Source organism: Triturus cristatus, chromosome 9, assembly GCF_964204655.1.
Source record: "Triturus cristatus chromosome 9, aTriCri1.1, whole genome shotgun sequence".
NCBI classification, from domain to species: domain Eukaryota; kingdom Metazoa; phylum Chordata; class Amphibia; order Caudata; family Salamandridae; genus Triturus; species Triturus cristatus.
In genome coordinates, this window is record NC_140592.1 from 242,503,745 (window position 1) to 243,022,305 (window position 518,561).

Here is a 518,561-nt window from a genome sequence, read left to right on the forward strand (position 1 = left end):
CAGAGAGCTCTTTATCTGCGCCAAATAAGTCACCTCCATTAAGTTCGGGTGCATTCATTTAGCACACTTCGGTGCATAGACGTTTGGTGCATGTGCAATGCACAGGAAAACATAGCACACGTAGATGAGGAAGTAACATCGGATTTTGGAGAAGACCATGTGCCAGGGTCCTTTCTCATCTGCCATGTCCTGCCCACTGGTTCTTGACTCTGCCCTGGCCCCTGCTTCCTTTCCTCCCAGCCCGCACACCCCCTCAGTTTTTAGACACAAAATCAAAGTGGGCTGGCCGGGGTATTAATTTAGGGCAAACTTAGCTACATTCAGGCAGGATAAGGCTGCATAAAGGAAGGACTGACTACAGGGAGCTTGCAATAAGGGCAACAGTCACGAATGTTGTTCAGGTACAATGGCTGGAGATCAGTGGTGGCCAGGGAATGAAGCCAGTTTTCAGATTCTGCTCAGCAAAAGACTGGGAGAGGGACTGTAGTAGTTTGAGTGGTTGAGGAGGTGGGTGGCATTTAGTGGTGACGTAGGTCTTCCAGGAAGAGTAGGTCGTTGTGGGACTGCAGCAACAAAAGGCTAATATTATGTATGTTGAAGTTATTAACCACTCTTGCGCCCGAAAGGGAGATGGCTTGCTCCGATTTGTTTTTAGTTGTTCAGAACAGAGAAGTTTTAAGGCATGGGCAAAGTGGGCTCTGGCCCAGGGCCCCAGCCTTTCAGGGGCCCTCATGATACAGCCAGCTCTGTTTCGCAGAGCGTCTTGCCCTGATGACCATTAATAATTCTTAAATAAGTTGTTTTAAATACCATTTTCTTATCGTTAATTTGAATGTGGGTGATGTGTGAGAGTCTGATACAGACATTTTGCAGAGAAATGTGTTTATGTTTCATGCAGCATCCATAAAAAAGTTTGTTTTAGATCAAAACGGGACTTCACATATGAGAAATGGGAAGGTGTCACAGAGATTATTTGCAGTAATGTTAGTGAGCTGCTGCTGTGTTAATATATTGAGAATACACGTCACTATCCCTGAAGGTTAGATGACAACACATTTAGAATTTGGACGAGTGTGTCTGTGCACTGTTAGTGACTTGGCCAAAGAGGGCATGAAAGAGCGGAAATTAGATGATAAATTCAAAGCTGTTCCGAACAGGGGACCCCAAATACGTTAGGCCCAGGACCCCCAACATCCTTAAGATGTCCCTGGTTCAGAACTAGTCTTCTTATATGCGTTAACCCTCAGTAATGTTACGTTTTTCAGCAAGATCTATAGATGGGTGGGCAATGGTGTTTTTACGTACTGCCTTGCATGTGCTGCAAAATGCCTGCAACGTGATGCAGGCTTGGGAGGGACCCAAGGTAGGTTTTTCGGAGTGGGCAAAATGCGTCTGAAGTTAACAAAAGTAACAGTTACCCAGCGCAGAGTGTTAGTAAATCTGGGCCCAGTTGTGTTGCGAGGATTTGGGTGAGTACCTTGTGGTCAACTATGTTGAAGACAGCGGAGATGACGAGTAGGATGAGGAGCAAGGGACGCCGTAGCCCCTGAGGGGTAGGACATCACCAGCAACTTGGATGGTGGCTGTCTCTGTGCTGCAGTGTGGCCTAATGACCCGCGGGTGTCATTTGAGACCGTACTTCCCCTCAGTTTGTGAGATCATGGAGCAGTCTCTTTTTTACTTATGATTCCTCCTTCATATGTGAGAAACACGCTCTCCAATAGCAACATCTGCAGGAGGAACTGGAATGGGGTGTCTGCAGAATCTCTTGCTACTGCTCTAAGCAGCAAGCCCTTTAAGGTTCAGGACGATGTGGACAAGGGGACTGAGGATCTCGCAGCTTGGTTGTGTGCGGCCGCTGATATGGTAAGTTAATGGGAAGTCAAGCTGAGGAGGAATTTTCCTTCGGCCCCTTGGTTCACTTATGGGTTGAGGGCTCTTAGGCAGGCTTGTCACCACCAAGAGCGAGCTTGGAGGAAAAATTGCGAGGAGCATGAAAAAACTGCTCACAAGCTCAGGCTCAGAGAATATAAACTGGCCCTTAAAGAAGAAAAATCCATATTTTGTACCGACAAAATTGAAGCAGCCGATTCTTCTTTAGAGCTCTTTAAAGTTGTGCAGCAGCTATCCACTCTCCTACCGTCTGCTGAACTTGAAGAGCAAGAGCTATACAATCAGTTAGCTGATTTCATCCAACTTAAAATCCCTAACATCTATAATGAGCTTAAAGCATCAAAATTAAAAAGCAATAAGCTGCGCTCTCTAAGTAGTGAGCCTTAGTTAGAACTTCTTTATACTCTGGAACTTAAGGAACAAATGCTAATCTGCTCACGGTCTTTCCTTTCCTTACCCCTGAAAATGTTGAGCAGCACCTCCCCAACACCAAGTTGGGGTCTCCCCTTGAACCATGTGAGCCCAATACTCTGCACATGTTGGCCTGTGTAGTAGAGCATCTGCGTTAATCTTTGATGAATAAAGCAATTTCTTCTGGGTGCTACCTGCGGTTGCGGAAGGAAGCAGTAGTGAAGCCACTTCTTAAGAAACCAAACCTCATCTTCAAGGACCTTAAAAACTATTGTCCAATCTCGTAACTTCCATTACCTGCTAAGATCTTGGAGAGACATCTTCACTGCCATTTGATGGAGTTTGTGGAAGTACAGGGATGGTTGGACATGTCGCAGTTCTGTTTCCGGAAACATCATGGAACTGAAATTGCACTGCTGTCGGCCACAGACTGTATTAGGCGACTAGTGGATGAAGGGCAGGGCGTGGCTCTGATCCTGTTGAAGCTGTCTGCGTCCTTCGATACCATGTCCCCTTCCCTACTGATTTAATGCCTAAAGGAAATGAGGATCACAGATAAGGCATTGAAACTACTCCCTTCCTTCCATAAGGATAGATCCCAGAGGGTGATGCTGAACCAATTCCAGTCAGACTTGTTTTCTTTGCCATGTGGACTACCGCAGGGCTCATCCTTGAGCTCTACAGTATTTCATCTTCATGTTTCTCCACTTGCCAGCATCATCCGCTCCTATGGGCTACAAGCAGTGTCATATGGCGACGACAGCCATATTTTTGTGTCAATTCCCAAAGACACAGCAGCTACAGCAGTCAATTTCTTCCACTGTATGACAGCTGTAACAGGATAGATGGAAATAAACTTCCTGAAGCTGAATGGGGGGAAAACCGAGGTGCTGTTCTTTGGAACACAAGCCTCCATTTGAAATAGCAACTGGTGGCCGGATACACTAGGCACCTTGTCTCTTCCAACAGAGAAAGCCAAGAATCTTGGGGTGATCCTCAACAGTGAGCTCTCTCTGAATGGACAGGCCAATCATAGAGTTGCAACTTGTTTTTTTGGCTTATAAGAAGGTTGAAGAACATCTTCCCATTTATACCCTTCTTGGCTCATAAACAGGTGGCCCTGGCTCTGGTTATGTCCAGATTTGATTATTGTAATGCACTTTATCTAGACACTAATAACAGCACCCAGGCCAACTGGCAGGTAGCACAAAATGTCTTGGCTAGGGTCATCTTGGACATTCCCAAACAACAGTCGGTCTCTACAGGACTACGCATTCTGCACTGATTTCCTATAAAAAAAAAACGCATCATGTTTAAGGCCCTCTGTACAGTACACAAGGCTGTTCGTCAGGCTGACCTGGTGGGAATCTAGGAGATGTTCACTATAATACATTCAAGGGAGACATTTTCATTCAGCTCATCTTAAATTAGTAACTCTGCCCAGAGTCTGGAAGAAGAGATGGGGAGGCAGAGCTTTCTCAGTCTTGGCAGCCAGCCTGTGGAATCCGCTTCCTCAATATCTGACTGTGATTACAGTGCATTAGCCCTTTAGTAAAGCCCTAAAGACTTGGTTCTTTATAGGGAGACTCCTTAGCATGTTTTGTAAACTGTAGACACCGCTTTCAGGCTGAATTGGTCTGGCTTGACTAGATTGCCTTTACGCCTTCATGCATTTGTTGCGCTCTACAAATCTTGGTTGAATCAAATCAAATCATTGACTAGCTCATCAAGGACGAGTTTTAATGTCTTAAGTAGTGGGAGGATTTGCCATGTTTAAGTGCTTTGAGTGCACTGATTTTGTTGAGTAGAGGTAGGAATACTTTTCCAGTGGTGGATTTCAGTATAGTTGAGGGGAGGATGTCATGTTTGTAGGTGGTGGCATTGAGGTTGCATTGAGGTTGATGAAGATCGCTGTGAGGTAAATGATGTTTCTGGCAGTTTGCATGCCCTGGTAAACGTAGGGCAATAGGTATTCACTTATAAGGTATATTTTCAAAAGGCATTGGTGCCATTGATTGAATGTGCCGGCCACAGTGTAGAAAATAGTTTGCTAGCTTTCAAAGGAGAAACCAGGAGTGGCACAATCTGTGCAGGCAAAGAGTGTAGGCTTACAATTGCCTCAAAGTGCCTGGGACCAAATGCAACAAGCATTGGCATAGCCAATAGGTCTCCCCTTTGGTACCTTATAAGTGTTTAGCCATGCAACAGTTGCATAACTAAACACTTATAAGGTCCAAAAAGCGAGACCTATTGGCTATGCCAAGCGGCCGCAAAAGTGAAAGTGATCGCGATAGCGATCAAACATCAAAGCGGCTGTGCGGCCGGGAAAGTGAAAGTAATCGCGGGAAAGTGCGGCGCGCGCGCCCGCGCACATGCACTGTAGCTCTAGGCTGGCCTGGTAGCACTTTTTGGAGCCCTCTCAATAAGTCTCGCCAGACCAGCACATGCGCTGGGTCAGGCGAGACCTAAAAACAACAAGGTGATGTATGGAATGCTTGAATTGATCTCAGCCACTGGCCATCGCTCATGCAGTTCGGGCTGAACTGTTCCCAAGAGGAACAGGGTCAAGACTGTTTTGCATATGGCTGGGTCCATACTGAGGGGGCATGGTGGACGGGAAATGATGGATTGGGATGTGGCCTGAGCGATTTTGTGCAGCTTAGATTAATTCAAGCATTCCATCCGTCAACTTGTTGTTTTTGCATTTAATGCCCTAAGTGTGCCTAGTATGCCCAGATGTGGGTCACTGGCTCACCGTGCCACTGGAACCAAGCTGTACTCAGCTGAAGATCCCATAACAAGGGTAAAACCGGTCCTAGGTTGCTTTTGTTCCGGTTCTGGGAGAACTTGGCCTGGCAGTTCGGCCTGGACTGCTCCCATGGGGAACAGTGTCAAGACTGATTTGCATATGGCTGGTGGACGAAAAATGATGGATTGGGATGCTGCCCAGGTGATTGCCAGTGGCTGAGATTAATTGAAGCATTCCATCCATCACCTTATTGTTATTGTATTGACGCCCTAATTGGTGGGGGGCGTTAGTGTGCTGCATGTGAAGTGTTTCCAGACCCTCCAAATTATGGGAAGAATGAACATGGAAAACCTGTCCCCTTTTTGTTTTTAAATGTAACAAAGCAATTTGTGTGCCTGATAATAAACACTAGCTCCTTGTCTGAGTATTAAGGCTCTGCATTGGTGGGATGCATATCCAGTGGTTGATAGGATCAACATTATCAATATCCACTTAGACCACAAAGCATCAGCGCCACTCCGGTCCTTCTGGGGCGATAACGTGACCCAGTCTGCCCAGAGGACCATCAACCAACAGTTCAGGATGACCTAGAGTACAGCCCTCGGACTTCTCTTCCCGGAGGCTGCCCCAGCCCCGTGAGCCTTCACAGATATAGATCCCACGAGGAGCATCAGAGGAGGGTGCTACAACGGCACCTGGCAGCTCATCACTCTGAAAGATCACAATCTTCAACTTGAATCGACTCATCTGTAGAGACTACTTATAGCATCTCCACACATCACACATGCTGAAGAGAGACACTCCCGGGCAGTCTCTTCCAAAGTCCTGTTGCAAGAAGTAGTCTACAGTTACAGAGCATCTGGAATGAAAGAGATACAGCACAGTGGAACAAAGGACCGGTTCTTTGCCATAAGTGGATGATGGGACAGGATGATGGGACATAAAGAGAGTGCGGTGTGATTTTCATTTTTTTAGTTTCCTTTTTCAAATTTCTGTCTCTGTACAGAGTTTCTGATAAATTGCCTTGTCATTAGCCAGCGACACAGTCCTTCGACCCCTCTCACTCTGCTGTTTGGGCTCTCTGCAGCCAGGTTCCGGGAACCATATGATTCCCTAGCTGAGTTTGCCGTAGTTGTGTTTCACGCGGCCTCCCATGTTCTCTAGTTCTGCCTCAGGGTAATTGGTAATAATGGTGTTGCTTCTGTTTTTTATGGGCCTCATGATTTTCTAGCATTGACATTTTGGTTTCTAAGATTTTCACACTGGTCTCTCACTCATGGGCTCAGGAAATACTCTGGTGTCACACCACTCAAGGGCTTGGCACGTCTTTTTTACGTCCAGCTACAGACTTTATCTGTCTATCAGCTTTTCGTTACAGCTGTGCCCAGAGCAGTTTTCCTCTCTCATCACATGCTATTGGCTGTTTAGTGTATCATTTCGCCTCTTATGGAGTGCATGTACTGTAAGGCACGCAAGGGTATTTTACATCTTTAAAAGTGCAATGAACCATTACACATTTTGTTTGAATTATTTATCCCACGCATGCAATTGCACCCTCACCTTCACCACCATTACCTCCACAAACATTACTAATACAAATACAATCAAGACTGATACCACCATCAATACCAACACCATCACCCATGAGCAAGACCAAGACAATAGCACCAATACCACTGTGATGACCACCAATAACACTACCATCATTGCCAATACCGCACTTCACTAATGATAGCAGTAATACCACCCGCACCACCAATACGAGCGCTGCCAATAACTCACCCCCAGCAATAGCACCACAGTTACCACACAATCAACCATAACACCTGTAGCACCAATACCAGCACCACCATTATCCTCTCACCCATCCAATCCAACTATCACAATGCCAATACCTCCACTACAGATGCTACTGCCAGTAGCATCAATACTACAACCAACCACACTACCTTCAATACCACATCACCTTCAATATCACACCACCACCACCATCAAACTACCACACAACTGCCAGTATCACTAATACTACCATCACCAACACTATCACCATAACAATACCACAGCCAGTACCAAACCACCAGCAATAACAATATCAGCGTTACAATACAACCACATTAGCAAAACCACCAATACCAGAACCACCATCACCACTACCATGCATTGAAAAATCCACTAGATCTGTATTAACTATGCTGACATGGAAATACAACTGTGCATTCTTATGTGTGCATGTGTAGTCACATTAAACCAGACCAGTTGGCTTTTTCAGTGCTTGGCTTGTTTTAATTGAAAAGAGTTGTGGGCTGAGTTTTGAAAAAAGATTTTTCAGACAATCAACAATTTTTCCCCAAACATGGGGGCAGGTGGATGGTGGAGTCATGTGGGAACGGAAGCCATTGTTTTTTTGTTTCCTGTGGAATGATTAAGGACTGCCAGTATAGAGAGACTCCTCATCGCATTTGCTTTTGGGGGTATTGTTTTCCCGTTTCAAATATCCAAAACCTCTCCTGGAACCATGCAGTCTTCTATTTCTATTCTTCAGTTATTCAGCAGCTCATGTGTGCCATTTCATCTGGGGGGTTTGCGTCAGTGCTCCCTGATTTCTTGGCTACTTTTAGGCACAGTGTACATGCATGCAGTATTATAAAGACTAAGGAAGGTTCCAGATGAAAGCTTTATTGAAAAATACACTCCACACAGGGAGTAAAATCCTCCCCGGCACCCTCTTACACTGCCAAGTTTCACCATTCACGCTATGATGTCACTCACCTTCTGGCCAGCTCTCTGGTGGCTCTTTGACTCAAGGGCAGACAACTAATCCTCGGTACAGATATTGCTTCTGTCCTTGGAAATGCACAAACCAGGTGCTACTGCAGCTTAATGCATTGCCACTCCCCTTTAGGTACTGACTTTCAGAGGGTATTGAAGTCAAACAGTAAGTTTTACTCTTGTAAGGTCATGTATAACACCTAGTTTAGGTAGCACAATAAATAAGATGCCCAAGCAGCGGTATTATTTAAAAATAAATATAGCCCCAGAAGGCTCGCCATCACTGACCTCGTTACAGCAAAGAGGATGACCAAAGAACGCTGAAAAGGGCCGGCTTTAGGGCAGTGCAACTGGTGAGGCCACACTGGGGAGGGGGCGGTCACCTGGGCGGTGGGGGGAGGGGGCGGTAGGGCATGCTTAGTAATAATTTACGATTTAAAAACACCTTCAGCAGAGTTCCTTGTGCCTCCAGTTTTCAGCCAGCATTTCAAATGTCAAGATAACTCTTGTGATTTATGTCCCTGCTGGAGAGAGCTGAGTTTTGTCTGGGGGCATTTATAATCACCCTAAAGTAGCACAGCCGGTTAATTATGCCTGTTGCAAAGAAGGAGCACTGTGCAGACCACAGATCTGTATTTTATGTGGATAGCTGAGTGGATTACTACTTTTGTCACAGAGATGCTTTTGTTACTGCAGTTCATAAGATACAACCCTAAAATAGAACAATGACCGTTACCAACGGTCTTCAAAGAAATGCATGCAAACTGCAAAAAATAGGTTAAGACGACTTTTAACTCTGGCCGAATCTTAGTCTACCCCTCTGGTACTGGGTTTGATCAAGGCTCAGGCATGGTGCATCAAAAAGTAATTCTTCATTCTCTGAGATGATGATTCAAGCCAGACAGTTGCATCTGGGTTCACAAAGAATTCTACATAGAGTCTCTGGAGCTGTGAAGAGGGACCAGGAGGAAGTAAGGGAGACAGTAGCCCTCAGTGCCATTAAACACAATGAACCACCCTACAGCCTTAGGTCTACATCGAACTAAGAAGCTGTGGGGCTTGGGGATTAAATGAGTGCTTGACCTCACACGCATATAATCCCTGTTATGCACACTCCACGTGCAATCAGGGGAATGAGTGGTTTAGTCATTACATGCCAATCATATTTAGCAGGCTTCTATGCAGCCTATTTACCCTACTTCAAATTCAACTTCCACCAACTGTTGGCAGTGTTATGACCTGGTCATGGGTGCGGTAGCCACCAATGTTAAAACGAGTAGCACTTGGGGGGAAACCACACGGGCTAGAACTTTGCTAGTGAGCAACATTACAACATCATGGAAACCCCTTGTGTGGAGACTTGTGACATGGTTTTCTACACAAGTAAATATACTAGATCTAGCCAAATGATAAAATAAGGAGCATTCCATAGGTCCATGGCCTGGGCATAGGCCTTATAAAACTTTAACAGCACAAATATATGGGGTGACTCCTTAACACCGAATGCAGAATATTGTGGGGCACTAATGTCAGAGACAAAATACAGAGGGAACAATTATTGAAAGGTAAGTATGTATAGATTGTCAATAACTAACTGCACCTTGACAATATATATATCTTCAAGGTACATAGATGTGGAGTTAAGAATAGTAAATCCATGCCTCCTTTATATGTACTTATCTTTTGATATTTTGCCCCTCGATATTTTGTATACAATATTAGTGTGCCACAATAGTCTTGCACTCGAAATTCCAGAGTACAATCATATATACGTATCACATATACGTATCATATACGTACCCTTGTCTAATAACTGTTACTCATACCTACGATAATACATTCGTGGAGAAAGAGTGGGAGCTTCTTCCATGTATCCAGACCAGCCCATGGTATGTCCACAGACAATCAACACTGCCTGTGCTCCTTCATCCCCTGCAGCATTAGGGTACCGGCCTGCCTTGTTGAAAATGTAGAAAACATGTGGATGGTATTTTATTGTTAAGGAGATGGCAATCCTTTGCAGCAATTTTGAAACTTTCCCTCCAGCTCAGCAGCACCCACAGCACATGGCAGAAGAAGCAGGAACTATTTTTGCAGGACTAACCTTGCTAAATGAGGTTTTAAAAGCTAATCAGCAGTGCCTATGCACTTTCAGTCCACGCAAAAAAGCAGCAGGTGGTAGCAGTGCAGTGCACTGTCCAGAGAGCAATAACTAACAATAGGTCCAGCAGTGCTGTCATTATAAATTCAAGAGCTGTATTTGCCAAAGAAAGCTGAATGGGTCAGACCCTTCACCCAGCTGATCCTTGTGAATCGGGGAAGAAGGTATCATGTCATTGTAACATTTTTATAGACAAAAGAGAAATCTTCAAGGGTTGAATTGTGTTCAAGATTCCTTATTTATTTCTTCCTGGGACACATTAGTCACAGCTGACATGTTTTGCTCAGCAATTTTTGCTGTTGGCCTTTCTCAAAGCATACATGAACGCTGTGGTATCCGTCCTATCGAAGATAGTGCACCTATTGGTGTATTCCTAAGTCCCTTGGCAGTGGAGCAGCCCACATGCACTGACTTCAGAAATGCACCTCACCTTTCAACTTTATGCAGCTCCAGGCCTGATAGCCACATTCCTCCTCATCCATAGACCCTGAGAATGGAGCTCAACTTTACGCACTAAATTATCCATCCTCATCACATCGAGTGTGTCAGTACTATTGAACTCAAATCTAGACATGGCCTGTATTATTTTATAGTTATCAATGTATTATTCAAAAGGGTGCGCACAAATGTCGTCTGGGTAGGAGATGAGAGGGAAATCAAGTTGGCTGGGCAGGTAGGATTAGGAGGAGGCCCTTTCCGTAAGGCTCTGCAGACTTGGCTTTTCCGTGGCTGATTCCCTTGCAGCCTTATCATCTTATGGTGTCAGTTGCAGCGCTGGGAGGCCTCCGGGTAGCCATGCACTATACAAAAACACTAGACTAGAATAGATTCAAACAGGGTGGTGGCAGAGGAGGTAGGCAGGAGCACCAGAGCATGAAGTACAGACCTTGAAGGATGAACATGTGTCAGAAAGAGGCCCCCTGATCCAGCCACACAAGCCCCTTCACAACCCTTCCAGGTGTTGACTTTTTATTTTTTTACTTTTATTGAGAACAATTATGACAATGCACAAAACAAAAACAACAATACACAAACCTTTCAATTCAATAATCCAAAAATACAATATTGACGTAAAAAACTAAAAATGACACATACATAATTAACCTATGACAATCAAAACAACCACTAAAAGGACAATAAACTACTATCAAAAATTAAATGAGAGAGGGAGGACAACAAAGACGGATTCCTTTGCATGGGGCGATTACTAAATATGGCAAACTTGGTACACAATACATAAGTGGACTGTACTAAAACATTACTGTGCTTTTTTTGGGGTATAGAAGATCAGTACAGGGACTTGGGGGAAAGCCGTGACTGTCAACCCAGAACTCAATCAACATTCAGGGAACCTACTGGAGTAGGAGCAGCCTGACAGACGAGGAGCGTTCGCTGCAGGTGTGTACGATAAACGCACCAAATGTCCTGGGGCCGGGAGGTGGGGGGCTGAAGGGTAGCATATATATCTCGGATTGTAAGCTGCAGTAAGGCAGGATCCGTAGCCAAGCGGATTTGGTTGGAAGAGATCTTGCCCCCCAGAGATCAGCGATCTCGCTTTTGGCCAAGAGTAACGCTATCGCTACAAAGCGCCTATAGCAAAGTTTGATGCGGTTCACCAGACCCAACAGACCTAGTTTCAAAGAAGGCAAGAGGGGAGTATCTATTATTTGTGCAAGTATTGTAAAAACTTCCTGCCAGTATGCCGAAATGTGGGGGCAGGCCCAGGCCATATGCACGAAATTGGCGTCTACTGCGTTACATTTAGGGCAATTTGCGGATTTGGAGGGGTCACATTTGTCCAACTGTCGAGGGGTTATGTACGTTCCATGGACAAATTTCAAATTAAGCAATTTATGTCTGTGGTTGGGGGATACTCTGTGAGTTTGGTCGAGGTAGTAAGACCATTCTTTGTCGGTCAGTGGTTGTCCCTAGTCGTCTTCCCATCGTTGTCGGGTCCCTCTGTCCCACCCCACCCTAAGTGCCAAACATGCTTTATATAGTTTTGTGACCAGGTGTGACCCTGAATCGTCAGTGATGAGTAGGGTGAGCGGGGTGAATTCCACGTACGGGGAGGGAAAGGTGGTGAAAGTGGCTCGTAGTGTCCCCTGGAGCCGAGCCACATTAAGAGAGTCCTTGCCCGTCAGCCCTGGAAGCTGCGTCAAATCAGACAATTTACGCGCCTGCCCACCTGGGAATAGGGAGCCAAAGGTGTCCAGGCCCAATTTGGAAAGAGTGGCAAGAACCCCCTTTTCAGTGGTAAGGGGTAGAAACGGATTATGGGCGAGTGGGAGGGCAGGTGAATAAAGAGGGCCGGACCCGAGTAACAGGTTGAGCTTACGCCAAGCCCAGCACGTAGTAGACAAGGGCTGAATATCTTGCGAGTCAAGGGGGATTCCCCTGGAGAGCAGCGACGCATGAGGAGTAGGGGCGGCCAGTTCCTTGTCCTGTTTCATATACAGTATGCCATCATCTGGTGAAACCAATGGTACGCAAATTGGGCTTGCGCTACCAAGAAGTATAGTTGAGGATCTGGGACTGCAAACTCCCCGTGCATATGGAAGCGTGAGAGTGTCCCAGGCAACCCGGGGCCTGCCGCCAGCCCATATCAGCCGGATAAGGAGGCCGCGTAATTGAGCAAAAAAAGCATTGATGAGAGGGATGGGTATGGTGCGGAAAAAATAAAGAAAACAGGGTAACACCTTCATTTTTACAAGCGCGATGCGACCAGCCGAGGAAGTTGTATCCATCTTTCTACCTGCAAGGTCTATGGCAGGACCGTAATTTAGCTGTATAACCTGGCCTTTGTCCCTGTGAAACTGCACCCCAAGGTATTTAGTGGTCTCCCTAGCTACCGTAAGGGGGTATTCAGACTCATCTGCCACAGCCGCGTCCGTGATGGGAAACAACACCGATTTCCCTCAGTTAATCTTAAGACCTGACATGGAGCCGAACCGTTCAATTTCGTCTATTAGCGGCTGCAGATTATTTTCGGGTTGGCAGACGAACAGCAGAACGCCCTCTGCATACAAGGACATAAGCAATGGACCGTTAGGGAATTGCAGGCCACGAAACAAGTGTTTTTTCCTGAAGGTGTCAGACCAAAGGGTCCGTTGCTATAATAAATAATAGCCGGGACAAAGGGCACCCTTGATATGTGCCGCGTGTAATTGAGATGGGAGGGGACAAGGATGGCCAGGAGGCGGGCCATAGGAGAGGAATATAACAAGGCGATGAGTGCTATAAAATCAAAAGGAAGGCCGAGCTTGCGTAATGTCGCCATGAGGATAGGCCATTTGAGGGAGTCGTAGGCCTTCCCCGCATTTAATAACGCGACTGCCGCGGGGGTAGTGGGCTCGATGCGGTTAATAACCGAGAAGACCGTTCGAAGATTGAGGGCTGTGGAGCGATGAGGTATAAAATCAGACTGCACTGGGGACAGTATTTGATCCAATAATAAAGAGAGACGCATGGAGAGTGTCTTGGCAAGGATTTTATTATCGAAATTAATAAGGGAAATGGGGCGATAGGAAGAACAATGCGTGGGGTCTTTCCCTGGTTTAAGTATCAAGGAGATAGCAGCATCTCGCATAGATGATGAGTACAGGCCCCAGCTAGGCCCGCAAGTACAAGGGGTTCGCCCTTCTGTGTACAAAGTACTAGAGGGAAGTTGGCACGGAAACTGCAAATACAAAGACAAAGTTTATTAACCTTCAAAGGTGGTCCTACAACCTATACAGTATTGCACAGAGTAGCACAAAGAACTTGTGCACATGGTCCCCTTTTATACACAATAGGGGGGCTCATAAGTAGGTGGATACAACATGATGCAAGATTTATGGCCTTATATGGACATGTTCAGTGCATGATCAATACATGTGTGGAGTTAACAGTTCCTGAGACCCGCGAAAACACATTCAAGCAAAGCCTAATCAGTGACGGATGTGGTCAGTTCTGAACATGCACTAAACCCACAAAGGAGTTATTCATAGACTGTTGCTAGGCAGATCTCGGGAGTGACTAATGAAGAGGTAAGACTCTTCTCGTCCAGAGCACGTGGTTTCATGGCCATACAAAATGGCGGATGGCGAAGCAAAAATGGAGTCTGAACATTAGTCAACATAAAGCAGAAAACGTAATTCAGACATGTAGAGCACATGTCTTCAGAAAATGCTTAATCATATCGCTGTTTTATTTACAACAGACGACCCTTTCAGCATTTGCTGAAGACATTCGGCTTGCTAGGATAATCGAGATAATCATCATTTATATCGATTCTCATCATCTCAGTTATTTCTTTGTTTATGCTCTTTTGATAGGTGACATCGGCAACAGCTTTCTTATTGGGGATACAGAATGAAACACATAGGGAACATATCATAGGACCACATTGGATACACATACAACATGTGAACAAAATTGCTACAATAATACATAGACCAGTAAGAACTTTCCATCCCCATGTAGTAATTAAGGTCCAAAACCATCCAGAAGAGGTCCAAGTGCCATTTTCTGTATGAATGTCAGCAGCAATTTTATGCAATTTATTAATAGCTTTATAAACTGATGGTGTGTGATCAGGAATGAACACACAACAACTACTTCCTATAATTCTACATGCTCCACCTCTATCTGCTAACATAACGTCTAATACCATACGATTCTGTAATGCAACAATTCTGGTGATCTGCAATTCTTCCGTAATGTTCCCGAGAGCAGCAGCAGTTTGATTTGTCACAGCCTCTACAACCCTAGTTAATCGTCGAACCTTCCTACTATTCAGGGCAGCTCCAACAAAGAAAAACAGTCCTAGATTAAAATCAATATACTGTTGCAAACTGGTATCCGTCTGGTCAACGTCATCAACAGATAGAGTGCGTTTATACCTATTTACGGTTACATTGTTTAATAACTTCAAGTCTTTATGATAAGACGCAGGTGCTAAGAATACAGGGGGTAATAAAAATGCCACATAACATACCCCGGACCATCCGGCAGGCAAACGATAGTAACCTTTATTACCACACACAAAATAGGTATTGTGGGAGGCCAGAAATGTACTGTTATTTAATCCGTCTATATTTAGTACAACAATACAATCACTGACAACAACAGGAATATGACCAACGCTTTGGATACACATGTCCGCTTGGGCTTGTGCCACTGAAATTACAAATTTCTCGTTTCCATTAGTGTCTCTAGTATTCGTAAAGATGTAGGGAATCGATTCAGTGTCTGGTCGATATTCTTCCCATTCCCATATTGTTCCATTGGCTTGTGGGTAGCCTTCTTTATCCTGATGACACTCTTTGTTAAGTCTGAAGTGTAATCGTCCCACTGTAGGTTTTCGTGTGGCAAAAAGCAAAGTGTACCATGCTCTACAAGACCAATTATGGGAGAAAGGGAGAGGTATAAATGATGTTCCCCCTTTCTTCTGATGGGCTGGCATCATACCACATATCCAACAGTTTGTAGCATTTGTAGCAACGTGGGTATGATGCAGCATCTGGATGAAAGTATTATTCAGATAGGGCTGGCGATGCTTCAATTCTTGGTATGGAAGGGTGTAGAAGTAGTGCTCCTCAGGCACTGGAGTAGACACAACAAGCAACTCACGGGCAGGAATTACATCCTCAACAAACCACGTGGTTGTAGCAGCAATTGCTATAGCAACAACGAAACCTGTCGCACAAAAAAATTTCTTCTTCTCCATTTTCAAACAAATATCAATATCTTCCTGAAACTAGAAAGGTTGTCAGAACTCTACCCCCTAGGCAGCGGTTGATTTCTTCACCATCGGGCCAAGACGAGTGTCGCTACACTAATGCAGGGCTGATCCCCCCCCTTGCCTCATCGGCTCTCCGTTTCACTAACCCAGGGGCTGCTCTGACAACGTATTTTGATACTCAGAAATTCACTTCCTCGGTCTGAGGTGATATCTTCTTACTCCAGGGGTCGCTTGGTCCGGGAAGAGCTCCTCAATGTCGTCCGGTTCCACAGCATGGCCTTTCTTCGCAGTCAGGATTTCTCGATGGTCGGTCAATACAGCAGGCTCCACCAATCCGGGTGGCACTCTACGACAGTGTATAGAGTGGATCCAATTTTTGCGGTTGGAGACCCGGACAGCCGTTCTTGTGGCAAGCAAGACCTGCTCGGGACCGCACCACCTCGGCTCTAGACTGCTCGCTCTCTCAAACGATTTCACCAAAACAAAATCTCCGGGCCGGAGATCGTGGCCTTCACCTGTGGACCGGTCAGGGAGCGCTTCTCGAACCTGTCGATGAATAGAGACCAACTTATCAGTTAACTGTGCCAGATAATCACTCATCATTACACAAGGTACATCATACACTGACTTTGGTTTCAGTGGGCCCCAAATGTTCATTGGACGTCCAAACACGATCTCATATGGCGTGAGACCGGTTCGAGAATGCGGTACTGATCTGATTGACAATAATGCCAGAGGTAAAGCATCCGGCCAAGTCAGAGAAGTGGAAGCTTGTATTTTCGCGATCTTAAGCTTCAGAGTGCCGTTGTACTTCTCAACCAATCCCGCAGACTGAGGGTGAAACACTGCGTGGAATTTCTGTGTGATTCCCAATCCTTTCAGGACATACTTGATAACGTCTGCTATAAAATGAGGTCCGTTATTACTCCATAACAATCTACAAACCCCATATCGAGGGAAGAACTCCTTCAATAACACCTTGGCTGTAGTAATTGCAGTGTTGTCTTTCGTAGGGTATGCCTCAATCCATTTGCTGAAGGCACAAACCACTACCAGGACATGCTTCAGATTATTACAGCGTTCAAGCTGAATATAATCCATTTGCAAAACTTCAAAAGGTGCAGTGGGTGTTGCAAATCCTCCTGCTGGAGTTCGTGTCCCTCTTCCTGGATTGTACTTTAGGCAAATCATGCAAGTCTGCACCACTCTCTTTGCCGTGCTAGCAATCTCTGGATGCTCCCAAACTCGTGTGAGCAATTTTACAATTGCGGAAGCTCCAACATGAGCTAGCCCATGTGCCATCTGAACCATACGTTGTACAAAAGCTATGGGTAACTTCCATTTATCCATCTGCTTATTTCTCCAACAACCTTCATCGTCCAATTCTCCGTCATTAGACCATTGCTCCCGTTCTTTATCAGAAGCTGTCCTCTGTATCTCTAACACTTCTCTCCTAGCATCGTGCCATCTTTCTGCCTGCGACTTCACAACATACATTGCAGTGGAGTCAGGCTGCATCGCAGTATCTCGTGCTACTCGATCTGCCAGAGCATTCCCTTCTCCCACTTTATCTATCACTTTTTTATGTGCATTGCATTTAACTATGGCAATCTTCTTTGGATATGTTAATGCAGTCAAGAGGTTGTGAACTAACTCTCCGTTCATTATCTGTGCTCCATGTGACGTTAGAAACCCTCTCTCCTTCCAGAGTAGGCCAAAATCGTGCGCTACCCCGAAGGTATAGCGGCTATCTGTATAGACATTCACACACAATCCTGCACTAAGCTCACATGCTCGTGTTAATGCTATCAGTTCCGCTGCTTGAGCTGATTTCTGTGGTATGCGTGCTGTCTCCACTACTGTTTGTAACGTGGTGATTGCATACGCCGCTGAAGTCGTACCATCTGGTAGCTTCAGGCACGACCCATCCACCCACAGTTCTCCATCTACATCTGTAAAGGGCGTATCCTGGAGATCAATACGACTCTTTGTCTGTTCCTCAGTTACAAAGATGCAATCATGTGCTTCTTGTTCCTCTGGCCGAGTCTCCGGAAATGGCAACAATGTGGCTGGGTTTAGTGTTGCGCATCTCTTCAATGTGATATGAGGAGCCAACAACGTCAGCTCATATCCTGTTAGACGAGCACTAGTTAAGTGCTGCGTCTTTGAATGATTCAACAGGGCATCAACAGCATGGGGGACCAGCACCAATAGCTTATGAGATAACACAATTCCTTCGCTTTGGCGTATTGACACAGCTGTCGCCGCAACCGAGCGAAAACAACCAGGCAACGCTCGGGCAACAGGATCAAGTACTGCCGAGAAATATGCACAAGGGCGCTGCTTGTCGCCGTGCATCTGCACTAAAACTGATAACGCACATCCATCTCTTTCATGTACATACAATGTAAAGGGCTTCGTATAATCAGAGGTGCCTAACACTGGTGCTGAACAAAGGGCTTGTCGTAATTGTTGAAAAGCATTTCCACACTCGTCTGACCAGGGAAGGGGAATTGGAGTGTCTTTTGTCAAAAGTGCCAACAGCGGTTTAACTATGTGTGAAAAACCCAGTATCCATTGCCTAAAAAAAGAAGTGAGTCCCAAAAATGCACGCACGTCCTTCTGTGTGGAAGGTACTGGTGTGTCCAAAATTGCTTGAATGCGATCTAATGTGAGTGCACGCCCCTCCTTAGACAAAAGGTGACCTAGGTAGGTTACCTTTGGTCTACAGAATTGTAATTTTTTCTTTGATACTTTGTGATTGTGCGATGCCAAAAAGGAAAGCAAGGATAACGTGCACTTCTCACATTGCTCAGGAGTATCGGCCGCCAACAAAATGTCATCGACATATTGTATGAGGGCCACCCCTTCAGGTAAAACAAAGGAATCCAACTGTCGTTTTAATGCTTGACTGTAAATGCTAGGACTTTCTGTGTAGCCTTGAGGAACTCTACAAAATCGATATGAACGATTGTTCAAAGTGAAGCCGAAAAGGTATCGGCTATCAGGATGAATAGGAATCGAAAAGAAAGCATTTTTCAAGTCGATAACAGAGAACGTGGTCGCCGTTGGCGGGACCAGAGTAAGCAATGTCGTGATGTCAGAAACCACTGGGTATTGAGGGATCACTATCTTATTCACCTCCCTCAAATCAATAATAAAACGATAAATCCTAGTATCAGTGTCTTTCTTCAAAATCGGAAGGATAGGACTATTGCAGACATTATATGGAACTTCCTCCACCACCCCCACCTTAATGAGATCCTGCACTATCTGCGTGAGTGCCTCCTCCCCCTCCTGTGAAATGCGATATTGAGGTAGGCGTGGTAACACAGCTCCCTCCTTCACCCTAATGTGTACCGGTGGGAGAACCATCTGTCCCACATCAGTGTCCGAGGTGGCCCACAGAGTATGGGGTAGAGAAGCCAATGCGGTATCCTCTGCCACCACACACAACCTTCCTGTCATGGGATAGTTATCGCTTAAAATCACACGCACTCCTTCAGGGGAGCAACGGATTGTGGCTCTGAAATGTTTGAGCATATCCAGACCCACAATGTTATCAGGCGTGTTCGGGGAAAGCAAAAACGGACACAGTGTAGAAAACTTATTAACATGAAAGGCAAGGGGTTGTGATAATGGGCTAAGTGAAGGTGTGCCATCGAACCCTATCGATGTAACCGTTAAGCCAGACAGGGGAGCCCTCGGAACCAATTGTTTGAACAGAGCGCTACGGGTAGCTCCTGTATCAACCAAAAACCGATCAGTAGAACCCAAAACATGTGCTGTAACATAAGGACCCCTCTGATCTACTGGCACTTCAACTGATTCCTCCCCCATCCTACGCAATCCTATGCATGTTGCGAATCGTGATACCCAGGGCGTTCATAATCGGACATTTGATACTGGTTTCGTTGATCAAACACATTAGACCCATCACGTGGCCGCATATTAGAATCAAATCGAGCACGATCATTTGAATGTCCTCTAGGGCCCGAAAAACCCCCTCTACCTCTCACCGGCCCCTGGCCACGCCACTGGCGCTGTGCGTGTAATACCGGACAATCCCTAGCCCAATGACCCAACTGTTTGCAATACGCACATTGATCCTTAGTTACATCTGGGCGACCAAAAGGGGGACCCAAAAATCCTCTTCCACCTCTCTCAGAACCCCGGCGAGGCGGACCATACACTTGCGCCAACATCACCTTTGTTTTTAAATCTTTTGACTTCTTCTCTTCGTTACCCTTCGCTTCTTGTTCCTGACGCTCGTAATACTGAGCCATCGTCAGGAGGGATGCCGGAGACGATGTTGTCCAAGAGCTTTCACTCGCTTTTAATCGAGCTGCTACTCCTGGCAATAAATTCGACACATATTTATCAACAAAAAGATGTCGACCCGTATCATCCGTAAGTGACTGACCGCTAAAATTATGAAATGTTTCCTCAAACCGCGTAAAGAAATCAGAAACTGATTCATCAACCTTCTGTTTGCATGAGGCTAGTATATTCCAATCGATCTTTTTAGGGGGGATTATCGTTTTTAACTTAGTCAAAATAGCAGCTGGGAGATCTAAAATAACCTGGGGCGGCTTTTGCGCGGGTTTTCTCTCTCTATCCTCATCTTCAATGTCAGACCATTTCGCTTTAAAAACAGCTAGATAATCTACTTTTCGTACGGATCTCCACATATCCGAGTGGTAAAATAAGCCCAAAGAACAAATCTATATCTGCTAAGGTCATAGTACAAGAATTTAAAGCCCCTTCTACTTCCTCATAAAAGGCCGCAGGATTCTTTCGGGGATCGGGTAGTGCATTCTTCAATGCCATAACATCAGCCCTATGCCAAGGAGTATCAACCCAATTGTACACAAAATATCCTCTATCATTGGGGGAAGACATATCCAAACTAGTTCCCGCTCCCTTAGGAGGAACGTACAGAGGCGCTGCCTCTCGCATCGGCTTAGCATGCACTAGTTCAATCTTATCTGAATGAATGATAGACGACTGCTTTCCGCCTGCATTTGGATTCGATTGCTCCTCCTCCTCTTTCTTTTGGCGCGCTTTTTCTTTGAGTTGAAACATCGCGTCCCGTAACGCAAACAGCCTTCGAACCGCATCGGGTACCTTAGAGGGAGAAAGGACACCGTTACGTAATGCTTTAGAATCTAATACTATATCATCAGGCTCAAAAACATCAGAGTATTTCCGAAAAGCAGTAACCACTTCATCAGAAAAGGTTTCAGCAAAGTATAACTTTTCCCTATCCTGCCATCTTTCCAAAGACGACAATAATTCAGCGAGAGATAGCTTATTTTTAAGCGCACGAAAAGAAACTTTCCGAAGCTCACCCATGCGATCAGTTGATAACATGGACCGCGTGTCTACCTTCTCCTTGAGCAATCCAGAATCCTTGACTCCCGGAGCGGACGGGCCAACATAAGGTGGCGGAGAACGATCTAATAGAGAAAAATCATCTTCAAGATTAGTAAGGACAGGATAAAGAGGCTGCTGAACAGCATATTGACCCGATATTTGCAACCTGTGCTCTTTCTCCTGTTTTTCCGCCCGTTCTTTTTCCTCACGCTTTTTCGCTTCCTGTGCTTTCACATGGTCCTTTTTCCGTTGTTCTTTGTCACTCAGCGCTTTTTCACGTTTCTCGCGCTCACGCACTTCTGTCACCCACAATCGTATACATTCAAACATGTCTTGTCTTGCACGCCGCTTACATATACACTGTTCCACATACTCAATCTTACGCATATCAAACGATCCATACAAAGGCCATCGCAACTCAGGATCCTTCTTGGTATATTTCCTCCACAATGTGCTGTACATTATAGGGGAAAGACCGTGCTTCACGTACATGTCCCTATTAGGAGTCCCCTCTGGGGGGGCTGGTTCAGATTCCTCAAGACTTAACCGGTTTCCAAAACAGCAGCACCACTTACGGAGTGCGCTCAAAGCAGGCATGTTCAAGAATAGTGCAAAATATGCAATATTATCAAAAAAATGGCACTTAAACGTTGCGCCGTTCAAATTCAAACAACCCTGGAGAAATATCTCCACATTACCTGCCTATATGTGTTGCAACGCATATATTTTCACATTACTTATTTCAAAATATGACCGGTCATCACAAATCAAATCAAATCCTTGCCAACCCTGGCTTCACAAAAGCTTGCAGCAAATACCGTACAGCGGTTCTTACCAATCAAGAGCGTCCAGATTCCAACCGCCAAGTTCCAAATTCGCCCAAAACGGCCATTGCACGGCAAAACCGACAGAAGGGGTTTCAGTCGAGGACCAGCGCCACCCAGATGGTCAGCTCGGAAGGGAAGGAAGAAAGCCTCGGGATGCCAGGACTAAAGACGCCGCTGGCAGTGATCACGTCCCCGGCAAGGTTCCACTCCTTCGTCACGACCAGTCCTTCGAGCATCCGAGTCGCCGATAAGCCCCACGTGACGGGCGCCAATTGATGAGTACAGGCCCCAGCTAGGCCCGCAAGTACAAGGGGTTCGCCCTTCTGTGTACAAAGTACTAGAGGGAAGTTGGCACGGAAACTGCAAATACAAAGACAAAGTTTATTAACCTTCAAAGGTGGTCCTACAACCTATACAACACTTTACAGTATTGCACAGAGTAGCACAAAGAACTTGTGCACATGGTCCCCTTTTATACACAATAGGGGGGCTCATAAGTAGGCGGATACAACATGTAGCAAGATTTATGGCCTTATATGGACATGTTCAGTGCATGATCAATACATGGGTGGAGTTAACAGTTCCTGAGACCCGCGAAAACACATTCAAGCAAAGCCTAATCAGTGACAGATGTGGTCAGTTCTGAACATGCACTAAACGCACAAAGGAGTTATTCATAGACTGTTGCTAGGCAGATCTCGCGAGTGACTAATGAAGAGGTAAGACTCTTCTCGTGCAGAGCACGTGGTTTCATGGCCATACAAAATGGCGGATGGCTAAGCAAAAATGGAGTCTGAACATTAGTCAACATAAAGCAGAAAACGTAATTCAGACATGAAGAGCACATGTCTTCAGAAAATGCTTAATCATATCGCTGTTTTATTTACAACATAGAGTGGGGGAGAACACCCGACTCCAGTGCCTCGGCATACACCTCCAGGAGTTTAGGCGCCAGACTGTCCTTAAAAGGCTTTGTAAAACACTCCTGTAAGCCCGTCAAGGCCCGGCGCTTTCGAACCCGAGAGAGCATCAATAGCGAGGGAAAACTCCCCCGACCGTGATGGGGTTCGCCAAAAAGTCGCTTGGCCTTTTGTGAGCCAGACCATAGCCACTTCCTGTAGATATGGCAAGTGCTGTGTGAATGTTTCTGGAAGCGTAGTTGAATAAAGGGAGCGGTAGTAGGCCACCAGCTCTGCCACAATATCAGCATCGGAAGTAGCAGATGTACCATCAGCACGCTCAATGGACGTTATATGCCCAGCCCCTTTCGGGGGGCTCACCAGGCGGGCCAACGTCCTGCCAGGGCGTTTCGTCCTCGCTATATCGCCGAGCCTGTTGGTACTTCCTGAGCAGGGACGCCTCCCTGTCGGCATGCTCGTTGAAGTCTAGCAAGAGTGAACTTGCGCGTCTGGGGACGATTCGTCTAGCGACGCCAGCTCGGCCTCCACTTTAGCCAGGATACCGCGGATCGCTCGGAACACGCCAGCCTGTTTAGAAATGACCACTACCCGAATAAATGCCTTAAAGGCATCCCACAGAGTGGAGTAATAAGCCACTGAGCCGGTGTTGAGGTCGAAGTATTCTGTAATAGCCTCTTGGACCTCCGAGCGATAAACCTCGTCCAGCAAAGCCGAGGCTGGGAAGGACCATCTACGCTCCCACCCAGTCGAATGCGGGGCGCTCAAGTGCACCACTATGGGGGAATGATCTGACAATGTACGGGGTTGTAGGTCCACTCAGTCAACCCAGTGGCACCAAGCAGCGGTGGCAATGACATAATCTGTGCGCGTCTGTGTGGAGTGGGGTGCTGAATAGAACATGCACCCGGGAGTTTGTGGATGATGCCTATGCCAGATGTCACGCAAGTCCAGAGAGCTGATCAGTTTGCCTAACGCTGCGCCAGAACGGATCTTGGGGGTCACCTGCGGGTTAGAAGAGTTAAGGGCATTATTGAGCCAAAGGTTGAGTTCACCTCCTAAAAAGAAAATATCATAATAGTAATGGCTCAACAGGGTATGTAAGCTGGCAAAAAAAAAACAGGTTGTCTGTGTTTGGTGCGTAGACATTGAGGAGAAGGACCGTTTGCCCTAGGAGTGTACCCTTAATCAGTAAATAGCACCCTTGTCCCGAAGTGTAAAAGGGAGGGAGCTGTGAATTAAAGTACCAACCCCCCCGGGAATACATACTATAACTGGCAAAGAACCGGTTGGATCCCCAGGAGGAGGCAAGGGGGGGGAACCCTGAGGAGGGAGGTGGGTCTCTTGTAGAAAGGCTATTTTCACATCATGCCTTTTTAAATACCATGCCTTTTTAAATACGTCAGGACTAATTTACACTTTCTCGGGTTGTTAAGCCCTCGGACATTCCACGTAAGCAAATTGACTTTCACCACAGGGGCTACCGCCATATCCAATGGGAACACAACTTATATGCGCACAGCCAGTATACCTTTCTCCATGCGAAGGCAATCACAATGAGGAACACATACAGAGATACATAAAAGGAATATAATACACAAAAACTATCAATAAAAAACAACACATCCCTTGACATATACCACAACTCCAAGACGCCCACGCGCCACCCACACCTGAGCCCGAGGGCCCCGAGAATTGAATCCCTCCCTAAACATCCCAAAAACACAAAAACAACAATAAACCCCAGAAAAGGTAAATTCGGAGTCATCCTAAGGGGGCAGGCAATGCCCCAGACAGCCTATGTCCACAGCTGGAAAACATAACCTTGAAACAGTAATACTAAGAAAGACCGCGAAATGGCCCTTACAATGGGGTCATGAATATGTAGAAAAAACAGTGAGTCCACCATTAAACGATAACAATTTCACCACTTTAAATGAGAGATACTAACCAGACCCGAGGCGGGTACTAAAATGGGACTGAATGAAGCTGCCCTTTCATTTTGCTTTTTTTTTTTATAGGCATATAATCAACCTGAAAAGGCATTACGCAAACGTCCAGCACAAACACAAGAAACCAACAGCACATGTGGGGCCAAAACCGCTGAGGAACAGGGCTCAGTCCGCAGTGAAGAGTTCAGCATTGGGAGCCAGTTGATGTTCTGGGGTGGAATGCCCCGAGAAGCATACAGGACTGCAACGGGCCTCCCCCCACGCGCTGTTTGCAGAAAGCCAGGACATCCGGGGCGTTGTCGAAGAAACGGGGCTTACCGTCCACCATCACCCTAAGTCTTGCAGGATAGAGCATGGTGTATTTCAACTAAAGAGTGTGGAGTTGACGCTTCGCTTCCACAAATTTACGGGGCGCCTCTTGGACCATCAGCGTGTGGTGAGGATAGAATGAGAGGACCGACCCTTGATAGTGCACTGGAGAGTTTTCCCGTGCGAGGTGGAGTACTGTGTCCCTGTCCCTGTAATTGAACAATTGCACCACAATAGGACGCGGGGAGCTACCTGGTGGTGGACGTGTGCCCAAAGACCGGTGTGCCCTCTCCACAACAAAAGTGCCAGAGAAGTTATTGGCGCTGAACAGTTCCTTCAACAGGCCCTCGATGAAAGGTTCAGGACGGCCCATGTTGGTGGTCTCCGCCAGCCCCGCTATGCAACCGTTGTTCCTGCGGGACCTGACCTCCAAATCCTCGCTCTTTATAGCGACTGATTTCAGCAGGTGCTCCATTCGCTCAAGGCGACGCGTCATGTCTCGGGTCCGATCCTCCTGATCCGATAAACGTTGTTCCTCCTCACCGAGTCGAGTATGGTGGCCATCTATCCACTCCCCCATTCTGTCCAGCCAGGAGGTGAGGGTGTCGAGGTGATCGTCTAGGCCGCAGAACCCTGCGCGGAGCTCCGCCAGAATGGCCGACATCCCATCTCCCGCCGATGGAAGGTCCGCTTGGCTTGAGACGCTGCCACGATCCAAGGAATGGGAATATCGATCCGATGTGGCCGGTTTGTTGAAAGTGAACCGCCGCTGCCTGGGGTCCCCGTGGCCCATCGCTTCCACCATTGATAGTGGTTGTATTGGTCTGTAAGGGGGTACTCAGGGACCAAGTGATCAGCTGACGAGCCGAGCATAGCCACAACCCAACACTTCGCGTCTCACAAGTGGAGCCTACTTATCTGGGGGGGGTCAGGACGAATACTACCATCTCACTGCAGGTTTCCACTCTCCCCAAAGCGTATGGGCGAGTGAGGAATGGTAGGCACAGGAAAAAATGGCAGTCGGGGGCCTATTGAGGCCCAATATATGAGTGTTCAGGCCTGCGCTGGAGAAAACAAAATGGTAGTGGTGCAGGGAGACCCCTGAGGCATAGATTGAGGCGGGGGAGATCCCGTCCACCCCCCAGGACTTCAGGTGCGATGTCGGGTGGTTGAAGCAACAAGCAGAGCCCAGGGAAATGTCTACCGGCCTCATGGTTACAGCGCCTCACAGGCATGTGCCCCCAAACTGGAGGTGCCAGTCTGGACGATCGCACCCCAGGCCATCAGCAGGGGCCTGGAGTACGCTGGCAGGCAGTGTGGAAGGGAGCTGGGGGGTGGGCGGCTGGTTTGTCCCCACAGGACCGTTAACCGAACTTGGCCCCAGGTCAAGGAAGGACCATGCCGGGCTATAAGTGGGTGGAGAAAGGCTCGACTCGCGGTCCCCCCCAACCCCCACTCACCGGGCGTTCCTGCAGGGCATCTGTCCCAGATTCCCATAGCAGCAGGCCCCGTTGGGTAGAAGACGGAGGGCACCCAGCACCAAGGCAGGGCGGCGGGACACAGCGGAGTCGGGTGACTCCAGCCTCAGGCTCACCCGTAGAACCTGTCACTATGAGGCCTCTGAGGTGGGCTGGGCCGTGCAGCACACCCTCTGTAACGTCCCCCCGGAGCCAAGTTTGCCAAATGTAGCGCTCTGAGCCTCGATCCTCAGCGCCATCCAGGGGCCGACAGTTTCAGGCAGTGGGTGGACGGGGTCTGGTGCGTTATGGTGGGCTCAACATGCCATTAGGCAGCGGGTGTAGGCATCAGCGGCCGGAGCTTCAGCGGCTGGAGCTGGCCATGCTGGTCGACGGTGTTGGCACACCCCCCCAGGTGTTGACATAAGGTTCGTGAACGCAAGCGGATCTTTGTGTGTGAGTGCACAATACATTTTCCCCCCACCCTCCATGAGATCAGTTAGGAGGAAATATAATATATCATTTCTTTTCTCCTTTTGTATCTCCCTCCACAGTATGAGCTGTGGGCACAAGACTGGCAGTGACCCCTTCTTTCTACCCATATGAAAGTGAACAATAAGGAGCAGAGATGTGGACCAAAAAATCTAATAGTAGCCAGCCCCCACTGAAAGGAACTCCTGTCCATACTGTGTGCAAACAATATGCTTAAGACACATGCATGTATTCACTACGAAGATCAGAGGAAGTCCTTTCCTGATGATAGCACCTTTGAAATAGAAAGATTAGCAAACTTGCAGAAATACAGCATCTATGCTGAGCAATGGCCTCTCTTCCTACAAGAGCATGAGGAGGCACACAAAAGTAAGCATAAATCCCAAGTGCAAGGTATGGGACAGAGTTAGGATTTATGCTCTAACTGCTCTTCCTCCTCCATATCTATTCCTTCAGATTGATGGCAAAGAGAAAGAAAAGCTGGCTCCAAGGGAGAAGTGTAGGGTGCTGGCTCTCTATATGGTGTACCATCTGTCCAGGTATCCCTTAGTAGTCTACAGGGACTTGCTCTAACAATCCCAAGATGCTCTATTTGTGGTAGTGTGGTCGAGCCGCCTTAGGCTTATCAGAGGGGAGGCATTTGTTGCACACAGAGTCAATAAATGAGACACACACTCAATAAGAAAAATCCCAGACCAATTTAGAAAATACCATAGATTTATATATTCATTTAGACACCAAGATCTATGATATTAGGTAAGTAGTTTTCAAGTTAGCGATAATCAGAAACACAGAAAATCAGCGGTCAGATTTTAGGCATGAGCCTCAAACGCGGTAATGTTATCCAATGGGAGAAACATACACTTGAAAACGACTTACAGGACTGATCTTCTGCACTTACGGTAAGTAGGGACCTAGGTCCTTAGAACCACCCGCAGTTTTGGGTTACCTGCCCCGGTGTGTCCGAGGAGAGGAGTTGGCCTAACTGCTAGGGCGGTCGACATCAAATCTAGGGAACTGGGTTCGAGTCTTGGCAAGGACCCCACATTCTATGATTCTGGGCAAATCACTTAATCTCCCTTTGCCTAACAAAAATGAATGTGTCCTCATGTAGCGCAATTGGTGCTCATGTAAAGCACTCTGATACCCAATGCCTTTGGGTCAAGTTTGCGCTAAATAAAACTCAGTTTAAAAAAAAAGAAAAGAAGTGCTGTTTGCAAGGGTAGCCTCGAACACTACCACTGAAGTCTATGGTAGGCTCAGACTCAGCCTGTGTTGCTCAGGTGCAGAGGTGTTTTTTCATCAGTTGCTTGCGTTGGAGACTCTCACTTTGTTTCAGGTGGACCTGAAGATGGGGACAAAACAGGACAGCAGGGCCACTCTCGAAGATGGCCTCTCTAAAGCTGATGTCCCACATCAGTAGGCCAGTCTTGGTGGTGTTGGTGTCTGGACTGGACACCTAACAAAGCTTGGCTGCTGCAAGGTGTCCTGTACCCCAGGTATTGGTGCAAGACACCTCTTTGGGGTTTTGGTTCCTCCAAACTTAGTGGGGAGGTGGATTTTGCCTCCTGAAGCATGGTGACCTCATCCTGGATGGCTGTTGCGTCGGTGGACCTCGTGGTCAGTGGATCGGTGTACCAGACTTTGCGGTCAGTGCCTGCAGGCTGCAGAGAAGTGGCTCTTAAGCTTCAAGGGAGATGCTGGATGGTTTGTGAAGTGCTGGCAGACCTCTGAAGCTTTTGTAGGATGCACAGCTGCAGGTTTAGTCGGGTCTTTACAATTCTCTTGACAGGAGTAGACAGGCAGGTTTTGGTGCCAAATCCACAGCTAGTCGTCAGTTCTTGTGTTCTTCAGCTCTTCTTTGTCCTTCTTCTTTAGTCTGGTGAATCTGAATGCCTGCTGTCAGGTGGCACATAATACTGAACGTAGGGTTCGTTAAGGGGAGTGAAGGATAGTAGCCAATGGGGTACTTACCCTTGGGTGCCCCTACAGCCACTATATGAAATGAAATGAAAATTACTTTTATTTGATTTAGTTTGAATCATAAAAGAGCGGCACAACCGCTAATGCACATAAAATCCGATTTGTTGGTAGACTTTCATTTTCATTAAAATTTGTAATAAAAACAAGTTAAAACAGTGTGCAATTGATTGCTACAGTCTTATTGGTTGCGAGTCATGCTATGAAAGACGTACTTCTTGAAAGGTTATACTTGGGCTGTGCACAGCCGGGCTGGGTTTGTGGTCTCTCAGAATAGTCCTCGGGCGATTAGCAAATGTAGTGACGATGTTCATTTAAAAAGAAATATATGATTCTAAGAAACTGTGTCTTTGTGTTTATGTTTCCTTTATGAACTCTTTTAAGTTCAACTTAGTGATCTGAGATAAGGTGCTGATACCATTGATGATTTCCTGTTATAGTAGACTGTGGAGTGATTGATTGCGCTTTGTCACCTTGCGTGCCTAACCGGTTCATGTTCTGTGTCGCTCTTTTCTAGTTTATTTGCCGCTAAGCTCAGAAACGTTATTGCCTTACATGCCAGTTGTACTGTCGAGCCTCCTAAGCATTTTATCACGGCGGATCTACAAGTCCATATTTGTTCTCTTTTCATTGTTGGCCGTAGAAGTTCTTTCTGTATGGATAATAGTGCCGGACAAATGCATAGTAGGTCGAGCAATGATTCATCTCCTTGTCCACAAAGGCCCGATATGACCACTTCCAGTGGAGAGAGCGCATAACCATGTCCCAGAGTTCCTTATTTCACCAAAAACAAAGTGGTAGAGCCCTTCATTTGTGAGCACATGAGGCAGCCCATCTAAGGGGTGTAACTAGCCTGGGGGTGCAACATGCCTTCTTGCTTAGCCAATTTTCCGCCTGTCCTGCTGCCTTATGGGCCTCAAGGCAGGGGGTAGCATCTTCGAGGTCTGGGGGAAGTTGGGGTCACACATTAAAGGAGGCAGGTGCTGTGAAGTCTCTGACCTTGGTATGCAGATTAACAAGCCATCCTACTGGAGGAGGTGTGAACACCTTCCTCCAGAGCAGGCATTGTTTCTGACCTAAGAGAGCATGGGCTCTCACCTCCAGTGGGGGTCAGAAATTAGTCTGTGGTGGCAGGCTGGTCGATACCAGACAGCCAGCACAGTAGAGGACTAGCAGGTTTTTCAGAGGGTACCTGAAAGGTGTCCTCTGGGTGCATGTCATAATATATTTTGTACAGATTTATTAAGACAAGGTGTTTGATACCAAACACCATAGGTTTCAGTAAAGCCATCATGTAGCTGGGGAACTCGTAATGGCCAGTGTCCAGTAAATATACTTAAGATAGCTTTCCTGCTCACTTGTACCATCTAGTAATTGAACTAGACAGCACAGGGGCATATCTGCTCTTGCAGAAATGCCCTCACATGCAATATAATACACCCTGCCTTAGGACTACAAGGCCTGCTGTAAGGGTGACTTTCTTATTTTACATGCAGTGACTTTGGCATGGCACACAGTGAGTGTGCCATGTCGTGTTTGCGCTCATGGTTTGCACCATGACACACAGTCTGCAATGTCAGGCTGCATACAATTTGTATGGCCGTCCCTTAGGATTCAATAATATATTCTGCAGCCCTTAGGGACCCTCTTTGGTACCAATGCCCTAGGTACCACGGGTACCATTATTAGGGACTTGCATGGGTGTCAAAATGTGTGCCGATTGGGTTACATTTAGACATTTTTACCTCATTTTTGAGACTGGCACTGGGGCCTGGTTAGCAGGGACCCAGTGCACATCAGTCTAAAAACATCAGTACCAGTGGCCAAAAATGGTGGTGACCATGACGGATCACTGACGAAATATCGAGAAGAAGAATATCGAATTGCCAAAATATAGAAGGAAAAATAAAGAATGCCAAAATATCGAAGCCCTATCTCCAAACAGGTAAGTACAAAAACATAGAATCCAAAATATGGTTGTAAAAAATATAGTTAGTCACAATATCGAATTATTTTAAATATCTTAAAATTAATGTAAAATTAATTAAATAAAACATATAATTAACTGAAACATACTTAAAAATACTTAAATTACTTTAAAATTAATAAATATTAATGTAAGTAAAAAAAATAATAATACATATATATTAACGTAATATTTATTTAAAAAATGCAATATTTTTTGCGTAGGATAGCAGGCGGGTAAAATTTACTATTACCACTCCAGTAAGTGCAATAGTAGGGAAAACGTTGGATAGCGGGAGGGTAAAAATTACTATTCCCACTCCAGAGAGTGCAACAGTAGGGAAAGCGTTGGATAGCGGGAGGGTAAAAATTAGTATTCCCACTCCAGACAGTGTAATAATAGGGAAAGCATTGGATAGCGTAGGGGTAAAAATTAATATTCACACTCCAGAGAGTGCAACAGTAGGGAAAGCATTGGATAGCGTAGGGGTAAAAATTACTATTCCCACTCCAAAGAGTGCAACAGTAGGGAAAGCGTTGGATAGAGTAGGGCTAAAAATTACTATTCCCACTCCAGAGAGTGCAACAGTAGGGAAAGCGTTGGATAGCGTAGGGGGAAAAAATTACTATTCCCACTTCAGAGAGTGCAACAGTAGGGAAAGCGTTGGATAGCGGGAGGGCAAAATTTACTATTCCCACGCCAGTGAGTGCAACTGTAGGGTAAGCGTTGGATAGCGTAGGCGTAAAAATTACTATTCCCACTCCAGAGAGTGCAACAGTAGGGAAAGCGTTGGATAGCGGGAGGGTAAAAATTACTATTCCCACTCCAAAGAGTGCAACAGTAGGGAAAGCGTTGGATAGCGTAGGGGTAAAAATTACTATTCCCACTCCAAAGAGTGCAACAGTAGGGAAAGCGTTGGATAGCGTAGGGGTAAAAATTACTATTCCCACTCCAGAGAGTGCAACAGTAGGGAAAGCGTTGGAGACCGTAGGGGTAAAAATGATTATTCCCACTCCAGTGAGTGCAATAGTAGGGAAAGCGTTGGATAGCGTAGGGGTAAAAATTACTATTCCCACTCCAGTGAGTGCAATAGTAGAGAAAATAATAATTTAATATTTTATTAAAAATAAATAAATTATTAATACCAAATCAAAATATTACAATTAATTACCAACCACACAATATTTAATAATTAATTTATTATAATTAGCAAAGTTTTCTTATTAATAACCTATTAATAATTAATTAACAACCAATTAATTTTCAATATCAAAAATTAATATATAAAATTACTACCAATTAATAATTAATTGAGAATAAATTAATTAGCAATATACAAAAATTATTTCAATAATTAATTATTTACAATTAAATTAATTCCCACCATATTCCCCTATAAACCTACAACCCGCTACAAATAATAAATTAATCCAATTAACATAATTATCAATTAAACAATTAAAACTAATTAATTACCAATTAATACAAATTATTTACCAATTATTAATTAATCAACAACCAATTAATTTTCAATACCAATTAATAATTATCTAATAACAATTAAATTACTTCCCACCCTATTCCCCTATAAACCCACAACCCGCTACAGAAGTAAAACGCAAAATTAAATTAAAAATAATTAATAATTCCTAAAAATTATTATTTAATGTACTATAATTAAATTACTTCCCACCCTAATCCCCTATAAACCCACAACCCGCTACGGAATTAAATTACACAAAAATTAAATAACATGTAATTCATTACTTTAAAAATATTCAAACATACATTCCAAAATTTATACATACTTTTAACACATATACTAACACTTAAAACACAATAATAAAATTCGATATTTTTAACAACTATATTATGACTGTCGATATTACTTACTTCTATATTATTTAAATCGATATTTTATTTCTTACCTGATTTTCGATATTCTTCACCACTATATTTTGGCAATTCGATATTCTGTCCATTCTATATTAAAAACTCGATATTCTGTCCCGTCGATATTTTGAATTCGATATTATGTCTGTTTACCGACCATGACAAAAAGGGAACAAATCCAATTGGCCGCACTCTGCTCGTCTACCAGCAAGTTGCCCCAAGGAACTATGGTCCATGTAGTGGCGACGGCGAGTACGCCTGTGCCACAGTGTTAGAAAAAAGTAAGTGTCGCATTAGCCATCCCTGGACACGTGTTTCGAGGTAGTTGCCTCTCGTCAGCAGGGAGTAGGTGAGTGTAAGGGGGTGCCGCGTAGACTGCCAAAAACGTATTAACAGGTGACGTACCACTCATGGTGCGCAGGTGCTGGTCCCAGGCCCGTCGGCCCAATGGCTCAAGGGAGCCTTAAATACAACAAATCCAATTGGCCGCACTCTGCTCGTCTACCAGCAAGTTGCCCCAAGGAACTATGGTCCATGTAGTGGCGACGGCGAGTATGCCTGTGCCACAGTGTTAGAAAAAAGTAAGTGTCGCATTAGCCATCCCTGGACACGTGTTTCGAGGTAGTTGCCTCTCGTCAGCAGGGAGTACGTGAGTGTAAGGGGGTGCCGCGTAGACTGCCAAAAACGTATTAACAGGTGACGTACCACTCATGGCGCGCAGGTGCTGGTCCAAGGCCCGTCGGCCCAATTGCTCAAGGAAGCCTTAAATACAACAAATCCAATTGGCCGCACTCTGCTCGTCTACCAGCAAGTTGCCCCAAGAAACTATGGTCCGTGTAGCGGCGACGGCGAGTACGCCTGTGCCACAGTGTTAGAAAAAAGTAAGTGTCGCATTAGCCATCCCTGGACACGTGTTTCGAGGTAGTTGCCTCTCATCAGCAGGGAGTAGGTGAGTGTAAGGGGGTGCCGCGTAGACTGCCAAAAACGTATTAACAGGTGACGTACCACTCATGGCGCGCAGGTGCTGGTCCAAGGCCCGTTGGCCCAATGGCTCAAGGGAGCCTTAAATACAACAAATCCAATTGGCTGCACTCTGCTCGTCTACCAGCAAGTTGCCCCAAGGAACTATGGTCCATGTTGTGGCGACGGCGAGTATGCCTGTGCCACAGTGTTAGAAAAAAGTAAGTGTCGCATTAGCCATCCCTGGACACGTGTTTCGAGGTAGTTGCCTCTCGTCAGCAGGGAATAGGTGAGTGTAAGAGGGTGCCGCGTAGACTGCCAAAAACGTATTAACAGGTGACGTACCACTCATGGCGCGCAGGTGCTGGTCCAAGGCCCGTCGGCCCAATGGCTCAAGGGAGCCTTAAATACAACAAATTCAATTGGCCGCACTCTGCTCGTCTACCAGCAAGTTGCCCCAAGGAACTATGGTCCATGTAGTGGCGACGGCGAGTACGCCTGTGCCACAGTGTTAGAAAAAAGTAAGTGTCGCATTAGCCATCCCTGGACACGTGTTTCGAGGTAGTTGCCTCTCGTCAGCAGGGAGTAGGTGAGTGTAAGGGGGTGCCGCGTAGACTGCCAAAAACGTATTAACAGGTGACGTACCACTCATGGCGCGCAGGTGCTGGTCCAAGGCCCGCCGGCCCAATGGCTCAAGGGAGCCTTAAATACAACAAATCCAATTGGCCGCACTCTGCTCGTCTACCAGCAAGTTGCCCCAAGAAACTATGGTCCATATAGTGGCGACGGCGAGTACGCCTGTGCCACAGTGTTAGAAAAAAGTAAGTGTCGCATTAGCCATCCCTGGACACGTGTTTCGAGGTAGTTGCCTCTCGTCAGCAGGGAGTAGGTGAGTGTAAGGGGGTGCCGCGTAGACTGCCAAAAATGTATTAACAGGTGACGTACCACTCATGGCGCGCAGGTGCTGGTCCAAGGCCCGTCGGCCCAATGGCTCAAGGGAGCCTTAAATACAACAAATCCAATTGGCCGCACTCTGCTCGTCTACCAGCAAGTTGCCCCAAGGAACTATGGTCCATGTAGTGGCGACGGCGAGTACGCCTGTGCCACAGTGTTAGAAAAAAGTAAGTGTCGCATTAGCCATCCCTGGACACGTGTTTCGAGGTAGTTGCCTCTCGTCAGCAGGGAGTAGGTGAGTGTAAGGGGGTGCCGCGTAGACTGCAAAAAACGTATTAACAGTTGATGTACCACTCATGGCGCGCAGGTGCTGGTCCAAGGCCCGTCGGCCCAATGGCTCAAAGGAGCCTTAAATACAACAAATCCAATTGGCCGCACTCTGCTCGTCTACCAGCAAGTTGCCCCAAGGAACTATGGTCCATGTAGTGGCGACGGCGAGTACGCCTGTGCCACAGTGATAGAAAAAAGTAAGTGTCGCATTAGCCATCCCTGGACACGTGTTTTGAGGTAGTTGCCTTTCGTCAGCAGGGAGTAGGTGAGTGTAAGGGGGTGCCGCGTAGACTGCCAAAAACTTATTAACAGGTGACGTACCACTCATGGCGCGCAGGTGCTGGTCCAAGGCCCGTCGGCCCAATGGCTCAAGGGAGCCTTAAATACAACAAATCCAATTGGCCGCACTCTGCTCGTCTACCAGCAAGTTGCCCCAAGGAACTATGGTCCATGTAGTGGCGACGGCGAGTACGCCTGTGCCACAGTGTTAGAAAAAAGTAGGTGTCGCATTAGCCATCCCTGGACACGTGTTTCGAGGTAGTTGCCTCTCGTCAGAAGGGAGTAGGTGAGTGTAAGGGGGTGCCGCGTAGACTGCCAAAAACATATTAACAGGTGATGTACCACTCATGGCGCGCAGGTGCTGGTCCATGGCCCGTCGGCCCAATGGCTCAAGGGAGCCTTAAATACAACAAATCCAATTGGCCGCACTCTGCTCGTCTACCAGCAAGTTGCCCCAAGGAACTATGGTCCATGTAGTGGCGACGGCGAGTACGCCTGTGCCACAGTGTTAGAAAAAAGTAAGTGTCGCATTAGCCATCCCTGGACACGTGTCTCGAGGTAGTTGCCTCTCGTCAGCAGGGAGTAGGTGAGTGTAAGGGGGTGCCGCGTAGACTGCCAAAAACGTATTAACAGGTGACGTACCACTCATGGCGCGCAGGTGCTGGTCCAAGGCCCGTCGGCTCAATGGCTCAAGGGAGCCTTAAATACAACAAATCCAATTGGCCGCACTCTGCTCGTCTACCAGCAAGTTGCCCCAAGGAACTATGGTCCATGTAGTGGCGACGGCGAGTACGCCTGTGCCACAGTGTTAGAAAAAAGTAAGTGTCGCATTAGCCATCCCTGGACTCGTGTTTCGAGGTAGTTGCCTCTCGTCAGCAGGGAGTAGGTGAGTGTAAGGGGGTGCCGCGTAGACTGCAAAAAACGTATTAACAGGTGACGTACCACTCATGGCGCGCAGGTGCTGGTCCAAGGCCCGTCGGCCCAATGGCTCAAAGGAGCCTTAAATACAACAAATCCAATTGGCCGCACTCTGCTCGTCTACCAGCAAGTTGCCCCAAGGAACTATGGTCCATGTAGTGGCGGCGGCGAGTACGCCTGTGCCACAGTGATAGAAAAAAGTAAGTGTCGCATTAGCCATCCCTGGACACGTGTTTCGAGGTAGTTGCCTTTCGTCAGCAGGGAGTAGGTGAGTGTAAGGGGGTGCCGCGTAGACTGCCAAAAACTTATTAACAGGTGACGTACCACTCATGGCGCGCAGGTGCTGGTCCAAGGCCCGTCGGCCCAATGGCTCAAGGGAGCCTTAAATACAACAAATCCAATTGGCCGCACTCTGCTCGTCTACCAGCAAGTTGCCCCAAGGAACTATGGTCCATGTAGTGGCGACGGCGAGTACGCCTGTGCCACAGTGTTAGAAAAAAGTAGGTGTCGCATTAGCCATCCCTGGACACGTGTTTCGAGGTAGTTGCCTCTCGTCAGCAGGGAGTAGGTGAGTGTAAGGGGGTGCCGCGTAGACTGCCAAAAACATATTAACAGGTGACGTACCACTCATGGCGCGCAGGTGCTGGTCCATGGCCCGTCGGCCCAATGGCTCAAGGGAGCCTTAAATACAACAAATCCAATTGGCCGCACTCTGCTCGTCTACCAGCAAGTTGCCCCAAGGAACTATGGTCCATGTAGTGGCGACGGCGAGTACGCCTGTGCCACAGTGTTAGAAAAAAGTAAGTGTCGCATTAGCCATCCCTGGACACGTGTCTCGAGGTAGTTGCCTCTCGTCAGCAGGGAGTAGGTGAGTGTAAGGGGGTGCCGCGTAGACTGCCAAAAACGTATTAACAGGTGACGTACCACTCATGGCGCGCAGGTGCTGGTCCAAGGCCCGTCGGCCCAATGGCTCAAGGGAGCCTTAAATACAACAAATCCAATTGGCCGCACTCTGCTCGTCTACCAGCAAGTTGCCCCAAGGAACTATGGTCCATGTAGTGGCGACGGCGAGTACGCCTGTGCCACAGTGTTAGAAAAAAGTAAGTGTCGCATTAGCCATCCCTGGACACGTGTTTCGAGGTAGTTGCCTCTCGTCAGCAGGGAGTAGGTGAGTGTAAGGGGGTGCCGCGTAGACTGCCAAAAACGTATTAACAGGTGAAGTACCCCTCATGGCGCGCAGGTGCTGGTCCAAGGCCCATCGGCCCAATGGCTCAAGGGAGCCTTAAATACAACAAATCCAATTGGCCGCACTCTGCTCGTCTACCAGCAAGTTGCCCCAAGGAACTATGGTCCATGTAGTGGCGACGGCGAGTACGCCTGTGCCACAGTGATAGAAAAAAGTAAGTGTCGCATTAGCCATCCCTGGACACGTGTTTCGAGGTAGTTGCCTTTCGTCAGCAGGGAGTAGGTGAGTGTAAGGGGGTGCCGCGTAGACTGCCAAAAACTTATTAACAGGTGACGTACCACTCATGGCGCGCAGGTGCTGGTCCAAGGCCCGTCGGCCCAATGGCTCAAGGGAGCCTTAAATACAACAAATCCAATTGGCCGCACTCTGCTCGTCTACCAGCAAGTTGCCCCAAGGAACTATGGTCCGTGTAGTGGCGACGGCGAGTACGCCTGTGCCACAGTGTTAGAAAAAAGTAGGTGTCGCATTAGCCATCCCTGGACACGTGTTTCGAGGTAGTTGCCTCTCGTCAGCAGGGAGTAGGTGAGTGTAAGGGGGTGCCGCGTAGACTGCCAAAAACATATTAACAGGTGACGTACCACTCATGGCGCGCAGGTGCTGGTCCATGGCCCGTCGGCCCAATGGCTCAAGGGAGCCTTAAATACAACAAATCCAATAGGCCGCACTCTGCTCGTCTACCAGCAAGTTGCCCCAAGGAACTATGGTCCATGTAGTGGCGACGGCGAGTACGCCTGTGCCACAGTGTTAGAAAAAAGTAAGTGTCGCATTAGCCATCCCTGGACACGTGTCTCGAGGTAGTTGCCTCTCGTCAGCAGGGAGTAGGTGAGTGTAAGGGGGTGCCGCGTAGACTGCCAAAAACGTATTAACAGGTGACGTACCACTCATGGCGCGCAGGTGCTGGTCCAAGGCCCGTCGGCCCAATGGCTCAAGGGAGCATTAAATACAACAAATCCAATTGGCCGCACTCTGCTCGTCTACCAGCAAGTTGCCCCAAGGAACTATGGTCCGTGTAGTGGCGACGGCGAGTACGCCTGTGCCACAGTGTTAGAAAAAAGTAGGTGTCGCATTAGCCATCCCTGGACACGTGTTTCGAGGTAGTTGCCTCTCGTCAGCAGGGAGTAGGTGAGTGTAAGGGGGTGCCGCGTAGACTGCCAAAAACGTATTAACAGGTGACGTACCACTCATGGCGCGCAGGTGCTGGTCCAAGGCCCGTCGGCCCAATGGCTCAAGGGAGCCTTAAATACAACAAATCCAATTGGCCGCACTCTGCTCGTCTACCAGCAAGTTGCCCCAAGGAACTATGGTCCATGTAGTGGCGACGGCGAGTACGCCTGTGCCACAGTGTTAGAAAAAAGTAAGTGTCGCATTAGCCATCCCTGGACACGTGTTTCGAGGTAGTTGCCTCTCGTCAGCAGGGAGTAGGTGAGTGTAAGGGGGTGCCGCGTAGACTGCCAAAAACGTATTAACGGGTGACGTACCACTCATGGCGCGCAGGTGCTGGTCCAAGGCCTGTCGGCCCAATGGCTCAAGGGAGCCTTAAATACAACAAATCCAATTGGCCGCACTCTGCTCGTCTACCAGCAAGTTGCCCCAAGGAACTATGGTCCATGTAGTGGCGACGGCGAGTACGCCTGTGCCACAGTGTTAGAAAAAAGTAAGTGTCGCATTAGCCATCTCTGGACACGTGTTTCGAGGTAGTTGCCTCTCGTCAGCAGGGAGTAGGTGAGTGTAAGGGGGTGCCGCGTAGACTGCCAAAAACGTATTAACAGGTGACGTACCACTCATGGCGCGCAGGTGCTGGTCCAAGGCCCGTCGGCCCAATGGCTCAAGGGAGCCTTAAATCAACAAATCCAATTGGCCACACTCTGCTCGTCTACCAGCAAGTTGCCCCAAGGAACTATGGTCCATGTAGTGGCGACGGCGAGTACGCCTGTGCCACAGTGTTAGAAAAAAGTAAGTGTCGCATTAGCCATCCCTGGACACGTGTTTCGAGGTAGTCGCCTCTCGTCAGCAGGGAGTAGGTGAGTGTAAGGGGGTGCCGTGTAGACTGCCAAAAACGTATTAACAGGTGACGTACCACTCATGGCGCGCAGGTGCTGGTCCAAGGCCCGTCGGCCCAATGGCTCAAGGGAGCCTTAAATACAACAAATCCAATTGGCCGCACTCTGCTCGTCTACAGCAAGTTGCCCCAAGGAACTATGGTCCATGTAGTGGCGACGGCGAGTACGCCTGTGCCACAGTGTTATAAAAAAGTAGGTGTCGCATTAGCCATCCCTGGACACGTGTTTCGAGGTAGTTGCCTCTCGTCAGCAGGGAGTAGGTGAGTGTAAGGGGGTGCCGCTTAGACTGCCAAAAACGTATTAACAGGTGACGTACCTCTCATGGTGCGCAGGTGCTGGTCCAAGGCCCGTCGGCCCAATGGCTCAAGGGAGCCTTAAATACAACAAATCCAATTGGCCGCACTCTGCTCGTCTACAAGAAGGATCTGCTGAATGTGTTCCCCCTGCCAGCTGACAGCACGGAGGGTGCAGCCGCAGATGCAACCAACAATGAAGCAGCGCCAGCGGGTCTGCTGACGATTGGAGCACAAGGAGGTAACATGCAAGTGAGTGTTGCAATATGCCCGATTAACATTAAAGTGCCCGGAGGAGGGATGTAAACGACTAGACTGGAGGCTGTTTCCATTAGTGTGACTCAGTTCAGGGCCCTTTATGATCCATTCTGGGGGACATAATGTTTAAGGCAGACTGCAGAATGATTGTCTAGAAGGCGTTTCCATTCTCCGTGCTTTGGTGACGCTCATGATAAGAGCCCTTGCTCTTCTGCTTTTCTTCCCTTGTGGGACTACAAAGCTTCCAGTGGTAGAGTTATAGTCCACGCCCTTTGGATACTCTCTGTTTTAATGAATATTAAGAAACAGTTCCATAATATCAGAGAAAACCTTACTCAGTTTCAAAATCAACTGCAGTGTGTGTCTGAAGTATACAGACCAACTTGGGCGCCTTAAATACAACAAATCCAATTGGCCGCACTCTGCTCGTCTACCAGCAAGTTGCCCCAAGGAACTATGGTCCATGTAGTGGCGACGGCGAGTACGCCTGTGCCACAGTGATAGAAAAAAGTAAGTGTCGCATTAGCCATCCCTGGACACGTGTTTCGAGGTAGTTGCCTTTCGTCAGCAGGGAGTAGGTGAGTGTAAGGGGGTGCCGCGTAGACTGCCAAAAACGTATTAACAGGTGACGTACCACTCATGGCGCGCAGGTGCTGGTCCAAGGCCCGTCGGCCCGTCGGCCCAATGGCTCAAGGGAGCCTTAAATACAACAAATCCAATTGGCCGCACTCTGCTCGTCTACCAGCAAGTTGCCCCAAGGAACTATGGTCCATGTAGTGGCGACGGCGAGTACGCCTGTGCCACAGTGTTAGAAAAAAGTAAGTGTCGCATTAGCCATCCCTGGACACGTGTTTCGAGGTAGTTGCCTCTCGTCAGCAGGGAGTAGGTGAGTGTAAGGGGGTGCCGCGTAGACTGCCAAAAACGTATTAACAGGTGACGTACCACTCATAGCGCGCAGGTGCTGGTCCAAGGCCTGTCGGCCCAATGGCTCAAGGGAGCCTTAAATACAACAAATCCAATTGGCCGTACTCTGCTCGTCTACCAGCAAGTTGCCCCAAGGAACTATGGTCCATGTAGTGGCGACGGCGAGTACGCCTGTGCCACAGTGTTAGAAAAAAGTAAGTGTCGCATTAGCCATCCCTGGACACGTGTTTCGAGGTAGTTGCCTCTCGTCAGCAGGGAGTAGGTGAGTGTAAGGGGGTGCCGCGTAGACTGCCAAAAACGTATTAACAGGTGACGTACCACTCATGGCGCGCAGGTGCTGGTCCAAGGCCCGTCGGCCCAATGGCTCAAGGGAGCCTTAAATCAACAAATCCAATTGGCCACACTCTGCTCGTCTACCAGCAAGTTGCCCCAAGGAACTATGGTCCATGTAGTGGCGACGGCGAGTACGCCTGTGCCACAGTGTTAGAAAAAAGTAAGTGTCGCATTAGCCATCCCTGGACACGTGTTTCGAGGTAGTCGCCTCTCGTCAGCAGGGAGTAGGTGAGTGTAAGGGGGTGCCGTGTAGACTGCCAAAAACGTATTAACAGGTGACGTACCACTCATGGCGCGCAGGTGCTGGTCCAAGGCCCGTCGGCCCAATGGCTCAAGGGAGCCTTAAATACAACAAATCCAATTGGCCGCACTCTGCTCGTCTACAGCAAGTTGCCCCAAGGAACTATGGTCCATGTAGTGGCGACGGCGAGTACGCCTGTGCCACAGTGTTATAAAAAAGTAGGTGTCGCATTAGCCATCCCTGGACACGTGTTTCGAGGTAGTTGCCTCTCGTCAGCAGGGAGTAGGTGAGTGTAAGGGGGTGCCGCTTAGACTGCCAAAAACGTATTAACAGGTGACGTACCTCTCATGGTGCGCAGGTGCTGGTCCAAGGCCCGTTGGCCCAATGGCTCAAGGGAGCCTTAAATACAACAAATCCAATTGGCCGCACTCTGCTCGTCTACAAGAAGGATCTGCTGAATGTGTTCCCCCTGCCAGCTGACAGCACGGAGGGTGCAGCCGCAGATGCAACCAACAATGAAGCAGCGCCAGCGGGTCTGCTGACGATTGGAGCACAAGGAGGTAACATGCAAGTGAGTGTTGCAATATGCCCGATTAACATTAAAGTGCCCGGAGGAGGGATGTAAACGACTAGACTGGAGGCTGTTTCCATTAGTGTGACTCAGTTCAGGGCCCTTTACGATCCATTCTGGGGGACATAATGTTTAAGGCAGACTGCAGAATGATTGTCTAGATGGCGTTTCCATTCTCCGTGCTTTGGTGACGCTCATGATAAGAGCCCTTGCTCTTCTGCTTTTCTTCCCTTGTGGGACTACAAAGCTTCCAGTGGTAGAGTTATAGTCCACGCCCTTTGGATACTCTCTGTTTTAATGAATATTAAGAAACAGTTCCATAATATCAGAGAAAACCTTACTCAGTTTCAAAATCAACTGCAGTGTGTGTCTGAAGTATACAGACCAACTTGGGCGGATGTGAATCTGGTATTGCAACTTGTGTTGCAGAGTAAATGGAGAGAAAGATTGGAGGAGAAATCAACAAGGCAGAGGCTTGCCCTTGGCAAGGCTGGAGATTTGAGATCAGCAAAGAATGGGTTATTAAATGCAGTCATGGATGTGTGTCTGGTGGAAACATAGGGGACTAAGATCACAAAATGCAAAAATAATAAGGGTGAAGCATCAACTGATTTTTTGGACAGACCCAAAGATGTGTTTAAAAGTTACTCAGGTATAGCCCATCCAACAGAGATGGCTCAGAAAGATGTAGGTACTGCTTTTGTAAAGGGATTGTGTTTCAGAATGTTAGAAGTTAGTTAAAAAACATCTGTATCGGATGGCAGACTAAGAAACTGTCTGACTGGTGATAGTCACTACGATTGCATAGCTTCAAAATGCAAAAAAAAAGAGAATGCAGAATTGAAACTGATTTAGCTGAAAATGCAGAATACGCAGAGAACAGACAAGGCTGTGGGATCAGGAGCCCCACAAAAGGAGAAGATATTGGGCTAGGGAGAGCTGGTAGAGGTAATGAAAGGGGAACAGGAGAGGCCCTGAGACAGGGAAATCATGCTTTGCTTGTGGACAGGTGGGGCATTGGAAATTGAACTGTCGCAGCATTACGTCTAATACACCAGTTGTCCCTAATCAGTCTGAATTTCACCAGATTACTTAAAACTCTTGAATTTTAGGCCAGCCTGAGAAGTTCCATTGTGCCATGTATACCTGGAGATCAAAAGGCCCTCTATGTAGATTGTGCCATTTATGGTAAACATTCTACCCGTCTTAATAATATGGGCTCTAGTTGCTCAGCTCTAAAAACCTCCAAATTACCAACTTTACCTCTCTTTGGCATGTACATAGTCACAGAGGGCATTTGTAGCCAACAAGTTTCTTATCATATTTCGGATCCAGTGTCCTCCAGGATTTTAAGAGTTTTGTACAATCTTTCCCCAAGAAGGAGGTCTTGTAACGTTGATTTACACTTGGGGTTCCACTTTAGACAAATAGTTGCTCATTTGTTTTTGACTTCTGTTACTCTGGGTCACTTAAAGGTGATCGCCCTCTTTCTGCTCACTGAATTGGCTAATAAAGGGCATAAGGCATCAAAGCATGCATTTCCCGAGTGCAATACCTTAGAAATAAAATCTCTGCTGGTAAGCACCACCTGTCCCCTGAACGAGTTGAAGTCATACATAAGTTGCCACCCCTTAAAACTGGTCTCTGAGGTACGCACAAGTAAGAAATTGAGTTTTTGGGTGCTGGGGTGCGAGCCCTGGTCAAGCAGCAACCACAATCCTTGTAAGGGTGAGCCACAGATCAACCCTATATTAACCTGTGCTCAACCCTATGTCAGCTTGGCACAGTGCAATCAGGCTTAATTTAGAGGCAATGTGTAATGTATTTGTGCAAACAGTAATAAAGTGAGAAACACTACACAAAAAGCATCCTACACCAGATTTAAAAAATTGAGTAATTTCTAACAAATAAAACACGAACAAAATGACAAAAATCCAATCAGTAGAAACAGAGATAAGCAATTAATTTTTTTGTGTGAAAATAGCACCAAAAAGCAAAAACCTTCAACTTTGGATATCTAGTTGTGCCAGACCGGGACAAAGTCCAACTTCAGGCCACCGCAATGGAGCACGGACCGTCTACAGGGACCCAGGAGTACCTTAAATCTTGGTTTGCGGAGCGTTGCGAAGATCCGCATCGAAGATGTCTCACACAGCCGAAATGATGTGTCGGTTCTGAGAAGAGGCAAGACTGCAGTGCTAAATCCTGTGTTGCCATTGCCATTGGGATGCAGGAGCCTGCGCCGAGGATGTGTTTTGCAGCAGCGGTTCCAAAAAGGCTGAGAAGGCAAACAATCTATGCATAATCAGCAATGAGTCAGTTCTACTCAGGGTTCGCCGCACAGCAGAGAAGATGGGGCTTTCCATACATCTTAAGCCCACTTCCAAAGGTACAGGACTGGGGTGACACCACTTGGCAGGGTAGACTTACAGATGGCAGAGTCCAGGTGCAGGGTTGTTGGAAAACTGTTATGTCCTTGAGACTTCAGATCAGGAGGCCAGCCAACTAGTATCCACAATCAAAAACGTATCCAACCCAACGAAAAGGAAAATAAGTGAAATTAAATGATCCAGATCTCAATATGAGGAGTGATGACTTGCTACACGCACTATTGGGAGCTAAACCTCTTTGTTAAATGCCCCTCACACACTCTAATAGTATCATGCTTCATCATCGGGGCACCCCGACTCCTAATGGCCAGGGTGGGCTCAACCGTTTTCCAGGGAGCTCTTGTGAGAAAAAGGCAGGTTTTTTTGGGGGGAGAATTAACAGACCACCATCTACTCCAGGTATCCCTTTAATGTGGAGAGATAGTGGTTATTAAAAACAGAAAGAAGGGTGTCCCCAGGATACAATGTTCCTATGACCCTATGCATGTCAACATGTTCCAGCCAGTGTAAGGCCCTATGTTTCCACGGCTTTCATCAGGGCACAAACAAAGGTAGTATCCTTCCCTGCAGTAGTAAACATAGAAAGGTAATTTAAAAAGTATTCACAATGCCATGCAGACGCAGTGTGGATAAACTTATCCTAGGTAAGGTGTTCTCAATATCGGATTGTCCAACCTACATAGGAGACAAAACAAGTGCATTATGCTAATATCATAGCTGACATCATACAAATAGAACCACAACATTAAACTTCTAAACAGCGCAACATCTGATAATTAAGGTGCGCAATGATTGTTAATAAACCAAGATCAACTGTCCAAAAATATGCAACAAAATTGCTGTGCATTATTTTATATAAACCGAATCAAAAGTGAGTCCGGAAAGTGCAGTTCGTGCTGATCTCCATATCCCATGGAAATATGGCCCCATTCGTAGGTCCCATGTGGGAATGAAAAAGTAGCATCCTTAGAGACATACATGTACCACTACATTACTGACGTGTACAGAAACATTAAACTCATAAAAACACAACCGGAAGAAAATTGGACATCCCTTGTCCATGTGTATCAATTTCTGGTGCCAAGGAGTGCTCTAAAAAGACCCATCAGTATCGCCCCCGTGATTACGCACACAGCTCTGAAGGTGCTACATCTTACCGAGGTACGATGGACTACACGCCTCTCACGAGAGGAGAGAGGAGGGGTGGTCTTCTAGTCAAACACTACAATAAACAACATCAACCACACATTCTGGGTGTCAAGATTCTCTCAAATTAAGAAATGTAAAAGGCATAGAATTGAAACATAACCCTGATAATCCTTGCATAATAGCATAAGGTATCATGGTATTGAAAAAGCAGACTTATGTCGTTTTTAAATTACCTTTCTGTGTTTACTTCTGCAGGGAGGGATACTACCTTCGTTTGTGCCCTGATGAAAGCTGTGGACCTGGCTGAAACATGTTGGCATGCCTAGGGTCATAGGACCATTGTATCCTGGGGACACCCTTCTTTTTGTTTTTAATAACCGCTATCTCTCCACATTAAAGGGATACCTGGCGTAGATGTCGGTCTTTTCATTCTCAAAAAAAAAAAACTGCCTTTTTCTCACAAGAGCTCCCTGGAAAACGGTTGATCCCACCCTGGCCTTTGGGAGCCGGGGTGTCCCGATGATGAAGCATGACACTATTAGAGTGTGTGAGGGGAGTTTAACAAAGATGTTTTGCTCCCAATAGTGGGTGTTGCAAGTCATCACTGCTCATATTGAGATCTGGATCATTTCATTTCACTTCTTTTCCTTTCGGATGGGTTGGATACTTTTTTGATTTTGGATACTACTTGGGACGACATATCCATCCCCACTTCCCCGATGTGGAAATACCTCTCCACCCTTGAGGCCTGAGGGCCAGTGTTGCATGGCCAGCCAACAAGCCCTTGGAGTCACTCTGGGGTTCTAGGTTTATTTTTGCAAGGTTGATATGACATTTTAAAACTGCACACACACAGGCTGTAATGGCAGGCCTGAGACATGTTTAACGTGCTGATTGAGTGGATGGCACAATCAGTGCTGCAGGCCCTCTAGTAGCAGATTTAATTTACAGGCACTGGGCATCAGTAGTGCCACATCACTAGGGACTTACAAGTAGATTAAATAAGCTAATCGTACTATGTTTTAAAGAGAGAACACAAGCACTTTGACACTGGTGAGCAGTGGTAAAGGGTGGAGAGTCCTGAAGCCAGCAAAAACAAAGTCATCAAAACAGGAGGTCAGATTGCAAAACGTTAGGGGGGAAAACACGCCAAGGATTCCAGGTCTAACAGTGTCCTTCTGGAAAATGCTGGCTAATGCAGAAGGTGGATCATAAGATACACCAAAAAGGTAAAGCCTTTCTAATATTATATTAAAAAGCCACCCCTGAACCCTAGCAGAGATCTGGGGAAACTGGAAATGCATTGGTGAATATTAAGCAGGCATTGATTTCTGCATCTGGCTTATGACTCTCTAATTATGCCGTGCCTTTTACTCTGTACTAACATAATCATAATGGATTTGCATTTGGTATGTTGGTAAAGAGTCATAGGGATCATAAAGAGCCCATAACTTATTATTTTTCTATCCTGGACTCGGTTTCTGCTGGACCCCATGCTACATGGCTACTTCTGAAATCTTGTTGAAGCATATGAAAATATTATATTGAGTTCTGCTTTAATTGTTGCTGTGCCTCACTCTATGATGGGGCTCCTCCTCACTATAAGACCCAGCACTACTCTACAGCCAGATTGTCTCTTTCGATATTGTATTGTTATTTGCTAATTGTTTAACCATAACCCAATATCCAGTGCAGAGCCCTGCCTCTTAAATGCCCACTCATGAGGAAGGGAACCCCATGGTTGCATCCTCATCACTGGCCATGTGACCAAACCCCATTTTTATTTAACTGATGTTAACTATGAGTTAACATAGTTTGTTGATGAATTATGTCTCACAAATAAAGATGGTGTGCCGGTTGTTGGTTATGCTGCATGCACCGTGTATCTAATTGTGAAAAGTTTTCATTTGCCAAATGAGAGATCTTGCAATGTAACACTTTGTGAAAGAGACAGAAGATTATATGGCTAAACTCTGTTCTAGCAATGGAGGGGTATCAGTACAAACCTGAGGGACAGAAACCACATTTTTATACATTGTTTGGATGTTGAAATTGAGTTCACTGTCAAACACACCCTGGTTTTGATCTTAGCCTTTGGGGATGGTCAGTGCCCATTTACTCAGGATAGCACATGGGGAACTTAGTTTGGTTAACAGGCAGAGCATCTACGTCTGAACCATCGAAACCACCCCCATTAGAACTGTAAAGGAACATAAAGCTGAAAAAGCATCCTTCAAACTCAGCCAATGGGCTCCAGGACCTATGTGAAATCATTTTTTTTCTTTTTGTCCTTATTTATAAATTTTAGTTTTTTGGGTGTCAGCAAATCTAACCAACCGTGACAAAGTGCCCGGACTCTCCACACGGGAGGGGTGTTAAAAAACATCCCGAGCTTGGAGTATCACAGTCGAGAAGGAAGCTGACTCCTTTCTACAGGTGCAAGAGGATTCTGGACCTTTTGTTTCCCCAAATAAAACTGACAAAATCCCCTTGTACTTTTTTAAACCACTTCCTTTTAAATTCTAGGGGAATGCTATTAAATAGGAAAGTAAATTTAGGGAGGATAGACATTTTCAAAAGGTTAGATCTACCTAAGAGGGACAGTGGGAGGGCTCCCCAGGCCATTAGTTATTTTCTAATGCTGGTAGCTAGGTTATCAAAGTTTACTTGCACTCATTTGTCCAAATTGTGCACTACCTGGATACCGAAATATCTTATCTCTTGTCTAGTTAGAACGCTCACATGTGTATTCCACTGCATCAACTCCGTTTTTTGTTGGTTAATAGCATAGCTTGATACCTTACCGAAGTCCTCAAGAGTCTCCTGTATTGCTGAAAGTGGCTTTGGTAAATCTCCTGAGAAACTCATCAGGTCATCTGCATTTAACCCAATTTTCTTTTCCAGCTGTTACATACAAAGGGGTGGATATTCCAAAACACCCTAAGTGTACTCACTAGTGGTTCAATATAGAGATTAAAGAGAAGCAGAGAAAGGGGGCATACCTGTCTAATCCCTCTACCAATGTTGATTGCCTTAGTGAGGTTTCCATTTACCAAAACCCTGGATGAAGGATTTTTATATAGGGCCTTGACTGCTGCTAAAAAGGCTTCTCCAAAATTAAAATGATGGCTCACTTCACACAGAAAATGCCAACTGACCCTATCAAACAACTTTGCAGCTTCAAAGGTGTTTATTGTTAGGGGACTCCCATGTTCCCTGGACAGGTCGATTGCCCCTGCTAACTCATGAGTCAACTCATGGAGCTGTCTTTCTTTTATAAAACCTTTCTGATCGTTATGAATCAAAGACCCCGCTACCTTATCCAGCCGTTTAGTTAATATCTGGGAGTATATTTTATAGTCGCTATTGAGAAGGAAAAGGGGTCTATAAGACTCACAAACCCTCGGATTCTTGTTGGGTTTAAGAAGTATAGGTATTGTTGCAACATCCCAAGAAGACGGGAGGTCTTGATTATTTATAAAGGCCAAGTTGAAAAGTTGGAGCATAATGGGTACAAGCCCATCTTTTAAGATCATAAATATCTCATGGGGCAGGGAATCAGGCCCGGCAGCTTTACCCCTTTTTAAACCACTGACAGCCTTAAAGATTTCTTCCTGGGTAATAGGAGTGTTCAGTCTGTCTCTTGCAGCACGCCGAAGGGAAGGAAGCTCTACATCCTGAAGAACGTGATCAATTTGGTCCCCTCCCACGGACAAATCTTCTGTATAGAGATCTTGAAAGAACTGTTAAAGGCATTTTCGATCTCAACGTCATCTGAGATTATTTCGCCTGAATTTTGGCGTCTGAGATCCTTGATCGGATTCCTTGTCTGATCAGCCTTGGTCTTCCAAGCAAGCAGTTTGCCTCATCCCTCCCCATACTTGTGATGCGACATCCTACTAGCTTCCCAACTCAGATCTAGACCGTTGAAATTCCTGCTCCTGTTGCACTGTACTGGAGCCATTGGGGGCCTGTTCTAGGGCTCGTTGAAGAGTATATACTGAGGCTTCTAAATTCTTAATGTCATCCCTGACCTTCCTACTTTGTGTTGAACTCAAACTAATTAAGACACCTCCTGATTGAGAAAGCCTTATGGGTATCCCATACAAAAACTTGGGGCGCACCGCCCCCTCGCCCTGCTACGCCACTGCTCCAACGAGAGTGAGGTATTCTGCATGAATCTTCAAGTAGATTAGAGCCATGAAAACAAAGACTTGCCATCCTGCCCAGACGAGATTCAGTACATCTCCTGGGAACCCTAACCTAAATAAATTCATTTAACCAAAATAAAGTGATTCAGGTCAATTCAGTGGCATACATTTTCAGTGCCAAAAGTTCAGTGCAACCTGCTTCAGTTCCAGAACCGGTGCAGGGAGGAATTGAGGAAACATACAGAGTTAATAATAAGTGGCACTGGAGATAAAATTTAAAATAGGAGTAATGTGTGGGGGAGAAAATTCAATCAGGATTTGACTCAGGAGCTCAACTAAAAATCAGTTAAGATAATGACTACGGAGTGGACAATGAAAATAAAGGAAGGTGCAAGGTGGGCAATAACAACATAACATAACATTTATTTTGAAAAGTACAAGTTCTCTTATGGGCATATTGAAGCTGATTAACATGTTTACTGAAGAAATCAACAAATGTTGTGTTTTGGAATGCGTGTCAAACAAATCTCAGCTAACATACGGCTCACAATAAATTTTCCAGCAGCCATCTCAGCCATGCGCCGTTGCCTTGAAAAACAAGAATTGGCAAATCCAATAGGTCTCGCCTTTGGGAGCTATTGTCTTTGCCAATTGGTTTTGGCTGTGCTCTACAGTGCCACGAAATTGTGCAACACTGTCAAAATAAAAAAGAAACAAAAGGGAGCGATAGCACTCGCATCATTTGTTTGATATTTTTATGTTCTAAGATGTTGAACACCACATGGATTGGTAAATAAGAAAATTTACTTTTTTTTTAGCGTAAATGTACTAATTAAAAAAAAAACTGTGGGTTTTGGGGCAGGAGAGTAACAAATGACTGCAAGGGAGAGTAGGAGGGAAAGCAGCACACAGAGGGCGAGGTGAAGCATAACTGGGAGAGGGCACGCACGTATGCGAGAGAGAGAGGGCAACACGGATCTTGTGATAGGGTAGAGAAACACATGGACCAGAGAGAGCAGTGAGGGGTGGAGGGTGGGAGAGAAGCACTCAGTAGAGAGAGTGCAACAGAGAAGCAGGAGAGAAGTAAGCAAGAGAGACAACTGTAATATCTTTAGTGTGTTAGTAAGGGTCGGTGTGTATAAGTTCTTTATTAGAATGTGCATGAATAATCACAGATGACTCCTTTAAGGGTCGGTGTGTATAAGTTCTTTATTAGAATGTGCATGAATCCGCTGTATGATTGCGGAACTCGCGGTCTTTCAGGCTCGGGGGTGCCCAGTGAACCATGGGAAAATATGGTCCAGATGGGCTACGTATAGAGGTATAGACCTGGCGTTGTTGGAACAGCCCGATATGGGGGATCCCATTGAAAGATTGCTTAGCACCACGTAGCACGACTCGCTTGCAGTGTCATGGAGGTGTCTGAACCCTACAGTACGGTGGCAATGGTCAGGTTGCGCGATGGAACGACGTGGGTGTGGGCATAGGTTGGGATGGGAGGGGGGGGGCGGTTGGGGTCTGATGTTTGCAGACCAGGGTAGTGGGAGGAAATTGCAGTAAAGGTGCTTATGTGTTTCATATTAGTACGAAGTCGCCTTTCTTGATTGACCCTTGTACTGTACAAAACAATAAAGTTTGTTGTTAAAAAAAAAGAATGTGCATGAATAATCACAGATGGCTCCTTTAAGGGTAGGTGTGTATAAGTTCTTTATTAGAATGCGCATGAATAACCATATGTGGTGACGAGTGGCTGGTCACCCCAGAAAATACGAACCACACAGGACCTGGTTCTCTGACAATCGGCCGAAGTATCTGTTTTACTGTTGTTGAGCCATCTGTGATTACTAACACTCTAAAGCTATTACAACAACTTAAAAAAACAAAAAAAGAACATAGAGCAGGGCAGGGTGGGAGAGACAATCACATAGAGAAATAATGGAAGAGTGGTTCCTTGATATTCAATGCTTGGCACCTTTATAATAAATCAATTTGTGATAGTGATAGCACTTCTGTATTAATTAACTCAATCAATCCATTTAAGTTAGTCATTGTTTGAGTTATGATCAGGGAGAGGATGTTAGAAAAGGCAGTTTCAATCTTTTTAAAAACATCTTTTCCAAACAAACTGGCACATGCATCAACGATGCCATTTGCGATTCCTTAATAGCGAAAAATAAGGATTCGCTAATAAGGAATAGCAAAAGGCTATGCATGTAGAAATCGCTTACAAAATAGCGATTTCTAAACATTCCTTAATTGCTACTCTCAAATTGCGAGTCGCAATTAAGGAATACCTCCCCATTGATTCCTATGGCCCTAGAGGCCCATAGGAATGAATGGGAAGACTTTCTCAATTTCCTAATCTCAATTAGAGAATCGCAAATTGCTCATGCTATTTCAAGGGTGCCAGGGCGTCAAAAAGACACCCTGTTGCACCCCTGAAATCTGCATATGAATACATCTTGCACACACACATGCCCCAAGGGCATGTGTGTGTGTAAAATGGAACTTTGAAAAATGCACTTTAGTGCATTTTTCAAAGTTTTTGCAAATTACCATGAAGTTCAACTTCATGGTAATTTGCTCCCCCTATTAGCGAAATCGCTAATTTTTAAACTTTCATGCATTGCATTTAAGGAATCTCAATTTGGGATTCCTTAAATGCAATAGCAATTTAAGGAATCGCAATTTAGAGATTCCTTAAATTGCGATTTTTGCATTTGGGATGATGCATCCCAAATGCAAAAATCCCAGTCGCAAAGGGGCAGATTCTGAGAATCTGCCCGTTTGCGACTGGCTTTTGCTTTGATGCATGTGGGCCAAAATGTTTTTTTTAAATTACATGTAAAATACATGGACAGTTAGCAAATTCAAACTAAATGTATATGACTAATTGTGACGCTAGTAGCTAAACCTGTTTTTTTTGGGGCAGTAGCATATTGGATGTAGCATATATGCATTGTGAGAAGTTGGCCTGATGTATGATGTCACTAGTTATAGTGTACACCTTATATCAGTCCAAATACCCTTATGGTGATTGGTTGTAAAGTCAACCTTATAGACCAGCTATCCTAGTGGTAGCATGGACAAGAGCAGTCTTAGGCTAAACTCTGAATGGCATGTGAAGCCAGCTGTGATACCATATATAATCCCTTGAATACCAAATGAAAGGACACCACAACAGATATATATATAAAATAAAGTGTATTTATTCTAAGCAAACCCTCAGCACTCTTTATGAGTTTAGAGGTAAGTACAACACAGTCTTATTAATGCATACAGTAAGTCACACAGGTAAGTAATACAGTTAGGCCCTAGGGGCCACGCAAACCATATACTAAATAAGTGGTATAAGAACCACTGTCACGGAAATAGAATAGGCCTAGACCTAGGGAATCGCTGGGGCTACACTACACTAGCGTTAGTTAGGGAGTGGGAGGCCCACGGGATTCGTGTGCAGAGTGGAAACACTCACGCGTAATGCGTAAAAGTCAATAGCAATGTTACAGTTTAGAAATAGATAGATTTAGGACACTTCCGGAGTAGCTAGGAAGTTGAGACTTGAAAACTAGACACTAGGATAGTCACTATCCTGATGAGCACCGGAGTACCCAAGTTACCTAGCCCACAGGCTGCGGGTGCATAGGGGTGAAGATGCGTCGTTTTCGTCGTCGACTCCTATGGATGCCTGAAGAAAGATGCTGACAGGCAGTCAGGGGAGAGTGTCCGGTGGATCCCAAGGCTGGGATCACGAAGAGAAGAAACCTGCAAGCAGAAGGGACAGAGTCAAGGTCACTAGCCAGTGACCACGTGGAACCAGGAAGGAACCAGGCGATGTCGTGAAGAGTTGCAGGTGAAGGTGAAGCTTGTCGCTGGAGCCAGGAGGACCAGGAAGCGTCGAGGACGACCAGGACCAGGAGGCGAGCTGTCCCACGAAGGCTCTTGCTGTCGGCGGCGTCGAAGTTGGACTAGGACTCACCAAGCCTTGGCAAGCGGAACCCACGAAGAACAAGGGACTTGCTTCTGGTGCAGACCAGGAAGGTCTGGGGTGCTTCTTCTTTGCAGAGAAGCGGGAGCCAGTCTGGAGGAGCCAAACCAGCGCAGAAGATTTTAGGGAGCGTCGTCACAAAGGCCACTAGCCAGCGGGCAAGCAACCGGACAGACGCGGCAAGCAGGAAAATGCTGAAGGGCCCCACGCAGGACTCGTGGAGTGTGGGGGGCTGGTCTTCGGTGCAGATGGTGCTTGGGGTTGGGGCTTCTCAATCCCCGGTGCACAACTTCGAGGGTACCTCAGAAGCTGCGCTGTAAGTTACTAGCCACTTTTCCCAGGTAGCCGGTCCCACGTCGCTCGTCGCCTCCACGGATCTCAGCTCTGCTGCAGATGTGGATGAGGGTCGGAGAAGTCTGGAAATCAAGGCTCTGGTCGGGCTCTGCAGTCGGTTCCTCGTCGAACGTTTCACAAAGCAAAGGGTAGTCACTTGATGGTGCCTGTTTGCACAGGGTAGCCACTCCTTGGCTACAAGGGAGATTCTTCAGTCTTCTTCTTTCGTCGAATGTCGAAGGTCCAGAGTTTCTGTTCAGTTTTGCAGGTTCAGGATAATCTAAAGTCTTGAGGCCCAACTCCCACTCTTATACTAATCTGGGGGGCTGGGATACCTGCTAGGTCACGCCTTATGGGTGGGACCTGGGAGGGGGTGGTTACACCCACTTCCCTTTGTCCAGTTTCGCGCCAGAGCTGGGGCTGGAGTGCCCCAGCGCCGGTTTGAACTGGACTATGCAAGGAACACCTTGTGTGCCCCAGGCATGTCTCATTCCTTTCAGCCCACCCTGCCCCAATACACTAAAGGCTGTCTGGGGAGGTGCTAGCACCTCCCCAAGCAGGAAACCTATTGTCCAGGCCTCCCTGGCTGGGATCCCTCCCAGCAGCAGGAGGTCAGACTTGTGTCGTGGCAGCAGCATCCATTTTGTGATGCTGAGGCTTTGGTCAGAGGCTAACAGTTGAAGTATGATTTTAACATGTCTTTCCCTCTAGAAGGGGGGAATAATATTCTCATGTCCAGAAATGGCATGGGGGTATTATTCCCGAGTGTTAGACACCTTACACGACATGCTTTGATAAAGCCAAACCATAGTTACCATAACCGTCTAAGATTATAAGGCACTTTAAGAGTATATGGTAGGCTATATCATAGAACAGCTATAAGGACATGGTTCCGAAAGCTGCAGACAGGCTCAGCTCATGCTAGAGCACCATCTCACATGGTACCAAGCACTCTGCCTCCAGGATTGTCAAGGCCTGCCATAGGAGTGACTGATAGGTACACATGTGTCTATATGTAAGTTAGGTATAGGAATACTACACCTAAGCAAGGGGTGATTACACGACCTTGCCCCAGCTGAGTGATCAGCCAGTTGTGTCAAAATGGAAGGCCAGGCCAGGGGTGGCACAATACATGCTGCAGCCCCTGGTAGGCCTAGGGTACACCTATGCCCTGGGTACCTAGGGTACACTGTACAGGGGCCAATAAGGTGATCCTATCCAAATGGGTTATGCACCTAAAGTACATAGTAGTAATTTAGAGAGAGAACAGCAGGGCTGTGGGTCTGATTAGCAGGCCCACAGCCACATCTAAGTCGTAAACCAGTAAAGCAAAAGCAAAAAGTGGGGGTGAACATAGAAAGCAGACCCTACTCTCCTACACAACCCCCCCCCAAACTTAGGGACATTAAACTAACCTTGACCAGTTGAGTCTTCATGTTCTAAGTGGAAATATCTGGAGAGTCCATCTGCATTGGCATGGTCAGTCCCAGGTCTATGTTCCACTGTGAAGTCCATCCCCTGTAGGGAAATGGACCACCTAAGAAGTTTGGGATTTTCACCCTTCATCTGATTTAGCCACAAGAGGGGCTTATGGTCTGTCTGAATCTTGAAGTGAGTGCCAAACAAGTATGGCCTCAGCTTCTTCAGGGCCCAAACCACAGCAAAGGCCTCCCTCTCAATAGCTGACCAACGTTTCTCTCTAGGGGTCAGCCTTCTACTTATAAAAGCAATGGGCTGGTCTTGACCATCTACATTCAGTTGTGAAAGAACAGCTCCCACACCTAACTCAGAAGCATCTGTCTGGACAATGAACTCTTTGGAGTAGTCTGGACTTTTCAGAATAGGTGCACTGCACATGGCCTGCTTCAGGTCATCAAATGCTTTTTGACAGCTTGCTGTCCACTGAACTTTCTTTGGCATCTTCTTGGAGGTCAAGTCATTAAGTGGTGTCACTATGGACCCATAGTTCTTAACAAACTTTCTGTAGTACCCAGACAGGCCCAAGAAAGCTCTGACCTGAGTCTGGGTAGTTGGAGGAGCCCAGTCCTTTATGGTCTGGATCTTGCTCTCCAGTGGTTGAACCTGACCCCCACCAACTAGGTGGCCCAGGTATACAACCTTGCTCTGCCCTATCTGGCACTTAGTGGCCTTGATAGTGAGGCCTGCCTTTTGCAGGGCCTCTAAAACATTCCTCAGGTGGACCAGGTGATCCTCCCAGGTGGAGCTAAAGACAGCAATATCATCAAGATAAGCTGCACAATAATCATCCAACCCAGTAAGGACTTGATTCACCAGCCTTTGGAAAGTGGCAGGTGCATTCTTCAAACCAAAGGGCATTACCACAAATTGATAATGTCCTCCTGGGGTCGAGAAAGCAGTTTTGGCCTTTGCACTCTCAGCTAGTCTGATTTGCCAGTAGCCTGCTGTTAGGTCAAATGTGCTCAAAAACTTAGCAGCTGCCAGTCTGTCAATGAGCTCATCTGCCCTAGGTATTGGGTGGGCATCTGTCCTAGTGACAGCATTGAGACCTCTGTAATCCACGCAAAACCTCATCTCTCTCTTACCATCTTGGGTGTGAGGTTTTGGCACAAGGACTACAGGACTAGCCCAAGGGCTCTCTGAAGGTTCAATGACTCCCAGCTCCAACATCTTTTGTACCTCAACTTTTATGCAGTCCCTGACATGGTCAGGTTGCCTGTAGATTTTACTCTTCACAGGCAGACTGTCACCAGTGTCCACCTCATGGGTGCACCAGTTTGTCTGACTTGGGGTCAGAGAGAACATATGTCTGTAGGCCTGCAGAACTTGTCTGCAGTCCTGTTGCTGATGGACAGTGAGGCTGTCAGAAAAGACCACACCATCAACTGAGCCATCATCAGGGTTCTGAGTCAACAGGTCTGGGAGAGGGTCACTCTCTTCCTCCTGCCCCTCATCTGTAGCCATGAGTAGCCCCATGTCTGCCCTGTCAACATATGCCTTCAATCTGTTGACATGAAGCACCCTGTGGGGGCTTCTGGGAGTCCCAAGGTCCACCAAGTAGGTGACTTCTCCCTTTTTCTCAACAATAGTGTGGGGTCCAGACCATTTGTCTTGGAGTGCTGCTGGGGCCACTGGCTCCAACACCCACACTTTCTGTCCTGGCTGGTAAACAGTCAGTACAGCCTTTTGGTCATGCCAAGCTTTTTGGAGTTCTTGGCTTGCCTCAAGGTTTTTAGAAGCCTTCTTCATATACTCTGCCATCCTGGAGCGGAGACCAAGTACATAATCCACTATGTCTAGTTTGGGTTGTCTGAGAGGTCTCTCCCATCCTTCCTTCACCAAACACAGGGGTCCTCTTACAGGATGCCCAAACAAAAGCTCAAAAGGGCTGTAGCCAACCCCCTTTTGTGGGACCTCTCTGTAAGCAAACAGAAGGCAGGGTAAAAGGATGTCCCATCTTCGCCTAAGCTTGTCTGGTAATCCTTTTATCATTCCCTTTAGGGTCTTGTTGAATCTCTCAACAAGCCCATTGCACTGTGGGTGATAGGGTGTGGTGAACTTATAGTTAACACCACACTCCTTCCACATTGCAGTCAAGTATCCTGACATAAAGTTGGCACCTCTGTCAGAAATGACCTCCTTTGGAAAGCCCACTCTGGAGAATACTCCAAGCAGGGCCCTTGCCACAACAGGAGCTGTTGTGGTCCTCAGGGGAATTGCTTCTGGGTACCTGGTGGCATGGTCCACTATCACCAGTATGAATCTGTGCCCAGATGCTGTTTGTGGGTCCATTGGTCCTACAATATCTATGCCCACTCTTTCAAAGGGGACCCCCACCACAGGTAGTGGTATGAGGGGGGCCTTTGTGGTGCCACCTGATTTGCCACTGGCTTGGCAGGTGACACAGGAGCGACAAAACTCCTTAGTATCTTCTGACATATGGGGCCAGTGAAAGTGAGGGACAAGCCTGTCCCAAGTCTTGTTCTGGCCTAAATGTCCTGCAAGGGGAATATCATGGGCCAAGGTTAGAAGGAAGCCCCTGAACTTCAGTGGTATGACCAACCTCCTGGATGCACCAGGCTTGGGGTCTCTAGCCTCTGAGTACAGTAGCCCTTCATCCCAATACACTCTATGGGTACCTTGAGCATTCCCTGCAGCCTCAGCAGCAGCCAGCTGTCTGAGGGGTTCAAGAGAGGGGCAGTCTAATTGAGCCTGCCTCAGATCTGCCCTGGAAGGTCCCCCTGTCCCAAGAAACTCAACCTGATCAGGTTCAAGTTCTTCTAGGACAGTTCCTTCAGGGCTCTCAGAATCATCCTCCTGGGAGGGCTGATCCACCACCTGAGGCAGGGGGGAAGGCACAGCCTTAACCCTACTGCTCTTTCTCTTGGAGTGTGACTGGTCCATAGTTTCAGGATCCAGCACTTGTTCAGTGTTGCACTTTTTGGCCTGTGACCTGGTCACAGCAAGGACATGTGCATCTATCCCCAGCATTTCTGCATGGGTCCTATACTCCACTTCAGACCAAACTGAAGTTTCAAGATCATTGCCCAGTAAACACTCTACAGGAAGGTCTGAACTAACAACAACTTTCTTGAGGCCAGTTACCCCTCCCCAGGAGAAGTTAACAATAGCCACACTATGGGAGGTAGTGGCATTGCTAGCGTTGGTCACTAGGTAATTCTCACCTAGTATGATCTGTCCAGGGTCCACAAAAGCAGGTGTCACCATTGTGACACTAGCCCCAGTGTCCCTGTAGGCCTGAGCCATTCTTTGGTTGATAAAAGGTGTCTGTCTGTACTTGCCCAGGTTACTGGGGCCTACAGTAGAGGACAAAGCTAAGTCCCCATCACAGATCAGGACAGCCTGAGTAGGCACTCTGACTAGGCCAGAATCCTCCTCAGTTCCCAGGGTTAACCCTACTACACCCTTTTGCTGGGAACCACCACTTACAGCTGAACTAGGGGGTACAGTTGCCTTAGGGGCAATGGTGGCTGGGGGCTTATCCTTTTTGGTGCACTCACTAAACCAATGTGAGGTAGACTTACAATAGTTGCACCATGGTTTCTTTTGGCCTTCTTTCTTCTTATCCTTTTTGGAACCACCCTCCCCCTGAGCTTTTTGGGGGCCTGGTGAAGACTTCTGGTCTTTTTGTTTCTGCTCATTACCCTTCTGGTCTGCCTTTTTCTGATCACCGCCCTGGTTCTGGTTTTTCTGCTTAACTCTAGTCCTGACCCATCTATCTGCCTTCTTTCCCAATTCTTGGGGAGAAGTCAGATCAGAATCAATCAGGTGTTGATGCAATAGCTGGTTTTGACAGTTGTTAAGTATTTGTTCTCTCATGATCAAATTATACAATCCTGTATAGTCCTTAACCTTACTTCCCAATAGCCAGCCTTCCAGAGCCTTAGTGGCACAATCTACAAAGTCAGTCCAGTCCTGAGTCTGTGTCTTCTGGGTATCCCTGAACAACAACCTGTATTGTTCAGTGGTTAGGCCAAACCCATCAATCAGAGCACTCTTCAGGACAGTGTAATTATCTGCATCCTCATCACTAACTGTGAGGAGCTTGTCTCTTCCTTTCTCAGAGAAGGAGAGCCACAAGATAGCTGCCCACTGACTTTGGGGTACCTGCTGTACTTTGCAAGCTCTCTCCAAAGCAGTTATCCATTTGTGGATGTCATCCCCACACTTGTAGGGAGGGACAATCTTGCTCAGGTTTCTATTATCATAGTGCCTGTCTCTATCTCTAGGAATGTTGCTGCCACCAGTGGGTTCTAACCCACTTAACTTTTGTTCTCTAGCCAGAGCAAGCTTCTCTTTGGCAAGGGCAAGTTCTTCCCTCTGAATCCTCAGATTAGCCTCCCTCATTCTGGCTGCATGCTCCTTTCTCTCAGGTGAAGTCATTCCCCTGTGAGAGGAAGCATTAGAGGTGTTAGAGACATGGGAGTGGATGGATTCCCTTGAAGGGGATCTGTCCCTCCTGCTTCTCTGTGAATGTCTACTTGTGGGTCTGTATGGGGGGACCCCATGCAAACTCCCATGTAAACTTAAGTTAGCCTGGCTAAGTCTCCTTACTTGGCTCTGGCTGTCTACCTCCCCATCTGAAGGCCCATCTGACTCCTCTGTGGTGGGTAGACCCTCCTCTGCGCCTAGGGCACCTTCCTGTGATGCCCTCTGAGCATCATACTCCTCTAGGAGTTGTCTTAACTGAAGGAGGGTAGGGTTTGCACCCTGTTTTATTCCTCTGGAGGTACACAATTGTCTCATCTCCTGGAATGTTAAGGTATCATACCTAGAGGGGGTCTTCTGCAGACCTGCCCCTCCTGAGAGAGCATCTACTTGATCTCCTCCCAGAGGCATGATCTAGTGAGGGTGTGGTGTGTGCACCTACCTACACTAGTTGTATCTACTAAACCTTTCTAGTAGTTGTAGTCAGGGTGTGTTATTCCCTTCAACCTACAACTACAAAGTCCAGTAGGACTTAAGTATAATAATCTATGTTATATGTACCTAGACAATATCTGTGTGATCTTTCAATTTAGTATCTCAAGATTACAATGGTATTACAACAGCAAGCTCAGATCCCAACCGCTGCTCACCAATGTGAGAAGTTGGCCTGATGTATGATGTCACTAGTTATAGTGTACACCTTATATCAGTCCAAATACCCTTATGGTGATTGGTTGTAAAGTCAACCTTATAGACCAGCTATCCTAGTGGTAGCATGGACAAGAGCAGTCTTAGGCTAAACTCTGAATGGCATGTGAAGCCAGCTGTGATACCATATATAATCCCTTGAATACCAAATGAAAGGACACCACAACAGATATATATATAAAATAAAGTGTATTTATTCTAAGCAAACCCTCAGCACTCTTTATGAGTTTAGAGGTAAGTACAACACAGTCTTATTAATGCATACAGTAAGTCACACAGGTAAGTAATACAGTTAGGCCCTAGGGGCCACGCAAACCATATACTAAATAAGTGGTATAAGAACCACTGTCACGGAAATAGAATAGGCCTAGACCTAGGGAATCGCTGGGGCTACACTACACTAGCGTTAGTTAGGGAGTGGGAGGCCCACGGGATTCGTGTGCAGAGTGGAAACACTCACGCGTAATGCGTAAAAGTCAATAGCAATGTTACAGTTTAGAAATAGATAGATTTAGGACACTTCCGGAGTAGCTAGGAAGTTGAGACTTGAAAACTAGACACTAGGATAGTCACTATCCTGATGAGCACCGGAGTACCCAAGTTACCTAGCCCACAGGCTGCGGGTGCATAGGGGTGAAGATGCGTCGTTTTCGTCGTCGACTCCTATGGATGCCTGAAGAAAGATGCTGACAGGCAGTCAGGGGAGAGTGTCCGGTGGATCCCAAGGCTGGGATCACGAAGAGAAGAAACCTGCAAGCAGAAGGGACAGAGTCAAGGTCACTAGCCAGTGACCACGTGGAACCAGGAAGGAACCAGGCGATGTCGTGAAGAGTTGCAGGTGAAGGTGAAGCTTGTCGCTGGAGCCAGGAGGACCAGGAAGCGTCGAGGACGACCAGGACCAGGAGGCGAGCTGTCCCACGAAGGCTCTTGCTGTCGGCGGCGTCGAAGTTGGACTAGGACTCACCAAGCCTTGGCAAGCGGAACCCACGAAGAACAAGGGACTTGCTTCTGGTGCAGACCAGGAAGGTCTGGGGTGCTTCTTCTTTGCAGAGAAGCGGGAGCCAGTCTGGAGGAGCCAAACCAGCGCAGAAGATTTTAGGGAGCGTCGTCACAAAGGCCACTAGCCAGCGGGCAAGCAACCGGACAGACGCGGCAAGCAGGAAAATGCTGAAGGGCCCCACGCAGGACTCGTGGAGTGTGGGGGGCTGGTCTTCGGTGCAGATGGTGCTTGGGGTTGGGGCTTCTCAATCCCCGGTGCACAACTTCGAGGGTACCTCAGAAGCTGCGCTGTAAGTTACTAGCCACTTTTCCCAGGTAGCCGGTCCCACGTCGCTCGTCGCCTCCACGGATCTCAGCTCTGCTGCAGATGTGGATGAGGGTCGGAGAAGTCTGGAAATCAAGGCTCTGGTCGGGCTCTGCAGTCGGTTCCTCGTCGAACGTTTCACAAAGCAAAGGGTAGTCACTTGATGGTGCCTGTTTGCACAGGGTAGCCACTCCTTGGCTACAAGGGAGATTCTTCAGTCTTCTTCTTTCGTCGAATGTCGAAGGTCCAGAGTTTCTGTTCAGTTTTGCAGGTTCAGGATAATCTAAAGTCTTGAGGCCCAACTCCCACTCTTATACTAATCTGGGGGGCTGGGATACCTGCTAGGTCACGCCTTATGGGTGGGACCTGGGAGGGGGTGGTTACACCCACTTCCCTTTGTCCAGTTTCGCGCCAGAGCTGGGGCTGGAGTGCCCCAGCGCCGGTTTGAACTGGACTATGCAAGGAACACCTTGTGTGCCCCAGGCATGTCTCATTCCTTTCAGCCCACCCTGCCCCAATACACTAAAGGCTGTCTGGGGAGGTGCTAGCACCTCCCCAAGCAGGAAACCTATTGTCCAGGCCTCCCTGGCTGGGATCCCTCCCAGCAGCAGGAGGTCAGACTTGTGTCGTGGCAGCAGCATCCATTTTGTGATGCTGAGGCTTTGGTCAGAGGCTAACAGTTGAAGTATGATTTTAACATGTCTTTCCCTCTAGAAGGGGGGAATAATATTCTCATGTCCAGAAATGGCATGGGGGTATTATTCCCGAGTGTTAGACACCTTACACGACATGCTTTGATAAAGCCAAACCATAGTTACCATAACCGTCTAAGATTATAAGGCACTTTAAGAGTATATGGTAGGCTATATCATAGAACAGCTATAAGGACATGGTTCCGAAAGCTGCAGACAGGCTCAGCTCATGCTAGAGCACCATCTCACATGGTACCAAGCACTCTGCCTCCAGGATTGTCAAGGCCTGCCATAGGAGTGACTGATAGGTACACATGTGTCTATATGTAAGTTAGGTATAGGAATACTACACCTAAGCAAGGGGTGATTACACGACCTTGCCCCAGCTGAGTGATCAGCCAGTTGTGTCAAAATGGAAGGCCAGGCCAGGGGTGGCACAATACATGCTGCAGCCCCTGGTAGGCCTAGGGTACACCTATGCCCTGGGTACCTAGGGTACACTGTACAGGGGCCAATAAGGTGATCCTATCCAAATGGGTTATGCACCTAAAGTACATAGTAGTAATTTAGAGAGAGAACAGCAGGGCTGTGGGTCTGATTAGCAGGCCCACAGCCACATCTAAGTCGTAAACCAGTAAAGCAAAAGCAAAAAGTGGGGGTGAACATAGAAAGCAGACCCTACTCTCCTACATGCATAATATATGAATTCAAAACTACTAGATCCACAATGCAACGGTCCTTTGGCTGAACAAACAGAAGTGGCTGAATGCGATATACTTAGCATGAGCCGCCTGGAAACTATGCACAATAAGTATATAGGAAAAAAAAGAAAACATACATTTCCTTTTCCTCTTTAAACTGACATTATTTATTGTGTTTCCTGCTGTTTCTATGTCACCAATTCCGAACAAAAATGTGTCTTAATTAGCAATTTCAAGCATTTCACTAACATTCTCATAAGTAGTCCTTACCTTTCACTGAAGACATAAAGGATCACACACAATAATTGGTGGTGCTAAATCTAAGAGACTCGCTGAACCTTGATCCCATCAGGCAATTTGCAGCTTCTCTTGAACTCCTTGAAGACACCATGGGCCACATGTACAAACAATTGTGATCACCAAATTGAGAATATTTGCGATTCGCTATTTGGTTGTTGCAAGCAGCAATATACAAATGTGCAGTTACACATTTTGTGAATCCCAGTGGGTAGGAAATAGACCTACCACAAGAATATTAATGAGGTAAGTCTCGGTTTGTGACCGATTGGGAATCAAACAAATCAGAGAGATGGTGGCCAGCTTGGGTCAGCAGACAACCATGTCTGTGATTGCTTTTCAATAAATAATAATAATTAAATGCAGCAAGTTTTCCTTAAAGAAAAAATGGATGTGCTTCAAAAAGAAAAATGAAAAATTTTCTTTTAATTTATTAAGTGTAGGCAGTGGTCCATTGGACCATCGGCTGCTTTTAAAAATATTTTTACAACCATTCTCAAAGAGGAAACGGTCCCCTTCTAATTTGCAAATGGGTTACCACCTACGTGTAGTTGGTGGTAAAATGCGAATGTTTTGCAATTGCATTCTGGTCACAAAACAGTTATACATACTACTACTATTCGGTATTAGGATGGGGCGCCCTAAACTCGTCCCTTCGTATAGTCGAATCACACACCCAAATTATGATTCTGTAATAGGTTACCAAATCGCAAATAGCACTTTGTACATTTTAAGAGGCCTTTTTGCTTTCGCAAATGGGCCTATTCTCAGAATGAAACGCGTTACTTACCTGTAACAGCAGTTATCCAGTATTGGTGTCTTTCATAGATTCACATGCCTGAATCATTCCCCGTCGTCGAGACGGGAGCCTCCGGTACATAAAAAAGTAATGTCCTATAGACATACATAGAGAAAAATAGGCCTAAGGGCCTCCCCTTAGCCGCCTATCCTAGTCCTTATGTAAAAAGGACCAAACTCTTAGAGTCAGCCAATCAGCTATCACCTCCCTCTAGAACCTTCCTGGCAGGAGCCTCAGTCCCTCAGATTTTCGTACGCACCAAGCTAGGTAGGCGTAATACAGTTAGAGAGAGAAGTGAGTCCTTCCAGGGGAGGCGGGAGGGTTGCATGTGACTCTATGAAAGACACCAATACTGGAAAACTGCTGTTACAGGTAAGTAACGCGTTTCTTATCCAGTATTAGGGGTGTCTTTCATAGATTCACATGCCTGAATCAGAGTAGTTAGCAATACATTATGCACATTTCTGATGTAACATGCCATAGAGTTATTTTAGATAATACACATATTACCATAACAGTTTGAAACATTGGCATACAACCAACAGCAAAACAGTAAAGAATGTGCATACCAGGAAGGCGGGTTGTTGGAAGGCTCACCTCACTGGAACAGATGGCGGAGCACCGCCTGGCCCACTGCCGCATCCTTTGTAAGTTCGGCATCCAGGCAGTAGTGTCTGGAGAAGGTATGCGGTGACTTCCACGTCGCCGCTCTACAGATGTCCAAAATCGGCACTCCAGCGAACAGTGCTGCTGATGTGGACATCGCTCTGGTGGAGTGTGCTTCCACCCTGTTTCGCAACGGCCGTCCGGCCCCTTCATGGCAGAACGTTATTGCAGAAGAGATCCACCTTGAAATGCTCTGTTTTGTTAGTGGCATACCCAGCCTTGGTCTGCTGTAGGCCACAAATAACTGCGAAGACTTTCTGAAGGTTTTTGTCTTGTCTATATAAAACTTAAGACACCGTTTGAGATCCAGAGAATGGAGCGTCCTTTCTGCTGCCGTGGTAGGGTTTGCAAAGAAGGAGCGTAGGACCACCGGCTCGTTGAGGTGAAAGTATGAAGGCACTTTCGGTATAAACTTGGGATTTGTCCTCAGCACCACCCTGTCCTGTTTGAACTGCATGAAGGGCTCCTGAATGGAGAGAGCTTGCAACTCGCTGACTCTCCTGGCAGATGTTAGAGCGAGTAATAGAGCCGTTTTCCATGAGATGTACTTGATGGAAGCTCGGTGGATGGGCTCAAAGGGGTGCTTCATGAGTTGGTTAAGGACCAAGTTGAGGTGCCATGTCGGTGGAACCCTTCGAGGTCTTGGAAAGGACCTATAAAGACCCTTAAGGAACTGTTTAACAAGTCTACTGGACCAGAGAGACGGGCCTTTGAAAGTCCTGGTAAAACGTGAAATTGCCGCCAGATGCACCTTTATGGATGCATGCGCTAATCCGGACTGTGCCAAGAGCAAGAGATATGGCAATATCTGTTCGGGCGTGATATGAAGTGGTCTCAGGCCCTTCTCCGAGCACCAAACGCAGAAGCGTTTCCATTTGAGAGAGTAGGTTTTGTTGGTACTGTCCGCCCTCGCTTTCGCTAGCACGTCCCTGCATTCCTGCGGGATGTTCAAATGGCAGAACTCTCTGTGCTCAGGAGCCAGGCCGATAACCTGAGCGATTGGAGGTTCGGGTATTGCACCTGCCCGTTGGACATCGTCAGTAGGTTCGGGTGCTGTGTTAGACGAATCGGTGTCCTGATGGAGAGGCGATGAAGGTCCGAGAACCAGTGCTGCCTCGGCCAGTACGGGGCGATCAGAATTAGAGTACAGGGCTCCACCTTCATCTTCCTGAGGACCCTGGGAATCATCGGGAACGGTGGAAAAGCGTACGCAAATACGCTGAACCAGCCTATGGAAAAGGCATTTCCGAGCGACTCCGGTTGGGGATGCCAACTTGCGTAGCTTGGGCATTTGGCGTTCTCCCTGGTGGCGAACAGGTCGATTCCTGGAACCCCCCACTCCGAGAATACGTGTGTTAGTGCACTCTCGTTGAGCTCCCATTCGTGGGAGAGGGATTTCTGCCTGCTTAGGGCGTCCGCAATGGTGTTGTCCTTTCCCGGGACGTAGTCCGCCCTGAGGGTGATCCCATGGAGAACAAGCCAGTTCCAGATCTTCTGCGATTCGCGCGATAGAGTGAGCGAACGCGTTCCTCCCTGCTTGTTCAGATAATGCATCGTCGTGGTGTTGTCCGTTCTGACGAGCACCTGGGAGTTCTGGATGCGTGGTAAAAAGGCCTGCAGCGCTAGATACACAGCCCTCAACTCCAGCAGATTGATATGGAGGCGTTGTTCCCGATCCGACCATTTGCCACTTACTCTGAGGTCCTGAAGGACAGCTCCCCAGCCCGCTAGGGATGCATCTGTGGTGATCACCAGTGGCGCTGCTGGGAGCAGGAACGGTAGTCCTCTCGAGAGGTTTGTGGAGTCCTTCCACCACTCGAGACTCTTGGATATTTGCGGTGTTATGCTTATAATGTCTTCGAACGAACCTGTACTCTGAGTCCACTGGTTCGAGAGAGCCTCCTGCAGTGGACGCATCCGGAGCCTGCAGTGAGGGATCAGTAGTATACATGAAGACATCATTCCCAGGAGTGACTTGAAGGTGCGAACCCTCAGGGATTTCCTTGATGCCACCGTCTTGGCCAGCGATATGATCCTGTGTTTTCTTTCGTCTGAAGGAAATGCTCTCGCACATTCCGTATTTAAGGTAGCCCCGAGAAAGGTGATGCTTCTCGTTGGGGACATATGTGATTTCTGAAGATTGAGTGTCAGTCCTAGATGTTGGAAAAGATTGGTACAAGCGTTGGAGGATTTGGTTGCGCCTACGGCCGTGGGCGCCTTGACCAGCCAGTCGTCTAGGTAGGGGAAAACTTGGTGACCCATTTGACGTAGGAAAGCTGCCACAGGAGAAAGGCACTTGGTGAAAATCCGCGGAGCGGATTTGAGGCCAAACGGGAGGACCTTGAACTGGTAGTGCTGTCCTGCCACTTCGAAACGTAGAAACTTTCTGTGCCCCCTGAGAATCGGGATGTGATAGTAAGCATCCTGAAGATCCAAGGATGTCATGAAATCTCCTTCCTCCAGAATGCCTAGGATTTCTTGGAGCGTCACCATCCTGAACGACTGACTCTTCAGGAAAGAGTTGAGTGCTCTGAGATCCAAGATAGGCCTCCACTTCTTTTCTTTCTTTCGTATCAGAAAGAAACGGGAGTAGAATCCTTTCTCCTTCTGAGCTGATGGAACTCGCTCGATTGCTCCCTTGCGTAACATCTCTGATATTTCCCGGAGCAGCAGCCGCAGATGTCTGTGTGGAAACTTGCGGGGAGGGGTTGTAGGCGGGATGGCGGTAAATTCTAGGGAATGGCCGAATCTGAGGAGTTGGAGCACCCAACGATCTGAGGTGATGATGCGCCAATTTTTTAGGAAATGGGTCAATTTTCCTCCAATTTGTGAAGAAGAAGATGGTAGCTGGACTGGCTGGAGTAAGCGGTCACTGGCGTCCGCCGGTGCCCCTCTTCTGGTTCTTACCCTTGAAATTAGATCTTCCGTAAGATGACTGTCGACCCTGTTGATGCTTTTGCTGGTACTGGGTCTTATTCTGGAAAGAATATGAGGACTTATTCTGGAAGGATCCTCTGTAGGAGGACTGACCTCTAGATTTGTTGCCTCGAAAGGACTGGTTCCTTGCCTGCAGGGTTCCAAGCGCTCTAGCCGTGTCCGTGTCCTTTTTAATGGTTTGTAGCGCCTCGTCTATTTTATCTCCAAATAGATGCTGTCCGTCGAAGGGCATATCTAGCACCTTCGTCTGTACTTCCTGCCTGAACGATGTCGCCTTGAGCCATCCTTGACGTCGCAGGACTGCAGCCCCAGCCAGTTGGCGAAAGCCTGTCATGGCTACATCTATGGCGCAGTCGATAATCTCGGCCGCAGAAGTCTGGCCTTCGGACAGTAGTGCCTTCACCTCATCATGAACCGCACTCGGAAGTTCTTCTAAATATGGGGCAATATCCTCCCAAAGTTGGCGGTTATAACGCCCTAAAAGGGCTATGGAATTGGCCACCTTGATGGTCATTGCCGAAGTGGTCGAAAACCTTTTGCCTATAGTGTCTAATTTTCTGCCCTCCTTGTCCGGTGGTGCTGACAGAGGCGAGGAGGGATTTCGAGAATTTTTCTGGGCTGCTTGAGTCACGACAGAATCCGGCTTCGGGTGGCCAGTCAGGCAAGCTGGTGCCGTGGACGGTGCCTTATACTTCTTATCCAGGCGCGGAACAACCGCAGGAACTGAGGCTGGCGTCAGCATCAACTTCTTTCCCTGGTCCCAGAGGAAGTCGATGATAGGGATTGATTTGGTCGTCTTCTTTGTCTGCTCTTTAAAGTCATGGAGGAAGCATTCCGTCTTCGCCGACTCCATGACCATATGGAAGCGCGTTGCAGCCCGTTCAACGAGCTTATGAAAACCACCAATGTCCACAGGTGGTGAATCCGCCTGGCGCGGTTGTGGGGAAGGTGGTGAAGATGCTACATACTCCTCCTCCTCATCCTGGTCTGTTTGGTCTCCCTGGACCTCTCCCTCTTCCATCTCCTCAGCCTCCTCATCCGATGACTCTATCACCTGAGGTGGCGGCTCGTGGCAGACCTTCGTAACCGGCCGTGATTGCCTTGGGGCTGTCGATGGGGGGTTTGTAGTTGGCATTGGGACCCCTGTATCCATCCTTGGTGGTTCTGGGAAACGTTGTTTGTAATCCCTGATAAGGAACTTGAGGTCCTTAACTATTGCCAGAGGGAGGCAGACCATTGGAGTGACCTCCGTGCGGACCTGTTCCTGGACGGGGCGCTCCTGCGCGCTTGAATCTTCCTGCTCCTCGTCCGTGCTTTGGTATTTGACAAACAGCTCAGAAGGGGAAGTAGCTTGCTGAAAGAGCTCCTCCTCGGACTCCTCGCTCTGCAGAATCTCCAGAGGTAAATTGGTTTGGACCTTGCTTGGAGATGTTGTTTCCGGGGTAATCTGTGGTCTGGAAAGTTTGCCAGCAGATCCTTGCACAGAAACCTCCGTGGTTTTCTGTCCCATGGACGACGACGACATTCCCGTCGATGGCTCCGTTGTCGACGGTATGGCTGTCACCAACGGGGTCCCCATCGACGATAATTTCCTCGTCGACGAAGACTTCGTCGACGATGCGGTCGTAGACGATTCAGTCGTCGTCGATGCCTTCGTCGTCGACGCTTTCGCCGACGATGCCTTGGTCGTCGACGATGCCTTGGTCGTCGACATCTTCGTCGACATCTTCGTCGACGATGCCTTCGTCGTCGACGCGCTCGTAATTGATATCCTCGTCGTCGACTCTTCCGTCGACGGAGGGCTCCTCATCGACGAGGTCCTCGACGGGACTATCTTCGTCGTCGACGATGATTTAGACGACGGTTTTAAGAGTATAATAGACGAGATAGGGGTACCTGCAGACGATGATGAAGGGGTTGTCGTCGTCGACGAGCGGACTGACGCCGCTGTGGATGTGGACACGGTCGTCGTTGCTGTGGAGACATGTCCTGATGGCCTTTTTTGCGCAGAGGATGGTGTCGCAATTTTTGTGGCCGACAGAGTAGGCTTCTTGAAAGTGAGAGAGACCTTGCCAGACGCTGAAGATTTCGAAGATCTTGCCTCTGAAGACGTCTTGTGTGTCTTCTTAGGAGGAGCGTCTGAGGGGCAAGGAGATGTCACTCTCGGCCTCTTCAGGGAGACTTCAGAGGTTCCGGAAAAGCTCGCCTCTGAGGACACCACACTATCTTTGTCCTTGAGCCTGTCCAGCCAGATAAGCAGGCGGCCCTCCCTGTCTCTCAAGGTCTTATGTGGAAAAGACCTACATATTTTACAGTCCTTAGGGACGTGGTCCGGATAAAGGCAATACAAGCATAGGTCATGCTTGTCGTCCACATGCAGCCTCTTCTTCCCACATGAAGAACAAGCCCTGAAAAGGGCTTTCTTCTGGGATTCAGACATGCCAGGAGTTGTAGATGAAATAAACACTCACTGCAGCAATAAGAGGCCTGAAGTAGTCAGCGTTGAAATCCTGAAGGAAAAAGTCACCAAAAAACGTGAATAATCTGGCTTGAAAGAGATCCTGAGGAGAACTCAGGCTGGAGACTCCCTAGCACAACGTGCGGTAGAAAATCTGAGGGACTGAGGCTCCTGCCAGGAAGGTTCTAGAGGGAGGTGATAGCTGATTGGCTGACTCTAAGAGTTTGGTCCTTTTTACATAAGGACTAGGATAGGCGGCTAAGGGGAGGCCCTTAGGCCTATTTTTCTCTATGTATGTCTATAGGACATTACTTTTTTATGTACCGGAGGCTCCCGTCTCGACGACGGGGAATGATTCAGGCATGTGAATCTATGAAAGACACCCCTAATACTGGATAACGGCCTGTTTGCGATCACAAAAATGCTTTGTACATGTGGCCCCTAATGCCTGGTGAAAGAGCTAAAACATCCCTAAAACATATGAATTGAGCTCCTCTCTCACTCAACCAATTGCAAAATCATCGGGCCCGATTCACAGAACTAACTTAAGACAAAATCCTAAACTTACTACCATTTTGGTATTCACAGAAGGCACTTACTCATTTTGGTATTCACAGAAGGCACTTACTCATTTCGGTATTCACAGAAGTTAGGAGTCCTAACTTTAGGACTCCTAAATGCCTTCTGTGAATACCGAAAGTCTTAAAATTAGGATTTTTCTCAGTTTAGTAGTAGTATAGTTAGGACTCCTAACTTTAGGACTCCTAAATGCCTTCTGTGAATACCGAAAGTCTTAAAATTAGGATTTTTCTCAATTTAGTAGTCCTAAATTTAGGACTCCTAACTTTAGGACTCCTAAATGCCTTCTGTGAATACCGAAAGCCTTAAAATTAGGATTTTTCTCAGTTTCGTAGTAGTATAGTTAAGACTCCTAACTTTAGGACTCCTAAATGCCTTCTGTGAATACCGAAAGTCTTAAAATTAGGATTTTTCTCAATTTAGTAGTCCTAAATTTAGACTTAGGACTACTAAATTGAGAAAAATACCGAAATGAGTAAGTGCCTTCTGTGAATACCAAAATGGTAGTAAGTTTAGGATTTTGTCTTAAGTTAGTTCTGTGAATCGGGCCCATCAATTGCACATAGAACACCCAGGTATCTTAGGACTTTATTTAGGTTTGGTGAACGGAATACATTGTCACAAGCGTGGTGGACGTCATGTTCACCATCCTGCAACTACCGTATATCACATTTTGACAGAGTAACCCATCCACCAAACTATAAATAAGACCCTCAGTCTTATATCTCCCGACCAAAAAATGGGCCTGTGATGGAGACATTGCATTTAGGTTCAGAAACACTTCCTCAAAATGCAGGCAGTGAGGGACATGGAAAACATTTACTCTGGTATCCCATTAATTAATTGCATTAGAAATAGGGCAGTCATATAGGGCAGTCATGAAGGGCAATGTCATTAAGGGCAATGTCACAAGGGGCGTAGCCAATGACAGTCAGCCTATGGGTTGTATTTGACAAACTCTGTTCATAAAGGAATTGGCAACTAGAAAACTATGATAGTAAAGCTGTTTTGTTTTACTTAATTGGTCGCAAATAGACTGCATTTCAAAAGAGTTGAGGTGACTAAGGAGTGCTTTCAGTGGACTGAAAAAGAAGGGGTCTATAAAGGGGCTTAAGTTTAATTAGAGGAACTAAGAATCATATATAAGAGGTGTGCCATCATAAATGTGATCTATAATTGCACTGGCTTTCTCCTTCTTGTCCTTTAACTCATCATAATCATCATCTTCCTGGTCCCCCTCTTGTTGGTCCTTCTCCTCCTTCTAGTCCTGTCCTCCGTCTGTACGTCATCCTCCTCTTGACTTTCTTCCTCGTACTCCTGCTGCTCCTGGCCTTGTCATAGTCCTCCTTGTCCTGTTCATCTCTGGTCCTAGTTATATTGGTCTTTGTCCTTCTGAAACTACTACACAATTCTTTATTCTCCTGGTCCTTTTGGTATTTCTGATTCCTTCTGATTTTGGTTCTAGTCCTCTTGATTCCCCTGGTCTCCTACCTGCTTACCGTCCTAGCCCTTGCCATCTTGGTACTAGTCCTCTTCTTTCCTGTGGCACTGGTGCAAGTTTCCCTGGTCACAGTCCTCCTCTAGGTCTTGGACTTGTTCACAGTCCTCCAGACCCTTGTCCGGCACCACTTGCTCTTCCTGTTCCTTTTAGCACTAATCCTTCTGGTGATACTCCTGATGCTGGCCTCATATCATCAGTCCCCCTAATCAGGATTCTCCTGGACATGTTCCTCCTAGTTTTTCATTGCCCTTGTTCTCCAGGTCCTTTTGGTCTTCCTTACTCTGATCCTTTTGATCCTCCTGAACCACCTGTTCTTGATGCTGCTGGTCCTCCCCTGATTCACCTGTTCTTGATGCTGCTGGTCCTCCAGGTGCTCTTTTACTTTGTCCTTCTCCTCCACTCCTGGATCCTTCTCCTGGTTCTCAAATGGTCCCACTGGTCTTGGATGCTGTTTGTGTCGTCCCCGACCCTCCAGGTTCTAGTCCTTCCTGTCTTCTTGGACATTAGCCTTAAGATTTTGGTCCTCCTCCTTTGGTCCTCCTCCATGTTCTGGTCCAGTACTTGCCCCTTATAGTTCAGCTCCTCTTTCCCTTGAACACAGCTCTCTTAGTCCTCCTTGCCCTCCGGTTCTTTTTGTACGGTCACCTATCTCTGGACCAATTGTTTTTCAGTGTTCTTCTCAACCCGGTTCCTGGACTTGGTCCCTCTAGCCCACTGATCCTTATTCTCCTGGCTCTGGTCTTTAGGATCTTTCTGGTCTTGGGCCTCGTGATCTTGGTCCTCCTGGAGCCGTATTACAGATGGTGCACCTAGGGCGCAACGGGCGTTTGCGCCCACTTTGCGCGCCCCGGGGCTCTTTGGTATTATAGAAATGGACGCAGATGCTTGTGCGTCCCCTTCAATAATAACGATAGCGCTGGCGCACTTAAAGCGCCAGTGCTATCAACAACGGGTGTTTCCTCATTTGCATAGGGGTGTGCCTATGCAAATGGGGGAATTCCTTTGACTCTGCGCCCACGCCATACCACAGACGCAGGCGCAGAGTCAAAGAAGCCCTCTGGAGGCACACTGACAATGTGCCATTTAAATTAAAGGTGGCACACTGTCAGTGCGCCTCCTGACAGCAGCCGTCTGCAGGGGGTAAAGGGGGTCCCATGGACCCCCCATACATCCCCTTGCAGGCAGGTGCAGTCATTGACTGCACCAGCCTGCAAGGGAATCTCGAATCCCCTTTTCACATGAATGCGCTGCCCCCAGGGCAGCGCGAGTACGCGGCGGCCTTGGGGGCAGCGCATACACCATAATGGAGCTCATTTTAATTGTTTGCGCCTGGCGCACCTTTTGAAAGGTACACAGGGCGCAAACAGTGATAATGTGTAATATGGCCCCTGGTCTTCTTAATGCTCCTATTCGTATTCTTACTTGTCCTCTTGGTCCTAGTTCTCCTAATTCCTCCGGTCTTGATCCAGTCCAGATCATGGTCCTCTACCAGTTCCTGGTCCTGTTTGTGGTTTTCCTGATCCTGCTCGTCTTACTGTCCTTGGTCCTCTTAGCCTTAACCTCCTAATGATGCTACTTACAGTGCTTGTCCCTCTAGTCCTGGCTCCTCTGGATCTGGTTCACCTCACCTTCATTATCCTTGTCCTGGCTGCCTGATTCTTGTCCTCTGGACTCTAGTTTTTGGCTTCTGTGGTCTGTATATCTGTTCACACTCTAGGCAGCATTAGGTTACAACTGTGCTCATTATGAGCGGAGCTCCAATAGCTCCCGGCTAGACTCAACTCTGGCACAAGAAGGTGATGGTCCATAAAGGGAGCTATTTAAATCTTCTGGGCCCTGCAGGCGCTGTGAAGCACATAGTGCATATGCGCTGGCACCAATTGTGTCTCCCGTCGTCTTCACTCTGCACCGGCACACTCACTAATGCAATGAATTGCTGGGAGCTGACTAGATCCGGTGTTGGGTTCTTCTGTTGTGGAGTTGCCATGGGTATGGAATGTGGTGACAGTGTCGGTTGGGAGTTGGGGGTTTGTTTTCATGGGAGTCGGATGTACTGACTTGTCCTGTTATCCATAAACTCAATAAAGCACCTTCTACTTACCTTACCAAGTCCTTGCAGTGGCGACGAGTTGACCGGGACAGGGCGAGTTCCCCACACTTCAAAATGTACTTGTGGGGTTCTCATTTCACTGTTCGTGTTGATCACAAGCCCTTGGTGCAGTTATTTACTACTAAAGGCATAGAACGAGCCACACCCAGGATTGCCAAATGGCAACATAGACTTCAAGAATATGATTACACTGTTGAATATGTTCCGGGTGCCAAAAATATCTTGGCAGATTGTATGTTTCTTCTTCCTAGTTGCAATGTGGTTGATGAGGGGGAAACATCAGAGAATATGTACACTGATTTAGTGTGTGCTGTTGAACAGAGATCTGATGGTGCCCCACTGGAAATGCTGTGGCTCACTGCTTGTGATGCTGATGTACAGATAGCTGAGGTGAAAAATGGTATTCGTCAAGGTTGGTCTGAATGGAAGTCTGATGGCGGAAAATGCGATGTTGACAAACATGTTTTTGGGGAGTTGTCTATTATCAACGGCCTCCTTTACCGGTCCGGTGTGTTGGTCGTTCCTGAGAGTAGGAGGAACAGAGTACTTATTCAGAGAATGCTTTTGGTGGCAGGGTTGGACAGGAGTATTGAGCATTTTGTTAGAAATTGTATCAATTGTGCTGGCAGCGACAAGTTTCAAGTTACCGTTCCCAAACCTGTTGAAGCCATTGAGGTTTCCGATAAGCCATGGGGGAAATTAGCTATTGACATCATTGGTCCCATGGTTATCTATGGAGGTTTGCTGGAATATGGCATTGTTGTTGTGGATTTTTATAGCCGTTGGCCGGAAATTACGTTTGTTAAGTCTCCCAATAATTCCAACGTCATCACATTTTTGGAATCCATTTTTCTTAGGGAAGGCATTCCTGATGAAATTTTGTCAGATAATGGTTGTCAATTCACATACACTCAATTTTCAGATTTTTCTACCTTTTTGGGTATTAAACACACCATGACCTCCTTGTACCATCCAAGAAGCAATGGCCTGGTAGAACGCTTTAACAGAGTTATCAAAGATAACATACAGTTAGCCAGGTCTAGTGGTCTAAATTGTAGGGAGGAGTTACGCAAGTCTTTGTGGGTGGTACGCACTGAACGGTTCGCACCACCCCCAATGCAGACACTGATTTATCCCATTTTGACTTACTAAGAGGCAGGTTACCTGCATCTAAGTTGACAAGACAGTGGATGGGGCCTTCCACCATTTCCAAGCAGAAATTGGAAGATGGGGCAGGAAAAGACAGCATGCTCAGAATAAGTATGTGAGTGTTCAGGGAAGAGAGTCCAAAGTAGTTGTTGGTGATTTTGTCAGTGTCAAAATACCTAGGATCATCTCTATGAAGGATCCTAAGTTTTTCTCTCCACAACAAGTTGTGGATGTGAGGAAGAATGTGGTAAGATTACAAAATGGAGAATGGTGGACCAAAGATAAAGTTTCCATTGCACATGATGTTCTCAGGAGGCAGGCTGATTCTTGTGTTGGGAATGGTGTTTTGGTTGATGGTGGGGGGAGGAGAGTGCCTACCAGGGCAAGGTTCCCATCTTCCAAGCTTTATGATTGTGAGCCTTAAATGATTGATGGTCATTGTTCTTCATACGTATATTTTTACATACACATCTTGCAATGCATTGTAAAGTGTTCCTTTGTTTTTCTTCTGTTCCTTTTATCCATTATTTATCTTTTGTTGGTTTGTTGAATATGTTAGTGGGGAAGATGTGTTGGGTTCTTCTGTTGTGGAACCTTGGAGTTGCCATGGGTATGGAATGTGGTGACAGTGGTGGTTGGGAGTTGGGGGTTTGTTTTCGTAGGAGTCGGATGTTCTGGCTCGTCCTGTTATCCATAAACTCAATAAAGGACCTTCTACTTACATTACCGAGTCCTTGCCTCTGGCTAAAGAATAGCTGCCGGATCCGGAATCCAGTTGGATACCACTCTTTTCCAGCAGTGCCTGCAGGGAAAGAGGGGCCAAAACCTACCAAAGGAAAAGCCACAGAAGTGGAAAAACGTTTTACAGAGCAAAAAATGTGTCTGCGTGTTAAAGCTTCGCCGCTTTTCCATCATATAAGCCAACACGGCAACTCGCAGGAGGCTCCTAACTGATTTCTGAAGCCCTGCCCTTAGCTTCAAATGATGGGCACATTATTCCAGGATCCAGTTTGAAGAACTTACTTTCAAATGATGACAAACAATTTGAAGCTGGTTTTCGATCAGGGCCCTCATTACAAGTTAGTGGAATAAAGTGGGGTATTTACCAGATGTGGTAAATACCACTACCCCAGGGTGAGATGTACACCATGGCTCTAATTACAAGTTTGTCAAAATATGGTGGTCTATGTACCACAGGGGGTAAATACCATTACTCTTTCTGCCCCCTCCTCTCCTGACCCCACACCGTTGGTTATTCGACTGGAAGGACAATGGGCCACACTAAATTTTGGGGATTGGGCAGTTATTTTGGAGGCAACTAGACCCGAGTAATCCGACCAAGTTATGTCATCCACCTGGAATTTTAATGAGTGGATTACCAACTCATTAGATATGGACAACCCTGCAAGGTGGCAACAGATCTACCAGCAAAGTAAAAAAAATCCCTATGGTTTAACAACCACTTACTGGCCTTAAAAAAGGTCTGCAAGCGCCTGTAGAGAATCTGGAGGCAATCTTAAGATGAAGCCAGCAAACTGTTGTATAGGAACGCCACTAGGTTCTATCATGCTGAAATAAAGAGCGCTCAATCAGCCTACTTTTTCTCTAAAATTGAGATCTCTGCCAATTCTCCCGAAGGGATCTTTTAGATTCTGAAATATATTACACAGCCAAAGCACTCTGGCCCTGCCTCAGAAGCCTTGACAGAGCATAGTAATAATTTGCCCCTCTTTCAGAGAAAGATTTTGGCTATTTTCTCCTCCTCCCCTGAAAGCTCAAACCTTGAGGATTCCTCGGGTGGCCTTTCTATACAGCCTAAATAGACACTCTTGTTTTTTCCTGCACTTACTGTAAGCCTTCTTATGGATTTCTGGAGGGTAATAAAGTCAAGCTCTCCTCTTGGCCCTGCCCCACTTCACATTCTTAGGCAAGGGGCTGATAGCACAGCTCCCACTTTGGTGAATAAGCTTATTCTTTCCCTCCTCAATAGGCAGGTTCCCTCGACAATGGAAGCACGCAGTGGTTAAAGCACTCTTGAAAAAAAACTAGTCTTGACTCCCTTTGTTTGAGTAACTACAGGCTGATCTCTCTACTACCAGGAGCCTCGAAGCTCCTGGAGAAAGCTGTCAACAATCACCTCTCTGCCTTTCCGGACTGCAATGAAATCATCTACCCCACGCGAATGAGGGTCAGACCCCAGCTCAGACCAGAAACAGCTTTGCTGGCAGTGGTCAAGGAATTAAGATACTTGCTGGATCAAGGAAGATCGGCAGCCATTATACTCTTAGACCTCAGTGCAGCTTTCGATACGGTAGATCATGCTATACTTATCCATTGGACATCAAAAGTAGGCATTGACGGCCGTGCACTGAAATGGCTATCCTCCTTCCTGGAGAATAGAACATTCCAGATGTTAGCTCACCTATGTTACTCTGACACGCTTCCTGATCTGTGGGGTGCCTCTGAGGTCCTCCCTGATTCTTACCGCTTTTTAACCTTTATATGTACCCCTTGGCAGAGTATGTTTGTTCCAATGGTCTAACACTGATCTCCTATGCTGATGATACTCAGCTGGTGATCTCAAGCTCAACTCATCTCAGTCTGACCACCTGTTTTCAAGAAGTGGCCAAATGACTGGCTAATTGTAAACTGAAACTTAATGAAGACGAGACAGAGGGTATTCTTGAGGCCAATATTCTCAGCAAAATAACTCCTGCTCCTGTCACAGAATGTCTGGAGAGACTTCCCAACCCCAAATGTGAGATAAAGAGTCTTGGTGTGTGGCTGGATTCCAGCCTTACAATGGACTACCAGGTTAAGCAGCTTGTGGCTAACTGCTTTGGTGCCCTGAGACTATTAAGAAAGGTTCTCAATCTCCTTCCTTTCTCAGCCAGAAGACTATTCATCCAGGCTCTCATTATTTAATGCATTGAATATGGTAATGCCCTGTACCTTCGTTCCCCCAATACTTGAATAAGATGCTGCAGATCACCCAGAAAGCCTCGACCCATCTTCTTATGAATCTTCCAAATCACTAATCTGCAACAAAGGCCTTGAAAGACCTAAACTCACTTCCAGTGAAACAGCGAGTACAATTTAAGGACCTCTGTATCTCGCATAGGTAACTTCACAAGAAAGGCACTTCTCTGCTAAGGTCACTAGCCACTCCTGCGAGGTCGCTTAGATCCTCCTCAGCCCATTTGCTCCGGGTTCCCGGGATTAAGAGATCTGGTTGGAAAGGCCGTTCATTCTCCCATCTGGCACCCAAACTTTGGAATGCACTTCCAATTGAACTGTGTCAATTGACCAACAAACTCTCCTTTCGTAAAGTCTTGAAAACCTGGCTCTTCAGCAACTAATCTTTCGCCTTAGCGGCACCTTGGTTACTATGATGACTGTTCCTAGCGCTGGGTGGCTTACAGGTAGCCATGCGCTCAACAAGAATCATAGAATAAAATAAAATTAGTTAATAGCATACCAAAGTCCAAATGTTTTGACTTTTTCCTGGTCTTTTACCCTGATAAATTTGGGTAGGGTTGACCTGCTTAAATTTATCAGGGGATAAAACACGAGGGTGTGATAATTATCACACATCTTATCATTCTGATCTTTGTGCAAACTCATGTTTGCACAGGGATCGGGATGTAGCCCTCAACTCATAATGAGGGCCTAAGTGTGGTAAATGCCTCCTGTTTCAACAGGAAAATGAGACATAGCATGCAGAATAGGCTTCTTAGTACACAGAATTCCGTATGTATAGCTTTTTTTCTGGGGTCTTTTTCCCCCAGATACTTTTTGGCAGGTTTGACCTGTCAGAATCTGTAGGGACCTGTTGCAAGACCGCCGGAACCTTCTGAGACCACTATTTAACAAAAAAAGAACTAGGTCATGCAGGCAAGCTGTCCTGGCATGCTTTTCAGGTGACATAGTTCAACTGAGCTGCCGATTAGTAAAATATATTGAAGCTGCAGAAGTCCGCCTTAATAAAAAGAAAGAATAAACCGAAACATCTAAATTGATGGAACCCAGTGCATCATTTGCATCCTCAGGGCTAAAAAACAAAAACAAAAAAAAAAAACTCGGATAATAATGGGGGCCCATCTGGCATCTAGGAGCCCACCGGAACTTAATGCTACAAAGAACAAGCATATGGGGATGAGAATGTCTTGCTACCCATCTGGATTATGAATTGCAACAACTAAATGCATCTTGAAGAGGAAAGCAGGTCAGCTCAATTACTTAAACCTCCACAATGGTAAAGATAGAACTGACTTAGCAGCGGGCCAATCTCCCTTCTCGCTATGGTTTTATAGTTTTAGACTTAGTAAATTTTTTTTTTTCCTTTAATTTTTTTAATTGCAGCTTTTTATATCTTACCACAGTATTAATATATTCTTCTATGTTGCTACAGACACACGAAACCGTTTTTATTGATGTTGGATTGTAATGGTTTTTATTAACTGTACAATAAAGTATTACCTTACCTTAACTGTCAGAATCTGTCAGCAGAAAACTGCAAAGGTGTGATAATTATCACACACATTTTAATTCCAATCACTGTGCACAGGGATCTGAATGTGGCCTTTAACTAATGGAGCCAAAGGAAAGACTGAAACAAAATAGCCAAAAAGCAATCATTGAAACATGCTCTTTATTACAAGGGTTATAGATCTTGTTTTTGTTACTTTTTCTTACTCAGTGTTGGATCCTGGATCCAGCACTGGTGCATCTCCTGTAAACAGTTGAAAGAATACGTTTTTGTTATACAGGTGATTTTTAACGAATATTTGTAAATTCGAAAAATCGACAGAAGAATTTCTGGCAGAAGCCAGGCAATGTTATCCTATGGAGGAAAATCAAGTTATAGGTAAGTACGGTTGTAATTACTTTTCAGGGTCAGGGCTGGGCACCAAGATCCAGCACTGGGATCTCTCCTGGTAACAGGTGAGTAAATTCATTTTCGTAATTCGGCTTATTTTAGGTGAATATTTTAAGTCGCAAAACTCGACACTTAGAAGAATTTTCAAGTGAAACCAGTCAATGTTACCCTATGGAAGAAAAGTGAGTTATCGGCTTTTGGGTAAGTACTCGACTGGCAGAGTTAAGGTTCTGGGCATAGACTCAGGGGTCTCCCAGGGTCAGGTAGGTACAGTTGTTACACCCTCAGCGGCACAGGGGCAGCCGGGTGCAGAGTGAGTTAGGCCCAATGTTATCCTAAGGGAGGCAGGGGGCCCTTGGTTGGTGGCTGCTGGCTGGCAGGCCACGCAGCTGTGGGAGCTGGGCTCCTGGTCACTTACTCAGGGCAAGTGGGGAAGTAGATTAGGATAGAGGTTGCACTGCCAGGGACACTCGGGCGGCTGGGTGCAGGGTGCTTTTGAGCCGTCGGGCGCTCAATGGATTTCAATGGAGAAGTTCAGTGACGAACAAAGGCTGCAAGCTCGGGGACGAAGATTCTTCAGGTGCGACCACCACTTCGAGAGGTAAGTTGGGAAGCTGTGGGTTAGGTTGGCACCCAGGAGCTGGGCACAGGGGGCCGCAGGGTGCCGGGTGCAGGGGTGTCTTTTCGCGTCAGAAAATCTTACCCTCAGCTGGTCGTGGTTGGGGGGGTCTCTGGTGTTGAGGCTGCAGACGTCATCAGGAGCGTCGAGGAGGGTCCTTGGGTGCCGGATTCGGGGTCACAGTCGCCGGGAGGACGTCCTCGTGGTCTTTGTCCACTCCGGCACAGGCCAGGCTTGGCAGGTGGAGAGGGTGCAGGAGTCGCGGAGCCTGGCTGATGCCAGGGGATTGTTACTTGCTTTGAGCAGTACCACTGCTCGTGGGAGTCCCAGTTAGTTAGAGTCACAAGGCAGACAGGTCCTCCGGGGTTTTTGAGGTTGCTGACCACTGGAGACGCCGGGGTTTAGCAGGAGCAGGTTCGAGGGTCAACAGGCCTGTAGGGCTGGGGTCAAATCAGTTGGTGTCTTCCTCTTGTTAGCAGCTGCACGGCAGGTTTCTTGATCTTCTTGCTTGTTTTAGAATCTGGATCTGAGGAAGTAAGGTTCAGGGTGCCCCTAAATACTAAATTTAGGGGCATTTACAGGTAGGTAAAGGGAAGGGACCAATGGGTCCCTTCCTTGGGGTGGGTACACCCCTATCCTGCCACTCTCCTGTGGGAGGGGGACAGTAGCCTAATTCTGATTGGGCAGGGCTACCCATCTTCAAGATGGCGAGAGCCGGGAGATGTGCTTCACCTCGCCTCCCCCACCTGAGGGGTAGGGTTGGCAGAGGCTGGCACACCCCCTTTCCTTCCTTGGGGTTTCCCGCCAGTCTTCCCGCCAGAGTGGGGGTCAGAACCAGTGGGGGCCAGTTGCTGAGTACAGCAAGTGGCCTGGAGAAGCTCACAAAGGCGGCATGCCTTTGAAGCTTCCCCTGCCCATCCTGGGGGAGGAGACCTAGCACCTCGCCCAGGATGTGCATTGTTGCAGGCCCAGGAGAGCAGATGGCTCTCTACCCAGGGGTCCAGCAATATGTCTGCTGTTTGGCAGCCTAGGCAGCCCCTCAGACAAGACGTGGATTGTAGGTTAGGATCAGGGGGCAACTCTAAGTTGCCCTCTGTCGTGCATTGTACATTAAATCCCACACTGGCATCAGTGCGGGTTTAATGTGCTGAGAAGTTTGATACCGAACTTCTCCGTCTTCAGTGTTGCCATCATGGTGCTGTGGAGATCGTGTTGACGACCTCCCAGCACCATATACTCTTAATGGCAGCACTGCACTTACAGTGCCCAGGAATGGACCTGGGTACTGTAGGGGCACAGGGCTCATGCACCTGTACCCACACCACTGGCATGGGGCACCCAGCTAGAGGGGTGACTGAGGTATGCCAGGGCAGTCTGTGTTGTGTTGTCGACTCTCTGTTTTGTTCTGCACCCACACACTCAGCCTGCAAAGGCAGTGTGTGTGTGTCAGGGTACAGGGCCTCTAAGGGTGGCACAATAAGTGCTGCAGCCTTTAGGGGCCTTCTCTGGTCACAGGGCCCTGGGTACCTAGTGTACCATTTACCAGGGGCTGACATGTGGCCAGAGATGCCAATTGGGTTTAAGCTTCAACACAGTTTTAGGGAAGGAACATAGGCCCTGGGTATCTGATTGGCAGGAGCCCAGGGCACACTCAGTCAAAGTACATCAGCAATTCAGCAAAAAGTGGGGGCATACCATGCAAGAAAGATGGCACTTTCTCACAGAGGCGGACAGCAAAGGTCTACAAGTGGAGGAGGAACTACCCAACAGCACACCAACAGCATGAGCTGCTGCAAGAACTTCTGCTTAAAAAAACAGAAATGATGCTAAAAATCAGTAATGGGCAGCCAACTGGTCTGCAGTACATTGCTGGTTAAAGTGATTATGTTATATGCATTTGCCTGATAAGCAAAATTAGTGTTCGAGGGATAAAAGGGTCCGCCTACATCAGACGATGTTGGATCCACTAAATAAACCATCGTACATTCCCTCAAACGGTTATTTTTAGCCTTTATGTATAAACAGATATAGAACACCCACCTGCAGAGTTTGTTAAAATGTTCCTTGGTTGTATATGACATCAGTATGTCATTAGGCTAACAGTTCAATGAAATTACTATGAAGTGACTCACTATTCATTCAAATCTCCAGACAGGATACCTATGGACGTCAATTCACCGAAATGCCTGGGGTAGCAGAAGTCCCATCACAGCCCCTTTGACCTCCACTTTCTCTCACACACACATACATCTGCTGGAGCAGAATTTTCTGATGAAAATCTATTGGGTTTTTAAGCTCTGGTTTGTCTATTTGTCATAATTAAAATTATTAATTATTAATCACTAATTATTTGTTTTGTGTATATGTTTAAACTTACCAACATGTACTAATGAGAAGAAAACCGACACGAGGGAATGCTTTTGTATTGCTATTTAATAAATGTGCATGTTTTATTAAATAAACGTTGCTGAGTGCTGTTTATTTTAAAGCACGAAACGCTTTTGAATTAATGCTTTTCTGTGTTGCAAAGGCTAGATAATTACATACACATAAGGGTATTAGTGGGGTTAACACTGTTTAATCACTATGCTGTGGTAACGTTGTTTTTGTCTCTTTTAATTAAGATGGTCTATTTTGGCCTAGAATAAAATGGCCGCCGTTTGCAGCCTGGCCTCGAGTGAGAGATTTGTGATGAGAGGGCCTTGCTGAATATGGTCGAAGTCATCTGACCACAGTCTTCGCCTGGTTAAAATTTTCCGTGAGGACAGTAGCAGTGCTGGGCAAGTTACCAAGAAACATCCGAATAACCTTGGAGGACAAAGGAGCCATAAAGAATGAACTGAATGGACTCTGAAGTCATCATGTTAGTTCCGAGGAAATGTGGATGTCGAAAGATACATTTTTTTAGTTCCTGTTCTGTCTTTTTATTTTTGTGATTTTTTCTGAGCGGAGATTTTCCAAATGTAGCGATGCTACATCCTTTCCTGCTCGCTCTGCTCAGCGGTTCGGCGGACGTGTAGAACATTTTATGTTTCTATAATATTGCAAGTTTCTTTATAAATATTGTTAGCCTAGAGAGGGTTTGAGGCCACTTTGCCATTTCTTCCCAAACCTGCGTTGGTGAGGATCGATGCTGTGAGGACGGTGACTCGGGAGATTTCTACTGAGAGACTTGTCCTGATGACCCATTCTGACATTTAGCTAGAATAGGTAATTATGAGAAAATGATTTACTTTGATTAATTTCTTTTGACTAATTTTAGATAAAGAATCATAATTTTAAATACGGTGTTGGTGGTTATTTCTTGTCAATTATTGAGTACTCTATTTGATTATTGTTGTTTAGATTATGACTCAGGACAATTACAATAACTAGGTCTTATCGACCTCAGTGTAGATGTGGGGTGTTTAGGAGTTTTACTTTCCACAGGTTCAGTGCTGGTAAAGTATTTGAGTGTATGTTAGTGAAATGGGCCCTAGTGTATGGTGAGTGTATGTGCGTGTAACTGTGAAATTACTCTATCCGTGGAAGTAGGGAGATTTTGTACACCCCAATCTGCATCACTTCCACATATACACAAATTCACTCATATACATTCTTTCTCACATAAACACACTCTCATCCGCAAGCACGCACACAACATACATTTAGAAGCATTTTTTACTTGCCGCAGCTGCCATGGAAAGGCACATTCCAGTTTATTATACTAAATTTGGATTACACTATCAGTGAATAATATATTTTATTTATTCACTATTAGTGTACTAAAAAATTGAGAGAAAATAAAGAGAGTGGCGCCCCAGCTGCTCCAGTGTTCCTGGCACTGAATTGGACACCAGCGCCGCAGGCCTTCCGGCAGCACTGCCCTACGTCAAAAGAAAAGGGCAGGAATATGCAAATGAGGCCCAGGCTTCTCAGGATGTTAGTTTAAAGTGATTATGATGTAATGAGAACATTTGCTACGCGCTAATAATGAAACTATTGCTTGATGTCACTTTTTTTTAACATTGTCTTGTAAAATTAATAAAGAATATTTTAAAAAGAAAGCATATTTCCCCAAAGGTTAAACGTGCTTTAAGGTTGGATCGCTTTAAAAAATCTGGAATTATAGCATAAAAGTTAAAAGAATCTATTTGAAAATTTCTATCTCCAAATTTTTGAAAACGGAGTTGAGTGGGGAGGGCACCTGTTTTGCGCAATGTGAGTGAAACTGTCAGTCAGAGATTGAAATCCAGTACGGTTGATTCGTTTTTCTTCCTCCTAGGGTTGATAAAATAAGTCATATCGACTTAGAAATTAACATCTGGCAAGGAAAAGCTTTGAATGATTTTTACATGATTAGGGTAACAATAAGCAAAGACTGATAGTAATAATAATTAGCGTGACAACACTGCCTTCGCACAAAATGCAATCTCAAATTTGGTTTGCATAACCCAAATGGATTTGGAACTACAAACATCCCTCAAGTGAATGGAAACAAGTGCCTAATTGGTATTTACAAGGCAATACCTTGAGTGAGGCAATGGCAGATTTCGCTACTTGTCTTACACCGCTTCCCTGGGGCTGGTGACGTCGTAAATTATTGCAGTGCACAGCTGTCAATTAAAAGCAGGATCCGACCAGGAAACAGTCCCCTCCCATGTACTCAATAATTAAGTCACTGGTGTTTTTTGTTTGCTCATGCAACACCTAATTATAAACAGGTGTTATGACCATAGCATCTGAATTCCTGCTCCTGGAAACGAGTGTGTGAACGTTTGAGAGGCTTTTTGAAGCAGGAAACTGCTAGACTTTATCTTTACAAATACCAGAGGTAGTGTGGATGCATGTCAGGTTAATTAGGTAGAGTTTAGGCATGCGCTCTGTATGAATGCCGTCTTGTCGCGTGCACTCAGCACAGTTGCAGCCTTGGCTACTGTGTCATGGTGCCTTCATGGTAATGCCCTTGGATGGTGTGGCTGTGTTCTGCATGATGATAGCCTTGGCTGGTCTTGGTTGTGGTGGTGGTGGTATCTGCTCTTCACAGTGAAAGCCTTTTCTGTGGTGGCATGTGCACTTTGTGGTGAAAGCCTCATCTGCGGTGCCGTGCTCTTCATGGTGAAAGCCTTGGCTGTGGTGGCATGTGCTCTTCATGGTGAAAGCCTTGGCTGTGGTGGCATGTGGACTTCATGGTGAAAGCGTCGTCCGTGGTTCCGTGCTCTTCATGGTGAAAGCATTGGATGTGGTGGCATGTGCTCTTCATGGTGAAAGCCTCATCCGTGGTGCCATGTGCTCTTCATGGTGAAAGCCTTGGCTGTGGTGGCATGTGCTCATCATGGTGAAAGCCTTGGATGTGGTGGCATGTGCTCACCATGGTCAAATCCTTGGCTGTGGTGGCATGTGCACTTCATGGTAAAAGCCTTGTCCGTGGTGACATGTGCTCTTCATGGTGACAGCCTCGTCCGTGGTGGCATGTGCTCTTCATGGTGAAAGCCTTGGCTGTGATGGCACATGCTCTTCATGATGAAAGCCTCGTCCGTGGTGCCATGTTCACTGTATGGTGAAAGTCTTGGCTGTGGTGGCATGTGCTCATCATGGCGAAAGCCTTGGCTGTGGTGGCTTGTGCTCTTCAAGCCATGTCCATGGTGGCATGTGCTCGTCATGGTGAAAGGCTTGGCTGTGGTGGCATGTGCACTTCATGGTGAAAGCCTCGTCCGTGGTGACATGTGTTCTTCATGGTGAAAGCCTGATCTTTGGTGGCATATGCTGGCATGTGCTCTTCATGGTGAAAGCCTTGACTGTGGTGGCATGTGCACTTCATGGTGAAAGCCCCATCATGGTGGCATGTGCTCTTCATGGTGAAAGCCTTATCTGTGATGGCATGTGCTCTTCATGGTGAAAGTATTGGCTGTGGTGGCACGTGCTCTTCATGGTCAAATTCTTGGCTGTGGTGGCATGTGCACTTCATGGTAAAAGCCTTGTCCGTGGTGACATGTGCTCTTCATGGTGAAAGCCTTGTCTATGATGGCATGTGCTCTTCATGGTGAAAGCCTTGACTGTGGTGGCATGTGCTCTTCATGGTGAAATCATTGGCCGTGGTGGCATGTGCTCTTCATGGTGAAAGCCTCGTCTGTGGTGGCATGTGCTCTTCATGGTGAAAACCTCATCTGTGGTGGCATGTGCTCTTCATGGTGAAAGCCTTGACTGTGGTGGCATGTGCTCTTCATGGTGAAAGCATTGGCTGTGGTGGCATGTGCTCTTCATGGTGAAAGCCTCGTCTGTGGTGGCATGTGCTCTTCATGGTGAAAACCTCATCTGTGGTGGCATGTGCTCTTCATGGTGAAAGCCTTGACTGTGGTGGCATGTGCACTTCATGGTAAAAGCCTTGTCCGTGGTGACATGTGCTCTTCATGGTGAAAGCCTTGTCTATGATGGCATGTGCTCTTCATGGTGAAAGCCTTGACTGTGGTGGCATGTGCTCTTCATGGTGAAAGCATTGGCTGTGGTGGCATGTGCTCTTCATGGTGAAAGCCTCGTCTGTGGTGGCATGTGCTCTTCATGGTGAAAACCTCATCTGTGGTGGCATGTGCTCTTCATGGTGAAAGCCTTGACTCTGGTGGCATGTGCTCTTCATGGTGAAAGCATTGGCTGTGGTGGCATGTGCTCTTCATGGTGAAAGCCTCGTCTGTGGTGGCATGTGCTCTTCATGGTGAAAACCTCATCTGTGGTGGCATGTGCACTTCATGGTAAAAGCCTTGTCCGTGGTGACATGCGCTCTTCATGGTGAAAGCCTTGGCTGTGAATGCATGTGCTCTTTATGGTGAAAGCCTCGTTCGTGGTGGCATGTGCTCTTCATGGTGAAAGCCTCGTTCGTGGTGGCATGTGCTCTTCATGGTGAAAGCCTTGGCTGTGGTGGCATGTGCTCTGCAGGGTGATACCCTTAGCTGATGATGCATTGTGCCTGCAGGTCGACAGAGTTGGGGGCGTGCCTCATGCACTCTTCAGGGCACTAGTTGGTGTGACGTGGCACATGCAACAGGACAGCTTTGGCTGCTGTGGGGTGTTCTTGTCATTGTGACAGCCTTGCTAATGTTGCATGTACCCTCTACAGTGACAGGCCTGACTTGAGTAGCATCTTCTCTCTACAGTGATGGCCTTGAGTAGTGTTCCATTTACACTTCCTGGTGTGATATACTCTTTATGGGAAAAGCTTTGGCTCATGTTGCATGTGCTGTACAGGTTTCTAGCCATGGCTGCTGTGGCATGTGCCTGTACTATGACAGCCTTGGCTGACGTGGGATTTTCTCTTATTGATGTCAGCCGTGCTGGTGTGGCGTGTGCTCCCTGAAGTGTCCGCCATGGCCCAAGTGGCCTGTGCTCTCCACAGTGATATCTTTGGCTGGTGTGGTATGTGCTCTCAACAGTGGCAGCCTTTGGAGGTACAGCATGTGCTGTCCACAGTGACAGCTTTGGCTGGTGTGGCATGCACTATGCATGGTGGCAGCCTTAGTGGGTATGTCACTGCCCACCTGCAAAGGCTCCAGTGTGGATCAACAACACAATTGCTTTTTGCTAAGGCCACATTCATTTTTGCTGCATGCTCATACTTTACATGGTGTACGTCCAATAGTGAACCCTATGCTAACGGAAGGCTAAGTAAGTTCAATAAATAGTTGCCAGTGATAATCTTGTTGCGCGTTCTTGAAAGCTGAAAATGTAAGTATCTTGGGAGGGCAAGATAACAACAAGATTAAGCCAAATGGTAATCTCTATGTAAGTCGAGAACATGTAAGTGGCCTAGGGTTTTTCATTCAAAACAGAGGCCCAACTTTGCACTGGAACAGGTGTTTGACTCGGAGAGCAAGGTGCCTGCTCTGGCGCATGGCAGGCAATTGTGCACCAGCGTAGGGGAATACACACGGATGCATTGTATTGTTAATATGACACATCCCTTTGCTTTTAAACTGACGCAGCTCGGTGCAGCAAAATGGCTAGCGGTGTCGCACTGCATCATTTTTTTGTAAATGAAGCCCTCAGAGCTTTGAAGCATGCCTATGAAGCCAGTGTTTTTGTAGCACAGATATTTGAGTCTCAGACTATTGACTCCAGGGTGCTGGCTATATGGTGAAAGCCATCTCCAGAGTCTCATTCTGTCACTGTCAGCTTTTGCCAGATGACTGAAGACGAAGGGGTCGATGAAGGACTCTTTATGGGCATAATAAGGGGTGTCGCGTCAGGTCCAATTGGTTACCTTCTTCAAGTTTTTCTTACTAGTTTTTGCTCCTGGTCTGCCCACCTATGATAGAATCAGAAGAGGTTGGTCTGAGGATGAATGCAGAGCGAAGGGTGGGTCACAGGACCCAACCAGGTCCGAAAGAGAATTAGGAGAGAAACACCAGAGTCAAAACGAGGAGCTACATTAGCCACATCTAATGTAATTATATAACCTTTGTAGCCCCTTGGCCAGGCATTTCTGACAGGAGGATTTTCATCGTGGCACTCGCAGTGCCTTCAGCACCCCCAAGACGTAGGGCAATGGAAGATGAAAACTTTCTTATTCCAAAAGCCTCTTTCAAGCCTCACCAGCATAGCAACCTACAAATCACAGGTGCGTAGTCATATTCCAGGCATACCCACAATATGTAAAATAGAAACAGACACCATGCACGCATTTCCCTATCTAAGGTTATGGGCATTCACAGAAAACAGGAAGAGCATGATGGAGGCAAAAATAGAGAAAATCTAAGTAGGGAAGGTAGATTTGAGTTTGTTTCCAATAAAAAGTAAGAGAATATAAATACCCCAAGTCGATTCTTTCTAGATTTCTTTCAGAAATGTTGTAAATGAGCGTAAAGAGTATCCAAATAATGAATGAGGACAGCAACAGAAAAGGAATTCCACATATGTGGATGGACACAGCAGCAACCATCTATAACTCTCTGGCCTTTCCAAGGAGCATAGAGTGATGCTTTCTCGGCCTGCTAGAGAAACTATTGCAATAACTCATAGTGGACTGGATGGAGGTCCAACTGTGGTTATTGTACAAAGTCTAGTGACAGAACAGGTGGAGGAGGACAAAAGAGAAATGGCCGTGACCTTCCTGGTGCAATAGTACATAGTCTCTCGAATACATTCAAAAAGGAAACAATTACTCAGCTAAAAGGAGTTCAGCGGGCTCTTCAATCTGTGCTCATGCTTGCAACCAGCTATATAGCTGAATTGTTTTTACACTATTGTGAGCCCTGAAGAGCTTTGCACCAAATTGTGGGAAACTGGGTTTTTGTTGCAGTTGTCCTCCAAATCTTGCCCCCATTTTAGCTATTAAGTGCTGGATTTCGACTATGACAGTGCACTGAGGCCTGCTAACCAGACCTCATTGACAGTGTTATTATTTCCTTAAAACAAGGTGATATCTAACTGCAACCCAATTGTCATTGGCGTTAGTACCCCTGTAAGTCCCTAGTAAATGGTACCCAGGGTACCTAGAGTATGGGTACTAAAGAGGGTCCCTAAGGGCTGCACATTATCTTTTGCCACCCTAAGGGACCCACACACAAATTCCACACAGACTGCCATTGCAGGCTGTGTGACATGGTGCAAACCACGAGTGAAAACATGACATTACACATTACTGTGTGCAATGTCAAAGTCACTGCATTTGATATATAAGTAAGTCACCCCTACAGCAGGCCTTTGGGCCCTAAGGCATGGTGAAATATATTTTATGTGAGGAGATATCTGCATGAGCAGATATGCCCCTGTGATGTCTAGTTCTATTGCTGGATATTACAGGTGGGCAGGGAAGCCATCTTATGGTATGTACTGGGCACTGGTCAAAACGAGTTCCCCAGTTACATAATGGTTATCACTGAAACCTATGGTGTTTGGTATCAAACATCATTTATTAATAAACCCACACTGATTCCAGTGATGGATTAATTAATACATGCACCCAGAGGGTACCTTAGAGATACTTCCCGAACTCTACTAGCCCTCTAGTGTGCTGGCTGACTGGTCCTGTCCAGCCTGCCGCCACAGACGGGTTTCTGTACCCTAGGAGATGAGAGCCCTGCTCTCAGAGGCCAGAAACAATGCCTGTTCTGGCAGAAGGTGTTTACACCTTGTGCAGCAGGATGGCTAGTAAATTAGCATGTCAAGGCAGGAAGCTTCAAAGAGCACATCCCCTTTGGTATGTGAGCCTTATCTCCCTACAGAACTGGGAGATGCCACCCCATACCTTGAGGCCCATTTGGCACCAGGACAGATAGGAAATTAGCTATGCAAGGAGGCGTCTTGCACCTCCAGGCTAGTCACACCCTTAAGGTGTGCTAACTAATGTGAACACGAAAATTAGGATTTCACTATCTAGGTTATGGTGAAATTAAGAATTCTGGGAGAGGGTGATGCCCATTCACCACAAGAAGTGGTCATCTATGGGGTGTAGTGACCACAGGGCTAAGTAGCCCATTGGCTACTACCCTTCACTTCACTAAATGGCCCCCTGACACCAGGAAATCAGATTTGTCTGCCTGGAGGAGAAAGGACAAAGAAGAGCCTGCGACGCAAGAACTGAGGAGCAAAGACTGACTTGGCACCAACCCTGCCAGCCTGCCTTCTGTCCCCGACAATTGCACAGATCCAGCTCATCCAGAAAGCGGTGTCACCTCCAAAAGCTGGGGAAGAGTGACCAACGACTTCTCATGGCCAGGAGCTGCTTCCCTGCACATTTGCAGGCACCATAGGACCGACACGAAAGCCTCTGCTAGCATGACCCTGCTGGACCAAAAAGCACTGAACATGGGCCTCTCGGCCCGAGTTACCGTGAACCGACAGTGACCCTGAGGGACAGAGACCCTCAAGAGCTGAGCCTCCCTCTTGGGTTTAGATGGACTGGTCTCTCAGTCCCCACCTACAGCCTCTGTCTGCAGAAATTCAGGAACTGTGAGAGCCTCCTGATCACCGTGACCCAAGGCCTGGAATCACCACTGCATCTGAGCCCCACAGTCTGAGGAAAAGTGGACCAATGGTGCCCACGGGCTCCTGGGACCCTCCAGAGGTGAGCCCACCTTTGGATTTGGCTGAACTGGTCCCTCAGTCCCCACCTGCAGCTTGTTTTTGCAGGCCCCACAACAACTGCATGTGCCTCCCGTAGTGTGACCCCACTGTAGAAACCACCTCTGCAGGTGAGACCACCAGCCTGAGTTCCAGTGGACAAGCAGTGTCCCTAGGTCCCCAAGCAGCTCAAGGATTGAGCCCCCCTGTGGGTTCGCCTGGACTGGTCTCCAAGTCCCTGCTTGAAGCCTCATTGTGACCGGACTGTTCCCCGTTGATTTAAACAGGGCACCCAACGCTAGATTGCACCTTTGCACCCGGATGCCCCTGAGCCGACCAAGGTGAGTTGTTGGTGCTGCCTTGGACCTTGCCCCATACTTTCAGAAGAACAGTCCTGTAAGTCGTTGCTAAGTACCCATATACAGTATATGTTTCTTTCCTATAAGATAACATTATGGCTTTAAAGATACAAATGCCAGTGTACTTCTGTATACTGAAAAACTGTGATATCTCACAAGTATATTTCTGCATACTTCTAAAACAGTGCTATCTCAAAACTAAGTATTTACCCTGCTACAAAGTTCTTGGTGTTAAACATATATATAACAAGCATTGGCATAGCCAATAGGTCTCGCCTTTGGGACCTTATAAGTGTTTAGTCATGCAACACTTGATGTTGTTGCACCAAGGATATTGTACTGGACAACTAAACACTTATAAGGTCCCAAAGGGGAGACCTATTGGCTATGCCAATGCTTGTTTTTTTTTAAAGGACAAGCAGTGCTATCAGGCTCTGGCTGCCACGTAGTCCACCGCATCCCACGTAAACGCTGCAGCCATCTTTGAGAGGTAGAGAGTGGTAGAGAGAGAGTGAGAGGTAGAGAGAGAGAGAGGTAGAGAGGTAGAGAGAGAGGTAGAGAGAGGTAAAGAGAGGTAGAGAGAGGTAGAGAGGTGTAGAGAGGTAGAGAGAGGCGTAGAGAGGTAGAGAGAGAGGCAGAGAGACAAAGGTAGAGAGAGAGGTAGAGCGGTAGAGAGAGGTAGAGAGGCAGAGGTAGAGAGGCAGAGGTAGAGAGGTAGAGGTAGAGAGAGAGGTAGAGAGAGAGAGAGAGAGAGGTAGAGAGAGAGAGGTAAAGAGAGGTAGATAGAGAGGTAGAGAGAGAGAGGGAGGTAGAGAGGTAGAGAGAGGGAGGTAGAGAGGTAGTGTGGTAGAGGTAGAGAGAGAGAGAGGTAGAGGGAGAGGTAGAGAGAGGTAGAGGTAGAGAGGTAGAGAGAGAGGTAGAGGTAGAGAGAGAGAGAGAGAGAGAGAGGGGGGTAGAGAGAGGGGTAGAGAGAGAGAGGTAGAGAGAGGTAAGAGAGAGAGAGAGGTGGAGAGGTAGAGAGGGGTAGAGAGAGGTAGAGAGAGATATAGAGAGGTAGAGAGGTAAAGGTAGAGAGGTAGAGGTAGAGAGGTAGAGAGAGGTAGAGAGAGAGAGAGAGAGAGAGAGAGAGAGGTAGAGAGAGGTAGAGAGAGAGAGGTAGAGAGGTACAGGGAGAGGTAGAGAGGTAGAGCAGTTAATCAAAATGCATAATTAAAACACATACGCTATACTCAGTAATGCAGGCAAGCTGACCCTTTCTATGTAAACAAGGAGGCACTGCTCGCTCCTGCAGGCAAAACACCGTGGGATGCGAGGAATGCAGCTGAGGGGGAGGGGTGGGGGGAGTGCAGCCGAGAGCACAAAAAGCGTTTCCCTTGCGGGAGCAAGCAGTGGCACCATCTGGTTGCAAGTTAATTACAAACAGATGGTTTCAAAACACTCCCGCAAGGGAATCGCCAAATGTGCTTGCATTGCCATTGAAAGCAATGCAAAGCGTGCACGTTTTTGGCCCAAAAAGTGAATCGATTCCTAAAGGTCTCCACCTACGCAGCGCATGTGCGCTGCGTAGGCGCATGCGAGCTACGTAGGCGAGACCTAAAAAGAGTGTTATCTTTCTAAATCAGCTTTTTTTGAGTGTGTGCATCATTTACTGACTCTGTGTGTGTAACAAATGTCTAACATTCCTCCTTGATAAGCCTAAGACTTCTCGACCCCACTACCACCAAAAGAGCACCTTCGGATTGTTAAAGCAAGCCCTGTCCACTCATCAAGGATACTTGGATTCTCTACACAATATACCTCTTTTTTGTATATAGTATAAAGACCCAGCTTCTTACACAAATCACAATAGCTTCTGGAACACAGTGTGAGTTATCAAACTTCTTATAAGCACCCGATGAAAAAAACATTCATATGTTGATAGGTGAAGCACTGTCCCATACACTGCATTATGCCAGCACATCCGCTAGTAAACATTCACTCAATGCAAGGGCTCCTGTATTTTGCCCTGCTTTTGTGTATATAGTGTGCCATACCTACAATATCATTGTCAAAGTGAAAGTCAAAATCTTGGCTCTAACTCATCAACAGAACATTATTATCACACAATGTTATGTCCCTAAATTAACAAGAAGTGAAGACCGGTTGCCTTCGAAGCTGGGGAACCGGGTTCAAGTCTTAATAAGGGACTCTCAACATTCTATGATTCTAGGCAAATCACTTAATCTCCCCTTGCCTAACAAAAATGAATGTGTCCCTCTATAATGCAACTGGTGCTCATGTAAAGCGCTCTGATACTTTCGGGTCAAGTTCGCGCTATATAAAACTCTGAGAAAAAAAAAGTGAACCTTGGATACGAGACTCTACTGTGGGAAAAGACATATGTGGTTACAATGTTCATGAGGTCACTGTGAGGTCTTAAAATAGGTTGATATCAAGGTATCAGCACTGTTATCAACCGTGGGAAGTGCACCCTACTCAAAAGATTTATGTCTTCAGTTGGGTGAGGCCCTCTACAGGAATGCATTGAACCGTAAACTCCCATTGGATTGACACCAGGGTCAGATACTAGAATGATCATAAAAGAGAATAAACTTGCTCTAATACTCTTTCATATCAAGTCCTCAGCTATCTCAACTTCTACCAGTTTTATCTGTATGATCATAAAAAGGGCGCCCACAGTGAGCCACTAAACAACTCTAATCCAATACCATGTTTTTAATTCTTCACTTTCAAATGTCAATCTACCTCTTTTTCTCTTCTTCAATTTTTCTTGAACATTTTGCCTTCTGTCCTTCTCACGTAGCTTGTCTGCATATTGTTGTTTGAATTATTTCTGAATAATATGTTTGATGATATTTTTAGTGACAAACGGAAATCAGCAGAATTGTTGTTTAATTATAAAAGCTTAAATATCTGTTTTTACTATTTTTAACAGCAGCCATTTTTTATCAGACTTTAATACTCTCCCACATACCCCATACGTATTTCGTTCGACTGCTTGATCCTGCACATTTAAAGGCAGACTTCACTTACACAGAATATTTCAACTTTATAACAAATCCATCAATACAAAGTGGCAAAATATGAACACTCTTTCAAGTGCACTTTGAACTCTGTTGATTCATGTCTTATTTGAATACAAGCATGTCTATCAAACTTCCAACCTCCTACTGGATTGAGGCTTTTAACTGTTGTGCACTATTTAATTTCCCAGTAATGCTTGGGAATGAATCTTGGGTTGCTTCTCAAATGGCACGGACTGCACATGAATAAGATTTTCTAGGATTTGAAATTTCAAGAATGAACCAAGCTTCAAACAAAGAAGGTAGAATGGCAAACATTGACAACCCCACATTTTTTTATTCCTCAGGCAAAATATTTTGACCCAAAAAGGAATGCGTGCTGAGGCTTCTGACTTCTAAGTCTTCTCAAGATCTTAGCAACCCATCCACCTTAATGTTTAGTTTCCCTTTTCTCGTGAGCTGCTCAATTTCTTTGTCCGGCTGGTCACTCCCATCAACCAAGGAGTTGGTCTAACTCCAGGACAGACTATTTTATTGACTCTTCCTTAGTTCACATAGTAGGGAAATTGACAGCCTGATAGAGGCGAGTTAAGAAACTCACCTCTATCAGTCGGTCAATATTATGGCACAACACGGAGGCTATAATATGCAAATCTCCTTTATTGCCACAGCTCAGCAGCAACAATTGAAGAACATAGAACTTCAATGAACATTCTGAACAAGTATAAAGTCCCTTCGTGACCAGCCATCTTTCTTCTTTGTTGCTGCTGCTCAGAAAGATAAGTACCACTCTCAGCTTGTTTTAATCTGTTTTACTTATATTTATATTTGTATGTATGTAAGTATTATATTTCTAACATTAATACACATGTATATCTATTCTGTCTGACTTTTGTCAAACTAATTTCCATATTACTCCAAGGTTTACACTCTTCTTAATAATGCACCGGATTTGATGTTGCTTCTGTATTATGCCTTGGGTTTATCCTTAGAGATCCCCTTTCCCCCCTCCGGTTTTATTTTGAACCGGATTAGGCCTCTTATTCTTATTGTATATCTTTCAATACTGTCAAGCACTCTCACGCGCACATACCGTTTTTCTTCGCTTCCCCTCGCAGATCGCTGTAATCCTCCTTTTCGGAGCTTGTTTTCTGCTCTCCCAGTCTGTTTTGGAGACCGCGGAGACGCTTCGACCAGCGGAGACGCTTAGACCAGCGACCCGCTTTTGGACAGCTTTCCCCTCGGCGCATTTTCTTGCGCTCGAGGCGAGCTGGATTAAAATTAGAGGAATTTACCTAAAGGCCGGCCACGCACGCTATTATGTGTGTGGCGGCCATTTTGAGAGCTTGGGCTTTCCCCTATGTGCTTCATTACGCCACCATTTTGAGCTATTAGGATGAAATATCGTCCTGTGCGCTATATTTGACAGTTTCTTCATTTTTCCTCAGGATACCTTCCGACCAGCTGCTCACTCGCTACGCCAGTACCAGACAGTTATCTCTACATTTTAGACAGTTATTAGACTTTTGAAGCACTCAATACACTATTTTGAGTGAGTTTATTCTATATTTGACCTGAATTTATTCTATATTTGACCCTAATTATTTCCTAATTATTACCCAAATAAATTAACCATTTAAAGATGTCAACACCCCAGATTAATATTGAAAGACATCTGGAAGAACTAGTTAATAAGGCTTTCGAGAAAGTTCTTGGGTCAATTGATGACACTATTAATAAAAGATTGGAATCTTTGACCTCCCCACGCCCTTCCACTAGCAATCATCAATCAGGAGCAGTTAAGGCTCCGAAGAAACGGGCACTTGGAGGCAAAGACCACAAAGACACTAAAAAAGCTAAGACCTCCTTTGCCCCTTCTCGCTCTCAAGGTGGTGACAATATTGGTGCCTCTGGCACCCCATATGGGCAAGATCAAGGCCCTGAGCCCCCTATTGACATTGCTAGTGATGATAGCTTTGACCCTGAAATTGATCTATCCTGATCCTCTGATTTTAATACAGACGAAGAAGAGGCACAACCAAGGGGAACAGGGAGCTCAGAAGAGGCATCCAAGGCCTCGGAATCAAATATGGGACTCTTGGACCCATTTGGAAATCTTATGTTCAACCCTCTATTAATCAAGCATCCTTTGTCCACAGAATGGACCCCCTCCCAACACTTAGCAGATTACCCCTCCTTCTGGTTGAGAAGAGAAATACCAAAGGATGTTAGATCTAGACTCCGTTCTGAATGCCCGTGACCCTCTCTCCCTAACAAAGTGGCTGCAACACCTGAGTTGGACCCCAAAGGAGTAGCCTTCATAGCCAAAACCTCAAGAGACCCAAGAAAAGGCATGGATAAAGGCCTAAAATCCTGTCAGGACCACTTCTTTGACAACATAGGCCCCCTTACCAAAAAACTTTAAATGGCTGAATCAGCCTATCTGGGAGACTGCCCTGTTGACCCTAAAGAACTCAGGGAGCAGGTCCAAAGGGCTATATGCCTTATTGGTAATGCTAACACGGCTATCTCTATAGAGAGGAGAAAAGGGGTGCTGTTTAAAATCGATCCCAAACTGATTGAACTAGCCAAGAATGATGGTGGTCCAAATTCTCAGGGTTTCCTCTTTGGTGAGGACTTTATCAAAGACATGGCCAAATACGTTGGCGCATTTAGCTCAATACAAAAATCCCAAAAAGAAACTAAAAAAGTTTTTCAAGATCAGGTTTTTACCCGGGCCGGGAGAATACGGGGTCGTTTCCCCGGCCGAGGAAATTCGAATTCAAGACCCTTAATGGCCCGTGGAGGCGGGAGATTCAACAACAATTTCAGCGGGTTCCATCAATTCTACCCTCAGAGACAGAGGACACGTGGTCGTCCCTTCAGAGACAACGCTCCTTTTCATCAGGTAGGAACTTGGAGAGACCTTTCAGGTATCCCTCCAAAGGTGGGAGGGAGACTACTTCGATTTGCAGGGAATTGGAACTTGGTATCCAAAGATATTTGGGTTCTGGATACAGTGAGAGGATACAAAATAGATTTAATTGGTACCCCCTTCCGAACAAAACATCCCCGAGAGATTGTGTTCTCTACCAGAGACAAACTCCTAGTCTCTCAAGAGGTACTAGACTTATTAAAAAAAGGTGCGGTTGTCAAAGGCACTCACTTAGGCTTTCTCAGCAATATTTTCCTTGTGGAAAAGAAAAACAAGGAACAGAGACCAGCCATAAACTTAAAGGAGTTAAATCAGTGGGTAGTTTACCAACACTTCAAAATGGAAGGGATACATCTTCTAAGGGACATTCTAGGAAAAGGAGACTGGTTAACGAGACTGGACCTAAAAGACGCCTATCTGACAATTCCTATCTGGGAACCCCACCAAAAGTTCCTCCAATTCATTTGGGAGGGACAACTATACCAATTTTGCAGCCTCCCCTTCGGCCTATCATCCGCCCTTTGGTGCTTCACCAAGGTACTCAGACCAGTCACCGCTTGGCTCAGACAAAGGGGAGTGAGGCTAATCATATACCTCGACGATATACTTATAATGGCTCAATCAAAAGAGACCGTTTCACTCCATACGGATCTTACAATACATCTTTTAGAACACCTAGGCTTCATTATAAACACAAAGACCTTTCCCTTAAGGAGCCTAGCAAGGATCCTGGGCCTACTTTCATCCACGATTCAGGCAATTTTCCCAGGTTCATTACATTATCGAGCACTTCAGAGATTGAAAGCAGTATCTCTGAGATCAAACCAATCCTACTCCCATTTGATTTCCCTAGATCAGGAATCAAGAACCAAACTCCTTTGGTGGTTAAAGAATGTAGAAGCATGGAATGGCAGAGCCATTTTTGGGGAGGAACCGGATCTAATAATAGAATCAGACGCGAGTTTGGAAGGATGGGGAGCGAGATGTGGGAACTCGTCAACAGGGGGTCGCTGGACTCCTCAAGAAAAGAAGTTGCATATCAACTGCTTAGAATTACTAGCAGGTTCATTTGCGATTCGTTGTTTCACACAGAAATCGATGAAATGCTGTGTAACGTTACGAATGGTCAATGTGTCCGCAGTACGTTATGTCAACAAACTAGGGGGTTCTCATTCCAAGGGCCTGACAGACCTACCGAAAGGCTTATGGAACTATTGCTTGAACAAAGGAATTTCAGTCATAGCAGAACACATTCCCGGGTTGAGCAATGGGGTGCCAGAATGGTACTCAAGGAATTTCAAGGACTCCAGCAACTGGAGACTGGACAGACTGGTGTTCTTAACCATTAAATCCAGATGGGGTCGCTTCAAGATAGATCTTTTTGCAGACCGTCTGAATACTCAATTGAAGAATTTCTTCAGTTGGAGACCGGACCCTCAAGCTCAAAAGGTAGATGCTTTCTTTCAAGATTGGAGAGGTTTAGCACCTTATGCTGTCCCGCCACTTGCAATGCTTGCCTGCCTGTTGCTTCATGCTCGATGTTACCGACAGAGCATGGTCATAATAACTCCTCTTTGGAGATCTCCGGCATGGTTTCCAATCATCTTAGAAATGAGAGTAGATATCCCTATTTTGATTTCTTCTTTCAAGGAAATACTCTTAGGTCCAGAGGGAGACATCCATCCCCTTGTAGAGCAGGGTCTTCTGGTGCTGACGGCATGGAAGATTTCAGGAGACAATGGCGAATCCCAGGGCTTTCGTCAAATGCTTTCAGACTCATTTCTGAGTCGTGGGCATCTGGTACAAGAAAAGCTTATCGATTGGCATGGAACAAATGGGTTAGCTGGTGCATTCAATGACATTATGATCCAGTTTCAACTGATCTAGTCCACGTTGTTAACTATCTTTCAGAATTATTTACATCAGGATTATCTTATTGAACCGTTAACATCTATAGATCTGCTATTTCAGCTGGCCATTCTTTAATTAACGGTGTCTCCATTGGCCAAACTCTATTGACTAAAAAGATAATGAGAAGCATGAGAGTTCTGAACCCTCCTTCTGCTAAATATACTTCCCTCTGGGATGTTACCCTCGTTCTCCGGACTCTTTCTTCTTGGGAACATAATGCTTCTCTTTCCCTTAAACGCAGCTCATATAAACTTACTGTTTTATTATGTCTAGTTTCTTTTAGAAGAACTTCAGATGTTAAGGCTTCAGATGTCTCTAGCAGGGCATTCCAACCCAAAGGTGTATGCTTTTATCTCAAGAAAAGAACCAAAACAATGTCTTCTTCTATGTTTTACCCCTTTTTTCCCTCAGAATAAGAGACTGTGCGTGTTTGAAAGTGTACGAGAAAAGAACTAAAAATCTAAGAATTAATGAATGTCAATTATTGATTTCGTACAGATCTCCTCATAAAGGAGTCTCTTCCCCAACCTTAGCTCGTTGGGTTAAAGATCTCATGCATGAGAGCGATGTAGACATATCTGTTTTTGGAGCTCACTCCCTCAGAGGTGCTTCAGCTTTTAAGGCCTTTTTTCTAGGAGATGGATTATAAGATATCCTTAGGACAGCAGACTTGTCGAACGATAGTATGTTAAAGACTCGTTACTTCAGACCAATCTCTAATGTGATTGATTATGTTCTAAATGCACTTTAAACTTGCATAATATGGCCTCCGTGTTGTGCCATAACATTTAGATTTTTCACAGCCTGCTGAGCAGAAAATCTGGATTTTATTAAGGACACGGATGCTAATATTATCCCTCCACTTTGTGATTTAGCCCTCCCTTTGTGTATTTTTTAGATACATACATTTATGTTATGTAAAGATTTTATAATTTGGTATTCTTTTTCTTTCAGAATAAGAATCTCTTTTTCCTTCAGACCGTATTTGGAAAGCTATCTTCAGTTTATTCCTGTTTTTCTTATGCGTATTGATCTTTCCTTGCATTCTAACAAAGAAGGAAGATGTTCACTGAAGTTCTATGTTCTTCAATTGTTGCTGCTGAGCTGTGGCAATAAAGGAGATTTGCATAATATAAGCCTCCGTGTCCTTAATAAAATCCAGATTTTCTGCCCAGCAGGCTGTGAAAAATCTACATTTTTCTATTTCAGCAGACTGTGGTTGGCTGCTGCCCACTGGTGAGAATAGGTGGCTCTCTTTTGTATTTCCATAAAGCCTAATCAGTCTTATGACATCCTTTTATTTAATGGATCTATTTGTCAAAATATTTACAAAACAATTATCATATTTGATGACTGCATCTCCATATTTTATTTCCCCTGTTTCTAAAGATCAAAATGTGAAAGTTCAATGATATAATAAAGTGTCGGCTTCCAGGGTAGCTTTAGCGACTCCTATGCTTCCCTTAAAACGCACTGTCTAGACTTGATATGTAAATGTCTACAATATTCTGAACGTACTGCAGCACCAGGCAAATTTCACAGGCAATCAACTGAAAGAATAAGTTATAATTCATCTATGTATCACTTCCAACATAGATGTTTTGCAGCAGTCTTGCTAATGTAACAGAATATCTAAGGCAAGAAATGCTACAGGTCCATAGCATGAAGTAGCAACAATGTTAACAGCTCTCACTTTATCTGATTGATCCCATATACATCTTCGCCTGTTATTCATCTCACTCATTTTAGGGTTTCATGGTTTCATCCTTTGCCCACTTCAATCACCTAATTCTACTTTTGCCTACATTTGGACGAATAAATTGGAACTCTTACCCACTTTTAGTTTGCACTTCCCATTCCAAGAGGGACTTCAGCAGTTAATGTCCCTCTGCAAGCAAAGAGGATATGATTTAGCCATGGGCATGTTTTGCTGCTGCAGTCTTGAATTGCGTCTACTTTCTTTCTTCTTGCATCTCCGATGGGAGTCAGCAGCAGGATCTCCTTGCACCCTGCATCACGCGTACTTGAGCAGGTTCTCAAACAAATTATTCATCGGCCCACCATCACCACCTGGTATAAGATCAGCTGAAAAGTCTTGTTTATTTCTGGCAGAGCCTTAGAGCCACCAGTTCTATAATCCAGATGAGGATTACAGAATAGATAAAGACTAAGGTTAATTTACAAGAGTTACACTCCAGGCAAATAAAATGCTCCAGTACTGATTTTATACTGTTACCAACCACACTATGGTAGGAGGAATGTGAGGTCAACATGTCAGCACTCAGCACTCATTGCAACTCATTGAATGCACCAGTGGAAGACTGGTGGTCCACTATCCCCGTTTATGTGATGGTTCTGTCGATCTACTGACATTTTGTCTTTCCACGGTCAATTAAATAGCATATTAAAAAGTGCTGTAGTCCTGTGCCTACTAAAACATCTCTTGTTTCTATCCAGTCCAATTTTCAACAAACATTTTTAGGGACTGGGCATTGATAAATATACAACTGAAAACTACAATAATCTGGTGAATTAATGAGTCCTATTATTGAAGCCGAGAGACTCCATGGAAAAGATAATCATGGTTATTTATTAGCCCAATGGACTGTTGACCAATACCTTTGGGTCGAGTTCGCGCTATATAAATATGCAAAAAAAAAAAAAACTCAACTTGGCCATCTTCCTTTATGCAGTGTCCAACCATGGTTAACCAAGTTCAAGAAATGGAAGCTATTCTCAACTTTTGCCTTTTCATGTCAAAAGTGGTTAACATTGTGGTCCAGGCGCAATTTCTTTTCAAAATCACCTGCTTTGGTCTCTTTCTTGACTTTGCCAGTTTCTTTTCTAAAAGAACATATTAGCCATTATTAGAGGTGGCCTGGACAACTGAAAATCTAATAACAATATCTTGCAAATAAGCTTTAATTTAAGTTGAAATTCATAAGCTATTCTGAAAGTCTAGTTGAAGCTGGTCAGAGCAATCACGACCCTGTTAAACCAGAGTGAAAATTGACAGCACATTTTCTCCAAACTCACCTATAAGTGATAGAGCAGTTTGGAACACGGAGTCATCGTACTTCAAAAACTTTAAATATATTGTGCTTTGCAATTTTTGCACTGTACTAGTATTTAACTCTAAAGACCCCTTCTACATTGCTTTAAATTGAAAGGAAACAGGTTGGTATACTATATTTGGCAACAGTGAACAACCCATTGGTACATCTTCACTCAGACTTATTTTTCTGCCATTTAGAAAATATTTGAGACTGTCTAATTCTATTTATGCTGCAATCCCTGGTCTTCATGTGGCAACTATTTTCTATATCTAAGCCATTCATCCTGTTTTTGAAATCTATTGGTGGAAATGATTTGATTATTAGAAATTAAATAACCAGTTAATGGATTTGGTGAAGAGTGAGTGAATTGGTCACTTTTTGAATGACAGGGCATGTGGACCCCAGTTCACTCTGGACAGGCTCAGGGTTTATATGTGAAGGGTTGTTCAAAGCAACACTAGGGAGCTGATTCACAAAGGTAAACTTACACCAAAAATCTAAGTTTACTGCTTTCGGTATTCACAAAGGTGAGTTACGAGTAGTATCTTTACATCCGCACATGTGTCGGAGCTCCGCCCAAGTGCGGAGAATCCCCTCTGGGAGCGGAGTTTATACTCCGCACCCAGAGGGGTATCTCTGCACTCAGGGCGGAGCTCCGCCACCAGTGCAGGGATTCCGCCACAAGTGTAGATGTAAAAAACTACTCGTAACTCACCTTTGTGAATATCGAAAGTCGTAAATTTAGAATTTTGGTCTAAGTTCACATTTGTGAATCGGGCCCTAGGTATTTTGAAAAGACATATGAGTGAGATATTCAGCATTCAGGGAACATTATACCCTTAACAAATATACAACATGTTTGGATGCTAATCTGACAACCTAACGCACATTGGCATTGAAGGCTGGATAAAGCCTAAAAAGCAAAAGGAATAGACCAGCATCATTTGTATCTATAACAGGTTTCCAACAATGCCAAGACCCTGTACATTCCTCACTGGTTTCCAGTGAAGACTAGTAACAATCACAGGCACTAAATAATATACTTCAAATAGCTCACCTTCCTTGAGACCTGCAAGGATACATATTTCAAGTTGTTCCTGCTTGATGTCTTCTTGCCCCAAAATGATTTAAAGTGCAAGGGAATAAACCTTTACCAAGCTTCAATCATGCACACTTCTGGATTGGCAACCTGAAGTAAGTCCTGACCAGATGTTTGCTAATGTTTCGTTTTCAGCTGGCCTTCCTCATAGTGCCTTTCAGCATTTCTTCTTCAACAAGACAATTTTCCTTCTTCCATAATGCCTGATTTTCTTGTTTGATGTTTTCTATCTTGTTTTACAGCTGCAAGACACTGGATTATTAGTTGTGAGGCGTGGAAGCCCAGCTCTAAGAATAAACACAATCCTAGTCAGAATGAAACACAAAAGTCACTAAATAACCCTGTGCTTAGCCCTCTGGCAGCTTGGCACAAAAACAGTTAGACTTAACTTATAGGCAATGTGTAAAGTATTTATGCAACACTCAAACAGTAGTAAACTGAAAACACAACAACAATAAAATCCCAAACTAATTTAGAAAAATATAGTAAGTTTTAATAAAGAAACGGACAACAAAATGACAAAAATCGAATGAGTACAACTGGAGATTTGAGATATGAGCTTAAAGTGCCGGTCCCGCTAGAGCTTCACGTTGGTGGTTGTCACAGGTGGTTGTTTCTCGGTGTGAAGGAGCCCAAAACCTCTTTATCTTCCACTTGAGTTCAGGGGGAGATCACTCTTATGCCAGTCAAGACTCCACGACAATGGAGTGCACCTCTTGGGGATCAGGACTCACTCCAGCAGAGGCCAGCAGCAGAGCTGATAGACGATCCAGTCGGTGCTGATCAGCTGGGCAGTTGCAACAAGGCCTGTGGAAGCTTGCTGTGTCCACATAGCTCAGACAAGAGGTCAGCCAACTGACCCTTGGAGTCACTTCTGAAAGTTCTGGGTTCAAGGCAAGCAGGTGCAGTCTTGTCCTTTTTCTGAATCTTCGACAAGTTCAAGAGTGTTCTGATGAGAGGTTCTGAAGGTGCCACTTTTATACCTGGTCCCAGCATTTGTGTAGGGGGATTTCCTTCCCTACCTTAAAACTGGTTGTGGTCAGTTTGTTCCTTAATCCTTGGTTTCGATCCGAAGAGTCTAGGGTGATAAAGGCAAGGACGGGCCAGGTGTCAGGTTCCTTTATGTGTGCAGCAGGCAGGGTCCTTTAGGGTCTAATCAGAGCAGGGCACAACTCCTCCCCAGCCTTCCTGTGAGAAAGACCCTTTCACCTCACACCTAGGCCTCTTTTGTCCCCTTGTCTGGAAACAATACACAAGCCACAACAGGAGAGCCATTCACATTCATGTGACCCAGGGCACTGGCAGAAAGGCATAGTTGATTTAGGCAAAACAATGCCAGTGGCAGTTTCAGAATATCTATTTGAGTGAAAACAGCATTTCTCTATCTGGTCCCAAACTGAAATGGATATGTATAATTTAAAAAAAACATTACATTTTAAATACCATGGACCCTGCCCTAGGAGGTTTTTGGGCCTACTTTAGGGGTGACTTCTAAGTATTAAAAAGGAAGTTTTAAACCTAGAAAAAGGTTTATTTTACCAGGTTGAAATGGCACGTTAAAACAGCACTACTGGCTGCCGTGGCAGGTGTGAGATATGTTTTACAAGGCTACTTTAGTGGGTGGCACAATCAGTGGTTCAGTCCACTAGAAACAATTAATTTACAGGCCCTGGGCGCATGCAGTACCATATACTAAGGAAGGGCCATGTTCAACAAAAGCATATTTCTCTTTTTACACAAACATGTTGTGTGGCCCTTTGAGTCATTTGTTCACTATGTGTACTGTTGTTATGTTGGTTTGTTACCATCTGCACGTTTTCCCTGATGACTGATTTGCTACTTAGGCCATGCTGCCCAAAGTGAGTAAACGTTATCTTGAAGGGCACTGCTTTACTTGTGCGGGATCTTCTTTCTGAACACTCTGTGCACGCTACCACTGCTCAGATCAAAACTTTGTTTTACCTCTTTTAAAGCTTGTGTGTACCTTTCTCTGCAACTGGAATGTGGAGTGATCTTTAAATCAAAATCAAGCGAGATATTAACCTAGAGAACAGAACTTGACATATGGCTGTACTCATATGTATTGTAAACAACCTCTTATAAACGGTTATGTAAGAAGACGGTGTATTGACAATACTTCATATCCGAGAGTTAGTAGCAATACTGACCCTTATTACCCATTCATGAATTGCATGGTGAAGCAGAGCCAAAACTGCCAAATTGGCAAACAATGATTCCAGCCAGAAATTGTACTCCTGCGTGGTACAGTTATGAGGTACGTCCACTGTGCATGTGGTAAGTGAGAAGAGAATGTGTGAGTGGACCAGTGACATCTTAAGGACATTGAGGGCCTGGGCCATACCTATTTTGGGGGCCCCTGTTCAGAGCTGCTTTAGATTTATGATCCAGTTTCAGCTCTTTCATGCCCTCTTTGGCCAGGTCACTGACAGTGCACAGGCACACTGGTCCAAATTCTGACATTGTTTACATCTAATATTCAGGGATTGTGACATGTTTTCAATGTTGTAACACAGCAGCAGCTCACTAATATTACTGCAAAGAATCTCAGTGACACCCTCCCATTTCTCATATGTAAGGTCCTGTTTTGATCTGAAAGAAACATTTTTAATGGATGTTTCATGAAACATGAACACAACATTTCTGTACAAAAGTCTGTCATAGACTCTCACACATCACCCGCATTAAATATAAATTAAAGGCAAACCATATTTGAAACAAACTGTTTACGAATTCATCAATGTAATCAGGCCAAGACTCACTGAAAAACAAAGCTGGCTCTACCAGCCCCCCCGAAAGGCTGTGGCCCTGGGCCAGAGCCCACATTGTCAATGCCTTAAAACACCTCTGGAGTGGACATGGCAGTTTTTGAGGCAGTTTGTGAGGCGGCAGGGAGTTGAAGGTGTGGTAACTAATCACTCTCTGTGTTCCACCAGGGGTTGCGTGAGTGCCAGACTGCAATTGCGCTCTCAGCTCCTGTCCGGACCTGCACACTATATTAATGGTTGGCCTTTCCACCAGTCAAAATTGGGGCTGGCATTCCTGCACCCAGAGCTGGCCTTTGCACAAATAACGCTCTGGGCGAAGACAAATTTGGCGTCCCTACCACCTGCCATCATTAATTGTCCTTGTGTTGGAAAGTTGGGGGTTTAGGACGAAGTGAGAGGGACAAGAGTTAGGACAGACAGGAGAAGAAACATACAATAAATGCAGACATTGTTGACAGTAGCCTTCCGAAACAGTGGTTAACTTTCTTTTCTTGAGAGCCAGGTCAGCGAGAGACTGCTGCAGACAGCTCCTGCGCCCCTCTGAAGGTCGGCGCCCGGGGCATGGGCCCAGCTCGCCTGCACCTGCTAATGCTGGGCAGACAACACCAGGACAGTTGTGGTAGGTCTTGGTGGTATTAAACCCAGGGAAACCCCTCTGGCTGACTTGTTATCCACCCTTTAGAAATACATTGCTGCACCATAAGTACAAATAGCAGAAAATGGAACCAGTCATTAAAGCAAATCCCCTTTTTGTGTACTGCACTTGTGATGGGTTCCTTTCTGCAACCAATAGTGGTCTCTGAAAAGAGGAAATGGACATCTGAGTCTGGAAAAGCCATTCTAAATGTATCTTGTATCTGGAAAACCCGGGCCTTTCTGGCATACAGAAAGTCTTGCAGATGACTGTCTTCTTCTGTTTTTATCAACTTTGAATGCAGAAGATTCTTGCTAAAAATCAATGTACATTCAGCTTGTAGAGAGGTGTTGGTGAGGGGAGAACAATGTTCCTGAATTCTGTACATGCCATTAATTCATGACTTTGTCTGTAGACCTCAAAATGTTTGCTTTCTTTAAACCTTAATGAGAACTCAAAGATGGCTAGTAAAAAATACTCTCTACCCGATACCTGTTCTGAAAGAGATGTCAAATTGTGTTTCACAAGAATCTAAACAGCAGTAACCCTAATTTAAAACTGACAATGTGGCTTTCTATGTATTTGCAGTGCACAGTCACACTCGGAGATCTCAATCACCTGTAGACCCAGCAAGAGTCCAGATTTTTTCATGGTCTGCTTCAGTTAGCAGGCCCAGGGGAAAGGATGCATGCCCGAGGCTCTACAGAAGAAGAGGAAGTTATCAGCTTTTCTCATCAGTTCTGGGCACAAGAGAGTACCAGACCTTTTTCCCCTGAGGTAAAAGCAGGCCATGACTGGCCATTCTTCAGCTCTGGCATTTTTTCAAAGGACAGTAGTCAAAGGGGCTGCTTTCAAAGCAAGATGAGTTGCCAAGACCCAACCAAGCCTCCTTGTCCCAGGTCTAGTGGGGGCCTCCTGCAGTGTGGGACTGGCTTGAACATATTTGTCATTGATGATTATGATTTCCAGTTCAGTCCTGGGTAAAAGAAAAGGCCTGGTCACCATAAGTGGCCTGTGATATGGTTGTAAGCTGGACTGCGGAAAGCTGACATGTCAGGGCTAAACAAACTGCCATCAGGTGAGACTGAGAGCCTTTCTTCAAACACTAAAGGACATCTAAGCATTAATGCTACAGATGCACCGTAAATCCTGGAACCTCGACTTACGTGGTTAAAGTGCACCATAATAATGGAGGCTTCATATCCTAGGCAATAGAGTTGAAATACATACTAAAAACTCAAAGAGAAACAATACGTGGCGAAAGAGCTCAAACAGGGTCTGGCGGCCACTCTGCGGGCGCGAGAATGGCGGTTTTCCATAAGAAATTATTTCCTTCTCTTAGGATTTAACTTATCTAGAGTCAAGGAAACAATCATGGATGGTTCGTAGCTTATATAGATTTAGTGAAAGACAACTGTTCCCGAATCTCCATTTTACATTATATCAAAAGCGTGAGATAGTTAAATTTAGATTTTTCTTGATTCCCCTTAAAGATTATGGTGAATTAAATCGTAATATGACTCTCAGCTGTCATTCGTGTGGCCAAGCCATAGAGTCTTTGATACACAGTAGGACAAATTTACTAGAAACTGGCAAAGCGCGGTGTTATGCCAAAATTGGTAACGCCGCGCCCCCTCAGTTTCAAAACTCAGGGATGCGCTTTATTTACAAGAAGGCAGCAATCCCTTGCGTTTCCCCTAGCGCTAAAGAAGCTGCCTAGCACCAGCTCAGGCACCATTGCACCATGTTGCAAGGGTGCCTGTGCTGCAGGGGTGATTGTTTATGTGCAGGAAGGGACACCTTCTTTACAGGCAATTTGAAGAGCAAAATGGGATTAGAAATAAAACATTTCTCCTCGTATCGCTTGCTTAAAGCCAGGAATTCCATGTCGGTATTTTTGGTGCTGCCCTATACCTTCTAAATATGGGACAACATCAAAAAGAAATGGGTTTTATGACGGAATGCCCACTGCAACACAAATTGCATGCCCCTTTCACGCCAAGTGCTGCTTGAATTGGGGCATTATTTACAAGGCAGCGTTAAGCCACGTTAAGGGGCTTAACGCCAAATCGTAAATAAGGCGAAGGACTTAATGCCACCAGAACGCCAGAAAACGTGACATTCTGGTGGCGTTAGCTAAATATGCCCCAGAATGTGTATATGAAATATATGCTCTCAGAAAGAAGGGCTCTGCGAAGACTAAGGTTCCTATTTTTAAACATTCATCATCGATTAGGGCAAGCTCAGACCTTGGATTGAGAGCAGAATATTTTAAAGTTTATGCCAAAAAGGATATGGATTGGTGCATGCACCGTGATAAGTATGTATATGTGGCTAAGGGATGCCCCCAAAAATGGTCCCGCATCTGGTCTGACTGGAATGAATATGAGGGAACATCTGCACTCTGCCGCTATTTCCAGCTCACGAGGAAACAAGCTAGAGAAGTAACATGTTACCGACTGCTGTAAAATATGCACTTTCGCTGGTTTCAACTATATCGTGAAGAGATATGTGAATGTACTGTGATTGCCTTGCAATGTTGATTCCTATTGTTAATAAAAAGAATTATAAAAAAAAAAAAAGTTTATGCCAATTGTCAGCACCAAAATTCAGACGGGCCACATTAGCTCTGTTTAACCTATGTTGGTTTGGATCTTTTTTATATTATTTTTTTAGTGAACACTACATATGAATCCTCAGAAGAATCTTATTGTGTCTCTTGTATGTTTTTTTTCAATACTTGCTAAAGATATTTTATCTCTGAATTATTAGTGTTTTAATTCATTCTAAAATAAAATATTGACATTTACAAATAGTCTTAGGCACTCTTGTTTGCGAAAGGTCTATTCACAGAGGATGCAAGCACAACATTGTTATGTCTGGCATGCTCTGCCAGGGTTTCAGTCAAATGACGTGGATGAATATGTACCTAGTACCAAAGAACATTTTGTTAAAAGAGAAACACAATCTCGTAAAGCTTGGCATTTCCAGGTGAAAGGCAAATCAGTCGATACTGTGACCTAGTCCGTTTGTAAACAAAGGCAGGAACTTTTCACTGCCGAGAGGCCTGCAAAATGCTTTCTCTTCCGAGCTCTATTGGCTGGTGCTACAGATGCAGTTTGAAGAAGAAAAACTGCCACACAGGCCTATTGTTTGACTTTTCACGTCATGGTGCTGAATCAACCTGGCAATCACACATCATAGGTTGCTGTGCCAAGTGGCAGACTTTGTAAAGAAAAAAAAAGATCTCAATATGCCAAATGACAGCGAGATTCTCAAATGATGATGAAACCAATTGCGACCCTTTGGGAATCGCAATGAAAACGGAGAAGCAACTGGATGTTCTTCTCCCGGTCGCCCTCGAAGCAGGAGAACCGGGTTCGAGTCTCGGCAGGGACGCTCAACATCCGGTTATTCTGGACAAATCACTTATTCTTCCCGTGCCTAACAAAAATTCAATGTTTCCTTTTGTAACGCAAATGGTGCTTATGTAAAGCGGTCTGATGCCTTCACCTTGAGTTCGCGCCATATTAAATTAAAAACTCTGGTTTTCGACCACTCCAGCAGACTCAATGCAATGAAAGTTCATCGACTGACTGCTAAAAACTTACAAAGTAGAATCCTTCCGTTGGGCACCGCCTCCACCTGAGGTCTACTCTTCATGGGCATCAGACAGAAGACCGTTAGACATGCTCCTCTCCATATAATGTCCACAAAAAGGCACTTTTGTTTTTATGTCTCGCCTGAGGCAGGGGGCATGTGCTGTCACTTCGAGGTCTATTGTATACTAAAAAAACACAAACAAGCTTTTGCAATGCAATAGGTCTCGCATTTACGCGAGTTTGAGCTATTGGCATTGAAAATTACAATGCCTTTTATTTTATTTTTAAAAACCAAATAAAAGTAATTGTTATTTACAATGCCAATAGCTTAAACTCGTGTAACTGCCCCACAATGCAGTCGAGTCCAACTGTTTGATAGATTGGTCTAAACATTTATGGTAGGAGGACTGCCAACCACTTTTTAGGGCCACCCATAAGGCGCTGTTTAGTGGGGCATGCTGGGTTTGCCGTATCTTGAACCAGCATTTAATTGGGGATGAGCTCCTCTCCAGTTCTTGCTTTATGAGTCCGAACTCAAGGCGGATTTGTGCTGGAGATTATGCTTTAGGCAAAGAAAATGCTCTCTTGTAAGCGTTGATCTTTAAATTACCCAGAGAACAGCGTCTTCTCCCTTCATGGCTGCACTCCTGTATGTGATTGTTGGGAGTTTCTTGTCAGAGATGACCGAAAGTGGCGGCTAAAATGAGGGGTCATCCAGTTGTTTTGGTAACAGGCTAAATGGGTGGATTCATGCGTTTCCTTATTTTTCATGTATTGTTTCTGGCGGATGAAATTTCCCATTGAGTCCAGCTACAAACCTAAGTTTTTAAAAATTATTTGCCAACTCTGGGGGCTGTACTTATTTAGAAAAATAGTGACTGCCTACCCTAGTTGATTGGACATGGACATTACTCTTGTTTTTGTTGTATTTACCTCTAAATAGTTGATTTTGACATAGGTGGCCAATGTGTTTGTTAATCTTTGTAGGCCCACTTTTGTCATGCACTATGTCATCTGCATAAGGCAGGTGAAAGAGGCGGAGAGGACCCAGCCGGGTAGATGGAAGTGTACTCAGTCTAGGACACAGCTATTACTCATTTGACCCATTTGCTGTGGTTATTCAAGATAGTTCTTTCAGTGTAAAGTTGTCTGAGAGTTTGTTTGTATTAGAGTTAGCTGGAGAGAGCATGCTATGTGCTAGTGACTGTGATGCATTATAACAACAAAAGGAAACAAAATCTGTACCCCACATGAAATGTAGTGCTCAAATCCATTGAAGTCACTTGGTACTGATAGCCATGATTCAGTAAAGCCTCATTACTGCCAGTTAGCTGACTTCAAAGGTCTGCGTCCTCCTTACTGAACATGGCAGACTGAAGGAGTCAATAAAGTACATTCTAAATGAATGACGGCATGGCGTACCAGATATGTGTGTGGAGCTGTAAAGCACACTTGACAGACTCGTGAGGAGCTAGTGTAAACTTAAATCTTAAATCTAATCAAAAGAAATTATTAAAGGCACCTAGTTTATCAATTTTCTACTGTAAGTTAAAAAGTCCCATAGGACTCACGTTAAAAAGGTTAAAAACACAATATCTATGGGAGTTTACATTTTCTTAGTCCTTCATAAACGTGTATTTATTCAGTTAGCAACATTTTTAAGAGTTTGCAAAATAAGCCTATGATTTGAAAAAGGTCTGTAAGTGAAGCAGGGCATTTATTTTCTAAAGTAGTTCTGACCCTCCCCCTCACGCCAAAGCATCATGTTTCTACTAATCTCCAAATTGGTGTGAATACCAAGCATAAAATTGAGCATAAATTGACACATGCACATGGACAATCTCAGGAGTAAATTCGTGGTTTACATTTATTTTCATAAGGAAAGTGCAATCAGCAAACAGAGGTGGGTTGGCACATTTCTAACTGACAGTACCATAGTAGCAAAAAAAAACAAAAGGTCGTAAAACATGAACTTTCATGACTAAACTTTTTCCGTTTGCTACGAAGACCCCCTTATTTTAAAGATCAGATTTGAATTTTTAGGTCTCTGCCTACCAGACAGTCCAGCTGTCTGTTATACGTAAGACATCATGTGGTGTTTCAGTAATTTGACCTTGGAATGCATTCTTCCCATTGCTTGCCATTGACTTTGTGGTTTCTTACTCATGTTTCCTTCTTTATTTGCTTTAGGCTGTCCAGCTTGAGGTCGTACCTCCCCATGCGAAAGCCGTGTTTAGAGTATTCTTCCCCTAACTCGTTTTCTGTAATAAACAGGCCTGCAAATCTTGTTCTTATCTCGTCACATTTGCTGGGCATTCAAGACTGAGGCCAATTGTCAAGTGCTGTCTTCGGAGGCTGCTTGTTTTTCTTGTTACTGAAACCTCCCCTCCTCCCCTTGTTGCTAAGGTACCTCTGTGTCAGTCGGAAAGGCCGTGATTTTTTGGTACATTGTACGCCTCTTTGTGGCTTCATTTTGCCACAGAAGCATGGGAAATTTGACAGCTTTTGTTCATGCTACATTCGCTTCATTAGATGTTTTGAAAACATTTTTTGTCATTGTTAAATTTAAATTGTGCGTTCATATTTGATTGTATGTAAGATTGCGGTATTTTTTTTGTTCATTTGGTGCTTGGCAAGAGCATAAAATACAGATTTAATTATTTGCGGTACATTCAAAGACATGGTAGCATAATGGCAAACTAGTCAGTTTATCAACCAGACTGGTGCCTCTGAAAGGCCTATAGGTGTCGGTGTCAGACTCATTACATATGAATAATTCACTCCAGCCTGTTTGGCCTATCCAAATCACAGATCAGTTTATGTGCCAGTGTGGCCTTGAATACATCTATGCAGACTGCTGCTGGGTTTATAGAATAATAATAATAATAAATCTTCTTTATTCGGTTTTTGAAGAAGAAAAAACCATAAAAGAATTTCAACAATAACATACAATTTGATAAAAATAATCCATAAAATAGATTTGATTAAAATGTTCAAGAAAATAATTATTATTAATACAAATACAATTTAAAAGTATATTATACCATATAACCTCAAATAACCGGCTATACATCCTCAAAGATTTTTCCTATGATAAAAAATGCATTTAAGAAAAGTACTAACACTTTTGGAGACAAATTCAGAGTCCAGGAATTGCAACCGTAACATAGCTGGCGGGCACCTTCTAAAACCTAACCGTCTCAACACAGGAACTAACCAGAGTTTGCGGTGTGAAGTATAATATTTGCAGAACAAAATAGTGTGCATTGTAGATTGCTCTGCTATTTCGTCACATGGGCACACCGGCAAATGTTCCTCCCAAGTGTTTTTAAAAGGGAAGGCAACTATCCTGTGGAAGATGTTTAACCTAAATCTGGTCAATAAAAACCGCTCAAACTGTGACTGGACATACGTCAGATATGGTTCGATATCCAGAGTTGTCATCACTACCATGGAATGGCGAACCGATGGTTTCCGTACCTCTGCGCACATACGTAATTGTTCGACATGGGACAATGCCCTTATTTTTAGTTCCTTCTTGGGTATTTCAGAAATAAGTTCTGGTGTCAGATAGTATTTACCCAGTCCTAGGTCAGATAAAAAATGTTTTATGTACATCAGCCACTCGATCTTCCACACGTGGTCCAATGACATACAATCTGCCAGTAGCTTCTTTGTGAAGGTATTTTTGGTCAAAGTCCAGACGCGGCGCCAAAGTAGGAGTGGTTCAATTTTTGCGAGGTCCTCAATATGGGGAGTCCCCAATTCAGTATGGCATGCGAAGGTGGAGACATGTTTTGGGACCGCCAGGAGAAATCTCAAGAAGTTGTTTTCTGCCACCTGGAGGGAGTTAATATTTTTGTATCCCCAAAGGCCTGCTCCGTAGAGTGCTGTCGAAAGGCATTTCGCTTTGTAGATACGGAGAAGCTCTACAGGTGGCCTCTTACCCAGTTTTTGTGAAAATTTTATTAGGGCGGCATTTGCCCTCAGAAGGTGAAGTTTGCGGGCTTCTATGGCTGGCTTCCAATTTAGCTTCGCATCTATCATTACACCAAGATATGGGTATTGGTCCGTTGGTTCTAGCCTTTCCTTGTCTAGATAGATACTCTTCCCCCTTTTTCTGCCATGCCCCACCACCATAACAAACGTTTTTTTTATATTTATGCGAAGGTCTAATTTGCCCATGAAACTTGTGTACCGTTCCGTTGCCTTTTGTAATTCTCGTGGGGTATGTGCAAGTATCACGGCATCATCCGCGTATAAGAGCGCTGGTATCAAGCGTTCTCCAACTCGAGGGAGGTCCTGGGCCCCCTGTAACATCTCCATCTCAAGACCATTTGTATATAATGAAAAGAGAAAGGGGGCCAGGACACAACCCTGCCTGACACCACGCTCTACTGCAAATGAATTCGAGAGTTCTCCCCGGACTCCAGAGCGTACCCTGGCAGAGGCATTCCTATATAATTCACGAAGGAGGGTTACTAGGACCGGGTCTACACCCATTTTGCTAAGAATTATCCATAGTTTCGAGTGAGAGACGCAGTCAAAAGCCGCGGACAGGTCAACATAGACCATATATAATCTGCCCCGCTTTGCAGAGACATATTTCCCCATAATTAGGGACAAATTTAGGGCCTGCTCAATTGTCCCAAAGCCCTCCCTGAAGCCAAACTGGATATCAGAGAGGACCTTGTCATCGTCCACCCACTCCTGGAGTCGCTGGAGAACCACTCTGCCCAGTACCTTCCCCAGAGAGTCCAGGAGCGAGATTGGACGATAGCAGGAAACATCCTCCCTATCTCCCTTCTTGAAAATAGGGACCATGGTTGATTGTGTCCAGGATTTAATCAAACCGCACTTCATTACTGCGTCGAATACCCTTTTTAGGATGGGGGCCCACAGTTCTAGATTAGATTTAAAAAAGTCCACTGGCACACCATCCGGGCCAGGGGCTTTCCCACTTTTGCTTGATTTACTGCATTGATGATTTCAATTAGTGTGACATCTATTGAAATTGGGAAGGAGTTGGGCTGGGTACTCCTGACATTATCTTCTATTAGGTCAGTTTCTGAAGGTTTGGCAAAGATTTTTGAGAAATGGTTTACCCACGTCGGGCCATCAATTGCCACATCTACTGATGGCTGATTGCTATTATCTTGCAGAAATGGAGCCTTGACCAGTTTCCAGAAGGCATCGCTGTTTCTAGTCAGGGAACTCTCATGGAGTTGATCCCATAATGCTTGTTTCAATTCTTGTTTCCTGCCCTTACATACTAAAGTATAAGTTCTTCTTAGCCTCCTAATCTCGTCCTGGTCTCCAGTGACTTTTGACAGGGCTTGCTTTAATTTTTTATGTGCCATAGAACAATTGTGGTCAAACCACCCTCTTTCCCCCCCCCCCCCCCCCCCCCATTTCCTTTTCACTTTTTGGTTAGCAACTCCTTTACCTTGTCTAAGATTTCCCCGAAGTTATCCAAAACCTCCTGCTCCCCCGTGTTAATATCTAAGCATTTTACTATTGCCTCGTATGTCGTACGCACCACCCTTTTTGTTAAATCTACGGGGTCTATCTTACCCCACCCTAAGGTATAGCCGTTTATTCTTTTAAGATATATTTTGTGTTGGGCAAGGATGGAATTTATATGCGAGGGCGGGAGCTGACCTTGGTCCAGGAATAAAACTATGGACAGGGCAGCATGGTCACTTAGGGTATTTATGAGAATACTAAAATTTCCAACCTTGTTTCCTAATGTGGCTGTGGCCAATACGTAATCGATTGTCGACTCACAGCCCCTTCCCAGATAAGTTGGTTCCAGCTGACCATTAAAAGGTTTTGGCGTATTTAATATTACAAGGCCTAATTCAGACATGGTTTCGTTTAAGAGGTTTCCCACCTCTGAGTGGCTGAAATGAGTTGTTTGACCATCTGTTTCATCCACCACCCCGCAGGGGTTAGTGTTACTTCTGATACAGGGGTGATGGTTGAAATCACCTCCCCATATGATGCTTGGGGGATCCTGAGTTTTTTTCTGTTTAGACCAGGTTACAAGTTTCTTACGGAGAGCCCCTAATATGTGCAATCTGTCAATTTCTGTCAAATTATCGTATAAGTTTACGACAAGAATGATCTTTTTCTCCTCAAATGTTAGTTTTAGTACCTGATAGTTTGGTTCTAGTGCAAGGGGTGTAATCTCTAGGCCCAATAGAGTGTTCGCTATGTTGTTTACCAACCCACCTTTGGGTCTACCATGCGGGACGGCTTTTGCTGAAGTAAAAAAGGTTTTATACCCTATTAAATGCAGCTCAGTTGTTGCCCATGTCTCCTGTAAGCAAATCACATGGTGTTCCTGTACATAATTTAAAATACTCCAGTTTATGATTTTTCTCTTGAGCCCCGCAATGTTCCAGTATAGAAATTGTATTTTTAGACTTTTCTGGGTTACATCAGTCCTTTCAGTCGAGTGTACTTCCTCTTGTGAGGAACTCTTTACGGTCGGTTGACCTTCCTCTCTTAATAAACTAGATATGCCGTTTAGTGTGTTTTCCAACATGGGGGGGGGGGGTCGTCTTCATTGGGTAATCTATGTACTGAGTCGTCTATGACTTCCTGCAGAAGGGGAATGTCTTCCTCATTTGCAGATGGTAGATCACCCAATGCATCTTGCTCTCTGTCTTCTAATGCTCTACCAATGACATCCCCTTCCGCAGTTACAGAGTCCAGCACTATGCAAGGCTCTGAAGGAGGCGTCCTTTGCGGGACTCTCCACTGCCGTCTAAGTCAATCAACTTCATCTAGTCCAAAGAGCATTGAATAACGATTATAGGTGGGCACGTTACACCCATAATGTGGAGGAAAATTATTATTGTTGTTGTGGAACCCCCTATATGACTGGGGATAAGGGCGATAATTATCCACGTTTTGACGCAGAAATCGGGGACCCACTTCCTTCCAATCCAAATAAGGATTTTTTACTAGGATAGATTTTGAATATAAGGTTGGGTCTCTTGGATAAAAATAACTGACGTAATGGGTGGAAATAATGTCCCCCCCTCTTGTTTCGTACCAGTCTCCGATGCACCTTACTGCTCTATGATCTTTAAAGTTTATAATTATCACATCCCCAGTTCTATCTTTGGGTCTTGATCCCACCCAGATTGCTCGTCTCACGGTCAAAATTTCTCCACTGACATGGGCAGGTAATGGTCTATTCTGCTCCAGCCAATGGATAGTTTTATTTTTTAAAGCATGATGATCCTCTCTGGCCCCCTTTACAAGCTCTGGTACACCAGCCATAATAATCGTATAAGGGGCCGATTGTGGTGGTAAATCTACTATTCTTTTTGTTTCTCTAGGTAGCTGTGTGAGTGGCAACTTTCCCTTTTCGTTCCCAACTACTTCATTTACTGGTTGGGAGATTTTATCTGCTGGAAGATTTTTAGTAGGTCCTTTCTTATCCCCTTCCCTTTTATTGCTAGACTGGACGGTCTCCCTGTTTCCCTGACTATTGGCTAGAGAGGAGAATTTCTCCTTACTAGTTGTTGGTTTATTTGTTTTGAACAGAGCTTTTTTCCCCTGTATGCTAACTGTTGTTACAGGCACGGCGCTTGTCGAAGATTGTGATGTTCACAAAATAGGAGGCATTATATGGTTACTATCAATGTTTTTGGCATAAACGCTTTGCAATTCTATCAGGGTGGCAGTATTCCCTTCTATTTGGCTACCCAAGCTATCTAGATGTGCACTTATCATTCGTGTTCTCTCTAACAAGGGGAGTAGAAGGGATTTCATCAAAACCTCTAATTTGTTGATGAAATCTGTTTCTAAGTGTAAGGTATTTAAGGATCCTGAAGGATTAGAAATAGCGGGCGGATTGTTTATCTCTAAGAAGAGAGAGGGTCCTACCGATTCAGAGGATCTAGTAGAGTGGGGAGCAGAGGGACTGATTTTTTGTATTTTTGTTTGGGTTGTCACAGATGGAGATCCCCTTCTTTTCCTATTTTTTGTGTCACCACGATGCTGGTCTATGGTCGATGGAGAAACTGAGAATAATTTGGGGGAATTTGATAATCCAGATGTATTTGAGCAAGGTGAGGAGGAATTTGTAAGAAGGACAGCGTTAGCGGTGGAAGGTATATCATCATCGTCCTCCACCCTTACCGCTATTGGGGTACCCTGTGCTAAGTCCAAGTGTGTCCTCCTTGGGGAAGCAACTTGGGCTAATAACCCCAGAGAAGAGCGTTTCCCAGTTAGTAAATCTAGTGAAAGACGCTTCTCTGTATCAGCTATTTCTTTTTCAAGTACATTTGTTACCCTCTTAAAAAATTGATCGATTGTCCCAGTTGCAGTTCCATGTGATGTATTGACAGTTATGGTGCGGGATTTTCCCATTTGTGTAGACATGGTAGAATACTAGTCAACAGAGATTGTACTGAGGGTTTCCAGGCACGAAGAAATATAGTTACAGAAAACAAATAATTCCTGTAAAATCTTTGAGAGGTCCAAACAGTGGTCGCAACAAATCCGGAGGACAGTCTTACCATGTAGTAGATGTCAGGGGAGTGGCTCGTCCCGTCCCTCGTCGGCCTTAAACGGCCCGCCCTTTGCCCGGGGTCAGCCCGGCGCCGCCCGCGCGCGTCCCGCGACGCGGAGGAAGCGCCGGACTTTTAAGCGCCTCCTGGCGCGGGAAACGGTGTCAGCGGGTCTCCTGCCGCAAAGGATGATGGGATTTGTGGTCCGTCCCCGCTCGGCGGCCGCTGGTGGAAATGGCGGCGGCGGAGGACGAAGGGCAGCAACGAGGCAGTGGGCACAAGGTGAGTGGCAGCCCAGGCACTGAGAGCACGTCCACAGGTCAGCAAAGAGAAGCCCGCTCGGCCGAGGAAGCGCCGGACTTTTAAGCGCCTCCTGGCGCGGGAAACGGTGTCAGCGGGTCTCCTGCCGCAAAGGATGATGGAATTTGTGGTCCGTCCCCGCTCGGTGGCCGCTGGTGGAAATGGCGGCAGCGGAGGACGAAGGGCAGCAGCGAGGCAGTGGGCACAAGGTGAGTGGCAGCACAGGCACTGAGAGCACGTCCACAGGTCAGCAAAGAGAAGCTGTTTAGAGTTCAGTCAGTGCTTCCACCTGTGGGGCTGTCCCTGCCCCGACACCCAGGGAGGTGTCTACCAATGTGCCAGTCCTTGTCCCAGCGCGCATCCCACTGTGCACAGCTTCGCTGTGTGGTCGCAGCACTTGCTCTGTGTAGCACTCAGGGCACTCCGGTCACTCGGGATGCTCCCGACGCCTCCGGTAGGTTGAGCTCCAGGCTTATGGCAGGTGCAAGCTCCCCAGTGATCCTAAACAGGCAGGCAGGCAGGCAGGCAAGCAGTCTAACCTCTTCCCGCCTGCAAGTCGCGGGCCCTTCTGTCCGGGCCGGGACACTCCTCCTTAGCGTTCAGAGCAAACCCGGCAAGCCCAGCATCTGTGCTATCCCAGCCTTGGAGCGGCCGTGCTCACCTTCCTTGTAGCCGTGTAGCCGTGGGCTCAGGTATCTCTCTGGTGCTCCGAGTTTCTGCCCTGTTGCACCATTCATCACTGTTGCGCCATTCGCCACTTTGTTCACTTGTTTGCGTACACCGTCGTACCTTGCACTCGATACCACATCCGGGACAGTTCTGTCAAACGCCAGTCCCTGATCGGAGGGTCGTCGGTCTCCGTGTGCTCTCTGTCCGCCGACTGCCGTGAATCCCGGGCGCAGCACACCCCCCTCAGGCAGAGTTGGAGCCGGGGGGGCTAACAGTTGGAAGCCACAGGGCGCGAGACAGGCGTCCTTCAGCGTCGCCCCTCACAGCCTCACAGTATCTTGTTATTGGTTCCTGCAGTCCGCATGCTCACGAAGCCTTGAAGTGGGGAGAGACCCTTGGGTTTATAGCATGACGACAGAGCATACCACAGAAAGCTGTCTTAAAGTAAAACATCAGTGTCTCCACAAAAGGTGTTCCTTGCTATAAAGGAGTTTGTCAAGAGACCATGATTTGTTTGAGGGCTCTTCCCAAAAAACCTTAATTCACCCATTTCCTTCTAGCCTCCTTGCAGTGACGAAGCTACATTGCTCTTTCCAACCGCCATCGCTTATGCCCCAGAGCTTTCACATTTCTGCTAAGGGGTGGAGGACTCATACAGATTAACAGATCGTTTTTTAGATCAATGCAGACCTACAGGAACACCAATAAAAGGAATCCTTCAGAGTTGTGCACAGTGTGCTGTGAATGATAATGTAAAATATATACCTTTATTCATTTATCAGGAACAGGGCTTTGCATTCTGAATGTAAGTGTCAGCCTGCCAATACGTATCACGTAAGGACAGCTCTTTCTATAGTATGTATAAAACCAACCAGTAACACTCAAAACATTTATTAGAATTTAGAGATCCATCTCTAATGCTGTTTTGAGCAAAGCACTGAGCAAAAACCTCACCAATGCCTGCACATCGAAAATCCGATTTGTTTACATGTTGGTAGCCTGTTCAATGGTGTAGATGTGCTCGATCAATAAAAACAAGCATTGGCACAGCCAATAGGTTTCCCCAATGCAAGATCTAATGGCATTATCAATGTATTTTGCCATATTGTACAGCAGTGGTGGCTTTAGTGCAGCATGACAGTACATTTTTTTTTTAAAGTGCTAAGAAGCGGTCCACGCTGGCTGTGTCATACAGTTTTTTAGGTCTCGCCTACGCAGCGTGTATGCGCTGCATAGGAGGACCGTTAGCCGTCGTTCAGCTCTTTTTTGAAGCACATACTCGTGCTTGTGGTGGCATACACCTTGCGGGAGCGTGCAGCAGCGCGCCACAAGCACGAGTATGTGCTTTGAAAAAGAGCAGACTGCTCTCTCAAGCGCGCGCCTCTTTCCTTGTCCACACGTCCCATCGCGCAGCTCGCCGAACTCTGTTTCCACATCTTCAATACCGCTCCTAATCGGCAACAATGGCGGCTGCACTTTTCTTCTTGTTTCTTTCTTAATCTTTGCTCATCAAACGACTACAACGCATCCAAAACGCCTCAGCACGACTGATCCTCAACGTACCACGACACGGCTACATCACCCCCCACTTGAGAAACCGGCACTGGCTCCCCGTCAACAAGAGGATATCCTTCAAGCTCCTCATCCACGCACACAAAGCACTCCACAAGATCGGCCCAGCCTACCTCAACAGACGGCTCTCCTTCTACATCCCCAACCGCCAGCTACGCTCCTCCGACCTCTGACTCGCCACCGTCCGCGCATTCGAAGAACAACCACCGGCGGGAGATCCTTCTCCCACCTCGCCGCCAAGACATGGAACACCCTCCCACTGAGCCTACGACAGACCCAAGACCTGCTGACTTTCAGGAGGATACTCAAGACCTGGCTGTTCGATCAGTAGCGCACCCCCCCCTCCCCCCCCAGTGCCTTGAGACCCCCACGGGTATGTAGTGCACTTTACAAATGATTGATTGATTGATCCTTATTTATCTTCGAATTTTCTTTCCTCGTTCTCTCATTTCTGTGTTCCTTACTCTTTCTTATGTTGCTTTCTTGGAGGGTTGTTTCCTTTCTTTCCACCTGGTCCTTCATACCCCTTCGTGCTTACTACTTCTTATATTCTCCCCCAACTCCCTCTTTTCAGTTATTTTTGCATTTTACTTTATTTGGTTCTCCAGTTCCTCGTTTCTTCTAGACTCTTGCTTTCACCTTTGTCTCTTTGTCGTCTTTTCTCTCCCAAAACATTTTCATTAATTTTCTTTTATCGTTTTCTACTTTTTCTAATGACTTCCACATTCATCTTTCATTTTGCTTCCCTTCATTTTCCTATCCACTGCTGTCCATGCATTTAATTTTTTTCTTTCTCTTTTTTTCCTAAAATCCTTTTCACCCTCCTATCTGCCCTTTCTCCTTTTCATCCACCCTCATCTTTCACTCCTTACCTTCGACCCTCCGCCTGGATGTCAACAGATGTCTGACTGTACAATAGCCGGCACCTTCTGCTCCTGCCGGCCAGAGCGCCTGTACGTTCGCCCCCTCCCTCTCCCATTGCGCTGAATATGTATTGCACGTCTGTTTCTCGTCCCCGCTGTACATACCTGCATGTCGTCTGTGTGCTGTCCTCTGCACTCCTCAGACCCCAAAGCGTCTCTTATTTATATCATCCAGCTTTTTTCTCCGCTGTTCCTTCTCGTGTCATCGTTCTGTCACACATATTTTTTTTCTCTTTTTTTTAGACCACCCCATGCCTTTTTTCCTCTCTCCTCTCTCTTTTCTCTTCTCTCTCTTTTCTCTTCTCTCCCTTTTCTCTCCCTCCTCCCCTGTGCTGTGGCTTCTGTCCTCTACCTGTTCTGTCTCCTTTATGTATTCTTTCCGCCGTGAATGTCCCCTCCCCCTTTCTCTCAACTCTCGCCTACTTTCTTCTTCCCCGTTTAACTTCTCTCTCTATTTTCTCTACTTTCCCTCGCCAGATGATTCATTGAGTCACCCCCTCTCTCTATATTCTTTGTTACGTCTTTTCGGACTCTTTCTGTCTTACACCTTCTCCTTCTTATCTTCCCTTCTGTCTTGACCTTTCACCTTACCGCGCGTTCTCCTTTCTTAGTTGCGCCTGCTTCTCCAGGTCGTTGGCGCTCATAATTTCCAACTCCTCTAATCTACGCGCCCCCATTAGCTCTTGTCCTCTCACCTGTCTCATCTACTCCACGCTCCCTTTTCATAGCGCATCGTTTTACTCTACAGCCGCCATTTGCTGGCATGCTCAGCCCCATCACTCTCCCCTCTGGTTTTGCTCTTGTCCATTTTCTCCTCTTTCCTCCCTCTCCCCAGCCCCTTCCGCTACCTCACATTACTCTTGCTATAAATTATTCTCGTGCCCGATCCCTTCCACTGCATTCTGCTCCTGAAGCTCTGTTTTGAGTACTATTCATTGTAACACCCATTATTTACAGCGCTTAGAAACAACTGCAGTATAGTCCGAGACACTATATAATATCAAGTTCTTTCTGCCTGTCCTTCCCTCAATCCACCTCTTTCCTCACCCCATCTCCTGCTTTTCAGTACGTCTCTCTGCCGCGCCCACCCTCTTCTTCTCTTCATCTCTTCTTTTCGTACTATCATCTGGCGAAACCCAGTCTGACTCATAACAAATGGTTTACAAACGGTGAACAACATTCTGCTGTGAATGTGAATAAGTTCAACTACATGAAACCAAAATGTGCATCCTTTTGAATGTACTTCTTGTAAATGTGTTGCCAGCAGATAGCTCGAAGTTACCATTTTTAATCAATCTGTGCTGTTACTGGATGTATTGTTTGAGTGGTCTCACACTATTTCCAATGTATACCAATTAATGCAGCTTCACCCCAGTGCGCAACAAGGTTTCACCAGCATTTAAATAAGCATTGGCATAACCAATAGGTCTCGCCTTTGGGACCTTATAAGTATTTAATTCTGCAGCACAATATCCTTGGTGCATGGCTAAACACTTATAATGTCCCAAAAGCGAGACCTATTGGCTATGCCAATGCTTGTTTTTCTTTACTTCCAGCCGTGTTTCAACATGAATAAGACAAATTGGCAAAGCCAATAGATCTCACACAGGCGAGACTTCTTGGCTTTGCCGACGCTTGTTTACATAAAGTGCTTCTTGTCATCTCTACAACTGGGCGCTTTACACATTCTGATATGCACAGAAAGTTAGGATGCTTTCATTAATGACCCGCAATCCTCTGTGCCCTGTATAAACTCTTATTCCAAAAAGTATGTTTGGCGCTGTTGGATTTAACACCTCAAGCAACCATCTCTGTAACCCCTTTCTGTACAGGGTAAAGTACACATTTCAGAGAAAAAGAGTGCATTTCTTCTTTCAGGCCGCACATATTTGTACAGATTCCATAAACATGTTTGTAGCTAAGATCACCCACAGTTTGGATTGCTCCTTTCAATATAATGTTTTGATTTATATCTGAAAAGCCCTGGGAAACGTAATGATCATCGCACAAAGGCATATGTAAACGAGTGGTTCTTCCTACAGTCGGATCAGAAAGATGCCCAGGTACCCCAAGTTTGCATGCAAATAATAAAGAGTAAGGAATGACAAAGTCTATGCCTCTATACGTTTCGGCTTTCATGATATTATCTAACTAAACTTCTCACTTTTTCTAACCAAAATGAACTCATTTAAATACGCTTAAATCTGACTAATAAATGTAGTCGGGTAACGTACCAATAAAAGTCTGACAAAGGAAAATTACATGTGGAAGCACCACGATCATCATCAAATGCACGCCTCCAATCATTGAAAAGTAGTTTCTGTCCGCAGGTTTGAAATCGTACCTTATATGATCAAAACATTCTGTAAGAGTGGCTTGGTGTGATTTCTTCAACCTTTTTGCAATTTACTACCAGTAACATCAATTTTCCATGACATTATTTTCATTTTATGACATTATTTTCATTTTATTATCACTGATTTTCTATGTGGTTAATCTTTGTTTTAGTTTAATTCTCTATCCTAAATTGTTCTTTCCTCTTGAGTTCCCATGGCTAGATCAATATTTTATACACATGGACGGCTATATATACCTTTAGTCTAGTGCACGAAAAGTCATAAGGGTTTGATTGCTTTGAATCTCTGTCATTAGAAACACAATATAGCAGATAGAGAAGAGAGATGAACACACAGTGGAAGGTCTCTGATAATTGACAGATATTTTAGCCACTGGATTAGCAAACATGGTTTCGGTCACCTAAAAACTGCTGTTTTCAAAACCAAAGTCTGTCATAAATGAACAAGTTACTTACCTTCGGTAACGATATATCTGTAAGAAACATTAGTTAGTTATAGATTCCTTACCTTAGAATTACCCCCCAGGCTTCAGACTGGTTCCGGAAAGTTTTTTGGTCAGCAGTACCTCTGCGCGTCGGATGGTGGTGTTGGTCGGCTTCGCGTCTGTCGTTGGCGTCGTGGTCACCGGTATGACGTCGCGGCAGCTACTTAGACGATGTCCTCGTGCGCTAACGTCAGTTCTGTACACGACTTTCCACGCCAGAAACGCAGAGCCATGCAAGACACTGACCACTGGTGCACAAAACTAGGGCCCTGAAGGGATCTCCTTAACCCTAGAAATCAGTTCGCAAAACGGGGAGGATGGGTGGGGCGGTAAGTAATCTATAACTAACTAACGTTTCTTACAGATATATCGTTACCGATGGTAAGTTACTTGTTCATCTGAAAGAAACACAGTAGTTATAGATTCCTTACCTTAGAACAGATACCCCAGAAAGACTAACCCCAGTGGTGGTTCTGCGAACCAAGATCACACCAGAAAGTGCTGGAGAACAGAACGGCCAAAGAAGCAGTCTCTCCGGACTTGGCTGTCCAGACAGTAGTGTTTCGTAAATGTGTGCAGTGATGCCCACGTAGCTGCCTGACAGATGTCATGTAGAGGAACTCCTCTTCCCAAGGCAGTAGTGGTCGCCGTCTCCCTGGTGGAATGGGCGCATAGTCCCACTAGAGGCTCCTTTTTAGCCAGAGAATAGCATGCTTTAATACACAAAATGACCCATCGAGAAATGGTTCGCTTGTAAAAGGCCTGACCTTTCTTGGCGCACACGTAGCCAACAAAGAGTTGGTCATCCACCCAGAACTGTTTGGTGCGATCCAAATAAAAGGAAAGCGCACGTTTTGGGTCCAGACAGTGGAGACTCTCTTCCTCATTCGAAGGATGCGGAGACGGAAAGAAGGTGGGCAAAGTGATGGTCTGCCCGATGTAGAAGGCAGTGACTACTTTGGGCAGGAAGGATGGACGAGTCCGGAGGACAACTTTGTCTAGTTGCACAGATAGAAAAGGAGGCTTAGAAAAAAGCCTGGAGCTCACTCACCCTTCTGGCAGAGGTGATGGCCACCAGGAATGCAGTTTTGAGAGATAAGAGCCTCATAGACAGTTGTGAAACAGCTCAAAGGGAGCGCACATTAAATAAGTTAAAACTAGGTTCAAGTCCCACTGAGGCATAACGAAAGGAATAGGAGGAAAGAGATGAGTTATGCCTTTCAAGAAACGATTTACCACCGGGGACTTGAAAAGGGAAGGCTGACCTGGAAGCCCGAAGGAAGGCAAAGATGGCCGAGAGGTAGCCCTTGATAGTGCTGGGCCAAAGAAAGAAGGAACAAAAGAACCTTAGAAAAAGGGGCAGAGAGGGGATCCACAGCACCATGCCACAAATTTGTTCCACCGGCAGGCATATACCGTCTTACTGGAGGGAAGCCTGGTTTCCAGAATTGCATCACTGACCTCGGGAGGCAGGTCGAATGACATCAACTGCCGCCGCTCAATCTCCACACAAGGAGGTGGAGGCTGGACAGGTTCGGGTGGAGGACCGTCCCCTGTTTCTGCGACAGAAGATCCTCCCGAAGAGGCAGACGGGTCGGAGGATCGATGGCCATGTTGAGCAGCTCAGGATACCAGACTCTCCATGCCCAATCCGGAGCCACAAGGATGACTTGGGCCCGGTTGCGCCTGATCTTCTTCAGCACTCTGGGCAGAAGTGTATAGGCGGAAAGGTGTACAACAGACGGCAACTCCACTCGCGACGAAAAGCGTTGCCTAGCGAGTGACGCCTTGGAAATTCCAACGCGCAGAATTGCTGACATTGCACGTTCTCTTTGGTGGCGAATAGATTTCAGCAAGGCTCTCCCCACTGTTGAAAGAGACCTTGCACACCTCCGAGGTGCCCTGATGTTCCAGCCATATCCAGAGGCGGAGGGCCTCCTGACATAGGGTCCACGACCCCACCCGGCCCTGTTTGTTGGAGTAGCACTTGGCGGTGGTGTTGCCCGTGAACACCTGCACTACTCTCCCCCGGACAGAGGGAAGGAATGCTTTGATTGCAAGACGAATCGCCCGAAGCTCCAGAAGGTTGATGTGGAGCCCTGACTCTGCTGGAGACCAGAGGCCTCTGATCTCCACCTCTCCCATGTGGCCGCCGCATCCCAGAAGGTACCCGTCCATCACCTGGATGGGGAAGGGAGAGGTGTCTGTCGTTGACCTAATCCTGGTTTGTGAACCACCACTGCAATTGAGGTGCAGTGCCCTCCGAGATCTGGATGCAATCGGACAGATTTCCCTGATGATGCGCCCACTGGAACTTCAGGTCCCACTGCAAAGCCTTCATATGCCACCTGGCATGATCGACCAGCAGGATGCAGGAGGCCATGAGGCCCAGCAGCTTCAGGGTCATTCTGACAGAAACCCGGGACAGAGGCTGAAAGATCGGAATCATAGCCTGAATATCCCGGACTCGTTGTTCGGGAGGATAAATCCGAAACCGGGTCGTGTTCAGAACTGCTCCAATGAAGAGGAGCTTCTGTGAGGGAATCAGGTGTGACTTAGGCACATTGATGGATAACCCCAGCAAATGCAGGAGGTTGGCCGTAGTCTGGAGGTGGGATACGACCGCCTGGGGCGAACAAGCCTTCAACAGCCAGTCGTCGAGATAGGGGGAAGACTGAAACCCCTGATCTGCGCAGATGAGCTGCGACCACGCCATCACTTTTGTGAACACCCGAGGGGCGCTGGTAAGGCTAAAGGGGAGCACGGTAAACTGAAAATGCACGGGCTACCGTGAACCGCAGGTAACGCTGGTGGGCCGGCAGGACAGGGATGTGAAAATAAGCATCCTGCAAGTCCAACGCTACCATCCAGTCTTCCGGGTCGAGGGCAGACAAGACCTGAGCAAGCGTCAACATCTTGAACTTCTCCTTCCAGAGGAAGAAGTTGACGTTCCTGAGATCCAAGATAGGACGCAGGCCCTTGTCCTTCTTGGGGTCCATAAAGTAGTGGGAATAACAACCACGACCTACTTCTGGGACAAAAACATGCTTGATGGCTTCCTTGGCCAAAAGAGCCATAACTTCCTGCTGGAAAAGGGCCAGGTGATCCTCGGACATGCATTGGTATTGCGGTGGCATGGCTGGAGGGGTAGCCTCACAGGGGAGGGAGTAGCCCCTTTGGACTATCTGCAAAACCACCTGTCCGATGTGCAGGTGCGCCAGTGGGGGAGGTGATGGCGAATCCTGCCGCCCACTGGCGTTTGATGGGCCTGAAATGTCGGACTAGGAATGTTTGCAGGCTGCTGCAGAGGGAGGGTTTGTGGACTGGCCTGCCCGCTGGCCCCCGGAGCCACGACGGTTGTTCCCACATCCCCGGACGAACGACGGTTGGGTAACTTGCTGCGGACTATGGCTCTGGGCGGGACGTAGCGGGGCTCCTATTCTGTAGCCACGAAAGGGGCGAAAAGCAGACTGTGCAGGGCGGGTGGAGAGGCCCAAGGATTTGGCCGTAGCCCGTGAGTCCTTGAAACGCTCTAAAGTGTTGTCTGCTTTGTCACCAAAGAGGAGACGGCCATCAAAGGGCATGTCCATCAAGGTGTTCTGGACATCTCCTGAAAAGCCAGTCGATCTCATCCAGGCATATCAACGAAGTGCTACTGACGTTGAAATGGTCCTGCCTAGAGATTCGGCGGTGTCCAGCCCACAACGGATTGTAAACTTCGCCGCATCCCTCCTGGTGGCGACAGCCTGGGAGAGCACAGCCCGGGCCTCCTCCGGACACTGAGGCAGCACCTCCACAATCGTATCCCACACAGAGTGGGAATAACGGCCCAAGAGACATGCGGTATTTACCAAAGCAGTCCTAAGTTGGCGGAAGAGAACATTTTCTTTCTAAGATGGTCCAGCTTCTTGAATTCCCTTTCTGGTGGAGCGGTAGGAAATGCCCTCTTTGAAGTGGAGGCATGGACAACCAAGCTCTCCAAGGTGGGCTGTTGGGAGAGGAAAGTGGGGTCACCCGGAGCCGGGCGGTGGCATCGGGCAAGCATCTTGTCCACGGGAGCCCCCGTGTTGGGCCTGGACCACGTGCCCAAAAGGACATCGGTGAGGGCCTCATTAAACGTCAGTAAGGGCTCCGGAGAGCTTGTAGCCGGTTGAAGCACCTCTGTCAGGTGGTTATTCCTGACTTCCACCGTAGGAAGCCCGAGGTTGAGAGCCTCGGCCGCCCTACGCAGCACCACTGCGTATGACGCTCCTTCCTCCGTAGCCACAGTAGGAGGAGACAACATGCCAAGGTCAGAGGAGGTGTCCAAAGCACTGGCATCCCCCACTTCCTCTCTCCAGTCCTGTTCACTGTCCAACTGGTCAGTCACAGGGTCACCTGACCCCTCCCAGTCCTCCTCCTCTGGGTGCCACTCTGGACGAAAAGGGACCCCAGGAGTGAACAGGGGCACAAAAACTCCACTCTGCGCCGGATCCAGCGTTGGGAGCGATGCCGGTCCGGCTCCAGGTCCACATCAGGATGGAGGCCGGAGCTGGCCGCCATTGAGGTTGGTAGTGGTGCCGGAGGAAGCGGCGCCGGTGGAGGCATAATCAAGTCAACCAGTGCCGATCGGATCCCGGCCTAGATCCAGAGGGGGCCTGCGGAGCCGGGGCCATCGGCAGAGAAGGCCTAGGCCCCCCCAACCGAGTCTGCGGGGCCCAGAGGTGCGCCCGGGGGTTCGGGTCGCCCAAAGATGGCATGCATCGCCTCTTAGAACGTACGAACCTGGGCGGGAGTCGCTCCTGGTCCTGGAAAGGGAGGGAAACGTGGAGTCGACTCTTTGGGCTCCGCGCAGAGCCGTGGGTCCCTCGTCTGGTCGGCCGACCGAAGAGGAGAAGTCAAAGAGCGACGATGCTTCTTCGACTTCTTCTTATGCTTCGACTTTCCCGACTCCGAGTGGGAAGACTTTGAAGACTTGGACGAATGGTGGTGGCTCCGCGACCGGTCCCTCGACCTCCCTCGCAACCGGTCCCTCGAACAGCGTGGAGCAGACTACCGGTGCTCAAGCAGCTTTTTGGACCGCTCCCGCAGAGACTTCGGCGCCATCGACTGGCAGTCGGAGCACGACTTGGGGTCGTGGTGGTGTTCCATGCAAAGGAGGCACACGTGGTGCGGATCCGTCACCGACATCATTCGATGACAGGAACCGTATGGCTTGAAGCCGGGCATCTCTCATGCACCAGTAGTCGAGGACTCAAAAAAGGAGTCGACAAAAGTTGAGAAAAAAGTCAGTCAAAAAGTGACTGGAGGTCCAGCTCTTCCCAGATCTGCGCTGGCTGGTGCGGAAAAATAAAGAACTGACATCAGCACGCAAGGGCGACGTCTAAGTAGATGCCGCAACGTCATCCCGGCGACCACGATGGACACAGAGCTGACCGATGCCACCTTCCAACGCGCAGATGTACTGCTGACGAAAAAACTTTCCGGATCCAGTCTGACGCCTGGGGGGTAATTCTAAGGTAAAGAATCTAAAACTAACGTGTTTCTTTCAGATACATCTAGCACACACACTATTAAGTGCTTTCTCTCCACCCACTCCAATAACTCAAAGCAACCCAATCATGACTTGCCCCTTAACAGCAGTGATCAGGATGAGCATCTGTAATGCAAAATCCTGACCAAACGTGAAAGCGGTGACAGCAGGTGATGTACATATTCTAATCCCTGTTCAAACTACAATTTGTGTAGGGTCAGAATTCTGAGATTTATGGTGGTCACTGCCTCCCAGCAATACTCTCCTGTAATTGAGGTTGGTCCAAGTTGCAGAAATCAATCAGCAACAATATAAAGTAAAGTTGAGTACATGTAGAATTGTCACTGCTGTATTTACCAGGTGTAATAAATACCTCACCTTTTCCCGGTCTCCTAGTGATCAGGATCTAAGCCTTGCAATCCATCTCCTACAAGTTTTGGGACTTAGGCAGGTCATTTGTTGGTAGACTCACTTTAGTACAGTTTCAAACAAAGGAATTATTCGATACAATCCATACATCTATGGGTCATTCCCTTCCTTACAGAAGGGAGTTTAATGACTGTACAATAACCTAGCTAATACACTAAGTAATATCTTGGAAATTAGTACTCGCTCTGATTTTTAAAATGCTTTAAAGAAATCTGGTGGTAAATCATCCAAGTTCAGACCCTGCTTATTTTAAATCTTACAACTTTATTACTTTCTTTAAGTTGTCTCTTAAACACTTGTGGGAATGTTTAAGATTATAAACATTGCTGAATTTGTTTTTTGCCCTCTGTTTTGTGAAAACATCTTGATAGAAAATATGTAAAATATCAATACCCTGGCCAATGTTTATCCTCATTCTTTTGACTGGGATCTGTCTGCTCTGTCTGATTTCACATACCATATTACAGGCTTTTCTTTTCCTGATCTGCAGATTATTTTCCATTTATTAATAAATACCTCATGATTTAATAAATATTTTTGTTTATTGGATATGTGTTGTAAATGTTATATAAAACACTGGCAGGCAATACAGAGAACTGTTTCACATTGAGTTTCCCATTCTTTGCCCACAAATGTGTGCTCATAAAAACCCACATTAACTTTGATCTTATCTTGGAGAAGGTTAATCTCATGCTCTTTCAAACTCTGCTTATTAAAGTAAAGAGCTGTACTCTGACCCAAAATAAAAGCCTTTAGGACACCATGCTTATCACTAGGTCCTCACATTCATGTCATTTCTGACATACTCCTTTATTTTATTTGTCCTGCAGGAAGGTTGCGGAGGCCAATAGGAGGTGCAAATGCCAGTTTTTCCTTAGTTTCTTGGCTTAGTGGTATTTGCCAATATCCCTTAGTTAGATTTAGAGTGGACATCACCTGTGCCCTCCCTAGCAATCTATCAATTCATCCACTCACGGCATAGGGTATGTATTAAGATGAGAAATGGCGTTTAATTGCCGGACATCTACACAGAATCTGGGACTGCCATTTGGTTTAGGAACCAAGACCACCAGAGAGCACTACTCACTAAGAGAGGGTTCTATGATCTCAATATCTAACATCGCCTGACCCTTTTGTTCCATTGCCCATCGTCTTCCCTCTGGAATACTGTAAGGTTTCAGTCCAACTACTCGGGTATCATCAGTGACAATATTATGGGTAACTAGAGTGGTACATCCCGCACGACCTGACAAGAGGCCTGCGAATTTCTGTAGGAGCTCATATGGCTGTTTCCTCTGGAGTTTTGACAAGTTTTCCCCATGTTTACAGTTCTCCCCTCTGATTCTGCAGGGAGATGTCCCGGAATTTCTAAAGGAGGATATATGGAAATTAAATTAACTGAGGTAGTGTGTACCTGAGGGTGGGGAGCAGGTTCCTCCCATTTCCTTAACAGGTTTAGAGGATAAACTTGTCCTGCTCCTCTCCCATGTGAAAAATCCACTCGATGCGTTACCGGGGTTACCCTTTCTGTAATGGAATAGGGACCTTGCTAGGTAGCCAGGAGTTTTTTTCAGAGGTAGGGAGCAATATTAGGGTTTTCTCGCTTACTTTGAATTCACATAATTTAGCACCTTGGTCATATGACTGCTTTTGCTTAGTCTGAGCTTGGAACAGGATGGTATGAACCTCCTCCTATAGGGCGGCTAGAGTCACCTTTCAGTCTTGAGCAGTAACTTAATAGTGGTAGACTTTTCTCTTCTTCCTCTGTGCTCTGTTCTGCCAGCATGTCCAGAAGTGTACGAGGCCCCCTCTCAAACAATAGCTCAACGGGTGAAACCCCCGTAGACCTCTGGTCATGCTTTAGACATGAATAATGGAAGTTTCTTGTCCCAATTTCTTCCAGTCTCATCAATGCTTTTCCATTACATGGTCTTAATGGATCTATTATAACATTCTACCAGCCAGTCTGTCTGAGGATGACATACAGCTGTATGGTTTGTTGTATTCCTAGAGTTTTGCTTACTTGGGACATTAGGTGGGTCATAAATGGAGTACTTTGGTATGTAAACATTTCCTGGGAAAACCCTACTCTAGAAAAGAATGTAATCATTGCTTAAACCACTGCCTGAGTGATCATACTGGTTAGGGGAATCTCCTTGCGGTAGAGAGTCACGTTGTCTACAAGAACCAAAATGTATTTGTGGCCTCAGAAAAATGTAGTGAGAGGTCCTACAAGATCCATCCCTACCCTCTTGAAAGGAATTTCAATAATGGGGAGAGGTCATAAAGGAGCTGTAGCAACCCCAGTAGAATTCACCAAATGACACAGGGGACAGGACTTCTTTGTACACTCCAGGCCAGTATAACTTGTCAAGTATATATTACGGGAAGTGTTCCTGTCTATAATGTCCCCCTTCTCCCTGACTAAGGGCCAGATGTAAAACCTGCTCCCTAAAAGCTTGCGGTACCACCAGTTGTGACATGACTTTGTCCCCGTTTTTAGTGTATCTATACAACAGTCCCTTGTCTGTACAAAAGTACGGGCCTACCTGATCAGGCTTCTGTTTGGTGGCTTGCTCCGAAGCATGTACCAGTGAGCCATCCTGTTCCTGAGCTGACTGGAAAAATCTGCAAGGGTGCCTGCAGGTCTTCTGATGAAGAAAGGAGACAGATATTTACAGGAGATGATTTTTCATGAAAACATTTTTCTCCACCTTTTTTCCCTCTTAGATTTTTGCGGTCGGGGTTCAGGGCTATCAAGTTCACATCACAGAATAGGGCTTTCTGTATCCAATTGACAGGAACTGGCTGTTGGGTCATATGATACAAGTACTGGTCAAAGAGGAGTAAGTCCTGCCCCAAAAGTGCTCCCTCAGACTGTGCAGGTACCACCCCTACCGTCCTCAATTGTGGGTCCTCTTCCAGTTCCAACAAGACCTCAGCTATGTGATAAGTTCTTATCACTCCATGAATACAGATCACCTGCACACACACTTCAGATCTCATCTGTGTTGGCGAGACAAGCCCGGCATTGACAACAGTATAGTGGCATCCAGTATCTAATAAGGCATCAACAGGTTTACCATTCACATGCCATTTTTTCTGTTACTTCTCTGCCTTAACCTCAGTACACAAAACCCTTTGACAGCTGTACCCTATTTCCATAGGTTCTCTGGAAGTTTCTTTCTGCAGACAAAGTTGGACAATGTGTCTCCATTTGCCACAGTGGAAGCATTGGGTTGCCTGTATCAACCCAGTCTCTTCCCCATGCGTTATGACTGGAAATTTCTCTTGTGAACCTAACCCACTACTCTCAATCGGGGTACTACTACCTCTACCCTGAACTTTTGAGCTTCCCCCGGTGGAACAAGGAGCTGCTAATCTGAATTTGGCTGAACGCACAGGCTAAATACACAGCTGATGCTACCCTAAGATTGGGATGTTGTTTCACCCAAGATATAGTTTGTATAGGTAAGGCCTCAAGGTTCTGCTCCATATATACTCTTTCCAGGACTTCCTCCATCGTGGCGGTAGTAGGTTGCAACCACCTATTCCCCAGGTCCCTTATCCTGTAACACAACTTCCTTGGATTATCCCCAGTTCCTCATTTCTCCTTGCAAAACCTTCCCCTCTAATGTTCGGGATCACTGCCTAAACATTCAAGGATGGCCTCCTAATCTCTGTGTAGGAAGCAGTTCAGTGAGGATTTCTCATCCGATATGCAGTTTGTAGTTCCCCAGAAAGTAATGGGGTTATGTACTTACCCCAGCGCTCCTGTGGCCAGGTAGCAGTTATGGCCACCCTTTCAAAATTGACAGAAAAGTAGTCTGGATAATCTCCATCCTGAAATTAAGCCAAACTAAACCCCGCACATTAGGCTGTACCTGGGTACTGGCAATGACGTCTGTTAACCTCAGTATTGCAGTATCCTGGACCTTTTGATTTGTGGTTAACTTATAGCTAACTTATAGTAGCGTATTCCATTAGGGCTGTCTGAAATGCACCTCTCTCTCTTTCTCTGGGCTTTCGGTGCCTATTTTTCCATAACCAGCTGGAGGTGCCTCTGTCCCTCCGCTAGTTGGGCGCCATCGCCTCCATTGTAATGGGTTGTGTCATGATGGTAGACAAGGTCTGATCCTACTTCTAACACCACTGTAGTCTGGTTGGGGTTCCTGCCTGCCTTGTTTAGCCTGTTTCCTAAAGTCAAGAGACAGATACAGAGTCTTAATGGATGGGAAGTAGTGTGTTTTGGTTTATTACATATTGTTATACAGGTGATATGATGGGCCTTGTTCCTCTTCCTTCAATTCTCTCCGGGTCTGAAGTTTTCCTTTTATATGTAGCAGTGTAGGAATAAGCAGCTCTCTCTTTAAAGGTTTCATCTGAGGAGTAACGTGGCTCTCGGAAAGCAAACAAAAGCACTGATCAGTTTATAGGACAGAAACAAGTCATCCTATATTCTAAATAGCCCATCACCACCGTGCTCAGTGTTTGGAGGGTAACAAAAAACTAGGCAAACAAGTTCTGGCATTTTGTTACACAATCTCGGGGCTTGACCAGAGCTCTGCCCACCACCTCCTTATGCCCTGTCCCTCAGGGGCCATGGCGTCTGGGTACGCACCCTCCTCCCATAGCTTGGGGACCGATGGGGGGGACAGCAGTAGCCCTTTTCTCTACTGTACCCTCAAACATCAAAAAATTCATCATCTCAGGAAGGGTTTGTCCTACTTAGACCTAATCCTGCTAACCTAAGAGACCAGGGAAGAGATGGAATGCTGGTTGCATCACATGGAGGCATGGAACAGCAGGGCAATCTTCGGCTCCCAGCTGGACTTCATCAATCAGATGCGAGCAGATGGGCTGGGGAGCCTGCTGAGGTACAGTCTCCATGGGGGCCATTGGCCAAAGGACAAACTTCAACTCCACATCAATCGCCTGGAACTGTTGGCAGAGTCCTTTATCATCAGAGGTCTGTCCCCTCAGAAATCCTCATGTTGTATTCTCCTGCCACTAGACAATATGCCAAATGTCCATTATGGAAACAAGCCAGGGATCATTAAACAATAGGACCGTGTTAGCGTTCCTTACATCGGCGCACTGCGTTGAGATTCAATTAATACTGATTTCCAGATTTACACAAACTTAATCAATGTACTCCAAAATGTTATTTTAACTTGATTTATTTTTCAACTGCTGAATCACACGTGAGATGGTAAGTCTTAAACTGCTTCTCATGCCTCAGATATGCTAATCCAAGCATTGAATGGGTGGATGTTTAAGCTTGTTTGAACATCAGTATTGTCGAGCAGAGAGGGCAATGTGACTGACTCAGAGTAAGGGATTCCTAGGACATTGTTTGGGTAACTTCAATGTTACGGTTGCAGAGGGAGAACGCTGTTTTTTGGCTAGCTGTAATTCACGTTATAGATTTAAAAACTCTCTAATGTATTGTTTTTTTTTTGTTTAACAAAAATGAAGCGTACTGTGCATGTTTTAATGATTTTAGAGTTGCAAGTCATTGACACATGTTCTTTCACTTGTAGTGAAACCCCAGAAGAAGAGCTTTTTAGAGCTCGAAATGCATCGGGTAATATACGATTCACTTCTGAAGATGTGTGTTGTCTAGTGGCGTGCCCAGAAAAAGGCTTGGATTAGCATATCTGAGGCATGAGAAGCAGTTTAAGACTTACCATCTCACGTGTGATTCAGCAGTTGAAAAATAAATCAAGTTAAAATAACATTTTGGAGTACATTGATTAAGTTTGTGGAAATCTGGAAATCAGTATTAATTGAATCGCAACGCAGTGCGCCCATGTAAGGAACGCTAACACGGTCCTATTGTTTAATATTTTCAACACAAGTGTGAAACGGGGTGGATCACGCACATGGGCTGCACGCTCAGCATTGGTGAACTAAGCCACTACGTTCAACAAAAATAAGGAATACCAAGGTGTGCTCAGTATCTCTGTAATGATACTTAACAAGCCAGGGATCACCAGGTCCCACATGTTGACAAAAAAATGCCTAGGACTTTTGGCTTTTTCAGCTGAATATTTCATTAATTGCGGTACATCTTTCAGGTCGCTCCAGAATCTTGAAGGATGCCAGTGATTGGAGCCTTCATACACCGCTCAGTGGCTTCAACATCTGTGGGACACTTGTCAGATCAATCTTTTTGCATCTTGGCTCAACAGTTAGCTTCCACTGTTCTTCAGTTGATGGCAGAATCCTCTGGCCTTGGAAACAGACGCTTTCTTGCAGGACTGGAGTCGGGGCCTAATATATACCTTTCCTCCTCTTCTGATGATTCCTCGAGTGGTGACTCAGGTGAGATTTCAGAGAGAGAACTTGCTCCATGTGACCCCTTTTAGAGAGTTCAGTCCTAGTTCTGGACTCTGATGGATCTCTTGTGCGACTTCTGACAGATCTGGCAGGGGGTCTTCATCCTCTAGTGATAAAGTATTCTCTTCATCTCATAGTGTGTCGTCTTTCAGGGGTTGCTGGTGATTGCCTGGGCCTCTGAAGTGAGCTATATTCTCTGTCTCCCAATCCTGGTCTTCAAATACCCACAAGCGATACTCATCTGCGTGGCGTCGATGGGTCAGTTGGTGTTTTTCCCAATCTATTGATCCTGTGGGCATGAGACTTCTAACATCTAGTGAATTTTCATTCATCTTTGGCCGCAGATGGACTGGCTTATAGATTGGGTAATAATTTTCAATCAGCCATCTCCACTGGTCATCGCCCTCTTCATGGTAAACATTCTTTGGTCTGTAAGATTATGCAGGGCATTCACTATTCCCATCTGTGGAATGCAGATGTGGTACTTAGTTTTCTCCACAATTGGGCAGATACATTTTTTTTGGCTCAGAAGCAATTGTCGGCAAAATTGACCCGGCTCCTACGACTTACTTCTTGCGGCAGGATTTCACATGTGAAGGTTCTCAGCGTTGCAGGTAGAGTTTTCACTCTGAAAGGATTTTCTTTCCGAATTATCAGACATATACATCTTATCCCAGTTTTCCAGGCAACCCTCAACTTTGTGTCAGTGTCTTCAAGCTTACAAACTTGTTACTTATCCTATTAGGAGTGACCCTACTGGACAATTGTTGATTGTGCTACATAAGCCCTTTGATCCAGTAGCTTCTGTCACCATAACACTTTGGGTCAGATGGCTGAGGCTGGAGAGAATATAAATATGTTTGGGGCCCACTCCAGTCAGGGGTGCTATGGCTTCCAAGTCTTTTGCCTTGGGTTCTCGCATTGAGGACATAATGAGAGCTGTGGACTGGTCCTCGGATTCCAATTTTAAACACTGCTATTATAAACCTATTGCGAATGTAGCACCTGTGTAGTGGATCAGCTTTGAACAATCAGAATCTGAGCCTTCGGTCCTGACATAGACTGAAAACTTTTCAAGCTTTAACATCAATTTTCAATTTTATTAAGGACATGGAGCCGAGGACTATCCCATCCCAATGGTGATTATTGCAATGTATTGAATTGCCCTGTTTGTTTAGGATTGTTCCCTTTCCGTGAGAATGACTTGTGGGTATGTGGTAGAGGTCCTCCCCCCTTTTTTTTTTACTTTGTCATGGAGGTGCGGAGCAGAAGAAGATCTGAGCGATTCCCAGGTTGAGATCCAGAGTTACGAGTTCTACTTGCTGGTGACGTCACCCACGAGTTGTTATGACAATCCTATTGTTTCGTTCTGGTGGATCAAGTTCCAATTCTTGTGGAGCAATTGGCACAGGTCGGTATAAGGATCAGTTCATGAATGGGTGATGTTAAAGAAATCTTGTATTTTTGCAAACAAAGTAGCGTCAATCTGGGTTGCCTATGATATAGGTAGTAGTGTCTGTGTTGGCTCTGATATTAGGAGTAGTGTTCCCTGATTGGTTGATGAGCCTATAGGAAATGTAGTTTGGTATTTTTACTGTTTTAATTAGCTGCTGAAAAAATATCAATAAAGTTAGAGAAGCATAATCCTCACGCCAGTGTCCTTCATAGAATTGAAAATGCTTGATATGCATGCTTGAAAACTTTTAATCTGCCACTTGGCTATTTGTGGCATTCTGGGACGGACTTCCTCTAGATGCACTGAGCATGTGAAGTTTGCGGGACCATTCTACGCAAGCTCAGTATGGTGACACAACAAAAGGACGCTCTGCCAGGCATCGGGTACCTTTTTAAAAAAGAATCCAGATTCCAGAAGGCGTTTCCTTTCTTTTGGGGGTATTGTTTAATGCTAGGAGCTTATTTGTTATTCCTAGTTGGCTCCTCCGACTCCTGGTTTCCTATTTAGAGAATATTCTGGAAATCTCTTAAACCACCTTAGATTAGAGAGTTTGTCTCTCCTACTTGTCTTGCCTTGTTTGCTGCAGTATGTGGGGGAATAGTTGCCAGGGAGTCCTGGACTCTCCATGGAATACAATGTTAACTCACTTCGAGCCACTAAAAGCACATTAAGGTACTATGTAGCAACGTCTCTAATTTCTACTTTCCCGTTTCTTTCATCCCTTGCTTTGGACCTTAATTACTGTGGCTTACAACTGCGGTGCACTGTATGGTGCAGGATATATGTCAATTCTATGGCAAGCTCCCATCACCCTGTTGTTTCCCTTTGCGCCGCACCTTGATGCTGCATTTTAGGTAGATTTGGCGAACAGTACTTTGTGGGGGAAGAGGAGATACTAACTCAATGCGTTACAACAACCTGTGGGATCACCGAACCACAAGCTTCATCTTTTATCCTCTCTACCTGCTTCTCGCCCTTGGTGTAAAGGTGGATGCCAGAGGTCAGTCTTCTTCTCCGACCTCCATTTTATTACTCTAACGAAAAGTCCTTCAGGGTCTCTGGTCATAGACCAGTTTACAGATGCGACGTTGTTCTTGTATGGATATATTGCAACAGAATCAGTAGCTTAACACTCCATAATAGCGGAGAACCTTTTAAACAATGGAATGTTTTCCGAAAGGGTAAAGCTATCCCCCCTCCAAAGAAATATAAATGTTGAAATTCCAATTCAAATTTAAGGAACTTGCATACATTTGAAAAGCAATTCAATAATTTAAATGGGTGACTTGCTCATTAAAGAGGGTAGTGTTGGTTCAGTGGAAAGGGTGAAAAGCATGAAAACAATAACAAAGAAAATTTGTGTTAGATATTTTCTATGTTAATGAAAGTTAAGAAAACGCATTTAAAACAAATGAGAAAAGCAGGAGTCCAACGGGACAAGGTATCCATTAGAACTTTATGGGAACTTTAGTAGGACAGTTATCCGACATGGATCCATGTCAAATTTTCAGCATCATCATGACTATATAAATAAGTTCCACTTAAACTATATGTATGTAATGTACGGAAGTCTGGCATTGTCCTGGCCTATGCTGGCCACCCTTACATTGGAAAGAGGCCTGCACATATACGAGGTACTTACCATCTTCCCAAAATCATTTTTTTTCCATGACAACTTATGGCACTGCACAGTGTCCAGTAGATGTACTCTACAACAATAGCAGGACACTTCCCCAAAGGCATTTCCTTATTAAATTATCTTGCAATATTTTACTATCTCTTTAAAAGGTAGTTGAACTTGTTATTCAGTACACGCCAAACAAAGATAGTCTTTTAAAGCAGATAAACAATACTCTGCCAAAGTCATAAATGTTAATACAAGGACTTAGACTTAAGCAACCTTTCAACAGTACATGTTTACGACTTCTTGTTGGGTACGGAACGTTGCAGTGTTTTCGATTTCGGAAGATAGTGTGTCAAAACATGGATTTTGTCCAGCTGGCAATTTATGTTAGCTTGCAAGTTTTAGCTTGTGCAGGTCATTTTTAGGTTTCTTGAGAGACATTTTTATCTTACAGCGAGACCAGAGACTGCCCATTCCTTATCATTAGTTGGCATCATTGTCACTCATTAGATGTGTGGGCTTTCCTTCCTCATGATGCATTATTATGTCCTTCCACTGCTTGCCTTTTCAGGCACTATTTTTTATTTAAGTACCCTAAAGGAGTGCATGTGTTTTCCAGCTGTCTCCCCTGCGTGCTTCTCTCACTCCTGATGCCTCACTCCATGTCCCTCTCACTGGTTTGTGCGCTTCTCCCACACTCCTCCCCACACATTGCCTTCTCGTCACTCTGCTTTCTCCCCACCAGCTCCACATTGCTCTCTATCGTCCATCCCTCCCATCCACGCCATCCATATTGCTTCCCCCCACCCATTACCCCTTGTATGAAATTCTGGGTGAAATTCCAGAAAGCCACTAGTTCACATCAGACCAGCACAAGCTTCCAAAGCAAAAAGAATAATGAAAAAAACTTGTCTAAGAAATCATGAAGGACAAAATTCTGCCGAGTACAAACATGAATTTCACCAAAATCCTACTATCTTAATCCCGGCCCCACACACAGTCCTTTGACACTAGCCTCTATAGCCATGTGTTTATGCTGAACATGACCCAGACTGTTGTAATGACAATATTTAAATTATCATATTCACATTTGTCGCAACAAAATAACAAGAAAGATAGGGCCAGAAGTACTAAGTAATTTCAAAATTGCAAACCCTGCTATTTGAAAGATTGGAGGGTTTGCAATCACAAATTGGCTTTTTGGTAATCACTAAACTCATTTTGCAAGTCCGTAAAGTCTTACCAAATCACAAAATGAGTTTAGAAATGCAATTTAGATGGGGCAAGTTTAGGGTATCCTGTTTGAACGAGATCAATTTTAATGATGCATTCAGTCCTAAATACGAAATTCTCAATTCAAAATGGCGACGCCTTCGGGTCCTGTGACAGCCTCCAGTCCTATGCGTGCCCCTAGGAAACCGTATTGTTAAACTAGGTGAGAAAGGACATGGTCTTGATAGGCGCTGTCACTAGCGTTCCTTAAAGCCCAAACAATCTGGCCCTATTAGTACAACTGTTTCTCTGAATTCCTGCCTTACCCGTGGGTAGTTGGCACAACCAGCAAGGATTCCCTTCGTGAAATACACGTAATACCTGTGTGACAATTGACAAACAGAAAAGGAAACATAGAACTTAAAAGGTCCAAAACAACCTAGTTGAATATATAATAATTTAATAAATGCATGATGCCACACAAATTAAAGAAATAGGATATACCGTCTGATGTCATAGCAAAAACAAACTGAAATGCTTCTAAAATACTTTAGGTTTCGGAAAAACCAAACAGGGAAATGTGATCTATGCAGTCCTAAAAATAGCCAGCAGTTTATTCGTTTTTTGGCACTGAAAGAAATTGGTGTCCCCAAGGAAACGTGTTTAGGAAAGGACAACTTTTAAAAGTGTTTGAGTGCTTTTAAAACAATTTAAAAATAGGTAAGTCACCAGGAATAGATGCTTTTGCTGTAGAGGTTTGTAGTAATGAAGGTCCACACAGGAAGTTTGTAATCCAAGATGTTTTATTCAGGTAGTTAACAGGTAGTAAGGTTCAGAACATCAAGTAGTTAAGTTGTAAATCAGAGCCCCACCAGGAGCTGCCTGTCAGCTGCTCAGCCCATGACAAACTATGACTTAACCTCTCAGAGTCCCAACATTCCGAGGCATCATCAGACTCCAACATTCTAAAGAGTCAAAGCACAGGCACTGGCTGAGCAGGGGTGGTAAAATACCTTACAATATAAATGAAGGATACTACATATATCCCTTTTCCTTCCAACAGAAGAACAAATGAAAAATATGTTAAAAGATAATGAGAGGGACAAAGGACAGATAGCAAGGAAGGAACAACGGAGTGACAGAGAGAACAACAAGGAAAAGAGCAAGCAAAGTTGAGCGAGGAAAAAGAAGGGAGAAGACAAGAAGGTAAAGGTAAAGTGTAAGTAAGAAAATGGAAAACCCATCCTAAACAACAACGAAATAGAAAGAAGGAGACAGAGAGAAGAAAGGGAGGAAATACGAAATAGAGAAAGAACAGACATGCCAAAGACAACCCCCAAACATACCCACTGGCCAGGCAGGCAAGAAAGGAAGGAAGAATAAGGCATGACACAAAGCATACACCAGCCTACATACAGACACAAAGAAGAGGGAATAACAGATCTCCTCCTGAACAGGGAATGAAAAGAATGAAAATGCGAACGAGGGAAGGCTGGAGACACAGGACGACAACAAGCAATGTAAATCCAGAAACCAAGGATGAAAATTATGTAGGACATCACGAGGAAAGGTGGACAAAGAGGAAAACAGAGAAGAGGCAAAGTAGATACATACAGTATAACTAATACTTCCCCCCCATTTTCAATTAGACAATAACAATACGCTATAAGTGAAACATTTCGTTATACAAAACAGCAAAGTAACTGAATGTAGAAAGACAATAACAGCCAATAGGAATGAAACCCATGACCGTCCTCTACTCCTATGAAAGAGTGTGAGGAGCACTGTAAATGGGACTGTGAACCATAGTGTGAAAGCCCATGACGGGACAACCCCCATGCCGAGGTCAGATGTAGTGCAGAGAAGAAATGGGTCTAATACCCATAAGACGCACTCTGTGTGAGGGTAGCAAAGTAAATGTAAATGGGAATGTAACCCATAGGACGGTGCCCTGTGTAAAGGTACCTGTGTAAAAGTAGATGGGAACGTGACCCATGCTACGGTGCCCTGTGTAAGGATGAGAACCGTGTGTAGCCCATGTAGGCAAGAATATGTGGGCAAATGGGGCTAGTACCCATTCCCAGACAAGAGTATATGGGCAAATGGAGCTAGTACCCATTCCCATCCTTGTGTAGGGAAATATAAAGTGTAAATAAGTACACAAGAGACAAAACTGCACAATGAGCCCCTGTAGGTGAATGCTCTTTTCCAAGAACGAAAAATAATGGACTGAATAAATCCCCCCGAACAATACCATGCAGGATATGAAGGGAAAAAGTAATGCCATAATGTAAAACACTACAATCCAAAACATGCATGTGGGGATAAAAGCACATAAAACTATAATTTGTGGACAGTAAGCGTTAATAATGTGCATGTCACCGTAATGAAATTCAAAGTGAGCAAAATTTGCCTGTAGGGAATGTGCCACAGATATGACAAACTGAATGAAATCACCTCACGTCACATGTTAGTAATATTTAAATGTTCCTCAGATGAGCCAGGTCCCACAGTAAACATGGTGACAACAATGTGGTTTAATTATAAAGAAGACGCAATGCGGCTGATACATGGCACTATATCCAGATTGGAAATGCGGGAGAAACCAAGTCCACCGTAATCCCTGTAGATGCCAATCCAAAAATAGCGGAACGCACGGCATGCCGTGCAGGATGGCTCCCGTCGCACTTGTGCGCCCAACTGTGTCACCATGAGCATTCAGGCGTAGAGATGAGGCTGACGTAATAGAGGATCTACGAAGAGACGCGCGCGGCAGCCAGCTTGAGGTAAAGTGAGTGCGCACATTATTTAAAATGTCAAACGAATGGTTATAACAGCACAACAGTAGTAGAAGTGCCGTCATAACTTACCACACAGTGAGGATTACCAAACAACACGCTGCAGCTGGCAATAAAGAGACCACTGAGCACGTAGAAAATGTAGGAAATGTCCAGTGAGAGAAAGGCACTCTATGAAGAGAAACTGATGCCTGAGCTAGATGGGATACACCACGAAAGTCAGTCACAGAAAACCTTCGGTGACAGGAACACTTTCTGTAAGCATGACACACAACTCACCAACACTGCTCCCTCAGAATAACGTAAGCATGGAATAAGGTGCCCGAAAATTTCTTGCAATGCCAAGTTAGAAAGTCAGTCACGTATTTGCCCAGAGAGACAGGCATGATCAAAACCGCTCGTAGAAAGTATATTTCTGGCAATACGTAGAATTGATGAAACTCAGAGGTGGTGTAGCGACGTGAAAACACCCAAACTCGTGTTACCTCAGCATTGTAGATGACATCCATCTCAGTAAGAGGCAGCAGCTGTGGAGAACCGCAGAGGCTAAGCAGTAAATAAGCAGCAAACACTGTTGTAGACAGGAAACATTTGCGCTGGGTCACATGGTGTAGAAGCTTGATGGGAAAAAACATACTTCTCAACAATGTTGATAAGCAGAAGGAGAGTGGGCTATTAGTTGAATCACTGGAATCAAGAGTAGTAAGATTCAAAGTCCAAAATGGGTAGCGTAGATGTGCACAAGGTCACACAGCGTAGGCAGAAGAATGACTCCAGTACATGCCGCTTGTAGTGGTAAAAATTATGGTCGTGGAGTGTGTGCCACAGAGTGCATCAGCGTGATAGAGATTAATGTTCTGCCATTAAAGTAGAAGTGGAAAAAGGCACAAAGTGTAGTTGTTTCACCTTAGTCCAAAAAGCGTAAAGCAGATGAGCACAGCACGCCTGAGCTAGGGCTGGCCGATGGTGAGGCCACTGGTGGGGTTGTAAGGCATAGTGCTTCATCCTACCTGTGTAGTCTTCTTTTCTTTTGATGGTAGTTTCTTGAGAGAGACTTGTTTCTTCTTTGATGATGTCAAAATTGTTCTGAGACAAACACATGTTTCTTGCTCGCAGTAGTTCCTTTCCTGTGGATACCTCCTCGTGTACTTTTTGTTGTAGTTGCTGCTGTAGTCTCAGTAGATTTTGCCATCTCCAGGTCCGCTTGTTTGTCAGGTACCTAAGATCTGCTTGTAGCTGTAGGTTCGTCACCTCATCGCCAAAATATGTAGTAATGAAGGTCCATGCAGGAAGGTTGTAATCCAAGATGTTTTATTCAGGTAGTTAACAGGTAGTAAGGTTCAGAATATCAAGTAGTTAAGTTGTAAATCAGAGCCCCACCAGAAGCTGCCTGTCAGCTGCTCAGCCCATGACCAACTGTCACTTAACCGCTCAGAGTCCCAACATTCCGAGGCATCATCAGACTCCAACATTCTAAAGAGTCAAAGCACAGGCACTGGCTGAGTAGGGGTGGTAAAATACCTTTCAATATAACTGCAGGATACTACAAGGTTGATCAGTATTTCGACGATGTAGTTTCCCCATTTTTCTGTATTTTCTTCTTTTTTTAAGTTTTTCAAAAACCTTTATTGAACGTTAAGGCATGATACATTGGTACAGTTAAATAGAATAGCATGACAACCAGATAGAACATGAATAATTGACCACATCCAAGGGATAATAAACAGTTAGCATAACATCATATTACATGGAAAGAGGCATGACTGAATTGAAGGACTGTATGAAAGTGATATGTAGGGTATTAAGAAACTGGTCTGTCCGGGTCAGCAGTAGCAGTGTGAGATTCAGGCGTGGGTATCACTTTAGGGGTCTCCCCAGAGCTGGCTGCTCGGTGTAGATAAGCAATGAGGGTACCCAATGTCTGTTAGCTGCAGGCAATAAGTCCCAATATTCAACAAAATGTGTGACAGTGGGCAGCGTCTGCCAGCCAGTGTTGGATTGCGGCACCGGCCTGTGGCCCCAGTGGATTGCCACGTGTCTCCTGGCCAGGACTAGTAGCATCACAGTCAGTTTTCGATTAGCGTCAGTAACGTCCTTGACGTGGCCTAGCAGGCAGGGGAGTGCATCGGGAGTGATGTGTTCTAACGTGATTTCACTGATAATTGTGCACACTTCCTGCCAGAAATCCAAAACCTTGGGGCACGACAAAACCAGATGCGGGAAAGTCATCTTAGGGGACACACAGCGTGTACAGTTATCACTGTCAGTCAGTCCCATCTTGTGTAGTGCAGTTGGAGTACGGTAGAGCCGATGTAGGAATTTAAAGTGAATGAGCCATAGTCGGCAATTAGGGGAAAGTCGCTTACTTTGATTACAACAATACTGCCACTGCACTTGTGAGAGGCCATCCGCCACGTCGGACCCCCATGTGCTGCGGGCGCGCTCGGTGTTAAAGGGGGAGGCCGCCAGTGCATATAATCGAGTGACCAGCTTACGTGGGTATGTGGCAGAATGGACATACTCCAGAGCGGCGTTAGGCTGGGGGGCAATTGGAAATGCAGGGTTGGCATTTTTGCAAGTAGCTCTTGTCTGATAGTAAAGCAATTTTTCGAGTGGTGTTGCGTTCTCGGGGAGTGGAAGAAAACTATTGCCGGGGTAGAGGTCAGCGTTGGTGCGGATACCCAAACTGGCAGCGTTGCGAGGCATGCCGGTGGTCTGCAGGAGAGGTTATTAGTAAGTTGCATTGAAGGCGCAAATAGATCCCTGTCCCTAGTATATGTGCGAAGCCCATCCCACGCCTAGCGCACGCACTCCACCGTGTCTATTTCGCCAGGGGGGCCTTGTGAGGAATGAACAGTGCCATTTGTAGCGGCTAGAGGAGAGCAAGGTCCATTTCAACCCCTACACAAGGCTGAAAGGGCGTTGGGTGCAACCAGAAGTGGAGGAAGCTAGCTTGGGTACAGAGGTCATATAACTTAAGGTCAGGGGCCCCCATGCAATCGCATGCCAAAGGAAGTGTCAGGATACCATAGGCGATGTGAGATGGTCGCCCGGCCCAAATCAATGTAATGATTTTGGAACATAATCTTTTAAAAATTGTGAGGTGAGTGGGATGGGGATATTTAGGAATAGGTATAAAAATTTGGGGAGCACAACCATTTTGGTGATCACGATTCAGCCAGCGAGAGGGGGAGCTCGTGCCAAGTAAGTATTTTAGTTTCGAGCCATTCATTAACTTTACCAAAATTGGATTTCCATAGCTCGTCTAGGTCTCTGCTTAGTCAGATATATAGTAGGGGCGGTAGCCCAGATGAGCGGGTAGTCCGGGCAAAGGGTTTAGTTGCTTCAATAAGGGGAAAAAGGACGGATTTGCTCCGACAAACTTGCACCCCGGAGTAGTAACCAAAGCGTATTACCTCCCTAGTAAAAGGGGCTAAATTCTCCTGCGGTTCCTGAATGTATAGCGTGAAATCATCTGCGTACATGGAGGTCACAAGGGCGTGGAATGAAAAGCTTATACCCCGTAAAGTATGATGTTGACGTAGGCGTGCTGCAAGGGGCTCCATGGCGATGGCGCAGAGCATGGGAGACAGGGGACTGCCCTGCCTAGGACCCCTGGTGATGCTGATGGGGTCAGTGACCTGTCCATTAATACTGATGCGCACAGAGAGGAGTGAATATAGGAGCTGGATCTTCTGAATGAAGCCCTGGCTGAAGCCCAACCGGGTCTATAGATAAAAAAGGAAAGGCCACTCCAGCGTATCAAAGACCTTGGTGGCATGCAGCAGGGCCGCCACCGCGGGTTTAATCTGGTGCATCACAGAAAAAATGGTCCGCAGATTGTGCGATGTGGCATGGCAGGGAATAAACCCGGCTTGATCAGGGGGGGGGCTATCAGGGGCATGAGGGGGAGAAGGCGGTTGGCCAACAATTTAGCATTTATCTTATTGTCAGTATTAATGAGAGATAGTGGGCGGTAGGAGTCACAGCTCTCGGGTGATTTCGTCAGATTTGAGGAGGAGTGTGATCATTGCCTCGCAAAGTGAGGGGGGAAATCTGCCGAGGGTAAGGGACTCATTATACATCTCGGCAAGATGTGGGACAAGGAGAGGTGCATATTCTTTATAAAAAGCGGATGTAAGCCCGTCGGAGCAGGGCTTTATCGCCCGGGAACCCTGCAATTACCTTGAGTAGCTCTTCAGACGTGAATGACTCATCCAGGTACTCACGGTGCCCGCTGCCGAGCCATAAAAGCTCAATCGAAATACTGGTCTAGGAGTTCACGAGGGGTCGCCTCGCTGGCAGTATAGAGTTGGGCGTAGAAAGCAGAGACCCTAGCAATGATGTCATCGGGGGAAGTGGTCCATCTGGCAGTCTCATCGCTGAGCGCCGTAATTTAAGAGGAGACATGAGGTTTCCTCAATACATTTTCAAGGGTTTTACCAGGGCGGTCGCCCTCCCCATATCGCGGGCACGGGACTCCCTACCCAAGAAAGCAACCTCTCGGTCGGCTTCTGTTTGGTATTCAGACAGTTCAGTTCGAATGGCAGCAAGGGTGGTGGAACTGGGGTCCAGGAATTGTTGTTGATCTAGTGCTTTAATATCGCTATTCAAGCGCTCAAGGGTTCCTCTAATGGATTTGAGCACCCCAGATTGTCTGGCAATACATTCTCCCCGAATTACAACCATAAAGGCCTCCCAAAGCATCGAGGGCAACTCTACTGAGCCGGTATTATGTTCGAAATATGCAGTGATGTCCCGGATTTCTTCGCAAAAAGCTGCGTCATGCTATGCATTAGGAGGCAGGCGCCATGAAAACATGCATTGGAGGGAGAGTGGGAAACGCAGGCGCATTGGGGTATGGTCCTACAAGGTGCTGGCCAGATGGTCTACAGAGGAGGTCCAGGATGCAACGTCACGGGTTATGAGCCATAGGTCAATGCGTGACCACGAGCCTTGCATGTTGGACACGCAGGAGCCCTCAAGCGAGTCTGGGTGGGAGTGGCGCCAGGCATCTAGCTGGGAGTTGTCATCAAATATGGTTCACAGAGTGGCTGTGGCCTGTGGATGATGCAGGCGCACCCCTGAGCGATCCAGTGCCATCGAGGGTGTGATATTAAAATCACCTCCCCATATGAAAGGGAGGGGCCCAAGGAAAGAGATAATGTTCCATACCTGGGTAAAGAAGCTAGGATCATCAGTGTTTGAGCCGTAAAGCGCCGCAAGGATCACAGGTTGGGTGTAAAGGGTACTGACAAGAGTACGGTGCCAGAGGAGGTCTTGCCTAAATAAAATAGTAAGACCGCATGCGTAGTTAGAATAGAATGCAGAGTGGGTTTCCCCCCAGTGCCGGGAGCGCAGTCTGGTAGCAGTAAGAAGGTGTGTCTCCTGGAGGAAACACGTCTACTTTATGTCTAATGAGGTGAGCGTGCGTGAGACGTGCCTTGTGGTATTCATTCATGCCTCTATTATTCCATGTCAGAAAAGTGGTGTCAGTCATGTAACGGACAAATAGAAGACAATGATGTGGCGTCTAGGATCGGTGGTCAAGTTGGGATGTCCTGCATCTCGCAGGGCACAATATTGATCAATAGAGGTGGATAGTGTCAATAAAACCTAGCCTCTGAGGCAGGGTACCAGATAAGGACCCCAGAGACACAATCCCTCGTCCCACCCCCCTCCCACTCCAGCCCCCAATAAAGATGAGCTATGTATCCCCCTCCACCCAAGGAACCCAAACTTGGAGAGTAGAACTAGTGGGAATTATCCCTTCGGGGTGCGAGGGCTCAGCCAGTTACCCCCATGCCATTACGGCAGGGCGGCTGAGCGTTGTTGACCACAGGGGGAGGCAGAGGTAAATAAACACGATAGCAGTATGCATAAACAAGAGGCAGTGAGGCAGTTGAACAGGATTGAAGTTGAGAACCAAGTGACATTATAAAATGAGATTGGGCGAGAAGAAATCAGTCATTGTCGCTTGTCCGGCCACCTTCGGATACTGTGCGGCGGCTACGCTGGAGAGATTTATGAAGTTGTTTGGCAAAAATGAGGGCAGCCTTTGGATCTGTAAAAAAAATTGGGTTTGTCACCAGAGTCAATACGGAGCTTGGCAGGGTACATGAGGGCATAGGTGAAGTGGAGTTGTTGTAAAAATACGTTTGACGGGAAGAAAGTCCCTGTGAGCCGCTTGGACAGATAAGGTGAAATCAGGGTAAAAGGACAGGGCATTTCCCTGGTGACTGACCTCCCCCAACTCCCTGGCCCTTCGTAGTATGGAGTCACGGTCCCGGTAGTTCAATAGGCGGGTGATTATGGTTCTCGCCGGGGCCCCAGGAGGAGGGCGGGGACCAAGAGACCTGTGTGCCCGTTCAATGATGAAGTGTTCGGACAAGACTGGGCCAAATAGTTCATGTAACAGAGATTCGAGGTATTCCTCCATGCTCCCGGTCACGGTGGATTTCGGTAGGCCAAGGGTGCTTATGTTGTTTCTCCGGGAGCGCGTCTCGGGGTCTTCGTTCTTGGTGCGTAAAATTTTAAGGACTTTGTCCATTTTGAGGAGTTTCTGACTGTGTTCAGCACCTACTTCATCAGCCTCAGAGACCCTGGCTTCAAGCTGACCGATGCGGTTGTCGTGAGAGTCGACCCGCTGCTTTACCTGGTCGAGGCGTGATGTGAGATGGTCGATTTTGGCATCTATGGAACTTAGGCTAGATTGGACATCAAGTAGTATGGTTACGGAGGATGTCGTCCTGTTCGCCTGGGGGATCTGTCTGGGTGGATTACTCGCCGGCATCAAAGGGCTGATCACCACCCCAGCCCGCCCCCCCCCGCCGGTGAATGTAAGTTTGGGCTGCCTAGTGTCTGTTTTCCCCATCGCAATCAGGGATGGCGGTCAAGTGAGCTTAATATGCAGGCAGAGCCCTGGGGGGTCCAGGGACGTCAGGATAGGCCAGGCCCGTGCGTGACTGTAGGGCCGGCCCAGACACCAAAGCAGGCCCGGAAGGGCATGGGCAGGCTGCTGAAAGGCAATAAAAGCGCACTTTGACCTCCACTTTCACACACATACAAACAAATTCACACATACACTCTCACACGCAAGCATGCACACAACAAACATGCAAAAGCATTTCTACTTACCTGAGCTGCAATGGAAGGGGATATTCTAGCTAATTGTACTTCATTTTTATTACACTATTAGTGAATAATATATTTTATTTATTCACTATTCGTGTAATACAAAATCGACCGAAAATAAAGAATGGAGCCCCAGCTGCCCCAGTGTTCCTGGCACTGAATTTGCCAACTCTGGGGACCCGGGTCACAAAGGCAGTGCTAGGGAGTAGGAAAGGGGAAGCCAGGGGTCGCAGTTGCAACCCCTAAATGACTTCCATGTATTCACTCCGTTGTTCCACATGTGTACTCTTCATATTATCATTTGCATAACATTTCTCATATAATTCGATCAATGCTCAATGCATTTCGTACTCCGTAGTCTTTCTTCAGGGGCGTAAATACTGATCGACAACAAAAACAATCCTGATTGTTACTTACCCTGTTAGCAGCTATTTGTAGCGTGTAGTGCTGCAGATTCACATGCTATTCACACTCCTGCCATCTATAGTGTTGGGCTCAAACTTTACAACTTGTTTTTCTCCTAGAAGTCTTTTTTTATTGCTGACGTGACGTTGAGTCTCCTCTTTGAGAGAATGCGCAAGTTCAATGGCTCCATTGTTAGATTCTTGATTCCCCCCCGCCATTGTGGGGAGTGAGGATGGAGCTAATGAAGATACTAATTACCGCAGAAAATGTGTGTGTACACATGTGTGTGTGTATATAGGTATATGTATATGTATATATATATATATATATATATATATATATATATATATATATATATATATATATATTACCTACTGGCGGTCGCCAGTAGGTAGTTATAGTTAGGACCACGTTTCCATAGGAAATCCGCAACATTCTATTTTGAATAACTTTGGCGCCGGTCGACGAATCCTCGCGAATTGTTCAAAATAGGTGGGGCGCTACGCTCCGCTCCTTCCCTGAAAGTCTCGGGGGGATTCGTCAAGCGGGGGCTGAGATAAAAGGGGGGTCCCAAAACGCGTTTTTCCTATGCATTTTTCCATGGGACCTTTAGACAGGGCTACAGCCCGAACGGCTGAACAGAATTACTAGAAATTTGGCAGAGATGTAGTCCTCAGGTCAAGGAAGTGCCTTTTGTAGGTTTGGTGTAAATCTGTTCAGTAGATTCTGAGAAAATAGCCTTTAAATCAATATATATATCTGAGCCAGCTTACGGTGCGCTTACGGTACGCTTACCGTACGCGTACGGTGGCGTGCGCGAGCACAATTCTGATTGGCTCTTAGATCTTAGTAAACATTCGAATCGGCCGAAACCAGGAAGCGGCGGCCGCCATTTCGTGTGTTTCACTCAGAAAAAAAAGAGTGATAACAAGAAAAGGGGGCAAGGAGGAGAGTTACAGACCCCTAACATTTGTAAGGGGGTCAAAGAAGGACAGAAAAGTACAAAGAAAACATTTATTGATTTTAAAAAAAATCGCGGGGTACGCGTACGGTAAGCGTACGGTAAAAAAAAAAATTTAAAAAAAAATGAAATGCAGATTTAAGTGTTTAGATATTAGGGGGCTCTAAAAAGAGCCGTTGTGTTTATGAAGTGATTTTTAAGTGGTACCTACAAGTAAGTACCGATGTAGAGTCTAAGGTTCAAGAGGAAGACTCTGTTCCCTTCATCATTGAAGTGCACACCATCTCCTCTATAAATGTCTTGCATGTCGTAACGCAAGTTGTTGTGGTAAATGGAACCCATACCATAGTCACGGAGGAAAGCAGAAACAGATTTGTTGACGTGCTTTCTTGCTTTGTCAATCTGTGGACAGAAATGATTGGACCAGTTCCATTTTTGCCTTTGGCATATGTTAGAAAACACAAAGGCAGTTTTAGGGAAAAGTGAAAACAGTTGTGCAAAGGTGTCCTTCATAAGCATTTCCAGACCTACCCCAGTCAAAGTGCCTAGGTCATTGCCACCACAGTGCACTATTATGAGGTCAGGGTGTTGGTTTTGCATGAAGGATTTCACCAATGGCATCAATTGGTGCCACTTTAACCCTCTCTGACCAATCCATTTAATGTCTACATTTGGCAAAGCAAGGTCTCTCACCATACCTGTTTTCTCTGCAAACTTTTCACTCCAGAAGACATAGCTGTGTCCTACAATCCACACTGTGAACATCTTCAAAGGAGATCTGGATGCACTCAGGAGGTGTATTTCAGTAGAATGGTAAAAAGAAATGAAAGACAGTTTGGAAATGGAGGCATACATATTTTTTTTTAAAAAAAGAACTGATTGGCTGTTTCATACCATTCTACACTAAAAACTAGGCTGTATGTGTAAATTTATAGAAGCATGTTTTGTATTGGTACAGAAAAATGTGTTACCAAAGAACAGTACTATGGATTTGCTGTTAGGTTAGAAAAGTCAAGCACTCTTGCTCTGTGGAATTGAAACATTGTTTGGCGAACTTCTGACCTAACTCCACACAGCAGTGTTCCATGAGCTGTTGCTATGGTAGCAGGCAGAAGTCAAGTTGGGGGAAGGGTACTAGGCAGAAGTCAAGTTGGGGGAAGGGTACTTTTGGAAAAGGGTTGGTTTTCAACCAATAGAAATGTGTGATTACATTTGAAAAAAAGGGGGAAGCACTGAGATTTGAAATTAACATGTATATATGTGGAAAAAGAGAGGGAAAGTTTGCCATTATCTGGTTCTGCTGAGAGGAGAGAGGTGTAAAGAACAGAGATCCTGGCTCTGATAATCTGCTGTTTGAGTGCCACATTTCTTTCACAACTAACTAATTTTTAAGGTGAGTTTAGAGTTTGAGAGGGGATGTATATGGTAAATTAAGAAATGAATAATAGAAATGCAATTCTTTTTGTTGAAGTTGTGTTTATTACTTTCTGTTTTGGGAGAAATTTAAATGTGAGGAACATGTAAAATAATATGGACTATGTTTTCACGATAAATTAAGGTGTACTGGTATAAAAAAAGAATAGTTTAAGGGTTTGAGGTTGGACTCAGTAATGCAAATACATTCAGCATCACTAAGGCTGGTTGCCCTTGCTGGAGTGTAGGCAGTCACCCAGGTTACAAATGGTGCTGGTCTGAAAAAGCAGTTTGGACATGTGCTTTTTTAAAAATCTGAAAAGTGGATTCATAATGTGTCAGTCTGTAAAAGTGATTATCACTTGCCAAAAAAAAGAGCAGTAAGTGTGCTTTCAAATTGGCAAAGAAATTTCGTTTTGTGACTAATGTGAAAACATGACTGTGTGCAAAGAGGAATTATAGACAGAGATTTATTGCGTATTACTCTGGTGATTTCACAGTTGCATTAGATGGAAAGGGGGAGCCATTTTTTGGTGCAGAAGCAGACTCTTAGCACATACCCAGCTGCTTACCATGTGGAATCATGCACAGTATTCACAAGCGAGTGGGGTTTGAGGTTTCAGTCAGTAATGCAAATACATTCAGCATCACTAAGGCTGGTTGCCCTTGCTGGAGTGTAGGCAGTCATCCAGGTTACAAATGGTGCTGGTCTGAAAAAGCAGTTTGGACATGTGCTTTTTTAAGAATCTGAAAAGTGGATTCATAATGTGTCAGTCTGTAAAAGTGTTTATCACTTGCCAAAAAAAAGAGTAGTATGTGTGCTTTCAAATTGGCAAAGAAATTTCGTTTAAGGGCCTAATGTGATAACATGACTCTGTGTGCAAATAGGAATTACAGGCAGAGATTTATTGCGTATTGCTCTGGTGATTTCACAGTTGCATTAGATGGAAAGGGGGAGCCATTTTTTGGTGCAGAAGCAGACTCTTAGCACACACCCAGCTGCTTACCATGTGGAATCATGCACAGTATTCACAAGCGAGTGGGGTTTGAGGTTTCAGTCAGTAATGCAAATACATTCAGCATCACTAAGGCTGGTTGCCCTTGCTGGAGTGTAGGCAGTCATCCAGGTTACAAATGGTGCTGGTCTGAAAAAGCAGTTTGGACATGTGCTTTTTTAAGAATCTGAAAAGTGGATTCATAATGTGTCAGTCTGTAAAAGTGTTTATCACTTGCCAAAAAAAAGAGTAGTATGTGTGCTTTCAAATTGGCAAAGAAATTTCGTTTAAGGGCCTAATGTGATAACATGACTCTGTGTGCAAATAGGAATTACAGGCAGAGATTTATTGCGTATTGCTCTGGTGATTTCACAGTTGCATTAGATGGAAAGGGGGAGCCATTTTTTGGTGCAGAAGCAGACTCTTAGCACATACCCAGCTGCTTACCATGTGGAATCATGCACAGTATTCACAAGCGAGTGGGGTTTGAGGTTTCAGTCAGTAATGCAAATACATTCAGCATCACTAAGGCTGGTTGCCCTTGCTGGAGTGTAGGCAGTCATCCAGGTTACAAATGGTGCTGGTCTGAAAAAGCAGTTTGGACATGTGCTTTTTAAAAAATCTGAAAAGTGGATTCATAATGTGTCAGTCTGTAAAAGTGATTATCACTTGCCAAAAAAAAGAGTAGTAAGTGTGCTTTCAAATTGGCAAAGAAATTTCGTTTTGTGACTAATGTGAAAACATGACTCTGTGTGCAAAGAGGAATTATAGACAGAGATTTATTGCGTATTGCTCTGGTGATTTCACAGTTGCATTAGATGGAAAGGGGGAGCCATTTTTTGGTGCAGAAGCAGACTCTTAGCACACACCCAGCTGCTTACCATGTGGAATCATGCACAGTATTCACAAGCGAGTGGGGTTTGAGGTTTCAGTCAGTAATGCAAATACATTCAGCATCACTAAGGCTGGTTGCCCTTGCTGGAGTGTAGGCAGTCACACAGGTTACAAATGGTGCTGGTCTGAAAAAGCAGTTTGGACATGTGCTTTTTAAAAAATCTGAAAAGTGGATTCATAATGTGTCAGTCTGTAAAAGTGATTATCACTTGCCAAAAAAAAGAGTAGTAAGTGTGCTTTCAAATTGGCAAAGAAATTTCGTTTAAGGGCCTAATGTGAAAACATGACTCTGTGTGCAAATAGGAATTACAGGCAGAGATTTATTGTGTATTGCTCTGGTGATTTCACAGTTGCATTAGAAGGAAAGGGGGAGCCATTTTTTGGTGCAGAAGCAGAGTCTTAGCACACACCCAGCTGCTTACCATGTGGAATCATGCACAGTATTCACAAGCGAGTGGGGTTTGAGGTTTCAGTCAGTAATGCAAATACATTCAGCATCACTAAGGCTGGTTGCCCTTGCTGGAGTGTAGGCAGTCACCCAGGTTACAAATGGTGCTGGTCTGAAAAAGCAGTTTGGACATGTGCTTTTTAAAAAATCTGAAAAGTGGATTCATAATGTGTCAGTCTGTAAAAGTGATTATCACTTGCCAAAAAAAGAGTAGTAAGTGTGCTTTCAAATTGGCAAAGAAATTTCGTTTTGTGACTAATGTGAAAACATGACTCTGTGTGCAAAGAGGAATTACAGGCAGAGATTTATTGCGTATTGCTCTGGTGATTTCACAGTTGCATTAGATGGAAAGGGGGAGCCATTTTTTGGTGCAGAAGCAGACTCTTAGTACACACCCAGATGCTTACCATGTGGAATCATGCACAGTATTCACAAGCGAGTGGGGTTTGAGGTTTCAGTCAGTAATGCAAATACATTCAGCATCACTAAGGCTGGTTGCCCTTGCTGGAGTGTAGGCAGTCACCCAGGTTACAAATGGTGCTGGTCTGAAAAAGCAGTTTGGACATGTGCTTTTTAAAAAATCTGAAAAGTGGATTCATAATGTGTCAGTCTGTAAAAGTGATTATCACTTGCCAAAAAAAAGAGTAGTAAGTGTGCTTTCAAATTGGCAAAGAAATTTCGTTTTGTGACTAATGTGAAAACATGACTCTGTGTGCAAATAGGAATTACAGGCAGAGATTTATTGCGTATTGCTCTGGTGATTTCACAGTTGCATTAGATGGAAAGGGGGAGCCATTTTTTGGTGCAGAAGCAGACTCTTAGCACACACCCAGCTGCTTACCATGTGGAATCATGCACAGTATTCACAAGCGAGTGGGGTTTGAGGTTTCAGTCAGTAATGCAAATACATTCAGCATCACTAAGGCTGGTTGCCCTTGCTGGAGTGTAGGCAGTCACCCAGGTTACAAATGGTGCTGGTCTGAAAAAGCAGTTTGGACATGTGCTTTTTAAAAAATCTGAAAAGTGGATTCATAATGTGTCAGTCTGTAAAAGTGATTATCACTTGCCAAAAAAAAGAGTAGTAAGTGTGCTTTCAAATTGGCAAAGAAATTTCGTTTTGTGACTAATGTGAAAACAAATGTAGTAATATATTTAAATAAAATAAAGGAATTTTTTTTTAGTTTTTTTCAGGTATTGCTGAAGAGCAGTGAACAAAATTTAAGATGCCTACAAAATCCAGAGTAAAAAAAGACCACAAAAAAAACCTATATTTGAAGACAACTGGAGGACCTAAGTTAGTTGAAGATGCTCATGTTGGGAAAAAGAAAAAATCTTCTGGTAAGCAGACAAAAAATTTTCTAAAGAACATATTCAAAAAAAGGAAAAATGTACAAAATGTCTGTACTGGAAAGAATGTTTTCAATAGAAAAGGACAGGAAAAAATTGAGAATTTAGTTAATGCAAATATACCTTCTGCAACTAAAAAGATTAACTTAAACAGAAAAACAGCGTTTAAAGAGATACGTAGAAAAATGTTTCAGAGAAGAGTTATGTCCAATTTGATAAAGGATGTGAAGAAATATAAGCAAAAGGCTAAGTTTTATAAGAGAAAAAAAGAAATTGAAGCCATTGCAGCAAAGGCATTAGAATTAAAAAGGAAACTATTCATTTTAATTTTGAATAGGATGCGTACATTAGACAAAATGGTTAATGTACTGAAATCACATAGCAAAAGGAAAAGAGTAGTGAACAGAACAAACTTTTCTAAAGTGTTTTTAGGAAAATGGATGCATAGTTCAAGTAGTGAACCTTTTTTTAATGAAGAGAGTTATTTTCAAAGTAATAGTTTGCTGCATGCAGTTGACACCAGAGGTCGTGCTTATGAAGTGAAAAATGGTTGCATAATGGAGAAGGAGATAATGGTTCCAAGAGATGAGGTACAAGTGATGGCGGATGAGGCTATGGGGAGACGTCCTAAAGCCCCAGTGTACACTTGGAATTGTAGTAGTATTTGCACTGTGCGTCAGGAATCTATTGATAAATTTCGTGAGTTTCTAAGAGAATATAGTAAAAAAAGTGTAAAACAGAAGATTAAGGTGCTTCAAAGTCTGGATCCATGCAGAGTGAGAGAGAATACTGGTTTGCAGGGTCATTCTCTGGCTTGTCTATCTAGAAAAGTGTGTAATAGTGTTTTCCATCATTTTAGGATGCTGGCTGTTCATCATACTGAAATGAGAAAGTTTGTGAGACGGTTGTATTTTGCTAAAAGTCCAGCAATAAAGTTAGATGAATTGAATAGGGCTCTGTTCCGTGGAACGGTATCAGATGTAGAGAAGGTTGTTGATGAAATTCAGTTTTGTTACTTTGGTCCTGAACAAAACAGTGCAGAGAAGGACACAGTAAATGAGGAAGAAGTGGAAGTGAATGTAGAACCCTCTGTAAGTAAGACATTTAATGATCACATAACAAAATTTGCAATAATCTCTAATGAAAGACCAAATATTACTTGTATTTGTTGCCGCAGAACTCATTATAGAAAACAAACTAGGAATGTTGATCTCTACAGAAAGAGTGAAAATGAAGATAATTATAAGTGGAAGGATTTTGCCACATATATATTTCTTGAAAATTGTTTTGAATTGGGTGAAGATCAGCGTATTTGTAAATACTGTTACAACAAGTTAGAGGAAAATAGAATGCCGACCAGAGCTGTACATAATAATTTAGAATTGGATGCTATTCCTGCTGAACTTTCTGAATTAAATACATATGAGTCTATACTCATTCAATGTGTTCATCCGTTCCAGACCATAGTACGTATGGAGCCCAAAACTGGTAAATTACCTCCTTCAGATTTACTGAGAGGTTTAAAAGGTAGAGTGGTGTATTTGCCCTTGGATTTGAAAAAAAATATGGAAACTATTGATGCGGATACTTTGGAAACTGAACCATTAATTATTCTGGTTAATGGTGTACCTACAAAGAATAAGAAGATTTGGCAGGAGCTGGTAGATGTACGGAAAGTACAAAGAGCAAATTTGTATTTGAAAAGGAATAACAAATGGTATAAATCAATTTATATAGAAGAAGAAGAAGAAGAAGAAGATTTACAAGAAGACACAGAAACACCAACTGGACAAATTGAAAAAGTGGACAAGTCAAAGGAAGAAGAAATTTATGAACATTTTAGCATACATCCTCTTCATTCAAAAGAAGTTATGGGAGACAATATTGATCTATTTCAGATGAAGAAAGCAAAAGGAACTCCCGTGAGTGTATGGGAGGAGAGCTTGGAAGCTCGATGTTTTCCCCAGCTGTTTCCTAAAGGAAAAGGAGGACGATACGATGAACGTCCGGAACAGATTCCAGCTTCTGAGTATCGGACTACAAGACTATATGCTGAAGATCCCAGATTTCGACAAAGTATTCCTTATTTGTTCCATCTTTTATTTGAAAGCGACTTGTCTGCATTGTCTTATGCAGTAAATCACATTTTAAAAAGTGGAGTACATTTACAAAATGTGTCTGCTAAGGATTTTATGGAGAAAGTGCAGCACCGAGATGATCATTTGGAAACACAACTGATCAATCTGATGGCTTGTCAGCGTGGGACTAATGAATATTGGTACCGACGCCATGGTGAATTAAAATGCATGTTACGGAATTTAGGAACACCAACATGGTTCGTTACCCTAAGCTGTGCCGAGTACGCTTGGGATGATTTACTGGATTTTCTACGAGAGGCAAATTCAAACATTAAAAACATCGAATACAAGACAGCAGGAGAACTGTGCTCATTGGATCCGGTTAATGTTTGCAGATATTTCAATCATAGATTTGAGGCTATGATGTCCTTCATCTGCAATAAAAAAAATCCACCTCTAGGAGAAGTAGTGGATTTCTTTTGGAGAAAAGAGTACCAGGCAAGAGGTGCTCCTCATATTCATATGCTGTTGTGGATCAAGGATGCCCCAAAGTTTGGAACAGATACTGATGAAGCAGTGTTATCTTACATTGAAGAATATGTAACATGTGCTATACCAAAAAGCACAGAAGAGAAAAAGTTAAAGGAGCAAGTTTTACGTTTCCAAAGTCATCGGTGTGGAAAATACTGTCGACGGAAATACAAGAGCAAAGATAAATACTACACTAAATGTCGATTTGGATTTCCTAGACCTGTTCTTTCAAATGGAAGAGTTAACAGTTTTATGTCATCTGTGAGACATACTATCACAAGAAAATCACCTAAGAATACCTACAACCTTAAAAGAAAAGAAGAATCAAAAAATATAAATGACTACAACCCAGTGATTTTATCCATGTGGAACGCTAACATGGATATACAGTATGTAGCTGACAATTCCATTGCTGTTGCTCGATATGTAACGTCTTACATTACGAAATCAGAAAAAACAGAATTGAAGGAAATGTGGGAAGAGATTTCTCACGAGAAAACTGTCAGTAAGAAGCTGTACAGTTTCAGTTTGAAGATGTTGTCGCATCGAGAAATTGGATCCTACGAATGTTCAGATAGGTTATCTTCTGCAAGTCTCTACTCGAAATCAAGAAGAATAATTTGGGCAAGTTTAGGCCTTGCAGCAATGAGAAATCGGGTACTGAAATCTGTTGGAGAAATTGAATATTTGGCCGAGAATGACCCAGAAAGTACAGATATTTTGAAATCAAACATGTTGGACACATATTATCCCAAGAGAAGTCATCATCTGGAGAACATGTGTCTCTATGAAGTGCTGCAGAACTACATTTATTCACGGAAAGCCACAGAAGACATCAACAATGGAAAATATAAAGTCATTGGTGAAGAAGGATGTTTGGTGAAGCAAACAAAAGGAAGTTTGATAAATCACAGGAAGCTGAGATGCGACACTACTGACAAAAAGGAATTTTACTACTTGGCTCTTTTACAGCTGTTTAAACCATGGCGTACAGAGGATGAACTACTGGGAGAATTTCAAAGCTATGAAGATTCTTTTAATGCTTGCAAAGACAGCATACAATGCAGTACATTCTCAAGTTATCTGCAAATGTTAAATGAAGAAACTGAACAGGAAACTACAATTGCAGCAGAAATAGCTAGAGACAGTTCTCAGGACAGCCAAAGTTCAAGAACACTCAGTCAACATCCCCTAGGACAACCAATCGTTGAAAATGAAGCATCAATAGCCATGAATGAAGTGGAAACGGCTATGAATCAAGCTCAATAAGAATTTATAGACTTACAAAATTTGGAAAGACAACTGAACGAAGAGCAGCAACAAATTTATGAAGAGATCAGAAACAAAATTGATCACGGATTTCTACATGAAAAAAAAGAGTGCTCATGCACATCATTTCATCCAATCAGGATGTATGTAAGCGGACAATCTGGAACTGGAAAAAGTTTCCTAATAAAAGTCATCAGAAGCTACCTACAGCAAAAAACGGATTCTACTTTGTCTTGTGTGGTTACTGCTCCAACTGGGTTAGCAGCATATAACATAAAAGGAATCACTTTACATCGTTTGCTAATGTTACCAGTGGAGCATGAGAACAAAATACAATACAACAAGCTAACTGGAGAAGCATGCTTGGAAGTTTCAAGAGTATTGAAGAAGATGCAAGTTCTCATTATTGATGAGGTGAGCATGGTATCAAACTTAATGCTTGCCTTTGTGCATTTAAGAATGCAGCAAATTCTGAAGACAGACTATGACGTGTTATTTGGAGGAAAACACGTCATAGTTTTTGGAGATCTTTTGCAACTTACTCCAGTTAAAGGACAACCAGTGTTTAATACTGTGACACATGAAGACACGAAGAAGTCATTGAGAAGCATCGGTAATACAAATATTTGGTCCTTCTTTGAGTACAAGGAACTTACTACTAATATGAGGCAAGCAAACGATGAAGAATATGGAAGTATTCTGAAAGATATCAGAATTGGACTACTCACTGAAGCTGGCAAAAAAGCATTACAGAGTCGGCTGCTACATAATTTATTTCCAAAGGAAGAAATAGTTGCAGAGAAGATATACAAGAACATTGCAGAAAAGAAAAGTGTAATCTGCTTAATGCCAACTCTACGTGAATGCTCAATATTCAATGAGGAGCTTTTGAAATTGGAAAAGGAAGATATCAGGAAATTGGAAGCAGTGGACAAAATTGAGGATGGAAGAATTACTGTCACATTAACAGGCACACTGAAAAATAAATTGGATTCACTAGAGAAGAACATTTCCAAAACAGCTGGATTAGAAAAAAATCTATATGTTTGCATGAACTGTAGAGTATTTTTAAGGAGAAATTTGGATGTTGAAAAAGGTTTAGTTAATGGAGCTATGGGAAGAGTTGTGGGTTTTATTAATTATCAGAAAAAAGATGGAATTGAATGTTTAAAAATAAAATTTGATCAGATAGAAGAAGTTAAAGACATTTGTCGTTGTTCAGTTCGTTTCATGCTTGTGAAAGACTTATATGTACGTAGGAAGCAGTTTCCGTTTTCGCTAGCATATGCTGTAACTATTCACAAGTCTCAAGGATTGACTGTAGATTGTGCATTTGTGAACATTGGTTCAACTGTGTTCAAAGAAGGTATGGCATATGTTGCTTTGTCACGAGTGAAAACATTATCAGGTTTATTCATGATAGACTTTGATGATTCAAAAGTTAGTGCTGATACAAATTGTGTCAAGGAGTATAATAGATTAAGAAGAAGCTATGCTCCTCATTTAGGTCAGTATCCTGTGTTGGAGAAACGTGTAGTTTCTCGTAAAAGGAGAAATTAGAATATCTGTAATGAAGATGTAGAGAGGAGGAAAAAAAAGAGGAGTGATGTAATTGCAAGCAAAAAGAATAAGGAAAATGAAGAACAGGTTGTAGGATGTCATTTTGAAAATAGCTCTGGTGTCAACTGCTACGCTAATGTAGTGCTGAATGTTGCATTTTATCTGGAAAGTTTGCAAGAGCAGATAATAGTAAATCAGGGAAAAAGATTCTGTTCTGTGCTGAGTCTCCTTTTTGAAAAGCTGAGTAATGATAAAACTCAAATAGAAAGTGCTACTGAAATTAGAAAAGTTTTAGATGTATGTTCAGGACGAACACAGTTTTCTCAAAATGTACAGCAAGACGCACAGGAATTCTTGATGTATTTTCTTCAGGTACTGGAAGAAGAAGGGGTTCCCATTGAAAATGTATTTGGTCTCTCTTATAAACGGGAACATAGTTGTGAAAACTGTTATAATATATGTGGCTCTAATGTTGATAATGAAAGGTTTATTTATTTAACATTGCCAGAGAGTAAAACAGTCACTTTTGCTAAATTAGTTAAAGATGCTAATCATAGCATGCAATGCGGTGAGTGTAAATCTGACATGTTTTCAACGTTAATTTTAAAGGAATACGGACAGTATGTAATTTTAATGATGCAACGATGTAGAGCTGATGGTTCAAAATTGGATACTTTAATAAAGAAGTTTACAGGACAGCAATTATCAATTTCAGGAAAAACTTTTGTAACAGTTGCAATAATTTTCCATGATGGACCTACTGTAACTTCTGGTCATTACACAGTTTATCTTAAATGTGAAAAAGGCTGGACACTGTGTAATGATTCCCAATTGATTTTTAAGCAACGTTTGCCTTTTGATTTAGCAAATTCCTATCTAATCTTCCTGAAACCTAAATTTTAGAGAGATTTGGCAACATCTGGACAAAACAATTTTACCATTTTATTGGATTACCATTTGGAATTTACAAATAAAAAGATTTAACAAATTATCATTTGGCCTAATGGAAAGGTAACCAATTGTAATGTGGAATTTTTCCATTTTTTAAGGAAACTTTGGAAAACCAAAAATGTAGAAAAAATCTGTAACATCTGCACAATTTAAATTTTGGAATGTTATTGGATTGCCATTGGAAATTTTTTCAAAAAAGATTTTTAAAATTACTATTTGGCCATGCGGAAAGGTAAACAATTCTATTGTGGACTTATTTAATTATTAATAAATCTTTCGGTAACCAAAATATTACAGAGAATCGGTGAGATCTGTACAATTTAAACTTTAGATTTTTATTGGATTACCATTGGAAATTTAACCAAAAAAGAATTTTAAAATTACTATTTGGCCTAAAGGAAATGGAACCAGATGTATTGTGGAGTTATTTGAGATATATTATTGTGATTATACTTCTGAAACAAAAATATCAGACGGTATTTTAAAGAAATAAGTATTGATATTAGATGATATTTTTTAAGAATATTATGCATTTCTATAAAGTTATGTTTATGCAAAAAGAGATTGTGGGCTTTTTTAAAACAATCTTTAAGATTGTTAATTTTTTTTTTGCCCGCTGTTAAATGATGAATGCAATTGCTTTCACAATTTATAGTGAAATGCAATATATTCTGAAAACAGCAAAAAAAGGCAAAAATATTTTTTGAAAAATATGTAAATATGTGTACTGTATTATAAAATGTTTTATTAAATATTAAAACTTTTTTCTTTTTTTTCAGATTGAGATAGAAAATTTTCGAAAACTAGAACCATTTTTAAAGCAATTAAAAAAAAATTTAAATGAATAAATATTTTTTTGAGTGGGTATGGTAAGTCAATAATATCATGGTCCCTTTTTTCCACTTCTCTACAATCACATTTTCAGTTTTTAATTGTAGTCTCTCAAGGACCTTGTAATGTGATAATTGATTTTTAGTGTTTTTAAAAAAAAAATAATAATAATTACGCGTACCGTACGCGTACGGTAAAAAAAAAATAAAAAAAGTTTTTAAAAACATATATAAAAAAAAGATGAAAGGTAAGGTTGGCTCTTAAAAGAGCCGTTGTGTTCATGCAGGGACAGAGGAAAGAAAGATTGGGAATATTAGATGGTACGACAAGTGTGCTGATCTATTTTATTGTTCACTAGGGAAATACTGGTCTCCCTATAACTAATTAGATCATGACAAGTGGCGCACCGTACTTCAACCCTCGCAAACCGAGGGTTAATTTCCAGAGGACCAGAAAAAGGAGATGCTCCCCCCACAGATGAAGGGCTCACCTGACCTGCAGAAGAAGGACTCAGCACTGCAGATGATGGTCCAGGCTGAGCTGCTGTGGATGTGCTTGGTTGATTTACTGAAGGGTTACCTTCAGTAAGTCGAGCATGTGTCCTTCTGTGTACATCCTTAAGGTGTCTCATCATGGTGTGATTCCCCAAGGAATACTTCCTGTCGGGATTCCCTCTTGAAAGTACACGCTTACACAGCTTACAAGTCACTAAGGGTGCATTTACCTTTTGCTGGCCTTCTGGAAAAGAAAAATACTCCCATATGTAAGAGGTCTTTTGTTTCCTCGCTCTCTGCCTCAAGGTAGTGCTGCTAGCCTCACTCTCAGAAGAGCTCTGCTGTTCTGCCATCGTATCACAAAGACAACCCAGCTCCTTCTCCTAAGGGATCACAAGCAGAAATGAGGGGAATGGGTGTGGTGTAGGAGAGTTCTAGAACTGAAAGTAGTTTCAACCAATCAAAAGTTGTGTTTCATGATCACATGACCTACCGTACGCTTACGGTACGCTTACGGTGCGCTTACGGCAAAAGTACGCATGCGCGTAAAAAAGACACGCGCACGCGCGCATGCGCAAAACAGGCACGCCCCTTCACTTCCGCGTAACGTGCGCGTGCAGCGTACGCGTTACGCGCTATGCGTGCATCTACGCAAATTGCGTAAATGAACGCAAACAGCGTAGAAATCTAACGTAATTACAGCAAGACGTGCGCTTACCGTACGCGGTAAAAAAAAAAAAAAAAAAAAAAAAATGTATTGCTAATAAATTTTACCTGTTTATTTTAAAAAAATTGTAAAATAAAAACATATTGTAGAATTTTTAAAATTTAACCATAGTCTTTAAAAAAGGATAGACAATTAAAATAAAAATATGTAAAAAAAAAAAAGAAGAAAAAAAAAAAGAAAAATTAGCATTTAAAAAACCTTGCAAATTCACTGAAAAAAACATGGGTTTCACTCACGTTATAGTTAGGAATTAGCATTTAAAAAACCTTGCAAATTCACTGAAAAAACCATGGGTTTCACACACGTTATAGTTAGGAATTAGCATTTAAAAAACCTTAGAAATTCAATGAAAAAACCAAAGGTTTCACACATGTTATAGTTAGCTGGACATTTCACTCGTAAAAAACCATTGAAATTCCCCCGTTATAGTTAGTTCAGCTAACTATAACTCGCGCGCCCGCAATGCACTACTGATGACGTCACATATTACATCACTCATGACATGGTCAGTGACATCACTCATGACATCACTGATGACATCTCAAATGACATCACTGATGACATTATCCTTGTGACAGAGTGGTAGACCTCCTCTCACCCTAATATAACCTTTGATACACACATTTAAAAATAGAGACTGAAATTTTCAAAAAAATGGACATACCAATAACAGTTACAACAACCTATTCAGTAATTCTAAGATCCACATACACATCCACTCATCCACCAACAATCCTATACAGTCACTCATACATGTACTCACACATCATATGTACTCATACACCTAAACATCCTGTAACACAATGCCACTCATTCATAGAGTTACTCACACATAGTCACTCATGCTAATAAAGAATCAAACATCCATTTACTTGCATATACAGTTATACACACACCACCACACTTACTTTTACAGAAACTTACACATACTTAGTCTTTTAAACAATCACTTATAGAAACACATACTTATTCATACAGGAAGTCTACCAATCTCTCACTCTCACATATACTCACTTATAAACACCAATACTCACATATACTAGTTTAAAACATATGTAGTTACTCATAAAGACACTATTGAGACAGTCATTCACTCACTAACACACCCATACACACACTCATCCACCCATACGGTCCTGCACACATGCTGTCTTCAACACATACAAACAGTGAGTCACTCATTCATGCACCTATGCACTACGTAATAACCCCCACCGAACCATGAAGACACTCAGACACTCATACTGATACTCAAAAAACCAACTAATAACCTATATAGACACTCATGTAGCTATTCACCAACCCATGCAGCCACTTATATACAAAGTGAGAGACTGATACAGGTATTTACACATTTAAACATTACTCACTTAGCCATGTATTCATAAAGATACACTTAATCAGTCAGTAATACAATCAATTTTTCAAAAACAAATCATCAATTTAGACACTTATATACTCATTTATTCTTCCATCGACCTTGAGATATACATATATTAAACATATTTAATTTTCAGAAAAACACACATTCACTGGATGATGTCATCAGTGATGTCATTTGAGATGTCATCAGTGATGTCATGAGTGATGTCACTGACCATGTCATGAGTGATGTAATATGTGACGTCATCAGTAGTGCATTGCGGGCGCGCGAGTTATAGTTAGCTGAACTAACTATAACGGGGGAATTTCAATGGTTTTTTACGAGTGAAATGTCCAGCTAACTATAACATGTGTGAAACCTTTGGTTTTTTCATTGAATATATATATATATATATATATATATATATATATATATATATATATATATATATATATATATATATATATATATATATCCAACATCCTAGTTTTCCCACTTAGGAGAGCCACACACAGGTAGGTGAAACTTGCGTTTTATTCATAGAAGCTGCAGCAGAGTGGAGACAATTCTTGCCAGTTATTTCAGCAGCCTGACGCGTTTCATGCTATGCAGCATTTCTTCAGAGGCAGTCCATTATAACAGCGTGTCGCACCTGGCAGTACTTTTAACATCGATGACCCGCCCCAGTGGGCGTCAGCTCCCGCTAAGCCTGATGGTCTCTGTAGTGCCAAAGTAATACTCAAGTGAGCTGCTCCACGTTGCTAAATGTTCAAAAATAAAACCACAGTGGGCCTGGAAAGAGCCGTACTCGCAGCTCGCTGCACCTTAGAACTTCTAAAAACAACCTCCTGCCTTTCGCGCTGGGAGACATGTGACTCCAACGCAGTCCGCTTCCTCTCGCGGCAGGGCTTCTCCCCCGACCGGGACCAGCCGTAACTATATCCAACATCCAAGTTTTCCCACTTAGGAGAGCCACACACAGGTAGGTGAAACTTGCGTTTTATTCATAGAAGCTGCAGCAGAGTGGAGACAATTCTTGCCAGTTATTTCAGCAGCCTGACGCGTTTCATGCTATGCAGCATTTCTTCAGAGGCAGTCCATTATAACAGCGTGTCGCACCTGGCAGTACTTTTAACATCGATGACCCGCCCCAGTGGGCGTCAGCTCCCGCTAAGCCTGATGGTCTCTGTAGTGCCAAAGTAATACTCAAGTGAGCTGCTCCACGTTGCTAAATGTTCAAAAATAAAACCACAGTGGGCCTGGAAAGAGCCGTACTCGCAGCTCGCTGCACCTTAGAACTTCTAAAAACAACCTCCTGCCTTTCGCGCTGGGAGACATGTGACTCCAACGCAGTCCGCTTCCTCTCGCGGCAGGGCTTCTCCCCCGACCGGGACCAGCCGTAACTATATCCAACATCCAAGTTTTCCCACTTAGGAGAGCCACACACAGGTAGGTGAAACTTGCGTTTTATTCATAGAAGCTGCAGCAGAGTGGAGACAATTCTTGCCAGTTATTTCAGCAGCCTGACGCGTTTCATGCTATGCAGCATTTCTTCAGAGGCAGTCCATTATAACAGCGTGTCGCACCTGGCAGTACTTTTAACATCGATGACCCGCCCCAGTGGGCGTCAGCTCCCGCTAAGCCTGATGGTCTCTGTAGTGCCAAAGTAATACTCAAGTGAGCTGCTCCACGTTGCTAAATGTTCAAAAATAAAACCACAGTGGGCCTGGAAAGAGCCGTACTCGCAGCTCGCTGCACCTTAGAACTTCTAAAAACAACCTCCTGCCTTTCGCGCTGGGAGACATGTGACTCCAACGCAGTCCGCTTCCTCTCGCGGCAGGGCTTCTCCCCCGACCGGGACCAGCCGTAACTATATCCAAGTTTTCCCACTTAGGAGAGCCACACACAGGTAGGTGAAACTTGCGTTTTATTCATAGAAGCTGCAGCAGAGTGGAGACAATTCTTGCCAGTTATTTCAGCAGCCTGACGCGTTTCATGCTATGCAGCATTTCTTCAGAGGCAGTCCATTATAACAGCGTGTCGCACCTGGCAGTACTTTTAACATCGATGACCCGCCCCAGTGGGCGTCAGCTCCCGCTAAGCCTGATGGTCTCTGTAGTGCCAAAGTAATACTCAAGTGAGCTGCTCCACGTTGCTAAATGTTCAAAAATAAAACCACAGTGGGCCTGGAAAGAGCCGTACTCGCAGCTCGCTGCACCTTAGAACTTCTAAAAACAACCTCCTGCCTTTCGCGCTGGGAGACATGTGACTCCAACGCAGTCTGCTTCCTCTCGCGGCAGGGCTTCTCCCCCGACCGGGACCAGCCGTAACTATATCCAACATCCAAGTTTTCCCACTTAGGAGAGCCACACACAGGTAGGTGAAACTTGCGTTTTATTCATAGAAGCTGCAGCAGAGTGGAGACAATTCTTGCCAGTTATTTCAGCAGCCTGACGCGTTTCATGCTATGCAGCATTTCTTCAGAGGCAGTCCATTATAACAGCGTGTCGCACCTGGCAGTACTTTTAACATCGATGACCCGCCCCAGTGGGCGTCAGCTCCCGCTAAGCCTGATGGTCTCTGTAGTGCCAAAGTAATACTCAAGTGAGCTGCTCCACGTTGCTAAATGTTCAAAAATAAAACCACAGTGGGCCTGGAAAGAGCCGTACTCGCAGCTCGCTGCACCTTAGAACTTCTAAAAACAACCTCCTGCCTTTCGCGCTGGGAGACATGTGACTCCAACGCAGTCCGCTTCCTCTCGCGGCAGGGCTTCTCCCCCGACCGGGACCAGCCGTAACTATATCCAACATCCAAGTTTTCCCACTTAGGAGAGCCACACACAGGTAGGTGAAACTTGCGTTTTATTCATAGAAGCTGCAGCAGAGTGGAGACAATTCTTGCCAGTTATTTCAGCAGCCTGACGCGTTTCATGCTATGCAGCATTTCTTCAGAGGCAGTCCATTATAACAGCGTGTCGCACCTGGCAGTACTTTTAACATCGATGACCCGCCCCAGTGGGGCTCTCCTAAGTGGGAAAACTTGGATGTTGGATATAGTTACGGCTGGTCCCGGTCGGGGGAGAAGCCCTGCCGCGAGAGGAAGCGGACTGCGTTGGAGTCACATGTCTCCCAGCGCGAAAGGCAGGAGGTTGTTTTTAGAAGTTCTAAGGTGCAGCGAGCTGCGAGTACGGCTCTTTCCAGGCCCACTGTGGTTTTATTTTTGAACATTTAGCAACGTGGAGCAGCTCACTTGAGTATTACTTTGGCACTACAGAGACCATCAGGCTTAGCGGGAGCTGACGCCCACTGGGGCGGGTCATCGATGTTAAAAGTACTGCCAGGTGCGACACGCTGTTATAATGGACTGCCTCTGAAGAAATGCTGCATAGCATGAAACGCGTCAGGCTGCTGAAATAACTGGCAAGAATTGTCTCCACTCTGCTGCAGCTTCTATGAATAAAACGCAAGTTTCACCTACCTGTGTGTGGCTCTCCTAAGTGGGAAAACTTGGATGTTGGATATATATATATATATATATTATCTACTGGCGGTCGCCAGTAGATAGTTATAGTTACAACCTAGTTTCCATAGGAAATCTCAAAATTCTATTTTGAATAACTTTGGCGCCGGTTGACGAATCCTCGCGAAATTTTCAAAACAAATGTGGCGCTCCGTTCAGCTCCTACCCTGAAAGTCTCGGGGTGATTCGTCAAGCGGGGGCCGAGAAAAAGGGGGGGTCCCAAAACGCGTTTTCCCCATGCATTTTTCAATAGGACCTTTAGTCGCAGCTACAGCCCGAACGGCTGAACAGAATTACGTGAAATTTGGCAGAGAGGTAGCCATAAGGTCAAGGAAGTGCCTTTTGCAGGTCTGGTGTAAATCTGTTCAGTATTTCCTGAGAAAATAGCATTTAAAAGCATATCAATATCTATACGCGCGCACTGTGCGCGCACTGTGCGCGCACCTTGCCGTGCGCGAGCGCAATTCTGATTGGTTGTTAGATTTCGGTAAACATTCGAATCGGTCGAAACCAGGAAGTGTCGGCCGCCATTTTGTCTCTCGCAGTCTGAGGGGGTGAAGTGAAAAAAAAGGTGGAGAACGTGAAAAGGGGGCAGAGTGGACAGTTCATGACCCCCTAGCCTTGGTCAGGAGATCACAGAAGGACCCCCAAGGGAGAAAAAAACAATTGTTTTTTTGTTTTTAAATCGCGAGGTGCGCGCACCGCGCGCGCACGGCACGCACTGCGAACCGTGGGTGCTCGGTGCGCGAAATAAAATTCATATATAGATAACTTAGCATTTAAAAAAAACGTACAAATTCACTGAAAAAACCATAGGTTTCACACACGTTATAGTTACGAATTAGCATTTAAAAAACCTTGCAAATTCACTTAAAAAAACATAGGTTTCACACATGTTATAGTTAGCTGGACATTTCACTCGTAAAAAACCAATGAAATTCCCTCGTTATAGTTAGTGCAGGCAACTATAACTCACGCGACCGCAATCCTCTGCTGATGACGTCAGATATTACATCACTGATGACATATGTGTCTTTCTGAAAAATAAATATTTGTAAGATATGTATAGCTAAAGATTAATGGAAGAAGACATGGGTAAATAAGTGTCTAAATACAGTGATGTAATATCTGACGTCATCAGCAGAGGATTGCGGTCGCGTGAGTTATAGTTGCCTGCACTAACTATAACGGGGGAATTTCATTGGTTTTTTACGAGTGAAATGTCCAGCCAACTATAACATGTGTGAAACCTATGGTTTTTTAAGTGAATATATATATATTCACTTAAACAACCATAGGTTTCACACAAATTATAGTTAGCTGTACATTTCACTCGTAAAAAACCAATGAAATTCCACGTTATAGTTAGATCAGGTAACTATAACTTGCGCGCCAACAATAAACTGCTGATGACGTCACATATTACATCACTCATGACATGGTCAGTGACATCACTCTTCACATCAATGATGACATCTGAAATGACACATTGTGGATTGCGGTCGCGCAAGTTATAGTTACCTGATCTAACTATAACGTGGAATTTCATTGGTTTTTTACGAGTGAAATGTACAGCTAACTATAACTTGTGTGAAACCTATGGTTTTTTAAGTGAATATATATATGTACATATATGGCATCTATTCATGTAAATCTGACACCATTTCATACCTGTCACGGAGGCGGGAGGGCATGTTGATCTGCAGCACTACACGCTACAAATAGATGTTTACAGGGTAAGTAACATACTCCATTCGTAGCATGTGTTGGCTGCAGATACACATGCTATACATAGACTGTAAAGAAGTACGCCTATTGCGGTGGCTCTAGGCATTAGATGATGCAGATGTTTGAAATAGCATCCGTATACCTGTCCAACAAGGGACTGCTGCCTGGCCAGAACATCCATGCAGTAGTTTCTTGTGAACGTGTGTTGATTAGACCAAGTAGCTGCCTTACAAATGTCAGCGAAGGGGATGTTTCCCAAGAAAGCCATTGAAGCACCATTCTTCCTTGTAGAGTGCGATTGTGGAATGGTTGGTAAAGTTCTTCTGGCCTTTACTAAACAAATCCGAATACATTTTACACTCCATTCCGCTATACCAGCTTTAAAAAGGGTTTATCCTTTCTTGGATTTGAGAAAAACGGAAAAAGTTGTTGTGCTTTCCTAAAAGGTCTAGTTCTCTCAATGCAATACATCAGTCCTCTTTTAACATCAAGCGTATGGAGTACCTTTTCTGCCACAATGTCTGGCTTAGAGAAGAAAACTGGTAAATCAAGTGGAAAAGAAGTCGAGGTTCTTCCAAAAGAAGAGCCTCGACAGTTACAGCGAGTGTGAGAAATACAGGTGACCAACAAATGAAAATCAACACTGCTAAAAATGATAAAAATGAAAATTCAATGTAACATTATCTTTTTATGCGACATGCAAACTATTCTCCGTGACTTGCTTACCCAGTGTCAGCTAATACAAGTAAACTAAACTTGATGGCTGCTGCGCCACCATCGTGATTACGAATGCCAAAGCAATCTTGCGCTGAAAGGTCATAAGAAACCTCAGCTGTTCTAGGTGAAATGTTAAATGGGTATGTAGAAGGGAGTCTAACTGTATACATAAATTGTGATGGGTGTAATTGAATTATTATTATTTTTTTGGGTGGTTATGTCTACTTACTTCCAGCTTCGGTTTCTTTATTGTGTATGATATTGTACTGTACTTTCATCCTTCTGTGGGGTGGAGGGAGGAGGGGGGGACTGGGTTCAGGGAATAAAAGTGTAAAAAGTTTAAAAAAAGGAACCTCAGCTTTTCACGCATAGGTCATATGATAAAAGTCAGTACAAGGCAGCCAATTTGAACTATTAAACAGAGTGCGAAAACCAAATAAAAAACTAAAGTTAAAAACCCAACCAAAAACTTGACTTAACCAAATTAAACATGTGTTGATGTGTTAAAAAATATCCAATACATTTAAAAGTAAACATGATGGACATCAAAACACACTTGAAGATTCATTCCATTGCGCACATTATCAATATATATTAACACATCTGTTAAATGCAGTGAAGTCACACAAACCAACAATTTGTCTCAAACCTCATGTATTCCTATAAGAAACACCGTATTTCTAGACCCATAGATTGCTCAGTGTCAAGGCTTCGTATCCAGTATAATTATCTTTGCAGGAGTCTTCTGTCTGTGTTTATTCCAGGATTTTGTATAACCGGTTCTAGCACCTGGAATCTCAATTGTGCAATGTTGTGCCTAGCTACTTTAAAGTGTATAGATACTGTAAATGTAGTGGAATCTTGTCTGATATTACTTTTATGTTCTGCTATACACAGTTTCATTTTCTGTTTTGCGAGTATACAACAAACCATAGGCATTTAATCGAGTAAATTCAATAGTGTGTGTTACAATCACTCCGAAAACTCATTACTGCAGTACCGTTATGTAGGTGATCAATAGTTGCCCCTTTTATCAGGTTATTCTAGTGGACAAAAGTGAGAGTAGGAAAAGTACCATGGGTGGTGGTGGCCCCTAAGCTAGGGGTAGAATATGATACAAGTTCTTTCACATTATTTGATCTTTTATAAGCAAAAATAGGAGGATCTTTGAACAGCGTGCCAAAATTAGATTGCATTTGTCGGATCTCCCATCTTCTGAAGATGCGTTTCAATTCATAGATACTGGTGGAATATGTAGATACGAGGGTCATCCTCGTCTTTTTCAGTCTTGTTTGCTCAATAAGTAGTTGTTCTCTAGATGCAGGATTGCCTTTTTAAAGAGATTCCTTTAGGATTTGCTCATGATACGCTCTACCTTTGAATCTACGAAATTGCTCTTCTGTGGTTTTCAGTGATTCAGCAGGTCGTGATCTAATTCTTTTAAATCTTATAAATTGTGGAAAAATGTAGAATATTTTAAAACTATTCGGAGGAAAACAGTCATAGTGCAATATCTTATTTTTATCTGTGCTTTTTTTGTAAATGTTTGTTGTGGATAGGTTACCCAGCAATTAATGATCACATTCAAGTATGGTATTTTCTTCTTGCTGATGTCATAGCTAAAACAAACGTATTTGTTTGTTTGATTCAAAGATAGAATTATTGACTCCAGTTTCTCAACTGACGTATCTTACATATATTACTGTGAATAATTAGACCATTCTATAACTTTTTCTAAATGTTGGTCCTCAAATGAAAACATGAAGGTATTAGCATATGATGGTGCTCCTGAGAATGCAATCAAAGTGCCACTAATTTGTCAAAATAAATTATCTTGTAACTGTGGAAAAGTGCAAAATGAAGCAGTTGAAGGAACACTTTATTCACTGACACGTCTTCTGTTTTTAAAAGTAGCCGCACCACTGCATCCAAGCCTTGTTTGTGTGGAACAGATGTGAATAACAAATTCACATCAAGGGTACATAATACAATTTCTGTGTAAGATGGCATTGTGAGATGTCTTAACCTGTTGAAAAATTCAGTGGTATTTACGATTTAAGATGGAGTCATCTGAATCAATGGTTGTAAGAATTCATCTATGTATTTAGTAATTGGTTCATGAATCAAACCACATCCAGATACAATTGGCCAGAAAGGAGGACCTTCGGATTTTTAATGAACTTTTAGTAGCATATACTGGCGGGGAAAAGTAGTTGTTAGAAATTTCTTAGTGTTATCATTTATCCATTCCATTTCTTTGGCGCAATCCAAGATTGATGACAATATTTTTTGGAACGCTACAGTAGGATAATTTTCTAATATCGGGTATGATTGAAGATCTTGTACATGTGTGTTCACTTTCATTATGTAGTATCCATATCCATCACCGCTAGAGCTCCACCTTTGTCTGCTTTTTGAATCACAATATTCCTGCTGTTAGCAATAGCCCTGAGGGTGTCTCAATCATTGGGGTGAGGTTGGATTGCTTTTGCTGTTTTGTGTGCATTCTTCTTACATCCTTATTTACCAAAATTACAAAATTATCAATTGTCTTGTGGGAAACCACTGTCAACAATGCACTCTTTGATTTGAACTCCTTATATTCATCCTGTGGTCTTTCGCCTTTCACTTGAGGCTGTAAATGAAAGAACACTTTCCAGCGTAGCAGTCTCATGAATTTGAAAATAGCCATTTTGTTTTCAAGACGATTTGTAGGAACAAAAGATTTGCTCTTGGCCAACATACTGTTTTTGATGATGGCTTAAATTAAAAAAAGACAAATTAATGATGACATCTTTGTTTGACTCAAATTTTGATGAACCATTTCTGTACTTTTTTCCTTTTCCCCTCCTGGTTTTTCTCAGTGTTCTTGTGATTCGTTGCTAACCATAGGGTTGTCCTCTAAAAAATCTTGTGCTGCTGATAATGACGTTGAAGCACCCATCCGAGATGTCTATTTTGTTGATCGTTGTATTATTTAGCTACCTGATATCTTCTTCAGAAGGGCTACTTCTGATGCAACATTTGTAGGCTTCTTATTGCTTCTTTGTTTTGCATATTCTTCTGCTCTTTGGGTATCCTTCCTATAATGTATAGTCAAGTGTATCTCTTTTGAATTTTCTGATATTCCTTTTGTTTATTTGTTTGGTGTGATTAGAAATTTTAATTTCCAACTATTCTAGAGTAGTTAACAATTAAATATACAAGGAGTTGAGGCAATAAACTACCGCACCTGCCATCACAGTGGGGACAATTTGTTAAATACTTAGTGTGGTGCACAGAACCAGAAGTTCAACCCCTTTAAACTTCTAGTAGAGAAAACTCCAAAACTTTGAATCAATCTATAACGATTATGGATTTTAAGCATGCTCAATCATCATGCCTCTGAGAAAATTGTGCAGAGTCTCTGCCCAGGTCTGTTGCCAGCTGGGTCATAGTTTCTGACACACTGTGCACCCAATCCTCAACACCACCAAACCCTGGCATTGTCCTCACTGCCGGAAGCTAATTGGGATACCTGCAATCTTCGGCTGGTAATCCTCACCAATAATTCATCTATAGGTCCAATGCTAATCGCACCTCAAAAATGGAGTTTAGCTGAAATTTCTCGACACTTCTTGAATGCACAGACTGATGTCGGTCCAAGAACAGGGCTGCTCAAAAAAATCCATATTAAAAATTGTTAACATAGAATTGCTCCACCAAAAGAGCATTTAATATCTTTGGACACTGCAGAAAAGTATTCATTTCAGTGTTCTACCTTAACACTTAAAAAATAGGACCTACTATTAAACTGAGAAACTTATTGTTGCTGAATTAAGTGTTAAAGGTATAGCCATTGAAATGCTGCGAAATCACTAAAATTTAGAAAACAAGAAATTGGCCAGAAAGGTTGTTAAGCAATTATTTAGCAACGCCTAGCCATTAAATACTAAGCATGGGTGATTTATTTTACATTATTTTTCAGTTTCAAATTATTATGCATAGGAACATTTTGTCATGTCTTAAAAAGAAACACAAATTTTACACATTTAACAACAAAAGTACGTATAAATGCAAACACAAGATACTCAATACACACATATACAAAACATAGACACCATGTGAAATGCCGATTGCCTCCTAAAAGTCTTTAGAGGACACCAGTCCATGTATAACACATAAAGAAGCAGGCGGACGTATCTTGATTCAAACGTTCTGCCTGTTTGCTGGGCTGAAGGCTACTCTATGTACAAGGGGTCATTGCCCCGTAAGGGGGTACATCTCTTTTAAAACTCCCTGGGGTGCCCCATAAATGTCTTGGCTTCAGCTCAGAGTCAACGCGTTCCAAACCCAGAGTTGTTCTAGGGTTCTCCTCAGGACGGGGACTGGAAATGGCCTTAACTGCAATAGTTTGGTGCTCCAAGATATTGTGGAATTTTCAAGATAAAAAGACTTTGGAGTTCTCTAAAGGAAGTCTAATTCTTCCGAGGTCACCATCTGATACTGGATACTTAACATAATGTAATTTCCACGGTTTGTGTATGAAAAGAGGCCCTCACAGTCGCCTGTTGCATTCTTACGACTTCTAATTGCTTCTCAGGAATGCCCTGCGTAACATTAGAGGCAGTTTTATCTCGTTTGGGGCTCTGCATCTACTCGAACTCCCATCGTTTGACCGCCATCACGTATCTCGGCACTCACAATCGGCATTTCACATGGTGTCTATTGTTTTGTATATGTGTGTATTGAGTATCTTGTATTTGCATTTATATGTACTTTTGTTGTTAAATGTGTAAAATTTGTGTTTCTTTTTAAGACATGACGAAATGTTCCTATGCATAATAATTTGAAACTAAAAAATAATGTAAAATAAATCACGCATGCTTAGGATTTAATGGCTAGGTGGTGCTAAATAATTGCTTAACAACCTTTCTGGCCAATTTCTTGTTTTCTAAATTACAGTGGTCTAGACCAGTAAGTGATAGGACCCAATCCTTTCTTGTTTCACATGCGAGACCACTAAAAGCATAAAAACCAACCCAATAATTTCTGAAGCGCACAGTATCATTTTCTTTAAAAAAAAAAAAAAAAAAAACTGTAAATACTAAATAGACTGTTTCCAAAATTATTTTTTTCTGCTGTGTTCCATGAAATAGATGATGCACCCTCTGCACTAAAACAGGGGCTCTATGAAACAATATGATTAATAAGGAACCAACATATCAGCGTTTTCATACATGATTTACGATGTATGCCCTTCTTTGACACAGAACCCACAAAACTGTTTACCACATTCCTGTGGGGCCAGGGGAGATTCTGAATATAACTAAACAAAAAGTCATATCTCATTTTACAAATTTAAGAAAACATAATATGGTTTATTAAAATGATATTCAACAGTATATCACATCGCATAGCTCAAAAGCATATATTTACAGTATAAGTCGCTGAAATATTCAGCATCTGATAATCAATTCCAAGCACACATGAGAGCACTGGACTTGCACTGGAATATGTATAACAGCTGAATAACACAGATGGACCATATTCAATTTGCTTCAGTTGCACAGAAGATCTAGTTAGATGGGATCCAGTCATTTTCACTTTTTTCACATCTGTTAGATTTGTCTAACATCATTACTTAAATATCACCAGATGGAGCAGTATGTTAAACTGGACTGATGGGGACATCTCTGGATAAGGAAATAATTACAATAGTCACATCAATTGAGGAAGAGCCCTTATTTACTGTGACATCACTACACACACCTGGCAGGGATCATAGAAAAGAACAAATATGAGGTGAGGTAAATATTAATACGGTCAGCGGTTACCAACAACTAAGGGTCTTAACGATTCACACTATTTCTATATAACCTGCTGGGCTTCAATGTAACACTGAATAGAGATCTAGTTTAGTTTCAAATAAAAGTTAGAAAAACAAAGAGAAAAAACGTATATCATACCATTCCTACGCGGCAACCATACAAATGGACCTAACCATATATTACTAGAAGGTTAAAGAGTCACCAGCCCTGGAGCCAGTCTGGGGATACATACACATTTGAAAGTGTACAATATGTGGAGAATCAATAAATGTTTTAGAAAACAGTATTGGTTCTCCTTGTGAACACACACTGTGTAGAGCCTCAATTTGTTCTGAAGGATTGTCATGCTGATGCAGATTAAGGGGAAGTAGTTAACAGGGTATAAATAGCTAGTGTTATAGCGTGTTGAGAGCAGGAATCCAGCCTTTTTAGTAGAACTGATGATTCCACAAAGGAGAGGTGCTTTAGGGGAGCCAAGATAAGGACCATATTAACGCAGCCTAATATCCTAAGCTAACAATTCTGCCTTCATTTTTAAGAAACTAATATACCGAAATAAAATCCAATGTGACATGGTGATCACCATTTTTAGTACCTAAGGTTACAGGAAAGTTAATAAGTTCTCTTCTCCCCTGATGCCATACATAGGCCTAAATCTCAATATTCAGAATGAAAAGTCTTTCAGCTCAATGGACAGGAAGCAGAAGTAGGTCACCTGCCACAGAGTTTCAGAGACTGTAACCCTTTTAATAAAACATTATCTTGGGAAAGGTCGTTTAGTATTGTAATTCACATGCTCTTTAAGTGGAAAATATTGTTTTCAGTTTAGGAGAATTAAGAACCACGCCGCATCTTGTAAACCATGATGACGCTGGGCAAGATTTTGTGCATAGCAAGCAGCTGCTGGGAGTGCAAATTTATCAGGGGGTTTTAAACTACTTTTTCTTCTCCCTGCACCCTGGGGCAATGCAATAAAAGGTTCACAGTTTGTGCTTATTCACATATGATAACTTAAAATGAAGGCTGGGAGGGCTCCCACCAGCAAGACAAGCACGGCCTCTCGCTGAGTGTGTTGCGCACTTTTTAAAGTTCTTTTTCTCCTCATTGGAATCTCTGGCAAACAAAGGAGCTGAAGCACAGGAAGAGAACACTATTTTTTCTGGGTTTCACAATTTCATCAAGTGGGGAAGTCCAGATTAAAAATTGGGGTCTCCCAGTTACACATGCAAGAGATCATCAAATCCAACTCATCAAGCATATAGACCGCCCCGACAGCTAGACCACGTGGGCAAAGAAAATGACCTACCAAGGTACTCCTCTTTGGTTTGTTCTAAATAAGCGAGCGCCAAAAGAGAAATGTACAATACTTTAACCTGAATTAAGGCCCAATCAGTTTCAGCCAAGAAGTGCAAGCTGAAGTCTTAGTCGCAACAACTTTTCAGACAAAAAAAACAAACAGTGTAAACACGCCATCTAAGGTGAGTGTGTATATATGGGGGAAAATAGCAGCAATACTGGAATAAGGAAAGGAAAAAAAAAAAGTAGTTCCAACATCATGCTTCATCAGTGTAAAGCCACCAAGATCGCAACGAAGGCTTAACTGCCAAATTTAGAGTTTGGCAGACAGAGTCTAATCTGTTGAGATAGTGGAAGACAATGCCTCTGCCCGCTGGCCCAGAGGACAACACAGATTCAATAAAGGCTCTTTCACAAGATATATATTTACGCCCAGATGCTCCTTAAGTGGTGGTGTTTCTCCTTGTCATATAAAAACAAAAAAATATTTGGGTTTCTCAAGTTGAGGGACTGTTACATTCCAAGCAAGCGTTTTGCTTCTTCACTTTGTGCCATGAGAGCTTCGCTGGCATACTTCTGTAAAAGTTCCATTTTCTTCCTCCTTATCAGAGCTTCTTCAATCTGTGGGAACAAAGAGTGAAAAGTGTTAAGGTGTCATCGCAAATCTCTACAGGTCTGTACACTTGAGGTGAAAGATTATGGACTGTTCAGGAATTTCCCAAATAATCTGTAGTATTCGAAAACACGGGTCAACAAGTACGGACTCAAAAAAACTTAGTGACCGCTGCCTGTAGATATTAGCATCATTATAAAAAATACTTATAACCCTCATCATCATATCAGATCTTGGAAGAATCATCCATAATCAAAAACAACAAAACACAACGATCAAACCAATACCAGTCACTTGCAACATTATACGAAATGGCAACAGCAAGGATAATACTTATGAACAGACAGCAGAGGCCACCAAGAGATTATAGAGCAGCAGCTTCCTTCTCTAAAGTTACTTTGTGTGCAAAATAAGGCTCGCCGTCTTTCACACATTGTTATCCCGGGAAACCTCTGGTGACCTCAACACTTCTGGATAAAACCCAACAACTCTTAACCCAATCTTAAGGTCTAATTGCGGGTTCGCTTTGCATAAGGGGAACATTGAGTCCATTCAATTTAATATTCATAATGTAATATTTATAACTTATCTGTCCGAACCCATTTCAGAGGGTCAAGGGACAAGCAGGAGTTAGTGGGCCCAACAGTGGTATTTTACGCCTTTTATTCTGATGACCTGAGGCCTGACCTACTATGGGTTGTGAACAACTGGACCACGTCACCCTTCAGCACTTGACTCTCAGTGGTAGCGAGGATGTAGCAGTCCAAGGCATCTAAGGGAGGAGGCAGGTGTAAGGCTGGCACAGGCTCACAACACAAAAGACAGCCATCAACTCCAACTGTAGTCAAATTCTAGGTTTTATGCAAAAAAGAGTATTTATTTACTAACACAAAGAAAAATACAACACACTGCAAACAATATACACAGCATTCTTTAAGGAAGGCCACTAGCATTGCATGGGTCAGCTTTCCAGTCTCACTTCTCCGCTGAGGTTTTTTCAATGTTCACGTGTGACAACATCCAAGCTTGGCCCTGCTAACACATCCAGGTCTCCAACGTTTCATGTGGGTTTTGCTGCAAAGATCTTTGAGTCTCTGCGCCGGAGTGCGTCAATCAGAGCAAGTTCCCCAGGGCTGGCAGCCCAATTGTCAATCTTATCCACTCTCTCGGAGTAGTGGTTCAGAATCACCGGCCACACCTCTGCAGTTCAGCTGTGCCCACACAGCAGGAAGCTGCGGTTGCGGCAGCCACTGTCCTCGATGCTGCTACGATGTGTTACGTTTTCCCTGGGATTTGGGGCCATGTCTTCAATGCTCCCAGACGTTGTAGTTGAAGTTGTTGCTCTAACTCTCCATGGGTCAAAGCCCGTGGTGTCTTCTCAACTGCACTTGGATATAGGGTGATGACCTTCTTCCTCCTTCATTGCCCCTTCCTTCTGAGACGCAAGTAAGGTGACAGCAGCACACACAAGGAGATGGCCCTCTCTCTTCACCTTGGCCCCCACCTGGCATAAACAGGTCACAGGTGGCACAAATATAGTAGCTACCCTATTTGGGTCACAGAGCTGTATTGGGTGACAGCCCACATTCTCTCACAGCGCAGTGCCAAGAGTGGTAATCTTTATTCTTCACCTTGACCCCCACCTGGCAACGGGGCGCAGACTTTGTCACAGGTGCCAGCAGCCTAATTGGTGAGGCACTCTCAATAGAGAAGAATTTTATATTCTGTTCACGGGAACCATGCAACGAGATCCCCACTGGACCTCGCTCCCTCCAAGTGATCTCCTTCCCCTTACAGGGCCCACTGGTCTTAGATCAGGCAGAAGCTGTTGGTCAAGGCAAGTGTTCTTGAATCCTCATGGGTGATATCCCCTCACCCAGCCTGGGAGACTGGCAGATCCATGGTACCCAGGCAGGCAGAACCCAAGCTCAGCTTCTCCACACTGATGTAAAGCTTCAGTTTGACAATTTAAGAGTCTCAAGCTACCCTCTTTATAATCCATTTCAGAAACACTTGCAAATTGACATCTCTGTCTTTGAAGTTCATGTTCTGGGGTTTGCCCACTTTGAAGTGACCAATCCTTTGTTGTGCTCTTCCTCAAGAGAGCAGTCTATCACAGCAGGACAGTCTGCAATACCCTCAAACACAGGCCAAGAGAGTGACTATAGGTTCGCACCTGGATGTCAGCCTCAGTGATATGTGCATCAAAATGTTACCAAAGGGCCCTCCTCTTAGTGATTCTCTTATCAGCTCCTTGTCTACCTCATGTGTGTCGAGGCCCCTTTGACCAATGACCTCTCAGAATCAAAGAGCCCTTATTAATGTGCCTCGAAGAGCTTGGCTTCTTCTTTCTTCGATGTGTGTTCCTCCTAGCTCACAGGAATGCAGCAATCCACAAATCTGGATGAAATCTCTACCTCTACCTGTTCCTTCAGCAAGCCCTGGGTCTCCCAAAATGTAACCAAGTGTCTTCCGTGTTTTGGATCTATTGCAAGCACACCAGCACTTCTCTGCACACATATGCACGCAGGCAACCTCCAATATACTGAACCCTCGCACGGGCATCAGCACTTCTCAGCGAGCTCATACAATACTATGTGCTATCTCCTACATGCGGTACCAGCTCGCACGCCTAAATGTATCCCGGCATGTACATGTAACAACCATGTGCTTTTCTCTGATGCTATGTACCTTTTCAGAAGCACACATGTATCCCAACTCATACATGTATGCTATTTCCTGATGCACTGTACCTTTTGAAAGGCACACATGTATCTCAGCAGGTACACACAACTATGTACACTATTTTCTGATGCACTGTACCTTCTTAAAAGGCACATACACACCCCAGCGCTGCAGACAGTCCAATGCAGGACAAGGGTGAGTTAGTCACACAGCAGCAGAATTTTAATAGAGTGGACAAGGAGGCGCCACTCCAGTGATACATGAAAAGAACTGTTCACTCTACTGATCACTAAAAACTTAAAACACAGTATGTTGTCTCCACAGCGCTCGTGCAACTTAACTCGCGGAAAAAACAGTAGCCTTCCACCAGCGCTTTGGGAACCCCTGCTGGAGCAGAGTTTTCTGTTGAAAATCTATTGGGTTTTTTAAGCTCTGGTTTGTCTACTGTCGAAAGAAATTAAAATTATTAATTTATAATTACTAATTATTTGTTTTGTGTAAATGTTCTAATTAACCAATACGAACTAACAAGAGAAAACTACACGTGGGGATGCATTTGTGTTGTTTACTAATAATGTGCATGTTTTATTAATAAATGTTGCTGAGTGCTGTTTATTTTAAAGCACAAAAACGCTTTTTAAATGTCGTGTACTAATGCTTTTCTTGTGTTGCAAAGGCTAGATAATTACATATACATAAAGGTATTAGTGGGGTTAACACTGTTTAATCACTATGCTGTGGTAACGTTGTTTTTGTCTCTTTTAATTAAGATGGTACGTTTTGGCCTAGTGAAAAATGGCTACCGTTTAAAGCCTACATTCGAGTGCTGAGATTTTGATGAGAAGGCCTTGCTGAACATGGTCGAGAGTCATCTGACCACAGTCTTCGCCTGGTTAAAAAGTTTTCCGTGAGGACAGCAGCTCTGGGCGGACATCCAAATGTCCTTGGAAGACAAAGGAGCCACAATGAAATTGTGATCACCATGCTGGTTCCGAGGAAATATGAACATGAAAAAGAAACATTTTCAAGATTTAGTTCCGTCTTCCGTCTTTTTATTTTTGTGATTTTTCTGAGCGGAGATTTTCCAAATGTAGCGATGCTACATCCTTTCCTGCTCGCTTTGCTCAGCGGTTCAGCGGATATCTAAAACATTTTATGTTGCGTTCTTTTGTTAAATCTATTATAAATATACTAGACTAGAGAGGGTCTGTGGTCATTGCATTTTGGATTCCTGAGGCCACTTCTTTCCGAACTTGCATTGGTGAGGATCGATGCTGTGAGGACGGTGACCTAAGAGACTTCTATCGAGAGACCTGTCCTGACCCATTTATGACATTTAGCTAGAATAGGTAACTATGAGAATAATGATTTTATTTTGATTGCCTTTCCATTTGAACTAATTTTAGATAAAGAATCATAATTTAAAATACAGTGTTGGTTATTATTTCTTGTCAATTATTGAGTACTCTATTTTGATTATTGTTGATTATTATTGGTTAAATCATGACTCAAGACAGTGTCAATTAGGTCTTATCGACCATAGTGTGGATGTAGGGTGATTAGAAGGTTTTCTTTCCACAGGTTCAGTGCTGATAGAGTAATCTGAGTGTATGTTAGTGAAATGGGCCCAAGCGTATGATGAGTGTATGTGCGTGTATCTGTGAATTTACTCTGTCCGTGGAAGTAGGGAGAATTTGTACACCCCAATCTGCACCAATTTCCTGGTACCAGAATTTGATGGTTATTGATGATTGTCTTGATCTGATTAGATTGCTTGTACATTGGCTTTTGATTTATTGATTATTGATTGATGTTGGTATATGTACTAATACTATATGTTGGAGTTGTTGTGTTGAGTTTTATGTAGTGCTTCTGGAATTTGGGAGCTGGTAGCAGTTCCGTAGTAGGGCAGAGGGAAGTATATGCTGCTCTCGGGAAAGACGGGATTGTTGGTCCTGTACGTAGGCAGGAAAAACGTGTGACAATTGAAGTTGCGAGTCACATTGTCTGTGTTCGGAATTAGTGACATCATTGTGTGTTACTATTAGAAATATTTCTGGTATAAAAGGAGTGTGTATGGTAGCGAAGGTTATCTGTAAAACTCTGGTCTTAAGTCCCAGGGATCCGTAAGGTTCACCGTTAAAGCTTATCGCGGGAGGAGTAATAGGTATTCTCTGAGCTTGTCTGAAGGACTGGGCAGAAGAAAACACTGCTTGGTTAACGTATGTTATAATTCTGTAGTGGGGCAGATTGTTCGCTGTTCTCGGGAAAAGCAGGATTCTGTGTGTATGTACTACATTTTCTTGTATGAATGTGCGTGAATGCTCATACATTTAGTTGATTGTAAAACTCTTTGGAGCAGTCCTAGAGGAAACAGTTAATGAATGCATGTTAGAAGGGTAGAGTAGAGGGATGTGCCACTGTGTCAACGGCATTCTTGTGAAATAGATTTTCTTTACTATTCTTTGGTTAGCGAAGCAGACAATGGAGATGTTTATATGTTGTAACTAATAGATTTTGTAGAATCTGACACGAAGTCTACTGAGAAGTTTTGTAAAGGAGGGGTAGACGACTGACAGGAGCAGGAGAAACTGCAGCGACTGCGGACGTCAAACAGACCGCGCTCTGATTGTATATTAGATCAGAACAGAGCTCGCGCTGAGATTGGTGCGTTGGTGTGAGCCGCGCAAGGATTGGAAAGAATACAGGGTGACGTAGACGCTCCAGGATTGGTGCGTTAGTGTGAGTCGCGCTGTTATTGGATAAAACATCGTACTATTCAGTTGTATTACGGAAGGGATTAGAAAGTTTGGTAAAAGCTAAAATGTATTACCAAGAAGAGAAAAAGAAAAAATCTTTATTCAGAAAGATTAAAAATTGGTTCGACAAGGATAAAGATGTTAAAACAAGAGAAGGTGAATTGTTACCTCCATCGAAAACGCCTGCATCCTTTATGGCTGCGAGATATGGGTATCATACCTGTATATGGTTGGAGAATTGGGTTAGGTATACTAAAGAAGATGGTGTTCTAGCATTCCCAGAACATGGTTCATTTAATCTGGCCGTGTTGAAAAATTTGCGGGAAAAGATGTTGTGTCTTGACCCAAGACCAAGGCCGACACAGTTTGAGGCTTTAGTGGAATGGGAAGAGGAAGTACATGAGCGAGAAAAACAGAGGTCTGGGGGAAATTACAGATACATGTTTGGGAGGAGACATGATCGTGAAACTCATCATGATCGAATGAAGAGATGGCGAGATGCTAGTATGTCAGAGGGATTATACCCTATGAGAACAGTTGAAGAGAAGGGTACAGAAAGGGTTCCTGAGGCAGAAGTGAGAAGAAATGGAGTTAATGAGTATGAGGATGAAGTCTTGAATGACATGATTTACAAAAGACCACCTCCATATAGACCAGAACCAGAAGAGAGCACACCAGTTGTTTCTCCGATAAGAGATACATTGCGTATCATTGAGACAGAAAATGTGACACCTGAGTTAAGAAGTGGTAATCCTTTCAGGGAAAGAGAGAATAGAAGCGGTGGCGAGAATACGAGAGAATTAGCCAGAACTACATCGGAGTTGACTGAAAAGATTAGAGAGCTGACAAAGAATCTAGAAGCTGTTACGGTGCCTGTAACCATAGGTCCAGTTATGCCTGTTTTTGATAAGCAGAGGACGGGTGAAAATAGTTTGGTGATTCCATATGTTGGGAATAGATTGACAAGTTTGGCTGGTCCTTCAGGAGATTCAGGAAAAAGGACAGAAAATGATGATTTGAGACAATCCAGACATGAGACATGTAGTGAAGGATTAGAGATACAGTCTAATTCAAGATTGGATGCTAGTGAAGCTAGTTGTTCAGGGATGCCGATTTTAGAACCGCAGAAGAAAGTGGTTCCAGTGAGAAAATCTACTGAAATAACAGCTGAAGATTTGAATGAATGGATGAAAGTTCTTCAAAAGAGGGATAAAGATTCACAGGCAATTGATGTGGCTAGGTTACGTGTAGAATTAGAAGAGCTTGTTGCAGGGACAGTTCCTACAGAAATTCTGAAAAATCATCATGATGGTGAATTGTTATTTATGTGTAAAAATATCACCTGGAGAGCTAAAAATACATATGACAGATTAAGAGCAATAGCGAATGAGCACGGAGTTGACATTGATAAAGTGAAAGCTTTGCAGAAGTCTTACAGGATGGATTTCACAGACAAAGACATTGAAAATCTGAATGGTGCTGGTAGAACAGGACAGATTAAAGAGATGATCGCTTTATTGCGAAAATGGGGTGATGTTGAGAAGTGGAAGGATAGGTGGTACAAGAAAAGAGAAGAATCAGGAGATAGGACTTATTCAGCATTTCCTGTGAGAGAAAAAGAGAAAACAGTGGATGCTTATCCTATGAGAGAAATACCTGGAGGAGGATATGTACATGTTCCATGGACCAGACAGGATATTTTATCATTTACGAATGATTTCCCTCGACTGAGAGAAAAGCCCGTCGAGTGGTATAGGCAGGTAGACAGGTTTGTGAAATTGTCAAAAGTGCTGTGGATTGACCTGAATAGTCTGTTTGATATAATTGTTCCAGCAGACTTGTGGGCTGAGTGTAAAATAGTTGTAAGTTGGCCTACTGAGGAATATCCAAGAGATCAGAGAACAGGAGCACCAGATCCAGAGGTAATGAGAAAGTATGACCAGGTGATCGTATATCTGAAAAATAAAGTACCTCCAAAAGAGACAGACTGGGTTAAAATAGATCGAACACATCAGGAAGCAAAATAATCGGTTCATGCTTTTTATGAGAGGCTGATACTGGCTTTTAAACAATTCAGTGGCGATGAACACCTGGGTGACAAGGATTTGAGTCATTTTGTATACAGATTTGTATATGGCCTGAGACCTGAGATTAGTGAGAGAATTCGTGAGCATACAGTGGACTGGCAGAGTAAGAAAATAGATGAGATTTTGAGACATGCAAAATACTTCAGTGATGAAATTGAAGCAAAACAGAGAAAGCTGAAAGAGAAAGCAATGTGGGCACAAGTGAAAGTTGCGGAAAGACAGGAAGCACAGTTGGTGGAACAGGCGAATAATGCAGGAAATAATCCAGGGAATAGGCCCAGATATGCAGGGAAAGGAAAGGGGAATCTTGAGGAAGCCAAAAAGAAGTTCCCGTGTCACAACTGTGGCCAACTGGGACATTGGAGATCTGAATGTACCAATCCACCATTAGCGAATAATGAGAGTAAACCCTTAAATCAACAGGTGCAGAACGAAGGGAATAATCGACAGCAGCAACAACCTTCTGTTGTGAAACAGCAGAGTCAAGAGCCAAAACCGCCCTTGCCGCAGAATAGAGGATTACAAAAGTACAATCAGGATTCGGGATTCTACAATGATGAGCAGGTAAACAAACCAAGGCGTTCTAACCAGGTACAGCAGTACTTGTTAAAGAATGAAGGGAGTGAGTCTGAAGGTGATTATTGACGGTGCCGAAGAGAGGAGGAAGAGTGCATACTTGGTGCAACTCTAGAAATAGACCAGGCAGGACCATTTGTGGATGGGAAAATAAATGAAGAAGGTGTTACTTTTTTAGTAGACACAGGTGCGACAAGATCAACTGTCAGGTCAACAGATATTAGAAATCTTCCTCTCTCGGATGAAGCAATCCAAGTAGTTGGTGTAGCCAATACACAAATCAAGACACGTCTTACTGAACCAGTAAGAGTACAAATAGGGAAATTTTCAGACATGCACAGATTTATTGTCTGTGACACTAGTCCAGTGAACTTGTTAGGCAGGGATCTGCTTTGTAAAATGAACTGTACAATTTTTTGTACACCGGATGGAATAGCTTTTGAAACACCAGATGAGGATGTTTTGTACCGAGTGACTCTAGAAAATAGAGAGAGTGAGTTAATTGGTGCATATGCTGTGTTTGATCCGGAGGATTTGCCTCAAGAGCTGAGAGACACAGTGAAAAGGACAGTTTGGGATTTTACTGGAGAGGATGTGGGATTGATGAATAATGTAGATCCTGTGAAAATTTCAGTGAAAGAGGGAATTACTTATCCTAACATTCCTCAGTACAAAATGACACCAGAAATAATTGAGGGAATAACTCCTATTATTGAGAAAATGATTCAGCAAGGAGTTTTAAGAGAACTATTGAGTAGCCCGTGTAACTCACCGATAATGGGGCTAAAGAAACCTAATGGGAAGTTCAGGATTGTACAGGATTTGAGAAAAGTTAATCAAATTGTGGTGGCATGTTGTCCTATTGTGCCAAATCCGTCAGTGATTTTGTATCAGATTCCACATGATGCTGAGTGGTACACAGTGATTGATTTGTGTCATGCTTTCTTTTCAATTCCATTGCATCATGACAGCCAGCCGATTTTTGGTCTTATGTGGCACTGTCTGAAGGAGGAGAAGAAGAAGAAACAGTGAATCGAGACAAACCGGAGGGGATCTTGAGAAAAGTGGTTGAGGAAAAGGAAAAATCTGTTGGAATCTTAAAAGTTATCCTGACTGACATTGGAGAAGAGTCGGATGCACAGGATGTTGTTGATGATCTGATACAATTTGATGTTGCTGAAGAAGAAGGAGTGAAAAGTGATGAATATCCAAATTGAGTGAACTGAAGAAATCACTTGGAGAAAAGTGAAAAGGAGAAAGTCTGAAATTCAGCTGTCTGAAGTAATCCAGAAATAAAGAGTAATACAGTAGTGGAGTAGTAGAGGCTAGGTCAAAAGACACGGTCAAAGTAGTAAAATGGCTAACATAGAGAATAATCAAAGTAGATGTGCCTTCTTGAAAAGATGGTGTAGAATGTGCTGTTGCTGTACTGGATTATTGATGCTACTATGGGGTGTTTTAGCTTTATTAGTTACATTTAGAGTTACAATAGGTACATTTGAAATACATACTGAGAATGAGACTAATGTAGAGAAAAGTTCACAAAAAGTAGTTCCAACTAGAATTAGTAATACTTACATGCATAAAGATAGGTCAATTAATGATTTTTCTAGCAATGTTTTTTCGAAATTGTTGTATGAATATGTGAAGACAATGGAAGTGAGGGATTGCTACGTTTGTATGCAATTACCTGCATCCGTTTCAGAGGGTGTTACTTATCACCATTTACCAGCTACGTATGGAATTTCTTGTAGTGTGTTGAGTAGTGTTTTTTATTTGCTAGGGAAAATAGATTATGAGATGTCTAACAAAGATAGTATTTTTGGGCAATTGCCTATGAACAAAAAGCTGAATCCAGCTTAAGAAGCTAACATTTTTGGTGAGATTTTTATTGAAAAAGAAGAATTAACATTAGATTATATTTTTAAGAATAATTTAACTTGCAGTTTGAAAGAAGAGGAGAAAGCTTTCCTAAACATGGTGGAGGAAAGGAGATTGAGCATGCATGAAAAGGCAGGGAAATACAAAGTGAGTGAGACAATTTGGGACATTGAGATGGGAAAAGAATTGAGAAATGGAGCTAGTCCAACTTTAGCTTTAGATGCACCACAGAAGGGTAAGCTGTGCATTACAAGAAGGAAATCCCAATATGATACATACTTTGTTGGGACTAGTGAGTGTCATGATACATACTTCATTGCGACAGGATGGGGTTTTAGAGGAGGAGAGGATCCAGTTTTCCCAGGAGTGTATTATGTTTGTGGGAACAAGGCTTATTACAAGTTGCCTGACCATTGGTATGGCACGTGTTATGTGGGCCTGGTCTTTCCAAAGATTTTTCATATAGATAGAATAGAAGATGTAGAACATATTAATTTACTAACACGTTTTAAGAGAGAAACTTGGTCAGAAATAGTGGGTGACATTTTTGGAGCTTTAATTCCAGCAGTGGGAATTTCTTTGAATGCATATGGAATTCGGAAACTGTCAACAGTGGTGGATCGCTTATCGACAAATACCGCTGGAGGGTTTGTTTTGGTGAATACGGAATTGATTGCCGTACGTGCCATGTCTATGCAAAATCGACTTGCCCTTGATATTCTATTAGCTAAGGAGGGTGGGGTCTGTGGAATATTGAAAGTTCAACATTGTTGCACTTACATTCCAGACGAAAGCAAAGACCTGAAGGTCTATATCAAAAATATTACTGATTTGCATGAAGAATTAGTACCACTGGAAGCTGAGAGTATTTGGACTAAAATAGCTAATAAAATAGTTGCTGTTAAGAGTTTTATTGCAAAAATAGGTAGTACTATTATAGGTAAGATATTGTTTCCTTTGACTTGTATAATTGTTGCTTTATTGATACTAAGATTGGTGTGTTTGTGTTGTAAAAACAGGGGAGGGAAAAAGAAATTAATTAAAAGAAATATTGAAAGGAGAAATAAAAGAAAAAGAGATCCACAAGAAATAGAATTAGAAGAATTGAGGGAGAGTGTTTATTTGGAGACAAAGAGGGATGATGAAAGGGAGTCTGGTGTCTAGTGTTGTGAAAAAGAAAAAGACATTTCCAGTTTCTCCTAAAAATTGGGATTAAATTTTACTAATTTTTTTTTTTTGGGTTGTTTATTTGGTGATAATATCACCAAAGGGGGGATTGCTGGAGCAGAGTTTTCTGTTGAAAATCTATTGGGTTTTTGAAGCTCTGGTTTGTCTATTGTCGAAAGAAATTAAAATTATTAATTTATAATTACTAATTATTTGTTTTGTGTAAATGTTCTAATTAACCAATACGAACTAACAAGAGAAAACTACACGTGGGGATGCATTTGTGTTGTTTACTAATAATGTGCATGTTTTATTAATAAATGTTGCTGAGTGCTGTTTATTTTAAAGCACAAAAACGCTTTTTAAATGTCGTGTACTAATGCTTTTCTTGTGTTGCAAAGGCTAGATAATTACATACACATAAGGGTATTAGTGGGGTTAACACTGTTTAATCACTATGCTGTGGTAACGTTGTTTTTGTCTCTTTTAATTAAGATGGTACGTTTTGGCCTAGTGAAAAATGGCTACCGTTTAAAGCCTACATTCGAGTGCTGAGATTTTGATGAGAAGGCCTTGCTGAACATGGTCGAGAGTCATCTGACCACAGTCTTCGCCTGGTTAAAAAGTTTTCCGTGAGGACAGCAGCTCTGGGCGGACATCCAAATGTCCTTGGAAGACAAAGGAGCCACAATGAAATTGTGATCACCATGCTGGTTCCGAAGAAATATGAACATGAAAAAGAAACATTTTCAAGATTTAGTTCCGTCTTCCGTCTTTTTATTTTTGTGATTTTTCTGAGCGGAGATTTTCCAAATGTAGCGATGCTACATCCTTTCCTGCTCGCTTTGCTCAGCGGTTCAGCGGATATCTAAAACATTTTATGTTGCCTTCTTTTGTTAAATTTATTATAAATATACTAGACTAGAGAGGGTCTGTGGTCATTGCATTTTGGATTCCTGAGGCCACTTCTTTCCGAACTTGCATTGGTGAGGATCGATGCTGTGAGGACGGTGACCTAAGAGACTTCTATCGAGAGACCTGTCCTGACCCATTTATGACATTTAGCTAGAATAGGTAACTATGAGAATAATGATTTTATTTTGATTGCCTTTCCATTTGAACTAATTTTAGATAAAGAATCATAATTTTAAATACAGTGTTGGTTATTATTTCTTGTCAATTATTGAGTACTCTATTTTGATTATTGTTGATTATTATTGGTTAAATCATGACTCAAGACAGTGTCAATTAGGTCTTATCGACCATAGTGTGGATGTAGGGTGATTAGAAGGTTTTCTTTCCACAGGTTCAGTGCTGATAGAGTAATCTGAGTGTATGTTAGTGAAATGGGCCCAAGCGTATGATGAGTGTATGTGCGTGTATCTGTGAATTTACTCTGTCCGTGGAAGTAGGGAGAATTTGTACACCCCAATCTGCACCACCCCTCCCAGTGCTACAGGACCACAGTCCATGAGACAGGCCTAGGATGTAGCGCACATGCATGAATCTTGTTCGCTCATGACCAAAATTCGTTAACAAGGATCCACATACCCCTGCAACTGGGGCACTCAGGCAGGGATATATGTCTATTACCGTGAGAGGGACTTTTCAGTCCCACCAGTACCAAATATGCTGTCTTGATTCCTCTTTAAACTACTGCAAATAAAAGGTAGTATTAACAGTTTCATTTGGAAGAGGAACACAGAGTCAGAGTGGCCATGTATAACGAAGTGTAAATTGGCAGAGTTTGAACTTGTGCATGCACATGGGATACGAGAGGTTACTATTCAGAGGCCGACACCCAGTTGAAGAGGATAATGTACAAAACCATCTGCCTGAGTTAAAAAAAAAAAAAAAAAAACACTTCAGCTGTCTCAAACCTTCCTTATTTGTTTAGAACAAGCCCTTTGTAGTTATCAGCAGGCCCGTTCTAGTTGGTGCCTGAATCTTTCTCTTAATACTTCACAGAAATGCCTCTTCCATAAATAGTGTTACAACATGTTCTTAATATTCAGAGTGATAATACCCCCAACTACAAGGATATCCAATCCACTGGCTTGTCACAGGGTTAAAATAGCTGGCATTGCTGTTTGTTGAAACCGTACATTTGGCCAATTTAATTGAACTGATGATTCTACAAGGTAGAAGTGCTTTAGGGGAGCACAAAACAGAGACTTGACAAAATAGGCCTAACATTCTAAGCCAGAAGTCTCCACCTCCCTCAGGTTCAATCTCCTACTGTCCTGCAATCCCTTCCACTAATTAAAAAAAATATGTCCTGCCAACTATCTCTCACTTACCCCCCTCATCAGCAACCATACCCTATCCTTAGCCCAAATAGTAAAAAAGAAAAATGTAAATAGAAGCCACCCTGCCTCCATCCTGTCCAAATATGAACATGTGCTACATAGGCGGTGACAGCGTCTGTGTAGTAATGGCCTGACCTGACATTGAAAAGCTGTATTTTTGTCTTAACTGGCATATTGCAATGGATCTGCATAAAATGTTCCAAAAAAGGGCATCCAATTTGGGGCCAGCATGGCAAGTTTCATGCAGCTCACTTAAGCGGGTGGCGAAACAAAGAGGATGGGAGATGTCAATAAAGAGGCATTTCCCTTTAACTGACATAGAAATGTTTTATTTTCACTAAAGAAATACGACTGAAGTCAATTACATGAAACCTACCATGAAAATAGATTTCACTAAAAGAAGTGTCATTGCTTGGTTTGGTATTAACACTTCAGTAGGTTTCGAGAAATTAGTGTTAGAAAGGTGTTTTTGGTAGCCATCAAACTGAGCCAAGCTGTCAATTAAGTAAGAGATATGTGGACAATAATCTGCATAGGGTCCACAAAGCCAGGAAAGCAGACCATTCGCGGACCCAAATTTGAGAAAATACTCAAACACCCAACTTCTCTCCTTTTGTCCATTTCGGGTCTGTGGAGCTGAAGCTCTCTTATTGGCTGGATGCAACTGGAAGAAAAAGTCTGCTGCACATTTTGCTGTGGGGTTCACGGCCCCAGTACAGCCTAAGGTCCGAACACCAAGATCAAGGATCGGAAAACCTATGCACAAGTGACCTGGCAACCTGTGGTGGGTTGGACCACGGCCCAGCTGGGAGCTAGACCAAGGGCGAAATCCGTAGCACATAGCGCAAGGCCATATTGCCTCAGGGGTCGGCCATCCACAGCAGGGTGGGTGCAGGACCTGGCCAAAGGACAGAGCCTTCAGCCATCCTCTACATGGTCAAAGGCCCTGCATGGAAGGGGGTAGCCAGACAATGAGGCCCTATGACCAATCCGTGTTGCACATGGCCAAAGGCTGTGTGCAGCAGTTGGCGACTGCCCATGGTAAGTTTGGGGCAGTGCAGGATCAGGCAAAATTTAGATGCAGTATATGATAAAAAACACATGCACTGAAAAAATAACGTTTATGAAGTTATGGTTAGGATTGGTCTAACATCTTCAGGTATATTTGTTTTTAAAAACTCAGAAAATCACTTTAAAAACCACAGTTAATGAAGAGTAATGAATGTGATTAAATGCTTTTTTAAAACAACACTAAAATGTGCAAGTTAAAGAGCACTTAACAATCTACAACTATCACAACAGGCGTGCAAACCATAACTTGCACATCATGCTCAATGATTAGTACCTCACAATATTAATATCAATAGGCAACAACATCTAAAAGCACAACGTAATTAAATAGCAACACATATTCAAATCAACAAATAATGCTACATTCATAGTCATTTTTCCATAGTGTTCATGGTAATATGATAATTTCATCTTTAAGATTCACAACATTGCATTTGGCACTGGTGTAACGAAACTTGGGGGGGCCACCCTGCAAGGTACTTGGAGGGGTCCTCTCTGGACTAAATCAGGAGCTCGCCGGCCAGAGTCCTGAGCGGAGGGCCCCCCCCTGGAGCTTGTGGGCGGGGGCACCGATCCGCGGGGGCTGTGTTACGCCGCTGGCATTTGGGATGCGTGTTACAGTTTGCGCAGGTTGACTGGATATGGCCTTTCCCTGCACACCATGCAAGAGGGCCTAGTTATCCCCTAGTAGGGGTGTGAGCACTTGGACGTGCATGCATCCTGGCAGGCCTGGATACTTCTGATTTGAATTTGGAATCGGTTTCTTAAGCCAACATGAAATCATCCAGTTCATTTTGCGCGGTGCGTTTTTAAAGCATTTTTGATAGATGCTTATTTGCAAGGTAGATATATAACTTGATACATGTGTAACATTATATCTGGCAACTTTGCTGTTCACATCCTATAATTATAAAAAAAACACATTTCAAGGACTTCCCAAGATTACGGAGACATGCGATCTCCAGCTGCAGGACAATCTTGCCATGTAGGCTCCCTTGGTATTCTAAACTTACTGCCTTACCTCGGCCCAATACAACTGTTTACGGTGGTATGTCTGCGCACAAGCTGTTAAGACCTTCGTTTGGGGCTGTGCTTAATTTTAACTACCATACTTTACCTAAATGAAAATAAATACCTATTCTTATTGGGCCTGGCTTGACCACACAGCTGTCAACAGAACGTATGTGATCAGCAGAAAAAGACCTTCAAGAAATACAATTGAGGGAGAGGCTTTGGCTTCATTCACTTATTGTTCTACCTTGCCACATCATTTGATTGGGCAGATGTAATTTGCTTCTGCTGAAAAGAGTTCTTGCACTGCACTTTATGCCTTGTTGGAAAGCTCAATGCAGTAGGCTATAGCTGGTAATGATGACAAGCTAATGATGCAATACGTCAAATGACAGATTTGATCTGTTTATGATGAAAGGGAGTTGGCTTAACATATTTATTGTGAAAAGCATACAATCCTTTATAGAAGGTCTGTTATTACACTGCATTAAAGCCTTGAGACAGATATTGTGTTACACTGAATCTTAAAGATTACAGTAGTAGGCAAGTATATATTGTTTTGTCAGCTGTACCTTTGCAATTATTTGGAATTTTATACTGGTTTGTCTGATGGATACATTGAGAACAAGCATTTGCAATGCAAAGGTCTCGCATTTACGCAAGACCTATTGCATTGCAAATGGTAGGCATCACGACAACGGGAGGGAGGGCGGGGGGGCGGAGAAGGTATGGACAACGGAGATGGAGGGCCGGGGTAGAAGGCATGGACAACAGGAGGGCGGGGGGAGAAGGCACGGACAACGGGAGGGCAAGGGGGGAGAAGGCACGGACAACGGGAGGGCGGGGGAGGGGGGAAAAGGCACGGACAACGGGAGGGCGGGGGGGAGAAGGCAAGGACAACAGGAGGGCAGGGGGGAGAAGGCACGGACAACTTGACGGCAGGTGGGGGGGAATGCACGGACAACGGGAGGGACGGAGGGCGGGGGTTTGGGGGAGAAGGCAAGATAACGGTAGGGAGGGGAGGGAGTAAAGAAGACACCAAAGCATGTTGTGCCTGCAATTGGAGAACTTCATTAAAGAAAATAGTGCTTACAGACTAAATAACAGTACCATGTAACAAACGCAGTAAAGGGGCCAGTCGCCATGGGAGGTGACAAATAAAGGAGGAGGTACTAAGGAGAGACTAACAAGCCTATCGACGAATCAGAAGCCAAAATTTAGGACAGACGATGACGCAAGCCAATAGCAAATATAGGCGGGGAGTGGGCGGAGCTTCTATTCACCTACTCCTCTACAATAAGCCTTGCAGAGCAGCGCATGCGCGCTGGCTCTAGGCTTGGCCTAAAAATCCTGGGCTCAATACAGCAAGTATGAGTTGGTTATGTTGACAAGCCAATGATAAAGGCAATGCGTCTCACTGGCTTATGTGAACAATTCTATTAGATGCCATTTTATTATGATAAGTTATGACAAAAGCAGTGCTGCGGACCTATTCATAGTAAACAACAGAAGTTAACACCAATATACCTTTAAGAGTGGATCATTATTAAACTGTGGTAAAGCCTATTAACAGATATTGTGTCACATGGGATCTCACAGATTCCGATAGCAGGTAAGTGTTTTGGTGTTGGCTTTCCCTTCTGACTCGGGGGTTGCTTTTGCAACAGCATACAAAATACCAAAAATCAGTAAACTCACTATAAAGTATAAGTATGCCTTTGAGAATCAGGTTGATCGCTTGTTAAAGCATTAATACCACCAGAAAACATGTATTATAGGCATCCCTGTAAAAAATTATATAGATTTGTCTTATGGGCTCACCTCTTGTTGTGAAGGCACTGGAACATGAGCGATGAATTTCTGCTGGCCTTCCTCTCCATCCTTCTCTTCACCACTTTCATTATCAGACTGCAGAAGACAAACCGCTTGCAATTAATATTACTACTGCTAAAAAGCTGCCAAGTGTGTAGATAAAAAGGAGCCGGATGCAACTCCAACTATTCAAACTCAAATATAACACAATATGAACCACAGTGCGAGTAGCAGCATGGGCCAATAAACTATTTGAAACACATCTAAGACAGAAAACTATTTTTGACAGTAGCTATGATTTGGAGAACAGCTAAAATATCATACTGTAATAGCTTCACTTGGAAACAATTGTAAAAAACAATCAATTGTGCAGTTGGTGTCGTTTAAAGTATCCATTTTTACTGGTAAAATATAAAAACGTTTTGTTCTTTTGAGCGGATAGTTATCGTTGAAATAGAAGATTGGTGATTTAACAATATGTGTTCCTCCGTGGGCCCCAAACACTAACTACTTAGAACAGAGGTAACAGTTCCATTTCAAATGAAGGAGTTTGTATTTTTTTTTTTATCTGATAGCCAACACCAAAACAATTGCTGAAAGCATGGGTGTTTCTGTTAAGACCATGGGGCAGAGAACTTCGACTTTTACAGACATTTTACCATTTTTTTCCTCAGATGAAACCGTTGGAAATCTAGGACAATGTTTTTTGACACAGAATTACAGTAACACTGCCTTCAGATTGGCATTATTCTCGTTTTCTGTATGGCACAAAAAAGGTCCAGAATAGATGAAAAATGAACATTTTCCACAACATCTGGTTGTGGCTTTATTCTGGGATAAATGCTCTTTTGCGGGCTGCACGGTAAAGTATGGAGGTGCAACTGTTCATGCAAATACATCTATTAGAGGTAGAACTAAGATGTTTAGCCCCTTGGGTTTCCGCATATGCAGCTCTTGTATTTGTATAACTGATTCATCATGCATTTTCCAGTATTTTAAGCACATTCTATCATAGTTGCTCTTTCATTTCAAAAGAAGATGGTGTTAGATGTTTCGAGGGGTCATTGCTTACGATAACATTTTTCAAAATATAATAAATAAGTTAGTACACTAGAAGATAATTTTGTCTTTAAGATCAATAAGCAAACAAGATACAAAACAACTGGATGAACCATCCACCAAGATACAGAGGTGTCCAGTGACGAAGATTCTCTTGAACTGGATAGAATGGGTTTAGGGTGAATGTTGGGGTCGTCAGTTTGCGCCATCATGAAACAGAAGCCTCAAAAAGGTGGGTGGAGGAAATGCACACTGGAGACAGCTAAAATGTTATGGTACATTAAAATGAAATTGTTTCTGGTTTTAGGGAATGATCTAGGGAGGAAGTATCTTATTTTTCCCTGGGATCAGAAGCTTAACGAGGAGACCCAGGAGATGTCAAGTTAGATTTCCTAAAGGGTTACAAAGTGTAATGATAAGGCTGTGGATGAGTGTTCATTGGAATAAACCTGAACTAAGAATTTACTTTGTGCTTTTCCAAACTACTTACTCAACATATCCCATCAAATAAACATGCAATTTAATCATCTCAGAATTCGTGTCCTTAATCTTGTCCATCCGTTTCCAATAGGATATGAATTACTAATTGCAAGTAGTAGTAATGTAGTGAAGATTGTTGAGTACATAACTAAAAAAAGTTCAAAAAAACTATTTGCCTTTTAAATAGTAAATGGAACAAGACTGGATTGAAACGGGCTGAACGGTGATCATTGAATTCTGTAATAAGTATTTTACTGTCTTCAACTGAAAATGCTGTGTCTATCATTAGTGCATTCCTATAAAATGTTACAATTCTGAACTTTGATGAAAAGCTCTCATTGTTAAATCAGATGGAAGACTTGCTTCTGTGCACGTGAAAAGTTAAAAGAGAAGTTGAAACAGCATGTTCAGAGTTACGTTACAGTGTGATCAGACCCTCATGCCAGCAATAATGCATGGTAGCGCTTCTCAACGTTAGCTGTAAGACCATCCCGTAATTAGATTTCGCATCAGTTCATAAGAATGTTGTAATAATTTCCTGTTAACAAGGAACACGTTCTTAAGTACTGAAAACATTTAGAATCTCCACAGCAAAGCAAATGCTAAAACCACAAAAAGGCCATCACTATCTTAGCTTACTTTGTTTCACTATCAATTGGCCTTGAAACTGTCCTGCCATTTACAGCAGTGTATTTTGTACCCTTTTAATAATCTTCAAGTGATATCTGAAAAACATATTTTCTCTTTAGCTATGGAATATTCGAGCATTTTTAAATCGTTTTTTCACTTTATGTTACCCGAACGTATTCAGTGCAATACTTCTTGCATATTTGTTTTTGTTTCTTCAATTCAAGCCATGCACATGCTCGATAAAAATGGCGACAGAAGGAATCCTAATGCATATGAGTTTTATCTGACAACTGAACGAAATTCCATAATATGTGAAGCATATAAACATGCTAAAATCCTAGGACTGCGAGTTGTAAGAAATTGTATATTTTGGGGTGAGTGACTACCTACCTCAATGAATAAGCACAACTCTTATCAACGTGAACTTAAGTCACTAAATTAATCTGAGCTCAACTACCTGGTAGCTCTGGCGCAGACCAGACAGGCTCAACCTAGTGCATTGTGTAAAGTATTTATCCAGTACCAAAACAGGAATAAAGTCAAAACGCAAAACAATAAATACTAAATCGAATTAGAAAAGTCAAATTTACTAAACAAAATGACAAAACACCAATAAGGGGAGCTGGAGTTATAAATGTTTAGAGTTTTAAGAAGAAATTGCGCCAAAAAGCACAATGTGCCAATGATAGCCATTGACTGTGCTGGTCCAGGACCTAGGTACAATTTAAAGCTGACAGCGATGAAGTGCACGTCCGATACATCAACAAGGTTCGCCCTGGTCAAATATTTTACCTTCTGACTTAGTCTTTTAAGTCCCAATCCAACAGAGAAGTACACTTCTAAAGCTCCCAGGACGCCAGTGGAGGCACTTAAGAGACTCACAGGGTGTTAGGTAGAGGCCAACAGAAGGATCCAGTCCAGGTCCAGTTGCCACAGGTGAACTAGGTATTTCTAGGAAAAGGTTTCTTGCAGCTTGCTACATCCCTGTAGCCACAGGAGTCATCCAAATGACCCTTGGAGTGCACTTTGTCCTGGGTACAGGAGGGAGCAGGTCGAGTCTTTCAGGGCTCTTCTCGGGTCACAAAAAGCAGGCCAAGTCAAGTTCTCTTCTGATCCATGACAGGTTCACTAAGTGTTCTGATGTGGGTGCCTGGAGATGTAAATGTAACACTTAATGCCTGGCACGAGCAGTGGGTACAGTGACTACTAGCCCCAGTCTAACCAATGGGGTGAAAGTTTCATCAGTAGTCACCCCTACCCACTTTTTCAATATTTCCTGTTTGCCCTACTACAAACAGGCCACAAATGCAATGTGTATGGGCATTTTCAAGGTTGCAAAAGCGTTTGGCCACACTAAACAGCTGTGTGTGTGTGTGTGCGTATTGGAAGTGTACTATGAAACTCCTAGAGTCCTCCCACATCCAACACTAAAATCCAGTTTGGAGCAGATACTGTACCCACAATAAACCTGGAGACATTAGTTTGGTGGACAAAAGCAACGTCTTCAGTGACCAGACAGTGGATGCACCAAAAATTGTCTTGACATCCTGCTCTCTCCCTTTAAAGTGCCCCCCAAGTGTTATATGTGGACCCAGCTGACCCGTCAAGCAGGATTTGACACTGTAGTGTCAAAAAGGATGCCCACAGCCCCCAATCAACATATTCTGTGGCATTGTTAGATCTACCATCCTTAGGGTGGTCTTTCCCCCAACCTTTTGCCGTTCATTTGTGCAGATTCTTTTGTTGACCTTAGGACTCGGAGCACCTTATCGCTAACCAGTGCTAAAGTGCATGTGCCTCTCCCCTAATCATGATGACATTGGTGTATACACGATTGGCATATTTGTTGTATTGGTATGGCCCTTTTAGAGTGGTATACTGTACTTCAAATGCTACTAGTGGGCTGCAGCACTGATTGTGCCACCCACACAAGCAGCCTTTTAAACTGGTCTCAAGCCTGCCACTGCAGGGCCTATGTGTGCAGTTTACTGCCACTTCAAAAAGGCATTTAAAACTACTTGCCAAGCTTTAAACTCGCCTTTTATTGCATATAAGTCACTCCTAAGGTAGGACCTAAGTTGCCCTAAAGACAGGGCGCTATGTAAGTAAAAGGTAGGACATGTACTTTTTTGTTTTGCATGTCCTGGTAGTGACAAACAGCCTATTTTGTTTTTCACTACTGTGAGGCCTACCCTCTCAGAGGCCAGCATTGGGGATTCCTTAATATACTTTTAAGCTGTAATTACTGATCAGAGAGCAGCAGCTTTTCCATGTTTGATATGTTTGGAATGGTAATGATAAATCCTCTTTACTGGTTAAGTTGGATTTAACATTACTGTTTTAGAAATGAAACGTTTAGAAAGTGGACATGTCTTTGTCCTTACTGCTCTTTGTGCCTGACAGCCTGTCTTCAATATACATCTGAGCTGGGTGACAGCTACACTTTGTGTATTCCCTCTAGACAGCCACAAAGACAGGAAAGGCTGGGTGTGACAGAAGGCTCATCTGTATTCTGATATGCTTCCTGGGCAGGAAGAGTAAGAGTTGGCTCAACTTACATCTGAATAGGCTGTGTTGTGTTATCATACAAAAACACTGATTTCAAACCCCGGAGGTGGCCTGCACATAGGACTGAGTTGAAAGGGATCTTTGAGCACTTCAGAGAGCTACTTTGAAGTCACCACCTACAACAAAGGCATTTTACTTGTATCTCTGACCCCCTGAAATCAACACTTCTGGATCTTGAACTGAGCCGCTGTCAGAGGGACTGCTGTGCTGCTTAAAGGACTCAACTGGACTGCTCTTCTGGAAGGACTGCTTTTCTGCTTGTTGCCCTGCCTGCTGCTCCCTGACTCTGCTGGACGGACTCTTCCTTCCCTTCAAATGATCTCCAAGGACTTGCTGCCTTGCCTCCTGTTTTCTGAAGTCTGAGGGATAACAAAAGAGTTCCTGCAATTCTGCTGGACTTTGCTTTCTGTGAGTTCTACCCTTGCCGGAGGGGCCTCCTCCAAGCCACAGAAGTGGGTACTGCAGCTGCTTTCATCAATAGACGAAGCATTGCATCGACTGCGTGAGAAATTCTGCTGCATCGCCCTTCGACGCAGAGGCAGCCCGGCGAAAGTGATTTCACAGCTTGCGCGGCTCGATGCCGATGCTCTGCACAGCTCAATGATGATGCATTGCCTTCATTTCAATGATGCTCTACGACGATGCAGCAACCAGACTGCATGGAAAAGATCGACACATTTAGCCCTCAGCATCAGCACTTTGCTCCATCCAAGGGACTTTCTCAGCCGGCCCAGTGTGGACCCTGAAGCTGGCCTGCCCTTCATTACGGTCAACCTGAACTTTGGATGTGCACTGGTTCCCCGCTACCTCAAGTAACCTTTTGACCACTAGTGACCTCTAAGCACAATTTTTGATTTAATCTTTAAAAAATCATATCTCGACTTCAACTGGTTGAAGTTTTCTTGTCATTTTGTTCAGATAAATATTCTCTATTTTTCAAAACCTGTATGGAGTCTTTCTATGGTGTATTCATTGTGTTACTGTGTGTGTGTGTTGCACAAATACTTTACACATTGCCCCTTTAGATAAGCTTAACTGCTCTGTGCCAAGCTACCAGAGGGTGAGCACAGGTTATCTTATTGCGTATCTAGCTTAACCTGACTAGAGTGGTGGTTTTTGCCTGGCTTGGATGCATACCTCAGCCAAGCAGGACTCTCATTTCTAACAGACGTTCAGAGGAGTCCTCTTTGCTCATTCAGGTCCGCTTACTATTTGCTCCTTGAAGGCATGTCACACATTTTGCACACCTATTCAAGGCTAATCACTGTCTGTGAGAAGCTGGAGAGCCACTGCAAATTAGCCCCAGGAACTCCAGGCAGGAACAAGGTACTTTTATAAAAGTTACTTTTACTTAATAATTATTAAAAATCCGACTTCTCCATTGAAAAGGATTAATAACTATTCAAAATAATTTAAAACTATTTTATGCCTGGTCCCATGCCGGAGATACAGTATTAATATTTTAATCTGTATTCTGGTTTTCTACATAGGGCAGCTAGGCCAGCCACAGTAAAATAGCTTTTAGGGCACTGTCAATGAAGGGGCAAGGTAATACCCCACTTTTAAATTCCATGACTTAAACCTTTTGACAGGCACAAATCTCCTTTATAAATAGTATGATTTTGACAGGTAGTGGTGCATGTTTTACGCTGCTACGGTCTATCAACAGTGGAAGGCCCGAAGTCATACTTGCATTGCCACCATAGTGGATGGCACAATAAGTGCTGCAGTCCACTACTGGTATTTAACTTCCAGGCCCTGGGTGCACCTTTTACACCATATACTAGGTACGTACAGGCAAATGGTAAAAGGGGAAGCTCAGGCACTTTACTACTGGTTAGCAAGTGGAAAGGGCACATATTTCAAAAGCCAGCAAAAATATAGGGTCCTGTGAAAGGCGAAAAATCCAGGTTGTCTATGCAGAAAAGGCGGATTTCCAACACGAGTAAATTATGAAGGTTTTGCCAAACCAAGAAACATTACTAGTTCCACTTTTTACCTTTTGAAGATTCCTGTTGGTTGTGCTTCATTCACTCTGCTCCCCATGAAGAGCAGAGGTTTGAGCAAAGGTAGACTTCTACGGCACCTTGTAAGCCACAAGTGCTCTAGAAGAGTGTTTCCATTAAAAAATAAAATCCTACAAAGAATGTATCTAAACCATCAAACTCACCTGCTAAAATTGTCCTTCTACAAGTACTCACCTCTGGTCTAATTTGATCTTCAGAGTCACTTTACATCCCTGACCCACTAAGGCACAGATATATATATATTCTTTTAAATCAGAACAGGTCACATTTGACAGTCCATATACATATGTGTTGCCAAGAATTTCTCAATGACATTCAATTTTCAACAGTGCAAATGCTGAATAAGTACATAGGGAATATGTGGATCTAGTAAATGTGACATATTATTATGGGAAGGGGATGCAAGCAATCTGTTTGAGCGTTGGATAGAACAAACGTAAACAACAAGAACCTCCTTTTGCATGCTATACTGTCAAAGAGCATTCCTGCCCTTTCTGGTTTGGTGCAGAGAGCAACCAAAGAGAAATATTTTCCTCTAAAGAGAAAATATGAGCCAGTATTGTAATTTTTCCCAAACTGCATGCAGCAAACTGACTCTTTTTGTAATAGACACTTCTGACTGTTTTTCAGACCAAGGTTTTCTGTTCTACTTCCCCTCCCCCCTCTATACTTGTCTCATCTATTCTGCTGCTCACTCTTGGAATCATGAAACTCCTGTCCAAATAAGCAAACCTAAAGCAAGTTCTTCCAGTTTTTTTTCATTCGAATTTGTCAAGTCACTGCCAAAAAAGGTCGCACTGTGTCGTGATTAGATCTGGCTTGACAATACAGCTGTCTATTGGACATATTGTCAAATATTCTTTAAGATATGCATAGGTTCGGCCCTTGGCTCAAACACATGAGTTATACTATCTCACATCATGCTAATGGCTATTACAGGAAATGCTTCCATTGGAATTTATGAGGGGCTATTTAACATCTGAAAAGTTCACTCGCTCATCCTGCTGTTTGTCACATTCAAATCCTCATCATATATATGCATTCTCTAGAGTAGGCAATCATATTTTGCTACTTTCTTCCAGATTTCGCAAAGCCAATAGGGCAATCTTTAATGTGCTAACCACATGTAAGCAGCATTTGTGAATGCTCGTGTTTACACACAATGACAGACTTTGCCAATCCTTGTTTGTTACGGTTATTCCTCAAGACAAAAAAAAACGATAACGTTGGCTATCAGAGAAAAGAGAAGGCAAAGTCTGGCCCCTTCGGTACCAATTCAACTGGCAATGCTGGAATTGTGACTAGGTAAGAACTGTACAAGTTTAGTTAGATGTAAATTGTTTGGCTTTTTTCCCCATGAAGACCAGTTGTTTGTGGAAAACACTCTCTCAAGCAAATGGACATTAGCAACTAATTCTGAAAACACATTTCCCCAGCGCTTTCACTTTAGTCCTGCTTCCTGAAATCTCCCTTGTATCACTAATCTCTTTAAAGCATTTCTTTGGGCCGTTCTCTTTGTCCAGTAAGTGGACATGAACTTGAGAAGATTTTTTAAAACTAAAAGATTTGTGGAGGTGCTTGATTCTTGTGTGCGTTGCCAATATTGCACCTTTGCCACACTTAGTCCCGGATATTGGTTATCACTAACTGCTATTATTTACCACACTTGAAAATGGTAGAAGTGCTGAATGAAGCTCTCCCGATATAGAAAAAGAAGTTACTCATAATAGTTAACTCTTAGGGATATGGCTTGTCGCTGCATTGGTTGGGGACGATCATCTTCTGTTAGTGGACCTTCCACTCCATACTACAAGCTTTCCACTGACTGTTACTGCAGGATCAGGTACTGCCACATTACCTGTGCTGAATTCCTGTCCTCACTTTGCCCTAGGCGATGGAAGAGCAAGTAAATGGCCCCTGCTCCTTTAATCAATCAGTTAGATGTATGTTCTTCAATCTTGTTTAACCTGAGACACAATGAGTTATTCTTTTATTCTGGGCCTCTCCTAATTTTGGTATATTTCCTTCTTACACTTCAACTCTCATATCCTGAAAGAAGTGGTTGGTCCGAGCCCTGTGGTGCCTTACCTGCGCTACTAATTCCCATAATGGCTTTCCCCAGGGGACCTTCTGCAACAGTTCTGTATTGCTTGTCTTTTGGAGTGTAGCCTGTGTGCTTTGAATGTGGATGAAATCTGCATGTCGAACATTATCAGGAGGACTGGGGTGGTCTTTTAGTTTTTGACCCCTGCCTACCAAGCTTTCTTGTAATTACCTTCTCTTCATTAATGTCTGACATCCTAGACTTAATATTGTGACTATGATTGTTGTCAGTTCTTCTAAGATGATCAACGCTCCCCCTTGAAAGGGTGTGTTTATTTCCCCATCGGTCACCATATCATCATGAATGACCAATGCATCTTGTGTGTGCTAGCTCAACAGACTTGGTTCTATCGTACATGCTAATGGAGCGATACTGCAGACTGATGGCTTGAAAGCACCCCAAACAAACCTTTCTACATTCTTCCCTCTGACTCTTCCCCTCCAAAATCCTTTTACTCATCCAAAAGCCTCCTCCTACTGCTATGACCTCCAAAAAAAAAAAAATTTCTAATCCTTCACTCTTCTATCCCTCCACTATCCTTTTCAATCAAAATAACGGAATAACAGGTTCTCTTCTCAAATTCCATATTCCACTATACTAATTCATCACTAATCCTTTATGGGTTCCAAAGTAGTGTGCTACTTGTTAATAAAGCGTTTCAACACCCCATGAGGGTTACAAGCGCTATATAAGTGCAAATCTTTTTCCCTTTTGCTACCCCCTCCCCAACCCTTCTCAATCCAAATAACTGACTAACATATCCACCACACAAAATGCTTTCATAATTCACCATACTTATTCAACACTAATCCTTATGGGTTCCAGAGTAGCGTGCTACTCGCCAAAAAAGCGCTTCAAAACCCCATCAGGGGTAGCAAGCGCTATATAAATACAAACCTCTTTCTCTCTTCTATCCCGCCGCCTACCCTTCTCTATCCAAATACCTGAATAACAAATCCCCCACTTAAATGATTTCATATTTCACTATACTAATTTTCAATACTAATCCTTTATGGGTTCCGGCGTAGCGTGCTACTCGCCAGAAAAGCGCTTCAACACCCATCTGAGGTAACAGGTGGTATATGAATGCAAACCTTTCTTCCCCTTCTATCCCTCCGCTATCCTTCTCACTCCAAATAACTGACTAATATCCACCACTCAAATTACTTTCATATTTCACCATACTAATTCACCACTAATCCTTTATGGGTTTCCGGAGTAGCGTGCTACTCGCCCCCCCAAAAAAAGCGCTTCAATACCCCATCAGGGGTAACAAGCACTATATAAATACAAACCTTTTTTCCTCTTCTATCCTTCTGCTATCCTTCCGAATCCAAATAACCGACTAACCTATCCACCACTTAAAATTACTTTCATATTTCACTATACTAATTCAACACTAATCCTGTATGGGTCCCGGAGTAGCGTGCTACTCGCCGAAAAAGCGCTTTGACGCCTCGTCAGGGGTAGTAAGCGCTATATAAATGCAATTACAATACAATACACTTGAGGTTTTCTACAATGTGTTTAAATATATTGTGGACTGCTCGATGCTCCCAGAGCCAACTCTGTGCAAACTGTCCTACTGTTAAATCACTAGAAGTGCTGCAGTCCAGTAGTGGCATTTAACTTTCTGGCCCTGGGTGCACTTTATACACCATATACCAGGGACTTACAGGCAAGTTAAATCACGAATAGGTCAATTAACCAAGAACAGGAACTTTACAGCTGGTTAGCAGGAAAAATCCAGGAACAAATATAGGATCTAGGAAAAGGTGGAAAATCCAGGGTGACCACGCAGAAAATGTAGATTTCCTATACAAGTAAATTAAGGTAAGACTGCAAAACACAGGAACATGGCGAGTTCTACTTTTCACCATTCTTGCTGTTTCCTCGGTGTTCTGCTTCCCAAGTGGAGCAGTTTTCAATCCTCCATGTGTGTAGCAAGATTCCATCCTTAAAGTCTGCATACAAGGATATGGCTATTTGACTCTTACCCTTCTGTTGGTATCCAAAGAGGTTGGTAGAAGGAATGCTTGTAAATCTTACTTTCTTAGAGAGGATAAGAATCAAAATCTGAATGACAGAGGCCATCACATCAGCCCATTCATTTTATTTCATTATAACCTCCTTGCTAATAACAAAACCTCAAAATGTAAAAGACGCATTTTCATTCCCAGAAACAGAAGAGTGGTTTAGGAAGTAACAACCGAGGGGAGTTCCTCTTCAGAACAATGGGAAAGGGGTTACAGAACCAGGACAGAGCTGCTCAAGGCAGCAGAACCTGTGCACATGAAGGCTGATCCATTTCAGGATTAGTAAGCAAAGTCTGACCAACACAGCCTTTCCCATGGTTCTTTCTTCAGGATCTTTCGGCCCACAGTAACATGAGAACAGTAGTATCTATCACATATCAATTGAAGGCAGTCCTCTTCCCTTTCCATTTTCTGTTAGAATTAAAGAAGGACTACTCCACATGCATTCGGACTAGTCACAAGCAGTGCCTCCTTATCGCGGACATCTTAAAATTAACCATCTTCATTCTTTCAGATCACCTGCTCCACCCACTGTCGAAAACATCTCCCTAGTGATTGCAATACATATCCCCTGAGTCACCCATTCTAAAACACATCTCCACTTGCTTAAAGTTACACTATTTACTTCTCAATACTTTATCTCATACCTTTTTTAAGGTCTCGCCTGGCGTTAGCAGTGCGCATGAGCTGCACTCGCCATGCGAGGGCTTCTTGGAATCAATACGGTTCCAGAAGTTCGCTTTCTGCTCCGCCCCTAATGTCTATTGGTGAACGCCATTTTGCATCACCAATTATGGTAAACAGGGTGTTATGATTGTCCCTGAGGCTTTTTTTGTCCCTCCTGGTTACCACCCTGTCCACTTTTTCCCCCGCCAACCCAGACTGGATCGTTTACTTGCGGCTTCACATACTCTTCTTTAAAAGGCCGTAAGCACTCTTTTATTTTCATTTTGAGCGTGGTCCGCTTTGGCTGCGCTTGTTTCTTTAAGCGCGGTCAGGTTTGGCTGGGCTTGTTTCTTTAAGCGCAGTGCAGGACACGCTGATTTCAATGGCCGCAGCGCTCCGCTCACCCAACATCACTTATCCAGCGCACCAGTATCGACACAGGCAGTCTCCCATTTAATTTTTGAACAGCGTGGTACGCCGCGTTTTATCTTTAACAATAGCCCTCGTCATCCATGCGTGTCTCTAAGAGCCAGGAATGCAGGCTCTAAATATGTCTCGCTTTAAGCCTGCACAGTAGCCGCCGCCCTTCATTTTCCCAAGAACCCGAACGAGCCATTGTTATGAGGCTTTTAGAGATGTCACTGGAATGTTGACTTCACCACCTGGCTGGCCCTTCAACATGCTCCGGGTCACAGCTAAATGGTATCATGCCTCAGATTGCATTGTAACTTTCCTGTTGCGAGCTCTTCTGCTATCTGTCCCTGTTTACTTTGCTCCCTCCCGTTCTCTGTGTTATATTTACTCCCGTTTTCCTGGTGTAAAAATGCTTGTCCTCTCAACTTACATCGTTTGTAAAGCTCTTTAACACCCTGGGCATATACTGGAATTGCAAGTCGGCCTCGGCTGCTTGGGAGTGGGTGAACTCGGGTAGAATCTGGAGCCTGCCTTTGTCCGACTAGGGATGCCGACATAACCGATTGATTATTTTTTTCACTGTGGAGGGTCGAATTCCTCCGTCCAAAGGGAAGGAAGTCTATCTGACTCCCCATACGAAGCCTGGGTCCGGGGTGCTCCCCTGGGGCGGCCTGCAGCTGGCTGGCATACTGGCTACAGAACTGGGTGCCGTACATTTTTCAAATTCAAAATGTCTTGAAATCAAGATTTCAAGACAAGCTGTGCCTCGCGCCACTCTGCTACCCGGAAGCAAACCCGTTCATTCCTTGGAGCCTCCCACACGGTCAACTCGCTGCCCCCGCGCAATACCCAAACAAATACATTCATATATCTGCTATGCCAATACAGCTCCCACGCCAGCACTGGCTGCAGCCAGGTAATATGTTGCCAGTGTTTCTGTCCAGACCCAGGCTGGTCGTATGTTGGTATTGTTGCTCTTAACAGTATGTATGACCACAACATTCTTCCTTGTATTTTGATAATGTGTTTTTGGCTTTACCACTCACCACACTGCGAACAGTGACACGTTGGTAAGGTTTTCTCGGCAGTATGTTTCCAAACACACAGGACTGATTTTATGAGGGTGGTCTCTCGTTGCGGGGCTCATGGTTGCAGCTGAACTGATTACATGAGTTTGGAGCTTTGACTACTTCCGTATGGACATACTTTCATGGCCATACCTCTATCCATGCCTAGACCGCTTGCATGTTTGTAACTTGGTGTGCATAGTGCCTATGCATTTCCTTCCTGGCTGCTAGTTACTGATAGAACCGCACCCTTATTTGTTTGCATATTTTGATCAAACTACGCTTGCCGTCAGCTTGCAGTCACCTAGATCTTTTGCTGTTGTTTTTCAATGGCCGTACTTATGCCATTATGTATATTGAATACAAAACAACACAAAAATGTATCCTATGCCAGTCTACCACCTGCGCTTCTGACTTTGAGGCTTTAGTGTTTCATAAAAAATAAAATACCTCCGGGACACCACAGTTTCCTTTTATATTGCATGTAAGAACACAGCGGTGCCTAATAGGTAGAACGACAACATGCTACACTTGGAGTAAGTGTGACGACAGGGACACATGTTCCCCATGCTTTCCTAAGAGACAGGACCCTGAGACAAGCATTAAAAATGCAATAGGTCTCGCCTTTCATTAAGTTAAAGCCATTTGCTTTGCTATACAATACCATTAGCAAAGCAAACGGCTTTAACTTAATCAAAGGCGAGACCTATTGCATTTTCAATGCTTATTATCACTCTACTATTACACTTACCATGAACTGAATGGACATCGCTCCATTAATCTGCATATTCTTACCCTTACCACTTCTCCTCACTCTATCTTACAGGTCCCTCTGCTCACACTACATTCACCTCTTCCCGTATAATCAGCCCATCCCTGTTCAAGACACTGTCAAACGACCTCACACAATACTTGCCACCTTCAGCTAATTAGTCGACTTAATCTTGCCTCAACAGAAATCTTTACGTCCCATTAAAAGAGCAGCTAAACGTATCTCATATAGCTCCTTAACTCAAGCAATATCACTGGACACATTATTGGAGATTCTATGCAAAAACTATTCCCTCATTCTTCTTTCTGTAAAATAGATTAAACAGAGCAAAGTGACTAACCACACCCAGTAATCTAAAGCAACTGTGGGCCGCTCTTTGCTTTTTAAATCAGGTATGGGTGTATGCCATGAATTAGTAAAAAAAATCACATGTCCTTTAATTGAGACAATTAATAACAGTCTGTGTGTAAAACACAACCTTTCCTTTACCCCCTACTCCTAAGTACAACCTTTTGCATACCAAGTATGTGTAGTGATTTAACCAACTCAAACCAAACCCAAGACACCATTACAATGTTCCCAGGAGATCTCTCACAATTCTGAAAAGGACAGCATAAACGTGTTCTACATATGACAATGTGTGGCACATGGCAGGGATGTCCCTTATGTCCAATTGTGTTTGCCCTTACATTACAGCCTCTGGCATGCAGATTACGAAAATACAATGCAAACCGTGCTCTTGGATTTACTGACCGGAAATTACTTATATCATTTTATGTAGATAAGATGGTTTTCTATTTCCGTGATCCAAAATGCAACTTTTCTTCTATTATTATACAATATACAAATAGTGTACTAAGTTTTACATACCTCTGTCTTAAATATACATTGGAACAAGTCCCTTGTTTTTCCAATTATTCCCATTACTCAGAAACGTCCCCTTGAGTGGAATACAGGCTCAGTAAATTGTCTTGGAATATGGAACAATCAGGACTCTGATGCCATCATCAAAGAAAACTATGGTGTTGCACTTCCCAGTCTCTAAACCCAGATAGAGCATTTGTCCAATCTGCCTCTCTCCATGGCAGGTAGGACAAAGCCGATGAAGAGATTATCCTTCCTCTTGTATCTGTTTAATAATATCCTGCAGCCTAGACATGTACTAGGAGCTTTATTGATTAAGCTTGCTTGGGCAGGCCATCATACTAGGCTGAAATGGGTAATTCTCACCTTGCCATTTGGTCAGGGTGGCTTTGAAGCACTGGATCTGGAGCTAAACTACCTATGTGCAGAAGCACACTATGCTCAATACTGGTACTATCTGCCCCCATTCTCACCCCATTTAGTGATTTAGGGAGACAGGGTTATCACCAACCCCTCTTAAAGTCATGTTCTATCACAAAAATGGCAAGCAGAAGATCTGAAATTGATACTGGCAACTGCTTTGTATTGGCATGGGAAAAATGTTCTCAAAGGCGTGCTTAAACCCCTTATACTTAAATGACCATCTGCTCCTGTATAACCCCAAGACTTACCCAGACATGTGACGAGAATACATTGCAGCTGTTGTACAAAGTTGAACTGGTCAAATTCTGTAAGATTCTTTAAGGGTACATTTTTTAGCTACAAGACATGGGCAGCTCTGAGGACCATATCCCACTTGTGCCATTTCCTTATTACAGAGCACGCGCTGCCTATAAAGCCGCCTTTATGTCATTTTCACTCAGACCCACTCATTTTAACACATTAACATTCTTTCTCAATGTAAAACTCCTAAGGGTCTTATTACATGTTTATATAACTCAATGCAGACTAAAGCACCAATAATTTACTTCAAGCGAAAAATGGAATTGTGTATTAGATAACCCATTATCTGAAGGGGTCTGGGTTTACTGTTGTTCACAAACCAGTACCCTGTCACCCAGTAGCAGGCTTCATACTATAGATTTTGTTTCTCCACAGAATTTATCGCTACCCACTCAATCTGATGAAAAGCAGCATTAGCCAATATGCTTTATAATATGATAAGGAATATTAGCAATATAAGCACTCTTTCATAATGTTCCTTCAAAGAGCCCAATAAATCAGCAAACATTACACATGCTTAAATCCTTGGAGAGTGACTCTTTAAATCATATCAAATTCTTGACCACAAAACAAGACAACAGCCAACATGTGCTGCTCCCAAATCCAAAGGAGGTTCTTCAGGGCTAGTAAGCACAGAGCTTAAATATATTCAGTAGGTGAGCTCGAACTGGATTCCATGTCTGGGTCTAAAGTTTATTTCTAGTAATACACTTATGCCACAAAACATTTTGCTGACTCCTTACTTGGCAATGCAGCTAGCCTCACAACATAATGTATGGCAGCACTTGTAACAACGACCTTTTCTTAGTGTGCTATGGTTTCATGGCCAACTTTTATTGAACCTTGAACTACTATTCCATTACTGTGTTCCCAAAATCAACGAATACTGGCAAACAATTACAAAATGCTAGACTGTCCCATGACACCAGACCCCAGAGCTTGTCTACTAGGGTTTGCCAAAAATGTTCCAGTGGGTTTGAGGAAGTTCATGGCTCTAGCACTACTGCTCACACAAAGAAAGACTGCTATGCATTCAGGATGTGGTCAAACACAGACCTAAAATAAATAGCTTAACCCCTTCCATGCTCATGACGGAACGGTTCCGTCATGAGCGTCGGTTGAGCTGTACTCATGACGGAACCGTTCCGTCATGAGCCCGCCCGCGCAAGAAACGGTCAGCACCGCGGCGGAATTTGCGCCGCATGGAAGGGGTTAAAGATCTCAAACTGCAACGAGGAGCTCGAAATATACGCAGTTTTACTAACCTCTTGTTCGTGCTGCAGAGGCAATTGTGATCCACTAAAAGGTTATCTACTCTGTCAAGTCGCTGATTCAGAGTAGAGTATAAATGCAATAAATGAGTGAAGTATCTTCTCATCCTGAAAGCCCATCAGCCTTAAATGCAGGCTATTAGATGTGTGTAATGCAAACACAGGATACCTCTACTGCATGTAATTACTGAATTTACCGCTTACACAATTTCTGCTTTTGTCCTATAGAGTGCATATGTTAATGATGTATTTTATTAAAGTATAATACTACAACATTTAAAAAACACACTGTCATGCATTACCCTAAATGCTTATTTGGGCAGAGCAGGAGAGTACATATGTATTTATTATTTTACGGATCGATTTTGTTTTGCGATTAATGGTACCAAAGCCTACCTGAAGATCCAAGAGAATCAGGGCACTGATAATGCCTCCTGGCACCATTAATCTACAGCAGTTACAAAAGCAGATTCATAGCTCTTCAATGTCACAAGACCACTTGGAACTGGTGTGATATGCATCTAACACCATGTAGACATTACAGGATGAACACAACATGAGGATGAAAAGCATACCTGAAGAAACATTGAGCAAAATGAAAAATATACATTGGCCCAATTTGTTTACCATGGACAAAAAATGTAAATCTTGGTATCACGGCAAGTAGGAGAAGAAGGATGTCTCTTGATGAAAGCAAGTTCAAACATTCAAGAGTTAGGCAATCATTTTGGCTGGGTTGTCTTTATGACAAAGAGGCAGTAGAATACCCCCCTCCCCCTATTTTTATTCCGCTGCACTGGTGAAAAATGCATGCTCAATCCTTCCCCAGATGTGGATTGCCTGTTAGGAAATATACCAGACAACAATAATTCTTCTGAGGAACACAGACCTTCGAGCAAGAAGAGCGACAACAGCATACGTAAAAGAACCCATGAAACCTAAGGCAAGGGCAGCTGTTAAGCACACAGAAAAGCAGACAAACCTTGGGGAGCTCCAAAAAGATGAAACAAGGCTGAAAGTTCCCTGGAACTAATTTAAGGCACCATCAGTCAAAATTATACTAAAAGGAAAGCCCCTGAAGCTAAACTACAGGAATAGCAACCATAGCTGCACAAGGACTGTAGGGGACAATTCAAAAGAGAACCATAAATTGCGCTAAAATGTGTTTATAGTTTTAGTTTTAAGAACAGCTCACACCAGGGACCACACATCCTTCATAAACAGACTACTGGAGACATACCACTTCAAATGACCTCACAACACCTCGATCCAATCGCACAATTGATAAGAATATAAAGGAGGAAAGACAAAAAAAGTGTTCTTCCTCCAACACCCAATGCGTTATGAACACACTCTGCCCGCGACATCCAGTCCACTAAAAGGGCTTTGCAAATACATTTTGTTTGCTTCCTTAGATGTCTTTGGGGAACACATACCCGTGTTCGTCCTACTTGCCATCAATGCTGTGGATTTAAATATTTTTTTACGGTAATTCGTTTGGAATCCTTGTACACGAAATTTCAGTAAGTGACACGTCACCTCACACTCCATGCGTTGGTTCTGTGTTTATTTTGGATATTCTTTTAGCACCTGGGTCCTCATACTGCGTTTCTTACACTTGTTTTAGGTACTATTTGTGAAACCACTTCTCGTCCTACTTGCGGTATAATCACTTAAGAACCTCTATTTAGGTGAGCTTTGACGTTGTGTTCACTATCTTTGTGAGTTTTGACCTTGTATCGTACATACTTGTTCCAGGTGACTTGTTGATAGACACCCCCCCTCTTTTACTTTCCATCTCAGATTCGCTTTGCTGCCCCATTATCCTTCCATTGCAACCTTGTACCCAGCCGGGTTGGAATTATCACCGGTTTTGGGGTAAGAACTTGGTTTGGGCTCTCTGCATGTTAATGTACTTGGAGCCATTTTTGTAGGTTTTTTCTAGTTACTTACTTCGATACTTTCTTGTGTTTTTTTAATTTTCTCTAGAATATATTCCGCTCAAGCAACTGTACAAAAGGTACCTTGATTTTAGTTTCAACCTTTCCTCGAATTCTTGCCCCCCAATTTTTTTGCTCTCCTTTTGATCTTCTTTTCCTTTTGCTCTTTTCACTCTCCCTCCCCCTTTTTTTTTCGTCTTTTTCTGCCTTTCTCTATCTTCACTCGACGTCAGCACTCTACAGTACTTGTCACTAATTCTTCCATTTTGTCCTCACGGTTTCACTTGGATTTCACTTGCCGTGTTGTCCTGACATCTTTCTCACCAAGCGGTTATATTCTGTCTTACTTGTATGGTTACTGGATGAATGTATCCAGGATAACACATTATGATGTATTGTCAACCCTGTACACCTGTATCAGGGTTTGTCCGTTTGGGTTTCTATTTAATGTTGGGTTTCCTTGAATGTTGGGGTGATCTCCTTTTGACATTAGAATTGATTTACGCTCATCACCAACAGTCACCCCGTGCTATATGCTTATATAATTTGTTTGTATCATTCCCAGCCCTGAAGAGTCGTGGGATTTCTTTCCCCGACGAAACACGTGTCGGTTGGTTGCGTTTTTCTCAAAGAATAAAGAATTTCTAGTGTCACCGACGCAATCTGAACGTATCACTTGTGTATAACGTTGCATCTATGCATTTTAAATTGTATGTGTGCACAAGACCATGTTGTACTATTTTGTTGTAGGTTCTTTCCTACACACATTGAGGGGTTATACAGGGTCTCCCCTTCCTGTTTAGCACCATACTTACCTATCCACCAAAACTTACTATACGCATATTTGCTGAGCGCCATCACTTCCTACTTACTAAAACCCTCAACTCAGTTTTTTTATCCATTGTTTTAGGAAGGGCTGCCGCAGCGTTTGAACTACCAATTACTTTTTCTTTAAACTTCCGTTATGGATAGGGATAGAGAAGCCAATGAACTGTTCGGTAATTTGGCGAAGAGTACCAACACCAGTACTCCGTCCACCAGTGGAAACCCTATACGAAATGAGTGTCTCAGAGACAAATTTCTCAGACTAGAAAGGCTCAAGAAAATGGAGAATGCAAGATGGTGGGATGCGGCCACCCTTAAACAATACTTAAGGCTCAATAGAGTTGCGAGAGGCTTACGTCCTCAAATCTTCCCCACATAGGACGATCTTGATGTAGATCTTCTAGCGAAATGGGAAGAGGCACTTAACATTAACTCCAATACACTCATGCAGATATTAATTGAAAGCGCAGAAAGGAAGATGAAGAAATTACAAGTAGAAATCGATACTCTAGAACAGGAGATTAATGACCTTAACCTCAAAGAGGCTACTGACAAGAACTACGCTATTCTCAAAGACATTTTACTCAGTCATCAAAACGAAATCCTAGGACAGAAAAGCCAGACAGCTAAAACGGGATGAGATGGACTACAAGGTGGGCAGGGTTTTTACGTATGCACGTAAATATGACTCCTTGGTCCCACCAGGTGCACAACAAGAGAGATCAACTAGAGCAGATATAGCATCCATGTCTTCTAGTACCTCTTCACTTCAATGCGCCATAGTGAGGTAGATAACAACCCAGAAATCAGACGTACTGAATCATCTTTTTTACGGGAGGTCAGAACTATACAAAGAGGGAACAGAACCCAGGGCACACGTGTAGCACAAGACACAAAACCCGCAGAGGCAAGAGAGGCAGACAAAGAGGAATACAAAAAGAAATTACGGTCCGGCAACGAGCGGAACAAGTAGAAGAGACAGGAATGAATGTACAAGTGGTTAACCTCTCCTCTAAAGATCTTACTCATGACATGATTTCTTTATTGAGCAAAGGTTTAAGTTTCAACCCACGCGAATCGGGTGACATCTGCAAATTAAAGGTAGACCTTTTTAAATTTATTTTTCACAAACGTGTGTTGGAAGATTTAAACATACATGAATCCAAAAGAACTAGAACTAGATTCAAATATCAAGATAACCTCAATAAGGGTGAACGACTGGCACTTAGAACACTGGCTAGTAATCATGACATCCTTATCAGAGAAGCAGACAAGGGTGGTAACGTTGTGATCATGAACCGCACTGATTACAACAATGAGATCATGTCCCAACTCAACGACAACACATGCTATGAACTTATTACTCACAACCCGATGGGGCCCTTGTCCATTCGGATCAATAAACATCTCTCAGAGTGCCATACCCAGGGCCTTCTTGATGATGATGAGTTCACTTACATGAAGGTATTCAGACCCACCTTCCCCTGTCTTTACACGTTACCTAAGATCCACAAACATCAGCCTTTTCCCCATGGCAGACCTATTGTTTCAGGGATTGGTGGCCCTACAGAGAAACTTGCTGAATACGTGGACCTTTTTTTGGGTCCTTTGGTTCGGAATTTAGCCTCATATATTCAGGACACTAAACACATTCTCAGCATACTCTCAGATGTACAATGGTAACCTGATATGATTCTAGTTACCTTTGATGTGGTTTCTCTTTATACCAGTATCCAACCCGAACTAGGTCTACAAGCAGTATTGAGATTACTCAATAAAGGACCGGCAACACATTGGCTACACAATGAAATGCTGACTACCATGATGCACCTTATTTTGCATAATAACTTCTTTATCTTTGACAACAAATGGTATAAACAGATCAGAGGCGTGGCAATGGGGTCTAAATTTTCACCCTCTTTTGCAAATCTTTTTATGGGTTGTCTAGAGAACAATTGGATCTGGGGCACCAGTGGTGCACCATGGATAGACTCTATTATTTTTTGGGGTCGCTACATTGACGATTGTCTTTTATTATGGTCAGGTACCCAAACAGAATTGGAACTGTTTAGTGCTCATCTCTACACAAATACCTTTGGTATGCAATTCACTATGGAACATAGTCGCACTAACATCACTTTTTTGGACTTAGAATTGTATATAAAAGATGAAAAACTCAATAATCGACTTTTTCGCAAGAGTACTGCTTGCAACTCTATATTACATGCAGACAGTCACCATCCTACACACCAAATTAATGCAATCCCCTATGGTGAGTTTACAAGGGCCAGGAGAAATTGCAGTGAGGAAGCTGAATTCAAAAATTGCATCAGAGACATGAAACAGAGATTCAAAAGGAGGGGTTACTCATCACGGACTCTTAACCCCTTCAGCGCTGCGGGAATTCCCCCGCGGTGCTGAAGGGTTCGAGCGCGGGCGGGGCCATGACGGAACGGTTCCGTCATGAGCACAGCGCAACCGATGCTCATGACGGAACCGTTCCGTCATGGGCATGGAAGGGGTTAAACAATCTGAAAATAGAATCTCTCAAGTGAAACAAGACGATACCTTATTACCCAAGAATAAAATACCCAATGAGAACCAAAAGGTTTGCATGATTTCAGACTTTAATGATCTTAGCCATATCCTTAGGAGAAGTCTCAATAAACATTGGAGTATCTTACAGAGTGACAATTCCCTAACGAGTATTATAACCAATCGCCCCCAAATTACTTTCAGACGGGGTAATACACTACGCACCAGATTAAGTCCCACTGTACCAAAGTCTTCCAGCACACTATCATGGTTAACCCCACACACCATTGGTTTCCACAAATGTGGGTGCTGTGGTATCTGTAAATGGGCCAAACATAAAACTAAATAATTCCATGGCTACAACAACCGCACCTATGAGATTAGATCCAACATTAATTGTACCACCAGATTTGTTATCTACATCGAGTGTACTTGTGGTAAACAATTTATTGGCAGCACTATCAGGGCACTGAAAGACAGAATTGGTGAACACGTTAGGGCACTACACCAACAAGATGTGAGATATCCGGTAGCTATCCATGCAGCCACATGCCCTACGCAGAGTTTACGCAAAGTCTTCCAATTTTTTGGAATAGAAACTATCGAGCCTAGTCCACGTGGTGGCAACAGGGAACTACGACTAAGAAGGACTGAGGCTACTTGGATCATGCGTCTCCAGACAGTTGAGCATGGACTTAATTTTGATTCTGAGATGCAATATTTCCTAGGATAAGGTTGTCTTAGATACCTACTTTATACAGACGCTTTTCGTCTTTTTTCAGGTTGTTCAACATTATTAGATGACTGCACATGGGATATTAATTCTTTATTTGAATTTCTTTTTACTGTCAGTAACCTCTTTTTTCATGTTTGGTCAACATTATTAGATGACTGCACATGTGATATTAATTCTTTATTTGAATTTCTTTTTACTGTTAGTAACTTTTTTCTTTACATATTAATAATGTGTGCAATTTTCAATTTTATAAAATGACTGTCAACATCATATTGATGATATTCTTCACCCCATTACTTCCAATATATGACATTATTTTGGCGTCTTCCGTATACCGAGTTTTGGACGCAGATGATTGGATTCAAAACATTATGATCTAAGTACATGCAACTTATATTTAGCTCTCACAAAACGTGTTTAGGCATCAATGCTATTTAATGATTGTTTTGCTCTTCTTATCTCAATAATTGTCCTCTATCAGCTTAAGGTTGGTACTTTTCACTGGTTCTATAACAATGTGTGGTTATCAAATTCTACAAGAGTTATGGCTGATTTTGTACTACGTTTTTTGTATATTGCCCTTATCATCTGAATCATACTCTGTCATTCCTCTACTTTTTTTGGCACATATAGCGTGTCATTTCTTCTGGTTGTTTCCACTCTTTTCCTCATTTTACTTTCCTTCCATTTATATTCTAGTTTTCCTGCCGCTGGTTTTCTTGTTTCATATGTCACCGTGGTTGTAATACTATTGCCCTGCCTAGTGATTCTTACTCTTTCAACTCCGTTTGGCAATACTCTTTCTATTCCTTTTATATGAATCTGTCTTTTAGGAAGCTACTCGCTTTTTTCCTACTTCCGGTTAGCGTATTCCTTTTTGATACGCGCTCTAGTTGTTGCCGGTTCAGTGATTACTTAATCACTTCCGTTTTTTCTGGCATTCAGTCTTACACGCGATTGAATTTTGCCGCCAGGACGCGCCATCGTTTCTTATCCGGAGTAAGTACTATTATGCTATACTTCTGTAGCACTTCCCCCAGCCCTTTGAATTTACATTGCGGTCCTATAACGGGATGTTTATCTTTGGCTATTTCCCTGACAGGGTTTCCCTTTTGTTTTTGTTTGCTTCCTTAGATGTCTTTGGGGAACACATACCCGTGTTCGTCCTACTTGCCATCAATGCTATGGATTTAAATATTTTTTTTACCGTAATTCGTTTGGAATCCTTGTACACAAAATTTCAGTAAGTGACACGTCACCTCACACTCCGTGCGTTGGTTCTGTGTTTATTTTGGATATTCTTTTAGCACCTGGGTCCTCAAACTGCGTTTCTTACACTTGTTTTAGGTACTATTTGTGAAACCACTTCCCGTCCTACTTGCGGTATAATCACTTAAGAACCTCTATTTAGGTGAGCTTTGACGTTGTGTTCACTATCTTTGTGAGTTTTGACCTTGTGTCGTACATACTTGTTCCAGGTGACTTGTTGATAGACACCCCCCCTCTTTTACTTTCCATCTCAGATTCGCTTTGCTGCCCCATTATCCTTCCATTGCAACCTTGTACCCAGCCGGGTTGGAATTATCACCGGTTTTGGGGTAAGAACTTGGTTTGGCCTCTCTTCATGTTTATGTACTTGGAGCCATTTTTGTAGGTTTTTTCTAGTTACTTACTTCGATACTTTCTTGTGTTTTTTTGTTTTTTTAATTTTCTCTAGAATATATTCCGCTCAAGCAACTGTACAAAGGTACCTTGATTTTAGTTTCAACCTTACCTCGAATTCTTGCCCCCCAATTTATTTGCTCTCCTTTTGCTCTTCTTTTCCTTTTGCTCTTTTCACTCTCCCTCCCCCTTTTTTTCCGTCTTTTTCTGCCTTTCTCTATCTTCACTCGACGTCAGCACTTTACAGTACTTGTCACTGATTCTTCCATTTTGTCTTCACTGTTTCACTTGGATTTCACTTGCCACGTTGTCCTGACATCTTTTTCACCAAGCGGTTATATTCGGTCTTACTTGTATGGTTACTGGATGAATGTATCCAGGATAACACATTATGATGTATTGTCAACCCTGTACACCTGTATAAGGGTTTGTCCGTTTGGGTTTCTATTTAATGTTGGGTTTCCATGATTGTTGGGGTGACCTCCTTTTGACATTAGAATTGATTTACGCTCATCACCAACAGTCACCCCGTGCTATATGCTTATATAATTTGTTTGTATCATTCCCAGCCCTGAAGAGTCGTGGGATTTCTTTTCCCCGACGAAACACGTGTCGGCTGGTTGCGTTTTTCTCAAAGAATAAAGAATTTCCAGTGTCACCGACGCAATCTGAACGTATCACTTTTGTATAACGTTGCATCTATGCATTTTAAATTGTATGTGTGCACAGGACCATGTTGTACTATTTTGTTGTAGGTTCTTTCTTACACACATTGAGGGGTTATACAGGGTCTCCCCTTCCTGTTTAGCACCATACTTACCTATCCACCAAAACTTACTATACGCATATTTGCTGAGCGCCATCACTTCCTTCTTGCTAAAACCCTCAACTCAGTTTTTTTTATGCAAGACAGTCAAAAGTGTCTGAAAAAGCAACAAATACAGATGTGAAGCTGTAAAGCACTAACTTGCTCCTAAGACCTGAGCTTGGCTGGATATTTCTTAGGTCACTAGTACCTAATGCATTATTTTTCATTATGGGGCTAACAAAAACAACATCTGATTTTTGGCAACACAGTCATATTCAAGCGACTAATGAGAGTTATAGCACCAGGTAAATTAGGACCATAGTGGGCCTTTCTGGGAAACCAGTCACAACTTTTAGAAATCCCAGCGAAAGATTTTTTCTAGGGTAGCAAACTCAAAATGTGGCAACCACGGGTCAGACTTGTCCTGATGAGGTCCTGTTACCAGGTTCAGAGTCAGGTTTAAGAATAAATGATGAATGTGGTTGGTGAGACCAGTTTATAATTCTAGAGGTTTTCAATGTATGAAAGATCTCACTGACTCACTCCAGAAATAGATTGCAAGCTTTGTCAAATAACTCCAAATTGTCTACAAAATGTATTGCTATGTGAAAAGGCCGAAAAAACAGACTGACAACAGTACCAACACCAACAATAAAGAGAAAAAGTTTAACATAAATCTAGAGCACGTTTAAATAAAATAAATCAGAGAAACCCTAAAAGTTGCTGATGGAATAGGAACTAATGACGTTATCACATGAAGCGAACAGAAGCCACCAAGCAACTGCTGGAATATTCAAAGCTGAATTAGGGAAAGGGATCATCTGAAACGTGTGTACTTAGCATGAGCGCAAAGAATACATCTATCCAATACAGCAATAAGTGAATTAGTCAAAACAATGTCTTGCTCCCAACTCTCTCAAATACCTCATCATCTTGTACTGCATAAATGTTTACTTCCTCCTCTTCCTCTTCAACTTCAGCTTTGTCACCTCTTGCGAGCTTGGCCTCTTTATCAGCTTTCCATTTTTCCAGTGCTTCAGAAATAACTGAGTAGGACGAAATGCAATGTGTGTCACAGTAAAGATACAGCACAGTTTAAAAAGAAAATAGAATCACAACTGATGCAAGATAATGACATTGTCAAGGAATGCATAACGATTACAAGAAACGTGTACAAAATCAGGTTAGAAGTGGCTTTAAGAAATCAGTTTAAATGTGGTGAACACAGGACAAATTAATACATACGTTTTTGAAGATAGCAATATGGTCAAATGTAATGTCACTTTACGGGCCTTCGTTACATCATCGCAGTTGCCCATTCTGCGAAAAGCCTGGCAGACAGTGATATGATGAGGGTACATTTGAGTTTTTCACAATCAAACAGGAAACCCACAATAATGTATCCAGTTTCTAGCAGTAGTGTTGCTACAACTCTGTTCTTTCGAAATATTTTTGAAGACCTACATCCATTAGTTTATCTCTCTAGAAGTAAAATATGTTGCAACTAAGCACCCAAAATATTTTTGCATACAATGACAATTCCAATAGTTTCTGAAGAACATACAACATTTACTTATTATAGTGTCCTTTAATGTCAATCTTACATTCAATTTGTTTATATCGCCCCTGGTGCTTTTGGAATATGGCACAAATCAAAAATTATGGGATGGAGTTAAAGTGGTCTGTGGACATTGTATTTGTTGTGTTTCATGTTGTTTAAGGGTGCATCCTATTGGACACTGTTAAACGTGTTGTTTAGTAATGTATTATATATATTTAATTGTGACTGCTTGATCTTATAATGGGTATGCATTAACTAGTATGTTTATAAAACTGATCTGTTCTGCTTAGGGGACACATTTATCCACTGCTTGTAGCACGAATTTTTGCCACCTACTTTTACGTTAAAACAATTTTTTTTAAAAATGTGAGCAGTGCACAAGTACCAGGCTGACAACCCTACGATGCGACTGCCTTGTATATCCTCAGTCTCTTTAATGTCTTTCAAGACAGTGGCTGGGACAATGCAGATAAGGATGAGGTTTGGTGAGGTGAACAGGAAGATTGGAGACAAGGGTCTAGCAGACACTACATTTTCACTTTATATTGATTAGTTTGGACAGTTCTTCCTTCCTGCAAACGCAGGGTAGGCTCATAAGGGATACATTGTGTTGGATATAGGTATTGCTCAACTCAAATGAAATATCTCTTCTAAAGCACGAAGGAAAAAAACTTCAGTCAGGAAGAAAGCACTAGATTAGGAATAGACAACACCAATGAGGAAAGAGCAGATGTAGTCTCGGCAAAAACAGAGAAGCCATCCAAGGGAAAATGCTCAAAACTCCCACCCGGTGGGCTACAACGGGGATGAGAGGCACAAGGGTGGCACTGTGAGGGATTCTGGACTGGAGCCATGGAAAATTAAAGTAGTTCTCTCGGCATATACAAGAACATTAAATGAGGACTGAAAACAAAAACCTCTTCACTCTAGAAGGGCTGCAATACCAAAGAGTTTGAACAGAAACTGTAATAGAGTGAAAAGATGCAAGGCCAGTGTCCACGATACCACTTTACAGCTGAAACTGAAGTCCCCAACCATGGACCTAAATAAAGAGTGCTAGTAGCCCCAGAGACAACATTTAGCTCAAGGAAGTGACTTGTTAATGCAACAACTAAGGAAACTCAAAAGGAGTGACACAGTGATGGGAAAATTTGAGTTAGTTGCTGAAGTTTTAGTTTAGTTTAATACATTTATAGAGCGCATGGTTACACCACACCGGTGTGTCCCCGCGCTATGACACAATTGAGAAAGAAATGATGCATGAAAAACAAGATGGGCGCTAGTTCTGAGTCTGTGAGGGTTCCGTCTTGCTGTACAGCCATGTTTTAACTGCTTGCGGAAGTGTCTTTCGGACGTGTCTGTTCTAGGGTTAGTGGCAGAGTATTCCAGGTCCTAGCAGCTATATATCTGAATGAGCGAGCTCCCATTCTGGCTTTATGTATCCTCGGTGTTTTTACCAAGGCCATATCCGAGGATCGTAGGGTCCGACCAGGTATGTATTCAGTAAGGAGAGAGTGTAGGTATTTGGGGCCGGACTTCATAAGGATGCGATGTCCGTAGCACAGAGCCTTAAAAATAACCCTCTTTCCTACTGGCAACCAGTGGAGTTTTTCCAGGGCGTTCTGTGAGTTCGCCCTTCTGGGAAGGCCAAGCACTAGTCGGGCAGCGGCATTTTGTACTCTCTGTAGTTTTGCTATTCCACCCTTCGCAGTTCCCAGATATAGAACATTGCCATAGTCCAATTGTGATGTTATTGTCGTTTGTACAATGGTTTTTCTGGCGCTAGAAGGCAAGAGATTGAGAATTTTCCTCAAAACATTGATAGCTCCATAGCATTTGCCTGCAACCCTATGTATCTGGTTGATAAAGCTCAATTTAGAGTCAAAGTAGATTCCTAGATTTTTTACTTCATTTTTAGGGTTAGGCAGTTGACCTAAAGAGACTGGCCACCAAGCAGATGACCAAATAGTTGGTGATCTACCCACAATCATTACCTCCGTTTTATTCCCATTTAGTTTGAGGCAATGGTTGGACATCCAATTTGCCACCTCTGATAGGCATTGTGAAAAACGAGTGGCTGCTTGTTCCTCCTTTTGAGATAGTAGGACAATTTGCTGTGTATCGTCAGCATATGAGACGATTGACACATTATATTGTTCCACATGCTCAGCCAGAGGGCCTACATATAGGTTAAAGAGGGTCGGACTCAAAATAGAGCCTTGAGGGACCCCCTGCTCCAGAGACATGCTCTTTGATAGATAGGGCTTCTGAGCCACTCTGAAGCTACGTTCAGAGAGAAATGATCTCAACCAGCACAGGGCTTTGTTCCTAATGCCACATGCTTCCAATCTCAGTAGAAGCAGTTGATGGGAAACAGTGTCAAAAGCTGCACTGAGATCGAGAAGGATCAGAGCAGCAGTTTCTCCTTCATCAGCAAGTTTCCTTAGTGCTTCCGTGGGATAGAGTAATGCCGACTCGGTTGAGTGTGAGCTTCTGAAACCTGATTGTGAAGGGTGCAGTAGACTGTATTTATTAATATGATCAGTTAGTTGTTTATTTGTAATTTTCTCCGCAACCTTTGCTACAAACGGCAGCAGCGATATTGGGCGTAGGTTTTCAAATACAGTGTGTTTGATAAGGGGGTTCTTTTTCAAGGGTTTGACAATAGCTTGTTTCCATTTTGTGGGGACCAGACCTTCTTGGAAGGAGCGCGAGATAATGTCTAGAATATGCGGCATAATGTGGTTGGCTCCTTCCATTATTACATCCGGTCTTGCAGCATCTAGGGGTCAGTTAATACAGCAAGACTCTGTATAGTGAATTCATTCAGTGTTCCTCCTTCGTATGATTCCATACTGGAGTCTATGGTGCTGGTTCCTAATCTGGCCTCTATAGGGAAGGTGTCATATATGTTCTTGACCTTGGTGGCAAAGAACTCTGCAATGTTATCACAATTCTCCCTGGAGATAGGATAGTCCTCCGTCTCTTTATAGGTTTTAAGTGATTTCAATATAGTGAATAATTCTTTAGGGGCGTTCTTTGCTCTGTTTATTTTTTCTGTGTAGTATGTGCCTCTGGTTCTCTTAATTTGTGCGTGATATTGTTTAAGCTCATGTTTGTAATCATCTCTAGTCCTATTGCAGTAGTTACTCCTCCATTTTCGTTCTAACTTTTTACATTTCTTCTTGGCTTCAGCCAATTCATTATTGAACCAAGGTGCGGTAGCACCCATCCTTTTCGGGATTCTAGTACTCCATGGCGCTATTTCATTAAGTGTCTCGGAGATCCCTAAATCTAGTTGGTCATTAGCACGATTCGTGTCCTTATCAAATCTGGGTACCCTTTCTGTTAGTGCCTGGGAGAAGGAGGTGGAGTTGAAATTACTCCAGTTCCTTGTAGTTATTTCATGACTGGGCTGTTTAGGGATTTTTCTGTGTAAGGGTATAGAAAAAGGAACTAGGTAATGGTCTGACCACGGGATGGGACATGGGGGTCCGACCGTTAGGTCTTTGCAATTAGTGAAAATTGGATCTAATATGTGCCCCCTTTGGTGAGTGGGTGTTGTGACATTTTGTGTCAGATTTAATGTTAGTAAGTCCTTACATAGCAGATTTACTTCCTCGTCTTGTTTATTGTCAAAGTGAATGTTTAAGTCACCAAGCACCACGAAGTTGTTGTGTCTGAGGGCTGGTTGCACTACTGTGTCTACCAAGCTTGTTATGAAATTAGAGGCTGGGCCAGGCGGTCTGTAGATTAAAGATCCGGCTAATTTAGTGCCCTCTATGGTTGATAGAGTAAAAAAGAAAGCCTCACATTTGTCTATATCAGCTTGTTTGACCTCACATGTCATATTGCTATTATGTATTATGGCAATACCTCCTCCAGTTCGACCTACACGGTCCTGCCTCATCATCCTGTATTTGTCATTTATGGTATCCAGAACATCTGGAGTGGAGCTCTCATTAAGCCAAGTTTCAGTCAGGAATAGGGCGTCTAACTGTTGTTCGTCGAGCAGGTCTTTAATTTCATATTTATGTTTGGCTAGCGATCTGCAATTAAGCAGAGCCAAGCGTAATGTAGAGTCATTAGTGATTTGGCTCTGACCTAAACTCGGTTTGACAGTGTCGGCACTTAAGAGTCTGGTTATCTACATTTAGCCTGTGTTTGCATGTAGAATTCAGAGGTTTGGATAGTGTAAGTAACTCCCTTCTGGTGTATACTATCCTGTCTCTGGGAGGATTGGGCGCAGGGGAACTGGCCCCTGGGCCAGGACCGGCGCGGACGGGCGCAGACGGGCTTGCCTTTGGCGCGCCTTCGGCACGCCGGCGGCGCGCGTCTGCTGCGCGGTCGCTTGTACATCGATTTAAATAGAGGAGTCGGTTGTCTCCTCCCCCTCTCCCTCCCGGAAATGCGTCTGTCTGCCCGGCCGCGCCCTCCACACAATCGGCACAAGCCGTGATGGACCGGGGCGGGCGGAGCAGCAGCGCTCAGGCAGGTGAGAGTCAATAAAGTATTCCACAGTGTAAAAAACATGACAGTTTCTTTAAAAACGCGCTAAACTCGTTAAAATCCGAGTCACTCCGCACTGATTTTAAAATAGTCTATTTACAGTCTGTGATAAAAGCGTGGCTCATAAAAGTTAAAAGCACATACTCGTTGCGTATCCTTCTCTCTCTGTGTCATGTGGATCGCTTGCACATGGATTTAAATAGAGGAGTCGGTTGTCTCCTTCCCCTCTCCCTCCCGGAAATGCGTCTGTCTGCCCGGCCGCGCCCTCCACACAATCAGCACAAGCCGTGATGGACCAGGGCGGGTGGAGCAGCAGCGCTCAGGCAGGTGAGAGTCAATAAAGTATTCCACAGTGTAAAAAACAAGACAGTTTCTTTAAAAACTCGCTAAACTCGTTAAAATCCGAGTCACTCCGCACTGATTTTAAAATAGTCTATTTACAGTCTGTGATAAAAGCGTGGCTCATAAAAGTTAAAAGCACATACTCGTTGCGTATCCTTCTCTCTCTGTGTCATGTGGATCGCTTGCACATGGATTTAAATAGAGGAGTCGGTTGTCTCCTCCCCATCTCCCTCCCGGAAATGCGTCTGTCTGCCCGGCCGCGCCCTCCACACAATCGGCACAAGCCGTGATGGACCGGGGCGGGCGGAGCAGCAGCGCTCAGGCAGGTGAGAGTCAAAGTATTCCACAGTGTAAAAAACAAGACAGTTTCTTTAAAAACGCGCTAAACTCGTTAAAATCCGAGTCACTCCGCACTGATTTTAAAATAGTCTATTTACAGTCTGTGATAAAAGCGTGGCTCATAAAAGTTAAAAGCACATACTCGTTGCGTATCCTTCTCTCTCTGTGTCACGTGGATCGCTTGCACATGGATTTAAATAGAGGAGTCGGTTGTCTCCTCCCCCTCTCTCTCCCGGAAATGCGCCTGTCTGCCCGGCCGCGCCCTCCACACAATCGGCACAAGCCGTGAAAGACAGGTCAAACAAAAAACACCATCCTAAGTTCTCCCGGTGTGGGCCTCTTGAGAAAGAACAGTAGATGCTAAGGATTAGTTACTTACCTGTAATCCTAGTTCTCTTCCAGGGGTATCCTCATCAAAGTCATAAGCATTAGAATATTCCCGCCCATGCGCGGGAATATTCTAATGCTTAGGACTTTGATGAGGATACTCCTGGAAGAGAACCAAGCATTCCTGACCATGCTTCTCATGGCATTGTTCATCTGGTCATAGGAAATTCAGAATTGGACGAGGCCAGTAGTAGCTGAATATAACGCCATCCTTAAAAAATAAAGTGCCAAGAATCTCTCAGAGAGCAGCAACATGACTTGCGATAAATAAGCAGTACCAGACCACAGTTCTCCACCGTTTTCCTGAAATTAGCAAGAAGAGCTTTTGCAGAACTTTCCGACAATATCTTTCAGTGAAACAAGAGTGTGGTGAGAGGTCACCAGTCAATTTAATGCAAACCTTTGACATGATAGTAAGAACTGATGAGCCAGAGAGAAATTATTGCAGTTGTACTTAACTATATAAAAGTCTGTTCGATGGACAACAGAGTTTTTTTCAATCCTCAAGAACCTTCTTAATTACGATTCTGGAGCTCTGTTAGCCTATCAGATACGTTTCAAATAAGGCTATCTAGTAGGCTGAATACTACTAAACTCAAACAGATCAGTGTTCTGAAGGGGCTGCACCAACCCTATCCACTTGAAGAGCTCCTCCAAAACCAGCCAAAAAGTAAAGGGAGATTGTATCCCAAAACAAATCACCCAGTTTGAGAACCCTGATCAAGTTACCAACTTGGAAATCAATAGGTGTTCAACTGAAGGTGCGCACAGGGCAGTCAGTGGTGCTTTTACTGGTTACGAACTTTGCTCCCCAAAAGAAAAGAAAAAAAACGAAAATCAGCATTATTCTGTTATTTCAATTGTAACTTTAGGTTTTGGAAGGGAGTGGGAAACAGACACCATACACAAAAAAGTGGTTGAAAGGTAAGTATCCACAGACAGAGATATGCGCCCAAATGGTACTGTCCTGGAAGATCTGAAGCAAGGGCATATATCTCCTTTAGGACAAGGAATCGTTGTCTCTTGACCACATCATGGAAGCTGGCAAACTGTGGCTACAAGAAATGCTGCTATAGTCAAGAAGGGCTCAAGCAAAAACATAAAACCCGAATAGGAACTGTTTGTGGTTCAGGGCACACCAACATAAACTGTGATGCCCTGTTTCGCCAGTAGGATGGCTAGTGATGCGAACCGTGTCTGAGTTTTATAGTGTTTCCGGCACCGGAATATGCAGAGCGCTCAGGCTTCCCATGTAGCTATGTCGGGGAGCCCCGTGAGATCCCGTAGCGTGTTGTGGACTGTGTCCCAATAGGATTGTATGGTGGGGCAGCTCCAGAACATATGCTGAAATGTGGCGCTGGAGGTCTGGCAGCGTGGACAGAGAAATTGTGTCTGGGAAGAACTGTTGGAGCCACTCTGGTGTGAGGTATGCCCGGTGTAGGATGTGAAATTTGATGTTTTTAAATCGCACGTTTCGGGATATTTTCTTGGGATACTCTAGAGCACATTCCCACTCTGTGTCGTGTAGCGGGCGCTCAAATTCCTCCTCCCACATTTGTCGCAGGCAGGTAAGCGGTGTGGTCAGGAGTTTTCAAATGGCTTTATACAGCCAGGTAATTAGGTGTCGTCCCAGGCCATGTCTAAGATTGTTTGTCGGACTGGATGCGTCAACGGTTCCCCTTCGGACAGGTCCCATAGCTGTCGACAGTCTGAGACTGTCCATGCAGGAGAAACTGTCTTCGCAGAAGCCCGTTGTCTTCTGCTAGGCGGTCAAATGTGAGGAGCTGATCGTCCTCAAACAAGGACTTGCATCTTGAGGATCGAATGGTCTGTCCATACCAGCATGGATTGGGCCATATAGTAACTGTTTCCCTGGGCAGCAAAGGGGTGTATAGCTGTGTACCGCAGGATAGGCAGTGGATTTGTTGCATGCAGGACCAAGCTACTACTACCTGCAATGGGTGCATTAAGTCTGTTCGAGCACTGTGCAGGAGTTGACGACGTAGTGCTGGGGTGGTCATGGGTCCTGTCTTCGAGCTTGTCTCCCCAGGCCATGTCCAGCATGACAGCCACAATAGTTGTGCTGGCAGGAAATATGCCTTAAATATTGGGGCCTCTAGTCCTCCCGGATTTATCTGTAGCTGCATCTAGTTTAGGGACACTCTACGACAGCCCATACTCCATATGAAGGAGATAAGCAGGGAGTCTAGTTCGCGAAAGAAGGAGTCTGTTGGGATAATCAGTAGGTTTGCAAAGTGGTAGAGGAGGCGGGTACAATGACCATCTTCCCCAGTGCTATTCTTCCGACTGAGGCCATGGGGTGGAGTCTTCCAAAAACTTACTTTGGCTCGTATCCCTGCTAGTGCCTACGGAGGTTGCCCTCAGAGATCTTTGGGAGAGTGGTGGAACCGACCTTGCGCCCAGTCCTGGACATGGAACAGCCTGCAGATATTATGGGATGTGTTTCTGCCTGGCACAAACCCACATTGGTCCGGGTGCACCAATGTTGGGAGGATTTGGCTGTAACGATCCAAAAGGTTCTGACCAAGGGTCTTACAGTCCGTCGAGAAAGTTGACAAGATAACATTCATTATTAACTTTATAATGAGGTTCACATTAAACTTCAAATGTATCAAAGTTCATTATCTTATTTTTGTTTTTGAAAGGGAACAACCTTAAAAAAGTACAGCGTAATTCCAAAACATCAGTATCATGTAACTAACAAACATAAATCTCTGTGGTTGATAAAAAATGGGCTGAGACAATAATATGCATAGTAAATACCCAGACAAACTATTCCTAATTTGATAATTTCAAAGACAAGGAAGACAGCATTAATCCAAAAAATAATTTGCACCAAAGTGAGTCAATCTTGTAGACGTTTTGTACTTCAGTTTAATACTAGTCTCCTCATCAAGAAGATTAATCACATACTTTAACCATTGTAATTGCAGAATTTGTGCCTTTCATAGTCTTAATTGAGCTCATCATTCTTTTCACTACACAATTCTTCATGAATCTGCTTCTAAAATGCAGAATAGAACTGTTTAATGAAAGGTCATTATTTCAACTTCCTATTAGAAATGGGGTCTCTATTATAGGATGCTCTTTTCAGGGCTTTTAAATAGATGTATGTTCAGCTGCAAAATATGGAAATAAGGCATGTACCCTTGCATGGCTTATAGTAGTTGAGGCCTAAAAAAGATTTAAAAGGGGGCAGAGATTACATGAAGATGGCAAAAGGCGTCTAATTAAAAGATCTAACAGGAGTGAGGGACTGGTGGACCCTCCTCTGACATCATGAACGCCTCTCCCCAAACCGCAGAATGAACCCCCAACTCACTCAGTGTAGTGGTGAGAAGACTGGAGCATTCTTGAGCACAGGCAGATCAAAGGGGAGGATAAGCGACAGAGGCTAGACTGAAACACTACGATGGGGATTCCCAGTAAGACATTCTGCTGGAACAGTTCGGAGGGGGCACAAACTCATACTAGGGGGATCAACCCTCTAGAGAATGAAAACTGAAGGGTGAGAGAACAGCCCACTAATGAACTGTGATGCAGACATAGCAACCACAGTCATCTGACCTGGTGTTGGAACTTGAGGGTCTAGAGGGCTCCTAAACCACAGAGACAATTGGATCCTGGAGTGGCTTTTCCCATTCCCTGCTAATTGTCACCTGGGCTCTTGTATGATGGTCTGGCATCACTTATGTTGAGAACTGCTACGACAGAGGAGTAGAAGCTGTGAGCTGACTTTACCCATCCCCTGTCCAGGTGGTGGTGGGACTTTGAGGCGTCTCATCTCCATGGCTATCAGCAGGAACAAATGAGAATACATTATTAAGTCAGACACTAATGAGCGCCAGGATAAATCGGAGGTGGAAGGGGATCCACTGAAGTAGCAAATTAGACAAGGAGCAAGACCAAATGCTTACAAAGACATTCACAAAGAAATTCTTCAATGAGTTCAAAAACTGAGATCGGGGCTGTCCAGTCTCACCAGAAGCAAGGCCTAAAAGAAGTACCAAATTATGTATATAATCTGGGAAAGAGGGTCAATGAGCTCGAACAGGCACACGACGAAAGGTATCAAACAGAAAAGCTAAAGGACACGACTGATCCTACATGACGAACAGATAATCCTACAAGAAAAACAGGATAATCTGGAAAATCAATGCCAAAGATGCAACACACGCATGCCTAAAGGACCTGAAGGGAAGAATGTGAAGGTCTATATGCAGGGTTTACTTGATGCCATTCTGAAAAACTATAAGACTCAATCCAAATAGACATCGCCCATAAAGCAGCAGCAGGGAGGTAGACAATGCTTTCCGGGCCCACCCAACATTAAGACCTGTCTCCACTACTTTGTGGAAAAGGAGAAAATTAGAGATGTAAGCAAAGGGAGACAACTATCCTACAGTGGTGCTGAACTGCAAACATTCCAATATCTCTCCTCAATCATGTTACATTAAAAGGAGTGGTAACATCTTTCCTCAGGAGCAAAGGGGTTGGATACAAATAGGCCACCCGTTTCCCATTATCTTTGAGTAGGGGATTGGAATACCAAGCCCTGAAGGCCTTGTTGGAGACTTGTGTGGCGCAGCGGCCAGGGCGGCTGACTCTGGAACCCGGGGGCTCACTGTTCGATCCCCGGCGTCGGCGGCAGATCAGCCCAGCGCCATGTGACTCTGGTCAATAGCTCGCTTTATCTTCCCGACAGCCCCCAGCGCCTTGACACCATCAGGTAATTGTTCGCGCTTTACAAATACTGGACATTTACATGTGATTTTGGGCGAGAGTCCATACGATGACGCCTGCGAGGAGGACCGCTAGGTGTAAATCCCCCCTAGCTGAAGAGCAGTGAATGGCAGATGGTTCCAGCAAGACACTTCCTGAGAAGATACAAAATACTGGAGGGGTGTAGGGCAGCAACATAGAACCACCAAAAGACCAGCGAACAGAAGACGTCTGCTCCATGAATTGGCTATGCTGCACGCAGACGTGGGACTCTTACAAAGAGCCTCCTCCTACACCCTGATCAGAGCTGTCTTCGATCTAGAGCATTTTCCCCTCCAAATGTTACTCCTCTTCTGGAAGAAAAGGAACAAGAGTAGAAAGCCTTATTGGCAGCACCTGTTAGTTTAAGGTGAAAGAATCCCGAAAGGACAAAAATGGTAGATGGGCGGCTATTAGGGGCAGCCTTAGAGGGAAACCAATCACCTTGACTTTGTCCCACTGTTCCAACTAGTGATATGATCAATTCCTTTCTAAGAACTGCTTACTCTAAAACGACTGGGCAGTGGGGCCACGTAGGGATTGTAGGTGACCTAAATATGGTTATGAATGGAGAGCTCGAAAAAACAAACAACAAATATGAGGGAAAGGCTGCGATCTCTACCCGGGGAAGGGTTATTTGGAAGAACTAGGTTTAGTTGATGGATGGTGACACAGATATCCTTTGAGGATAGAATACACTCATTACTCAGCAGTACAAATGTTCTGTGCATGTATTGAACACATCGTCCTGAACAAAGAATAACAAAATTGTAAATCCAAGAGGTGAATCAAGAGTCCGTAACATTGTCAGACCACAGACAATTATCCTGTATTCTGCAACTGCTGTCTACCCCTTCCGAGGAAGAAGCAGGTGACATTTCAACGAGGCCATGCTTAGAGACCTAGTGATACTAACCAACATTATCAAACAGCACAAACTACTTTATTAGTGACAATGATAATGGGGAGGTCGGTGACAGTAAAAACGTATGGAATTATAAAAAAATATATAGAAAAAGGTGGAGACTCTGCAGGGCCAGATAAGGCTGCTGAATATGGATAGGGCTAACTGCCTACTGGCTAAATTGGGTAAGCACTTCTACAGGTTAGGTTACAAAACTGGTAAGCTGCATCACAACTTGCTTCGAGTGAAGCAGGCAAAAAGCCGCACACTAGAAGCGAAAAACAAGCAAGGGCGTGTATGCACTACTGAGGCAGAGAATGCCAACTGAGTTGGTACTGTATGATAAATTAGAAACGAATGACCCATGTCCTTGGGACTGGGAACAGTATAGGGAGTACCTAACTGGGGCTAACCTACCCAAAATATACTTGGATGAGCAGACAAAGCTAGGAAGCTTTATCATTGGATCTCATCCTGGTTCCTATAAACCAGGATGGGCTCAATCATTTTCTAGGGAACACTTAAGATGTTGATCTCAATGGGGTCTATTGGAGATGCAGATAAAATATCTAAAGGATACCTGGTATCTCTTTATTTGAGTGCCGTTGGTATGGTTAAAAGTGGGGGTTTTGGGTGCTTGTAGAGAATTAAGTGTTTTTTCACGCTAGTGTTCAGTCAACAAGGGCAGGCCACTCAGGGCCCGGGGCTTGTCAGGTCTTACTTGTAGATACCCCATAATTTGAGTTCTGAGCATCGTGTCCCAATTGGTCAGAATCTTGGTGATCCAAAAAGCCAACATAAAACATGGAACCAGGTCTACTTGTCGGAGTTCTTATTGTAGGCACCTAGTAATGGTATGTCATAATACCCCACTAGGACAGGCAGAGGCGGCCCCTATATTTAAAGTCATTCTGAGTGTCCAGTGCCACTGGCAGCAACTATTTCATCCTCTGCTCTGTCCCCTTAATCAAAAAGAGGGTTGGGTGAGGGGCATGCTGGACATCATACAGGCCAATTGCCTTACTCAATGTTGATGCGAAAATTATGGCTAAAATAGCAATTTCCTGTCTGAGGGGCATCGTTAAGAAGCGGATACATCTAGATCATTCCAGCGTCCTACTAGGACGGCAAACTAGTGACAATATCAAAAACAAGCATTGGCATAGCCAATAGGTCTCGCCTTTGGGACCTTATAAGCGTTTAGGTATGCAGCACATTATCCCATGTAGTGTGTTGCTAGGTATTGAATAGCTGTACAATTACTATATATTGGGTTATGCAGTCTGATTTATGACAAAATGCCTGCCTCTTCTATGTAATTCTTAATGCGGCGCTAAATGCTCCCTTTCACATTTGCATGCATGTAAACTGTAAAAGTATGTGGATGCTGGGGGTGCGAGCAGAGTAACCAGAGTGCTTTGGTTGATTGTATTCCTCCCGTTCCGCCACCTTCACTACTTTCCCACAGTCACTTGGCCTCTGCAGTCTCAAAGAGCTTGGCCCACACGTCCGACGAGTTGAATAACTCTGTGGTGAGGCCGGGTGCAAAGTCATCATAAGTTTCCCCTGGGGCACAGCATTGTTTCATAAAGTGTATGTACCCTGGCTTGTGCTCGTCTGGCCAGTTCCACCAAAACCATTTGTAGACGAAGTAAGGTACTGAGAAGACTCAGTACAGGAATATCCCGAACTTGGCCTCATCGAACCAGGCTGCCACCAGGCGCACATCCAGGGATCGCCAGTTAGGGTGTTGTGAGCCCAAACTGTTGGAATGGCAAGCAAGAAGAACACACGAAAAAGCAGTGACAACTTGAGCACGACTGATAAGCAGGGCAATTGGCAGTGGTACATGGCAAGGGTGAGGATGTGGCATAACAGCCAGAGCTGCCGACTGGGATCCGGGGAACCAGGTTTGATGCAAATGGAGTGACGATGGGAGTAAGAAATTGCATAAAATGTGGAAATTAGAAGGTGTTTGTGCTGATGTGGACAGTAGAGCAAAACGTGACCAGATGTGAGCTATTGAGGATAGAGTGAGCAGAAGTGAGTAGTGAAGAGATGAGTTGTGTTCAGGGGATGAGACTATGATAGGCAGTAAGATGGAGTCAGTTGAGAGAAGCTACTGAGATCATGTGGATTGGGCAGCCTTCTCTTCAGCTGAGAAAACTGCACGAGTGCATCAAAGTTGTTTGTACTTTTCTGTGGAGGGCTGCTGTCTGGCTGTGAGGAGAGAGGTCACATGTTGAGAGGCAGAGACACAAAGGGCTGCCCGAGAATCCAAGGAGGGAGGGAGAGGGGCTGGCAAAGGTGCAGGTAGAAAGCACGCTTCTCTCTGCTGCTTGCTTAGAAGTTATGAACACCGCAGCACGTGACCAGCTCAATATTTGAATATATCTTCAGCACCAGACAGGTGTCTGAGAGTTCACCTGTAGAAATAGACAAAACATAGGTGAACGCTCCACCGGGCGAGTTGGCAGTGAAATGGCTCAGAACTTCATGCGTTTGTTAACTGACTGCACTGACGGGTAGTTTGTGCGGCGGAAGCACAAAGGTGTAAGTGTTCACCGAAAGTGGAAATTTCGCACTTAAGTAGGAAGACTACATTTATAAACATGGAGGAAAGTTGTTAGCAAACTCAAAGATGCATACTTGCCTCCATCCGTTACAATACACGAGGCAAAGAGAAACTAAAACAGTGACCATTGAATTCAGTGCAGTGTGAGTAACAAGAGGGGAAAAGGCACTCTTTTATTAAGAATCAGTCCCCACAACAATTTCTGTCTAACACTACGGGAACACGCTGCACAAATCCGGTCTCTCTGAAGCAGGATTCGCAGCCCCTTCCTCCCCCTCACTGACAGCAACCAGCACCTTATCCATCAAGCACCAGACCCAGTGAGCACCCCAGACCCAAAACTCCCTTACCTTTAGCCTTCATACGATGACCCGCTTCTGATGTGTTGGAAAACCAAAACTCCAAGCTGGCGAGTGAGTGTTTACAGGTGGCTACAAAAACTGTGGACCCAGAGCATGATGTGGACACAATATTTACTGCACTGGTGTAACGAAAAGTGAGGGGGGCCTCCCTGCATGGTACGTAGAGAGGCCCCCTCCGGGCTCAATCAGGAGCTCTCCCGGAAGAGTGCAGTGCCGAGGGGGCCGCTTGGGGCCCCACCGCACCACATGGGCCTGTGTTACACCCCTGATCTACTGCCACAACCTGTCTCCACATTCAAAACACACGGAACAGTGGGCGGTGCGCAAATCCCGGGACTGGAATCCCGGAACGGAGCCAGGACGACACAGATGGCTGATAGCGGCCTGCTGCATGACTCCCCGTCCCCTGCCCTTCCTTAACCAAGAGCGCCCCCCGCAATGCTGATCAAGGGCAGCTCGACGGGCATTTGGAAAATCCTCACACTCTGTAAAACTGGTGCACGATTTATGGCTATTTATGGCTATTTGTCTGCTAATACTTTTTATTTTATTACCAACAAGGAGTCTGTTGCTGAAGCTAGCTTTTGCAAATTGAGGTGCGTAAATCTTTTTTTTCACAGTTACATGAGAAATAAACCCAGGCTGAATTTAGCCTTTCCTGTTAAACCTGAAACAGACAAATGTTTACATTCACAGTGCATTGCCAATTAGGCTCCACGTGGACCTAAGGATCCCAGCCTCACACTCTGGCGGCGGCGGGCGGTGAAACATGGAAACAAAATGAAAGTTTAATTTGCCCGACACTAGTGCAAGATGGCTGTGTCTGTCCGCCTAAGGGACAAACAGTATTGCGGCTGTGAATGGAGCGCCTTTAACACAGCCCTAGCGCCTGTTTCATGAGCGCCCTGCTGATTAAAGCGAGCTGCAACGCACACAACAAAACCAAGACCGGCCACTATATTTAAGCGATACAACGCAGAGAGCAGCGATGAGAGCTGGGCAAGCCGCAGCTATTTTACGATGGCATGAAGTGTTGTTGGGGGAAGGCACGGGAGACAAAATGAAGTGGATGGAAAGTGAAAGCAGGCATGGCGAGGAAAACACGTCGTGCCTGCAGTAGGAACAAGCTGTCGCCATTGCGAAAAATATAGTGCTTCCCGGCTAATGAAGGAGACGTCTCACGCCGTGAGTAAAGCATCCAGTCCCGGTGGGTGGGGCAAAAAGCGGACAGAGCGGCAACAAGGAGGGATTAAAAAGCCTCCTCCACAATAGAAAGGCTGCGTTTAGCATAAGCTATGACGCAAGCCAATGGAAAGAAGGGGCAGGGCTTCAAGTCCCCTTCGGAATCTGTACTGATTCCAAGAGGTCCTTGCATGGCGAGAGCAGCGCATGCACGCTGCTAACGCCAGGCGAGACCAAAAAAAATAACACTCCAGCTGCTAGTTTGGGTGGAGGGGCTCAGGAATATGACCCTAATTTCCCTTGATGCTAAAAAGGCGTATGACATGGTAAATATGGATTTAATGGACAACACCCTATGTGAGATAGGCTGGGAGAGAATATGCAGGGATGGATAATGGCGGGATACCATGCTCCAAAAGCATGGATCCGCTTTAATGGCAGGCTGTGCCAATGGCTGCACATTAAACAGGGAACCAGGAAGTGATGTCCCCTCTCTACCATTCTTATTTGCCATATCATTAGCAATACTAGCAAAAAGAATTAGAGCCAATATACCAATTAAAGGGAAACAGCTGTCTGGAGACAAGTTCAAGCTAATTATGTTCAACAACGATATTTTCTCTTTCACAAACACTGTGTAGTCCTTGCCTCTGCTCATGTAAAAATTTGCAAATTACCACAGGATGTAAGGGTTTAAAATATACTGGCATACGTCAGAGTCTAAACAGAAAAATATCATGATGGTACAGTCAATGGCCCCACTACGATGGTCTGACTTCACGATCACTTACTTGGGACTAGAGCTGGGGAAGAACCTGGTGGTACCCAGGGATGTTAACTGGCAGTCACTGAAAAGGACCGTGCAGTTGGAAATAAGAGGGAGGGGAAACAAACCACCTTCCTGGCTAGGCAACATAGCCACTGTAAAGATTAAGTTATTGCCCAAAAACCCTATATATTTCGGACAATGACCCTACACATCTGAAAGGAACTAGACGTATGGAGTTCATTTGGTAAAACAAAAAATAATTAGCTGGCATAAATGCATGTGATACAGGAAGTCTGGGAGTGCCTAACCTCCTTAATTATTACCATGTGGCACAACCTACGTACTTAGCAGAATGGACATGGTAGGAAATTGACAAAGCCTGGTGAGGGGAAGTTCACACACTAATGCAGTGGCATTCTTTATATCGTCTCTTGAACTCCCCGGAAGCACAGAAACCCTAATATGCCTCTTTCCCCAGTCACGGGTCCAAGGTTACGAGTCTGGGATAGCTTAGGAATATGGAGAGATTGTTTCCTTCCACTTCCCCTTCGCTAGGTATAGCTAGGCAGATCTTCACTTGTGTGAGGGGGATGTAGACTGTTGGGTGGCATGCGTGAGGCATGGGAGATAAAGCACCTTGAACAAATAAGAGAAGAATACGGACTGAAAGAGAGAGAAAGGTTCTCCAATACAGAGAATTGCCGTAGTCCAGCTGTGAGGTAATAAGGGTGTGCGTTATCATCTTCTGGCATTGTGCAGGTTGTAAGAACAAAAACGTTTTTGCAGAGTGGCCGAAGTTATTTTTCTCAGAGCTCTGTTGGAGAAAATATACATAGTAAAAAAAGGAAAATTATACTCCACTTGCTCCATGCCGCAAATAACTTATCCTAGCAAACAGGGGAACAATACCTTTAGATCTCATGTGGCGAGGGAGGATTTGGTGGCTCCTGAGTTTGGAAAAAGGTCAAGGATAGGCCAGGGAAAGGAACAAAAGTTTTGCAAACAATGGGGACTATTGCTAAATTATCTAGTTAAGGGCTTCAATGAGCTTCGGGGCCCCAGGAGATTGAGGGGCTGAACAGAATAGAGGACACTTAGCTGAACTACTATTACCAACACAAGCAAGTCCCCTCAAGCTAAGGAATTCATGGTTGCGAGGGAGGGGTGTGCAGCTGCTGGATGGAAAATTGTTAAGATTTAGGAATAATACAAAACATTGTTAAGATTTAGCAATAATTTTAAAACTTATCAGCTTCTATGCTAAAGCTTCCGGCTAAACACTGAACAAAGAGAAGACTGAGGTGGTAAACCCTCTATGCACCCCCTCTATTTTCAACAATAGATATCTCAAATGGCAAAATCTGTCTTAAATACTTGGGTATGCATTTTTGTAGGACCCTATGGGAATCGAGGTCTTACACTGAAAACATTCTTCTAAAAATAAATAAATAAAATGTAGAGAACATCCTTGACATGTGATTGCCTAAACTCATTCTAGCCTCCTCCACCATCATGTGACAGGGGTAGGCTAGAAGGCACTAAAATGATGATACACCCCTCCGTAAACTTCATTATAAGCATGTTCCCTCAACTCCTCACTCTACAAACTTTATACACAATTCATTTGGCTGGGGAAAAAACACAAGATCTTAACTCAAAAAATTAACGCTAAATAAAGAGAAGGGTGGGGTTGGACTCCCTGACTTCAGCAGATACCAACCAGAATACTTAATCAAATACCAATTAGCATACTTAATCAAACAGCACATGCACTGGATAAAGCCCAACCCGAAATCGCCACCTCCCATATGAGGCAGACACACAAAACGATCTAATTCTCCCTTCACGCCACTTGTTATTATCTCTATGAAAAAGTTTAAAGCTATACACTCCTCGGATATTATTAAAGATCCGATAGAGGCCATAAAACAATTAACTAATAAAAGTACAGTTAAATTAAGGACCTCCTCATATGCTTCATTAGGGCACAATCCTCTAATCAAAATTAATGGCAAAACACTAGACTGGCAAACATGGACGCCCAACAACATTCTCAAAATAAAAGCTCTCATAACAGAGACAACCCTTTCCCCCTAGTGTCAATAAAGCAAAAATTCAATATTCTGAGCGGTTAATTCTATAACTTCCTCAAACTTAGAGCAGCCATTATCAGAAATCAAGTCTTCTTGAAACCCCCCCCCCCCAAGCGTTGTAGACACACTGAAAACTAATATCTTCTCATGACCATCAAACCTCAAACTATACGAACTTCTACAAAGAGATGATCCACGTTCCACGCCACAGCCACATCACCCCCCACCTGAGAAACCTGCACTGGCTGCCCGTCAATAAGAGGATCACCTTCAAGCTCCTCACCCACGCACACAAGGCACTTCACAAGACCGGCCCACCCTAACTCAACAAACGAATCCTTCTACACCCCCAAACGCCAGCTCCGCTCCGCCGACCTAGCACTCGCCACCGTCCCGCGCATCCGAAGAACAACCACCGGCGAGAGGTCCTTCTCCCACATCGCTGCCAAGACCTGGAACACCCTCCCACTGAACCTACGACAGACCCAAGACCTGCTGACCTTCAGGAGGCTACTCAAGACCTGGCTGTTCGATCAGTAGCGCCCCCCCCCAGCGCCTTGAGACACTCACGGATATGTAGTGCGCTCTACAAATGTTGTTTGATTGATGATCCTAAAACAAACCTCAAAATTCAGGAAAAGTGGGACGCCTGTTGCCTCAAATTAGCCATTGAGGCTCCTACCGACCACAGCTGGGCTCTCATCTGGAAATATGTTACCACGGTTAAATTTCACCCATCACTGCACAATGCAAATATTGGTTAATACCGATCTTTAAAGATCGCTGAAAAACTCTTTAAATCAGGCCTATCAGAATCAGATAAATGTTTATTATTATTGAGATGCTACTGGAGATCTAGATCACAAGCTTTTCACCTGAAAAAAAACCCAGCACTCATAGCACGGGTCCTTTGATTATTACTCCTCCTCTTCCAATAAGCTGCATAGAGCTCCTTTTACTGGACTTACTACTCACACTAGGTGCCAAAACAATACTTTGCGGCTGGAAGAATCACAATGCCATACCTTACCGCACCTTGTGGGCTTAGGTAGATTTCCGTAGAAGCTCAGACAACATCATCCTCAACAGAGAACACCATAATCAGGCCTCCAGACAACTAAGGGCCCCCTTAGGCATTTACCTACATAAACTAAAACCACCATGAATCTCAACTATGCAGCACAAACACAACACTTTACCCCCTGCACATGCACTTCCCCCATCTGCACATCCCCACCCCCAGGGAACATATTCACAGTGGAAAACAAAGAAAGAAAAAAAGAGTGGGGGAAAGGGAGCATGGAGGAAAAATTAGAGTAGGCACGAAGAAGAAAGCAGTGGAAAATGGAGAGAGTAGAGGTGTTGGGAGCAAGCAAGGAAAGGTGAAAGCAGGGGAAACCAGAGAATAATGGAAAAGGAGAGTGCAGTGAATAGGGAAGAGAGTACTGGAAACAGGGAAAGTAAAGTGGGAATGGACAGGCAGGGGAAAGGGAGAGTGCACTGAAAAAAGAGAGCTGGCTGAAAGGCAGAGAGCAGGAGAAGGAAAAGGGCAAGGGAAAAGGGGAAAGGAAAATGAGTGGAAGGGAGAAAGCTGGAGAAAAGAACAGCACAGTGGAAAAGGAGCTAATGAGAGAAAGGCAGAAAGCAAGGTGGGTGTAAGGGGAGAGGGAGAGAGCAGACGAAAAAGAGAGCGGTGGAAATGAAGTAAGCAAGAAGAGGAAAAGAGGTACATGTGAAAGGAAGAGAGGGGGAAATAGGTGTTGAGAGGGGTCTTATGCACCCCACAGTCAGTTGAGGTCAGAATGGGGTGGGCTGTGCATTGGGGGGGGGGGGGGGTATTATTTATTGTTTAAGTTACTCCAAAAGTTTAAGTTAGGGCTAAAGTGCAGTTTGTGAATACAAAAAGTATTAAATTTACTCAAAAGTTTAAGTTACCTTTGTGAATCAGCCTACATTATCTAAATATGTCAAAGAGTAATAATGACAAGTTGCTGAGTAATAATCACCAACTGTATGACCCGAAGTAAATACCAGTGTCTTAATACACAATACAGACAACTGTGTTTCAAGAGAAGATCCACAAAGCATCACTTTATGCCTTTGGGCATCTGACAAGAGCTTCTTTAGAACGCATATGCTACCCATGCAGCTGTGTTCACTTGATCTGTTACATTCTTAGCATGGTGATCATAGCTTTTACAAGTAGTGGGTTTTACATGAGGCTTTTACACAAGGTGTCAGAAATTGAGTTAATCATTTTGGGGTGGGGGGGGGGGGGGAATTGGGAGAAGTGCCCCCAACCAACTTAAACACAATTTGATTAGGTTAAAACAAAGTTCTGAGAGAATGTCTGCTCAGCCCCAGTTAGCTATCACACAAGCAGAAGGCAATCCCTAGAAAAGTGAGTGTTAAGTTCAAGCAGTACAGACAATTTTAAAGTAAGCACACAACTTAATAAAAATAGAGAAAAATATTAATGAGCAAGACGCCACCAAGATCATTAAAGTAAGGGAAACTGGCGATATGAATATTTTAAGGCAAAAAGAACATTGGAAAAGGAAAGCGATACGGAAAACAGAACCTAGGCACAATGTCAGGCCGACTGCGATGGAGCAGACATTGGATACATCAATCTGGTCATCCAGGTCAACGTTTCTATCTTCAGATTTCATCTTTGAAAAAGAGGTCAAAATCTTCCAGCAGGGCAAGGTCCAAGCCTTTGGCTAGTGAGGTTCCAATGAAGTCTGATATGACATCGTCAAGCTCCGGCTGAAGTCACTGGTATTGGTAACAAAAGTCCTGTGCAGGATAAAGCTCAGGATGCTTCATTGCTCAGATACATTTGTCACCTCTCCATAGTGCAAGGCTTTACTGTTAAACTTAGTCACTTTTTTTGGAAGTCAAAATCCTCTAGCAGGGCATGGCTGGAAGCTCCAGCCAGGCACAGCTCCACAACACCAGATATCTTCACTGCAAGTTTCTTTTGAACATGTTTTCAGGACAGCAAAAATCTCCAATTGAGACAGCCAGGTTTTCTTGCCCACTTACACTTCAACCTTCTAGCGCAGGACTCAAGACCACGTCTGCTCCTCTGACTGTGGACAAAATGAGAAAGTCTCTTTTTTCCAACTGCTAGGAAAGTTCCTTCTGGTCAGTCCTGTAGACCCTATCTCCTTAGGATAGGCTTCTAGGCATCAGATGCCTCTCAAGGCAGGCCTGAAGCAGGGTCCAGTCCTCTGTGGTAAGCTAGTGTTAGAAATCATTTTGCTTTTTGAGTCTCTGTAAACAGCAGGCCAACTACCAGACAGCAGTTGCAGTCACAGAGTGCCAGGAGTGGTCATGAGTCATTGCGTGAGTTATCTTCTTCCAGCAGAAGTCAGGGGTCTTCTTCCAACACAGCCATAGTGTTTTCCTAGGTCCAGAAATGCTCTGAGGTGGGGGTGGTGGTTGAAATGCCAGATTTATCCAGCGCACTAACCAGTGATCGGAGAATTCCTGCCACCCAAACAGAATTATTTTATTACTGTCCCACCCCAACCTCCTTTTGCAACACTTCCTCTTTGTCTTGCTGGAAATGTATCCAGTAGCCCCTGTTTCAATGTGACAGAACCCTTTAGCCACCAGGCAATCCTTTCTTCAGCCCCTTGGCCACTCCCTTATTTGCAATGTTATCGCAGAGATGGTCTTGGAGCACATTCTTTCAACCGTGTTTCTTTTATATAGAGAAGAGCTAGTTCCATCTCTGGATAACATCGATTATGGCTAATTTATTTTTCCCCAAACAGCAGGCACATATTAGAATCACTTTTATCTTATAGAGATCAACAAAGTTCGGGTGTTTGATTACTACGTGTTAGTGTGCTACAAACAGTGGCCTTACAGCCTATCTCCTGGCTATGTTGACTCGCTGCATGTTTGGACAGCAGTGTGGCTACTGTATCTTCATTCACGGCAGATCTTGCCTGCATCTTCTTGTCAGGGCAAAAGCTAATAAAGCAGCTTTGCTATCACTGATTCCCGGAAACAAGGTGTGGTCGACTTAAGACTCAGATTTCTACCTTATTAAGCTCACTTTTGTATCTTGTGAACCACAATCTGTTTGTGCTACCTTCTTCATCACCAGCACGGTGGTATGGTAATAGGGGAACGGGCAAGGAGGAAACAAGAACCAATCAGTTCACTTAGCATTACACCCCTCCTCTCTCAAGTCTACCATGGTGATCATCTACATACATTATTGAGAAATAACTGCAAATGGCTTAATAACATTTTCTTGCCACATTTTGACTTAAAGCATCATCACACAGACCCAAGGACTAAAAATAAAACAATAATCCTTCAGATACAGTAATTACAGCAGCACTATTGGGGAAATAAAACACATTTTCCCATTGCAAATAGAGGCCTATCATCACTATATCATTGTTATCCAGTATATTAGACAAGAATGTGCTTATTGAAAATCAAAGTCAAAGAGAATTTCAAGGGAAACACATTACTACATTATGATCAGGGCTACCAGTTTTATGGTATTTACTTTTTTACATTAACATCTGCATTTATCCAGATTTATTTTGTGCTTCTTTCATCTGCATTTATCAATTTTTACATGGTTTTTTTCTGGTAAAATTCTGCATATACTGAACCAATACATATATGATATATCTTGAATGCCTAATGTGTTTTGGTGATATATATATATAGATTAAAGATTTTGATAGTAAAACAGACATTTGAGGTGAGCAGATCTAGAGTGTCGCTGGTGTTGAGAGTGCTCCATACAGGAGCTGCTTTCCACCTAAACTTGAGAACTACCCAGAGTTCTCTGCTTCTTTTTTGCATAATTTATTCGTCACTCTATGCCTGAAAGGGTATTTCTTTGACTTATACTGGGTGCTCCCTTGTGTCTGGACAAAGCTATACCTCTCTGAAGAGCTCTAATTAGAGCGAAACACTGTGTCAGGGGTTGCTTTTACTCATTTCAGGTTGGCTTGATTGGTATTTTACCAATTCAAAGCTGTAATACTGTGCCTGGAGTGGTAATTGGCTTTTGTCATTTTACAGCTCGGCAAGGGCAGCACTGTGCTAGTCCTATGCTTAAAGACTTTGCTGTACAAATGGCAAAAGACTTTGTCCTTTTCTATCTCGGCATGGATGGCACTGTGCTAATCCTATGCTTAAAGATTTTGCTAGAAAAACAGACATTTGAGGTGAGCAGATCTAGAGTGTCGCTGGTGTTGAGAGTGCTCCATACAGGAGCTGCTTTCCACCTAAACTTGAGAACTACCCAGAGTTCTCTGCTTCTTTTTTGCATAATTTATTTGTCACTCTATGCCTGAAAGGGTATTTCTTTGACTTATACTGGGTGCTCCCTTGTGTCTGGACAAAGCTATACCTCTCTGAAGAGCTCTAATTAGAGCGAAACACTGTGTCAGGGGTTGCTTTTACTCATTTCAGGTTGGCTTGATTGGTATTTTACCAATTCAAAGCTGTAATACTGTGCCTGGAGTGGTAATTGGCTTTTGTCATTTTACAGCTCGGCAAGGGCAGCACTGTGCTAGTCCTATGCTTAAAGACTTTGCTGTATAAATGGCAAAAGACTTTGTCCTTTTCTATCTCGGCGTGGATGGCACTGTGCTAATCCTATGCTTAAAGATTTCGATAGAAAAACAGACATTTGAGGTGAGCAGATCTAGAGTGTCGCTGGTGTTGAGAGTGCTCCATACAGGAGCTGCTTTCCACCTAAACTTGAGAACTACCCAGAGTGTGTGTATGTGTGTATGTGTGTATGTGTGTATATATATATATATATATATATATATATATATATATATATATATATATATTCACTGAAAAAACCATAGGTTTCACACACGTTATAGTTAGGAATTAGCATTTAAAAAACCTTGCAAATTCACTGAAAAAACCATAGGTTTCACGCATGTTATAGTTAGCTGGACATTTCACTCGTAAAAAAACAATGAAATTCCCCCGTTATAGTTAGTGCAGGCAACTATAACTCACGCGACCGCAATCCTCTGCTGATGACGTCAGATATTACATCACTGTATTTAGACACTTATTTACCCATGTCTTCTTCCATTAATTTTTAGCTATACATATATTACAAATATTTTTTTTTCAGAAAGACACATATGTCATCAGTGATGTAATATCTGACGTCATCAGCAGAGGATTGCGGTCGCGCGAGTTATAGTTGCCTGCACTAACTATAACGGGGGAATTTCATTGGTTTTTTACGAGTGAAATGTCCAGCTAACTATAACATGTGTGAAACCTATGGTTTTTTCAGTGAATTTGCAAGGTTTTTTAAATGCTAATTCCTAACTATAACGTGTGTGAAACCTATGGTTTTTTCAGTGAATTTGTACGGTTTTTTTAAATGCAATTTTTTTTGGAGATTTTTGGTAAACCTATGTATAAAATAATATATGTACTATATCCTGCATTATGGAATGGTTAATTTTTTTTTTAATGCATTTTTTTCCGTGCGCGTACGGTAAGCTGACGCTACGCGCTCCGTACGTCATAAGTACAGTGTGCTTACGTGATACGTACGTGACGTACGCGTACACGCATGCGCGTTGCGCGGAAGCAATGTCGCGGTTACGCAGGGGCGTGTAAAGCGCATGCGCGAGTGCGTCTTACGTACGCGCTCCGTAAGCGCTCCGTAAGCGTCACGTTTGCGCATGCGTACTTGTTTACGAGCGCGTACCGTAAGCTTACGGAGCGCGCACGGTAGGTCATGTGATCCACAAAGAACACTTTTCATTGGTTGAAACTACTTTCAGTTCCAGAAACTTCCCACACCACACCCATTCCCCTCATTACTGCTTGAGATCCCCTAGGAGAAGGAGCTGAATTGACATTGAGATACAATGGCAGAGCAGCAGACCTCTTCTGAGAGTGAGCCTAGCAGCACCATCATCAGACAGAGAAGGAGGAAACAAAAGGATTCTTTTGTGTGGGAGTATTTTACTTTTCCAGAGGGGCAGAAAAAGGTCAATGCTCCATTGGTCACTTGCACACTTTGTGACCGTGTTTTATCTAGAGGAGATCCAAGGAAGAAGTATTGCTTTGGAAATCACTCTATGAAGAGACACCTTAGGGATAAACATCCCAGGACCTTTGCTCGACATACTGAAGAAAACTCTTCAGTAAGTCACCGGAGCCCAACCTCAGAAGCTCAGCCGAGTACATCATCGGCAGCTCAGCTGAGCCCTTCCTCTGAGGTGAGAGCATCACCTTCTTCTGCTCCTCTGGACATTAACCCTCGATTTCGGAGGGTTTCAATGAGGTGTACAACGTGTTGTGGTCTTATTGTTTTTGGGGAGACCAGTGTTTCCTTTATTAACAATAAGATAGACCAGCACGTTTGTAGACGCTCATAATATTCCCATTCTTTCTTTCCTCCATCCCTGTATTAACCCAACGGCTCTTTTAAGAGCCAACCTTACCTCACATTTAAAAAAAAAAAAATTTTAAGCTTTCCTTTTTGATAAATTTTTTTAGCCGTGCGCGTACGGTACGCGTAATCGCGGAATAGTTACGCGAAGTTCGGGGAATTTCTCCGTTTACGCCGTGCGCGTACGCTACGCGCATTCGGCGATTTTTTGAAAAAAAAATAAAATTAATTTTTGCCCTTGGGGGTCCTTCTGGGACCCCCTGACAAAGGCTAGGGGGTCAGGAACTGTCCACCCTGCCCCCTTTTCACGTTCTCCACCTTTGTTTTTCACCCCCTCAGACTGCGAGAGACAAAATGGCGGCCGACACTTCCTGGTTTCGACCGATTCGAATGTTTACTGAGATCTAACAACCAATCAGAATCGCGCTCGTGCACGGCGGCGTGCGCGTACGGTAAGCTTACGGTACGCGCTCGGAGCGCGCCCATAGATATATATATTGATTTAAATGCTATTTTCGCAGGAAATACTGAACAGATTTACACGAGACCTTCAAAAGGCACATCCCTGACCTGAGGGCTACCTCTCTGCCAAATTTCAAGTAATTCTGTTCAGCCTTTCGGGCTGTAGCTCGGACTAAAGGTCCTATGGAAAAATGCGTTTTGGGACCCCCCTTTTTTCTCAGCCCCTGAGACTTTCAGGGTAGGAGCGGAGCGCCCCACCTATTTTGAGAATTTCGCGAGGATTCGTCAACCGGCGCCAAAGTTATTCCAAATAGAATGTTGCGGATTTCCTAAGGAAACACGGTCCTAACTATAACTATCTACTGGCGACCGCCAGTAGAATATATATATATATATATATATATATATATATATATATATATATATATATATATATATATTCACTGAAAAAACCATAGGTTTCACACATGTTATAGTTAGCGGAAATTTTACTGATAAAAAAAACAATGAAATTCCCCCGTTATAGTTAGTGCAGGCAACTATAACTCACGCGACCGCAATCCTCTGCTGATGCTAATACTGTATTTAGACACTTATTTGCCCATGTCTTCTTCCATACATTTTTAGCTATACATATATTACAAATATTTTTTTTTCATAAAGACACATATGTCATCAGCAGAAGATTGCGGTCGCGTGAGTTATAGTTGCCTGCACTAACTATAACGGGGGAATTTCATTGGTTTTTTATAACTATAACATGTGTGAAACCTATGGTTTTTTCAGTGAATTTGCAAGGTTTTTTAAATGCTAATTCCTAACTATAACGTGTGTGAAACCTATGGTTTTTTCAGTGAATTTGTACGTTTTTTTAAATGCTAAGTTACTTTACGCCATTCGTGGCGTGCGCGCCCACTTAACGCAGTTCGTTCCGTGCGCGCACGGTGCGCTTCACGCACCGGGCGCGCACAGCGCCCACTTTACGCAGTTAGTGCCGTGCACGCACGGTGGGCACGCGGTGCGCTACGCGCACCGCATGCCCACGTTACGCTAGATGGGCCATGTACGCACGATGCGCTTCGCGCACCGTGCGCACATGGAGGACATATGATGCACTTCGTTTTGAAAGGTAATATTTTAATTTTTCGTATATTTTATAAGCCATGCACAAATGGTGCCCTTCGGGCACCATTTGCACACGGGGTGGAGAGAGTGTGGATAATTTTTTTTTTTTTTTTTTTAAATATTTTAGTTTATCTCATCTCTATTAAGCCATGCACAATTGATGCCCTGCGGGCACCAATTGCACACGGGGTGGAGAGAGTGTGGATAATTTTTTTTTTTACGCGTACGGTAAGCGTAATCGGCGAAATTACCGAAAAAATTAAAATTCCGTTTTTGGCCTTGGGGGATCTTTGGGGACTCCCTCAACATGGCTATGTGTGTGGGAGCTGTCTAAACAGCCCCTTTACATGTTTTTGGGCTTTATATTTTAGAAATCACTCTCAGTGCGAGAGAGAAAATGGCGGCCGCCGCTTCCTGGTTTCGGCCGATTCGAATGTTTACTAAGATCTAAGAGCCAATCAGAATCGCGCTCGCGCACGCCACCGTAAGCGTACGGTAAGCGTACCGTAAGCGCACCGTAAGCTGGCTCAGATATATATATTGATTTAAAGGCTATTTTCTCAGAATCTACTGAACAGATTTACACCAAACCTACAAAAGGCACTTCCTTGACCTGAGGACTACCTCTCTGCCACATTTCTAGTAATTCTGTTCAGCCGTTCGGGCTATAGCCCTGTCTAAAGGTCCTATGGAAAAATGCATGGGAAAAACGCGTTTTGGAACCCCCCTTTTATCTCAGCCCCCGCTTGACGAATCCCCCCCGAGACTTTCAGGGTAGGAGCGGAGCGTAGCGCCCCACCTATTTTGAAAAATTCGCGAGGATTCGTCGACCGGCGCCAAAGTTATTCAAAATAGAATGTTGCGGATTTCCTATGGAAACGTGGTCCTAACTATAACTACCTACTGGCGACCGCCAGTAGGATATATATATATATATATATATATATCTATATATATCTATATATATCTATATATATATATATATATATATATTCAGTGATAAAACCATAGGTTTCACACACGTTATAGTTAGCTGGACATTTTACTCGTAAAAAACTATTGAAATTCCCCCGTTATAGTTAGTGCAGGCAACTATAACTCACGCGACCGCAATCCTCTGCTGATGCTAATCCTGTATTTAGACACTTATTTGCCCATGTCTTCTTCCATTAAATTTTAGCTATACATATATTGCAAATATTTTTTTTTCATAAAGACACATATGTCATCAGCAGAGGATTGCGGTCGCGTGAGTTATAGTTGCCTGCACTAACTATAAAGGGGGAATTTCAATGGTTTTTTACGAGTAAAATGTCCAGCTAACTATAACGTGTGTGAAACCTATGTTTTTTTCACTGAATTTGCAAGGTTTTTTAAATGCTAATTCCTAACTATAACGTGTGTGAAACCTATGGTTTTTTCAGTGAATTTGTACGGTTTTTTAAATGCTAAGTTACTTTACGCCGTTCGTGGCGTGCGTGCGCGCCCACTTAACGCAGTTCGTTCCGTGCGCGCACGGTGCGCTTCGCGCACCGTGCGCGCACAGTGTGCCGGCGGTGCGCTTCGCGCACCCGCGCGCCCACTTTACGCAGTTAGTGCCGTGCACGCACGGTGGGCACGCGGTGCGCTACGCGCACCACGTGCCCACGTTACGCTGGATGGGCCATGTACGCACGTTGCGCTTCGCGCACCGTCCGCACACGGAGGACATATTATGCGCTTCGTTGAGAAACTTAATCTATTAATTGTTCCTTTACATGATTTGGCATGCACAAAAGGTGCCCTGCGGGCACCTATTGCGCACGGGGTGGGGGACATTGGGGATAATTTTTTTTTTATAATTAATTTTTACCGTACGCGTACGGTAAGCGTAATCGGCGTTTTTTCGAGAAAAAAAACAAACGATTTTTTAGCCTTGGGGGATCTTGTGGGGCGCCTTAATCAATGCTAGGTGGTTAGGAGCTGTCTAACATGCCCCTTTACAAGTTTTCCACCTTTGTTTTTCCTACCCCCCTCAGAGTGCGAGAGAGAAAATGGCGGCCGCCGCTTCCTGGTTTCGACCGATTCGAATGTTTACTAAGATCTAACAGCCAATCAGAATCGCGCTCGCGCACGTCACCGTACGCGTACGGTAAGCTTACGGTAAGCGTACGGTAAGCGCACGGTAAGCTGCCATAGATATATGTATTGATTTAAAGGCTATTTTCTCAGGAACTACTGAACAGATTTACACCAGACCTACAAAAGGCACTTCCTTGACCTGTAGGCTACCTCTCTGCCAAATTTCAAGTAACTCTGTTCAGCCGTTCGGGCTGTAGCTGTGTCTAAAGGTCTTATGGAAAAATGCATGGGAAAAACGCGTTTTGGGACCCCCTTTTTTCTCAGCCCCCACTTGACGAATCCCCCCGAGACTTTCAGGGTAGGAGCGTAGCGTAGCGCCCCATTAGTTTTGTAAATTTCGCGAGGATTCGTCGACCGGCGCCAAAGTTATTCCAAATAGAATGTTGCGGTTTTCCTATGGAAACAGGGTCCTAACTATAACTACCTACTGGCGACCGCCAGTAGGTAATCTATCTATCTATCTATCTATCTATCTATCTATCTATCTATATATATATATTCACTGAAAAAAACCATAGGTTTCACACATGTTATAGTTAGTGGAAATTTTACTGATAAAAAACCAATGAAATTGCCCCGTTATAGTTAGCGCAGGCAACTATAACTCACGCGACCACAATCCTCTGCTGATGCTAATACTGTATTTAGACACTTATTTGCCCATGTCTTCTTCCATACATTTTTAGCTATACATATATTACAAATATTTTTTTTTCATAAAGACACATATGTCATCAGCAGAGGATTGCGGTCGCGTGAGTTATAGTTGCCTGCGCTAACTATAACGGGGCAATTTCATTGGTTTTTTATCAGTAAAATTTCCACTAACTATAACATGTGTGAAACCTATGGTTTTTTTCAGTGAATTTGCAAGGTTTTTTAAATGCTAATTCCTAACTATAACGTGTGTGAAACCTATGGTTTTTTCAGTGAATTAGTACGGTTTTTTAAATGCTAAGTTTTTTTCCCTTATAATAAGCCCTGTACATTTGGTGGCCTACGGCCACCAAAAGCACAGGGGGTGGGGTAAGTGTGGATAGTGTTTTTTTTATTTTTATTTTTTTACCGTACGCTTACCGTAAGCGTACGGTAAGCGTACCCCGCGAAATTGCCGAAAAAAAAATAAAACCGTTTTTGCACTTGGGGGATGTTTGGGGACTCCCTCAACATGACTATGTGGGAGGGAGTTGTCAAAACAGCCCCTTTACATGTTTTTGGGCTTCCGATTTTAAAAATCTCTCTCAGTGCGAGAGACAAAATGGCGGCCGCCGCTTCCTGGTTTCGGCCGATTCGAATGTTTACTAAGATCTAAGAGCCAATCAAAATCGCGCTCGCGCACGCCACCGTACGCTTACCGTAAGCGTACGGTAAGCGTACCGTAAGCTGGCTCAGATATATATATTGATTTAAAGGCTATTTTCTCAGAATCTACTGAACAGATTTACACCAAACCTACAAAAGGCACTTCCTTGACCTAGGGACTACCTCTCTGCTAAATTTTGAGTAATTCTGTTCAGCCATTCGGGCTGTAGCTCGTTCTAAAGGTCCTATGGAAAAATGCATGGGAAAAACGCGTTTTGGGACCCCCCTTTTATCTCAGCCCCCGCTTGACGAATCCCCCCGAGACTTTCAGGGTAGGAGCGGAGCGTAGCGCCCCACCTATTTTGAGAAATTCGCGAGGATTCGTCGACCGGCGCCAAAGTTATTCAAAATAGAATGTTGAGGTTTTCCTATGGAAACGTGGTCCTAACTATAACTACCTACTGGCTATCGCCAGTAGGTAATATATATATATATATATCTATATATATCTATATATCTATATATATATATCTATATATATATATATATATATCTCAGACCAAAACATGAGATTGTAGCTCACACACACAGTTAGAAATTGGGTCTCTAGTTGGCAGAAGTATGCACGCTGCCCAGGTAGGGACCACAATCCTCGTCTGGGTAAGCTAGATACACACTAAAAGGTGACCTGTGCTCACCCCTGGTAGCTTGGCACACTGCAGTAAGGCTTATCTGAAGAGGTAATGTGTGCCCCAGCTGGTGAAGATGGCCGCTAGTTATATGTTCCCAGAGGCGGCTGGGAAACGCATCGGGTTTCCGGAATGTACACGGAGCCGATGGGAGCGGCTGGTGCGGCCTGATGCAGCGTGTCTGCTGCGGATTTGCGTAGACCCGACAGCCAGCTTCGAGAAGGTGGTTGCGGTCTGATGATCTGTGGGCGTGTCGCTGCCGACGACGGGCGTGACCCTCTGCAGCGGGAGAGGCCCACCCGCAACACCTATGGACATCACTCGGCCTGGCACTGACGAGCGGACCGGCTTTTGGACAAGGTGAGCAGATCTCCAGAGGGGCCCTTTGGCGGGACAACCCCCCGGCCGGCAAAACACGCATCATCCCCCCCTACGCCAGGGGGTGTAGGGGGAATGAGCAGTGTTGACCGAACTGCTGCCCCGACTGGACAACTTGGGCTGGACCGGCCTGTACCCCCCCCCCCCACCCATTGGAATCCTGTTCTCCCTCCCCCCTCATTGGAATCCTAAACAACAGCCGCAATACGGAGGGCAGTCACTTTGCTGACATGTGGGGGTTCATACCCCATCCTGGGCGTTCCGAACGTGCCTGCGGCGCGTGGTATGGCTGAGTATCCCAAGCTGGTGGAGGGGACAGCACAAGAGCCAAACTTTGCCACAACGGCCTTATGAGCCCCGCATAGGGCTGCTGAGGTGCGGAGGTTTTTGCTGGGCGCTACATTGGACCCGCGAGTCGGAGGTGTCATACTGAGGACCGAAATCTATATGTGTGAGGCCGTGGACCTGAAGTTGCTGCCCCTAATTGCCCAGAGACACTGCCCTTTCGCTGCACCTACAGAGACGCCTTAACTTGCCAGACTAGAGCATCGGAGAGGGTACTGTGAGCGGCTGTGGTTCTGCGAACGAAAACGGTGACAATTAAGGGCAACCGTACTGGACACCAACAAACAATTTACACATTTGCTCTGCAAAAGACAGGATGGGGGACAGCTGGCTCTAGGGGCGAAACACGATCCCCAGCAGAAAACTAACGAACAAGAAACACCCACACTTCAAGATGTCTTGGCGGCTATCAGTGGAGTTCGCACATCACTCGAGGGTCGTATTGATTCGGTTTCTACGGACATCTCCCTCCTTAGAGAAGACCTACGTAAAACGGATTTGCGGATAAAAGAAGTGGAAGATGCCACACAAGAAATGGGAGTGGACGTGGTGGCGCTGAAATAACAAGTCTCTGCTCTTCAACAAAAGACCGAGTACATGGAGATTCAGTTCGACTATTACGAAGGGAGGTTGGGACGCAAGGAGTAGTTTCTTTTCTGTAGCTCCAGTTCTGTAGTAGGGGTATCTCTGTTATAGTCATAATCTAGTGAATAGTCCCGCCCATGTGCGTGGACCCCGGAGCAATAAAAAATAATCTCTAAAGGTGACAAATCATGCAGACCTGCATACACCTTTAAGAGAGAATTTAATTTAAAGACAGATAATGCAGCCTATACCCACAGGCTACACCGTCCAGTACTTCAACTAGAATTCCACCAACATCCACAAACAGCACTGCCTGTCTAGTTTTTCTCCACATAGGAAAAAACCCTGCCTCTACCAGCAAAAGCCTCTGGAATGATAGAGAGGAAGGAGTGGACAGACAAGCCCCATAGGCTGCCATTATGTGGCTTAGAACAGGATACTGTGCCTTTAAGAAAACTTTCCAGATTTCCAGAACTTTCCCCAGTATCCCAGAATGCCCAGCAGGTCCCATTTACTTTCAGTTCTTTTTGAAGGCGTAGCACGCCAGACCTGTAGCATTCTTCATACAAATAAATCTCTCCACCGGGGAGGAGGGCGGGCGCTTATGACTATAACAGAGATACCCCTACTACAGAACTGGAGCTACAGAAAAGAAACTACTCCTTCTGTAGTAGGGGATCTCTGTGTATAGTCATAATCTAGTGAATAGGATGGCAAGCCCATCCCCACACAACAACAGCGGTGGAGAACAAACAAGACAAACCCACTACTGTGCGAACAAATTTCGCAGCGAAGCCTGCCCAACCTGAGCATCTGCCTTGGCATCCGAGTCCAGACAGTAATGCGCAGCAAAGGTATGGACCGACTTCCAAGTGGCCGCCTTGCAGATTTCCGCAATCGGAACATTACGCAGCAAAGCCGTCGTGGCAGCCTTGCCCCTGGTGGAATGAGCCTTAGGTTTACCCCCTAAGGTCTTATTAGCCTTTTGATAACACAATTGTATGCAGGACACAATCCACCGAGAAATGGACTGCTTAGAGGTCACAAGACCAGTCCTGACTGAGCCATAATTAACAAACAATTGGTCAGACCTACGAATATCCTTGGTCTTATCCAGATACAATTTCAACACCCTCCGAACATCCAGGGAATGGAGAGACCTTTCCGCTGGCGAAGAGTGATTCTGAAAGAACGTAGGTAAAGTTATAGTCTGGTTGACATGAAAGTCAGAGATAACCTTAGGAAGAAATTTAGGGTGAGTACGCATCACAACCTTAGCAGCATGAAACACAGTATAAGGTTCTTGACAACATAATGCCTGAAGTTCACTCACCCTGCGGGCCGATGTGATGGCCACTAGGAACGCCGCCCAGGATAGGTGCTGCAATGAAGCCTTGTGAATGGGTTCAAAAGGCTCCTTCATCAGTCTGGACAGCACCACATTTAAGTCCCAGGAAGGCGAGGGAAGTCTGACGGGAGGAAACACTTTCTTCAAGCCTTCCAAAAAATCCTTGACCACAGGGATCTGAAAGAAGGAAGTCTGTGAAGGGCATTTCCTGTAAGCAGTCAAAGCAGCCAGATGAACCTTAATGGAATGGAAATTAAGGCCGGACTGCGCCAGATGTAAAAGGTATGGAAGGATGACATCTTCCTTACATGTCGTCGGATCAAAGTTCTTGGACTTACACCAGATACAGAACCTCTTCCACTTGTAAGCATAAGATGTCCTAGTGGAAGGTCGTTTAGACTCCTTCAGTATGTCCATACAATCATCTGGTAGATTCAGATGGCCATATTGCACTATTTCAGGAGCCATGCCGCCAAACTCAAAGACGAGAGGTTGGGGTGCACCATCCGCCCCCCGAACTTTGTGAGAAGGTCCGGCCTGCACGGCAACCGCATGTGAGGAAGGAGAGACCGGTGAAGAAGGTCCGTGAACCACCACTGCCTGGGCCACTCCGGGGCGATCAGGATCATCCGCGCCCTGGACTGGGACAGCTTGATGAGCACCGCCGGAATCAGGGGAATGGGTGGAAAAGCGTACAGAAAGCTGTTCGACCAATCGATCCATAGCGCATTCCCCAGCGTCCCCCGCTGGTAGTACCTGGATGCGAAGTCTCGGCATTTGCTGTTTTCGGCGGTGGCGAACAGATCTACGTCTGGAGTCCCCCACTTTGCGAAGACTTCTCCTAGTACTTCGTCGTTTATGACCCATTCGTGGTTTTCCTGAATCAGCCTGCTCAAGGCGTCCGCCTGAGCATTCTGCACCCCTGGCAGATGCGTGGCCGTAATCGTCAGTCCTCTGGCCAGCAGCCAGCGCCAGATCGCCTGCGCCTCCTGCGACAGAGTGCGCGATCTCGACCCCCCCTGCTTGTTGAGGTAATACATCGTAGTTGTATTGTCCGTCTGTATCAGCAGCGAGTTGGCCTGGAAGGACGGAAGGAAGGCCTTCAGCGCCAGGAAGACAGCTCTGAGTTCCAGGAAATTGATGTGGTATGTCGATTCCAACGCAGACCACTTTCCTTGAATCTGCAAGTCCCCGGAATGCGCTCCCCAGCCCTGGAGAGACGCATCCGTCACGACACTCGTCGTGGGAATGTCCTTGTGGAAGGGAACCCCCTTGAGGAGGTTTTCCGCCGAACACCACCACTTCAGGGACTGAAGAGCATGCAGCGACAGTCGTATCTTGTCGTCCCAAGAGCCTGTCCTCTGATCCCACTGATCCTCCAAACACTCCTGCAGTGGTCTCATGTGTAGCCAAGCGTGAGGAAGATACAGGAGGCCATCGATCCCAGCAGCGAAGACACCTTCATCACTGTCGTCGATGGAGCAGTCCTGAGGTCCTGAGCCTTCCGAAGGAGTGATAACCGTCTCTCCTCCGAAGGAGACATGCTTGCTGACCGCGTATCGATGGAGGCCCCCAGGTACTGTATGCACTGGACCGGAGTCGTAACCGATTTGGACATGTTGGCGTGTAACCCCAGCTTCTGCAAGAGCTCGCACGTCCATCGGAAGTGTTCTTGCGCTTCCGCAAAGGATGATGCCTTGATCAGCCAATCGTCCAGATACGGGTAGACAAACACCTTATTCCTCCGCAGGTGTGCCGCCACCACCGCCATGCACTTCGAAAAGGTCCTGGGCGCAGACTTTAGCCCGAATGGCAGTACTGTGTATTGATGGTGATTGGCGCCGACTTGGAATCGCAGGAACTTCCTGTGCTTCCGTGCTATGGGCACGTGGAAGTACGCATCCTGTAGATCTATGGCACAGAGCCAGTCTCCCCGTTGCAGCTGAGGGTAAATCTGGTGCAACGATAGCATGCGAAACTTCTCTCTGCGAATCCATTTGTTTGCCTGTCGCAAATCCAGAATGGGCCTGAACTCGTTCTTGTCCTTCTTGCGAACGAGGAAGAACCGAGAGTACAGACCTCTTCCCCTTTGAGACAGAGGTACCTCTTCTACCGCCTTTTTTCTCAACAAGATGTCTGCCTCCGCCTGGAGCTCTCTCAGCTGGAATCGAGAGCTGCCCGGAGGAATCGCTGGAGGCGGGCTGATAAACCGAAGACTGTATCCATTGCAAACAATATTCAGCACCCACTTGTCCTGAGTAATTTTTCTCCACTCTGCCGGAAAAAATTTAATGCTTCCCCCCACTGGAGTGGGTAACGGTTGAGGGGGAAGTAGCCGCTCAGGGCCGAGACCCGGCCGGGCCCTTGGTCGTGGTAGTAGCCTGCTGGCCTCCTCTACCCCTCTGGCGCTTCTGGAAGGGCTTGCGGAACTGCTGCTGTTGTGGCTGCTGCTGTCCCGAGCCCTGCCCACGCCTTCTGCCCGAAGACCCGAACCTCCTCTGGAACGGGCGCTTCTTTTTCTCTGCCTTCTCCAACCCGACGGCCGTCAGGGTTTCCGCCTCAGCCTTCATGCGGGCCATCTCATCGTCCGCATGCTTCCCGAACAGGGTTTCCCCCGAGAAGGGCAGGTTGGCCTCTCTTTGCTGCGCCTCTGGCTTGAGGGACGTCAGGCGCAACCACGAATGGCGCCGCTGGTGGACGCCATGACAGTAGGCGTGGGCGGCCAATAAAGATACATCCGCCGCTGCGCTGATCGTTTGGTTCGAAACCAGCATGCCTTCTCGCACCGTCTCCAAGAAGTCCTCCTTCTTGTCCCGTGGCAGGAGGTCTGCATATTGCTGCAGGGACTCCCACAGGGCCCGGTCGTAACGGCCCAACAAAGCCCCTGCACTCGCCGCCTTCATGGTGGTGGCGGCGGTACCACACACCTTCCTGCCCGCAGAATCCAGCCAGCGGCTTTCTTTGTCAGGTGGAACCGTGGAGGACGGGGCGGTCGCATGTTGTTTTCTTGCCGCCGTCACAATCACCGAATCCGGCTTCGGGTCCACTCTCAAAAAGGACGGATCCGACTCCGGGGCCCTATACTTTTTCATGAGCCTGGACGGAGCGGCCTTCGTCGTCGCGGGAGTGAGGAACAGCTCCAAGGCGGGTTCCACCAGTCCTGGTACAAGAGGCAGTAGGGGGCGAGACAGGTGTTTTTTATGAAGCGTCTCGAATATCACGGACGTCGTGGGTGTTGGAACCGTCACCGTGATACCCAACTTTGCAGCCCCTCGCAACAGCACCTCTTGGAACGAGACCAAGTCGTCCACCGGAGACACCCTAGTCCCCGGGGAGCCCGACAGCGTCGGGGAAAGGTCTCTGTCCGAGGAGCGCGTGCGCGACCTGGACCTATACCTCCTACGGCGTCGTCTTGAGTCTGACGAGGACCGTCCCGGCTCCGTGACCTTCTCCTCCTGTGAGAGCGGGAGCGCGACCTCTTCGGCTTCGGCCTGTCCGCCAGTCTCGCCGGTCCAGGCGACCGTGGGCGTCGTGGCTTCGGGGTCCCCTGCGGCGGAGTCGGGTACCGTGGCAGGGAAACCGACCGCGGGGGAACCGGCGGCGGTCCCACAGGAGTGCGTGGCAGCGACAGAGGCTGGGGCGGCGGAGGCAGCGTCCGCGGCCGAGGTGGCGGTGGTGGAGGTGACGGAGGTGGAGGTGTTGGTGGAGGTGGTGGTGGAGGTGGTGGTGGAGGCGGAGGTGGCGGAGGCGGGAGAGGAGGCGGCGACGGAGGCATCCGAGGAGGTGTATACACCACCGAGTACACCGATCCCGGTGACTCTCTCTTCCTCGACGTCGATCTTCTCCTCGACGTCGATCTTCTCCTCGACGTCGATCTTCTCCTCGACGTCGATCGCCGCCTCGACGGCGACCTGTGCCTCGACGGCGACCTGTGCCTCGAGGGCGACCTGTGCCTCGGCGTCGACCTTCTCCTTGGCGTTGATCTTCTCCTCGGCGTCGATCTTCTCCTCGGCGTCGATCTTCGCCTCGACGGCGACCTGTGCCTCGACGGCGACCTGTGCCTCGACGGCGACCTGTGCCTCGACGGCGACCTGTGCCTCGACGGCGACCTTCGCCTCGACGGCGACCTTCGCCTCGACGGCGACCTTCGCCTTGACGGCGACCTCAAGCGTCTCGACGTCGATCTCAGTCTCCTCTTCATCGACGGCGAGCTGCGATCCCTCGACGGCGAATGCCGACGTCGGGTCCCATCTCGACGACGACCGCTGGACGGGGCCGACGACGGCGTCGTCGCCGACAACGCCGATGTAGTCGACGGCGGCCTATTCAGGTCCCTCGACGGCGATCGTCGACGCCGCTTCTCCCCAGAGCCCTGGGGAGACGGCGAACAGACGGTGGTCATCCTCGTCGCCGTCGACGCCCTCGACGTCGACGGGGAGTGGGAGCGCTTACTGGTCTTCCTGCCCCTGGGGAGCCCCCCAGGGGCCTCAGTATGGGCCAAATCAGCCCCTCCAGACCCACCTGGTGCCTTCAGTCTTCGCTCCTCCAGAACTTGAAGCCTGATTTTCATTCTGTCCCTCAGGGTCCTGGCTGAGAACGAGTGGCAGATGGTACAGCTTTCAGGCACGTGGGACTGGGGAAGGCAACCTATGCACACCTCGTGTGGATCAGTTTTAGCCTTCTTTCGACCACATTCCGGGCACTTGTCGAACAAGCCAGGCATGTTGACAGTACCAGCTACTAAACACAAGAAAAAGTGACAAAAATTGCCAAAATCTCAAATAAACCCTTGAAAAGGGGAGAGCTCAATGCTCCAGGGTCCTGCTAGCAGGAGCCGGAAAAAAGAACTGAAAGTAAATGGGACCTGCTGGGCATTCTGGGATACTGGGGAAAGTTCTGGAAATCTGTAAAGTTTTCTTAAAGGCACAGTATCCTGTTCTAAGCCACATAATGGCAGCCTATGGGGCTTGTCTGTCCACTCCTTCCTCTCTATCATTCCAGAGGCTTTTGCTGGTAGAGGCAGGGTTTTTTCCTATGTGGAGAAAAACTAGACAGGCAGTGCTGTTTGTGGATGTTGGTGGAATTCTAGTTGAAGTACTGGACAGTGTAGCCTGTGGGTATAGGCTGCATTATCTGTCTTTAAATTAAATTCTCTCTTAAAGGTGTATGCAGGTCTGCATGATTTGTCACCTTTAGAGATTATTTTTTATTGCTCCGGGGTCCACGCACATGGGCGGGACTATTCACTAGATTATGACTATACACAGAGATCCCCTACTACAGAACTATGTTTGCATCCTTGGGGTGCCGGATAGGGCAAAGGGCCCAGCAGCTGACCTCTTCGTTGATGATCTTGTGACCAACCATCTGCGGCCTAAAAACCTCTCCAACTACTACTACATTGAGAGAGCAGATCTCATTCCAGAGGGTAGGCCCAAACCAGGGGCGCCCCCGTGGCCCATACTGGCGAGGGTGTTTAATTTCAGCAAACAAGACAGTTTCCTCCAGATAGCTCGAAGTGCCCCACCTCTGAAATTCGAAAACAGAATTATCATCTTTTTCCCAGACTTTACTGCTAAAGTACAGAAATAGAGACAGAGATGTTCATTTCTGGAAGTTCAGAAAGCTCTCAGGGAAAGGTAATTCAAATATACCATGCTGTTCCCAGCGCAGTTACGAGTGGAAGCTGAGGGTAAAAACCTGTTCTTCACGGATCCTGCACAGGCGAGGGAGTGGCTAGATGGCTGGTGACGAGTAGGAGAAGGAGGACGGCAGGAGCGGAAAGAACGATGAACATTGATGAACACTGTTAATCGATATGTCGGTCGGGAGTGTGATGGCCTTCGGGGAGCGGGATCCCCGGAATATCCGTGTATGACCCACACTCAGTTCCGCCTCATGGATAATTCTAGTGACACTTCCACAGGTCTATATCATAGGAGGTGGGCTGAGCCCGCTATGGACCATCGGACATAGTGATGGACTATGTGGCCCCCCCCCGGCTGGCCGTGATGGAGATGTACCGACCTATTGCCTGCGGTCGCTCTCGGAGACAGTGATGAGTATATTCTATTATACAGCAGAAATTAACCACGGCACTCTTATTCAATTTTTTGTTGATTCATAAAGTTATTTGAATAAATCAGTTCAAAATACCAGCAGGACATCAATATCGTTCTTGTTGTATCAATTTTAATATAAACAATTGTCAAAGTATTTGATTACAAAGGTAAAACATAATAACAATATGAACAGGATTAAGCAGCTTGATGTGACAATCGGTAAAATGGACATGTCCAAATCTTGTCATGGGGATTCGTTTGTCCCTACGGCTGTATGTCGATTGCGGAACGACTGCACCGCGAGGGATTCTCGACTTTAAAAGGGGCATATCATAGCCCAAGACTATGCAACTACAAAAACGAACAAATACCGAGAGAACGTATATCAAATAAGTTGACGCGGTCTGCTGTTTTTACAAAGAGAGACAAAATATACCTAGGGACAAACTAATCCCCATGACAAGATTTGGACATGTCTATTTTACTGTTTGGTCGTCCTTGTAAACAATGATCAAAGCCTTGAAAAAGTTTGTATGAAACGAAACGCGTGTCGGCTGCCGGTTCAACGCTTGAAAGGAGGATTGTTCACATCAAGCTGCTTAATCCTGTTCATATTGTTATCATCTTTTAACTTTGTAATCAAATACTTTGACAATTGTTTATATTAACATTGATACGGCAAGAACGATATTGATGTCCTGCTGGTATTTCGAACTGATTTATTCAAATAACTTTATGAATCAACACAAAATTGAATAAGAGTGCCGAGGTTAATTTCTGCTTTATGTTTTCATTGGGTCCAATTGGGCTTTGGTGGTTGTGCGCCTTAGGCAGTGGGGTGCGGTTCTCTTAACCTCGAGGGGCACCAATACTTGTTTGGTCATATTGAATGCACAAGGGGAATTGATGTGCTACCAAGTATTCCACCACTGCCATTTGTAAATATTGTTATATTCTATTATACCTAAGTGAGCTCCTGTGGCTTAGAAGTTTACATATACCGAGCGAGATGGGAGGGACGGGTTGAGTCCACGGTTCCAGTTATTGCAGGGGTGGGAGGGCGATGGGCACTCTGCACTGTTGGGGAAACTGATTACTCACTTCTGTTATGCAGGGAGGGGGTGGGGGGAGTTTTGGGTGGGAGGGATTGTTGGTTAGTTGGTTATTCTAGTTTTTCACAGCAAGGTAAATGTACAACTATTGTTACGAATGATGCTTGAATCAGATACACCCCTATTTTATGGTCATGCATTAAATTCCCGGGAATGTTTCTCCTTTTCAAGGCCAGCGGATGTCCACCTGCTGACATATTCGATATTGTGCGGTATAAATACCCGTATATTACGGTACCACCACAGTTTCGGCGAAATGGGTACCCAGTCACTGATATGCATAGTTTGCTAATATGCCTCTGCCCATGGGTCCCGAAAATGATCTTAGGTTCCTGACGTGGAATGTGAATGGATTGGGGGATAAATTAAAACAAGGCATAGTCCTTCAGTATCTAAAGAGACAGGCTCCAGACTTTGCCCTCTTGCAAGAAGCCCACTTAATTGGCAATACTTGTAAGGCCCTCAGCAGATGGGGGAATTAACTAATCGCACACTCGGGTTTCACGTCGGGTTCCCGCGGGGCGGGGGAGCTCCTGCGTAGGAACTGCCCCTACATGGTGAAGAACAAATGGGTAAATGAGCACGGCAGGTTTGTGGCGGTGTCCGGCTCATGGGAGGGAAAGACACTTAATATACTCTTGGTATATGTCCCCCCCGCGTTCCAACAGTCCACTCTCCGAGACCTTAGTAAACTTATTCTTGATCTCCCAATTGGCACGCTGGTGATCGGGGAGACTTTAATCTTGTGGCGGACGGTCTGATGAATCGTTCCTGCCCACGTAGCGATCCTCTGACAGGGTCCAAATTAGCCACCTTTTTATCAGCCCTCGGCCTAGTTGACGTCTGGTGACATTTTCACCCTATCACTTTGCAATTTACTTTTCACTCTGGGGCCCACAATAGCCAGTCGGGAATCGACTATATGCACACACATACGCATTACCTTCCCGAATTTAGCGAGGCGCGCTACTTGGCTCGAGGCATCTTCAACCATTCCCCTATTTTCACTAAAATAACGTTGGGCCCCCAAACTAGATATACGACTCAGACCATAAACCCATGGGCTCTTAAGATAGCACATATCAAGGCGGCACTGATTAAGGACACCGAGTTGTATTTCAAAGAAAACGTCGGCTCGGTCGCCTCGGCCCATGTTCTCTGAGGGAAGGTAAGAGCCCTTGCCCTTATGACAGGTCATAAACGAGAATTGACTTACCGACCTATGGGCCTCATAATTTTCATGCCATGTCAATCAGGATATTATTATATTATTCGTATCGAAGGACTCTTATTTAGGAGATTAACCAACATTTATTTATGGTTTCTTTCTAAGGTTTTCGGACTTTTCGGTGCAGGAAATCTTGTGCACACAAAACACCGGTGTCCTTCTCTTGGTCAAATTCTCATCTAACTTATCTCCGTAATGTGGGTGGCTCTTCTTTTCTTCACTACCACCAGTGCTTTAAATGGGCCGGTACAGAGTACCAGCACTTTTATTTTGAGAGGAAGAGTACCAACACTTTTCAAGAGTGATGTAACACTTTTAATTTGAGACTACCAGCACAATCAGGCCCCTCTTCTGGGGCTGGCGCCCGGCCACGGCGAGCTGCAGCTGGGCCTTGCTGTCTGTTATTCAGGATGGGTTGGCACTCACGCCCTATTATGGACTGTTGCCTGTACCCAATTTCCCCTCGTTCCTCGCCTCTACCCTGGCCCTATCTTCTGCCACTGGCTGTGGAGTTCTCTTTGTTTCTACCTCGTCTCGCACCCCCCCCTCCCCCACAACCAGCGGCCGCACCGGGTACCCCCTCCAACCTCACCTCCTTTCCCCTTCATGTCTAATGAACTGTGTTTCCGTCACTGCTCTCTCTCCCTGCCAATGTCGCCTTTCTCTACCAGTACCCTCTGTTTCTGGCCCTTTCCCAATGGCTGTCTCTCTATTCTTCTCTCCCTGTCACCTTTGCAAGCGTCTCCTTTCTTCATGCCCTCCCGTCCTTTGTTGACATTGTCACTCTCTGCTCTCCTCACGCGCCCTCTCTCCTGAAGTGTCAGTAATCGCGGCCATTCCGCCCTCCCGTCACTCTCTCTTCCTCCTTCCCTCACTCTGTCCGTAACAGCGTCACTGCTTCTCCTGCTCCTGTCCGCCGGTGCCTCCTCACACTCCCTCGCTGTCTGTCTGACACCCTCTCCCATCCTGACATCTCCCTCACCCCATCTCCCTTCCTCCCATCTCTCACCCTCTCTCTCCCATCCTGCTATCTCTCTCACCCTCTCTCTTCCACCCTGCCATCTCTCACACTCTCTCTCCCATCCTGCTATCTCTCTCACCCATCCTGTCATCTCTCTCACCCTCTCTCTCCCATCCTATCATCTCCCTCACCCTCTCTCTCCCATCCTGCCGTCCCTCTCACCCTCTCTCCCAGCTCGTCTGCCAGGCTCCCTCTGACAGACCCCCTCGCCTTCACTCACTGCCCTCTTCTCTTTCTCTCTGTCCACTGTCTCCCCCTCCGCTAGCCCGTCTGTCCTTCCTTCCTTCCTTTGACAGTAACAGTCTGCATTTCTTTTTCTCCGCTCCCCTCTTTCTCTGTCCTCCTTTGTGCCCTCACTTTAGTCTCTGTCCTCGTTCTCTTGCGGCTCCTGCCATCCACCATCAATGCCTCTCTCTCCCATCCCATCTACCCCTCTCCGCTCACTCTATCTCTCATTGTCTCTCTCTCTCCATCCTCTCTGCTATCCCTTTCTCCCTCTTTCTATCACATCGACTTTATAATGTTCTCCCTCTCACCCTCTCATTCTATCTAATCTAACCCTTTTGTTTCTTTTGTCTCTCTATTACTAATTATCCCTTTCTCAAATCCTCCCTCTCGCTCTAACATCCCATCTACTACCCCACGCTCCTGCTCTCCATGTCACAGTGGGAGAGTACTGTTCTCTCTCCTCGCCCGTCTACTAGCCCTCTCTCTGACACCCAGACGCTGCTACTCCTCCTTTCTCTCTCCCTCATTTCCCCTGCGTTCTCTCTCTGCACCCCTCTTTCACGTCGGGGCCTTTCTCTCCCCTCCTCCCCAGCTTTGCCTCCTTAACTCTGCCCTTGAAAAGGATGGTAGTGGGTAAGGTCAGGGCCACTGGAATTATGCGATTCTGCTGCCATGGCGAATTTCGCATAATTTTGTATTTGCCGCATTTGCCACGTCGTCCATCATCTGCAGATTGTAATAAAAACACATTTTTATGTTTCAAACTGATGAAGTTACAAAACCTATAGCGACTCGGATTCCTGCGCATGCACCGGAATGCTTTTCGCTAGATTTGACTGGCCTTTTTAAGTTCCTTATTGCTGTATTTGGGTGTTAAATTGTAACTAATAACGTGCACCCTATTCCCAGTCACTATTGCCAGGTGTACAAGTATTGAAGTAAAACTATGATAAAATGTGCCGAATTATGCTGCATAATTTGCCTTTTCTTGCTGCATAATTTGTACAACCCGGCCACATAATGTGGTCCTCTTCCGTCACACAATTGCAGTGGCCCTGGATAAGGTGTAAAGCCAATGGTAGGTGCAGTAGGCTTCATGGGTTCACCGAAAAAGTCATGCCAGGTTTCATAAGTTTAAAATACATAAATTAAATAAATAAACAATGAGGGCGACTAAAAATATGTGCACTGGCTGCAGAATTGGATGAGTTGGGCAAGAACAGCCACAATCCAATGTAATGGAGCGCTTCAACAGACAATATTTAATTTTGCTGTTGCCCCACCAATTTTTACACTAATGTACACCAGTAAACTGTAACATAAGCAGAAGCCAGAAGGACAATGTCAGGCTCTCCATTTATGAAGTGAACCAGAGGAACCAACACATTTTATTGTTTTTATTTATTACAATTTTTCGATATGCTAGACAGCAGCCACACTTTTCTACAAGTTAACTTTAACACATTGGCATTGCCAATAGCTCTTGCTAAACACTTAAAAGGTCCCAAAGGCAAGACCTATTGGCTATGCCAATGCTTGTTTTTAATGCACTTCGACCGCTGTGGACACTGGGTGTGCGTGAGTCAAGTGTGCACGCTAATAAATAACGTCACTGTCGAGAAGATACGATTGAAGAGCGCGCACGGCGCGTGCTGCCACCGTCCAGCTGCACGCCACGCAGCTGCTGCCTGCCGTGTACTCGTATCTCAAGACCAGGGAAGTCCGTTTAGATAGGAAGTGAGGAGGGCGGAGGGAGGAGGCAGCCACCTGACAACTAAGCTCTATTCTCTCCCAGAGAAATGTCAGATAAGCTTGCCGCCTCAGCAGACCGATCCATATGGTGTCCACACTCCACAGTCACTAGCTTTTAGGTAAAGGAACAATAGTGTTTATCTCACTAGCTTATTCGCTCTAGCTCTACGACAGGTGGCGCAGGTGTTATATTGTCAGAAGGAGGAAGGTGAGGAGGTTTGCTTTTGATTAGATAAACAACCCCCCCTCCCCACCCCCAAAAGGCTCTAGCTTTAGGGAATTGTAATGGTTTCTCCGTGGTTAAATAACAGAACCACACTGTCCTAGTCAAACACAGCATGCATAACAACAACTACAGCAGAACTCGCATGCCCTGCAACGCGTGGGGTGTTGCAAATTCAGGTTTCCCAAGGCAATAGTAGGTCGATGCGGCTGCTAGATGTATGTAAACGTAAACATGCAGCCGAGACGGTACAACAACCCTGGAAAACGACTGTCACATTTGGGTAATTTATTAGATCTATGAGAAAAACTAGCCTTGCAGTGCTCAAAATGAAACATGTCTAGGCGTGAGGTGCTGGGATTCCATGAAGCAATAACATCACATTAAAACTGGCCCTAATAGCAGGCAGAGGAAAAGCAGACTAAAAAGACCGAAAGCATGACTGAATAAGATGTCCTATACCGAGACCTTGCAAAGGGACCTGCCTCAAAGTGCTTCCTGGTTACCATCGAGAGGACGCAGTATTCTTGAAAGAAAAGTTTGTGTTTCTTCCTCGAGGCGTGGTGCTGGTCTCTAGGTGAATGGTGATAAGCAGTACTTTCCATAATCGGCGAGGAGTGTCTCTTTCCGAACGGGGGACAATTCGCAACATGAAACAGGGTTGAGTCAGGCGAGCGCATCAAGTAACAAGAAATATAGTGGAGTGTTTTGCTGTGAAACGGTGTCGTAATTAGGGCTTGGGTGCCTCGATAAAATGGGATATGCTGACTCTGGGTGCAATCCAGATGTCCAGAGTCATATTTGAGTCGAGTGGACTCCCCACACTGTTTTCAGGGTGAGATGACTTAATGGCTGCAACCTTTCTTGACTAATCTATACCTAGCCTATCAACATTTGCATATGTGCATCTGATCTTTATGATCTCACCCCCGACGTCCCACAAGGTTCAATTTTATCTCCTTTCTTACTATGTATGTCTGCCCCTTCCTCACTTCTTACACACAGAAGCTTACTTTTAAAAATTAGCTGATTTTCAGCCTCCCTAACGATTTTAAGAGACATTCACTTACTAGAAAAAAAAACTGACAGATAATATATTTTGCAGATGGTGGACTACAGATAATTTTCAGGAATTACACCCTGCAAAAATGGAAGTCCCGCTTACATCTAAAGTGTCTGTAACCTGAAATTGCACCTTCTAGCCAGCAGTGTTGGGCCAATCCCACCTTGCTAAATTGGTTTGTAATCTGGGCAGCAATATTGATTCAAGTCTTATATCGGAAGTTGAAGTCTCTAGTGAAATAAGTACATGATTTTCCCAGTTGAAACTCCTAAAGATAATTTTACATTTTATTGTGCTCAATCTACATAAAGCTCTCATCCAGTCTAGGGCAGACAAGACCTGAGCAAGTGTTAGCATCTTGAACATCTTGAACTTCTCCTTCCGGAGGACGCGACTGACGTTCCGAAGGTCTAAGATAGGACGCAGACCCTTGTCCGTCTTGGGGACCTGAAAGTAGTGGGAATAACAACCACGACCTGCCCCTGGAACGCGCTCGATGGCCCCCTTGGTCAAGAGGGCCGTGACTTCCTGCTGAAGAAGTGCAAGATGGTCCCCCGAAATGCGGTGGTATTGAGGTGGCATGGCTGGAGGGCAAGTCTCGAAGGGGAGGGAGTAGCCCCTTCAGACAATTTGCAGCACCCACTTGTCCGAAGTGATGTTGCGCCACTGGGAGAGATGATGGCGAATTTTGCCGCCCACTGGGGTTTGATGGGCCCGAAAGGTCGGACTAGGAAGGCTTTGCAGTGGATGCTGCGGGGTGGAGGTGGGCTGACCCGCCCGCTGGCCCCCTGAACCAGCTCGACGGTTCCAAAGCCCGCGCTGTTGCTGTGCCGGCCTGTGGCCCTGCAAACGTAGTGGGGCACCCCTTCCGTGGCCACGAAAGGAGCGAAAGGCAGAAGGCGGAGGAGGCAGAGTGGCCGACAGGCCCAAGGACTTGGCCGTAGCCCATGAGTCCTTAAAGCGCTCCAAAGCACTATCTGCCTTATTGCCAAAAAGGCGAATGCCATCAAAGGACATGTCCATCAGAGTATTCTGGTCATCCCCCGAGAAGCCAGTTGTTCTCAACCAAGCGTGGCCCCTAAGCGCCAGAGTCGTGGAAATCGCCCTACCCCGCGAGTCGGCGGTGTCAAGCCCACAACGGATGGTGAACTTAGCTGCGTCGCTCCCAGAAGCAATAGCTTGGGCGAGTACTGTCTGGTCCTCCTCCAGACTGCTAGGCAGCACCTGCGCAACCACGTCCCACACAGAGTGGGAATAACGGCCCAAGAGGCATGCGGTGTTCACCGACCGCAGCCCTAAGCTGGCAGATGAAAACAGCTTCTTGCCAAGCTGCTTCAGCTTCTTGGATTCCCTATACGGAGGTGCGGAAGGGAACGCGCCCTGGGACGCAGAGGCTTGGACAACCAAGCTCTCAGGAGTAGGGTGTTGGGAGAGAAAGAGGGGGGGGGGGGGGGTCGCCCGGAGCCGGGCGATGGCGTCAGGCCACGTTCCTGTCCACAGGAGCCCCTGTGTTGGGTCTGGACCAGGTGCTCAAAAGAACGCCAGACAGTGCTTCATTAAAGGGCAGCAAGGGCTCCGAAGAGGTCGCCGCCGGTTGGAGCACTTCTGTCAGGAGGTTAGTCCTGACGGCCACTGTAAGGAGTGCGAGGTGGAGGGCCTCGGCCGCCCTACGCAACACCACTCTGTAACTGGCTCCCTCCTCTGTGGGCACGGTAGGAGGAGACAGCATGCCAAGGTCAGGTGAGGTGTCAAGACCACTAGCATCCCCCAAATCCTCTGCCCAGTCCGGGTCATAAGCAGAGTCCTGTGCAAGAGGGTCCTCAGACCCCTCCCAATCCTCCGAAGTCTGTGGAACAGGCTGAAAATACAGTGGACGGACATAGGGGAAAAAATGGCCCCATCGGCGTCCGAATCAGCGCCGATCCGGCACTGTGTCCGGTTCAGGGCTGAAACTGGGGACGACGTTGTCCTGAGGAGCCGGAGCCGCCGGCGATGGAAGGACAGGACCCACAGTCAGGCCTGCAGGCCCGAAGGCGCACCGGTGGGGCCAGACGGCCCAGAGAGTCGGGCCATGGCAGCAAGAAACTCTTGCACCTGGGCAGGCGTCGACAAAAGACCCAGGAAGGGCGGGTAGACCGGCGGCAACATCGCATTCTCCGCTGGAGCCGCGGGGGTGGCACCACCCGAACCCTCAGCCGCGATGGGTGAGGGGAAGTCGAGGAGCGACAACGCTTCTTTGACTTACCTGACCCCGAGTGCGAAGACTTGGATCCAGAAGAATGATGGTGACGGCTCCGCGACCGGTCCCTCGACCTCCCACGGGACCTTGAGCGGCGCGGAGCGACTGACGGACTTCCAGCAACTTTCGGGACCGCTCCTGCAAAGTCTTCGGCGCCATGGCCTGGCAGTCGGGGCATGACTTGGAGTCGTGGTCGCGCTCCAGGCAGTAGAGACACAAGCTGTGTGGGTCCGTCACCGACATCATGCGTTGACAGTCCCCACAGTTCTTAAACCCGAGCATCCCTACGACAACAGGAGTCGATTGACTCGAGAAAAAAAGGCCTAAGAAAAACTCAGTCAAACAATGACTGGGGGTACTAGCTCTTCCCGGATCTGCGCTTACTGGCACGGAAAAAGAAAGAACGGACGTCAGCGCACGTGGGCGCATCTAAGTAGCTCCAGCGATGTCATCCCGGCACCAACGACGCACGCGGAGCCGCACAACGACGCCTACAGACGCGCAGGGGTACTGCTGACGAAAGCTTTCCGGATCCAGTCTGACGCCTGGGGGTAATTCTAAGGTAAGGAATCTATCACTACGTGTTTCTTTCAGATCCTAGAGTACTAAGATGCCTAGGTCAGGGCCGCGCTCAATGAATGTATTTAAAAAAAACATTAGCAAACCTATGATTTGAAGACTTTACACAGATGGAAGGTTGCTGGTCATTTTAGAGATAGGACCATAGTTATATTTAGCTTCTGCAACAACTTTGTTGCTATCCAGACATGTAGGCGATCTTCAAGGGACTGGTTATAATTTTTTGCTTAGTTACGATTACTTAATAGTGAGTAGTCACAGAAGTGATGATAGAATGATTGAGTAGGTTGCTTCTATTTATGATCTGTAAAGAGTGCAGAAGTTGACTGAGATGCAGAGAGAGCAGATGCTGAGGTTGACAGGTGGACATTCATTAATATGTCACCCAAGCCCTGAAAGAAGTTGGAAAGTGACAAGAACAATAAACTATTGAGAGCAGCCAAAGAAATGCAAAACAGTGGTGGAAAGAATGTAATACTTCTCTATCTTTTGAGAGGCGACAGAGCAGATATTGTCGCTTTAGTGCTGAACACTGGGACAAGCTCTAACAAGCATTAAAAATGCAAAAGGTCTCGCATTTACAAGAGTTTGAGCTATTAACATTGCAAATGGCAATGCCTTTTATTTTTGTTTTTAAAGGAGAAATAAAAGGCATTGTTATTTACAATGCCAATAGTTTAAACTTGTGTAAATGCGAGGCCCATTGCATTGCAAATGCTTGTCTCGTGCTGGAACTGTAATCCTGCCTTCCTGTCCCTGCCTAGATGGCAGCTAAGGAATGAGTTTCCCGGAGATAAGACCTGATATATTATGAGGTCTTTGAGCTTGAAATGAAGGCCCCTTGATGTTTACAATCCCCAGGAGTCATTTTTAAAACATAAATAAAAGTCCTAGTCATTTACAATGCCAATAGTTGAAAGTCTCGTAAATGCCAGACCTATTGCATTGCAAATGCAAAACACGATAAACCAGTAAGTAGCGCCATTTAAAAACAAATAAAGGATAGAAGCGGTCTATGAGAGACACAAAAACAAAACCAACTTTTGACACAGAAAACAAACAATCTATAGGGAGAAGATGTGGTCTAAGGGTCAGAGCAGCCTTTGGAGCTGGGAACCAGGTTGGAGTCTCGGCATCCCCACAACATCCTGTGATTCTGGGCAAATCACTTAATCTCCCTGTGCCTACCAAAACCAAGACCTATTGGCTATGCCAATGCTTGTTGTTTAAGGTTTTCTCAACAGGGTGCTAACTGCACTGAGTTGGGTGATAGCAGCCTTAACAGAAATGCTTCTGTGATAAGCAGCCAATTAGAATGTGGCAGATTTGCAAATGGAGCCGGATATGCGAATCCGCAGTGGTCAATGTGAGAACAAGCAATTACAATGCAATGGTCTCGGCAATATTATAGGTAGAGCTATTGGTATTGCTCATTATTCTTTTAATCATTTTTGTATCCCTAAATAAATGGCATTGTCATTTCTATTGGCATTAGCTTTTTTTTGCATATGTGATACCTATTGCATTAGCAGAGAGAGAGTGAGGTAGTGAGAGAGAGAGAGAGTGAGGTATTGAAATAGAGAGTGAGGTAGTGAGAGAGTGAGGTAGTGAGATAGAGAGTGAGGTAGTGAGATAGAGAGTGAGGTAGATAGAGAGTGAGGTAGTGAGATAGAGTGAGGTACTGAAAGAGTGAGGTAGAGAGGGATATTGTGAGGTAGTGATATATAAGCATAGAGTGATGTTGTGATGTAGTGAGATAGAGAGAGAGGTAGTGAAAGAGAGTAAAAGTGAGTTAGTGAGATAGAAAGAGTGAGGTAGTGAGATAGAGAGTGATTGAGGTAGAGCCAGGTCATTCAGGAGCTCAGATGGGAAGACTCCTCGGACAGGCCACTGCAGGGGAATCTCACCCCAGAGACATCTCAGGCGTCATTATTGGAAGTAATTCATCAAGAAATTATAGCTCACCGCGAGGAGACCCGCCAGGACAGTAAGAAATCACAAGCAGCTATGAGGAAAATGCAAGGGGCCGTGAGGAAGTTATCTAAGGCATGCACAACATTGGGCGATAGAGTCTCCAATCTGGAAGAAAGGGTTGTAGCCACAGAGGCTCAGGCCACCGAGGCAGTGGCCAAAGCTGATGCTCATAACTCACAGCTATCAGACATACAGTGGAAACTTGAGGACATGGAGAACAGATTGAGGCGGAACAATCTCACGGTCTTGGGGATCCCCGAGGGGGCCGAAGGCCTAGATATTAGAGCTTATGTTATTAAATTGTTTGGACAAGCCTTTCCTGAGCTATTCAGCTGGAATTGGCCCTGTGAAATTCAGAGGGTTCATCGAACTCCGTTCAGAATACGCAGAAATGCGAAAGAGGGTGACAAGCCCAGAGCTATTCTGATTTTTTTTGGCAACTTTGTTTTAAGGCAACTTATTGCTGAGAAGGCGAGGCCGGATATGAGGAGGTCTAGTGAGGGGGTGACCTTCTTCGTTCGCCCAGATTTCTGTCATGTCACGGTAGAAAGGAGATGGAGACTGCGGCAGCTTATCAAACCTTTCCAGGACAAGAATCTGCAAGCTTATCTGATTAATCCAGCCCAGTTGAAAGTCATTAAGGAAGGGAAGATTAATTATTTCTCCTCTGAGATTAAGGCATAAGAGTTCCTCGATGCCTTGGGCTAACTGGATTAATCGGGAGTATTGAAATAAGGAAAAATAATTTGATCTTTGTATTCGTTAGGCTCTGCTGCTAAGCATAAGTTTTTTTTTTTTCCTTCTCCCTCTCTCCTTTCGTAATTTGAAGGCTCTAATGATTTGATGGGTCGCTGAGTTTCATTTGGCTTAATTATCTCTCTCTTGCGACCATGCTCGCATCACATGCTCAGACAAGCTCCGAGCGCCTCGATTGTGGGGAAGGTATGGGGGTGTAGGGGGGTGTGGGGGGGGGTTTGGAGGTGGGAGAGGGTGGGGGGAGGGGGTGGGGGTTCTGGGAGTGGGGGGAAAAAACTAAAAAATAGTTTTTCTGGTGTGGTAGGGAGGTAGGTCAAACTGAAAGATGTCGATGCAGATGCAGTGAAGGTCTTATGTGTTGGGGCTCTTGTTTCTTCTTCTTTGGTTCGCCGCACAAATTTTTGCTGAATTCAGCTGGGTGCTTTGTGGTAAAGAAGGTTTGGAATTATGAGAATGGTTATTATTAATATTTGTACTGTCAACGTTAACGGGCTGAACAACTGGAAAAAGCGTAAAAATTTGTCTCATTTTGCTACATTTAATAGGTTAGATATAATCTGTATACAAGAGACTCACTTGCCTTGGGCCAGCCGCAATCTACTTTGTATGAAAGGGTTTGATATTATAGCCTGTACCACACAGACCTCCATCGTAAGGGGGGGTCGCAATCCTGGGTAGAACTTCTTTGGGGGGCGAATAGGGTTAAATGCGACAGAATGGGTAGGTGGGTGATCGCAGAAATGAATTTTGGATACACAATCTGTTCAATATATGGTTCAAACTGTGATGACCCTGACATATTTGATTTTCTGGAGGAAGAATTAGCGGACTGGCCATCCCCATTGATAGTATGTGGCGACTTAAATATCTCCATTGATAGGCATAATTCACAGAAATATTCTGGGCGGAAGCCAAGGGTTTTTCGGGCTCTTTCCTCTCTTATTAGGTCGCACGGGCTGGAGGATGTTTGGGGATTCAGGAAATCACAGAACCCGGGCTACACTTATTTCTCAAACCCGTTTCAAAAATACATTAGACTTGATTATTTTTTTATTTCATCGTCAGAATTGAGTAAGGTTTGTATTAAGAAGCTTCCCAGAACAATATCCGATCACAATCCTCTAATCCTATCTTGTAGTGTAGATATGGTGGGGCGAACTCGCACTAATTGGACCTTCGAAAGAAGACTATTATCTGATTATAGATTTATAGAACATATTTTAAAATGGACTAAGGAGTTCTTTGATGCCAATCGATATAGTACTTCAAGGAATGTTGTGTTGGAAACTTTCAAGGCTGCTTTTAGAGGGGAATCTATTAGCTGCTCAGTGAATTTAAAGAAAGCAGATAAGCTGGAGCTGGATAGCTTAATGATGGATTTAGTCAAGGCAGAGGAGCTCCACGTTAGGGATATCGGCAATGGAATTGATGGTACAGAAAGTTTAAAAAGTTTGGCTATTATTAAAGCTAATATACAGAAATTAATTACACAGAAGGAGGTAGGCGAGTATCAGGCCTCTAAGGCCAAGCGTTATGAGACAGGTGAGCAAGCAGGTAGGATTCTTGCCCTACGCATAAGACAGGATAGAACGAGGAATTTTATTACAAATATTCAAGAGGACGGTAAAAATTACTCAGAGGCACAAGATATCCTTAGAGTCTTTAAAAACTTTTATCAAAAATTGTATGATTGTGAAAATTTTCATATCGATCAGCAAGATCATCAAAGATGGGAGTTCGATAATGGTGGACGAGTTCTAGATGGGCCACTCAGAGAAAAACTAGATAGAGACATCACTGAAAGCGAAATTAAGGATGCCTTGCATGAGCTTGCTGCCGGGAAGGCTGCAGGCCCCTATGGAATTCCCTTAGAAGTCTATAAGAGCATCGAATCTGAGATTGTTCCTATTCTTTTGGATCTGTTTAATGGTATTCTGTGTACAGGTAATATCCCTGATTCGTGGAAAGAGACAAATGTAATTATTTTTCACAAAAAAGGCAAACCCAAAGAAAACCCAGGCTCGTATAGGCCTATATCACTTATTAATGCAGATACTAAACTGTATTCCAAAATTTGGGCCAAAAGGTTGGGGGGGGTTATTGGCGGTCTTGTATCCCCTTGGCAGCATGGGTTTGTGCCTGGGCGGGGCACCACAGATCATATACGTAGAGCAATCGCTCTGTTTGACACTCATGCTGCCGGGGGGGGGGCGCGATGGCCATGATCCTCCTCGACGCAGAGAAGGCATTTGACCGTGTAGCCTGGGATTATCTCTGGGGTATTCTCGAAGACAGGGGATTTGGTTTAAAAGCTATTAGAGCCATGTATAAAGATCCGGTAGCCAGGGTATCAGTAATGGGAGAGAGTTCCGAGAAAATTATGATTAGGAGAGGTACTCGTCAGGGTTGCCCCTGCTCCCCGATACTTTTTGCGCTATATATAGATCCCTTGATCCACAGAATCTTGAACTGTCCATCGATCAGCCCAGTGATTGTCAATGGGTATAGTAATAAGTTGTTGGCCTACGCCGATGATCTGGCGATTCTTACGACCCATCCACAGCAGGCGATGATGGCACTCGTAGAGCTGGCAAAAGAATTTGGTAGAAGATCCGGGTATATGTTAACCCCTTCCCTGCTCATGACGGAACCGTTCCGTCATGAGCCACGGTTGGCGTGTGCTCATGACGGAACGGTTCCGTCATGACACTCCCGTTGGCGGCCGCTCCGCCTGCGCGGCGCTGTTTCCCCGCCTGTGCGGGGGGACAACGCAAATGGGCGGAGTCATGACGGAACCGTTCCGTCATGAGCACAGCTCAACTGTGGCTCATGACGGAGCGGCTCCGTCATGAGCACAGGACCACCGCGCTGCCCCCCCTGCCCCCCCAGCGCTGCAGCGGAATGTCCGCAGCAGCGAAGGGGTTAAATGAGGGGAAGACTCAGATCATCGGCACTAAGAATATCATTAAGACAGATGATAGATATGTTGATTCTGCAGTTTATCTAGGGGTGAGGATTAACGCAGCAGTAGACAAGATCAATACAGAAAATTACTGTCCTCTTATAGGCTCGATAGAAGCGGAGTTAAAAAGACTAGACGTTTTACACCTCTCCTTGGTTGGGAGGGTGAACGTTCTCAAAATGGCAATGTTTCCCAAGGTTCTTTATATGTTTCGTGCCATCCCCCTCCTGTTGGAGGAAAAACTATTGAAGAAGTTGGAATCAATCTTCAATAGGTTTATATGGCAATATGGGAAAACAAGACGATCTATGATGCTTATGTCACTCCCGCACGATAGAGGCGGAATGGCCCTCCCAAACCTTCGACTATACCATTATTCTTCCCAGTTAGCCCAAATGTCAATCTTAATTCAACTAAATGATAATCTACCAAGGATTCAGGGAGACAGTCAGGACCCCCCATCTATATTCGAGCTTCTATTGGGGAAGAAGGCTGTAGGGCTACTTCTGAGGTGAGTCGACCGCAGATATTATAAAAAGGTTAGGCTCAAGATTGTGAGCGGGGTATGGGGGATGTGGAAAGCTATCCAAAAGTTGCTAGAGATTCCCAAAATTAATACATATCTGTCTTTATGGAATTCTAATCTGATCCCATATTTGGATATAGGTACGCACTGTCAATTTTGGAAAGAGCAGGGAATCAGGACCATCGGGGATGTATGGGAAAGTGGGGCGGTTATTGGGTTTGATGTAATTCAGCTCAAATACGGGGTCCCACCAACTCACTGGCTTCTCTATAGTCAGCTATTTCAGTCGTTAAGGGCAATTAGACCGAGAATCACGGCAATAACACGCTGTCCGTTGTTGGACTATTTAGGGAATGGGGGAAATAAAATTAAACACACTTATAATCATCTTATGGTAGGTATACAGGATGACTTGGAAAAAACCGAACATTCATTATCCAGTAAGTTAGACGATCCGGATGTGGATCTTGATTTAGCTCTTATATTAAACAAAAAATTGCTACGTTCATCTAATTTAAGGGCCCAGCATTTTAAAACATGGTTTAATTTGTATTTTACTCCAGCTAAATTGTTTTCGTGGGGATTGGTGGAGAATGATAAGTGTCCTAGGTGTCAGACTGGTCCTGCAGATTTATTACATATGTTTTTTGAGTGCGACAAGCTATCCTTGATACTTAGGGAAATTTGAGATTTTTTGGCTGATTTGTTAAAATGCAGAATTGTTTTATCCTCTACACAGGTGGTGGTAGGTGTAGATAGCAAAGCCGAATTGTCCAACACTGCTGAAGCATTGGTATTTGTTTCGGCTGCTGTGTTGCGCATCCTTATCTCAACAGGATGGAAAGATCCTTCCCCACCCACCTTTCAAATGTGGATAGCAAGGCTCCTTGCGATACATAATATCGAGTCTTGCCTATATGATCTAAAAGGGGAAAGGGTAAGGGATATGGGTAGGAATATGTGGGCTCCTCTCGATAGTTGGAGAAGATCAAACTGATGATTCCTGGAGCGGTTATTCTCTGATTTTGTATTATGTAATTTGTTTTACTTTGTTTGGTTGTAGAAGAATGTGTATATATTCTATTGTGTATATTGGAGTGCATATAGATTAATGTCGACACCAATAAAAAAATGTTTTTAAAAAAGAGGTAGTGAGTGAGAGAGTGAAGTTGTGAGGTTGTGAGCTAGAGAGTGAGGTAGTGATGTTTTGAGAGAGAGAAGTTGTGAGATAGGGAGGTAGTGAGATAGAGTGGAGTAGTGAGGTGTGATTTATATTTGCATAATGGCATGTTCACATTGTGCATGGTGTTACTGTGCTGCTTCCCATCCCCAGAAACGCACACACCTGCAGTGACGTGATGCAGGGTCCTTGCCTAGTTCCAACCAAGGCTTCAGGAGTGGATGGGAGGGTGGCCTCACACAAGGGAGGCGCAGGCTCGCCTGGGAGAGAGGGGTTAATGACCCGCCCGTGCCTTCAGTGCGACGCTGTGCTGACGGCGCGGGCTCTGAAGTCCAGGGCGCTCCCAGCTGTAAAAGGGAGTCTGCAGGGGGGGCGCAGAGCTGAGGGCGCTCCTGGAGCAGAGAGCCAGTTCTGTAGTGGCCTTCCGTGGGGCTGTGGTGTGCCCCCATCCCTCGATCTGACCGGTTCCTTGTTTGTGCGAAGGCACCTTCGGGCCGTGTCCCTGCACTGCATGCGGTGTGAGTGCACAGCTCTACATGAACCTCCAGTGTAGAGGAAGGGGGTTCTTTCCACCCAGACCTACGGCTCTAACAGCCCCCACCAATAAACACTCAATACGTGGCTATGTTTGATGATAGTAATCGTTTGTAGACTGGCAAGCTGCGGACGACCTCTCACCCCAAAAAGATACGCACAACCCCAATAATCATTTTTGGGGAAAGTATGGGTCATAGTCATTTACAGTAACATTTGTCAACTTTCACAGCCACTATATGGGACACAACCGGGAGCACACGGGGCTCCCGTTTGTGCACGATCCCAGAGCTGTTTGCTGCTGGTGCCGCGGCGCGGACGGCACTGTAAGATAGCGGCCGGGCTGAGGGTGGAGCGCAGCCACCCGGATCCTCGGGAGGAGGCTGTCGGTCTGTGATGCGCACAGGGCAGCTAGGCATGGAGCAGGCTGCACCTGGGAGCTGTGCACAGGATTCCCGAGCCCGGCGCCGCCTGCAACGCCCTCGGAGCTTCGCGTGATTGCTAAAAAATGGCAGATGGAAGCTTCGAAACTTTTTCGGATTCGAAGGCGTGTTCCTGCTGTTCGAAAAAGGGCGTGGCTAAAAAGTGGAAAGAACAGCACGGAACACGCCCCCGAATCTGAAAAAGACGGAGCCTATTTGGAGGGACGGCTCTCTCCTCCAATGGCTGGCCTCCGTTTAGGAAGCCAGCCAATGGAGGAGAGGCAAAAAGAGAGGCGGGCTAAATAGCCACTCTCAGAGCGTATTAAATATGCTGAAAAATCAATTACAAACCTATTTAAAATCTTGATCAATTTTCGCCAAACTTCTGGCGCAGGCGTATTATTTGCAGAATGCTATTGGAATTTGGTTTACTTTGTCCAAAAACTGCTTAAGTTATGCGGAGCATGCTATTTTCAAAATTGCTCACAGAAACTGAAACACACGCGCCTACGAATGTGAGTGACACACACACACACAAAACAGATGAAAATCTAAAAATCGGCAGAACAAGGTTCCAGTCTCGCATCCTGTGATTCTGAGCACACAGCCCAACCTCCAGGTGCCTAAAAGATGATTGTGACCATATGTAATTGCAACTTGTGCTCGTGTAAAGCGCTCCAATACCTTCGGACCGAGTTCGCCCTATATAAAATGGGAAAAAACACATTTTATTTTGGTGTTGACTTTCGAAAACCGAGGGTGGGAACTCCCCGTGTCCACCCTTACACTCACGGTTTCCATGTATACTTCGTGCCACACAAACTGCTGCCTCGGCACTAACACGCTTGCACGTCTGAACCTCAATCGTTCACGTATTGTGAAACGAGAGACATGTCCTAATACAGCGAGGCACTTCATAATACTGACTACTTACGCTACGCACCAGTCACTAAGCGCGCCCATGTTGTGAGTGTAACTCATTTCATCAACATCGGAATGCTGATAGGCTGTGCAGGCCCCTCGAGACCAGAATCGTGATCTACAGGTTGCTCTCGGCATTTCACTCCAATGACCTGTCGGGTGACACATTAGCTCATACCAGCGCACCTGTCTAACTTTCCCGTTGATACTTTCTCCTTCTGAGGTGATCCGTATAGGTTGCAGCGCGCTGATGCATTGTCGATGTCAGCGTCACATACAAAAGTGCTGCGCAAGGGGCCTCTCTGCGCTAGAAAAGGCCCAGATTTTCACTTCCTGGGATGAGACTGTGGGTCTAAGTTAACAGCACGTTTACTGCCGCAATGAAGAGAGCTCCCAGGTCTGGAAACCGAACATACAAATAGAAAGTTCTGCCGACGACCCACTGAGGAACAAAGGCTCACTGACGTAGAACGAACACTCCTTTCACCCTGCAGTGTTACTTCCGAGTCAGACACGTTTCCTCTTTTCCTTGAACTGTTATATTTCGTACCTATAACTTTGTTTCCCGTTTTGATCCTGAAGTTAATATGACCGCGTCTATTGAACCCCCGACCATGTAAACCGCGGTTTGTGAGCGCAGGTGGGTGTTTTAAAAATGCTTATCAATTTATAATATCTCAGTTTAGAATAAAACATGCGGGTGTCACGCGGACTGATTATAAGCAAAATTAATGATCGATGCACTTCAAAAGTATCTAATGTGAATTAATGAACTTTCGGCGAAATTCGTTGTAATTATCCGAAAACGCTTCCTTTGTATAACCAGTTAACTACTACGGCCATTAAATGTTGCCAAACTGCAAGCACAAGCATGTACATTTTAACAAGCCGAGGGCACCGGAAGACACCACCGCCTTTCTCCGAGGCGAAGCAGAAATGCCTCGGAGAAAGGCAGCGGCGTTTTCGGATTCGGGGGCGTGTTTTTCTTTTTCTCTCCTCTTGCCATTGGCTGGAGGAGATAATTAGAAAAGTAACGAAAAAACACGCCCCCGAATCCGAAAAGGACGGGGCCTGTTCGGAGTGATAAAGCCTCTTCTCCAATGGCTGGCCAGCATTCAAGAGGCCAGCCAATGGAGAAGAGGGGAGCAGAGGGGCGGGTTCAAGCCCCTCTTCTCCAAACATTAAATCTCCGACTTCCGGTTCTGCCTTCGGCAGACCGGACGGTCCTCGACCTAAAAAGCATCCTAGTCTACTGGGGTGATTTAGGTTTTGAACTGGATTCACAAATCCACAGAGGATCCATGAATTAACAGTCAGATATTGCTAAAATGCAGCCTCTTCATACCCAACCGACCACCCTTTAAACGCTAATTTCTGTAACACTATTGAACGGATTTACATAAAACCAACCAAAGGCAGTTCCTTGAGTAAAGTTCAGCCTTCATGGCAAATTTGGTGTAATTAGTTTACTGTATAGAGGAATAAAGAGCCCCATAGAATTAAAAAGGCTGTGGCACTTTTGTGACCCCTTTCCCCTATTTATTGGCCCTGCTTGACAGATCTGCACTAAACTTACCTTGAAAAACCCCAAATCAATGTACCTTTATTGGAATGTTTTGACCCTATTCGTCGATCAGCATCATAGTTATTATGAAAAAAATGGCTTTTCTATGGAAAATCTATGCAGGTGTATATCTCACTGAGCTATCCTACTGGTTGTCAGCTACTCCCTCGCCTCTAGATCCATCTGACTCACCGGCTCTCTGCACCCTCAAGACCAGTAATCAGCTACTCCCCGTCCTCAGCCCACTACCCAAAAGCCGGGTTCCTGCCCACAGCTCCCTGCATGCCTCTCCCTCCTGGGCCGGGCTGCTCAGAATCGCCCTGCTCTCCCTTCCTACTGCTCCTTAAATGCCCCTCCTGCCCTGCTTCTTATCTAATGTATGTTACCCAGCGGGATTGTTGGTTAGTCTGAAGCCCAGACCCTCCCTACCCAACTATGCTGCAGTGACGGAAAACAAAATGATGGGCCTCTCTGCTGAATGCGAGGATGGGCCCCGAGCGTCACTGACCTCCGAGACATTACGCCCCCGTCTCCCTCTGTGGTTCATGCACCACTTATTCATCGACTTTGTTTAAAGTGCCTTTCTCCAAGGGTGTACGTAGAGGCGATGAACAGACCAGCATCGCTGGGAACAAACCCTTTAGCTTTGAATAGGACGCCAGCTTAAGGCAGAGATTGCAAATGTAACATCATGACTTTTTAAGAAGTCGATGAAAGCTCGAAAGAAGGACGGGATGGTCTTGTGGAAGAATCTTGTAATGGGAGAGGACAGAACTGTTTTCCTCTTCCGCCTCGTGAGTCCCACTTCTTCACCCCCTCCCAGCCCCGCCCCCTTACTTTTCCCAACCCCTTCCTCCTCCGTACAGGCGGCTCCGGTCTCCAGGGTGCCGGTTTATTGGGCTGTCTGGAGGAAGAACGGGGGGTGCCAGCGCTCTTTTCCATCCCGCGAGGCGGAGGAGCTTCTAGGCGCCCCTTTCCTCTCTCGAGTCCTGCTGCTGCAAGTTGTTCCCAGTGCTTCGGAACAGGATCGAGCAGGCAGCAATCACACTGAAGGAGTGATGTGGCCTTGAAGCCCTCGTCCAGACACTGGCGCAGAGCCAAGTGGGAAATCCGGAGCTTGAATAAAAACAAGCGCACGCCATCACGTATTTGCTCGGCTTTTTCAGCCGAGCCACTTGGACGGCCTTGCCTGTTAAAGGGTTTCTTAAGAAACCTTTTGCGACGAATGAACGCAAAGCAGGCGAGGCCGTCCACGTGGGACGGTTCAGAAAGCCAAGCACATACGTCACCAACACCTCTTTTCCAATGGCTGGCCACCGTTTACCATAAATGGTGACGCCAGCCAATGGAAAAGAGGGGCGGGGCTTAATGCCCCTTACAGAAAATACCTGTTAACACTAAATCTCGCCAGCGAGAGAGCGCATGTCTGCGCAGTCTTACGCCAGGCAAGACCTAAAAAGTTTTATTTCCAGACTATCAAGGAAGGCAGTTTTATTGCCATGATATGGGAGTTTAGTGCAATCGAGGGCAATTGCGTGGGAGGAGGAATGCGGAGAGGTAAGAGACAAAATACAGTGGGGCGGAGCTTAGATTGGTGAGAGGAGTCTGTAACTAGGCAACAATGGTTTTCTCAGAGGCCATAGGGATGTAGTATAGAAGCTGTTGATGGGTCTTGTAGGTGTTTCAGAGGCAACTTTGCTTTTCCATTGAATGTCTTTCTAAATTATGGTAGTTTTTCAATCACCAAGGTTTGTAGTTTCAAATGGGTTTTAGTGTCTGACATTCAACTGAATACATCGGAACCAACAGTTGGCTACTTTTGTGAGTTTTGATCCAAAGTGGCCTTTTTGTGGCAAATATGGCTTTATCTTTTATTGTTCGATTTTAGATGAGGTTGACTGTATCCATAGTGCCAACAAGGAATGGGATGCGTTTAAGGCGGTCGTTAGGGGGGTTTGCATATCGTCCACCGCCGGGGTGCGGAAGATGCTGCTGAAGGACATAGAGGGAGTGGAGGCCCAACTGCGTACGGCCGAACGTGCGCATCAAGCGGGGGGGGACATGCTGGCTGCGGTTGTTGAGGCACGTGAGGGAGTGGCAGTGCGAGTGGAGAAGCTCCGCTGCTTTGATCATAAGGACTACCTCACCCAGGCGCATGCGGAGAGAGATAAGGTGGGATCCCTCCTGGCCTGTCTGGCGACCCCGACGGCCCGCGGTGCCCCCATACTTTCCCTGGTCGAGCTGGGGGGGGGGGGGGACCCCGGTCTACTCTCAGACAGAGATCAATAAGCAGTTCTCCAGTAATTATGCGGGATTGTATGATAGCACCATGCAGGAGGCACCTGAAGGCTTGGATGACTTCCTATTGGCGGCTCGGCTACCCCGGTTGGACCCGGAACACGGGAAAGATTTAGGGGACGCCATATCACTGTGCGAGATCCGCCGCAATTAAGCATATGGCTTGTCGAAAGACCCCAAGGGCGGATGGATTGCCCGTCGTGTTTTATGCGGCGTACACGGAGTTGCTGGCCCCGCAGCTGCACGCCCTTTACGGTGAGGCATGGCGGGTTGGGCGCTTGCCCGCCTCCGCCCGGGAGGGAGGCGATTGTGGTACCCCTGCTGAAAACCGGAGGAGATGCTAGTGCTCGCGCGGCATACCGCCCGCTCTCCATGCTGACGGTGGACTACAAAATCCTGAGTAAAATATTAGCATCGCGCCTGTTGACCCACATGACTGCCCTGATTCATCCAGATCAGGCGGGCTTTATTCCCCGGCGTAACACGGCCACCTCAGTTCGACGTTTAATGCGGGTGATGGAGGTGGATCGGGACGAATACCCAGAGGCCCTAGCGCTTTCGGTCGACATAGAAAAGGCCTTTGACAGTGTAGAGTGGCCATACCTATATCGAGTGTTGCAAGCATTTGGCCTGGGGGATGGCTTTGTACGCTGGACCACCTTGCTCTATAATGATGCCACGGCCCGCGTGAGGACGGGGGCGACCATCTCAGCCCCCTACCGGGTGCGGCGGAGGACGAGGCAGGGCTGCTCGCTATCCCCATTGTTGTTCGCATTGGCCATTGAACCATTGGCGGTGCATGCCCGACTGGGGCGCTCTTACGCTGGAGTGCAGCTGAGGGGGGAAGCCCACTATATATCCCTTTATGCGGATGACTTGCTGATGTTTTTGGCAGACGCTGATGGCGCACTGCGCGGAGCGACCGCCTTATTGGAGGGCTTTGGTCACCTGTCGGGGCTCAAAGTCAACTGGGGCAAGACATGCTTGTTCCCGTTGTTGCCTAATGGACAAGCCCCTCCCTCGCTGGGAGCGATACGATGGGAGGGTCACTGTCTGCGTTATTTGGGGGTTAATATCTATCACACCCAGCCTGATCTGCTGGAAGGGAATGTCGGCAGAGCCATTCGGGGCCTGCGTGGCAGCATAGGTTTTTGGAGTACGCTCCCACTTTCGTGTGCAGGGAGGGTGGCGCTGCTGAAGATGGTGGCGCTACCACGCCTCCTATACTTTTTTCGCACATTGCCCATATGGATACCGGCATCGTATTTTGAGCGGCTTCGTGCACTGTCTACGGGCTTCATATGGGGCTCGGGACGGCGGCGGGTGGCTTTGACCACACTGCGGCGGTCAAGAGCGGAGGGGGTCCTGGCGGTCCCGGACTTTGAATGGTACTATCTAGCAGCACAGCTCCAATGGCTCACACAGGCGGTGGCTAGGGAGTATAGAGGCCCAGAGGGCCCTCAGGGCAGGTTGATTCCTCGTCATGTGATCGCTTTCATAGTCCTCCAGCAGCAGATGGACCTTGCTCGCCTCACTCTGGAGGAGCGCACCCTCAGGTTGTGCTGGAACCGGTGTCAGAAGAGGGCCGCCATAGCCCACCATTATGCCCCGGAGATCCCCCTGGGTATGTGTACGACGCTCCCACACGGGGGCGATTGGTCGGGACTAGCCGTTTGGGAGGAGCTGGGCATACAAGTGGTGGGTGATTTGTTTAGGGAGGGGGTGCTGTTGCCCTTCCAGGACTTGCAGGACTCTTATGGGCTCCCGCGGGGAGACTATCTACTTCACGCAGCCCTCGTAGCGGGCCTCCAGAGGCATTGGAATATGGGGCTCTCGGAGCCGCCGGTCGCCGCGGGCTGCCAATACGGCGGGCCTGGAAGGGAACGCGTAATGCCCGGTTTCAGCTGGTTCAGTTTTTTACACTGCACAGGGCTTATCTGACGCCGGTTAAGATACTGCAATATTTTGGGGGTGCACATTCTCAGTGCCCGCGTTGTGGGGGAGATGGGGCTGATTTTCGACATATGTTTTGGTCATGCGCGAAGTTGGGTGACTACTGGGAAGATGTTATGGACTGCCTGAATCAGGTGACAGACCGTAATATTGCCCCAGAACTGGGGGCCTGCCTGCTGCTTTGGTTTCCCCACACCCGCCGAACGAAGATTACCAGTAAGTTCTATGACTTAGGGTTGATTATGGCCAAGAGGGAACTAACCATGCATTGGAAATCGCGGGTGGGACCTAGCTTTCTGAGGTGGAGGACGGCGTTTGCGAAATGGGCAGGCGCGGAGGGCACACTCCGATTGCAATTAGCACTTAGGAGGGATGATGAAAAGGCATTAGCGACGGCCCGTGCCTGGGAGGCATTGGTGGTGGAACTTCAGGGGCTGATGTCTGACACGGGAGGGGACGGGAGCACATCCGATTGACAGGAGGCAGCGGCAAGTGGGGAGTAGGAGGGGAGCCATGGGGAGAAGTGGACACATGAGGCGTGGCTAGAAATGGGGGAAAGCCCGAGTTGCCAGGGAATGGTTTGAGTACCCGTACATGATTCATAGTAATAGGGGGGTCTCATCAGGAGGAGGACAGGCAGAGGGGGGCACACTGACATGAGTTGAGGGAGGGAGAGGGTGGGGGGAGCCCACGCGGGAAGGGTGACTTTTCTTATGCTCAACGGATTGTAATGTTAGGTGTAACACTCTCCGGTGGAGGGCTGAGGCTGTTTTGGATTTGTATTGCGATGTTGGCCCGAAAATAATAAAAAATGTTTCACAAAAAAAATCCATAGTGCCAACATTCTCCCACTTATGTTTGTGATATCTAAGCGACCAATCATTGATAGAATCATTTGCTCGATACCTGTTACACATTAGGTCTCTCACTTTGAGAATGTTTACCCTTCCAAACCCCTTGCTAGGACTGACTTTCATGGCCCTTTCCCATCAGTCTTGAAATCCTCCTTCCATCTTGTCTTCTGCCTCACATGGAGTAATTCTGAACACTGGTCAAAATTAGCTGCCAATGACTTCTCCCCACTATTTACCAATATATTCTTAGCCATCTACATCTTCACTGGCAAGCAGTTATATGAACTAGCTCCACCTATATCCTCACCGATCATTTGAGTCCCTGCACCAGTTCCATGATATCCTCAAGCTCTAGCTTCTTTCAAGTATTTTTGTAAAAAATTGGATTGGGATTGGCACACACATTCTCGCCCCAAAGCCAGAACCAGCTAAACTCCAGCTCATAATTCATTAAAAAAACACAAAGAAAAAATCCAGAGCCACCCACTCCATATTGAAAAAATTCCAACTACAACTGTGAAGCTTATAGCATCAATAATGTCATCCTACATTTTCTGACACATCTATGATCACTCCTATGGATAAACTTTGAAAACGTTTCCTTTCATACAACAAATTAAGGTCGTCAGAACCTTTTTTGGGCTGCGTCTACTTCTGTTCTTCTAGCCACCCCCTAACATTGATTTGTTCCACTGTATCAGTGATTTCCTTACCCTCACTCCTGAAATCACCTTCAATACTCTTTATACAGCCAAATCTGGCTTCCATTGATCCTAGCCTTCCTCAAGTACTCTTTAAACCACCCTTTCCTCTTAGTTGAGCCTATTTTTGGGATCAGTGTGTAATATATAGGTCACAGGTTTTAATCCTTGACAGGGTGAACTCAGACTTCCATCATTCTGAGGTCTATAAAATTAGTATAATTAATTAAAGTGAAAGCAACACCTCTTTTTACCAAGTTTTATGCATTAAAAAAAATAAAATAAATAAATATATATATATATATATATATATATATATATATATATATTCACTGAAAAAACCATAGGTTTCACACATGTTATAGTTAGCGGAAATTTTACTGATAAAAAACCAATGAAATTCCCCCGTTATAGTTAGTGCAGGCAACTATAACTCACGCGACCGCAATCCTCTGCTGATGCTAATACTGTATTTAGACACTTATTTGCCCATGTCTTCTTCCATACATTTTTAGCTATACATATATTACAAATATTTTTTTTTCATAAAGACACATATGTCATCAGCAGAAGATTGCGGTCGCGTGAGTTATAGTTGCCTGCACTAACTATAACGGGGGAATTTCATTGGTTTTTTATCAGTAAAATTTCCGCTAACTATAACATGTGTGAAACCTATGGTTTTTTCAGTGAATTTGCAAGGTTTTGTGAATGCTAATTCCTAACTATAACGTGTGTGAAACCTATGGTTTTTTCAGTGAATTTGTACGGTTTTTTAAATGCTAAGTTACTTTACGCCATTCGTGGCGTGCGCGCCCATTTAACGCAGTTCGTTCCGTGCGCGGTGCGCTTCGCGCACCGCGCGCCCACTTTACGCAGTTAGTGCCGTGCACGCACGGTGGGCACGCGGTGCGATGACAAAGCAAGAAAGCACGTCAACAAATCTGTTTCTGCTTTCCTCCGTGACTATGGTATGGGTGCCATTTACCACAACAACTTGCGTTATGACATGCAAGACATTTATAGAGGAGATGGTGTGCACTTCAATGATGAAGGGAACAGAGTCTTCCTCTTGAACCTTAGACTCTGCATCGGTACTTACTTGTAGGTACCACTAAAAAATCATTTCATAAACACAACGGCTCTTTTTAGAGCCCCCTAATATCTAAACACTTAAATCTGAATTTCATTTATTTTTTTATTTTTTTTTCTACCGTACGCTTACCGTAAGCTTACCGTACGCGTACCCCGTGATTTTTTTTAAAATCAATAAATGTTTTCTTTGTACTTTACAGTCCTTCTTTGACCCCCTCACAAATGTAAGGGGGTCTGTTACTCTCCTCATTGCCCCCTTTTCTTGTTTTCACTCTTTTTTTTCTGAGTGAAACACACAAAATGGCGGCCGCCGCTTCCTGGTTTCGGCCGATTCGAATGTTTACTAAGATCTAACAGCCAATCAGAATCGCGCTCGCGCACGCCACCGTACGCGTACCGTAAGCTTACCGTAAGCGTACGGTAAGCGTACCGTAAGCGGGCTCAGATATATATATTGATTTAAAGGCTATTTTCTCAGAATCTACTGAACAGATTTACACCAAACCTACAAAAGGCACTTCCTTGACATAGGGACTACCTCTCTGCCAAATTTCTAGTAATTCTGTTCAGCCGTTCGGGCTGTAGCTCGTTCTAAAGGTCCTATGGAAAAATGCATGGGAAAAACGCGTTTTGGGACCCCCCTTTTATCTCAGCCCCCGCTTGACGTATCCCCCCCGAGACTTTCAGGGTAGGAGCGGAGCGTAGCGCCCCACCTATTTTGAGAAATTCGCGAGGATTCATCGACCGGCGCCAAAGTTATTCAAAATAGAATGTTGCGGATTTCCTATGGAAAAGGGGTCCTAACTATAACTACCTACTGGCGACCGCCAGTAGGTAATATATATATATATATATATATCCATCCTTGTGGGTCAAGGGTGTTAGGCTGTTTTCGGAGTTAAAATAGTTTGTCCCCTCGCTGCAAACCTGATGAAATAACCCAACTTAGGGCTCTGAAATTCCACAGCATTCTAATGTCCACAAGATTCTAAAAGTACATTGCATCAGCATTAAGCGGGTGAAAAAGTTAGTGAAAGCGTTCCAATGGAAATAATATAAAGGCTAGAATATGTATATAGAACATTTGGATAGTCATACACAAGCACATATTTACCCATTACGAAAGAAGCGAATATAGGTCTTTCTTAAACAATTAAAGATCAGTCCTCCTTACAAGTATTCCCATAGACGATAAGGTTGATAAGTGTGTGTGTAGTGGGGTGGGGTGGGAGGCGAAGCATTGAGAATCAAATAAATGATGCATAAGTAGATGAAATGTGTTGCAAAACAAAAATTGTAGATCCTGCTCCACATACCTTTCTTTTCATGCTCCTGCTCCAAAGGCACCAGAACGCCATCATCCTCATCTCGGTAGCCATAGTACTCCGCATCAATGTCTTTCATAAGCTCTGCTCGAGTCTTCCGTGGGGGAGGGAGAGCTGGTGGGAAAAGTGACAGGGTCATCTTCTCAATACAGCTCCTCAAGACACAGTATAAAGTACAGCTGTTACACTCACTAAGTCACATTCAACATGAAATGCAAGTACTGAAGAATCAAACTATTTGATGGATTGGAAACATCATTACTTAAAAAAACCCAATAACATCCCAATCTATTAAACTGCATCATTGCATAAAAATCTACAATAATAGGAAACATACACACAAACCAGGGAAGCAGCAGAGATTTACAAAGGGTAGAGACCTCCAAGCCATAGTACTATAACTTAATATATCCCACCACATGCAAGTGATTCAAGTGGTGATACAAATATATCTCCTCAGCTCCATTTGTGGTCCTTTAATTTGCTTTTACAAGAAATATATATTCTCCATCCATGAGCCCTCAGTAGGTATCTACATTTGATTCCCTTACTATATAGTGTATTAACTGCTTAACACAATGTTCAACTCTACTTTTGATAGCCTCGACCATTTGTGTACAGTTTGACATGGTAAGTGGGGCTGGGGACATTTACTCGATGCAAGTTAATTGTGTTACTGACTGTTGGCAAGCCAGTTCGGCGAAGGTTTTTCCTCAACTGACTTTGGTAACAAAAGTATATAAAAAAACAACAAGGGAATGGCATGTACTACTATACCTTGAAAAACCAATGGAACATTCTGGTCCATTTAAGCTTATCTAACACGTTTAACTTGTTTGTCTTTATATTGTTTCTTTTGAGTGTTAAGAGATGGGAATATTTCTTAATCAAGGATTACCAATACACTTCCGAATGAAGTATAGATGAATGAATCTCAATCTAGAAATACCAGCATTAGATAAACATTTACCAACAGTCATTTTCCATCCTTCATAAGTGTGCGACTACAGGGAAGTATTTCCATAATCTGACCAAAAATATTTCCAACCACCCTTAGTTTAGGGTAAGTGATTGGCTAGACAACACAATTTGGTTTGTGATTAGAACACCAGAGCATGCCCATATGTGGTTTGTTATGTTGCAGTATTTTTCACCAAGACTAAATTCAACAGAGACTTGGATGGGGTCCTGCACTGTGTTGATTCTACGAGTACGAAGAGAGTTGTGCAGTGTCTACAAATCTTGGGTGAGTGCCCCATTTCGTAAGAATGAACAGATATTTCTCATGATACTTTATTTTTGTTCTCTTATGTTAAATTTAAACCTAATAAGAGAGTTTCACAAACGTGGGAGACTCATTGGCTGAGACCAGGAGGGCGTTACAGTAGTCTAAGCGGCTTCGTACCAATGCCTGAATGAGTTTTCTGTGTAGACAAGGGGAGAAAAGGAAAGATTCGCCGTAACAGTCCAAGCACATGAAAAAAGGAGCCAGCAGTGTAGGCCGCATGTTCTTTCATGGTCAGTGCCTGGTCTAGGCATATGTCAAGATTCTTGACAACAAGTGATTGAAGGTGAGCCTATGCTTGCTATTGCATGATAAAAGGAGCCACTCGGGGGCGTTGTTTGGCGCCCAAGCGAGATGGCTGTGCACGGGTGAAGCGCCCGGTGTCTCCTGAGGAATCCACGCACTTTAGCCGGCGCGGAGAGGCGCTGTCGGCGGAAACAGATGGCGGAACACTCCCCCAGTGTAATGTAACCTTCGGAGCCCCCTTTTGCCACGGGCAAGTGTTTTTTCCTTCCTGCACCTCCATTTTTGCGGACGCGTATTATCGCTGCCGCCATTTTGTTTTTCTATTTTTACCGCGATTGCGTTTTTCACAGGAATGAAGTTGTGGCTCCCCTTCATTTTATTCCTTCTGCATCCAGCAGTTTTTGCAAGGAACAATTATTGTTAAAATCTCAGGAACTTTGCCGGCAATGCTGCATTTCCACTGCTGTATACTTTAGTGAGGGTCCTGTGAGGTATGAATTTGGCAGCCATTTTGTGTTTTACCTGCAACTCTTACAGACATCCTGTACCTGTGTTCTACACTTATTGAATTGAACTGAGCTGTGCGAGGATTGCTCATTCTCAGCTTTTTACAAGGGGACACTAGGTCTATATTCTTACTATAGCGCTCAATACAGCAGTGATAATTGCTCTTTTCCCCATTGGTAAATTCTTTGTTTATATACATCTGGACTGAAGGCTTAAACAACGCTTTATGGGCAGACTAAAGGCTTTCAACACTCCATCTAAAAAACATATTTTTATAAAGAATTTTAAACTTTTTTCTGAGTTTTCTAAGCTCGACGTTTCTTTGCGGTCCACTCCTCACAGCTTAGAAGCGACAATGGATCCCTCTTCTGGAAATCCTGGAAAATCAATAACTAAACGTCTCAAGAAAGATCCTCCCTCACCACCCAAGTCAGCTTTGCTGGTATCGCTGGAAATGTTATTCGAAGAGATTAGAGCTCTCTGACCCTTTATTGAAGAGACGAATTCCAAATTGCAAGTCTTAACAGATAATTGGTCTCAATTTGATACGAGAGTTTCTGCAGTCGAGAACTCCGTTTCTTCCTTTCAAGTTACATGTGTTCAGATCTCTCATTTACACTCACAAGTCTCTACGCTTCAGAAACAGATCGAGGATTTGGAAAACTGCAATAGACGGAACAACCTACGTATTTATGGACTGGGAGAAGGACTTGAGGGATCTGACTCCCTGACTTTCTTTAAATCTTTTCTTCCTAAATTGCTTCACATGCCTGAAGGAACTATCCTCAACATTCAACGCGCTCACAGATTGGGACGTCCCTCATCTATTGCTTCACCATCACAAAGACCAAGAGGAGTCATCTTATATTTTTTGGAATATACAGACTTGTTGAAAGTTTTATCAGCAGTCAAAGCATCTCCGAACATTACTTGGTCAGGCTCGTCTATCTTCTTTGCACAGGATTATGCTAAGGCTACTGCTAATAGACGTAAGGCTTTCCTCAATATGAGACCTGACTTGCGTTCTCTGGGAGCCCAATATGGCCTATTTCATCCATGTCTATTCAAGATCACGTATAATAACAGAACGACAACATATGAAGACCCGATGCGTCTCCAAAGCTTCATTAATTCATGCAAAACAGATGTTATGGACCCTCGTCGTCATTTAATGCTTAATTAATTGTGTTTGTTTTCTTCTGTTCCCTCACAGGTTGCTTCAGGCTTCTGCTCTCCTATTCATAGTTTCCTTATACTCAAGACATGAGTTTCCTTAGGCTGTTGTTAAGCTTATTGTTATCACAGAAGTTCGCTTGATTTTACTCGGTTTAATGTTATTCTTTTGCTCTCACGTTTTCTTGTATGCTCTAATATTTATTCTAGTTTGTTATCATTTGTTTCGTCTTCACAGATTTAATACCCTTGTACCGTGGTCTCCTCCTGATTCTCCGTTCGTTTGATCCCGGATGTGTCGCCTACTCCATGTGGTTCCATCCCCCCTCCTCGTGTATCCCTGAATCTCCCTTTGTAGGTATGTTGTTTCTCTGTATTTCTTTTTTCTTTTTATCTGTTCTCCAATAATTTTTTCTCTTCTCCTTTCCAAATAATCTTCTTTATCTTCTTTTAGGTGTCTTTACTCTTTTTAATCCCTATGTCTTTTTTCATTACACTCCGTCTCTTTTTTGCGTCCTTCTTATTATTAATGTTGTCGCATCTCAATTTTCATTGTTCATTATTCCTGTCTTTATTCTCTTACTTCTTCTCAGCGTCCTTTTTTATAACTTTCCTATGTACGTATTTATCTCAATATTTCTTTATCTTTTCTTGTTGATGCATCAGTTACACTTTTTTCTCCTTTTTTCTTTCGAATCTTTATCTTATTATATATTATTTACTGTAATTCATCATAGGATATATTCTTTCTTCTTTATTTTTAATTCATGTTCAAGTGAGTTGGGTTATTGGCTTCCATTTGTTGCCGTTTTTGGATTTTTAATATTGATTGACAAAACACTATGTGTATAAATTTATACAATAAATTGAAGTGAAAAAAAGTTTTCTTCGTGACGTAAGGAATCTGTGTGCCAATACGGATAGGTATAGGAGTGATGAAATATGAGTGGTGAATGTATGCTAAGTGACAGCTAAACAGCACGGGACTCTCCCTTCTGCTTTCTCCCAGAGGACACCTTTTGATTTTGGTTGTGATTCAACTCTAGTCCTTTGGGTTACCAAGGGTTCCTCTCTTTATTTACACATTCTTCTGCACAACCAGTTGGTTGGAGAGGGTTATTATTATTTTTGAGCCAGCAGGCCAGACATCCTTAAAAGATACAGACTCAATGGATTCATTCAAAACTTTTGGGTTCTCAGAGGAACAATTTAATAAACTTATAAATCAGAATCCTCGCCCCAATGGCAACACAAGCATTGTTTCATTGAATAATGAACAACTTCTAAAACTGCTTAACCTAAAAAAGAAGATGATAAGAACCGAGCTTCATGCCGAATTTCTGGTAGAATATCTAAAATCAGGAGTTATTCCAATCGGCCTCCGAGTTCGTAACGAACCGGGTCTATTTGTAGAAAACAGGAAATTTTTGGAAACATGGACCCATATTGCAAATCGCTGTAGTCGCGATTGGATTATATTGATTATCGAGACGGCACAAGAAGTCCTTATCTTGGAAAGAAAGGAAATTGAGGAATTAGATTTAAAAATCAAAACCTGTACTGGCCTAGAGGATGCCAAAAGAAAATTAGAGGAAATAGAACAAGACATCAATGGATACAGGGAATATTTAATAAACAAAAAAGGCAATAAACTAAAGAAGGATGTAGAAAGGTATAATGTAGAATATGTTTACCCATATTTGACAAAGGAATACTACAATCAAAAAAATCCTAGATGGGAAAAACCATATATACAAAGACCAATATATGCAAGAGGAAAGAATCTAAGAGTAACATTCTCAGAGACATCGGGATCTAGCAGTGAAGAAGAGGATTTTAATAAAGAACAACCCAATAGAGGTGGTAGCATTATGGAACAGAATTCTTTTTTAGGCCAGAGACAGAGAAGGGGCCAAGGGAACTACCGGAACAGACAAAGAGGCGATCGTGGGGGGATGTTTCAGCAGCAGGATCAGGGCAGAAACTACCCCCAACAGGAATACCTAAAAACACGCAACCAAAGGTATTGGAGGTAAATAAGTTCCCAATTATTAACTTATCTAGACGCCATCTTACCAAGGGGGAAATGGATGTTCTAGAAAAAGGCTTTAGCTTTGCCCCAAGCACAGCACAGTGTTAAATAGATTTGAATTTGAAAGAGATCTCAAAACCCTATTTAGGAAAATCAGGCTAAAAAGATTCTTTGAAGAGAGAGATTATCAGGCCCCTGAAAATATATCAGGTCTCAAACCAAAATCCACATTTACCCCCTCACTAAACACAATTGACAAAAATGTTGAAATCTTCGAGAAAATTATGGAAATAGAAACCAAACAACTGCTAGACAAACCTAACACCAAAAGAAGTTTTAATAACAATCTCTCTAAGGAACAAAGAGAGGCACTAAAAGCTCTACAGGAGGACCTGACCGTCACGATCAAACCCGCCGATAAGGGGGGCGGTGTCGTAGTGTTTGACTCAGAGGACTATAGAAATAGAATGTTGAAACTATTGATGGTAACAGAGCATTACAAAAAAGTTCCTCATAACAAACTTTTGAAATTAAAAAATGAAATTGACAATCTAATAAACACAGCAAAAGATGAAGGATTAATTTGCATAGATGAATATAAATTTCTGAATATTAGCTCTCCTATCACACCGGCCATATATGGACTCCCAAAGGTTCATAAAAACCTTGTGAACCCACCTATGAGATCGATTGTAAGCAGTATTGGCTCTCTCTTGGAACCACTCAGTATCTATGCTGATTGTTTTATCAAGCCATTAGTACAGCAACAGAAATCATACCTGAAAGATTCCGCTCATGCGATTACAGTCTTTGAAGGGAGAGCTTTCAACAGGGTAACCCAATTTTTGGTTACCCTGGACATAGAAGCTCTTTATACAAACATCCCGCAGGATGACACCATCAGAGTGATTAGATCTTTGCTACAACAGACGGACCTCCATGGTGGCAACATGGAGTTTATTACACAATGTATCACGATGGTATTGAAGAACAACCTTTTCCTCTTTGAAGATGACCTATTCCAACAGGTCAAAGGTACCAGTATGGGAGCCACATGTGCTCCCAGTCTGGCTTGCCTGTATGTAGGGGAATTTGAAAACAAACATGTCTTCAATGAAGCGGCACCATATTTTGAAAACGTGAGTTCCTGGTACCGCTTTATTGATGACATCATTTTCATCTGGGAAGGTAATCAAGAAGAACTAGAGAGCTTCATTAGTTGGTTACATCTAGGAGACCCAAATTTAAAATTCACCTCGGAATTCAATAAAGAAAAGGTTAACTTTTTGGATATCTGTATTAAAGACACAGAAGGCCAACTATATATAGTAAGCCCACGGACAAAAACACCTTATTACACTATAGTAGTTTCCACCCCAAAGCACAAAGGGATAATATCCCTTTCGGGCAATTCCTGCGTTTGCGCAGGAATTGTTCTTCAATACAGGATTTTAACAAACATTCAGATTTCCTTAAACAAAAACTAAAGGACCGAGGATACCCTAAAAGACTAATCAACCAATCTTATAAGAGAGCAAAATATTATGATCGTGAATATATGCTTGATCAAAACAAGACACCAAATGCCAGTCAGAAAAAAGAACAAATTGTATTTGTCAGTCAATTCAGTGAGCAAAGTAATCAAATCAAGAATATTTTAAATAGAAATTGGAAGATTTTAAATGATGGGCAAACTCTAAAATTAGAGAAACCTCTTTTTGCATATAGAAGAAACAGAAACATCAAAAATAGCTTAGTAAAAACCTACAGACAAGATAGAAAAGAAGAACAGAGCACGATATATGGAACGAGAGCAATAGGCAATAATAAGTGTGGAACATGCTCCATTTGTGAACACTGCATAGTGGCGAAAGCCATTACTCATAATGGCCAAGAGATCAAATGCAACAGTTTGAATAACTGTCGTAGCAAGAATTTGATCTATTTGTTAATCTGCCCCTGCGACTTAGGTTATGTAGGGGAAACTGGCAGAGAATTAAGACTCAGAGTGCAAGAACACAAATCAGCTCTAAGAACAGGGAAGACCAATGCACCCCTCACTGAACATTTCCAAAATCTAGGCCATAACTGTGAAGACATTAGATGGTTCATATTGGAAAAGATATCAGGAAATAAGAGAGGAGGTGACATTACTAAGAAAAGGAAAATAAGGGAACAATGGTACATCTGTAAACTAAACACAGTACAAAAAGGGCTCAACTCACGGGAAGACTGGATGTCAATAATTGACTAAGACTCAGCTGATATCTCAAGTTTTAAACTTGAAAAAAATTAGAAATAAAAGATCTAACATCATTATATAGATTCTACAACAATAAGAACAAATAAGATGATTATAAATAAAATAAAAAAACAGTCAAAGATAAAAACATAGGAGCTGTGGGACTCAGGTTCAGACGCATGTCTGGGTGTATTCCCCCTTCCTAAAAAACCCCAATCGTCCTTATTTTGATATCCCATTCAGGACACACAGAACCCTAAATATAAAGTAGGGAAATTGCAGGAATTACTAATGAATAATACAATAAATACTAGGGAATAACGTGGACATTACGATTAAGACTTCAATATAATTATAGGTCAAAACATAAAAAATCTTTTCAAAGAAAATTAGTGAGGCATCATGGTTTAAATAAAGACAATAAAAGGTAGAAATCACTATTACCGTTTAGGAGTTATAGTTTTTATTCTACCCACAATAGGCAATTATGTACGAATATAACATTATACACGTGAGAAGTGGATTTGTACAAATACCCCCTTTTTAAAAAATAAAGTTTTCACTTAGTGAAAACCGGAAAATACAACATCAAACGTGTATAGATAAGGACTAGTCGGGACGTCCAATCAAAAATGGAGATACAAAAGACGATAGGACTAACGTGATGACGACCTACGTACACGTTACAATAAAGAGAAACTGCTGTAGGACAAACAATACACCAGATGATACCGTGACGGACGCAGGGAAACGCCGCCGGTTTTGTAACCACTATTGAAGAAACAGGTAAGAACTTGCCGTGCCACTATCCCAGAAATGGGAAATGGGGGCGCTAAAATAGTTAAAATAGGAAAGAGCTTAATGGTCTCGGAAACTTAAAAGAAAAGGGTGGCTATAGAGGGGTTCGCGGCTAGATGAGAAAGGGAAAATGCATGATTAATTACTTACATCTCGAGACCTCTGGCTCCTTCGTTTCTACATGCTTAGCAGAACCACGAACGAGACTGTATTTCTAGGTTTAAAGTGAAGCCTTAATCAAAAGACAACATGAGGTAGTAACAGATAAAACGGGAAATGACACTATCGGTGAAAATAAATGTAAGAAAGATATGGTACCGTGAATATAAAAGATGAACATTAGGTAAAGTGAGAAAAAGACGTGAATAATGATATAATCGAGCGAAATATAATTTGCCAATACGTTTTGTTCTTATTGTTTTAAGGCCCCAATGACAAGAAAACGGGGAAATTGGAATATATCGGAGATCCCATAAGAATAACAGAGGATAGAGGAGCACTAACAACGGTACTCCGCTCCACTAACTTACTAAATTTAAAAAGACAAGGAATAACGAGGAAATTATATGAAAAAACTAGTCTGAAGTTGGAATAAAAAAATCAGGTAATCACCAATTTAAGGAAGCCTATTTATGTAATTAAAACTTGAGTTAGCGGGGATAGGACTAACAACAATAATAACTTTTGGTCTCCACAGGAGTCATCACGGCTACCTGGGTATACGTTCCCCAAAGTATTTGAGTGGTCAACCACCAGAAATATATGGTGGGTTCCCAACTAGAGAAACACGGAAAGAGGTAAGGATAAGGATAACTTTTTCCCCCCCGTGTCCCAAGATAAAAAAGGAAAAGAAAAAGAAAAAAATCAGTGCGATTCGAAATTGACTAAATAAGTGGGATAATCCGGATGTATGACAGTGCAAATGTGAAGTTAAACTAAGTGCACGTACAACTGCTGTGGGTGATTATTACACCCTAACAAATGAGGTCCTGTATTGGCATACACCTATGTTTAAGAAGGAGGTTGTTTTCCTTTTGGTTTGTTCTGAATATGACATACAAGTATAGAATATACTTTGTAGATATAAAAGGCAAAGAGATATCAATACTGTTGAAACGAGCATGGCTGTTCCCTTTGTCGTTTTAGCATTATAAAAGAGAAGACGGCCTAATAAAACTATGGTACACTAAAACACTGTAATATTGTCTATGAAAAACTACTGTGTTCCAAATGCTAACTTAAATATATATATATATGTTTATGTTCATAGATTTTTCAAATACGGGAGTTGAAAAACAATTTCTGGTCTTGATAAAGAAGGCATAATTTGATCTGTCCTTCGAAACGCGTCGACGCCCCCTGACGAAAACCCACAATCACTTCCATCAATTTATGGACAGTAGACCTTGATGTTTCACATTTCAACACCTCTTAAGTTGGTCTAATTGTCAATTGTGAATGTGGTAATCAATGACATACTATTTTGTCTGTTGGTTTCTCCCCGTTAAGCAAGGTGCTAGAAAGTGATAGATAGGACTGTGTTTTATTGTGTTTTTTAATTTTGTATTTTTACATGTTTTAATTGTAACCAAATGCAGCAACTAAGGCCGTTTTTGGATTTTTAATATTGATTGACAAAACACTATGTGTATAAATTTATACAATAAATTGAAGTGAAAAAAAGTTTTCTTCGTGACGTAAGGAATCTGTGTGCCAATACGGATAGGTATAGGAGTGATGAAATATGAGTGGTGAATGTATGCTAAGTGACAGCTAAACAGCACGGGACTCTCCCTTCTGCTTTCTCCCAGAGGACACCTTTTGATTTTGGTTGCATTTGTTGCATTCATAATTTTTTCTAAGATGTTATGTCATTGAAATTAGTATCTTGGAATGTTAGGGGACTCAATTCTCCTATTAAAAGGCAAAAGGTCCTGACCCATTTAGCGAAATTGAATGCAGACCTGGTATTTCTCCAGAAAACAGACCTTACAGAGATCGAATCGTTGAAAATGAAAAAGAAGTGGGTGGGGGATGTTTTCTTTTCCAATGGTGATGGCAAACGTAATGGTGTCATGATACTTGTCCGTCAATCGCTTCTTGTTAAACTTATCTCGCAGGGGTCTGACACCGAAGGCCGTTGGCTTAGTGTCAAGCTACTGCTGAAGGATGTTCCGGTCTCTTTATTTAATGTCTATGCCCCTACTGGTGCTGACTCCTCTTTTCGGTCAGCACTAACACAGCAGATTACTCTTTGTAAGGAGGATAATTTTATATTAGCGGGAGATTGCAACCAAGTATTTGATCCCTTTATAGAACACAATTCTAAAGCTTCATTTATCCCTAATAAATCACATAAATCCTTCATTCATACTATTACCCATCACAATTTATTAGATGCATGGAGACTATGCAATCCAGTAACTAGAGAGTATACCTTTTATTCCCCGGTTCATCATTCACAATCACGAATCGATTACTTTTTTGTCTCACATAATATTTCCCAAGCACTAATGAGTGCAGAAATAGGACCTATATTATTATCGGACTATGCCCCTGTTTCAAATTGTCTTGACATCATACCTAAGGCTAATGTTTCCAAGAGATGGCGTTTTAATAATGCGGTTAGTGCATCCCCATGCACGTGGGGTATGTCCCCCGGGCACAGATTATAATGTCCTCGATATGAGGTTTCACTGGTACACATCAACGTTGTGAAGAAAAAAGCTGGATCGTTCTTTGAAATGAAGGATTTAATGAATATTGTTGCTCCACAATTGTTATGAACTTCATTTCCCAGAATGCATTATGGTTAGCAAACAATCATAAGCAGTCATGGCTTAATGTGATCCCAATGCATTTCGGCTTAATTGCCTTCGTCAGGGGATATTCTAGAAGTAATAATAAACTATAATGAATATGATGCGAGTTATACATGAGGAAGTAATGCGTCCTAACCCAGAACCTGTGGGTCATGCTGCTTCGATGGGTGGGTGGTGAGGTGTTCCAACAAAATGCCAAAGTGTAAAAATGCATGCATCGAAATGAAATTGGTGCCAGCCCGTGATAAAACAGCTGAGAAGTTTCGTGAGTTCGAGAAAGTTCTGTTTCAACGTATCCCCTTTAGATGTTACCGCTATTGCGAGATGCAAAGGCGTTTCAAGAGAAGATATGATATAAGACTCGCTTATAGTGCTAAGTTACCGTAAGGTGGTGTTAAACGAAAGAAAGAAGAAAAAAGAGGTGATTCTGGTTAGATAAAAGCTTACCGGTAACAAAAACTGAAAAAGACGCGAAGCGTCCACCGTCGACAATGCGTATTCTCGTGATGATTCCGTTAGCGTTGTGTGCGTGCATGGGCGGGTTTATGATGTTCAGGACTGAAGGTAGTAAACATAAAAAAAACTTAAAGAAAAGGTACCTAGTGTGTTAACAGAAGGTGAACGACAGAATAAAAAGAAAAGGCATGTGAATATAGCAGAAGTGTCAGTTACTCAAAAGAGATGATTAAGATAAACGATGTGAGCGCGTTCATTGGAAAACCATTAAGGTGACGGGGGGTTGTGACGAGTTAAACAATGAAGCAGTGGAACGTTAAAACAATAATGATTGCTCCAAAGAATAGTAACAATTCAAACGTATGGAATGAAAATAGTAGCGTAAATGATGTAAAGTATAAATGTGACGAATACATGGTTGTTGAGAGTCATACTTATGGGAAAAATACAGACAGATAATGTATTGACAAAAAGAATATATGTGTATATATATGTCAGCAGATATTGGCTAAACAATCAAAGCATGTAATACTTAAAGGTAACAAGAATTCCATGCGCTCGTTCATGCCAAAAGGCTTCATGGAGTTCAGAAGATAAATCCAATGGTTTTCTCGTTGTAATCAAAAATTATGATTGTCTCTTCCTTCTTGTCTGTGAATTATTTCTAAGATACAGAATTTCAGTTGGCTAATGTTGTGTCCAGCTTCCAAAAAATGCTGAGCCACTGTGGATTTCATTTGTTTGGTTCTGATGTTGGATTTGTGTTCATTTAGCCTGGTTTTTATTTTTCTTTCGGTTTGTTCTATGTAAATTTTCCCGCAAGTGCATTTTAACATGTAAACAACGTTAGACGTGTCGCATGCCGCTGTCACCTTAGTTTTGATTTTTTATCCCTTCATGGAATGAGTAATATATGTTCCCTTGATGATGCTATTGCAGTTGTTGCAATTCCAACATGGGATGGTGCCTTTAAATTTAGTATCTGTGGATGATTGTCCCGTTTGTTGTAGAATTTCACCAATGTTTTTATTTCTAGTGTAAGCAAATATAGGTTCTTGATCGAAAATGTGATTGAAATCCTGTTCCAACCAGAGTAATTGCCAATGTTTTTTGATTATGCGTTTGTAGGATGTGCTCATTGTGGAATACTTAGAAACGACTGTGAGTTGGTCCTTGATAGGTTTGGTTGCTAAGTAATTCATTCCTACTTTTAGATAAACAACGTTCTTTTGCTTGTTGTAGTACCTGGTCTGGGTATCCACGGGTTTTGAATCTCTGTATCAACTTGTCAAGCTGTTCTATTGCTTTGTTTGGATTTGATACAATTTTTTTGACTCTAAGCATTTGGGAATACGGCAAATGTTGTTTAAGAGGTTGTGGATGAAAACTTTGGTAATGAAGAGTGTTGTTCCTATCTGTTGCCTTCTGTTGTAACTTATGTTTCCCTGCTGCTCAGCTAGAATGATACAACACTTCCTATGTAAATCTGTTTCGAATCCTGTAGAGGTTCTAGTTATTTTTACGTCCAGAAATGTGATGGACTGTGATTGAATATCAAAGGTAAACTGTATGCGGTTGTCTATTTGGTTGAGTTTTTTTAATTGATCTTGTAGTATGTTGACTGGACCCTTCCAAAGGATGAAGATATCTTCTATAAATCTGAGGAATAATTTCAAATGGGTTATCCATGGTTGTACAGTTAGAATGTTCTCTTCTTCAAAACGATTTATAAAAATATTCGCATATGCCGGTGCGGCACAATTTCCCATCGAAGTACCTGTTTTTTGTTGAAACCAATCCTCATTCCACTTAAAGTAACTGTGTAGTAGGGTGAATTCCATGAGTTCCATAAGAAAGATTTTGAGATTGTGTTCATAATCAGTGTGTAATAGAGCATGTTCGACAGCTTCTATTCCTAGTTGGTGAGGAATAGATGTGTACAGTGAGTTAACATCCACTGTACATAATGTGATTTCTTCATCCTCTGTGATAATGGTCTGGTGAGTTTGTGTAAAAAGTCAGTGGTGTCTTTTATGAAAGATCTCATGATGGTGACGCACGGTTGTAGGTGGCGATCTAAGAATTTTCCCACTGGTTCATGTAAACTCCCTCTGGTGGTTACAATCGGTCGGCACGGTGGTTTGACTGGATCTTTGTGTATATTTGGTACCATAAACAATGTGGGGCTCTTTGGGTTAGGTTGTATAAGAAATTTCTTAACCTTTTCGTTAATTACGCCACTGTCAACAGCCTTTTGGACGATGGTTTGTAGGATTTGCATGAATTGTTCCGTAGGATTAGCTTCCAGTCTCATATAGGTGTCTGTATCCTGCAGGTGTGTTAAAACGTGTGCGTTGTAGTAACTGGTGTTTAGAATAACTAATGCACCTCCTTTATCCGCTTTGGTGCAGGTTATGTCTGTTTTTGCGCAATGGTTTTCAGTATACCTTACGGTAACTTAGCACTATAAGCGAGTCTTATATCATATCTTCTCTTGAAACGCCTTTGCATCTCGCAATAGCGGTAACATCTAAAGGGGATACGTTGAAACACAACTTTCTCGATCTCACGAATCTTCTAAGCCGTTTTATCATGGGCTGGCACCAATTTCATTTCGATGCATGCATTTTTACACTTTGGCATTTTGTTGGAACACCTCACCACCCACCCATCGAAGCAGCATGACCCACAGGTTCTGGGTTAGGACGCATTACTTCCTCATGTATAACTTGCATCATATTCATTATAGTTTATTATTACTTCTAGAATATCCCCTGACGAAGGCAACTAAGCCGAAATGCATTGGGATCACATTAAGCCATGACTGCTTATGATTGTTTGCTAACCATAATGCATTCTGGGAAATGAAGTTCATAACAATTGTGGAGCAACAATATTCATTAAATCCTTCATTTCAAAGAACCATCCAGCTTTTTTCTTCACAACGTTGATGTGTACCAGTGAAACCTCATATCGAGGAAATTATAATCTGTGCCCGGGGGACATACCCCACGTGCATGGGGATGCACTAACGTTAATATATTCTTACACTCCTGTTCGGTGAGTGATACCCTGGAGCACGAAACAGCCATACAATGAGGCATAACTTTAGGTAGTGCGCACACTTCACCCCTTTCTACAGTTTTAATAACGCTCTCTTATTGGACCTGATATTTCCTGCCTCATTTACTACCTTCTTTAATGAATACTTCTCAATTAATCAAATTGATTCCCTTCTCAACTACCTGGGATGCCTTTAAGGCCTCAGTAAGAGACTTTATAATAAATTATGTTGCTAGAAAACGCACTAAGGCACGCAAACGGACTCAAGCTCTTCTCCTTGATATAAAGAGACTGGAACAATTGCAAAATTGCAGTTTAACAAAGAATCAATTGATAATGCTTCATTATATTTATTAAAGTCTAGTGCAAAATTCTATGGGGGTAAGAACAAAGCAGGGAAAATTCTAGCTAATTATTTGAAAACTAGAAACAACAAGTTGAACATTGACTATTAATGATGAACATTCGGTTTTACAATTTAAAGATGAAGGTATTTTAAATGCATTCTCTTCTTTTTACAAATCATTATACTCCTCCAAAACGAGTCCTAAGGACCTCATGCTATCTAATTTCTTCTGCACTATACAAAAATCTCAGCACTCCTCTCCTGATCTATCATCTCACACCAAGAATTGCTCAATGCGCTTAAACACCTCAAAAATGAAAAAGCACCTGGACCGGACGGTTTTACGGTTGAATTTTTTCTTTATTTTTCCAAACTTTTGTTGCCCATACTGCTACTCTTGATTGATTAGTTTTGTCTCCTGGAAAAATCAGTTGGTTCTTTTTCAGAAGCACACATATGCCTCTTAACCAAAGAAGGTAAAGACCCCAAAGACTGTAAAAATTACAGACCTATTTCTCTCGTAAACATAGACTACAACATTTTTTCTAAAGCATTGGCCCTCCGTTTGGAATCTTACTTACCAAACATTTTAGGCAAAGAACAATCTGGTTTTGTTAAAGGACGCGTCATTACAGATAATACACGATTATTTTTTGATATTCTTTCTAAAGCTTCACATTTGAAACATCCTCTTGCAGCAATAGCATTTGATGCCGAAAAGGTTTTCGATAGAGTCGAGTGGCGTTACCTATTTTATACCCTTAAATGGTTTGGCTTTGGTCCTAAATTTACATCCCTATTATATTCGAATCCACGTGCCGCGGTAGGCGCTAATGGTTTAATATCCTCATTTTTTGATCTCGGTTGAGGTGTGCGGCAAGGATGCCCCTTTCTCCTTTTCTTTATAACCTAGCCCTTGAGCCTTTCATTTACAAAATCCGTCAAAACGTGCTTTTACATGGCTTCGAGACACCCACAACGCATATTAAACTTACGGCTTATGCCGATGACATTTTGCTTTTTATTTCAAACCCTAACGAATCTCTTCCTGCCTTTTTAACAGAAGTACGCTCCTTCTACCTTATTTCTGGATATAAATTAAATTGTGATAAATGCGAAATTTTCTACCTGACTAAATACACTTTGAAAGCAGACTTTACATCAACTAATTTCACATGGAAATCCAACCATATTAAATATTTAGGATTACAATTCACGCCTACGATCCCAGGTACAGTAGTATTATGTATGAACACTTTTATTCAGAAAATCTCGGAGCTTACTACTAAATGGCATCCTCTTTATTTATTTTGGTGGGGCCGCCTTGACACTATAAAGATGATGCTTTCCCCCATAGTGTTATACACCATCTCCAACATACCGGTTCTTATCTCAACTAAATTTTTCAAATCTATTATTTCTGTCCTTTCCTCTTTTTTATGGAATAAGAAGAAACCCAGCATGTCTGTGTCCAAATTAATCCGTCCTAAGGCCGAAGGAGGAGTTAATTTTCCCAACTTTATTGCTTATCAAAAAGCCTTTTTATTGCGTCAAGCCTCATTCTGGAAATTGGACTCCACGGATGATTGTCCTTTATGGACGCTGGTTGAAAACTTGTTTTTATCTCCATTCCCTTTTCAAGAATACTTATCCTTTTCCTGCAAACCTCAAACTCTTTCTACTCCCATATTTAAACTCACTTCTAAACTTCTTGACCCACTCTATCCTTCGACCCACATCACTCTAGACTCCTTCCCCGCTTCACCTATTTGGCACAACAAAACCCTATTAATATGCAACAGGCCCTTTTACTGGAAGACTTGGAGACAAAAAGGCTTATTTTGGATTTATCAACTATTTTCCAATTCGGATTTCATTTCCTTTGCATCGCTCAAGCAATGATATGATTTACCTACTTCATTTTTACCTAAATACCACATTCTTAGAAACACTCTTCTTGACACTTGTACCCATTTAATTAATAACTCTTCTATGGCCCACAACTGTACTTTACCTACAGATTTTTCCTCTTTACTTCGCACCTCACCTAAAGCTTCCAAAATATATACTTTCCTCCAGTCTCCTGACAAAAGTAGGCTAAAATCAAAGACAGAGCTAGCCTGGGAAAGAGATTTTAACACCTCCTGGTCTCTTTCTATGTGGAGTAATATATGGATCAAGATCCGTAAATCTACACGAGCAGCTAGTCTAACGCAAACATTATTCTATATTTATAATAGGCTTTTATTGACCCCAACCACCTTGAATAAAAGATTCCCCAATGTACCCGATACTTGTTGGACTTGCCATTCTCCAAATGCTGATTTATTCCACTTGTTATTTTCTTGCCCATTAGTGCATGACTTTTGGAAGCGTGTGTGGTCTCAAATCAATTCCATTTTTGGTACTAATGCTCCCTTCTCTATCATTAACATCTTTTTAGGGAATACCTCACCGATATGGATTGAGCATTCACACAGTGTTCGAATTATTGATCTGTTATTGGCGGCTGCTTTTCAACAAATAACATGGAATTGGAAGGATTTTTCAAAAATTACTTACAAAACATGGTGGTACGATATCGGTCACAATCATAGATTGGATACTTTCCTTATCTATCCCACGCATTTGTCCACAAAACGTCTTCTATTATGGTCACCTGTAACAACGTTTTTTGATACTTGTGCTAAACGATCTTCTTCATTGTCTCCTGCCCAACAAGAAGTGCTTAAACCCCCATGAGTCCTCCAGACATTCCCAACTTTTCTACTTTATCTGTTGTTTATTCCATTTTGCTCCTTTTTAAAGTTATTGTTTTAATATATAACCCTTTTCATGTATTACTTATTGACTGAGTATATGATGTATCGATTGTTGAACACATATATGTATTGTATATTTACACCTCCATGTTTTCAATACATTTCTTCTTTTGAACTGAAAAGGAGCCACTCAGGCAGCCTTTATGTAACCCTAGTGGTCCAAGGCAGCAGCAGACAATGGTGTGGATCTGAAAAGCTGGTCAGATGAATGGTTTACTTGATGGCTGAAGCTTTGAAAGTGGGACAGATCAATGTATGTAGGGCTTTAAGTGGGATGAAAAAAGTGGGATGGAGGGGGAATCTCTAAAAGTAGCATGGTCTATTAAGCGTAACCACCAATGTTTAACAACAGGCATGCCTATGTAATTATAGGTGTGGCTTAAAACATGTAAACTAGAATCTTTTCCTTGCCATAACCTTCCACCCGTTCAGAATTTTAGTGCTTCGCCGTGAGCTACTTGTTATTGCAGTCAGATAACACTACTCAATAATGGAAATGCACCCAAAAACAAGACACACCTATTGTCTTTGCCAATGTTTGTTACCAGTATCAGATAAATGACTAAGAAAGATTTTGTTGTGAATATTTAGAATTGAAAATGTTAAATTATGAAAATGACACTGTGAATTAAACAATACTAAGGGCTGTGGAAGCGGTAGTGTTTCAATAACTCCTGGTCTTCCCTTCACATCACTATTCTCTGCAGCCTCTCTTTTAGACACTTAAGGCCTTTCTTCACCTACACCTTTCGAAAATCCTCCATCTGTGTAACTCACACCTCATCTCTTTCTTCTTCAACACCCTCTTTTTATTCTCTCCTGAGTGTACTTCCTTGCCTCTTCTTCCCTTCACATTCCCCCTACACACACACACACACACACACACACACACAAAACACCCTCTTACTTGAAAACATTGTTTTTTTTTTACTTTCTCTCTGTCAGGATTTCAACAGCTGTGCACCTCCTTCAAACACGTTTGCATAGAATCACAAATACAATTAGCGCCCACATTACTCTGTGCAATATGAAAAGAGGCCAAAGATAGGATGAGAATGTATTCGGAACACCCTTATGACCCACGGACAAGCACCGTGAGAAACTGCCAATGCGTTCAACTTCAACTCCAGTACACTCCGGCATGGCCAGTAATAAACATGCGCCCACGACCTGAACTCACACAGACGCCACTCAGCAGTACGCATGATACACATGTAATACAGCACGGAACAACCCACAGGCTAAAACAAACACTCTTAAAGATTGCGAGATTGAGTAAACCACGGGAACTGTAAACAGGAACTACATCGCTGACACAGATTACCTTAACGGTTTTTACAGTCACTGTTCAGAAATCGATCTGTGTTTTGTTATTGAAGTTAAGCACATGAATATAGGGCCCGATAGGGAGCCGTTACAATGCCAGATTTTAATTACTGGCAGGTTTGCAACCCAGAGGGAACTGCCTGCTTAAAGCTCTGAATGTCTGGATGAATGAAGTCTAGTTTGATAGTAGATTGGGGGATTTATGACCAACATTTGGAAGTTGATGGATGTCTGGCTGTCTCGGAATGCTGGGGAACAGAGGGGACCATGCTAAGCCATGATGGCAGATGGCTGGATTTGCTTTCTTGGAGCGCAGTGGTGAACTGGGGTGGCTGAGTAACAGGGACGGACATGGTCTAGTTGTTGGTGGGGCTTTTCCCAGAGGGGGTGTAACTTACTGGTCTTTCACCCCATGGAGACTGCATTTGCCTTTGGTGATGGAAGGCAATTCTTGTAGCAGATACTCATTTTTTTTTTTTTGTTGAAACATTTTTATTGTTTTCCAAATCAACAATCCAACATTCTGTCCAACTTCCCCATCCCCCCAGGAGTACTGTTCATTACTCAGCGATTCCCCGTGTCCAAGAGAAGTACCGTCCCTCCCAACCCCAACTCGTTCCCTCCCCACCCCCATGTCAGTGCGCCCCCATCTCCTACCTCTCCCCCGATGTTGTAGCAGATACTCATGCTGCTGCCTCTGCAAATACAGTGTATGAACCCGTTGGTAGGAGAAGCCTCTCTCTTACATCTCATTAGACTTGTACTTCAACCAAATTCAGAGTTTCAGCCTTGTTTGTGCTCTTCTTAAGCTACTTCTCTGCAAGAGATACAAGAAGAGTTTTGCAGGAGAATGCACCTTCTTGTATAGTTAACTGTATTTCCTGTGTGAGTGAAGTGAGGCACAATCACACTAACTGTCTCAAGTCCACATTATGGGGAGGCCGAGATGGCTCATTTAAAGCCACCAGGAGGGCTGTACAGCTTCCAACTCAAAGCAATGTTGCTGCGGTCTAGCAGGAACCTCTTGCCAAAAGCTGACAAGAACAAGAAACCTGCAAGGGGATTCTCCCAAGAGATTGAGGGTCTTGATTTGAAAACCTGAACTTTTCATCTTTCAAAATATGGAGAACTGTGCACATTACAGTACGAGACTGCGCTGTTATCTCCTTCTGGCAAGAAATGCATTTGACGTTTTATGGGCAAAGTATGGTGGCAGTGACTTTAAAGGGATTGGTCTCTGGAGTAAGACTTGTCTTCTTTCAGAGGACTGTAGAGCCCTCTGGCAGGAGACTAGAATGTCCTTGGTATGGTCGCATAAATATGGGTTATGGTTACCATGGGGTCACCACTAGAGACTAAGGGTGCTGGGGGGGGAGTGGGAGTAGAAGCCATCTTCTTGAGGTGTCAGCAATTGTGAGCCTTGGCCCTCTTCTCGAGGCTCTCTATACCCTTGTGAACGAGATGTTAATATTATTGGTCTAGATGTCAAAGCTCATCTTGAGCTCACCTCAAATGTGATGGGGGACTGAATGATGAGGCTATCCATGGCAAACAAAAAGTGGACCCCTTCACATCAAGGAAGATCTTGATGGTGAAAGGTGCTTCAGCTATCAAGCAGGCCACCAGCAAAGTTCTCCGAATCAAATGCCTCAATGCAGAATGGAAGAAAGAAGAACTGCAGTGAATTTGTTTTTCAAAGGAAGTCCCAACGAGCCCTTAGGCAGGAATATTTCCTGCAGTGGCACATTTTCATGAATGGAACCATATGATGCATGGACATGTTCTCTTTCCAAAAAGGTTCAGGTTAGCACAAGCTCTTCAAGCTCAACACAGCATCTCTTGTGATATGTTGCACTTCTTAATGATGTTACAGTATAGACTGCAAACCAAACAAATTCCCTGTCTGACTTTCAAAGACTTTTGTTCATCACAGGAAGAGGAGTTTACAGTGGGTGACAGAGGAGCTGAGGAAACTCGCTGTTCCGTTAAAAAAGATAAAGATAAACTACCTAACATGCAGAAAAAGAGAGCAAATTAGTTGTGTGCCATCCCAACATCAATTTCAAATAGGTAGGTTTAAAAAAAAGACGTACAAGTCGCCTACTTTAGGCATGCTTTCTTCATGAGCTAGTTTTGAAAGTCAAACTTTTATGTCTGAAAATATGCTCTTGGGCATGCATGTCACCATGACATCAATGGAGGAAAGAATTTAACAGAGTTAGATAAAAAAGTAAAATGTATGGTGAAATTAAGTAAATACTGTGGTGATGCTGTTATATAAAAACTTTCACTTGCAACAATAAGGGATGAAAAGTGTCAGAAACTTTTCAAAAAGTACACTGGTCATGTAAGGATTCGTGGATCACAATGTGGTGGTTGGGGTTGTTTACCACTGATTTCCCGGGCTCCACCTTACTATGGCACTACAAACTGGGCCAAGTATACCCCTACCACACCTGCCTTTCAAGGCGGTGAGGGCGAACAATCGAAGGTATCTCAGGGAGGTAGTGTGGGAGAGTGGAGGTCAAAAATCCCACAAGAGACACAATAAGTGATTGTTGAGTACAGTGCTTTTTTTTTTTTTTTTTAGAAAAGAGATTTGCTTTCCTCACACCAAATGTAACATAACACAGTGAAAAAGTACACTAATGGGATGAACGCAACAGGGTTCACTACACAGTAAACCAGAAATCTCTCACTTAATTGCAGGCTCACTAGCTAAAGTGAAGCCACTTTCCTGCAGTCTGTGACCTGGAGGTCATTCCATACACTTGACTAGGCATTCCTAGTATGATGGTTTCAGACAGTACTGAAAGTCCCACCAAACGGTTCTGGTTTGCCAAGTCACAGTCAATCTTCCTCAAGCATTTGTGTAACGCGATTGTTGGTCAACACGGATCGTCCAGGTGTGGATGAGCAGCTATTCTCTGCATGGGGAGATGCTCGCTGTCACCAGAGCTTGTCTCAGTCGCACCGCCTCCTTCGCTCCTCAGTGGCAGGGAACAGGATTAGTGGCTCAGGAAAGGGACCACGACTTCAGCACTTTCAGGTATGTAGGTGAACACAAGTCTGTTCTCTCCAGTCTGGATGCTGAGATGCAGTCCTTTGTGACAACAAAAGAAGTCAGAACAGGTTGCCAGGCTTCCTCTGTGACAGTCACTGAAGCAGGCACTTGGGTTAATATTTGTTGTTGAATAAGGCCTTTGGATAAAGGAGGAAGTAGGTAGTGCCTCGTGTTTACACAGGTCCGGTCCAGGGATTACTTCTTTGGGCAAACTGGTTATTCTGAGCTTTTCCTCTTTCGGACTTGGTAGATGAGCTTCTGCTCCTGAGGCAGATTGCACTCGTAGGACAAGACCCTAGCTTTCTTTCCTTTCAGCAGGCAGGCAGTCACCAGGTCTCAGGCAGATTCACAAGAAGTTCATTTTAAGGTGATATCCCCATACCTCTGGAAGACTCGCTATCAGCAGTAGGAGCCCTGGATCACAGCATCTCTTTGAGTACTATTTGGAGTACCCCTGTCATTACTCAGAGAAGCAACAGGAAACAAGAGATTCTAGACATGGGATGTGGATGCACTGTCTACAGCTCACCCAGCAATTCAGGGAGGAGAATTGTCATCCTGCAGTGCAAAAAATTATTTGTGTAAAGTGATGGCTGCCACAGTAGCTAGGGATAATGCTGGCTCAAAGCAGAGTGACTTAACACTGGCACAGTGGCCGTTAAGCTCTGCACCTGGCTGTCATCAACCTGCCTGGATGGGTCACTTAAGGGGAGACAAAAGCCAGGCCCTTCCTAGGAGCTTCTCTCTCTCACACCCATTTCCCTACCATCACACAAATAGCAGTACTGAGGCAGGGCTAATCAGCTATCCTTTGCTAAATTGGTCAGATGGAGTTTCTAAGACCAAACCTATCTCCATGCCTCCACACTTCAGTGTCTGGGACTATACCCTTCATCTCAGGAATGCAGCCAATACACTTGCACACTCTAGGGATGCTGTACCATCCCCTCTGTCTTGTAAGATGTCAAAACCTAATGCAATCCAAAACGAACCCACTGGCTTATAGCATGCATACACTCATTATCCACATGGAGTCCTGCTAGAAGGCACCATACACAGAACCGTGGCCGGTAGGCATCGTGCTTAGTTCTAGAAACAGCCTGTCCCCACCCCAAGGATCCACAAACTGCTACCACTGTTGACTGTGCAAGTCCAAGGGATTCAAACAGTAGCCTTGCGTCACTAAAGGGGTACGCTTCTGTTGCTCACCGCTCAACATAAGAACCAAGTTCTGGGCCTCAAGGTCAATTTCTGACACAGGCCTTCGCACGTAATCAGGATTTCATAGGAGCTGAGCCAAAAGAAAGTCAGGATACCAGATTCACTTGCCCCTCAGTAACCCTGGCAGAGTTGTTTATTTGTCAAAAGGGGACATTCCCATCGCAGCAAGAAGCAGTGTTCTTCAGAGTTCTGCTCTCAGAAACCACACTGTTTATTCTTCTCCATCTCTGCCTCTCGTAAACATGTACAATTAGCATTGATATCGCAGGTAGGGATTTAATGAGAGAAACCTGGTAAAAGAAGAAAACAAGAGGTAGTGTTTGTATTTCATTGGGATCTCAGGACGCCTTTAGGTGGAACAAGGACGATTTTTGTTGTATCGTGCTCGAGGAGACCAACACGCATTGATACAGGTTAGAAAGAATCTAGGAATATGACACTCAATGTGATGTATCATTTCAAAGGGAGGATAGTAGACATATCCTCCATGGCTGGGCTTTAAACCAGAATAAATTGAATCTTTAACTACGGTACCTGCATACATACTGAATTTAACTTTATTCTCTTGTGGTATTTCGCATGAGTCCAGCATCAATGCTCAAGGTATTGTCATAACCCGGCGGAGATAGGCTCACGGGGCATAGAAAGCAGCATGTGTGAATGACTAGAGAAAGACTACGTGTCCCAGGCGACCTAGAGACATAAACAGGACATTCCCCTCAGGTACATAAGCTCCGCCCACGCTACAACCGGAGCTTGTCACCTGAGTACGTACCTGCCTGCAATGGTTGCCGGAGTGCTCCTACTGCCGCCAAGCCGTCTTTGAAGTCCCTGGGAATAACTCTTGCTGCCCTGCCTGGTCCAAGTTCCCGGAGTATCGAGGGAGAAACAAGAGCACATTGCAAGTGCCAGAAACTAACCCCCACTGCGGGGTTACTGGAGCAGCGACCCTCGCGGGAAAAGCCCCGCTGGGATAGGTGGCCGTGTTCGCTACCTGCTGAGCAGAACGACGCGGCAGCACCCGTCCTTCTGGGTCAGCGCTCAACGCGAATGAGTGCGCCTTCGCCCCTGCCGGAGCGGAATCCTTGGCGCCTTAACTGGAGGTCGTTGTGGTGGCGGCGTTTCCCTGCTCTGGGGTATTCAGTAAAGGACCCGCTTGCTGAAAGAAACCTCCATTACCTGTGGATCTATTTCCGGGTTCTACACGAACTTTTACACCGCTAGCGCGCTACTTCTCGCCTCCCTGAAAGGAAGGGAAGGGCGAGTCATGGCGCTTGAAAACATTTGTTAAAGGAACGCCTGCTCCTTCGCCCCAACCTGAGTGAAAGGTTGTGGCAAGACGGAGCACTTACCCGTATTGATTAAGGATTACCTGTTCCAGTGAAACACAGAGGTTTGTCCGTCCACGAGCTCCCTGAAGTCAAAGGGAGGCGTCCAATCAGATAAGTGCCTCTGCATCAATGGAGTGACAATGTCCATTATTTATTGCTCTTCCTGCATCATTGCCACCGTTATGTTTTAAGTATAAGTGCAGCCGATTCCTGTGTAAGTACATACACATAAGGGGGGGGGGGAGAGGGAGTGTAAGACTTACAAGAAGAATGTATTAATGAATGTGTTGTCTCACTTCCAGGGCACTCAGGGTGGCAGATAAGACGAGAGAGAGCCATTCCCTCCGAAGATATCCCTGTCCTGAAGCCTCGCAGCTGCACTCCTGTTTCTTTATCCCTTTTTTCCCTTTCCCCGATTGGGGATATGTCTGTTCAGTGTGCCTTGCCTATTCACTCATGGACATCTCTTCGTAGGGGAAGGGGTTAATTTACGTCCTCATCGTTCCCGCTGTATCCGGCTGTCGGTACAGGCTTCAGCCTACCTCTGTGTGACAGGTATATTGTGATTTGAAAGACTCCCAAGAGGAGCACACAGATACATTTTAAGAACAAGCATTGGCATAGCCAATAGGTCTCGCCTTTGGGATCTTATAATTTTTAGTAATGTTTTATATTATTGTATGTGAAAGCTTTAAAACATTTATGCATTTATTTAAATCAAAAGTTTCTTTTTTATTTTAGTGTTACAGTATTATATAACGCCTGCAACAGCGGGAGCTATACTAGCATTTTAACAAATAGTTGCTCGGAAAGTTACAACTAATTTATGACGCACAACAATTAAAAAGGTCACAACAGAATGCATAAGCAAAGTAAGAGAGCCCACGATATCCCTAGTGGAGGGGGTGATGCCACAGTACAGGTCAGAGCAAAAGCGTAAGCAAAGTAAAAGAAGAAGGCACGCGCACATCTGAAAGAAGCCTGGGGACAAACTGTGTGGGTTTGAAGTCGGACTTTAACATCAGGAAGATAACGCGATGTACGACAAGAAGGTGCGCGCACATCTGAAAGAGCCCGAGGGCTACTGAGAGTACACGCAGCAGCCACAGGTACAAATAAAAGCAGGGCTGACTCTGACTTTCATCCTTTCTATTGTTCAAAGAACATTACCATCACATTAGGTAATAATAACAAGGTATGTTGTCTTGTCTTCTAAAAGAGCGATTCCCATCTGATCTACCTACTATGTAACATAAGGCTCAGTAATTTATCGAAGCTCAGTGACAGCCAGTCACAGCAATGCCATGCTGAGCGCAGCGCGGCCTTTCGGTCCTGTTATTTCCTCCAACTACCCCACCTCGCACGATACACTCGCGAGGGCGCTCGGATGAATGCAACCAGAAGACGATGACGTGCAATCAATGTACTAGATGGAGCACACATTCAATTATGGAACTGTTATTACTGTACATCTACACCAAAGCAGCAATGCTGTATTGGGAACCAGCAAAACAAACTTGTCATTGTTGTGTTTAAATGTCATCCTACGTCAGAAATCGAAGGACTGTGGAAAGAAAATAAAAGTATGAAAAGCCCAAACTTGTCTCGAAGCTTTCTGCTAAAATGAAATGCTTAGGTGAAATGCAGAGCTCATTAATATGCCCTCAACTCAATGAACAAAACAACTTTGGCCCCAACATATGTTTCCAATAACCCGTTTCTCACACCAGTTTCACTTTTTAATGCGTATTTCAACTACATAACAAACAAAGCAGTTTTTTTTTTAAGGCTGCTGTATTATGTTGACCCCACACACACTTGTTACGTCATCAGTATTTTTAACATTAATATTCCCACTGTATCCCTCAACCCTCAATTGAATGGAGCATTCCAAGCCTCCTTACATGGACATAGTGCTCTGTCAAACGCAGGCAGAGAGGAGGGTTGGGCAAGATGTGCACTGCCCTGGTTGGTCCCTCCTGCCACAGGCAGCGAACACATGTCCCACCGGGGTTGTGTTTTCTCACTGCCTGCAGGACAAGCTTTGAAAACATACAGAGGCGGCAGCCGGGCTGGCTCTGGGCCCCCGGCTGCACCGTACAACCCTATAATCAGGGAGTGCACTGTGGGATGGGGGAGGAGGGGCGTCCGAGAAGGTGCTCGATAAGTTACAACTAATTTATGTCGCACAACAGTTAAAAAGGTCACAACAGAATGCATAAGCAAAGTAACAGAGCCCACGATATCCCTAGTGGAGGGGGTGATGCCACAGTACAGGTCAAAGTAAAAGCAGATGGGGAAGTAATGGTATCGGAAACAACACAGGGGCTTGGGTGGGGGCGCCAACAAGGGAGGAATGGGTTTGGGGAAGCAGTACAGAGGGCATGGGTTAGGGAAAAGCAGAATACAGAAACAGCACAGAGTGGGGAGCCAATGGGTGTAAGACAGCAAAGTGGAGTATGTGGTGGGAAAGCAGACGGGAAGAAAGTAATCGGAGGGATGGGGGACTACACAAGGGTGAGCGGGACAGAGAGAAGTACATGGGTGACAGACAGCAGCTGGAGAGAGATACACTTACTGTCTGAAACAACTCGGCCTAACCTTGCCAAGACCACAGTTCGCAAGGAATCATTCGTACCGTGAGTCTGTCAGCATTGCAATCAGCACTTCAATGAAGGCTGGGCACTTTTCGGCGAAGGACTGGGAGCTCTCTGAAGAGAGACTCTCGTGTTCGATAAGGACAGGTAAGTGCTGCAAATAAGGTGGTGAGAGGTTGTAAAGGCCACAGTGGCAGCTGTGAGGAAGGGTATGAATGTCTCGTGGATAAAGGAAACAAGCAAATCGCTGGGCAGAAAGGTAGGAAAAGCAGGAGCTTCTGAAGGAAATAGAGATACAGGGACTAACGAGGAGGGTAAAGAGAATGTCTCCATGAGCCTTGTGCTCGGCTGGCGCCTCGGGTATGTTTACTACGGGAACACATGGGAATGCAAAGCCATTAATCAAGCAGGATGGCTCTGTCTCCCTTCACACCCAGGGAGCAGGGAGATGCGAGCAGAGCATCAAAGGGCTGGGTGAGAAGGGAGGGGGGAATGCAAGGGTCAAAGCGGTGAAAGTAATCGAGCAGAGCATCAAAGGGCTGGGTGAGAAGGGAGGGGGGAATGCACTGAGCAGAGGAGCAGCTGTGCACGTGCATGTGATCGTGCACTCAAGGTTTAGGCCAGCCAAAAGACTGTGGGTAGCACTTTGAAAATACCACATATGAAATGTCTCTTCGAGCCTTTGGCTCAGCGAGACCTAAAAATGGCATTTGACAAAAAAAAGCATCACATGAGGTAGGAGACATGATGAATAACATTAAGAAAAAAAATGAGTTTCTAGTATGCTCTGATGTTTAAAAAGCAATTTTCCATTTAGAAATCCAACATAGAGTCACAAGACACACTAAGAAATTGGAATCAGCAGCTTGGAAATTCGATAATAAACAAAGCTCTTCTTATACCTCACAAACATGCAGAAACTGCCATCATTTTTCGCTACAATTCTCGGGATTCTGTTGCATCCCATTTGACCTAGGCAGCAGGAAATGAGGAGGAATACCACTTTGTTTAATTAAGCACATGACTTACATTTACTGCCAGAATTCATTTTCTTGTTTAAAAAGCACATGGGTAAAACGGAAGTGATCATAGTGGGGGAATAAAATCTAAATCTAAATTTACCTTTTCAGAACAAGAATTGTGAAACAATCCTGGTCTCCCTTTAGAGAAAGCACAAGAAGTTTCACAACAGTCGCATGGCTTTACCACTACAGTTAATCATCTGTAAAATATAACAGGCTAGCAGAACACCCTGCTCAGTGTGCTTTAACCAGAGTGTGAGTGGGAGGGTGGGGCGGGGATGAGCCTGGGTCTGTCATCTCCTGGCAGAAGATGACAATCCAGAAATACTCTCTCCTCTTGCACACACCCTCATTGGACACTCAGTGCAGGCCTTTATCTGCTCTACTCCATGGTTGTGTGGTGGTCAATGGACATGCATTACCCCTCTTCCTATGTCTCTAAACATACCGTGCACCCCTCACCCTCAAATACGGTTTCTGTGCCCCATACCTAGCTCTTATGAATGAAACTGGATAAGACTGCAGCCTTTGCTAACGTGCAGAGCACACCTGTTTTTGATTTCACCTACACTGTACTGTTGCACTGCCACCAAAATTAGGTTTTGCAAATTGAACGAATTTTGGAACATAGAGACCATGGTTGTGAACGACATCAACATTCCCACAAAAGATCTGGGCTAGCTGATAGAGGTTCGGTCTATAAATAATTGCCTAGAAATTGGAAGCCACACCAGAAAAAGGCTAGAAGTTAAAACATTCTATAGTTCTGCATTTCGTTTAGTCAATAATTCTCTTTTACAGAATTTAGTAAGAAGGATTCTACATCATAGCAGCTCAGATTCGTTATATTAATTAAAAGCATACCATCTTCACTTCAGTCGAGATAAACAGTACGATTTCTTGAAAATGTTAATACGGTCGGAAGCCGTAAAAGTTAACTACCTTCTCAGATCTTGCTCTAGGGAGCCACCAAATGATCCCTTGTAAGTTAATCCATACTTAAGCATCACTATTACGGTTTTAGAGGAAAGCTTTTCTACATTCTGGGCACTGAATTATACATCTGGTTTCTCTCTCCTTAATCAAAGAAAACATGCTAAAGGCTCACGTCCACAGTTCATCTCGATGACAGTCAATGTCATTTGCTCTCTCACAAAGCTACAAGAGAAGCATTGCAGAACACTCTCATACAAAGCAAAATCTGTATCTGCAAAGGACAACTAAAGACTTCTTGTCCCAGTCAAGTGCAATTAACAAGGACAACTATGCATGAGTGAAATAATATTGGCATTTCTGAAAAATCACTGATCACTACCAGTAAATGGCAATTCCCCCAAAATACACATGATCAAACTGAAAAAATGCTACCATAACAAACCTAACAATCCTCAAAACTTTGCACAATATTGTGGCAATTATGCTCAAGAAAGCCTTTAAAAAGTTTTAAATTTAGGTAGAACACATGGTAAATTATACATATTTACACATGGCATCACAACACCCATCTTTCAGATAGTGCTTGATGCACTGTATCCGGGCTGCATTGTAGCATACTACATGTTACTAAGTTGGCAAGAGTGTTTATGCAAGTATGATTAAGAGAAAAGTCCATAACAAAGGCTTTAATTTGTTAATACCTTTAGCAACATCTGACAAATTTGCACAAAATGTAACAGATGGTTGATGCATCCAGCCCAGGTTCTTCACTTCAAGGTTTGTGCAGATCAACAGACGGGTTACGCGATGTTGACAGCTGTATGTGGCCAGCTTCAGAGGGATTTAGAATGTAAGGTGAATCAAAAATATTTCCCATTAACACAGTTGTTTTCAGTTAATTTTATGGGTTTTGTTAAAATCTTTTTTTCAAAGTTTGCTGATAAGAAATAGTTATTGCATTCACTAATCAAAATGAGCCGCAGATCTCACAACATCACGTAGTCTGTGGCCTTCACTTGTAATCTGTGGATGATAAGTGATTGTGATCAGTACTTGGTAAATAGCTGTATGTGAACATGGAAAATATAATCCTCGGAAATAAGCATATCCAATTTCCGAGTTTTTGAGGTAATGTGAATATTTTCTCCTGACTGAATCTGCAATCCACTTGGGAGATTGGTGGACAGAAAAATATAAAACGCTCGTAGCTTAATTAGAATCTGACTGAGCTGAAGGACAGAGAAGGGTACAAACCAATTAGACTTGCTAAAAACTTGAAATTTAGATCAAGTGTGGCTCTGAGGATACCAGGATAGAGCTACATGCAAACTGAACAATTGCGAGAGTAGAATTATATTTTTTTTTATCCCATAATTCTTTCAAAATACAAAACAGAAAACTCAAACAACAAAAAAGGTCCCAGTCTGTCTTCATGTCAAGTCTAGTGTAAATCGGACTGGTGGTAATTTGAGTGAAAATGAACAAGGAGGTGTTGGATATTGCTTCTGCAGAATAACTTTTGAACCCCTTGGGCCAACGTGGGTCAAATGTGGAATGAAAAACCAATCATGCAGACCAAGCTTCTTCCAAATTTGGTACGGATTCAAAAGGGTTAGGAGTTTTTAGAAAATACTGTCATTTCCTATGTAAAATCTGACTGAACCATAATTAAAGAAGCACTTGTTTACAGACTAAATATCATGTTTACCAACATTTGATGGTTCACAATAAGCATAAGACATGTCTCTGGATACAAACTATATAATTTTCAATCATAGTACATGTCATAAAGGAAAAGAGGACCATTGCACTGTTCAATAGAGGAGGGTTTTGAAATACAAGGACCACACAGGAATGGCACTGCAATTGTCACCAGAGGCACCTTTTTTGTGATACCACTTAGCAAAACCAAGGTTGAGATCTGTACAAAGGCTACACAATTCACTTTCTTATTGTCGAAAAGGAGACTAGTGATCCACAGATTAGCAGAAAAGGCAAAAAAAGACTGAATTTGCAATGCAGTCAAGCAGTCCGTCGCTGAGGCGATTCATATGAAATTTGTATGCAGAGATGCAAAATTTGCTGGAGACCTCATAGAATGGCAACAATTTTTATGTGACCTGACCACCCACCTGACTAGCTGTTACCCTAAATTAAATATAGTGTTTACCAATTATTTTGCATTCCATGGACAAAATGCAATGCTATTATGATTAGACTCGTGGACACCACCACATCTGCTTTGTCTTGAATAAGGTTTCTTCTTCTTAATCTTTAATTATTCTATAAAAAAAATCAATGAAGATATATTGAAAAAACCTGAAGGATTCCAGGGAACCAGTAATGGGTCTACATGCCTATGAATAAATATCTCTTCAAGTCTCCAAACTGCATTATCTTAATAGTACCCAGGAGATCTTATTAAATTAAAATTTGTTAGAGACAGAAATACCTTACTTCATATAGTCACAGACTCCCTTACAGAACTGCTACATCGATTACAAATGGTAACTCAATCCTCAGTAAAGGTGACATAGCTACCTAACATATGAGAATGAAAGATGTACTAAGAGCAGCAGACCTAAATGCTGCAAAAACTGATTCCTTATAGGAGGCCATATGAAATAGCAGTAAAACTGGCTGATGTGGTGGTGAAGCACGGTAATCAATAGTCCACCATCATACTTTTGTCCCTCCCATAGGAGACTTACTGCTCTTACAGACTCCAGGTGCTGTGTAAGTTCTCAACCTACTGCAGCCACATTTTGCATCGACCTCAAAAGAAATATAGTTGAGGAAACTGCCTTAGGATTAGCAAGGTTTTTTTCTGGCTTTGTCTCATGACTTTAGGATTGTTTTGATTTGCTGCATTAAAGATAAAGGAGTATCACTGTAATCTATTCTCTGCTTATTACATCAAGGGTTGCAATTCTTGCAGAAGTGTCTGTGTAAACAAAGCCAAGATTCCATTAGGTTAAATCTACGTTTTATATAGCTACTTTTCAAATATACAATGCCTGCATGAACAATGGGATATGGATGGTTATATTACACGGAAAACTACATCCTTGTACAAGGAGATTCACCTGAGTGAAACTTCTAGGTGCTGTACACCGATAACCATACCACCTATTGCATCCCACCTCTACGGCAACTTCAACGAACTGACACCGGACAGCGAAACCACCCACTCCTCCAGCAATGCCAGCCAACCCACCAACTCTGCCAGCCATCACCTAATACACTAAATCGACCATGAAAGGCATCCACTCAGGAGAACCCATGGACCCCTGCCCTCCGCACATCTTCCACAGAGCCACGGCTGCCATCGCACCGGAACTAAGGCGCACAATCAACACCACCTTCGAAACCGGCATTTTTTCAGACGACTGGAATCGCGTAGAAGTCAAGCCCCTACTCAAGAAGCCCTCGGCAGATCCATCGGACCTCAAGAACTACCGACCCATCTTCCTCCTCCCCTTCGTGGCCAAAGTCACAGAGAAGACCGTCAACGCCCAACTAACGAAATTCATCGAAGAGAACTCCTTCCTCGACCCCTCCCAATCCGGATTCCGCAGCAACCACAGCACTGAGACCTCCCTACTCGCCGCCACAGACGACAGCCGCACCCTCCTCGACCAAGGCCACACTGCGGCCCTGATCCTACTCGACCTCTCTGTAGCCATCGACACAGTCTTCGCTCTTTCCTCACCTACAGAACCCAAAGAATCAGACTGCCACCCTTCCTCTCCGAACACACAGAGATCAACTGCGGAGTACCTCAATGATCATCACTCAGCCCGATGCTCTTCTACATGCCCCCCCACCCCTCGCGCCATCATTAGACAGCACAGACTCAACATAGTCTCCTACGCCGACGACACCCAGCTCATACTCTCCCTCACCAAGGATCCCGTCACCACCAGACTCAGCTTCCAGAAAGGAATGAAGGACGTTGCATCCCGGATGAGCAGCAGCTGCCTGAAGCTCAACCCAGAGAAGAAGACAGAGGTACTCGTCCTCGGACCCTCTCCCACCGCATGGGACAACACCTGGTGGCCCATCGCCCTCGGCAACCCGCCCACCCTTATGGACCACAGCCAGAACCTCAGCATCGTATTAGACTCCGCCCTCTCCATTGGCCGACAGGTCAACGCAGTCGCCTCCACCTGCTTCAACACCCTCCGCATCCTTCGCAATACCTTCAAATGGATCCCCCCACAATCAAGAAAGACTGTCACCCACACACTCATAACCAGCAGACTGGACTAAGGAAAAGCCCTTTACGCCGGAATCAACAAGTCTCTGCTCTGCAAACACCAGACCATACAGAACACCGCAGCCAGACTCGTCCACGGCATCCCTCGACAAGAACACATCTCCCAACACCTGGGAGACCTCCACTGGCTCCCTGTTGAGAAGAGAGTAACCTTCAAGGTACTCACCCACGCTTACAAATGCCTCCACAACACAGGACCCCAATACCTCAATGAAAGAATCTCCTTCCACGTACCCAAGAGAAACCTCCGATCCACCGACCTCGCCCTCGCCGAAACCCCGGACATCCGCAAAGCCAGAACGGGTGGAAGAGCCTTCTCCTACATCATGCCAAGAATGCGCTCTCGGTCGACATCAAATGCGCCCCCTCTCTGCACATCTTCAGGAAGACCCTCAAGACCTGGCTCTTCCACTGACCGAAGCTGCTTACCCCCCCCCCCCAGTGCCTTGAGACCCTCACGGGTGAGTAGCGCACTTAACAATTCCCTGATTGATCCCACTCAACCTTGTCTAGCATCAACATCACATTAGGGGGAAGTTAATAAGTGGCATGTTATTGGCTCAGGAAAAACCACAACCAGTAATAAAAATTCTGGTGTGTAGAATCAGCTACTGCACCCCAACTTGTTTTCATTCTTTTTGCTTAGTTCGTGCAGATTCAGATCTAGTGCCAAATTCATGACCATTGCCTCAGAGTGAGTGTGGAAAGTAAAGTTCAGTGAACATGAACTGCAATTACATAAAGAGTTGGTGGTAAACAAGGATCATAGGCTCACAAGCCATGAAGAAACTGCTGCAGCAGTTCATAAACAAAGTGAAAGCAATGTGCGATGATTATAAAAAGTGCTTCCAAGACCTGAAGCAGTGCCCAAGGGCTGCTCTCCAAAAACAATTGGGAGTCCCTAGCCAATGAAGGTGAACAGAACAAGATTTGGAGCTCCAACCCAGAGAGAAAGAGGCTCACTTCATCATCAACCTTACAAGTAAAAGGGCCTCTGAAGGTTTATGTGCAGGAAAGAGCAAGTGAGTCCAACAGATGCCTGCTATGGTAGAGAACTAGTTGACAGCAAAATATGGTGTGATGAATGTGAAAGACGTGCAATTGGAAGAGCTTGAAATAATGGACTTAAGAAATGCATATGGCAATGCATAACCTGAACAATGATGTGTATGAACCTTCACCAACACAAAAGAGGTACCATTTTCATCTGAAGACATGAGGGAGCATAGAGTAGTAGAACATTTGTTATTACCTATTGGATTTCGCTGCATTTGTACCTTCCAAATGTAATCCAGTGTGGAGGAAGGAAGACGTTTTGAAAAATACTCTCTAAATCATATGCTAGTACGGGTACCCACAAATATATTTCCTGACAACTAGAGGAGGCTAGCGGACATAATGGCATATTGCTTTTGTAAATCGTCCATTGTGACAAAAAGTTACACCTGAAAACTTTGTCACAAACAGGCATTTTTTCCTACTAATTTTCAATATTTCTTTTTTTCAACAGTTTCTTTGGAAAAACCTTGAGGATCTACACATAAGACCCCTTGCTGAATTTGGAACTTTGTCTACTTTTCAGAAAACTATAGCTTTTCTGGATCACTCATGCGTTTCACACTAGTTTCCACCACAAACTGGAAGTAGGTTGAGAGAACAAGAAATGCCTGAACTGTGGAAAAAATTTTGTTTTTTAATTCAACTCTGCATGATCCTGAAAGCTGGGAAGATGTTGACTTAGCACAGCAGTCCATTCGTTGAGGACATTTTATGGGAAAAAAATACCAGACATTTTTATACGGAGTACTTTTTTCCTATTTTTCTCCAAAACCTCAAAATTTTGCTACATTGTGCCCATTTTCTCAGTCTCCTCCAGGGGAATCCACACACTCTGGGTACCTTCAGAATCCAAAGGATGTTTGAAAAAAAGGATGCAATTTCCGTGTGGATACCTTATGTGGAAAAAAAAAGTTATGGAACCCTAAGCCCTAACTACCAAAATAGTCAAAAAGGGCTCAGCATGGGGATTGGAAGGTCCAGCAGTTAAGGGGTTAATGGTATGTTGTTGTGTTCTTACATACAATGCTGTGGTTCATGTTGTGGGCACTGCCGTACGAGAAGATTAGACATGCGCTTGTGTCTCTGTAGCAGCAAAACCTGAAGCATTAGAAGACAAGATATTGAGGATCCCAGGAGGATGACTTATGTGTGTGTGTGTGTCTATATATACACACATGGGAAACATCCTTTACATCGCGGTGATTACACCGCAATGCATTTAGAACGCTGCCATTACAACGCAAGCGTTACATCGACTTGCACTGGAGGGCGCTATAACCTAAGAAATAGTAAGATTTACTATTCCAACACCTTCCCTATTGTACGTAGACTGGTGTTGGAATAGTAAATCCTACTACTCCTCAATCCAGCGCCCTCCAGCGCACTCCAGCGCAAGTTGTTGTAACGACTTGCGTTGTAAAAACTGCGATGTTACATACCGCGATCATTTTGATCGCGTTGTAGCATCACATATTCACACACACATACATACATATATATATATATATATATATATATATTTCTCCTTCTACAACATTGCCAATGTTGTTGTCTGACAAGTAGGTCTTCTTATGCAGACTGATGTTCATGTCCATGTGTGTGGAAAGTGAGACCTAAAAAGTTTGCATTGGCATTACATAGTCATGATTTAGAAGTCAATTGTCCTTCAACTAGGGTCTTCTACTCTCTGTGACCTACACTGGGACATGTGAGTTGATGTTTGGCCGTCTTTGTCTCATGGTGTTTGGTTTGATGTGCAGGTGAACTGTAATTTTGCACCTAGAAAAAAACAGATAACCTGCATGCACTAATTCTTGTTAGGGCCCCCATTACAAGTCACTCTTAATCACAGATAGACTCAGTATGTATGGGTTTCCCAGGCCTTAAGTATTAAGAGTAATGCAGTAAAATCTGTATGCCTGGGCAATTTACCACAGGGACTTGCCTGCTTTGGAATGCAATACCCTCGAGGAACTGTACGCATAAATCCAGTTTGCAGTTATTCTTCATTTTCTAAACCCTCAAGGTCTTCTAAGAAGTCTCTAATTACATGGACAGTAAAAATAATTAATCTGGGAGAGCTTATTTATGTAAGCAATAATAGTAGACAAATGAACACGAAAGGAAAAATATCCATGACTTGACGGCGTCACATGTAAAATAGGGAGAAACTGTCTTCTTGACATCAAAGAAAATTGCATCCTCACTGTATACAACTGACCCGGAAGCTTTGTAACTTCAAGGAGCAGTATCGTCTATGAACTAATTTCTTTGCTTCCTTTTGTATCTGCATGCAGTCCGGTTCAAACATCTAAATTTGGGTCGAGAGGAATCAGGTGCCAAGTTCCTGTGGTTATGGAACAAAATCTTGCACTGAAACCACAACTCTCCTCTATGCCTGTAACTTTTAGAAATGCTAAACAGCAGCCACGCTGGTGTACAACATGGCTAACACAAGGAGCTGATTGACGGAGTGCTGAAACTTTTCAAACACTCACCCCCAGTCACATATCTGGGTTGAATCCAACATCATTCTTTCGCTCACTTTGCCACCCCAGTTCAGACACAGTGTAGTGAGGACGGGGTTTTATGTACACACATTGCTATGTTAGCATAAGCATTTTAGAAACTTAACGCCATCTTGCCACTTTGCTGCTTTTGCACACAACACTACAGGTAGCTGTTAATACAAGTAAAACTGCTTGCTTGCTTTTTCTTCACATGAGAACGGTCTGTTGCTCACATCCCTAGAGGTGCACTGCTACCTTAGTCTGAACACTGTGTGCAGAAGCTGTCAAGGTCCAATAACAATGTATGCTGTTGAATTCAGGTTGATTGGCCCACGCTCTAGACACAACACGCACACAGCTGCAAATATCTGAAACTCGGGTGCCTTTAATATTGCATTTGCATGCATGATTCGGACACTTGGAGAAAACCTTTCCAGACACAGAGAGCAGAGCTGATCCTGTGATGTGATTCGCCTAAGCTGATCTTTGAGGTATGGGGTTCCCCATTCAAACCTAGAGACCTTCTAATAGTTTATAAAACTAGTTTACTAGCCAAGGGAGGGTGGTTCACAAAGTATTATAGGACTTGTTTTCCACTATCATTTTTAATATGATTTCTCCCTTCATTTTCTTTGGTATTGTAATAATGCTGATGGTTTTATTTTGAATCATTTGCCTGCTAATATTAGCCAAAGTACTGCACCTTAGACCACGTAGTTGAAAATAAACATTTTAAACTTTTCCGTGTCTCCGATTACTCTTGTTGTGGACTGATATGAGAATAATAACGAAAAGGTGTTTCTGATTCCCACCATTCCTGAGAGTAATCTTAAGTCGTTTGTTCTGGGTTGTCTAATCATTGGTAGCTTCAAGATGATATGGAGAACGAATGAGACACTGATGCTAGTCGGATAGGGGTTCTGGGTACTGAGGTGAGTTTTTTGGTACACCACAATTCACTGAGGTCCTGGTTTCCTGTGCATAGTTCTGTGCATGAGCAGAATCCCCGCAACATGGCGCACCTAACGTTTTGGTCTTATGATTGAGACACCTTAGTAGTGCTTATATTTGTCCACAACACCCTCACTGTTGTTTCTGGTTGACGGGAGTGACGGTTTAAACCAACCTAAATAGTTAATATATAGGTTCTCTCAAGCTTCACAATTAAAAAGGTTTCTATTTAAATTCTACCCTTTTTTGTGCTACAGTTTAATATAGATTGTTTTTCTTTTCTGTATCCTTATGGCTGAAGTCGCTATTGCTGCGCATCGTCGCGCACCTCTCCGGCGTCATTTGACGCAGTTCAGGGTGCCGGACGACGGGGTGTCTATTATCTTTGTAGTGAGTGCCGATGCATCGTTTCCCTATGAGCCGTTTTACTCTTGGGTTACTTTGCCGGAGGTGAATGCGGATGATGAGACGTTTCACACATACACTCCTACGGGGTCCCAGCTAATTACACGCCGTATAGGATGCAGGAAATTCCCATTTCTGCTTGGCAGCCTCATATTTGGTTCAATGGCGCCCTCCCCCACACCGTTACACCGGTTCGTTTGGGTCCCTTGTCCATTCCAGGGGCCACTTGGCCAGTCTTGGCCGGGTTTACACCACATCCACTTTATTTGCAAGCCCCGCTGGATGACTTACGTCAGCTCCATACCGCCTTGATTACGGTACATAGGGCTTTAGGGCAATATGTCTCTCGCAATGTCCAGGTGGAGGTACCTGGGGTTGCAGCGCAACCAGCTGGCCTGGCCGGGATTACTATTAGTCCCGTCATGGTTAATTCGGTAATGGGCAAGCACCCCCAGAATAAGGACGATATGCCTTATTGGCTTGCTGAGAAATTTGACCAGCTGGAAGCAGTATTTCCAAATTCTACTCCTGTGGAAAAACACAGGATCCTTACCGTTAGTTTGCAGAAAGACTTGGTCCCAGAGGTAAATGATTGTCAGAACTGAGGTAAAGTGTTTGCAGCAGTCTACTCGAAGTGCTTCGGCACACCGTCTATGACTGTACTGCCCTCCGTGATCAAGCGTGTTCAAGATCAACACGGTCCGGAGGAGGCGGTCGAGTTAGGAATGAGGCTTGTCGGCGTGTTCGACGTAGTTGCTCATCTCATCCTTGCTAACGTCAAGGGAGATGCGGTTAACTTTCAGGTGTCGAATAAACTGCGCCTCGTCGCCGACGTCGATAAACCCCGACAGTTACCGAAAATTATTGCGGAGGCTTATAAGACCATTGGCCGCCTCAGCCTTTTGCTAAAGCAATAGCGCAACCGCAAACTCAGACGGTTTTACCTCCTAAGGACGACTGTCCCGCTTTTCCTAAACATAATTGAAAAACTAAGAAACAGGGGAAGCAGGAACAGAAACAGGGGTCTCGGCACGCGTCACCAGTACAAGTGACTACTGAACGCACATATGAATGCGCGATCGCACTAGAATTAGGTCTCCTGATAGATTTCAGGTTCCTGAACAACGTTTTCCTCGTTCTTCACAGGAAACATCGGTCTCACAGTCCGGTAGAGGAGAACGTGGCAAAGGTCGGGGTGCCCAACAAGGACGGGAGCAGCCCCGCCCGGCTGACGGTAAAGGCAAGCAGGAAGAGTTTGCACGTCAACTGTGTTCAGAAAAAGAAAGTTGCTGCACGAACAGCGAGGTATGCCACAGATAGTGAGAACGCAGCATCGGGACCTGACATGGGCACTAACGCTGCTCGACAGCGCGGCGGAAGTTACAATAGTGCGGCAAGCACTGCGTCCATATCTGAAGGCAACAGCAACTGACACATTTATTACTGTAGAAACTGCTGGCACTAGAGTGGCTCCCCCTGATAGACTATATGACATAGTCCTTTTAATTGAAGGTGACATACTACGTACAACAGTGCTTTCCAAAGTGTGTGTCGCGACAAGTTCTGTCTCGCCTCCCATGCATGGGTGTGTCGCGCGACAATGATGTCTGCGGGCTGATTAGGGCGAATGCTCTCTTGGGCTTCTGCCTTCAGTGATGCAGTACGGCGTACACGGAGGAAGGAGAAGCATTAGGCCAGTGTGAGCTGAGTGAGCGGCCTTGTTCCCTTTGCGATGCAGTGACCACAGAGCTGCCTCTGCTCCTCAGGCACACAGGTAAGGTACATTTTCGATATTTTAAAACTTTTCGTAGAGTGAGGATAATTACACACTCCATGCTTTTAGTTATGTGCGATTGTGACAGTAGCCATATCGCGGAGGTTACCAATGTACTGCTCTATCAGACTCACATGTATTGTAAGAACACAGGGTTTATTTGACGCATAAGAGGTTCTGATGACGGGATGTAATTGTCTCTGTACATATGCTCCTTTGTGCCTTTTGTCTACCATCCCGCAGGTGAGGGGTGCTCGTTTGTGTGTGTGTCTGAGTGGATGCCATGATGTTAGAGAGCGTTGCGTGAGTGCATGATGCCTTATGTTGTTGCGGGGATTCTGCTCATGCATAGAACTATGCACAGGAAACCAGGACCTCAGTAAATTGTGGTGTACCAAAAAACTCCCCTCAGTACCCAGAACCCCTATCCGACTAGCATCAGTCTCTCATTCGCTCTCCGTATCATCTCAAAGCTACCAATGATTAGACAACCCAGAACAAGCGACTTAGAGTACTCTCAGGAATGGTGGGAATCAGAAACATCTTTTCGTTATTATTCTCATATCAGTCCACAACAAGAGTAATCAGAGACACGGAAAAGTTTAAAATGTTTATTTTCAACTACGTGGTCTAAGGTGCAGTACTTTGGCTAATATAAGCAGGAATATGATTAAAAACAAAACAATCAGCATTGTTACAATACCAAAGAAAATGAAGGGAGAAATCATATTAAAAATGATAGTGGAAAACAAGTCCTATAATACTCGGTGAACCACCCTCCCTTCACTAGTAAACTAGTTTTATAAACCAATAGAAGGTCTCTAGGTTTGAATGGGGAACCCCATACCTCAAAGATCAGCTTAGGTGAATCACATCACAGGATCAGCTCTGCTCTCTGTGTCTGGAAAGGTTTTCTCAAAGTGTCTGAATCATGCATGCAAATGCAATATTAAAGGCACCCGAGTTTCAGATATTTGCAGCTGTGTGCGTGTTGTGTCTAGAGTGTGGGCCGATCAACCTGAATTCAACAGCATACATTGTCATTTGACCTTGACGGCTTCTGCACACAGTTTTCAGACTAAGGTTGCGGTGCACGTCTAGGGATGTCAACAACAGACCGTTCTCACGTGAAGAAAAGCAAGCAAGCAGTTTTACTGGATGACTTACGTCAACTCCATACCACCTTGATTACGGTACATAGGGCTTTAGTGCAATACGTTTCGTCCAGGTGGCGGCACCTGGAGTTGCGACGCAACCAGCTGGCCCAGCCGGGATTACTATTAGTCCCGTCCTGGTTAATTCGGTAATGGGCAAACGACCCCAAAATAAAGACGATATGCATTATTGGCTTGCTGAGAAATTTGACCAGCTGGAAGCAGTATTTCCAAATTCTACTCCTGTAGAAAAACACAGGATCCTTACCATTAGTTTGCAGAAAGACTTGGTCCCAGAGGTTAATGATTGTCAGAACTGGGGTAAAGTGTTTGCAGCAGTCTACTCGAAGTGCTTCAGCACACCGTCTAGGACTGTTCTGCCCTCCGTGATCAAGCTTGTTCAGGATCAACACGGTCCGGAGGCGGCGGTCGAGTTAGGAATGAGGCTTGTCGGTGAGCTTGGCGTAGTTGCTGATCTCATCCTTGCTAATGTCAAGGGAGATGTGGTTACCTTGAAAGTGTTGAATGAACTGCGCCTCGTCGCCGACGTCGATAAACCCCGACAGTTAACGAAAATTATTGCGGAGGCTTATAGGACCATTGGCCGCAATAGTTTGGGGCTTAAGCCTTTTGCTAAAATGATAGCGCAACCGCAAACTCAGACGGTTACGCCTCCTAAAGACGACCGTCCAGCTTTTCCTAAACAAAATTGGAAAACTAAGAAACCGGGGAAGCAGCAACAGAAACAGGGGTCTCGGCCCGCGTCACCAGTACAAGTGACTACTGAACGCACATGTGAGTTGCGCGATCGCACTAGAATTAGGTCTCCTGATAGATTTCAGGTTCCTGAACAACGTTCTCCTCGTTCTTCACAGGAAACATCGGTCTCACAGTCCGGTGGAGGAGAATGTGGCAAAGGTCGGGGTGCCCAAAAGGACGTGAGCAGCCCCGCCAGGCTGACGGTGAAGGCAAGCAGGAGGAGTTTGCACGTCAGCGACCCCCGTTTCAGAAAAAGAAGGCTGCTGCACTAACAGCGAGGTATCCCACAGATAGTGAGAACGCAGCTACGGAACCTGACATGGACACTAACGCTGCTAGACAGCACAGCGGAGGTTATATATATGACATAGTCCTTTTAATTGAAGGTGACATACAACGTACCATAAAAGGGATTTTTGGGGAAAATCTGACCTCTACATATGACATTCTGTTAGCGGAGGCGGACTGTCCCCCAGCTTTCGTTTTGGCAGCTCCCAGAGGTGAGGAGGTAATCCTCCAGTCTTTCGCACACACTGTGCAGAAGGAGCAATCTCAGAACTTTACAGAAGAGTGGGCACAGGTGTTTGCTCCGGCGTTGTACCGTACTCAGGTAGGGTTGGATAAATTGTCGCCGAGCCATGAGATTCCATTACGGTCTATGCCCCAGGCACAACCCAAATATCCCATGCGCCGCGAAGCTAGATCTCACGTCGCAGAAATCCTTGAACAATTGGAATATCAAGGTGTAATTGAAACGTGCGTCACCCATGAATAACCCTCTTTTCCCTGTAACCAAACCTGATGGGTCGTACCGCCTAGTTTTGGATTACCGGCATTTGAACTCTCATTGTCGAACCTGTGCGATACAGAATACCCACAGTTCTGCCCTCATTGATAGGCTCGTGAGAAAAAGGTTTAAGACCACACTTGACATCTCCAATGGCTTTTATAGCCATAACCTGTCCTCTATTAGTAGTCAATGGACAGCCTTTACTTCTGGCGGCAAACAGAAACAGTTTAAAATATTGGACATGGGCTATAAAAACAGTCCTGTTGTCATTGCCGCACGTGTAGTCTCTCGGTTAGAGAGCATTGACCCTGATGCATACTCTTATTTTATGATATCTATCTCACAGACGACGAACTATGGCCACATCTGTGTCGCGTTGACCGCATCATTGTTATGTTTTCGGACTTCGGTTACAAATTCAACTTTGCAAAATCACACATTGCGGAGTATACAGTGTTGTTTTTGGGCTATGAACTCAACAGCGAAGGTCGAGGTTTAGCACCTCACTTCCTGGAGAAGTGCGCATGTTTGCGTGCTCCAACAACTCTGAAAATACTACCATCTTTGCTGTTTTTTTAAAAATTTCGGCCGTACATACATTCCCGATTATGCCCAGCGTATCAAGCCGCTATATGCCTTGGTACAACCACCTTTTTCCAAATCGAGCTGGCTGCCAGAACATTTAGCTATCCTGCAGTCTTTGCAGGCTGATCTTGCTTCTAAATACTTACTGACGCGTGATAGCCACACAAACCTGGTAAAAAGAATTGTGCCTGGCGCAGTGGGTTTCACGTACCCAACGTTCAATGAGGGCGACACAGTCCCTATTGCTTACAAGTCACACCTGTACCATCCGGCTGAAATGCGCTTTTCCACTGTTGAAAAAGTTTTGACTGCAGTGCAGATGGCGATTCTAAAAGTGAGAGCGCTGTCGCAAGGGTACGCATGTTGGTTGTCACACCGTATCCTGCCCTGGAGGCAGTAACGAAAGCTAGTGTACTAAATTCTAAAGCTTTGCCTCTGCGTTGGATACAATGGGCCACTTCTTTGACATCTCCGGATGTCACTTACATCTTTGATGCCTCATTGCAGACTCAGGAGTACGTGCAGTATGAATTTGTTCATCCAGCTCCTCTGTCGTTGCGCCCGCTTGAGGATTACCATTGTATCATTTACACTGACAGTTCAGTGCAACCGGCGACGGCCTCTAAGCATGCTTATTCGCCTGGTTGCGCAATAGTGGCTGGTACTTTCATGAATGGTGAATTCAAATCTGATGTCGTGCACACACAGACATTGGGTGATTGTACCGCTCAGTTGGCAGAGCTTCGCGCTCTGGTGCTTGCAATGGAGGTTGCTGATCCTCGAGTGACTACTCTTATTGTGAGTGACTCTTTTTAATGTGTTCAGTCTTACAACGACAATTTATTCTTTTGGTCACAAAATGAGTATCGTGATTCCAAAGGTAGCACAATCAAGCATAAAATGCTTTGTGTTCTAGTCGCAGAACTTAAACGTCTGCCGCTCGTGAATGTGATTCATACTCTTGGGCACCAGCGCGTAGGTGTCCACGCTATTAGCAACAGTTTAGCTGGCGAAGCAGCGAAAACAGCAGTGGCGACATATCTAGTAGCAGCAGTTACAGGATCCAAAACTAATATTGATGATGACATCTTGGCAGCAAATGCTGCGACAGAGAAGGGTGATAATTACCCTCGGGGTTTCCCTTCTAAATACTCTTATAATTTAAGTCCTGATAAAGTTCCCTATGTGAGAATTAACGACATTGGTGACAGATTGATTCCCAACGCGAACTGCAGACTTTCCTTGATAACAGCAGCTCACGAAGGTATGGCTTCTGCCCATGCCGGCGTTTCAGCAACTCTTACTATCTTACAACAACGTTACTGGTGGCGCGGATTGTATAAACAGACTTGTGCTTATGTCCTTAATTGTGACATTTGCCAGGAGATTAAACCTTCGACTGCTGCACGTCCACCTAAAACACAGTTGTACATATCTAATAAACCACTTGGGTGTGTTTATTGAGATCACTGCGGTCCTTTCTCCTCTGATACTGCGTTTAAGTACACCTTAGTAGCAGTGGATTTGTGCACACGTTTTCTATGGGTCTGGCCACAACAGAGTGCTGATGCTTGAACTGTCATCAGGGATTTGCGTGTCTTTGCGGGAATTTTTGCATGTGGTACCCTTCATTCAGACCAGGGTCCATCGTTCGCCTATAAGGTGTACAAGGATACCATGAGATCTTTGGGGGTCCAAGTCAAATTTTCGTCTTCATACCGGCCTGAGGGCAACCGTGTTGTAGTGTTGTGGAGCGAATGAAACGTGACTTAAAGCAATCCCTGACAGCTAGGGTTTTAGGTACTGGCAGGAATTGGTTGGCCCATTTGTATAGCGTTCAACGTGCACTTAATAATCTCCCTAGAAGGTCTCTGGTTGGGCGAACCTCATACGAAATGCTCTTTGGCATAAAGAGGTTTGTCCCGGACCTTGATGGTCTAGACATCGAGGCGTCAGCCGCACCCTTTGACGTAGATGATCATTCTGCTGTATTTCAGAATCTACAAGAGACCCGAGACAGTCTTGCAAAGGAACACTTGCCCTCCACAACTGATGCTGCACTTCAGATTCCGGTAGTTGGCTGGCTACCTCGAGTTGGTGACTTGGTCCGTGAGAAGGTGGAGAACAAGAAGGAGTTTGGCCCCTCTTATCGTGCACCGGTTCCAGTGCTTGGCGTGCAGGGTACAAGAACAGTCATTTTACCTCCACTTCCTGGTCGCAAGGATAACAGGTACATCTCCATTGACAATGTCAAACATCAACGAGTGGCCGATTCTTCTTAGTATTACTCCAGCGGTCTCTTGTCCAGCAATGCTGAGAAATTCTGTTTTGGCTCCGGCAATACCAACAGGCCTGACGTTGCCATCGAGATGCATACAGTTACAAATCCTTTATTGCCTCTACCGGTTGGTGGTCCAGTTGAAGATACTGAGAATAATTATCACACAGATGTGTTGTTGCCTGGTTTACAATCAAGTGCAGTTGACCAGTCATGTTTTTCATTTGACACTAAGTCTACAACATCCAATGCCCCATCGAAAATTTCTATTTTTGCTGTTTGCTTTTAAAAGACATTTTTTAATTCCCCCTTGGACTCACATTTGGCTTGTGCTCATAACTATTTTTTTGTTTATGTCAATTGGATTTGTGGTTGTATTTTTTCGTCTAGTAAACGGACACTATCTCACTCAAAGATCTGCAATTAGATTAATTGATGGTACTTTGGCTCCCCACTCCTCATCACACATCATGAAGAGGGACCAGACTTTTGTGAATATTACTGCCTGGCCTGTGTTGGATGGGATTGTATGGGATGCTGTCAAATTTCAAATTCATGGTCCCACAGAGGTGATAAATGTCCCCAATGTACTTCGTGTTTCTATGGGGGATGTTGTGAAGCAAAGCATACGCTCTGATGATTGGGATGTCCAAGCAGTAGAGGCTCTTTTTCTGATTTGAAATATTATGCTGCTTTCGATGCTGAAGATTTGTATTTAGACACAGCAAATAATGGAGAGTTGTTTTGCTACCAACACTATGGCAATCATTTCCTGCATAAAGCAAATACATTTAGAAATATCGTCAATTATACACAATGGGAACATTGCCCAGCAACAATTGAAGGAAGCTACAAAACTCTAGTGAAAAAATGAACATATTTTATGGATTTCAGTGTATCTGAACCTGAAGCCTTTTATTTTAAAATGGCTGCTTAGTCAGCATCCAAGGTTAGGCTGACCCACACTAAATTATTGTATTCCAAGTCCTTTATGGATGAATTAGCTATAGAGGGCTATGAGCTGTAGAAAGATACCATTGATCTTAAATCAGTTTGGGGTTCTAAAGCTTGGCAGGTACAAGGTACAGAAGCTCTGCATCGTGCGTGCCTTATCCCAAACCACATTTTGTTTTTGAATTCTACCATTTTTAAGACCGCCTGCTTTGGATTGGCAACTTCTAAAAAGATGAATTCCCCCTCTATTCCTGATCTGGGCGCATATCCAAGATGGGATAATCACACAGATCTGTCCCTTGTTGCATTGCAGTCATTCATTACTAATACATCCTTCAACATTTCCACCTTAGATCGTGAAGGATGGTTAATATGGCAAAAAAGTTCAGATTCCTGTCAACATCGTTTTCTGGGTCGCTCCCCCGGCTATACACAGGTTAGGGTAGACCCCCGATTTGAATCTTCCCATTCTGTTACTACCTATTCTGTAGGAAAGTTATGTCAAACCTGGCTGCAACATTCCACCTTGGCATCTGTTAAACTTCATTTATCCAAATTGAATGACAAGGTAGATTTTAATGATTTTGTTAAAGGCCCTGTGGGTGGCAGTTCCAAAAGATGGGTGTATGCTGTTTACAACGAAGTTTGGAAATTATCTCAAATTGAAGTTGCTTCCAGATTAACGGCTATTGATCAAGCCAATTTAGAAAAGGTGCTAGCTGTCATCGATAATAGCATTAACAGCCTTTCTTCCAGAATTTACACGTTAGATAATATTGTTTCATCTGTTGTGGATATTGTACAGGATATGTCTGTTTTATACCATAGTCAAAATCAATTGCGTTCTATAATGCAGTTTGCATGGACTTTAAAAACACTGAAGGTTGGGAAAGTTCCCTGGGACTACATGAACACATCTTTATTCCTGCCGTTTCATCTGACTGATAAACAACAGTTCATGTCCATGAAGGATGCAACATACTCATTATTGCATATTGAAAAGTTAGAACCTTTACCATTCTCTGTGGCCGAATCAAACTCGGCTGTGTGGCTTATCCATGGATTGATCACTTTACCATTTCCATTGTTTAAGTTCAGTTCATGTAAGAAACACTATGCCCTAGGCAGATACGAACCATTTGGTACCGCTTTCCTGCATGGTTTGGTCATTCCCATTTACATACAGATGCTTGAGTGAGAATAAAGAGGTTTATTTAAAAGGAGAGAAATGCACTTCCACACCTGATCACTCAGTAGTCTGTAGGAACATCCAACTGCATGGCGCATGCAACGTTCACGCACCGAATTTAGCTTGCATTCTGAAGGGAAATCCTGTGCCAGCAATTACACCCACTTTCACGTTATTAGCTAATGGTAGTTATTTGCTTTTAAATAATGAGGCATGCTGCGGGATGCTAGTGGGGATTCTCTACATTGTAACTGTCTCACAACGTCTGTTGTAAAAATGTTCTTTTCCCACCCCCCGCATGGGAGACTAGATGTATCCATCTGGCCTTCCATCCCAACCTTGAAAGCAGAGTTCAACAAGATGAGAAGAATAAGAGCTCGATTGTCTCAAAAAGACGTCGCCCTGACTTCCTCGCGTGAAACATTTGTCCTTCACGTAGCAAACACGCACCGAGGTGCATGCACTTTTGAATTCTGATCGCCCCCTTCATTTCGGTGCTCTCATTCATACTATATTCATTGCCTCGTCAACAACTTGCTTGGTGCATTTTTTCAAAGTTGTGGGCTCCGGCCTTGTGACCTCCTTCCAAACAATATTTGGTGTGATACCAGCATTTTTTCATTCTATTTTTTCCAGCGTCTTCGGCGGGCTTCCGTTGATTCTCGCCTTGACTGCTGGTGTACTGCTGTTGGTTTGCTTGCTCCGCAATGGCTGCACGATCTGTATCACACGACAGCCTGCCCCGGCTGCTTCAACTGCGCAACCGGATGCTTGATTACTATGGAACATTACCACTGGCCACTTTGAGCATAGCCTATGGATTATCCTTCCGGTTCTCATATTTTACTTGCGTGCAACCTGTTTTCCATTGCCCACATTGTCCATTCGAATGGGCTCTGGATTTGTGCCTGTCGAACACGGCGTCTCTTGCCCGGATTATGATCGACTAATGAGTCCCTTAGTGGCTCATGAGTTGGACTGTTTTGGCATCGGGATTATGGCCTGTGGGGCGGTGCACGGAGTCCTAGGGAATTGGGATATATATGCGGCAGCATATGACTTCTTGGCGATAAGTTATCTTGAAGGACACGCAAGTTGTCCTCTGATAGTGCTAGAGGCTCCGGTTATCGAAGAACATGTATGTTCATTTACTTTACTTGACTGGATGGCTGAGTCTTTTACTGAACATTATAATGACTTCCTCTTGGAGGCAGTTGCAACTTATTGTGCCTACACGTTGATGGATTAAATTGGTAGTTGTCCATCTTCCGCACGTCTTGATCCAGATTTTTTAATTTTTTACTCCACATTGGGCTGTATACCGCCTCTGAGAGATGTTTTAATTTTTTCTCTTTTCCCAACAAATTTTTCGAACTTTTACTACCGATAATATGGCTTGGCAATACATGAACTTGGTTCTGTCTCGCTCGAACTTGAACTCTGCGTTCCTTCATTGCTTCCCTATTCTGTTCGTGGTCCGGTCAAGGGAGGGTGTAATGAGGATGGAGTTTTATGTACACACATTGCTATGTTAGCATAAGCGTTTTAGAAACTAAACACCATCTTGCCACTTTGCTGCTTTTGCACACAACACTACAGGTAGCTGTTATTACAAGTAAAACTGCTTGCTTGCTTTTTCTTCACATGAGAACGGTCTGTTGTTCACATCCCTAGATGTGCACCGCTACCTTAGTCTGAACACTGTGTGCAGAAGCCGTCAAGGTCAAATAACAATGTATGCTGTTAAATTCAGGTTGATCGGCCCATGCTCTAGACACAACACGCACACAGCTGCAAATATCTGAAACTCGGGTGCCTTTAATATTGCATTTGCATGCATGATTCGGACACTTGGAGAAAACCTTTCCAGACACAGAGAGCAGAGCTGATCCTGTGATGTGATTCACCTAAGCTGATCTTTGAGGTATGGGGTTCCCCATTCAAACCTAGAGACCTTCTAATAGTTTATAAAACTAGTTTACTAGCCAAGGGAGGGTGGTTCACAAAGTATTATAGGACTTGTTTTCCACTATCATTTTTAATATGATTTCTTTTCAAACACTCACCCCCAGTCACAGATCTGGGTTGAATCCATCATCATTCTTTAGCTCATTTTGCCACCCCAGTTCAGACACAGCTATATGCAAATCAGTCTTGACCCTGTGCCTCATGGGAACAGTCCAGCCCGAACTACCAAGCCATGTCTTCCCTGGACCGGAAACAAGCCTCCTGGGACCGGTTTCGGGCTAACAGCCCTCTTCAGCCAGGCTAGCTTGAATCCAGTGGCAAAGTGAGCAAGGGACCCACGTCTGGGCATACCCTGCCAACTAAGGGCGAACAAAGCAAACACAAGGAGATGATGGACGGAGTGCTGAAACTTTTCAAACACTCCCCCCCCCAGTCACAGATCTGGGTTGAATCCATCATCATTCTTTAGCTCACTTTGCCACCCCAGTTCAGACACAGCTATAAGCAAATCAGTCTTGACCCTCTGCCTCATGGGAACAGTCCAGCCCGAACTGCCAAGCCATGTCTTCCCTGGACCGTAAACAAGCATCCTGAGACTGGTTTCGGGCTAACAGCCCTCTTCAGCCAGGCTACATGGCTACAGCACATTGGCAAAGTCAATAGCTCTTGCATAGGTGAGAACTACTGGCTTTGCCACTGCTTGTTCTTTGTAGTGTTCTCTCTGCTGACAACATGAGCCTGATACCATAGCTTTACCAAAAGAGTTCCCGGTCTTTGTAGGGATACATCAGAATGAATTATCCTTATTTCCGGCAAGGCACTCCCCCTTCATTCTGTTGTTGTGTTTGTTTAGTAGTCTTGGACTTTCAGCATGATTTCTCTCCTTTGATATTTCATGTCGCAAACAAAACATCTCTAGCATTAGATTCATGTGAGAGAGAGAGAGAGAGAGAGAGAGATTTCCACTCTTGTAGCAGAATTGAAGTGGTATTCATTGGCGCACTAGATGACTTGCGACAAAGTTATTAGAGAAATTTTACAGTACTGATACTGCTGGACTTATCAGCATCCCTTGACACCACTGATTACCAGATTCTTATCCACAGATGCCAAGATATCAGTGTCAAGAGTTGCATCATTAGCCTGGGCTGCGGACTATATACACTCAACATTTCATCAAGTCCTAATGCCACCATATTTTTTCCTCGTCTAGACTTCTTTCTTGCAGAGTCCAACAGGGCTCAATTTTGTCCCATCTTCTATTTTACTTGTATGTTATTAACTGGCACAGCTAATTCAACCTTTTGGCTTTTTGTATGCATTGTTGAAGCTGAAGGGAAACGATGATAGTGATGCTTGCACTGTAAATGCACTAAATTGGCTAACTGCAATCGATAATTTGATGTATACTGAAAGTGAATGGAGAGAAGAATGAACTGCTCCTTTTAGAGAGAAGTCTCTTTCAAAGTGCATTTGTGCCCTACAAATTCACAGACACAAATACGAAATACAAATATCAGAGAGGAAAACACTTTTCTCTCTCAGTTATTTGTATTTTGTATTATGCGTACAGAATGTTTTCTGATGTGAGTAGGTGATTCAATGAAAGGCCAGGAGGATGTAGAAACTGTGTTGTGCGCTGGAGGGAATCACACTCCCCTTTCAAAACAATATGATCTTGTTTCTGAGGTAAGTGTAAACGACTGACATACAAAGGCTCAGTCGAGCACGTTGAGACCGTTTGGGAAGCATTCAAGGTCACGCTCAGGGGGTACTGCATATCTAAGGGAGCGGGTGTGCTAAAAGATATTCTGGGCACACTGAGGAGGCTGGAAGGTGAGTTGAAGGGCCTGGAGACGAAGTTAACAGAGTGCCCGGATGGTCCCACCCAGCTCAAATTTAGAGAAGGGCTTACCAAGTACATGGAGGCGGCGCGGCGTGAGACGCGCTTTCAGGGTAGATATTGGACAGCTAGGCGGTATGGTGAGGGGGAACGACCAGGCAAGGCGCTGGCGGGCGCAATTCGGAAACCACGATACTCCTCCTTAGTGTTGAAACTCGCGGGCCCAGTGGAAGTAGTGTACAGAGACACGGCAAGTATCCTCAATGCCTTTGCCACACATTATACTCAATTGTATACCACGCAGAGGACTGGAGAACTGGATCTAGATAGCCATTTGGCTGATGTGACATTGGGGTGGCTAAGTGACAGGCAGCTAGAGTTTCTCTGCACCCCGTTTCAGCTGGATGAAGTTAGGGAGGCCATAATGCAGCTACAGTCCGGGAAGGCCACTGGCACAGATGACATACCTGTAGAATTCTATAAAATGTATGTAGATCAGATGGCCCCCATACTGCGTGAAGTATATGAAGATGCCCTCCTCCTCTATGCGGGAGGCCTTGATCGTTTCATTATTGAAGCCTGGGAAAGCGCCTCAGCAGTGTGACTCATACCGTCCACTATCGCTTCTGAACTGCGACGTTAAAATATTAGCCAAATTAATAGCCAACCGGCTTAGCTTATTACTGGAGACTTTAATACTGCCTGATCAATCTGGTTTTGTGCCCGGCTGCGCTACCTCACATAACCTGCGCACTCTGTTTTCGGTGTTGAATAATGTCGCTCCTGAACTTCCTTTGGCGGCAGTATTTCTTGATGCCACAAAGGCTTTTGATTCCCTTGAGTGGGACTATATGTTTGGGGTGATGTTACTCATGGGCTTTCCTCCCCTTTTCCTTTCATGGATTAAGCTATTGTACTGCTTGCCAGTAGCCAAGGTGCTCATCAATGGTCGCGTGTCCCGGGCATTCCCGGTCACGAGGGGTACCCGGCAGGGCTGCCCCCTATCTCCTTTACTCTTCGCACTAGCAGTTGAGCCTCTAGCGGCGAAACTGCGGCAGCATCATGGGGATAAGGCGTTGCGGTGCAACATGAGGCAAATATTAATATCCTTATATGCGGATGACATCACTCTGTATGTTCGGGACCCGCAAACCAATCTGAATCTGATCCTTCGGGAATTCATCGTGTTTGGGAGGCTCTCAGGGGTCCAAATAAATTGGAGTAAATCCTGCGTCTTCCCTTTGACAGCCGCCGCGATCAGATTCCCATTAGACTATCCCCTGGAATGGTGCGAGGATGAAGTGCAGTATTTGGGCATTACAGTCACGAGAGATAGGGATGCATTAATGCGCCTTGATTACGGAACGGCTCGGACGCGTATTATGGAATACGTGACCCGATGGATTACCCTCCCGCTCTCGATAGCAGGGCGGGGCGGGCGTCCCCGACTAAAATGGTGATCTTACCCCAATTATTGTACCTTTTCTTAAATATACCATTTTATCCCGGAAATTACTTTTTTTAAATGCTGAAATCTGAATTGATACGTTTGGTGTGGGGGGGCAAGCACCCACGGCTACAGTGGAGCGTCCTTATTGGGTCGTACTCGCAGGGAGGCTTCGGTGTACCCAATTTTTAATTATATTACCTCAGTGCGCAGGCTCACTATGCCTTTTTTGGGTGCGTCAGCCGCGATATATGCCACAAGTGGCAGCGGAACACTGGTTGGCTCATCCCATCCCGATAGACGGAGCACTGTATGATGTGTCTGGTAGTAGGGAGCGGCCGCCGACAACGGTTGCATGCACTGTGGCCGCATGGCAGCGCATAAGTGTCCTGCTGGATGCTCCTATGCTCTATTCCTCGCTATTGCCGCTCGTCTACCACCCTAATATGCCCCTACTTCAGGAAACGGTGTTTCACAGATTTGCGAAGCGCGTGCGCATTAAAACTTGGGGGGATCTTTGCCAGAATGGTCAATTTCGGAACTAAGAGCATATGCTCCAGGACTCACAACGCACTCCACTAGATGTGTTTTTATACATTCGTCTTCGGCAGGGCATTCGCTCTCTTACCCCTGGCTTCCCAGCTGAACCCCCCCGAGCTTGCGCCACTACAATTGATTCTTAAAAGTGCGACAGCTAAACGAGTGGTATCGTTAATATATCGCACCGTCCACACACAGAGACAGGAGCCGTCTGCTTTGGCCCGGACACGCTGGGATGCAGTATTGGGTTTTGAGCTGACAGACGAGCAGTGGGAGTATTGCTCGTCACAGACAGAGCAGGTCTCGGCCAGCAGTCGACTGCGTATAGTGCACTATAAATTTCTACACAGGCTATATTACACGCCGGCCAGGATGTACAGGTACAAATTGAGGACAGCGGACAACTGTGATAGGTGCAGAGCGCCAAATGCGGATTTTTTACACTTAGCCTGGGAGTGCCCGGGAGTCTATACTTATTGGAAGAAGGTTTCTGAGGCTTTAGACCTGATGGTGAACAAGCACATTGAACCCACACCCCTGCTGGCTTTACTAGGCTTTGTTAAACCATTAAAAGCAGAGTATTGCAAATATGTTGCACTAGCGCTTCTGCTCGCAAAGAGGCGTGCGGCGTGCCGCTGGGGCAGAGGGAGGGCGCCCAAATTTAAAATATGGCTGGACGAATTAATATATTGTCAGGAACTACTTGCACACCCACAAGGGGGAGCCGCTGCGCAGTGAGAGGGGGGCATGTGTCCTGGGGGGGCGCTGGGCTGTTTGACAGCGTGGGTGGGGGGTGATTCCCTTACTGAGATGGAGAGACATGGGGTTGCATAGATTGGATTGCACTAGGTCGGGGTTGGGATGGCCAGGGATGCCAGTGAAGGAATCTCCTTAGAAGGAATAGACTGGAGCCTGTCAGACATGATACTGTGCTCTGCATGATCGGACAAGAGGAAATTGGGCCATGTGATGTATTGTTAATGTGCTGAACTGATGCTCATGTATATGATACAATTGTTTGTATTGTTTGAAATTAATAAGTAAACTTTGAAGAAAAAAAAAAGTGTAAACGACACATGAATTTGAAAAAACGTTTTAAGCAGACTTTAAGCCTTATGGTAGGTACTTAAACTTGCAGGACTGAGCCCCTATACGAAATTTCAAGTCTTTCATCTGAGATGATCAAACTGGACTCCACGGAAGTTCCTGGGTCCTTAGAGAAGGGCTGGCAGTCCTTCCAGGCATTTTGGAGGTACAGCAGCTTCAGTACAAATCTACTTTGGTGCAATGCTATTGTTCTCCATGCAAACAGAATTAAATTAAGATCGTGGATTCAAGAGTCTTTTTATTCCTTGGTTCTGATGATGAAAGCCCTTTTGCCAACACGTGTTTCGTCTCAAGCTGTTGATGTCACAGCAGCCTACCTCAGGGCAAGATTCTACAACAAATAAAAATTTCGGATTTACAAACTAATATTAGGTTCATATTGGAAAAGGTTTTTTGATTGTTTTAGAAGTTGTGACAGACCCACAACCTTGGTTGCATGCTCTAAAGGTTCACATGATATTTTTTTAGGTGTTTGGTGTATCTTCAACTCAAAGGCACCCTGTGTCAAGCCTCAATCTTGTGTCCCAAAGTGCTGTGTTTCACAAGGTGTTATGTTAGTATTTAAGTGCATATCCAACTCATAGACACCCTGTGTCAAACCTCAAGTCTATATCCAATTGTGCTGTGGCTTTTAGGTATACTATACTAATTCGCATCACGTGCAGTGATATTATTTAGGCCCAACTCAATCAACACTCACTTAGTCTCCTCACGCAAGCTCAGTCTTATGGCTTGTCGAGTTGTAACATCGGTCGTCACGTCAGGATATAACCAAAGTAAATTCCGTTATTATATGTCCAAATAACTCCTCAAGTTCTTAACTATGGTACTATTGCACCACTGTACCCAGTCTTACTGCTATCTTGAGTTGCTGAGCTTGGTTTCGCAAGTGAATTGATTGGATGTGTCTGTAGATAAAAAAAATAATTTACGAAAAGTCTGACCCAACTAAAGTCCTCCTATAGTATACAAATCTGACAGTTCCTTCCCTGAACATTCAACCCTGACACTCTACCCAGCGCGCATCTGTAGAATTGATTAGTCTCTCTACATTTGAAATCATTAAACTAGTCTGTCACAAGTATGAGCACCATGACCGCATACCTCCGTGTAAAACCGTGTTTCCAAGATTCCCTCTGTTCGTAAATCAACATGTAGTTATCTATCCTGAGCCTCGATTAGGAGTGCATCTCTATGTCTGCCTCTGCGTGGGCGGTGTCTATCTGTCACATGACACTCCACCCAGCGCGAATCCTCAAAGTTTAGCAATGGAAGGTCCCTCTACATATGAACTAATAAATACAGTGTCACGAGTATCTGCAATTAATCAGCTTTATCATATTTAAATCATTGTTGCCATTGGCAGATCATGCATTGCCATGCTGTCTTCTCAGACATATTTGAACACAAATCTCTGATGTTCACATACCATTTGTTGGGCCTCAGATTACACTTGATGGATTAAGTTCACCATTACTTCATGCAGTGTAGAAAGTAGGTCATAGGAGAATTGATTACAGACATACTATAGTTCTCATAGTTAGTGTATACGCATTTTACAGGTATGCCGTGGTATCCATATATATCATGTACATCCTGGGCATTAGAAATGATATACATATTTACTCTGTACAGAGTAATTTTCATATCCTATTACGATTGTTCATGACCTCTTGAATTGTTAATATAATGACAATCTCTATCTGTTGTAGGTTCTTACTGCAAGTAAGTCCTGCAAACAACATAAGTTAATTATCATCACAGTTAATACAATGTTATATATGATTAGAACATTACGTTCATACTCACAAGGGCCATGCTGCAAGTTCCCATCATTCTCATACTTGTGTGCACATACTTGCCAGCCTGGAGGATGCTTGCCAGAAGATGCAGTGGCAGTCCTGCCGCTATGCATCTCATTAACATGTTCTAGTGTCATTTATACATCCACATAGGTTATGTTCCTAATCTCCAAGGAAGTAGTGTAACTCACGGTCAATGTTGACCTCCCATATCGACTGTCCTTAAGCGCATTATCCATATTGCCTCCTGACATCTCAATTCTAGTTTCCGATTTCCACCTCTCTCATTTTGTGGTATGGCTTCTAAGCCATGAAATCGGAACATTTCTATGTTGATCTTGTTTGTTACATGTTAGCGTGTGTAGGGCAAACGGGTAGCTCGGGTCCCCTTGTTTGACTGCTATAAGGTGTTCAATTATTCTTTCCTCAGTCATTCAAATCGCGCTTCCTACATAAATCTTCTCACACTTACATATCAATACATAGACCACAAATCGTGTAGTATGATGTGGTAGGTCCTACTATTGTTGTACTTAAACGATGTAACCTCTTTGGTCAGTCTACAAATTGACAGTGTCCACACTTATAAATGCCCAATGTTCGTGGTGTCAACCAATTGGGTATGGCTCAACATCCTGGGTAGCTTGGGCTGAGTATTCTTTTCAGTGTTTTTCCTCTACGGAAGATCATCCCCACCTTCTTGGTGATAAAAGGTGCAATCTGGTTATCACCTCTTAAAAGGTGCCAGTGCCGGTTTAGAACTTTGTTAATGTTACCAATGTTGCTGCCATAAGGGAGTATTGGTTTGATCAGATCTTTCACGATATCCTTACTATGCTGTTTATGGATTAGTGTCTTTTCTCTATCAAGAGTTTTGGCCCTTCTATATACTTTGTTGATGGTATCCTTCTCATAACCCCTGATCTGAAATCTCTTCTTTATATAGTCTAAGCAATCTGTATACTCTTTGTCGGAGCTACAGTTCCTCCTTGCTCTTACCATTTCTCCAAAGGGTATAGCTTCCTTCTGGTGTCTAGGATGAGCGCTGCTAGCATGTTACAGGAAGTCTCTTTTCTGTACATTCTACTCATAAGTTTGTTACCACATGTATTTAGTTCAATATCTAGATATTGGATAGCCTGATGATTATAATTCATGGTGAAAGACATATTATAACAGTTGGTATTTAGCTATTCTTTGAACATTTTTAATTCATCAACTGATCCCGTACATATCATTAGAATATCATCAATAAACCTTCGCCAGTAATGGATATGCCCTATCCAGCGTGAACCTGCCCATCCCCATACCCGCTCCTCCTCAAACCACCCCATGAACAGGTTGGCGTAAGAAGGAGTGAATCTGGATCCCATGGTGGTCCTACCTGTTCGATGGTACCATTTCCCTTTAAATAAAAATGTGTTATTGTCCAGTATTAGTCTAGTCATCTGTAGCAACATTTCTGTGTGTGAGTGTAGACCAGCTGGTCTCCTGCTCAAAGAGTGTGTTATTGCTAGCATCCCAAACGCCATCATGATATTGGTATACAACTGCACCACCTATAGAATCAGATTTTTTGCTTATTAGCGACCGAGTTTAGCATGGGACCATGACTACCTATCCGTATGCTCCTTATCCCCTCTAAAAAACTGTTCTCTTAGGTTACGGCAAACGATGATTTAAATAAGATAAAGCTGACTCAACCCAGTAATGTGGGTGAATACCTTGAGACACTGAATAGCAGGCAGGATACGGTAGAGTTACAGATTAATTTGGTAGTAGGTTGACATACCTGTACTGATTCCGCCCATGACAATATGGCCACCACCGTCAACTTAGTAGAACAGTGAAACAATAGGAACACATAATTTTCTGGGGTATGATTACTGTGACAATTTAGACAAGGCAACTCACAATTCAAATATGTATGCCATCCATGACGCCAGTTTGTGGAAACAGGGAAACAAAGTAGTGATTTATGGGGATATTTATCACGCTGACAGTGACGAGGTCGTCTCATATGGCTGTAAATACCATTTAAATATGGCTGCGATCCACAACGTTAGTTTGTGACACAAACTGTTTTAATATGGCCACCATCCGTTTTAGTGGAGACCGAAAATGGAAGGACGTTCACGCCACATAGACCAGGGTTAAAATGCGCTCGCATTGGACACACGTTGTCCAAACACTTGCTGCTGACACACACGGCGGACCGAGATATGTGAGGGAGACACACATGCGACCAAAAGTAAGTACGAATGTTTTGCGGGTGGAGAAGACTGAATGTGGCATATCGGTTGTACTGGCTTAAAATGCGTCCTCTCCTGGAAATATATAGTCACACTGCCAACACTTGCGGCAGAGTTTATTGATATGTTCAAAATGTAGTGACATCACTCAGCATAAACATGGAAGATGCGTTCGCTTTCAGAGATGTACGGCTTTAATGCCATGATGGGCAGATACCTTATCTACCTTAAGTTTGAGATGTGCGGTCACAATGCCAACACATGGGGCATATCGGTTGTATTGGCCTATATGCTCTTTCACCCGGAGATATATAGTCACACTGTCGATACTTGCGGCAGACTTTATTCATCTATGCAAATATAGTGAAATGACTCAGCATATATATGGAATATGCGCTTTACCCAGAGAAGTGCTGTTTAATTGCCGACATTCACAGCAGGCTGTATTTATTAGTTCATATGTAAAGGGACCTTCCAGTGCTTAACTTTGAGGATTCGCGCTGGGTAGAGTGTCATTTGACAGACCGACACCGCCCCCAGAAAGGCAGACAGATATAGAGATGCACTCCTAACAGGGGCTCAGGATAGATAACTACATTTTGATTTACGAACAGAGGGAGTCTTGGAAACACGGTTTTACCAGATGGTATGCGGTCATAGTGCCGATTCTTGCGACAGACTAGTTTAATGATTTCAAATGTAGAGAGACTAATCAATTCTACAGATTCGCGCTGGGTAGAGTGTCAGGACCGAATGTTAACGGAGGGAACCGTCAGATTTGTATACTGTAGGAGGACTTTAGTTGGGTCAGACTGATCGTAAATTATGTGTTTTATCTACAGATACATCCAATCAATCACTTGCGAAACTAAGCTCAGTAATTCAAGATAGCGGTAAGACAGGGTACAGTGGTGCAATAGTACCATAGTTAAGAACTTGAGGAGTTATTTAGACATATAATAACGGAATTTACTTTGGTTATAGCCTGACGGGACGACCGATGTTACAACTCGACAAGTCATAAGACTGAGCTTGCGTGAGGAGACTAAGTGAGTGTTGACTGAGTTGGGCCTAAATAATATCACCGCACGTGATGCGAAATAGTATAGTATACCTAAAAACCACAGCACAATGGGATATAGACTTGAGGCTTGACACAGGGTGTCTATGAGTTGGATATGCACTTAACTACTAACATAACAGCTTGTGAAACACAGCACTTTGGGACACAAGACTGAGGCTTGACGCAGGGTGCCTTCGAGTTGAAGATGCACCAAACACCTACTAAAATATCTTGTGAACCTTTAGAGCATACGACCAAGGTTGTGGGCCTGTCACAACTCCTACAACAATCAAAAAACTTTTTCTAATATGAACCCAATATTAGTTTGTAAATCCGAAATTATGATTTGTTGTAGAATCTTACCCTGAGGAAGTCTGCTGTGACATTAACAGCTTGAGATGAAACACGTGTTGGCAAAAGGGCTTTCTTCATCAGAACCAAGGAATAAAAAGACTCTTGAAACCACAATCTCAATTTAATTCTGTGTGCCTGGAGAACAATAACATTAAGTTTTGGAACCGTTCCATTTGGGGAAGAATGGATGGCTCATCCGCCTCCGGAGCACAAGCGAATATATAGTCATTTGCCTTAAAGAATTGCTCTCTTTACAATATTCTATTGAGACATTTTAGACGAGTTCGCTGATCTCCCAGCCATTGCTTTGTCTAACTTTGGTGCAATGGTCGAGAACAGCAGGCAGGCTTGGGGCCAAATCAGTAACTGCTACTCTGTTCTTGCTTTCCCAGCTCTTCAGGGTCCACCTTCTTTCAGGTCGGCAAGATCCGATTTCCTGGTGCCAGGGGCTCCCCTAAATACTAGATTAAACGGGATTAGGGGATTGTAGCATAGTAGCCAATGCGCAACTTATCCCTGGGGTCAATACACCCCCCACATGACCCCTTCCTGTGGGAAATGGTCATAACCCTGCCCTAGAGTTCCTACTTTTGCTATCACTTACATGGCAGACCTAATTTTCGTATCCACATCAGGTAGCCCACCTTACAGTTGGAACTAGCCTGAGGGTGGACAAGCCTCTCTGACTACTAATTTTCCTGCCTATCCAGGGGCCAAATGAATCCTTGTCGGGATGGCGTCCCCTCACCTCTGAGGGAAGCAAGATATGCATACCAAAGGCGGTGGGTTCTTTGAAGACCCTTGCCTTGGAATACCAATTTACTGGTCATCCTGTTGAAGGGGATGTGAGACACCCTCTCCAGAGCAGGCTTATGCCTGACCTCCCGATAGTGTAGGCTCTCAACCCAGTGGGGGTCAAAAACCGGTCTGTGGTGGCAGGCTGGTCTACACCAGTCAGCAGGCACACTAGTAGTTGGTCCTTTTTCAGGGGACGCCTCTATGGTGCCCTCTGGGTGCATGTATTAATAAATCCATCACTGAAATCAGTGTGGGTTTATTAATACAGGATGTTTGATACCAAACATCATTAGCTTCAGTGAAGCCATCAAGTAGCCGTGGAACTTGTTTTTGGCCAGTAACCAACACATGTACCTAAAATTGCTTCCCTGGTCACTTGTACTGGCAGTCATTTGACTGGCCAGCACAGGGGCATATCTGCTCATGCAGATATATCCACACATGTAGTACAGTGTACCCTGCCTTAGAGCTGTAAGGCCTGCTGTAGAGGCGACTTACCTATATTGCATGCAGGTTCTGGAGGCATAGCACACAGGGATGTGTGCCATGTCGTGGTTTCACTTTTATCTGCACCAACACACAGGCTGCATTGGCAGTCTGTGTGACTTAGGTGAGGGGTCCCTTAGGGTTCACAAAATGAAGTTATGCCGTTCCTCTGTAAATAGAGCTAATAAAGTCACAAAGAAGGCTAGGGTCCAACTAAGTCCAAAGTGGGTCTACAGTTGGGAATCCATTTGTTGGATTATGGTGCCCTTACACACCCTTTCGGGTGTCATGCTTCATCATATGGGCTGCTCCTCGTCGGGTCGGCAGTGCAATACCCAACGGGCTCCCTGAAAAGGGGCACTTTGTCCGAGATCTTCTATCCAACTGCCGTATGGTGAAGTGCGGGTGTGGGGCCAGAACAGTGTAGATGTGTAGTGGTGGTTTAAAACAGGGTTGGGAGTACATAGCATTAATTGGTTTTTATTCTGGGGGTCTCCTACCCGGATTAAAAACAGTGAGCAAGGCACTCATCCGAGTGTAATGTCTCTTGTTAGAGTGTCCTATTCTAGAAGATATAGCCCATATGATGAAGCATAACACCTGAAAGGGTGTGTGAGGGCACCATAATCCAACATATGGATTCCCAACTGTAGACCCACTTTGGACTTAGTTGGACCCTAGCCTTCTTTTTGACTTTATTGGCTCTATTTACAGAGGAACGGCAGAACTTAATTTTGTGAATTCTGCATCTGGGGCCTACGTTTATGCTGGACCTCCTACTCCCCTGTGAGTGGAAAAAGCCCCTCTGTCCCTCTCTTTTTGTATTCGGGTCCCTTAGGGTGGCAGCCCTTAGGAACCCTCTTTAGCCTCCTTGCCCTAGGTACCGGGGGTACCACTTGCAGAGGGTGCTAAAGGTATTGCCAACTGGGGAAACAATTGTATAGTTTAGGGAAAGAGATCCGGCACTGGGGACCTGGTTAGCAGGAACCCAGAGCAGTTCCTGTCAATATTGCATCAAATACTAGGCAAAAGGTGGGGATGATCATGTCAAAAAGGGGCATTTTCCTACATACACTAATTAAACTGTGGTCCTGGTCTAAACAAGAGTTTTTTCTACGGAGATGTTGGTCTTCTCTAGACAAATTTCATGGTGCCAGAATTTGTTTTAATTTTCATACCCTCATCAGCCTGAGAACCAAACATTTTATCCAGAGAATGGATGATAAATGAGATTTTCTTTTTATCTCAATTCACAAACATTCACAGAGCCCCTCAAACCCCTTCATATATATATAGCACTATAGGTGCAGCTGAGATGGCGAGCATTCCCTTCTCTATACTATCTTTTACCATTTTATACATTTCAGGCATCTTCCTTTTCAAGTGCCATCTGCAGGGGTTCTGTACCCAGTAAGCAAACTTGATCCGGAGACCTTGGTGGTCCATAATGAGAGCCTGTGTGCAACTAGGCCATTGCCCCAGAGTGTTTATCAACACCCTCAAACACAAATCTATGTCAGGACCGGAGGAGAGGATTAAGCGTTGTGCTTTTTTTTCATTTATTCCATTCCAGCAGATTTCAACAATAAACAACAAAACTAACTTTCTAATAAGCAAAGGGAAAAGAACTACAACAGTTTGCTCAATCAGCATTCAGATACTCTCATACAGGCGGACATCACCAGCATATCTTCCTCTTTATTTCCTCCTTTCCAGCAGCTAAGTGCTTTTTTGAAATTTCTCCTGTACATGTAACTGCTAGTGTATTTGGGCTTGTTGTTGGCTTTGATTGTGTATATTGCGTCTTCTCGTTGTCTTGTTGCTGTCGCAGGAATGCACTTCAGGGCTCCTTTGGTGGCAGCTGTGCAGCCTCGGAACCGCATGAGTGCGGTGAGGGAGGCCACCTCTCGAGGGCACGCGGCCTGCTATACAAGTCTCACTGCTCCACAGGGGATGCACACTACTCAGAGTCACTGTAACCGAAGAGCTTGTGTCTCCGCAGAGTCTGCGCCTCCCCTGAGCAATCTGAAAGCCCTGAATCAAGTTTTTAAACGGTTCAGTAAAATATAAATATTTGAGAAACAGTTTGACACCCGCAGAGCTGGTCTGTACCAAATCAGCATACTAACCAGCAGCGCTTACTCGCACTATACCGCACTATTTCAGGGGCTGGGCCCAGGCGTTTTGGAATATCCTCTGACCACTGGGTGAGTTAGGCCCAGGGCATTGGCCAAATGTCGCACTCAGCACAGCCTAAACTTTACCTAGCTTGCCCAGTGCCAAAATTTGCCTTGTGCTACCAGCCAGATCTTTCCCAGCAATCATAATTTGGAAGGTCCCCCCTGCAGTTGCATTGCTGCACATAATGCTAAGCAAGCTTTGATCACTGCAAGCCCCTATTGGGTCCTACAGGTCCTTCCCCTAGATAAAGAATTGTGAGAGGTGGTAGATACCTCCCAGTGGCTTAACAAAGGGCCCCACAGAGTGGGGGGGGGGGGGGCAAGCTCCATGGGGCCTCCTCAAGGCAGTACCATGGCCTGGGAGCTCATGAGTAAGTCCTGAACGAGGCCCCTCCAAGCACTTTGCAGGGGAGCCACCTCAAGTTTTGTTACGCCACTGACACCTCCATTCATTAGGCGGTGGATTCCGCAACGGAGCCTTTAGGGTGCTGTTTCATGGAGCTAGCTTGTGCCTTCCCGATCCCCCTAAATTTGTTAGCTGACTCCCTCCCCGTACTGAGGGCCACCCCCTTGCAGAGGTTCGCAACTAAAAGCAAAGGCGACACGGGGTAGACTTGGGGGCTTTTAAGTGCCTAAAAAGGCTTTTCTTTCGCACCCCGCACCTGGGGCTAGGCGTTCGGATCTCCAGATGTGCCGCCCCTGTCCCTGGCGAGGATAACGATGGGAGTCACCCAATGAAGCAGGCCCCTCACGCCCTTGGCGGCCTTCCCTAGTCCCGAACCCCTAAGGATCCTCAGACCATCAGGACGTAGAGGAACCCTCGGATATGTTAGAACTTAATTCATCCTCGCTCGGCTGAGTGTGGCGAGCAGCCTTTGGAAACCCTTAGATAAGGAGGTCCGGATGTATCTGAAAGCTGAATGTCCCTAGCCCTCCCTCACTCGCAAGGTGGCTCTCACCCCCAAACTAGACACCCGTATGGCCACTTTCTTACAAAAGTATATTAGGGACCTCAAGAAGGATATATATAGGCTCTGGCGCTCCTGCCAGGAGAAACTCTTGTACATCAGTGGGCCCCTCACCAAAATTCTGGACCTGGTGGAAGAGGCCAAAGCTTCGGGCAATCCAATCTCCCCAGAGGCCCTCTCAGGCTGGGCACAGCTCGCGATGAAATTCCTAGGGAACGCAAACTGCGCCCTATCCACCAAGAGGAGTCATTCTTTTTGCTGAAGGTCAACCCCAATTTGGGGGATCTGGCGACCACAGAGGCTGGGGAGGTGGTACAGGGAGGGCTCTATGGAGAGCTTTTTATCAAAGAGCTTGGCAAATCTGTTGCCACATTCACCTCCCTGGATAGGGTGCAAGCATCTATCAAAAAGATATTCCACACCCAAAATTTGTGTCGGGCTGGCCATGGCAGAGGGCGCTGGGCTGGCCGCTTCTGTACCAAAGGCCCTCCCAGAGGTTTCAAGAAGACAGACGACCAATCCCATTAGGAAGAGTTCTTTGTCACTCACACAGGACACAGAGGTCCTAACCCCAGAGGTTCTTCCAGAGGGCAGTTCACAGCCCAAGCAGGTGAGAGTTCGCATTCTTCCCGACTAAAGGTGGGAGACCGGTTAGCCCAGTTCATGTGGATTTGGGAGAAGATCACCTCAGATGTGTGGGTTCTGCAAACCATCAAGGGTTTCAACATAGGGTTTTATGGGACCCCAGTCCAAACTTCTCAGCCACGTTCGCTGGTTTCTGCTGACGATCAGGTGGCCTTGACAGAGCAAATGGTCCCGGATCTCCAGCAGAAAGCGGGGATTGCCCAAACCCAACTCCACCCCTAGGGGTTTCTCAGCTAATTGTTTTTAGTGGAGAAGAGAGATGGGGGCAACGGCCAGTGATCAACCTCAGAGTTCAACGCCTGGCTTCTTTATCAGCATTTCAATGTGGAGGGACTCTATGTTTTGCGTGATCTGCTCTGCCCGACGACTGGATGGTACACTTGAACTTAAAGGAAGCGTACCTGAAGTTTCCCATATATCCTCCTCACCGCAGGTTCCCCCAATTCTGGTGGCGAGAGCAGGTATAGGAGTTCACAACACTACGGTTTGGTCTTTCCTCCACCCCCTGGTGCTTCACCAAGGTACTCAAACCAGTGAAGGAAAACCTGAGGTATCAAGGATTTCGTCTCATAATATACTTAGATCTACTCCTTCTGGACCAATGTCCAAACTGTTTGGCGGAGCAATTGCAGATGATAATTCCCTTACTGGAGTGTCTGAGTTTCATCCTCAACAAACTGAAATCACTTCTGGTTCTGTGCAAACAGACGTTTCTGGGCATCGTCATCGACTCTGTAGAAAGGACCTTAATCCTTCCTTCCCGAAGATAGCCAACATTTGCAGAGAATTGAGGAGGACCTTGCCCCAGACGGACAACCTCTCTCCAGTAGGTGGCCCGTGTGGGGGGCCTGCTCTCCTTTTCCATACAAGCGATATTTCTGGGCCCTCTCCACTACAGGGCCCTCCAACGGCTCAAAGCCTCCCATCTACACAAGGGCTTACCGTATTCAGAACAGATTCCCCTCACAAAAGAAGTCAAGAACAAACTGAGATGGTGGCTGGCGCACTTGAAGCCTTGAAATGGGAGAGCCATCTTAGGCTCAGGCTCAGATATAGTGATCCTGTACAATGCCAGGAAGTCGTGATGGGGTGCCCGATGCAGGGACTCCTTTATAGGAGGAAAACTGTCCACAGAGGAACAGTAACTCCACATCAACCGTTCAGAGATCATGGCACGGTCCTTTGTGATCAAATGCTGGACGAAGGACGAGGTGCTTTGCAGGGTGCTCCTGAAGATGTACAACAGCTCAGCTGTCCGATATATTATTTATCTAAGGGGCACCAAATCGAAGGCTCTGGCAGACTTGGCCAATGTCTTCTGGGCTTTTTGTCTGCCCAACAACGTATCCGTTACCGCAGAGCATCTTCCCGGAGCCTCCAATGTAGTGGCAGGTTGGTTGTGCTCCAGACAATGGTCAGACATGAGTCCATGGCAACTGGTCCTGTGTTTTGAAAAGGTTGGAAATCCTGTGGGGTTCTTTTACAGTGGACATCTTTGCTTCCAGGATGGATCACCAAGTTACCAGGTATTTCAGCTGAAAGCCAGATCCTCTGGCTACAGTGACTGACACCTTCCTACAGGTTTGGTCCCTAGAGAATGGGATTATGTTTCCCCAGTTAGCAATAATCATGAGGTTATCCGCCCAAGTGAGAAGACAGAAGGCGAAAGTAGTCCTAGTCACTCCGTGCTGGAGGTCTTAAGTATGGTTTCCAGTTCTTCTGGAACATTCCTGGGATTCTCAAATTCTTCTACCCCACGCTACGGATCTCCTTCGGGATCCCCTGGACAATCATCACCCACTAGTGACCCAGAGACGCATGCCCCTCATGGCTTGGCATATTACTGGCAATGCTGGCAAGTCCCAGGACTTTAGCAGGAAGTTAAAAGAATGCTGGCTGCAGCCTGGGTGGATGGCACCAACAAGTACTGCAGGTCCGTATGGTCCTGATGGGTGCGTTGGTGTGTTCAAAACAATCAGGATCCCATGAGGTGCGAAATGGTCTCGATCATGAATTTCTTGGTGTCTCTAGCATCCCAAGGATTAGCTTATTAGACCATAAACTCCAATAGATCGGCCATCTCCGCGGGTCATTTCCCTTTACAAGGATCTCCTGTGGGGGAACACCTGCTGGTGTGTAAACTGATGCAATGTATACGCTTGCCGCTGTCCACAGAACCCAGTTATCCATCTCTCTGGGATGTCAACAGAGCTCTCTATCTCTTTCCAGCATGGCAGAAGAATGAATACTTGTCACGCAAGGAGCTCTCGGCACAGCTCACAATGTTGTGTCTGGTGTCCTGTGGACGGGTGTGAGATGTCTGAGCCCTAGACATCACAGGTTGGATTTTTACTCCCCAATGGGTCACACCTTTCATACCTTGAGATGCACAAAATTGAATTAGAAGGTGGTGTCTTATCCGGCTTTCAATAAAGATCCAAAGGTGTGCATCGTGCGCTGCCTAAAGGCATATGAGAACATGATGAAGTAACTTCGTTCGCCTGGATAACGGCAGTTGTTAATCTCCCTTAGGAAACCTTTCAAAGCTGACACACTGCTCCCACCTTTGCTAAATGGATCCGCTGGGTCATGCAAGAAGTGGGCATTTGATGGTTCACAGTTTGGCTCACACTCTGTCAGAGGTGCAATGGCCTCTAAAGCATTTACCCTAGGAGCGCAACTAGGATATCATTAATGCGACAAACTGGTCTTCTGACTCTGACACAGAATGAGAAATTTCCTAGTTAGAATGAAGAAAAGTTTCAATTCTATTACAGAGATGGAGGCGAGGATTATTCCCGTCCATGGTTCCGGAGAACTCTCCCTGGCCCAAGAGGACATAGTGGTTTATTGTTTTCCTTCCGAAGTAGTAAGGTCTAAGTATTTAGATTTTTCGTTCATGGGGACGAGGCTTGTTATGTCAATATTATCGCCTTAACTTGTTCCTTTCTCAAGAATGTCATCAAGGTACATGTATTAGGCATATTCTAATAGGTTACTATGAGATCCGAGTTACGAAGTACAGGTTCATGGCTCTTGTGTTAGGCTTATTTAAGGTTCCGATGGTAATAGAGGAGAGTGCTGCAAAGAAATGGAAGCGCTCCTATCGCACTAAAGACAAGCATTTGCAATGCAATAGGTCTCGCATTATAAAAGTTTGAGCTATTGGCATTGCTAATAATAATGCAACACCAGTAGCGCAAACTATATAGCGCGACTTGACACAAAGGCGTGCATTTATGTTGTATTGAGTTCAGTGCAATTATGTGGTATGTTATTATGTGGCACAGAGTGGTATTATGCGGAGTGTATTTATGTTGCATTAAGTTGAGAGAAATTATGGGACGTTGAATTATGTAGTATTGAGTGGTATGTGGAGTGCATGTATGTTGCATTGAATACAGTAATTATGTGACGTGTAATTATGTGGTACTGAGTGGTATTATGTTGAGTGCAGTTATGTTACATTGAGTAGAGTGTAATTATGTGGCTTGCAATTGTGTGGCACTGAGTGGTATCGGGGCGTATTTATGTTGCACTGAGTAGAGTGTAAATATGTGGTATGTAATTATGTGGCACTGAGTGGTATTATGTGGAGTGTATGTTGCATTTAGTAGAGTGTAATTATGTGGCGTGTTATTACGTGCCACAGAGTGGAGTGTAAGAGAGAGAGGGAGGGAGAGAGAGAGGGTTAGAAAGAGAGAGAGGGAGGGAGGGGGAGAGGGAGAGGGAGAGGGAGGGGGAGGGGGAGGGGGAGGGGGAGGGGGAGGGGGAGGGGGAGAGGGAGAGGGAGAGGGAGAGGGAGAGGGAGAGGGAGAGGGAGAGGGAGAGGGAGAGGGAGAGGGAGAGGGAGAGGGAGAGGGAGAGGGAGAGGGAGAGGGAGAGGGAGAGGGAGAGGGAGAGGGAGAGGGAGAGGGAGAGGGAGAGGGAGAGGGAGAGGGAGAGGGAGAGGGAGAGGGAGAGGGAGAGAGAGAGAGAGAGAAAGAGAGGGGGAGAGAGGGGGGAGAGATAGAGAGCGGGAGGGAAAGAGAGAAAGAGGGAGGGAGAGAGAGAGACAGAGAAAGAGAAATAGAGAGGAGAGAGTGAGAGAGCAACAGAGGGTGGGAGAGACTGAGAAAGAGAGCGAGAGAGAAAGAGGAGAGAGATAGAGAGGGGGAGGAGAGAAAGAGATAGAGGAGAGATAGAAAGAAAGAAAGAGGGAGGGAGAGAGGAGAGGAGAGAGAAAGGGAAAGAGTGAGAAAGAGAGAGAGGGGGAGAGAAAGAGAGATCGAGAGAGCGGGAGGGATATCGGGGTGATTCCCACTTCCGACATGAATAAAGTAAGGCCGTGAGAAATGTGGGGCAGAGGGGTCATTATGTCACAATCCTCACACTGTGTTTCAGGTCTCTTGTGCTGTGATATTTAGTCAGAGCTCCAGTTAAAAATGTTATGCTACAACTCCTACTTTGTAAAATTAGGATAAGAGCAAACTTGGCACCTCGCTGCTGTCCTGCTTTGTAAAATTAGGATAAGAGCAAACTTGGCACCTCGCTGTTGTCCGAAGTATCATCGTTTTGAGTTTAACAAGGGTCAGAAAGTACTTGAGACAAGAGAAGCTGTTTAAATGCAGACAAACATAGATGAGCCACAGCTCCTAACAGCCTTCCAGCAGCCTTTGAGTGCTATGTTCCTGGGATCAGACTGGTCGCTCTCGTCTGGCCCAAAGTAACCGACTGCAAACTGAATGAAATGTTGACATTAATATGGATACAAAAGAAGATGACATCCTTCTGATAGATAGGTATCCACCTTTAGAGGCGCAAAGGGCGTCTGACCTGCTGAGTGGTGCTCAAACCACACTCTGCACCTTAAACAAAGACTGCTGAAGCAGGGACACCCACTTCTAAGGGCGGTGCCAATGATTGCACAGTACATCTTTGGATCACAATATTTGGTAGCCCTTTTGTCGTTAGGGTATATATGCATTGTATTGTTTGTCTGTCCGTTAATCCAGCAGATGGCATATGGTTCTGTGATCCAAATAAATGTTTTCACTGCTTGTGCCATCTCATACTGCCTCTTTTCAAAGGAACCTGCTGCTGTGACCTTCTGGCCTGAAATAAAGAACGTTACTGCGTGTATTAATACCAGAGCTTGAACAATGGCCACCAAGAGTCAGTAAGGAAAGAACTTCAGCCAGTGAAAAACATTCTCTAGAAGCCCATAGAAAATGTTATTTGATACAAGTGCAAGGAAAAGGCCTCAGGCCCAATGTGAGCAGTCTGGTACATGGACAGACACGTTATACGATGATGCAGAGTTTCGATTTAATTTTATTTAGCGGCTAATGCCACACATCGGCTGGTATCTACAACAAGCAGAGAGCAAACAGAGGCACCCCGAAAAACACTCCTGTTCCTGCAGATCCAGCAGAATGCTTGTGAAGCATGCAACACAAAAATCAAACTAGTGCGTAATTTACTTAACAATCAAATTGGCAAAGCTTTAGAGACAGTGCCTCATTTACGCAGCTGTTGCACAATATAGAAAAAAAATGAGAGCCTCACTAACAGACATGTTCCAGTCAGGAAGGCTTTAGAGACGAGTACCTCATTTAAATAAACATGTTCAAATCGGCGAGATTTTAGAGAAGAGTGCGGTTCTTTGTAAATATGACTGGGAACAATTAAACTGCATTTCCTGGGATGTTAACGCTACCTTCAGCAAGGCAAAAAGAGCCTTTCAAACATGCAAGCATGAAAGGGAAGGATATGCAGAGTGCCGGGCAGTTTGTTACAGTAAGGGGTCACATTGGGGGAAAGACTAACTACTGTGATAATACCAAGCCAAGCCACCCGTGACGCTGGGCCATGAAGAGCCGAAAAACCCCACCGCTTTTACAAACGTGCTGAGCTACAAATCCAAGCCGCCAAGGGAGGGGGTGGCAAATGGTGAGCACTTTCGCGGACGCTTTGATGTTCTCAGTGGCCGCGCAACTCACTGAGAACATTAAAGCGCGGCCGCGAAAGTGATCAGGCAGGCTGACAAATGGTGCGCGCGCCCGGCGCACATGCACTGTATTTGGAGGCCTGAAAAGCACTAGTCTGCACTTCCAAATCCCCGCTTACTAAAGCTCTCGCCAGAGCAGCGCTAAAGTGCTGGCTCAGGCGAGACCTAAAAAAGGAAGATATGCAGGGGAGGTCTGCCTACATGGGAGGATCTGAATGCTGATTGGACGAACTGTTGTAGTTCTTTTCCCTTTGCCTTATGGGAAAATTAATGTTGTTTACTGATGAAGTCAGCTGGAATAGAATAAATAAAAGAAAGCAGAGAGCACAATCTTCGCCTTCATGTCCTTAACAGAATTGAAACTTTCCTTAATGCTTACTAGGAAAAATGTTAATTACTTGCACAATATCCCTTTGTATGCATACAATCATTGAGACACTATTCCAGGCTCTTTCAGGTACCCATGATGATGTCAATACTTGACTGCTTTCAGATGCATCATTTAACTGTTTGTGAATCTTTTTAGAATGACTAAAGAGATAAAAATAAAACATTTTTGAGACAAAGATGATGAGCCTCTATTTTGAGTGACATGTTTATGCCATTCGAGGTAGTTTCAGAGCTTTGAAAACAGAGCTACTAGAATATTATCAAAGATTTTACAGCATATTACTATGTGGCTTACTAGTTATTAATCAGTTCAACATTTGTTTTAACTGCTGTCCGTTAACTGCTCATGAGATAACTCTGCCACCATGCAATGACAAACTCATTGTATCATATTGTTTAACACTGGCGTATTGTGTTTTCTGTAACTTATATTGATTTGATTATGTTTGTGCTGCACATTTAGTGGTATACAGACGAGATACAAAAGTGTATGTTTTTTTTCCTCCTAAAAATGGCATCATATAACAATTTGCTGTGCTTAAGTCACCATCTTCCCAGTTTTCAGGGACATGCAGAGCTGAATGAAAAAACAACTTTTACCATAATAGCCCATTTTTCCTATTTTATGCTCTTAACCTACTTTCAGTTTGTGGTGGAAACCAGCATTAAACCCACTGGTGATCCAGAAAAGCAATAGATTACTAAAAGGTAGACCAAATTCCAAATTTAGCAAGGGGTCATATGCATAGATCCCTTAAGGTTTCCCAAAGAAACTAACTGCTGAAATAAAGAAATATTGAACAGGAGCTGGAAACAAATGCCCATTCGTGACCATGTTTTCATCTGTCATTTCGTCACAATGACCGTTCCACTTAGATGCACTGTAGAATGGTTTTTCATTGTGTACAGAGTATAGACCAATTCGTATTGTGAAATATGTAGAATGAAAAATGGGTCTCAAGGAAACCTATGTATTTCTGAAATGGGCACAAGAAGTGGAGTTTAGGAGCAGTGGTTATTTGTACATCTTTGATTGAATTTGTGGGCAATACCACATAATTTAGTGGGTATTTTTCAAAATGTCTTCTTACATACTGGCTTACATTTAGAAACACAAATGCATCAACATCCAATTGGTAATAACAAATGTTCTACTATTCTATGCTCCTACATGTTTTCCAATAAAAAATGGTATCCGACTCGTGTCGGTAGGCCTAGTACCTGCGGGAGGAAAGGGCCCAAAACGCAACATGGATACATCAAGTTATTCCACTCAAAACAGATCCTTATTTTGCAAAGTGGAGAGCTGAGGATTTTGGGCCCTAGCTCAGGTGGCACCTAGGGAAACCCAGCAAACCTGTAAAAAAATGTTTATGGATCGATGGCTTCTTCAAAAAACGGGACCTACACCGAGCATTGTACTCCAAACCAGACAGGTACCCGCTTACTGGTCCTACCAACCACGCAGTTAAAATCTGGCATTCTGCAACCAAATCACTCGGCTGGAACAATAGGTTAACTCTCGCCACACCTTTGTGGAATTCACAAAAACTAGGAGACTTGGGAAACTCCAAGGGCTTTAACAAGTGGGATCTAATTGGCATTTCCCACATCAGGGACCTTTGGGACACAGAGGGCGTGAAGCCCTTCGACACCCTCCAATGTCAATACGAACTGGCGGATTCGGAGCGTTTTCGATACGTGCAAGTCCGACATGCATTGCAAACAGTGTTGCCCCGTAACTCCTCTCCACCAGATTGTTCCCCACTGGAACACAGACTACTCGATGGCCATTTACCTGAAAGGGCTTTCTCCCTAACTTACAAAAACTCATTAATAATATGGAAGACCCCCTGCGTTCGCTATGAGAAAAATGGACTGGAGATGGTATCGAATTAGATGATGAAAGCTGGCAAGCAGCGGTCTCCTCCCCCAAAACTGTTGCGATCCCGGCGCGTCTCCGACTGGTGCAACTAAAGATCCTGCACAGAATTTACATAACAGGTCCCCAATTGACACACATGGGTGGGCCAGCAGACGGGTCTTGTAGGCGGGGATGCACCCAAATGTGCACGTTCATGCACATAATATGGCACTGTGAACCAATCCATGAATACTGGCGTAAGATACACAAAGTAATGAGCGAAACGTTGGAGGTTGAAATTAAGCCAGAAGCGCCCAGATGCATCCTTAACATATGGGAGCCCACCGACCTCACCACTCACACCACACACTGTGTCACACTTGGCTGCATGGTCGCCAAGAGGAATATTGCTCAGCTCTGGGGGGCCTCGCATGCACCCACGATCACAGACTGGAAAAAAGACCTTGATTGGTGTATGCTAAGGGAAAAGAGTGTACATGGCCCGAGACTGCCCCCGAAAATGGTCCAAGATATGGGCCCCCTGGAATGAATACCGTGGCAATATATGTACTTCACCCCGTAATTTTGACTGTGATAATTCTCCCTCCCCGTGATTTCCAATGAACTATCCTACTGTATCTGTATGTATATTTGATTTCACTGTAATCCCCTCTATTGACTTTTGTGGAACTGTACCTTTATGTCGAGTCTGTTCAATAAAAAGATTTATTAAAAAAAAGAAGCCTGTACATTTTTGAAAACTAGACACATGGGGGAATCCAGGGTGGGGTGACTTGCATGGCTCTCACCGTGTTTTGGTTACCCATAATCCCTTGCAAACCTCAAACTTTGACTTAAAAAAAAAAAACACATTTCCCTCATATTTCTGTGAGGTAAAGTTCTGGAAACTGCAGGGAGCCACATACTTCCTTCCACCCAGCATTCCCCCAAATCTTTTGATAAAAATGGTAGCTCCCTTGTGAGGGTAGGCCAAGTGCCAGGGAAAGGAAACGGCATTAAACGCAATATGGATACATCACATTACTTCACTCAAAACTGACCCTTCTTGTGCAAAGTGGGTAGCTGTTGATTTTGGGCCCTAGCTCAGCCGTTAAGGGAAACCTAGCAAACTGTACATTTTTAGAAAATTAGACAACCAGGGGTGTATGTGACTTACGTAGCTCTCACTAGGTAATGTGACTCAGGAGCCCTGCAAACCTCAAACTTGCCTGGAATCACACGTTTAACTTACATTTCTGTGACGGAAACTTCCAGAATTCACAAAATTCGTAGCACCCATTGTTGCCTCACTTTTACCGCACAAAAGACTAAACCTAGTGCCTGCAACAGGAGCTGATCAAACCAAGGTTCAAGTCCCTGGTGTCTAGTGGGCTTTCTGCCCCCGTCGGGACAGACTGGAGTAATCATTCTGTCCCACCCCCCCCATCGCTATATATTTTTTATAAGTCCCTATTGTCTAGTGGACTTCGGTGGGATAGGAAATTATATATATATATATATATATATATATATATATATATATCACTTTTGTGAAATGATGTCAGCGTGCCTTGCATGCTGATTGTCATTACACTACATTAAAAAAATAAAAGACGCAGGTTGCTCGGAAAGCTCTACCCGAGCAGCTCAACTTTAAAATTCAATAACGGAATAGCTCTGGTGTTGTGCACCAGAAGGGCCTTTATGTGCCTCCTCAGTGTGGCCAGTGGCCGATAGGCGCGCTGGAGAGGTAGAGCAGGTGTCGGTTACTGGCCGACACCAACACTTTAGGGGTCAAAGTAGTGTTTACACATGAACCTTGGTGGCTGTGGGAACTGTCTTACATTGCACCTAGACTTCTGTCACATACCCCTCTTGAGTGGAGTCCTAGACCTCTTGCTGAGATTCCCACGGAATCAAAGACACATAGATGTGGCTCACTTTCTGTTGGGGGCTTGTACTCTTGAGTGCTGATGGCCAGATCCCCATTGCTTTCCTCCTTGGCACAGTGGCCTCTACTACTTCACACTCCAGAGAATTAGGCCCGACATTGTTTCAATAGCAGAACCCTTTACCCTATCTTGGAAGTAGTACTTTCCATATTGTAAACACAGCTGTTTAGAAATCCTTTTGTAGTTTTGACTGCTCAATATGTTATGTGGTGACATTATGACGTCCTCTTATTTGATATGTCATGGACATAAAACAACTGAAGGACAGATACAATCAATTAACTAATGTGAGAATTTTGTCAGTAAAACATATGCGAGCTGTATCAATGTATATGACTGAGATGTGGAGACACTGCTTTGGCAAAGGTAAAAAAAATTCAAAGAGCAAAATAAATGCAAAGATTTCAAAGAGCAATATAAATACAACCCAATTACAATACTTAGGTGTTTCACTAACACCGATTACTATTTGCAAACAAACATGTCCAAATTTACTTACGTTCCTTCTCAAAAAGTTCTCGAACACCTGGCAAGTCTTTTGCTGCACCAAAATATTTGTAACCTCTGTTTCCAGGAACCTCCTTTCCTTCATGATCCAGCATTTTAGGTCCAATCCTCTTTACAAATATGAAGAAACAAAATAAAAGTAAAGTCACTTGCCATTCTCTTTATGTGGCAAACCTACTGGGGCCCGAGCACCATTCTAAAAGTAGAGCATTTCTTATTTAAATGAATTTTCATTAAGAGACCACATAGGGGCCGATTCCGATCCGGGTCGGAAAGCACTCCGACCGAGTCGGATCCGGAGTGTTTTCCGACCGAGCCGGACCCCTACAGTCCGACTGAGCGAGTACGATGCGCGCGTATGCTGTCGGACTCGGTTCGGTCGCACTCCCATAGAAGTCAATGGGAGCCGGTCGTATGACGCGTACATGGGCTCCTATTGACTGAATGGGTACGTCTCGAACAAGTGTGCCCCCTACAGTGGGTATGCATCGGTGCCACCCGCACCGTACATGCCTGTGTTGGGGAGACCCATAGGTCTCCCCCTGTGTCCGAGTCGTAGGGCTGTGGGTGTCAGGGTGTCCGACGCGGACCCCCAAAGTCCGACTCCAGGAGTTTTTGCGAGCCGGACACTCCGGCTCGCACAGGCTGTCCGATGCGTGCATCGTACTGGCTCGGTTGTAAATCGCATCCATTGCACGCCACGGTTAGCTTCCAACCGGGACGTACGGAGCGGTTCGGACCCGGAAACGACTCGGTCAGTGAATTTCATGTAGCTCGCATCGTACTTGCTCGCTCGTACACCTGTACGAGTCGGCTGGAAAATACGCGTACGGCTCGTTTTTCCGGCCGAACCCGATTCGGTGCCCTTCCGACCAAGATCGGTATCAGCCCCAAAGAGTCATTTTGAAACAGAATATTGGATTACTCAACTGGTACATACATGTTCAAAGTATACATATTAGTGAAGCAGATATAATCTGGGTAATTACTGATAAAACAAACGTCCAACATTTTATGTTCATTGACATGACATCTTTCAGAAAGACAATAATGATAACAATAATCATCATATAATGAATCTGCAACCCCACAAATTATCCAAGACTATGTGCTAGACTTCTGTGGTGACTACATCAGTAAATAGTTTTCCTAGTAAGAAATTAAACGTTTTATATTTTTGCTCTTTTCTCACTTGACAGCCCCCCCCCCCCACTAAATAACAAACCAAGCATTACCATCTTTATTGGCAGATTTAACATATTTTATACCTGTAGAATAAAACTACTCTTGATAAAAAAAAAGGTGGGCCTGGCCACAGAAAGTAGCATTAAATGATGAGTGAGGGCCATGGCTAAGGCCAGGGTGGAGCAAGCCTTTTATCAAGGTATCAGCCCAAAGATTTGAAAAGAAAATCATTCACTTAGTTGCTGCCAAAAAAAACGATATGATCTTTAGCAGCACTTCTGGTATGCGAAAGTCTCTTGATAATGAAGATCAAGATCAACAATACTACATACTATAAAGGGCCACCTCACTTCAGAGAAAATCAACCAGCCAGATGCTGATTTTCTACATATGTTTTAGAAGTGCCCCACACTCTCCCTATACTGGCTGGGTATCACAACTCGCTTTGCCAGCTGTACAGGGAACTCCTCGCAACACACATAGGAGGTGTGCCTGCTGGGTAAGTTCGAATGCCCCAAAAAGAACAAAGTAACTGTGCAGTTATTGGACGTGGTTATTTTGCTAGCTAGCAAATAAAGTGAAGAGAAAGAGGAGGAAGCAAAGATGCTTGTTCGGCTCCTCTAGTCAATTTTTGCTAGCTAATCATTTGCTAGCTAAACATTTGATTACCTGCAGATTGAAGTCACCAAAGCCCTCCTCAACTCTCGGCCTGGGTACACTCCATGGATGCCTTGTTCTAAGGCTGAGAGCACTGCCCTACATCGGAAGGATATTAGGGACTTGTGTAAGTACCACATCTCTGCCAACTGGGACTCTGCTGACTGAGCTGCGGTCTTCTTTGAAGGATGATAACCTCTCTCCTTGATTTTACAACGCCTTATGCCCAACCGCGGTTCTTAGTTTTCCCGATAGGCACATTCAATTTTGAGTGATTATGTCCATCCCTCTATTTCAGGTAACGTGTACTTCCATGCTCCAATACCGTACCAGTTCTCCTCGATCACTGTGTAGGTATAGGCCAGTTCTTTTGTCGTTTTTTTTAAGTTGAGATGCATTCTATCTTCTTATTACCCTAGCAACCCCATGCCCTCTCCACTCAGACGCTGTAGTATGTGCACTTCTGTTAACTACTGTTCCGCACACCTGTGCATTTTCTGCTCCGTCATTAATGCGAGGTCATTGTTTAACAACACTGCTAACGGCAGACTACATATTAAGCTGTATAAGTAAAATAATAAAAATGCTTCATAAAAAGATTTAAAAGATAAAAAAAACAAAGCTCAAGATAAAAACGAAGAACAATTAGCCACTGGCAAGGTCAACCATGTTCGAAGGATCCATTTACTAGCAGCCAATGACAAACTATCCTCTCAAGCAAATATTTTATGTTACAAGATTTGTAAAGCGAATGGCTGCCCCAGCAACGGGGCGTCCCAGCGCTATTCCCAAGACCAACAAAAAACAGAAAAACCGCAGGGCATGGAAGAAATTTGTTTGGAAAGAGAAGTGTCTTTATAGCTTTCCGAAAAAAATCTGTGATCTTGGATGCTTCCAATGTTGGCCGGAAGGGCGTTCCACATTATGGGCGTGAGGGCTCGGAAAGAGCGACCTCCGGCCCGCACTCTTCTGACACGAGGAACACGTGTTAAGTGTTAGGCAGAGGAGCGCAGCATGCGGTTCGGAATGTATGGAGTGAGGAGATTGGCTAGAATGTCAGGGCCAAGAGCATTTAAGATTCTGTAAGAGATACACAGGACTTTGAAATTGATTCTCTTTTCCACTGGGAGCCAATGTCGCCTACATAGGAGATTGGAGGCTGAACAAGATTTGGGCAGGCCGAAGAGCATCCGAGCAGAGGCGTTTTGTGCCCTTTGCATGTGGTGAATCCCTGCTTTGTTAGCACCTAAATACAGAGAGTTTGAATAGTCAAGTCTCGAAAGTAGGGTGGACTGGATGATGACCTGGCAGGTGTTGGCGTCGAAGAATCCATGCAGTGGATTGAGTCCACGTAAGAGTCCAAAACAGACACCAGCAATAGACTTTGTGTGCGCCTGGTAAGTTAGGGAGGAGTCAACCCAGACCCCCAGATTTTTTACGGTCTGTTTGGGCACCGGAGGGGCTCCTAGAGCGGTAGGCCATCAGCGATCACTCCATAGGTGAGTATTACTACCCAAGAGAAGGATCCCTGATTTATTAGCATTCAACTGTACGTAGTTGATAGTCATCCAATCTGCAATGTGCTGAAGAAGCTTTACATTTAGCATGAGCTATTGCAAACCACTTGTAAAGCATACAATAAGGCAATAGTTAATGCAGAAATGTAATGTCTTTTCACCAGATGGTATGATACACATTAAAAAGATATGTGAGAGTGAGTCATTTTGTTCTGAAAACTCCTCGGCAGCCCACCTCCCAAGACTGGGCACTGCTTAATATTATGTGGAATACTGTGAGGAATGTTCACTCCACTGTAGGTATTCTGATCCAGCCCCAATCAAAATGACAGACTTCTAAAACAAGCCTACGGAAGATACTTGAACAGGACGCTACAACCTCAAAGTGGTACCATGTTTACCTACGACCACACCAGTGCAAATCCATACATCGAGTTATGAACTGCTTTATCTCAGGTCAGGGGTTTCAATCCAGAAGAGAAAATCTATTTCGGTCAAAAGTCTTAGGGCGTGGTTCCCCGCAGAACACACAAGATGGGTAAGATCATTACCACGGAAATTACTTCTGCTAAAATACGATTATATATTCTCTAGTTATCTATATTAAAACAGATATTGAATACTAAGCAAACTGAACTCTGGACAAAACAGTTATGCAACACTTCCTAGTACTGCTAGATCTCAAAACATGAAGCAATGCAGAGATAGTATAGTGCGTAAAAATGGCTTCAACAGTACCTACTACCGAAAGATCTAAAAAAAAAAAAAAGAAGAAACGTTAAAACACAGAGTGTGCAAACATTACAAAGACCAGACAGCAGCTCTGTATACCATTACAAGACACCGGTTTTTAAAATATTTGAATAGGTGACCGGATCAGCAAGTTAGGTTTATGTGATGGGGAAATAAATTCCTTCTCTAAGCTGCACAAAGAGTTTGACCTTGCAGAGGCTGAATTTTATTTCCAACTGTTTATCAGATATACCTTGTTCAGTTCCAGCATAGGCAAAGGGGAAGTACAAGACCGCTTCTATCAAGGTCAAGGTTTTCAAGAAAGAACTGCTGGACAGGGGAGTTTCTAAAATTTACAATACCCTTTTGTGTAATTTAACTTGTTAGGAGGATTGAGAGAAAAGTGTATGATGGATTTGGGCTCAATCGAGCACATAGTGATTGGGTCGAAGCCCTCATTGTTCCTATGTAGTCCAGTTTGAGGTGTAGTCAACTTCAGATCTTTAATGTGATTTCCTTTCATAGGATTAAGGATCTGCCGTGGGCTATTTGGGGACACTATATATGATATCATGATGCTCAAGGTACATTATTTCATACTCTGAATGCTCTACATTTTTGCACTTTTTAGATGTAGTAAATGCAGAAATCGCGATGAACCTGGTCTTAACCTTGTTGTCAGCTCCACAAACGGCTTCATCAGGCAGGAAGGGTGAAAGATGTGCAAACTATCAGGTAGCCCTGTACATGATGGGCCTGAAACTGGCTGAGGGGGACCTCGAACGAGAATAGAGGGTATTATGGTTCTGCCCTGGAGAGTTGGAGAAGGGTAAGTACTGGTGTATAGATATGAAACTGTAAATCTATGAAGGATTTCACTGCCCCAAGAAATGAGTGTAAACATAGGCGCAATAGAGATATGTCTGACTGAGAGGATGTATAATGACTGGTTTTAAGTTATTGCCGAGGAGCTGTTGCAGGAATTTTCTATATTTGATGAGCTGACTCAGTATAGAGTTCCAATTCTCTTCTCGCGGTGACTGCATACGTTGTTCATGACGTCTTTGACATTATAGGTCTGTATTTCATGCCACATTAAACCAGGGGAGGGTAGTGGGATTATTGCCCTCTATGCATTGAATTTTACTGTTCATTAAAAAACGTTAACTTTTTTTTTTTTTTTTTATATAATGCCAGCATAGTGGGCTAACATAAGTAATGAATATGCTACTTACCAGTATGCATCTGTTCTTGGCATGTAGGGCTGCTGACATTCATATCTGTGCATAGATCGCCGCCTAGTGTTGGGTCCGGATGTTTGCACGTTGTTGTCCTGGAAGAGTCTTCGAAGTATCCTGGGATAGGTGACTCCTCCCCTGGACTACAGTGCGCATGGGCATCCTCTCCATCCTCAGATTGTTTTTCGCCATTGTGGCAGTGATGGAGTAGATACAGAAAGTGATGACCATGCTTACAGTAATTCTGAGAGCTGCAGCTGCTACAGGCACCGGGGAGGAGGGAGGGCGATATGAATGTCAGCAGCCCTACATGCCAAGAACAGATGCATACTGGTAAGTAGCATATTCAGTTCGAGGCATGTGGGCTGCTGAATTCATATCTGTGCATAGAATACATAGCAGTGCCCTCTATTAGCGGTGGCTACCAGTGCCAGCTGCAGCGGTCTGAAAAAGAGTTTTGAGAACAGCCTGTCCTACAGCTGCCTGCTGTTTTGATTGCACATCTACACAATAGTGTTTGGTAAATGTATGTGTAGTGGACCAGGTGGCTGCTCTACATATATCATGCAAAGGAATGTTTCCTAGGAAAGCCATGGAGGCCCCTAACTTACGTGTTGAGTGGGCTCGTGGGGGAATCGTTAATGTGCGTTTAGCCTTTTGATAGCAAATTTGAATACATTTAACGATCCATCTGGCTATACCTGCTTTGGAGATAGCGTTACCTTTGTGGTGTGGGGCAAAGGCAACGAAAAGTTGTTTTGTTTTCCTAAAGACTTTAGTCCTGTCGATATAGTACATGAGGGCCCTCTTTACATCTAGTGTATGGAGTGCTCGTTCTGCGACAGTCTGTGGGTTTTGAAAGAAAACAGGCAGTTCAATAGTTTGATTCATGTGGAACTGCGATATCACCTTGGGCATGAATTTGGGGTTGGTATGTAGTACGACCCTGTTGGCGTGAACCTGTATAAATGGCTCTTGAACGGTTAGTGCCTGGAGTTCACTAACTCTTCTTAAAGAAGTGATCGCTACTAGGAAAGCTACTTTCCAGGTAAGGAATTGAATCTCGCATGAGTGTAGAGGTTCAAAGGGTGGACCCATCAGGCGTGTGAGGACCAAGTTGAGGTTCCACATTGGAGCCGGTGGGTGGCTTGGTGGAATGACTCGTTTGAGTCCTTCCAAGAATGCTTTGATGGCAGGCACTCTGAATAGAGAGAGGTGCTGCCTGGTCTGCAGATAGGCTGATATTGCGGTCAAATGGACACGTATAGAGGTGTACGCCAGATTGCATCGGTATAGGTGTAAGAGGTAACAAATTATGTTTTGGATGGATGCGTCTAGCGGGTTAATGTCATTATTATTGTAATAAATGACGAACCTTTTCCATTTGTCTGCATAGCAAGCCCTGGTAGTGGGTCTCCTGGCCTCCTTAATGATGTCCATACAGTCAGGTGGCAGGTTTAGGTAGCCAAACTCTAGGACTTCAGGAGCCAGATTGCCAGGTTCAGCTGTTGCGGATCTGGGTGCTGAATCTCTCCATGGTTCTGCGTCAAATGCGCGGGTTTGATCCGCAGCCTTTGATGCGGCACCACGGAAAGTTCGAGAAAGGTGGTGTACCATGGCTGGCGTGCCCACGTTGGAGCAACCAGGACGAGTGTGAGTGAGTGTTGTCTGAGTTTGCGTGCCACCAGCGGTATCAGTGGTGCTGGGGGAAAAGCATACGCAAATCTGCCGGACCAGTTCATCCATATCACATTGCCCTGCGACTGCGGATGTGGGAACCTGGCGGCAAAGCTTTGGCATTTTGCGTTTTCGCTTGTGGCGAATAGGTCTATCTCTGGATGACCCCATTGCTGGAAGTACGGTTGGAGTACTGATGGGTGTAACTCCCACTCGTGCATCTGGTGGCTGTGTCTGCTGAGCAGATCCGCCATCTGGTTGTCCTTGCCGGGGAGGTGTTCTGCCATGAGGAACATGTTCCTCTGAATGGCCCACTTCCACATGCTCTGAGCCAGATGAGACAACTGTGGAGAGTGTGTTCCTCCCTGCTTCTGTATGTAGTACATGGCGGTCATGTTGTCCGTCCGGATCAACACGACTTTGTTGCACAAGTGTACTTTGAATGCTTTCATTGCCAGGAAGATTGCCATCAATTCCAGAAGGTTGATGTGCATCTTCTTCTGTTGTGTTGTCCATAGTCCCTGCACTGTGTAGTTGAGTACATGAGCTCCCCATCCCTGGAGAGACGCGTCCGCTGTCAGTATTATTTGTGGAACAGGCTCTTGGAACGGTCGGCCCTTGCAAAGGTTTTGTGGATTCCACCAATGCAGAGACTTGTATGCCCGACCGCTCACCAACACTAGGTCTTTCAACTGTCCTTGAGCCTGATTCCACTGACGTGCTAAGCACTCCTGAAGCAGCCGCATATGTAGTCTCGCGTGTGGGACTATGAAAATGCAGGAGGCCATCATGCCTATCAACTGCATGAACACTCGCGCGGGAAGGGAGTGTTGTGGTTTGAACTTGGAAATCAGCATTTGCATGCTGTTGATTCTCACTAAATTTGGCTGAGCTGTGGCCGCCAGAGTGTCTATAGTCGCACCTAGGTACTGTTGTACGTGTGCGGGCTGGAGATGTGATTTTGGGTAATTTAGTGAGAACCCCAGACTGTGAAGGAGGTGAATGGTGCGGGACATGTGGCTGGCACATTGCTGGGCTGACTTCGCTTGAACGAGCCAGTCGTCCAGGTAAGGGTAGACGTGTATGTGCTGCCTCCGTAGATGTGCCGCCACAGTAGCTAGGCACTTTGTGAAAACCCTGGGTGCTGTTGTCACGCCGAAGGGAAGGACTTTGAATTGGTAGTGCTGCCCCTGAACAGTGAACCTGAGGTATTTTTTGTGTGAGGGGTGAATGGGTATGTGGAAATACGCATCTTTGAGGTCCAGTGTGGCCAGGAAGTCTCCCTGCTTGAGCAGCGGGAGGACTTGCTGTAAAGTGAGCATGTGAAAATGCTCGGAGAGAATGTAGCGGTTCAGGGGTCTCAGGTCTAATATAGGTCTGAGTGACCCGTCCTTTTTTGGTATTAAAAAGTACAGGGAGTACACCCCCGTACCTTGCTCGTGGACGGGTACGACCTCTATTGCGCCTTTTAGTAGCATACTGAGCACCTCCTGCTGTAAGAGCGTTAAGTGCTCTGAGGACATAGGACGGTGTTTTGGAGGTATTGTGGGTGGAGTTGAGGTTAATTCTAGGCAGTAACCGTATTTGACAATATCTTTGACCCACCTGTCCGTGGTGATGGAGTTCCACGTGGACAGGAACCTTTGTAGCCTTCCCCCGACAGGTGTTATGTGGTCGGGAGGAAGGGAGAGGGCGTCACTGTTTGTTCTTGGGGGAGGACCTGGTGTTGCCGTACCCGCGTCCTCTGCCCTTTGTGCTGGAGCCACGATATCCACCCCGGGTGTTTTTATCGTAGGTGCTTTGTGTGTTGCCCTTGTTGTAGGTTTGCTGTGACCCCTGTCCTCTACCTGCTCCTCTATTTCCGGGGCGACGAAAGGAGCCGCTCCGAAAGGACTGCGTTTGGAGAGCCCCCATGGACTTTGCAGTGTCTGTGTCCTTTTTTATTTTCTCTAGGGTGGTGTCAACCTCCGGCCCGAATAAGTAGTCGGGGTTGACAGGCTGGTTGAGGATGTTATTTTGTACCTCAGGTTTGAATCCGGAGATTCGCAACCAGGCGTGTCGTCGCAACATGACGCTAGTGTTTATGGCTCTGGCAGCTGTATCCGCGGCATCCAGTGCACACTTAATGGATGCGTTTGTGAGGAGTTGTCCCTCCCTGATGGGGATCTCTGCACCTTCTTTGAATTGGTCAGGGAGATGTTGGAGTAATTGTTCTAATGTGTCGTAGTGTGCTCGATCGTAGCGAGCGAGGAGCGCCTGAGTATTGCCAATGCGCCATATGTTAGCTGCCTGGGCCGCAACCCGTTTGCCGGAGGTCTCTAGCACCTTGGACTCTTTGTCCGGGGGAGGAGCATCACCTGTTGTTTGCGAGTGTGCCCGTTTGCGAGCATTCGCAACTACAATGGAATCCAGAGGTAACTGGCCTCTAATGTAGGTAGGGTCCCCAGGCGCCGACCTGTATTTCTTGTCGATCCTGGGGTTTATTGGGTTCTTTGAAGATGTCCTTTGCTGGTTTGAGGACACCCTTCAACATGGGTAGAGTTTTTATATTCCTTTCTGAGGATGCGAAAGTATCCATGAGAAAGTCGTCCTCGACGGTGTCAGAGTGGAGTTGCACACCATGATTAGCCGCAGCACGTTCAATTAGGGCGTTGAATGCGGCAGTGTCCTCTGTGGGAGATGTTTTTGCTCCATAGAGTTGCGGGTCCTGTGTATCCATAGGTGCACCAGAGTCTACAGGGTCATCCCAAGCCTGGTCAGGGTCCTGTTGGCCTTCAGGGTCCATCTCTCCGGGGTAGGGGACGTGGTCACCCATGTAGTCCTCCAAAACGTCTGTGTCGGAGTGTGTGGGAGAGAAGGACTGTGGATCTTGGTAAGAGGAATGGAGAGGTTCGTAAAGAACTGGTTCCGAAGCCACTGGCAGCTTTTTCTTAAGCGGGATCCGGTAGGAGTCCAAAGCTGGCTCGGAAGTTATTCTCCTCTTGTGGAGCATCATCCTGCCGGTGTCGGCGTCGATGATATGTGATGGAGACGTCTCCGCAGGAGAGCGTTCGGCAGGCGTGAACGTGGTGTGGGTGACCCGTGTTCTGATTTGGAATAGTTTTGGGGCCGTGGATGGCGGCAGGCCAAAAGTGATGTTGGCCGGTGCCGAAGAGGCTGTTGGAGCTTTTATCGGCTCGGAGCCTGACGTGTCCTGGAGGACTGCTTTGTGTTTGGTGCGTTGCGCAGCAACGGGCCGCACCTGGAGCGCCATCGAGTCCTTTGCGCCGACCGGTTCTGTAGAGGCGGGCGTGGACTTCTTCGGCGCCGGGGAGTCATCGAGTCGAGGGGCGGTAATGGCCGTCGACGTCTTTGATGAGTGTGCCTTTGGTGGTGCTGTCGAAGCGGTGTGAGACGCAGCAGGCAGTTTGACCTTTGGGGTCGGAGCCGATTGTGTCGGTGCCGGGAGCCGAGTAGGTTTGGTGGCACCGAAGGTCTTCTTCCGTGTGTCGGCGCCGACGTCGGCTGCTGCAAGCTCGGCACCGAAGTCTCGTTTGGTGCGGTCGGTGCCGACGGGTTTTGCTGGCGTCGAAGGTGTGGTGGGCCTCGATCCGACCAGCGTCACTTTCGGTTTCGGTTTCTGGTGAACCAATACAGCTTTCGGTTTCGAAGAAGGGAAACCAGCCGTTTTGGGTAGTAATGGCTGCCGCTGAATGTCCGAGGCCGGGCCAGAGGGCGGGGCCGAAGAACTGCGGGATAGGTCTTGGGTAAGGCCCGAAGGCGATCACTCGACCGGAGCCATAGACTGGCGCACTGGGATATCCTCAGTCTGTACGGGTAGGCCTTGCTCGTCACCGGAGCTACTCTCTTCGGCCCCTAAGGCCTCATTGTAGTCTCCTACCTCGGTGTCGGCTTCATCTCTGGAAAAGAGTCGTTCTTCGACGTCTTCCGATCCGGAGTCGTGTTCGGAAGCGGGGTTGGAGGGTAGGTTCTCCACGTCTTCGACATCTTCGTCTTCGGCGCTGAAGATGTTGGCCGGGGCCGGTGCCGCCTGCTGCGCTTCGAGTCTCGCTGCTCGTCGATTCCGGAGAGTCTTCTTGGATCGGAATCGGGCACAGGCCATACATGTAGATTCGTCGTGATCCGGTGTAAGGCATTTGTTGCACACCGGATGGACGTCGATATGGGGATATTTCGCATTGCATACAGGACACCGCTTGAATGGTGTCCTCGATTCCATCGTCGATGACGGGTCGATGGTCGGGTAAAATGCGAAAAAGTTGGTTCTGGAAGTTAGTAAACTAACAAGATACTATCGATACCGATCGGGAACAGTACCTACGCGAACTAAAGGCCTTTTGGCCTGGAAAAAGTTTTTCCTAACTTGAGTCAAGATAAGCACATCTGAACCCAATGGCGGAAAAAAACAATCTGAGGATGGAGAGGATGCCCATGCGCACTGTAGTCCAGGGGAGGAGTCACCTATCCCAGGATACTTCGAAGACTCTTCCAGGACAACAACGTGCAAACATCCGGACCCAACACTAGGCGGCGATCTATGCACAGATATGAATTCAGCAGCCCACATGCCTCGAACCTAGCCACTCAGTCAATGTAGCCCAACTTGACCAAAGACCAAGTTTGATCCTAGTCAGTCCAAGACAAGAAATTTTAAGTACTAAGGAGGTAATGTTTATCGAGTTTTCTCTCCACAGAGGATGTACGAGGCCCAAGAAAATAGACAGGCAAAATTGTTGCTTGCACATCAAACATACCCAAAAAATCAATGATTTTGATAGTCTTTTGTGTCCATAAGGAACATTCAACTTCCATATTATTTCAGCAGAAATGAAACTCAAAAACTCAATTGGGCTTCAGTGTGTACAAAAAAAATGTTACTTACCATGTAAGCATCTGTTCGTGGCATGTAGTGTCGTTGATTCACATTCTGTGCATACCCCTACCATCTAGGGTTGGGCTCAGACTTGTGCAACTTGTTTCTCTTCAAAGAAGTCTTCAAGTCACGAACTATAGAGACTGCACCTATTATTGGTAATGCACATGGGCACTGGAACCATTGTTAAATTATTTTTCCACAAGATGGGTGAGGATGAGAAATGGTGTGTAGAGATACATAAGTAGATTACCATGCGAAAATAAAAGTAAGAAAAGAAAGGCATATGCAAAAACCCCAGGTGTACCGGGAGGTGGGAGGGTGCATGTGAATCAACAGTACTACATGCCAATACATTTTCCGTTTGTGGCATGTGTAGCTGTAGATACACATGCTATGCATAGACTGTAAATAGTTCTCCACTAAGCCGTGGCTTGCCAGAGAATGTTGCAGAGGACTGAAAAAGTGTACAGAGTTGAGCCTGACCAACGTTAGCTTGCTGGTGTGCTAGGACATCCACGTGGTAATGCTTATTGAAAGTGTGAGGAGTAGACAAGGTAGCTACCTTGCAGATGTCAGCGATAGGGTATCCAAAAAAGCCGTAGAGGCCCCTTTCTTGTGGGTAGAGTGGGGCCTGGGGAGAGGCAGGCAACGATCTCTTGGCTTGAAATAACATGTCTGAATATACTTGACTAACCACTATGCTAGTCCCGCTTTAGAGCCAGAGAACGCTCTTTGTGTGGTATGGAAATTAAGGCAAAAGGCTTGTGTGTCTTATAGAGGAGTTTTGTCCTGTTAATGTAGTCCATTAGGGCCCTTTTGACATCTAATGTGTGAAAAGCCCTTTCTGCTACTGCCTCTGGATGTGGAAAGAATGCAGGGAGTTCAATAATTTGATTAAGGTGGAAACTAAAGACCATCTTGCGGAGGAACTTGGGGTTTGTCCAGAGGACTACCCTGTCATTTTGAACTTAGAAAAAAAGGTTCTTTCAGGGAACTATGGCAATTCAAGAGACCATCAGGACGAGGAGGTGCATGACTTTCCTAACCGTTACTTAGCGATCTGGTAAGAAAGGGAGAGCAGGGACTGGAAACCTTGAACTCTTGATGGGCTGAAAAAGGCTTTGCTGGCAACAGAGTTGAGTATTGCCCCCAAGAGGGGCTGGTATTGAAGGCCCTGACAGTTGGACTTTGCATTATAAATGGTAAACTCTAGAGCATGTAGCAGGTCTATGGTGGCCGGCATGTGAGCGAGGCACTGTGGTTGCGCTCTTGATCCGCCAGTCGTCGAAGTAAAGGAACACATGAATGCCGCTCCTCCTGCGATGAGTGGCTACCACAGCGAGACATTTAGTAAACACCCTGGGGGCGGTAGAGACCCCAAAGGAAAGTGCTTTGAATTGATAATGCTGGCAACTTAGCACAAACCAGAGGTACTGGTGATGTGCAGGGTAGGTGTCTTTCATGTGGAGGGCGGTCATGAAGTAACCTTGCTGCAGTAGAGGTATGACATCCTGGAGTGTCGCCATATGGAAGAATTCTGACAGGATATATTTGTTGAGAGTCCTGAGGTTCCTTGTCTGGTGGTAGAGCATCACCAGGACCCTGAGCATTAGCCCACTTGCGGGCTGTGTGAACCACAAGGGAACGAGAGGAGAGCGGACTCCTGATATAGGGGGTTTCAGAAGGGGAGGTCTTGTATTTTTTTAGTCCACTTTGGGTGTGACCACCCTGGCTTTAACCGGGTCCTTGAATGTGTCAGGGGCAGTCCTTAACATGCCATTGAGTATGGGGAAGAACTGGAGGAAGCGCTGTGTGGAACATAGCGTCTCCACAAGGAAATCCTCATCCTCCTCGACCTTATGCAAGTCCACCTTGTGGAAGGCGGTAGCGTGATGGAGGAGCTGGTGATACGAGGTGTTAGCTGGGGGAAGGAGGGTCGGGTGGGGACTGAAGGTTTTTGCAGGGTAAAGGTCTGGATCGGTATGCCCAGGGAAAGCTATGTGGTTGTCATCCCAAAGGTCTTCGTGGGGTTCGGGATTGAAAGGCGCCTCAGAGGGATCCAGGGGTTAAGATGGACTACCCCACGCCCGAGTGAGAAGAACCCCTGGGTGAGTGTTGTGAGGGGTGACCCTGTGGAGGAGGAGGAGAAGGTGCAGGAGGGGAAGACAAAAGTGATGGGGGTGAAGAAGAAGAACGAAGAGGAGGGCGAGTTTTGTCTGGAAGCTGGCTAGTGCCCGAATTCTGGAGCTTCTTGGATTTAGCCGGTGGTTCGGGCTCCACGCCGAGAGCTTCGGTATCTTGGGCCTTTAATGGATCTGCTTCAGCTTGGCGTCCAGTTCTTGCTGTAGGCATTGCTAAATCAGCAGCTCCTGGTCATTGGAAGTGACCATAAAAGGCCTTTTCGGTGAAGGAGTTTTTCAGCACTGAAGATGGTTTTGGGCCTGCTGGAACAGAGTGATTTTTCGAGGGGAGGGTCAATACCTATTTTGGTACTTGTGCCTAGGTAGCGGTCAGCGTTGATGCTGTGGTGAGAGCCGTATGCCAGGTCTTTGATGGTTGTTTCGGCTGGATCGGCGTTGGATCCGAAGCCTTATGCCAGTGCCGACCCTAGCCTTCGGGAAGTTGTGGACCAGAAAGCTTAGTGCTCAAGTTCTGGGCTCGACGCCCGCTCCCCTCGAGGGCGGTGCTCTGTTTGAGAGCAATGTTGGAGTGGGGTGGAGGAGTGGTGGGGTACTCACGGTCGATGACTTCTTTGAGGGAATTTTGACAACAGGAGGTTCCTCCGCCTCTGACCTGGACTGTGAGCTGGCCTCAGGGCTTTAGTGGACGGGCTGCTTGGAGGACGGTTTGCAGAGTTCTTCCTCTTCCCCGGCATCACATTCTCCAAAGAGGTTGGGGGTGTCGTCCTCATGTGGCTGCATCATCGTTTGTCGAGCAAGCCGTCAAGCCCGTCTGTAAGTCAAGGATTTTTTGGAGTGAAAGTCAAGACAGACCGCGCAGGAGATCTTGTCATGCTCCAGGGACAGACCTGATGAACGGAGTCCTTTCCATTATACTGACAGCATTCTCAAATACAAAATGAAGAGGCTGAAGGGGCATCAGGGAAATAATGGAGCAAAAGCCCATGCACATTACCAGTAATAGTTGAAGCCACTATAGCTCATGCCTTGAAACTTTCTTCAAAGAAAAACAAGTTGCACGTGTCTGAGCCCAGCACGAGACGGCAGGAGTATGCACAGCATGAGTAATTACAGTTACACATGACACAAACCTTATGTTCTGTCAGGTTCATTAATTCAGAAGAGTATTGTGTGATAAAGGATTAAAACAAGCTCTAGACTCAGGGATAAAGCTTTCTATTCAGTTACATCATCTTTAGCAATGTTCAATCTGGCTCAGCTCATGCTGCAGCACAGAGATAAATCTTACAAATCTTACTCAACGTCCTTCTGACAAGAGATAAAGATGACCCCTCTATCCTGATGTCAGTGAACCTCTCAGCTGCTTTTGACACAGTAGACTACCTCACCCCGACGTCTCGAATGGGATTCCCTGGTTCTCCTCCTATTTCCAACCAACACAACTTCATTCACAACAGCATCTACAGGTGACAGAAAATCCCAATCACTTCCAGAGTTTTTCAGGGTTCTATCTTGTCCATAGTCATCCTCAACCTCGTCCTGGAGCCCCTTGGAGTTCTACTTACAAATAAAATCACAATTCACCCATAAGTCAATGAAACTACTGTATTTGAAGGGTTCCTCTCCTCAAGACATCCAAAGCCTCAAATACTGCTTACACCTCTTTCATACCTAGATGTCCAGCACTTACCTGAAGCTTAATCCCACAAAAATAGAATTACTGCTGTTCACCAAGCACAATGAGCAACAATTAGTCCAAACTTAGCTCAACAACATGAACTGGAATGGATTTGAACCCTAATTTTCATACAAATGTCAAGTCACTTGTATAACAATTTCACCCTCAAAGAACACACTGTCAAGAAAACCAAGCTCTCTCTACCAAAGAAAACGAAATAATGCATCCCAACAAGTGTCTCCAGTACTGCTGCTCAAGCCCTCATGCTCTCACATTTGGATGGTTTTAATACACTGCTCCACAGCCTCCCAACCTGCCAACCTTCATGCAGCATCACGCCTCACCAACAGCTTGAAGAAGTATGACCACATCACCACCTCTGTGATGCAAATCCACTGACTAACCTTGCCAGCCCAAACTATGTTCAAAACCAGCGACATCACCTACAAGACCATTAAGTCCTGCACCCATGCCTATCTTGCTGACAAGCTCATTATCTCTGGGGGCTCTGGGCGCACCTGAAGCCAGGGTCTATCAGACTAGATACGAAGAAGTGCAAATGAAGAAAAAAGGCAACAAGTCTGTCCATCTATGCAGCTGGGATCTGGAGCAACAGCCCCATATATCCATCAGGACAGCCCCAAACCTTGCTCCAAGTTTCAGAAAAAGCGGAGCACTCGCATTTAAAGAACGTTATCTCAGGATGCAGTAATAGTCCACTTTCTTTCTTCGAAGCAAGCTATCTCTCATACCACATGTTCACTGAGTCTTGGCTTTAGGTCCTAAAGTGTGCTCTGATACCTTTTCACTAGGTTCACTACATAAACACCCCAACCATACACACAGAGGATTTGGTACAACACACAAGAATAAATCAACAGGTAAGTTATTTAGCTTAGGATATTTAAGCAAGTTCCATTAATGGATTGGAAAGAGGGCCCACCTTTTTACCACAGCACCAATTGCAACACAATCTCTACTTTGTTGCGTGGAAGCCGCTACTACAGCATTTTCTTAAACTTCATTAAGTCTAGTATATCAGCTTGATAGGTGGACTTAGCTCTACAAGAACCAAGTTAATAAACTGGGTAATGGAAGGGCAAACTGACTTAACCCCCTGATCTGATCTACCCAATTCTTACACCATGAGACAATGGCAGTACTCTGTACTGTATTTTTCCCTACCACAAATTTCAAGTATTTTCTGTGCTGGAGGGTTATTGGGATGTGAAATGCAGAATGATTTGATGAAGGGCGAGGATTCAAACATTTTTCTTTTTGCTAGAAGGTTTTGTGAACGACAGGCTTACAATATTTAGGAATTCTTACAGAGCTCCTTTCTTTTAAACAAGAAAATACCTGCAGTATATGTCTAGAACTTTTGCTCTGTGTTTAACTAACTCAAATGCACTTTTTCAAAAAGGGCAGGGGTGTCTTTCTTCAGCATTGAGATTTGGTGCTTCAACAATGATTTTAGAGGAACTAGCAGTGGAACGGCCTTGAAACATAGAAAGTATCCATGAGACACAGTATTTAACACCCATTTGTCTCTTGCGATTGTCGTCCACTCTTACAGATGCAAGACACTGCTCCTCCACTAACGAGGGTTACCAAGGAGATATAAGGCTAGATAGTTGTCTGTCCCCCGAACAATGCCTTTTCTGGAGGTTACTGGTTTTGAAGTAGTCTTGGGTTTGGATGGACACTTTGCTGTCTCCGACCCTGCGGATACTATTGTGGTGGCTTAGAGGGCCACCTAGGGGATTGAACTTTCCATTGAAAGAATCTTCTATCTTTAGCTTTATACAGCTGTTTAAAAACATTTTATTTTCTTTCAACCCACTACCTTGAGGGTCTCTGCTTCATTTTGACCATATAATCACTGGGATAATGAGTAAAACAGAGATGAAAAAGGAAGATTTAAAATCTTCAGTTGAGCTTCCGACTTCAAAGTGGTAAGTTAAAGCCAGGAACATTTTCTTATTGCGATTCAATAGCAATAGGTAGTGGAGGCTAACTCAGCAGAAACAACAAGAGAATTCTCAAAGTTCTTTTAGGTCTTGTTGCTGATGTTTTGGCAAGTCAACCATAAAAGACCTCATGAACATTATTTCTCTCTGGTACCTGCTAAGAAAAGCAGTTGAATTGGCATCCTTCAGATGTGTTGCAGTTGTTCTGCGGACTTTTCTACTCGTAACATTCCACCTCGTACTTTCTGTCTCTGGTGGCCCAATAGTCTCTAACCTGACGAAGGACGTATCGGTGAATGGAGCGATGTTGACGAGGCAATTGAAAATGCAGAAGGGGACAAACAGCCAGACGTCATCATGGGTATAGATGCTGATGCTGTGATATCTTTTTATGCCCTTCTTAAAGTCAATGGATGAGCAGGAGGAGGTGTAATTGACATTGCTGGTGGCCAAGGTTAGGCCTCATGATATATGGATGGCCCTTCCTAGAATACATGCTACAATTGACTTTGTTAAATGGCTTGCATCACTGTGGTGTTTCCCTTCCGACAACATTACTCGGGTCTCTCTGACTGTCATTATACTGCTTCTATTACCAACAGCTTGACATGTCTCCCTTTTGGGTTCTGCGTGTATAATGAAACCCCGACCTTTGTAGCAATGCCATAGTTATTTAGGTCTGGTCAGCATATTGATATTTTCCCTTACATTGTATTATCTCACATTATGTTTACTCTTTAAAATCAATAAAAAGACTTTAAATAAATAAATGTTTCCGCTTAGATGCTGACAATAATAATGGCTTTGTCATCGCCAGTGATTGACTCTTACTCGACGTCATTCGGTGATCTTTTGACAGAGCCACATCTTTGGAAGACTGATACCCCTGGTCCTAATGGCAGCAGTGAGTTGACAGAGCCAAACTAACTTTAGATGGTGAGCAAGTGGATGCCAAATCCCTTGATGCCATAAGTCTCGATGGTGATCTTGGGCATCAGGAGTGATGACGGCAATGGTGTTTCTCATCTTGCTTTTTGTCCCTAAATCTCCTCTTTGGGGATTCCTTTTCAGGGACGGTCTTGTTTCCATGAGACTCATGAGGAGAGATTACCACCATCTTTTTCTCTTCTTCTGCTTTCATGTCCTGGAGCATCCCTCTGAGCCTGAAGCCCTCTATGGCCTTTAATGTCCTCTTAAACATTTTCTGGCATATATAACACTCCTTCACAGACTGTGAAATCTTGTGTGGGTTCTTAATTCCACATGAAGGACACTTCTCAGAGAAGGCATTCTGTCTGGAAAATGTTTCTAGATGCAGGGGGAAAAAAACTTCCCTCTGTAGATGCATGTAAACAATATTGGGTGAAAGTGAGAAAAAACCGCAAAGATGACAGAAATTTCAGTCAAAACACAGAGGTGTGAGACCTCACAAGTGCTCTAAGAGCCTACTTAGAAGATCTCGAAAGAAGAACTGACTGTGAGGTAACTGCCAGTACAGGCCATCATGGGTAGGGGAAGCTTCTGGAATCTTAAAAGACAGGACAACCCTTTCACAGGTTTCAATGTATGCTTCTCAGTCTGCATTTTGTCCTTCACGGTATATATTTTCAACCCCTTTCGCAATTAAGAAGCTACAATACATACATAAAATAGGAACTTCTTCAATATTACAAGCTCCATTTAGAATAACAAATAATCTTGACAGGGCCCTAAAGGGTGCTGGTTCTGGGGTATATGGATACGCAGAATTATTCAATCGATCATGACAATCAATGATGATCCAAGAATGCAGAACAGGACTTGCACCTAAAGCTCCAGTGTATAAAACTTTCTCAAACTATTTCTATGGTTTTAAGGCTATTTATCAGATCCTACAGCTTTGAAATCATCTATGCTGAAGACACCCAGCATATAATCTCCATCTCTGAAAACATCACAAACACACTTGCTTCAATGGTTGCATGCTCCAAGTCTCTGACTGAATAGGAACCAACTACCTTAAGCTAAATGGGAAAAAACTGAAGATATGCTGATGCGTAAAACCATATCCTATTGGGTAGAAGGCTAGAGGTATTCTGAGCTGGGGAACACCCCATGGCCAATCAACCCTGTCAGAAACCTGGGTATAGTCCTAGACAACAAGTTATCTATGGCTGACCGAATGAATCCAGTCTCTGCATCCTGAGTTGGCATTTTGAGAATGCTTTGTAAAGTCTTTAGCTGGATTCCTATTAAGTCACTCAAAACTGCAACTCATTCCCTCGTCACTGGTAGTCTGGATAACAGTGCGTTGTGTGTTGGCATCCCTGACCACTTGAGTAAAAGATCCCACAGTTCAAAAAGTGGCTGCAAAGCTAGTACTTAAGCTACCTGTGTGGGCCTTGGTATCTTCCCTTTTCAAGGCATTCTACTGGTTCAGAGTTTGGAAAAGGGCCATTTTTTAAAATTTTCTGCTGATTTGCCACGCTCACAGGGCACTCTACAATGTCAGCTCAAGGTGTCTATCCAATAGCATCTCTTTCCTTCAGCCTACTCAGTTTCTTTGCTCATGCCATCAGCGCTTAGCCGCTGTTCCATGTTTTTGTCTCTACAGAAGGGGAGGTCGATCCCTCTTGTATTTGACAGCCACAAGCTGGAACAAAATCCCCCTTGATCCGAGTTAGACTAGGTTCTTCCCACTTTCAAAACAAAGCTAAAAAACTGGCTATTCTTCAGCTCCGGTCAGCCTTCCATTTCCCTGCGCTAGGATTTCTCTTTTTAGGGAGAGTGAGCGAGTTACAAATTCAGTTAACATAACATTGGAAAACAGAAATGGGATGACAGCAGAGGTTCTACCAAAAGTGGTCTTAGAAATCATGGGTTACTTACCCGAAGATTGAGTGAAAGTCACAACTTGCAGACAGCACATGCTGTTTCCTCTTTTCCCTTAAAAGCAGACAGGACTGAATTGGGAAGTTAGTTTATCATTTGGCAGCATGCAAGAACATATTTGCCTACAATAAGATATCTGTCAATATTCACTGTGGAGAAGGTGTAGCAGGCACCTCCACATCTGGTGACTTCGTTAAGCATAAAAAGCCCCTCCACATGTAGTGACTTCGTTAAGCACAAAAGAAAGCACAGAACTTATTTAACCTCAGAAAAAAAAACTAGGCACTGAAGAAGTCTAGAAAAATGCAAATTTTTGCACAGGCAGGGATAAATCCATTATTTGTGTTTAATGGACCATTGTCATTGACCATGTGCTAATTACAGTTAGTGAAACAATCCATCAGACCGGTTTAGAGACTGAGTTACGAGGTTATTCGGAGTGTAAAAGGGGAATATCTTGGTAACAACCAGTCCATCTAGTGAGCAATTTGAGTTCCTTATACATATACTCAAAGCCAAAACAATGTCTAACAGAAAAGAATGCTATACGTGAGTGATGCCAGTGTTGTACTTTCCCCACCCAAGTTTTCGTTACCCATCTCTCCCTGCTCCACCATTTCCTCTGCGACCACAAGGGCAACAGTTAGGGCAATGTGATAAAAGCTGACCCCATGCTAAGATTACAAAACAGCCTCATTAGAGCTTTACAAGTTTAAAGGCTACTACAACACTGCGAGTAACTAGCAAGATCTCCTTAAAAACTTATGGAATAACCATTACTCATTTGCCATGTCTCGAATTGTAGACTTCTCTAAAACTAACAGAGCTGGAGTCGTTTTCGTGTGCTGTAAGGCGGATGGGGTGATATTTCTTTATTTTTAATAGCGTATATTTATATTGGGTGATTCTAGCCTCTGTGGACAGAGGAAAGGTTTTCAATAGACTATGTGCCAAGACGTGTGGACAAAAGAGTAGCTGAGACAAGACAACACTAAAGTTGTGGGAGAGGTCTAGTTGCGGAAAGCGTTTTTTTCAAGATGCTTATTAACAATTGTTTTCTTACATTTAAAAACCTCAAGACATATCCTCAATTGAACTCTTATTCTGATCCAACACCACCCAGCACTTAATGCTTGCATTTTATTAGAAAAAGAAAGGCAATATTCACAAACTAACAGATGAGCTTAAAATGGGGGTCACTGAGTTTGAGAACATGTTGCAAGATTACATTCTGGGATAATAAGCTAAGTATACAGGAGAGAAGCAACATTTGGAAAGAACTCTAAAATGGAGGGAGATTTTAAACCTCCCCTTGCAAAGAGATGTAATTGGGTCGGCAGAAATCCAGTTAACATTTCATTTTGAAAGATGGGTGCAAGCAATATTTCTATTCTCTTTAGAATTCAGTATGATTACAAGAAGTTTGCTAAGAAATGTAAATGTATTGCTTCATGTGTTACATATAGCACAGATACAAATCTTTAAACATTGTAAACATGAGATTATTTTGGTGTTCATGAAGTGGGTGGATACAATAATCAAGATTCTGCTATTGAACTAATCAGGAAATAATCAAGCTCATAAGACAATCTGGAAATTTAGCAAATATATTTGAAATCCCATAATAACAATACTAGTTGGTGGTGAAATGACCATGTGATTACACAAGGAGCATAAAAAATTGAGGGGTGAGGACTGTCAAACACTAATTCTGTGGCTTACATTATTTAAAAAGTATAGAGTAGATTGGTTTACATCGATTCTAAATTGGGTGGAAAGATTTTACGACCTGAAAATTCATTAAAAATGAGCTTGTGGCTGAGTGAATTTCTGCTTGATCTGCCGGAGGGGGAACTCATAGTTGGGGGAGACTTTAATGCGGTTATAGATGAACTAATCGATCGCTTCCCGGCACGGGTTGGTGGCAAAGTGACCTCCCGCCTAGGGAGTTTTTTTTACGCCCTCGGGCTACCGGATATATGGAGGCTCCGTCACCCAACGCAACACCAGTACACGTACCACTCTGGGGTGCACAACAGTTTGACTAGGATAGATTACTTCCTGGGCTCGGAGGGTGGTCTCCAGAATGTGGATAGCATCGAAATTAGGCCCAGGGGCATATCAGATCACTCGCCGATACTCCTACAATATACACGCTATCATCTGACTCGACGCCGTATTTATTCCATCCACCCGGGTTATCTCCAGGTCCCCGCAATCAGCAGTGCGCTTGGGAAGGCGACAAATCTCTACTTTCAAGAGAACGCCTCGTCTGTAGACTCCCCCGCTATCCTCTGGGAAGCATATAAAACAGTCCTGAGAGGGCATGCCATTGCATCCATTGCGGCGCACAAGCGCGAGAAACATCTTGAACTGCGGTCACTGGAATTAGACCTGACGGCGGCGGAGGCACGGCAGGCCGCGGACCCGACGCCGACGACCTCCAGAGGCTTGAGAGTGGCGCAGGCAAAATACAGGGAGCACCTGGCAGGGCTCACTAGGCAGCGGTTGGAGGCCACAAGGCACAGAATCTATGATGTTGGGGACAAGACTGGGAGGCTGCTGGCATGGTTGGATAAAAGAGAAAGAGGTTCTAGGTGGATTGCACGGATTAGCCCAGAGACGGGTCCGGTAACGACTGACCCGCGTGACATAGTGAATATCCTTGCAGAACACTTTCAGGCAGTCTACTCTTCCACTTCCTCAATGACGGTGGATGAGGCGCTGACTTATGTTAAGGATCTGGCCATGCCCAAATTGACCCCAGAAGCACTGATGGCCCTGGAAGCCGATCTCACGGTGGAAGAAATACAGGCTGCGGTGGGGGCATTGCAGTCGGGTAAAGCGACGGGTCCGAATGGCATCCCGATCGAGCTGTACAAGAGGGCGGTGGGGACACTTGCCCCCCACTTGCTTGATATGTTCTCAGACAGTCTGCAGAGAGGCGAACTCCCGCCTGATCAGCGCACAGCCACCATTGTGGTAATCCCAAAGCCAGGCAAGTCGGCAGATAAGTGTACTTCCTACCGCCCTATATCGTTACTTAATGCGGAGGCAAAGATCTTGGCAAAGCTGTTGGCGACTAGGCTAACACCGCACCTGTTCGAAATTATACACCGGGATCAGTCTGGCTTCATGCCCGGCAGAAGTACTTCTCACAACCTAAGGCGCTTGCATAGCACACTGGCTCGGGCGGATCGCGTGGGAGAACCAGCGGTGCTCCTATCACTGGATGCACGGATGGCGTTCGACATGGTCGAATGGACCTTTTTGTTCGCAGTACTGCACCATCTGGGATTTGGGCCCAAATTTATTGCCTGGATTCGGCTTTTGTACACCAAGCCGATGGCTCGGGCACGCGTCAAGGCTGTCCCCTATCGCCGTTATTTGCCCTTGTGATCGAGCCTCTGGCGGCATGGATACGCTGGGAACCTTCGATAAGGGGACTCAAGTGGTCGGATGGTTGGGAAGACAGAGTCTCGCTTTACGCGGATGATGTACTGCTGTATCTGGCCTCCCCGCGGCGCTCCATCCTAACACTACTCAATATTTGCAAAGTCTTTGGTAGGGCATCGGGGTATACGATAAACTGGTCTAAGTCTGTCCTGTATGTGCTGCAAGGCCCTCCACCGCAGCTGCCGGCGGATTGCCCCCTTAGGGTGGCAGACGGATCATTTAAGTACTTGGGTATTCACATCACAGTGGATCAAGCAGATTTTTTCCAAAAGAATCTCCGGCCCCCACTGGACCGTCTCAAGCGGGATGCCTGCCATTGGGGTGCGCTGCCGCTGACCCTGTTGGGGAGGGCGGCACTTTTTAAGATGATGGCCCTGCCTCGCTTCATCTACGTGTTGGAAAACACACCGTATCAAATACCACCGGCGTTTTTTCGTACAATTGCGGCGCAGGTGACGGGCCTTCTGTGGAGTAATGGGCCAGCGCGTATTTCGCAGTCCTGTTATCGCCCTTGTACGACGGGAGGCTAACCCCAGACCCAATTGGCCCCCTGTGGCCATATGGCATGCGGCCCAGGCTAAGCTGGGGTGAGAGGAGTCCTGACCCAGCTTACGCCTTTGTGGGATACGAAGCAGCTCGGGAGGCTTAGGCACAGTAAGGGCTTCGATCATTGGGACGACATTGGGATTTCCACGGTGGGCGACATGTGGCAGGGGGGTGCGGTGGTCTGATTCTCGCACCTGCAACAGCAATATGAGCTGGCGCCCTCTGAATGGTTCCGTTATACCCAAATCAAGCACGCACTGCTGTCACAGCTAGAGCCTGGTGCTGCGGTCCTGGAGGCGTCACCAATGGAGGATAGGTTGCTCACAGACTATATGCCTAAGAGGGCCACATCGTTCACATACCGTAAGCTCATAAATAACCTGCCTGACCCTATGGGACCCTTACGGGAGAAATGGTCCAGCGATGTGGGGGACTTTGATGACCCGGAGTGGAGGGAGGCACTGGCGTCCCCCCGGGAGGCGGGGATACCCTCTAGGCTCCGGTTGGTACAGCTCCGGATTCTGCATCGGTCATATTACACCAGATACACCCTACACAAAATAGGTAGGGCGCCCCACCCATTCTGCTTGCGCAGCTGCGGGGAGGAGGGTACCTTCTATCACACCATATGGGAATGCCCTGTCATCCAAGAATACTGGAAGCGGGTGATGCGGACACTGTCCCAGTCGGGGGGGGGGGTGGGGGGGGGGGGGGGGGAGTTTCGCTGGTGCCAGAGCCCAGGCGTTGTCTTTTAAACGTGTGGGAACCCAACGACCTTAGCCGACAGGCTCAGAGCTGGGCCACGCTGGGGATTGTGCTTGCTAAGCGGAACATAGCTCAGAAATGGGGATCGGGAGAGGCACCTCTGCTGTCTGTATGGGGAAGGGACATGGATAGGGCTATGTTGGCTGAGAGATCGGTGTTCATCGGGCGGGGGTGTCCACAAAAATGGAATAAAGTGTGGGGGGCATGGAACAAATACAGAGGGGGCATATGTGAACCACCGCCAGCACAGGAAGATGAAGCCTCCGACACTGACTGATGAGAAGGACTCGGGAGCAACTATCGGGGGTAGGGATGTCGGACTTGGAAACTTGGGCGGAGGAGCTGCGGGAGGATTGGATGCAGGTTTAGGGGGCTGCTGGTTTCTGCTGGGGAACGACTTTGCTATTCTCATCTAATGTACTGTACCGTTATGTGCGAAAATAATAAAAATCTTTCAAAAAAAAAAAAAAATGAGCTTGTGAAAACATTTAGCTGAAGGTATGCCTAGATTCATGTATTTTAGTTAGTGCAGTGATAAGGGAAAACATTGCATTAAAGTTTACATTTTCCTGAATGTCTATCCTGTTCCTACTTCAAGAACAAGCTATTAAAACTTCTGATTGATTAGATGCTGAATAGAGTGCATTCAAGTGCAGCTAAGAAGAATACACTTCAACCAGCTCACTATTCTTGAAACAATGCGTTCTCAGATTGTGAGCTTGGTTCTAAAAATGGCAGTAGTTCTCGAGTGGGTAGTAGCTCTGAAGAGCCAAGACATGTATAAAAAAGAGACTACAAAAATGTGTGTTAATATTGAGAACATAGATTTAATGCTAAGAAATAGATTACAGTCTTTTTTAAACCATGATGATAGTTATAAAAAGATAGGAATCTGATAAAAAGGGACCAAACTTTACAAAACATTTGTTGTTTTGAGGGCACTGCAGAGGCCACTCTTACAGTCGCGGCACTGTTGTCGTTTATGGCATTCTACCCTCATGATTGGAAGTTTCATCAAACTTTTCTACATGAAACTCAACTTTAAACTTTGAGATAAGAATGAGATGCTTCAACTTACTGTGTAATCGGGGCCTCCCAGCTCCTTTATCCGCACCTCCCAATGTCCTTTTTCTCTGAGTAGTTTATTTATTTCGTCATTCAAATCACGAATCCTGAATTCACCTAAACCAGCTGTGGGTTTAAAAAAAAAGGTTGAAGAACTGCTCATACACAATAGATACGTTCAAAACCTTTACACACATAAATGACAAAGAAACCTACCGTTTTGAATCTGTGCAACCTTTTTGGAAATTTCACCAATAATCTGTTTATTAAAAACAAAAAACAGGAAATTAAGATATTATCAGTGTTTATCACCAAATTCTCAAATAAAATATAAACAAACTTTTTAAGAGGACAAACATTATTTGCAATGAAGTGTAAATACAGTAAAGTGATGCTCGCAAACTGGCTCTTGCCTTACAAATCGACAAAACAATTTTCCTACAATACACATGACTTTAGACTGTTGACTCTCCCCCTTTGAAATAGCTTAGATGGTTGATGAAGTCTGGAAGTTCGCCCCATATTTTAACCATTAAACCGAAAATGTATATTCTCCAGATTAAGCCAACAACATCATATGAAATTCAGATATGACTGGCAGACTAATAATTAATAATTTATTTCTAGACATGCAACCAAACGAAACCTGCCTTGATATGTTTACAATGACTGAGGCAAGAGTCCCACATCAAGTTTAAACAATCCTGGATTATCAAATAACTCCACAATAACGGGTCACGAATATCCTGATAGTGATCAACAGATACAATCTCTTGTTAGAAGCAAGGCCGCAAAACTGACACCAGATTCCCCAAACAGCATGAAGATTTACAGTTCTGGTTTTGCCCTGTGAAATGCCTGGTCATATCTCTAATTAATTAGCTTTGCTGTAAAAAGTTGGATAACTTTTCCAGGTTCCTTCCTCCCAAAGCCTTGAAACTGGGATTTCACTGTAGACAGTTCACACTGTGCTCTTGTCTCTTATGGGTCTGTTATCTTTTTTCACCTTTCTCACAGTGTCTCACTCCTCCCCATATATTTTCAACAGAGCATGCGGCCGAAGTGTTACCTTCTTCTACATCATAGATGTTTTGTTTTTTTCCACGGCACAAGTATATGCACTCGGCTAACAGCTTTGCCTCAACTGTAATGGCAGGTGTGCATATGATTCTGGAATGTGGATGAACAAGATACAGGCACTATACCTGTATATTTCGGATGAATGGAAGGCAGAAGAAGGAGGCATCAAAGTTGGCCAAGGGAACCTTTGTTAGGGGAGGGGATCACATGCAGGTTTATTTTTAAATACTATAACAGGTGATTAACTTTGGGAGAGGAAGATGAGAAGGAGCGTGGAGTAGCCCTATTGTGGGTTAAAGTTGGAGAGTTGGAGAGTGCCAGATCAAAACTGGTTTAGGAAGGCTTTCTTACAAAGGAAACACTCCTGAGGGGCATTTAAATGCGAGGACCACCTGGAGAGGTCCTAGCAACGGATATTACCTACTGGCAGTCGCCAGTAGGTAGCTATAGTTAGGACCATGTTTCTATAGAAAAAGCGTTTTTTGGCTTGCCTATATCTTTAGAGCCGTTTGACGAATTTTCACGAAAATTTCCAAAACAAGTGTCAAACTGAGTCAAAGGCGATTCCTAAGTAATTAAAGTTTCTCACTTTAGCAACTGGATCCCCTTTGATAAGATGTACTTTAGTTTTTGTATGTTTGGGGCCAAGAGTCATAGTAAACGTTTTAGATAGATTTACCTTTAAATAAAGATTGCTCATTGAAGCAGAGAAGGTTTCAATCAAAATTTCCAGACCATTTGCAGTTTGCGCTATGAGAACTGCATCGCACATATAATAAAGTTGGGATGAAGCGATAACCAACCTTCGTGACATCCTTCTTAATTTGAAGTAAGTGGCTTTCATGCCAATCAATATAAATTGAAAACAAAAATGGAGTCAGAACACATCGCTGGTTGACACCTCTATTACAACGTATCAGTGGTGTACACTCGCCCTTGGGGCCGTATCAGATCCTAACCGTAGTATCCTAATGTAAACGCCTTGATGAAGTGACCAGTGCCTTTTCGAACCACAAGGCTTTCCAACATCGAGCGATTTACAGTATCAAAAATGCTTTTAAGGTCTATGTATGTTAAATGTAAAGCGGTTGTATGATTAAACCACTACCTCCTAAATCACGAGTGCCTAGACCGCGAAGGCTAAACAATGACCCAATCTAAACCACTAAGTAAAGAACCACGACTTACTGAACCACAAATGCCCCACCCCTTAAAAACTAACGCAATCCTCTCCCACCCACTTAAAACTAAAACGAACCCCCCAACTACCCCCTTAAAATTAACTTGATTTCCCCCACCCCCTAAAGACTAACTCGACTCCCTCCTACCCCCTAAAAACTAACACAAACCCTCCAAGCCACTAAAAACTAGCCCGAACCCCCCCACCCCCTAAAAACGAACTCGATCCCCTCCCACCCCTAAAAACTAACACAAACCCTCCCACCCCCTTAAAACTAACCAGAATCCCCCACCCCCTTTAAACTAACCCGAATCCCCCACCCCCCTTAAAACTAACCCGAACCCCTACCCCTTAAAACTAGCCCGAACCCCTCTTACTTGTTCCTGTCCGACGCTCCTCTGAACTCTGCCCTACACGAACACTAGATCGTCTTAGCCTGAACCACGCACATGCTAATTCCTATTGCCCTTCTTAAAAACAGGTATAACAGTTGCAGCTTGCCAAAATGGAATCAATGGGCCCACTATTGACGCTCGAATCACATTAGTAAGTAAAGGGGCCCAAAATGCCGTATTTTCTTAAAAGTGTCGATTGGAACACCATCCAGACCCGGGGTCTTTGCCTAGCTTATTTTTTTTTAATTGCTAAAACTATTTTGTTAACCCCAATTGAATCACTCAATGCAGAGGCAGCAACCAAATCAACTGTTCTATCTCCCCCAACTCCTGTGTGTACAAGACGGCAGGGGCGGCTGGTGGAATTTGAATCTGGTGGGGCGGTAATCACACGGGGTCTCTCGGCAACCATAAAAATACCCGCACATACAAAGCTTTGCAATGCAAGAACTTTTGATTCCTGTCCGAGATTGCAGTTCATCATAGAGCATAACATTCAGCATAGCAAAACAGCAGTGTGCAGTGCATGCCCACATATCCATCAATACTATAATATAACATAGCCTGACATAATTCAACATACTGTAACATAGCAGCGCTACATGGCCAAATCTGTGCAGCATAACTGCGTACATGCACACACAAACCCCCTCATGGTGTAACTTAATATAAACGTGTGCAATTTTGCAGAACGAATGTCAGCATAACATAACAGCAAAAGGCATAGTTATAAGAGCGCAGCTTAACACGATAGGCGACTGTTCCTTATATTCACACTAACCTACATCTATAACACAGCGAACTAACATAACCTACCTAGCATAGAGTAACATGGCAGCACAAATAGTAGCATTAGATAAGAGTTCACAATAGAGGTACTAGTGGATGCTGCGGCATTGCATAAACGCATAGGACAACAACAAAGCGCACAGAGGATTAGTAATTTTTAGTCATGAAAGCAAACTACCAAATAAGTAACATATGCAACTAAATTATATTTTAGGCGCTTACTGCTCGAGACGAGATTGGGCCCCCCTGCGTCCAAACTTCTTCTGTACCTCGCTCCTCTCGTATTCTCTCTGAACAGGACACGTCTCTGCCCCCTCTCGGAGCAGGCCTGATAGTTCCCTCGCGAAGCATTTCCAACTGATGGCTACATTCATTCATTCCTGAGATTCTACAGTGTGTCTCTCACCACCCATTTTATGGTTTATAAGTTTGGAGACACTAAAGTCACAACAAGACACAATAGGCCTGGTGATAAATGTGTCATCTCGATTTCCATGTGAATAATGTGTCCCTCTAACAAAAACAATCCAAACGTGTCACCTTCCACTGCAAGCTTCCATATTGTTGTGGTAGCGTCCATAATATAACGAACAGAAACATGTCAGTCGAGATAGGAGGCGGACATGATGCTAACACTCCTGCGGGTGTCTAAACCTTCACAGTTCCTAGTAGAAAGATATAAAAGAGTCTGCGGGCGAGCACATGATAAAAAGAGCAGACGTTCGAACGGGCTCTGACACAGTGTTAACAACAAGGCGAACTTTAAAGAAAACCTGCGAGAAATAAAGGGGGGAAGCCACTGTGGGCACGTACATAGCGTGCACGAGACAGGAAGGGGTGTGCAGCATGGCTACTCAATAGAGAATAATATGGGGGCCTGATGAGCAAAGCTTTCTTCTGTGAGTCTGCCTTGTTCATGTGAATTCTAAAGTAAGTCCGACCGAAGTCAGGAGTTAGACACCACTACCTGCTGAAAGCTTTCGATGGCCAGGCTACCCTGCTGCTGGGGTTACTGTACACATTCACACAATCCGTACCTGCTGTGGGCTCAGCCTGTGCTGCATTCTGAGCTCCTCTGGAGTCTGGGAGTTGCATATGTGACCTGCTCCTGGGCACCAGCCGAGGGTTGAAATTGCACTTCAGCGTATGTGACATCCCCCTCCATGGTAGCATCACTGGGTTCTGCCTCCAATGGCGCTAAAGCTCAGCTGGTTCGCGGCTCTTTTTGGGACGTGTAGACTAACTGCGGGTCCCATGTTCACGTCAGGAAAAATCTATTAGGCCTTTTATCCCTTTAAATAAAATCCCTGTGTTCATTTGGAGATCATATAATCCCGTTTTCAATAATTGAAAACGTTTATTGAAACTGGGACACTTGCCAAATTAAGCACTATATTACCCATCTAATCCATTATTATTCTTAAACGTATCTTGCCAGGCGACTCCAAACTGATCACAATTAACAGGAGGTTTATCCTGAGGTAGAAACGTTCAATTAGTTTGAGCACTGTTCTCAAATTATCCGAAAAGACCAACAACGTGAGTCACGCGCCCGCCACACTTTTATTTATTCGTCACATTTATATAATGCAAGCCGCACAGAAGGTACAGTGAAGCAGTTGCGGCTCGCACGGGGGGCGGAAATGAAATATTTATTTAAAAAAAAAAGAAAAACTTACCTCACAGGCGGGTCCACGGGTAACGGTACTGGAGGAGGGGCCTGCCAACCACTCTCAGCCAATCCTGGCGCTGCCAGCAGCGCCAGGATTGGCTGAGGGCACAGCTTACGCTACGCCCGCCGCCTGCCCATTAGGAGACCGAGGGGCTCCTAATGGGCATGCGCAAGGCAGCAAAAACACAAGTACGCATGACTGGGCACGGAGTAAAAATTAATCTCCATGCCCACTCATGCGCACTTGTGCTGCCTTTCCCTGGCTTGTGACAATGCATGTCAGTCAACATGACGCCGGACCGCCCACGGTTCGACGTCATGCTGACTGACATGCATTGTCAGTTAGTTCTCCCCACCCTCGGCGTCTCTGAACTTAAGTAAACTAAGTTCAGAGACACCGACGGAGCTGCGGGCGCGGGCGCTACGCCCCAACGCCCCAATGGACGATCCGCGTCTGCAAGACGGGCAGTCAGATTTAAACACCGGCTAGAAGAGAGACCCAAATGTCAGCTGGAATTAGGCATTCATACTTCGGGGAAGCACTATCAGAAAACAAGGGCGATTCACAATCTCCTCTAAACAAATCTACTAATTTCTGCGCTCCCTGCTGCTCTAGGTTGGACCATGCTGTCCTTCTAATTTCTTCATATTCATTTTACAATATTCTCGTACTACACTTTAGGCTTTGCACGTTGGAGGTTATATTTTTTGTGAGATACCTTAGTGTTGCAATGTATCTACTACAGATATATAAGTGCATACTATAGATCACCCCTGTCAATCCTAATTGAGAAGGCTCAAACACATTACAGACATCCAAGTGTAACATGTAGGTCATGGGTACTATTCCCAGTAGAAAGCTGAAAGTTTAAAGTGACACACTGAAGAATTGTTTATAGAATGTTTAATTCAAAGATTCAATCTGAGTGAATTAGCTCTCTCCTAGCAGTGCAATAACAGTTAATGCTGCTCTAGATCAGAAAAACTATGCAGTAAAAAAATAAAACAAAAAATAAAAAGAAACAAACATTTGTCCCGACAATTACTCACTGCAATGGCTGCTGTCACCTTACACTGTGCTTGATAAGTCAGCAGCAATGGGATCACATATGGTTCAGACCATGGGGCACAAATGTTAAAGCCAACATGCTGCAAACACTGAGTACTTATTAGACTAACAACAACGAGCTACCACTAAATTGTACAAGGGTCACCAAGTCTATTGATGTAATTTCATTAGCTGCTCTGTCAATGAGGTGTTTGAATCAATATATTTTGCCTTTGCTTTATTAAATATACATACAAATTAATGGGTGTTTAAATTTACTGCAGTTTGGGTTTAAGGTTGGACCACTTTGGGGAACCCACTTCACCTTCCTCCATAAAGTGTGTAGCGCTGTATATTGTCTTTTTAACTTTATTACTTGTCGAGGTGCTGGTTAAGCTGCATGAATGAAGCCAAGGCGAAAGAGAAGTGAGATGTCATGCCCTCAGCACAAGAGGCTAAGTCGTTCACCCAGGTGTGCTGTAGCAGCATCACATAGTCGGGTCCCAGTACCTTGTCTTCTTCTGAATGAGCCAATGATTAGACATCGTTTTGCCACTGTAGAATCTGGCACTGCAAGAAGTGCTCCAATTATGGTGAACATTGTTACATTGAATGCAGCCCGTTTACGTGGTGTTCGGACTGACTCAAAGGGAAATATGGTAGAAGGCCTAGCTCCAAAATAACATGCATAAGGTCTGTCCTAGGTTCGAATCAACATCCTTTTTTCTGCTGTAAAAATAAAGGTGGCTATCTGTATGGTGACGTCTACTGGCTGGTTAACTCCTAAATGTCTGGCTGCAAAAACGACCATCTCTGTGAAGAAGCAGGTCTAATCAACACAAGGTGAGGAAATATCTACACTGGATACATTATTTGGATATAAAGAATGCAGGAAAAAACCATCTAGCAAAGTCAAAAAAATATATATAATAAATGAATATTAGAAGTTCATGTTGGTGGAAAATAAAATGGGTTAGAAAAGCAGGGTGTATTGCATTTTAAAAAAAAGGTCTACAGTTGGGGGAGAGGAGAGTTTACTGCAGCAAAATTTCAATCTTCTCTATCAAGAAAGAAATATATGAATGACCAGCATTTCATTTTCCTGTTCATCCATCTGATTGGATTATCTATGATGCTTCAAGAAACATGCTGAAATCTATGGTTGTGTCCTTTGATGACAAAGGCCATCATTTGATTGAGATTAATATCAATGGTACGTTAATGTTATAAAGTGACAGACACAAGAGAATGCTCTACATTCACAACAGAATCTATAGCTCCTGGGATTCCAGGAAAACATACCTTCAACATTCTTTTATCCAAGATGCAAATTATAATAGAGGAACAACAGCCTTTTTTGATCTTAGATAATCCCTTTAAGAAAATTGCCTCGTCCCCTAGATCGATTTACATAAACATCATCGCCATCATCAATTGACTTATATTTTCCCACTCCAGATTTCATGGGAGAGTAAAGAATCAGAAAAGAAAGGTTCTGATCACGCTCTTAAAAGCAAGAAGAAACCTACATTTTCTTATGTACACTGCCAATTACATAGCTTGGCAGTTAAAAATGAAAAGGAACAACAAATGACCTGTGCTTTTAAATTTTTTGGCAGATTGAGAAATCATTTATTTCTAGAATGCAAAGTTTTGTGAAGAACTACAATTTTCATTACATTCAGTGTTTCAAATATAATTGGACATTGCCGCACAACTTTGTAAGCCAAAGTCAAGGGCTTAAAAGTAATACAGGGTGTGGCTTGAACAGCCATCATGGCGAGGCTCCGGGCATCCAAGTCACTAATCTGCCTTAATCCGTCTAACATCCTGCCCAAACAACTCATCTAGGCCTCATCGGTGGCCAGGACGTCCCGTGTCGGGCCGACGAGACAGCCTTCAACCGGCAACGGCCGCAGTGAATAGGGAGGTGGTATGGGCCTGGGCATGTGTTGAGCAGCTGCCTCCCCTGTGCTGAGTGCCCTAGACAGTGTGCGGCCCTTGGGGGCGAACGAGGGCTGAAACCCGCCCCCCCAAGGACGAGTCAGCACTGTGCGGGCAACAGCGGGCCATTTAGGGGCCGGATCGGCTGAGAAGCCTATAGAACCCCCCCCCGGAGACTCATCTACTGCTGGTGTGGGAGCCTGCGCCCCGGAGCCCGTGGTGGTATCCTGTGGAGGACCCCCCCCCCGTTGGACCGGGCCACTCACCCTGGGGATCGCTGTCCGGTGGTCTCCGGCGGCTTGGCTTTATCTGTCCGCAGTACAGGGGTATGCTTGGCTCTGAGGATGAGACGGCGGGCCCGGTAACACGTGAAGGCAGGCTGGTCCCGAACTGAAGACGCCAGGATGGGTGAGTCAGCCCAGCCCATCCGCCTAGAATTTTGTGAAGGACGCTCAGATAAGCTGGGGGGGGGTGCATTAATCCCACTAGGATGGCAGCGGTGTACCGACGCAGGGACCGGGCACGCGCGGAACAGGCGGGGAGGCCGTGTTCGACCGCCAGAGGGGCGCGGACGAGAGACTCCCGCGGGGTCCCGAGGAGGATCCAGCTAGACTCGCCAGGGAGGCTTGCCATGGCGGTTGGGGGCGCATGGTTGATTCTTGCCTGCTGGGGGCTCCCAACACTGCAAACGCGGGCTTTGGCGCCGGACGGCACCTGAGGTTTGCGGCGAAGACTCACCTGTGGGTGCTGGATCGTCCTGGGCATACTGGCCCTACTGGGGCGCGCCGCGGGTCGGGGGTCTGGCGAGCTTGATTCCTTTAGGGTGTCTGCTTGGCTAGCCGCCTATGGCGGCGAGGCTAGGCCTGGTGCGGCTTGTGGCCTGTGGCGGCTTGTGGCCTGTGGCGGTCGGGATCTGTGAGGCCAGGCCTGCGGCATTCGCGACTAACAGGATTCGTGGGGCGCCCGGTAGGGCAACCTCCAGCCTCAGTGCGGACATAGTGCAGATTAGGGATCAATGCACTGCCTGGGGCGAATAGACTCTTCTCCTTCCTGCGGTGATGGGTAAGGATAAGCCTGGGGGCTCTGGTCTTAAGCAGAGCACCCTGGACCAATACATCACCACCCCCGGCACAAATGGTGGAGTGGCTAGCAGCCTGATCCTGGATAATGCGGCACTCCTGGCAGTGATTACCCAATCCCAGGAGGTCCTGGAGGTGCAATCTCAGCCATACAGAAGAAGGTGAATAAGCTTACTGTTGTCACTCAGGAATTAGCCACCCGTGTGCAGGACGTAGAGGGCTGGACCAGGCGTAATAATCTGCGCTTTACTGGCTTCCTGGAGGGATGGGAAGGCTTCCCTATGGACCGTTTCCTTACGCAGTGGCTGAAGATCCTTATGCCGGAGGCTTCGCTGTCCAGTTGCTTCGTCGTGGAGAGGGCATATCGTGCGCTGGTCAAATAGCAGCCCCCCGGGCGACAGACCCAGACCTGTGATAGCCAAGTTGTTGAACTATGCAGACCGGAACGCCATTCTTCAATATGCCAGGAATCACAAAGATAACTATTTTTTGGAGTCACGCCACATAATGGTCTTTCCGGACTACACCAGGCTGGTACAACAGCAATGCCAGTCTTTCACCGCAGCTAAGCGCAGACTCAGGTATTTGAATATACAATATATGTTGCACTATCCGGCCTGGATGAGAGTCACGTTCAACTCAAAGTCATATTTCTTTGACACTCCTGAAGCGGTCTTCACATGGGCGGATGAAACAACGCATCTTAGACCTCATACGCCGCTGCCACTGGAATCGGACTCTTCGCAGGGCTCGCAGCGCAATCGGCCAAAGAGGTACAATTCCAAAAGGAGACACAGCTCACGTTTGAATTGGCGCTCTCAGGCCCCGGAAGAAGAATCATAGTGATGACTGTCCGTCTTCACGTTTCTGTCCCTTGGCCACAATCAGGTGAACTTCCTCTTGGCAAACCTAAAAGTTTGGAACACTAAGGTGGGCTCGGACGCCATCTTCCAGAACTTACACACCTCGGGACATCTTTGTTCATGTTTCAAGGGAAGTTGGGGTATGATTGGACGAGGTCGCCTGGGACCCCCATCGGGGCCTGGGCTTTCCTCCTCCGTGACAGATGTTCCTTGTTGGCAGCAGCATCGGGGTGAAGGGATGGGAAATTGCATAATTTTTCAGTTGTTATAGTTATGTTTTTCACATGTACACAGGGGACTTATCATGACCACACTCACACAGCTATAGACGATCTCCACATGTACGATAGATGACAACACACTCAGGTATTCCCCAGCTTGGGGGAACGGATTATAGTTTCTTTGAATGCAAGAGGGCTAATCAACTAAATTAAAAGAGGTGCGGTTCTCCGACAAGCCAAGTGCTGCGGGCGGACATCCTTCTTTTACAAGAGACCCACCTCTTGGGCAACAGAGACCCATGCCTTACCAGGTTTGGGTATCATACCATCTATCACTCTGGGTTCACCAGGGATCTAGGGGCACAGCTATTCTCATACACCAACTGGTCCCATTTGTTCTCTCCAATCAGTGGCTAGACCCCGAAGGTCGCTACACTATTATATCAGGGACACTACACAGGGATCACATGACCATCTGCAGTATTTATCCTTTCTGGTGGCGAATGTCACCCTGGTGCCTTTGCGACCCTGTGTATCAAGACACCCTCCGGCAGGCCATTTCTGATTATTTTACATCTAACACGGCCTCGGCCCCATCCAAGGTCATCCTATTGGAAGCCCTTAAGCTCACGATCCGTGGGGTGGACATTAGCTTCTGGGAGGGCGAAAAACACAAACGCATTGCACAACTTGTCGAGTTAGAGAATCGTCAGAGAGCCCTCAAAGCTCAACTTGTCCTAGACCCCAACCCGACTGTACACCGCAATTTACTCCAGGTATAACAGCTCGTACATCAACACCTTGTTAATGAAGCACAGGAGATTTGGATGGCATCACAACACAGAATTTATCAGTTGGGTGATAAATCCAGCAAAATGCTCCATCGGTCGTGCCAGGCTGCGAAGTCCCCCGCTGTGGTCCCAACACTTCAAGAGCAGAACGGAGCTTTATGCTCTTTTTCAACAGCTGTGGCTCAAGTGTTCGCAGTGTACTACTCCACACTGTAAAAGCAACGCGAACACATATTGAGTGCCCAAATAGGTGAATTCCTCATGGATATAATTCCCCGGACACTCTCAGACCATATGCGGGATCAGTTAGATGCCCCCACAACAGTGGATGAACTGAGTACTGCACTTGCTACCATGCGCCCTGGCCGAGCCCCGGCCCAAATGGTTTCCCCAACGAGTTTCTTAGGTCGCACATGGCCGCACTGGGCCCTCACCTACTGGAGGCACTCCACAGCGCCCTAGAGAAAAATATACTACTCTCTGACTGGCGCCATGCCGAAATTCGTCTTATTTCTCAAACCCGGTCACCCCCCGGAAGACCCCGCTTCATATCGACCTATTTCCCTTAATAATTTTGAGTCTAAACTCCTGGGTAAGGTGTTAGCAGACCGCCTTCGTACATGCATCCAGGAGTTAATCCACCCCGACCAGTCAGGCCCTATGCCCCATCGGTCCACCCAGCACAACATCCGGCGGGATCATAATGCTATGGCGAAGGCCTCAGACTTAGGTCGCCCTGCGGCCATTCTGTTAGCCGATATAGATAATGCGTTCGACTCGTTAAGTTGGACATATTTATTTCAGCTTCTTCGGTCCATTATCTTGGTTCGCGATGGTTGGCCTATGTTCAATTACTTTACACAGACCTCTTGGCTTCAATCCGCATTGCTGGGCAGCGGTTGGCCCCCGGCAGGGCTGCCCCTTGTCCCAGTTATTGTTTGCCTTGTTATGGTTTGTTTGACTAGAATGGTCACAATCACAATATGGTAAAAATTGCATTATATGCGGACTATGTATTTTTTTTATGACTAACCTATGGTTTTCAGGACCCCGGATCCATCAGATTCTCAGAGTCTTCGGGAAATGTCGGGATTATGTACAAAACCCTCTAAATCAGTGTTTTTCCCAATATGTGGGGACCAGGGACGTAGAACGTGGCCCGCGCATCTGTCCCAGGCAACGGAAAGGTTTAAATATCTCATCTCACCCTGCCCTACAACTTCATGGACACACAACATCAATTCACTCCGCCAAGACCGCAATCTAGTCACATTTACAGTTATCATTATACGAGAGGTCGTCAATTTTCAAAATGGTCTCCTTACCCCCAAATAATCTATTGGATACAAAATTTCCCATACAGTGTTCCCCGTACATGGTTCTTCAAAGTTAACGCTATCCTGAATAAGTTCTTGTGGCGCCATTCGTGTAGTGCTACGGACATGCATCAACATACTGCTGGGGTATTGCAGCCGCGGATTTATACGCTTACTACGCAGCATCCCACCTCCGGACGATAAATTACTGGTAGTACAATTCACCCTGCGTTCGCACTTGAACATGTAGCAATGGAGGGCATCCCTCTCTTGCGACTTCTATATAGCTGCAAGAGTTCAGACTTTCCTCCCCCAGCTAGTAAGAAGGTAATCCAACTCTGGTGACACACAGTCAGGGATATGGGCTGGCGGGGTCGTTTGACAAAGATGACCCCGTTGTGGCATGGTACATAAAATGGGACCTGTTGGGCATTTCCACTTTGGGGGATATCATGCAGGGCACTACCCTTAAATCATTACAACAGTTACAAATGGACTTCAAGTTACACCGGACACAGTTTTACTAATATCTCCAACTGAGGCACATTTTGACTCCCGTGATCGACACCCTGCCAGAATTTCACCCCCTGGAGGGAAGACTACTGATGGGGGATTTAGGAGCACACAAGATACTACAAATCTATCAGACACTGATCACTCATACCCGCACTACCATATATAAAACCAGGGCGGCTTGATAGGAGGACATGCCGGACATAAAAGACGATGATTGGGCGGAGGCCCTCGCTAGCCTTCGTGGCGCAGTGGTCTCCACGCCTTATCACCTCTTCCAGTTCAAGTATCTACACCGTATATATTACACATGGGGGTTATTCAGTTCCCCACATGCCTCCACTGTGGAGAAGCGGAAGGCACTTTCCTACATACTGTCGGGAATACAGAGTATATCAATCTTTCTGGCGATAGTTGCGTCGTGCTTGGGACAGGCCCCGTAATTGGACCTTCCATTTGACCCTAGGCTGTTGCTGCTACATAGTACAGAGGTGATAGGCTGGAATCACTACAAACATTTGCTTTTCCTGGGCATTACACTTGCGAAAAGGGACATCGCTCAATTTGGAAGGGGACCTCTTCCCCAGCAATAGGTGGGTGGAAAAAGGCGATAGACAAATGTATGGGGGCAGAAATTGCGGTCTTTCAGGCCCGCAGCTGTCCTCTTAAACATCATTAAATATAATCCTGTTGGGCTATATACTGTGGCATTGATTTACCCCCATATCACAATTACACTCTCTATGGGATTGACATTATATTTCTATCTGATCACTACATCATTCAAGTCACTTAATATCATTGTTTATTCATACTCATATTTCGACATCTTACGTGCATTAAGGTCGGTGGCAACCTGTGTCATGTTTCAGTTGTTCTGCCTGCAGTTTTTGCAGGTCAATTGGTTGTGTAAGCTTATTAGTACTATTGATCTGATGTGTCTTCATAATCTAAAGTAATGGGCCTCAGCCCTTATGTATCATGAAAATGGAAATACAATTTGTTATGGAAAAATAAAAAGTAATTATGGACTTAACCAACAACTGAGGAAGTGTTTTTTCTGTGAGTGATATATGCTGAGTTTTAGAAATTTGCTGGTGTTACAGATTTGCCTGCTTGTGCTCGCTCCAATGATGGTGCCCCGGTCAGTTTGAAAATGTTCCACAAATTATACAAGTCTACTTTTGACCCAAAATGTCAGCACCAGGCGGTCCCGACAGAAACAGGCGGATATAGTGGAGTAACTTAATATAAAAGTGCAATGCAGGCATGCCAGTCGCATACCATAGGAGAATTCGGTCATTCCCAAGTGTTTACTGTTACAGCAGATTTGAGTTTAGTGGCTCCTACTCATAAGTTCCAATAGCTGTCCATCGTTTTTCTTGTATTTGATCACCTGGAGTGCCTTCTGTGCACTTATTAAAATTGCCATCAAGAGATAAAAGAAGCTGATGCAGTGGCTCAACATAGATATTAAACGAAGGAAATAAGCAGGGGTTCACAGGAACACAGAGAGTGACTGGAGTATAAGCAGAAGAGATCTCTCAGATGCAAAACTTGGTTTGCCAGCCAGATGAGAATGGAACCACTCGTCTACAAGCTTTAACACTCAAGCCACTTCACTGATTTTAGGCCAAAGGAGATTGGATGTGTTGAAACACGCTCATAAATTCAACAGTATCAATATGGCAGGATTACCTTTTGACGATGACACTATGAATGAATGAGTGTACGTCACAGAGTGGAGCCTCTGTGCCCCTTTTAAGAAGGAACAAAGATTGCACATCATTGAGAATATTGTGCAAGGTCGGACTGAAAAAATAGACATGGGCACTAAAATAAAAAGTGACCCACATTAGCAAAGCATCAAGTTGAAAAAAGTGGTAATATATAGGAAATAAACAGTAAAAACCGGCCCACCTGCCCATAAACCTTCCCAAAACCGATCAAAAACGGCCACCACGCTGATCTGTCAGACCAGCCCATCAGGCACTGCCTGATTGTCCTATAGGCCAGTCCGACTCTGATGTTGTGGACCTAAAAGAATTATTGCACAATGTGAGAAGTTGGCCTGGTATATGCTGCCCACTAATTAAAGTGGGCACCTTGCACCAGTCCAAACAACCCCTATGGTGCTTAGGTTAAAGATAAACTTTATAGAAAGCTATCCTAGTGGTAGCTATGGAGAGCAACCTTCAGGCTAAGTTTGAAGGAATGTTAAGCAGCTTGTTTTACCAGAATGCAACCTTATAGTATTGGTTAAATGAAAGGAAAACCACACAGTAGTTATAAAAATATGTATTTATTATATATAACACTCTCTAGTATCCTCTACACAAGGATATAACACAAATCAAATAATACAGTTGCAAAGAATCAAACGTAAGTAGCACAATACACAGTGGGCCCCAGGGGGAGACCAAACCTTATACTAAATAAGTGGTATAAGAACCACGATTCGGGACTAGACCCAGTCTAGAAGGTGTAGAATTGCTGGGACCCCAAGGAACCACCCAAGGTGAGTAAGTAGGGACCCCTCCGGAGGACAGGTGTGAAGCGAGAATATGACAGCGTGCTCCGTACAATTCAATGGGAAAGTCGCGGTTGGAAAATTTGAGATTAAGAACCCTTCCCAGCAGATTACGAAGACAACCCTTGGAACTTAGGAGGTTGGAGAGCCACCCCACCCGTGGATACCTTCGTACCAGAGTTATCTATCCCAGAGGAGCCGGGTGCATAGGCACGAAGTGACGTCGGAAACCCTTGTCGTTCCTCTATGGATGTCGACAAAGAAATGCTGCTGCTGGCTGGAGGTAAGAAAAGTGTCCGGTGGAATCCGAATGTGGATTCTAGGTGAGAAGAACCTGAAAGCAGAGGGGACAGAGTCTGGGTCACTTTGGAGTGACCAGGGGCTCGGTAGATGAATGCCCACCGATGTCGGGTGCTTCAGGTGTCTTGACGGTGATCTTGACTCTTCAGCTGTGTGGACCAGGTGACGTCTAGGATGATCAGGAGCCGGATACGAGCTGTCCCACGAAGGATGTGGAGTGCTGAGGGGTCGGTGTCCGCCAGGAGCACCAACAAGCCTTGGCAGTGGCAAGCCATGCAGATGGTCAAATTCGGTGTCGATCTGGCCCAGAAAGGATCAGGAGCCTCACCACAGCAAGGGGAGTCAGGGCAGGCCTGGAGCAACCAGGGGAGCCCAGGTAAAGCAAAGATGACCCTCAAGTGGACCCACAGGCCGAATACCAGCTAGCAGGGCACAGTGTGAGAGGATGCCGGAGTCCTTCTCAGAAAAGATGCGCTGGGGTCAGGGCTACAAATGGCCCAATGCACGTAATTGTTGCATGACAAAAAGCATATGCAAGTGAATGCGGTGCACAGGGGTACAGGTTATGCGGTCCCCACGAGGGATATCTGCCTCAAACTCGGTAAGAGGGCAGTTCTACCTCGGAGACCTTCAGGTACCCACCTCCTGTGTTGCTGGAGCCTTCGGAGTCCGCAGGAGCTCAGGATCAGCAGGCCAGTCCGATGCGTTTGGAGGGGAGTGACTCCTTCACCCCAAGGGAGATTCTTATGTTGTCTTGGAGGTCCACAGGGTCCTGCACGCAGCCTGTATGGATCACAGACACTGGCGAGACTGGGGACGGCAAGGAAAGACGAAGTCGAGCCCAAGGGAGGTCCAGCGAAGTCCAGCATGTCCAGGTGGTCGAAGTGTAGTGGTATCTTCTTGCAGAATCTTGTCCACGTAAAATCTAATGACCTGTAGCCAGGTAACCCATTTTATACCCACAGGAGAGGGTTGGACAGATTCTAGGGACCCTCCTTGGGGAGGGACAGGACAGGGGAGAGGCTACTCCCATGTCCTTTGCCCAGTTTCGTGCCAGAGCAGGCGCAAATGGCACCCAGGGCTGGTTTGAGCTGGACTATGCACAGAGACACCAAATGTGCCCCTGAGCCAGACTTTCTGGCACTGAGACAGTGCACCCACCCAGCCCCAATACACTAAATCCTGTCTGGAAGGTGGTAACACCTCCCTGTAACAGGATGCCTAATGTGCTGCCTTCCCCTGCGCGAGCTTGGCTCAGCAGCAGGAGGGCAGACTCGTGTCTGTGGCTGGCAGCATCCATTTTGTGCTGTAAGGCTCGAGAAAGTTGGTACTGATAGACTTAGGTACCCCCAGAACCTCGGTTCTGAGGGGAGGAATCATACCGCCCACATCAGTTACTGAAGTGGAAGTATGATTCCAAGGTGTTTGACACCAAGCACGACATACTTCGTTGCAGTCGTTTGAGATAGCATTTACGCGAGGTTATAATGCACCTATATGTCTGGTAGTATCACATACAGCCTAGGAGAATGGTCTCCGAAGACTGCAGAGGGGCCCTGCTCATGTAGGAGCACCCGCTCACGTAAAACCCAGCACCCTGCCTTCAGGATTGTTAAGGCTTGCTATAGGGGTGACTTACAAAGTTTTAAGGGTAGTGATATATATATATATATATATATATATATATAGATGTAGTGAACCTATATCTAAGGTAAGTGGTGCAAGCACCACCTTACACATGCTGCAGTAGCAGACCTCGGGTTTCATTTTGCATGGCCTCTCTGGGGTGGCATAATACATGCTTCAGCCCATGGAAGGCCTCTGGGGTACCTATGCCCTGGGTACATGTGTACCATATACTAGGGACTGATAAGGGTACCCCAGTATACAATCTGTAATTGTACCCAAGTACATACATATCAATTTAAGGGAGAAAGCAGATAGGCTGGAGTCCTGAAGAGCAAGATCCCTGCCAGACTAGTCAAAACAGTGGGTGCAAAAAGTGGGGGTAACCATAAGAAGCAGATCCTACTTTCCTACACACAAGATTAACAGTCTTGTCCAAACGTTCAGCAAAGGCTAGATATGATAAACTGGACAATTTGCACACCATTGGAATATTGCTTTCCAGCAAAGAGGTTTCTTTAATTTACAATGAACAGAACCATTCTTTAAATAAAAAAAGCCATTAATAAAAGCTATAAACACAGGCAGCATCTCCTTGCTGAACTCATTAAACATACTTGAGGGGCAAAGGTTCCCTGAGCAGTAGATGAGATTTAAATTATTGATAATAGTACCAAGGTCCAAACCAAAGACATCCTGAAACTCAAAACAGGAAGAGTATTGTCCAAGTGTCCTCTTACAAATATGAAGAAAGTATAGACAAGTTCTAAGGAATATAGAGTATCATCATTGAGGCAACTATTCTGAGTAACTTGCTGTAAAAGGTTCCTCAGCATATATGTCATTTGCATACAAAGAAAGATAGAAATCAATGATCACCATAGAAAAGGGAGAGTTTGCAAGATGGTTGAAGCATATACACACTTGGAAACAGAGGGCCATGTTTATTGATGATCCTGGTCTCAATACAGAATAGAGCCACAGCTTCATGAGATGAAGGCACAATGAATTAGTCTTGCAGTGGGTGATACAGGGCAATTAGGAAATGAGACTCCACAACAAGTCTTTGGAATTATTGGTGGCATTGTTGTCCTCAAAAGCTAAGGTCAATGACAACATCCTTCTAAGAAAGGGCAGTATTTCAGTTGGGCAACATATTGTATGGTAAATGCATTTATATAGCGCTTACTACCTCTTAAGAGGCATAGAAGCACATTTTTGGGGAGTACCACACTACTTCGGAACCCCTAAAGGATTAGTGGTGAATTAGTATAGTGAAAAACCAAAGTAATTTGAGAGGTGGATATGTTAGACAGTTATTTGGATTAAGAAGGATAGTGGAGGGATAGAAGAGTGAAAAAGGGTTGCATATATATTGTGTTTGCTACCCCTGATGGGGTGTTGAAGCGCTCTTATGGCGAGTAGTACCCTACTTCGGAACCCATAAAGGAATAGTGGTGAATTAGTATAGTGAAATATGAAATTAATTTGAGTGGTGGGCATGTTAGTCTGTTATTTGGAATGAAAAGGATAGTGGAGGGATGTTTTGGAGCTCGTAGCAGTAGGAGGAGGCTTAAGATGAGTAAAAGGGAGGTAGAGGGGAAGAGTCAGAGAGAAAGGTTTAAAATAGTTTGTTTTCTGGGAATTGGAATTGTAAAAGAGGTATGAGATAATGCAAGGAGGGGTAGAGTAGGGAAGAGTCTTGAAAGGGTTATTTTGGGGATCATAGTAGTAGTAGTATGGGGTTTGGGATGAATGAAAGAGGATAAATTGATAAGAGGTATAGGGTGAGAAATAGGATAATGCATTGGAAAGAGCAGTAGAAAGAGGTTTGAGACGAGTGAGAGTTGAGGTAGAGGATATACTGAGAGCGTTATAGGGTGAGAAATAGGGTAGTGCATTGGATATACTGAATTAGAAGAGAAGTAATAAATGTATAGATCCATAAGTACATGGAAGGTATATAGATGCATTAAGGAACGTAGTGCATGCAGATTAAAGATGCATTAAATAAACTCCGGCTTTCAAGTGTTGTTGTACTTTAAATTAATTGTATTTATATATATATTTTTGTAATTCTATAGTGAAGCAATTGTAGATAAATAGTTATGATAAAAGATTTACTTATTTATGCAGTCACTTATACACGTTAAAAACATAGAATAATGGAAAGTAATATGTACATTTGTTAAGCAGAACTAACGAATAACGATATTTTTAAAAACAATTAATCTACACATTTATCCAAAATACACATATATAGGTACATATCAATAGTACAAATACATGCTTATAGACAGAGGGATATGCTGTATATTTCTGTTTGCGTATGGTGGTTATGTGGGGGAAGAGCCAATTCTTGAGTAGCTTCCTGAAGATAAGGTGGTTATCCGTGGATCTTATGTTGGGGGGTAAAGAGTTCCATAGTTTGGCTGCTTGAACAGAGAAGGATGTGCCACCCATGTTTTTTTTCTTGTACGTTGGAATTTTGAGGCAGGGTGTCATTCTAGAAGGGAGGTTCCTTTGCTGAATGTGTTTGTTGATTTTAATCCTGACGAACAGCGGTCCCGTTCCATGTATCGATTTGTGGGTGATACAAAGCAGCTTGAACGTGGATCTTCTAGCAACCGGTAACCAATGCAAGGCTTTCAAGGCAGGGGAGATGTGGTCTTGCGGTTTTATATGTAAGAGTAGTCTGGCAGCTGAGTTCTGAATCGGTTGGGGTCTTTTCATGGTCGTTTAAGGTGATGCGTGGTAGAGGCTATTGGCGTAATCGAATTTGGTCAGAACAAAGGAAATGGTAGCCTGGACCTTGTGTGGAAATCCCAAATGAGGGAAGACTCGTCGCAGGTTTCTTACTTACTTTGATACTTTAGGTCAAAGGTCTCCAACCTTTTCTGTACTGAGAACTTCTTATGTTCAGTGAAACGTATTGAGAGCTACTGATATTATTAGTGTTGTATAATTTCAATTTTGTTGTATGTATATTGAATATGCTACTTACCAGTATGCATCTGTTCTTGGCATGTAGGGCTGCTGACATTCATATCTGTGCATAGATCGCCGCCTAGTGTTGGGTCCGGATGTTTGCACGTTGTTGTCCTGGAAGAGTCTTCGAAGTATCCTTGGATAGGTGACTCCTCCCCTGGACTACAGTGCGCATGGGCATCCTCTCCATCCTCAGATTGTTTTTCGCCATTGTGGCAGTGATGGAGTAGATACAGAAAGTGATGACCATGCTTGCAGTAATTCTGAGAGCTGCAGCTGCGACAGGCGCCGGGGAGGAGGGAGGGCGATATGAATGTCAGCAGCCCTACATGCCAAGAACAGATGCATACTGGTAAGTAGCATATTCAGTTCGAGGCATGTGGGCTGCTGAATTCATATCTGTGCATAGAATACATAGCAGTGCCCTCTATTAGCGGCGGCTACCCGTGCCAGCTGCAGCGGTCTGAAAAAGTGTCTTGAGAACAGCCTGTCCTACAGCTGCCTGCTGTTTTGACTGCACATCTACACAATAGTGTTTTGTAAATGTGTGTGTAGTGGACCATGTGGCTGCTCTGCATATATCATGCAGGGGAATATTTCCTAGGAAGGCCATGGAAGCCCCCAACTTACGTGTTGAGTGGGCTCGTGGTGGAATAGTTAATGTGCGTTTTGCCTTTTGATAACAGATTTGAATACACTTAACTATCCATCTGGCTATCCCTGCTTTGGAGATGGCGTTACCTTTGTGGTGTGGGGCAAAGGCAACGAACAGTTGTTTTGTCTTCCTGAAGGGTTTAGTCCTGTCGATGTAGTACATGAGGGCCCTCCGTACATCTAGTGTATGTAGTGCCCTTTCTGCAACAGTTTGTGGGTTTTGGAAGAAAACGGGCAGTTCAATAGTCTGATTCATGTGGAACTGCGATATTACCTTGGGCATGAATTTGGGGTTGGTACGTAGTACGACCCTGTTGGCGTGAACCTGAATAAATGGCTCTTGAACGGTTAGTGCCTGGAGTTCACTAACTCTTCTTAGGGAAGTGATCGCTACCAGGAAGGCCACTTTCCAGGTAAGGAATTGAATCTCGCATGAGTGTAGAGGTTCAAAGGGTGGACCCATCAGGCGTGTGAGGACCAAGTTGAGGTTCCACATTGGAGCCGGTGGGTGACTAGGTGGAATGACTCGTTTGAGCCCTTCCAAGAATGCTTTGATGGCAGGCACTCTGAATAGAGAGAGGTGCTGCCTGGTTTGCAGATAGGCTGATATTGCGGTCAAATGGACACGTATAGAGGTGTACGCCAGATTGCATCGGTATAGGTGTAAGAGGTAACAGATGATGTTGTGGATGGATGCGTCCAGCGGGTTGATGTCATTATCGCAATAGATGACGAACCTTTTCCATTTGGCTGCATAGCAAGCTCTGGTAGTGGGTCTCCTGGCCTCCTTGATGATGTCCATACAGTCAGGTGGCAAGTTGAGATAGCCAAACTCTAGGACTTCAGGAGCCAGATCGCCAGGTTCAGCTGTTGCGGATCTGGGTGCTGAACCTCCCCATGGTTCTGCGTCAAATGCGCGGGTTTGATCCGCAGCCTTTGATGCGGCACCACGGAAAGTTCGAGGAAGGTGGTGTACCACGGCTGGCGTGCCCACGTGGGAGCAACTAGGACGAGTGTCAGGGAGTGTTGTCGGAGTTTGCGAGCCACCAGCGGTATCAACGGCGCTGGGGGAAAAGCGTACGCAAATCTGCCGGACCAGTTCATCCATATCGCATTGCCCTGCGACTGCGGATGTGGGAATCTGGCGGCGAAGCTTTGGCATTTTGCGTTTTCGCTTGTCGCGAATAGGTCTATCTCTGGATGACCCCACTGCTGGAAGTACGGTTGGAGTACTGATGGGTGTAACTCCCACTCGTGCATCTGGTGGCTGTGTCTGCTGAGCAGATCCGCCATCTGGTTGTCCTTGCCAGGGAGGTGTTCCGCCATGAGGAACATGTTCCTTTGAATGGCCCACTTCCACATGCTCTGAGCCAGATGAGACAACTGTGGAGAGTGTGTTCCTCCCTGTTTCTGTATGTAGTACATTGCGGTCATGTTGTCCGTCCGGATCAACACGACCTTGTTGCATAGATGTACTTTGAATGCCTTCATGGCTAGGAAGATTGCCATCAGTTCCAGAAGGTTGATGTGCATCTTCTTTTGTTGTGTTGTCCATAGTCCCTGCACTGTGTAGTGGAGTACATGAGCTCCCCATCCCTGGAGAGACGCGTCCGCTGTCGGTACTATCTGTGGGACAGGCTCTTGGAACGGTCGGCCCTTGCAAAGGTTTTGTGGATTCCACCAATGCAGAGAGTTGTATGCCCGACCGCTCACCAACACTAGGTCTTTCAACTGTCCTTGAGCCTGATTCCACTGACGTGCTAGGCACTCCTGAAGTGGGCGCATATGTAACCTCGCGTGCGGGACTATGAAGATGCAGGAGGCCATCATGCCTATCAACTGCATAAACACTCGCGCTGGAAGCGAGTGATTGGGTTTGAACTTGGAGATCAGCAGTTGTATGCTGTTGATCCTCACTAAATTTGGCTGAGCTGTGGCCGCCAGAGTGTCTATAGTCGCACCTAGGTACTGTTGTACGTGTGCGGGCTGGAGATGGGACTTTGGGTAATTTAGTGAGAATCCCAGACTGTGAAGAAGGTGAATGGTGCGGGACATGTGGCTTGCACATTGCTGGGCTGACTTCGCTTGAACGAGCCAGTCGTCTAGGTAGGGGTAGACGTGTATATGCTGTCTCCGTAAATGTGCTGCCACCGTAGCTAGGCACTTCGTGAAAACCCTGGGCGCTGTTGTCACGCCGAAGGGAAGGACTTTGAACTGATAGTGCTGCCCCTGAACAGTGAACCTGAGGTATTTTTTGTGTGAGGGGTGGATGGGTATGTGAAAGTACGCATCCTTGAGGTCCAGTGAGGCTAGGAAGTCTCCCTGCTTGAGAAGCGGAAGGACTTGCTGTAGAGTGAGCATGTGAAAGTGCTCTGAAAGAATGTACTGGTTCAGGGGTCTCAGGTCTAATATAGGCCTGAGCGACCCGTCCTTTTTTGGAATTAAGAAGTAGAGGGAGTAAACCCCCGTACCCTGCTCGTGGATGGGTACGACCTCGATAGCGCCTTTTAGAAGCATACTTTCTACCTCTTGCTGTAAGAGCGTTAAGTGCTCTGAGGACATAGGACGGTTTCTTGGTGGTATTGTGGGTGGAGTGGAGGTTAACTCCAGACAGTAACCGTATTTTATAATATCTTTGACCCACCTGTCCGTGGTGATGGAGTTCCACGTGGACAGGAACCTTTGTAGTCTTCCCCCGACAGGTGTTATGTGGTCGGGAGGAAGGGAGAGGGCGTCACTGCTTGTTCTTGGGGGAGGACCTGGTGTTGCCGTAGCCACGTCCTCTGCCCTTTGTACTGGAGCCACGATATCCACCTCGGGTGTTTTGATCGTAGGTGGTCTGTGTATTGCCTTTGTTATACGTTTGTTGTGACCCCTGTCCTCTACCTGCTCCTTTGTTTCCGGGGCGACGAAAGGAGCCGCTCCGAAAGGACTGAGTTTGGAGAGCGCCCATGGACTTTGCAGTGTCCGTGTCCTTTTTTATCTTTTCGAGGGTGGTGTCAACCTCGGGGCCGAATAAATAGTCGGGGTTGACGGGCTGGTTCAGTATGTTGTTTTGTACCTCAGGCTTGAATCCTGAGATTCGTAGCCAGGCATGGCGTCGCAGCATGACGCTTGTGTTTATGGCCCTGGCAGCCGTGTCTGCAGCATCTAGCGCACATTTGATGGAAGCATTTGTGAGTAGCTGTCCCTCTCTGATAAGAATTTCCGCACCTTCTTTGAAGTGGTCAGGGAGATGTTGGAGGAGGTGCTCCAATGTGTCATAGTGCGCTCTATCGTAGCGAGCGAGGAGCGCTTGAGTGTTGGCTATGCGCCATATGTTGGCAGCCTGGGCGGCAACTCGTTTGCCGGAGGTCTCTAGCACCTTGGACTCTTTGTCCGGGGGAGGAGCGTCACCTGTCGTTTGCGAGTGTGCCCTCTTGCGAGCATTCGCTACGACGATGGAGTCGAGTGGTAATTGTCCTTTGATGTAAGTAGGATCCCCAGGTGCTGATCTGTATTTTTTATCAATCCTGGGGTTTATCACTCGTGCCCTGGTGGGTTCCTTGAAAATGTCCTTAGCCGGCTTGAGGACCCCCTTCAGCATTGGCAAAGTTTTCACATGTCTTTCTGAGGATGCAAAGGTGTCCATTAGAAAGTCATCCTCGATGGTATCCGAGTGAAGCTGTACCCCATGGTTATTTGCCGCACGTTCAATAAGTGCGTTGAACGCCGCAGTATCCTCCGTGGGAGATGTTTTCGCCCCATAGAGTTGTGGGTCCTGTGTATCGAGAGGTGCACTGGGGTCTGCAGGGTCGCCCCAAGTTTGATCAGGGTCCTGCTGGTCATCAGGGTCTGTGTCTACATGGTAGGGTGCTTGGTCCTCCATGTAGTCCTCCAATGCATCCGTGTCGGAGCGTGCGGGGGAGAACCGGTGTGGATCCTGGTAGGAGGAATGGAACGGTTCATAAAGGAGAGGTTCTGATTCCACAGGCAGCTTCCTTTTTAGTGGGATCCTGAAAGGGTCCAATGGCGGTTCCGAAGTTATTCTTCGGTCGTGGAGAATCATCCTGCCAGTGTCGGCGTCGATGACACATGACGGCGACGTCTCGTCCGGTGGAACCGGAGTCTGGGTAACCCGTGTCCTGAGTTGGAACATCTTCGGGATTGTTGACGGAGGCAAGCCGAAGGTAATGTTGGTTGGCCCCGTTGAGGGTGCTGGAGCTCCTATCGGGCCGGAACCCGACGGGTCCTTGAGGGCCGCCGTGGTTTTGTTGCTTTGTGTCGCACCAGGCCGCACTTGGGGCGTCTTTGAGGCTTTGGCACCGGGCAGGTTCGTAGAGCCGGGCGTGGATTTTTTCGGCGCCGGCGGGTCTTCGAGTCGAGGTGTGGAGATCACCACCGACGTCCTCGGTACGTGAGGCTTCGGCGTCGTCGAGGGAGCGACGCGTGGCGAAGCAGGCGGTATTGCCCTCGGTGTCGTTGGCGTCGGTAGCCGAGTAGGTTTCTCGGTGCCGATGGCCTTTTTCCCTTTGCCGACTCAGATGTCGCCCGATTCCAGTTCGGCACCGAAGTCCCTCTTGGTGCGGTCGGTGCCGACGCGTTGCGCTGGCGTCGAAGGCGTTGAAGGCCTCGATCCGACCAAGGCCACTTTCAGTTTCGGTTTCGTTTGAACCGGAGCAGCTTTCGGTTTCGGTTTTGTGGTAGGGAAACCAGCTGGCTTATGCGGCAATGGGTGCCGCTGAACGTCCGAGGCCGGGCCCGAGGGCGGGGCCGAAGAACTACGGGATGGGTCTCGGGTAAGGCCCGAAGGCGATCCCTCGACCGGAGCCAAAGGCCGTGGCGCTGGTGTTTCTTCGGTTTGAACAGGTAGGCCTTGTTCATCATTGGAGCTACTCTCCTCGGCCCCTAAGGCCTCCTCGTCGTCTCCTACCTCGGTGTCGTCTTCACCTCTGTGGAAGAGTGACTCGTCGCCCCCGTCCGATCCGGGGTCGTGTTCGGAAACGGGACTGGAGGGTATGGCTTCTAAGTCTTCGACGTCGGCCTCGTCGAAGATGTCTGCCGGGGCCGGTGCCGCGTGCCGCGCCTCGAGTCTCGCCGCTCTTCGGTTCCTTAGAGTCTTCTTGGAACGGAACCCGGCACAGGCCATGCATGTCGATTCGTCGTGGTCCGGTGAAAGGCATTTGTTGCACACCGGATGGACGTCGATGTGTGGGTACTTCGCATTGCATACCGGACACCTTTTGAATGGCGTCCTGGATTCCATCGTCGAAGTCGTCGATGGACAGGTAAATGCGAAAGAAGTCGGTGCTGAAAAGTTAGTAAACTAACAAATTCTATCGAAACCCGATCGATAAACAGTACCGACGCGAACTAAAGGCCTTTTGGCCTCGACCAAATATTTTCCTAACTTGAGCTAAGATAGCACATCCGAACCCAATGGCGGAAAAAAACAATCTGAGGATGGAGAGGATGCCCATGCGCACTGTAGTCCAGGGGAGGAGTCACCTATCCAAGGATACTTCGAAGACTCTTCCAGGACAACAACGTGCAAACATCCGGACCCAACACTAGGCGGCGATCTATGCACAGATATGAATTCAGCAGCCCACATGCCTCGAACTAATTCAAACCAAGCTAAAGCTTTCTATTTTAATAAGCTGGGCTACACACAGCTGAGCTACTCAGCTGTAGGTGGAGAGATACAGTAGCTCACAAGCTGCTTGTTGCAGAACCCTGCTTTAGGTGGTTTTCCCAGATCATCAAGCCACGTGGCGAGCAGGTCATAATGTTTCCAATCGCCACATGTGAGTATTTCTACTTTGGAAGCATTCAATTTAAGATGGCTCCAAATCATCCATTGATCTACAGCTCTGAGGCAACTGAAAATTGGTGAGCTTCAAATGTCTTTGGGACATTCCCGTTGAAGGAGTATTTGCGTGTCATCTGCATAGTTATACAACAAACAAATGATGGACGGAATGCTGACAATGCAGACATTCTCCCCCAGTCAAGAGATCTGGGTTAAATCCATTGTTCTTTTGCCCACTACGCCACCCCAGTTTAGACATGGCCATATGCAAATCAGTCTTGACCCTGTGCCTCATGGGAACAGTCCAGCCCGAACTGCCAAGCCATGTCTTCCCTGGACCGGAATCAAGCATCCTAGGACCGGTTTCTGGCTATCAGCCGTCATCAGCCAGGATAGCTTGACTCCAGTGGCGTAGTGAGCACGGGTCCCACGTCTGGGAATACCCATCCCACTTAGGGCGAAAAGCGTTACAACAAACAAATGATGGACGGAATGCTGACAATGCAGACATTCTCCCCCAGTCAAGAGATCTGGGTTAAATCCATCGTTCTTTTGCCCACTACGCCACCCCAGTTTAGACATGGCCATATGCAAATCAGTCTTGACCCTGTGCCTCATGGGAACAGTCCAGCCAGAACTGCCAAGCCATGTCTTCCCTGGACCGGAATCAAGCATCCTAGGACCGGTTTCTGGCTATCAGCCGTCATCAGCCAGGATAGCTTGACTCCAGTGGCGTAGTGAGCACGGGCCCCACGTCTGGGAATACCCATCCCACTTAGGGCGAAAAGCGTTACAACAAACAAATGATGGACGGAATGCTGACAATGCAGACATTCTCCCCCAGTCAAGAGATCTGGGTTAAATCCATCGTTCTTTTGCCCACTACGCCACCCCAGTTTAGACATGGCCATATGCAAATCAGTCTTGACCCTGTGCCTCATGGGAACAGTCCAGCCCGAACTGCCAAGCCATGTCTTCCCTGGACCGGAATCAAGCATCCTAGGACCGGTTTCTGGCTATCAGCCGTCATCAGCCAGGATAGCTTGACTCCAGTGGCGTAGTGAGCACGGGTCCCACGTCTGGGAATACCCATCCCACTTAGGGCGAAAAGCATTACAACAAACAAATGATGGACGGAATGCTGACAATGCAGATTTAACCCAGATCTCTTGGCACAGGGTCAAGACTGATTTGCATATGGCCATGTCGAAACTGGGGTGGTGTAGTGGGCAAAAGAACGATGGATTTAACCCAGATCTCTTGACTGGGGGAGAATGTCTGCATTGTCAGCATTCCGCCCATCATTTGTTTGTTGTAACGATCTGCATAGTTATGGCATGAGGTGTAATTTATTGATCAGTGCCGGTAATTACTTCATGTAGATGTTGAAAAGCATGGTCGAGATGATAGAGCCTTGAAGGACCCCTGTATTCGTGAAGTACGGTTTGGACAAGAAAGGGGGGGGGGTATGGATGACATTAGTTCTGTTGCAAAGGTAGGATGTGATCCAGTCTAAAGCAGTCCCCTCTATGCCGGCTTCGTAGAGTCTTTGTATCAGAGTGTCATGGTCAACTGTGTCAATGGCAGCCGAGAGGTCGAAGAGAAATAGCGCAGCAACCCAGTTGCGGTCCACTCTGTTCTTCAGGTCATCCCAGATGGCAAGGAGGGCAGATTCTGTGCCTTGTCCCTGACGGAACCCCGATTGGAAGTCTGAAAGTATGGCATTATCTTCAAGGAATTGTGACATCTGGGCGAATGCTGCTCTTTCCACCAGTTTACCCAGGAAAGGTCCATTTGCAATTGGTCTGTAGTTGTCAGGGTTCGGCTGGTTCCAGTTTGTTTTCTTCGGTAATGGGCGATATGGGATTAGAATTACAATGGGAGACCTCCAACACTAACTTTGGGCAGAAATAGACATTTTTGGAATAAGGGGAGCATTTTTCTTGGGGTGGACTACCTTCTGGTGTCAGAAATGCTGTAGCCGACTGGAATTCAAGAAATCGGAGGGCTAGCACTGACTGGGCACTAAACAAGATGTCACTCCTCATAAGCTTTGGGAGTTACAGTCCTTTGGAGTTGGAGCTTTTTCTACAACAAATTTGAACAGTTGGCTTCTACTTTTTTTCTGTTGAAGAACAAATTCAGAAGCAGAAAAAGTGGACATGTGTCTGCAAGATTAAAAAGGCCTAAGGTATTATGCTTCCATGCAGTTTTGGATACATTTAAGAGTGAATGGGCAAGTGAGAAAACAAACAACATCTGTGGTTCTAGTAACTCCTCTTTGAGCATTTCAGTCATGGTAATCACTTCTATTAACAAGGAAGTTACATATTTCCTTTCTTTTTCCAGTATTCCCTCATCTTTTCAGTAACCCGGAAAACAAAGCACATTTACACTAACATTCACCCCCTCTCAATTGCCAGGCAGTAGTATTTCCCTCATTTTCGCAGCACTTGATTTCACAACTATTGGTTTGGGAGAGAACAACAGTATTTAGTATGATGGGCTTATAAACATTTTGTCGATATTCGCTATTTTACTTTGAACATCAAGGTCAATCAATGGCAAAACACAAAATTCAAGCAGTAGAATAGATACATTTAAAGAAGTCACCTTTCATACTCCGAATCTGATGGCACCATTACTGTCTTCACTTCTTGGAAAATATTTTTAGGTCCTTAACTGCCATTTGCATGCAGGTCTATTCTTGGATTTTGTTGTCCCGACCTTGATCACAGGCATGAAATTCCCCAAATGCTGTCAATATCGGATATAAAACATGTAAGCTATCCTATGGGTTACCCTCATTGTGCAGTTCTTTCTTAACTCTATTATAGATATTGTGGACACTTAACCGGTTCACTTTCTTGCACTATCTGGTCTAAACATGCCCTTAGAGAAGGGAGAAAATTATGAAGTCCATAAGTATAATTGATCTGGCTATAGCTGAGAAATTACGACTAGATTAACTATTTTGGCAGTGTGTGTGACCACTAGGTCAAGAGTGTGTCTGGCTGAGTGCATGAAATCGATGGTTATTTGGATAATGCAAAGTGAATTCATTTATTCACCCGCTGTTGGTTTTGGTATATCCATTGATTGGCTGAAATTGACTGGTCTGTCTAGCAAGGCATTATTCAAACCAAGGGCATTGTTAACCACTGCTATATAATGGGAGGAGAAGGAGTCGATTTTGTAAAGATCAGTTGTTCATCTCAATGACCCTCAGGTAATGAAACACAGAACTGTGCATATGAACTTAGATTAAAAATTGCAACTTCGAGGAGCGCTAGGTGGCGCCTGACCGGCATGGCCGCCTTTCACTAAGGCTCCCGGCATCGGTCCCCGCAAATCCGGCTTCCTCCTTTCCTGGACTGCCCTGGCCGGCTCCCTCGGAGTGCGGGGGTCCGTGAAGCTGCCCTGCCGCCCCGTACCGAATCTGGGGGCGCTGCGGGCTCTGGGAGCCTCCCTAGCCGTCGCGGAGCCAGACCGACGGCGTGCAGTGGCGGCTGTGGAACCGCGGCGCGGCCACGCTGAAGAAATTTAGCCCGCGGCGCCCACGAGGGGGGCAGGCCTAAAACTGCTGGCTGAGGGACGCGGTGGCCGCGGGGCTCCCGCGGGTGCTGCTGACACTGGCCCGGTGCTGCCCTGCTTTGCTGACGCCCTCCGGAGCCCCGGGGGTGCTGGATCGGACCCCCCCGCGTGACGCAGAGCGGCGAATCAGGCGGTGAGTGGGGCTGGCCGCGACCGCTGCATCGGGGCAACTGCGGGGTTGGCTGTCCGGGGGAGCCCCCCCCCATCGGGCCGTGTGTCGGCGGCCGGGGGGGCCTGGGCCCCTGGCTCCCCCCCCTTCTCCCTCCCCTCTCCTCCTGGTGGCGGCGCGGAACCGGCTCCATCGATCCCAGACCGGCTGCGGACTCCGGGTGCGGGGGGGCCCTCGCGGATTCGGGCCGCATACCGGCGGTCGGAGGGGGTGTATGTGCTGTCCCCCCCCTCCTCTCCCCCCCCCCCCCCCCCCTCCATCGCTTGGAATCCCGGCTGCGGACCCTGACGAGTGACACTTTGCCCCTCCTGGGCACTGAGGGGAGACCCGGCTAATTGTTCCCTTGGAGACCTGGGCTGCGCCGGAGGTTGCGGCCCTGCGGCGGCCGGCTGGGGGGCCCGGGCGACGGCCGGGGGCCTGGCACTGAGACCTACATTGCTGGATCCCGCTTTGCTGAGCTGCCCGGCGGGGCTTGACCGCAGAGGCTGGTGCTTCCAGGCCGTTCCCGGCCGGTGGCCCTCCCGGACGAGCCTCCTGTTTGTCCCGCGGCGGCCCAGCTGCCCGCTGCCGTCCCACGGGCCTGTCACCGGCTAGTTGCCCTCCTTCGCTGACGGACGGCCCAGAAATGGGTAAGGACAGAGCCGCCAAGCCGGTGTCCGGGGCCACCCAAACCAGGATGGACAAATTCACAACCTCCGATAAGGGGCCCGGCCCCACGGGCGAACAGGCCCCGGCCCCTGCTGCAGACCTGGCTGCCATCCTGCAGGCCATCAACTCGTCCCGCGCCTCGCTCGAGGGCATGGTGGGTGAGGTCAAAGTGGACGTTGCCCTTCTCCGGCAAGATCTGAGGAACGCCACCGCCCGCATTTCAGAAGCTGAGTCCCGGATATCCACGGCCGAGGACGACATCCGCCAGCTGCAAGACCAGGTTCGGGAGTTGACCACCCACTCCAAGGAGTTGCACCGCCGGGTCGAGGATGCGGAAAATCGCGCCCGACGCAGCAACCTGCGCTTGGTGGGCTTCCCGGAAGGAGTTGAGTCGGGCCGGGCGGACGATTTCATGGAGCGCTGGTTCCGATCCTGGATGCCGGAGGACAGCCTGTCGGCTTCGTTCGTGGTGGAGAGAGCCCACCGCTCCCTGGCCCCCAGGCCCCTAGGGGCTCCACCCCGGCCGTTCATCCTAAAGCTCTTGAACTTCCGTGACCGCGATGCCATTCTCCGGGAAGCCCGGCGCAGGGATGCCCTCCACTATCAGAACCACAAAATCATGGTCTTCCCGGACTACACTCGCGAAGTCCAGGAGCTGCGCCGCTCCTACATTGAAGTGAAACAAAAACTGCGCTCCCTGGGACTCCAATACCAGCTCCAATTCCCAGCCCGCCTCCGGGTCATCTTCCAGCAAAAGACTCTCTTCTTCGATACCCCGCGGGCGGCCTGGACCTGGTTGGCGGAGGAGCACCCCTTGCAGCATTCTGGGCGCGGATCGCCTCTGGGTCCTCGGGGGAGACGGGGGAGACCCCGGACATAGAGGACCCGTCGGCGGCATCGGACATTGCCCCGGGAGCGCACAACGGGGGAGGCGATCACCACGCGCTCTGGGGGCCGGCCAAGCCAGAGATCGAGAACCTCATCGGCCTCCTCGGCCGCGCACGCCAGTCCCGTGGCGGCTGGGCAGCGGGCCGCGTCACCTCGGCTTACAGGCCCTGCAACCCACCCGGTTGAATTGGCGGACACTTCGGACCTCTCTCGCAGCCCTACCATCTGACTTTCTTCGCTTACCTTTGGGGTGGGAGGGGTGGGAATTGTTTGGGCGGGGGTGGAACGTCCCGCTGTCAGTGTTGCTCTAGGCCAGGGCAGGTAAATCAGGCTTCACTTTTGATGTATCAGGGGTCCACTAGCGCTCAAGCCCAAGCGTTTTAGTTTGGTGGTTCTTCCATTTGGTTCGGGCGACAGATGCTTCCGTTCTCGAAGTATAGGGCGGGGGGTGGGGGGTTGGGGTTGGTTTGGGGTTGCTTCTTCCTCGTTGGGGAGAATTTGTTGGTGGGGGGTGACTCCCCCTTATCTGTTGTGCTAAGGTATCATGTACTGTCTATCCCGCTCTCTCACCCGGCGCTCCGCTGTCCCTCCTCTCTGGGCACCTACTCGGACGCGCCTCCACTGGCTCATTCTTCTGTCCTTGATTATGGCTGACCCACCTGTCCCTAGGGCCGCCATGCGCATACTTTCCTGGAACGTCAATGGCCTCCTGGACCGTTTCAAACGCATGGCGGTCCTCAAATATGCACAACGGGCAGAGATCGATGTACTCCTCCTCCAGGAGACTCACTTGTTGGGTAACAACTGCCCCTTCCTTGGCCGTTACGGCTATGACAGGGTATGGCACTCAGGTTTTGCTCGGGGATCCCGGGGGGTGGCCATATTGCTTCGCAAGTCTTTTCCCTTTGTCCTGACTCGGGTGCTCTTAGACCCACAGGGTATGCTACTGGTAGTGTGTGGCACTCTGGAGGGCCGACCCCTTACCCTGATGTCCCTCTACGCAGCACCGTCCCTCCTGCCGTCAGCCCTTTCCCACGCAGCGGATATCCTCCCGACACTTCCTGCAGGGGCCCTGATACTCGGCGGGGACTTTAACGCTGTCTACTCGCCCCATATGGACTCGACGGGTCCGGTCTCTTCGACCCACGTCGCCCGCGCAAAACAACTCTCCTCTTGGGCGGAATCCCAGGGCCTCTGCGATGTCTGGAGGATCTGGCACCCGCAGGAGCGCCAATACACCCACACGTCGGCGGCCCATCACTCCCACGCCCGGATCGACCTCATCTTTGTGCCCTCTACCGACTGCGTGGGGGTGCGGGACGCACGCATTCTTCCGAGGGGCCTTTCGGACCACTCGCCGGTGCTCCTCGCTCTCGGTCCCCCCCCCCCTCTCTGCCCGTCCGATATGGCGTCTGAACGCTTGGTTCCTTCACGACAAGGCTTTTCGGAGGGCGGTCGGGGGCGAGATAGTCGACTACTACTCTCATAACGAGGGCTCTGTCGTCTCCCCCGCTGTCCTCTGGGAGGCTGGCAAGGCGACTGTTCGGGGCGCCGCTAAAGGGCACCTGCAACGTCAACGACGGGCTCAATCCCAGAAGCTCGCGGACTGTGAGGCCCAGGCCTTAGAACTGGAGCGTAGTCTGGGTAACTTAGCCGATGCCGCACGGTCTCGTCGCTTGGCCTTCCTGCGGGAAGAGATTCGCCTGCACTCCCTGGAAGCGGCGAAGATCCTATGGCGCTCCTCGGTGGCCCGGGTGTACGGTTGGGGAGACAAAAACGGCACTCTTCTCCACCGCCTGGCGACCTATCCCCGGGCGGGCAGGATCATTCCAGCCATCGCGGACCCCGCGGGTGGAGTCCACACGGTCTCAGTGGAGATAGCCCAGGCATTCGCTGACTACTACTCCCGGCTGTACCGTCTCCGACCGTCCACGCTCTCCCTGACTGAGCTACTGGGAACAAACGGGGCGACACTTGCGCGGCTGCAGCCTGAGATTTCTGAGACCCTGGATTCGCCGATCGAGCTACAGGAGATTGAAGAAGCGATCGGCCGCCTGGCACCCGGGAAGACCCCGGGACCTGACGGATTCCCCCAGGAATATTACGCTCACTACCGTGAGACACTGGCCCCGAGGCTTCGAGACCTCTTTGCGGCCGTGGTGGAGACGGGCTCGTTCCGGCCCGAAACGGATACAGCAACCATAGTTGTACTCCCCAAGACACAGCCTCCCTCGCGGTCCTGCTCCGACTACCGGCCGATATCCCTTATTAACACAGAACTCAAAATCTATGCCACGGTCCTGGCGCAACGGTTACGCCCATCGCTCGCCTCCCTGGTCCATCCGGACCAATGTGGCTTCATGCCGGAGCGGGGGACCAGACACTGTCTACGGCGCCTCCACCTCGCGATGGCGCACCGCGGCCGCCTTTCCCCCTATCTGGCCCTCCTCTTGGTCGACTTTGAAAAAGCCTTCGATTCCGTGGGATGGGCGTACTTGGGTGAGGTCCTGGAGCGTATGGGCTTCGGCCCCCGGTTCCGAGCCATGGTAATGGTCCTCTATGCGCGCCCGCGGGCCCGTGTGTTGGTCAATGGGGCACTTTCTCGCCCATTTCCCATAGGCCGGGGGACGCGCCAGGGTTGTCCGCTCTCGCCCCTCCTTTTCGCTCTGGCGATGGAACCCCTGGCGGTGCTGATTCGCGCGGATCCTGTTCTTCGAGGATGGGAATGGCCGGATGTGGCCCCCGACAAAATCGCCCTATACGCGGACGACGTCCTCCTATCTCTCGGACCCAGCGACCTCGGGTCCCCGGGTCCGTCGGATCCTCCATCGATTTGGCCAAGCGTCGGGTCTTCACCTGAACCCCAAAAAATCCGTCCTAGTCCCGCTACACCCGTCGCGGGAATGCTTCGACTGGCAGTCGGACATCCCCCTCCGGAGACTCTCCTTTAAATACCTGGGGATTTGGGTCACCCTCCTTCCGGAACTATGCTGGGCCCTTAATGTGGCTCCGGTAGTCAACAAAACCAGGTCAGACATGCTCCGGTGGCAGTCCCTCCCATTGAATCCGCTAGGGAGAGTCGCTCTATACAAGATGATGATCCTCCCCAAATTTCTTTACATACTACAAAATACTCCATGCCCTTTTCCGCGCCCGTGGTTCCGAGACCTGGATAAAATGGTGACCAAATTCCTTTGGGGCGGCGGTAGGCCTCGGCTGGCCTTGGATCGATGCAGGGTCCCCTCCTATGATGGCGGTCTGAGCATGACCAATCTATATCTTTATTACCTGGCCACCCAGTTACTGGTGATCCATGACTGGTTCTCGGGAGGCTGGGGCGACCCGGCTTACCGTCTCGAGGTGCAAGGCCTTGGGTTCTCCTCCATCCAAAACATGCTCTATGGCACAACGGTCCCCCTATCACTCCCCGACGTCGTGCGGGCTCCTTTCCTCGCGTGGCGCGCGGCACTGCGGCACACTAGATGGTCGGGGACGTCCACACAACTCACTCCGCTTTGGCACGGGACCTGGCTGCGGGAGGTGGTGGGATTGGCGGGCTTTCGGCAGTGGGATCTTCTTGGTATCTCCTGTCTGGGCGACTTATGGCGTGGGAGCCGCATGTGTTCCTTCCAAGAGCTTCAGACCCGCTTCTCGCTGCGGCCCTCCCAATTCTACCGCTACCTTCAACTGCGCCACGCGGTCCGGGCTCACGTCCCTCTAGACTCCAGACTGCCTCCCCATAGCCCACCTGAAGCTCAGGTGATGCTGGGGTATCTGGGAAAGGGGGGTATATCCCGCATTTACAAATCCCTGATTAACAATTCCCCGGTGGACTGGAGCGGGCTCAAACAGCGATGGGAGGCCTGGGTGGGACCCCTGGACGAGGCGGACTGGAGGGACGCCCTTATGGGCCCTCGGTCGCTTACCACCTCCGCTAGGCTGCGGCTCATCCAAATCTACTACCTACACACCGCCTATCTGACCCCAGACCGCCTGTACCGGGCGGGTCTCCGCGTGGACGCCTCCTGCACCCGGTGTGGGGTGGCTCCGGCAGATTTTTTCCACATGGTGTGGTCTTGTTCCCGTCTACACGATTACTGGGCAGCGATTGAAACTGAGCTAGCGGAGGTCTTGGGTTGGGAGGTTCCCCATAAGCCTAGAATGGCCCTGCTGGGCATCATGGATGGGATCGACGGATCCCGTAACGAAAAGTACTTCCTCACCACTGCCCTTATGGTGGCTAAGAGAGACATAGCGGCAGTATGGTCACAACCGGACCCACCCAGAGTGGCTACCTGGAGTAGAGGGGTGGACTGGTGTGCGGCCCAGGAGCGGTCGTTGTGTGCTGCGCGAGGCTGCCCCAAAAAATTCCGCAAGATATGGGGGAAGTGGCTGGGGGGCATGATTTGAAGGGTGGGGGCGCAGGGGGTGGGGACGGAGGATGGGAGAGGGTGGGAGGGTCTTTGCAATGGTTTATTGATGCTTATCCAAATGCAGTTACTGATGCCTTGTTCAATGCACTGCTGTATCTTACTCTTGATACTGTCTTTTATGCCGCAAAACATAATAAAAATTTGTTTATCAAAAAAAAAAAAAAAATTGCAACTTCACTTCCATTTTCCACTATCAGTTAGATCACAGATGGAATGGCGTACTTGTAAGGCATCTACATTCAATTAATCCCACCCACATTAAGAGAGGTTCTAACGTGACCCTCTTATGTCTGGGAGCTTCATCACGATGACACTTTGGACATGTCAGTCTGTCTGATCCCTTTCCTTGTACTGAAGAAGCGAAAGTATGTGAGATAAGCCAAGTTGGTGGTTCAAAGTTCGCGGATAATAATTTCACATACTTTGTTTTTGCTCTCTTAGGTTATGTGATGAGATGGTCGCCCAACTTTTGGTGTTCAATGAAAGGGTACACCTCCCACTGCTGTGGGCTGTCATTATTGAGTTCATAACTTTTGTACAGCTTGCCATAGTATTAATATACTACTGGGTGTATGATTTGGATTTGAAATTGGTGAGGAGTGGAGGATATGTGGGAAGCATTTAGGTGCAGGGGCACTTTTAATCTATGGAATATGCTCCGAATTAAGGCTTCACCTTTGAGTGCTGCAGGTCCCGGTAATTAAAAGTGGGGTTGTGAGACTGGGCCACTGTATTGTTGTTTTTGGACCTGTGTTTAGGTCCTTATGCTCTAGGGAACCATTTTTCATAGGTGTTCATAATGAGTCCGAGGAAATGTTGAAATATGGTTGACAGGTTGATTTCCGAGCGTGTCTTGTTGGAGCTATTCCATTGCTTTTATTCAGGCTTTAAAAGGACTTTAGGTTTTTGTAACTTGGCAGGCTCAGGGCTATTTTGTTTAGGATTACAGGCGCTACAGATATGTTTGTCCCTTAACCTACTTCTAGCACAGATTTGTTTGTTGACACCAGCTGGCCCCTTAGGGTTTCAGTCCAAAAACAATGTGTTTGTATTGGCTCCCTTCCAATAGTAGCCCTCGAAATGTCAAGGGGACCTTGACAGGCCCAGGACTTTCAGCAACCGCTTCTATCCTCATACCGAAAAAAATGGGCCCTCCGGTCTTCCAACAATTGCATTATGGAGTATTTTAGGTTTGCCAGTATGTAAGAAAACGTTATGGGTCCAGACTTGGCTTCTTTGGTAGAGATGGTACAATTCACTTCCTTCCCTTGTGTGACAATGGAGAAAGAATAGCTTTAAAAAACATTAACTTGCTCCAACGAGTGATTTCATGGCCATGGGTCTGATGAGGTGGTTAATGAGGTGCACACCTTTTAGTTTGCAGATTGCTCAAAGGAGTAACATGTTCTGAAGCTACTGATAGAAGAGTACACCTGTTTGTGGAATGCCTATATAACTACAAAGTTTTTTTTTTTTTTACAGATGACCAGAAATATAATGTAAAACAAATTTCAGCTAAACATACCATGTTAATATCTACAAAAGGTACCAATGTTAGGATAAAAACATCAATGATCAATGTTTTTGTCATGTATCCATTGATTCAATTTTACTCAGATCTATCGGATTATCTTGCACTTCTGTCTCGTCACCCGGTTATCGTGCGGTGATTTTTTACCCCAGCTTACCTTTACTCTGCACATGAATAAACTCATGCCTGCTTCTTCATTTTGCAGGTAATGGAGAAAGTTATTGCTCTCCTCCCCGATTCCTTCTGTAGAACAGCAGTTCAGGTTCTTATTCTTCTTTATCACATCAACTACTGCAATGTTCTTTTCACAGGCCTTCCTGCCTACTCGCTAACAAACTACACTATTCAGAATGCCAAAGCACACCTCATACTTGGTCGAAACAGGCATTTCCTCTCATCTTAAATCTTTACCCTGGGTGCCCATTATGAAACGCTGACTTTTCAAACCTCTTTGACTATGTCATAAGGACATCTATGCCCTATCCTACATTTATATGAATGCATACCTGGAACATTAGTCACCATCCAGATCGCTTTACTCCAGCACTGCCAATCTGTTTGTGGTACACAAGTTTGTGAAATCAACGACAGCAGTTGTGCTTGCTCTGCTGTGGCATCCAAGGCATGGAACCTCACCTTCCCTACCTTTCTGCGGTCAACTGCCATGTCTTGTTTCTTAAACTGCTCAAAAAAACATTTCTGTAATCTGTAACCGTGTCACGGCTCCTCCTCAGTGTAACCACAATCCTAACTGTGTGTTTTATAAATTCACTTTCATTCATTAATTTTGAAGCCTGGATTTTCAATGAATTGACATACCAATTTTAATGAATCATCCAGAGTTTCAAAGTAACTAAGTTTGTGTATTGAAATATATGAAGGTCTATGAAGCCTGTCCCGTCATCTGCAGCAAAGCCACATTTCCATAGTTGTTAATTTTTTTCCAATAACCTCATATTGTCATGTATAATCTTACTACGGTCATAAGGCCTACATGGGTCATAAAGCTAAAGGGTCTCTGTTGAAGGAACAAGTGATGCTCACTTTAAAGTGATCTTTGTAGTGAGTGAGTGAAGGCTTTACTGCCGCTATATTTTATTGCAGCATTTGCAAAGCTCCTTTTATCCTTTATGGCTGTGAAGCACTCGAGGCTGAGTAGGAGATTTATCGGTTTGTTGTACATGGCCGATAGAGGGTGGATGTCTGGAGTGGCCTACATAGGAAGAGTATGGGTGTTGTGAATGGGGTTCAGAGGGGTGCGCCAAACGTACTACCGCGAAGTTATGGCTGCACCTATGCAGGCGTGAGACCGGTACATGTTAGGAAGTAATATTTGAGAATGCTTACCATTTATCAGTAAAAGATTCTGAATGTTTTCAGAGTATGGGTTTGTATAGTGGCGTAGGCGGGAAGATGTGGAGCATTTTGTGAGGTCTGAAGGGGTTCTCCAAAGGTGTTGTATAAAACTTTTAAGAGGAGTTTTTAAACATTTTTATTGAACATTTCTCAAGCTTACATATTTACAGTAACCACCGTACAAGGGAGATAGGTAGTAAGAGCTGTCAGTATTTCATGCATCTAGGTCTGCACATGCAGCATGTTTCAACAACCCATACGAAGATGATATTTATGCGTAACTGCCTACATCATGTTGCCATGGGTAAAAATCATAGCTGTGAAGAATCTGTATAGGTGTCACTGTTCGAGGTGACTATCTTTCAATAATACCAACTAAACAATAGGAAGACTTTAACTAGGAAAGATGGGGGGAGGCCACGTTGCAGCTATGAAAACAGTTGGCAGGTGCCAGCATTGCAGTCGGCGGGGTGGTAAATAATGGAAATGTGTCACTACCGCAAGCAATAGGAAGATGAGGGGGGCTTCGTGTTTCCCCAGTGTGGGAAATGAGAACCTTTATTAGCAGTTGAGCATGGAGGGAAACAGGAACATAAGCTCCACAGTCACATTTGCATGTGTAGGAAGCTGTGTCTATGTAGTGCACCAAAACGAGGTAAACTGTGCAGAGTACAGGCAACCCTTTTTGGCTTACACAGGCAAAAATGATAACACAAAATCCTCTCTTTTGTGGTAGTGTGGGCGAGCAGTTTAGGCTTATCAGTGGGTAGTGCTAAGCATTTATTGTACTCACAGAGGCAATAAATGAGACACACTCAAAGAATAAATCCAAGACCAATTTAGAAAAATAAGGTATTTTTATATGAATTTTGATACCAAGAACTTCATAAACAAGTAAGTACTTTATAAAATATTGAATTTGACAGGTAAGTAAAATGTTCAATTAAACGCATCTTTACATGGTAATGCTTTCCTATGGGAGGAAATGCATAGATTGCAAATACTTAGCTTTGGTAGGTTTCCGGAGGTACCCATCAGGACTTAAGGTGGTAGGGGGACAAGGGTCAAAGAACCACGAGCAGTTACTCGTTACTTGCCCTGGGGTGTACGGGTCCAGAGGCCCTGGTCAGGTTGTTAGTTTTGTGCGCTACACCAAAGGAGAGAAGGGGGCCACCTGGAAACAGGCTACAGAGGGGGACTTGGGGGACAAGTCCGGGAGCCCCAATAGGGGGCTCGGTTCACAAAGGACCTGGGAGCAAGAAAGCACAGTCGTTTCTTCTTAGAGATTCGGGGCGGGCGCTCGGGGGGCAGAGTGGATAGGTCGGCTGGCCTGGTGCGTCGCAGGTCCTTGTGGTTGTCAGTCTCGCCAATTGAGGGTGCAAAATAACAGGGCAGCTGGGCCACTCTGGAAGTGGGTCTCTGCGTTGCGGATGTCCCTCGGCGGCTGCTCCATCTGTGTCTTTGGAGTTTGGATTGGACACAAACATGCTTTTGTTGCTGCAAGGGGTCCAGTACCCTGGGTACTGAAGCTGTGCGGCTCTGGTTGGCGATGGAGTCTTCTCACTTGGTGAGAAGATGGATCTGACCATCTGGAGCACAGTAACCTCTTCCTGGGTGGCTACTATGGTGGTGCGACCAGGGAGTAGCAGCACGGTAAACTTGACTCTGCTGTTTTGGTGCCTGCGGACTGCAGGGGAGTAGTTCCTCTACTCCTAGGAAGATTGCTCGCAATTTGCGAAGGGCTGGCAGTCTACTGGGGTTCTTGGCAGATGCTCAGTTGCAGGACAAGTTGGTTTCTTCATGACTGTCAAGACTGGTGCAGGAAGGCAGGGTTTGGCATCAAAAGTGTCCACAGCAAGTCTTCAGTTCTCGCTTTAGCGGCTCTTCTTTGTACTCTTCTTCTGGGTCTGTCGAATCTGTTCCTGGCATCAAGGGTGCCACCTAAATTCTCATTTTAGGGATGTTAAGGGGAGTGACAGGTATTAGCCAATGGCCTACTTAACTTCAGCGTGACAACACCCCCTTCCTGTGGGGGAGTGGGCATCACCCTGTCCCAGAGTTCCTAATTTCACCACATCCAGGATGGCAAAATCCTACTTTTCATGCTCACTTCAGGTAGCCCGCCTTAGAGGTGTGACTAGCCTGGAGGTGCAACACGCCTCCTTGCACAGCTAATTTTCTGCCTGTCTTGCTGCCAAATTGGCCTCAGGACAGGGGGCGGCATCTTCCAGATCTAGGGGGAAGTCAGGCTCTCATATCAAAGGCAGTGTACTCTTTGAAGCTCCCTGCCTTGACATGCTAATTTACTAGCCTTCCTGCTGGAGGAGGTGTAAATAACTCCTGCCAGAACAGGCATTGTTTCTGAACTCTGAGAGCGGGGCTCTCACCTCCTAGAGGGATCAGAAACTCATCTGTGGTGGCAGGCTGCATAGGGCACGTCACCCAGCTCACGAAAGGAATAGTAGGGTCCAGGAGGGGGTACCCCTAAGGTACCCTTTAGGTGCATGTATTAATAAATCCATTACTTGAATCTTGTTGGTTTATTAATAGGAGGTACTGGATACTAAAGACCAAGGTATCAGTGGAGCCATTATGCTGGGAAACTCACTTTGACCAGTGACCAGTACATACCTAAAGATGGCTTCCCTGCTCACATGTAATATCCCACAATGGTACTACACATTGCAGGGGCATGTCTGCTCATGCCCATGCAATGTGTATAATGCAACTTACCTTAGGGCTCCAAGGCCTGCTGTAGGGGGTGACTTACATATAGCCCATGCAGTGTCTTTGGCATGGCACAAAGGAGTGTGTCATGTCATGCTTTCAAACATGGTTGACACCATGTCACACAGCCTACAATGGCAGTCTGTGTGGAATTTGTGTGTGGGTTCCTTACAGTGGCATAAGATATGCTGCAGCCCTTAGGGAACCTCTTTAGTATCCATGCCCTAGGTATCAGGGGTACCATTTACTAGGGACTTACAGAGGTATTAAAGTCCATGTCAATTAGTTTACGATTAGACATCACCATATTTTAAGCAAAGAGCACTGGCACGGAGGTCTGGTTGGCAGGCTTCAGTGCACCGTCAAAGTTGAACACCAACATCTAGTAGCTAAAATGGGGGGGAAAAGTGGGGGGACAAGTGCAACAAAAACCCAGTTTCCTACAGCGTGCACTTACAATATTCAGATGGTTTTGTAAGAAGCTATTCCAGTGCATGTATGGTTGGTAGGATGTAGGATTGTATTATGGCCTAAGTAGGAGAGTTGGACATTAACAATGGAGATCCAAATGCACTGTGGCAATTTACGTGTCCCTATCTTTCTAGCACTGTGGCGGAGTGTAGGATAGATACAATAATGGGAAGTACCATCTTCCTCTCAGATGGCCTCAGCAGAATGAGTCATTTGTTTGTGAAAGGAATGTAATTTACACCCTTTAGAATTCAATGTGGCCAACACTTATCCTTAAAAATGGTTACCAAAGTGGATGCAATCTGCATAAAAAGTGATGTGAGGTATGTTGCAAAAGTCACGGCATAGATTTATGCATTCATATTACCCTTGCTGATTGTTCTAGTGTCAGTCAATTTGGAGTGACTACCTTATATCCTAATGAGAGACATTTCGGAAGGAACTGTACCTTACATCATGTTCAAAAAAAGAACTGGGGCACATTATTACAGATCGAGTTCCCAATTTCAAGAAGTGTTTTACGGGTTATTCTAGAAACACTTTATAGGTATTTGTAGAAATACTTACTACAACAGATATGACAGAGCACGGGTACAAAGACTTGGTAGACTGGCCCAACAAGACACTTGGTTAAAACCTTTCCTCTTACTCTACCCATACTAACATTTTTAACCACTGACAGTTTAAAGAAGTGAATGTATAATCTGTATCTGTGTGTCTCCAATGCTGATGGACCTCAAACTGTAGGGCATGCCCCCTGAAGGTCGGTGGTTCTATTCCCATAGGACGCAAATGCCTCAGTAAGTACTTGTAAATGAAGATGGCATGGAAATGCAACTTTGTTTAGGTGGCGCACTTCCGGACTGTCTTCATTTATATGCAGCAGCTGAAATGCACAAAAAAGTAGGGGGGAACAGTGATCCTGAAGCCTGTCGTGGTGGGATCAAAGCCATGACTAAAAGAAAACAAAATATTCTTTACGCATTTCATAGTTTTCCAATTTCAGGTAACTGCTTGTAAAATATACACACACCTTAAATGAAAAATAAATGCAAGTTAAACTAATCAGTAGGAACTGCATTCTTTTACATTATGAAACCTCAATTGGTTAATGTGGTTTATTGCAGAGGTTTGTGTGCGACGCACAGAACTGAATGCTTGTTCGCACAGCGGGGAATAGGGGCTTATGTATTTTTTGTTCTACAAGGTCCCAGGTAACAGAGAGCACTGTAAAAATATAAGGCGTTATTTTAAAACTGCATTGCACACAGTAAACGATAGTTTGCCACAAAACAATTTAGTGTTTAAAGTAAAACAAGTGCTTTCAAAGTATATATTTTAGTAGTAGTTAATCAGACTGTACTTAATGCAAGCATTTTTTATAAATGTCCATTAAAAGGACGCTTTCCAGAACTCAACACCCTTACGTTAACTCTCAAAAAGAATAAAGCTGTGAAATCATTAAGATTCAGCTGACTCCATCAATTACAGCCTATTTTCGCTCCCAAGCATTTGACGATTATCAAATTGCACACATTTACATTTCTTTCAGGTAGCAGGCACCTGGGTGAGAAGGCCTATTTCTTCTTTGGTCCTCTGTCATCATACCTCTTGGCTTCACAACACGAGACCCCACCTGATCCCTCTTCCCTTCCACTCAGAGGCACCTGAAGGGCCACATTAACTATTCAGGGATGGAGCGCGCATCCAAGATGGTCGCGTGAGCACAGGGCTCCCCGGACCCTCTCTGCTCCTCGGAATTTATCCTGAGAATATCCTGACGTGGCTTATGGAATCTGGGAGATAACGACCAGCTGGGCGTATATCTCTTTTCAAAATTCAAATCGGACCTGGGAATCCTGAGTTGTCGTCGTCGGAACTTTTGGGACCCACCCGACGGAGGTGACCGGGGTGAAGGAGACCCGAGGGACCGGGCTGCAATTGAACAACAGCGGCTTCAGCGCGGTGCCAGCTGCCGATCCACTACTTTCGGTTTCGGTTTTGCACTTCAGGAGACCGGCAGGGAGGTGCGCTCGGGGTGGAGAGGTGCTTCCTGGGCCTCTGCATGAGGTTTTCTTTCACCTGCCACTAGAGTGCCTATCGCCTCGGACCCCCTATACCGACAGTTTGTGGTTTTCTTGCTGGTGCCCTTACACCTCTTGATTGGAGGTCCCCTCGGGTGACCGTGTTCACATGGGGGGCAAAGGGGGTCCCGAGGGCCGCAAGACCAAGGCTTCCCTCCGCGGGGGAGCGGTCCAGAGCAATAACATGGACCGCTACACCCAGGGCAGGGGGCCTTCTGGCGCTGCTGGCCTCCCCTCGGACACTGCGGAGGGAGGCGCGACCGTCCCTACGGAACTATCCCTGCAGGACATTATGGGCGCCATTGATGGCATCAGGGAAACCATCGCGACGCAATATGAGGCCCTGGCCCGTAAGATTGACACTGTCGCGATCGATGTCACCCTGATCCGGGCCGACCTCTCCAAAACTAACGAGAGGGTCCAGGCTCTCGACGCACGGACATCCACCCTCGGTGCGGAGGTCTCGGATCTGCGGGCCGCGCTTGGAGACATCAGGGTGGTTAACGATCATATGGCCCGGCGGCTTGAGGACTTCGAGGGACGGGCCCGACGCAACAACATCCGCGTCATAGGTGTACCGGAGTCCTCTGACGGCCGCCCGGTTGACCTCGTGGTCGAGGAACTTATCCTGAAACAGTTGTCCTCGGCTGGCCTAAGTAAGTTCTTTGCCGTGGAGCGGGCCCATCGAGTTCCGGGCGGTCGGCCACGGCCGGGGGCCCCTCCGAGGCCTATCGTGGCCAAACTGTTCTACTACAGGGACCGCGACGCTATTCTGCAGGCCTCACGGACCCACGGCCCGGTTCGACATGAGAACTCGACCATCAATTTCTACCCTGACTTCACGCAACTGGTCCAGAAACAACGGATGGGATTCCAAGGGGTGAAGCGTCGTCTCCGTGAGCTGGGCCTAAAGTATTCGATGCTCTACCCTGCAAAACTCCGAGTGGAACACGGGGATCGGACAGCCTTTTTTGACTCTCCTGTGGCTGCAAGTGACTGGCTGGACTCTCTGCCGGACGGAGGTGACCGTCCCGGTCCCTCTGCGGGCACCGCAGGTGTTGGGTCCCCTTTAGAATGACTTTTGGTCCTGATTTTGCCTTTTTGCACTGTACAGTCGGGTCTTATTTCATTTGCACATTGGGTTTTACCAGTACCAGTGAGGGGGGCGGGCGGGGACGGGTCCCTTACCTCCTCTGGGTTCTTTCCGTAGAATGGGGTTAGTGGGGCGACAGGCACACTGCAAGTTGGGGGGGTTTTTTGGCCCGCAGGGGTGCAGGGTGGGGGGAGTTGGTCATGGGGTGGGGTTGGGGGGGAGGAGGGTTTGTTTTGCTGTGTGTTTTTTGTTTACAGGGCGAGGTACTGATTTTTGTCCACATTTGGGAACTGTGCTGCAGGCTGGGGGACCCTTGATCTATTGGGGGGGATGGGGGGGGATGGGGGGGGACGGGTTGAGGCTTATGTCATGGAACGTCAATGGGTTGGGGGACCGTATCAAGCGGGGTGTAGTATTGCAATATTTGCGTCGTTTGACTCCTGATGTGGTGTTTCTCCAGGAGACGCATCTGGTTGGCAATGTTTGTCATGCAATGAACAGGGGGGGATACCGCCTCGTGGCCCATTCTGGTTTCACAACTGGTTCCAGGGGGGTGGGCATTCTGCTGCGAACCTCACTTCCGGTGGAGATCACTAAGATAGTCTCGGATGACAGAGGGCGCTATGTGTGTTTGATTGGGAGGTGGGAGGGGCAGCCCCTTGCCCTGGTTTCAGTTTACGTCCCCCCGGGCCTCCAGAACTCCACCTTCACTGACTTGGGTCGAATGCTGCTTGACCTTCCGGACAGCCTCCTGCTCATGGGCGGGGACTTTAATTCTGTGGTTTCGGGTGAACTGGATCGTCACCCACCGAGGACCCTCCCCGCTGCCCAGGCATGGCTGGGTGGGATGCTGGAGACCTTCGGCCTGGTGGATAGTTGGAGATTAATGCATCCGACCCAATGTCAATTCACCTTTCACTCGGGGGCGCATGGGAGTCTCTCTAGGTTAGACTACTTCCTTATGCCCGCGGCGCAGACTGGTCGGATTCGAGAGGTCAGGCATCTGGCGCGGGGTATCTCCGACCATTCTCCGCTGTGGCTTCTTTTTGACACCGGGCCGCGGTCTGCAGGACGGATCGCTCCCATTAACCCATGGTACCTGCGAGACCCTACAACTCGTGACAGCCTGGTTAAGGCTATGGACCAATACTTCCTGGATAACGAGGGGTCGGTGTCTTCTGCAATGTCCCTGTGGGAAGCCTTTAAAACCGTGATCCGCGGACACGCCCTTTCCCAGATAGTGGTGGCTAAGAGGGTCAAGAGTGAGGCAGTGGTGAGGCTGGAGACTGACATCTTGGGGCTGGAGTCGGCCTTGGAGGCGAATGTTACTCCGGACGGGCTCCATGCCCTCAGCCTGAAACAGTTTGAATATAGGTCCCTGGTCACTGACGCGGCCAAAACTATGTATAGGGAGCAGCAGGGTCGACTGTACGATGCCGGGGACAAGGCGGGAAAGTTGATCGCGTGGCTGGACAGGAAGGAGAGAGTGAATCGTGTGGTCCCGGAGTTGCGTGCGGCGGATGGTGTGTGTGTGACGGAGCCTGACGAGATTGTGGAATGTTTTGCCGACCACCTCCGGGCTGTGTACTCCCCAGTGACTGACAGGGATGAGGACGACTCTCGCCTTCTACTGAGGGATATCGCCTTGCCCTGCCTGTCCGTTGAGGACCGTGAGCGGCTGGACGCCCCCTTGTCGGCGGATGAAATAGCGACCGCGATCCGCTCCCTTCGCTCGGGCAAGGCTATGGGTCCCAACGGTCTGCCCATTGAGCTATATAAATTGCGCCCCGACAAGCTTGCGCCCTTCCTCAGTCGCATGTTCCGTGAGTCTCTGGCGGCGGGTTCCCTCCCGGCCGATCAGCGTTTGGCCACGATAGTCGTTATCCCCAAGGAGGACAAGCCGCGAGATCGCTGTACGTCTTACCGGCCTATTTCATTGCTAAATGCGGAGCCTAAGATCCTGGCGAAAGTACTTGCCAATCGTCTGTTGAGCGTCGTGTGCGATCTGATTCATCCGGACCAATGCGGATTCATCCCGCATCGTAACACCGCTCTTAACTTGCGGCGTCTACATGGCGCCCTTGCCAGGGCGGAGCTCCTCTCTGAACCGGCCGTGCTGGTTTCTTTGGATGCCACGATGGCTTTTGACACCATCGAATGGCCATTCCTCTGGGCTGTCTTGGCTAAATTTGGCTTTGGGGAAGGATTTATTGGCTGGGTGAAGCTTCTGTACACGGGACCCATGGCTCAGGTGGTGGTGAACGGGCGGGTCTCTCGGCCCTTTGCCCTCGGCAGGGGCACGAGGCAGGGCTGCCCGTTGTCCCCTTTGCTCTTCGCTCTCGCCCTGGAGCCACTCGCGGCTTGGCTCCGCTGGGAGCCCTCGCTTAGGGGGATCCGGTGGGCCCCGGGCTTTGAAGATCGGGTTTCGCTGTATGCGGACGATATTGTCCTATATCTCACCTCACCGCGGCAGTCGCTCAACGTCCTCTTTGACGTTCTGACTTCCTTTGGGAATAACTCGGGTCTCACGATCAATTGGTCTAAATCCTGCGTCTATCCGATCTCCGGTGGTCCTCCACTCCTACCGCCTCGGCTTCCGATCCAGGTATCTTTGAGCGGCTTTAAGTACCTGGGGATATACGTTTCGCTGGACCCGGTGGCTCGCTATGAGCAGAATCTCCTGCGTCCGCTCCGGCGATTGCGAGAGGATACGGCCCGGTGGTGCAGGCTGCCCCTGTCCCCGCTGGGTCGGGCCCCGCTGTTCAAAATGATGTCCCTTCCCAGGTTCCTCTATGCACTCCAGAATTCCTTCGACGTCATCCCAGTAGCCTACTTTCGGGAGGTAGAGAGCCTGCAGAGGAGACTGGTGTGGGACGGGCGGGCGCGTATTGCTCTTGCTAAGCTTACTCTCCCCTGGTACGACGGGGGCATCGCGCTTCCCGACATTCGCAGGTATTATTGGGCCGCGCAGCTTTCGGCCATCAACCATGCCACGTATGCGCCTGGCCTGAACCCGGCGTATGAGATGGACAAGTTCCTGCTTCCCGGCGGGGACTATAACAGGGCGCTGTACTCCCGCTCGGCTGGCCGGACCCTTACGGGTCCTACTAAGATTGCGGTGCGGACCTGGAGGGCCGCCACTGCGGCCACGGGCTGGGGTGAGCGACTGACATGTGCTACTCCGTTGTTTGCCTCCGATCGCCTGGGGAGCCTCTGGACTACGAAGGGGTTTGACCAGTGGGACACGATTGGTATCAGCAAAGTGGGAGACCTGTGGCAAAAGGGCGCGGTTAAGACTTTTGCGGCTCTTCAGGCCGAATATGAGCTTACGGACAGGGAGTTCTTCCGCTATGCCCAGGTTCGACACGCCCTGCTCTCGGTCTTTGGAGAGGGGACCAAGATCCCGGTTTCCTCGCCCCTCGAGGACCGCATACTTGACGGACATGTCCCGGACAGTACTATTTCTTTAATTTATAAGAAACTGATTAATCATCGGGCTGACCTCTTGGTGCGCCTTCGGGAGGCTTGGACGGGGGATGGGGTGGAATTGGACGACGAGGACTGGCAGTCTGCACTGTCGTCCCCCAAGGAGGTCGCCATTCCAGCCCGTCTCCGGTTGGTACAGCTTAAGATTCTTCACCGGGTGTATGTGACGGGTCCTCGCTTGGTCTCGATGGGATATTCCGACGATGGGCTCTGTAAGCGGGGTTGTGGGCTCAGTGCCACCTTTCTCCATATCCTGTGGGAGTGCCGCGAGGTGGCGGACTACTGGCGCCGGGTGCATACGGTTATGGGACAGGTCACTGGGGTTGTGCTGCTGCCGGAGGTGCGTCGCTGTGTCCTGAATGTGTGGGAGCCCAATGATTATAGCGCGGCTCAGACTCGGTGGGCGGCCCTGGGGAACATGATTGCCAAGAGAGATATAGCGCAGCTTTGGGGTGCCCAGCGGCCGCCCGCCGTGTCAGTATGGAAGGAGAACATGGACTGGTGTATGTTCAGGGAGAAGACTGTGTATGTTGCCCGTGGTAAGCCGGGGGCATGGGGCAGAATCTGGGGGCAATGGAATGCATATCGCGGGGGTATCTGTACGCCCCCCCTGGTGGACACCGATATCGCCATGTCCCCCTGACCCTTGACGGTTCCGGGCACTTTTTGTAATGACTACATATGGACGTTCATTTCCCTTGGCCCCCCCCCCCCCCCAGCCTCCCGGTACTCCTTTCTTTCATGTGCTGCTTAATGGTCTGACCTGGAGTTCCCCGGAGGAAGCCTGACCTGCGCCGTTTGTCTTTATGCCTCGCCTTTTGTTTTTCTTTTAGTTTTCTGTGTTTGTTGGATTTAAGTCTCCTGTGCCTCTAGAACTATCCGGACTCACTACGGGGCCGACCCCCGGGAACCGACTGCAGCTTTGATAAATGTATATTTCATTCTGTACTTAGCGGCCGGCCCTGGTGGTTGAAGGCCCGTGCTTGTAATCGAATTATTGTTCAATAAAAACTTTAAAAAAAAAAAAAAAAAAAAAAATAAAACTATTCAGGGATGGGTGTTTTCTTTGTAGTGTCAAAGACATGGCCCACGGACGGGGTGCTATGTGGGGGCCAATTCTTTTGTTTAGAAAGAGACGAAGGAAGCTTTCTCAGAGAGAAGACCCGAAGAAGGTGGAAAGATATTGGAATATTTTGTTTTTTCTTAAGAATGGGCCATCACTACCATTGGTGAAGCAGGGACATTAAGGCCATGGGTGTGAGGAGCCACTGCACCCAAACTATGGCTGTCTTATTAGCAATAATTGGTGTTGGGGCCCGGGTCACCAAAGTTACACCGGTAAGAGGGGCCAAGAAATAGGGTGCTAAATGTGGTGATTTCCCCCCCTTATTACACAAAGAGGCAGGCATCAGGACTAGGAGTGATGGCTCTGTGGATTGGACAGAGAAGAACGCCTGCTTCAGCTGGCTGTAGGTAAAATTGGTGATGCAGTTGCAGTGGCAAAAGGGCCCGAGGTGTGAAGGGCCAACTAAAACCCAATAATTGCAGTTTGACTATCCTTTCTTGTTTTCATTAGGGACCAGTGCACCCTTGGTGTGTCAGTGTTGATTTAGATATCGTACCAATGGCCCAACTAGTAGGAATGTTTAAGAAGAGCAGACATCTTAGCTTGGGCCTCAGAGAAAAGATAGAGAGGTGGATAAGGCTAGACCGGGGCCCATGTTTTCAACAAAGGGCAGAGGGGACTACTCATTTGGTTATCATTAGTGAAGCAGATGCAGTAGCACTGGATCCCAGGGTTGTGTGAGGAGCCCACTGTATCACAATCAACATTGTCTTACTTTTTAGGTCTCGCCTACGCAGCGCGCATGGACTGCGTAGGAGACCTTTAGACGTGCCGCTCTTTTTCAAAGCACATACTCGTGCTTGTGGCGGCATACAGCTTGCGGAAGTGTGCAGCGGCGCGCCACAAGCACGAATATGTGCTTTGAAAAAGAGCTGTCCCCAGCGCACGCACCACATGCGGGTGCACCCCTCCGCCTCTCTCTCCCGCTGCAGCATGCACACCTTTTTTTTTTTTTTTAAACTTTCAGCGCGAGGCGCACGCACTTGTCTTTCTGAGCTTCCATTTCACCCCCTCACTCTCGTCCTCTTTCACTTTCCCTCTCTATTTCTTTAGTCTCTGCGTATGTCCCTTTCTCTCCGTCTTTCCACTTATCTGTCGTTCTCTCCGCCTCTGTCTCTCTCACTTCCTTTTCTCTGCCTACTTTCCAATTTCTCTCTTTTCTCTCTCTCTAGCTCTCTTTGCTCGCACTTCCTCTTGTCCTCTCAAGCTTGCTCTACTGAAGCTGTTTCCTATGGAAAGACTGTCATGGGACTTGAGGTGTCGGGATAGTAAATCTGACACACTGGAAATCTCTACTTATACATTTAAAGGAGGGATCACTAGCCTTGGCTTGTCCCAGGTCACTTGGCCCTTTGATAGTAGGAATAGGCAGATGCATAAATCTGAGAGGATTCTGAGTCGTAAGAGATGTATTTGGGCACAATGCAGGACACAGGTTGTCCTCAGCTATGCACACATTTATTTTCTCTGTTTATTGTTACTGACGTATTTTGCAATCCGTGAGTGGAGGGTGGGGAGTGTCTTGTCACTATGTAGGTATATCTTTCTCCTATGTGAAATGTCATATAAGCTAGTGACTTGATTTTATTCAATGTTGGGAAAACTTAAAGGAAATGAAGACATATGGCTTTTTTCCCAAAATATATTTGTGCTGTAAAATTCCCCTTTAGAGGTAATGACCTTTAAGCCTGTTTTAAGGCATGGGCGGGCTTCCTGGCCAATTGCCGAAGGCCTCCATCTTTTAAGGTCTACCCAGTTAAAGTGACGAAAACAGAAGACTATCTCTCACGCTTACCCCTTCTGATTCGTCCTTTCTCTACCTATCCCACAATTCTCAGCCTCTCTATCCACCTCTTTCTCTACCTCACCTACATCTTGCTCTATCATCCATTTCCCTATCTTGCTAACCATTCTTTACCTCTCTACTTTCTCTCTGCCTCCCATTAACTTACTCTTAGCTCCTGTTTGTTTTGCCTCTCTACCTCCCACCTCTACTCACATTTCCCACCTTCATCTCTCCATCTTCCTCCCTTGTTGTAAGTTAACTCTCTTTACTGGACCAGAGACTAAATCCCTGCCCTTCTCTCTACCTTACTTCTCTACATACCACACTCTGACTAGCTGTCACTTCTCTATACCACCCAATACATTTCTTTCTCTGTCGCACCTTTCTGTCCCATGTCTCATTCCTTTACCTAAACAGTCCCTTTTTACCTGTCTATTTATACATGGCTACGTACCTACCACACTATTGCTCTACCTTTAAACTCTCTCTGTACGTCACACCTCTCTTTCAATAAACCTCAGTGCCCCACAGCACTTACCGCCTCGCGCTCAGCTCTCTGCCCCTCTCTTCTCCTCATGTCAATCTCAGTCTGTCTCTCTCTCCCACTCTCTCTCTCTCTCTCCGCATCTCATCCCCCTTTATTTCGCTTCCATTTACTTCACCTCACTCTTAATTTCATCTATCTTTATCTTAGCCTTTCTATCATTTGTGCCATCTATACCTTACCTTTCCCTACCTCTCGCATGCGTCTTTCTACCTCACCATTCTCTCTTTCATTTCTCTCTCTGCCTCAAAACTAACTGCCTCATCTCTCTCTTCCCCACCTATCATACACTATCTAGCCTCTCAATTTACCTCACCTATTGGACTTCTATGTCTCTCTTTTTATTGATGTCCTCTTTCCCTCACCTTTCCCATTATTTTATGCCTTTCTCTCTACAATGCTCTCACTACCTCTTCCACTCCATCTATCACTCCCTTTGCTTTCATCTCTCTTTCTATCTCCTTCACTGTTTCTGTTCACTCTCTCTGCTTCCAATGTCTCGCTCGTTTAATACATCTGTCTTACCTCGGTCTCTCTCTCCCCCTATTTCACCATTCTCTACTTCTGCCTCGCCCTTCCTCTGTATTAGCCTCATCTCTCTACCTCATCTGCACCTCTCTTCTCTCTACTTCTCCTATCTTTCTATTTTTCATCCCACCGGCTCTACCTGCCTCTCTACTTTGTTTACCTGACCTGTCATTCTGTGCTTCACCTTTCTATTTGTGCTATCTCAATATAACTCACCCCTCCTCCTATCTTATTTCTCTCTAGACCTTGCCCCTCGGGTTGGCACCTTTCTCACCAGCCTACATTTAAAACTGCATTCCAGGCCTCTAAAAACAAGCAATGGCATAGCCAATAGGTCTCGCCTTTAGGACCTTATAAGTGTTTAGCCATGCAACAGTGGATGTTATTGCACCAAGGATATTGTGCTGCATAACTAAATACTTATAAGGTCCCAAAAGCGAGACCTATTGGCTATGCCAATGCTGGTTTTAAAGAGGCATGGGGCCTTACTAGTATTAGTGGTGAGAAAACCCTTGCTGCAAAGTGGGGGGCAACAAGTGGGAGCTATTTTTTGGAAATGGACAGTCTGATTCAGGACTGGAGTGATGATGGCCACGCATGGTTGGGAAGGGGTGTAAGAGGCAGAGGAGACAGCCTGATATTCAGGGCCATAGCGATCATTAGTGTAGCAGGTGAGGCTGCATTCGGTCCCATGAGTGTGAGGGGCAAATAACACCTCAGCCCTGCCACTCTCGCTCCCACAAGTCTAGCTTCAAGTTTGGGGGAGGGGGGCTGACCAGACTTCAAAACATTTTGCTTGGGGAAGCTAAGAGCAAAACACCCTTAGCACCCCAAGATGAGGAAGAGCCATTGGGACAAGCAGGAGCCTTGAACACCGAGGAGTGAGAAGGGTTTCGGGCAACTTGGAATAAGCATACACCTCAGGACCCTGCGGGTGAGCTTGAGGCTCAGGGACCTAAACTCAGCTATGCCTCAGAAGCATATGTTCAAACCCAATGCCAACTGTGAGAATTGAGGGTGAGTCGTCTGGTGGTGATAATACACCTCATGCCCTTAGGGTGAGCAAATATCAAGGAATCCATACAGATATATAAGGTAGGTGGAATCTCATGGTAAACATGATCCTCAGGGAAATGAGGGTGTCCTGGAGCATCCATGTAAGAGTGAGGAAGAGCTACAGGGTCTGACAGTGAGGAGGGAAATCAGGTGACCAGATGAGCTTAAATCTAAAGGCACCCAAGAGTGAGCTGGAACCTTAAGGGCCTGAGCAGGAGTTTCAGAGGACTGGAGAGTGGAAATGAGCTTCAGGGTCCTTTTAATAAGTGGCTAGTTTAGAGACCAACTGATGGTGAGCAAGAGTCTGAAGAACTGAGGAGGAGCAGCACCTATGGATTCTTAAGTGTGAACAGAAGCCAACAGACAAGAGGATATGCATGAGCTTCTGGGGTCATGTTGGTCAGGGCCAAGCAAGGATTCATAAGAATGACCAGAAGTTTTAGGACCCGATTGCAGAGAGAGGATTGAGAGATCAGAGGGTGAGTACGGGCTTGAAGATCTAAGAGTGAGCAACTGTTTCAGGGACAGATTCGCTGGAAAATATGTGAGGGAGCTGCAGAGAAACAATGGTGTTTCCAGCAAGTGGATAATGCTAATGGTTTTAGAACATTTGAAAAGTTTAATTTGTCAAAAATGTCTGCACGGAATATAGCTCCTTGTTAGTATTCAAGCAATGTTTCATGAAAGGTTGTGATCTGCAAAGGTGGGCTGTGTGCTTTTGGGTGCCAGGCCAATTTTTGGTCCCGATTCAACCCAGGACATAATAGGCTACTTTCAGACCTGGGATCAAGTGTGATGTCAGCAGGGATGGTAACTGGTGCATTACAAAATGCACAGCACAGATATCCTGAACCCTCTCATTTACTCCCACTGGCTACATTTGCAACCATTTTGCACCATAACACTAGGATGTGTTTCAAAAGCACCTTACCTGATGTATTTCAGTGCCTTAAAGATAGGATTTTTAAGGTTCATAGTGAACACCCATTGTACCCTTAACTGCTGTGGAAGCATTTTTTTATTACATGAGTGACTAAGCAGAGCTCTGTGGTGCACAGTATAGTGCTGTCTATTCCGAGCATGTTTGTTTAGTACAGGGCACAGCAGTATTGTTTTCCTGAATAAAGCTTCTTTTATTACTTGGATCACGTGAATTACCATTTACACATTGTAAACCAAATACACGCTACAAAACAACCAGACAACTCAATACTAGCAGTTCAAGCATATTGTTACTTCTTTCAGTAAGGGAGAGATGTGAATTCTGGAAGATTTGCCACTACAGGGAAGACTGCCAGAGGCTAGAATGGCAAAATATTGCCTCAAAATAGATGGGAGAATGACCCAGGACCAGTTGAGAATGGGTTTTGAACATGACAGGTAACGTGAGTTATGGCCTGTATTTTAAGCGTTGATTACCATAACTGTGGAGTTTCCTTGGTTTTGCACATTTGTCAAAACCATAACTCAGTTTTCAACTTTGTTTTTTTAATGAATATGTGCATAGAAAGGGAGGATAAATAATTGTAAAGTCTGCATTATTTAATAAGGCAGGGGTGTGCAAAGTTGTCAGAGGGCTTACTGCACCACATTTTTTAACTTATGTGCTTTGCAAACTGCAAAGCGGACAATTTCCTTTTTAAGAAAACATGAAGAGCTGCAAAGAGATGTGTAGTAGCATGACCAGGAGCAGGCTGCAGCCAATCTTTATGCTGTGTCCCTCCCCTTCCACAAAGCCAGAATCAAAGCAGGGAAAGCAAAGTAGTTACCTCGTTAGTTGGTGGTTATGGTGTTAAAATGTCAAAAGTTGGCAATGTCAATATCTAAAATATTAGATTTCTGCAATAATTTGTACCACTGCCCATTCATCTTCGTGGCCCACCCATCCTTGTTCATGGCCCTCCCTGAGCAAGAATCCTAGAGCCGGGCCTCCAACCCATACCTGTCGTCTCCATTTCTCAGCTTTCGGCAATTCGTGGCACTCGGATGCAAGAAATGGTCTTCGCTCCTATTGAATTTGAGAAAACAAATACACACAATTTTAGCACAGAATAAGGTAACATGCTCTTACAAATCAAACAGCAGCAAAGGCAGATGTAAACAATACTTATAAGCTGGAGACTATTGTGATTTTGTGCTTTCTATGTTTGAGGTGCTCCGTTGCCACTGTGCTCTTTTCGCATAACGTTGCCCACATGTCAGGCAACAAAACTGTACCAGTGAGAATCACAAGCTGAAATGGGTGTATAAGTAACCTACTTTGGAAAGAAAGGGCTTCAACAAAGTAGTGCGAGAATCAATTGCTTCTGGCTCTTTTGATTTCCAAAACTGACAAAGAGAACTGGCTGCTGTAAAAATGCGATAAGCTGCACATTACAGTGGCTTATAACCCTTAGATAGATATCCTATGAATGCCTGGTGAGTGAATTTCGGATTTCTCCCGCTCGCTGCTCTGCATCTTAGCCTAAGTTCGCATGTGGAAATGCAAGTTTTCTATGTGCAAACACAGTGGCTGCACCGAATGTCAAAAGAAATGGTGACGGAAAAGACTTATGAGGACTCGGTGAAGCCATAGCCCAGTGATGTGATCTGTGCTGGTTGTCTGAATGCTTGCACTATCTGTGTTGATGTGATCACAAACTGCTCCAGTACAAACATTCTTAAAATGCTCCTGAAAATCTAACAACCTTCCAGAGGAGTCACCGGGCGAAGGTATTAAGCAGTGATCCTGCTTCCCAACTCAAGTTAACACCTGATCACAATCTCAGGGGGAAAAAGCCATCTCTAGCGGTGTGTACCTCATCTACTGATTGTCTGCTACGGTAGCGTTCAGTGGGCACGTGAAAGAAATCCTCTTGCTGGCCCTTTTTTCAAAAACTTTATTGCTGCGTTAGTTAAATTGTTTTATTTAGATTGTAGTAACCATCTGGCAAAGCCAGGGGCATTTCAACCTAGTTGAAGGAACTGTTGCATGTAAATAGACAACCCTGTTCTCTCTATACACTGCACCAAAGATGCTGAAGTTTTTGAGTGACCTCTTTCCCATAATTTCAGTGTTTGCCAAGCGGGACACATTAATAGGAGGCAACTTCAATGCGGTCTTAAAAACCAGCATTTATTGCTCATTAAAGGTACATTCAACGCAAATCAAAGGAGCATCCCTAAAAGAGGGATTAGGGTATCTAAATCTAATGGACATATGGAGAACCCAACACAAAGAAGAGAGACAACACATTCTGTTCTAATGCACATACATACAAGAATTGGCCACTTCCTATTCAAACAAACAACATCCCAACACATACTGGATTCATCAGTAGACACCACAGAGATAGCAGGCGACACAAAGGGCTGCAAAGTCATTAAAGTGCTCTCAAAATAAAGAAAATTCACACAAAATACGGAGGCCATCATATCTCACAGCAGCTAGGCTGGAATCAATCTTTGGGACCTAAAACCTGCCCTAGAGGGGATCTTAGGACACAGGTAATAATGTAAACATTTTAAGCATCTATAGTATTCTTAATTAGATACATAACGGGTATCAATATAACCTTGACTCCTTGATTGTTGTATTGGTTTACAATCGGATAACAGTTCCTACCCCCTCACAACACCTATCCGAAACTACTAACACACATGTTCCTAGCTGAAAAGCTCTAAAGTGCACATAATTGGAAGGCACATACAGCACCACCACCAATCATATGGTGGATCAAAATATGGAACGTTTACATCATGGAAAAGATAACAGCCACTGTACATGATGCAATCCATAAGTATGATAAAGTGTGGTCCCCATTCATTGATGATGTAGGAACTCATCCAGTCCCTGATGGAGCAGCTCCATTTGCAGTGGGGCGGGGGCGGGGCAGGGTAGTAAATTCCAGCAAACGGCTGAACTGAGTTAAGTAAATGATTAAATAAATAAAACAATTTACATTGCGTGCGCTGCAACGCCAAATCGGTGATGCAGCGCGCGCAATGTAAATCGTTTTATTTATATAAATATTTACTTAACTCCTTTCGGTCGTATGCTGGAGTTTACTACCCCCCACCCTGCCCATCCCACGCCCCGCAGCACTCCCTCGCGGAGCCACCACTGTATTTCTGCACATATTCAAAGACTATTTAAACTGACTGGATCGTCCCTCACTGAGGAGCTTCAATCAGAGACATCATGTAGTCCATTGTGTTCTCCCCGGGAGAAAAAGATGAATAGTGTGATCGTTATGTGTTGACAAGGTGGATACGTAAAGTTATCTCTACCTTATGAAGCTATGCCAAATAAGCCTTCTACTGTACAAGGTGCATCAAAATGTATAAAGTTAATATGAAACAAGCTACAGAACATGAATTCATCATCAAAAAGCCACTTCTGACCTCAGAATCAAAGAAATTGAGCTAGACTTCCCAAGGTTCTCACAAATCTAACACATGGTGCTGCCATCTCTGTCGAGGAATAGATTATAACTTTGATGTATCATAACTTTGATGCAACTGAGGGGCCAATATGAAGGAGTGACCTTGGACTAAGGGGTTCCGTACCCCAACAAGGCCATACGCCTCTAATTAGCATTCAAATCTGGAGGGGTATACCTCTTTTAACAGGCAATAGAAGTAACCATGCCTATTCCAGAGACCAAATTGACACTCAGAGATAAAGGGATGCATAGAGGCCATTACAAGGTTAGCAGTGGGCTCCTCTATGACTTGTAGGACCTAAAGGATTGCTTGATCAGGTTTACCAAACAACCTATTTAAGTCTCTGGTGCCTAGAGCAATTCATACTTGTTCTTTACATTCTGAGTTGCTATCCATACTCGGAAAATCGTATTAGCTATGTTATGTCAGGGATTTTAATTGTGCTAAAGTACAACCATACTCCTACAAGTTTGCCTAATGGTGCAATAAGAATATGCATGCTGATTGTGACAGGCATAGTCCTCTTCTCGTGGAAAAGTGGTACTCGACTCAAAATTGGAAAAAAAACGTTTGAATATTCACCTTTGCCAAAAGGATGTAGTGACTGGACAAGATATACTCTTACAGTGATGCCTTATGCTTTCTTTTTTTAAAGCAGCAATAAAATACATATTGTCCCTTGCCGGATCACTCGGGAAGTACAATTTGTTCGACTGCATTTCATTTTTAAAGCTTAGGCCAACTTGGACAACTGAAACAGGTTCACTCCTACTTTGAGCTTACTTCAGTCAATCAGTCATTCGCAGAGGAGGTGGGCACTGCAGAGGATTCAGCACTGTGCACTAAATATACTAAGGCTACCCTTTACTGGCTATACTAGAAACGTATACAGTGTACCTTTATTAACTTGTGATACTTCAAAAATGTGTAGATGTTGGTGTTGATGTTTCCATGTTATGCACAAGACTAACATTTAAATTGATTTATATACTATTATTAAATTAAATAAGAAGTGTGTGTGTTAAGTAATGCTTTAAATCTATTCTTCTGACATCTACCTGCTGAAATAGTCAACTGCCTCTGTTCTCGTCCGTTGGTTCCGATTATCAAAGAACAACTGAATCCATCCATATTTAGGTGTTCCTGTACGTTATTATATTTCTTATAGTTTGTTCAGACAACATCCTATTATATGAAACTAACAAATGACATACAAGTATGCTGGGCCTTGGACCATTTTATCACTGGAGGCCTCAAGATGGGCTGGTAAATTTGACTTAGGGTGTTTGTGCCCCAGTCAAAGAAGCAGCAGAGAAACAATAATCATTTTGAAAGGAGACCTGTGTGGATTAAACATTATCTTCACCACATATTTCAGACAAAATGTTTGCAAACACCTTAATATGACTTTACTGTGGATTATTTCACTATTCTGAGCAGCTTTATGGTGCAAGCCAAAAAAAAATCAACATGACCGACTAACAAAAGTAGCAAGTGTTATAATGCTAATAGCTGTGAGTGTGTGGAAAAATATCCATTGTCACACACCACAGCTGAATCTAAAGGATGAGGATACGTTGGCCTTTGGGTGCCACAGCAGATAATCTGGCAAAATGTATGTTAAGAGCAATGTATGAGAACAGCAATAGATTTTTGCTCCACTCTTAAAATGAGGAGAATGCTTCCTTTTCACTTTCTCCATAAAAAAATACAATTTCAATTTCTTCTGGCAGACTGGACTTGCATTCAAAACATCACTTAATTAAAGTGTTCAGATGAAACAGTAATGTTTATTGATCCAAAGGACATAGTATGTACTGTATTGTATTCCTACTGCTACATGGAGTGCTGACGCGCTTATCCACATGGATAGCAAACTACACCATGTGGATGTGTGGTTGGAAGTGTGTGGTCTTTGCTTTGAGCTTATGTGGCAAGTATTTCCTTCTTGGGCAGGAAGACCAAAACGTTCAGCTAACATGTTAGGGGACACAGGGCTTGGCGAAGTGATGGAAGAGGAAGTTTGAGAAATTGACACATACTTTTAAAGTATGTGGTAAGCTGGCAGCTTTGATGGTGCATTTGTGTTCTTTATTTTTTCTTTTATGTTCTCAATCAAATTTCATATGCTGGCTGTAGCAGGAGGTGATCCACTCTAAGATCTTATAGATCCGAGGGAGGAAACTGGTGTATAGATCAGGCATGACAGATTGTTACAGTCCTCCTTTATAGGATTGCAAATAGGAGATGTCAAGAATGCAGGGTTGCCAAGAAGCACCGAGTTATAATCATCCTTTTTACATTTAACATTAGATCAGTGCTCAGACTATGTGACTACCTGGGACCTGCCGGATGGACTATGTTAGAGTCATTCAGTGAGCAGCAATGTGTGGCAGATCTTTCGATCTTTGCATGCCTGTCTGGTCAGTACTGAGTGGTTAGTTAAGAGGACTGATATAGCCTGTGCCCAAGCTCTGCATTTACCAGCATGGTTCCACAGGTCCTTTCATATACTGTATGCCTCTCCTGGTGATGAGGGGTCAAGTAGTGGAATGGTCTAAGATATTGTGTGGTGAAATATTATATCACAGGGAGATTGGAGGACCAGTAAAAAGACTAGAGTTACTACTATCTATCTCGTGGTTAGGGGTAGGAGGTAGAGCAGTCAGTTTACTATACCCGTCATATGTGGGAGGGGACTATGCTTTGAGGCTTTCATTTTATCAGTCGGGATACAGATCTTCAGGTGCTCAGTGGCACGGGGGTACTTCTAATATTGCATACAGAGGCACACCTTATGGTTAAAATAACATAGTTATTATACCCTACCAATATAACAAGATCGATACAAGACTACGTTGGGCGGTAGTCGCCAGTTTGGGCGAGATTTCTGCGTCCATCTTTATGGCGGGGTATGCTACTATTAGTAGTGCTGTTCCATAGCTCTGGACTGTACCTATTTATATTTTTTATTTTTATGTTTTTTTTATTAAACATTCATCGAAATGAAGAATACAATACAGAGGAATCAAATTACACTTTCTATTAGTAGACACATTATCAAACAGAATTGCGCAACAGTACACTGTAAGGACATTTTTACAGGGTAGGGTAATTGTCCGAGTCGGTGCTATGCGGCGGGTTGCAAATATTCCCTCGGTAAGCGTTCCGGGGGTTCCATATCTGGGACCACTTTCTAGGGCAGCCCCGTGCTACATAGACTGTCTTTTCTCTAAACATACACCAATCTAGGTCTTCTTTCCAGGCCTCTACTTTAGGCGGTTGCAAGGCTCCCCACATTTGTGCAATATTCCTCTTTGCCAACATTAATCCCAGTGTGACCCATTGTTTGTTGGGACTATTCAGGTCTGCAGGTTCCCACACATTCAAGAGGCATCTCCGTGCTGAGGACAAGCGTGAGCACTTCACTAAGGATGTTGTGTATTTTGCGCCAGTATGTTTGTATGTAGTCGCATTCCCATATTATGTGCATGAATGTGCCCTCTTGACAAACACGGTCGTCTGCAATCTCCTCCCTCAGCCGTACCCATGCTTACCAAACAAGGCCCTGGGACGTACACTCTGTGGAAAATTTTGAGTTGAACTAACCTAAGACTGGCCGAGATTGCTACCACCCTTGGTAAGGACACCGCTTCTTGCCACTCTTCATCTTCTAGCTCAATGCCATCCCTTACCCATTTCTCTCATATTGGCTGGAGAGGGTCTGCCATATTATTGATTAATTTCTTGTATGTCAGAGATATGGCTTTCTCGGGGAGATAACCATCTAGTTGGCTATTCTCAAGTGGAGAGGATTCTGGGGCGGGCGGGGGGGGAGGGTTAGAGAACCTTTCGGGAGATGTGATTGGAAGGCGTGGCGGATGTGTGTGTATCGGAAGCGTTTTGAGTCGGCTAACTCATGTTGTTGCTGCAAGGAGGCCAACGTTATCACTTCGCCTTTCACCCATACATCCTTGATTTGTGATATCCCGATGAGTTCCCACTTATCGAACCCTTTCGTCCTCCACAAATTACCCAACTTCTCGGAATCCCATAAAGGGGTTGCCAACGTGAGCGTTTGCTCCCACTCCAAATTTTTGTTTGCAGTGTGCCATATATGGACCGAGTGTTTAGTTGGTCCAGTTAAGGGGTATCGCTTGGGTTTCGAATAGAGTGCCCTGTTGTAGTTCCCTCCAGGTAGGAGCCACCTATCCATGGCATATCCCGGATCGTCCGGGTGACCGCAAGTGCCATGATTAATAGCAGCGAGATGAGACGCCCAGTAGTACTTTTTGATATCTGGGAGGTTAATTCCCCCATCATACCAATTCAGTGTGAGTCTGGCCAGAGCAATTCAGGGTTTCCCGTCCCACAACAAATCCCTCAGCAGGCCCTCAATTTCTTTAAAGTATGACGCTGGAACTGGTTCTAGAGAGTTCTGTAATGCATACAAAAAGCGGGGCAGCGACATCATTTTGAAGAGGACTGCTTTGCCCAGTAGCGAGAGCGGAAGCGTTTTTCAGCTCGCTATGTCGCGCTTCAGCCTTTGCAGTGGTGGGAGAAGATTGTGATTAAAATAGAGTGTCTGATCTAGGGAGACAAAGATACCTAGGTAGTTAAATCCTACTGTGTTGATTTGGATTGAGCAGCCCTGTGGTGGGGTGGGTGGGTCCCCTCTGAGGACGTATGGGAGGGATTTACTCCAATTAATGGAGAAGCCAGAGTATCTCCCGAATATTGCCAAGATATCCAGTACTCCCACAAGTGAAGCTTTCGGGGAGGCTAGGTATAGCAGAATATAGTCTACGTACAGAGAGATACGGTCTTCCCATTCGGAGGACCAACGCAGGCCTCGTATCACTGGGTCCCTATGAATCCACGCCGCCAGCGGTTCCACGGCAAGGGCGAACAGGAGAGAGGACATCCCTGATGGATCCCCCGACTCAGTGTCAATGTGTTCGACTTCTTATTGTTGACCACGACCTGTGCCAGGGGCTCCGAATATAGGATCCGTACCCACTGAGTGAAGCCTGGACCAAACCCCATTTTTGCAAGAACTGCAAAGAGATATGGCCATTCGATGGTGTTGAATGCCATGGTCGCATCTAACGACACGATTATTGCTGCTTCTTGGATCGGGGCTACTCTCCCCAGTACCCCATGTACTCTGCGCAAGTTCAATGCCGTGTTTCGATGCGGCATGAACCCTGACTGGTCAGGATGGACAAGACCGCCAATCACCTTAACGAGGCGGTTTGTGAGGAGCTTGGCTAGGATTTTGGGCTCCGCATTGAATAGGGAAATCGGCCTATAAGTGGCGCAGTCGGTCTTAGGTTTACCCTCCTTATGAAAAGTGATCAGTGTAGCCACCCTCTGCTCCATTGGTAGTATCCCCAGCTCCTTGGTCTCTTCGAACATGGCCCACAGGCAGGTATGGGGCTAATTTGTCTGGCCTGAGTTTGTACAATTCAATGGGTATGCCATTGGGGCCAAGGGCCTTCCCTGAGTGTAGTGACCTAACGGCTTGTGCTATTTCGTCATTTGTCAACTCACTTTCTAGGAAGTGTCGGTCTTCTTCTGACAGGGTAGGGAGCGCTATATCTTGCATTAATGACTGGGAGTCCTCCTCGTTGAATGGTGCACTAGTTCGGTATTCAGTACTGTAGTGATTGGCGAATTGATTAGCAATATCTTGTGGGTCGGTCATGGATCTGCTGTCCGCACCTATTAGTTCCGGTACTAGTCTACTAGCCCTTTCCTTCTTCTCAAGCCATTCGATTAGCTTCCCCGCTTTATCCCCAGGTCATATATTTTTCCGCCCCAGACTTTTAGCCCTGTCAGTTGCTAGCGCTTTGTAGTCGTCTTGTTTGACTTGTAACATGTGGGGTTTCTCATGCGTAACCTCAACTTCTAACTCTTCCTCCAGCCGGAGGACTTCGTTCTCAGCCTCCACAATCTCTTTCTGTCTGTCTTTTTTCATCCCGGCAATGAGTGCCTCCCACAGGGTCTGGGAGGAGTCTACTGACCCCTCATTTTCTCGGAAATAGTTATCTATGATTTGGAGTAGTGCTTTTCGGACTCCTGAGTCTTGGAGATACCACAGATTAATGGGAGCAATTTTCCCCACCCTTGCCTGGCCTAGGACTATCTGCGCCCATACCGGGGAATGATCAGAGATTCCCCTTACTGAATGTTTGATTTCTTGGATGTTAGCAACCTGGGATGCGGTGACTAGGATATAATCTATATGGGAGAGACTGTGGTGGGCCCCGCAGTGAAAAGTATGCTGGATTCTTTCTGGGTTGTACGTTCTCCACCCATCGACTAGCCCCAACGCCTCCATGAAGTCAGGCAGCCAGCAACAAGGAGACCCAATCTCGCATGGAGGGTGCCGGTCTAAGGTGCCCGATGCCATTGCGTTGAAGTCGCCCCCAACCACCAGGAGACCTTCTGGAATCGGGGGTAGGATTGAGCTCAGGTCTTTAAATGTTTCACTCTGAAGGCCAGGTAGCACATACACCGACATGAGCGTCAATGTGTGCCCTTCCCATAGGCCCGTGATTCCTATATATCTGCCCTGGTCGTCTGCCCATGTGGAACTCACAGAGAGAGGAAAGGAGTTTCCCATCATAATGCCTACTCCTCGTGAGCTGGTCGAGAAACCAGCATGCGCCACCAACTTGTAGCCCCACCTGTTTAGTGCCTTACAGGAGTTTCCTACCAAATGCGTTTCCTGGAGCAGGATAATGTCGGGGGCTTGCCGTTCAATATGTTGTAGGATTATGCTACGCTTGACCTTATCTCTAAGCCCGTTGACATTCCAACTCAGTATTTTAGCACTTTTGTCCCACTGTGTACTCATTGGACTCAGTGTAACTTCTCATTTCCTCTGCATAGATGACAGTGTGCCTTGTCGATTCAACAACTACAACATTCAACAACTGTGAACCCCCAACCCAACAACCTCCCTCCCTGCTTCCCTGCACTCTGGGCGTGAAACTGCCCATTTATTAACTTTGCAGAGTTTCTGTTGCCCAACGAGTGAACTAAAAGAAGTGTGAGGGGCGCAGAGCTCTATGCCCCTGTCCCTCCCTCTACCACCACTGTGGTGCGATCTCCCGAGAAGAATCGTATCACACAATTATAACCCCTCATCAGTAGGAGGTGACCCCAATCAGTTCAAGTCTATCATTGTTTCCGGGTACCTGCTCCTGTCATAATTGAGGGTTCAGCTCGACGGAGGAAAGTCCACGCTGTTCCTTGGGTCTTGCTCATCCCTTTGAGTGACGGTCCGTCCGGTTCCTGCGGCCATGATGATTGTTGTCTTGTTCTCTCCGAGCCTCAAGTCATTCGGAAGCGGATTCCGGGTGATCAAAAAACCAGGCCCTTCCCTCTGTCTCCACCCGGAGCCGGGCTGGGAACAGCATTGCGTATCTTATACCTCTCTCTCAGAGCTTCTTTTTAATCGCAATAAAGGATCGCCTCTGTTTCTGCACTGCGTTTTCGTAGCGGAACAGGGGGGGGGGGCACCCTGGCATTTTGCAGTATCACATCTCTATCCCAGAAATTAAGTACCCTTGCCAGTATTGGACAGGGGGGAGCCCCCGGCTTCGGACGACCCCCGGGGACTCTGAGCCCTCTCTAGCACATAGAATTTGCCCAGGCCTTTAGGCTGCAAATGGTTAAGGATAAGATCCTCCACAAAGAGGTCCAGCAGCTGCCCCTCCGCCTTCTCTGGCACCCCCGGGATGCGTATGTTGGTCCTTCTGAGGCGTCCCTCATAATCATCCAGCTTACTTTCAGAAGGTTTGTAATTCACGGACGTCACTTTGGAGTTACCTTGGTAGATGACACCGCGCGAGCTCCGGGCATTGCATTGCCCGCCCCCCACCCAGCTCCCTGGTAGGTTTGTCTCTGGGTTGTAGATCTTGCAGAGTTTCCTTTGGGAGAGTGTAGCGGTCGAGTTTATTAGTTTGAACTGCTTTAGAGCCACTCGTGGATGACATCTTGGCACTCTCCAGGCCCACTCCCTCAGGTGGCAGTGCACGTCGGTCTTAGGCTCCTCTGTTCCCTTACGCTGTTGGCGGGCGATATGGTGCTGAGTTATGTCCCCTCTCTCGGGTACCGCAGGTGTGTGGGGGCTGCAGTAGGAGGGGGGAGGGAAGCCATAGGTCGCGGCCCCCCAGCCGTTTACTCTCTAGGTCGCTAGATGCTCTCAAGGGCTGTTCACGGCCCCCACTGATACTGTCCCAGTTGGCGCTGTTGTTGCTGCCCCACACTTTATAGTGAACACTGATGTCTGTCACTCCAGTTTATACTGCAGGAAGATGCAGTCGCTCGCCGCTGTCCAAACAAAACAAATCAGCCACAGCCTCTCACCACCGACAGCCCTCAGGCCTGGGCCATTTAGTGGGTTCGCCTCTCTCCCTTGATCTTCTGCCGGTGGTTCGCAACCGCTGCCAATCCCAGCTCCGTGCTGTAGACCACTTGCACCCTGGAAGGGAGTCCGCCGCCAACTCCGACACGGTGTTAATGCAGGTGGGGGAGAGGGAGGGAAAAAGGGCTCCGCACCTCACCGTGGGCCCTCGCCACTGCCGCACCGCCCTCCCAAGGTCTCGGTTCCAGGACACGGCGTCGCCGCAGCACCACACAGGCTCCCCCACCGCCTGATCGTTAGCACGTCTACCGGTGCAATTCTACCGGCAGCGCTCCCATTCACCACTACACTAGTCTTCGTGCTGTGCTGTGCTGCGCAGCAACTGTGTGTCGTAGGTCCCGGAGCTGCTACCTCCGTGTGTGTAGGCCAAGACCCCGGGTTTGTGTCCGATTCTGGCCGCGTCACGCGGCCACTCTCGCGGCCTCCGCTTTCATGCCAGGCCCCGGCTTGGGCGCCGGTGTAGTCCGCAGTTCGTGTTTTCCGTAACTCTGGCTGTAGAAGGCCGTCGGACTTGATTCTTAGTTCTGGGTTCTATACTAGGGCCAGTGGTTGATGTCAATATTTGGAAAAAACAGGTTTTCACCTCTCACCAGTGCTTCACATGATACTGAAAGCTTCAAAACATGGCTGGCAATTAGTACCAGAGAGAAAGAGGAGCATCCTATGATCTTTTATTACAAGACAATATGAAGATCCATGGTGTTAGCCTAGAATGCAGTGTTCAATTTAGTTTATATTGCTTAGATTTAAATGTGTAGGTATAGTGGTCTCTGGGGTGAAGGCAGAGGAGTAGGCTTGCAGCAGCTTTTAGGATTAGTTTTATTCTGTGTATATGAAACATGTGGCAATAAGGTACAGGCTATTGGCATACTTTAGCTTCAAGATCACAAGTGTGAGAATAGCTTGCAGTTTTTTTATATCCAAGGTATGGGCAGATGTGTTTCAATTTCTATTGTGTAGAACATGCTACTTGTGACCTTGTCAGTGATACATATAGAGGAATGAGACTGGACATCCACATCTAGAATCCAGGCATAAAACAAGGCACACAAAGAACAATGTATGTGCTTGGCTATAAAGACCTTGTTACTCATTCTCAGCATCAGGAAATTGCTATGCAGTAATGGCACCTCATGAAATACATGTTCAGAGTGTCAATGGTGCAGTTTTAACTCCTAGTTAAGGCCTGAGGATAATGCAGTAATGCTGCATGTTACCTCAAGTTACGAGCTGCAAAACACTAAATACTGCAGTGCTACCTTCCTAAATGTGTGCGGGGGAAAACACGACGTCTGTGTTACATTTGAGCTCAACTTGGAATCCTGACTGGGGCACAAACACCCCAAGTCAAATCTACTGGCCCATCTGTAATGAGGGACCATGTCTAACCACAAGTTCAGCCATAGCAAGGAAAGGTTTGCTGCAGAGATTTTTCTTAGTGTGCATTGGCCAATTTGATTTTTAAAAGGCATTTCATAAAGAATTATGAAAAGCAGCAAGATGTTTTGTGTAACTTACCTTAACTTTTCCATCCTCAAGCTGTGCCTGGCGAAATCTTGCCAAGGCCGTCCTGAAATAGAGAACAGGAAGGAAATAGCATTAGCTTCTATCAAAAACCTATACAATTGGAAGTTCAGTTAACCAGCCGTTTGTACTACCCATCTTTAAGGTCTGGCTTTAGACAGCTTTTGTGCTCTGCCAACAGAAGGCCACTGGGTTGGAGAACAGTATCCATTTCCTGCTCCTGAGCCCACATGCTGCAGCTACCAAATCACTCGCCTCTGCTTCTTTTTTTTTGCAGAGTTTTATATAGCGCGAACTTGACCCGACTCCAATCAGGTACAATAGCGCTTTACATAGCACCAGTTACGTTACATGAGGACACACATTCATTTTTTGTTAGGCACGGGGAGATTAAGTGATTTGCCCAGAATCACAGGATCTTCAGCGTCATTACCGAGACTCTAACCCAGTTCCTCAGGTCCGAGGTCGAGCGCCCTAGCCGTTAGGCCAACTACTCTTCTAGGTCACTCATGTACCAATTCTAATGTGGTGCTCATCTTAGAACGGCTGTAATGACTCTTCAGAACTATGGGTGTGGGGGAGCATCTTACATCACAGTACATTTAGATTTGTGGTCTGAAAGTCATGAGTTTGAATCTGATATAACCATTTTTGGTCAGTAAACGGAGTACTACTAAAATGGAAACATTAAGACATGTTAATTACATCACTTATAAATTGCTGAAGTGTGGTCATAAGTGCCATTTGAAAACCTAATTCTGATTATTATCTTCAGTCAGTCCTACGTTTTTAGCTAGCACCACTTTTTGCACTTTGGAAAGTTTAGTTTGTTGTGGAGGGTCGGTGCTGTAGGAGGTGTGTTTCGGCCTTTGTTCGGTCACACTAGCAGTTGGTGTCTGTTGGCTTCAGAGATGGATAAGGAGTGCAACAACCAACATATCCACTTTACTGGACCATATTAAAGGCTTTTTGAATACTAGGCCTGGGAGTTACAGTTTTGCTTTTCTGTTGTGAGCATCGGCTAAAATATTCCAGCATGCGGAGTACTTCTGGCTAAAAGCCAAGAGAAGCTGAAGTTGTTACAAAAGGCATGGATCTTCACTTGGCAGTTATGGTGCCCAAAGATGCAACACTGAAAATTGTTTTCACTTGACCCTATTCCAAAATCAGCAACATAATTTGCTGCTTTTAACAACATAAATTGTTTCTAATTCAAACAGATCAAAAGTTACTAAACAAATTTCAGGACATGGTGCAGCTAATTAGCAACACTGCAAATGTTACTTGGGGACATTTAATTTGTTTATAACAACATTCGTGTATTACCACAAATGGCATCAGATCCTACATAAATGTTCACTAGATTTAATCTTGCTGATCGTCGAAGAATTATCTAAAGTTCTGATTGAGCTGGAAGAAGAGATCAAAATTCTACAAATAGAAATCAACAAAAGCCCAGACTTAACAAAAACCTTGGAAGACATCAATCTTAAACTTGAAAAATATGCCAAAGAAGTTAATGAGCGAAAAGTTCGAAAGTATCGAAGGGATACACTGGATTACACACTTGAAGAAGTGTACTCTTGGGCTGAAGTTTATAATCAAAGGAAATGGCAAACATATCAACAGACACAAAAGACAACAACATCTTCATCCCAAGAAAGTGTTGTATCCGATTCGGATATCTCTGCGTCAAGAGGTCCCATAAGCAAAACCACAATACCAATGGCTAAACCATCTACTAGCAAAAATATTCAAAAAACTGCTTTTTTAGACATCAGTCCAGCAGCAAACTCTCCACTGACAGTACAAGGTATACAAGAAGGGGCCAAAGAAACCGATCAAAACATTGCAGAAAGGACCAGGAGCCAGATGTCGAAAGTGAACTTATAATTAACATTTCATCAAAAGTGCTCACCAAAGCAGAAATTAAGTTACTGAATAAAGGCACTACATTTGTCCCCACTTATCATTCCAATCCGGCGGAAACAGATATAGCCCTGTTTAAATTTTTCAGATCTTTGAAATTAAAATTCTTTTTCAAGGATATACAAGAACAGCAACAAGCAGAAACATGGGATAAGGATTTCAAACCCAAAAGTACCTTTTGTGCGCCATTCACCCACAAAACCATTGAAGCCTTTGAAAGGTCAGTGTTAGCTGATGTTCAAGGAATCCCATTCACCAAACCTAAGAAAACGTATTTGTCCGCCAAAGAATGGAATACACTCAAGAACTTAAGCTCAGATAAACAACTGACTTTCCAGAAAGCAGATAAAGGAGGTGCTTTAATAGTTATGGACACAGAATTTTACATAATAAGTGTCAATAACCATGTTGAGAACCAAGATATCTATCTACCTTTGGAATCTGATACAACCTTGGAATATCAGAAAATCCTCCAGAATATTGTTGAACATGCATTTGAAATGAAATGGATTAACGGCAAAACCAAACAATTTTTTGATGCTAAATATCCTAGAAGACCGCAACTATATATGTTGCCGAAAATACATAAGGACGCAGTTAACCCCCCATTCAGACCCATTGTCTCTGCTTGTGGGTCTATTTCTGAACCAATTGGAAAATTTGTCGATAAATTTCTACAACCCATTGTGCAAAAAAGCGCCACTTACATAAAAGACACCACATCATTTTTGAACTTATTGAAGACGATTGAATTGGTACGAAATGAGTCATATGTATTGTGCACTATAGATGTGATGGCACTTTACACATCGATACCCCATAATGAGGGGTTAGAAGCTTTAGAATGGAGTTTATTAAGAAGTTATCTGGAAGAAACTCAAAAACTGTTCATTTTGGAGCTGATGCAATTCGCATTATACTACAGCTACTTTGAATGGCAAGGGAAATTTTATAACTAAGCAAGTGGAACATCTATGGGCTTCGGGGGGGCTCCCTCGTACGCCAATATCTTTATGAGCAAATTTGAGATTGATTATATTCTTGAGAATCCAATATGGACTGAAGGAATAGTTATGTACAAAAGATACATTGATGATCTATTTTTAATCTGGAAAGGATCTCGTCAAGAACTTGAAACCAACATTGCCATTTTAAATACTCATAATGATCGAATAAAATTCACACATTCCATCGATGAGAAATCCATTGCATTTTTGGATGTAAAAGTAAAGTTGGATCAGAACCAAATCAGCACTCAAGTTCACACTAAAAAGACAGACAAAAACTCCAGTCTATTATTTCAGAGTTTTCACCCAGAGCCGCTCAAAAAACATTTACCCACTTCTCAGTACATCAGAATCAAACGCATCACATCCACCAGTGAAGATTTGCAAGTAACCCTAAAAGAGCAAACTGCCAAATATCGTCAAAGAGGTTATCCTGAAAGTGTTCTGAAGACATCTTTGGAAAAAGTGATAATGCAATCACGGGATGATCTACTCCAAGAACGAACACCAATTCACAAGAAAAAGACTGTATGCGTCCTTAAATATTCCACAGAGTCGTCAAAGATCAAAAGAGCAATGAACAAAAATTGGAGAATCATACAAATGGAACCAGAGTTGAAAGATCTATACGATGAAAAGATAACATTTGCATTTCAACGTTCTAAAAACTTGAAAGAACTATTGAACACTCCTAAGAGAATCATCATGAAATGGCGTGGAATGCTTCAATGTCACAACTGCACACATTGCAGTAATGTTATTGTTGGGAACAAATTCACTCACCCCACAAAAGGTTATCAAATAGACTTAAACCACACCAGTACATGTGATACGGCCAATTGTATTTAGGCTATCAAATGCCCTTGTGGCAAAATATATGTGGGACAAACTGAGCGGAAAGTGAAAATCCGCATTACAGAACATAAAAGTAACATCAGATTGAAGAATCCTAAATCTACTGTGGCATGCCATTGGATTGAAGCTCGACATCAAATATCTCAATTACGCTTCACGGTATTAGAGTCGATCACACAACGCCGAGACCAGGATCCCATGAAACAGAGGTTAAGAACAGAATATTTCTGGATCAAAAAATTTAACTGTTCCCATCCCATTGGGCTAAATGACCGCATTGAATATGCATGCTTTTTATAATACGTTTCAGACTACTGCATTGGCTGATGGTATCCTTTGAGCTATGTTAATTTAATTCGTTTGTAGATCAACATTTATTTTGATTTTATTCATTTTCATTTTTTTTATTAGTATTGAATTGTGCATATATGTGAACACTTAATATCTTGAGTCATGCGCATCTTATGAGTTAACATCAGTTCCACGACTTGAACATCTCGAGCCATACGCATTTTATGAGCTAACTTCAGTCTTGTGTATATTCTTGGGAGTTTTTTCCACAACACATAATTTAACTTTATTAACTCAGCAAAGTTCACTACATTGTGCACTCGTAGTTGTATCCGTCGTCTCCCCGATTACGTGAGACAGACGTTGTTGAGTGAAGAGTAGGATTGGTTACCCTGCGAATACGTCACCGTACGCAGCTCACCTTCATCACGTGGTAAGAGCCACAACATATTAGTGGTTATAGACTGCTCGTTTTTTAAACTGACACTGAATGGGCGCGTAAACAGAATTCCGAATGTAGAGGTTGAACCAACGGTAACTGAGACCCACTGGTCCCACGCAAGTCATTTTTAGTGAATACGTCTTTCACATGTTTGTTTTACAAATGTTCGCAATAGAATTCAACCGAGGGTGTATGCTCAATGTTTTTTGCACACAGATGCGCTCCATGAATGTTTGTAAGGCTTTACATCTATAATACCTAGGTCGTTGAAATGTCAACATGTTCTCTTCTGCGCATGTCATAGTGTGTTTATTATGAAAAAAACTCTCAAGTTAACTTGATGTTGATTTTCTATGATACGGATTAACTTTGCCAATCCATTTTTATTTGCGTTTCATTTTGAGTTTTGGCTGCATATCATGTTTTTGGAGATTGCATATTATGTTTATCGAACCGTATAGTGAACCTAATGGTCCGGTTTCATTTCATTTCTTATAGACCCCTGAAGAAAGGTCAGAGTTTATTGACCCGAAATGCATTGGGTGGATGTATAAAGTTGACAATTCAAACGTGAATCATTTCATCACAAGATGAGTGTGTATGCAACATGTAACTGATCTAACAATACTTGAAGTTTAATCGATGGAGAAATTATTTTCAAAAAAATAATAAATCGAAATATGAGAAGAAACCTTAGTGTTTCATTGAGTACAGTGCGCACTTGTTTGGTGGGTAGGTGATACTCTCCACAATATTCTTCATATTCAAAGACACGGTTGGACTCCGTGTGACACAGGTGGCGCCAACAGGAACCCTTGAATTTTGTAAATATAACTTGAGTGCACGGGGATAATATTGTTTTTGCATTTACCACAAATTCCCCCAGAAAGTTGCAAGGGTTGGACAAGCAGAAAATATGCGAATCCTATCTACCAGGACCCCAGTGAAAAAAAGAACTGTATAGCTTTCCTGGTTTAATCCATTTAGCAATGTTCCATTAAGTAATATAAAAAAACAATAATGTTTCAACATGTTGAGGCTTTTTACTAACTTTTCGTAAATCAAAGTGCGATTCCATGATTGCTAATTTGAAATCAAGTGAACTTAATCAAGTCCTTAGCTAATAAGAAAATGTATTGCACCATTTTTCTTATTTATAAATCGTATATAAAATTAAGTGGTAGGTGGGGAAGAGCAGCAAAGCTTATTAAAAAGGTTATTCAAAACATGTAGTGGGTGCTGTTGCACTGTGTTTGATCTTACCTTATTTATTGAACTAGTGAGTAAATATCTGTATCTTGGGTAATCACTGATAAATTAACCTGGGATGTACATGTGGGCTAAGTTGGAAACTTGATGTTTGGACAGAACAAACGCCTTTAAGAGCTTCTCTAGGAAATATGGCGTTTGGGCACTGGACCTACCATTATAGCGGCCGCTACTAATAGTCCCTTCACTGATTTATGGCTCATTTGCTTTTCACTAGAACCATTTTCATAGTTGCCAGATGCACACAGCAATCACTTTAATCTTAGATGATCCACACCACAGTGCAGATCAAGACTCGAAATGCGCCTTGCTTCTCTGATGGCTATAGACAACATAGCTTTTGTCAACTATTTCTGGGACTGCATAAATGTAGTGGCTAATACCCTAAAAACCGCATCTGTAATAAAGCTGTCTATATAGGCTCCACTGCATACCTGACATTAAGCCAATGCTTTAATAGAATCACTGCAGACTGCCATATACCCGGTTTAGAAATTAACAATTAACAATTTCCAATTTAAATACCTAATAAAAAGCGAAATAAACGTTTTCCAGACGTCTCTGGTGTGGCCAATACCATCTTAATGTTGGTCTAGGATCAAGTTAGTAAACCAAGAGGAAGCACAGGTACAGTTTAGAGGAGTTGGGTAATAGAACAATGACAAAAGGCATGGAGAAATTGTTCCATTCATTTATATTTAGGGTAGCTACGAAAGGAGGAGTGAGGATGCCCTTATCTCATCTCCCTTACTGGTGATGCTAGACATGAATGAAATGGAAAGGTTAGGAATGTAAGGTTTACTATAGGTCTCGGGTCAGATAAAAATGAGCAGATGCAGTGGTCGTATATAAAAAGACAGCTGGAAGTAGTAGGCATTTGTGTTGAAGGGTATCTCATATAAAATGTCAAGCACAGGGAACTGTATTCCCAAGCAATAGCCCCACCAAAGGACCACACCTCCTTTTTCACAAACTATTTATGGGTAAACATTTAGACAAGAAAATAGCAGGCCACAAAGGGCCTCATGTGTAAACATTAGAAAATACAATCGTGGAACATATGCTTGGTTTTACTCACATGGCCTTTTCTGCATTTCGTGCCTACAAAAGAAAGCAGGAAATTTAAATTAGCATCTAACACAACAAAATTCTATATAAATCCCTCAAGCATATTCTTTGGCTTATGAGTAAAAGTGTAAACATTATTACTACAAAGCAGTGAGAAATAATAAAACTACTGTGGGGTCTGAAGCTTGAAATAATACTCTAAGAAACGATTGTATAAAACTGATATTTAGGTTCATCAGTGCATATTTGTGTCTCATGAAAAACAATTATTTTAAATCATATCATACAGAATGTTCTCATTTTGTCCTCACACAGTAGTCACAATGCCCATTTACAATCCCTGCACGTGGAGGAAAGCAATGCTAGACTTAACCATTCTACACATGAAGTCTGTGACCAGTTCATTGGTTTCTTTGGGATCTGCAAACAGCAAAAACCTATTAACAGATGGAACAGTTTCATAGAGTGCAGAATGCAGCATTGTAGCTACGTTAGGAATAACTAATTCCAAAGCTTATGACTTAAGCCCAGGACTCCCTCAAATGGTTTCTGGTGAAAAATCAAAGCCAAATCCCACCATGTCCAGAACCCCCTTCTTGTTTATAAAATCAAGTATTGACAAGTTCCAGACACAGCATTGTCATTTAATGAGGGACGGTCTTTAAGCGTTTCCACTGAACAGAAAGGAGGCACGGCTTTCTCAGTGTTCACAGCCAAATTCTAGAATACCATTCCATCTTTCGGCTGGGAAATAACTGTTAACCTAACGTTAGAGAAGCATACAAGTCTGGCTATTTGTCCAAGGAGGCATTTGGTAAGGATGTTCAAGAAGTAATTCTGGTTAGCACTAGAATGCAGTCTGAATGGCTCCAAAGCGCTTTACAGAAAATATATCGTTTTTTTATTTGTCCTCGGTGACTCTTCAGTTTGCAAATACAGACAAATAGAGTATTAGTATTCAATCATCATATGATTGTTACAGCAAAAAAGGCAGACGGTAGTAGGGCTATCAGAACACTCGCAACAGTATCGTATCTATCTGATCAGTAACAGAAAAAACGCTCAACTCTGTGATCCTACTGCCCATGAATCACTACATGGAAAGACTTTTTTTTACAAAGATAAAGCAGGAGCATTTATTATCTAAACATATATTCTTCTTCTGGTTAAGAAAGAAGCTATACCATGATCATTTTATCATGCAACGTTTCAGAAAACAACAATGTCAGCAATAAGTACATCCAATACAACACGAATATACGTGAATCTCAATTAGTGATGCAATGCAGTCACGTGGTCTTGATGCAAAATTTCTTGATTTATTTCTATTCTTTTGGAGATACAGACAAATAGTCATCCCAGCCAACACGTTTCGTCCTTAAGGACTTCATCACAGTTGCAATTTATCTCCAATGTTCAGTAAAGTCTTCTATAGAGCTGCCATGCACTATGTATAAATGTATATCTGGCGATAATATCAAAATATATCTCTATCCCCATCAATATATGTGTAACTCCAGTAGTTGTGGTTCTACTTGTCCTCACAGGGATTTTTGTATTCTCCAGTTGGAATCAAGCCACACCTCTATCTTCTAGAGACAGGATGTTAGTCACTAGCATCCAGACTCTAGAAGATAGAGGTCCCGGTTAGGAGATCCTATCCCTTTAGATGAAGGATATTCTTGTATATTCGGGTTGTATTGGATGTACTTATTGCTGACATTGATGATTTTGGAAATATTGCATTAGAAATGATAAAATGATCATGGTATAGCTTCTTTCTTAACCGTCAGAAGAATATATGTTTAGATATTAAACGCTCCTGCTTTATCTTTGTAAAAAAATATCATATGATTGTTAGTTAACGTTCCTCCATCAATGACCTTGCTCTTCAGTGGTTAGGGATGTATTCTATATTTGTTGGGCTTGGAGTCACTTCAGTTAGGAGCATGGCAGATGGAAATACAGTACACTCAAACCTTCCAGATCTCAGGTGCTGGATTTGTTCATTAAAGATTCCTAATACCAAGGGACAAAAAGTATAATAGTTTCGCATGGTCTATCTGTTGCAACCAATGTAATCTGGACCCCTCTCAATCAATGTTTGATTTGTCTTTATAAGATGGCCTGTTTTTCAGGATACTTGTTATTGGTCTGTTTTCAGCAAAGGCCAATGCTCAGTTCAAATGCAGCTTGGCCCCCATAAGCACTTTGTTATAGGGACTGTACCCAAAGCCATATAAGGTTCCTTTACAAAAAAGAAAAAAAAGAAAAATGCAAAATACATGAATTCACTTTCGATAGGTACACTTATGGTCAATATTAGAAACGTACCTGATGCACTATCTCCACAGACCACTAAGCGAAAGTAAGAGATATATTGCTTCCTGGTTGAAATACATGAAGCCTCCTATACTGGGGTATTTTTCCTCACCCGACTTGGAGAATGGACTTTACCCTTCATCATTGTAAACACTTATAACTGTGTGTTTTCAACATCCACTTTTCTTACTTCTTGGCTAAATAAGCTAAGTTAAAGAACTCCCAATGTGTAAAATAGTTTTACTTTTCGTGTCCATGCTCGCCACAACTATAGTTTGAATTGTGTCAACGGAAATGTGTGCCTGGCAACAGGTCTTAAGTCAGTCTAGAGTAGTCCGAATTGAAACCAGTACAAGTGAAACATGGCTTATGAGGGTTGCATATAAAGCCCGAAAAAATGCATTCTACAGCTACACTAAACTCACATAGATCCAAGGTAATTTTTTTTACAAATTGAGGCATATTGAACTGTTTGAGGAAAAGTGGGTCTTATTTCATTCCCCCCCCCCACTAACCCATTAGAGATTAAGGGCCCGATTAGGAGTCTGGAGGTTCGCGGATCACCAGACTTGTGGGGAAGAGGCGGTGGTGGTCTCCCTACCCCTTTTACGATTCGGGCGGTTGGACAGCCACAACCCCGCCACAGCCATCAGGGAACTCCCATTCCCTGGCGGTGTTGTGGCGGCCAAGAGGTCGCAATATGTTTGGCAGGTTCGCCGTGTTCCTGCCAAGAGTATTACGAGTTTCCTCTCTGCCGACAGGGTCATGGAGGTTCCTCCGCCATGAACACCATGGCGGAGAGGAAAACAAAGGGGGCCCTGCAGGGCTCCTGTGCCTCCCCTGCATTTGGAAGCACAGAGGGGGGCACAAGATGTGCCCCCCTGTGTGCATGCACACCAGTTCCGGCACAGCATGGACTTTTCAGTCAATGCCGTGCAGGAACTGTTTTTGGCATTCCCATTGCGATGCCCATTTTCAGGGCGCCGCAGTGGGAACGCCAAAAAAAAGGCCCACCACATATGAGGAAACTCCTTATCTGGAGGGCAGTCTGACCATGGCTTTGGCGGTGCAGTGGGCGGACCCGGCGCCGCACCGCCAAAGTCATTATCAGGCCCTAAGAGTAAATGATTGACTGAACTGCATGATATATTGACCTCTCCTTTGGTAGATAGAACATTAGATACTGGCCTTGTTTGTGTGATGGAGGAGCAAATTAGGTTTAGCTTTCGATTGAAAATAGCCACGAGCTTATCACAGGAAGACTGGGAGACATTATTAGCTGAGTTGAGAGTATGGTTGTTAGACAAGTAATTTATTATTTTAAGTTTTAAAACTCTGCTTCTGTTTGTTAGTTGGATTATGAGCAGAGTTGTTTTGAGCTTCAGTAATGGCTTTTTGTAGACTAAGGGCTTAATTTAGAGTCTGGCAGTCCACAGACTCCCAAACTCGTGGAGGCATGGTGGTGGAGGTCTCCCGACCGCCCTAATATGAGAAGGGCAGTCGGACCAACATTGCCCAGCCGCAGCCGCCAGGGAATCACCGTTCCCTGGCAGTCAGGAAGCAGCAATATGCTTGGGGGGGGACTGTGGCGATCCCATCAAGCATATTACAAGTTTCCTCTCGAATATCGTTTTCATGGGGGTTCCACCGCCATGAAAACCGTGGCAGAGAGGAAACAAAGGGGGCTCTACAGGGCCCCATTGTGCTTCTGCGCCATGTGGATGCACACAGGGGGGCACAACATGTGCCCCCATGCGTGCATGCACACCAGTTCCTGCACGGCATGGACTTTACAGTCCATGCCGTACATGAACTGTTTTTGCCGTTCCCATTGCAGTGCCCATTTTCAGGGCACCGCCATGGGAACGTTAAAAAAAAAAGCCTACCAGCCAGGAGGAAACTCCTAATCTGGCGGGCGTTCCGACCATGGCTTTGGGGGTGCGGGGGCGGACCCGGCACTGCACCGCCAAAGTCGTAATAAGACTCTAAGAGTAAATTAAGTTGGAACAGAGCTCTTTCTGACTAGTTTCACCCATAAGTGCCATACAATTAAAGAATTGTGGCTTCAGATGTTGATTGTAAACAAGTTAATAGCTAGACACAATAAAGCAAAAACGCTATAGTTATGTGATTCCACTCCCCTAACGAAGCCTCATGTTCATCACATGGCGTGTTGATCGAAGCACCACATAAACCTGCCGTTTTTTTATTGCATGGATCGCTGCAGACAGCTTTTAACATTCTGTTATCTCAAGATCTCTTGTGAACCATACCAAAAAAAATTACAGTGGTCTTAGAACCTATCCATCGCTTACCATTGGTCGGCTTTCTTGTCATACAATTGGTTGATTCTTACTTGATTGTTTTCCTTCCTCCTCTGAAGCATAGCTGCTTTACCATCAGTTTGACTGAATGACTGGTATTAATCCATCGCTCACATTCAGAGAAAGAACTATTTTTTTCCTTTTAAGCACTCCATGAGAGTGCATATCTTTTCTAGCAGCCTCCCTCACATGCTGCTTTCCCCCTCAAATACCACCTTCCTCCCTCACCCCAAGTTTGCCCAGTGTTGGCCTCCCACAGCTTCCCCAACCGAGCTTCTACTTTTTGATTTGTATTTATTTCCTCCCCCTTAAATGAAGCTCCACTGTAGTAACCACATTCACTTCACATTGCCCCTGCACTCACTTCTCCCTTAGCAGCTCTGCCCCAACCCCTCCTGTTAATCGCCATCCATCTTATCACACGGTTGATATACAACATGTAGTTTTGTTTTGGGGGGGGGTTTGTAGGGTCAGTGAGTTGCCAATTGCAGCCAGGCTGCTATGATTTTCACAAAAGTGCTTTCACACACTCTGGTTGCCATAATTGTGAGCATATACCTAAAGGCATATCAATGGCTGGTCATTTACATTTTAGAAAAAGATGAACTTTGTGCGGTCAGAGTCAACATGTTATAGTCCCTTTTCTCAGGGCTATTTAGATGTGAAAGTTTAGTAAAACACGCACAAAAGTTGGTTTTGCATTTAAAGGATTACACTGCATGAAGATTTATTTCTGAGCAAATCTACTCATGGGGGCTGGAAACAGGTGGAAGGTGATGGTTTCAGGGCTGGAATTCCCCGGGAGTTTGTGCACACGCACCAAATTACATGTTCAAGAGTATTCACCAATTTCTTTCCAAACCGTTCCCATTCTGGAAAAGGTCAATAACGTACTCCAGTCAAGTGCAGGAGTAAAGCTTTTCCCAGGATGGGAAGGGACCTCACCCTTCTATAAAAACAAAATAGTGGGGTTTAGGGAAAGGAGTTTTTCATAGGGCGAACTATGTCTTTCCCTGGAGAAAATAAGTAATAGGTTTTAACAAGTAAATATGCACTTTTTCTCTAGATGTTCGCAGGAGCAAACATACATTAGAATAGCAAAAAAACCTGCAAAACTTGAAGATTTCCAGGCCTACTTCTGTAAAATCTTGTGAAATACTGACAGTTGTAATCCTCCTCTGTGGATGCGATTTTGTGATTTTCTTTAAGGATGGGACCCATATTTTCTTTACATGTTGTCCATAATTAATTTAGGCTGCTTCTTTCTCGTATTTATTGTAATATTGGCATGCATAATTTTTTTTTATTAACCTCTGCCTTACAGAAATGGGAAATAAGTTGTCCTTAAAAAAAATGCACCGTTGTTTGTTAAAACTGTCTGTAACCTTCATTTTTTCCAAGTTGCAAATATTTTTGGAAACATTTTATTTGCACAGAATACTAAATACACAATAGTTTAGCAGATCTATATTTCCGTTATACATTTTTTCAAGTTGCAGACTATTTTGGGGGTATATTTTATTTTGAATGCAATAACCTATCTGTTTTTCTTTCTTCTACACTTATTTGCATACTATCAAGGTGTGTTATGGGAGGCATTAAAAACAACCGAAATAGTTATATTTTTCAAGCATTGCTAATATTTCTATATTGGGACTACTCTTAGCAAAGCAAGCTGAGCTTCCACATTACTGTATTTTCTAAGAACACCTGCAGTAAATGTTTAGTGTGAATCATGTATACAAGTTTGAACATCTTGCACATTAAGGTACTTATATTTGTCATTACAGCAGCAGAAAATCATTTTTCCCCCCACGACCTTACTGTGGTACTGTAAATTGGCAGCCAAAGGGCTTGTGCCATAGGGGGCTGAATCTACGTGTCCAAGGACAAAATAAACATGGAAACTTTATGTTCCTGATCCCAAACAATGTATCCTGGGCATCGGAAGACAGGAATTCCCTAGCCAGCTCTGGGGCGGTGCCACTGTTACCCACCAATAAATAATTAGGAGGAAAAGTCACTGAAAGCCAATGCTTAATTTTGCTTGGTGACTGAGGGTGGTGGGCACTGGTAGTTAGTTTTAGGGACCTGGTCTAACTTTTTATCATCAGACTTTGACCCAGAGCAAGCGATGAAGGCAGAAAAAGCAGAAAGTAGGAAGACAAAAAAGGGAGCAAAGCAAGTATGAAAAAAAACTGCAAGAGTGTGATACAGGGACTGGTAGTCCTGAAAACAGAAATATTTTTAATCATGGATCCCATAAATTGGAGGTCAATGAGAGGCAGCAAAAAGGGGTGGAGTCACAAAGAGCAGAGTGTGACAATTATTTAAATGCAAAAAAGCGGGCCCAAAGAAACTGATAACAAAGACAAATGTAAAAGTAAATCCGTTCTGACTTACTTAATTGATCACAAACAGGTCGCATTTTAAAATATCTAATGAGGTTAAGGGACCTACTGCAGAGATCTGTAAGTTAGGATTACTCGGTTGGTTATTGAGTCATAATGGAGATGTCTGAAGACTGCTAAGGGATACATTTAGAACCATAGTGGTTTTCCCTCAAACCTTCATTATTCTAAGGTTCCTAAAAAGGGTTCTTTTGGTTAATAATTAACATATTAGGAAGTGATATATAAATATGCATTAGTGCATTTACTCATATAGATAGGTACACCTGGCATTCCTATAGAGAATAAATATCTCTAGCATACCTGTAGCCTAATAAGTTGGTGTCTTTAGCATTTGTGAAGCGAAAAGCTGAATGTCTTTGGTGACATTGGCACCAAAGTGCAGCTCCAGCTGGAGTCCAGCAAGGTCAAGACTCAAACAAAATAATTGTCAATTGCCATTTAAATGTGGCATTTGAGTTGGGCACGACTAGAACTGAAAACAAGAGACTTCCCCCACTTCTTGCAGGTTGCTGCTCTGAACACAAAGCAAGCAAAGTGCAGGCATAGCCAGACATGTCTATGAGTCAACAAATTGCACAGGAACAAAGTCAGCATGTTACACTATGGCAGGCACAAAACCAGCGCACTGAAAGCTACCAGATACACTCTGCAGCTAGATTGCAGCTAGATTCCATCTTTTCAAGCAACTAAGAGGAAATGTAGGCTGGTGGAAAAAAGGAGCATGATGTGGAATCACAACTAGGCAATCTTGCTCAATGGCAACACCAATAGTCAATCGGCTGCAACTTGCAAGCTCCTAGTGGGAAAAATTGGGCGCCTGCACTTACACCAATTAATTTTTAACAAATTAAGCACTTTTGACAGCCCCTACGATCGTTGTTGCTTGGTAAGAAAAGGAAGTTGACAGTCTTAGCGTTATTGTTCTCTCTGTACGCAGAAGCAGATGTAGACGTTTATTCCAGTGTCACTATCTGCGTGCCTGACAAAATAGGTTTTATGATCACTGCTCGATGGCTCCCAGACCTGGAGGGGAAACCTCGGTTTCACTGATACATGCCAGTGACATTATAATACCTCCTCTATCTCGGTGTCATTTATAATCAGGTGGCAAGGAGAAGGCACAGGTGACAGCACCGTGTCAATGCTCACAAAACAGCTAAAAGCTGAGGCATGCGTCAGCTGTAGGTGGGGATGGGGTGAAACACAAATAACTCCCAAGATGACTGCTCTTTGGGGTGGTAGCCAGTGATAGGTGACAGCCCAGGATCGGCACTCAACAGTATCTCTCGGAGGCCGATAACAATTCCACAGAGTTGGGGTGGAGCATTGCAAGGGTTCCCCCTCCCAAGCGGACTCACCATGCTGGCGGCTATACAGCCGTTGCTGTAAGTAGCTCCTAAAAACTGTTGAAACAAGCACTAGGCACAGCACGCTTTCGAAGATGATAGCAAGTAGGAGGAGAAAAGTAACACGACTATGGAAATAAAAAGAGGACGAAGTAACGATTCCGAAACGTACTGAGCTAAATAGAAACAGAAGAAGGTGTTAAGGGACGTCCCTCTCTGCTTTGTATAAATATAGTGGCCATCTTTGTGATCTGCAGAGGTTTATTAACCCTATGTGAGGGAGGGAGGATTTGCGCTGTTAAAGCGAGCCCCTCACACTTTCTACATTCGCTTTGGGAAAAAATATAAATGTCAGCAATTTCCTAAACATGAGGAAGGCGATAATTATTCAATACGTATCATATTTAAAAATTACTAATGTCCTCCGAAATGCCCATATTGTTAAAATATAATAGAATTCCAGAACTTAATAGTTTTTGTACCCTCTTGCGGTCTTCTTAACTCTTCCCTCCGCTCTGATTTAGCCTCGTACTCAGTAAACTGCGGCCACACGTATTATTAGAGTGTATGTACCCGCACGGTAATTTAATTAGTGGAAACGTACTATGAATGGAAATAAACACACCAGGATCCCATAAACAATCTGTTGGGGTGAGTTCCCAAGTACGAGGACTGAAATTAACAAGCATTGAAAATGCAATAGGTCTCGCCCTCGTTTAAGTTAAAGCAATTCTGTTTGTAATTAGGTGGCTTTTTAGCTTTGTTTTCATTAGTGTTTTTCAAACTTTCATGTACATAACATGCATATGTATGCATATATGTATATGTATGCATGAATTTATATTTGGATTTATATAGATATGCAGATGTATATATGTTTATATATGTATGTGTATATATATATATACACATACATATATATAAATGGATATGCATATATGCATATATACATATATATATCCATATGTGTGCGCGTAGAGAGAGGTATAGAGTAGTAGAGCGAGAGGTAGAGAGTAGTAGAGAGAGAGGTAGAGAGAGGTAGAGAGTAGAGAGTGAGAAGTAGAGAGTAGAGAGTGAGTAGTAGATAGAGAGTAGTGAGAGTGAGTAGTAGAGTGTAGTAAAGAGTGAGTAGTAGAGAGAGAGTAGTACAGTGAGTAGTAGAGTGAGTAGTAGAGAGTAGTAGTAGAGTAGTAGAGAGTATTAGAGAGTGAGTAGTAGAGAGTGAGTAGTAGAGTAGTAGAGAGTGAGTAATAGAGAGTAGTACAGTGAGAAGTAGAGTAGAGAGTAGTAGAGACTGAGTAGTAGAGTGAGTAGTAGAGAGTAGTAGAGAGTGAGTATTAGAGAGTAGTAGAGAGTGAGTAGTAGAGAGAGTAGTAGAGAGTGAGTAGTAGAGAGTGAGTAATAGTGTAGTAGAGTGAGTAATAGAGAGTAGTAGAGAGTGAGTAGTAGAGAGCGAGTAGTAGAGAGTGAGTAGTAGAGAGTGAGTAGTAGAGATCGAGTATTTGGTTGCTGAGTGTTTGACTTGGAATTCTGTTGATTGGGTTAGGGATAGATAGAAGGTAAAGGGGCATGCTGGGATTTGTGGCAGCCTAATTTTATGGTGCTTCCGTCTTTTTAGTTTGTTGATTTTTTATTAGGTCTCGTCTGAGCCAGCGCATACGCTGCAAGACATTTAGTAGGTGGGTTTTAAAAGTGCTACCCACATTTTTGCGAGGGCTACAAGCTTGAGTGCACAATGGCGTGCACGCGCACAGCTGCTCCCCGCATTCCCTCTCCCTTCTCGCCCAGCCATCTGCCATTCCTGCGCCAACCTTCAGCACCATCTCCGCCCCTCCCCCCGCTGCTGCGCGTGCATCCCTAGCGTGCTTTAGCGCGTCATCGCGATCACTTTCGCTTTCAGAGTGATCGCGATGACTTTCGCTTTTACGGCCGCGCTGCGTTACCTTTACTGCAGCGCGGCCAATGCTTGTTTACTGTAGCTCACCGTGCTCAGGCACTGCTTGTGAAAGTACCGCGTGTAGTAAGTAACGCAAACACGCTGAATTTCAAAATTCACCATGCACAGCTTTGATTTAATCAACAAATACATTTTATTTTATGTGGCAGCATTCCAGAATCACATTCCTGCGTGGGCATTTATCCATTCACAAGCTGTGCATCTTATCTTTTGTTGTGCGCAGGTCGGCCCACTCAACGTATTTTTTTTAGCACTGCATGCCGCGATTCATCTTTAACAAAGGCACCAGCAAAGTAAACGCATTAAGGCAACTGCCCCACTTGCATCTCCTGGCAAACCAGCCCCGACCCGTAATTACGATTGCGCATTAGACACCCAGCGCAGGCGCACTGTTGCCGGACCCAGTTGCTCTTCTGTGACAAAATAAAAGTCTGGCCTGGCAGGACGCAGGGGCTAAGCAGTAAAGGGAGAGCTGATCAACTTTTACTGTAGCTCACCGTGCACAGGTAATGCTTGTGAAAGTATGGCGTGTATTAAGTAACGCAAACACGCTGAATTCAGAAGTCACCATGCGCAGCTTTGATTTAATCAACAAATACATTTTATTTTATGTGGCAGCATTCCAGAGTCACATTCCTGCGCGGGCATTTATCCATTCATAAGCTCTCAATTGGAGCCCTTTTCCCTTGCATTATTTATCAAAGTTTGAAGCAAAATTCCACTTGCAGCCCTTTTCTGTTGTGGCCGCAGCTCATTTCCTGACATGAAGACTTAGCCTGCAGCCTAGGGTGACCTGGCGTCCCGGATTTGCCTGGACAGTCCCGGTGTTCCACGAGCTGTCCCGGCAAATTTCAAGAAGTTAAGCTCATGTCCTGGTTTTTAGAGAGGGTCAGCTGAAAACGCTGGGAGGTATCTGTCGTACGTGAAGTAACGTACTAGTCTTTCGAAGCAGAGGACAGTCCTCTTTCCATTGTATGTTGCCTCCTGACGTCACTGGCCAATCCGATGTCGAGGATGGCTGTGACGTCAGGGGGCGGCGGGAGGAGGGCAGAAAGAGCGCGAGGACGCTAGCCGGCGGTTGTTTCATCCGCTGCTCCTCGTGGGCCGTAATATTCACTGTACTTAATAAAAGGCTCAGATATACCTAGTAACGTGTCTCGCCTCCCTCATTCATGCCACTACAAATGGCGACGAGGGTTAAAGCTTTCGTTACGGCCCACGTGTGATTCCCCATGTGCCTGATGTTCCGGTGTTGCTGATGCGGCGCGCCGATGTCTCCTCGCTTGATCCTGCGCGCTGGATTCCATCGCAGATGACTCCTTGTACCTGCCCATGCCTGCTGAATGCGTGGCTCTGCCAGTGAGCCCTGAGGTGCAGCCTGCTGCCGCCCGCTGTGATGATGTGCTGTTGTGCCCCGACGACCCCGTGAGCTGCCCTTGGTGAGCTGCTGTGGGGGGAGCGCTGTCTCTGCTGTTCCTTGGTGCTTCCAGTCGCCTGAGGCTGTGTTTGCTTGCTGCTGCGCCCGGCTCCTGCCTCCCTGCAACCGGTGGTGTCCTTCTGAGCTGCTTGGGAGCTGTCTGTGTGCTGCGCTCCTGTTCCACGTGTACCTGCTCGCCAGCCATGGCGCAACCTATCAACATTTGTGTACCGCCCCTCTTTCTGGACTCCCCTGGTAAGCCGTGTATGAAGTGGAAGGGGTGGCTGCGCGCATTTGAGAATTACATCGTCTCCATTGATGGCGAAGGGTATAGCCCCGAACGTAAGAAGTCGCTTCTATTCGGACTGTTGGGGAAAGCAGGTCAGGAGGTTTTCGACAGCCTACTGGTTTATGCGGACCCTCCAGGGGCCCTTGCCCCCCTGAATGCGTACCAGGAGGTGGTTAAACGGCTCGAACTGCAGTATTCGGAGGAGGGTAACATCATGGTGGGGCGCCATAAGTTCGCACTGCGAAAGCAAGAGGAGGGAGAGACTATCGAGGAATATATTGCCTGTCTACGCGTCTTGGCACAAGACTGTGAATTCGCTGAGATGACTGATACCTACCTCAGGGACCAGGTGGTGTTCTACTGCCATTCTAAGAAGGTGCAGGAGCGGTTGCTTTCTTGCAGAAATCCTTCGCTGAAAGATGTGGTGGCCATTGCGAAGGCCGTTGAGCGCTCCATGGTGTCCACGAAGGAACTTGCGAGCACAAGTCAGGCTTCTAATGTGTTCTATGTGCAGGACAGACATAAAAGCTCACCCAAGACTCCAGACAGGGCGGCGAGTGAGAGAGGGGGGGGCAAGAGACAGCTCGCTTGTTTTAGATGTGGGTCGAGGGACCACTTAGCGGATAGCAGGACCTGCCCGGCCCTGTCCAAAAGCTGTTCTAAGTGCAGGAAGGTGGGCCACTTCGCGGCAGTGTGCAAGGCCAGGAGACCTGGTGGGGGCATGAAAGTGAGCTCGGTGAGCGATTGTGATGTGGATGCGGATGCGGACATCGTACTATCCATTGATGCTGAGGATGGTAGAGTGAAGGGGCCTATTGGCTCTGTCCTGATCGGTGCGGTTGAATTGCCATTTACGGCTGATTCTGGTTCCCCTATTACCCTGACATCTGATACTACATATGATTTGAAATGGCAGGGTGTGCAATTGCATGAGACGGATGTGAATCCGAAGGCCTTTGGGGAGCAAGACATAGTGATGATGGGGTACTTCTGGGACTCCCTCACTTTCAGGGGGCGTACAGTGAGAACGAAGATCTATGTGGCGGAGAAGGGAAGGAGCCTGGTGGGATGGAAGGACCTGGCAAAGCTAGGGGTGATGCTAGTCCCGGGGGCGGACGATCCCATAGTTCTGAGGGATGATTGGGTCAACTACATGCAGCCGGATGACTCGCATGAGGGCTTGGCTGAGGTCATCGGCAAGTTTGAGTCTGTTTTTGAAAACAAAGTAGGGTGCGTGAGAGGATTCGTGCACGCCATTCGATTGAAAGAGGATGCTGTGCCGATAAAGCACAAGGTCAGGTCGGTTCCCCTATCTGTCAGAGGGGAGCTCAAGGCTGTGCTTGATAGACTGAAGTCGGAGGGAGTGATAGAGGAAGCAGGCGCATCAGAGTGGGTGTCCGCAATCGTGGTGTCCAAGAAGAAGAGGACAGGGGACATTCGTCTGTGTGTGGATCTGCGATCCTTGAACAGAAATATCCTGGTGAACTGCCATCCTCTGCCCAACATTCAAGAGATCCTGTCTTCCACGTCTGGATCGAGGTTTTTCACCTTGATAGACCTGAAGTCCGCGTACCACCAGGTGTGCCTCACGGAGGATTCCAAGAAACTGACCACCTTTATTACCCCATTCGGAGCGTACAGGTACGTCCGTCTCCCATTCGGCCTCGCTTCGGCTTCCGGTGTCTTCCAAAGACTGATGGATCTGCTCTTCTGCGACATGAAGGGCGTTGAAGCCTTCCAGGACGACATCTTAATACACACCGCGGATGAGGAGGGGCACCTGGAGCTGCTGGGCAAAGTGCTGGAGGTGCTGCGAGACAAAGGGATGACGGTCTCCAAGGACAAGTGCAAGTTCATGGAGGGCAAGATCGATTACTTAGGACACGTGCTGACCCCAGAGGGCATAGCGCCTAAAGATGACTTGGTGAGAGCCATTCGTGATGCTCCATGCCCCGGAGACAAAGACGCCCTGCGATCGTTCCTGGGGCTCAGTGAATACTACTCCAAATTCATGCAGGGATATGCGGCCAAGGTGGAGCCTTTAAGGAAACTGTTGAGGAAGAACGAAAAATTTACATGGGCGCAGGACCAACAGGCTGCTTTCGAATCGGTCAAGCAGGCCATCGTGGCGGCTCCGGTGCTACAGCTGTACAACAAGGCATTCCGGAACGTAATCACAGTTGACGCCAGCGCCAAGGGTATCGGCGCGGTGTTTTGCCAGTTCCATGGGAAGAAGGAGAACACGGTCGCTTTCATATCCCGGTCACTGAGTGACGCTGAGAAGCATTACAGCACCATCGAGCGGGAGACGCTCGCGTGCGTATGGGCCGTGGAGAAATTGAAGAACTATCTGTGGGGTATGGAGTTCGAACTGGTCACCGACCACAAGCCCCTGATCTACATGATGGATGGCGAAGGTCGCGGCAACGGGAAAGCCAGCTCGAGACTGCTACGTCTGTTGTCCAGGCTGCAGGAATATCACTTCGTCATCAGACACATCAAGGGGGGCCTCAATTGCAGGGCGGATTGCCTGTCGCGCATGCCGGTCAGTGGCGAGGAGGACGTTTCCCTGGATGACACGGAGTGCGTGGTGGCGCTGGTGGACGCTACGGCCATTTGCGAGGGATCCATATCTGAGGACGAATGGTTGACGGCCCAGGAGAAGGATATGACTATTCGTAGGGTGATGGACCATATGACAGCTCGTTGGCCCCCGATCCGGAACTTGAACGGTGCTCTCAGGAGTTTCCAACAGGTTAGCCCTGAACTCACCATCGAGGGCGGCTTCGTGAAGAGGCATGAGCTGTTTGTGCCGCCGGAAGGGTTGAGAGAAAAGCTAATCAGGATAGCTCACAGGGGGCACCCGGGCGGTACTGCCACGAAGAATCTTCTTAAGCAATACTACTGGTGGCCAGGGATGTGCAGCGACGTCGGCAGTTTCATTGATCGGTGCGGACCGTGTTTAAGGGCTGACAAGCATTGGAAGACGGCAAAAGGAACGCTGCAACTGGTGGACATTCCTGCCGGTCCATGGATCAAGGTTGCCATTGACTTCGCAGGCCTGTTTACCCTGCTGCCGGACGACTGCAGACATCTCATTGTCCTCACGGATTACTTCTCCAAGTGGATTCACTACAAGTTCGTCAGGGAGGTTACCACTGAATGAGTGATCAAGGAGCGGAAGAAGATTTTCGCTAGTGAAGGTCAGCCGAAGGTTTTGGTGTCCGACAACGGCACGCAACTGGTCTCCAGGCAGATGAAGGACTTCCTGGCCAGATTGGGAATCAAGCAGGAGAAGACCCCGCTCTACAGCCCTAAGAGCAATGGGCAGGTCGAGCGGATGAATAGATTTTTGAAGGAGGGTGTGCAACAGGCGGTTGCCTCCAACTTAGATGTAAAAGCATTTCTGGCGGACAAGGTGCACACTTTTCACAACACGCCCAATGCAGTCACGGGGCACACTCCGTTCTACCTGATGAGAGGGAGAAGGTGTATGAGTGAGCTTACTCCCAAATTTAATAAGTGGTATGACATGAGGGAGGAACCTGAGAATATACCTGATGAGAGGTTGAGAGTCAAAGAAAGAATTGTGGCTAAACAGGAAAGCAACAAACGGTATGCAGATATGGTGAACAGAGCCAAAGTTAAAGAGGTAGCGCAGGGGGATTGGGTATTGGTGAAGAAATCAACCGAGGTGATGAAAGGAGAATCTGTTTTTCAGACCCCTGCACGTGTGCAAGGAGTGACTAAGGGAGCTGTCTGTTTGGAAGGAGGGGGATGGCGTAGCAAGGACGACATTGTCAGACTCAAGGCAGGCCAAGAGGAAATCATCATGAGAGGCAACCAGGTGCGCGAGGCCGAGAGCGATGATAGTATGTACGAATGGCAGGTTCAAGAAGACAATGATGGTGCCACTGGTGATGGTGTGAGTGGTGATACGCCTCCTGTACGAGGGCGGACTGCGCACGGAAGTGCAGACCGGTGTGAGAATACGTGGCACGGCCTAGGGGATACCGAAGGCCGTAGTGACAGCAGTCCTAAATCAGTGAGGAGTGACAGTCATAATGTAATGAGTGCAAGCCAAGGTGGTACGGGCACTAGCGGCGGGGGGTCCACCCTGTATGTCACTCCCCGCAGACCAACAAGGCATATCAGGGCTCCCAAGAGGTTCGAAGATTTTGTTATGAGATAAAAGTTATGTATAATTCTCAATTTGTTAAGAAAGGGAGATGTCGTACGTGAAGTAACGTACTAGTCTTTCGAAGCAGAGGACAGTCCTCTTTCCATTGTATGTTGCCTCCTGACGTCACTGGCCAATCCGATGTCGAGGATGGCTGTGACGTCAGGGGGCGGCGGGAGGAGGGCAGAGAGAGCGCGAGGACGCTAGCCGGCGGTTGTTTCATCCGCTGCTCCTCGTGGGCCGTAATATTCACTGTACTTAATAAAAGGCTCAGATATACCTAGTAACGTGTCTCGCCTCCCTCATTCATGCCACTACAAACGCTGGGAGGTATCTTTTTAAATTTTGCAAATCAGGGATAGTTAGCTGCTGTTATAAGAAGTCAATTTAATTAACAGGCATGTTACTGGCTTTAAAAATAGCTTTTGATGTACTTTCTTACTACCTCTTCTGTAATCCTCTTCTGAGGAGCGCTGTAGTCCTGCTTCTATTTTTGGGAAATGTCCCGGTTTTTGTTGGCTTTTAAATTCTGGTCACCCTACTGCAGCCTCTTGACTAACTGTGGTCATATCAATGCAAAAGGGCTCTGCCTACTCTAAACCAAAAAACATAAATAAAATCGTTCACATGAACAACGTCAATTGCTTCAACTTTTGCCAATGCGAGACTTATTGCAGTGCAAATGCCCATAGCTTATGTTTTCTGTTTTTCATTTTTTCACCGTTCTTTAATGTAACGGACTGTATATGTTTTCCACACGTTGTGGTTGTTTTGCTGCGTGAAGGAGTTGGGGACTGGGTCTGCGTTCTACAGAGTAAACCCTCCTCCTCGTGAGATGGCAGTGGCTTTACTCTCACCATGTGACCATGGGCATCATCAGAGAGCTCACTAGTACGACTGCCGCTCCGGCGCCATGTCTGCCCCTCCGGCGCCATGTCTGCCCCTGTCATGGTACTTGCTGCGCTGCTGGTCATTCATGCTATGGCATCATTGGTGGCATGTCGTAGGGTGTCCAGTATGGACTGCTGCTCCAAGTGCTCTGGCAGTACCTAACCGTGCTGCACCTGGTGCAGGGCTCCCACGTGTGGCACAGCAGAGTAATGTTGGGCACAATGTTGAAAGAGTGCCCATGCATTGGACTGCCCATAGTGCAATATATTCACCAAGACGGATTAAACACATCATGCATGTGTGTGCCAATGTCCTTAGTGCAAGAAATGTCACTTCCTTCTTCTGGCAGTCTCTGATTGCTCCACGCATGCTAGCTGGGGGCTACAGTGACGTAGTGTCTTGTGAGTGCCAGTAGACATGCAAACACACAGACATTCACAATATCCATGACGGCATTGACAGCATAAACCTCGCCACGTCACATGAACACTGAATTACGGCTCCTAGACTGGAAGGTATGTAAACTAGACTTCTAGGTGCATATTTGCAGAACGATGTCATGCATTTATGCATACCTTTCACAGGGCTTTTAAGTGGGATGGAAAAACTGGGAGGGGGGTTCCCTCATAGGGGCGTGGCTGCTGTAATTAAGGGTGTGGCTTAAAACAATGAAACTAATAATCTGTGTTTAGCATAGTGTGCCGCCCGACTGGTATTTTGCAGCTTCTGTCCATTCATCCAGATATAAAACACAAGTAACGTTACACCACCAACAAACCAGGACTATTGGATTTGTCAATTGGTTGTAAATTTCATAAAATAAATGAGCAACAACTATCACTTTGTTGTATATAATATTGAAAATGTTCCGAGACAACAGGTTCGAGCCTGAGGTACTGTGATAAAAAAAAAAATGAATATGTCCTTCTGTGATGTAACTGGTGCTCATGTAAAGCGCTCCAAGTTTGCGCTTTGAAAAACGAGTCTCTTTGAAGTTACATCAAAGGCAGTGACAGGTTATACTATTGATTTTTTTTTCCACCCCAAGGGTAACAAGCACTGGCATAGCCAATAGGACTCGCCTTTGGGACCTTATAAGTGCTTAGCCATGCAACAGTTGATGTTGTTGCACCAAGGATATTGTGTTGCATAACTAAATACTTATAAGGGCCCAAAAGCGAGACGTATTGGCTATGCTAATGCTTGTTTGTGAATCATGAGCCGTTGAAGTAGAGGCAGCCTTCAGTAACATTTTGGGAATAGACATAGCACCTCATCCCATGCAGAGGCGATCTCAACACCAATTTATTGTGTGCTTAAAGACACAAGCCAAAAATCACCCCATGCTTTACAGCCTGGAAAAACACTATCCCCGAGTTCATAAGAATCAAAAAAGCGAAATATGGAAAACGTAGACAACCTGCGTACAAAATATCCTTAAAAATAAATGCTAAATAGCTTTGCCAATGGCAATATTCAGTCGCAAGACTAATGTCAGACCTGTTTAAGGAGCTTCAATATTTGTAAAAGGAGAAGACAGGCAATTTTGTCCACGTTGCAATTAGCGCACGCGCCTCGCGCTAAAAGTAAAAATAATAACGCCCCCGTCCCCGCTACAATCACTCTTGTCAGAGGGTGAGTACCTAGCCCCTGAGAGTTTGCGTTTCTGAACACAGTTTTGCTGCGGCTTGAGGTATGCGTCTCTGTATCTGGAGGGAGGGAGGGAGGGCAGGCAGGCGGTGGCACGCGGGAGGGTGCTTCTGGTGAATGCCTGCAGACGGAGTGAGGCTGTTTGCAGGCGCCAGCAGCGGCGAGATGAAAGGGACGCTCCTGGGGGAAGCTGCTGCTTTTGCAGGCGCCAGCAGCTGCGAGAGGGGGCATCGTGGGGGCAGGGAGACAGCATGGGAGTATAAAGGTGTATTAAAAGAGGCAACACCGAACCGTCCTCACTCAAAAATTAAAAGAACGCTCAGCCAGGACGTTTTATATTTTCCTGAACAGTGGTGAAGCGAAGTCTCAGTAGCCAATAGTAGAAGTTTCACAGCTAAAGTCGAGTGGCTACTTCAACTGTCTAAAGCTTAGTCGCCGTGAGTAGTAACCGAGTCTCACCGTCTAACCAATCTAAGCTTTGTAAGTAGCCAGTGCTCGAATACTCTCGCAAATAAAGTTTTCTTATGTAACACTACAATTTACACATTCATCAAATACAATTGAAGTTGCGCTGAGAGCTGGGTTCAACAAGCAGCTGCGTCTCAGAGAGACAGACAGAAGGGGGAACAAATAGTGCTTCCCCAGTAAATAAAGGCACCAGTGTAACGCCACGGGTAAAAGATCCAATCCCGCAGGGCGTAGCTAAAAGGAGACAGGGTGGCAACATGCCTTCAGGGCAATCATTGCACTGCCTTTGGTATAATTCGTGACGCAAAACAACGGGCACGAATCAAAAGTTAAGGCGGAGCTGGGACGAGGCTTCTGGAACCGTATCGATTCCAAGAAGCCTCGTATGACGAGGTAGCGCATGCGCTGCCTATGCCAGGCCGAGACCTAAAAATGAAAGTATAGATTTTAAGATACTAACGCTATTATTGGGCTTTAACATTCCTTAGCTCGTCAGTAACAAAGGTATCAAATGTAACAGGATATGTTATTTAAATTACAATTCAAATGAGTGTTGTAGCTTAATATCAACAAAACATTCCATGAATCGAAGGTCCTAAAGGTTTATGACTGCGTTCTTTTTTTTCTTCACAGAAAAAATAAAGGTCAGTTCTTGCATGCCCAAAGTGGCGAACACCTACTAAACCACTGGGCATCTATAACCAGGGGCATCCATGAAACAATGAACTCCCGCACAGGCCGAGGGCATCATCAGCTAAAGCCCTTTAACAAAAATCAACTTATACTGACTAGCTCCCGGCGCATTCGAAAGTTGACAAGGGCACATAAGAAAACCCGGAACGAACAAGCTATCGCCGCGTTGTTATTGGAACTTCAAGTCGCAAAAAAAACAACATAAGCAATTGATATAGCAGGAAAAAAACTAGCAGGGGGAAAAGGATTGGCTATATTTCTACTCGATAATGAGCAAGCAAAACCAGGCCAATTTATGGAGGCACATCAAAAACAAAACACGTCAGGAAGTTACAAGGAGTAACGTCATCAATGAAGTCATGTGGTCCTCACATGTAACAAAGTTATATGTAGTCGATCACCCTATAATCTTTCCGTTCGATCACCCATACTCCGCTGATGACATAAAATACTGTGTCTCCATACACACAAACAACAGTATTCAAAAAGTACTTCGTAAAATAAGATCCTCAGGTGCACCTGGCCCAAAAGGTCTCCCGGCCCAACTATTCAAAGAAGACTTAGCTTTATGGGCCGCAATACTTTCCCCATTATTTACCACCTGCACCAAGCTCCATCAAGTGCCCGATAGTTGGAGAGGTTCAATACTGCACCCAATATTCAACAAGCATTGAAAATGCAATAGGTCTCGCCCTCGTTTAAGTTAAAGCAATTCTGTTTGTAATTAGGTTGCTTTTTAGCTTTGCTTTTATTAGTGTTTTTCAAACTTGCATGCACATATAATGCATACGTATGCATATATGTATATGTATATGTATGCATGCATTTATATTTGTATTTATATAGATATGCAGGTGTATATATATGTTTATATATGTATGTATGTATATATACATACATATATATGAATGCATGTGCATATATAAAGATATATATACATATATATATATATATATGCAGATGTGTGCGCGTAGAGAGGTAGAGAGAGGTAGAGGGGTAGAGGGGTAGAGGGGTAGAGAGGGGTAGAGAGTAGAGGGTAGAGGGGTAGTAGAGGGGTAGTAGAGGGAGGTAGAGGGGGTAGAGGAGGGGGTATAGGGGGAGTGGAGGGGGGTAGAGAGTTAGTAGTGGGGTAGTAGAGGGGTATTGGGGTAGTAGTGGGGTATTGGGGTAGTAGAGGGGTAGTGAGGTAGTAGCGGGGTAGTAGAGGGGTAGTGGGGTATTGGGGTAGTAGAGGGGTACTGGGGTAATTGGGTAGTAGAGGGGTATTGGGGTAGTAGAGGGGTAGTAGGGTAGTAGAGTGGTAGTAGAGGAGTGGAGGGGTTGTGGGGTAGTAGAGGGGTAGTAGGGTAGTGGGGTAGTAGAGGGGTAGTAGGGTAGTGGGGTAAAAGAGGGGTAGTAGGGTAGTGGGTAGTAGAGGGGTAGTGGGGTAGTAGGGAAGTGGGGTAGTATAGGAGAAGAAGGGTAGTGGGGTAGTAGAGGGGTAATGGGGTAGTAGAGGGGTAATTAGGTAGTAGAGGGGTGGAAGGGTAGTGGGGTAGTAGGGGGTAGGAGGACAGAGGGGTAGTAGTGGGGTAGTAGTAGGGAGGTAGTAGGGTAGTGGGGTAGTAGGGGGTTGTTGGGTTGTAGGGTAGTGGGGTAGTAGGGGGGTAGTGGGGTAGTAGGGTAGTGGGGTAGTAGAAGGGTAGTGGGGTAGCGGGGTAGTAGAGCGGTAGAGGGGTATTAGAGGTGTAGTAGAGGGGTAGTGGGGTAGTAGAGGGGTAGTAGAGGGGTAGTAGTGGGGTATTAGAGGGGTAGTGGGGTAGTAGAGGGGTAGTAGAGGGGTAATAGAGGGGTAGTGGGGCAGTAGAGGGGTAGTGGGGTAGTACAGTGGTAGTAGAGGGGGAGTAGTGGGGTAGTAGAGGGGTAGTAGAGGGGTAGTAGTGGGGTAGTGGGGTAGTAGAGGGGTAGTAGAGGGGTAGAAGGGTAGTGGGGTAGTAGGGGGTAGGAGGATAGAGGGGTAGTAGTGGGGTAGCAGAGGGGGGTAGTAGGGTAGTGGGGTAGTAGCGGAGTAGTGGGGTAGTAGGGTAGTGGGGTAGTAGGGGGTAGTGGGGTAGTAGGGTAAAGGGGTAGTAGGGGGGTAGTGGGGTAGTAGGGTAGTGGGGTAGCAGAGGGGTAGTGGGGTAGCGGGGTAGTAGAGGGGTAGAGGGGTAGTAGAGGGGTAGTAGAGGGGTAGTACGGGGTAGTAGTGGGGTAGTGAGGTAGTAGAGGGGTAGAAGAGGGGAAGTAGAGGGGTAGTGGGGTAGTAGAGGGGTAATAGAGGGGTAGTGGGGCAGTAGAGAGGTAGTAGAGGGGTAGTGGGGAAGTAGAGGGGTAGTAGAGGGGTAGTCGTGGGGTAGTAGAGGGGTAGTGGAGTAGTAGAGGGGTAGTAGAGGGGTAGTAGTGGGCTAGAGGGGTAGTGGGGTAGTAGAGGGGTAGTGGGGTAGTAGAGGGGTAGTAGGGTAGTGGGGTAGTAGGGTTGTACGGTAGTGGGGTAGTGGGATAGTAGAGGGGTAGTAGGGTAGTTGGGTAGTGGGGTAGTAGAGGGGTAGTAGGGTAGAGGGGTAGTAGGGTAGAGGGGAAGGTGGGTAGTAGAGGGGTAGTAGAGGGGTAGTGGGGTAGTAAACGGGTAGTAGAGGGGAAGGGGGGTAGTAGAGGGGTAGTGGGATAGTAAAGGGGTAGTAGAGGGGTCGTGGGGTAGTAGAGGGGTAGTAGAGGGGTAGTGGGGTGGTAGTGGGGTAGCAGAGGGGTAGTAAAGGGGTAGTGGGGTAGTAGAGGGGTAGTGGGGAAGTAGACGGGTAGTAGGGTAGTGGTGTAGTAGAGGGGTAGTAGGGTAGTAGGGTAGTGGGGCAGTAGAGTGGTAGTAGGGTAGAAGGGCAGTGGGGTAGTAGAGGGGTAGTAGGGTAATGGGGTAGTGGAAGGGTAGTAGGGTAGTGGGTTAGTAGAGGGGTGGGCTAGAGGGGTAGTAGAGGAGTAGTAGGGTAGTAGGGTAGTAGGGGGGTAGGGGAGTAGTGGAGTAGTAGGGGGTAGTGGGGTAGTAGAGGGGTAGTAGGGTAGAGGGGTAGTAGGGTAGTACGGTAGTAGTGGGGTTGTAGAGGGTTAGTAGGGTAGTAGGGTAGTGGGGTAGTAGGGTAGTAGGGGGTAGTGGGGTAGTGGGGTAGTAGGGTAGTGGGGTAGTAGAGGGGTAGTATGGTAGTAGGGTAGTGGGGTAGTAGAGGGGTGGGGTAAAGTGATAGAGGGGCAGTAGAAGGGTAGAGGGGTAGTAGGGCAGTAGGGTAGTGGGGAAGTAGGATAGTAGGGTAGTGGGGTGTAGTGGGGTAGTGGGGTAGTAGGGTATTGGGATAGTAGAGGGGTAGTAGGGTAGTAGAGGGGTAGTAGGGTAGTGGGGTAGTAGAGGGGTGGGGTAGAGGGGAAGAGGGGTAGTAGAGGGGTAGTAGCGTAGTGGGGTAGTAGGGTAGCATGGTATTGGGGTAGTAGGGGGGTAGTGAGGTAGTAGGGTAGTAGGGTAGTGGGGTAGTAGGGTAATAGGGTAGTAGGGTAGAAGGGTGGTGGGGTAGTAGACGGGTAGTGGGGTAGTAGAGGGGTAGTTGGGTTGTAGGGTAGTGGGGTAGTAGAGGGGTAGTAGGGTAGTGGGGTAGTAGAGGGGTAGTATGGTAGTAGGGTAGTGGGGTAGTAGAGGCGTAGTAGGGTAGTGAGGTAGTAGAGGGTTAGTAGAGGGGTAGTAGTGGGGTAGTAGAGGGGTAGTGGGGTAGTAGAGGGGTAGTAGAGGGGTAGTAGAGGGGTAGTAGTGGGGTAGAGGGGTAGTGGGGTTATAGAGGGGTAGTAGAGGGGTAGTGGGGTAGTAGAGGGGTAGTAGGGTAGTAGGGTTGTAGGGTTGTGGGGTAGTGGGATAGTATAGGGGTAGTAGGGTAGTGGGGTAGTGGGGTAGTAGGGTAGAGGGGTAGGGGGGTAGTAGAGGGGTAGTAGACAGGTAGTGGGGTAGTAAAGGGGTAGTAGAGGTGTAGTGGGGTAGTAGAGGGGTAGTAGGGTTGTAGAGTGGTAGTAGAGGAGTGGTGGGGTAGTGGGGTAGTAGAGGGGTAGTAGGGTAGGAGGGTAGTAGAGGGGTAGTAGGGTAGTGGGGTAAAAGAGGGGTAGTAGGGTAGTGGGGTAGTAGAGGGGTAGTGGGGTAGTAGAGGGGTAGTAGGGTAGTGGGGTAGTATAGGAGTAGTAGGGTAGTGGGGTAGTAAAGGGGTAATGGGGTAGTAGAGGGGTAGAAGGGTAGTGGGGTAGTAGGGGGTAGGAGGATAGCGAGGTAGTAGTGGGGTAGTAGTAGGGGGTAGTAGGGTAGTGGGGTAGTAGGGGAGTAGTGGGGTAATAGGGTAGTGGGGTAGTAGAGGGGTAGTGGGGTAGTAGAGGGGTAGTAGGGTAGTAGGGTTGTAGGGTTGTGGGGTAGTGGGATAGTATAGGGGTAGTAGGGTAGTGGGGTAGTGGGGTAGTAGGGTAGAGGGGTAGGGGGGTAGTAGAGGGGTAGTAGACAGGTAGTGGGGTAGTAAAGGGGTAGTAGAGGTGTAGTGGGGTAGTAGAGGGGTAGTAGGGTTGTAGAGTGGTAGTAGAGGAGTGGTGGGGTAGTGGGGTAGTAGAGGGGTAGTAGGGTAGGAGGGTAGTAGAGGGGTAGTAGGGTAGTGGGGTAAAAGAGGGGTAGTAGGGTAGTGGGGTAGTAGAGGTGTAGTGGGGTAGTAGAGGGGTAGTAGGGTAGTGGGGTAGTATAGGAGTAGTAGGGTAGTGGGGTAGTAAAGGGGTAATGGGGTAGTAGAGGGGTAGAAGGGTAGTGGGGTAGTAGGGGGTAGGAGGATAGCGAGGTAGTAGTGGGGTAGTAGTAGGGGGTAGTAGGGTAGTGGGGTAGTAGGGGAGTAGTGGGGTAATAGGGTAGTGGGGTAGTAGGGGGGTAGTGGGGTAGTAGGGTAGTGGGGTAGTGGGGGGTAGTGGGGTAGTAGGGTAGTGGGGTAGTGGAGGGGTAGTGGGGTAGCGGGGTAGTAGAGGGGTAGAGGGGTAATAGAGGGGCAGTAGAGGGGTAGTGGGGTAGTAGAGGGGTAGTACAGGGGAAGAAGTGGGGTAGTAGATTGGTAGTGGGGTAGTAGAAGGGTAGTAGAGGGGTAGTAGAGGGGTAGTAGAGGGGTAGTACAGGGGTAGTAGTGGGGTAGTGGGGTAGTAGAGGGGTAGAAGAGGGGAAGTAGAGGGGTAGTGGGGTAGTAGAGGGGTAATAGAGGGGTAGTGGGGCAGTAGAGAGGTAGTAGAGGGGTAGTGGGGAAGTAGAGGGGTAGTAGAGGGGTAGTCGTGGGGTAGTAGAGGGGTAGTGGAGTAGTAGAGGGGTAGTAGAGGGGTAGTAGTGGGCTAGAGGGGTAGTGGGGTAGTAGAGGGGTAGTGGGGTAGTAGAGGGGTAGTAGGGTAGTGGGGTAGTAGGGTTGTACGGTAGTGGGGTAGTGGGATAGTAGAGGGGTAGTAGGGTAGTTGGGTAGTGGGGTAGTAGAGGGGTAGTAGGGTAGAGGGGTAGTAGGGTAGAGGGGAAGGTGGGTAGTAGAGGGGTAGTAGAGGGGTAGTGGGGTAGTAAACGGGTAGTAGAGGGGTAGTGGGGTAGTAGAGGGGTAGTAGGGTAGAGGGGAAGGGGGGTAGTAGAGGGGTAGTGGGATAGTAAAGGGGTAGTAGAGGGGTCGTGGGGTAGTAGATGGGTAGTGGGGTGGTAGTGGGGTAGCAGAGGGGTAGTAAAGGGGTAGTGGGGTAGTAGAGGGGTAGTGGGGAAGTAGACGGGTAGTAGGGTAGTAGGGTAGTGGTGTAGTAGAGGGGTAGTAGGGTAGTAGGGTAGTGGGGCAGTAGAGTGGTAGTAGGGTAGAAGGGCAGTGGGGTAGTAGAGGGGTAGTAGGGTAATGGGGTAGTGGAAGGGTAGTAGGGTAGTGGGTTAGTAGAGGGGTGGGCTAGAGGGGTAGTAGAGGAGTAGTAGGGTAGTAGGGTAGTAGGGGGGTAGGGGAGTAGTGGAGTAGTAGGGGGTAGTGGGGTAGTAGAGGGGTAGTAGGGTAGAGGGGTAGTAGGGTAGTATGGTAGTAGTGGGGTTGTAGAAGGTTAGTAGGGTAGTAGGGTAGTGGGGTAGTAGGGTAGTAGGGGGTAGTGGGGTAGTGGGGTAGTAGGGTAGTGGGGTAGTAGAGGGGTAGTATGGTAGTAGGGTAGTGGGGTAGTAGAGGGGTGGGGTAAAGTGATAGAGGGGCAGTAGAAGGGTAGAGGGGTAGTAGGGCAGTAGGGTAGTGGGGAAGTAGGATAGTAGGGTAGTGGGGTAGTGGGGTGTAGTGGGGTAGTGGGGTAGTAGGGTATTGGGATAGTAGAGGGGTAGTAGGGTAGTAGAGGGGTAGTAGGGTAGTGGGGTAGTAGAGGGGTGGGGTAGAGGGGAAGAGGGGTAGTAGAGGGGTAGTAGCGTAGTGGGGTAGTAGGGTAGTATGGTATTGGGGTAGTAGGGGGGTAGTGAGGTAGTAGGGTAGTAGGGTAGTGGGGTAGTAGGGTAATAGGGTAGTAGGGTAGAAGGGTGGTGGGGTAGTAGACGGGTAGTGGGGTAGTAGAGGGGTAGTTGGGTTGTAGGGTAGTGGGGTAGTAGAGGGGTAGTAGGGTAGTGGGGTAGTAGAGGGGTAGTATGGTAGTAGGGTAGTGGGGTAGTAGAGGGGTAGTAGGGTAGTGAGGTAGTAGAGGGTTAGTAGAGGTGTAGTAGTGGGGTAGTAGAGGGGTAGTGGGGTAGTAGAGGGGTAGTAGAGGGGTAGTAGTGGGGTAGAGGGGTAGTGGGGTTATAGAGGGGTAGTAGAGGGGTAGTGGGGTAGTAGAGGGGTAGTAGGGTAGTAGGGTTGTAGGGTTGTGGGGTAGTGGGATAGTATAGGGGTAGTAGGGTAGTGGGGTAGTGGGGTAGTAGGGTAGAGGGGTAGGGGGGTAGTAGAGGGGTAGTAGACAGGTAGTGGGGTAGTAAAGGGGTAGTAGAGGTGTAGTGGGGTAGTAGAGGGGTAGTAGGGTTGTAGAGTGGTAGTAGAGGAGTGGTGGGGTAGTGGGGTAGTAGAGGGGTAGTAGGGTAGGAGGGTAGTAGAGGGGTAGTAGGGTAGTGGGGTAAAAGAGGGGTAGTAGGGTAGTGGGGTAGTAGAGGGGTAGTGGGGTAGTAGAGGGGTAGTAGGGTAGTGGGGTAGTATAGGAGTAGTAGGGTAGTGGGGTAGTAAAGGGGTAATGGGGTAGTAGAGGGGTAGAAGGGTAGTGGGGTAGTAGGGGGTAGGAGGATAGCGAGGTAGTAGTGGGGTAGTAGTAGGGGGTAGTAGGGTAGTGGGGTAGTAGGGGAGTAGTGGGGTAATAGGGTAGTGGGGTAGTAGGGGGGTAGTGGGGTAGTAGGGTAGTGGGGTAGTGGGGGGTAGTGGGGTAGTAGGGTAGTGGGGTAGTGGAGGGGTAGTGGGGTAGCGGGGTAGTAGAGGGGTAGAGGGGTAATAGAGGGGCAGTAGAGGGGTAGTGGGGTAGTAGAGGGGTAGTACAGGGGAAGAAGTGGGGTAGTAGATTGGTAGTGGGGTAGTAGAAGGGTAGTAGAGGGGTAGTAGAGGGGTAGTAGAGGGGTAGTGTGGGGTAATAGAGGGGTAGTGGGGCATTAGAGGGGTAGTAGAGGGGTAGTGGGGTAGTAGAGGGGTAGTAGAGGGGTAGTAGTGGGGTAGTGGGGTAGTAGAGGGATAGTAGAGGGGTAGTGGGGTAGTAGAGGGGTAGTAGGATAGTGGGGTAGTAGGGTTGTAGGGTAGTGGGGTAGTGGGATAGTAGAGGGGTAGTAGGGTAGTGGGGTAGTAAAGTAGTAGAGGGGTAGTAGGGTAAAGGGGTAGTAGGGTAGAGGGGAAGGGGGGTAGTAGAGGGGTAGTGGGATAGTAAAGGGGTAGTAGAGGGGTCACGGGGTAGTAGAGGGGTAGTAGAGGGGTTGTGGGGTGGTAGTGGGGTAGCAGAGGGGTAGAAAAGGAGTAGTGGGGTAGTAGAGGGGTAGTGGGGTAGAAGGGCAGTGGGGTAGTAGAGGGGTAGTAGGGTGGTGGGGTAGTAGAAGGGTAGTAGGGTAGTAGGGTAGTGGGGTAGTAGAAGGGTAGTAGTGTGGAGGGGTAGTAGAGGGGTGGGGTAGAGGGGTAGTAGAGGAGTAGTAGGGTAGTAGGGTAGTAGGGGGGTAGTGGGGTAGTGGAGTAGTAGGGGGTAGAGGGGTAGAGGGGTAGTAGGGTAGTACGGTGGTAGTGGGGTTGTAGAGGGTTAGTAGGGTAGTAGGGTAGGGGGGTAGTAGGGTAGTAGGGGGTAGTGGGGTAGTGGGTAGTAGGGTAGTGGGGTTGTAGAGGGGTAGTATGGTAGGAGGGTAGTGGGGTAGTAGAGGGGTAGTAGGGTAGTGGGGTAGTAGAGGGTTAGTAGAGGGGTAGTAGTGGGGTAGTAGAGGGGTAGTGGGGTAGTAGAGGGGTAGTAGAGGGGTAGTAGAGGGTTAGTAGAGGGGTAGTGGGGTAGTAGAGGGGTAGTAGGGTAGTAGGGTTGTAGGGTAGTGGGGTAGTGGGATAGTAGAGGGGTAGTAGGGTAGTGGGGTAGTGGGGTAGTGGGGTAGAGGGGTAGGGGGTAGTAGAGGGGTAGTAGACAGGTAGTGGGGTAGTAAAGGGGTAGTAGAGGTTTAGAGGGGTAGTAGAGGGGTAGTAGGGTTGTAGAGTGGTAGTAGAGGAGTGGAGGGGTAAAACTAAAAACCCACTGGCAGTCAAAGAAAGCAGGAAATTATATAATAAGGTGCTGGCCAACGCAAAGTCTTTATGGGACGAGGAATTATGGTCCTGTATGCTGTCGCCAGCCAAAATGAAGGACCAAAAGTTATTCTGGGAAATAGTGGCTAAGGGTAACAAAAGGAAGAAGGGCTCAAGAGAGGTCTTTCTTGATGAGGCAACTTGGATTGACCATTTTATGAATTTGTATGCCGCTCAAGGGGCCGAAGATGTAGCGCAGGAAGAGTACGCTCTGTCGCTTGCAGATGCCGAATCCACACAAATAGTTTTTGGCTTACAGGAAACAGAATTAGCTATTAATTCAGTCAAACACGGGAAGGCTCCAGGGCTTGACAATGTACCAGGCGACCTATTCAAGCACGAATTGGACGTCTGGGTACCATATCTTAATCATTTGTGTAATACTGTTGCGGCTGGGGAAGCAATCCCGGACACATGGAATGGAGCCGAAATTATTACTATTTTTACAAAGGGCGACAGAAGCAATCCCGCCAACTACCGCCCTATAAGTCTTCTAGATATAACCCCAAAAATCTATGCTAGGCATATATTAAATCGCATTAACACATGGTTGGAAGATGAATCAATTTTAATGAAATATCAAGCTGGGTTCAGAGCAAAGATAGGAACCATTGACCAAGTCCTAAGATTTTGTTGTTTGTACTGGAAATAGGTCACCCTCCGCAAAGGCCACTTGTACGTGGCATTTGTTGATTTACGGGCGGCATTTGACCTTATCCCCCCGAGAACTTTTGTGGGAATCATTGACAACCCAGGGACTTTCAGTAGATTTATTAAAATTGGTCATGGGGCTACATAGGGATAATTATGCCAAGGTCAGGTGGGGTCCAACTGGGGAACTCACAAAAGCTATTCCGATAAAGAGGGGAGTACGCCAGGGGTGTGTACTGGCCCCGACCCTATTCTCCCTGTATGTTAACGACATTCCGTCTTATATGGATAACAGTGACAATGATTCACCAAGATTGGGGGGCGAACGGGTTTCGTCCCTCCTTTTCGCGGACGATACCATCCTCATTTCCCAAACACCACGGGGTCTCCAGAACCTACAGGAAAGGTTTCAGTCCTATTGTATCTCGAAAGGATTAGAAATTAATATTAAAAAAACAAAATACATGGCTCTGAGCCCGCATAAAAATTTTAGGAAAAACTTAATGTTAAATGGACAGAAGCTTGATTATGTGCAGAATTTTACTTACTTAGGTGTATCTATAGATTCATCCTTAGCATGGAGACCACAGCTAGAAAGGACCAAGATAGTCTTTAAACAAAACTGTCTCCCAATCCTTAAAAGACACAATAAATGCTTGAACAAGGCAGTAACCCCTGCCCTAGAGATTTTTAAGTACAAGGTACAATCAGCGGTACTATATGGGGCAGAATTATGGGGACCCACATGTAGAAGTACATTTGAAAACCTTGAGAACAAGTTCCTTAGGGGATTGTTAAAACTATCTACTAATACCCCATTGACACCCCTCTTTCTGGACCTAAACATGAAAGGAACAGACCAACACGCAATACTAAGACCACTATTGCTGTGGGTCAGACTGTGGACGACTTCAGAATTACTTGACTACAAGGAAGGCTTGAAAGAAGTTATGGAACTTGATAGCTGTAATAAAGTTTATTGGTTCAAGCATGTTAGAACTTGGTTGGGTATGATAGGACTAGCCCATTTTTGGAATGATCCTGAGCGAACCCGTGCTCTAGGAAAATTGTTAAACTGTCATTTTGGTCATACGTGAGCTACGCGTCAGTGTACATAAAAACCCATGGTCCATTGACTGATAATTTTTTATTGTTTAAAGATGCAGCACTTTTTGAATCTTTCTTAGATGAGATCCATCCGCCGTTATCAAAAACCTTGTACCTAAAATTTAGATATGGTACACTTAGAACCAAGGCACTTGAAAAAAGCTGGGCGAAGTTAAATAGTGATCTTTGTACTTCATGTACTCATGATGCTGTGGTAAATATTTCTCCTTTACCGGGACTGAATTTGATACAGGAACATAGTAAAATAGCTCAATGAAATGAGAGGCAGAATCCGTGATACTAGAGTTTCAGAATGGGCTTTATTCCAATAAGCGATTATAATCGGATGCTTCAAGTTCCATCACCACGGGAGTTCAGGAAGTGAAGTACATACTTTATTGACAAGCAGTAACTTTTATAATACATACATCATAATGAAGTGAATACAGTAGGCGTAACAATTGATAAGGACATTGACGTCTGGTTCGCGTAACCGAAAATGGGTGTAATAATGAGTAAAAAGGAACATGATTGGCTATGATGTAATACATAGGTGGATCTATAAGATAATACTTGGCATTGATGCGCGCGCAGCAGTCTGACGTGTAATTGACGTGTAACTAGGGGGTGACGGGGACTTGACATTTAGCTCTACGTGTGGAGACAGGAAGTCTGGGGGGTCAAGTCAACCTAATCCCAAATCATATCTAACATCCTATGTTTAAAGAACTATGTTATCCACAAAAGAAGGACTCTCGGACAGAATCTATTCTATACTGACTGTGCGTGCGTGTACAAGCGTCTAGGTGTCTACACTGAATGCGAGGGGGTAAGAATATTCCATGGTAACAGGGCTATGAATTACTTGCATGAGGACAGAGAAGATGGGCCTTTTTGCTTGGTAACTGGAAGAATGTTTACTTAAGCTACTAGGCAGGAATGCATCGGCTGAGGGGGAAGCAGATAATTCGAAGGTGAAATACAGTTCTTGGCAGAGAATAGGCTGATGTCAGGCTTCGCGAGCCGCGCAGAGAATGAGACAAAGTTCATGGTCACAGACGCAGGCTTGAACTGGAGCTTTCAGAGGCAGAAGAGAAAAGGAGTTCGATGACAGAATCAGGGCCTTCTTGCCTGGACTGTAAAATGGCATAAGTGAACCATATAAAGCCGGTGGCCTTTCATATTTAGGAATGGAATATCCAGCCCATTTATGGCGGATCTGACAGAGGACATGTTGACGGTGGACGCACATGTGTTTGCGTCATCATTACTGGAACGGGAGGGAGCATACATGTACTTGCGACATGCACATAGAACCGTTGGGGTCCAAGATAGGGGACATAACCGGCCAGGAAAATCCATATTTCCACATTCCCTCCTTGTCCCCTTCTTGCCCTTCAAGAGATATCAATCTTCATCAATCCATTGATCTGTTCATATAGCATCATTTGTTCTTCTTTCTTCTTCCGGGATCTTGAATGAAAATCTTGATGTGGAATGCACGATGTGGCACATAGACCACAAATTGCTGGTCCACATTGCAGACATAGACAGCAACTGAATAGTATGAGAAGGCCAATACCTAGGAAGGATAGAACTCTCCATCCCCAGGCTGATACCGTATTCCAAAACCAACTGGACCAAGTCCAAGTGCCTGGGTTCTGGTGTATCTGGCTTACTATCTTATGAAGGCGAGTGATGGCTTTATATACGGATGGCGAATTTTCTGGTATGAATACGCAGCAGCTTGATCCGATGACCCTACAAGCTCCGCCTCTATCAGCCAGGATGACGTCAAGGACAAGACGATTTTGAAGCACAACAATCCGCATAGCAGACTGCTCTTCCGTTAAATTGCCTAAGGCGGAAATAGTTTCATTCACTACTGTTTCAAGGGTTCTAGTTAATCTACGTATTAGCTTACTATTAGTAACAGTACCTATATAGGGAAAGATGCCTTTATTAAAATCTACATACTTGTCCCATGCCGTCTCAGTGTAATCGACAATGGGGAGATCTCTCCGTTCTCTGTTGTGTACTAAATGAATATTTCTGTAATAATCAGGAGGGGCTAGGAAAACAGGTGGCAAAAGGAATGCTATGTAGCAGGTACCATCCCAATCTAGAGGTAGACGCATATATGCAGTCTGACCACATATAAAGTAGGAGTGGCGGGAAGCTCTGAATGAAGATTTGCCTTGATCACTGAATTCTACTGTAGTAGTGCATTTACTATGGCCCATATGTATAGAACCAACCTTTCTTACACACAATTCACCTTTTGCTGGGAATACTGACATGGTGGGTAAGACTAGCTCAACTTCGGATACGACATTTAGAATCATGAGATTAGGTGTAAAATTACCTAATCCATATACTTCATTTTCTAGATCAGTTCCTGTTCTTTTGGGGCGACCCTCCTTGTCAGGGTAGCAGATTTTGAGTAAAACTAGGTTCAGGTTTCCCCATATCCAATGGTCTTGGTAAACTGCTGTGTCTGAGTCTATGGAATTAATTAAACTAAACCATGCTCCACAGGAGCCATTATGTGTAAATGGATGCGGAAAGAAAGGCAGGACTCCTTCATAATTCTGATAGGGAGGGAGTCGGCCACACACCCAACAATTGGTGGCGTTACTAGTCTGATGGGAATGATGTAACATACTAATGAAAGTGTTATTGCGCAGCGCAAGTCTGTAAGACAATTCATGCGGAGGTAAGTCACTAAAAGAATGTTCTGCAGCAACATTATAAACATGTCTAGAAATAGGGTAATATATGTACAACAACATACTTGTAATAATTATTAAAAGACTCAATGAAAACAAAATTAATAATGTCACTATGCAGTGGCTACGCAGTGATTTACAATACGCCTGTCGTTTCAACATTTTTCCGGTATTTCCTCTACTTAGGTCCAAGGGATACATGTCAGAGACAATTCAACCGCTTCACCTTGGAGAGGACTTAAACAATCAAATTGCTCGACTTGGTGGGCCTAAGCTTTAGTTTGTAATTTTCAGATTTGTTAGGTTCAACAAAAGGGAGTTTTGTATCAGTCTGGGAGGGAGTGCAGGGCACAGTGTCTATATCCGAAGGTAGTCCATGAAATTTTTTTATGTGACTTGAATGAATCCAGCCCTTGCGGCCCTCGATCTTCACGGCTGTTCTTGTGGTCAACAGGACCAACTTGGGTGCTTTCCACCTGGGCTCCAGTTGAGTTTTTCTGTCGAAATTTCTCACAAAGACAAGATTACCCGGAACAACGTCATGGGGTTTCACCTCAGTGTTGTCGGGAAAGGCTGCAGCTACCTGTGAACGAGAAGATTGTAGTGCAGACATCAAGGAAGCCAAGTAATCTGTCAGCATATTACAGTCAATATCAGTTATTTTGCGTGGTATGGGCGTCCCCCACATATTCGGTGGTCTACCGAAGATCACCTCATACGGGGATAGCCCTGTTCTAGAGTGTGCTACCATTCTCATGTAAAAGAGTGCAACTGGTAATGCTACTATCCAGTCGACCCCTTTCTCTCTGCATATTTTGGACAGTCTGATTTTCAGTATCTGGTTATGTCTTTCTACGAGACCTGCTGCCTCGGGATGTCGGACACAGTGGAATTTCCACTGATAACCTAACAGAAGTGAAACGTGTTTCATTAATTCGGATGAGAACGGCTGGCCGTTATCTGAGTAGACAACACGTGGTAAACCGTATCGTGGGAAGAATTCTCGAACTAACTGTTTGGCAGTAGTCGGGGCAGTGTAATCTGAAACCGGGTACGCCTCTGTCCAACGGGACAGAGCGCAGACAACTACGAGAACATATTTGAATCCTCGACATCGTTCCATCTGGATATAATCCATCTGTAGGACTTCAAAAGGGTGATCAGGAGGCTGAAATCCACCCTGTTCTACGGGAACACTTTTTCCTGGGTTGAACTGGCAACAGATCATACAGGTACGGACCTTTTGTTTGGCTGCTGCTCGTATATGCTTATTGAACCAAATGTGTTGAATGCTATCTAGCATAGCTTTTTCTCCTAGATGTGCTGGACTATGTATAGTGTTAATTATGACTTGGACCATTGAATCAGGGAGGAACCACACAGACCTTTCCTTCATCATCCATCCTTGGTCCGTTTGGATCCCTCCTAATTCAGTCCATTTCTTTATTTCGTCCGGTGTAGCATGTGTCTGTATGTCAATTACGTCAAGAGTAGGATCTTTAACTGTCATACAATGTGTCGGTGTCGGGATTATTGTCTTTGTCATATCGGGGGTTTGAGTTTGAGCAGTCAGTTTAGCTGTTCTGTCGGCTAGATCATTGCCTTGGGAAATGGTATCAGTAACCTTTGTATGGGCTTTACATTTCATAATTGATATTGCAGTGGGTAGATGTATTGCATCTAATAATGCATGAATGAGGGGTCCGTGCTGAATGTGGGCACCGTGAGAAGTTAAATAACCTCTCTCTCGCCACAGCACGCCGAAGTCATGTACAACTCCGAATGCATAACGTGAATCAGTGTATATGTTGACTTTTTTATTCGTGGCTTGAATACAGGCTTGTGTCAGAGCGATGAGCTCTGCGGCTTGAGCTGACAAAGTATTTATACGATTAGTTTCAATGACTTCAGTATCTGTTGTGACTGCATAAGCGGCTACTAACTCTCCTGTACTTGTTCTCATGCATGAACCATCGACATAAAATGTCAGGTCTGGATCTGACAATGGAACATCGGTCAAGTCTTGTCTGGGTTTTGTCGTTACAGTAATAACTTCAATACAGTCATGGGCTAGTGGGTCTGTTCCGATTACTGGCAAAAGTGTGGCAGGATTCAATGTGTTACAGCGTCTTATTTCTATATGTGGCTGAAACAATGTAAGTTCATACCCTGTAAGTCGTGCTACGGTCAAGTGTTGTGTTTGTGTTCTATTTACAAGAACCTCTACTGCGTGTGGTACTTGAACTGTCAATGGATGTCCTAACACTATGGCATCGCTTTGTCTGATTGCTAAGGCTGTTGCTGCCACTGATTTCAGACATGCAGGCAAAGCCTGAGCTACGGGATCTAATGTACTAGAAAAATAAGCACAAGGTTTGTGTGCTCCTGCTTGTTCCTGTGTGAGTACTGACAAAGCAGTACCTTCGCGTTCTGTAACAAAGAGCGTAAACTGTTTTCTGTAACATGGTGTTGCTAAAACTGGTGCTTGACATAAAGCTTTCTTTAGGTTTTCAAAAGCTTGTGTGTGTTCCTGAGTCCAAGGGAGAACAGTCGATGTGGCTGCCTCCTGGGTTGTCAACTGAATGAGTGGTTTTGCTAGGAATGCATATTGCGGGATCCACTGTCTACAATATGAAGTGAGGCCTATGAAAGCCCGCACCTCCTTTTGTGTCTTGGGTATTGGCATGTTAGCTATTAACTGAATGCGGTCGGGTGTAAGCTGCCTTCCCTCCTTGTCCAGCGAGTGTCCAAGATAAACAACTCGCTGGACACAGAATTGCAGCTTAGAAGGGGACACCTTGTGCCCCTTTTCGGCTAGAAATTGTAAAACTGTCAGTGATGCTTTCTCACATTCAGGTTCACTTCTTGCGGTGATCAGCAGATCATCGACGTATTGAAACAGAGCCGTGTTAACTGGCATGTGGATACTGTCAAGTTCTCGTTTCAATGCTTGGCTATAGATGCTGGGGCTTTCTGTAAATCCTTGAGGTGCGCGTGAGAATTTAAAGCTACGTCCATTTAAACTAAATCCGAACAAATATTGGCTTTCCGGATCTATTGGGACACTGAAGAAGGCATTCTTGAGATCGATTACAGTGAAGAATGTCGCTTCGGAATCAATAGCTGTCAGTAATGACGAGATATCTGGGACCACAGGGAATTGTGGCACAATGCATTTGTTTAACTCGCGCAGATCAATAACCAATCGATATACTGGCGGGGCCTTCGGATCTGTTCGTTTAAGAATCGGTATTATCGGTGAATTACATATATTGGAGTCTGTTTCCACAACTACTCCTTGGGCAATGAGCTCGTCAATGATTTGTAGTAAAGCCACTACAGCATCTGGTGGTAACTTGTATTGTCGCATTCGTGGTAGCACCACTCCTGCCTTTAGTGTGACTCGATATGGTGTAATATTCATGCAACCAACATCAGTAGGGCCTTGTGCCCATAGATGTGTAGGTAAAGTCTGTAGTCGGGGATCCATGTCTCTAGATACATAGTGACCTTTAAAATCACGTAAAAACAATCTTACTCCTTCCGGAGAACAACATATTATGGCTCCTAGAGCTTTTAACGTTTTTATTCCTAATAAATTTTCTGGACATGATTTAGTAAGCAGTAAATCTGTAGTTCGGGTCAGAGGTCCTATCGTGAGTGGAAGAGGCTGTGACACTTCATTAACAATAGGTTTGCCTGAAAAACCCAGGGAAATATTCTGTGAGCCTGAGAGGGGTGCCCCTGGAACTTCACTACGTTTTATAGTTGTTCGACTTTCCCCTGTATCGAGTAAAAATTTTCTATCTTGACCTAATAATTTACTATGTACATAAGGTCCTTCTTGATCTACAGGAATCTCGATAAGGGGTAAGTCAACTTCCCTCTCTAGGCTAGTTCATGCGTAACGCTGATACTCGGGATATTCATACTGTGCGGTCTGATACATTTGTCGTGTTGTTGTTTGTGTGGCAGCAACAGGCAATGGGGGTGCAGCTGGCACAAACTGTATTGGCTGTTGTGCGGCTGGCATTGCCTGGACATGCTGTATAGCTCCTTGTTCATTCTGGTCTTGTCTGAGTGGCCGTGATCTTTCTTGTGTTTTACCTATGGCGATATTATGTTTTAAAACTGGACAATCGTGTACGTAATGGCCTGGCTTTTTACAATAATTGCATGTCCCTTTTACAGGTCCTGCTGAATCGGAATGTGTCATACCCTTTTTATGTCCTTCAGCTGGAACTGTCTGGGAAACTAGCATTTTCATTTTTGTGTCTTTCATGCGTCTGTGTTCATGTTCTTGTTCCTCTTTAATTCTATTGTGGTGGTACTGTAACATTTGTAACATTTGTGTTGGAGTGTTACCTTGCCAGGTACTTTCGAATTTTAATACTCTATTCTTTACTGGAGGCAGAGCATTTTCTACTAATTTTGTTACAAACAGATGTGGGTATGATTCGCTACTTGCTTTTATGCCACTATTTATACCAAAACATTTTTCAAAACGGGCATAGTAATCACTAGTGTCTTCATCTTGCTTCTGTTTACAGGCTGAAATTGTACCCCAATCTTCCTTTTTCGTAGTTAATAAACGTGGCAGTACCTGTACTAGTAGTCCTGGTAATGCCTTAGTTTTGTCCCCAAGCCCCGAACCTGGACCTCGGGCCCTTTCTTCTGCTTCTAATGCTGACCATTCTATCTTTTGATCACCTACCTCCCACTCTTTTTCTTTGAGTTTCTCATAAATGCCAGCAGGCATCAACACCTTTAATATTGTCATAATGTCGGGGTAGGTATACTCTCCCATGAGTAACATGTCTTTAATTTCTCGGTGAAACCCCGCTGGGTCCTTGTCATGACTGGGTACTACTTTCTTCATTTCTAATAATTCTATTTTCGATATAGGCGTATATACAAATACGCGTTTAAACTCATTGTCCTCACCCTTTATTGGGTGCACTTCTCGTAAGGGATTCTGTCTATCTATGTGATACGTAGTTCTTTCCTTGACGGACAATGGAACATGTTCTGATCATACGAAAAGAATATACTGCTTTCTTGATTCTAGAATTTCTTTAATTAATTCAGTACCTGGACCTCTCCATTTATTCATAAGTAATTCAGTCAGTATGTCAGGCAAGGGACCAGGGTCCGAATGCTGACTCCGATATAGTATAATGAGTTGTTGGATCATATAAATCCCAGCTAACCTTTGTTCATCTGGGGTAAGATTCAAAAATGTGCGTACTACTGTATCATCACTATATTTTCCGGCACTGTCCACCCAATGGACAGCTGCCCTGGCTAAATCTTGTTCATCCATAGAATCGAGGAAATGATAACCCCTTCGTTCTCGGAGTAGTTTGTCGGCGGTTTGGAACGAATGCTCGTTAGACCTTATATTAATTATAGGTATTTGAAAATTCCTGTTATTATCTGGACACGTCGGATGTATTGAGTCAGTATGATATCTAGTCTGATTCCTATTACAAGATCTTCCTCTACCTACATAGGCTATGGTGTCTGACTGTCCTGTGGGCAGTCCTGGCCCTTCTTCCTCGTTTTGTTCGAACTCGTCTGTCTCTAATCTCTCTTCGTGTAGGCGTTCTATTTCTTTACGGATCTTTCGGCACATGGCTATTATACAATTTTGTTTATCATGTCTCCCTTCTGATATATTCTGGCTCCATCTTGTAAGAATTCTCATGGCTTCCGGGTCTACCCCCGGTCGGTCTTGATTTCTGATCACACAGTTTATGAGGAAACGTAACAGTTCCCCCTGTATCTCTACTTTCTGGTATTCCATAGCTCTGTAAATACATTCTGGATCTCGCCCTGTTTGGACAAAATGATATATATTATCTAGATGCGCAGTCATTCCTGGTAACTTCGCTAAATACACTGCGGCTCGTCTGATACGCAATGATGCTAGGGTCATTTCGTCCTCTTTTCCAGGCACCGGGTCATATCTACAATCTATAAGAAGTTCCTTAAGCGCACGGGCACTAAGGAGTTTGGGTGTACGTGAATGCGCTGACTCTTGAAAAGTAAGCTTATTTATTCTGGGTGGCGTAGAAAAGACATTGGTAGCTCCTCCCGCGGCTCCATCTGGGGCGTCGGGTGTAAAAGGATTCGTTGAACGTGACACAGCAACTACAGGTGTGGACACAGCCATAGAAGTAGCTGTAGGAACGGATACAGAAACAGATGTGCTTGCCGGAACTTGTGACTCGATTTGTTGCTGTAGGGATACGGGTACTGGATTTTGGCGTTGAACCTCCCTGGTAGGCGGTCTACGTGGGGCGGAATTGGCATACTCGGGAGCTGCGTCATCTAAATATGAGGAAAGAAAAACATCTTCTGCGGTTCTAGGATGCCCCTTAGGATGTACCTTTATGGGGAACAATGGGGTTGGCAAGTCTTTTGGCGTTTCCGGAGTAGCCTTAGGTAATCCTTCGGCCAGAAGGGGATACATACCATTCATAAGGGCATTTCTTTGTCTGTCTACTTGTTCTGATTTCACTCGGATACCTTCCTCAATTAATAGATTCTCTCGAACTTTATTGGAATTCTCTTTACTCTTCTCTTCCTGTCTACGTGCTTTTTCTGTTCGTCTATGTGATTCTTTACGCCATAATTCAACGGCGTCTTTCTGTGACTGTCTGACTTTCCTTTTCCATAACTCTTCCTCGACTTTCATGATGCACTCTGCATCCCAGGTCCCCGCTGTGGGCCACCTCTGACTTTCTGGTAATCCCTTGGTATAGTCTACCCATAAGTCAAGAAATAATATAGCGTCTAAGCCATGTTTGTGATACATAAAATGCCCTGGAGTGTCCCTAGGAGGAATAGGGACGGCTTCTTCGAGAACCCCTTTTCTGGTAGTGATTTGTCTTAATTTCGAGAAGAGCGGCATATTGAGAACTGACCTTACACTTGATTTTGACCTGATACTTGAATTTGAACAGACTTAATACAATAAACACGATAATGAACAGTCATTCATACCACGATATACTTAAACACTTCAAACATTAAACATTAACCCTTTAACTGAAACAACAATGATGATCGTCTGCATAACTAATCACCAAGCTTAATTCTCGACAATAACTAGATAAATAACTAGACACTTCGGAATACTTCGGAATACTTGATATACTGCTAAACAGTACAGATACACTGCTAAAACAGTGCAGACCGGATTTGTGTACCCAAACCCGTCTTGACCGGCACAACCTATGTGCACGTCAGAAATGCCTCCCCAGTAATGGTACTCACCGGGTAGCTTCGGAAACGGAAGGCCTCAGAAACTTGAACTTGACTCGGATTTGGACTGGACTCGACTCGACTCGTCGGACACTGGCTTGACGTCGGACTGGTGGGTCTCTGTATACCTCGGATCTTGCTCTCTCAGCTAGGCTCTGGTCGGGATACTTCGCACTTCTCACCGCCTCGTCTGGGTGTTGATTGCAGTCTCAGTCGCCCCCGCTTGACCGGAGGGAGATACAGGAAATCCTGCTGGTACGCGTTATTGTCCGTCCAGCTGTGGCAGGAGACCGGGCCTGCAACGCACCGCCGGCGCGTGAGATGAGAAAGTGTCCCTGTTCGGGCGCCATCATGTGGTAAATATTTCTCCTTTACCGGGACTGAATTTGATACAGGAACATAGTAAAATAGCTCAATGAAATGAGAGGCAGAATCCGTGATACTAGAGTTTCAGAATGGGCTTTATTCCAATAAGCGATTATAATCGGATGCTTCAAGTTCCATCACCACGGGAGTTCAGGAAGTGAAGTACATACTTTATTGACAAGCAGTAACTTTTATAATACATACATCATAATGAAGTGAATACAGTAGGCGTAACAATTGATAAGGACATTGACGTCTGGTTCGCGTAACCGAAAATGGGTGTAATAATGAGTAAAAAGGAACATGATTGGCTATGATGTAATACATAGGTGGATCTATAAGATAATACTTGGCATTGATGCGCGCGCAGCAGTCTGACGTGTAATTGACGTGTAACTAGGGGGTGACGGGGACTTGACATTTAGCTCTACGTGTGGAGACAGGAAGTCTGGGGGGTCAAGTCAACCTAATCCCAAATCATATCTAACATCCTATGTTTAAAGAACTATGTTATCCACAAAAGAAGGACTCTCGGACAGAATCTATTCTATACTGACTGTGCGTGCGTGTACAAGCGTCTAGGTGTCTACACTGAATGCGAGGGGGTAAGAATATTCCATGGTAACAGGGCTATGAATTACTTGCATGAGGACAGAGAAGATGGGCCTTTTTGCTTGGTAACTGGAAGAATGTTTACTTAAGCTACTAGGCAGGAATGCATCGGCTGAGGGGGAAGCAGATAATTCGAAGGTGAAATACAGTTCTTGGCAGAGAATAGGCTGATGTCAGGCTTCGCGAGCCGCGCAGAGAATGAGACAAAGTTCATGGTCACAGACGCAGGCTTGAACTGGAGCTTTCAGAGGCAGAAGAGAAAAGGAGTTCGATGACAGAATCAGGGCCTTCTTGCCTGGACTGTAAAATGGCATAAGTGAACCATATAAAGCCGGTGGCCTTTCATATTTAGGAATGGAATATCCAGCCCATTTATGGCGGATCTGACAGAGGACATGTTGACGGTGGACGCACATGTGTTTGCGTCATCATTACTGGAACGGGAGGGAGCATACATGTACTTGCGACATGCACATAGAACCGTTGGGGTCCAAGATAGGGGACATAACCGGCCAGGAAAATCCATATTTCCACAATGCAAAGGAAGATGATTTACATATACTACTCTTTTGCTCCAGCTATGTAACACCAAGGAAAAAGTGGATAGTGCCGCTCTGTCTTAGAATTGGTTCGAGATCTTATAAAGAGGCTGGCAGAATCCTAAAGACTGACACCAGTCAGGTGATAGTATTCGGAGTCAGTAGATTTCTTCTTGCTGTTAACTTCATTAGAACAAAGCTGGGCCTACATTTTTAATATAAATGCACAACTATTGTTCATCCAACATCTCAAAATGAGTAGGACGATTATGTACTTAAATCACATGTCTAATTATCCAACCTTGAGGAGTATTTAAAAGTTTTAAACTTTTTAATTTTTTTTATTGGCAAAACTTCTTAAAATTATGCCCTAGTGGTTAGTGATTTAATTATTCTTTTTAATAGCTTTTAAATTGCATTTACTATTAATTGTATTACTAATTGTTGTATAATTTTCGCCCATGTAAATTTTGCCTGCTAAGAAATCTTGTAATTAGATATTGTGCACCCGGACGCAATGAATACACAAAGAAATAGGTTAGCTTATTTGATCCCGTTATCTTTGTTGTGTTAGGAAGTGTTAAATTGTAAGAGAAATTAAAGTTTTTATTGTATCTTTTATGATGTTGATGCGTCGAAATAAAGATCTAAATGAATGAAATGAGTGGAGGGGTAGTGGGGTAGTAGAGGGGTAGTAGAGTAGGAGGGTAGTAGAGGGGTAGTAGGGTAGTGGGGTAAAAGAGGGGTAATAGGGTAGTGGGGTAGTAGAGGGGTAGTGGGGTAGTAGAGGGGTAGTAGGGTAGTGGGGTAGTATAGGAGTAGTAGGGTAGTGGGGTAGTAGAGGGGTAATGGTGTAGTAGAGGGGTAGAAAGGTAGTGGGGTAGTAGGGGGTAGGAGGATAGCGAGGTAGTAGTGGGGTAGTAGTAGGGGGGTAGTAGGGTACTGGGGTAGTAGGGGAGTAGTGGGGTAATAGGGTAGTGGGGTAGTAGGGGGTAGTGGGGTAGTAGGGTAGTGGGGTAGTAGGGGGGTAGTGGGGTAGTAGGGTAGTGGGGTAGTAGAGGGGTAGTGGGGTAGCGGGGTAGTAGAGGGGTAGAGGGATAGTAGAGGGGTAGTAGAGGTGTAGTGGGATAGTAAAGGGGTAGTAGAGGGGTCGTGGGTAGTAGAGGGGTAGTAGCGGGGTTGTGGGGTGGTAGTGGGGTAGCAGAGGGGTAGAAAAGGAGTAGTGGGGTAGTAGTGGGGTAGTGGGGTAGAAGGGCAGTGGGGTAGTAGAGGGGTAGTAGGGTAGTGGGGTAGTAGAAGGGTAGTAGGGTAGTAGGGTAGTGGGGTAGTAGAAGGGTAGTAGTGTGGAGGGGTAGTTGAGGGGTGGAGTAGAGGGGTAGTAGAGGAGTAGTAGGGTAGTAGGGTAGTAGGGGGTAGTAGGGTAGTGGAGTAGTAGGGGGTAGTGGGGTAGTAGAGGGGTAGTAGGGTGGTGGGGTAGTGGGGTATTAGAGGGGTAGTGGGGTAGTGGAGTAGTAGAGGGGTAGTAGGGAAGAGGGGTAGTAGGGTAGTACGGTGGTAGTGGGGTTGTAGAGGGTTAGTAGGGTAGTAGGGTAGTGGGGTAGTAGGGTAGTAGGGGGTAGTGGGGTAGTGGGATAGTAGGGTAGTCGGGTAGTAGAGGGGTAGTATGGTAGTAGGGTAGTGGGGTAGTAGAGGGGTAGTAGGGTAGTGGGGCAGTAGAGGGTTAGTAGAGGGTTAGTAGTGGGGTAGTAGAGGGGTAGTGGGGTAGAAGAGGGGTAGTAGAGGGGTAGTAGAGGGGTAGTAGTGGGGTAGAGGGGTAGTGGGGTTATAGAGGGGTAGTAGAGGGGTAGTGGGGTAGTAGAGGGGTAGTAGGGTAGTGGGGTAGTGGGGTAGTAGGGTAGAGGTGTAGGGGGGTAGTAGAGGAGTAGTAGACAGGTAGTGGGGTAGTAAAGGGGTAGTAGAGGTGTAGTGGGGTAGTAGAGGGGTAGTAGAGGGGTAGTAGAGGGGTAGTAGGGTTGTAGAGTGGTAGTAGAGGAGTGGAGGGGTAGTGGGGTAGTAGAGGGGTAGTAGGGTAGTGGGGTAAAAGAGGGGTAGTAGGGTAGTGGGGTAGTAGAGGGGTAGTGGGGTAGTAGAGAGGTAGTAGGGTAGTGGGGTAGTATAGGAGTAGTAGGGTAGTGGGGTAGTAGAGGGGTAATGGGGTAGTAGATGGGTAGAAGGGTAGTGGGGTAGTAGGGGGTAGGAGGAGAGCGAGGTAGTAGTGGGGTAGTAGGGTAGTGGGGTAGTAGGGGAGTAGTGGGGTAATAGGATAGTGGGGTAGTAGGGGGGTAGTGGGGTAGTAGGGTAGTGGGGTAGTAGAGGGGTAGTAGGGGTAGTGGGGTAGTAGGGTAGTGGGGCAGTAGAGTGGTAGTAGGGTAGAAGGGCAGTGGGGTAGTAGAGGGGTGTAGGGTAGTGGGGTAGTAGAAGGGTAGTAGGGTAGTAGGGTAGTGGGGTAGTAGAGGTAGTAGTGTAGAGGTTGAGGGGGGTGAGTGGGGTAGTGGGGC

The 518,561-nt window shown here is 45.3% G+C and overlaps 1 protein-coding gene across 1 annotated transcript; it reads right to left on the reverse strand.

Moving 5' to 3' along the window:
- Positions 1-180,867: 180,867 nt before the first annotated feature.
- Positions 180,868-482,551, reverse strand: ISY1 (ISY1 spliceosome associated protein). Its single transcript, XM_085624847.1, has 11 exons — positions 482,421-482,551; positions 474,013-474,035; positions 467,136-467,187; positions 454,698-454,763; positions 398,672-398,714; positions 398,469-398,581; positions 372,074-372,191; positions 295,942-296,064; positions 226,717-226,838; positions 200,615-200,701; positions 180,868-183,255 (listed from the first exon to the last, which is right to left on the reverse strand). Exons 1-11 carry the CDS (start codon positions 482,421-482,423, stop codon positions 183,148-183,150), a joined length of 858 nt encoding a protein of 285 aa, XP_085480973.1. The 5' UTR covers positions 482,424-482,551; the 3' UTR covers positions 180,868-183,147.
- Positions 482,552-518,561: the final 36,010 nt, after the last annotated feature.

Bases quoted from the DNA above. Each gene is read 5' to 3' on its own strand.
- ISY1 (XM_085624847.1), bottom strand. The intron at 467,188-474,012 runs GTGAGTAAAACC...TCTCTATTTCAG, and splicing joins CGAAATGCAGAAAAGGCCAT to GACGGCCTTGGCAAGATTTC. The intron at 183,256-200,614 runs GTGAGCCCATAA...TTGTTCCCACAG, and splicing joins CAGTGCCTTCACAACAAGAG to ATTGAAGAAGCTCTGATAAG.